At 32.7% G+C, this 576,716-nt stretch overlaps 7 protein-coding genes and 1 long non-coding RNA gene across 11 annotated transcripts in view; 4 read left to right on the top strand and 4 right to left on the bottom strand.

Moving 5' to 3' along the window:
• Positions 1-46,073: 46,073 nt before the first annotated feature.
• LOC114331754 (sodium/hydrogen exchanger 9B2) lies at positions 46,074-310,136 on the bottom strand. Of its 4 annotated transcripts, XM_050650887.1 has the most exons (9): positions 310,038-310,136; positions 288,904-289,066; positions 140,738-140,924; positions 89,515-89,614; positions 73,951-74,328; positions 69,987-70,168; positions 67,242-67,466; positions 63,672-64,141; positions 46,074-46,842 (listed from the first exon to the last, which is right to left on the bottom strand). In XM_050650887.1, the coding sequence occupies exons 2-9, from the start codon at positions 288,949-288,951 to the stop codon at positions 46,525-46,527; spliced, it is 1,908 nt and encodes a 635-aa protein (XP_050506844.1). In that variant the 5' UTR covers positions 288,952-289,066; positions 310,038-310,136; the 3' UTR covers positions 46,074-46,524. The 4 variants fall into 4 exon arrangements, with proteins under 4 accessions (XP_050506844.1, XP_050506846.1, XP_050506842.1 ...); XM_050650889.1 differs by lacking the exons at positions 288,904-289,066; positions 310,038-310,136 and adding an exon at positions 263,134-263,443; XM_050650885.1 differs by lacking the exons at positions 288,904-289,066; positions 310,038-310,136 and adding an exon at positions 187,145-187,323.
• On the top strand, positions 292,221-352,141 carry LOC114331753 (tetraspanin-33). Its single transcript, XM_028281386.2, has 6 exons — positions 292,221-292,615; positions 314,106-314,309; positions 323,659-323,832; positions 326,585-326,764; positions 328,400-328,575; positions 351,549-352,141. The coding sequence occupies exons 1-6, from the start codon at positions 292,505-292,507 to the stop codon at positions 351,589-351,591; spliced, it is 888 nt and encodes a 295-aa protein (XP_028137187.2). The 5' UTR covers positions 292,221-292,504; the 3' UTR covers positions 351,592-352,141.
• Positions 352,051-359,885, top strand: LOC126878431 (structure-specific endonuclease subunit slx1). The gene is made up of 4 exons (XM_028281388.2): positions 352,051-352,291; positions 356,045-356,096; positions 356,154-356,339; positions 359,349-359,885. The coding sequence occupies exons 1-4, from the start codon at positions 352,116-352,118 to the stop codon at positions 359,712-359,714; spliced, it is 780 nt and encodes a 259-aa protein (XP_028137189.2). The 5' UTR covers positions 352,051-352,115; the 3' UTR covers positions 359,715-359,885.
• A 14,285-nt stretch (positions 359,886-374,170) lies between these two features.
• On the top strand, positions 374,171-377,358 carry LOC126884737 (uncharacterized). The gene is made up of 2 exons (XR_007698138.1): positions 374,171-376,028; positions 377,072-377,358. It is a non-coding gene; the product is annotated as an uncharacterized LOC126884737 (long non-coding RNA).
• A 1,329-nt stretch (positions 377,359-378,687) lies between these two features.
• On the top strand, positions 378,688-381,573 carry LOC126885592 (uncharacterized). The gene is made up of 3 exons (XM_050652190.1): positions 378,688-378,796; positions 379,150-379,401; positions 381,284-381,573. The coding sequence occupies exons 1-3, from the start codon at positions 378,688-378,690 to the stop codon at positions 381,373-381,375; spliced, it is 453 nt and encodes a 150-aa protein (XP_050508147.1). The 3' UTR covers positions 381,376-381,573.
• Positions 381,574-385,059: 3,486 nt separating this feature from the next.
• Positions 385,060-419,661, bottom strand: LOC114331096 (E3 ubiquitin-protein ligase TM129). Its single transcript, XM_050650890.1, has 4 exons — positions 419,345-419,661; positions 401,278-401,486; positions 396,050-396,431; positions 385,060-385,412 (listed from the first exon to the last, which is right to left on the bottom strand). Exons 1-4 carry the CDS (start codon positions 419,585-419,587, stop codon positions 385,140-385,142), a joined length of 1,107 nt encoding a protein of 368 aa, XP_050506847.1. The 5' UTR covers positions 419,588-419,661; the 3' UTR covers positions 385,060-385,139.
• A 23,201-nt stretch (positions 419,662-442,862) lies between these two features.
• On the bottom strand, positions 442,863-444,209 carry LOC126885593 (uncharacterized). The gene has a single exon (XM_050652191.1). The coding sequence runs from the start codon at positions 444,207-444,209 to the stop codon at positions 442,863-442,865; it is 1,347 nt and encodes a 448-aa protein (XP_050508148.1).
• Positions 444,210-457,917: 13,708 nt separating this feature from the next.
• Positions 457,918-576,716, bottom strand: part of LOC114331097 (protein Skeletor, isoforms B/C) — a 239,793-nt gene continuing 120,994 nt past the window's right edge. The window contains exons 5-14 of the mRNA XM_050650895.1: positions 548,378-548,489; positions 516,020-516,273; positions 508,686-508,851; positions 486,592-486,612; positions 485,155-485,331; positions 476,845-477,084; positions 471,203-471,404; positions 460,996-461,185; positions 459,056-459,350; positions 457,918-458,103 (exon numbers count right to left, since the gene is read on the bottom strand). Of these exons, the coding sequence (XP_050506852.1) occupies positions 457,933-458,103; positions 459,056-459,350; positions 460,996-461,185; positions 471,203-471,404; positions 476,845-477,084; positions 485,155-485,331; positions 486,592-486,612; positions 508,686-508,851; positions 516,020-516,273; positions 548,378-548,489 (1,828 nt within the window). The 3' untranslated portion in view covers positions 457,918-457,932. The remainder of the gene's footprint in view (positions 458,104-459,055; positions 459,351-460,995; positions 461,186-471,202; positions 471,405-476,844; positions 477,085-485,154; positions 485,332-486,591; positions 486,613-508,685; positions 508,852-516,019; positions 516,274-548,377; positions 548,490-576,716) is intronic.

A 576,716-nucleotide genomic window follows, 5' to 3' on the forward strand; every position in this document is an offset into this window, starting at 1 on the left:
TCTAAGTACCACCAAAGTGGTTAAGAAATATTGAATAAAAACAGGCGTATTTTGCCCCATGATTTGGTATTTATTGCTATATTGCAGAAAACGTAATACCTTAAGACATTTTTGACCAGTCGTATATCATACAAAATTCAATTATCTTTATTTTATTTCTTTACGACTTTGTTCCAAAATGAACCGTTTTAAAGTTATAAGCAAAGAAAGCAGAAAAAAATCGATGTTTTCCGAAATTTTTAAATATTTTAATTTTTTTATTAATGTTCCGGGCATATTTGAGAAGGAGCATATGTCAATTATTATTACTGAAGGTGTCACCTAACTTTATTTGCAAAAATCCGAATGCCACCTCTCACATCCAAAAATACACGTTTTTTACAGATTAGTCCTGGGGCCTGTTTCATAAAAGTTACTAGTTTACAAGTTACAAGTGTTGGCTGACAAGTATTTAAAAAAATTTTTTTTTTTGAGTGAATTTGATGGCCTTGGCCGAGCCAATTAGCCAGACATTTTGTTATTTTAAAAACAAACAAATTTGATTTTTCAATCAGAGGAATTTTAAAAATTTTGTTTCATAAAATGATTGTTGACACAAGTAAAAAAATATTTTTGACATTTGTTTTCGACAAGTGTAATAATTATTTAACATCAAACTCACGTCAAAACTATATCAAAACGTCATGTCTCGCGAGTTAGGAAAGGTAGAGTTAGTGCGTGAGATTAGAGCGAGGAAAGATATTTTATTTGGAAAATTTAGTCCCACTTTAATAAAGACGTTGAAAAGTGAACATTGGGGTAAAGTAAGAAAAATAGCACTTGCAATGGGTCTCATCAATGAAACCAAGCAATCTTCCTATTGCCGTGATGATCTTTGGCAAAATTTACGGAAGCGTGCAATGGAGAAGCTGGAAAATGCCAGAAAAACTTTTGGGAAAAAGATTTTGGGAAAAGATTCACCGGTTTTGAATGGAATTCAAAAACAACGGCAGAAATGAAACCAATCGCAAAATATTTTGATAATGTGTCCACCAATAATAGCCCGGAGCGAAACGAAAATCTAGACATATTTTTAATAATGGAGCTTCAACCGCCCAGGCACAATGGCTGTCATTCGTTATTTCCTCCATTTTTATAGAATTCGTTCGAAATCTTTAATTGAACTCCATCAGTGCATTAAAAGTAAAATTTACTTTTTGACGAAATACTTGTTTTCGTCGTCGATGCCGTACTACCACGTTGATTTCGTCCTCACTGTCGCTGGACCACATTTTTTTATGAGAAAATCGGACGGTGACAGGATATTAAGTGCCTGTCACTTTTCACTAATAAATGCTAGGAAAAAATGACAACTTTTCATTGATCTATTTTTTATGAAACAAAAACCTACTCACAATAATTGTAAAACAAACTTGTAAAAATAAGACTTATTACTTGTCACTGATAATATACTCTTGTCACTTTATGAAACAAAACTTGTCACAAGTCTTGTTTGGCACTTGTCCGACAGGAATTGTCACTTTTATGAAACAAGCCCCTGGTCTAGTAACATTGTAACCAGAGCCGTGCGGTACATCTTTTCAATATGATGCAAGTCTTCGAAATGCCGCCCCGAAAATATTATTGAAACTTACTTTTTATTTTTATTAAATGCACAAAATAAACGAAAACTTCTATTTTAAAAACAAAACATACTTTAAATTAAATGAAACATGTATTAACATTAAATAACATATACAAAAATTACAATTTTACCCTTCTGACTTTAATTTTGGCAAACTCGTCAATCAGATTGGTGTAGTCTAAAGTAGCTGTTAGTGATTACTATTGAAATGATTGCTAATTTTTTTAGTTTGTCTTATGGAGATTCCTAAATAGTTTTTAATAATTTTTAATTTTGAAAATTTCTTTCTCCACTAGCTACCGAGACAGGGATGTTAATAAAATTCTTAGTGATACAACTACATTTGGGTATAAAGAAATTAGGTTATTTTGGCACAAATAGTTCAAAACCCCTAAAGGTTTCATGGGGTATGGTCTTATTTAGGATATATCATTCAATTCTTCTAGACGATCATTTGCCTCTATATCCGATTCTTTTTCTGTTGAAAGTATTGAATGAAGAATCATACAATATATTTCTAGCGTTTTATCATTTATTTCTCTCAATTTAAAAATATCATCAAAAATTTATTCATTTATGAATTTCTAGAAGCGAAAATCGATCAATCAAAGAATTAATGGCAATATCTAAAATATAGATGAAAAAATTTATTGTAAATTTATATTCCTCTGATAAGAGGTCATCCACAGATTTTTCGTAATCAAATTAACGCTTTTTCTCCTGGTTATATAGCTTATCGAGATTTTTTGCAATTTCATTAGCAAAAATTTTTGTTTGGTCATAGCCAATTTTTCATTTTTAACTTTTCATTTTCTCAATAGTTTCTGACCGCATTTTTACACAATCTGACAAATTCATATTTAGTTACATGTTGCAACATCTTCGAGACTGAATTTATATGAAATAAAATATCATGCCAAAGAACTACACCGCATATTTTATAATTTTTAATATTTTTTGCTTATTCTCGTGCTTTGACTTAAGTTTCTGAATCTTTGTCGACTTCTTCTATTATTTCGAATAAGGCATCATGTATTTCACAAAATTGAAATCTGAAATGTTTCAATGCATCTATTCGACTTGACCATCTAGTATCACACCCGGTTTTAGAGTTAGTTGTGAAACATGTTTTTCAAAACTTCCTAACGCTTTATAGAACCAGAAAAAAGTGTACAGTTCTTGTATGATACAAAAAAAGGTTGTTGTTTCTGTAGAAGACAATTTCTTCACTTTTAAAACTAAGTTTAAAGAGGGCACGTAAAACGCTCTCAGATATTTTTCAAGTATTCTATTTTGCACACCCAGGGCCGGCGATAACGGGCCTACAAGGGATGCACTGCAGGCGGGCGTCCCTGTTCAGGGGGCGCCAAAATAAGCTTTTTTCTGTTGGTGTGGTACAAAATACCAATTTAAAAAACCGAAGGGCGCTTATTTTTACTAGTTTTGCAGGCGGACACCTTATACCCTAGCGCCGGTACTGTGGACACCCTTTCTTATTCCTATATTATTTTGATGTATTTTGATTTTACTGATTATGCCGCCCCTTATGATGCCGCCTGATGCGACTGCCTCACCGCATCATAGCACGGCACGGCCCTGATTGTAACCTAATGTATTGGCTATTGATTAAAAAAACCAAACACCGATTCTTGGAATACCCAGTTTTTTTGACGGGATATAACCGCCAGGTTAAACCATAAGTAGAAAAAACTGGTGTAACCAAAAACCGGTGTTTTGTCAACAACCGCCATACCCATTATCTATTGTTATGAATAATTTTCAAAATTTTTACAACCCTTATCCTTACCCAATTCTTATCCAACCCTTACTCTGATCTAGAAGGTTTCCCCATTCTGATTTTTTTAATTCAATTTAAAAGTAGACATTATGTATAAATATCATTTAAAATTTTATTACAGACTGTGTGGTAATTCCTTTCTTGTTAATTAAATAAGTAATTTGAATTGATTGTGTCCTTCGCTAAAATTGAGAAAACTCTAAATCTGTTTATCTAATCATATTATTTATTAACCAAGTCCCTTTTTTTCTTAATCTCATTGTCCTTAAAGTGGATTTCTTTCAAGCAATAAATTTTTTCTCTCAGTCTTCCCGTCCTTCAATACCTTTGAAAATTGGCTGCCATTTCGCTATTATAATAAGATTTATTGCCTTGTCTTTATTTTTCCGACATTGGAAAACTTTTTACTTATTTACATTTCTCGTTGGGCTTGCTTTAGGATTTTAACTTCGCCGATCACTTATTGACGTTTTCAACTTCTGGGTTTTATTTTCGAAAATATAAATAAGACATCCTAAGTGTACTTTAACCTTTCCTTTTTTTGGAAAAATTTAAATTTGTAGTAAGCGCAAAATTCATTATTTTTATTTGATATGGATTTTATTTGATTGGAAAAGCATTTAGTTCTTAATAAAATATTTGATCTTTTAATATTCCTAATATTTTAATATAATATGGGTTTATTGAGAAGCTACTTTCGTATTTTTAAATTCCCACGGAAAATTGGCTAATTGATATGGTAGGGGAGCCCAAGCGTGGATTTTTGCAGTTACTCGAACTCGTCAGAAAATCATATGGGAAGAAACCTTGCACCCTGTAAATGTACCTCTACCATATATTGGCTCTTAATACAGGGGAGTTATTTAAGGGGGGTCCGAAAAAATATCTTTAAAAACAAGGTAAGATAAGTATAACAAGTAAGTTAAGGATAAGTTAAGTACAGGGTTATTCACTATATTTTGACCTCCCCTGTAAACTGCTTTATTTATAGAATTAGAAAAAAATGTAAAATACAAAAGTTACTCCATTTTTAAATTATGATTTTTTTACATAATATATATCGTACTAGTGACGCCATCCATCTGGGCGTGATGACGTAATCGACTATTTTTTTAAAATAAGAATAGGGGTCGTGTGCTAGCTAATTTTAAAGGTTATTGAATTCTCTATTCAGTCATAAATATAAACATTAAGATAATTAATCATACAGGGTGTCCAAAAAAAATTTTTTAATTAAATTAATTGACAAAAAAAGGAGAATGTATGTAATTTCTTTAATTCAAAATATCTTCTACTGCCGTCAGAAAACAGAAGTAAATGTTTATTAAACAAATAAACATTACTTTTCACTTAAATTCAATGTTCAAGCTGCCACCCATCTGCCTCATGGCAGCTTGAACATTGAATTTAAGCAAAAAGCAATGTTTATTTGTGCAATAAACTTTTATTTCTGTTTTCTAACAGTAATAGAAGACATTTTGAATTAAATAAATTACATACATTCTTCTTTTTGTGTCGATTAATTTAATTCAAAAAAATTTGTTTTTGGACACCGGGTATAAATAATTATCTTAATAAAGTAAAAGACAGACGTACTCTCAATCATGAGAGAGTGCGTCTGTCTTTTACACTTCATTCAAAATGAACTCTCACATGCAACCCATTCAAAATTCATTTAATGTTTATATTATTGAATAAAGAATTCAATAACCTTTCAAATGAGCTAGCACACGACACCTATTCTTATTTAAAAAAATAGTCGATTACGTCATCATTTCCAGATGGATGACGTCACTAGTATGATAAATATGTCAAAAAGTCATAATTAAAAATCGAATAACTTTTGTATTTTACATTTTTTTATAATTTTGTAAAGCAGTTTATAGGAGGGTCAAAATATAGTGAATAACCCTGTACATGCAGAAAAGTGTATATTTCAAAAATCTGAAGATTTGGGCGGGGGTAAGAAAATGGGTGAGTCACAAAGTTTCACAAAAAAAAGCGAATATTTCACGAAATGAACGTCAGATCGAAAAACTAAAAAATACGTGTTCAATATTTTTCAAAAATCTATCGAATGATACTAAACACGTCCTTCTACGGATATGGGTAGGAGGTAAATTTAAAAAGTTAAATATTAACCCTTCGTTATTTCGCGAAATGTAGGTATATCAGATCGAAAACTGCAAAATAAACATATTTAATATTTTTGAAAAATCTATCGAAATACAACAAACACCACCCCCACGAAGGTGGGGTGGGGGGTTACTTCAAAATCTTAAATAGGATCCCCATTTTTTTATTGCAGATTTGGATTCCTTAACCTTAAAAACTTACCTTTTTGGTTTTACGACCTAATCTTCACAACCCAATAGGTCCCCATAACGCTCGAATATGTTTGGTAAATGTTGTAAGTTTTTATGCTTCTTGTGTACAATGTTTTCTCCTCTTAATGCCATTGTATTTACTGATAAAATAGTTGCTAGTACTGATTAACTTATTTTAGAGTATCCTGATGACGCAAATAATTTTTGCGAAAGCTCAATAAGAGTTTTTCTGTCCTTTAAATCAAAACCTCAAAAATAGCGTTTCAGTCAATACTACTTACCTAACCTAAAGCTAAAATCAATATTATTACAAAAATTAATATTAAAATTAAACTCACCTGGCTTCAGGGTTGAACCGTGTCATTTTTCTCCATACCGAGCTTTCTACATCCCCTCTGATTTATTCATCTGGGCTATCAGAGTCTCAGTTTTCTGATCCCACAAATATCTTCATTGTTCCCTGATCACTGCAGTATTGCTGTGGGGAACACAATGTTTTTAAAACTTTTTGCCTCTTAGTATTTTTTTGATAAGCCAGTTTTTATCGAGATTTGGCTTCTTGTCTAATATGTTTACATAAAAATTTTATGAGGGTTTTGTTCCTTTAAACCCCCCAAATATTTGTGTACCTTCCAATTAAACTAGGGATGGGAAAAACCTACCGGTTTTAACCGAAAACCGGTTTTTTTACTTCGCAATAACCGGTTTTACCGGTTGTTTTTTGTCACGGTTATAACGGGTTTTTTCTTTTTAAAGTAAAAACCGGTTATTAGGTTTTTACGGTGATTAGGATTAGGTTGGGTATTATTTTGGATCCCAACCATAATTATTATTCTCAAGTAATTATTTCAAACAAAACCATAATTAAAATTTTATTTTATAAATACAAAAGCAAACTGAAAGTGCAAACTCACATCAGATAGAAACAATTAAGTTTTATTATAATATTTCGTTAAAAAGCTATTTGTAACCATATTATTTACATAAGAAGTGATCTGGTTGAAGTTGACGCAAACAGTATCTATTTTTCACACTTGACTCTTGACATTGAAAGTGAGTGAATGACTTTTTCTGATTACCAAAAATAATGTTCTGACTATGAATATCGAATTACCGATTACGAATACGAATCTTCAAGAATTTCCCTACGTTTTTAAAACGATACACCCATACAGAAAGTATTAAATGAGTTAAAATATACCTATTATACAAAAATATACAAACGTGTTAAAAGAAATACATGATAAATTTTTTTTGATGATAGTAAAAATAAAAGATAAATTGCATTATCCAATTTATTTTTAAGTAAAATATTTATGTTGATATTATTTTTTTAAATCCCATTTGAAAGAGTCTGGGAAATTTTTTAAAAGTTGAAATGGTTGGGTTAAATTGTATATTATTGCAATATGTATATATTAATCTTACACTATATTATATTTAATAATAATCAATAAATGTATAATAATAATAAAATAAAAAATAAATATAATAATTAATAGAATAAAATGGTTTTATTAAAAATTGGGTTTTATTTATATTGATATTGATGTTCTTTCGATAGTACTAATGTTGATCATATTGATATCGAGTATCGAGTCGAGTGGAGTATCGCAAACTAAAGTGCATTGTAAATTTAACATTGTAAGCTATTGGATTAAAAAAACCGAAATCCGGTTTTTGAAAAAACCGGTTTTTTGGCCGGTTATAATCGCCAGGTTAAACCGTAAGCAAAAAAAAACGGTATAACCGAAAACCGGTGTTTTGTCAAAAACCGCCATCCCTAAATTAAACTATTATTGCGGTACCATTAGTTAAACAGTGTTTTTAAAATTTTTTATCGTTTTGTTTTTATCACAGTGTTTTATCGAGATGTGGCTTCTTTTATAATATCGTTCAAAATATACCCAAAAATAATAATTCTCGTATTATTACCAGGTCTCTATAATCGTACCCACCGTACTTACAAAAATATGTGGTAGATTTGACATATCTCGATATTATTTTCGAATTTTCGAAATATCTCGATAAAAACTGGCTTTCCGAAAAAGTACTAAGGTAAAAAACATTTAAAAACATTGTATTTAACTAATGGTACCAGAGCAATAATTTAATTGAAACGTACACAACAGTTTGGGGGGTTTAAGGGAACAAAACCCCCATATATTTTTTATTGGGTGCAAAAATTTCACTATAATTTTTTGGCCGTGATGTCCGTGCCATAAAATTCCACATGTCCATTTTCAATAAAAAATCTCTAATAGTTTTCGATTATTGGAAAATTGGAAAATTTCGACTTATTGGAAAAAATCGAGTTCCATTTGGTAACTTCAAATGGCTGTAACTTTTTTTATATGCACATTTGTACTAAGGTAAGTTAAGTTCAATCGAACTGTTTTTGATTCCAACAGAATATGTGATTTTATTTATGACCTGTATTTTTGTTACACCCTGTATCTTAGGCAATTATTTACGTATATTGAAATATGTATATGTAGACCGCGCTCTATCGCCGCTCCCGCTAGCAAAATTATTCCGATTAAATTTTTTGCTTAAACTTACTCAAAAAGAGGTCCTTATAACATATCCACAGGGTGCCAGGCGGTGCCGTGGTCGAAAAATTGTTTAAAATGTTTTTAAGCAAATTCACAAAAATAATTTTTTCACTTCTAACTAATTTTTTTAAGATAATTTGGGACATTCTGAGCAAAAAAGGTCTCTTGTGATTTTTCTCCAAAATTGATTGTTGTCGAGGTATACGCGAATTAAAATTTGAAAAATGCGAAAATGGCAATTTTCTTTTATTCGAAAGTGGCAGTTCTTTTTTAGATAATTTGGGTCATTCTTAGCCAAAAAGATCTCTTGTTATTTTTCTCTAAAATTGATTGTTGTCCAGTTATATGCGATTAAATATTTGAAAAATGCGAAATTGGCCATTTTCAAGGCTTAATAACTCGATTAAAAATTTTTATTCTGAAATTCAAAAAGTGACCTAATTAAATTTCAAACTCCTTCTTGAAGATCCTGAAGAGATTTTTGTCATTATTATATTACAAAGGTCTTATTTTTAATTATTAACAATTAGCGCTATAGTCCAGGATGTATCGTCGCCCCCGTTAGTAAAATTATTACGATTCGATTTTTTTGCACAAACTTACTCAAAAAGAGGTCCTTATAATATATCCACAGGGAGCAGGGCGGTGCCGTGGTCGAAAAATTGTAAACAATTTTGTTAAACATATTCACAAAAATAATTTTGTCAATGCGAACGGTTTGAGTTATTCTGAGCAAAAAAGGTTTCTTGTGATTTTTCTCTTAAATTGATTGTTGTCTAGTTATATGGCCATTTTCGCATTTTTCAAATTTTAAATCGCGTATAACTCGACAACCGTCAATTTTAGAGGAAAATCACAAGAGATCTTTTTTGCTCAGAATGTACCAATTTATCTAAAAAAAATTTGGTCGAAGTGAAAAAATTATTTTTGTGAATTTGTTAAAAAAAATTGTTTAAACAATTTTTTGACCACGGCAGAGCCCTCCACCCTATGGATATGTTATAAGGACCTCTTTTTGAGCGAGTTTGTGCAAAAAAATCGAATCGGAATAATTTTACTAACGGGGGCGACTATACACCTGGACTATAGCGCTAATTGTTAATAATTAAAAATAACAGCTTTGTAATAAAACAATGACAAAAATCTCTTCAGGACCTTGAAGAAGGGGTTTGAAGCTTGATTTGGTCACTTTTTGAACTTCATAATAATAATTTTTAATCGAGTTATTAAGCCTTGAAAATGGCCATTTTCGCATTTTTCAAATTTTTAATCGTATATAAGTGGACAACAATCAATTTTAGAGAAAAATGACAACAGACCGTTTTTGCTCAGAATGACCCAAATTCCCAGATAGCACAAGTACGTGTTATGGACATCCAATGGACGTACATCTGTGTACATTGGAACGTCCAATGGACGTCCCGCTAAGGTACAATGGACATCCGATGGACGTCCAACGAACGTCCAGAGTTCACAAAATTGGACGTCCATAGAACGTCCGCTACAAACGTACAGTGTACGTTGTTGAAGCTTTCAGTGTACATTTTATGTACATTCAATGTACGTCTTATGGACATTTTTATAGAGCACTTTTCAGAAAGCAATCTAGTGTCCATAGTTTTTTGAATACATACATAGCAAAAATCCTTTAGGTATAGGAAATAGTTCCTATAATACTAAACTTTAAAATATTACACAAAATACCTTTGCCGCAAATCGCCAGGAAATTTTGACATTCCTGTCAAAATTTCTTGAAGAAAAAGTCAGGACTTCCTTACTGTAAGGAAATGTCATTTCCTTACTGTAAGGAAATGATATTTCCGTACCGTTGTTAGTGTTCTACATAAATGATAGAAAACATTGTCAAGTTTGACAATTCAACCTCAATACGTTTCCATAGTAACCCAAGTAATTTTATTAGGAATTTCAAAGCACCATTTATTTGGGAATAAAATTATCGCGTTTTTTATAAATCAATCAATATCTGTCGAATTTTAAACAATTTGCGGAAAAATAGTATGTTTACCTCGTAGGAAAAGCCACATTCCTGGACTCTGTGTTGCTAAGTCTCGGCTTGCGCCTCGACTTAGCAATCTTCACAGTCGTCCAGGAATGTTAAGCTTTTCCTACCCGGTAAACAATGTACTATTTTTATTTCTCTTTATTATGTATACTTTATTATAGGAACTTCATTAATGCACGACTGCACTTGCACGATAAACAGCAAACACAAAGATATCACAGGACGTATTATATTGTATGTAATAACTTAATAAAGACAAAATTCAGATAATGGCGCCCTATGATGCATGCACATTAAGGGCCAATTTCTCATATCGAGTTCAACTCCAGTTTAACCTGAACTTCTAGTAAACGTCAGTTTAAAGTCAAAATCGTCTTTCTCAATTCGCACGTTCAACCGATGGCAGTTTAAACTTGAACGGTGGAATTCGGCCGTTCAAAGATTTCAGAACTCAGTTCAGATGATTCCATGGACTACGCATGCGTTGTATTAACACGAAACGCTGTCATAATATAAATATATCCTATTTTATTATATTAAGCCTAACGATAAACGATAACATTATTTTTGTTTTTATAACATTTATTTATAATTATTAAAATGACTATTTGACTATAAATACTTAAATTTAACTTTATTCAAAAACAGCATAAAAATGGTAGTTCAAAATGGCGACAGTTTTTTACCTTTTGCCATCTATTGGCATTTCTCGAAAGCTGTAGAACGAGCGCTGACATGAACGCGCAATGAGAAATGCATTTCAAACAAAACCACAGATCACGGGTGAACCTGGTTCAACTGAACTATAGATTAACGCAGGTATGAGAAATCGACCCTAAAAGGTTTATTTCTGTTCTGTTCCTTCCAAACATTATTTCTTAGAACTTGAGAGTCAGTACGATTGTATATTGCAAGCGGGTTTGCCATTCTGTGAGTTATCATAAATAAATCCTCCTTCAGTATTCCACAACAATTAACAGCGGTAATCCCCTAAAAGTACCTGCCTAGTACTACCTTTTACGACCGATAGCGTGAAGAGCGACAACGTTGTCAAGAAGATTCTCATTTAGTTTGGCGGGAAATTTAAGAGTTACAAAATGCACATTTAAGATTTAAATTGGTAGTGTTTAATTATTGTAAGTTCTATAATTACCGATGCGCGATGTAGCTCCGTTATTCTGAAAAAGTTTACCATCGTTTTATCATCATCTAATATTATATAGGTTTAATTGTTTAATTAAAATAATTTTAGTGGTTCAGTGTTTTAATTCGATGATGAAAAAATATGTTACTACATTTATTAGAAGCTTCTTGTATTCTACTAATAATATTGCTTTGATTAAAACAAGAAGCTATATATAACTACTCATGATAATAGTCGCATTTTGTGTAAAATCTCCATGGACCACGTTGAAATCAAACGTCCAATGGACGTCGCGTAATGGACGTACATAGTACGTCCAGTTTTGGTCCATGGACGTTTGGACTTTAAATGTACGTTATATGGACGTCCATCGGACGTTGTGTGCTATATGGGTTATCTAAAAAAGAAATTATTGTTCTAAATAAAAAAATTATTTTTGTGAATTTGTTTAAAAAATTTGTTTAAACAATTTTTCGACCACGGCACCGCCCGGCATCCAGTGGATATGTTATAAGAACCTCTTTTTGAGTAAGTTTGTGCAAAAAAAAATGTAAGTTTGTGCAAAAAATCTAATCTGAATAATTTCGCTAGCGGGGGCGACGATTCAGCCCGGTCTAATGTGTCTAAGTCTGTTCCTGGCTGAAGATGAGGAGTGTCTTTACTTTAGAGCGTTTTCTATTTTTATTGAAAAAAAAAATAAAGGGATAATCAATTCCTGATCAGGATTCATTCAGGAATTGATCAGGATCGTTCGTATTATAATTTAGAATACTATTTATTATAAATTATAATACGAACGATCAGGAATTGATTATCCCCTTATTTTTTTACTTTTCAATAAAAATAGAAAACGCTATATTTATAGTCAAAATTTACTAGAATAGTTAAAGTACCTTTTTTTAACAGCAGTGACATCTCTTTTCAACTAATCGTAATAAACAAATTACGATCTCCATCTGTCGGTCGTATGTAAACAATTCGTACTATTTTTATTTCTTATAGGGTCTACAGGTGGCGCCAATTGCGTTAAGAGAGTTCAAATAATATGTACAAAAAAAAATAGACTTTTTTTAAAATGTATTGCCGATAATATCTGTTAATTTTTAATAACTATATTTTTTATTGAATTTATTTTTGTCTATGGCAAACTATATATTTTGTTGTATAAATAATATTCTTTCTTCTGTAATACAAGCAGGTGCAAAAATTTAATCCATGACATAAATTTGCCATTTAATGCGACTTTTAAAACTGAGGACTTCATAGGTATCTCATCGTCTGAGAGCCCATCTGGTCGTTCGTTGGTACGCAAGTGAAATAAGGCAAAAATATACCATGTTCGGGACCGGAACCAGGGCCCCCGCAAGGCTGACTGGCGCCCGCGTGCGGGACATATATTAGCGCCCTTTAAATCTACTATATAAAACTAATACATATTTTTGAAACATTTAAACGCAGAATTAAAGACTACATTATTACTGAGGCCGAAAGTCCCTGAAAACTTCTATAATGTTTATTTTAATAAGTTACAGGGGTGAAAATAAAAGAGAAATTTAGTGTGATATTTAACCTGGGAGCAGTCGCGCTGTTAGAAAAATCTAACATTTTTTTCTTTTTCGTGATAACTCGATGAAAAATTTTGCAACATAACTTTCCACTCGGTAAGTGCTTCGAGGAACGGTGTAGTAATGCGTGGGTTTTTTTCTTTTTTTTTTTTTTTCATCTTCTTCTTTTTTTTTGGAATTTATGGCTTTGGTGAGAATTAATTAGCTTTAATAACTGTTAGAAATAATATTTCTAACATAAGTAAATAAAAATACTATAAACTAAAAGTTTGTTGTAAATTCGTATTTAAAATTCGTTTTGTTAGATAAAATCTAACGCGAGACCGATTACGCGACAGAAAAGGGGCGACTGTTCCCGGGTTAATTGCAAATATTTAATTCAAAAGAAACTTTTTATTTATTCTAAGTGACTGTCGGCCCTTGGCAATAACGTTATCTTTCATTCTGCGTTTAAATTTTTAAAAAATACTTTTTTCTCAGGATTCGAAAAAAATGAATAATTTTAAAACGAATACATTTTGCGCCTTTCCCCTTAAATTTTTTTGATACGTTAATAAAGCACCCCGTATATTAAATTTAAAATATGCATTTAAGTAAATAAACAATAATATTTGGTCATTTCAAAGTTTTCAAACAAATTTTATATAGGTTGTCTGCATAACTAGGAACCATATGGGAAACTGTTTTATTATTAATTTTACGAGAAAAAGTTATTCTTCATAAAAAGATCTGCATTGTCTAGAACTCAGAATACAACCGTCAAATATCAAATTTTAGGAATCTTATACGAGGCATTTCAAAAAATATGAGTTTCGGTCAAGAGCAAAGTACGTTTAGTTTTCACAATATTGAAAAGTTATTATGAAAAGTTGTTCAGCATTAAAAACTATGTTTCTATAATATGCAATTACATCCTTCTAATTAAAATATTGTGATCTAGAAAGGCACTTTACTCTTGATCGGAACTCATATTTTTTTACACCTACCTCATAAAAAATTGATAAAATTTGATAGGATTTGATGCTTGCATTTTAGATTTTAGACCATGCAAAGCTTTTTATAAAGAACTTTTGATCATGCAATAATTATTGTACTTTTCAACAACGACCTTTTCGTTTATTAGAAATAATGTGATAAGTCTTTTATTATTAATAATTAGCCCTTTTCATTTATTACAAATAATGTGATAACTCTTTTATTATTATTAATTAATTAATCATTAATAATAAAAGAGTTATCACATTATTCATAATAAATGAAAAGGATGTTAGGTGTCTGTAATTTGAGAAAAAAAAAATTTGAGAAAAAATAATTTAATTTCACGAGCCAAAGGCGAGTGAAATTATAAGGCGAGTGAAATTATAAGGCGAGTGAAATTATGTCAAAGTGTCACGAGGGCAAAAATTCTATATTAATTTTAGAGTTCGAGTGCAATTTGTTGCGATTATTTCATGAATAAAACTGTTCAAAACCAAAATTTTATTGTAATTTATTTATGTAAGTACAAATTAGTACAATTAAACACAAAGTTTTTATAAATATTTGACGATTGAAAGTCATCACTTTTATAATTTTTAAAACATTAATTGTCATTAATGTCACTGAATGTATTTTTTCGTAGTAACGAAGGGCATCTGACGTAATATACTTAACGACGGGCAATTATCAAAAATTATCGATTTAATTCAGATTTCTGTAGCTTTCTATTGGTCAGAATCTCCTATGAATGAAATAATCAGTAGTAATTGCACAAGACCTCTAAAATTGTTGAATTTTTCCCGAGTGACACTTTGACAGTTTTAATTGCACGAGCCGAAGGCGAGTGAAAGTATGTCTAAAGTGTCACGAGGGCAAAAATTCTATATTAATTTTAGAGATCGAGTGCAATTTTAGCGATTATTTCATGAATAAAACTTCAAAACCAAAATTTTATTGTAATTTATTTATGTAAGTACAAATTAGTACAATTAAACAAACAGTTGTTATAAATATTAATTTGACGGTTGAAAGTCATCACTTTTATAATTTTTAAAACATTAATTGTCATTAATGTCACTGAATGTATTTTTTCGTAGCAACGAAGGGCATCTGACGTAATATACTTGACGACGGAAAATTATCAAAAATTACCGATTTAATTTAGATTTCTGTAGCTTTCTATTGGTCAGAATCTCCTATGAATGAAATAATCAGTAGTAATTGCACAAGAGCTCTAAAATTACCGAATTTTTCCCGAGTGACACTTTGACAGTTTTAATTTCACGACCCGAAAGGGAGTGAAATTATGTCAAAGTGTCACGAGGGCAAAAATTCGATAATAATTTTAGAGATCGAGTGCAATTTGCTGCGATTATTTCATGAATTAAACTGTTCAAAACCAAAATTTTATTGTAATCTATTTATGTAAGTACAAATTAGTACAATTAAACACACAGTTTTTATAAATATTTGACGGTTGAAAGTCATCACTTTTATAATTTTTAAAACACTAATTGTCATTAATGTCACTGAATGTATTTTTTCGTAGCAACGAAGGGCATCTGACGTAATATACTTGATGACGGGATATTATCAAAAATTATCACCTTCATTTTTATTTCTGTAGCTTTCTATTGGCCAGAATCTCCTATGAATAAAATAATCAACTTCAATATAAAATAAAATTTTAAACCTTTCACTGCAGCAAACCACCCGTTCACCAGTAAAAGTAAATAATGTTTGTGCCTAATAGACGAGAAGGGAAAAGGTATTACCAAATACATAATCATAATTCATAGAGTATTTGTTTACTTCGAGTAAAAGATTCACTTTTTAGGAGTAACACTACTTGATCCAGCAAGTTGTGTTTTTGTAGGAGTAACCTGCTAAGTTGTGTTCTATGGGTGTTAATGTTTTATGTTTCTACTCGTGAAGGAGTGTGATTTGATGTTAATTTGACTATTTTGAGTGTCGCTTTAGTTTACAACATAAAATCGATTGGATGGTATGCCAAGCGTAATTCAATCTACTTCAAAGAAAAAAATTAGGAAGGAACAACAAAATATATTTTTGACGGAGTAAGTTCAACATTTCAGGACGGGAATATGTATTTTTTCAGTAATAACACAATATTTGATTTTTGAGATTTTTCTAGCTGTTCATGAAATAATTAAAATTGTGTATAAAAAATGATTATCTCATTTAAAATAAATATTTCTTATTTACCAAACCTTCCGTTTGGCGCCCCTTTGGGGTTACGCCCGCGTGCGCCGCACGCGTTGCACGCCCGGTTACGGGGGCCCTGACCGGAACATTTGAGCAGCCAGGTTCCAAATGGGTATTTTGGATACTATATACCTAATACATTATAAATACAAAAATGCCGGTCACAGTTCGGACGAGAATTTTAGTTATTAACAAATAAGGGTCAAAAATGGCAGTTTTTCGTTTAAACCGCTGCAGGTAAAAAGTGGGTAATTAAATATCTTATTTAGAGTATTCATCTTTTAGTAGATGAGCAAAGCTTTAAAATGTCAGTATTTGAATTTTGGTCCGATCATTTGTTGCTTCGAAAATTTCAAAATAAAACTAAAATTTCGAAAATAAAAAATTTGCTATAACCTTTGCGAAAATGACCGTAAGACTTTTATATTGCACGAAAGGCTGAGTCAAACAGTCCGTACAATTCATAAATAAAATATAAGACGATTGGTCAGTTAGTTTAAATTTTATTCAATTTGTTTATCCCAAACAGCTTTTTTTGCAATGTCATTTTTCAGAAAATGATAACGATATAGCAATTCCGTGGAAACTGCATGAGATAAGAATAGTTATATTTTCAAAGTATTTAAAAAAAATCATCAAAAAGTCATTTTTATCATTCCGAAAACATTTTGCTAAAGTAGAGTCTTTTTAGCTCATAAACAATTTAAATAACTTTGTTAATATTGACTGTAGACTAAAACTACTTTGGGATTTGAAAAGCTGGTATTTTTACACGAATTTTCACTAGTAATACCACTAGAGGTCAAATTATTTCCGGAAATTTTTTTGAGATCATGAATATTTGGAAAATTTCCCGAGTCGCAGACGAGGGAAATTTTCTAAAAATATTCATGATCAAAAAAAAAATTTCCGGATATTAATTTGACTTCGCGTGGTATTCGGTAAGAAAATTCCACACCAAATTTGCATTTGAAAATCCAAACCTGCATGAACAGATTAATAGCGCGCCATAGCTTTGTCAGCAATTATTTAGGCTTTCAAATTCGTAATTTCTACTCATTGTAGTTGCATGGGAATACCATTTCAAGATAGAAAATAGTATATTCTTCAATTTTACATAAGTTTTGAGTAACTACAAGTGATAGAAAATGAATCAAAACTAAATTATGTAAACAAATAAAAACCAGTCTGTCAAAAATGTTCTGTTATTGTAAACGTCAAAAAATTTCCACTATAATTCGCTGTTGGGTACCCCACGGGCAAAAAATTTCCGATAAAATACCTCCGTTGCCATGGTGATCTGTCAAAATAACGTATTTTGATTGGTTCAAAATTACAGGTGTGGAATTTTCAATAGAAAACTTTTCGGCTAGGGTAATTACGGTCAAGGTTAGCCACTTTTTTTATTTAATTCGCAGCTACTTTGTTTATAACAATTAAACAACCTAACTTGTGCCATTTTGAAGTTCAAGGTATAGTTAATGCGTAAAGGTTTGAGTACACTTTGAACTTCAACACATTGGTTAATAAAGCTTAAAAAATTACGTCCTAACGAAATCGATTCGTGGTCGGTGGAGGGGAAATATTAAAATCCGTGCACTCAAAAAATGAAATCGATTCTTCAAACATATGCTGCGATTAATATCTCCGGAAGTTGTTGATGGATTTCGATTATAATTTTTTTAATTTGCATGTACTCGTAGTCTTGTAGAGTACGTTACGTATACATATCCCCACTAAACATTACAAAATTTTAGTTGGAACACCCCCTTATCACTCAGGGATATGAAAAGTAGATTACGACCGATTCTAAGACCTACCGAATATACATATATAATTTCATAAAAATCGGTCAATAAGGGTTGTATGTGTTTTTTAATGCTTCATTTAATAAAATTAAGATAGACAATTTTGCCCAAAAAAATTTAAAAAAATGTCAGAGGGGCAACCCCTCTTACAACTTATGGGTATGAAAAATAGGTTAAAACCTATTCTCAGTCCTACAGGATATATGTGTAAAATTTCATAAAAATCGGTCACGCCGTTTCGGAGAAGAATTTTATGTATACAGAAGTAACGGTGAATTAAATAATAAAAATGGCTAACTTTGAGCGTAATGAACCTAGGCAAAAGTTTTTTTTGTAAATTTGTGTAAAAATACTAGCTTTTGAAATCCCAAAGTAGATTTACTGTACAGTCAATATTAACAAAGCTATTCAAATTGTTTAGAAACCAAAAATGATTCTACTTTAGTCAAATGTTTTCGGAATAATAAAAATGACTTTTTGTTAATTTTTTTTTAAATTTTGAAAATGCATATAAGTAGAAGAACAAAGCAGATTCTGCCATCAAGATAGGGAAATCAATGTGTTAGAGAGAGAAGTACCTTTCCAATGAGTAAGAGTGAGATAGATGCTGACGTCACAAGGAATCTTCCATAATGGAATCTACCATAGTTATTTTCCGCTAGATGGCGCCACCAATTCGCCATTTTTATTCCATTTCAGTATTTTTAGATGGCGGCATAGCCAAAACGGCACTAAAGCATATCTCCGTTGTTATTGGTTCGACGTGTGAGGTATTGGAAAGGAGCGCGTTGGCTCGTGACGTACAAAGGGATCGTTGGAAAGCGACATGTTACATATACTATATTTTATCTACGACCATAACACAATATGTTATTTAAACCAATCACGTGCAGAAATCTAAGCTTAACGAGTTGCATACTATATTTTATCTACGACCGCAACATATTCGGCATTTTTATTCCAATTCGCCATTTTTATTCCAATTCACCATTTTTATTCCATTTCAGTATTTTTATTTAAATTCGCCATTTTTGATCCAATTTTCCTTGACATTACGTCAAAGAAATCTACCATAGTTTAGCTATTAGCCGCTAGATGACGCTATTTTTAAATTAAAATAGTAAATAAATTAAAAATAAAACAATTTTCCGTTCTGTGCTAGTCGCCACGCTCTTCTTCTTTTTGTCAACTGTCTATTCTTCTTCTTTTACATAATATGTTATTTAAGCCAGTCACGTGCAAAAATCTAAGCTCTACGTGTTGCATACTATATTTTATCTACGACCGATAATTTAGTATGTTTAAGCGATGGTGACATCTCGTTAGCATTGGTCTGATTGGAGATTGTCATACGTTAAAGGTGTGGGAAGTATCGAATATCATAAACTAACTCTTACGAGCTGCATACTATACTTTATCTACGACCATAACATAATATGTTATTTAAACCCGTCACGTGCAGAAATCTAAGCTTTACGAGTTGCATACTATATTTTATATACGACCGCAACATATTCGGCATTTTTATTCCAATTCGCCATTTTTATTCAAATTCACCATTTTTAATCCAATTTGCCTTGACATTACATCGAAGAAATCTACCATAGTTCAGCTATTATCCGCTAGTTGGCGCGACCAAATCGTTATTTTTATTCCAATTCGCCATTTTTAGTCCATTTTTAATCAAATTCGACATTTTTTATCCAATTTGCCTTGACACAGATATTACGTCGAAGAAATCTACCATAATTCAGCTATTATCCGATAGTTGGCGCTATACATCTCGTTAGCATTGGTCTGATTAAATATTGTGGTACGTTAAAGGTGTGGGGAGTATCGAATATGTTATTTAATCCATAAACTAACCGTTACGATCTGCATACTATATTTTATGTACGACCATAACATAATATGTTATTTAAACCAGTCACGTGCAGAAATCTAAGCTTTACGAGTTGCATACTATATTTTATATACGACCGCAACATATTCGGCATTTTTATTCCAATTCGCCATTTTTATTCAAATTCACCATTTTTAATCCAATTTGCCTTGACATTACATCGAAGAAATCTACCATAGTTCAGCTATTATCCGCTAGTTGGCGCGACCAAATCGTTATTTTTATTCCAATTCGCCATTTTTAGTCCATTTTTAATCAAATTCGACATTTTTTATCCAATTTGCCTTGACACAGACATTACGTCGAAGAAATCTACCATAATTCAGCTATTATCCGATAGTTGGCGCTATACATCTCGTTAGCATTGGTCTGATTGGCTATTGTGGTACGTTAAAGGTGTGGGGAGTATCGAATATGTTATTTAATCCATAAACTAACCGTTACGAGCTGCATACTATATTTTATCTACGACCATAACATAATATGTTATTTAAACCAGTCACGTACAGAAATCTAAGCTTTACGAGTTGCATACTATATTTTATCTACGACCGTAACATATTGTAGCATGTTTAAGTGGTGGTAGCATTACAGTGACTAAACGGCTTAACGTAGAGAGGCATAGACGTAAGGAGAGACATGGACAATAAAGGTTGTAGGTATGCCTAAATGGCTTAACGTAGAGAGACATAGACAATAAAAGTTGTAGGTATGTAGTGTCCACCAGTATGGACGCACAAAAAAAATGCCGTAGATCTACTGACAAACTGGGCATTTCGCAACATCTGGCAACAGCGCCTCCCATAAGAGCCTGTGTATTAGAGTTAGATAGAAAATCAATTTTTCCCCAGATGCTGGGGAAATAAAAAAAAATTAAGGTCCATTCTGCTCATTTTTGTCTCGTTTTGTGGTGGAGTCCCCACTTTTACGTCACGATAGGACCAATAAAACCGAAGATATAACTAATGTCCTTTTGGCTGTATTCTGAAAATACGTAACTAGAGCCTCTCATAACGTATAAGATATAATAGAAGCATTCTTTTGATATGTCCAATCCATCCCTCTCTGAGAGATATGCGAGGTATCATGTGATTTAACAAATTGAATAATATAGAAGAATTAAACATAACATCATGCCATACAGGCATTAGATACAAATGATTTTACCAACACACACAGAAAAATCAAATACAACAGAATGTTAAAAATGTCTTAGTTCTGTATCTTCGATCCTATTGGTCCAATCCAGAAAAATCAAACACAGCATCATGTTAAAAGGACCTTAGTTACGTATCTTCGGTCCTATTGGTCCAATAGTGACATACGAATTCTCAAATGATTTAACCAATAGAGTACAGTGACAGAAAAATAAAATACATCATGTCAAAAGATCCTTAGATACGTATTTTCGATCCAATCGTAACTTACAGTGCCTCAACCAATAGAATACAATGGCATAAAAATCAAATACATCAGTATGTCAAAAAGGCTTTAGCTACGTATTTTCACAATACAGCCAAAAGGATATTTATTAGTTATATTTTCGGTCTTATTAGCCCAATCGTGACGTCCAACGAATAAAATACGACATAAAAATCAAATACATTTTCGTCTCTACTGAGAAACACCCAAATCTTTCGTATATTATTATACACAGGCGTTCTTTCATTATGTCCAAACTAGTAAACCTCTTGTTTTTAACATGCAGCTCTCAATATTTACATTATCTCTCCCTAGATCCAAAATGTCAGTGTCTCAAATCAAATTTAACCAATAAAATACAATGACATAAAAATCAAATACATCAGCATGTTAAAAGAGCTTTAGTATTTTCGTTTCTACAGAGAAACATCCAACTCTTTCGTATACTATTATACACAGGCGTTCTTTCATTATGTTTAAACTAGTAAACCTCTTATTTTTAACATGCAACTCTCAATATTTACATTATCTCTCCCTAGATCCAAAATGTCAGAGTATCAAATCCAATTTAACCAATAAAATACAATGACATAAAAATCAAATACATCAGCATGTCAAAAGGGCTTTAGTATTTTCGTTTCTACAGAGAAACATTTAACTCTTTTGTATACTATTATACACAGGCGTTCTGTCATTATGTCCATACTAGTAAACCTCTTATTTTTAACATGCAACTCTTAATATTTACATTATCTCTCCCTAGGTGCAAAATGTGTATCAAAATGGAGCAGAAATATATGCAAACCACAAATTGCTAAATCTATCATTATATCGCTAATACCTACAATACATATCAGATAAATTCTTTCGCTAAGTCCAAACCACCAATATTTCTCATATTATTTTCAAACCAGATTTAGAGTTCTAGTCAGTTGGAGAATACATATTTTTGTTATAAAGTAAGTTCTAAATGTGATGTCAAATAAAAGCCCATACATAAAACAAATTGAATTCATCGATATGAAAAAGAACTTCGACTGAGTGCAATATAAATGACAAAGACAAAAAATATATCTAGAAGAAAGGTATCTAATAGAAATAGGTCGCAAATGTTCAAAGCAAAAGTCTTTTAGTATAATTAGAGTAATCTGATTGAGGTAATTACTTATTATGGGTATACACAAGTTAATAATAAGCAAAAATCGAACTTCTATTGATCCAATCAAAAAAATCAAATACATTTGTATTATGAGAATGATCTCCGAAAGGGAAATCGATAGGTCAAAATAAACTCATTTTAAAGTAAAATTGTGGCTTATTCACAATAAAAATAATAAATTGCATAAGGATTCTGCTTCGTAAACTAATATAGTTTTAAATATATACAGATTTAACACGGTGAATGTATCTTGCTCCTTAACTATTTTCGTCTTCTTGCGCTCCTTATTGTTTTACGAAAGATACAAAAAAAAACACGAAAAATACACGATACGTAGGTAGAAAATAATGACATTCTTAATTATGACTTAATCATTCTTTCGAATGTTTTTAGTACGCATGACTCTAAGAATTTACCCTGGTATGATTCTGGTTTCGAAGGATCTTTGGACGGTTTTAAAATAATTCGAACTAAATATATTCTTACCAACCATCTGGAAACTTGAGGTGTGTGTCGATATAATTCTTTATTTGCACTAACGCCATTACTACAATCGGAAATTTTCTTAATCATTCTATAATGAATATTGTCTGTTCCAGGTACAGTATTTTAATTGCATTTTAAACAGGTTTCTAATTCATTTATGGAAAAATTCATCAAACCAAAAGAAAGTAAGCATTTAGAACAATTAAAACTACTGATATAACATAAACAAAATCACTAAAAAATATCAAAGATACAGATATCAGAATCAGATTAGAACTTTCATATTATGATACATTTGTCTATGGAAGAAAATAATACGGTATGTACAAGATACAAAATTCAAGTATTGGAAAAGCCATACAAGAGGCGCACCAAATTCAAAAATCTTGACTATTTAGTCTAAACATGAATTAAAATTTCTAGTTCTATCTTCTGTCTTCTAGCTTCTCATCCAGCTTGAAATAGGATATTAGTATTCATATTTATTATTTCAAAAATTTTAAGATATCGTGTCTTTTGCTGTAGGTATACTGTCACATTTTCAATACATATTACCCAATTTTTAATTACCCATCATCGAGTTAATTTATAAATGCAATAAGTAACTCCTTAAGATATGCTTTCAAAAAACGCTACCAACCAATCTCCTTCATATTGGCTAGTTTCAAATGTATTTCTAAAATTACACCATTATTTGCCGAAATATTTATGCAGTGTTGACAACGTCTAAAAAACTGTGCATAATTTGGTACATAAATATCAAAAATGATGATCAAAATTGCTTTTATTGGATGATTATTAGCTCTCTTTATCCAGCTAAAATAAATAAAGAACTTATATCGTCATATCCATATCCTGTTTTGAAAACCAAGGACTTGGAAGCTCCAATACCTTTAAGTCATAACTCAAAGTTTGAAATAGTAAATAGTGTATCAGTGAATGTTTATGCTTTGGAATTAAATCAAGTGGAAAAATAATTTTACGAATTAGTGCCTGCTTGCCTAAACAAAACAAACTTGATAGACATGTAAATTTGAATCTTATTCAGGATAAATATTTTCTAAAGTTAAATGATTACCTACGACTCTCATCGTAGTGACAATGGAAATATTGAAATAAAATATCATTACTGCTGGAAAAAAAGATGTCTAGGTTGTTACACTATATAGCCAAAAAAAAAAACTAATTCACCCAGATTTATTGGAAAAATTTACTGTTTCACCGTATCATTAAAATCTTACAAAAAAAGAAATATCGAATTAAATAAACAATACATAATAGAACTAAGAGGTAAATTACGAATATCTGAGTGCATGATTAATTATTTATATGGGAAATAAGCCACAATTAAAATGAAAAAAATAATTTTATTAACGTTTCGACGCCCAAATCGGGTGCCGTTGTCAAAATACAAAATATTACTAAAATAAACTAAAGTGTTGTTGCTAAGCAAAAAAAATTCTTCTAATAATTTATTTAATCTCACTCATTTATATTGGCAATTCAGACATATATTATACATTTTAAGGTAGAAGACTTTAAAATGATATTGCCAATATTTATGAGTTGCGTTCCTGGGACGACTTACTGAAAGATAGTTCATTCGATTACATGAAATTAACCCCAACTCAAGAATATCCGTCATAAAAAATTATAGCATGTGATATGTCTTTAAAAAGACAACCAAATGCAACGACAGTAAAATTCTCGCGTTAGAGACTTCATAGTAAATCACAAGGGAAAACCAGGAAAAACCCTGTGATACTATCCCGACATCGTAAGTATTTGGTCTTACATTAATTTACTCTCAAAAAATAATACCAAATTCTGACTTGTAACATGTTTAAATTATAAATATTATTAATAATACTAGATATATAAGTAATACTAAAATATAAAATATGTACTAGCTCGATATTATTGACTTACTAATCTTGGTATTTTCTTTCTATTGACTTCCTCTTTCAGTATGGGTAACCACATCCTACTGCATTCTACCGAGGAATTTGCGACACAATTGGTTTCATTTAGCATAATTAGAGCCGCTTCTTTGATTTTTCTCTTTTTACTATCTGATTCTTTCAGGACTATACTTGAATCTCTCCACTGAACTCTATGTTCATTATCCCATGCGTGTTGACATATTTGAGATCTCTCAAATTCTCTATTTTTAATATAAGATTGATGTTCACTTATTCTAACGTCTAATGGTCTTGATGTCTCACCTAAATAAAATTGTTCGCATTCACAAGGTATTTTATAAATGCAATTTTTTGTTCTTTCTTGATCATTGTTAGGTTTAGTTTTAGATAGAATAGATCTCAATGTGTTTGTTGTTTTGAATGTTGTTGAAATGTTGAATTTATTTCCTATTGTTTTAAGTTTCTCGGATAGTCCTTTTATATATGGTATTGATATTTTCCTCGTATTATTTCTGGTGAATGTTGTAGGATCCCGTTCTAAGTTGTTCTGTTCCATTCGATCCAATCTTGACAATTCCTTATTTATAAACGATAAAGGATAATCATTTTTTAATAAAACAGATGTTAACAATTGTTTTTCTGCTAAAAAGGAATTTTCGTTAGAACAAGTAATTTTGGCTCTATCATATAAGGATTTAATGATTCCCTTTTTAACGTTGATGTTGTGATTTGACTTGTAATTGAGATATCTGTTGGTGTGTGTTGGTTTTCTATACACTTGAGTCTCATATCCAATATCCTTCTTTGAGATCAAAACATCGAGGAAAGGTAGGCTGTTATTGTATTCCTTTTCCATTGTAAATTTTATTGTCTCTTCTTGATCGTTTATAATATTCAGGAATGTATCCAACAATTCTGATCCATGAGGCCATATTGAAAACACATCATCTACATATCTCCACCATACTGTGGGTTTTAAATTTTGTTTAGAAATAATATTAGTTTCGAAATCCTCCATAAATATATTAGCCAATAATGGAGATAAAGAAGAGCCCATTGCTAGACCAAAATTTTGTTTATAGAATTCATTGTTTAGTTGAAAATAGGTATTATGGGTACATAATGTCAATAACTCCATTATAGCTGATACATTTAGTCTTGTCCTAGTTGCCAATGTATTATCATTCTCTAATTTCGTTTTGATTATGTTTAAAGTTTTATCTAATGGTACATTTGTAAATAAACTGTTTATGTCAAAACTTACTAAAATATTATTTGGATTAAATTCAATAGTTGATAATTTGTTTAAAAAATGTTTTGTATTTTTTATAAAAGTGTCATCATTATTAGCAAATGGTTTTAGAATGTTTAATAAGAATTTTGATAGTTCACTACAAGGAGAATTGATGGTACTACAAATGGGTCTAAGTGGTATGTTCGCTTTATGAATTTTCGGCACTCCATAAAAATGTGGTGTCTTACTGTAGTGAGGTGTCATTAATTTTCTTTGATAGTATGTTAGATCATTTTTAAATTTGAATAAAGCTCTATATATTTTGTTTTCCAGTGTCTTCGTTGGATCCTTCGTTAATTTGCTATAAGGTCCATTTGTAATTAGATCTGTAATTTTGTCCTCATATTGTATTTTATTCATTATTACAGTTGCATTGCCTTTATCCGTTGGTAGGATTGTTATGGAGTCATCATTTCTTAAAGTTTTTAAAGCCTTCATTTCCTCTTTGCTGATGTTCTGTTCAATTTGATTAGACTTTTCCAATTCAAGTTTACATAGTACCCTATATTGTTCTTTTTCATGAGTTGGTAGACACTGGGATATTTTCTCCACTGAGCTGATTATGTCTAATTTTGGAATAGATGGATGAGTAACAGCATAGTTTAAACCTTTTGACAATACCAAATTTTCCGTTGCATTTAAATGTCTATTTGATAGATTGACAACTGTCGTTAATATGTCATTATTTCTATTTAGGTTATCAAAAGTATGTAAACTATTTTGTTCTAAAAGATTATTAAATTTATTTAAATGTATATTTCTTTGTTTCTGATATGAATTTTCATAAATTATATGTAAACTAAAAATAATTCGATCAAAATCAGAATTTGATATCATTCCGAAAAGTAAATCTTCAATACTTACGATGTCTTGTTCGATAAAAAATAAATTTGACCTGTGAAATTGCAACCTTTCCCGGATCATCGACAAACTGGCTCTATGTAGAATATTTTGGAGTCTTCTGCTTGAGTATGCTGGCCGTAACCTCAAGCCCTTTGGTATTATGTTGTTATTTCTACATCTTCTTAAAAATTTTATTGAATTTTGACAATGTGCCAGTTTCTCGTAGAAGGTTTCCAATTTCCTAAAATTTTGACACACGATAGGCCCATACCGGTTTCTTAATGTTGTTCTGAAGCTATTTCCTTGTGGCATTTTTATGATTAATTATTTATATGGGAAATAAGCCACAATTAAAATGAAAAAAATAATTTTATTAACGTTTCGACGCCCAAATCGGGTGCCGTTGTCAAAATACAAAATATTACTAAAATAAACTAAAGTGTTGTTGCTAAGCAAAAAAAATTCTTCTAATAATTTATTTAATCTCACTCATTTATATTGGCAATTCAGACATATATTATACATTTTAAAGTAGAAGACTTTAAAATGATATTGCCAATATTTATGAGTTGCGTTCCTGGGACGACTTACTGAAAGATAGTTCATTCGATTACATGAAATTAACCCCAACTCAAGAATATCCGTCATAAAAAATTATAGCATGTGATATGTCTTTAAAAAGACAACCAAATGCAACGACAGTAAAATTCTCGCGTTAGAGACTTCATAGTAAATCACAAGGGAAAACCAGGAAAAACCCTGTGATACTATCCCGACATCGTAAGTATTTGGTATTATTTTTTGAGAGTAAATTAATGTAAGACCAAATACTTACGATGTCGGGATAGTATCACAGGGTTTTTCCTGGTTTTCCCTTGTGATTTACTATGAAGTCTCTAACGCGAGAATTTTACTGTCGTTGCATTTGGTTGTCTTTTTAAAGACATATCACATGCTATAATTTTTTATGACGGATATTCTTGAGTTGGGGTTAATTTCATGTAATCGAATGAACTATCTTTCAGTAAGTCGTCCCAGGAACGCAACTCATAAATATTGGCAATATCATTTTAAAGTCTTCTACCTTAAAATGTATAATATATGTCTGAATTGCCAATATAAATGAGTGAGATTAAATAAATTATTAGAAGAATTTTTTTTGCTTAGCAACAACACTTTAGTTTATTTTAGTAATATTTTGTATTTTGACAACGGCACCCGATTTGGGCGTCGAAACGTTAATAAAATTATTTTTTTCATTTTAATTGTGGCTTATTTCCCATATAAATAATTAATCATAAAAATGCCACAAGGAAATAGCTTCAGAACAACATCTGAGTGCATGAGATACGAAATAAACATCTTACAAGCAAAACTATCGATACAACAAATACATAGGTATTATATAAAGAATTCACCAAAATAACAAAAAGCAAATATATCAGAATCGTATTAAAACTTCTGACATGATACATTTGTGCATGGAAGAAAAGATACAAGATATAAAATTAAAGTGAATTTTGTTTAAAAATGATATAAAAATGTGTAACTAATACAATTTTACTTATAAAACTCTCAAATTTGCACAGCTTACCTCTCAATCACCTTACTAAACGATGTTTCATTCAAAAAAAATCTCAAGAATTTAATTCAAATAATACGATGTCTCAAAAAATGTAATTTTTGAAAACTTCATAGTTTTATAGAATTCCCACCATTTTAAGACGGTATTACTCAAGTTTGAATAAATCTAATACAATTTTTTGATATTGTTTTAAAGCTTAGGATGTAATCTTTAAAAACATTGAATTATTTTAGTTTAAAAATAAAATAAACAATTTCTTTTTGAGAAAACTAAGAAAGATAACAAAAATGTAATACAAAAACCGAAAATTACCAGCTGAAAAATGTATATACAGAGTGATCAAAACTTTTTTCTGCAAAACTTACCTAAAATACATTTAATAATAAGCATCAACAGTAATAAATGTTCAACAAGAAAATTTTTTTTTTAGTTTTTATACAATATGTCTGCGTAACTTGGAACCTATTGATAACTTTTTTAATATCAGTTTTACGAAAAAAGTTATTCTTTATAAAATACTCTGCATCGTATATAACATAAGATGCAACCATCAAATATCAAATTTTGTTAATTTTGTACGAGGTATGTCAAAAATATATGAATTTCACTCAAGAGTAAAGTACTTTTATATTTCACAATATCGAAAATTTTTATAAAGAAAAGTTGTTTGTAATTAAAAACTATGGTCCAATATGTAATTATATTCTTCTAATCGAAAATTTGTTTTTTTAAATATTGTTTCAAATTAATTATACCCAACATCATTAAATTTTCACTTATTATTTATGATAACTGTTTTATTATTAATTTTATGAAGAAAGTTATTCGTCATAAATAGTTGTGCATGGTCTAACACTTAATATGCAAATATAAAATATTATATTTTATCAATATTATACGAGGTATGTAAAAAAATTATATTTCGCATAAATATGGACTTTTATAGTTCACAATATTTCGATTAGAAGAGTGTAATTGCATATTGACACATCGTTTTTAATTCTGAACAACTTTCGATAATAACAATTTCCAGTATTATGAAAAATATAGGTATTTTACTCCTAACTGAAATTTTTATTTATTGACATATCTTGTACAAAATTGATATTTTATGATTGCATTTAAAGTTTTAGAATATGCAGAGCTTTTTACTAAGAATAACTTTTTTATTTATGATCCCATTGCAACAATTTTTGAAAAGGTAGAAGCACAATTTTCACATCATTACGAGTAAGGCCGAATTTAATTAAGAGCGAACCAAACGATTCATATTAAGAGCAAAAAATACATATTTTGTTCATCAATAGAAAAAATATTAAGATAATAATTTGTTAACGTTTTAAAGCGGTCCTTTTTGAATATATATATACATAGGTTTATCAAAGCTCTCAAAAATAAATATATGTAGAAATAAATACATTTTGTAAAGAAATTATGATTTTACAACTATTTTTTAAGTTATCCACCATTTTGGATCTGTCATTTTATAATTTAAATTCTTAAAATTTGATTCAGGTTCCGTAACCTCTCAAAAATATCCCACATATATTTAAACAAACACGTTTTATAAAAAAATTCGGATTTTACAACTACTTTTTAAGGATTTTAGGAAAAAATCCGCCATTTTGAATCCGCCCTTTTTTAATTTGCAAATTGTAATGTCAGATTCGGGTTCAGCATAATCAAAACTAAAATAAAAACATTTTTATCAAAATAAAATGTTGAATTCACCCATATTCTTAACACTATTTATACAAAACAATTGTTATTGTCTAAACAATTAATAAACAATTAGCGGCGAAATTTGTGAGTAGAACTTTTTACCTTAGTGTAAATTGGTCTTCTAATACTAAAATATTATAAAAGATAATAGAGTAAAGAGTAAAGCAATACAGGAGACTTAAAAAAGTGTTAAAATCTCATGATACAAAAAAGAATATGTCTCGAGTGTGAATGTAAAAATGGAGTTACTACAAAAAAGAAGATGGTACATACCTTTGAATATTAAAAAATATTTGAAAAATTTTAATTTTTTTTTACATAGTGTAGTTAATACTAAAAATTAGTAAGGAAATAAAAATGATTATAAATTAAAAAAAAAAATCTTCGACGTTTGTTCTTAGAGCATGTGAAACATTAATAATTACCAAAAAATTACGGTACCTTGAAATATTAAAAGCATTTGTTAAATTCTCCTCTATTCGTCATGTGCAGCTATTATAATGCCTTAAGTATTTACTGCGATATATTTAACTGCAGTTTAAAGCAACTGATTTCTATGGCCAAGATCTACCTGGGTGATTAATAATTTATTTCTTTAGATTCAAATTTAGTTTTGTAAAATTTTTGTTATTATCGATACCTGTGAATTACTAATATTTTATTTAATTTTTTATTTATGTAATATTTTGTCCTGTAAATGGATTCTGTTGGACAATAAACGCTATTATTATTATTATTATTATTATTATGATACAAAAAAGAAAATGTCTCGAGTGTGAATGTAAAAATGGAGTTACTACAAAAAAGAAGATGGTACATACCTTTGAATATTAAAAAATATTTGAAAAATTTTAATTTTTTTTTTTTAGATTGTGTAGTTAATACTAAAAATTAGTAAGGAAATAAAAATGGTTATAAATTAAAAAAAATCTTCGACGTTTGTTCTTAGAGCATGTGAAACATTAATAATTACCAAAAAATTACGGTACCTTTAAATATTAAAAGTATTTGAAAATTTTTAATTTTTTGTAGATTGTGTAGTTAATACTAAAAAATTAGTGTGGAAATAAAAATAAATATCAATTGAAAAAATCTTCAGCGTTTGTTCTTAGGGCGTAGTTCGAGTATGCCCGAACTTTCCCGATTCCCAATATTAGCTGTAGTTTTGGTATAGGACACCCATATCAAAAGCATGTAAAACGGAAAGTTTACCTTGGACAAGTGACATTTCTTTTTGAAAAAACTAAGAAAGATAACAAAAATGTAATACAAAAACCGAAAATTACCAGCTGAAAAATGTATATACAGAGTGATCAAAACTTTTTTCGTAAAACTGATATTAAAAAAGTTATCAATAGGTTTCAAGTTACGCAGACATACTGTATAAAAATAAAAAAAAAAATTTTGTTGAACATTTATTACTGTTGATGCTTATTATTAGCTGGTAATTTTCGGTTTTTGTATTACATTTTTGTTATCTTTCTTAGTTTTCTCAAAAAGAAATGTCACTTCTCCAAGGTAAACTTTCCGTTTTACATGCTTTTTATATGGGTGTCCTATACCAAAACTACAGCTAATATTGGGAATCGGGAAAGTTCGGGCATACTCGAACTACGCCCTAAGAACAAACGCTGAAGATTTTTCAATTGATATTTATTTTTATTTCCATACTAATTTTTTAGTATTAACTAAACAATCTACAAAAAATTAAAAATTTTCAAATGCTTTTAATATTTCAAGGTACCGTAATTTTTTGGTAATTATTAATGTTTCACATGCTCTAAGAACAAACGTCGAAGATTTTTTTTTTAATTTATAATCATTTTTATTTCCTTACTAATTTTTAGTATTAACTACACTATGTAAAAAAAAATTAAAATTTTTCAAATATTTTTTAATATTCAAAGGTATGTACCATCTTCTTTTTTGTAGTAACTCCATTTTTACATTCACACTCGAGACATATTCTTTTTTGTATCATGAGATTTTAACACTTTTTTAAGTCTCCTGTATTGCTTTACTCTTTACTCTATTATCTTTTATAATATTTTAGTATTAGAAGACCAATTTACACTAAGGTAAAAAGTTCTACTCACAAATTTCGCCGCTAATTGTTTATTAATTGTTTAGACAATAACAATTGTTTTGTATAAATAGTGTTAAGAATATGGGTGAATTCAACATTTTATTTTGATAAAAATGTTTTTATTTTAGTTTTGATTATGCTGAACCCGAATCTGACATTACAATTTGCAAATTAAAAAAGGGCGGATTCAAAATGGCGGATTTTTTCCTAAAATCCTTAAAAAGTAGTTGTAAAATCCGAATTTTTTTATAAAACGTGTTTGTTTAAATATATGTGGGATATTTTTGAGAGGTTACGGAACCTGAATCAAATTTTAAGAATTTAAATTATAAAATGACAGATCCAAAATGGTGGATAACTTAAAAAATAGTTGTAAAATCATAATTTCTTTACAAAATGTATTTATTTCTACATATATTTATTTTTGAGAGCTTTGATAAACCTATGTATATATATATTCAAAAAGGACCGCTTTAAAACGTTAACAAATTATTATCTTAATATTTTTTCTATTGATGAACAAAATATGTATTTTTTGCTCTTAATATGAATCGTTTGGTTCGCTCTTAATTAAATTCGGCCTTACTCGTAATGATGTGAAAATTGTGCTTCTACCTTTTCAAAAATTGTTGCAATGGGATCATAAATAAAAAAGTTATTCTTAGTAAAAAGCTCTGCATATTCTAAAACTTTAAATGCAATCATAAAATATCAATTTTGTACAAGATATGTCAATAAATAAAAATTTCAGTTAGGAGTAAAATACCTATATTTTTCATAATACTGGAAATTGTTATTATCGAAAGTTGTTCAGAATTAAAAACGATGTGTCAATATGCAATTACACTCTTCTAATCGAAATATTGTGAACTATAAAAGTCCATATTTATGCGAAATATAATTTTTTTACATACCTCGTATAATATTGATAAAATATAATATTTTATATTTGCATATTAAGTGTTAGACCATGCACAACTATTTATGACGAATAACTTTCTTCATAAAATTAATAATAAAACAGTTATCATAAATAATAAGTGAAAATTTAATGATGTTGGGTATAATTAATTTGAAACAATATTTAAAAAAACAAATTTTCGATTAGAAGAATATAATTACATATTGGACCATAGTTTTTAATTACAAACAACTTTTCTTTATAAAAATTTTCGATATTGTGAAATATAAAAGTACTTTACTCTTGAGTGAAATTCATATATTTTTGACATACCTCGTACAAAATTAACAAAATTTGATATTTGATGGTTGCATCTTATGTTATATACGATGCAGAGTATTTTATAAAGAATAACTTTTTTCGTAAAACTGATATTAAAAAAGTTATCAATAGGTTCCAAGTTACGCAGACATATTGTATAAAAACTAAAAAAAAAATTTTCTTGTTGAACATTTATTACTGTTGATGCTTATTATTAAATGTATTTTAGGTAAGTTTTGCAGAAAAAAGTTTTGATCACTCTGTATATACATTTTTCAGCTGGTAATTTTCGGTTTTTGTATTACATTTTTGTTATCTTTCTTAGTTTTCTCAAAAAGAAATTGTTTATTTTATTTTTAAACTAAAATAATTCAATGTTTTTAAAGATTACATCCTAAGCTTTAAAACAATATCAAAAAATTGTATTAGATTTATTCAAACTTGAGTAATACCGTCTTAAAATGGTGGGAATTCTATAAAACTATGAAGTTTTCAAAAATTACATTTTTTGAGACATCGTATTATTTGAATTAAATTCTTGAGATTTTTTTTGAATGAAACATCGTTTAGTAAGGTGATTGAGAGGTAAGCTGTGCAAATTTGAGAGTTTTATAAGTAAAATTGTATTAGTTACACATTTTTATATCATTTTTAAACAAAATTCACTTTAATTTTATATCTTGTATCTTTTCTTCCATGCACAAATGTATCATGTCAGAAGTTTTAATACGATTCTGATATATTTGCTTTTTGTTATTTTGGTGAATTCTTTATATAATACCTATGTATTTGTTGTATCGATAGTTTTGCTTGTAAGATGTTTATTTCGTATCTCATGCACTCAGATATTCGTAATTTACCTCTTAGTTCTATTATGTATTGTTTATTTAATTCGATATTTCTTTTTTTGTAAGATTTTAATGATACGGTGAAACAGTAAATTTTTCCAATAAATCTGGGTGAATTAGTTTTTTTTTTTGGCTATATAGTGTAACAACCTAGACATCTTTTTTTCCAGCAGTAATGATATTTTATTTCAATATTTCCATTGTCACTACGATGAGAGTCGTAGGTAATCATTTAACTTTAGAAAATATTTATCCTGAATAAGATTCAAATTTACATGTCTATCAAGTTTGTTTTGTTTAGGCAAGCAGGCACTAATTCGTAAAATTATTTTTCCACTTGATTTAATTCCAAAGCATAAACATTCACTGATACACTATTTACTATTTCAAACTTTGAGTTATGACTTAAAGGTATTGGAGCTTCCAAGTCCTTGGTTTTCAAAACAGGATATGGATATGACGATATAAGTTCTTTATTTATTTTAGCTGGATAAAGAGAGCTAATAATCATCCAATAAAAGCAATTTTGATCATCATTTTTGATATTTATGTACCAAATTATGCACAGTTTTTTAGACGTTGTCAACACTGCATAAATATTTCGGCAAATAATGGTGTAATTTTAGAAATACATTTGAAACTAGCCAATATGAAGGAGATTGGTTGGTAGCGTTTTTTGAAAGCATATCTTAAGGAGTTACTTATTGCATTTATAAATTAACTCGATGATGGGTAATTAAAAATTGGGTAATATGTATTGAAAATGTGACAGTATACCTACAGCAAAAGACACGATATCTTAAAATTTTTGAAATAATAAATATGAATACTAATATCCTATTTCAAGCTGGATGAGAAGCTAGAAGATAGAAGATAGAACTAGAAATTTTAATTCATGTTTAGACTAAATAGTCAAGATTTTTGAATTTGGTGCGCCTCTTGTATGGCTTTTCCAATACTTGAATTTTGTATCTTGTACATACCGTATTATTTTCTTCCATAGACAAATGTATCATAATATGAAAGTTCTAATCTGATTCTGATATCTGTATCTTTGATATTTTTTAGTGATTTTGTTTATGTTATATCAGTAGTTTTAATTGTTCTAAATGCTTACTTTCTTTTGGTTTGATGAATTTTTCCATAAATGAATTAGAAACCTGTTTAAAATGCAATTAAAATACTGTACCTGGAACAGACAATATTCATTATAGAATGATTAAGAAAATTTCCGATTGTAGTAATGGCGTTAGTGCAAATAAAGAATTATATCGACACACACCTCAAGTTTCCAGATGGTTGGTAAGAATATATTTAGTTCGAATTATTTTAAAACCGTCCAAAGATCCTTCGAAACCAGAATCATACCAGGGTAAATTCTTAGAGTCATGCGTACTAAAAACATTCGAAAGAATGATTAAGTCATAATTAAGAATGTCATTATTTTCTACCTACGTATCGTGTATTTTTCGTGTTTTTTTTTGTATCTTTCGTAAAACAATAAGGAGCGCAAGAAGACGAAAATAGTTAAGGAGCAAGATACATTCACCGTGTTAAATCTGTATATATTTAAAACTATATTAGTTTACGAAGCAGAATCCTTATGCAATTTATTATTTTTATTGTGAATAAGCCACAATTTTACTTTAAAATGAGTTTATTTTGACCTATCGATTTCCCTTTCGGAGATCATTCTCATAATACAAATGTATTTGATTTTTTTGATTGGATCAATAGAAGTTCGATTTTTGCTTATTATTAACTTGTGTATACCCATAATAAGTAATTACCTCAATCAGATTACTCTAATTATACTAAAAGACTTTTGCTTTGAACATTTGCGACCTATTTCTATTAGATACCTTTCTTCTAGATATATTTTTTGTCTTTGTCATTTATATTGCACTCAGTCGAAGTTCTTTTTCATATCGATGAATTCAATTTGTTTTATGTATGGGCTTTTATTTGACATCACATTTAGAACTTACTTTATAACAAAAATATGTATTCTCCAACTGACTAGAACTCTAAATCTGGTTTGAAAATAATATGAGAAATATTGGTGGTTTGGACTTAGCGAAAGAATTTATCTGATATGTATTGTAGGTATTAGCGATATAATGATAGATTTAGCAATTTGTGGTTTGCATATATTTCTGCTCCATTTTGATACACATTTTGCACCTAGGGAGAGATAATGTAAATATTAAGAGTTGCATGTTAAAAATAAGAGGTTTACTAGTATGGACATAATGACAGAACGCCTGTGTATAATAGTATACAAAAGAGTTAAATGTTTCTCTGTAGAAACGAAAATACTAAAGCCCTTTTGACATGCTGATGTATTTGATTTTTATGTCATTGTATTTTATTGGTTAAATTGGATTTGATACTCTGACATTTTGGATCTAGGGAGAGATAATGTAAATATTGAGAGTTGCATGTTAAAAATAAGAGGTTTACTAGTTTAAACATAATGAAAGAACGCCTGTGTATAATAGTATACGAAAGAGTTGGATGTTTCTCTGTAGAAACGAAAATACTAAAGCTCTTTTAACATGCTGATGTATTTGATTTTTATGTCATTGTATTTTATTGGTTAAATTTGATTTGAGACACTGACATTTTGGATCTAGGGAGAGATAATGTAAATATTGAGAGCTGCATGTTAAAAACAAGAGGTTTACTAGTTTGGACATAATGAAAGAACGCCTGTGTATAATAATATACGAAAGATTTGGGTGTTTCTCAGTAGAGACGAAAATGTATTTGATTTTTATGTCGTATTTTATTCGTTGGACGTCACGATTGGGCTAATAAGACCGAAAATATAACTAATAAATATCCTTTTGGCTGTATTGTGAAAATACGTAGCTAAAGCCTTTTTGACATACTGATGTATTTGATTTTTATGCCATTGTATTCTATTGGTTGAGGCACTGTAAGTTACGATTGGATCGAAAATACGTATCTAAGGATCTTTTGACATGATGTATTTTATTTTTCTGTCACTGTACTCTATTGGTTAAATCATTTGAGAATTCGTATGTCACTATTGGACCAATAGGACCGAAGATACGTAACTAAGGTCCTTTTAACATGATGCTGTGTTTGATTTTTCTGGATTGGACCAATAGGATCGAAGATACAGAACTAAGACATTTTTAACATTCTGTTGTATTTGATTTTTCTGTGTGTGTTGGTAAAATCATTTGTATCTAATGCCTGTATGGCATGATGTTATGTTTAATTCTTCTATATTATTCAATTTGTTAAATCACATGATACCTCGCATATCTCTCAGAGAGGGATGGATTGGACATATCAAAAGAATGCTTCTATTATATCTTATACGTTATGAGAGGCTTTAGTTACGTATTTTCAGAATACAGCCAAAAGGACATTAGTTATATCTTCGGTTTTATTGGTCCTATCGTGACGTAAAAGTGGGGACTCCACCACAAAACGAGACAAAAATGAGCAGAATGGACCTTAATTTTTTTTTATTTCCCCAGCATCTGGGGAAAAATTGATTTTCTATCTAACTCTAATACACAGGCTCTTATGGGAGGCGCTGTTGCCAGATGTTGCGAAATGCCCAGTTTGTCAGTAGATCTACGGCATTTTTTTTGTGCGTCCATACTGGTGGACACTACATACCTACAACTTTTATTGTCTATGTCTCTCTACGTTAAGCCATTTAGGCATACCTACAACCTTTATTGTCCATGTCTCTCCTTACGTCTATGCCTCTCTACGTTAAGCCGTTTAGTCACTGTAATGCTACCACCACTTAAACATGCTACAATATGTTACGGTCGTAGATAAAATATAGTATGCAACTCGTAAAGCTTAGATTTCTGTACGTGACTGGTTTAAATAACATATTATGTTATGGTCGTAGATAAAATATAGTATGCAGCTCGTAACGGTTAGTTTATGGATTAAATAACATATTCGATACTCCCCACACCTTTAACGTACCACAATAGCCAATCAGACCAATGCTAACGAGATGTATAGCGCCAACTATCGGATAATAGCTGAATTATGGTAGATTTCTTCGACGTAATGTCTGTGTCAAGGCAAATTGGATAAAAAATGTCGAATTTGATTAAAAATGGACTAAAAATGGCGAATTGGAATAAAAATAACGATTTGGTCGCGCCAACTAGCGGATAATAGCTGAACTATGGTAGATTTCTTCGATGTAATGTCAAGGCAAATTGGATTAAAAATGGTGAATTTGAATAAAAATGGCGAATTGGAATAAAAATGCCGAATATGTTGCGGTCGTATATAAAATATAGTATGCAACTCGTAAAGCTTAGATTTCTGCACGTGACTGGTTTAAATAACATATTATGTTATGGTCGTACATAAAATATAGTATGCAGATCGTAACGGTTAGTTTATGGATTAAATAACATATTCGATACTCCCCACACCTTTAACGTACCACAATATTTAATCAGACCAATGCTAACGAGATGTATAGCGCCAACTATCGGATAATAGCTGAATTATGGTAGATTTCTTCGACGTAATATCTGTGTCAAGGCAAATTGGATAAAAAATGTCGAATTTGATTAAAAATGGACTAAAAATGGCGAATTGGAATAAAAATAACGATTTGGTCGCGCCAACTAGCGGATAATAGCTGAACTATGGTAGATTTCTTCGATGTAATGTCAAGGCAAATTGGATTAAAAATGGTGAATTTGAATAAAAATGGCGAATTGGAATAAAAATGCCGAATATGTTGCGGTCGTATATAAAATATAGTATGCAACTCGTAAAGCTTAGATTTCTGCACGTGACGGGTTTAAATAACATATTATGTTATGGTCGTAGATAAAGTATAGTATGCAGCTCGTAAGAGTTAGTTTATGATATTCGATACTTCCCACACCTTTAACGTATGACAATCTCCAATCAGACCAATGCTAACGAGATGTCACCATCGCTTAAACATACTAAATTATCGGTCGTAGATAAAATATAGTATGCAACACGTAGAGCTTAGATTTTTGCACGTGACTGGCTTAAATAACATATTATGTAAAAGAAGAAGAATAGACAGTTGACAAAAAGAAGAAGAGCGTGGCGACTAGCACAGAACGGAAAATTGTTTTATTTTTAATTTATTTACTATTTTAATTTAAAAATAGCGTCATCTAGCGGCTAATAGCTAAACTATGGTAGATTTCTTTGACGTAATGTCAAGGAAAATTGGATCAAAAATGGCGAATTTAAATAAAAATACTGAAATGGAATAAAAATGGTGAATTGGAATAAAAATGGCGAATTGGAATAAAAATGCCGAATATGTTGCGGTCGTAGATAAAATATAGTATGCAACTCGTTAAGCTTAGATTTCTGCACGTGATTGGTTTAAATAACATATTGTGTTATGGTCGTAGATAAAATATAGTATATGTAACATGTCGCTTTCCAACGATCCCTTTGTACGTCACGAGCCAACGCGCTCCTTTCCAATACCTCACACGTCGAACCAATAACAACGGAGATATGCTTTAGTGCCGTTTTGGCTATGCCGCCATCTAAAAATACTGAAATGGAATAAAAATGGCGAATTGGTGGCGCCATCTAGCGGAAAATAACTATGGTAGATTCCATTATGGAAGATTCCTTGTGACGTCAGCATCTATCTCACTCTTACTCATTGGAAAGGTACTTCTCTCTCTAACACATTGATTTCCCTATCTTGATGGCAGAATCTGCTTTGTTCTTCTACTCATATAAGTATTCTTCGTTCATGTGGTTTCCACAGAATTGCTGTATCATTATTATTTTCTGAACAATACCATTGCAAAAAAATCTCTTTGGGATAAACAAATTGAATATTTAAACTAATTGTCGAATAATCTTGAAATTTTTTGGGCATTGTATGTACTAGTTGAATAAACTTTTTATGCAATATAAAAGTCTTAAGTTCATTTTCGCAAAAGTTATAGCAAATTTTTTATTTTCGGAATTTTAGTCTTTTTTGCAATTAGCGAAGCAACAAATGATCGAATCAAAATTCAAAACTGCCATTTTACACCTTTGCTCATCAACTAAAAGATGAATACTGTAAATAAGATGTTTAATAATCCTACTTTTACCTGTAGCGATTTAAACGAAAAAACTGCCATTTTTGACCCTTATTTGTTTAACTAAAATTCTCGTCCGAACTGTGACGGGCATTTTTGTATTTATAATGTATTAGGTATATAGCTAGTGCCCAAAAAGCTCATTTACAACCTGGCTGCTCAAGTGTCCCAACAAAAACCTTATTTCTCTGGACTATGGGGTTTCTATGCTCCAAAGTTGTACATTTTGTGGAGGCCAGCCACACGCATCACTCATCAAAAAAACCAACGTTTTATAGTTCCTCCCTGGTTTGCCTTCTTTGTGGAGATCATTTCAGTGTCAGAAAAACCAGTAGTCCAAGTGATAATATAACTAATTCTGCTTAAGATTTTATCGTTTATAAACAATAATAGATTAAAAATGTTATTTTAATCGAATAGTGTATAAGGTCTGAAAACTACTAGACCTGGATCCCGCGTACCAAAAAAAAGTTGATTAATAGCAAGCTGAAAATGTGTTAATAGCTTAACAGTGTCTAGTCGGACAAACTTTGATGTATGGGAACACTGGAACAGGGGAAGTTTTAATTGTGGAACAGGTTAAAAATTTGGAACGTCAGACTACGAAAACGTTCCATGGATTTTGTCGGACAGAACTTCCAATTGATTTGTTACCATTTCATTAAACTCTCGTGCAGAAAACAGACTGGTGTTTATCTCCAACTGGTCATTTTAATGAGTGGAACACGAAGAACATGTCAAATTACAGGAATCGTGTTGGTTAATAATAGCGGTCTGATTATTGCATGAGCGTTTAATAAAAGGGTAACAAATCAATTGGATGTTCTGTCCGACAAAATACATGAGACGTTTTCGTAATCTGACGTTCCAAGTTTTTAGACTGTTCCACAATTAAAACTTTCCCTGTTCTAGTGTTCCTGCACATCAAAGTTTGTCCGACTAGACACCGTTAAGCTATTAACAAGTTTTCAGCTTGTTGTTAATCAACTTTTTTTTGGTACGCGGGATCCAGGTATATACGTGGTTAATATTGTTTCAAAACATTTCCTTATGTACAAGAAAAGCTATTATGATAACTCAGATCAGTTAAATTACGCAGTAACGATAAAAATGTTAATCTGCCTGTCTTTATCGACAAAGTTATCAAACATTCATTTCATCTTCCACCTCGATAGCAATTTTATACATCATTCCAACGAGTGTTTACTTTAATTAGGTCGAATGAATTTCAAATTGTTCTCATACGAATTTTAATTTATTCTATATTAAAAGGGCAACTGGACTTTGCAGTATCATAATTTTTTAAGTTTTCATTCAATTATATAATTTTTTTATTGTAATCGTTATTGTAAATTGCCCTTCAAAATATGTACACAAATTTTTTTATTTGTAAACTTATTATTTGCTCTTGAAAGCGATACTTACTTTACTTTTTTGAGTCCCAGACTTACATCTAATTTATTATAATTGAGGTTTTCGGTCCAGTAATGGGTCACGTGCATTGCTGTATCCTTGACCAATCAGAGCTCTTTGAGGGACATCTTGAACATGACAAGATACTCCTTATTTTGTTGTTCTCCACATTCGCACATATTGCCGTTAGTTATTTACAGCTTTCACTTTATTTTGTTGATCTTTGCTGGAGTTGCATCAGTTCTAATAGGATTTAATGTCTTCCAGTTCTTCCAGTTGAGGTTTCTATCGACCGACCTTCCTTCTTGGGATGGTGAATAGTCTTCTAGTAGGTCGAATGATACACAACGTAGCTAGAGAAACCCATTGCATAAATATGCGGTTATGCTCTTTGTGTTAGGACTCGCTCCACAACTTCCAGTCAGTTTTTTTTTGTAGAGCATCTCTAGTGGTGAATATTTATCTAATACTACTAATACTTCATAAAGAAGGAAGTAGAGCTGAAGGTAGAGATGATGTAGAACTAGAACAGAAGGAAACTGAGCTACCAAATTTAGAAGAAATAAATAAAGTAATTCAGACTCTAGCCAGAGACAAGTCACCTGGAGCAGACAACCTACCCGCAGAAATATTAAACCGTGACGATCAAACATTTGTAACCCTCTTTTAGAGACTATTAATATAGGTATGGCGAAGACTTATTTTTGCCAGAATATTGGAATACTGGAATTAATATGCCCTATGCACAAATAAAAAAGAAAACGTGCTTGACTGTTTCAAATTTAGAGTCTTCTTCTTTTTATACTTGTTGTAGATCTGTCGACCTGTTAATTCCGACGTTGAAGTATTTTATTTCTCCACGATTTTTTAACAAACTCACACTATTTTTTCATGTAAAATTTGAAGTTTTCAGCATGGAATTGGAATTCGAAATTTGGTAAAATTTCGGGAAAACTTTTAGAGAACTATTCGGCAACAAATATTTCTTGGGGATTTTTTGTCCGGGATTTTTTTGGGGATATTTTGTCCAAAAAAATTTGTAGAGATTATTCGTCCGGGATTTTTGTGGGGATTTTTTGTCCGGGGATTATTCGTCCGGGGATTTTTTGTCCGGGGATTTTTTGTCCAGGGATAATTTGTGGAGATTTTTTGTCCAGGATTATTTGTCCGGGGATTATTTGTCTGGACCCCCTGCTGGTTGACACCCAGAAAATTAAATACATGCTGACTATATCAGGATGCAATAAAATAACTTAAAGATGCAACATGAAACTATAGAAACTGTGGAAGAATTCTGCTACTTTAAGTCACTAGTGGAATGCATGCAAAGAAATAAAAAGGTCTCAACTAGGGGCGAAAAGCATATAAACAGTAAGAAAGTGCAAACTTTATAAAACAGTAATATGCTCAGTACTCACTTATGGATCTGAAACATGAGCAATGATGACGGGGGATAGAGTTACTACGAATCTTTGAAAGAAGGTTATTGCGTATTGAGAACCATATACGGCAAAATTAACGAACAGGGTCTATGGAGAAGGCGGATATATGTAATTTCAAACTCTATAGTAGGGATGGGAAAAACCTACCGGAAAAAAAAGAACCGGTTTTACCGGTTGTTTTTTGTCCCGGTTATAACCGGTTTTTTCTTTTTAAAGTAAAAACCGGTTATTAGGTTTTTACGCTTATTAGGATTAGGTTAGGTAAACCCCTCTGTGGCTCAGTGGTAAGAGCGCCTAACCTTTGGATCGAAAGTTCCGAATGGTAGTGAGTTCGAATCTCACCAGGGTTAGGAATTTTTTCATTTATTATAAATTAATAAATGAAAATAGTTTCTGTCCTTGTGGGATCGGTACTCACCGGAGGGACCGCAGACGTTCGGATACAAATTAGCGTCTCTTTGCAAAGAAAATGACGTCGACTTTGCAAAGTAACAAGACACTTACTCAACACATACATACTACACATTACACCTGAGTTAGTGATAAGTTATACAATTACGTGGCTAAAGGTTCTAGTTCTAAACCAAGGCCAGAATCAGAGAAAGAAAAAAAAGGTTAGGTATTATTTTGGATCCCAATCATAATTATTATTCTCAAGTTATTATTTCAAACAAAACCATAATTCAAATTTTATTTTATTTTATGCAGAAGCAAACTGAAAGTGCAATCTCACATCAGCCAGAAACAATTATTAAGTTTTATTATAATATTTCCTTGAAAAGGTATTTGTAATCATAATATTTACATAAGAAGTGATCTGGTTGAATTAGAAGCAAACATCATCTATTTTGCACACTTAACTCTTGACATTGAAAGTAAGTGAATGACTTTTTCTGATTACCAAAAATAATGCTCTGAATATGAATATCGAATTACTGATTACGAATAGGAATCTCCAAGAATTTCCCTACGTTTTCAAAACGATACACTCATACAGGAAGTATTAAATGAGTTAAAATGCACTATCGATGTATGTAACTATGTACATATTCTTTCGATAGTACTAATTTTGATCATATTGATATCGAGTCGAATGGAGTATCACAAACTAAAGTGTACTGTAAATGTAACTTTGTAACCTATTGGATTAAAAAAACCGAAAACCGGTTTTTCCAAAAACCGGTTTTTTTGGCCGGTTTTAACCGCCAGGTTAAACCGTAGGAAAAAAACCGGTATAACCGAAAACCGGTGTTTTGTCAAAAACCGCCATCCCTACTCTATAGACCATTGGTGATGAAGATATCGTTAATTCTATCAAAATAAACCGCCTAATATGGGTACGCCACGTTATGCGCGTGGATAAAAGTGATCCTCTAAAGTAGCTATGCTAAATATACCGGTCAGAAGAAAAAGAAGGAGGCGACCTGTACTCAGGTATTTGAACGATCTGCAGGAAGATTTAAGGGAGATTAAAGTAAGCGGATAAAGACGACAAGGAAAGGATGGAAGGTTGAAAGGTTTTGAGTTGGCCAAGGCTCACGAAGTGCTGTACCAGCAACTTACTTACTTTCCGTGTCCGGAACACCAACAACTTTAAATTATGTATTTCCAATGGTTGGCCACATAGATGGCCCTGTCATTTGCTATAATTAAGTCTTGTTCTGTGAAGTTCTCTCTCATCTCTGTGAATGATAGTAGATGCCGGCTGGTCTGAACCGCGCCACAGTCCCAGGTATCGTCCTCCTGGTATCCCCATTTTTTAGGTTACTAGCACAACGTGAAACGCCGGTTCTTAGTCTGTTTAGCGCTTTCCAAGTCGGATACGGTAAATTGTGTCCAGCAGCCATTTACTCTGATGGAGGAAAATGTGTCGTGGTAGCTGACGCTTGCCATAGGTATATTCGGCGCGTCTCTGGCGCTTCGGGGATGGGTCTTGATGTTTTCAGGAAGCTTTTCCGAGATCTTAGTCTGCTTGGCTGAGTTTGGTGGTCATATAAGGGGTGTCTTCGGTCCTACTCCTGCTTTTTTCGTTCTACCTCTGACGTGACCTTCCTCCTGATAGGTGGTGGAGCAATCCCAGCTATGGGGTATACCTCTTCGATAGGTGTCGGTTTCAGGGAACCCGATATTATATGAACCGTTTCATTTAGAGCCACGTCAACGTTCTTTGCGTGAGCAGAGTTTGCCCATACTGGTGCTTCAAACTCAGCGGCCGAAAAACATAATGCTAAGGCAGAAGTGCGGAGAGTGTGTGGTTGTGCTCCCCATTTTGTATTAGTTAGCTTGCGGATGATATTATTTCTGGCACATACTTTCTTCTTGACATCTTGACAGTGGTATCGGTAAGACAGAGTTCTATCCAGACGGACGCCAAGGTATTTTGGCGTCTCGTTGTGTTCCAGCATCTGACCACGCCATTCCACCTCCAGAGGCCTTCGGGTATGCTTGTTTCTAAAGTGGGAAGCACATACCTGGGTTTTTGTGGGATTGGATTGCATTACCGGCAACTGATGTGGATATAAATGTACATACCTAATAGGTCCAGTGAAAAAAAACTATATATAAAAAATAATCTTTTTTTATTCTATTACTTGACTACAACTATTAAAACACAGTTTTAGTATATACATACTTTTAGATCTGCATTATGTACAAACACTTGTCATAGATCCGAGAATATTTCCGAGAAAATATTCCAAGAAACCAGAAAGAAGATACTTATAAATATGCTCTTTTGTTCTATTGAGGAATATTTTAAAATCACTGATCATCAACATAGATACATAAACATAAACGTGAAGATAAAATATTTGTATGTTGTTCGAAATAAGTTGGTTGTACAGCGCACACTATTTTTTTTCTACGAGAACTCTTTAAACTTAGACAAAGATCAAATTTAGATCAGTTTTGTTACTTCTGTAGGTTCGTTAGATCATGAAGTATCATCAAAATTGAACTTTAAATAATTCCAAGCAAACTATTTTTTCCATTTTGACAGATCCATTTTACTTGTTTAAACAACCTCTTTGATGACAGCTATAGTTTTGATCTGCCCCGAATCACTAGAGACTTCTTGCGGTTCTTTTTCCTCTTCTTCGTTAATTATACTTATATCCCTGATCGATGGCCTGTGACTCCTTCTCCATCCTTCGGGTTCTGGCATGAATTTCGTTTTAGTTAGAAGTCTAGGACCTAGAATCGTTATGAGTATGCCTCCTGTTGGAGCCGTGACGACGATGGAGAGAACGCAGGTGGTAAGGAATTTTGAAGCCCAATCGTGTTCTTTGGAGTCAGCTGCTACTATGCTCAGAAGTACTGGACCAAGGGCAGCCTGTAAAGAAATTATGAGTTACTCTATTTGTCATATATTATGTAATATAATTATAAAAGTTGAAACGGTGCGAAAGAACGCAATCATTTTGCCTTATTCAGAAACCAAAAATCGTAAATGTCATTAATGCATATTTTTGTCTCACCCTGTAGACATAAGAATATCGCTTCATATGCCAAGTAAATTCAAGGATTTATTTCTTAGTCCATTCTTTCACGGTTTTTGCTCTAAATTTTAAAGAACCGCTTGTATTGACATGAAATTTGGCATACGTATAGCTTACATGTCAAAGAAAAAAAGTGATATTGTGCCGATATGTGCTTTTGCCCTGGAAGTGGCTTTATCCCCCTCTTGGGGGTAAAAAAATATATGTCCAAAATAAGTCCGAAAATGGGTAAACTGACTAATTTTAAGTAACTTTTGTTCTATAGAGCTTTTTCGCCAAGTCAACACTTTTCGAGTTATTTGTGAGTGAATATGTTCATTTTTCAACAAAATAACCACATTTTTAGACGGTTTTTCGCAAATAACTCAAAAAGTAAGTATTTTGTGAAAAAAACGTTCTTAGAAAAAATATAGCCTATAAAAAGCAAAAAAAAAATGGTGTACGCTTTAGGTCTCTGGATCTCGTAGAACCAGAGCTATAGCCAATGAAAAATATATTCATATTCACCAAGTTTGAAATAGAACATTTCGACGTGAAATATCCAAAAAATTAAGCACTTTTTGGGAAAAACCCATTATAACTTTTTTAAATGTTTAAAAAAAGCTTTATTTATGTTTTTACAAAAAGTTTCTAGTATTAAATTTAAGCAAGTTACGCTCAAAATAAAGTTGGTCCCTTTTGTTTTTGCAAAAAAAAAATCGGGAAGACCACCCCCTAATTAGCAACTTAAATGAAATTATTCGTTACCGCTCCACAAATTATTTTACTTATATTGTGTTTATATGATCTGTAAGTTTCATCGATTTAAAGTGCTTATTTTGAAAAAATTTGGTTTTAAAAATAAAATTTTAAAAAATTTAAATTTTGAAAAATATGCTTTTTTTTTCAAAATAACTTAAAAATTGTGAGAGATACCAAAAATCTCGTAAAACAAAAAAAGTCAGATTTGCTTTTCTGAATATCATGTATTTTTTTGTTTTTCTGTTAGACAAAAATTGATTGAGATTTGGTGTATCTAAATTTGCATACATTCGTGATCAGTGACTCGTTCAACCCCTTTTAACTACAGCCCTTTCAATAATAAGCCCTTTGAACCGATGAAACTTACAGATCATATAAACAATATATACACGAGTCAAGAAACTTGTGAAGTCGTAACGATTAAGTTCATTTAAGTTACTAATTAGGGGGTGATTTTCTCGATTTTTTTACTAAAACCAAAAGGGACAAACTTTATTTTGAGCGTAACTTGTTTAATTTTGATGCTAGAATTTTTTTTATAAAACAAAAATGAAGCTTCTTTTAAACACTTTAAATAATTTGTAATGAGTTTTCTCCGAAATGTGCTTCATTTTTGGTTAATTTCACTTTAAATTATTCCATTTGGCATTTGACGAGTATGAACCTATTTTTCATTAGCTATAACTCTGCTCCTACTAGGTGTAGAGACGTGATGTATACACCATTTTTTTAAATTTTTTACAGGCTATATTTTTGCTAAGAATCTTTTTTCGACAAAATACTTACTATTTGAGTTATTTGTCAAAAACCGTCTAAAAGCGTGTTTATTTTGTTGAAAAAATGAACATATTCACTGCAAAATAACTCGAAAAATATTGACTTAGTGAAAAAATTCTAAAGAACAAAAGTTACTTAAAATTAGCTAGTTTATCCATTTCCTGTCTTTCTTTGGACGAATATTTTTTCACCCCCAAGAGGGGATGAAAACCACCTCCAGGGCAAAAGCACATATCGGCACAATATCACTTTTTTTCTTTGACTTGTTAGCTATATGTATGCCAAATTTCATGTCAATCTAAGCGGTTCTTTAAAATTTAGAGGTTTTGCAATATTTTACCGTTAAAGAACGGACTATCTGTTCCGAAAAATACGTGAGGTATATGGGATTGTAGTTTATCAGTTTTGTTAAAGAAATTCGTTATAATATTTTGCAGTCATGTCTAATTTCGGTTTTCTGTGTTTATTATCGCTCGAAAATTGAACTTTTAACGTGCAGTTTGTGATGTAAAAAAAACAGTTACATTGTCTTGTAATGGTCTTTGGCTGCACAAATCTTGGGAGTTAGATACACAAACCTGCTACTTTGGTATCAGAGAAGCGCAGGTGTAGGATTGTGCACTCAGCAGTATTTTTCTTGAGAACTGTAGAACTAAGTGAGTTTCGCTGACTTGCGAAATGATTTTTGATGGTTCCCTACTAAGTAGGTTGGGCTTAGAATATATTTTGATTTTCCCTATTGGGCGATAATAAATGTAGGAAGCTTGGTTATTTTTTTATTAGTCAATGATAAAGGAAGGAAGGATATTGGTTGATTAGATGAGCAGGCTAGAGTGAGAGAAATGGAGTGGGTTTTTGGAAGGAAGCGTTTTGGTTTGATCTATTCTTATCCATTCGTCTTACATGGTTGTACCCTATCCTCTTGCGCTGCCTTCCCCATCTTAAAATATCTTGAATTTTGCATTGATCTCTAATGTCTGTATTTCTAACTCTGTCTCTTCTTGTTTTCCCCACTATTGTTCTTAGGGTTTTCATTTTGGCAACTCTTAGCATCTGTTTCGTTTTGTTGGTGTTTTCGCGTACTTCTATGCCATATGTATGTCATGATCGGTCGTATGCAAACCTTGTAGATTCTAATTTTACGCTTATTAATCTTACGCTTATTAATACGCTTACAAATGTGCGCATATACGGATTTGACCAGACTATCTTCCGCAGACATGCTCAGCTGATCTGCAGACATCTCCCGCAGACATCCGCTTTGTTGATCTGACTCCTCAGGTACTTTATGGGGTCGTGAGTGCTTGATATATCTATGCCCAGATATCTGAATTGCATCACCTGTTCTATGGGGTTGTTCTCAACCACTAACTTACATCTGAGATCTTTTACTATTGTCATACATTTAGTTTTGTTGGTGGAAATGTTCATATTTAGTTGGCGGCTTACTTGAAAGAACTGAAAGAGCTGTCTCTGAAGTCTCTGAAGTCAAACTATTTTATTATATTTACTATGTAGTTAGAACATTTAACCCAACCAGTGTTTGGCATTGTGGCAATTTTGCAAGGATAGGGAGTTCACTGATGATGGACTGATAAATCCGAAAACGTTATGCATATAATCCTTTTGTATTTTCTAAAATTTTAATTCTTCACTAAAAATTTTATACCAACTACACCAGGGAGTTTTTACTTCACGTTAAGTGATTTAACTAGATGGTATTCTTTTTCTCATTGACATCTTTCAGTGCGTCACAGTTTTTCGATTTCTTTTTAACGTATTAAATTGTATGTGACAAAAAAAAGGCACGTCGGTGATTACAGACATTTATACCATTAATTCTAGTTGTCGATAGATGGTGCTATAATCGAAAAAATAATAATTTACGAATTATATATAATCTACGAATATAACCTGTACAATTTATAAGACTATACAAATCAAAGATAATATCATTTTATAAATGCAATAAACACAATTGATTTGTTTTTATGCCAAATTGCAAATAAAATGTGACAACTGTCAGATTTAACTAAAATGTCATGTTAGAATAAATGTGTATTATCACGGACTTACCTTTTTTTCTATTATTTGTGACGCACTGAAAAATGCTCATGAAAAGGACCATTATACAGCCAACTTTCGGGAACTCTCCCGTTTTATTTATACAGGGTGTTTCATTGGGAAGCGGGAATACTTTAATGATGAATAGAGGTCACCGAGCCTGTTCTAGATATACTACATTTTTTGCCTTACTGACTTTTATAACCAAGTTACAGGGTGTTTCATCGATTTTGCCCATTTCTTTTTTAAGCCATAACTTTAGAACCACCCTGTATATTTTTTTGATAATTGGTACTCATATGTCTCATTTAAAACCCAAACGACCGACATACTAACCATAAGAAAATCCAGGTCCGGATTAAAAAAAATATATAAAGTAATTGTGACCTTAAAACAACACCCTGTATATTCAAATTTTGAAAATCTGTTTGCATATTTCAAAAGAGTACAAAAATCTAAGTTTAATGGTTCGCTTCAATTTTTCGCCCAGACAATTTTATGACTTTAATTTTGAAATTATATTGAATTTTTTAAGAACTCTGACATTAAAAAGCAGATATTATTAACATTTAGTAATAAATTATTAAAGTTAATGAATAAATACTCATTTTAAAAATAATCAATACTTATTTACCAGATTGGAACGACCCAATTACTAATGACAAGAAAAATCCAGGTCCGGATTAACAAAAAAAAATATAAAGTAATTGTGACCTTGAAACAACACACTGTATAATATTGAAATTTTGAAAATTGGTTTGCGTATTTTAAAAGAGCATCAAAAATTGCGTTAAAAGGTGCATGTCAAATTTTTGCGCAGATAATTTAATTACGGCAATTTTGAAATCATATTAATTATTTCTGTCAAGGTCACAAGAAGCTGCCAGAAAAATAAAGAAGAATCCCAATGTAATTAGAAAATCGATTCAAAATCTTTTGAAACGAGCAAGAAAATGCATTGAACAAAATGGCAGACATTTTGAGCAACTGTTATACTTTAAATATTTTTAAATTATTTTAAATTGTTGAATTGTTCAATAGTTATTTATGATATAAGTGTTAAAAGTACACGTTTAAGGCACACATGTGAAAGTTTGCAGAATGAGCGATAGCGAGTTCTGCAATTTACATGAGTGCCTTAAAAATGTACTTTTTAACACGCATATCATACAATATTTTTTCTACAAACGTAATTACAGGACAATATCTACAAAAACTTTTACTTCAACTTGACTGACATTCCATTTTTATATTTTTTTGACATTACATCAAAATTGCCTATACGGTCAATACGAACTGCAGTGCCTTAAAAATATTTTAAAGCACTAGTGCCTTAAAGTAGCATTTTTAACGCTCGTTTGAAGTGTTAAAAATTGCATTTTTAACACGGTTGTAGAAAAACGAATTTTATTTTATTAAATATAGCTGTTTTTTTAATTCTTTACTAAATCATTAAAATATCCCAATTCTCGCAATTCTAATTTTTAATGATGTGCATACAGCTACAAATCCAGAGAATCCATGAAGGCGTAGTAAATAAGTTAGATAAGTATTTTTAAAATAAGTATTGGTTCATTAACATTAAATTATTAAAAGTTAATAATACATGTCAGGTTTTTAATCTCAGAGTTCTTTAATTCAATGTAATTTCAAAATTGATGTAATAATTAAATCAACGTCGAAAAAATTGAAATAAACCATTAATCACAGTTTTTATGCTCTTTTAAAATGCGCAGACAAATTTTAAAAATTTTCATATACAGGGTGTTGGTTCAAGGTCACAATTGCTTTATATTTTTTTGTTATTCCGGACCTGGGTTTTTCTTGTCATTATAAATTGGGTCGTTCCAATGTTGTAAATAAGTATCGATTATTTTTAAAACGAGTATTTATTCATTAACTTTAATAATTTATAACTAAAAGTTAATAATATCTGCATTTATAATGTCAGAGTTCTTAAAAATTCAATATAATTTCAAAATTAAAGTCATAAAATTGTCTGGCAGAAAAATTGAAGCATACCATTAAACTTACTTTTTTGTGCTCTTTTCAAATATCCAAACAGATTTTCAAAATTTGAATATACAGGGTGTTGTTTTAAGATCACAATCACTTTATAATTTTTTGTTAATCCGGACCTGGATTTTTCTTATGGTTAGTATGTCGGTCGTTTGGGTTTTGAATGAGACATATGTGTACCAAATATCAAAAAAATATACAGGGTGGTTCTAAAGTTATGGCTTAGGAAAGAAATGGGCAAAATCGATAAAACTCGGTTATAAAAGTCGGCAGGGCAAAAAATGTTGTATATCTAGAACCGGCTTAGTGACCTCTATTCAGTGGCGGTCTCAAGGGGGGGGCGACGGGGGCGATCGCCCCCCCCCCAGAAACCTTAGTTTTCTGAAAAATTGAGAAGTTAATATACATATTAATCCGAAGTGTGAGATCGAACTAATGCATTGCTATTATTGGACAAAATAATCTAACAGTGTGAAAACGTCCGTAGACAGATTATTTTAATAGCCTACGGTTAGTTTTGATATAACGTAACAACATCAAATACGGTACAGTGACGTTTCTGTAATGTTGTCGTTGAAGTCACACTGGCAGTGGCAACACTGTATAAATCACAGAGAATAGAACAAATCTTCTTCAGTCAGACGTTGCTTGCTAGCCTTGCTAGTTGCTACATATTGGCCGTGTATCAATGCCTGGCAAAGTCAAAGGGCTATAAGTGTCAGTTTGCTCAAGCGTTTCCTTTTCCATGTGCAACTACAAAAGACGACATCGACATGGTAAGTTTGTTTTAATTATGTCCTTAACTCATTCGTATTTATATCTTTAGCTGCCTTGGGTTTAACTTAATGGTTTAAAAGAAAACCTGTAGTTTTGGTGTACCGTAAGCTATAGAGAATTATTCACAGGCCTACCGCTTAGGCTGTTAACTCACAAACAAACGTAACATTTTAAGAAAACTGAGTGCCTTTTGAGGGTACGGAGTACAACGTATTATGTACAGCCTATCAAATTTACCTTCATTATTTTGTATTTATCGTAAAATATTGCGATTTGCATACTAAAAGAGGCAAGTAGATATTAGTATTCCAAGAATATCACAAGTGCAGAAGAATCGAGCCAACCACGCAACTAAAGACCCAGAGACATATTTTAGAGTATCAGTGTTCCTTCCCATTCTAGACTCTGTAATAGAAGACACAAAGTCTCGTTTTCCTGAAGAAACATTGGAGTTGTACAATCTTCACGTATGCATGCCTGAATACCTGATAACCAACTCTGTTCAGGACATGTCTGAAAAAATTGAGTGTTTAGTAAGGAGGTACAGTGAACTTTTTGATATGTCTCAAGCTGAAATGAAATGCTTATTGAAAGGTGAACTACAGCTTTGGGAAATGCAATGGAAAGACACGGACGAATTTCAAAAAACAGCGCTGGACGCGTTAGACAGTTGTAACAGAGATTTGTTCCCTACAGTCAGCAAGCTACTTCTAGTCTTAGCTACACTTCCCATCAGCAATGCTTCTGCAGAGCGTAGCTTTCAATCTCTAAAGAGAATAAAGTCGTGGCTAAGAACACGGATGCGTCAAGACAGGTTGACTGGACTTGCTCTACTCCATGCCCATCGAGACATCCCTGTAGACCCAACGAAAGTTTTAGAACGATTCGCCAAAAGTGGCCATCGAAGACTTGAATTCGATTTGTAATAACATTCTTTTTAAAACCTTATAACTTGTTATTTTATTACTTATAACCTAATAAAACTATTACAATGTATAATGTGAACCTCCTTTTTTCCATTCTAATAGACTAATTTGTATTGTATATTTATTGTAAATTTTAACATTTTAAAAGGTAAAATGTGTTTTGAGCTCTTTCAATTCAAGCGTAAAACTAACATTGTCAGACCAAACCTCTGAAGTTTGACGTTTGTTCGTGATAAAGTAAAACCCCTAAATCGTCAAAGGTTTAGAAAGATAAGACTTGCTTCAGAGGCTTGCCATTGAAAAATACTATCACCCACAAACCTTTTCTATTAGACTTTGAGTTGTTTTCAATAGTTCTAAATTGGTTTTTGATACAATCACAAGAATACAAAATATATTTTGAATATTTTATTTGTAAGTTAGCCGAACAATATTTACAACAAGCTTTAGAGGCTAGTTTTTTATTTTTTATTATAGTGTAAAACTGTTTCCACTCATACTAATTGTAATAATAATAAGTGATTTTCCTTTTTCTCCGTTCGTCACAACCACTAAGTAACAGTCAGTCCATATTCGGTCCATCAACTGTTCAAATGAATAAAATGCCTTTAAAACTCTCAAAATCTTGCCATATTTTTAAAAATTTTCCGGACCCCCTTTCCGGCTGGGGGCTGCACCCCCCAGACCCCCCTGCAACAGACCATCGCCCCTCCCAAAATCTGACTCTGAGACCGCCACTGCCTCTATTCACCGTTAAAGTATTTCCGTTTCCCAATGAAACACCCTGTATTATTAATGCTTACATTATTCTGACTATTCAACAAAAATAATAGGTAAAAATTAAATTCTAACCTCATTTTAACCACGTTCAACTTGCTACACTTTCTACGCCATCCTCGACGGTGTATACTTGTCTCATAAATATGAGACATTATTGTGAACAGAACAAACAAGTTGCTTAACTGTTTTATATAATTAATTTTATACTTTTCGTTTCTTCTTAGAGCACAACTCGACAAATATAACTTAATTAGTTAAACGTCCATTTACTCTGAATGAAATTTAGACCATTCCACAAAACACAAGCTCAACAATAAACTTTAGTTCCCTACTCAGCAGTCATCTACTTGTTCTCTGCTACCGCCGAACTAACTTCTGAAATATCATTATTGTACTTAGTCCAGGCTGTATCGTCGCCCCCGTTAGGTAAATTATTCCAATACGATTGTTTTGCACAAACTTACTCAAAAAGTGGTCGTTATAACAAATCCATAGTGTGCCAGGCGGTACCGTGGTCAAAAAGTTGTTTAAACAATTGTTTTAAAACAAATTCACAAAAACAATTTTTTCACTTCGGATAAATTTTTTAGATCATTTGGGCCATTCGGGGCAAAAAGGTCTCTTTTGATTTTCCTCCAAAATTGATTGTAGTCGAGTTATACGCGATTTAAAATTTGAAAAATGCGAAAATGGTCATTTTCAAGCTCAATAGCTTGGTTAAAAATAATTACGAGTATTACGAAAATCAGATAGTCATCAAATCAAAGTTTAAAGCTCCCCCCTACAAGATACTGAAGAATTTTTTGTTATTATTTTATTACTAAGCTGTTATTTTTAATAACAGTCAAAGCTCCTTTTTCGCGCTTCCTTTATTCGCGTTTTTATTATTCGCGGCTTGAAAAAATGCGATCCAATTCCTGTATTCGCGGCCTAAGATTTCTTTATGCGTGGATCGAATCGATACATCGGTACATACATATACCAAAATAAAAAGCATTCGGTATCCTTTGTCAACGCGTCAGCAAGTGGACAATAAAAAAATAAAATTGACCTTATTACAACTACACCTAGATTGGCATAGGCTTTGATTCAAACTATGGACCAAAGAATAATCCAGGCCTTTAAGCTCTATTATATTAGACGAATCTTCAAAATGATACTGAATAACATGGAATGTGATCCTGATCTGAATGTTATGGAATGCTGGAAGGAATTTGCCGTAGCAAACTCAATCTTAAACATATGTAAAAGAATCATTGCAAGAACTGAAGTTTGACGTTCAAATCATTCTGGAAAAAACTGTGAACTATTCTGGCTGCCGGAAATGAAGACTCTGTGCAAGCTCAAACTTTAACTACAAACATTGCCGAAATCGCAAGTGAAAGGAACGAGATGGGTTTGAACAGATAGAATCAAGTGAGGTTCAGAAGATTCTTGAATCGCAAGTTGGAGGAAATGTTAAATTCACAATCCATTGAAGAAAAGGATTTAACATGCACTGGAAATGTAACATTTAATTTGAAAAAAAAAATTAGTGAAGGTTTAAAAATGGAAAATGAGCTTTGTGATTTTTTTATGAAAATTGATACATCTATGGAACGAAGCATTATTTTTAAGAGGCAAATTTTGGTAATGTCACTGCCAAATACCAGTCTGAATTGAAGGAGTTTAAACATTGCCAAGCAAGAGAAAATTACTAAATTCTTTAAACCATTGCTAAACCTGAAGATAATATGTAATTAATTAATGTGAATGGTCAAAAACTTAAATTAAACTGTTTTTTAAGTATTTGCTTTGGTATTACGTTACTTAGGAATGTATCCCTTATAATCACATATAAATTACCATTCCATATTCACGGTTTCTGTATTCGCGGCATATTTACAGAACATATACCCCGCGAATAAAGAGCTTCTACTGTATTAACAATGAGACCATTGACGGCCACCTAATACCTTAGCGCTCATTGTTGATAATTAAAAATAACCGCTTAGTAATACAATAAAGTCACAAATTTCTTCAGGATCTTGTAGCCGGGACTATAAACTTTGATTTGGTCATTTCCCGACTTTCATAATAATAATGTTTAACCTAGTTATTAAGCCTTGAAAACGACTATTTTCGCGTTTTTCAAATTTTAAATCACGTATAACTCGACCACAATCAATTTTAGATAAAAAATTTATGGCTCTCGGGTCGGGAGTGCCGACCGAAGTGAAAACTTCTGGCGAACCAAGCTCCTTCTGGCACACTCTATCCCTTCTCCAACCTTTATAACTTCGGTCGAACTTATACACAATTCAACTTATAGTATATAAATTACCAATATGTCGCCGTAGCGATAACGGTCGCAAGTTCAATGCTTTTTCCTCATCTAAAAAGAAGTGCTATACATATATATTATGTTCGCGTTTCTATGCTACTTATATATACAGGGCCGTGCGGTGCTATGATGCGGTGAGGCAGCCGCATCAGGCGGCATCATAAGGGGGCGGCATAATCAGTAAAATCAAAATACAAATTGAGCCATTCAATAATTAAAAGTATATATAGGACCAAGTGTCAGCCGAAAATATTTAACTGGTGAAGGTTTAACAGAACTTATTTTGACAAATTTGGAAAAAATAGTTCTTGATTTAAAACGGCTCAGAGGACAAGGTTATGATAACAAGGTTATATGAAAGGAATAAGAAAGGGTGTGCAAAACAGAATATTTGAAAAATATCCGAAGGCGTTTTACGTGCCCTGCGCATGCCACCTTAGTCATAAATGACGCAGCGTCTTCTTCTACAGAAACAACAAACTTTTTTTGTATTATAAAAGAACTGTACACTTTTTTTCTGGTTTTACAAAGCGTTGGGAAGTTCTGAAAAAAACATGTGTCACAACTAACACTAAAACCGTTGAGTACTACTAGATGGTTAAGTCGAATAGATGCATTGAAACCTCTCCTCTAATAAGATTTCAAATTTCTGAAATACATAATGCCTTATTCTAAATAATAGAAGACGTCAACAATTATTCAGAAACTAAAGTCAAAGCACGAGGATTAGTAAAAAATATTAAAAATTATAAATTTATATGCGGTGTAGTTCTTTGGCATGATATTTTATTTTATATAAATTCAGTCTCGAAGATGTTGCTAGATGTAACTATTTTGTCAGATTGTGTAAAAATGTCAGAAACTATGGAAAAAATCAAAATTTACTGACAATTTGGCTATGACCAAATGAAAATTACTGATAATGAAATTGCAGAAAATCTTGTAAATAAGTTCCGAATTTCCTGCTGAAAACGAATATTGAGGCAAGAGAAAAATGCGTCAATTTGATCTGTGGATTAGGTCTCAACGGAGAAAGATAAATTTAAAGTAAATTTTTTCACCTATATTTTAAACATTGCCTTTAATTATTTGATTGATCGATTTTCGTTTTTAGAAACTCATAATAAAAATTTTAAATTTTTATGTGATATTTTTAAATTGAAGGAAATATAAGAAAAAGGAAAGATGATAAAATACTAGAAAATACTAGAAAATATTCATTCAATACTTTTCATAGAAAAAGAATTGGATATAGAGGCAAATGATTTTCTAGAAGATTTATTGCATGATTTATTCCAAATGACACCATACTCCATGAAACCTTTAGAGGTTTTGAACTATTTGTGCCAAAATAACCTAATTTCTTTATACCCAAATATAGTTGTATCACTAAGGGCCGATATTATCTGTTCCGATTAAAACCCGGTTAGAGGAATTTTGTCATGCGAGGTGCAGAAAGTACCGGCCCTAAGAATTTTATTAACACTCTCTCTCTCTCTCGGTAGCTTGGGGAAAGAAGTTTTTCAAAATTAAAAATGATTAAAAACTATTTACGAAGCTCCTTAAGACAAAGAAAACTAAAAAAAAATTAGCACTTATTTCAATAGAGTCCTCACTAGCTGCTACTTTAGACTACACCAATCTGATTGACGAGTTTACCAAAATTAAAATCAAAAGGATTAAATTGTAATTTTCATAAATTTTATTTAATATTAATACATATTATTTCATTTAATTTAAAGTATGTTTTGTTTTTAAAATAAAAGTTTTCGTTCATTTTGTGTATTTTCATTTAATACAAATAAATACTAGTATTAAGTTTCAATAATATTTAGGGGGCGGCATTTCGAAGACTTGCATCATATTGAAAAGATGTACCGCACGGCTCTGTATATATACATATATATATATATATATATATATATATATATATATATATATATATATATATATATATATATATATAATACAACGTACAGAATTTATTTCGGTGAAGCGGTGACGGTCGCGAATTCAATAATTTTTCCCCATCCAAAAAGTGCACAACGTCGTTAAAGAAGTTTTCACTTCAAGAGAGATAGGAATAGTGCGGCTTCTCATGCACTTTCTTCGCAAGCACCTTCGGGCTCCCTACTCCAACCATTAAAACTTTGGTCGAACTTTTACGCATTTCAACCTATAGTATATAAATGACTAATATCTCGCCGTAGTGATGACGGTCGCGAATTCAATACTTTTCCCCATCCAAAAAGTGCGCAACGTCACTAAAGAAGTTTTCACCTAAAAAAATTTATTTCGCCGAGGCGATGACGGTCGCTAGTTTAATACTTTTTCCCCATCCCAAAAGTGCACAACATTCCTAAAGGTTTCACGTCAAAAAATTATTTCGGCAAAGCAATGACGGGCGCGATGACGGTCGCTGATTTACTAATTTTTCCCCATCCAAATAGTGCACAACGTCTCTAAAGAAGTTTTCACTTCAAAAATTTATTTCGCCAAAGCGATGACGGTCGTGATGACGGTCGCTAATTTAATACTTTTTCCCCATCGAAAAAGTGCACTACGTCTCTAAAGAAGTTTTCACTTCAAAAATTTATTTCGCCGAAGCGATGACGGTCGTGATGACGGTCGCTAATTTAATACTTTTCCCCCATCCCAAAAGTGCACAACGTCCTTAAAGAAGTTTTCACTTCAAAAATCACAAAATACCTTTTTTGGTCAGAAAGACCCATGTTACCCGGTACCGCCTGGCACGCTGTGGATTTATTATAAGGACTTTTTTTTAAGTAAGTTTGTGCAAAAAAAAACGAATCAGAATAATTTACCTATCGGGGGCGATCATACATCCTGGACTAAAGTAACTTCTGAAATATTATTATTGTACTCCGTTGGCTGTGTGTATTTTAAAGCTTTTATTGTTCCACAATGGAAATCTAACAAGCAAAACCTCTTCAAAATTACTCTAAAATTTAGAAAGCCACTTGCAAACCGATGGATAATGTTACCTTTCAAACAATTTAATCAAAAGAGGGAATATATCCTTACGTTCAACTTTTTGATGAATTCCAGGCCAACGGAGAAGGTCTGGAGGAATTTTTTAAATTACAATCGCCTTTTGTGTTCTTGGTGTTTTTCAGAAATGTATACATTGTACGCTTTCGCGGCATAGTGTTAGTAATTTTAGTTATTACCGTATACTATAATATATAAAGTTTTTTATGATTTTTCTGAAACACCCCCTGTTAAAGTTGCCTGAAATGGAGAAACTTATCAAATATATCATAGTTTCTCCAAAAATTTGTAAATATGTCGTTGTTTCTCCAAAAATTAGCAAATATGTCACTGTTTTTCCAAACATTTCATAATTTTATCATTGCATACTAATGTTGCATCTACGCACAACTGACAATCTGATTTTGTTGCACCAAGAGAACAGGTAAAAACGCAAATTCAACAACGGCAATAATGGACAATAATAAAGAGAACAGATACTTTTATATGACTTTTTTTTTATGATATAGGCTATTGATAAGGTATTTTAGAAAGGAACTACAACGTTAACAGGGTTTTATTGTTTCATATAGTCAATGGACCTCTATGTTTGAAAAAACCGCGGATTGCTACCATTTAAATTGGTGCGTTTTTGAGAAAGAGGTGAATTAGTCCCTAGGCACAGGGCGAATTAGGGAGTTCTATGCACATTTAGTGTAAACAAGTCTGTAGGAAAATCATTCCAGGTTAAATTTACTATTAAAATATCACATTTTAACGTCAAAAACTCTTGCATATAAGTCAAAAATTATTGATTTTTATTTCTAATATTCGTTTAGGGTAGTTAGCATTATTTAGGTTAGTTAGGGCTATAATATGTATCTTGTGACTGGCTGAATGACTAATGTGTATGCCAAAAAAAAAGTCAAAAACATGTTTTTTTTACAAAAATACATCCAAAAGAAAAGCAAGAAAAAACGTGAAAGATAGTAAATTGGTTTTTGCGCCATAACTTTTTTCCGCAGGGATATAGGTATAGGCATTGCTTCACAGAAACAAAACTTCCATCCTTTCTCTTTAAAATGGAGTTTGGTAGAAGTCCCCGTGATTTACAATTTCCAAAATATGATTTTTCAAATTTCGCCCCTCACAGCGATTTCAGGATATTTTCCTTGTTACTTCGCAAACATTGTTCTGTAACTTTTTTCTTCGCATTTCTAGGTATAAGCAATGGTACATTTGGTAGAAAGAGAAGTTAATTACCTTTAAAATTTTCTATCGTGGAAGGCCGTATGGCTATATTTAAGCAAGATATGGTTTTTTAAAATTTTATACTTTTGATTTTTGATATATTTTACGATTATTTTTAAATTTCTCATTATACCTTTTTTATTGTATATTTGGGTATATGTATTGTGCAATAAAAAGGAAAGCTCATTTTCTTTACTTTGAAATGGTGTAATGTAAAAAATTCTAGGACTATTTTTAAACAAGATATGCTTTTTCAAATTAACTATTTAGATGGGAAATAAGCAACAATTAAATTGAAAAAATAATTTTATTAACGTTTCGAAGCCCAAGTCGGGTTTCGTTGTCAAAATACAAAATACTACTAAAATAAACAAAAATGTTGTTGCTAAGTAAAAAAATTTTTCTAATAATTTATTTAATCCGACTCATTTATATTGGCAATTTAAATAAATTATTAGAAGATTATTTTTACTTAGCAACAACATTTTTGTTTATTTTAGTAGTATTTTGTATTTTGACAACGAAACCCGATTTGGGTTTCGAAACGTTAATAAAATTATTTTTTCAATTTAATTGTGGCTTATTTCCCATCTAAATAGTTAATCATAAAAATGCCACAAGGAAATAGCTTCAGAACAACATGCCTTTTCAAAGTGTGACTTATACACATGCAATAGTTGGAACCATATGGTAAACTTTTTTAGTATTAATTTTATGAAAAAAAGTTATTCTTTATAAAATGCTCTGCCTAGTCTGAAACCTAAAATGCAATCATCAGATATAAAATTCTATTAATAGTGTACGGGATATGTTAAAAAACATGAATTTTCTCAGGAGTATAGTACCTTTATATTTCACAATATCGAAAAGTGTTATTAAGAAAAATTATTTGGAATTAAAAATTCTATTATAATATGCAATTATATTCTTTTAATTTAAAAAAAAATAACAAATTTTAAATTTTTTTCAAATTAAGGATACTCTTGAATATCCTACCGATATCTTATTTAAAATTAGTCCTACATTTTTTTGGAATACACCATTTTAAAGTAAAGAAAATATGCTGTTTTCTATTATACAATGTATATCCCTAAATGTACAAGAAAAAAGTCATAATGAGAAATTTACAAAATGATCATAAAAAATATCAAAAATCATTAAAAGTATGAAACCTTGAAAAAGCAGAACTTGCTTCAAAATAGTCAAGCAACCTTATACAACAGACCATTTTAAAGGTAATTGACTCATCTTTATAATAAATGTTTAATGTCCATTGTATATACCTAGAAATGCGTAAAAAATACAGAATAATGTTTGCGAAATAATGGGGAAAATGGTCCAAAAATGCTGTGAGCGACGAAATTTGAAAAATCCTGTTTCGAAAAATGTAAATCCTAGAGACTTCTACTAAACGTCATTTTAAAGAAAAAGAATGTAAGTAAATTTCTACTACAGCAATGTCTATACCTATATCCCCGTGGAAAAAAGTTATGAGGCCAAAAACAAAGTTGCTTTCTTTCGTGTTGTTTTTTGCTTTTCTTTTGAATATATTTTTGTAAATAAAAATATTTTTGACTTTAAAATGTAGTCCTGTAGACCCCTTTGTACCAAAAATGCATAGCACTCACCCTAATTCACCCTGTGCCTAGGGACTAATTCACCCATTTCTCAAAAACGCACCCATTTAAATGGTGGCACTACGCGGTTTTTTCAAATTTAGAGGTCCATTGACTATATGAGACAATAAAATCCCGTTAAAGTTGTAGTTTCTTTTAGCTCTCTTATTTTGAACATAATCAATAGCCTAATAGTACCATCAGTAAAACAGCAAAAAAATTAATCAACATGGCACAAAACCGGTATATTGTATCTTTAAGCTTTAACTATCATAAAGTATACTAAGTAGTCAGTAAGTAGTCAATAAAAATACAATGATATAGAACTCTGACTCAATGTTTAAACAATGTATATAACCAATGCGGTTTCCATAAAGCAACTAAACGGAACTACTTACTTGAACTGTAGCTTTCGCCATCAACGAAATCGCAGCAAAAACTTTCTCCTTCAAATTCAATTTACAGCCAATACCCAGTAATATAGTCGTTAAGATTCTAATAACCGCCACAGTGATAATAATACCAATACTGTAGTACACAATACTCGCATCCAGCTGGTTCAGTTTTATGGAAGTACCCGTTATGCCGAATAGAATGGGCTCGAAGATCATCCAGAATATTTCAAACGCAGTCGCAGCCGGATTGTCTTCTATGTCCCAACCTTGTTTGGTCCAGAAACAGATCGAAGCAAACGCTGCCGTTACACATCCCAAGGGACCAGCGCCACCCAAACCGATCATTTCACTTCCGAAGACTGCGATCATACCGCCAACCAGCAGCAGCAGTACCCGTAAGGGTACGACGAAGGGGTCGTGTCGTTCTGGGGCAAAGTTGGAGAGAACACCCCATAGAGCACCAAAACCAATTCCTAAAATAATTATTTAATTTAACATAATAAATTATGCATCACTTACAACAGAGAAAAATATATTTTACAACGGAAGATATTTGGACCCGTTGCAGCGATGGTTCGTGTATAGGGTGGCCGCCGGAAAGTCCTTTTACAACAATGAACTGTTTTTATTATACTACAGAGGGAAAAAATAATAACACAATTTTGTTTGTACATTATTTATCAATTATTTATTTATCTAAAAGATAGGTGTGCATACCTCGGTACCCCGTCAAAATAGCCCCGTCAAAAAAGCTCCGACAAAATAGCCCCGACATAATATCCCGCACACAAAATAGCTCCGACAAAATAGCCTGCAGACAAAATAGCCGCGGAATAATAGCCCACCGACAAAATAGCCCCGACAAAATAGCCCCGACAAAATAACCCCGAAAAAAAAAGCTCCCTTCAGAACTCATCATGAAATAATTCCTTAAAAATACATTTTTTCGGAAATGGTAATTATCCTCTATTCAGATGTTGATCTTAACCACATTAAGTAAAAATTGTCTTTTCAGAGAACTCGAGTCCTGTTCTTCCTGCCTCTTGGAAGTTTGAACATTTAAGTTAAGCGAAAATCAATGTTAATTTATGATATAAACATTTTTTTCTGTTTTCGGGCAACAGTAAAATGCATTTTAAATTAAATAAATTAAATATATTCTTCCTTATTGTCAAATAATTTAAATTAAAAAAAAGTTTTTGGACACCTTGTATAAATAATTATGTAATTGTTTATAAGAGGCTGTTTTAACCGGGGCTATTTTAGCCGGGGCTGTTTTGACCGGGGCTCTTTTGTGTGCGATCCATTTTGTCGGGGCTATTTTGTTTGCGGGCTATTTTGTCGAGGCTATTTTGTGTTCGGGCTATTTTGACGGGGCTTTTTTGACGGGGCTGTTTTGACCGGGCTATTTTGACGGGTCACGGCATACCTCCATTGTCACAACACAACTTGGTACGACGGACGCCATGTTAGTATGCTCATCCGTCTCAGCATGTCCGGGGTTACTGACGTAAAAGCTTGGCGAATTCCGCTTAGCAAGTCGTCATTAGAACCATATCTGCGTTGTCTAACCTCCTCTTTAATGATATCCCACAGTGTATTGTTAGCGTTGTCGAATCTGGACATTTTGGAGACCAAGAAGTTGGAGAGCCTGTCCCAATCCATCGTTTCGGGAAGATTTCATTGAGGCGTTTGCGAACAACGAAAGCAAAATGTGGTGAGGTGCCATCTTGTTGAAAATAAACAGTGTTAGCAGTGCCCTGAGCGGTCAATTGTGGTAATAACCTTTCATTGATTATCTGCAGATAAGAGTGTTAAGTTATAGAGCCTTCAAAAAAAATATGGCCCAATCAGATAAGCTGAAATAATTCCAGCCCATATCATAACATGAGGAGGGTTTTTCACTTCCTCAAAGAAATGAGGGTTGTCCTTTGCTCAGAAATAAACAATTCGATTTCAAGAAATCGCACACTCATCGGTGAACAGAACATTTTGTTTGTCACATGCTCTCGGAAAGAGTTGAAACAGTAACTGACATGGTATAATTTTATACTCGCTTGTGGCCCCCATCATGTTTCAATCGCAACTATTGTTGTCTGTCTGTGAGACCAAAGAGGTGCCCTTGACCATGCGCATGCGCTGGAAGACAAATAAACGTTTGCCCGGTATTGAAACATGGGTATTATTAGTGTAAAGGGACTTTCAAGACACCCTATAGAATTAAAATTAACTACGAACTGGATGAACTAATGCGTAGCGCAGATATTGTTAGATTTGTAAAGGAATAAAGACTAAACTGACTTGGTAACTTAGAAAGAATGCCAGATAATCGAGCTGTAAAAGTAATCCCGAGTTAAAAGACCCAAAAGGAAGTAAAACAAGAGAAAGGCAACGTAAAAAATAGATAGACGACGTAGTGGGAGATCTTAAAACCGTGAACATCAAGCAGTGGAGAAGAAAAGAATCCTACAGGGCAGTATGGAAGAACATTGTTAAGCAGGCCAGGATTCACAAAGGGTTGTAGTGCTATTAGAAGAAGAATTTAAGATTTATTAAAAAAAAACAGTAGTTGTATATACTATTGGGAAATCTTTTTCACGTATATTATGAACATTTTGGAAGATGATAGAGGATGATGATGGAGTACGATGGAGGATCTAGGATCTAGGATGGAACTAGGATCTAAATATCACGGAAGGCTTTTATGACCTGGAAACCAGTTTTATGTAACAGAAGCCTGTCGATGAATATGCGAAAGAAGGTGCTGAAATGTTATGTGTGGTCTATCCTACTGTATGGTTGTGAGACATGGACGTTAAAAACCACAATGCTAAACAAAATAGAAGCATTCAAATTGTGGTGCTATCGACAAATCCTAAAGATATCGTGGGTTAGCACACTTCCAATGAAGATGTTCTTCAAATGCTGAATTCAGAACGTCTGCTCATAAGCATCATAAAGAGGAGAAAACCAGAATACTTCGGCCATATAATTAGAGGACCTAAATGCCATCTGCTTCGCCTTATAATACAAGGAAAAGTGGAGGGAAAGAGATGGATTGGTCGGAAGAAACTTTCATGGCTGCGTAATATTAGACAATGGTGTAGCTACACAGTAGAAGAATTATTTCGCGCAGCAGCCGACAGAGAGAGATTTCAGGAAATTGTAAACATGATGACGGCCAACGTCTGAATACAGACACGGCACCTAAAGAAGAAGAAGAAGAAGAAGAAGAAGGAGTATTTCGGACATATAACGAGAGGTCCCAAATTATAGGTTGCTACAAAATATTATGCAAGGGAAAATAGCGGGCAAAGGCAGGTCAGTACGAAGAAGAACTTCATGGAAGAATAACTTGCGGAATAGGTATGGTATTGATACCATGCTTTGACTAGGGTGACACTGAATAAAATTAAGATAGCTAGTATTATGGTGACCAAAGTTCTGAAAGGACATGGTGCATGAAGAACAAGAAGCCCATTTAAATCATGTTACAAAAAAATCACTGCTATTTCCATATCAGCTGTTAGTAAAATGTTTTATACTCGTTTTCTGTATTTCACAGAGACTTACCTCCTAATATAGATAGAGGAGCCGAAATGATAAGATTCGTTAGAGAACTATTGGAAAACATAATACTCTTAATAATTCCAAAAGCAGCGACTGATGCAGCATCGTCTACTCCAGCAATGGCTATAATAAGCGTAGGAATTCCTTTAGCCACACCGTAACCTTTTGATCTCAGTCTAAAAAGACAAGGAACCACAACTGCGGGAGATACTGCAGCTATAACAGATCCTAAAACAAAAGAAACTATTAATATTATTGATATATAAATAAAATTTTAACATGATGACAGACAGCTTATTGAGAGACAGCTTAGGATTTAATTTTTTTAGAGATCACCTCCATCGCTTTACGTACGTTTATTCCTCTAGGAGTCGTCAGAACGGCTTTGTGATGCGTTCTGAATCAAAGAGAAAGAGAAATCTAAAGTACAGAAGCACTATAGATTTCTTACACCGGAAAACAAATTGCTGGTAACAACGTACAATCCGAGCTTTCTACAAGCCCTCTCGTTGTTTAAAAATTTAACAGTCCACAGAAAAAAAACTCACTTTGTGATTTATTTTTATTTAGCGTATGGCTTAAGTACATCACAGAATATATATATTTAGATTGTAGATAAAGAACCGTTATATATTTTTTTATGAACCGTCATATTTTTTTAACCGGCGACCCACCGGTTAGGAAACGCTTGGATAGAATATCAAGCAAAAAGACGATAGATGGAGCAAAGAAGTGCCGCAATGGAGAGTCTACTACCCAAAGGAGAACCTCAGATGAGGTGGATAGATAATTTAAAACGACATACCGGTCCAAGACAGATGAAAATCGGAATGGAAAAATTTAAAAATCGAGGTCAGCGGGGGCTTATATCCGAGCTATGATATAAAAAGGGCTTTAAAGAAGTATATCAATAAACTATATTATTCGTTCTGCACTTAACGTTGTCTTAAGACCAAAAATTTTATATTTTCTTTAATATATTATTTATTGATGATGTGCTTAACGTTTATTTTTATCGCAATTCGCTATCGTTAACCACGTTAAGTGCATAGAATATTTACAACACGGAAAAGATTGGAACTCATTAAGTCGAATTTATTGGTTTTCCTGATTTCTACAAAACTTATTACACAACTGGAGGAAAACACATTTTTAAACATACTAGAGAATATATATTTTTTGTCTATCAGTATAACGAAAGTTATAAAACATCGCAACATAATTATATTAAGGCTATGGGTACATAATTCGCAAATATTTTACGTGTATCCCTACTTTTTCTGTCTTTACACGGCAAATTACGTGTAGTAAAATTCACACTGGTATGGATATGTAAACATTACTAGAATGTCATTCTACTTGAAAATGTCATCATTAATTTAAAGAGATGGGTTTTGAATGTTCTTGGATAACTGTTATTTTTATAATTGCAAATTATTAATTCAGTTAATAAATGTGATAATTTTTTCACTAACTATGTATTCAGTGATTGTAATAATCTATTTGTACAACAAAGACTAATACTCAATCGAGAAAAGAGGAAAAGTGTTAAAGTGATTTTTTAATAATATATTGTTATGGAACGCTTACAATTTTGAACATTTTTAACAACAAAATACTTGGATCACAGAATATATTATCCTGATGTATTCTCTGCTTGGATCTTCCACAAATAATACACAATAAATAACTTTTTATTAAGTTCACGTCTTAAATCAATTATTTATCAAATACACTATATATCAATAATATTTAATCAATAACTCAACATATTCCCGATGCAATGTCAAATATTTAAAATTGTCACTGATTGTCAGTGTCAGACTGACAATACATGCTGACAATATTATATTCGGCTGAGTGCGTTGTAAGAAAAAGATAGATTTGGAAAATATTACCACGGCATTGTGTTTATTTTTTTCGAATCCTGAAAAAACCAATAAATATTTTTGAAAAATTTAAACGCAGAATGAAAGACTAAATTATTACCGAGGGCCGAAAGTCCCTTAGAATAAATAAAAAGTTTATTTTGAATGATATATTTGAAATTAAAAATCACACTAAATTTTCTCTTAGTTTTTCACACCTGGAACTTATTAAAATAAACATTATAGAAGTTCTCAGGGACTTTCGGCCCTCGCTAATAACGTAGTCTTTCATTCTGTGTTTAAATTTTTCAAAAATATTTATTAGTTTTCTCAGGATTCGAAAAAAATGAATCCCCATTTGAATAGCATTGCAGCCGAAAATACGTACCTACCGATTCTCTTAAACCTAACATAAAATTCACTATTCATTACGGACAGTGGACACTTACTACTCGAAATGTAGTCAAGAGATCTGGGCCTGGATTCCGTGCACTGTAGATATCTACAGTCGCCTTCTATCGATGTCACGTGTCATGAAAATATTTGAATTTTTAGCTTTAATTGAATTATTTTCTAGTTTTGCTAGGTTATACTCTAATTGATGCTGAAGTGACACTTAGTAAAACAAGAAAATATTTGAATTAAAACTAAAAATTCAAATATTTTCATGACAATTGCCATCGACAGAAAGCGACTGTAGATATCTACAGTGCACGGAATCTAGGCCCTGGGGCTCTGGAGACTACCCCGGATGTCTTCTTCGAGAAACCCCGAAGAAGGCATCAGAAACCATGTCGAAAGCTGGGCGTAGTGAAAATCAACGCGGTTGATTTTCATTGATTAGATGATTGAAAAACTGAAGGAACAAAAATATACATACCTAACAATATTCCGTAACTCCATGACATCCCTAAGATATATACAGAAAACACAGCCGTCATTCCTGCTTCTATGGCCCATGGGCCCAATCCTAGTTTAACTACTGAAAATTTTAATCTCATTAAGGCATTTGGATCAAGATCCAATCCTGCTCTGATAAGAATTATGACCAGCGCTACATTTCTGAAAATAGGAAAATTAAAAAAAAAAGTATTATTTTAAAAAATCATTTTTGGAGAAATTAACATACATTTTCCGGCAGTTAAATTAAATTGATGCAACATACGTTGTAAATCATCTTAACTTTGAGAGATTATTAATGCATTGTTTTATTAATGTATTAATGTATTATTTTAAATTGTTTTTCTTCTATTTGGTATCCTTTTTTAGTTCTTACTTTTTTTATTATTTCATTCGTGGTCAGGTTGATCAATAGAAGGCTCATGGGATCCCCCTCTCTGTTCTAATTGTCAAGTTCATTTGGGTTAGTTTGGCTATTCTTGTACCTTTAGTTTTAATGCATTATTGTGGTGGATATTTTCGATCGTTAATATTATTCCTTAGACCTGAGAAACCTGATAAAATGGTTCAAGCAGCAAGCAAAGTTAGGATAGCCATGCTAATCACCAACATCCGGAACAAAAATATTATTCCTAGAGGTATATGTCTTGCATACAATAAGTGGATAACATCCTTTAATTTAATTAAATAATAATCCTGTTAATTTTAGGGCCAGTTGTTCGAATGCTAATCAAGAAGTTGATTATAGCCAGGGAGGTAGTGTCAAATTTGACCGGAGCATTTTAGCATGGCTGGTTTCTTATTATTTAGGTAGGTGTTCCAAAGCTTATTAACAAATGATGTGTCAGCTGGCCCAAAACCGGGGATTTTAGTCAAGAAAAGGTGAAACATGAAAGTTGATGGACCAACGCTACAGCTTAAATGTCAAGTATTTATATACGTTACTCAGAACATTTAATGGACTTGCTTACTTGGCACTTACCTTTCACTCAGGAGATCGAGGTTCAAATCCTGGCGCGGAAAATTCTTTTTGTTTTTTAAATTGACATTTTATTTTGAAAAATATTTATTTTTATAATACCACGTTTTTAATATTTATACGAGACAATATAAAAAAATCTGTATGTCTTTTATAGAATTATGCATAGAACTTATGAAATATACATTTGATCATAAATATTATGATTGACCTTAATAAGCAAAATTGTTGTACATGAACCCCTGAAACTTCCTGAGTTAGTACGACCAATCTAAGTGAAAAAGGGGGTTGGCCTCCCCACCCCCCTCCCGACATTTTTTTATCTTTTTAGACAAACTGTTTTTTGCATAATTTTATGTGATGTAAAACCAAAAGATACATACAACAATAATTTTTCACTTTTCTATCACCAACCCCCATTTTTTTAATAGCAATCTAATTATTTTCCTGTTCTCTATAACATATAAAAATGAATTTTTGTCTGTATGTCCCTTATAGAATCGTAAACTATGCATTTAATCATATGATGACCTCAAGCAAAGTTTTTGTACTTACATGAACCCAGGAAGGAGTTAATACTTAATAATAGATACTTAATAATAATTAATAGAGTTAAAAGAATTAATACTTTTTTATTATTAACTAGCTGACCCGGCAAGCTTCGTACCGCCTTAAAACTAAATAATGTTTGAATTAAATGTTTAATACCTAAAATTACCAGAAAGCCAAAAAATACTAAAAAATATTGCGTACCCATACTTTTTTCTACCAAATGCATAGTTTACGATTCTATAAGGGACATAGGTACAAACAAACATTAATTTTTATATATTATAGCGAATAGGGAAATATTTAGATTGCTATTAAAACATGGGGGTTGGTGATAGAAAAGTGAAAATGTAGTGTTGTATCTTTCGGTTCTACAACATATAAAATTAAGAAAAAACAGTTTGTCCAAAAAAATAACAAATAATATCTCCCTTTTCACTTAGATTGTTGGTCTTACCAACTCAGGAACCTTCAGGGGTTCATGTACAACAAATTTGCTTATTAAGATCAATCATAATATTATGACCAAAAATGCATAGTTGCGATTCTATAAAAGACATACAGATTTTTTTATATTGTCTCGTATAAATAATAAAAACGTGGTATTATAAAAATAAATATTTTTCAAAATAAAATGTCAATTTAAAAAACAAAAAAAGTTTTCCGCGTCAGGATTTGAACCCCGATCTCCTGAGTGAAACGTAGGAGCCAAGTAAGCAAGTCTATTGAATGTTCTGAGTAACGTATATAAATATTTGACATTTAAGCTGTAGCGTTGGTCCATCAACTTTCATGTTTCATCTTTTCTTGACTAAAATCCCCGGTTTTGGGCCAGCTGTCACATCATTTGTTACTAAGCTTTGGAACACCTACCTAAATAATAAGAAACCAGCCATGCTAAAATGCTCCGGTCAAATTTGACACTACCTCCCTTGCTATTATAATGACGTTCCCTTAATAACCATCAAATAGCAACACCCCTCATTCGTACGTCAATCACTTGATTGTTATCAATTATGTTAATTATCATTATGATACTTAACATAACAATTATTAACATAATTGATTAATTAATCTCATAATTATTGTAATCAATTATGTTTTCAGCAACCCAACAAAAGTTGACATTGACAGTTGGTGACAGTAATTAAATATTTGGTAATGATCAGTTGATTCCATTGTTGATTAGCGTTCGTACAACCAGCCCTTATTGTTGTGTTTAAAGGGAACGGAGCAAAATGCAAAATTTTGACGCATGTCAAAATTTTCAATGTGTTTTAAATGTATTATTTTTTTTTTCTGAGAAAACTAATAAGTATTTTTGAAAAATTTTAACAAAGAATGAAAGACTACTTTATTACCGAGGGTCGAAAGTTCCTTGGAATAAATAAAAAGGTTCTTTTGAATGAAGTATTGGCAAATAAAAATCACACTAAATTTTGTCTTTTATTTTCATCCCTGTAACTTATTCAAATAAACATTATAGAAGTTTTCAGGGGCTTTCGGCCCTCGGTAATAATGTAATCTTTCATTTTGTGTTTAAATTTTTCAAAAATAATTATTAGTTTTCTTACGATTCGAAAAAAATGAAAAACACATTGAAAATTTTGACATGCGTCAAAATTTTTGCATTTTGCTCCGATCCCCTTTATAAATTTATTCCGCTGTAGTTCTCTGGTCCTGATATGTCTCTCTTTTTGAAGAGAGGTATTATGATGCTTGATATCCATTCGTGTGGTATTCTATTATTTTTTTGATTAGTTTTAATAATTCTTTGGTCAGATCTGTTCCTCCGTACATGAGGAGTTTATTCGGTATCCTGTCCTCTCTCCTGGTGATTTTCTATTTTTTAATTTCCTTAATGCTTCTTTTGCTTTTCCCTCTTCAGTGTTTATTTCTTCGTCTGTAGTTTTATTCTGGTGTTGGTGGTTCATTATCGTCACCTTTAGCAAATAGGGATCGAAAGTAGTTGAATGTTTCCTACTGAACGCATCTTTTTCTATTAGTTCGTTCATATATTTTCTCTGTTCCGTAGAAATCATGTTCCATCTGTTCTGAGGTCTCCCAGTGTTCCCTTTTTATTTGTTTGTCTAAAGTATTCGTTTTATGTTAGACTCGTTTATAGCAGTTGTATGCCTTTTGTTTTTATTGTGTTCTCTATTGTAAAAAAGGCTTCCTTCTTTCATTTACATTTTGTCTTCTTTTCATCTCCAAACCATGAGGTTTTTTTTGATATTTTAGAAGTATATGACTCATTAGTTATAATTCTTTAATTACAACCGATTGCCTTTGTCAATTTGTTTTTTCATCTAACCTTACAAATCCTTTTTTCTTTTTGCAAATTAATATCAACACATTAGTTACCCATATCTTTGGTAGCAATTAAAGAGACGTTTTGAATGAAAAATACACTTACCTTAACTCTTTGCATATGTAGGAAAACGAATCATCTATATTTACAAATCCTACATTTTGAAACAGCAATCCCGTGAACAACATCCCTATCAGTGCTGGCAACGTAGTTAAACTCATCAACCATCCTCCTATATGCGCGCAAATAGTTAATAATATCAACTGAAACAATTTTCCGTTAGGTGGCGCTGCCGTTTCACCTACCACAGAATAAAATATACACCACGTTAACACTCCTATAAGAGTTATAGTTATAATCCTTGTGAATTGTCTGTAGGTAGGACAGAACGGGTATGGACACAGTTTAGGCCAGAAGTCTGGTTTCCACGATTGCTGGCCGTCATCGGATCTACATTGAAGACAGAAAATGTACCACCACGACCTAAAAAAAAACAAATGTATTAAATTCGACAGGTCTATTTATAGAAATTTGATAAAAAAAAATCTCCGCTTTATTTATAATGCTATATATTCATAATTTTAGCAGTTTGTGCAAATTTTGAAATCCTATTTCAAGATTATTTTTTATTTTAACGTTTTTTATTTGTCGATCTTTTCCATTTTCCCTTCATTCTTTTCAAGTTCAAGAAATTTCTGGTTCTAACCTTGTAATTAACAACAATGGTTTAGAGAGGAAGTGAAGATAAAATATAAACAACACCTTTTGAAAATCTGAAATAAAACTAATATCTTGGTCAGACAAATAAAAACAGAACACTGGGAGAGCTTATGAAAACAGATGGAACACGGGACACAAAGAGAAATACAGAGCATCTTCTACGGGACACAAAGAGAAATATAGAGCATGAGCAGAGGAAAAGAAACGTGATTAACGAACTAATAAAAACGAGACACATTAATAAAGAAACATCAGAAGTGGCTACAAACGAAGAAATATACTTTCAGGAGGGAGGAGTAAATTATTAAAAATAAGGAAATTAAAAAATATAGAAAATTACCAGGAGAGGACGGAACACCGTCCTCTCCTCGAACAAACTCCTAAAGTACTCAGTTCTGTCAGATCTGGGGAGGACCCAGATCTGACAAAATAACTATTAAACCTAATACAGAAAGTAATAGAACAAACCACATTACCACAATCATGGAGATATACCTCTCTTCAAAAAGTGAGGCAAATCGGATCCTAAGATCTACACAGTAATTGCAAGGTGGAGAACATCGAGGACAAAGACGAAGAAGAAATAGAAGAGTAGAATGAAATATAAGCATAATGACAACAAACAGAGTAGTGAAGACGGCAAGAGATGCTTCCCCAACAGGAAGACGATCAGTAGAGAGACCACGAAAACGATGGAATGACAACTTACTGGAGACACACTGAAAAACAGACAGGGTCATATCTAGGGATGGCGGTTTTTGACAAAACACCGGTTTTCGGTTATACCGGTTTTTTTATTACGGTTTAACCTGGCGGTTATAACCGGCCAAAAAAACCGTTTTTTGGAAAAACAAAGTTACATTTACAATACACTTTAGTTTGCGATACTCCATTCGACTCGATATCAATATGATCAAAATTAGTACTATCGAAAGAACATGTATTACTTATAACACGTTTGTATATTTGTAGAATTTTAACATTTAATACTTCCTGTATGAGTGTATCGTTGTCAAAACGTAGCGAAATTCTTGGAGATTCGTATTCGTAATCAGTAATTCGATATTCATAGTCAGAGCATTATTTTTGGTAATCAGAAAAAGTGATTCACCCACACTTTCAATGTCAGGAGTTAAGTGTGAAAAATAGATTAATTCAACCAGATCACTTCTTATGTAAATATTATGATTACAAATACCTTTTCAAGGAAATATTATAATAAAACTTAATAATTATTGTTTCTGGCTGATGTGAGATTGCACTTTCAGTTTGCTTCTGTATTTTATAAAATAAAATAAAATTTGAATTATGGTTTTGTTTGGAATAATTACTTGAGAATATTAATTATGGTTGGGATCCAAAATAATACCTAACCTAATCCTAATCACCGTAAAAAACTAATAACCGGTTTTTACTTTAAAAAGAAAGAACCGGTTATAACCGGGACAAAAAACAACCGGTAAAACCGGTTATTGCGAAGTAAAAAAACCGGTTTTAGGTTTAAACCGGTAGGTTTTTCCCATCCCTAGTCATATCTACACAAGAAGAAATAGAACGTACTTTGTGTAAAGTGAATTTTAGCCATATTTACATCCGAAAAGCAGTGAGTTAAAAAAAAGCTTGAAATATAAGTCAATTCATTTTGATCATTTTTTGAGAGCTAACTTCGTTCATTTCTTTGTTTCATTTTCCAATTATTGTCTTTGATTCCATCTGCCGTCCTCAATATGTGAGAATGGTATTTAGAATGGGGCGATATATCGTCGAATTATACGAAAAGTATAAAGAAATAATAAATGGTAGAAATCTAATGTCTTTAAAAAAAATGGTAGGTTTAGATGGACTAGGTCTGTGTCAATATTACGCACCCAGACGAACCTTATTAGCGGTACCAGTAGAAAATAAGAGTAGAGATAGAGCAAGACTGAGATGGAGGGACGGTGTGGACTGTGTGGACGAGGTCGCGAGGAAGATTCGCGCAACAAATAGACAACGATTGACGATGGACAGAAACGACTGGCGAAATACACTGGGGAAAGTCTAGGCTTAAAATGGAGCGGTAGTACCACCAATGATGATAGTGATAACAAACTGTCAGATAAGACTTGATAACAATATTCTGAATTTGCTAAAGACGTACATCTACAAGTTTCACTTCCTTCTCTACCATCTGCGTACTTTGCGACCCTTCGTAATCTTGGATTAGTGTACTAAATAACTTAGCTAATTTTGCTACGTAAGATAAAAGCCAAAATAACTCAAGGACGTCAAAGGATATCGTATCTGATAAGTACCAGTAGAGGGGAATGACGACCGTGCATTTATTTAGAGCAGCTGTTATTTAGAGCAGAAAGTCTTCTTCTTCGTCTTCTTCTTCTTCTTCTTATTTTTATATAGACATTACTCTGTCTGTTTTTCAATGTGCCTCCAGTAAGTTGTCATTCCATTTTTTTCGTGGTCTTCCCACTGATCGTCTTCCTATTGGGGAACCGTCATTGTCATTCGGCTTATGTGGTCGTTCCATTCTACTCTTCTGCATTTCACCCAGTTATTAATGTTGTCCACCTTGCATCTCCTTCGTATATCTGCACTTCTAGCTCTATCCCACAGCATCTTACCATCGATTTTTTGCAATGTTTTCATCTCTGCTGTTTCTAGCATTCTTTTTGTCCTTTCTGTATCAGGTCGTGTTTCTGCCGCGTATGTCATTATTGGTCTGATGACTGTTTTGTAAATTCTGCCTTTCACTTCTTTTCCGATGTTTTTTTTTTTCTCCATATTGTTTCACTCAGGCAACCTGCGGCTCTGTTTGCTTTATTCATCTAATCTTCCACTTCTGTTTCGAGCTTTCCGTAGCTGCATAGTGTGATGCCTAGATATTTAAACTCCATGACTTTTTCTATTATTTGACCCTCCAGCTCTAATTTACACCTTATTAGATCTGCTATTATAACCATGCATTTAGTCTTTTTTGGGGAAATTAACATGTTAAATTTTCTAGCGGTTATATTAAATTCGTGCAGCATACGTTGTAAATCATCTTCACTTTGAGAGAATAGTATTGTGTCGTCTGTATAGCAGATTATTTTAAGTTGTTTTTCTCCCATTTGGTATCCTTTTTTAGTTCTTATTTTTTTATTATTTCGTCCATGATCAGGTTGAACAACACAGGACTCAGGGAATCTCCCTGTCTTATCCCATTGCCAGCTTCAATTGTTCAATTGTCTTGGTAGATATTTTCGATCGTTTTAATTATTCCTAGAGGTACCTTTCTTGCGTACAATAAATGGATAACGTCCTTTAATTTAACCCTGTCAAATGCCTTCTTAAGGTCCACGAAACATAAGTATGCCGGTTTGTTGTATTCTGACGATTTTTCTTGAATCTGCCTCATACGAGCAGAAAGTCGTGTGCACCAATATAATTTTCAACATCCACAGAGAATAAACAGCAACAAAAGAAGACAATATATTTATAGATGAAGAAGAAAAACTGAAGAGATAAAATCGAACTAAGCAAAGACGAAGAAGAATTTCCTTATTACGTTCGGTATTATAAGCACGTTTGGCGATTATATAGAAATATCTCTTTGTTGGTTATTTATAGAAGAGGGCCAGGCAGAAGAAGAATGTCATGGCTTAAAAATCTGAGAGAATAATTTATCAGATCCTCTGCATCCCTTTTCCGAGCTGCCGTCAACAAAATTACTATAGCCAATTAGATAGCCAAAGCTCGATAATCGAACACCGCGCGTGAAGACGAAGAAGAAGATTTTTAATACTGTAACGGCAGTTCCGTGAGATTTATTCCATTTATAAAAATTTCCTTGACGAAAAACAAGTAGTAGTAAAAAATTTATAACGTTCCAGATGCCATCAAAAAATCTCAAATTGTCTAGTAATGTCTGGAATGTCGGAAAATGTATAATATAAACGTAGGAAGTTTAACAGTTTAAAGAATAGTAATACTTGAGTTTTTGAAGTTGGTAGTTGTCATTGAGTTAAAGTTTTAATATTGTTGGTGTTGCAGTAAAAGTAATTTAAAGAAGAGTAATACATTTATAACACAGCCCAACAAAAAAAATTTTTGTCTTGCTGCCGAAAAAAAATCAACTGATTTTAGTTAATTCATCTGTGCTGATTCCAAAAATACAAACCTTTTCTTTGTATCAGCTCTAGTTTTCGAGATATAACATACTTATCAAATACTTAAATATTCTTACATTTCTGTATATTCCACCACTATAATTGCAATATGTTTATAAACAAAATTAACAAATTCTAAGACAAATGGGCAAATGAACAAAAGGGCCTATTTTGGTGTTCATGTATGAGATCAAATTAAATCCTGAGCTCCACCTGTAGTGTGCAAAAATTGTATTGAAAACTTGCGACAGTGGACGAAAGGACAACGAAAATGTTTAAATTTGGTTTTCCACTGGTATGGAGGGAACCAGAAAATCATTTTGACGATTGCTATTTCTGTCTTATGAATATAAAAGGCATTAATCGTAACAATCGACATACGTGAAGATACGTGGATTCAGCAATAAGACCAATTCCACATCAGCTTGAGCAGATATCCATTCCAATATTTAGCAGTCTACCTATGTTACCAGAGGATAATGCCGAAACGTTATTTGACGAACTGCAGACTAATAGATTTGAGGAAGACGACAGTGATTTTGAAGGGGATTCAACACGTCTTGAGTGCTTTACTCAGGAAGAGCTAAGCGATATTATCAGAAATTTGAACCTTCCAAAGGATTCTTCCGAGTTGCTTACCTCCAGAATAAAAGAAAAGAATGTTCTTCACCCAGACATCAAAATTACATACTACCGTAATAGAGATAAAATATATTTTGCCTTTTTTTCTCAGCAAGATGATATGGTTTTTTAAAGGACTGTTAGAAAAAATGGGTGTATCGGAGTATACACCAGATCACTGGTGTCTTTTTATCGACAGTTCCAAACGAAGTTTAAGGTGTGTCCTTCTACATAATGGCAACAAATATGGAAGTATACCAATTGGGCATTAGAGTGAAATAAATGCTCAACAATTTTAACAAACACGGTTGTCATATTATGAGTACTAAAATTCATTACCTCCACAGCCACTTAGACCGTTTCCCAGAAAATCTTCACCAAGATATCAAAACGATGGAAGTGGGGTATCAGGGAGATCGGGGTATCACATGATGGCGGATTACTGCTGGAGTCTTCAAAGGGACCGTACTTTTAAAGCCTTTGCAAGAAAATCATATAAAAGGAAGTTTTTAGGTGACACCGAATAACACATTTTTGTTGCGACGCTGCCGGTTAGGTTAGATGAAAAGTTAAGTTTTTTTGGCAGATATGTTTGATAATTTTTGTAGGTACATTATTGTACAATACATATTTTATTTTTTATTCGTATTTGGTTTATTTCATGGGTGGCAGCACTACATATGTAGGTGGTGCTGCGTTAAATTACCATATATGTTAGAAATGTGATATGTTATCGTATTTTCTGAAAACGATCTGATGGAACAAATCTGGTGCCATTTTTGGATTCAGCAGACCCAAATTACCTAGAAACAGTAAAAAAATTTCCGGCAGCAAACTGTGTGTTTACCAGTGTAATCTGTTGAATAGTGTTTTAAATTAGTTATTTCTGCTGAAGTATTTTCATCAATTCAAATTAAATACCTCGACAATTAGACCTGGATCCCGCGTACCAAAAAAAAATATTAATAGCAAGCTGAAAATTTGTTAAAAGATTAACGGTGTCTAGTCGGACAAACTTTTATGTACGGGAACACTGGAATAGGGAAAGTTTTAATTGTGGAACAGGTTACAGGTTTTTCGAACGTCAGACTACGAAAACATCTTATGTATTTTGTCGGACACAACTTCCAATTGATGTGTTATCCTTTCATTATACTCTGATGCAAAAATACCACCAACATAATTTCTGTCATTTGACATTATCTACGTGTCGGGCTTATTAAGATGCCTAACATATTTTTCGAACAAACATTTTTTCATATATTATATAAAGTTTGCTATTGAATAAACTTAAAAACAACCGCTAGTTTTCACAATCATAAACTGGTCAGGATGACAAGTTCCACAATTAAAATCACATTCCGCAATTAAAACCAGTCCTAAATACAAATTAGGAATTACTCTACTGTTTCCTCTGGTGTAATGGCCCGTTTTCACGTTACGTCTTATTGTACGTTTTGTGTGATAGGACAAATCCTATACAATAAAATGTGGCGTGTAAACAGCAAAACGTATGTCTTGTCGAATCGGAAAATGAAATCCAAGTATTGACAAAACGTACATTTTGTCGTACGTTTTGTATGACCCACAAAACGTACAAGAAAACGTAGCGTGAAAACGGGCCTATAAACTGACAAAATTGGAGCCTTGCTGAAAAATCCTAGAGTAAAACGATACGGATACAGATTTTCTACCCGTATTACTCTGGACACCGTAGATTTCCTTATACCAGTGGCCGCAGAAACAAGTCAAAAGGCCCATTTTCACGCTACGTTTTCTTATACGTTTTGTGGGTCATACCAAACGTACGACAAAACGTACGTTTTGTCCATACTTGGATTTCATTTTTCGATTCGACAAGACGTACGTTTTGCTGTTTACATGCCACATTTTATTGTATAGAATTGGTTCTATCACACAAAACGTACAATTAGCGTGAAAACGGGCCTTAATCGTCTTCAGGTCAAAAAATATGCTTGTCACGCTCTTCTACAACAAAACTATGTCGTGTAAAATTTGTCCCATTTTTCCTCACATTTACGATAAACTTATGGGTGAATAGTTTTTAGAAACAACAACTTTCAACAGTGACTTATCAAACTTGAGGCCCGTTTTTACGCTACGTTTTCTTGTACGTTGTGTGGGTTATACAAAACGTACGACAAAACGTACGTTTTGTCAATACGTGGATTTCATTTTTCGATTCGGCAATACGTACGTTTTGCTGTTTACACGCCACATTTTATTGTCTAGGATTTGTCCTATCACACAAAACGTACAATAAGACGTAGCGTGAAAACGGGCCTTTATATTAGTATTCGATCATCACATTCATCTTTTTGATTGAATTAATGTGGATAAATTACAGAGATCATTGACACATAATATAATACACTGAATATTATGCAAACGAGTACATAGAAGTTTTAACAGTACGGTAACGGATTATGAACATAAATATGCAAATTTTTATGAAACAATGTATCCATAATTAATTCGAATTTAAAATGAATTGATAACCTCATTACTTAATAAAATATAATATTTAATTCTAACTGAAACGAAAAGATATATACAAAGGTACGTGGATCTTTCCAGATGAAATAAAGGTAAATCAGATAGATCACGTTATGATTGAAGGTAACTCCATAAATATTATTTAAAAGGTAAGGTAGTTATACGAAAGGCAAAGACGGAAATTTAATTAGTGATCCAGTAGAATCATTTCGAAGAGATATTGAATGGTGGGGTGGAGCGCGAAGCAGTAGACAACTGTGTAGTTGGAGAAGATGAGATAGTTGAAAGGCAGCCTACTGAGGAGCAGATGGTAACAGCAATAAAGGAAATGAAAAATAACAGAAGCCCTGATCAAATTTTTCGGAGATCCTAATGCCAACGGATTGGTATGATGCCCGCATATTCCCGCTGCTTAAAAAGGGAGACAAACTGAAGTGTGACAACTATAGAGGCATAGCCTTACGAGATACTGTTTGCAAAATCTTGACGTATATTGAGAAAAACACTAAATTGTTATCAATCTTAGCCCTATTGAAATCACAGACAATATAAACGAAGCATGGGAAAAAATAAAAAATCATATAACTAGTAGTGCAAAAGAAGCCATTGGAGAAAGAACAATTGACTTAAACGGCGGCAGAAACCAAAAACCATGGTTCACACAGGAAGTCAAAGATTTAGCAAAAGAGAAGAAAGATGCATACGTAAGATATATTAACAATAGGACCCCAGAAGAGTATCAAAGATATAAATCAGAAAGAAATAGAACAACTAACAGAATCAAAGATCTAAAACAAATATATTGGGAAAAATTCTCAAATGACATGGAACATGATTTACGAGGAGGTCAAAGGAAGGTATGGAACATGTTGAGGAACAGGAAGAAGCCGGTTACCGAAGAATTACAAATTAACGCAATAAAACCAGAAGAATGGGTAACTCATTTCGAGAATCTATACAAAGACGATAACGACGATAATAATGAAGTACAAAGAAATGACCTACAGAACATTCACCAAGAAGAAACAGAGAATGACAACATCACCCAAGAAGAAGTAAACGAAGCAATCAAAAGATCAAAAAATAGAAAATCACCAGGTCCGGATAATATACCACATGAATTAATTAAATACGGATGTACAAAAATAATAGAAGAGATAACAACATTATACCAAAAAATTGTAAACAACATGACAGTACCAGAGGAATGGAGAGAGAGTATAACAATACCCATCTACAAGAAAGGCGTAAAGACAGATCCTACGAACTACCGAGGAATTACACTACTTAATTCTACATCAAAACTATTGACAAAAATTCTATCCCAAAAAATATATAAGAAATCCGGTGTATCGGAAGAACAACAGGGTTTTCGCCCAAACAGATCTACAATAGACGCTATTTTCATAATGCGACAATTAGTTGAGAAATCAATAAAATTCGACAAGCCCATGTTCACATGCTTTGTAGATCTGAAACAAGCATTCGATAGAGTACGATTAAAGGACGTGCTCAGTATCCTTGAAAAGAAAAACATAGGTCAGAGGTATAGAAACATAATCAAAGAGCATAGATCCAACAAAACACGAATTAAAACCACACACGGGCTCACGGAAGAAATCAAAATCAATGCAGGCATTAGACAAGGGGACAGCCTCAGTCCATGCCTATTTAATTTAATAATGGATGAAGTTATAGGTAGTGTTAACATAATGAATCAGGGATACAAAATGGGTAACCGAACCATGAGAATACTTTGCTACGCAGATGATGCAATCTTAATAGCCGAAAACGAAGATAACTTACAACGCCTACTACAAAAATTCAAAATAACCGCCGAAAAGTATAACCTGACACTATCCAAAGAGAAAACCCAATCGATGGTAATATCCAGGAACCCAATTAGATGTAAGTTAGTAGTGGACGACCATATAATTGAACAGGTAATGGATTGCAGATACTTAGGTGTGGAAATATCTAGCGACAGGCATCTGTGGCAAGAATCAAAACAGCAGGCAATGAAAGCAGCGAGAATATCTGGTTTCCTGAGGGATATAATCTGGCGGAATAAATATATGAGCACCGAAAGCAAAGTCCGCATTTATAAGACATGTGTTAGACCCGTACTGACATACGCAGCTGAGACAAGGGCCGAGACAACACAGACCAAACAGATAATGAAAACAACAGAGATGAAAACCCTAAGATCCATAAGAGGTATCACACTCAGAGATAGAGTACGAAACGAAGACACATTGACTAGGCGTTCAGGACGTAGTGAGATAAACAAGAGCGCGACGACGCATGTGGAGGGACCACGTAGATCGGATGGACCCTGAACGTATGGCGCATTGGGCGAAAACACAGAAGCCCAACACCAAGCGACCCATAGGAAGACCCAAAAAACGATGGTACGAGAGTTGGAGCTCCGGATCGCAGCAAAGACTGTAACAAAAGAAACAGGACATAGTCCTATTACAAGAAGAAGAAGAAGACTAAATTGTTATACGGAAATAATTCTACAAGAGCACCAAGCTGGCTTTAAAAAGGACACATCTAATATAGACCTAATATTCTCCTTACAGGAGATACAGACAACTTGTTATGAAAATAAAGTTCATGATAGAGTCGATAGAGTCAAAATGTATCGAGAAATGGAACATTTATGATAGAGTTGATAGAGTCATAATGTTTAAAGAACTGGAAAAAATTGATCAAACTAGTAAAAATACCCCTAAATAATTCTGACTGTGAAATTTCTTGGCACAGTCACATTTCAGATCAATTTACGGTTGCGAATGGCTCGAGACAGGGAGATTATTAATCTTCTTCTTCACGTGCCTTGTCCGTTCCGAAAGTGGGCAAATAACATGGCTATTCTGACTTTGTTTATGGCAGATATGAATAGTTTGGCAGATGACAATAATCGATCCCAAAAGAAAAGGTAGATCCAGAACCAGGTGGACTAATAAAGTGGAAGAAGACCTTAAACACGTGAAGGTAAGGGACTGAAAAAAAGCAAAAACAGAAGGAAATAGAGAAATATTGTTCATCAGGTCCTTTTGAGTAATTAAGAATTGTGCATGTACTTTTTTTTTTTTTTTTTTTTATTAATGGCTTTGACATAGTCAATTAGCCAGACTATTTGTTTTTTTTTTGTATGGTATTACAATAACAATTTTAAGTTAATATCTAAGCCTACTTATTATCTAAATTTACAGGGTGTTATAATATATTAATGAATACATTTTTCAATTTTGTGTGATATTTTTACAATTTTTAATTTTATTATCTAAGCCTATTTAAAATTTAAATTTACAGGACGTTACATATTCGTAAAGACATTTTAACGTCTGCTTATTTTTTGGAAAAAGAATTTCGTTTAAATTGACAGGTAAAGGACAATTTAGATCAATTAACTTTTCATACATCACTTTAATATTTTGTCTGTACTGTCCACACTCCAATATTAGGTGCTGTAGATCTCCCATTCCACCACAGGCGCAATATGGGTTATCACTGATACCTATGCTGTGTTTGTATGCTGGGGTGAGTGCGTGATTTGACCTCATTCTGTTTATTGTTTTTATAAATAGCCTATTTGATTCTTGTTTAAACCATCTCTCATTGGGAATTAGTGGTTGGCAATTTCTAAAATTTATTCCCGTTGTACTTTGGTTATATACACGTTGCCAATTTTGTTTGCAGTGGTTTTTACTGATATTATCTATATCGGTTACTGGTAGAAGTATGTTGTTTATGTTTCGTTTGGTTAAAGCTGCAGATTTAGCTAATTTGTCGACTTCTTCATTTCCAAATATTCCAGAATGTCCTTTAACCCAACAAATAATAATTGAACTGCCCGAGGAAGTAATATCATAATATAGACTCTTAATTTCTATCTCAATGTGGTTTAGACTTTTTGTCGATTGGATAGAAGTGAGTTTGTCCACAATACTTCTACAATCGGTGAAAATGATATAATTGTCCATACCAACAGAGGCTATATATTTTAGCGAAAGTAATAAAGCTGATAATTCGGCAGTATATATTGAAGCTTCATTAGGCAATCGGCATGATTCTTTGTATTCAGAATTCCAGTGATATATTGCACTTCCGGTTCTATTTTGAATTTTGGAGCCGTCAGTAAAAATATATTGAAACATAGGCCACTTGTCTTTAATTATTTTGTTGATAATACTGCCTGGAAGGTTTGAATCCATGTAATTTGTTTGTATTATCTTGGAAAAGAGAGTTTCAGGAGGTTTAGTGTAAATTGGAGGTATTTTATTTTTGTATATTTGGTGTTCATACATTGTCAATTTTCTATAGCTTTCAACGTATATGGGGGTTTTTTTAGTACACCAATATTTGTGGCTTAAATCTAATATATTCAAGTTACGAATAGTCCTTAAGTAGCTGACGTTTTTTGAAATAGCTCTAGCTACAAACTTATCTGTACAAAACTGTCTACGTAGAGTAAGTGGTGGTTCCTTAGCTTCAATCTCAATAATAGTAATAGGAGTAGATTTTAAGTAACCGAGACAGAGTCTCAAACATTTATTCCTTTGGATTTCAACTTTATTAAGATATCCTGTTGACGCAGACCCATATAAATGACAACTATAGTCGAAAATTGGTCGAATCATTGAGCGATAGAATAGCAATGCAATATTCGGGTCAGCTCCCCAACCGGTTCTACAAAAAGCTCTAAGGATATTCATAGAATTTTCTGATTTCTTTATAATATAATGAATTTGATCCTTCCATAACAATTTACGATCCAAATACGTCCCAAGATATTTAACACAATTTTTTATCGGAAATTCTATTCTATCTAATTTGAAGGTGCCTTGAGGAATTTGGCGTTTTTTGGAGAAAAAACAAATTTCAGTCTTTGTCGTTGATATGGATAAACCTAGAGAATGGTAATCATTTTTTACACAATCTAATGTAAATTCAAGTTGACGTCTACAAATGTCTAGAGAAGAATGGGAGGTGTACAACACAACATCATCTGCAAATTGTAAAATATTAGAGTGTGGAGGTACTATGTGTTCTAAATCTATATTGTACAATGAAAAAAGAAGTGGACTTAAAATACTACCCTGTGGTGTACCTATACTCGTTAACCTTGGTGGTAAAAGGTTCTCGTTTATTTTTAAGTAAGTCCATCTATTCTTGTACAAGGATACAATGAAATTTGAAATTTGAACTGGCATTCCAAGATCTACTAATTTTTTATAAAGAATGTCTAAATTGATGTTATCAAACGCTGAAGTTACATCTATAAATGCTGCAGCTGTCGACGCCTGATTTGTAAAATTGACCTGTAAAGAAGAGACTAGGGAAGTGAGAGCATCTTGTGTAGATCTGGATTTTCGAAAGCCGTACTGAGATTTGAGTTTTGTTTAAAATAATTGTAATTATGTAGTTAACGTTATGGTTATGTTTTAAAAAAATGCCCTAAATCTTAACGGCCTGTTGTGCGTATACATATATGCAGGGTGTTTCATAGGGAAACGGAAATACTTTAATTGTGAATAGAGGTCACCGAGGTGGTTCTGGGTATTCTATATTTTGTGCCCTACCGACTTTTACAACCGAGTTACAGGGTGTTATATCGATTTTGCCAATTTCTTTCCTAAGCCATAACTTTAGAACCACCCTGTATATTTTTTTGATATTTGGTACACATGTGTCTTATCCAAAACCCAAACGACCGACATACCAATCACAAGAGAAATCCAGGTCCGGATTAACAAAAAATTATAAAGTAATTGTGACCTTAAAACAACACCCTGTATATTGAAATTTTGAAAATCTGTTTGCATATTTGAAAAGAGCACAAAAACTAAGTCTAACCATTCGCTTCAATTTTTCGGCCAGACAATTTTATGACTTTAATTTTGAAATTATATTGAATTTTTTAAGAACTCTGACATTAAAAAGCAGGTATTATTAACTTTTAATTATAAATTATTAAAGCTATTGAATAAATGCTCATTTTAAAATTAATCAATACTTATTTACCACATTGTAACGACCCAATTATTAATCACAAGAAAAATCCAGGTCCGGATTAACAAAAAAACCTAAAGTAATTGTGATCTTAAAACAACACCCTGTATATTGAAATTTTCAAAATTTGTTTGGACATTTGAAAAGACCACAAAAGTCTGAGTTTATCGGTTTGCTTTAATTTTTTGTGAAGGAAATTTAATGACTTTAATTTTGAAATTAAATATATTGATACTTTTAAGAACACTGAAATTAAAAAGCAGATTTTTAAAGCATTTTTAACAAAAAATTATTAAAGTTATTAAATAAATACCCATTTTAAAAATAATCAATACTTATTTACGACATTCGAATGACCCACTTATAAATCACAACAATAATTCAGGTCCGGATTAACAAAACAATATAAAGCAATTGTAACCTTGAAACAACACCCTCTATATTGAAGAGCACAAAAAACTAAATTTAATCGTTCGCTTCAATTTTTTGGCCAGACAATTTAATGAATTTAATTTTGAAATTATGTCGAAATTTTCAAGAATTCTGGGAACTCATAATAAAAAAAATCGATATAATTTCAAAAGTAATATTATCATTAAATTGTCTGCACAGAAAATTAAAGCGGGACATTAAACTTAGTTTTTCGTGCTCTCTTCAGGTGTTTTATCAAGGGTACAATTACTTTGTATTTTGTTGTTAATACGGACCTGGATTTTTCTTGTGATTAGTAAGTGAGTCCTTCTAACGCAGTAAATAATAACTGATTATTTTTAGAATCAGCATTTATTCATTAACTTGAATGATTTATTATTAAAAGTGCTTTAAAAACCTGCTTATTAATTTCAGGGTTCTTAAAGTTTTGAATATATTTAATTTCAAAATTAAAGTTAATAAATTTTTGCACAAAAAATCAAAGTGAACCGATAAACTCGGATTTTTGTGGTCTTTTCAAATGTGCAAACAAATTTTGAAAATGTCAATATACAGGGTGTTTGTTTCAAGGTCACAATTACTTTAGGTTTTTTTGTTAATCCGGATCTGGATTTTTCTTGTGATTAATAGTTGGGTCTTTCCAATGTGGTAAACAAGTATTGATTCATTTTAAAATGAGTATTTATTTAATAACTTTAATAATAATTTATAATTATAAGTTAATAATACCTGCTTTTTATGTTGAGTTCTTAAACAATTCAATATAATTTTAAAATTAAAGTCAAAAAATTATCTGGCCGAAAAATCGAAGCAAACCATTAGACTTAGTTTTCTGTGCTGTTTTCAAATGTGCAAACAGATTTTTAAAATTTCAATATACAGGGTGTTTTTTTAAGGTCACAATTACTTTATAATTTTTTGTGAATCCGGACCTGGATTTTTCTTGTGCTTAGTATGTCGGTCGTTTGGGTTTTGAATGAAACATATGTACACCAAATATTAAACAAATATACAGGGTGGTTCTAAAGTTATGGCTTAGGAAAGAAATGAGCAAAACCGATAAAACACCCTGTAACTCGGATATAAAAGTCGGTAGGGCAAAAAATTTAGTACACCTAGAACGGCCTCGGTGACCTCTATTCACCATTGAAGTATTTCCGTTTCCCAATGAAACATCCTGTATAATAAAATAAAATTTAATTCTAAATATTACCTATCTTCGTGTACTGTGTCTGCAAATCGAGTCCTAGAATATACAGAATCTGTAGTTGAATGCTTTTTAAATCTATATTCTCCATTTTGTCTGCCGGTATCTAAAAAGAAAAAAATAATGATACCTTTATAACTGACATTAGAATTGAAGATCCTTTCTGAAGCTGTTTTTAAGATTGATATTAAACAACAGAAATGACCCAAAGCAGACGTTAGGTATCAATTTTAAATAAAAATATATAAAGAACGCATTAGGGGGCTATTTGGATGCCAGCACGTCCGCTCGTTCTCTACGTGTAAGAGTGTATACTAAAACTTTGCAGAAATTATCAGTAGCGTATACTCTCACTAACATTAAAAAGGGTCTATAAGGACCCATAAAAAAGAATATTTTACACATAATTACAAAACAAAATACGGAAAAATATTGTTATTTCATTTATAGAAGTGAAACTTCCGATTCTTGTTCTTTTAGTGACTACTGTGTAGCATTTTTGTTTTGCATCCTGTATAAGGTTTTAGTTTGGCGTCACACATTTAAATATTTGAAAGAGAGTTTTTCATAAATATTTGAATTGCATCAAAACAGCTTTAAACGAGAATAAACAAAATTTAAATGTTTATTTACTCAGCCCAAATTGCCTTGGGTAAATCTCGTCATTATTTTTAAATCATTTAAATCTATGTAAAAATTCTTATTTAACGCTTTTAGCATCTTTTAGCTTTTCTTGCATCTCAAGAATAAGCACAACAATTGTTAATTTACATTGACAAAAGCCAAGAAGCGGCATCAAATTTCCCATTAGGTGAAAATCGCCGGTTGGTAGATTTATTTTCCGGGAAAAGAGATAATTTTTTGGTCAGTCAAGTGGTACTGGGGTTGTCCCAGCAAGCTAGCAATATTTAGGATATCACCACGCTCTGACAAGGGCTTAAGAAATGAGGAGGATATGACTTTAAGCTATATAATATCTAAAAGCATGTGTGTAATGAAAAAGACATTAACTACCATTAAACGAAACCATTTAATGGGAATAAAATTAATTAAGATAGCTATGATGGTAACCAACGTTATGAAAGGACATGGTACATGAAGTAGAAGATCTAAAGGGAGCAAAATATGTAAACCAGACACTAGAATCAAATGCGATAAAAAAGTTATAGGCGTGCAACTGGTAGGTACCATAAAACGAGATAAGACTAAAGATTATAATAATATATGGTTCTCAAGTTATGTTTCATTTTCCACAAAATAAAAACAGAAACGTTGTTGAATGGGTTGCATATGTGAGTTCATTTTAAATGAAGTAAAGAAACACAGACTTACTCACAATAATTTAATAATACTTCGACGACCGGTTTCGATCTCTACAATATTCAGATCATCTTCAGGTCGTCGTTACAAGTAGTTAAATGCTACAATTAAAGAAAGCCAGAGATAGAACATTGTCAGGTTGTCTCAAAATGTAAATAAAAAGCCCAAAAATTTTTGAAAAGTATGCAACTGTTGGCATTTCAGAACAACAAACTGATACATACGTATGCACACATATGAGAAACAAGTACTCATAAGCACGCATACGCACATAGATGCATGCGGTTTATGACTATTTGTTGAATTAAGTTAAATTTTAAAATTATTAAAAACTTTTTTCTAAAAAACTAAGAAACTATATAATTTTGATCCACTTACATGCCGTTACAAGGGATGCTTTGTAAGTTCATCGATAACATGTTTAAACGTCCAAATTATGCTAATAGGATAGCTTGGTGAGAGACTGGGTAAGCGGACATGCTTCGTAAGTCAAAACACAGTGAATTGGAATGGATCCTGAAGGCAGATGTGTGTTGTGAAACAGAGACAGATGTATTAGTTATGGGAAAGACAACGTTCAGGTGGGAATGTTCATAAATGCAGCTGCATAAGTCTATTTACACCTCAGCTGCATTTATGAACATTCCCACCCGAACGTTGTCTTTCACATAACTAATACATCTGACTCTATCTCACAACACACATCTGCCTTCAGGATCCATTCCAATTCACTGTGTTTTGACCTACGAAGCATATCCGCTTACCCAGTACCTCACCTAGCTATCCTATTAGCATAATTTGGACGTTTAACCCATTTATGCCCACAACTATTTTTGTCAAATATATCAATGATTTTCTCAAGAAGGTAATAAAATGCCCTAAAATGCATTGAAAAATAACTAAAAAAAATTTTCAAAAACTGATTTTTGAAAAACATTCTTGGTCGTTAACGACCCGTTAGGCACATAGGGGTACAAAATAAAAATAATTACTTTTATGCAATAACAGTTTATTTTAGTTTATTTTTATAACAATGAAGCAGGCATAGATTAATTATATTAATTAAGGCTTAAAATAGTTTGTGTGATAATTTTGGAAGAATTTATCGTGGAGTGGAATTTCATATTATCGCATGCTTTTGTAGTTTTATTTGAACATACAGGAAATATCCTTCTTTGAGCACCAGTAATAATTAGATGCTGTGTTGATGGGGATGCAGCAGAAATTATTGCTATATTTTGATGTCATATAGAACGGATAGAACGACTTTTAATAGTTAGATAATAACATACGAACTATATTATATCTTCTAAATTCTAAGTTGCCATTTTTAAATCAAAACTGTCATGCTAGTGTCCAAGCATTAGTTAAACAAACATCCAGTACCCATATCCATATTGGAAAGTACCATTTTTTTCCACGCATTTTTATACTGTAGTTCGAAATGTTGTTGTCCATCAAGTCGACTACGGCCATAAATTTGTTGTATTACGAAATTACAAATGGTTGATCTATTTGAATTTTTAGTTTTTCTTTTGGTGAATATCCGCTTGCTTTTTGGATTGGCTCCGTTCCATGCTCATTAGATAACATGTCTATACAACAATTGCAGACATAAACCGTATGTACCAATAAAAGTAGTCGATTTTTTTGGTCCAGAAGGCATCAAAACATGATTGTTGTGAAATTCTGACTTAAGCCATTTCTCCCAAACATCAGAGATTTATCATCCGATCTAGTGTCACTATTTTCAATCTATTTCCTCCAGACTTTCTGGACTTTCTGCCGTAGATAATGGTTTCTTACTAAAAAACATTTTCTCATTATGATATGTCATGTGCCCAACGGGTCGTTAGCGACCCATCAAAATATAATATTATATTTATGACATATATCTAATTATTTTCATACTAAATCCACGAGGAAAATAAACTTCCTGTAGCTGGCTGTATACCATAAATCACAAAAATACCAAGTTTCTTGTAAAAGGTATATATTAAAATACCCTAAATAATTGTCACAATACAAAACGTTTTCGGATTAAGGAATCCATCATCAGTGTTTAAAAGTCCTAAAATTAAGTATAACCTAATGAAATGAGATAAAAGTTAAAATTGACAGAGGTTTTCAAGAACAAGAGGTCATACTTACAAAATTTGCATGCCTGAGCCACCAAAATGTATAGGGTAAAAACCCTTTAAATGTAAATAATAAAGATATTTTACATATTTATATAAAATTCATCGGATGTTATAGATAAACCTGGATGTTACCCAAGGCAACACAGGACTCTCCCCACGTGGTTGGAACTTTTTTTGGAGAAAACCTCACATATTGGATTTCAATGGCCAACTGACAAGTGAATTCAAGAGCAACCCGAAATGACATCAAGAACTGTCAATGTAACCTAGTTGTAATATTACTTCAGCCACAACGTTAAAGATTAATTTAAATGTTTTAAGATAAAAAACAGTATCAAATTTACAAATAGTAAAAATAAAAGATGTTCACAAAATATGAAAGATTTTTTTTCCCTAGAAATAATGCATTAATTAAGTATTCAAAATAGGGAAATGAAATGTTTACGTTACAGGAAGTTATGCAGTCAACAATACCAATAGGTGTTGTATTAGTGGTATGAAATTGTCAATACGATTAGACAAATAATGTATGTGTTCCTAGTATAAGGCCTTTACCATTATTTGTCTAATCGTATTGACAATTTCATACCACTAATACAACACCTATTGGTATTGTTGACTGCATAACTTCCTGTAACGTAAACATTTCATTTCCCTATTTTGAATATTTAATTAATGCATTATTTCTAGGGGAAAAAAAATCTTTCATATTTTGTGAACATCTTTTATTTTTACTATTTGTAAATTTGATACTGTTTTTTATCTTAAAACATTTAAATTAATCTTTAACGTTGTGGCTGAAGTAATATTACAACTAGGTTACATTGACAGTTCTTGATGTCATTTCGGGTTGCTCTTGAATTCACTTGTTAGTTGGCCATTGAAATCCAATATGTGAGGTTTTCTCCAAAAAAAGTTCCAACCACGTGGGGAGAGTCCTGTGTTGCCCTGGGTAACATCCAGGTTTATCTATAACATCCGATGAATTTTATATAAATATGTAAAATATCTTTATTATATACATTTAAAGGGTTTTTTACCCTATACATTTTGGTGGCTCAGGCATGCAAATTTTGTAAGTATGACCTCTTGTTCTTGAAAACCTCTGTCAATTTTAACTTTTATCTCATTTAATTAGGTTATACTTAATTTTAGGGCTTTTAAACACTGATGATGGATTCCTTAATCCGAAAACGTTTTGTATTGTGACCCCTATTTAGGGTATTTTAATATATACCTTTTACAAGAAACTTGGTATTTTTTTTTATTTTATTTTCATACTATTAATATTATAATGTGTTAATACAACTTATGTTTATCTATATAAAATGAATTTAAATAATAAAATGATTTATTTAAATGTACTTACACACGTTTGAATGAAGCCATGCTGCGAACCTTAGTCAAGTTCTATTTTGATGTACACTCTACGAACACTACGAGCGAAATAAGCGGTTTTGCACTAAATAAACTGCTTACTTGCATAGTCAGGAATGAATTTGTAAACTAACAGCGACTGGTAAATTCGACATATTTGTTTAGAACATATTTTTGTCAGTTGGGTCGTTAACGACCCGTTGGGCATAAATGGATTAAACATGTTATCGATGAACTTAAAAAGCATCCCTTGTAACGGCGTGTAAGTGGATCAAAATTATACAGTTTTTTAGTTTTTAAGAAAAAAGTTTTTAATAATTTTAAAATTTAACTTAATTCAACAAATAGTCATAAACCGCATGCATCTATGTGCGTATGCGTGCTTATAAGTACCTTTTTCTCATATGTGTGCATACGTATGTATCAGTTTGTTGTTCTGAAATGTCAACAGTTGCATACTTTTCAAAAAATTTTGGGCTTTTTATTTACATTTTGATACAACCAGACAATTTTCTAACTCTGGCTTTCTTTTATTGTAGCATTTAACTACTTGTAACGCCGACCTGAAGATGATCTGAATATTGTAGAGATCGAAACCGGTCGTCGAAGTATTATTAAATGATTGTGAGTAAGTCTGTGTTTCTTTACTTCATTTAAAAACAGAAATATTTACAGGTTACATAGTCGGTTCACTCATTATGACAATATCTTGACAGAGCCATTGTCAAAAACATACAACACAAAAATTCCTACCGCATACTGTTGCAGACTTCTTTACTAAAATCTTTAGAAAGAAACACGTTTAAAATTTGTTTTAAGCAAAGCAGTTGTTACAAAAAATAATAAAACGGAGGAGCAGAAATTTGGACAGCTTTTTAGCAACATAACTAGCGAATTAAGCATCAGAGTTTGCTGTGGGACTCTGAGGGCCTCACCTATTTGTCTATAATATAATATATAACTAACATTTCTAGGAAAGTGCCATGTGTCATCCACAGGGAATGTTGACAAAAATATATTCCCGGGATATCCAGCGAGTCCAAAGAACTAATTAGCCTAATAAAATAAAAAAAATCAAAATGTAATTTCGTACAGGTTGGAATAAATTTTATATCAAAGTTTAGATGAATACAAAAGATATTTTCAAAAAAGTATCCAAATCATATGAGGGGATCATAGTTTAAATAATTAAAAAGTGGTGATTTTTGCACAATATTTACTTTTTTAATTTCTGAGGTAATTTACATTTTAATGAAGGTCTTTAGGGTTTTTTTTCTACAAAGCTGACGGACAAATCTTTCACCTAAGACTTAATAAATTAAATTTGACCCCCTATTTATTTAAATAATTATATACAAAACTTTAAAAATCAAATTTGCAACAAAATTTTTTTTGCGTTTTCAATGAGCACTATAAATTTATTTTATTTAATAGGAGAAGTTGCACTATGTTACCAGTGTTAAGCAAAAAAAAATTGGTTAAAAAATATTTAATAATTTATGAGATATTGAATTTGTTTTTCAATTGTTACTATATTTTCAATTGCAAAAACGCGGTTGTTACTAAAAAAATATAAACCTGCTTAAAATCTCATTACTTTTATTTTTCTACATAATTTCGATAAATGTATCGATAAGTTCAACTTTCAATTTAACACCCCTCTAAAATGACATTTGAAAATTGTTCTAATTTGTTTATACATAATTTGTTTTTTAATAACGTCGCAGGGATTAAATATTTTGAAATTATTTTCCAAAAATCGGGTTCCTAGGAATTTTTTACTAATTAACAAATTTTTTTGTCGTTTTTTCTTCTTTTTTTCCTTATAGTAAAAGATATAATTTTGCTTATAGAGGGGGTTTCATTAAGAATGTCCAATCTCTGAGTTGTCGATTCTAGACTTCAAAATATTAAGATTTAACCAAAATCACTTAAATAAAATATGGTTCCTTATTGAGTTAGGTGTTTTATTTAAAAATTTAAAAATTATTTTTGCTCGGTATTTTAAAACTATTCGACATATCCTTTTCAGACTTGGTAGAAAGTGTAGGTATTATACACCCTATGAAACATGAAATTATGTTAAGTACAGGTTTCCGGCTATCACCAGAGGCGTACGACTGGCGGACAGGGGAAAGCAAATGGTTGACCCTTCCCAAATTCTACGTAACTGGTGAAATTTCCATTTTAGCATAATTTTTAAATTCTGCAATACTGTCTATGTATACTTGTCTAGTTTTCGATATATTTGAAGTTAAACATTTACAGGCACAGTTATTTAGTTATTTTGATTAATACATTGAGCCTCTTAATTTTTAGTTTCAAATATCTCAAAAACTAATGATTTTATCGTTAAGAATGAATAATATACTCTTCACTCTTAACGATAAAATCATTAGCTTTCGAGATATTTGAAATTAAAAATTAAGTGGCACAAAACCTTAATCAAAATAAAATAACTGTGCCGTTACATGTTTAACTGCAAATATCTCGAAAACTAATGACTTTATCGTTACGAATGAAGAGTAAGTTATTTACATTGAGAGTATGGGACAATCTAAAAATTGCGCTAAAATGGCAATTTCGCCAGTGACGTAGAATTTGGGAAGGCTCAACCATTTGCTTTCCCCTGTCCGCCTGTCGTACGTCTCTGGCGATAGCCGGAAACCTGTATTTAACATAATTTCATAGGGTGTATAGTACCTACACTTTCTACCAAGTCTGAAAAGGATATGTCGAATAGTTTTAAAATACTGAGCAAAAATAATTTTTAAATTTTTTAATAAAACACCCTGTAACTCAATAAGGAGCCATATTTTATTGAAGTGATTTTGGTTAAATCTTAATATTTTGAGGTCTAGAATCGACAACTCAGAGATTAGACATTCTTAATGAAACCCCCTCTATAAGCAAAACTATATCTTTTAATATAAGAAAAAAAAAGAAGAAGAAAAAACGACAAAAAAAATTTCTTAATTAGTGAAAAATTCCCAGAAACCGGATTATCGGAACAGAATTTCAAAATGTTTAATCCCTGTGACGTTATTAAAAAAAAAATTATAAACAAATTAGAACAATTTTCAAATGTCATTTTAGAGGGGAGTTAAATTGAAATTTGAATTTATCAATACATTTATCGAAAACAGACATAAAAAATAAAAGTAACAAGGTTTTACACAGTTTTATATTCTTTTGGTAACAACCGCGTTTTTGCAATTGAAAATATAGTAACATTTGAAAAACAAATGAAATATCTCATAAATTATTAAATATTTTTTAACCAATTTTTTTTTTGCTTAATACTGGTAATATAGCATAACTTTTTCCGATTAAATAAAATAATTTATAGTGCTTATATAAAACGCAAAAAATACTTTTTTGCATATTTGATTTTTAAATTTTATATTATAATTATTTAAATAAATTGGGGGTCAAATTTAATTTAGTAAGTCTTGAGTGAAAGATTTGTCCTTCAGCTTTGTAGGAGAAAACCCTAAAGACCTTTATTAAAATGTAAATTACCTCAGCAGTTAAAAAAGTAAATATTGTGCAAAAATGACCCCTTTTTAATTATTTAAACAATGATCCCCTCATATGATTTGGATACTTTTTTGAAAATATCTTTTGTACTCACCTAAACTTTGATATAAAACCAACCTGTACGAATTTACATTTTGATTTGCATGTAGTGTAATCTTATTTTACTAGACTAAATAGGTTTATTCGTAAAACGATCAGCAACCGTTGCCAACCGTCAGACGCATGCGAGTTCGTAGTCTACGAACTCTAACTGCTAACTGCGCAGCGCTAACTGTTAACTGCGCATGCGTCTGATGGTTGGCATAGGTTGCTGATCGTTTGGATCGTACTACGAACAAATCTATTGATAACTTACGAAACCCTCTTAGCAGCTGACCATTTCAGCCAAGAAACGGTTGACTGCGGAGCAGAGATGCGCAGACTTGGCAGACCTACGCCAGCGAGTAACCGCGAAGAGTAACGCGTTTGCTGACCGTTGACTAAAACATGATGGTGTGACCACTTCTCGGCAGTTTTTGGACATGATGAAGCCCAATCTGTCTAACATGGGCAAGACAATGAATCGTCTCGAAAGAGCATTATGACAATGGCAAAAATTCATGAATTTGGCTTCGACTTGCTTTCTGCTCCGGCACCCTCCGACCCTATTATTTATTCCCAAATCTGAAGAGATGGCTGTAAAATAAAAAATTCATCTCGAAGAAGAGACAATTGACGAAACAAGACCCTAATTTTCACAGCTTCCAGGGTCGTATTATTTGGACAACATAAAGAAGTTAGAAAATCGTTGGATTCGTTGTGTTGAGCTAGAAGAAGAATCCATCGAATAAAATAAATGACTTTTCTGGAAAAACTTAATTTTAATTGCAAACGAGATTACTTATCAGACTACCTATAGGTCTGGATCCCGCGTATGAAAAAAAAAGTTGATTAATAGCAAGCTGAAAATTTGTTAATAGCTTAAGGGTGTCTAGTCGGATAAACTTTGATATATGGGAACACTGTAAAAGGGGCAGTTTTAATTGTGGAACAGGTTAAAAATTTGGAACGGTCAGACCATGAAAACGGCACATTTATTTTGTCCGACAGAACAGACTTAAACTCTCCGAAGAGAGATTAAACTCTCATGCAAAAATCAGACCGCTATTTATCACCTGTCATATTTCCTGTCACTTGACATATTCTACATGTTCCACTCATTAAAACGCCCATTTGGTGACAAATATCAGTCTGATTTTTGCATGAGAGTTTAATCTCTGTTCGAAGAGTTTAAGTCTGTTCTGTCCGACAAAATACATGTGCCGTTTTCGTGGTCTGACCGTTCCAAATTTTTAACCTGTTCCACAATTAAAACTTCCCCTGTTCCAGTGTTTCCATATATCAAAGTTTATCCGACTAGACACTCTTAAGCTATTAACAAATTTTCAGCTTGCTATTAATCAACTTTTTTTTCATACGCGGGATCCAGACCTACTAGTATGATACGTACCAACAACAACATTTTTCCACGAAAACCAGTACAATTAGAAACTGTCAAATCTAGGTTATTATTAATTAATTAAAGTTGACGAAACTCATAGACCTGGATCCCGCGTACCAAAAAAAAGTTGATTAATTCATAGCAAGCTGAAAATTTGTTAATAGTTTAACTGTGTTGTCGAACAAACTTTGATGTATGGGAACATTTGAACAGGGGAAGTTTTAATTGTGGAACAGGTTAAAAATTTGGAACGTCAGATTACGAAAGCGTCTCATGTATTTTGTCGGACTGAACTTCCAATTGATTTGTTACCATTTCATTAAACTCTCATGTAAAAATCAGACTGGTGTTTTTCACCAACTGCGCATTTTAATGAATGGAACACGAAGAACATGTCAAATAACAGGAATTATATTAGTGGTAAATAGCAGTCTGATTTTTGCATGAGAGTTTAATGAAACGGTAACAAATAAATTGTTAGTTCTGTCCGACAAAATACATGGGGCGTTTTTTCGTAATCTAATTTTCCAAATTTTTAAACTGTTCCACAATTAAAACTTCTCCTGTTCCAGTGTCCCCGAACATCAAAGTTTGTCCGACTAGACACCGTTAAGCTATTAACAAATTTTCAGCTTGCTATTAATAAACTTTTTTGGTACGCGGGATCCAGGCCTATCACGCATATTGTCATTAAAAGCGACTACTTGTCTAGTAGCTTATAGGCCAATCAAGTTAGGTTTTTACTAGACATAACGGAAAAGACGAGGTTTGACAGTTGAAATGTGTAGTATGAGATATTACAAAAAGACTACCATCTTGGGATTCATCAATTTTTTAGTGGAACATTTTTTAAATGAACAATCAAAACGTCAAACTCCGTTTTTTGCTCATAACTTAAAAACTTGTTTATTTAGAAATTTGACGTCCACAGGTAACTTTTTCAGAAAAAAAGGATACATCGAATGAGATACGCTAGATGAAAATCGGTTAATAAATAAAAAAGTTATTGCAAAACGGATGACAAAATCACTGTTTTTGAATATTGTTAATAACAATTTTATTGTTTATTAAAATATGTTTTAATATACCTAAAATTGAGGGCATTATGGTGTTTGAATGGTGTGAAAAAAATGGTCCAGATCTGTTTAATAGATTTCGCAAAATTGAATTTGTTTATAAATTTTTTTGAAAAACGAGCTAATTTCTGAGGCTGGTCCAGTTAATATGGCTGAATGTATCTCAATAATCCGGGGCTCATTTCCTTCGTTAAGATGTATACTAATAGCCTATGAAAAAAAATCAGTGTGTGTACTTTGTACGCACGTAAGAAGTTATACTTCTATTATATGGTTTCAACGAAATCAATATACTTTAAACAGTTTCTCTACTATTTTCCAAAAATTTTTATTAAAACAATACCAAAAATTAAAAAAAAATAAAAGAATAACACACACAAACACATTGAAAAATGCCACAAATGATTTCTGAACAATAATTGTTGCCAAAAATTTTAATTAAATAGGTATTTTCTGAAAAAAATTATATAATAATATACTTACAATCATAAAATCTATAAAAAAAATAAAAAAATGATATAACTTGCATTGGGCTTGAACCTACTTCCCGTGTATCCCGCCGTACGAGAGTCGAAGCGATTTCAAACTGCACCACCTTCGCGTATACGTCATGTGGGAATATACACAAACTGAACAACTTTTTGACATTTTGTTTATATGAATTTTTATTAGTTTGATTTTTGTCGAATTAAAATACAGCAATATATAGAGTAAGAAAACGATACATTAGATGAAAATTTGTAGAAAGTTTGTTCGTAATCAGATTATGTAAATTAAAGCATTGCCTACTAGGGGTATTGCATAGCAAGTACTAGGTAAGTACATTATTTTTTTTACATTTTCCAAATAGGTATGAAGGTAATTTTTTATTGGAATACAACTGAAACATTTAGAATTACGTACCTGTGGCTTTTCAAAACTATTTAAAAAGTCACTATAATTATAAATTTGATTTTATTTCTGTCCTCACAACAATAAAAACTAATATATTATACAACATTTTTGTTTACCGATAATCTCCATATTGAACAATTATTGACAGATCATTTCAACACCCAATCAGAGCCCGTATAAAGACTAATACCAAACTGTCGGTGTGCGCATGCGCGCAGATCAATATAAATTCACCCTCATTCTCAATCGCGCCTAAAGAAGTATAACTTCAAAAAAGTAAAAAAAATTCCATATACGTACACAAAATTATTTGTTAATAAATAGCTGTTTAAAAACAATTACAATAAGTTCGTAGAAATTAGATCAAATTAAATGGCAATAAAAAATACGGAAAACTGGTTAAAATACACAACTTCTAAAAAAAATTTTAGGTCCTACGACCCTTGGGGTCTGAGATGGCCCCTTTTTTTGAAAAAATCACTGTTACGTTAATTAACAACACTAAGAGCTGAAATTAAACAATCTTTTATAAGAAAAGTCAAAGTTTTTAACAAAGTTTTTAGCAAGAAAAAATGTTAAAAATTGTTTAAACAGGAGTGTTATAAACAGAGAGTATTTTGCCTTCCGACTAAAGTAAAAAATAGCGGGCGTAGTCGACTTGCTGAATAGTGGGCGCGGTTGGCGACCGGCAGCAACTCCTAAAATTACGTTATACCGACCACAAAAATCAACTTTTAGGTGAATGACAAATTTTCATCATTCCTTATGTTTTCGATGTCTCTGAATCCGAATATCGAGTTTATTTTTTTCTAGAATTAGTGGAACATGTTCAAAAATCTAATTTTATGCAAAAATGCGAAAAATCAATTTTGATGATTTTTCAATTTTAACTCACTGTATTTTTGGTCGCTATAAATATTTCCTTTTGAAAATTTTAATGTGTTATCTTTGAAGCATTTAGATAACAATGAGATTTGTCCAAAATGATTAAACACATTAAAAGAGAAATTGTTAATCTTTAAACATTTTGTCGTCAAATTTCGTTAGTTTTATGTTGACTTAAAAAAGTTGAGTGACAAACTTTTTAGTTTATAATTTTAACTAACACAGAAATAAAATATAATTCATGAAGAACTTTTCCAAAAATAATTAATTTAAAATACGCAATAGGAAAAATGTCTTTACATTTACAAATTTTACAAATGATTTTATAGACGAGCGGCACACCCCAGAAAAGCTTATTTCTCGAGATAGGTACTGATACTAATTTTGGTCATACTTTATATTTTTGATGGTGCTGAAAACGAAAATTAGGGTTGTTTTGAATTTTACGTGGGCAACATTATCAAAATCGCAATTTTACCCTAAAAATAAAAAAAATCACGTTTTTTTGCGTTTAACTTGCTACAACTCTGTTCCATTGTAATATTTTTTTCTGAAATTTTTAGAGTATATACTTCTCACCTTTCTGAAGACAATGGGACCTGCTTCAATATTCAATATTGAATATTATCTTGCTATAAAGAAAGTTATAAATTTTTTGAAGTAAAAGGTGAAGATTCTTGAATTGCAAAGTTTATTCGCAAAAGTTGAGTGACAAAATTTGAAATTTAGCTGTTTAATTAATTTTATGTTAAAATCTAGAGTCTAGAGTACAGAGAACAAAATGTTTTATAGAAAAAATGTGGTGTAACTTTTAATTAAAAAAAAAAAAGTGATTTCATTATTTCTTATTTTTAGGTTAAAATTGCGATTTTGACAATGTTTCCCCATCTAAAATTCAAAATAAAACTCATTTTCGTTTTCAGCACCATCAAAAACATAAAGTGAGACCAAAATTAGCCATTCACTACACCGTGCTTGATATCTCGAGAAATGAGCGTTTTTTGGGGAGTACCACTCGTCTATAAGGTCGCGTAACTTTTTTTCTGTTGCATATTTTGACTTGAAATTCTCCAGAAAACTTCTTCAGGACCTATGTTTTAATGCTGCGTTGATTAAAATTATAAACTAAACAGTTTGCCACCCAACTTTTATAAGTAAACATAAAACTAATGAAAAAATTGTTTAAACAATTTTCCGGCCGCGGTAGCTCTTGGTACCCTCTGGATTTGTGATAAGGAACTTTTTTTTTGAGTAAGTTTGTGCAAAAAATACGAATCCGAATAATTTACCTAACGGGGTCGACGATACAGCATGGACTACACACGGATTCAAAATAGAGAAGAAAAAATGGCCTATACCTACCAATCGGTTTCTACTGTACCAAGTTTACTATTTTTTTTATCTATGATACCACATTAAGAGGATCGGAACGTATTTTCGGCTGCAATGCTATTCAAATGGGGATTCATTTTTTTCAAATCCTGAGAAAACTAATAGGTCTGGATCCCGCGTATGAAAAAAAAGTTGATTAATAGCAAGTTGAAAATTTGTTAATAGCTTAAGAGTGTCTAGTCGGATAAACTTTGATATATGGGAACACTGGAACAGGGGCAGTTTTAATTGTGGAACAGGTTAAAAATTTGGAACGGTCAGACCACGAAAACGGCACATTTATTTTGTCCGACAGAATAGACTTAAACTCTCCGAACAGAGATTAAACTCTCATGCAAAAATCAGACTGCTATTTATCACCTGTCATAATTCCTGTCATTTGACATATTCTAAATGTTCCACTCATTAAAACGCCCATTTGGTGATAAATAGCAGTCTGATTTTTGCATGAGAGTTTAATCTCTGTTCGGAGAGTTTAAGTCTGTTCTGTCGGACAAAACACGTGTGCCGTTTTCGTGGTCTTACCGTTCCAAATTTTTAACCTGTTCCACAATTAAAACTTCCCCTGTTCCAGTGTTCCAATATATCAAAGTTTGTCCGACTAGACACCCTTAAGCTATTAACAAATTTTCAGCTTGCTATTAATCAACTTTTTTTTCATACGCGGGATCCAGACCTATAATAAGTATTTTGGAAAAATTTAAACGCAGAATGAAAGATTACGTTATTAGCGAGGGCCGAAAGTCCCTGAGAACTTCTACAATGTTTATTTTAATAAGTTACAGGGGTGAAAAAACTAAGAGAAAATTTAGTGTGATTTTTAAATTCAAATATCTCATTCAAAATAAACTTTTTATTTATTCTAAGGGACTTTCGGCCCTCGGTAATAATTTAGTCTTTCATTCTGCGTTTAAATTTTTCAAAAATATTTATTGGTTTTTTCAGGATTTGAAAAAAATGAACACAATGCCGTGGTAATATTTTCCAAATCTGTCTTTGTCTTACAACGCACTCAACCGAATATAATATTGTCAGCATATATTGTCAGTCAGACACTGACAATCAGTGACAATTTTAAATATTTGACATTGCATCGGGAATATTTTGAGAAATTGATTAAATATTATTGATATATAGTGTATTTGATAAATAATTGATTTAAGACGTGAACTTAATAAAAAGTTATTTATTGTGTATTATTTGTGAAAGATCCAAGCAGAGAATACATCAGATATATCCTGTGATCCAAGTATTTTGTTGTTAGAGATGTTCAAAATTGTAAGCGTTCCAAAATATCAACATATTATTAAAAAATCACTTTAACACTTTTCCTCTTTTCTCGATTAATTATTAGTTTTTGTTGTACAAATAAATTATTACAATCACTGAAAACATAGTTAGTGAAAAAATTATCACATTTATTAACTGAATTAATAATTTGCAATTATAAAAATAACAGTTATCCAAGAACATTCAAAAGTCATCTCTTTAAATTAATTATGACATTTTCAAGTAGAATGACATTCTAGTAATGTTTACATATCCACACCAGTGTGAATTTTACTACACGTAATTTGCCGTGTAAAGACAGAAAAAGTAGGGATACACGTAAAATATTTGCGAATTGTGTACCCATAGCCTTAAAATAATAACATTTATCTTATTTTCATTGCAAAATTATCCAAAACAAAGCAGCTAATGGGATGTATAAACCTTTTTTGAAGTGGCCTTATTATTGTTATTTTTTAAATTTATTTATTTAAAATATAATTTTACTAAATAAATGTACAACATAATAATATTCATAAAATTCAAGTTTCTACCAAAATATATAAATATAATATTAAGCTTCAAATCCGTTATACTGTCAATGTTAAAAATGGGCTGCAACGGTCTAGCGCTAGCAAATGGTAGTCCGCGAATTTATTCTCATTCGGCTACGCCCATTATTTTTTTTACTTTAGTCGCAACGCAAAATAATCTTTGTTTATAACACTACTGTTTAAACAATTTTTAACATTTTTTCTTGCTAAAAACTTTGTTAAAAACTTTTACTTTTCTCATAAAAGATTGGTTAATTTCAGATCTTAGTGTTGTTATTTAACGTAACAGTGATTGTTTCAAAAAAAGGGTCTATCTCAGACTCCAAGGGTCGTAGGACCTAATTTTTTTTTTTTTTAGAAGTTGTGTATTTTAATATTTTAACCTGCTTTCCGTATTTTTATTGCCACTTAATTTGATCTAATTTTTACGAAATTATTGTAATTGTTTATAAGCTTAAAAACTGCTATTTTTTAACAAATAATTTTGTGTACTTACATGTATTTTTTTTACTTTTTTTTTCATAGGCTAGTAGCATACACCTTAACGAAGGAAATGAGCCCTGGATTATTGAGATACATTCGGCCATATTAACTGGACCAGCCTCAGAAATTAGCTCGTTTTTCAAAAAAAATTATAAACAAATTCAATTTTGCGAAAACTATTTAACAGATCTGGACCATTTTTTGCACACCATTCAAACACCATAATGCCCTCAAGTTTAGGTATATCTAAACATATTTTAATAAACAATAAAATTGTTATTAACAAAATTCAAAAACAGTGATTTTGTCGTCCGTTTTGCAATAACTTTTTTGTTTATTAACCGATTTTCATTTAGCGTATCTCATTCGATGTATCTTTTTGTTTTAAAAAAGTTACCTGTGGACGTCAAATCTCTAAATAAACAAGTTTTTAAGTTCTGAGCACAAAACTAAGTTTGACGTTTTGATTGTTTATTTAAAAATTGTTCCATTAAAAAATTGATGAATCCCAAGATGGTAGCCTTTTTGTAATATCTCATACTACACATTTCAACTGTCAAACCTCGTCTTTTCAATTATGTCGAAAAACGGCTTATTTTTTACTAACTTGATTGATCTATTACCTAAATATTCCATCAGAGATAAACACTTTAATTTGTTATTGTCATTATAGTAAATCAATTTTAATAAGTTGTTTAATTTATTGGCAAAATTTTGTTGTTTATTAAGGCAATAAGGATATTAGGTCTGGATCCCGCGTATGAAAAAAAAGTTGATTAATAGCAAGCTGAAAATTTGTTAATAGCTTATAGGTGTCTAGTCGGATAAACTTTGATATATGGGAACACTGGAACGGGGGCAGTTTTAATTGTGGAACAGGTCAAAAATTTGGAACGGCCAGACCACGAAAACAGCACATTTATTTTGTCCGACAGAACAGACTTAAACTCTCCGAACAGAGATTAAACTCTCATGCAAAAATCAGACTGCTATTTATCACCTGTCATAATTCCTGTCATTTGACATATTCTACATGTTCCACTCATTAAAATGCCCATTTGGTGATAAATAGCAGTCTGATTTTTGCATGAGGGTTTAATCTCTGTTCGGAGAGTTTAGGGTTTAATCTCTGTTCGGAGAGTTTAAGTCTGTTCTGTCGGACAAAATACATGTGCCGTTTTCGTGGTCTGACCGTTCCAGATTTTTAACCTGTTCCAAAATTAAAACTTCCCCTGTTCTAGTGTTCCCATATATCAAAGTTTGTCCGACTAGACACCCTTAAGCTATTAACAAATTTTCAGCTTGCTATTAATCAACTTTTTTTTTCATACGCGGGATCCAGACCTATATTATTTATTTTGAAGTATAGCATACATTATCATAATATATCATGTGGATTTCCGTGAAAAGAGTTACGTTTTAGAATATTAACCGAAAAAATAAATTAAAGTTAGTATAATATGTAGGTATTGGATTTTAACAAGAGCTATGGGTCATGCCGATTTAGTACACAAGTTTATGTGAAATTTTTAAAGTCACAGCTCTTGTTAAAATGCATTACCTATAAGTACAGTATTTGCCCAAATAAACGGTACCGAAAGTTAACATCGTATTTATTCTTTCATTTACATTATCTACTTGTTCAAAATGTGCACCATTGCGGCGCAAACAAGCTTCATAACCATTTTGCAGATTATCCCTCGTATTATTTAATAAATAGTGGTTGCTGCATTTATTAAAAAAATGTTATCTTTTGTCTTAGCTCTCCAATATTTCTTGGCGCAACTTTTAACTTCCATACCTATTCCTTTATTAGCATACCCCAAATGTATGCATCAGATGTTGTTAGATCAGGTGAGTGAGATGGGTACACGAAGTGTGTTCCACGAGAAATTATTCTGTTTTCAAAATCTTTGTGAATAAGGCTATGGAACATATAGATGTAAGGCTCGTTGCGCTTTCCTGTAGGAACCATTACCTTTGCATCTGCAGATATTATCATCATCATTAGAGCTCGGGAAATATGCACTTAAAAACCCTAAAATATGCATGCAAATATGCACAAAAAACTGTTGAACCATGCACTAAAATATGCTTTTATGCATTTAATGCATATAAATAAAAAAAGCAGCAATATTTGTATTTAAAGTATTTAATTTATTTTATTATGTCTAAATCACAAAAATATTTATTGCAATTTCTACATCATTATATTCATATAATTATTCTTCATATTCATCAGCAGCATTATCATTATTCTTTATTATATTGTTATTAAAGTTAAAACTATATATTATTAAATGTTTTTCTAAATTTTCTAGAGAAAACTGTGCCGTATATCTGACAATAATTGTTTATATGCGGAAAAACTTCTTTCTATTTCACCCCTATTGAGCTGGCCCCCCACCTTGTAGAGATTAAAATACAAATAGCGCTAAATTACGAGCTATTTATGAGCTTTCATATACCGTAGAGTAGAAATTTAGGACTCGTTACACTAAATAGGAATTTAACATTTTTGTGAGGGCTAACGCAGCCCCACCCACTACTTAAAAATAGATATATTGAATTGATCTTTGCGGCGGAATTACGAGCTATTTATGGGCTTTCGAAGTAATATAGTTTAGATTTTGGAGCTTATCCCCTTAACCCTCGAACAACCCTTTAATTGATTCAACCCAAGAGAAAAATTAAAATATATCATATCGAGGAAATAATCCGTATAGCGTATAAATTCTAAGAATCAACTTTGAAAATACGGGCATTTCGATTATTGAGCTTACAACCCCTTCGCAAGAAAACCTCTCCATCTTTCCGGCTTAAGAAAGAATTGAGGCGCTGAGCAAAAGTGGCCTAAGCCACAAATTAGGGATTTTTTGATTAATATATCAATAAAAGCAGCAACGTTAAATCTTCGGATTAACAAGGGTCTACACCAGCGGTTCTCAACCACCGTGTCGCGACACACTGGTGTGCCGGAAGAACCTATCAGGTGTGTCGCGAGATTTACGAGCACGATATTTTATTTATATTTTTTTACTTGTTATAATATACCAATCATGCATTCAACCATTTTTTTTTAACTATTAGGTATATACCACGTTATACTAATCAATAAAGTGCCAATCCGTAATTGTTTCCTCTCTAACTGTTTTAATATATATTTTTTTAATATATTCATCTGTACTTACCTACCACTAGCAAAAATTTGTACATATAAGTGTGTCGCGAATCTGTAAGGAGTACGTTAGTGCGTCGCTGAGTAAAAAAGGTTGAGAACCGCTGGTCTACACAACCTACCTCTATATTTGGCTAAATGGCGATACATAATTTGTAGCGCCATCCCATAAACATAATGGAAATACGAATGCAATGATTCCATTTCTCTCAAAACTTCGTTTTTGGGGTTAGGCCACTGTTGCTCTGAGCGCCTCAATTGTACTTAACATTAAAAAAATTAATAATTTTGTGACTACATATCGTTTACTAATTTATGAGCTTGCAAAATATGCACATTTCGATTATTGAATTGCTATTTTTGTTCTATATTGCCGTCCCCAAAGTTAAAAATCAACCTCCAAAAACCTTTGATTTCGGTCAACCTCCATCAATTTTCAGGAAAATTGGTGAATGGTTAGACAATACCTTAATAAACAAGAGTGACATAGTGCCAAGTTGCGCTTTTACCCTGGGGTGGATGCCACACCCTTTTCGGGAGTGAAAATTACTTTATTAAAAATATCCCCACAAATAGATAGAGGGACAAATTTTAAGGAAAATTTGATATATAAAGTTAATAAAATACTTAAATCAATAGATACTTTTTAAGTTATCAAAGATCAAAGATTTTGATTTTTCGTGAAAAAATGCATGTTTTAAAGCGGTTTTTCATAAATAACTCAAAATATGCATTTTTAATAAATGCATATGCACTTTTAAAATTTATCCAAAATATGCAAATATGCACTTAATATGCGTTTTGCATATTTCCCGAGCTCTAACCATCATCATAAGTGAAGATCGACATTGAGCTCGAAAATCCGTTGTGGATCTTGGCCTGCTCGCAAAGAAGTCGCCACTCCTGTCGATTCCTGGCAACTTCCCTCCATCTTGTGACCCCTAGAATTTTTAGGTCTTCTTCAACATCATCAATCCATCTGCTTCGTGGTCATCCTCTACTTCTTGTACCCTCTGGTTTTGAAAATGTTAATCTCTTAGTGCTGCAGATATTATGCGTGGTAAACATTTCGTAAGTCTAGCTTCTTCTTCTTCTTCTTTTTGTGTGGACGTAACTCTTTTTTTCAATGTGCCTCTAGAAAGTTGTCATTCCATTGTTTTCGTGGTCTTCCTATTGGGGAACCGTCTCTAGCCGTCTGCTACTCTATTTGTTGTCATTCGCCTTACGTGTTCGCTCCATTCTACTCTTCTGTTTTTCACTTAGTTATTAATGTTGTCCACCTTGCATCTTCGTCGTATAACTGCACTTCTACTCTACCTTTCCGATATTTTTATTTCTCCATATTGTTTCATTCAGGCAACCTGCGACTCTGTTTGCTTTATTCACCTGATCTGCCACTTTTGTTTCGAGCTTTCCGTAGCTAGATAGTGTGATGCCTAGTTATTTAAACTCCATAACTTGTTCTATTATCTGACCCTCCAGCTCTAATTTACACACTAAATCTCTAACAAAAGTGGTAATAATGTTCTCTCCGTAGTGCACTGGGTTAACAGTAACTGGATGCTCTTTCTCAGCTTCTACATATTAAGGACCAATACTCCCGTGGACAGACACAGTACACCAAATGGTAACTCCTTCAGTGTGGAGTAGTTTCTCTATAATGACATCCTCCTCCTTCTCTATCTTTTCTCCTTCGTAAGGATGTAGTGGCGTCATGTAAGTCGTATAACTATTTCTGTCCAATTCTCTCTCTCCTGCGCGTGTTGTTTCGCTTCGGAGAATGACTAACCAGTCATGTCCTTTATTTGGTCCGACGATCGTAATGAAGATCTTCCTCTGGATCTTCTGCCTTATACGTTGCCTTCAACTATCATGCGTTCCATAGTTCCATGCCTTCTCTTCTTCTAGTTATTTGTCCAAAATATCACAGTAATAATGACATATCTGCGTTCAAATCCCAAGAAACCGAGTTGTTTGTCTATTTATATAATCGTTGAGGTAAATTGATTTTTGCTCGAAAACCACATATTTTTCAAGAAATCGGGACCTTTGTACACTAGACTAAACATTCATCCACAGTATACTTCTCGTGCACGTTTGTTTGCAATATTTTGTCTTTGTCTAATTTGAATTTGAATTCAAGAGATTTGAAGTCGACCTCTGGGTATTTCACTGCTATTCAGTTTATAAGCAGGACATCGAAGGTTTCATTTCAAGTGCAACGCAAAAGCTAAAGCAGAAGCTTATTCAAACCTATACGATCAACTTGATACCAGGCAAGGCGAAACAAAGATATATATAAAATAGCCAAACAGAGAGCAAATAAAGCAAAAGATTTTAATCAGATTAGATGTATCCGAGATGAAAATAATAAAATACTTCCTAATTCACGAAAAGGATGTCAAAAAGAGATGGAGAAAGTACTTTGACAGTTTATTAAATGAAGAATTTGACACACAGCCTGTTTAGGTAACGAAGACAGTAACAGCAATGGTCATCAAAATAACAAACGAGGTCTATTGAATTATGGAATTTTTTCTTACAAACTGACGATTTATTTATTGCTCTAAAACCGGTTGAGATATGCAAATGAAATTTGGTAGGTTTTAAGAGGTAGGTGCATACGGGTCATATTACCCAGTCATATTACTCGTATTCACGCCAATGGTGAATATAAAATTCTTAGTTGTATGTCAAATAATGCGCAATAGCTACCTCTTAAAACCTACCAAATTTCATCTGCATATCTCAACCGGTTTTAGAGCAATAAATAAATCGTCAGTTTGTAAGAAAAAATTCAACATCCCGTATCTCGGAAACGAAGCATTTGCGGACATATGTTTATAAAGCAAACGGTCCTGATTTTTTCATGCAGAATTACCCCTTAAAGTTTGTCACAATTATTTAGAAACACCCTGTATTGATGAAGAACGTTGCTAGTTGTTAAAGTATATAACGTTTTTATTATCCAACATAAGCGAATGAATCAAAAAGCAAAATGTTAAGAAAGCCTAAGGCTACAATTGAATTACAATTTCAATATTTTATATACGCTAGAATATTCCACAGGGTGTTCCGAACTTTGAGGAAAAAACACATTATCATTGTTACACCTGGTATACAATGACACTTATCTGTTTAGCAAGAATATTATTACATCGATATTCTTGAGAAATAAAGAATATTAAAACATATAAAACATATAAAACAAAATAAAAAAGTCACTAAAATCGGACAACAGGTTTAGGAAATATGAGACATCAAAAATGTCCCATTTTTAACAGTGACGGTTTAAGGCATCATGGGGTCCTAGGCGGCCATAAGAAGTAGGACCCTTTATATCGACCATTTACTTAAAACAAATTTACAGATATTTATGTTGTTCTGGGAAGTAGTTACTCCAAAAATAAATTACGACAATGTAAAAAAGATCATTTTTCTTTTTTTTTATATTTTTTTTACAAATTCCAAAGCAAATATTTCAACGTAAATTAACAGAAAATTAAGCATTTTCGGTGAAAAATCATCACAACTTTTTAAAGTGTTAAAAAAAAAAGTTTTATTTTTGTTTTTTTTAAACAAGTTTCAGGTACCAAAATTAAGCAAGTAAAGCTTAAAATAATGTTGATTCCTTTTTTTTTGGCAAAAAAATCTTGAAAATTTATGAAAATCTTGAAAAAACGTATAAGTATATTATTTATATGATCTGTAAGTTTCACCGGTTCACAGTGCTTATATTTCAAAACATTGGGATTTAAAGTAGAACAAACTTTTTGAAATTTTGAAAAAAAATGTCTTTTTTTCAAAATAACTTAAAAATTATTAGTGGTACCAAAAATCTTAAAGAGTAAATATAGGTTTTCATTTTCTGAATATTTCAGATATTTGCTTTTTGGATGATATAAATTGGTTAAGATATGACTGTTCAAAATTTGCATACCCTGATTAGAGAATTTTTCATTTATTAAAAATTAATAAATGAAAATAGTTTCTATTCTTGTGGGATCGGTACTAACCAGAGGGACCGCAGACGTTCGGATACAATTAGCGTCTCTTTGCAAAAACAATAACGACTTTGCTAAGTAACAAGACTTTTACTCAACACACACACTACCCACTACACTAGGTACCTGATTGGGAAAATCCACTGTACCATGCCAATGGCCATTTGTCGAGGCATTAAGCTAAATAAAAAAAAATTGCACACACTCGTGATTAGTGACTTGTTCAAGCCCTTTCTACTACAGCCCTTTTATAAATAAGCACTTTATACCGATAAAACTTACAGAGCATATAAACAATACATAAGTAAAGTAGCTTGTGAAGCGGTAAGGATTAATTTCATTTGGGATGCTAATTAGAGGGTTATTTTCACCAGTTTTTTTTTTACCCAAAAAATGGGATCAACTTTATTCTGAGCGTATCTTGCTTACTTTTTATGATAGAATTTTTTTTTAAACAAGAATCATGCTTTTTTAAAACATTTAAACAAGTTATGATGAGTTATCCATGAAAAGTGCTTCATTTTTTGATTATTTCACGTTGAAATATTTGATTTGGAATTTGACGAATATGAACCTACTTTTCGTTAGCTACAACTCTGCTTCTACTGGGTCTACAGACTGCACACATACACCATTTTTTCAATTGTTTAAAAGCTATATTTTTGCTAAGAATATTTTTTCGATAAAATACTTACTTTTTGAGTTATTTGCGAAGAACCGTCTAAAAACGTGTTATTTTTTGTTGAAAAATGAAGATATTCACTTGCAAATAACTCTAAATGTATTGACTTGATGAAAAACTCTTTTGAACAAAAGTTGCTCAGAATTAGTCAGTTTATCCACTTCCGGACGTATTTTGACGGTATATTATTTCACCCCCGAGAAGGGGTGGACTCAACCGTAGAGCAAAAACACACATTGGCACAATATCACTTTTTTATTTGACATGTTAGCTATGCTTATACCAAATTTCATGTCAATAGAAGCTCTTGTTTCAAATCCAAAGGTTCTTTAAAATCCGGAGGTTTTGCAATATTTTACCCTGAGTGAATGGACCATAAGGCCCATCGGTGGGTAAAAATTTTAAAAAATCGTACCATACCAAAATAAATACCAGCTTTTATCAAAATTTTCTTGCAAAATTGATTACCAAATTGAGGGAATGATTAGAACATGGAATATAAAAATGCTTTTGAAGATAACTGCTTAATTTGTCTTGAAGTCGGTTGTATTTGTCTGATATTTGACAAAAGACAAAGAAAAAAACTGAGTTTGATTGGAAATCATAAATTAACCATTTATTTTTTTTGTCTCAGTTAGCCCTATTTGATTTTTTTAACATTTTAATTTTTTTTTAATAACTGCTTAAATAATTAAATATTAATTAATGCATTTGTGTGGGATGCGGGCCCCATCAAGTGCCCGGGTCCTAGGCGGCCGCCTAGTCCGCCTAATGGTTAATCCGGCACTGATTTTTAAGGTGGTGCGTTAATTTTGATGCTTAGTGTATATCGGAAGCATATTATGAGAAGAGCACTTGAAGAATGGGAAAAAGGCACCTCAATAAATGGTCATAAAATAAACAACCTTCGTTTCGCAGATGACACAGACATTCTTGCAAATAGTCAAGCAGAGTTGATTGATCTTATACGACTATTATAGTTGAAAACGAAAGTCAAATATTTGGTGGTCTGCAGTTAAACATATCAACGGCAAAGATCATGATAGTGGATAGACTACATAACAATCATCCACACAAAACCAAAATTGACCGGTGTGAGGTTGTGAGCTCATACTTATATCTGGGATCATTATTCACAAACACAGGGTCACTACAGGAAGAAATAAAACGTAGATGTGATCTAGCAAGAGTTGCCACAACAAAAATGACCACAATATGGAGGGACTGTCAAATTTCACGAGCGTTAAATATGAGATTAATCAACTGCTTAATATTACAATACTGACCTAAGGATGTGAATATTGGACCCTGAGAAAATCGGAAAGAAAGAAGATAGACGCCACTGAAATGTTCTCTTGGAGACGAATGCTACGAATTTCTTGGGCCGACCATAGGACAAATAATTCAATTTTAAGAGAGCTAAAAATTAGCCAACGATTCTCCAGTAAAGGACATCTCACATCCAACAATTAAAATACTTTGGACATATTATGAGAGCAAACACAGAAACATGAAATGACTCATTATTATTATGCAAGGAAAGGTGGAGGGCCGAAGATCACGAGGAAGATCCCCAACAAGATGGATCGATCAGATTACAGGAATATGTAAAAGACCTATGCATGAGTTAAAAGAAATGACCAGAGACAGAGATTTTTGGAGACGGACAATACACGACATCACGTCGACGACCACTACACTCCCTTTGGGGGGTCAGGATTGAAGAGAGAGCACAAAATATATTACAATAATTACAACAAGAGTTGGTTCCTACCTCGTACAAAAGCTTGTGCTGCCTTTTTTACCGGAACTGAAACATCCACTGGCATAGTTCACACACAATTACCACAACACATGTGACAAACTACCTGAACTGTTACTTTCCAAATACATACTACTGATCGGTATTAGAATGCAGCGTTAACCATCAATTTTTATAATTGTTGGTGTAATTAAGATAAACATTTGTTTGTAATTATACACTTAGCATATTTTTATTTCGTTTAACTTAAATCCCCTGCACCAGTTAAAAATTCATTAATTTGTTATTAAGAAAATCAATAGTTTCCTTTATCAACAGGTTTTTACAATAAATAATATATAATTTATGTGTGTAATAAAATACACAATAGGTGAAAATATTTTTGTGTAATACTGATAATAAAACGATGCATTTATTCCTAACCAGGAAAAGATTTAGTCAATATCCTTATAAGTAGAGCTAATTAGTAGAGCTTTTTTTGTTAAAAAAAGGATGGACTACCCATTATCCTGCTGCTAATTTTATTTAGCGTATGGCCTACATCACAGAATAGGTAATTATTTAGATTTATGCATTATACAATGCATCACAAACAGATGTTCAGATTTTCATATATTCGATTGACCCTTCGGTTGCCATTACAAAGTTTATAGGGTTGCCTGTGTCAGGTCGCCTCTGCGCAGTGGCGGCTCGTACCACTTTAAGAAGGTAGTGCCAGAATTCGGACAGCCGCCAAAATTTTTAGTGACGGGTTCACGATATTGTCAAAAAAGTTATAAAACAAAAATTAAAAAAAAATAGGCGCTGATACTTTTACCTTATGTATCTTATGTATGTATTGATGTGATCTTGATTATTGATATGAGATAATATTCTTATATGTCACTTAATTTAATCAATGTATTAATATTAATCTAATTAATTAACCAGATCACATATCAATATGTTTTCAATCTCAGGGCGAATTATAAATTAATTACTTACTTTCGTGGCTTCTGAATATTTCTTAATGGTTCCTAATCGGGATAGAAAAGAAAAGAGTAAAAAAAAAATACACATATGGGTTACAATTATAATCAAAATATTTTTTATTTTATTTAAAAGGCAATCAATGCTTAATATTTGCTATTTCTTATTATTCTTAAACATAACATTTACAAATGGGAATCTTATTTCCTTTTGGTTTTCAATTGAAAGTTTTTATTAACATTTAACTATTAGGAGTTATTAGGAACAACCCTATTTAAGTTTGATGAAGCTTTTCTGATATTATTGATTATGTTATTCAATTTTTTATGTGGAATTTAATACGAAAAAACCCATACATTCATGTCCAAACAAATGAGACTGACCTTTTCCTGGTGAACTGAAAATGTCCTCACACAAGACCCGTTTCCTGCTATCCTTGGCTGCGATCAAACCTCGTCCTGGCTTCCAGTAATGTTCTCCTTTGAAAAACTAGCTCGAATAGCTCTCGTTCCTGCGTCTGTCGTGATGCTGTGTTCTACCTTTCTCGAAACTGCTATCAGCTACCGGGACACTCTTTGCTCAAGGAGGTTCTTTTACTCTCGACCTGGCCTACTTCTCGTTCCACGATAGATACTCCACACTCACGGAACTACACCGGCTTTCTCACTCTCCGTACACTACCGTCTACTACTCGACTTCACTTCTCGACAGCTCAAAACATTCTGCTCTCACTTTGTCATTCATTCCCCTACTTTCTAAATATCCCTTCCAAATTCACAAATCATTCTTCCACCACCAACTCTCATTCGCAGTATTCCCCAAAACCAATTTTTAATCTTTCTAAATATGCTTAATGGATTTCAAAAGAAAATATTTAATTCCCATTCTAACTTACTTTCTATTATTTACAAATTTTAATGACCTATTCTCTCTTTCAAATGAGTCTTATTCAGCATAGGCTAATGATCGAAACCTTCCGAGAAAAACGATAATGAACTATCATCTATTTGACTGAGTTTTATTTAGCATAGGCTAATGATCGACCTTCCGAGAAGAACGATAATGGTACGCGTCATTCACTTTGTTTATCTAAGCACATTGTTCCGAGTTTCGTACGCTTATTCTAATCACTTCTTAAAATTAAATATAACAATTTGTTGTATACAGGTTGTTCTAAATTTATATGCCCGAGGTTGAGAAAATTAAAAATATTTTATATTAAAGTGAATTTTGTTTATAATTATCAAATTTTAATTTTTATATCAAATAGAAATATAACAAATCCCCGCCTTGTATTCGATAAAATTTATCTGCATTTTTAAATAAATTTTCTCGAGGCAAAACCAACTCCCTGTATATTTCCTTACTTTAATCTACGTCTTATACCCCTTCTTCTTGTATTACTCTAATTAGTCCCACCTGTAGAGTAATTGTTTCCTTATTTTCAGTGTCCTCATCCTGTGTTAGAGTGTCGGCTATTATGTTGTCTTTCCCTTTTTCCCATATTAATCTTCTGTCTTTTTCCTCAGATTTTTCACATACTTTTATCGTGTATTCTGCATCCTCGTTTTCATATGCCTCCTCTTCAAATGCCACTGTTTCGATCATATCTTTTTCGCTTTCATTTTTTTGCTTTATTTCTTCTTCTCCTGAGCTCGTCTCTTCTTTTGAGGAATCCCAGGTTTCCTTTGTTTCTGATACTCTCAAATTTTCTTCTTCTGGGCTCAACTCTTCTTTTGAGGAGCCACATGTTTCATTTTCTTTTGTCTTTTTCTGACTTTTTCTCCCTTTTCTTCTTTGTCCTTGCTTCGTTGCCAAATTCATTTCCACTGTTTGTTCTTTACCTGATTCGTCCGTGTTTTGTTTCTCCTGTTCCTTGTCCTGTTCTTCTTCTTTTTCTTCTGTTAGATTCATCGTATTATTTTTAAAATCTATCACTACATGTTTTTCTGCCAATTCGTCAACTCCTACTATCATGTCATGTGACATGTTTGGCATTATTACACATTGTAGTGCATACATCTTCTTACCCAGTCGTACCATTACTCGTATGCCTTCATTTATAGTTGCCAATGTCCGTTTGTTTGCGCCCACTAAATTTACCCTAGGTATTTTGTAAATTAAATTTGTTAAGTTAACTTCTTCTATAAGTTTTCTGTTGACCAATGTTATTTCAGATCCAGTGTCTATCATAATTTTAATTGGTTTCTCGTTGATAAATCCATCCACAAATTTTAAATTAACTCCATTTTTCTTTTCGTTGTTTCTTGCCAATTTAATAAACTCCTTGGGGTTACAAAAGATTCCTGTTTGATTTTTGGTTTTTAGTGAGCGCCGTCGTGAAAAAACGCCGGTTGCTCATCGTTGTTTATATTTTCGTCATAATGTCTCTCTCCGTCATATCCATCTGTCTGGGTATTATTTACTTCTCTTCTATTTTCTCTTGGTCTGTCGGATCTGTTTCGGTTTTCTTGATATCCCTGTTCATTTTGTCTACCATTATTTCTGTTTTCTTGATTTGAGCGTGTGGTGTTTCTATTCTGGTATTCTCGATTTCTGTCCTCATTCCATTGCCTATTTCTTTGTTCATAATTTCCTCTTCCGTTGTCTCTATTTTCGTTTTCCCTTCTGGGATTAAAATCTCGTCTTGTATAGTCCCTCCTATTTTGATTTCTATCTCTGTAATCTTGTGTTTCTCGGGGCCTGTAATCTTCTCGCGACCTTCTTGATTTTCTTTCTCTTAGACGTGATTCTCTTATTTGTAGGAATTGGCATAAACTATCTATGTCTTTGTAATTTTGCAATGTGATATGGTCTTCCAGCGTTTCCTCGAAATGTCTTGCAATCAGTTCGACTAATTGTTCCGATGAGTAATTATATTGTAAATGTTTTGCATTATTGTAAATTTGCAAAGCATATGTCCTTTCTGATACACCCATCCTATCATTGTATTTCCCATTTTGCAATTCCTTGTTAATTTCCAATTGTTGGACTTTTCCCCAGAAATAATTCAAAAATTTTTGTTCAAATTGTTGCCAATTGCCGAATTCTTCTTCTTTACTGTCGAACCATAGGCTTGCTTCATATTTGAGATGGTTTCTGATAGTTTCTTTTGCTGTTTCGAAATTTCCGATGTGCTGTATTTTCTTTTTCAGGCTATTTATGAACGGCACTGGGTGTAATCTTCTTACGTCCCCGCCAAACCTTATCTTCACGTCATCTGTGCTATGTATAACCATTTCTCTTCTTTCTCCGACATTTTGTTGAGTATTGATTTCCGCAATCTTTCTTTCCACTTCTTCTATGTCTGCTTGAATAGCGTTTTGCAACTTGTTTTCCAAACTTTCCATTTCTTTTTTCTGGCAATTCGTTATCTCCTTTATTTTATTTTGAATTTTCATTTCTTGTTCTTTCATCTCGTTTTTCATTGTTGTCAAACATCCTTTTACTTCCTTTTCATACTTTCCTATGCGTTCCTCCATTTTCTTGTTATTCTCTTCTATTGCTTGTTTTGTTTCCTTCTGATTTTCTTGCATTATTCTTTTTGTTTCATCTATTGCTTGTTTTGTTTCTCTTTGATTGTCATCCAGTTTTTGTTGTGTTTCATCCATTTTTTGTTGTGTTTCATCCATTTTTTGGTCCACTTTATCCATTTTCTTTGATGTTTCATCCATTTTTTGTTTTGTTTCCTCCTGATTTTTATCCATTGTCCTTTTTGCTTCATCCATTGCTTGTTTTGTTTCTCTTTGATTGTCATCCAGCTTTTGTGACTGGAGTTGCATCAGTTGTAATAGTTTATCTATTCCTGATAATTCTTGCTGTTCTGATGCCATGATTGTCGTGTCTAAAATATCTTCTTGGTCTGAATGTTCTTTTTGTTTTTTGTTGTCCTTGCTTTGGCTTCTTGTCACAGACATTTGTTTTCAAGAAGTATTATCCCCGCCAAATATGAAATTTTACTAGTATGTTACCAAGACGACTTTTTTTTTACCCAAATATTATAAATTGTCAATAAATATATCAAATGTAAATATCGTAAAAATAAAATATTAAATCAGTTATGTAAAATTTGTACCTAAAGAGATCTAAAATTTTATATTATCAAATGTAAGTATCTCACTTTTTACCACAGGCATATAAATTTTCAAATACCGGCTTTACTCTTTCTATCCTTCAAATTTGCCACTAGAAATACTTTACAATGCTTTCCACGTTGGACGACAGTTGATGTGATCTTGATTATTGATATGAGATAATATTCTTATATGTCACTTAATTTAATCAATGTATTAATACTAATCTAATTAATTAACCAGATCACATATCAATATGTTTTCAATCTCAGGGCGAATTATAAATTAATTACTTACTTTCGTGGCTTCTGAATATTTCTTAATGGTTCCTAATCGGGATAGAAAAGAAAAGAGTAAAAAAAAATACACATATGGGTTACAATTATAATCAAAATATTTTTTATTTTATTTAAAAGGCAATCAATGCTTAATATTTGCTATTTCTTATTATTCTTAAACATAACATTTACAAATGGGAATCTTATTTCCTTTTGGTTTTCAATTGAAAGTTTTTATTAACATTTAACTATTAGGAGTTATTAGGAACAACCCTATTTAAGTTTGATGAAGCTTTTCTGATATTATTGATTATGTTATTCAATTTTTTATGTGGAATTTAATACGAAAAAACCCATACATTCATGTCCAAACAAATGAGACTGACCTTTTCCTGGTGAACTGAAAATGTCCTCACACAAGACCCGTTTCCTGCTATCCTTGGCTGCGATCAAACCTCGTCCTGGCTTCCAGTAATGTTCTCCTTTGAAAAACTAGCTCGAATAGCTCTCGTTCCTGCGTCTGTCGTGATGCTGTGTTCTACCTTTCTCGAAACTGCTATCAGCTACCGGGACACTCTTTGCTCAAGGAGGTTCTTTTACTCTCGACCTGGCCTACTTCTCGTTCCACGATAGATACTCCACACTCACGGAACTACACCGGCTTTCTCACTCTCCGTACACTACCGTCTACTACTCGACTTCACTTCTCGACAGCTCAAAACATTCTGCTCTCACTTTGTCATTCATTCCCCTACTTTCTAAATATCCCTTCCAAATTCACAAATCATTCTTCCACCACCAACTCTCATTCGCAGTATTCCCCAAAACCAATTTTTAATCTTTCTAAATATGCTTAATGGATTTCAAAAGAAAATATTTAATTCCCATTCTAACTTACTTTCTATTATTTACAAATTTTAATGACCTATTCTCTCTTTCAAATGAGTCTTATTCAGCATAGGCTAATGATCGAAACCTTCCGCGAAAAACGATAATGAACTATCATCTATTTCACTGAGTTTTATTTAGCATAGGCTAATGATCGACCTTCCGAGAAGAACGATAATGGTACGCGTCATTCACTTTGTTTATCTAAGCACATTGTTCCGAGTTTCGTACGCTTATTCTAATCACTTCTTAAAATTAAATATAACAATTTGTTGTATACAGGTTGTTCTAAATTTATATGCCCGAGGTTGAGAAAATTAAAAATATTTTATATTAAAGTGAATTTTGTTTATAATTATCAAATTTTAATTTTTATATCAAATAGAAATATAACAGTATATTTATCTGGGGTGCCAAGAAATTGTTCAAAATTTATCAAAACAGTTCCGTAAATTCATTAACAATAAAAAGCTCTCAACTTACAACCATTATTTACTGCTAATATTACTTAGCTTGTATTACGATTTAGTCTCTATTTACAAAATTATAAAAATAATACTATTTTATTATTTACACACATGCACAAAGTTGTGTTAATACCACTTTTAAAGTTTACGATACATCCTTCTTTTTTTTGGTTGCAAAGTTTTCAATGACTTTATTATTAAAATTATCAATACCATTTACAAAATGCTTTTATGCAGATAACATACCTAAGTCGTTCTTCTTTCATTGTATTTTTAACTAATGTTTTAATTCGTTTTAACATCAAAAAACAGCGTTCTGCTTCTGATATTGATATAGGAATGGTAACTAAAATGCTTAAAAATTTAATAGTTTCTTCCAATGTGCTTTTTAAACCTTCCTCATTTAATAAAACTCATAGCGGAATAGCCCCAGAGGTAGTACTTAATTCTTCTCACTAATACGTACTACTAATTCAGTTTTAAACCGAGTTTTGTTTAAAAATTAAAATTGTCTAAATGTTTCATTAAAAAATGATTCGCGGGACCGACGCTTGTAAGCAGAAAACTTCTCCGACATAAATAAATTAGAAGCAACAAGCAACTACATGTCAGTAGACGGTAGACCTTTGAAAGATCTGGAACTTAAAATATTATGAACCTTTAAGTCGTTGTCTAATTCGGCCTTAAAATTGACCAGTTCCCTAATAGGCTATTGATTATATACTAGAGAAAGGAACTACAACTTTAACGGGGTTTTATTATTTCATATGGTCAATGAATCTCTATATATGAAAAAACCGCGGAGTGCTACCATTTAAAGGGGTGCGTTTTTGAGAAATGGGTGAATTAGTCCCTGGGCACAGGTTACATTATGGTGAGTTCTATGCACTTTTGGTACAAACACGTCTACATAAAAATTGTTTCTGGTTAAATTTCCTATCTAAATATAACTTTTTAAAGTCAAAGATATTTTTTTTTTACAAAAATATATTCAAAAGAAAAAGCACAAAGAAACCCAAAAGAAAGAAATTTTGTGTTTTGTGCCATAACTTTTGTCCACGGGGATATAGGTATAGACGTTGCTTCACAGAAAAAAAACTTACATATTTTGTCTTTAAAATGATGTTTGGTAGAGGACATTAGGCTTTACAGTTTTCGAAATATGATTTTTCAAAATTCGCCACTCACAGCAATTTTGGCCAATTTTCCTTGTTATTTCGCAAATATTGTTCTGTAACTTTTTTCTACGTAACTTTAGGCATAGGCAATGATACATGTAAGAGGAATAGAAATCAACTATCTTTAAAATGTTCTACTGTATAATGTTGTACGACTTCTTTTAAAGAGGTTATCTTTTTCAAGACTTTATACTTTTAACGAGTTTTTATATTTTTTACGATTATTTTTTAAATTTCCCATTAAAACTTTTTTTTCTACATTTAGGTAAATATTATATAATAAAAAAGAAAGCTTATTCTGTTTACTTTAAAATGGTGTATCATAAAAAATTCTAGGATTATTTTTGAATAATATATGCTTTTTCAAAATGTAATAAGTACTTGCAACGATTTTTGATTTAAGGATTATTTTTTAAATCCCTCATTATAACTTTTTATGTGATTGTGTGATATGATTGAATCTTATTTTTTATAGGTAATACTTTGGATCCACTTGACTCGGCCGGGCAAACTTCAAAATACGGATTAATTCCAATGTTTACTGTTAAAGCTCCTGCACCACAAGCTTTGCTTGAAAAAATAGCATGTAAATGTACCAAAGGATGTACAAAAGACTGCGGTTGTAGGAAGATAGGAATTAGTTGTTCAATATTCTGCAAAGGGTGCATGTACATGGGTACTAATTGTGGGAACTCTAAGGTAACTGTGGTGTCAGAGGAAGATATTGAAGCTAATGCTAACGAAGAGATGGACTTTGATTTTGAAAATTTTTTAAATATCAACGTTTAAATAATTTTAAATAAAGTGATGTTTTCTAAGACAAATGTTTATGTAATTTTTGTAAACGAAATAATTTTAAATAATACAGGTAAAAAAATATCAAAGAATCACTCGGTGTCCATTACATATTTAAATAGAGGGTGATACACCATTTTAAAGAACAGAAAGTAAGCCCTCTTTATTAAGCAATATATAGTATATTCATGTACAAGAAAAAAAGTTATAATGAGAAATTTCAAAAATAATCGTAAAAAATATAAAAAATAATATTTTTTTATATTAAGTAGGTACTATATAATATATTATATAATAATATATTACATTGTATATACTATATATAATGTAATATTATATAATATATAACATATTATATAATAATATTATTTTATTTTTATGTTATATTATAAAAAATCGTTAAAAGAATAAAACCTTGAAAAACCATAATCTCTTTAAAAAAAGTCGTACAACGTTATACAGTAGACCATTTTAAAGGCAATTGATTTCTATTCCTATTACGTGTACCATTGCATATATGGGCCATTCCACGAACATACGACTGTTTTGGATTACTTCGACAACGAATATTTTACTGTGCAGCATAAGTACGAAAGTAAATGGCGCTAATAATTATTCCAATAAACAACAATGTAATTTGCAATTTACTTTCGTTCTTCTTATTTTGCACAGTAAAATATTCGTTGTCGAATTAATCCAGAACAGGCGTATGTTCGTGGAATGACCCATACCTAAAGTTACTTAGAAAAAAGTTACAGAACAATATTTGCGAAATAACAAGGAAAATTGCCCAAAATTGCTGTGAGTGGCGAATTTTGAAAAATTATATTTCGAAAACTATAAATCGTAATTACCTCTACTAAACAACATTTTAAAGAAGAAATATGTAGATTTTTTTTCTGTAAAGCAATGTCTATACCTATATGCTCGTGGACAAAAGTTATGGGACAAAAAACAAAATTTCTTTCTTTTGGGTTTCTTTTTGCTTTTTCTTTTGAATATATTTTTATAAGAAAAAGTATCATTGACTTTAAAAAGTGATATTTAGACAGGAAATTAAACCAGGAACAGTTTTTATGTAGATATGTTTGTACCAAAAGTGCATAGAACTCACCCTAATGTAACCTGTGCCCAGGGACTAATTCACCCATTTCTCAAAAACGCACCCCTTTAAATGGTAGCACTCCACGGTTTTTTCATATATAGATGTCCATTGACCATATGAAATAATAAAACCCCGTTAACGTTGTAGTTCCTTTTAGCTATCTTATTTTTAATATAATCAATAGCCTATAAATATGCCTCTATTTTGTGATTTTTTTTTCGTCGTGACCTCTTTAAGCTAACTTGAAAGCTCCACAAAACCTTATAAAATTTGTAAAGAAAAACTACCAAAAGAGGTTTTTAAGATACAAATTTGATTTATTGTCAATTAATAAATTAAACTTATGAAATAATCAAATATTATTTATACTACAGCCACGATCATGATGCACTAAAAGTTTAATAATAATATTGTAAATACAAAAACTTTAACAGAAAATAGACATAACAAAAGCGACAAGCCAGCACTTAAAGAAACTCAAAATCTTGTGCCCGGCACGAGACTCTCATTTAAGGTATACTAAATAGTTCAATATAGCTCTTTCTCTGTCACTTATATAGGATGCTCGTAAAATCTTTCTCTTTTCAGCCGTGTCAGTACCAATTTTGGCTCAAGATTCTCCAGCCAATAAATAATCTCCGCTGTAAGTGGCAGCGATTGTACTACGCGCACAGTTGCCAGATTTTATATAATTTATGAGGATAAAAAGAAATACACACAAAAAATTAATAGGCATTAAAAGATTTTAAAAATAAAATTATGCTTCTGCATAGTTAGGAAGGTAGTGCCATGGCTATATGGCACTACCTCACGGGCCGCCACTGCCTCTGCGTAGGCAGTCCTGAACTATGTGTCTGATCGTCTGTCTTGCAGCTCCGCAGTCACAAGAACGCGAGGGAAGCTTACCCCATCTGTAGAGAGAGTCGGCGCGTCTTTCACAATTTGTTCTACCTCGATTAAGGGCTGCCCAAATCTTACGGAGACGTTCAAATTCGCCATGTTTTTCTATGATGTCCGGTAGACTATGGTAATGCGGATCTGTCTTACTTTCCCAATCTTCTCTTCGTCGGGTATTTAAGTCAAAGTTGTTTTGCTTCAGCGCTTGAGTAGATTTTAGAGGGGGTAACCTGGATCGGAGATGGTTTCCAAGAATACTGGTTATGTCGTTGTGGAATAGAAGCTGGCGACTGTCCTTTATTTTGTTATATTCTTTAACCAATGCATGTTCGCGGCGTAGTTAGGTGGTGCTATATTACTAAGCGTAGGTAGCTACATACACTGTAGTGTTGGGCTTAATGAACATCCTAAGTCTTGACGTCACAAAATTGGGAGGAGCTTATATTTGACTCTAAACAACTTTGTTTATAATGTTAAACACTCATAAGGACTTTTTAATTTATTGTTTACGTGGTTTGTGTGACAAAATAAGACTTTTCATTTAAGTATTTAGTTAAAGAAACGTGTCAATTAAGAGATTTTTATTCGTTTTTGCCCAGGTGAGTTAATTTAATGCAATAATTAGAACGTAAACAGTTTTAAAGTTATGTTTATTTTCAACCACTAAGGAATAAAAACCACCTGAACAAAAACGAATAAAAATCTCTTAATTGACACGTTTCTTTAACGAAATACCTAAATGAAATCTTATTTTGCCACACAAAGCACATAAATGAAAAATTCCTTATGCCCATTTAACGTTACAAACAAAATTGTTTGGAGTCAATATAAGCTCCTCCCAATTTTGTGACATTTGTGACGTCAGACTTAGGCTGTCCATTGTGCCTGTTATCATACGCATAGCACGGTTTAGTTGGGTGTCGACCAGGTGTGTATACCTGCTAATTAGCCACCCTTGTGCACAGTATTCTGACACCGGATAGATCAGGCCAAGAGCAGAGGATCTTAAATTTGATGCTGTTGACCCCCATGTAGTGCCGCAGAGTTTCTGTATTATATTGTTTTCAATTTTGCTGCTGTTTTCGTCTGGTGTTCTCTGAATGTGAGCGTTCTGTCTAGAGTAACCCCAAGGTATTTCGGGTATTTATTGTGTTTCAACAGTTTGTTATTAAAATACACTCGCAATTCTCTGTTTGCCAGCCTGTTGTTGCGATAAAAAGCTGATACTTCAGTTTTTGAAGTACTTGGTTCTGGTCTCCATTTCTTGAGGTATTCGCTGAGGATGGATAGGTCATTCGTAAGAGTGATTTCTGTAATTTCTAAAGATTGGTGGCTTGTTGCAAGGTTCCAGTCGTCAGCATATCCAAACTTCCGAGATTCGGTTTCAAGCATGTCGGCAATATAGAGGCTGAAAAGTAAAGGGGCAAGGACAGAACCCTGTGGAAGGCCATTGTTAAGTTTCATCTGTCTACTCATCTCCTTTCCCATTATTACCTGGAAGGTTCTGTTTGTCAGCATGTTGTCAATGAGGTTAATTATCTTTCTGAAGGAGATAATACAGGCCAGTTTATATATTAATCCCTGTCTCCCAGCAGCATCATATGCTGCTGCTAGATCTATGAATACTGTTGCTGTTAATTATTCTTGACGATCGGACAATAATTTATGTAAACAAAACTTTAAAAAATTAAAATGGGAAATCCCAGTAATTGGTCCTATATCATAGTGAAATAAAAACTTCGTGTGTAAAATAGTCCATTTTGTTTAAAAAAACTTATCATGAAAATGGATTACAACTTATTCAGAACGTTTTCGGTCTAGTCAGACCATCAACAGTGAAACATTCTACTTCCCACTTTATGGTTGTTAAAACCTTTGTGTTGCATGTTTATGATAATAAATTATATAATTGAATTGACACTAGGTCGATGTTAATGGATTAGGAAACATAGATGCCCCATGCCCCGCTCAAAAAAATGGAGCGTACTTCGCGCTGCGAGTGATACAGGCACTCACAATTATTGGTAACACACAAGGGTACTACTACTTGTAATGCGAGTTGACATAATTAATGAAGTATTCAAGGTTTCATATATCTGTATCATTAAATTAGAGATCAGCATAACAGTACCAGACGGGGACACGTTTGTAAATAAAAACGATTCATGAAAATAAACTATCGTACCTAATTAGTCTGAGGTTCATTGTACCAATCAAATCAAGGACCCTTGACAATTAATAGAATGGTAAACATCCGTCAAAAAATACAATTAATCAAGTCGTTAGAGACGAAAATTCCACAAAAACTCTAAAAACGAGACGAAAAAGGTGAATTTTGCTGTGGATGTCAATTTTATACGGAAAAAATTGATTTCTTAACAATGTGTACGCCATAGAAAAAGTGTTTTAAACAAAAAAGGTAACTGAGATTATTTTAAACGCACATATTTCTTAAGGGGATCGCAGCAAATTGCAAAATTTTGACGGGTGTCAATATTTTCAATATGTTTTAAATGTATTGATTTTTTTCGAATCCTGAGAAAACTAATAGGTGTTTTTAAAAAATTTAAACGCAGAATGAAAGACTATTTTATTATCGAGGGCCGAAAGTTTCTTAGAACAAATAAAAAAAAGAATGTGTGTGTACCTTGTACGCACGTAAGAAGTTATACTTCTATTATATGATTTCTTAAAAATAAATATACTTTAAACAGTTTGTTTTAATTTTTTTAAACACCAAACTAATTGTGTGCTTACCGCTTTCAAAAAAATAAAAAAAAAAGTATAGGATTGCTCCGGACTCGAACTCAAGACCTCTCGATCTCTGGCCGAATTATATACGAAATACGCTACGAGGACTGTGTCTGTATCGGTTAGGAAGTACCTAATGACAATTCACGGTAACAAACAGACAAGTATAATACATATACAATCAAATGTTTTAATAATACTCATCTTACTCCTGAGGAAGACAAATCCAAAGACACAAAAATTATAATAAATATATTTACTAAAAACACTAATATATTCTTTTCACACCTTTCCTTGCACTGATATATTTATACATAACTTGAAAGATTCAGCAACTAAACGCCATATTGTCTGTGTGCGCATGCGCGCAGTATTATGAAATTTTACTCTCAATCGCGCCTAAAGAAGTATAACTACAAAAATTTTCTTTTGAATGAAATATTTGCAATTAAAAAATACACTAAATTTCCTCTTTTGTTTTTACCCATGTAACTTATTAACATAAACATTATAGACGTTTTCGGGGACTTTTGGCCTTCGATAACAATGTAATTTTTCTTCTTCTTCTTCTTCTTGTGCCACTCCTATCGGAGACTGGAAATGACTTTGTTTACAGCTGACCTAAAAAGTTCATTAGTGGTGCAGCCAAACCACTTTCTCAAATTCCGCAACCATGACATTCTTCTATGGCCTGGATTCCGTTTTCCTTCTATTTTTCCTTGAATTATATTTTGAAGTAATGCGTATTTATGACCTCCCATCAGGTGACCCAAATACTCGAGTTTTCTTCGTTTTATCGTTAACAAAATTTCTGGGTCTATTCCTATCCTTCGTATTACTTTAAGATTTGTGATTCTTTCAACCCAACTTATCTTCAGCATTCGACGGTAGCACCACATCTCGAAACTTTCAATATTTTTATGTTGTCCTGTTTGAGAGTCCAGGCCTCTACACCGTATAATAGCGTGTTAAATACGTAGCCTATTAGCATTCTTAATCGTAGAGGAATGCTTATATCTCTGTTGCAGAAGAATTTTCTCATCTTTATGAAGGTGGCCCTGGAAATTTCGATACGTCTTTTTATTTCATTGTTTTGGTCTCCAGTTTCGTTTATTATAGTTCCCAAGTGTTTGTAACTTGATACTTTTTCAATTTGAATGCCGTTTATACTAATATGTGCTGGTTGTGTCATGATTTTACTGAAGACCATATACTTGGTTTTTTTGATATTAATGTTTATGCCATAGTTGTTGCAAGCAATATTTATGTTTGTAAGTAATCGTTGTAATTCTTCTACTGTTCTTGCAACTAGTACAGTGTCATCTGCGTATCGAATATTATTTACAACCTCTCCATTGATTATGATTCCTTCATTTGCTTGCAAAAGGGCTTCCTGACAGATGCTTTCACTATATACATTAAATAGCAATGGTGACGAAATGCATCCCTGTCTTACTCCTCTACCTATTTCTATTGCTTTTGATATCTCATTTTCTATTTTTATGTTAGCTTTCTTACTCCAATATAAGTTGAGAATTATTCGCAGATCTTTATTATCTATGTCTTTTCTTTCAAGAATGTCTCTTAGCCTATCGTGGCGTACTCTGTTAAACGCTTTTTCAAAATCGATAAAACATGCATGTACTTCTTGATTAACGTCTAGTCATCTTTGTGTAAGAACATTCAAACCGAAGAGAGCTTCTCGAGTATCTAGTCCTTTTCTGAACCCCATCTGCGTATTACTAATATCTGACTCCAACTTTTGATAAACTCGGTTGTGGATGATTTTTAGAAATATATTTAGTAGATGGCTCATTAAAGATATTGTTCGATGTTCTGAACATTCTTTTGCATTGGATTTCTTTGGCAGTGTAACGAATGTAGACAGCAGCCACTCTTGAGGTATAATACCAGTATTGTATACTGTTTTAAATAGGTGCAGTATTATACCTATTGATTCATCATTCAAGAGCTTTAGTAATTCAGTAGGAACCTCATCGGCTCCATTTGCCTTTCCAGTTTTGGAATTTCTAAGTGCCATTTCTACTTCACTGTAATTTTTCATTCTGGGTTTAAATTTTTCAAAAATATTTATCAATTTTCTCAGGTTTTGAAAGAAATGAATACATTTAAAACACATTAAAAATTGTGACATCCGTCAAAATTTTGCATTTTGCTCCGTTCTCCTTAACAGTTTTTAAGTAAGATGAATTGTTCTCTCAAAAACAACTCTTGAAGCGACCGGCGATTTTGGATCAAATTTTTATTATCTCAATAGTAAAATTTCGATATATTTTGATCAGGATGTCCCATCAACAAAAATCAGTATGCATTTTAAAGATGAAGAATGCACCTTTTGTATGCAATTTTTGCATTTTCAAAAATTTTAATAATTTTTTTAAGATAAATAGCAGGGTGTTTAAAATGGGTAACCATTTACAATTTCCTACTGTTTTTATTTTTTTTCCTTTATCTCTATCCTTAGAAAAGGACAAGACGGATCTTAATAATTCTTTTTGACCCCTAGCCATGAGATGATATTGAAAAACTGCATACAAAAAATACATTCTTAAAGTGCATCTCAAACAGACAATAAAAAAAATTCAGAACTAGTCAATTATCGGCGGAAATGAGTTCAATTTTGTTACTCGGGAGGTCTTTGGGGTCGCTGAAAACGAATATGACGTCGGAAGTAATCTTCGGAGTAACTGGTGCCCAGGGTACCTACTGTTTACCTCGTCTTGTGGAGTTTTCGCAAATCCATTAAAAAATTAGTCAAAAATCATTACTCGGGGAATTTTTGGGTTCTCTGACGACGAATATGAAATTGAAAGTGATCTCCGGAGTACCTGGGGCACAGGGTACCAACTGTTTATCTCGTCTTCTGGAGTTTTGGGCAAATTCATTAAAAAATTAGTTAAAAATCATTAGTCACGACATAAACAGTAGGTAGACTGGACAATAGGTACTCCTAAAATCACTTTAGACGTCATATTCGTTGTCAGCGACCCCAAAAACCTCCCGAGTAGTGAATTTTGACTAATTTTTTAATGAATTTGACGAGAAAACTCAACAAAACGAGGTAAACAGTAGGTACCCCGGGTACCAAGTACTCCGAAAATCACTCTAGATGTCATATTCGTCGTCAGCGACCCTAAAAACCCGATAAAATAATGATTTTTGACTAATTTTTTAATGAATTTGACGAGAAAACTCCACAATGCGAGGTAAATAGTAGGTACCCTGGGCACCATCTACTGCGAAAATTACTTTCGATGTAATATTCGTCGTCAGCGACCCCAAAAACCCCCGAGTAATGATTTTTGATTAATAGTTTAATGAGTTTGCCGAAAACTCCAGAAGATGAGGTAAATAGTAGGTACCATAGGCATCAGAAACTCCGGAGATCATTTCCGACGTCATATTCGTTGTCAGAGACGCCAAAAATCCCCCGAATAATGAATTTTGACTAATTTTTTAATAAATTTGGTGCAAACTCCAGAAGATTAAGTAAACAGTAGGTACCTTGGGTACGAGGTACTCCGAAAATAACTTTAGATATCATATTCGTCGTCTGCGACCCCAAAACTCCCCAAATAATGTTTTTTGACTAATTTTTTAATGGATTTGACGAGAAAACTCCACAATACGAGATAAACAGTAGGTACCCTGGGCACCAGGTACTCCGAAGTTCACTTCCGATATCATAATCGTCGTTGGCGACCCCAAAAACCCCTCGAGTAATGATTTTTGACTAATTTTTTATTGAATTTGCCGAAAACTCCACAAGATGAGGTAAACAGTAGGTACCCTAGGCACCATGTACTCCGGAGATCACTTACGACGTCATACTCGTTTTCAACGATCCCAAAATCCCCCGAGTAAAAAAATGAACTAATTCCGCCGATAATAGACGAGTTCGGAATTTTTTAATTGTTTTTTTGAGATGCACTTTAAGAATGCATTTTTTGTATGCAGTTTTTCAATATTATCTCATGGCTAGGGGCCATAAAGTTTCCTGGCGCATTCACGAATCGAATACAAAAAAATTATAAGATTCGTCTTGTCGTTTTTTTTTGTTCAGTGCTTTATTTCTTCGACTATAATTTTAATTTCTACTTCTCTTCAAATTTTATCAGTTTAAAATAATACCAGTATCATCTGCAAAAGATATTCTGACATATCTATTAGATCAGGGGTCTCCAAACTTTCCAGCCTTAGGGCCATACTGATTACTCCTGTAAGTTCCGAGGGCCAAGATGGCAACACTGCATATTATTAATTTTCCTGTATTTAATTTTTTCCCGTAAAATAACGAATAATTTAATTTTTTGTAAGTGTGGTAAGCTGTCAACATTATTAAGTATGTCAAATATTCACCTATTTTTGATATATTTTAATTTAATACAAGGTAGACATAAACAAACAAAATATTTCCACCAGTGAAAATCTCCAATCTCTACCGAGATTGTCCACTAATAACATAATTATTCTTTCTACTATTTTTCAACGCCATCGTTAGAAATTGTCACAAACACACTTAACTATCCGAAATAATAAGAAGTCTGAAAAATAATAGCCGCAAATCACTTAAGTGTTACGCCCCTGATAACTGGGAGGAGACTAAAGACCCCACCTAAGCCAGTAAGCAATTTTGGGTTTGTGCGCTCCGCCAAGTTAGCTGGCGATGACAATAGTGGCGTAACTACAAGTCAGTTCCTATGAAACTGTTGTGAAATAAAATAGGGCGTACCTCCTTAAAACAAGTTTGTGCAGTGATATAATTAAGAACAAATATGAAAACTCATCTTTGTTGGAATTTTATAAGAGTCTTCCACTGACACAATTTGATAATTTGCATAAATTTGCTCGTGGGCTGTTTTCCGTTTTTGGTACTACTTATTTGTGTGAGAAAACCTTCTCCAAAATGAAGTACACAAAAAATGTATACAGATCTAAATTAACTGACGAGCATCTTAAATCTCTTTTAATAATTGGTACAAGTAAAATTAGTCCACAACTACAAACTATTGTCGGTGGAAAATCTCAATTACATACATCTCATTAGCATTTCATATGTCATGTTTGTTATAAGGTGTGTGTTGTTCATTACTTACAATGTATAAAATGTTAGTTGGATTCATTTCAATAATTTGTTAGTTATTATATGCTGAAGTTAAATTTACTGCATAAATTATACATGTCTTTACTCATTACCATTCTGTGTTTCTTTATCCAACTTATCACAAACATTTTATTTGCTATAAAAAATATTAAGGAGTTTTCAAGTATGTCTCCGCGGGCCGGACAAAATCTGTCTGCGGGCCGGACAAAATCTGTCTGCGGGCCGGATGTGGCCCTCGGGCCGTAGTTTGGAGACCCCTGTATTAGATAATTATTAATCTATTAATAAATGGTAATGGATCCAGTATGGAACCTTGTGGAAAATATTTGCCTTTTATATAGGTTATACATCAGCATTGTTAACTATCACAAGCCAAATGGATTTTTCTATCCTTTTATAATACACTCTGGACCAAAATTAACCGGCCACCTTAAAAATGTGTCATTTTTGATATCTTATATCTCCTAAACCTGTTGTCCGATTTAAGTGATTTTTTTAATATGTTATAGCCTTTTTCCTTGAAAATATTGCTATAATAATATTGTTGCTAAACAGGTAAATTTTCATTTTATACCAGGTGTACGAATCAAACTGTGTTTTTTTTTTCTTAAAGTTTTCATCACCCTGTGAAATATTCTAGCATTTGTAGAATACTGAAATTAAAACCTGACTATAGCCTTATGCATTCTCAACATTTTGTTTTTTGTTTGATTCGCTTATGTTGGATAATAAAAAAGTTGGGTGCTTTAACAATTAGACATGTTTTTTATCAATACAGCGTGTTTTTTAAAAAATTTGGCAAAGTTTAGGGGTGAAAAAATAATGACAGTTTGCTTTATAAACTTATGTCCGCAAATGCTTCGTTTCCGAGATAGGGGCTGCTGAAATTCGGACAACAGGTTTAGGAGATATAAGACATCAAAAATAGCCCATTTTTAAGGTGGCCACTTAATTTTGGCCCAGAGTGTATATACAAGAATTAAAATATATACAAGAGGTTACACTCAGTAATACTTTTAATGTTTTTGCATCAATGTTATCGATAGCACTATTTTTAAATCTAATTTCGTATTGTCAACATTACTTCACTGGTATTAGTTGGTGTAATAAAGATAATATTGTATTTATTTGAGGCAATTTAATTTCAGCACCTTGTGGTATTTAAATTTTCTCACTGAGTTTAATTCACACATTTTAATATTGTGAATTACAAGAATTAGATGAATCATTTCGTATGACTCATTAATTTTAGTTATATTTTCATAATATACAGGGTGCGACATTAGTGCAAGGAATTCCAATTATTCGTTTGTCGTAAAAGACACGAAAAACATTTGTGCCTGTTCAAAAGAAAGGAGATCAAACAATATCCGGATCAGGACATAACTACAGAGGAATTACCCTCCTAAACGTGACCTGCAAAATATTGGTATTTATTATTTTATGGTCGACTCTCCGTATACTGTGAAAAAATAATATCAGTGTGAGTTCCGCAAAGAAAAATCAACTTTCCATCAAATATTCCTTCTAATAAAAGCTTTGGAAAAAACCGTACACTTATTGTACGGTTTTTTTAATAGCGTACAAGTATTGCAGTGACCAGTGAAGAGTGTAGTGTCTGGGAGCTCAGGAGTTATCAAACTAATACAAAAATTGAAAGAAATTAAAGCTCCTAGAGCTTTCAATCTGAGCTTCAAAAATCTAAGTTGTTGTATAAGTAGGCTAGTATAGCTGTTGTGTAGCAGGCAAAACTACCAGAAGGTTGGAACGTAGGTACAACTGGGCCTATTCAGAAAAAAGGAGATGAAACAATCTCAGGATCAGGAGATAACTACATACAGAGGAATTACCCTCCTAAACGTGATCTGCAAAATATTTGTCCATGTTCTTCATGATCAGCTATCGGGATATTGTGAAAACATAATAGCATTTTGAGTTCTGCAAAGAAAAATCAACTATCCATCAAAATTTGATTTAATATTTAATATTCCTTCTAAGATAAGCTTTGGAAAAAACTAGCATAGCCTGCAAATATTGCAGTCACCAGTGAACAGTGTAGTGTCTGAAGATGGCATCAGAAAGGACGTCGAAATCTCGACCCTGTGAATATCGATGCGGTTCAAGCCGGAAGCCTGGTGAGTTTAATTTTAATATTAATTCTTATTATAATATTGACTGTAGCTGTAAGTTTTTAACTTGGATTTTTAAAACAGATCTTGCTCTTATGTAGATCTTAATCTGTCCTAAATTGTTTTCTCCAAACATCTCTTTATTCTGTTGTTTTGTCCTATGGCTTTCAAACTACATTACTAATAAACATTTTTAAAAACGAACATTAAACACTTGATTTTTATCGGTTTATATATTTTTCAATAAAATTACGATCGTCCATTTTTGAAGTTTCTTTTCGTGATAAAAAACCTATAAATATAAAGGAGGAAGGAATACGATGTATCTAAGGAGCCAATATCGAACTAAAACTACTCACCACTCTTCCCCGAGTTGCTATCTATAACGAAATCGGTGTTTTTGTGCAATATGCTTTTTTTCCTGACGAGCCAGATTTCTGCTTATGAGACACTGGAGATTTTCCCGCTAGGGGATTCAAATACAGGGTTATTGTGGCCTCCATCATGGCCTCGATTGTGAGGATGTTGGTCCAAACGATAATAAGAGCTAGAATCACCAATGCAAAGATAGTCATAGGATAGTCATAACCATATGGCAAGAGGTAGCAACCGAAGTTATTGGAAGCCAAAAAAAGAAAAGCAAAAAAAATTCAAGCATATACTAGAAAGAACTAGCGAAGTAGAACAAACAAATAGAAACGCGAAAATTCTACAAGAAGGTTGTCCAGAAGAGAGAGGATTTCAAACCTAGACTATTAGACTAAGAGCCGCTATAGGTGAAATTTCTTAATCATTTTAGGCACGACGGGACCCTATAACTTAAATAGTAGAACCTAAAAGAAAACGTTTGAGCACTGTGCCGTCACTTTTCAGTGGCACATGCGTCTACAGTGGCGCATCAAACTTTCCACTTATGGACGGGATCCATAAATTAAAAAATACCCTCCCTCATTACCAGAATTTAATTTTTTCCATTTTTTTAAGTTCTATGTGATTAAGACACAAGATTAAAAGTAATTTTAACCCACCACCCCCTTCTCCCTGCCCCCCATCAAAAACTTTATTGATTTTATTTTTTTTTGGTGGGATGCAATCAATTTTAAAATTTCAAAAAATTCACACACATAGTTAGGGCTTTTATAAAACACGTCTATTTTTTATAGACCTGTAGGTTGAGTGTACATAACCTCAAAAAATTTTAAAAAAATTTTTTTTTGGAAAAAAGTATATAACTTTTTTTTGGGGATAGCTGCAGATCTAATTTTTTCTTAGTCTTGTGTATTTTATCAAACACTATATTTCCAATTTTTTTCAGATTTTTCTGTAACGCTGGTCACCTTCAAAAATCCAAAAAAAACTGTTTTTTAAGGGGGTTTTGGGGGTTTGAACGTGTTTTTCTGATTTTTAAATATTCTAAAGGACTCAGTTACTTCAAGTTACATATAACCTATAAAAACAAAATTGATTTGATATATTATGAAGTCTATAAAATAGGGAAAATCCCCAAAAACCCCCCAAAAAACAGTTTTTCGGGTTTTTGAAGGTGAGGAGCCTTACGGAAAAATCTGAAAAAAATTAAAAATATAGTGTTTGATAAAACACACACTACTAAGAAAAAATTAGACCTGCAGCTATTCCTCAAAAAAAGTTATACGCTTTTTTGAAAAAAAAAATTTCTTTTAATTTTTTGAGGTTATGTACACTCTACCTATGGGTTTATAAAAATAGGCATGTTTTATAAAAGCCTCAGCTATGCGTGTGAATTTTTTAAAATTGTAAAATTGATTGCATCCTACAAAAAAAAAAAACGAAAAATGAAGTTTTTGATGGTGGGGACAGGGAAAGGGGGTGGTGGGTTAAAATTACGCTGAATCCTATGTGTTAATTACATAGAACTTAAAAAAATAAAAAAAAATTAATTTTGTTAGTAAGGAAGGGTAACTTTTAATTTATTTATCCCGTCCATAAGTGGAAAGTTTGATGCGCCACTGTCGACGCATGTGCCACTGAAAAGTGACGGCACAGTATTCAAACGTTTTCTTTTAGGTTCTACTATTTAAGTTATAGGATCCCATCGTGCCTAAAATGATTAAGAAATTTCACCTATAGCGGCTCTTAGTCTATATGAATTATTAGAAACAGAACAGGAGAGACTAAACATAAGAAGTAAGATGAAATTGCAAGAAGGAGATATCTAGCTTGAAGGCATAGAAGATGAAAGAGAGGAAGATCCCAACAGAGGAAGAAATCATCAAAGTAATACAAAAATTGAAAGAAAAAAAGCTCCGAGGGCAGAGAGCTTTCCATCTGAGTGCAACACTTTAAACATTGCGCAAAAAATCTGAGTTGTACAAGTAGGCTAGTACAGCTTATATATGTATAGCAGCCATGATTATAACAGAAGACTGGGACGTAATAGAATTGTTCCTATTCAAAATAAAGGCGATCAAACAATCTGAGCATAGGAGATAACTAGAGAGGAATTGACCTGCAAAATATTGGTGTACATTCTTTATTATCGACTATCAGGATATTGTGAAAAGATAATAGCAGTGTAAGTTCCGCAAAAGAAAAATCAACTATCCATCAAATATTCCTTCTAAGACAAGCTTTGGAAAAAAACTATCATATTATACAAGTACCGCAGTGTACCAAGGTTTTTAACTTGAATTTTAAAAACGTGTCTTCCCACCAGAAAAGTTAAAATTACCGAAATTGAAGAAGTAACCAAAAACATAAATACAAAAAAAGCACCTGGATACGACCTGATAACAGGACTAATTCTCAAAGAACTACCTGAAGAAGCAATAAAGCTACTAATGTACATATACAATGCTCTCCTAAGATTGTGCTACTTCCCCTCCCAATGGAAGGTAGCACAAATCATTCTAATTCATAAACCCAACAAAGACACAACCCAACCTTAATCCTATCGTCCTATTAGCCTTCTGCCCTTACCCTCCAAAGTGTTTGATAGGCTTGTCCTGAAAATAATTGACACTGTCATTGCAGAAAAAACCTAATACCTTATTACCAATTCGGATTTCGACAACCACATGGCACAATCGAACAGGTCCATAGGGTAGTCAGAACCGCAAGAGATGCACTCGAGAACAAGAAGTACTGTACAGCAGCCTTCCTGGATGTCTCCGAAGCCTTCGACAAAGTATGGCATAAAGGTCTAATATCAAAACTTAAAAGACAATTGCCTCATCCAACCTGCATGCTCCTACAATCATACCTCACCGGCAGATCGTATCAGATAAAACTGGGGGAGGCCCTCACTACTCTGCATTCCATTCACTCTGGCGTACCCCAAGGAAGTGTCCTTGGACCCACACTGTACCTCCTGTTCACAGCAGATATACCAACTTCAGATCGTACAACAATTGCAACATATGCTGATGACACTGTCCTAATGGCTTGCCACCAAAATCCGACTCTAGCTTCACAGATACTACAAAGTCACTTAAATAAACTTGAAATATGGTTTAAACTGTGAAGAGTCAAAGTTAATAGCTCCAAGTCAACAAACATTACGTTTACAATAAGGAAGGGGATCAATCCAGCTGTAACCTTTAACAACACACCACTGCCAATAAGAAGTGACGTCAAATACTTAAGGATTTACTTAGACAGCCGCCTAACATGGCAAAAGCATATTTGGAACAAACGACTGCAACTGGGACTCATTTATAGAAAGATGTACTGGTTCATAAATCAAAAATCACGCCTAAGTCTAGACAACAAACTTCTGATCTACAAAAGTGTACTGAAACCCATCTGGACGTATGGCATCCAAATCTGGGGAACTTCAAGTAAAACAAATTTAATCAAGATACAGCGCTTTCAATCAAAAGTTCTAAGGCAACTGTGCCAAGCTCCTTGGTACATTTCCAACGATAATATACATAGGGACCTCCAAGTCCAAACCGTCAAAGAAGAAATTGTTTCTCTGTGCTCCAAGTACCACAATAGACTACAGGTTCACCCAAACATATTGGTCACCAATCTCCTGACACCCATACAGAACAGAAGACTAAAAAGAACAGAGACTCTTGACCTCAACACTAACTAATCATTCCGACTTATTACTATTATTGTACTATTCAAATTAATTCAATTAATTTATTAATAACTGTACTAATTCAATCATTATTGTACTCTTTTAGGTATTCACCAACGGGTGAATACTGACTGTGTCACACTCCTAACACTCATATGTATTGTTTATTATTTTTTATAAAATAGATTGCAATAAAATGGATGTCAAAAAAAATTTAAAAACATAGATCTTGCTCTTAAATCTGTTCTTTATTCTGTTCTTTTGTTCCATTTCTTTCAAACTACATTTCTTATAACCTATTGTTTTTAAAACCGAAGACTAAACACTTGATTTTTATCGTTCTATATCTTTTGCAATAAAATTACGATCGTCCATTTTTGAAGTTTCTTTTCATGATAAAAAACCTATAAATATAAAGGAGGAAGGAATACGATGTATCTAAGGAGCCAATATCGAACTAAAACTACTCACCACTCTTCCCCGAGTTGCTAACTATATCGAAATCGCTGTTTTTGTGCAATATGCTTTTTTTCCTGACGGGCCCGATTTCTGCTTCTGAGACACTGGAAACTTTCCTGCTCGGGGATTCGAATACAGGGTTATCGTGGCCTCGATCATGGCCTCGATTGTGCGGATGTTGGTCCATTACCGGCACTTGCTGAAAAATAAAAAAAAGTCTTAAAGCTTTCCCGTGGCTGAATTATGTAGACATTTTTGCGTTGGTGTAAAAAGGACATGATGAGAATTCAAACAATTTATCTACGAGTATAACTTGGGTTTCTTGCCGAGAGATAGTGGATTTTTAAGAGGGCCCGTATTTTTCATTGTCTTTTTTAGTAATAGTGACCACATTTTGCGCTGCGATATTACTTTTTCGTTAGAAATAATTTCTGCCAACATTTGTAAATAGTTTTTTCATGAAATAAAATCAGAAATAATATGAAGAGTGGAGATATACAACGAGCCAAGTGACAAAAATACACAAACGAGAAAAATAAATTTTTATCAGGAAACGGAACACAATACTTAATGGCGGACGCTATCTGTTGAATTTAATTAGAGCTGTTTACAATGCAACTGTCACTAGGGGAACATCCATAAACTACGTCGTTGAAAAGGGGGAGGGGGGACTTTGCTTATTACGACGGTATACGACAGGGGGGAGGGGCCATGAGTGCACATCCGACGTCGTTTAAAGTTCACGAGTATAAAAAATATATCCTATTTGAGAATTAAAAAAAAAATAGTATATTATTTTTATCGCATACTTTTCATATTTTGTTTTTATCAGTCACAGTCTTAATAATATTGCTAGCAGTTTTATACAGACTAACAAACAATAAAACATTGTCCTATGCCTTTAAACAAACGCTTCTTTTCAGAACAACGTCTGGAAGCAATAAATATTAAACTGTTCACTAATTTACTGAATACCCTGTGTGAAACAATTCTACGAGAATGAATAGAAATAAAATATTCTATTCTATTTAGTTATAGGTCTGGATCCCGCGTATGAAAAAAAAAATTGATTAATAGCAAGCTGAAAATTTGTTATTAGCTTAAGGGTGTCTAGTCGGATAAACTTTGATATATGGGGACACTGGAATAGAGGCAGTTTTAATTGTGGAACAGGTTAAAAATTTGGAACGGTCAGACCACGAAAACGGCACATTTATTTTTTCCGAAAGAATAGACTTAAACTCTCCGAACAGAGATTAAACTCACATGCAAAAATCAGACAGGTATTTATCACCTGTCATAATTCCAGTCATTTGACATATTCTACATGTTCCACTCATTAAAACGCCCATTTGGTGATAAATAGCAGTCTGATTTTTGCATGAGAGTTTAATCTCTGTTCGGAGAGTTTAAGTCTGTTCTGTCGGATAAAATACATGTGCCGTTTTCGTGGTCTGACCGTTCCAAATTTTTAACCTGTTCCAAAATTAAAACTTCCCCTGTTCCAGTGTTCGCATATATCAAAGTTTGTCCGACTAGACACCCTTAAGCTAATAACAAATTTTCAGCTTGTTATTAATCAATTTTTTTTTCATACGCGGAATCCAGACCTATTAGTACATTGTATCTATTTATACTTAATAAAAGAAATGGCATTGGAATCAAAACAAAATAAATATTAAGGTTTATCTGATGCAGTTAAGAAAGCATAGAAACTCCGATAAAAGTGTTGTCTTTTGTCCCAATAACTAAAGCTAATTATTAGTTGTACAGTGAATTGAGAGAAAAAAGTACGCGAATATTAATGAGCTACATAGTAATACTGATTTGGATACATTCGTAAATAAACTTGGAGAGCTAACTTAAGTTAAGAGATAAAAAATCCTGAAATAACATTGAATTTAAAAAAAAAATCTCTAAAAATGGTGGTCACGAGTTGCGTTGCAATTGCGAAGTCGGTATGAGGGAGAGGTCAACAACTGTAAACGACGCTTTACGACGGAAGGGGGGGAGGGTATTAAAAACTCCAAAATTTTTAAGACGTAGTTTATGGATGTTCCCTAGGCCCATAATACAGGTTGACGGCATTGTTGCATAGACCATTATAATGGAAAAAACAGAAATATTGATTTTTGTCACTTGGCCCGTTGTATATATCCACTCTTCATGTGGTATACTGGTGGGAAAAGTAAAACATCTGTATTGGAAAACATTGCATTCAAAAATTTATAATTATAATGAATAATAACCCATAAGGCCCTAAAAAATATAAGAATCTATTGAAGAGAAGTTACTGGAAATCTTGCAAAAACTAACATTGATTATTATCGAGATGTTCTATAGCTTGTTGCCTCAATTTAAATCTTGGTTTACGATAAAATAGAAAGAAATAAAAGAAACGTAAATAAAACTCGGATTATGTTAACTTCTTCTTCTTGTCCATTGTTCATTTTTGGATATAGGCCTTTCCCAAATCCTTCTGTCCATCTCTATCCTGAGCAACATACCTCCAGTTTGGTCTGGCTATTTTTTTTGATACCATATGCCTATCTCATCTGTAATTCTTGGTCGTCTACTTTATAAGATCTTCAATGTTGTATTGTTGTCGGATAGTAAAATATTATTGTAATTAATTATAGGTATTTGTAAAATATGTTTAAAAAAATATTACAAAAAAATAAAAATAATAATAAAAAAATGAAACAAAAAATAAATTTAAAAAAATGATTAAATTAAAAAAATCTACTCTCTAAAATAATCTAATGATTAAAAAAATACAAAAAAAATACAAAAAGAAATAAAAAAAAATTGAAGAAAAAAAAATAACTAAGAGGATTTAAATCTCCGAGGGGTTGAACCGGGTTGACACCTTATCGTAGTGACAAAAAAAACAAAAAGAATGCATTTTACATAATTAACATTAATATTTTTATTTGTAAAATGTATACACTATGTGTTCTTAAGTATAATACACATTAAGTATAATATATTTATAATATTTATTAACATAGTATGTACATTGGCTGTAATTAGTAGGTAAAACAGGAAGTAAAATGTAATATTATAATAATAATCATGTTTTACTAATTGGCAATATCTTTAACATTTACTTTTGATTGAGACTGGCTAAATGACTATAGTCCAAGCCAAAAAAAAAGTATTGTGGCTTTCCAACGTTGGATTTTTTGTCTAGCTAGCAGTCTTTTCTTAGAAGCTCCATTGGATGTTGTCAATTTTTGTTGTAACATTCTCGAATTTTTTTATTTTACCTAGTCGTTGTTCTTTCTATCTGACAGTCATATATCTAACCTTGTCCTTTACATTGAACTTTATGTTTTGGCTTGACAAAAATAATGCACTGATTGAACACTATGCTCCTCGAGTATTGAAGTATTTCGCAGTTCATAAATATCAACTGAGGTCCCCAAAACATGCCCAAGACTGTCTTGTGCTTTTAATGATTTCTGCATTTTGAATTTCTCTTTGTCAAGTTTCAGGATTTGGCCCAGGTAGATTTTTCAATTTGTTCTAAGTAACACTAAGTAAATATTTAGATTATGCTAAGTAGGACAGAGCCATTTTTTTTTATTTTAAGTTCTTAATGGAGAGGTCAATGTTGAATTTATCAGTCAAAGACAGAGTTTCAAATAAAATAGTCTGTAGAAAAACTGGTGCTATAGGCGAGCGGCAGGCACTCCCAAAATGAACAGGTACTGACTACGAAGAGGTGAATGGCCAATTTTAGTCATACTGTATGTTTTTGATGGTGTTGAAAACAAAAATGAGGTTTATTTTGAATTTTATGTGGGGGAACATTGTCAAGATCGCAATTTTAACCTAATAATAAAAAAAAATGAAATCACGTTTTTCTGCGTTTACCTCGCTACAACTCTGTTCCGTTTCAATATTATTTTCTGAAATGTTGACAGTTTATAGCTCTAGCATTGCTAACTACAACGCTACCAGTTTCAAGATCTTCGTCTAATTCTGATAAAGGTTATGTATTTTTTAAAATAGAATGTGCAGATTTGTGCATTGCAAAGTTTAATCCCAAATGCTGAGTGACCAACTTTGAAATTTATCTTTTTAATCATTTTTATGTTAAAATGATTACAAAGAAGCTTTCTGGAAAGTTTTCGATCAAAATGCTTTACAGAAAAAAAATAGTGCAACTTTTAATATCAATATTAGAAATCTCCAAAATAACGCTTATTTTTCGGGATACTGACCATGGCTGGTGAATGGCTAATTTTTGTTTTACATTATGTTTTTGATAGTGTTGAAAACGAAAATAAAATTTATTTTAAATTTTAGGGGAAATATTGTCAAAATCGCAATTTTACCACAAAAATAAAAAAATTAAATCACGTTTTTTTTGTATTTAACTCGCTACAACTCGGGTCCATTTTAATACTTTTTTCTAAAGTAACAAAATTCAAAATTTATCTGTTTGATCACGTTTGTTAAACTATAGAGTACAAAGAAATCTTATGGGGAGTTTTAGATCTAGATGTGTTATAGAAAGAAAATGGTGAAACATTTAATTTTAAGAAAAATGTGACTTATTTTTTTTTATTTTTATGGTAAAATTGCGATTTTGACAATGTTTCCCCACCTAAAATTTAAAATAAACTTCATTTTCGTTTTCAGTCCCATCAAAAGCATAAAGTAAGATCAAAATTAGAAATTCACCACCCATGGTCAGTATCTCGAAAAATTAGCGTTATAAAAGGAGTTAAGAATCTAAATTTCAAATTTCGTCACACAACTTTTGCGATTAAACTTTTTAATGCACAAATATGCATCTTTTACTTTAAAAAATATCAGAATAAGACTGAAAAGCAGGTACTGTTGTCTTTAGAAATGTTAGTACTAGACACTGTGAAAATTTCAGAAAAAAATATTAAAATAGAACAGAGTTGTAGCGAGGCAAATGCAAAAAAACGTGATTTAATTTTTTTTTAATTTTAGGGTAAAATTGCGATTTTGACAATGTCCCCCCCATATAAAATTCAAAATAAACCTCATTTTCGTTTTCATCACCATCAAAAAAATGCAGTATGACGAAAATTGGCCAATCACCTCTTCGTGATCAGTATCTCGAGAAATAAGCGTTTTTTTGGGGGTGTGCCGATCGTCTACTACAAACGCAGTTAAAAGAATTACAACAATAAAATAGAACTGGCCGTGACATGTCACTGGATTCAAATATGTAAGATAGGTCTAGAAAATTTTTAGAATGGAGACCTAGACATATCATAATCGAGGCCAATAAGATCGTCGGATGACATCAAGCGCATCCAGAACAACTGGATTCATGGTGCTCAAAATTGGATGCAATGGAATTATTTACGGGAGGCCTGTATTCAGCAGTGGACTCAAAGCAGCTAATGATAAGAAGATGATTAGTTTTAATAATTTGGTTTAGACAAATGGTTTTTGAATAGTATGATGTTAGTTTTTCCGTCATTGCTGCCCCACATTCGACATCTATTGTCCCACACTCAACATTGCAGTCTTTCAGATATTTTTGTACTTCTCCCTTATTTATATTAACTTCTTCTCTCTCTGTCAATAAAAATCGTATTTATTATCCCCAACATATTTTATATATAAAAAATAGTTTATTTTATATTTCGACCAATATATTCTGTAGAAAAATCTCTATCTTTTTCCTTCTAAAGAAAAACAACGTAGTCCAGGGACCGATTTACAAGAAGTTATTTCCGTTGAAACAGGAAGTGAATATATGATTACATAAAATAATCTTACTTTACTGCTCGGACGTTTTTGTCGTACATTTAAACTTTCATCCTTTTGGGACGATAAAGTCGTTCGTTTGTTTTTTATGGACATTTTAAGCTACGCTTGTCATAAAGCAGAAAGTGTGACTCTTTCTGCCGACGCGACGTATGCGGGACGAAATTTATAATGGGTGTTAGAGAGAAAAATATATATCGAAACTTTTCACACATATAAAATAGTAGAAGTTTTAGTTCGTTGTTGGATTTCCCCAATTATGCAATAAGTAAATATGCGAAATGGGGAGTGGGGAGGTTTTTATTTGGATCTTTCCCCACCATTTGGGAAAGGGGGATAATAATTCCTTTTCCCTAATTGGACATCGGCTAATTATTTAGGACCAATCCCGATAATTATAAAGATAACATTATCACATTATGGGGTCTTACTGACACAATATAAATGTCAATTCCAAGATATCGGAATGGAAGAATTATCCGAACATACACAAATAATTAAGATAACAACCCGAGAATTAAGCAAGACCCTCAAAAGATCGAAAAACGGAAAAGCAGCAGTACCTGGAGAAATCCCAATTGAGTTGGTAAAGTGCGGACCAAAAATATTATATGAGATGTTGGTTCAGCTATTTAATAAATACTTAAAAGGACAAAATATCTCTGATGATTAGAATGTTGGATATGTCGGCCCAACATAAAAGAAAGGGGATAAACGTATATGCTCTAATTATAGGGGAGTAACTATTAGCAGCTCAGTGGGGAGGTTTTACGGTCGAATAATAAAAGAAAGAATAGAATCAGAATACAAAGACACGAAAGAACAAAATTGATTTCGTGTAGGAACATCGTGCACTGATAATATATTCGTTCTGCAGCAGATAATAGAAAAACGGAAGGCAAGGAATCTATCTACCCACCTATTGTTTGCAGATTTAGAGAAGGCATACGATACGCTACCTTTGAAAAAACTGTTTCAAACATTGACGAAAGTGGGTCTCATTAGAGAGTATGTGGATGCTATCGCAAATATATACAAAAATGCAAGAAGTGTCGTTAAAGAAGGAAACTTTTTATCGGAATCATTTCCAATAACAAATGGGCTCAAACAAAGATGTCTGTCTCCGACCTTATTTAAAATATGTACTCAATCATCGCTAGGGCAGTGGAGGAAATAAGTATCTGGAACAGGAATAGACATAGGCGGTGGTAAATGTCTACAAGTTTGTTTTTCGTAGTCGTAGCGAAAGAAGAGGAAGACATGAACTGCATGTTTAGAAAACAAAAGAAATAATTTGAAAAATGGGGCCTCAATGAGAATATGTCAAAGACAGATTATCGTAAAATATAGGATGATGAAGAAGATCCAGAGTTAGAAATTACAACCATAAACACATGTAAATAATATAAATATCTCGAATCTATAAATAATACCTACCTAAAGAAGGCACTACCAAAAGAGACATCGAAAACAGAACGCAGCAGGGCAAAAAAGCGGTAAACATCCTAAGCTCTCTACTATGCTCTAAAGATACAAGACAAAAAACGAAATTGACAATCTATCGAACCTTGGTAGAGCCTATTATGAATTATGGTGCAGAACTTTGGCAAATCACGAAAAAATATAGAGAAAGAATAGAAGTAGTAGAAATGGATTATCTAAGGAGAGCGTGCGGTATATCCAAGAAAAAATCACATCAGGAATGAAGATAGAATGAGGACAAATACTGTATATTCCAGCATAGATAGAATTGAAACAAGGCAACTACTGTGGTATGGTCATGAGAAACGAATGGATAAAGGTAGTTGGCCAAGAAAGCTTTAAATTACATACCACAATAAAGAACAAGAAGGGGAAGGCCTTCAGTTGCCCAGGAAGAAAATGTACGGCACATAATGAGAGAGAGACCCATCAAAGAAGATGAATGAATGGACAGAAAACGATAGTGTTTTGCAGACGCGGCAGAAGCTGTAGGAACCCCGCTTATAGATGAATAGATATTGTCAAGGACCCTCACGTCCAAAACAACAAATGCCGATGTGGATGTCGAGCCCAAGAAACTATCCAACACAACGGCGGATCCAGCAACCTTGCAAGGAGGGGGCAATGAAATAAAAATTTTCTTGTCACTCGCGTACGCAGGATTCATTTTCGGTATGGGCTGTTACTTTATTTTTCTTCATGTACCATGTCCTTTCAGAACGTTGGTTACTATCATAGCTATCTTAATTTTATTCACTGCCACCCTAAATCAACCACGAAGTGCTTTTTCGTCCTGGACTGAGTTTGTCTTCTATTTTCACTTGCATAATATTTTGTAGCAACCTATATTTAAAACTTATCATTACATGTCCAAAATACTCCACTACTTTGGAGAAGGAATTCTGTTTTATGTTTCATTCCGTTATTCAGTCGTCAACAGGGCACAAAACTCACTATTTATTTTCAATCGTAATTATCTCTTTCTTAAAAAAGGCGACACCAGGCGAAGTCTCAAGGAGGGGGCAATTGACCCCATTGACCCCCCTTGGATCCGCGCCTGATCCAACATCTTAGCGGAGGCTGCCAGGCGTTTGTCGGTACTATTTTTTATAAAGAGCGCCGTGACTTAATAGGAAAAATCATTCACCCAACAAACTGGTACTTCTCCAAACCGATCATCTTGCTTATAAACAATAAGTCCATGATAGAGTGCTTGAAAACAACTACAAGCAATGCTGGGTTCGGTGAATACGGTAAATAATAATTTATATTGGCAGGGCAGGGTCGCTGTTTGGACACGTCTAGAGCTGGCGCTGGACATGACAACATGCAGGACGTCGATGGCAGGGTGTTGAAGAAGTCTAAAGGATTCTACATATTATCATGCACTCATCGTTTCCAGTACGTAGCGTAGTCTCCGAAAAACCTGATTTTACAAAGAGGTGTCTGATACCATACGTTCCGGACAGTATGAATTGTTCATATTTAAAAACATTAAAATCAGTATTTTTCGGAAACTAAACGCTACGTGCTGGAAACGATGAGTGCATGATAATATGTAGAATCCTTAAGTCTGTGGCCTGTTCCAAAGACACTCATTTAGTCAATTGTGGTTATTTATGTCTAATGATAAACTCCATATCCTATGGATCCCCTATCCTTTATTCCATAGGATGGATGTAAAAAATATATTTTATAGGAATAATAATATAAAAATTAGAAAAAAAATATAAGAAAAACAGAAACAAAGAAACAGCAACAAGAATAAGAAACAAAATTGAATGAAAGGAATATGTAAAAAACCGTTGAACATTATAGGCTAAGATCCAAAACATATTTTTTATTAAATTTCATACATAGACAAATATTTCTAGCATGGGTTGCCTATCAAAAGTGTGTCACAGCTATCCTTAAGGGGGACGAAGGGGTTGAAATCAATATTCCAAACACATTTTTTTAATTATGGTAGAATTATTTTACTTTTAAATTAAATAGACACATTCAGTACAATTCACAGATTACTCAAGAAAAAATTCAAGGAAAAATATTGAAAAACATGCCAACGGTGTGGACATCAATTTTGCAGTGGACATCAGAACTCATCATTAAATGAAGGTAAACAAAAAATTCAAAAAGATTTTATTAGCTTATGAGTTTTTCGAGGTAACGCCGTCGAGTTTTTTAGTTTTATCTAATTTTGACTTTTTGATTTCACTCAGAATTATAAACAAATAATTTTTTTGCAAAAAAGGGTGAAAATCAACATATTTATTATTGTTAAACAAATAATAAGCAGAAAACAAAAAATATCTCGACAGCTTTACCTCAAGGAATGTCTAAGGAAAATATGTACAAATTTCCAGGTAAGTTGGTCAACTAGTTTTTGAGTTACGATGTCTACAGCCTGAAAAAAGCAGTTTTGAGAAAAACGCATTTAAAGTATTGTCAACTTTTATTTTCAATTTCTTTTTTGTCGGTCAAATGGTAAAGTGATGCACACCGGATATGTTGTTAAATCGCGGAGTAATTTACAAGAGAAAATAAGAACAGCTGTTGACCGTTTCTCCCTACGCTCAAGCGTGCTGGCACGAACTTGCTGCAAAGCGAGTCGAAGGTAGTGAGGTAGGGAGATAGTGTTGATTAGCCCTACCTTTGACTCGATTAGCAGCAGATTCGCACCAGCACGCTTGAACGTAGTGAACAACGGTCAACAGCTGTTCTCATTTTCTTTAGTAAATTACTCCGTGATTCAAAAAGATATTCCGGTGTGCATCGTTTTACGATTTGAAAGTCAAAAATGAAATTAAAAATAAAAGTTGACAATACTTTAAACGCGTTTTCCTTAAAACTGTTTTTTTCAAAGGTTGTAGACATTTTAACTCAAAAACTACTTGACCGATCCACCTGGAACTTTGTATATATTTTCTATAGACATTCCTTAAGGTTACACTGTCGAGGTATTTTTTGTTGTATTCTTATTTTTTGCTTAACAATAATAAATATATTAATTTTCACCTTTTTTGCAAAAAAATTCGTTGTTCTGAATTCTGAGTGATATCAAAAAGTCAAAATTAAATAAAACTAAAGAAACTCGACGGCGTTACCTCGAGAAACTCATAGGCTAATAAAATATTTTTGCACTTTTTGTTTACCATGATCCAATGATTCGTTCTGATCTCCCCAGCAAAATTCATTATATTTTGAGGTGTGTTTTAAAAATTTGCCACCGTTAGCTTATTTTTCAGCATTTTTCCTTGAATTTTTTCTTGAGCAATCTAGGAATTGTACTGAATATGCCTATTTAATTTAAAAATAAAATAATTCTACCATACCTTAAAAAAATGTGCTTAAAATATTGATTTCAACTCCTACGGCGCCCCCTTAAGGATATCTATGACACGATTTTGATAGGTACCTAACCCATGCTGGTCGTGTTTGTCTATGTATGAAATTTAATAAAAAAAATTTTTCATCCGGTAAGCACATGGGTACATTTCGACCTCCTATTCGGATCCCGTACTACATATTACAAAATCATGTTTGTGCAATAACTGGTAAAAAATATTAAATTTAAATTAGGCAGCCTGGTACGACGAAAGTGGACAAAATAACAGGAATAAACTCTTATACTTACAGGAAAAATAAATATACAATAGTGAACGTAGATATACCTAATGAAACACATACTTAAACATTACGATTACACAAAAATGACACTTAACCTAAATGTCAACACAAAAAATGTCTAAAAATATCATTTTGTCCTAAAGGTCGCTTCTATGAAAATATTAGGTCACTGTAATTTTATATAAATGTACGCAATCCTCCAATAGCGTCCACTAGTCTGGATTACTGAAGATCAAAATCTGAAATCAGAAATTCGATCAAGAATAGAGCAATCTTGAGCAGCCTCTGGTATCAGCCATGGTAAAATGTTATATCCACTCTACTAACTCTTCTTTATGATGTCAAAGCTTAAACTGTTATTGTTGACTAAATTAGAAAGGTGAAAGCTTTTGAGATGCAGTTTTTTGGGAGAATTTGTCAGAAGAAATGGTGTTGCACAAAATGGGAAGAGGCAGAGAACTTTTGATCACATCCACACCCCTTTGGACTTTTGACCACACCAAGGAAGAAAAACATCATATTTTGGGGCACATACTTAGAAATGATAAGTACGAGTTATTTAAGCTGATTATTGAGGGTAAAATCGAAGGAAATGTTAATCCTGGCAGATGACATATATCCTGGCTGAAAAACATTAGCAACTGGACCGGGTTAAACACGCAAACGCTTTTAAGAAAAGGAGAAAATAGAAGTGAATTGACAATAGTTATAATTAACCTTCGTTATTGGAATCGGTACTACAATTCAACGTTATATCAAACATGGCGTGTGCTATGCTGAGGATTTTTTCTGTTCATTTATTATTTGTCATAAAGAAATAAGTTAGTCTAAAAGAAACATCTTAATGGTTAAGAAATTTTATTGCCGAAAACTGTGAATAAGGTAATAGGCATAAAATTACTTAAGATGTAAACTAATAATAATTTCCTATAATAAAATTTCTTAATGATTAGGTTTGCTGTCTCTTTTAGATTATATAAATAAATAAAATTACAATATCTCTGCTTCAATGTTTTACATTGGTTGTATTTTTCCTCTTGTTTTAGCTAAACAATATCTATTGTGTGACTTAATATTATACAGATTAATAATTAATATTTCATATACAAAAAGAAAAAAATTAACAAAGATGGTAGGATAAATAAAGCCATGTTTGAACTAAATATAATTGATTATTATTTGTTGACATGCCAAGAAATGTTTTTGGATTGTAGACTGTTTTACTGATACCTACCGTTCTTATACCAAAAAATTAATAGTTTTTTATGTGGGCGCGTGTATTTGTTTTTTTTTGTATTTCCTAAATTTGTCAAAATAAGTACAGTGAAACCCCGATAAGTCGGCCTCCGATAACCCGGAAGTTCAGCTAACCCGGACCGATTTTCATACGACAAAACAAACATTTTTTCAGTTTGACCGAGTTTTTTACCAAGAAATGACCAATACTGTATACAACTGTACGTAATTTAGAGGTAATGTGCATATGTATTTCATATTTTTGGAATTCTAATAGTTTATCTGTAAGTATACCGTACTTTATTTCTTTTTGCCATATTCTCCGGCTAACCCGGATTTTCGATAACCCGGATCGGCCGCGGTCCCGATTAATCCGGCTTAGCGAGGTTCCACTGTATATCTTTATAAAAATTTTTTTATAAAAATAAGTTTACTCCTCTACATAAAGGTTTTGTTTTAGTTAATTGCTGATATACAGGGTGTCCAGAAACTCTACCGACAAACGAAGACAGGAGATTTCTCAGATAATTTTAAGACAATTTAACCCAATTCACCTAGCCCGAAAATGCTTCCTAAGGGAGCTAGAGCTCTTTGAAGATGGCGTCATGTAATTAGTTTTTCTTAAATTCCTCCAGAACGCTTCTATTTAGAAAAACGAAAATTTGTATGCGTATTTACTTTTCAGAAATGAATCGATTCCATCTATTGCGAATTTCTAGTACCAGTCATAGGCGTCCGTTTTGGGTAGGGCAACGGATATTTTATCGCCTAACTTTTTTGTCTTGAATTTTTAAGCATTTTTGACTCTGAATTATTAAATTGTGAGTTATTCTAGTACTAAAAGGTACTTCTACTTTAAGTCGATAGGATACACAGTTTTCTAGAGAAATCCATTTGAAAATTTTTCGTTCTTTGAATTTAAAAAAAAATTCAAAAAAAACTATTTACAAAGATGAAAACTGGTACATTTACTTATATTCCAGAGATTAATCGATTTCATTAATGACGAATTTCTAGTACCGGCCATAGGCGTCCGTTTTGGGTAGGTCAACAGTTATTTTATAGCATAACTTTATTGTCTTTAATTTTTAAGTATTTTTGACACTAGATTATTCAATTATAAGATACTCGAGTACTAAAAGTTACTCTTGCTTTAAGTTGGTAAAATACATCTTTTTTCAATTTTTTTTTCAAATTCCCTAAACTAAAAATATCCAAATCGATTTTTCTAGAAAACGGTGTGTCCTACCAACTTAAAGTAAGAGTACCTTTTAGTACTAGAATACCTCCCCAAGTAGCAATTTTACGACCTGCAACCAATTTTGTCCTAATGGGACGTTAAATTTAAGGACAAAATTGGTTCACAATAAGCCTTAACCAAGGACAACGTCTGTTTTTCCTATGGACCAACGTTGCTGCTAATAAGTAATATAATTTGATGACCAACCGACATCGGGAATAACGACGTCAATTATTAGGATAAGGTTTGACGTTAAGCTGACGTCGGTCTTAACCTATCTGTAGTATAAGTGCAATTAAGTGGCATACATCAACGACTACTCAACGTCGGGAATTATAACGTATTTTTTAGGATAGATGCCAACGTTAAGAGGACGTTGGTGTTTTATCGAGTATGGTAGACGTATTTTTCGGGAAGACGACAACGACAATCCAACGTTGAGAATACCAACGTTAATTATTAGGTTAAGGTTTAACGTTAAGCTGACGTCGGGTATAACCTCTATACTACAATGTAATTTACTGGAAGACATTTAACGACTGCTCAACGTCGGGGATTACAGAGTATTTATTAGTATCGAACCCAACGTTCAGGAGACGTCGGGTGTTTTCTCAGTAGGTATATGGTAGATTGCTGCGTGTACTTGCAGGAAGGTGAGAACGACAATACAACGTAGGTATAACAACGTAGTACTTAAGTAAAGTTGTATACGTTAACCTGACGTCAAAGTTTTTTTTATAAGATACCTGTAATTTACTAAAAAAACGTCGACGACTATCCAACGTCGTAAAGTAAATTTTCGACAATTGGTTGTTTAGTTTCCAAGTACAAAACGACGTAAAAATTTGCTGATTAGGGCCTATCTGACTTGACTCATCTTGACTTATATGACTATAATATGACAGATATTACATTGCATAACATAACCTTACTTTTTTACACTTGGGTTTTCTAGTTTTTCTATAAACAGTAATATTAAGGCGTGTTCACGACGACGACCGGTCGTCGGGAGTCTGTCGTCAAGACCAGGTTGTTTGGGCTTACTTTAGGACGTATTAGGTATACCAATAGGTAAATTCGAGGTGTGCAAGGTAAAAATACGTTATACTAAAGGTCGGCAGGGGGTGTCCTTGTCCAAATCAGTTAAAATGTAGTGCAATTTAGGTCGCGAGTCAAATCCGCCATTAAAGAAAGATCGCCATGGTTCAGCCATTTTTTGAAACAGAATGTTTGGCAATTTTTTTGCTAGATTTTAATGAATATTTGATTTTAATTAACGAATTTTGTTTATATATAAATCAAGGATAATTTTGTATGGGTCTAGACATAATAATGTTTTTTAATTACGATGGTTATTTCTATTTTTACCGTTTTGTTCGATTTAACCTGTATATTTCTGAGGCGCTTTCAGTTTTTAGCAATTTTTATACCTAGTTTAACAGTACACTTCCTTGCGTTTGTAAATTTTCGACCGCATCATGCAATGAGGCAGATGATTAATAAAATAATTATACAAGTCACTTAGGTTATATTCTGAATAGAGTAGAAGTATCAACAGGCCGTCAATCTTACTTTCTGATGATTTAATATCCTCCAAGATTATTAACCTATTTGGTAAAAATGAAGTGTATCGGCCGTACTTCTGTGGTAGAGAATTTTATAAGACCAAAGTCCTAAAAACTAACGTAATTTGACGATAAAATATCTCGAGCTGAGAAGTCGAGAGGGGGACGTCGAGGCAACCCGTATTTCTATTCCCCACTTAGGTGCAAATAGCGGTTTTCTGACCGTCATCGCAACGTCGCGTATTAACGTTGGGGCATTTAATCCAACGTTAAGACGTCGTAATATTACGTCCAATTGCTTCTTGGGTCATAATTTAATAATCCAGTATCAAAAATGCTTAAAAGTTGAAGACAAAAAAGTTATGCGATAAAATATCCGTTGCCCTACCCAAAACGGACGCCTATGACCGGTACTATAAATTTGCAATGGATGAAATCGATTCATTTCTGGAAAGTAGATACGCATACAAATTTTCGTTTTTCTAAATAGAAGCGTTCTGGAGGTATTTAAGAAAAACTAATTACATGGCGCCATCTTCAAAGAGCTCTAGCTCCCCTAGGAAGCATTTTCGGACTAGGTGATTTGGGTTAAATTATCTTAAAATTACCTGAGGAATCTCCTGTCTTCGTTTGTCGGTAGAGTTTCTGGACACCCTGTATAAACTGCTATTAAAAAAAGAAGGAAATATTAAGAAAGTTGAATTTACCTCTCCATCCGGTTATTGTTGTATAGAAGCCAGTGGTTTAAGAGTGAAGTAAATATTTGTATGTAATAATAACGTTTGATATCCTGTTTTTATTAATAAAGAATGATTTTACCTTAACACAATGATTTATTTCTCCGTATGTAATATCACTTTATTTTCAAGCAATGTAACTTAATTCTAAATATACGATTATATCTGCGAAATATATTTCTTAACATTAAAGACATTAATTAATAATAGTAAGATAACAATATTCCTTACTAAGAAATATTATTGCTCAGAAAGAATAGTTTTGTAATGTCAAGAAAATATATTCTTCTGAATAATAAAATCAATTTAACACCAAGTGTAATTTCTTTCTGATAAATGGGTTAGGAGTTGGCAAGAAAGTGATAGTTTAATCCTGTTTAAGATATATTTCTTTGGGTATATTAAAATTTATTTGAAATATTTTATAAAATTATATCTTACATACAAAGATATATTTCTTAGGCAATATGCCAAGTCGAACTTTCTTAAATATAAATAAAGTTTCTTTATGTCAAGATCTTTTTCTCTCGGTGTAGAAGAAGAAGAAGATAAAATTCCTATAAAAACACGTTACCTCCCGTACTACAAAACTACTTTCTAAATTTGCACATTTAAGTGACTAGTTTATTTTAATGAGTACATTTGAATCCACCCAACCTGAAAATTAAAATCGAAATAAAAATTCAACTATTCCTGGATTTCCTCTAATACTTTCGTAATTACCAATTGTATTATCTTATAAAACATCAGGATCCATGTAATTGTTTCGAATGAATTCGCTAATATCTAAGCTTTTCTGAAAGTTAGTACACTGAAACATTATTCGCTAACGACCTCCCCGTTGAGTTCGTTTAATGTGCACCGTAAAGTAACGGACCATTATATTTGAATAAATCACTATTAGGAGTCCAATTTAATGGAAACTGAAAACAAACTTTCAACTACGGTTATAAACTAACGTGAGTGTAATCAAAAAATTTCGCTTTCGCGGTTCCATTAGCTGGAAAAACATTCAGACTGGGATTAGTTCTATTAAAAGTAATAAAAGTAAAAGTTTGCCTATCAAAACTGTCTAGAACACAAAGATGTTTTCTTCTGATATACATCAGTTTTAATTCAATTCGATACTATGAAGCTATTAGCTCATTTTTCCAATTTTTCTCCATTTCTCTATACATTCTGAAATTCTAGTATATTCTGAAAATGGAACAACAATAGTGGAAATAATATAGTTCATTTATCGTGTGGGAGATCTACCTCAACTTCTTACTCCATCTACATTTCTCTAGTTTTTTTTTTCAAGACCATTTGTTCGAATCAAGTCTCCAAAATAGCCTATTTTTCTCTGATGTTTGTGTTCTTAGTCCATAAAGATCAAGAATTCCAATACATAAGTGAAAACTCGAAAATTTGCACTTTTTGCCAGTCTCATTTTTGCATCGATACTTATTTCATTTCATGACTTTTCCAAATCTTTGTTAATTTTGCAATATTACTGACCAGCGCTTTATTTCTGCAGTGCAGCCCCTTATAGTTATTAAAGAACCCAGATACACAAATGTATCTAAAAAAGCGATATTGTTTATCATCATTAGATAATTTTGATTGTTGTTCTCTGTCAATTATCATGATTCCCATTTTGTCTCTATTTATATTAAGACCCATCGTTACGCTTACTTCTTCGATCTGTTGTATCAGATGAACCAGTTCAACCTCGGAACTAGCAAGAATTTATATATCATCTACAATATCTCAAGTTGCAAATCATCTTCTCGCCGATAGTGACGCCACTGTATCACTCCTCACTCCTCGGTAGCTTTTTGCATTATCCCTTGACCATATTATATGTTGAATAGAATTGGGTTTAATATGCAGCCTTACCTCACACTCTTGGTGTCCCTGAAACTTTTGGTTAGTTCCCTATTTACTCTAACTCTGGCACGATTATTGTATAGGCTTTAATTAGCACTATCATATTTAGGGCTCCCATTTTAGACAATACCTACCCAATTTTAGTCCAGGTAATTAGCTCGAGAGTTTTACGTTAATATAATCTTTGAATCACATACTACATTATGTTGCGATATCGAATTCTCTGGATTTTTATATAACCTGTAAGGATGCCAGGTTCCGTCCTAAAACTGATATCTTCTTGTTGTAATGAAGTGTGGGTTTCTCATTCATTAGCAATCGTCCACAATATTTTTTCCGACTGTGTAATGTTTTTGGTGAGTAGAGTTCCGTTATCATCTTTGATAGCAAAGTGGTTTGGTGTAAAGGAACGTGTTATCTGGTCTCAGTTTTGATTTTATGCCCTTCCATTTCCATGCAGATTTTGTTCAAGTGTGTGTTCTCATCCCTTTTACATAGTCTTTTTATTTGAGCGTCCAGCGCTTTATAGGCCTCTTTGTCATGGCCATTGTTCAGTCCTGTGGCTTTTAAGCACTTCCTCTCCTATATTTTAATTCGTGTATAATCTGTTATCCATCGCTTCCTTCTTTCTTTTCTATCACTCTTAATATTTTTCGCGGCATTATGCAATATGGACTTTGTTTTTGTCCATATGTTGATTGAGGACTCTTCTTCGTTTAATGATTGTTTGAGGTCACATAGTTTCTGCGTTGCGGCTTTTTGTATGGATCGTTGTATCTTAAATGTCATTTAATTGAGATACGTCTTGTTTTTGGACTGTTTCTTAGCTTCATGCGGAATTAAGCTGATAAAAATTTATTTTCTCTATTATAAACTTTTTCTGAATAAGTCTGAACACCCTTAACAATACTCCTCCAACGGGTTTTCACCAGGGTCAAATCTATCTGATTTCTGTTTCTATTTCCTGATGATATCTAAATATATACTCATCTTAACATACCGTTTATATCTAAATAAATCGCTATTAGGAGTCCAATTTAATGGAAACTGAAAACAAACTTTCAACTACGGTTATAAACTAACGTGAGCGTAATCAAAAAATTTCGCTTTCGCGGTTCCATTAGCTATGAAAAATTTGTACCTATAATTTGTCACCTTTTGTGGTAAAAGCCACATGCCTAAAACAATTTCACTGTAAATTAAAAAACAATTATCTCCCGTTCTATAAGTTGTACAAACTTATTTTAAGATGTGTTTTTTCATAACATTGTGAAATAAGTATTCTTTAAATATTTGTATTGTTTATTTTCATAATCATAATTAAAAAAATTGCTTACCCTTGAGTTTAATTTGCAATACTTTTTTTTATTAATATTTTTTAATTTAGAAATCTCATTTTAACGAGAAAGTATTTTCAAGAAAATCTTTTGTTGAACGTTTTCATCTACAATATGGAGTTTTTTAACAATATTGAAATAAATAAACAAATCGTCTTTTTTGCTTAACTGGTAATAAAAAACCGGGGTACTTCTAATTGTAATACTCGTCGATTAATTTAAGAAATATTGAAGGCTTTATAACATCTATATGTATTATATGTATATTAATTTGTAGAATAGGTAACACTTTGTTTAACCACCAAAATTTTAATAGTTTAATTTCAGTTTAACCTACCACAATCCGCACATATCGACTAAACTCGTGCACCACTTACACAACTTGAACAATCCAAGCACTATCGATTTAACCGTAAAGTGAGAATAACGACAGTAAAGATTATGTCATTCACAGTGCTATGAAACCGAGAATGCTAAACATGAAGCTCAGCCATCATTTCTAATGCAATGAAGAAATAGAAAGACGATTCAAAAGTCCAAAAAATTGATAATGTTAAAATGGAACTGGCCAGGACACATAGGAAGAATGAAAGACAACCGATACACACGGCGAATTGTGGATTGTTGACCAATAACAAATAAGATAAGCAGAGGCAGACTTCAAATCAGATGGACTGATGATATCAAGTGAATGGCTGGTCACAAATGAATGCAAACACCTAAGGGAGGCTTACATCTGACGATAGATGGAATGGCGGTTAATGATAATGATGATAATAATGATGATGATTATGATGATAAAATTTACACTCATGGACAAAAATATGGAACATTTACGTCATGACATCACAACTTGCAATAATTACGAAATATCTGGCTAAACTTACTATTTACACTGACGAGATTATTAGTCAGTAATGACAGCCAAATGGAAGAAACTTCGTCTACAGAAGATTTGGTGAACGGTGTACCAGTTATAACCTGATACAGAACGTAAGTTTGAGTATTGGTGGTAAAATGCTATTGAACGGTTTAGCTTGGAAAGGACATACAACATTTGTGAAGGTAATTATACGAATGACAGGTGGCATGTACCTATGTTGAAAAGATTTTAGAAGATCCTGTTTTGTATTTGCTGTTCATATCGCTAATGCACGATAACCCACGTCCTCGTATCCCTAGAATTGTGAATGCTTACCTTGATGAGGTTCAATTTGAAAAATTATTACTGGCTACCATCATTGATTAATAAACACATGCTACATTTAGCCCCGATTTGACTCCGATCGACCATACGTGGGACACTTAAAACGAGTCCCGTTCCTATGACAGTGGGAGAGCTAAGGATTGCAGCACAAGAAGAATGGAATGCAATTCGTCAATAATATATTCAAGATTTATTTCAAAGTATTCCAAAACGGTTACAAGCAGCGGTCAAAGTTCGAGGAGGGAATACTCATTATTAATTTTATTGTTTTTGTAAACAAAACATTAAAATATGACGTCTTAAATACTACTTAGTTTTAAGCTATCTTTTGTTCTCAGTCTAGGAGTTTCAATGTTTAATATTGTTTTAACTTGGTGACTTAAAATGCGTTAATTTTTTTAATTTTTCACTTTAAATGTAGTAAATAAAGTTTTCTTAAAAAAAAGTAGACAATTTTAAACAATTTAAAAAAATGGTAACATGAACGCTTTATATTGAACGTATTTTACAATAATTTAAAATTCAAAATATTCCATACTTTTGTCCAAGATTGTATATTATATTATACAGTCAGTGCCGCGCCAGCACGTGTTAGCGCCTGTGTGCAAAACATTTAATGGTGCCCAAAAATACGCATTTTTTTTAAATCGTCTCGTTAAATTAAATAATGCGAAAATGAACAATTATTTATTGTAACCAAACAAAAATAACTAAAAATTCTCATATATGCAACGGGAAAATAAACTAAGTTAAAATAATTACAGTAGGAAAAATGAAAGAATACCCATGAACGAACATATAAAACACGCTGTATTTTTCTGTCACCGTGTCACACAAAAAATTGGCCAGCGCAAGTACATAATGTAATAATTATTATTACATGTACTTGCGCTGGGCAATTTTCTTTGTGACACGGTGACAGGAAAATACAGCGTGTTTTATATGTTCGTTCATGGGTAATCTTTCATTTTTCCGACTGTAAGTAAAAATAAATCTTTGGTGTAACAACATAAATGACTAAAGATACAGGTAAACTTGAAAATAAATATCTATTTTAGAAAAAAATTCACTTTTCGAGCCTTAACTCTGAAAGAATATTTATCGAAGCTTTGAACGAAACTGAGAAAGGAATTCTACTAAACGGGTACCTGCTAAATAACATCAGGTGTGCAGATGACACCATAATATTTGCGGACAACCTAGAAGATCTACAAGTCCTTATAAACAAAAGCACATATTACAGTCGACTCAATATAAACGTATAAAAGACAAAGCTTATGATCATTAGCAAGAAAAAGATAACAAAAGGGCAACTCTAAATCAACCAAACCCCCGTAGAAAGAGTGACGCACACAACTACCTCGGTACCATAATAAATGAAGAATGGACTAACAAAACAACCAAGAAATAGTAGCGCGCATTGAAAAAACTAAATCCACCTTCAACCGTATTGGGCTTTCTCCAAGAGTCACAACCTCTCTCCTGGTACTTATAAAAGTAAGAATGCTGCGATGCTACGTCTTCTCTGTCATTTTTTACCGGTGTTTTTTACATGGTGTTGAATCGTGGATATCAAGACCTTGAACGAAGATATGTGCAGAAAATTGGAAGCTTTGAGATGTGGCTATACCGTAGAATTCTTAAAATCTCGTGAACTGACCGGGTCACAAATGAGAAGGTCCTCAGAGAAATGAAGAAGAACCAAGAAGAACTGACCACCATTAAATCTTGAAGTTAGAATACTTTGTACACAGTATGCGAAATGAATCCAGATATGCTTCACTATAAGCCATCGTGCAAGGAAAAATATTTGGAAAGCGAGGTCCAGCAAGAAAAAACACCCTGGTTAAAATACCTCAGAACCTGGTTCAACACAACATATGTGCAACTTTTCCGCTCTGCATATCGCGGATATAGCTAAGATAAATATTGCAATGATAATCCCAACATTCGTCACGAATCAAGAAGAAGAAACCGTTAATCCCTTTTAATTTTAAAATTTTACAAACATCCTTATTTAATTCTTTTAACAAAGGCTGAAGCTGTATAATTCATATACCTAATTCTTTAAACAAATCGTCTCCCGCTATAATAGTCTATACTATAATATAGATGATCATTAAATCTCAGTTTTTTTCCAAATTTCTTCACAAACTGTACTGTCGTTAAAATTACCTATATAAAAATTTCAAAGAATTAACATGATTTTCCAATATGAAAATCTTTCGTTTACTGACATTAATGTTTACTCGAGAACACAATGAAAGAAATTAACTTTGTATGACATTTTAGAATCCCAAATCGGTTCGTTTTTATGTTCGTAATCAAACTGTCAGCTTTTTTCCGAACCCGTAACTGTGTGACTGGTTGATAACTGGGCTCCACATCCAGTTTCTGTGTAGTTTCATTTGCTGTAGTAATTACATCATTAAATTTGATATATTATGTCCAAAACTCCAGCAACAATTGTTTTAAATTTTGTAAAGCATTTAAGGCCCTCTGCATATTCATTGTTTTTGATTGAAAAATTTTGCTAACGAAGTTAACTTTCATCAGAACTTTATACCATATGCATGTAGACTGCGCAACTGAGCTAAACATATATCTATCAACTATCTAACAACTATCTCCTAAACATCTAGCTTGATAATTTCAACCACGATATTGATCCTAATGCGTTATATCACATAAATCATAATAAATTTCTGACAAATTTTTGTATAATGGCTTTAAAGCATCAATTCTGCTGGACCAGCGTGTATTACAATAGATAAATGCTTTAAAGCCAGACTTACAAAGTGCTGTTTTATGATATCCCGACGTTTGGTAGAAGCTGAAAAAAAAATGGGTAGGTGTTATTTTGATCCGCCTAAAATTTTTGTGAAAACTCTAGTGGCGCCCCTTAATCGCTGGCGCCTGTGTGCGCCGCACACATTGCACACGTGGACGGCGCGGCCCTGTATACAGTGTGGCAAAGCCAAATGGAGTAAATTCATTATTTCGTAAATCGGCGAGTTTAAGGAAAAATCCCGAAAAAAGTCGATTTTTGTTTTTAAATTATGATTTTTTGGAATATATATCATACTATTAGTTACGTCATCCATCTCGGCGTGATGACGTAATGGATGATTTTTTTAACTGAGAATAAGCATCGTGTACTAGCGCATTTGAAAGGTTATATTAAATTAATTGACATAAAAAGAAGAATGTGTGTAATTTATTTAATTCAAAATACATTTTACTGCTTGAAGAAATCGGGAAAAATGTTTATTTCACAAGTAAACATTGCTTTTCGCATAAACTAAATGCTGAGACTTCCAAGAGGCTGGTGGATAGAAGCTTGAACATTGAATTTAAGCGGAATATACGGAATATTGCGGACAGCAATAAAATGTATTTTGAATTAATAAATTACATACACCCTTCCTATTGTGTAAATTAATTTAATTCAAAAAAAATTTTGGACACCCTGTATGAATAATTATGTTAATGTTTATATTACTAAATAGAGAATTGAATAATATTTAAAGTGAGCTAGCACACGACCACTATTCTTATTTAAAAAAGTCATCGATTACATCCTCACGCCTAGATGGATGACGTCACTAGTATAATATATATGCCAAAAAATCATAATTTTAAAATAAAAATCGACCTATTTTGGAAGTTTTTCTTAAAGTCTCCGGTTTACGAAATAATGAATTTATTCTTTTGGCTTTGGCACAGTGTATATTATTAATTATATAGAACAGGTTACACTTTGTTCAATCACTAAACTTTTAAGAACTTTAATTTCCGTTTAACCTACCGCAATCCTCACATATCGACTAAACTCTTGCACCACTTACACAACTTGAACAATCCAAGCACTATCGATTTAACTATAAAGTGAGAGTAACGACAGTAAACATAATGTCTAATATCGAAAAGTAGCTTGATCAAATCAGAGATCACCTAATAAAAAAAGTAATGCTTACATGAGAAATCAATGCACAACAATGGCTGCATGCCCGCTCGTTAAAAGACAATAAACTTAATTGAAACCACATGGACCGTATGTAAACAGTCCAAATAGAATGCTCTGGAAGTGAATGAAACTCCACGATTACTTTTTATCATTCTAATTGAAAGATTAATAAACTTTTATGGTCCGTTGTAAAAAAAGCCACGTTGTCGTTTGATTAAAAAGTGATATTCTACAACAGGGATAAAAATGCACAACATCCGTAGATGATTTATTAAATAGTTCATATTATATCAACGATATTAGCAGAAAACACAAGCAACATCTAAGGAGCTCACGATGCCTTAACAAATTTAGCGATTAACAAAATTCATAAATACAAACAAAACCAAAAAAAGAAAAATCAAAAAATTAGGTATTCTTCTTCTTCTTCCCTTATGTATGTAAGCTTTAACGCCTGTTTTTTCTTCAATATTAGCCTCCTACTCTCCTTTCGGAAAATTTCTACAAAAATTTAAATTCTGGCTTCACCTAACCCTATATTAAATATAAAATGGATTCTCTGGATTAAATATAAAACACAACTGTTTCACCTCTTGTAGAAAAATTTATAATATAACCTACTTTCGGCGTAAATGACGTTCTGTTTATAGATCACTGAAAATTTATTTTTTATCAGCCCATAAAATTTTTTAAATTAAAAAAAGTAGCTGACCGGCATACTTTGTACCGCCTTAGATATAAATAATGTTTCAAAGTTCAATAAATAAAAATTAACCAAAAACCAAAAAATTCTTAAAAATGTTATGTATGATAAAAGAATTAATCTAATGGGTCAATTGTGTACCCTCATACTCTACACCTACTCAGTTCACCCTCCCTACTCTACAGATGTAGAGTACAGAAGAATCAATGTTATCAATGTAATTCTTTCTGACAAGCAATATTTTTTTGCGGTGCGTAAATATAAAACGATGGCGGTTTCATACATAGGTACTTCTTGCAATTATGATAACACTACCACTCAGTGATCTATTTAAAGGACTGGTCAAAATTAAAAACGCAAAAAATATATTTATAAAATGAATATTTTCATATTAAGAACGATATAACTGATATAATTATGTAAAAGCGAAATTTTGAATTTAAAAAATATTTTGGGCCTTAAGAGTGTAGGTGCAAAATTTCGAGTCAATGCCCTTTAAATGCATTAATTTTTTTTTCGAATCCTGAAAAAACTAATAAATATTTTTGAAAAATTTAAACACAGAATAAAAAATTGCATTATTACCAAGAACCAAAAGTCCTTTAGAATAAACAAAAAGTTTCTTTTGAATAAGATTTTAAAATTTAAAATCACACTCAATTTTGCCTCTCCTTTTTCACCCCTGTAACTTAATAAAATAAATATTATAGAAGTTTTCAGGGACTTTCGGCCCCCAGTAATAATGTAATATTTCATTCTGAATTTAAATTTTTCAAAAATAATTATTAGTTTTCAAAAGACTCGAAAAAAAAAATGAATGCATTTAAAAAGCATTGGCCCGAAATTTTGCTCGTACGCTCTTAATGGGTTAAAATACCACCGATTGGACAATTAAAAAAAAGTTAATAAACATTCAAAACATTAATTACCCTTGTCATGTCTGGCAGAATAAAAATAGCACAAATCAATAAAATCTAATTACAGATACAATCATGAATTAAAAATATTAAAACACAAATATTTATAGTAAATACAACTAGAAGCCTCCTATTGACAGAAAAAATCCATTAGAACCTTATCTTATCAACTAATTAAGAATTCGACGTGTACACGCCATATGTTAGAATGCCCTTATTGTCTCGCTATCTTAAGGAATTGTTCCAATATTTAAAAAAAATAATAATCTCAAGATATATTGACCATTTGCATTACTATCTGCTAAAATAAAAAATAGCGTGTACACGCCAAGTAAAAACATGATAAGAGATATGTGAAAACATACTTAATATCAATATTGGACTTTATAATTAGCACTTCAAATCAGACGTGTACACGCCAGAGTTATTGTGTTTAGATTAGCATCAATATAGAAAAGGTTTATTTTTAAAAATTTGCAATCCACAAGAAGCTGGAATGATATCTTTCAACAAGGTTCAATTAACGTATTTTAAATAATATTTCACAAATGGTATTAAAATGTTTATTGAAAAATAGTGTCAATAGTCTATTAGTTAAAGTAATTTGTGATTAGAATTGCTGTGTTCTTTGTGAAATGAACACTTGGTGTGATGAATATGGGGCAGGAAATATCGACGGTAGACTAATAAAAATAAAATTAGAAGCAAATCAGAAAATTTCATGTCATTCCGGTATATATTCCCACAACAGATGCCCCTGATGAAGATATTAACGACATTGTTGTTTATTAGACAGAATACATATTGAAGAGAATCCAACAAAACGAGCCAGAATATTATTATTGAAGATTATAAAGCCAAGGTGGAAAAAAACTGAAAATTAACCACATTTTAGGGATATTTTCAGTTTATTTGACTTATGGTAGGGGAGCAAAGTATGCTAAATGTGCAGTCACTCGAGCGCTTTGGGGACCTATTGGGTTGTGAAGAGTAGGTCCTAAAACTAAAAAAGTTAAGTAAAGTTTTCCATTTTAGTGGGCGCTTGCCATTTTTTAATTTAATTTTCCATTTCCAACAATCGTTTTTTCCGATTATAACGCCATCTATCCATAATTCAAAAAAATGTTTCGAATAAAAGTTACTTATTTTTACGTAAGGAATCCAAATCTGCAAAAAAAATGAGGGCTCCTATTTAAGATTTTAAAGTAACCCCCTACCCCACATCCATGGGGGGTCGTGTTTGGTACCATTCGATAGATTTTTCAAAAATATTGAATAAGTGTATTTTACAGTTTTTCGATCTGATGTTCATTTCGCGAAATATCGCGGGATTCGTATTTAAAATATTAAATTTACCCCCCACCCCTCTCCGTGGGAGGACGTGTTTGGTATCATTCGATAGATTTTTAAAAAATATTGGGCACATATTTTTTAGTTTTTCGATCTGTCATTCATTTCGCTAAATACTCGCTTTTTTCTTGTGAAACTTTGGGACTCACCCATTTCCTTACGCCAGGCTCAAATCGTCAGATTTTTGAAATATACACTCTTTTGCATGTACTTAACTTACCTTATCTTAATCTGACAATTTCGAGTTTTTTTAAGGATAGATTTTTTTTCGGGCCCCCCTTAACGAACTCCCCTGTGTTAAGAGCCAATATATGGTAGAGGTACATCTGCAGGGTACCAGGTTTCTCCCATATGCTAATCTGACGCGCTCGAATAACTGCAAAAATCCCCGCTTGGGCTCCCCTACCATTAGGCATTAGAAACAACACAGGAGAACACCTTCTACCAGTTTACCAGTGAAAACAATCTAGTGATGCCAAATACAGTTTATAAACACCACCCAAGAAGACTATCAACTTGGCTTAGTCCAAATAAAGAACACAAAAATCAAATAGAATACATACTCGTGCGGAAAGGATAGAAAACCTCAGTAATAAACGTAAAAGCCATGACTGCATCATACTGTGGATCAGGTCACAAGTTGCTAAAAATAAACTGCAGGCTCAAACTACACACAACTAGAAAAATACATCCGACAAAAGAGCTAAAGTTAAATAATGCAGAAAAATTCAAGGTAAAGCATCTCTCTCTCTCTCTCTCTCTCTCTCTCTCTCTCTCTCTCTCTCTCTCTCTCTCTCTCTCTCTCTCTCTCTCTCTTGTCGTTTCCCCATTACTGAGGATCGTGATTTCTTCCAATATTCTTAACAATGTTTCTCCATTGGTCTCTATCTTCAGCTGCTCTAAGAGCTTCGCAGAATAAGTTTCCAGCTGAATGCGTTATTTGGTCAGACCATCCAGTTGGTGATCGTCCTCTTGATCTTCTCCCCGGAACGTTTCCAGAAACAATTAATCTCTTCAAACTGTCGTCACCTCTGCGAACCACGTGACTAAAGAATTGCAGAATTCGTTGCAGACATATTGTGGACAGCCTTTTTTTAATATTGAGTTGGTTTAGAATGGACACGTTTGTCCTATGAGCTGTCCAAAGTATGTGCAGCATTCTTCTCCAGCACCACATCTCAAAGGCATCAATTTTTTGCGCTCGCATGCGCGAAGAGTCCAAGTCTCTGCTTCGTATAGAAATATTGAGAATACAAGGGTATTTACCAGTCTCATCTTGATATTTTGAGAGAGAGATCTGTCTTTCCAATCTTTAGTTAGGAGACTCATCACATTTTTTGCCATACCAATACGTCTCCGAACTTCTGCTTCACAGTTACCATCGTTAGTTACACTAGACCCGAGATAGATAAAGGTGTTTACTATCTGGTATTCCTGTAACATGTTAGTCAGTTGAATAGTGTCGAATCTGTCGACCACCATTATTTTTCTCTTAGCTTTATTGATTTTCAGACCAACTTTATTGCTTTCGTAATCAACTCTTCGCATAAGATCAAGCATTTCTTGCTCATTTGCTGCTATAAGTGTAGTGTCATCAGCAAATCTTAAATTGGAGATTTTCTTACCAGCTACTGTTACTCCACCGGCTCATCCTTCTAAAATCATCCTCTAAATTGGTTTGAGAACTTCTAATCTAATCGTACTCTCGCTATATTAAACTGGTACAGATTTTTAATAAGTGTCACCAGGTACATTGGTGCGCCCATTTCTATTAAAATTGATCACAGATTTATCCAGCTTACACAATCAAATGCCTTTTGGTAGTCAACGAAGCATATAATCATAGGTACTTGAAATTCTCTAGACTTTTTAATGAGTTGTCTCAGGTTCAGGATTTGTTCCCTTGTACCTTTACCCTTTACAAACCCCCAAGCATGTGTTATTAGTGACAGTGTGCGGTAGTTTTCATATCTGGTAGTAGTTACTTTTTTGTGTAGTGGGATATAAATTGAGGTACACCAATCAGATGGCCATTTTCCTGAATTCCAAACAGCGACACAGATAGAGTGGATGATATGTAATCCTTTGTCACCTAGTAACTGTAGTATTTCACATGGTATTAAATCAATGCCTGGGGATTTATTTCTCTTTAGTGATTTAATTGCATCTTTGACTTCAGCGAGTAAGGCAGTAGTTTCTCTAGCGTAGTCAGAAGGCCACTGATTTTCTGCTGATACCTTGTTATTTTTATATAGCTCGCCACAGTAGTTTCGCCATGTTTCCAATATTTCATCAGTATCGGTCTTTAAATTACCTTCCTTATCTACTACAGACCACGTTTGAGGTTTAAATTCTCTGGTAAGGAGTTTGATCTTCTGGAATAAGTCCCTCGGTTCATTTCGACAGCCATGTTCCATGTTCCTCTATCTCTCTGCATATTTGAGAGATGTAATCAGCTTTATCTTTGCGGCACTGTTTTATGATTTCTCTCGATAACGCTCTGTATTCACCGTTTGTTCCGTATCTAGTTTTATGTTCTTTTCTACGTTAAATCACAGTTCACGTATTATCGGATATATATGGCTTACGGCCAGTGGAAATCGCTGCTTCACAGTCTTTTGTAGCCTCGATTACCTTAACTTTGAGATAGCTCCAAATGCTCTCAGGATCACTATCCACTTGGTCTAAAGAAAGAGCTTCTTCTAGGTTTTGTTGGAAGTCATTGATTTTTGATGGATTTAGAGACATGACTTTTCTCTGGGGTCTCCTTTTGGGGACTTTAATAAAACGAAGTCGAACGTTCAATACCAGGAGTTGATGATCGCTTCCACAGTCTGCGCCAGGATATGTTTTACAGTTGATGGACGACGACTTTCATCTTGATCTTATTAGGATATAATCTATTTTTGATTCCTTGTTCGTCCATCTGGGCTGCGCCATGTGTATAATCTCCGTGGATGATGTTGATATAACGTGTTTGTAATTGTAAGATGTTGTTGTACACAGAACTCCACTAGACGGTCGCCATTCTCATTTCTCTGTCCCAGTCCATTTTTGCCCAGCATTTCTTCAATATTTTAATTAGAAGATAAGAAAGATAAAGCATGCACTCCGCGTAAATCCTAAGAGACCAAACATTGGATGTCAGGGAAAACCTTAGAATTAGTGGAAGGAAGAGTTATGGTACAACATACCACAAAAACAGGAAACAACATTCATGAAATATAGATAAATTTAGATAAGGTTATGTATATTAAATTCTCCAAAAATTTGTTTGGGTCCTTTTTTCTCCTTTATTCTTCAGATATTGAATTTGTCCATGATTACAGTTGTAGTATCCTTGTCTACTACTGTTAAGATTATTATGGACTTATCATTTTTATAGACTAAATAGCTGATGGACTAAAATATCAAATGCCAAAATACTCCAAAAACTTAACAAAGAGAAGAAAATAATGTGCACGGTGAAAAGAAGAAAATTAGAATATTTCGGCCACATCACAAGAAATGAAACAAAATATGTATAACCTGTTAAAATTCATTTTGCAGGGAAAGGTGAATGGTAAAGAGGTGTCGGAAGAAGAAGAATATCTTGGCTCAGGAACTTGAGGACCTGGTTTGCGACATCCACTACAGGGCTTTTCAAGGCAGCAGCTAATAAGATTATCATTGTATGAATAATTGCCAACATTCGTAACGGATAGGCACCAGAAGAAGAAGAAGAATAGCTGTAAGTTCCTGTTTACTTACATTTTCTTTGGATTTTGTGCTTTTTTCTAGTTTTCTTTTGCACAATACCCTGCACTCTTCTTTTTTGTGTATTGGTAGTTGTTGACAGACCTGGAATTAGTGCTGTTGAAAAGTGCATTGAATAATTACAGATTAAAATCATTAAGAGCAAACAGTAGCGATCAACAGGTAGCGAAAACGCGTTCCAAGATGGCGGCTGTAATTTTGAATATTTTTTCGAGATATTTGGCACACGTATTAGTAATATAATAAAGAATGGCGGTACAGAGCCAAATTTGAAAAATATATTTATATGTGGAAATTACTCTGTAATTAAATACAATATTAAAAAAACGAGCCTGTAACGCCATTAAGAAGAACAAAAAAATACACTTTCTTCAAGTAAACTTTTTTATCCGATGCCTAGATTTTGTGTCATTTTGGAACTACTAATGAAATAAAAAATTTTAGTATGTAGTTCCAAAATGACACGAAATCTAGGCATCGGATAAAAAAGTTTATTTGAAGAAAGTTTATTTTTTTGTTCTTGTTAATGGCGGTACAGGCTCGTTTTTTAATATTGTATTTAATTACAGAGTATTTTCCACGTATTAATATATTTTTCAAATTGGGCTCTGTAGCGCCATTATTTATTATATTACGAATACGTGTGCCAAATATCTCGAAAAAATATTCAAAATTACAGCCGCAATCTTGGAACGCGTTTTCGCTACCTGTTGATCGCTACTGTTTCCTCTTAATATATAATTTTGATTTTTAAAAACTAAACTTACGTGCATAGAAATTGGCGCACTTAAAAATTGGGTCATGATTGATGTCTCGTATTTCCTAAACCTGTTGGTCGATTTAAGTTATTTTTTTAATATGTTATAGCCTGGTAATATGATCGGTCATATTACGCGTATGCGCGCTAATGGTGAATATTAAATTCTTAATTGTATGTCAAAAAATCGGCAATAACTATCTCTTAAAACCTACCAAATTTCATTTGCATATCTCAACTGGTTTTAGAGCAGTAAATAAATCGTCAGTTTGTAAGAAAAAATTCAACATCCCGTATCTCGGAAACTAAACATTTGCAAACATATGTTTATAAAGCAAACTGTCATTATTTTTTCATGCACAATTACCCCTTAAAGTTTGTGACACTTATTTAGAAACACCGTGTATTGATGAAGAACATGTCTAGTTGTTAAAGTACCTAACTTTTTTATTATCCAACATAAACGAATGAATAAAAAACACAATATTAAGAAAACCTGAAGCTATAGTTGGGTTTTAATTTCAGTATTTTACAGATGCTAAAATATTCCACAGGGTGATGCGACCTTTGAGAAAAAAACACAGTTTGATTCGTACACCCGGTATACAATAAAAATTTGCCTGTTTAGCAACAATATTATCACAGTGATATTGCTAAAGAATCAGGCTATAACATATTAAAAAAATCACTTAAATCGGCCAAAGGTTTAGGAAATACGAGACATCAAATATCACCAAATTTTTAAGTGGGCCGATTTCTATGCACGTAAGTTTATTTCCCGATAGGAATTTGAAAGGTCAAAACAAGTATAAAATGTAATTCTGAGTATAATCAATTCGAGTTTAATCCCGTATAAAATAATATTTAGTAATATTTTATATTTTTCTTGTTTCATTTCACGGGCCTTGTCGGTCTAGAAGCAGACATTGTCGTACTTGCTGACTCAATTTACGTTGAATGGGCAACTACGAATATAAATACATCAGGTACATTTTACTCATCCTAGATTACACTATAGAGAGGTGTTATAATTTTGTATACATCGACTACAAAGTTCGATCTGATTTGTCTGATATAAACTTTACATCGTAAGCTTGAACAGGTTTTCCAGATCGATTCATGCTCGAATAAATTCAGTGTGAGAACTAGACGTAGGCAAATATGCAAATTGTATATTTTGCATATACTGCATAAAAAATGCAAAGATTTACAATTTTGCATATTTTATATAAGTGTGTATAAAGTGCATATAATTTTAAATTTTGGTTGTAACTATACATATATTTTTATATTACTGTAAAAACTAGCTTGAAAATCTCAATATTTAATTTTGTTTTATAATCTCTTGGTACATATTCAAATTTTGGGTACCTGAATGTCTGAACTAATAAAAGAGCGGCTTATTTTATGTACACAGTTTTATCACGTTTTGGTTACAAAGGTTCCAAAATCAGCCAGTTTATATCTCTTGGTAAAAATTTTTATTTTGACGGCCCATTTCGCTTTTGTTGTAAAATAAGCCTGTGTCTTCGTAATTGTGAATAATTATTGTGCTTTGAAAATGGCGCAAATAGACAGTTCAGTGTCGTGGTGTCATTAATAAACTCAAACTATAGTTTTGTTCAGAAAATTATTACTCAATTAAAATCCTAGTACATTTTAAATAAAATAATTTGAATCATTGTTTCAAAACGTTAAAAGTAATACATATCGGATAGGAAATTTTTCAAAAATTTAAAGCGACCATGAAAAAAAACAGTGGTTATTAACAGATTTTTTCTCAAGTGGTTCAAGTACCAGCTGGGACATTTTTACAAGCACTTAATTTAGAACCAACTATTATCGTAAATTTGAACAATGCCCCAATTACATCAGTTAATATCGAAAGAAGTTTTTCTATGTAATCAGTTAGAAGCCGTAAGTATTTGTTAGAAATTTTTGAACAGCGTTTGATAATTATTTATTTTTACCACAATTCGAAATAATATCAATTATTTATTTGTTAAAATACTTAAATATTTAATTAATTAGCTTAGTTAGTAAAATATATACATGTTAATTAATACACCATGTGAAGATATTGTAAATATGTTTGTAAATAAAAAATACTGTAAATATTTTTTAATAACATGCATATTTTCTAAATAAACGTGCATATTTTTGGGTAAAACACTGCATATTTATGCGCATATTTCATACCTTTTTATTTGCATATTTGCCTAAGTCTAGTCAGAACCCTTCCATGAGTCTTCCTGAGTCTTCCATTACTATTAAGAAAGTGATTAAATATGGTTCATTCCACCACCATACGCCTGTTTTGGATTATCGCGACAACGAATATTTCAGTGTGCAACATAAGAAGTACGAAACTAAATGGCTCTAATAATTATTCCATTAAACAGCAATGTAATTTGCAATTAATTTTAGTTCTTTATATTTTGCACAATAAAATATTCGTTGTCGAAATAATCCAACACAGGCGTATATTCGTGGAATAGGGATTACATATTTTAACTGTAATAACTTAAGGTTTAAACTAAGCTGAATTAACTAAGGTTTCGTTTTCTAACTTGCAATCATTGTTTCATAATGTTTATTATACCAAATAAACAATCAGTTTTAAGCTTTTTCTTAAGTTTTTGAGTACTGGGAACAAGTAGGTCATTTTCAATGATTCGGGAGAGGTAGAAATGTGTCTTTTAGTAACATGTCGAGCTTCAGGGTTCGCATGTTTTTGGTTGTGGCAAAATCTGTGATCCTTTGCTTGTTTGTGAGGAAGCTGGTCTTTTGTAGCTCATAGAATAATGAATTTCGTATGGTGTTAGGTTCTAGATCCAATAATGATTTCTTGGTATTCTTTGTGTGGCTGTTCTTCCAGCTGCTGGTATACACTAATTTTCTCGACAGTTTGATCATCTTTAGAATAGTTACGTATATTGACGTGATGGTCAGTTTTCATTTGATTAATTAGGCTACCTGATAATTGTTACCCTACTACCTTGCATCTGGAACAATTTAAACCGTCTTTGGAAATATAGTCAATATTATGATGTATTGTCGAATAAGATTAGGAATGAGTCAGGTGCATTTTCTAAATGAGTTATGAACATTTGTCTTCTAAAGCTGGTCACGTAGTTATATTCCGGGTCTTGTGTTTCTACTCGTAGACACGTCATATTTGAGGCGAATTTTATATCCATAGTGAGCTCAATTATTTTATTGGGTATAGTAGGACATTCATTAGATATTAATTACCGATGGACAGGAGTTACAAGTCTTCTTACTTCAATCTGGTTACCATCAATATTTATAGATTTATGGGAGCTAAGAAATTGGTTGACTACTGATTTAGACGAGAGGTAGATGCAGATGCAGTTGTTTGCGACTCTAGATGCCCAAACGACAATTTTGGGCTACACTATTGATCCAACAGCTTTTACATATTCAAAAATTTATGTATTTATTCTGTCCATTAAGCTTGTATTACTACGGGGTGGTACACTGCTACCCGTTGATTCGACCATAATAAGAAAATAATTAAATCCTTCCTTTTTATTCATAGGCTTGTTTTTTTAGCTGTACATACGATCGAGAAACACCTGTTCATTGTTAAGGTTCGCATACTACTTATGGTAAGGGAGCTCAAGCGGGAATTTTTGCAGTTACTCGAGCGCGTCAGATTATTACATGGGGAGAAACCTTGTACCCTGAAAATGTACCTCTACCATATATTTACTCTTAATGCAGGGGAGTTCGTTAAGGGGGGGCAGAAAAAAAATCTATCCTTAGAAAAACTCGAAATCGTCAGATTAAGATAAGGTAAGTTAAGTATATACAAAAACAAAACAGTGTATAGGATTCGAAACTGGTTTCTTAACTAGTAAACAGTGTTTCCGATTAGCTCTTAGTTTTTATCAAAATTAAGGTGGTTTTACTTGTTAGAAAATTATCAAAGTTGGTATAATAGTGTATTATATAGTGCTTAATCCGATTTTGGGATCAAACTGTAAGTTAGATCATCTTTATTACTATTTTTTAATCAACAAACAGTAAACAACGGTTATAAATACCAGTAACGAGGTAATTAAGTAGCTTAATTACTAATGAATCTGTCCAAGCACAAGGGCCGTAATCAGGCAACATAGGCCCAATATGCAGGAAATTTCAGAGGAGAGATCTTCTGAACTTCAAAATTCTCAAGATGTCATTAATCCATCCAATCAATCAAAATTATATTCAACCGCTCTGACTCAACCTAACAAAAAATTCGCAAGCAAAAACCAAGCCATTTTATTCAATTCACTTCCAAATACAAAAATTGAAGATTATTTAAATGCCATAGCAACTAAAGTCGATCCCAATAAAATTCTCGCCATTTCCAGGATTGTAAATGATCGTATTTGCGTATATTTTACTACTGAAGAAACAGTCACCGAATTTTTAAGAACAGATAATGGAACAATAGTAATCAATCAGGAACGTATCCAAGCCAGGAAGTTAGTCACACCAAGCGAAAAACTGATAATTTCTAATGTCCCCCCATCAATACCTCACAGTATTATAGAGACTCAACTACAAAATTTTGCAATTCATCAAATAACTCCATTGGATTTTCTAAGAATAGGTACAACTAACTCTTTATTTAAGCATATCTTGAGTTTCCGACGCTATACTTACATTTCTCCTAAAAATCTGGAAAATATTCCTGAGTCTATATTAATTAACTACGAACAAATCAATTATCGAATTTATTTTTCACTTGAAAAACAGTCTTGTTACATTTGTAAAGAACAAGGTCATCTAGCCTCTCAGTGCAAAAAAAATACAAACACTCAAACATCTATCGAAAATTCATCACCTACTGCTCAACCAAATTATATCCAAAATTGCCACCCTATCATAACAGATGCTCAGCCAACTATCCATCCTTCACAATCTTCGCAACAATCCACCGGTCCACAATCAAAAGAAACAACCAATACTTCTCTATTTGATTCAAATCCCATTCAAACACCTATCCAGCCAGATAATGTTGAAATGAATAATCACAGCCAAAATCAACCTCCTACACCCTCTGACACTCAATCGTCTAAACGAGCGGTGTCAGAAATAACGTCTCCTTCAACATCAGTAGACCAGAACCCATTTAAAGAACCTCTGCGTAAATCTAAGAAAGCAAAAACTATTCCTGAAGATAATAAGACTTTAGCAGAAGATCTTATTAAATGCACTAGTTCTTTTTTCCAAGATAATTCTGACAACGGATATTTAACCCAGGAAGAACTAATTGATTTCTTTGAAAATGTATACGGCTCTGCAGATCCTCTCAGCATTGCAAAAACGTATACAGAAGATATCGAAGGACTACTCAATTTTTTAACAAAAATCCATCCAGCATTAACTCCCAAGTATCTGAAAAGTCGCTGTACAAGATTAAAAACTAAGATTAATAAACAGCTATTATTATCCGCTTTCTCTACTGATCACAGTGAATACAGCAGCGACGCCTCTGCTGAAATTTAATACAACATTCAACTGTATACTGCAATGGAACCTAAATGGGTATTACACCCATTTAGAAGAACTTAAATTAATTATAGCTAAGTTTAAACCATCTGTAATATGCCTACAAGAAACCCACTTCAAAGAAGATAACTGTCATAATTTAAGAAACTATACTCCGTATTATAAGAACAGAATAACTGCTAGCCACGCTAGTGGGGGAGTAGTAATATATGTCCATAACTCATTTAATACCGAAGTAATACGTTTAAGAACTGAGTTGGAGGCAACAGCAGTATCTATAAAAGGCCCCCACAAAGTCAATATATGTAATATTTATTTTCCTCCGAACTTAGACCCGTCCATAAAAGAAATAACTGAACTCTTCAATCAAATTCCAGAACCGCGTATTATATTAGGCGATTTTAATGCCCACAATATACTTTGGGGAGGTAAAAAAACAGATTCCTTGGGACGTAAAATCGAACAAATTGTTACAGATTCTAATATGAATATCCTTAACGATGGAAGAATCACAAGGTTCAATATTTCCACCGGCAATGGATCCCCAATAGATTTATCCCTCTGTGACCCTGTCTTACAACCAACTCTGTCGTGGGATGTGACATCCCATTTGCATGGAAGCGATCATTTTCCTATCCTAATTACGAACAATAACCATATCTCCTCATCAATTCCATCCAATAAATGGTGTCAGAAAAATGCAGATTGGTCTCTATATTCCTCTTTAATTTCACAAAAAATTTCTCAGTTGGTTCAGCCCTTTGATACAGACATTGATATTAACTCCAAAGTACTCCATCTCGTACAGTTTTTAACGTCAATAGCTCACGAGTCCATAGGTTATTCAAAATTTCCAAAAAAACGTGCTCCAGTCCCGTGGTGGAATTCCCACTGCGAAGCAGCAATTAAAGAGTCAAAAAAGGCGTTTTATAAATTAAGAAGGCACCCAACTTTAAATAACCAGCTAGAATTCAAAAGATTAAGGGCGTATTGTAGATACACCTTAAAGAAGAGTAAGAGAGAAGCCTGGAAAAATTATGTATCATCTTTAAATTCATCTACCCCGACTTCTGAGGTTTGGCAAATGATAAGCAGAATGTACGGGAAAAAATCATTTAACACCATTCATTACCTAGAACATCATAACCTAATTTATTCAACTAAGCAAGAAATAGCCTCCGTACTAGCAAACGTATACCAACAACATAGCAGTGACGAAAATCTATCTACAAGTTTCCTAGCCCATAAAAATAAATTTAATAATGCATGTATAAATCTTGATGACCACAATAATTTACCTCTAAATGCCATATTTACGATGGATGAACTGTTAGAAACTTTAAACAAAGTTAAAGACACTAGCCCAGGGCCTGACAACATACCTACGACATTTTTAAAAGCTATGCCAACGGAAGGAAAACAATATCTTTTGGATCTTTATAATTTCATTTGGACAAATAATGTTTTCCCCATTGATTGGTACGATTCCATTATTGTACCAGTTCTTAAACAGGGCAAGAATAAATCGGACCCAGAGTCTTACCGACCAATCTCCCTAACATCTAATATGTGCAAAGTACTTGAAAAAATGGCAAGCAACCGACTAATGTGGTACCTAGAAGATCGACAGCTACTTAGCCCTATACAAAGTGGATTTAGAAAGTCCAGATCTACATTAGACAACATAGTGGATATTGAATCTGTAATTCATGAGTCATTTGGATGTGGTCAAGAATGTCTGGCTGTATTTTTTGATATAACGCGTGCATATGATACAATCTGGAGATCAGATATCATAAGAATCCTGTCAAGTTGGTCGATTAAAGGAAATATTATCAAGTTTATTAATAATTTTTTATATAGGCGAAACTTCAAAGTTCGAATAGACAACTTTCTTTCAGACTCTAAAATCCAATTAAACGGTATTCCTCAAGGGTCTACTCTTAGTGTTGCACTTTTCCTTATTGCCATCAATGACATCGCTAAGTCACTTAGCCCATTAGTCAAAGCCCGTCTATTTGCTGATGATCTTGTTATATTCTGTCGTGGTAAAAATATATCAACAATGACGACCCATATACAGCAAGCCATTCACAAACTAGAGAATTGGTCGAATACTACTGGCCTAGAATTTTCACCCACTAAAACGAAAGCAATGATCTTCAGTAAAACTCCAAAGAAACAAGTAAATCCACCGAAACTCTTCCTAAAAAATTTACCAATAAAGTATTCAGAATCGATCAACTTCTTGGGAGTAAAACTGGATAGCCGACTATCTTGGCAAGACCACATCCACTCTCTCCGTCTGTCAGTTCAAAACGGCCTTAACTTAATGAAAAGTATCTCTCATAAACAATGGGGTGCCGATTTCCAAACTCTTATGACTGTATACAAAACCCTAATTCGTTCAAAACTAGATTATGCTGCTGTTGCCTACAACTCAGCCAAAGGTTCACTATTGAAAGTGCTAGACACAGTTCATAATTCAGCAATTAGAATTGCACTGGGAGCACACTACACAAGCTCAGTTGAGTGTATGTATGTTGAATCAGGCGAACCATCCCTTCAACTCAGGAGAGAATACCTTAGCCTCATGTATGCCTTAAGAGTATCAACTAACCCACATTTACCTGTTTATAAAAACACATTTACAGATAGATTTCCATCGACATTTAATTGTGGGAAAAGATTGGATCCTCCGTTTTATCATCGAGTGAGAGCAACGTTACAGAGCTTAGACACAATAATTCCACACACTTACAATACTTTTAAAGTCAGCCAACACATATTACCATGGACAATTGCTCTCCCTGCTTGTAATACAAACCTATCTGCATTCAAGAAAGGTGACACACCAGCAAAAATCTTCAACCAGAGATTATTAGAGATATTAAATGGTTTTAATGATCACATCCATATTTATACCGATGCATCCAGATCTGCAAATGGAGTAGGAGCGGCTTTCACAACAGATAACTATAACAGTTCCTACCAGCTCCCTCCCCAAACCTCCATATTCTCAGCTGAACTCTTTGCTATCCTCCAGTCATTAAAGTTTGTTAACACACATGACATCAAATTCTCAATAATCATTAGCGATTCCCTAAGTGAATTAACGGCCTTGAGGCGGGTATACCCCAAACATCCTATCCTCCTCTTAATTAAGGCGGAACTCTTGATATGCCAACAAAATCAAAGATTAGTTCAGTTCCTCTGGGTACCATCACATTGCGAGATAAGTGGAAATGATAAAGCTGACACATTAGCAAAAAATGCGAGTGAGAATCCCTTAACAGACATCATAACTACTTGCGTTCATACTGATCTAAAGCAATATTTTAAAAACAAGATCATGACAAAATGGCAAACAAATTGGAACGAATCAAACTCTACATTAAGAACAATCAAACAAAGTATATCACCGTCGAAACATCCTACAAAGAGAAGAGACCAAGTGCTCATGTCCAGATTGCGACTTGGTCATACGAAGATCACCCACGACTTTTTATTAAAGAAGGAAGCCCCTCCGATGTGTTATGTGTGTGATAGTGAACTAACAGTGCAACATATAATAATAGACTGTCCCCTCTACGTTATAGAACGGCAACATCAACAGTTACCAACTACAATTAAAGATTGTTTAAGTGAAAGTAATTCATGTAAGACTCTTAATTTTTTACGTACTATAGGACTCATTAACCAAATTTAATATACCTAAATTTTGTAATTTGATGTAAGTACAGTTCATTGCTAATAACCCTTGTGGTTGAAGCAAATTGTAAATAAAAAAAAAAAACAGTGTATATTTAAAAAATCTGACGAATTGTGCGGGGCGTACGGAAATGGGTGAGTCAAAGTTTCACAAGAAAAAAGCGAATATTTCGCGAACTGGATGACAGATCGAAAAACTAAAAAATACGTGCTCAATATTTTTCAAACATCTATCGAATGATACCAAACACGACTTCCCACGAGGACAGGGGTGGGGGGTAAATTTAAAATTTTAAATACGTTTCCCTCGATATTTTGCGAAATGAACATCAGATCGAAAAACTGAAAAATACACTTATTCAATATTTTTGAAAATTCTATCGAATGGCACCAAACACGACCACCCACGGAGGTGGGGTGAGGGGATACTTTAAAATCTTAAATGGGAGCCCCCATTTTTTGGATTCCTTGCGTAAAAGTAAGTAACTTTTATTCGAAACATTTTTTCGAATTATGGATAGATGGCGCTATAATCTAAAAAGACGATTGTTGGAAATGGAAAATTAAATAAAAAATTTAAAGTTCCCTCCTTCTTCTTAAAGTTCCCTCTCCTATCGGAGGTTGGATATTATAATGGCTATGGTCACTTTGTTTGCTGCTGCTCTAGAAATGTCAGAAAGTCTTGGAAAGTCCCCACTGAAATGGAAAACGTTACTTAACCTTTTTTTGGTTTTAGGACCTACTCTTCACAACCCAATAGGTCCCCAAAGCGCTCGAGTGACTGCACATTTGGCATACTTTGCTCCCCTACCATTAGTTTTCAACTTCATCTTGTGCTGCTGTTTCCTTTAGTGGAGGTTAGCGACTACACTGGCAAATGTGTCTAGGTCCGATGCGGCTATAAACAAAAATGTAGAATCAAAGCCGGTTGAGTCTTGATATATTTAAGCCATGAAGTCTGGTATCTACCGGGACCACGTTTTCCTTTAATGTTACCCTGGATGATCAGTTGCGCGAGGCGGTACTTTTCATTTCTCATTATGTATCCTAAGTAACTAACTTTTTAAACTTTAATTATCTTTAGCAGCTCTCTATCTGCACCTATTCCCCTCAAGACATTTTTTTTGATCCAAGGTTTTATCAAGATATTAGTTTTTAACTAGTTTTCACAATAAAACTATTTAAAATAATTTTTTTTAATTTATTTAGCAAATGCCTCGACAACTAATTGCCATTGGCATTGTAGGTACGGTGAATTTTTGTAATTAGGTACTTAGTGTCATGTGTAGTGTGTGTGTTGAGTAAGTGTCTTGTTACTTTGCAAAGTCGACGTCATTGTCTTTGCAAAAAGACGCTAACTGTACCCGAACGTCTGCGGTCCCTCCGGTGAGAACCGAACCCACAAGGACAGAAACTCTTTTCATTTATTAATTTATAATAAACGAAAAATCTCTGCCCCCATTGAGATTCGAACTCACGACCATTCGGAACTTTCGATCCAAATTTAGGGGCTCTTACCACTGAGCGAGAGAGGGGGTGGAAAAAATAATTTAATTATAATTACATAATATTTAATATTTCAACTTAATTATTGTTTTTTTAAGTTTTTTGAGTTGAGCGTCGCACATAAATACTACGAGCATCTACATCTCGAACGTCATTAAGCGAAGGTGATTCGCATTTTATTTATAAACAAAGTAGTTCTATCTATCATGATGCTAATAGGATTCAATGACTTTAATAATATATATAATGGAAGTCGGTAATAGAAGAATTGACAACGTGTTTTATGTCTTCCTGCTTGACTATTAATTTAAGGAAGCGTTTCCCAATAATTTTACTATTACTGCATACACAGTAATGAACATTTAAATTTAGATGTAATAAATAAATTGTACAAGAAGTTTGGTTATATTATTTCTCACAATTACATATTATGTCTCACATACTGATTTATACTTCTATCTAAGAGCAGTTTGGTCTGGCAAACGTAGAAAACTGGTATGAGTAAGAAAATATAATTGTCAACGCCCAAAAAAATCAGTTGTCAACTTTACTAAACGACAAAAGCTATAGTATATATAGAGAATAAAGGGGGATATTGGTGTATACTGTCAAATAAAACTGTATACATAATGCAGCACAAGAGGCCATAGACTAAAAATCCAGAATAATGAAGAACAAACTCTTACTAAAATAATGAAGTTAAGAAAACTATGACTAAAAGAAAAAAACAAAACGTAAAACACAAAACGTGAAGAAATAAACAGTAATATGAGTGGAACTCGAGTATCTGAAGCATGGAAGTTTAGAAAAGAACCTCATTAAAGGTCAAAAGTGAGCACAAAGGCACAGGGAGTTTGATCTACATACATAAAAGTATGTCACAGAGGGAAAAATATTACAAATCCCTATTGACGTGGACAGTCGAGATATACGGGTTATTGTCAATCTGTACTGGAACCAAAAAGCAGAGGTTAAAATCGAAAATGTCGCAACTGAAACCATAGAAATTAAAAGAGGTGTTAGACAGAATTGCGTGTTGTCTCCATTGTTATTCAATCTGTACAGTGAAGCTATTTTTAAGGAAGCAATATCAGAGGAAGAACAGGGTATATCAATAAACGGAAAAATCTTAAACAACATAAGATTCGCAGACGACACCGTTATTTTTGCAGACAGTATAGAGGCACTGCAGCGATTAATAAATAGATTACATCTAGTCAGTATAAAATATGGACTACAAATGAACGTTAAGTTCATGATTATTTCTAAGCAACACACAGTAGGAAGGCTAGATATCGAGGGACATCAAGTAGAAAGGGTGAATACCTACAAATATCTGGGAACCTGGGTAACAGAAAACAACGACCACGGTAGAGAAATCAGGACACGGATCGAAATTGCAAGAAAGATATTCATAAAATTTAAAAAAATGTTTGTTAATCGAGACCTTCCTCTGGAGCTGAGAATAAGAGCCTTAAGATGTTACGTGTTCTCGACTTTGTTGTATGGAATGGAAAGCTGAACACTGAAAGTAGGCAACACAAAGAAGTTAAAAGCATTTGAGATGTGGTGCTATAGAAGGATTTTATGTATCCATGGATCCAACGAATTACGAATGCAGAGGTGCTAAGAAGGCTGCAAAAGGATTGCAAGGTGATAAAGAACATCAAAATAAGAAAGCTGAAAAATTTGGGCCACATTACTAGAGGTTCGAAATATGAGATATTGCGGCAAAGCCGTAAATCCGATCATAAGCAGGACAAAATTAAGTGGAAAAGATCCATAGGTAGAAAAAGAATTTCCTGGCTGAGAAACTTAACAGAGCGGCATAGTTGCAGCTCAGCCTTGTTACTTTAAATAATCATCAATTACGTTCATTCAACGAGGTAAAATAATTTGGTATTCATTTGGACAGAAGTTTCACATGGAGGAAATATATTTGGACCATGAGACAGCAACTAGGTCTCCAATTTAGAAATATGTATTGGTTAATGGGTCGTTCATCAAGTTTATCCTCGGATTTGGAAGTATGAGTTGGAACTATGGAGAACGAAATCATTCAACCGCAACAACGAAATCATTCAATGCTTCCAATCAAAAATCCTCCTAACTATCACCAATGCACCGTGGTACATCAACAACAGAATTATTCGTCATGATCCTAAAGTAGATATGGTACAGGAATTCATCAAAAAAAATTGTCCTGCATATATTACAAAGCTAGAAAATCATGAAAACCAGTTTTCACTTAATCTTCTAGACTCTAGACAATTCCCCAGAACAATATAGGTTAAAGAGGTTCAGACCACTGGAATTACCATAAAGAAAGAATCATATTATCATGCCCATGCCCGCACGTAGCGTTTCGTTTCCGAAAAATATTGATTTTAATGGCTTTAAATATGAACAATTTATACTGTCCGGAGCGTTTAGTATCAGACAACTCTTTGTAAAATCAGGTTTTTCGGAGACTACGCTACGTGCTGGAACGGTGCGGGCATGATAATATGATTCTTGCTTTATTGTACTGTGATTTTACCTGAGGGTAAAATCATTCTTGTTTGTAGTCAATGTTATTATTTTTATTTATTGATAATTGATGATACTCAATAGATTGCAAAATACTTTTAAATAAAAAACAAGCACTTCACAAAGCTCCAAACAAACAAATTGAAATGTTTTATTAAAACAATTAGGTAGTCCTGTTGCCTGTTGTTGTACAACGTTGCCATTTTTATGTATTTTGACCCGTAGAACACGAATAATTTTTTGGGTAACAGTTGATCCGGATGTCAATAAAATTCTTATAAACAAATAACTTGAGGAATTACATAACAGCAATTTTTCGCAAACTAGCATTTTTTGTATTTTTTGGGTCATTCTAAGCAAAATATGTTCCTTCAAGTTTTTCGTAGGATGCATAGTTTTCGGAATAGACCCGGTTGTACTTTCAAAAAATCGAAAAATTGCAATATTTTAACCCGAATAACTTTTGCTAAAAAAATAAAATAGCAATTCTGCTTACCGCATTTGAAAGTTCAAGTCCAATTCTATCGGTTTTGATTATTTGCATTGCTAAAATTTTTTTTATTGTTAAACAAAACAAAAACACATAGTGCTTGAGTGATGTTTTCAATGCATCTCTCATTTAAAATCTAACGAGTAGGCGCGCCTACAAACATGCAATTTCTACGTAGCATGCATTAAAACGCATACATTGGGCACGAGAAACACTATTAGTTTATAGCTTTGTTTTGACAACAAAAAAATTAATTTTTAGCAATGCAAATAATCAAAACCGGTATAATTGACTTAAGCTTTCAAGTGCGGTAAGCAGAATTGCTATTTTGTTTTTTAAATCAACAATTATTCGGGTTCAAAAATGTCAATTTTTTGATTTTTTTTAAGTTCAACCGCGTTTATCTCGAAAACTATGCATCCTACGAAAAAACTTGTAAGAACATTTTTGGCTTATAATATCCCAGAAAATACAAAAAAATGTTTTGTTTTGCGAAAAATAGCTGTTATGTAATTCCTCAAGTTCTTTGTTTATAACAATCTTATCGACATCTGGATCAACTGTTACCCAAAAAATTCGTGTTCTACGGGTCAAAATACATAAAAAAAACTTGGGTAAGTCTATCTGAAAAAAGGATGCCGTTGTAGCCCCCCTGGCGACAGGACTAAATACTTTCTAAATGTTGTTCTGAAGCTATTTTCTTGTGGCATTTTTGTAATTAACTAGTTTTGATGGGGAATAAGCCGCAATTTTACTAAAAAATGGTTTTATTAACGTTTCGACGTCCAAATCGGATGCCGATTTTCGAATATTATTTTTTGTATTTTGACAACGGTATCCGATTTGGACGTCGAAACGTTAATAAAATCATTTTTTTAGTAAAATTGTGGCTTCTTTCCCTTTAAAACTAGTTACTTAAATATTTTCTGACTTGTTTCCAAACTATGATTAAAATTATCAAATAGTGATATACCTCCAAAAATACGAATATCTGATTAATAAAACGCCCCAAAATAGATATGCAAATAAACAAAATATAATAGATAATCCTGGTTAAACCTTAAACAGTCATTAAACTATTAAATGCGCAAACTCTTCCGTACTAAGCATAGCTCATTAACAATCACAAAGTCATTACACTTACCAAATAATCCATGTCCAAAAACGCTTTTTTGCCGAACTTTTTCAACCGGTCAACTTTGTATCGAGACATGTAAAGTATTTGTTTTAGTTTTAAAGAATGGCATTTGTCTACTATGAATTACTATTTTATTAGATAATAGTACAATATTCATTCCAGTCTGAACGATGAAAATTTCGTAGGTGTCAGTTAAGCGTAGGCCGCTACCGAGACGGAATTATTATTAAATGAAGAACTGCTGATGCTGGTTTGTCGCCGATTTTCTAATATAAGTTCAATAAAAACGACATTAAAATTAAACCACGTACGATTAACCACTCTTCGAAACTAAAGGCCTAAGATATTTGTTCGTAAATCTTAACCTCCTATTTACCAAATACTTATATACACTTACACCCAAACTTATATGGAATCATCTGATATTTCATATAATTTCGTGCGAATTTTAAAAAACGAACACACGAAGTCAAACAATATTTATTTTAAAGCAATTTAGTGACAAATACATAACAATTAAATACAACAATTATTTAACAAATTATTTATTAAACAAGTATTTAACAAACAAATTGATTCTAGTGGTTTTACAGTCAATAGCATAAAAAATTTTAATATAAAACGAATAATGTTTAAATTGTTTTTATTTATTTTTTTTTTTTGTTTTTCTTGGTAATTTATTTATTAATAACAGATACAAACAGGTTTCCCTACTTACATCTATCCGTATCCCCAAGTAGCAATTTTTCGACACATTGGTTGTCAGTACAAACAAATGCACTGTATATAACGTTGCCCGAGAGCATTTTCAGTTGTTTCGGCCAACGTCCCCTATCCCGACTGACATTACGATGTTACAACTTTAAGTAATACCTTTAGTTATACGGGCAACTAATTTATTACCATTGTGACAACTACATATCACAGTTCAGTTTTTTCAACAATCGCAACGACTTAAAAACGTTATAATGCTAAACTAATTTACGCCCTGGCCGATTAGGGTTTTCTGGCCGACTCTGAAGTTGTCTGTCACGACCCTAGGTGTTGTTCTAGGTGTTTGACACCTTTGAGGCAACTTCAGAAGGAGAAAAAGAATTTACTTTATAACCTCATTTTTTTCTTATTATTATATGTGTTATTTTGCTGGAAATTTTCGATTTATTTAACAACCTGTTTGTTTGTATTTTTAATAGCTGATTTCCATTCCATTGTCCACTGTTTTATCAGTAGATTTGATCAGTAGATTAATCTTTCAATCTTTGTATCAGCTTTGCTAGACGGGGTTGCCAGGTCAGTTTTTACTCTTTCAGTAGTTTTGCTCTCACAAAATCAGTAGATTCTTTTTAGGCCATGTAAATACAGTATACTTATACAGTAATCTGCATATCCGTCTTAACTGTCCCAAGAGGAATTCCAAAAAATTGGAAACCTAATTATTCCAAAACAACAACTGGTAATTACCATTTTTTAGCTAAAATCTACTAAATCAAAAACTAAAATATACTTAAGGATTTTTGGGATATATTTGGGATTTTTGATAATAAAAACAACAGCTAACTTAAGGGGATAGGCGCAAAATGTCGCCCGTTAAAATGTTCAATGTATTTTAAATGTTTTCATTTTTTGCGAATCCTGAGAAAACTAAAAGTTTTTTGAAAAATTTAAACGCAGAAAGAAAGATTACGTTATTCCGAGGACAAAAAGTCCCTGAAAACTTCTATAATGTTTATTTTAATAAGTTACAGGGGTGAAAAAAAAAAGACAAAATGTAAAAAAAGACAAAATGTAGTGTCATTTTAATTCCAAATATCTCATTCAAAAGAAACGTTTTGGTTTTTCTAAAGCAGTCTTTCATTCTGCGTTTAAATTTTTCAAAAATACTTATTATAGTTTCCTCATGATTCGAAAAAAATGAATAGGTACATTTAACAACTAGAATATTTTGTCATCCACTAATTTTAACAGCTGCATGTCTGGATCAAATTCTTCAAACAATTGTTTCGCATTTAACATTAGAAACACGTGAACACAACATTTTGTGTTTTGCAAAGTTACATATGTTTAGATATTTTAGTTTTCCATCGTTAGGTTCTAATAGGCTCACCGAATGCCAGAACTCTTCAATAACACCTGAAATACTGCTTGCACTGTTACTTGAAATCTGCAAGTTTGTTACACAAGAATCCAGTTTCATTTCTCTCTAATATTCATCATCTACGTCCTGAATCTTATTTTCGGTAATGACCTATTTATTCTGAATCTTATTTTCGGATTGGGAAATTGTAACCAAATGTGTGAAAATTAATTTAGAAATGGGATAAATACTATTAAAAAGCAAATTTTATTTTAGTCATAACAAAATGTTAAAATATACCAAAAATCTACTAAAAAATATTACCTACTAGAATATTTTAAAAAATATCAAAAATCTACCAAAAAAGTAGAAATCTCCTAAATGTGGCAACGCTGTTAAGGATAATGCTACACTTTTGACACTGGTCACATGACCTCTCTGTCACCCAATAAGAGGGCGCGTTCTAAAATGGTTGGGATAGTCAGCGCGGCCGGGTTTGGTTGGCGATTGGACTTCTAAGTTGTCTTATCGGCCTAGAGTTGGTAATAAGGCATTTTTTTCGTAATATTGGTAATATTGTTTAATGCACCATTTTGGTTTTACTTGAGATTTTTGGGATGTAAAGAAAATGAAAACACAGAATATAAAAAATGCAGGCATTTTCTGATACCTTTAAAAGCACCATCAATACATTAAATTTATACAGAACATCTTTAACATAAATTTTGACTTTTATATTAAAATTTGATTTTTTTAAATTTGCATATTTTTTGTCAAAAATGTCGTAAAAAAGTAGCGCGTGTGTTTTTTTGGTGAAATATCCATATTTGACGGTAATCTGAGATGCATTTATAAATTTCAGATCATGTAATTTTGTTATGTCCTTTATGTATTTATATAAATGTAAATACCTAATACGATGTCAAAATAGTTACCTTTTTGGTTTTCGCATTCACCATACAGGTGTTAAAAATATAGGTAAAAAAACATAACTAGTCTGACTCCTTGAGCAACCATTGCACGCGCAGGTTCTTTTTATAGTCGCTTCAGTTGTCTTATGCAACGCTTACGAAACGATGTTGCTTCATAGGAGGTTGCCTAGGCAACGTCAAGACAACTCAAAAATCGTCCACCAAATTAGTGCAGAATAGGGTCGTCTTCTAGGCAATAACAACGTTGTAACAAAACGTTGCCACGCGGTAGACAACGTTGTCGCGTCGACAAATTGCTACTTGGGTCTACAATGACAACAGTTTAGTACAACATGCACATAATGTAATAATTCGAGGTAATAGAGACAAAAACGATAGATGTTAACCAGCAAAAACGTTAAAAATAATAATAAAAAAACTTCTCTTTCTATTATTCATGCAATAGACGTTTAAATAATTGCAAGTTTATTCCAAATAATTCCAGACAAGTGGTTGTTGTTAAATCGTTGTAAATTTGGCACATTTTATTAAGTGGGCTAGAAGTATTTACAAAAAATAATATGTTTCTTGGACGGGTTCTGTGATCCGGGATATAAAATTGTATTTGCCCCAAAAGATCAGGCGAGTCTATTAAGTGATTACATAGTTTATAGAGAAAAATTAAACAACGTGAAGTCTTCTCTGCTCTAATTTTTTTATATTAAATTCTTTTCTTAATGGTTGATACGAACCATATTCTGGCGATATTTTATGCTTTTTGTAAAATAAATATTTAATAAACTTGTTTGTAATCAGTGTTATCACCTCTAGTCCTCATGCAAGCTTCAGTTTGCGTGGGCACGCTCCTAATGAAATTATCAACATTTTGTTTTGGTAGGTTGCTCCATCCTTCAAGAACAGCTTGTACTAGCCGTGCGGTGTTTTGTGGATTATCTCGGCGAGCTCTAAATTTTCTCTTAGGTATATACCACAAATAATCTATAGGGTTAAGCTCGGGTGAGCAAGCAGGCGACTCCAAACAAGGGATACCTTCTGCTTCAATTTAGGGGTCGACAAGACAAGAATTCTTGTCTTGACAACAACTTCTTGTCTTGTCTAGAGAAAAATCAAGAAATTTTAAAAAATCTTGTTTTTACGTTTTCTTGTCATTTTATATCTTGTCTTGACTCAGGAAATTTCAAGATCTTGAAATTTCTTGATTACCCGGTTCGATGATTCCCCGGCGACCTTTTTATTGCGTTGCGTGCTAACACGGCCACTGGGGGGAGTCCCGATCGAAAATCTAAATAAATGCAAAAATATTAGATAAAAAATGTGTTCTGATCATTAAATTTTGTCAGTATCTGAGAAGCTTTAAAACACTTTCTTCCCACTCCCATTGGTGGTAATAAGAGTAAACTTACTTTTAGACAAACTAGAAATATTGGGCTCATTAACTTGATAATTAAATTGATAGAGACACTACCGACGAGTAATTAATTTACTTCATTCAAGCTGCGAGAGATAAAATAATGAAACACTATAACAAAACTAATTGGAGATATACTGTATAGTTCTTATTTTTGATTCTCGGCATAAAGTAGAGGAATTTTCCTCTTCATCTTGAAGAAAGCTTCTACAATCAGAGGCCGTACAAAAATTTGAAGAAATATTTGATGCCTATTATTTTAATAAATCCCAGAATGATCTACAGAATCCAATACCAGAGTACTTAATCTGAAAAAAGAAGATAACGAATTTGAGTTAGACATTACTTACGTATTTAAGAACGCTGACCGCTGACAATAAAAACTTACAATGTTGGAAGTATGAAATTGAAAAATACATAAATGAGCCTATGTCAGAATATACTGGTCTGATAATATACTTGATTCGTGGAGAAGACACGAAAATATCTACCCGTCATTATCAAAAATGGCCAAGGATTTTCTCGGAACGCCAGCAACATCTGTAAGTACCTGCGGAAATGCTATTTTAAAGAGCAGTTTTAACAATAACAAAGCCAAGAAATCTGCTAGGCGTTGACTCCATGACAGTGGCGGCCGGTCAGGGTCGGCAGGGTCGGCAGTGCCGACCCACACATTTATAGATATAATTTTTTTTAATATTTGTATCTGTGAAGTAAAAAAAGTCTGTCAGATAATACAGACTAAATTTTATTCATGGGTTTTAAAAGGATTTGATCAATCCGAACGTTAAAAGTGATCCCTGCGCATAACAGGACTTCTCAAAAAATGAATGATCCGAGCCATTCATCCGACTTTTCGGCTAGCCGTACCCAACGCTTGACGACACGTAAAACTCAACCACATAACAAGTCGATGAGCAAGCGAAAGCGAACATACATACATTCTCTCCGTGGGCATTGGACTGGGGACGACTGGGGTTTAAGCGGCCAAGTACGGCACATTTAAATCTGCCGGTCGGTGTTTCATTTGGAGCATCGCATCGCATCGGCAGAAATTGTCAAAAATAATCACGCAGTTTTACGTCGTTTGATATTGTAATTTTTTTAAGTTGTCAGAAATTATCATTTAGTGGACATGATGGATCGAAGCATTTGTTAAAAATCAAAGTAATTATAGAGAATTAATAAAATTGTTTTAGAAATATTTACTTTCTGGTTCGAAGTGTATTCGTAATACAGAATGAATTAATACATAATATAATCAAATAGTTACATTTTGAATAACGTTATTGAATCTGAGATTTAGAAAACCATTTGCTTTTCGCTAGAAGTAGATGAAACTTCTGATTATCATGTCATTCACAATTAACAATTATATTGTTGTTCGATACGCGTTACGTGGTAATATTTATGAGAGGTTTTTAGGTTTTAGAGACGTGAGTAAAAGCAATAAGGCAGAATATATTTTTGGTGTTTTAAAGAACAGATTAAAATTTTTTGATATCAAAAATAAATTGGTAGGTCAAACTGGGGCAATCTTATGACGGCGTTGCTGTGATTTGTGGTGAATTGAATGGTCTCCAGGTGAAAGTTAAAACTATTGCATCACAAGCTTTATTTACTCACTATGAACTATGATGCGCATATAATGAATTTATTTTTGCATGATACGTGTAAAAAAATAAAGAATATCGTCTTTTATTGCCAGTTTAGCTCACCTAAACGGGTTACTGCTTTAGAACAAAATTGTTTCGAAAAAACAGCGAACAGTTTGTCAGAAGCGATCAAATTTTAAATCTCGGTTAGTTTTATCTAAGCAGATTATCTCTAGTAGTTTTAGTAACTGTAGCAGATTTTCGTAACAGCTTTTGAAAGTTTTTGATTTTATTATCGAAGGCGACGATTTTGAAAGCGGCGATACCTCGATCCGTGAAGCAATCGGTTTGAGAACTTTATTGAATGATTACTCTTTTAATATTCTTTTAAATATTTTTAAGACAGAGTTGGCCCAAGATATTCATTGTTGTTCAAAATCAGTCAACTGACATTATTAATTCCAAAAATAGAATACGAAAGCTGGTGCAAAATCTCAGATATTTCCGTAATGATAGTAGTTTCCAATATATACGCAGTGACGTTTTGGATTCGCTTGATATTTCCGAACCATCCCAAAAAAGACACTGACATGATACATATCTCGAAAAACGAGTAGGTATATCTTGAAATTTTGGATACCTACTATTATATGCAAATAGGTAGTCGTTTTTCGAATTTTGAAGATTTGCAAATTTTTGACCTCTTTTACGATTCAAAATTTAAAAGTACCCTTTGCCAAAGAATTTCCAAGATATTTATTATTACAAGTTAGGTACTTAAAAATTATGCCGATCCAAATATTTTCAGAAAGTGAGATAAGTTACAAAATATGTATGTATTAATGTAGTAAGTACTGCAATTCATTACAACAAACTGTTCATCAATTTTCTTATTACCACCAGTTTCTGCCTCAAATAAACGGGATTTATCTTGTCTCAAAAGAATCAACACGTATTGTCGAAACACCATGAAACAAGAGAGAATCTCAAGTACATCAAATAAAAAAAAAACAAAAAACAACAAAATCTCCTATGATGATTTAAGCCTTTTAATTTGATGGTATACCTATACGAGAAGACAAAAAAAAACCTTGCCGACCCTGTCTCCAAGACCACGAGCCGCCACTGCTCCATGAGAAGTGTTATCTGCCTTAATTCATGGCTTATCAATTCCGATTTATGTGCTAAATTGGTTATTTATAAATAAAATCTAGTTTGCAATTTTATTTTCAACAGGATTAGGTAAGTACCATTAATTATTATTTTTTTTAATTTACATTTTTGTAAATCATTTTAGCAGAAAATGTGTTTAATAAATTAAAATATGTTATGTTATGTCAAAATAATGTTGTCTTTTTCACAAATTACGTTTTTAGAGTTTTCATTATTAGTCAAGATATTTCAAGATTTCTTGTTTTCTTGACAAGAAATCTTGGTATTAATATAAAATTTCTTGTCTTGTCTTGAAATCTAAAATTACTTCTTGTCTTGATCTTGTCTTGAAATCAAGACAAGATCAAGACAAAATCTTGAAATTTTCAAGAAGTTGGCGACCCCTACTTCAATTATGTCTCTAGCCAATCTAATGGTATGTGGCGGTCCACTATCATACAAGATAATTAAATTTTCTCCCGTTGCACCTTTCCAGAGCCTAACTACAGGTTATCAACATACCTGTGAGCAATTAAAGTTGATCGGATGAAAACTAACAGGAGTTTTTTTACGGATCACAATTCCTCTCCAGAACATTACACCTCCCCTTGTATATATGTGAACAGAACTGACAGTTTTCGTTCTTGCTTGTTTTCCTCGACCTCTAAGTACACGATTACGTGGGTCATATGATTTTACACAAATCCTGAATTTTTCTGAAAATAGCACATTTTGTCAATTCCCAATGTTCCAGTTTTGGTGGTGAAGACACCAATTTAGGCGATCAATCTTATGCTACCTGGGTAACTCGGGAACCCATAACTGTCTCCTGCTGTATACTTCTTGGCACGAACTCTTCTTCTTATCGTTTCAACTGAAAAAGTTACACCTGTAGCTTTCAAAAGCTGCCTTTGGAGCTACAGGTGAGAAATGGTTGAGTGTCTTCTAGCTGATTGGACAATTAAACGATTCTGGCGAGCCGTTATTACTTTGTGGTGACTTTCCCTTGCTTTATTTTTGAGCTTCCTTAGCCCTGTTACCTAGCATAGGTTTTGGACAGAACGCCCTGTGTTACGCCTAGGTCTACAGCTATGTCCCTCTGAGAACATTACTTGGTCCACAAGACCAATAATCTTTCCTCGTTGTAAGTTCTATGTATAACCATGTAACGTTACAAACGTCACATCTTTGATATTTTATTTTTAAATAATTATTTTACCTTATTTCCTTTAATATTTCATTGATAATTATCTTCTTCTAATTGGTTTACCCATTTTCCCCTTTAAAAATCGGTTGGCGCTCTCTTTTATTACCCTCTTTTATTATCTTCTATTTAATATATCTCTTTCATTTAAATCATCATACTGAACATACCTCGTATATTCATACTCTCCAAATATCTGTATTTTCAATACGGAACATGCCGCTACTTCATAGTACTTGGTTGTCATTTTAAACGTCGTTTTCAATGACAGTGTCACTTCATCGACTTGACCCCCTACTCCCTGACATACACTGGAAGGGAAAAATTAATCCTTAAAAAGGCATGTAATTCGAAAAATAAATCATTTTGTTCCATCAAATCATCTCTTGGGGTAAGGATAATAATATTGTAATTATATTTCTCCATCTAACAGTTTTTATATTGTTTTTTTTTTATCTAACCTAACTTCCAATGTCAGACCATGTGTTCTGATATTTTAGTTTCAAATATAATTATCTTTTAATTTACATGTATTCACGTTTGGTAATCAGAATTTTAACTATTCTCATCTAAATTTCATTTGATTTATTCTTGTCATCTGCTATTCTTTCTGACGATTAGAACGGCAGATGGCACACGTTGGTTTTTCTTCTTGATGATTGATATGTGTCTCTATTTTATAGTTTTTGGAATAAGATCACCGTTCTCCCTCCGGGAGTTTCAACAACCCTCAGATCGCCGGCGATAGAACAACGAGGACATGGCATCCATACTGCAACCCCAACAACTACACTGCAACGACCAACACCTGTAGGCCTGGTGGAGTACAGCTTTTAGAACCCCAGAGCCCGTTGCAGAACCAGCAGCAGTACCATTCAACATCAAGAAGATACCATCAGCTACCAAAAGCCATAAGTATAATCCAGAATTGTTAGTTTTTGGCAAGAATTTAAATACATTTGTTAATGCAATTTACTAAGTCATTTTATTTATTATATCTTTATGAACAATAAACATGATTAGTTAAAAACTATGTTTTGTTTGCTTCCATTCCAATTTTCATAGTTCATATCTGAGGTTAGGACAATACGAACACACACCTGAGTGACTGAGCTAAGCTAAGGGTGTAACGATGGCTAGGTTGGTTAGTTGAGGTAATATTTTCGAATATTGTTTCAATTAGCTGGGGTAGTCCATCGCTTTTTCGTTACAACCATACATGACCCATATTTTCGTTTTTGGACGCAAAAGTTAGTTTGTTTATTCTCGTTCAATTTGCAACTCAAGCAAATACCCTACACCGTACCGAGCTGCACTATCTGATTGTCTTATCGATTTCTTTAATTTCAATAAAAACCTTTATTTTTCACAACAATAACAAGTTTTTTCAAAAGAAATAAATATTACTTAGAAATACATAGTGATTCCATATAAGTTTGGGTGTGTGTATATGTCCAAAAGTTTGGAATATTGGAATCTTTTTAATGTGTAAATACTCAAATCAGTTGAATGTGACCAAAATGATACAAAAACGATTCAAATTTTTTATCATTTGCATATAAAAACGCTCTAGAATCAATATCAACAACAGTTTTGAAACCGCCATAGGCGTAGATATATTATTTGTACGTATTCCAAACTTTTGGACATTTTTTAAGTAGGTGAGGTACCCCTTTTTAAGACCACTGCAGGCAGAGCCGCTTTATCCATTAGGCAATATAGGCAGTTGCCTAGGGCGGCAAATTATGAGAGTGCGGCAAGAATACTGTACAAAAAAATATTCGTACAGACATATCTAAATACAGTATGCGGCAAAATAAACAGTACTGAAATGAATATTGAAATGTTTATAATTATTTATATATCTATAATACATGATATAGCCTGGCAAACATCATTCACAACGACGCACGTTCCCGATAAAACAGATGCTAAAAATTCCCTCTGGCAAGTGGCGGATCTACGTGGAGGGAAAATGCGGAAATATCCACCCTAACAAGTTCTAAAAAGAAAAAAATTGTTCAAACATAAAAATATATTAGCTCACATGAAACCGAAACCACAGAAAGACAAATTCAACCCAGTAAACACGCTAGTTAGGAAAATTAAGGAAACTTAATGCCTATAAGTTATTATTTATTTCTTTTATGTAATCTGAGTTTATCTTTTTTATGTCTTTTGGTTGGTTTTTCATTGGAAGTTCCCCCCTAAAGCAAATTTCCCCTCCCAAGGCAAATTTCTAGATCTGCCACTGCCTCTGGCATGAAAAAAATCTTTAATTTTAGTCCTTAATTCCGAAATGGCAGACGGTACTCCTTCAGCATTCCCCACACGTACGCATCTGGTGGCGTTAGTTCTGGTGAGTGGAAGTTCCAAAAATGATCGCACAGTATTCGAAGAGACTCTCTGGCAGTGTGACAAGTTATCTTGTCCTGCTGAAACCACTGTTGATTTTAAGCTTGGACCATTTTCGTGACCTTTTCCGTATGGCCGAAAATAGTACTCCATTATAAAAAAAATTTCTGCAAACCTGAAAACCATCCTGAAGTATCTAACATTAACATGATATTGACAACCGTTATAACAACGTTCAGAAACCACTCAATACGTTTCGGCACATGACACATACAAATTTGAGGCATACGAATTTCAGTACTGTTTATTTTGCCGCTTTACGCATACCGTATATTAAAATCACTTCGCAATTAGAATTCGATAATTTTCTGCTCTAATACAAAACATTTTTTATAGACATCACTTAAAGAAGATAATTTTCAATTATGGTATAATGTAACGGAGACGTAAAGATAATTTATGTATTTATTCATTTCGTCTTCATTGCTGGTCAAATCTTATGTCATGCTAGTGCTATTGTTATTTGTTATCGTACTTAATCAAAACAAATAATTGCTCATAATATAATTATTTGTGTCACATACTGAGAGAATTTATCACGTGCTGATGATTGATGCATCACAATTTCTTAATAATGACTATCAATTATTTTAATTAAAGAATAAATACAATTGAAATCTTTATATCTTGCATCAAGGAGGTAGGCGCAAAATCTTGGTCCAGTGCTATTTAAATGATGTTTTTCGAATCCTAAGAAAACTAATAATAATTTCTGAAAAAATTTAACGCAGAATAAAATATTACAATATTACCGAAGGCCTTAAGTCCCTTAGAATAAACAAAAAGTTTACTTTGAATAAAATATTTAAAATTAAAAATCCAACTAAATTTTCTCTTTTTTTACTCCTGTAACTAATTAAAATAAACATTATAGAAGTTTTCAGGGACTTTCAGTCCTCGGTAATACCGTAATCTTTCATTCTGCGTTCAAACTTTTCAAAAATAAAAGACTAAGTTTTCACTCTAATGGCACATAACATATCCCACCAGAATGAAAACAATGGGAACCTTCTCTGGTTACACCTCCGAGGCTTCTACAATTTGCAAGCCATACGGATGCTGAGACTAAGGAAGATGAGGGAATTCTACAATTTACAATTCACGTCACATCTGCTCAGCGCGGTAAAGTTCCAACGAGACTGGTTCCCTTCATACTCCACACAGAGTAAATGTAAATAAAAAATGAATAACCATTTTCAATTTCGTTGCAAAACGAAAATACAGCCGAACCATATTCCAGTCCAATCAGAGAGTGCTGCAAGCACCTCTACCGGTTTCGAAACTTATTAGTCTCTCATCAGGAGGCACATATGCTGCTCTCCCTGATCCAACCAAAACAAACCCCAGCGTGCAGTCCCGAATTGCAACGAACGAAATGGCATAGATGCCCTAGCGGCAACTGCTAGCAAAAGACTAAGTTTTCACTCTAATGGCACATAACATATCCCACCAGAATGAAAACAATGGGAACCTTCTCTGGTTACACCTCCGAGGCTTCTACAATTTGCAAGCCATACGGATGCTGAGACTAAGGAAGATGAGGGAATTCTACAATTTACAATTCACGTCACATCTGCTCAGCGCGGTAAAGTTCCAACGAGACTGGTTCCCTTCATACTCCACACAGAGTAAATGTAAATAAAAAATGAATAACCATATTCATTTGGACTGGAATATGGTTCGGCTGTATTTTCGTTTTGCAACGAAATTGAAAATGGTTATTCATTTTTTATTTTTTATTTATTTTTTTTTTTTTTTTCAAAAATACTTCTTAGTTTTCTCAGGATTCGAAACAAATGAATACATTTAAAAAGCATTTTCTACATTTCCCTGAATTGTCTACTTTTTCATATACATACACTACTTGCAAATAAAATTATATACAAACAAATAAATGGACTTTAAAAAGACAAAATGTTTTAAAATTATACCCAGCCCAATTATCCACGAAATTACAAAATGTCATACAACGTTATCAGAAAATAAATTAGGCTGATGATTATAGTTATTTAGGTACCAAGGGTATTATAAGGATAATTTATAACGCTTGAGGTCAATGGTGTATACATAGGGCCTTTGGCCGAGGGATATAAGTTGACCGAATGCGTTATTATCTATAATACCCGCAGTGCTTTCATCGTTTAATGTCAGACTACATTATTCTTTACATGCAAAAAATTTAAATGAATTTTGAATTAATTAGTTTTCAAATAAGTACATTTACCAGCAATATACGTAACGTAATTGTTGTAACCATAGTTTTACTTAGGTTGTTATTTGTCAATTTAGGTTGTATTTATTTAATACACTAGGGTGTTATTTTTCAAAATAACGCCCTAGGGTAGATATTAAATCATGTTATGATTTCGAAATCATGTCATTATTTATCAAATAATATATCAGTCGGACATTTAGCATATAATATTATTGCGTAAATTGCTCGCTTATATTACGGTACAATTAAACGGTTTTTGTTAGTTATTTTTAATGTTAACTCCTATACAGTGAGGACGTTTGAGTTGGAATAAATTCATTATCTCGAGAATTTGCGAATTTGTAGAGAAATCCTGAGACAGCTCGATATTTATTTTTAAATTATGACTTTTTGGCATATATATCATACTAGTGACGTCATCCATCTGGACGTGACGACGTAATCAATGATTTTTTAAATAAAAGTAGAGGTTGTGCGATAGCTCATTTGAAAGGTCATTTAATTCTCTATTCAGTAATATAAACGTTAACATAATTATTTATACAGTGTGTACAAGAAAAGCTTTTTTATTAAATTAAATTTACACAAAAAGAAGAATGTAAGTAATTAATTTAATTCAAAATACATTTTACTGCTCTCAGAAAAACAGGTAATAATGTTTATTTCACAAATAAACGTTGATTATCGCTTAAATTCAATGTTAAAACTGCCAAGAGACAGGTGGCTGGAAGTTTTAACGTTGAATTTAAGCGAAAAACAATGTTTATTTCTCAAAACATTTATTTCTGTTTTTTAACAGCACACAAAATGTATTTTGAAATAAATGAATTAAATACATGCTTCTTTTTGCCTCAATTAATTTATTTAAAAAATTTCTTTTCAGACAGCCTGTATAAATAATAATTATGTTAACGTTTATATTACTAAATGGATAATTAAATGAGCTATCACACGACTACTACTCTCATTTAAAAAAATCATCGATCACGTCATCACGCCCAGATGGATGACGTCACTAGTAGGATACAGTGGAACTTGGTTATAGCGTCATTGAAGGGTCCAGTAAAAAAATGACGCTATATCAGAGAGACGTTATAAAAGAGGTAGAAAAAAATGAAATTTTAACCAGGCAAAATTTTATTACAGCATTATTTGCACTATTTTATTACAGCAGAAAATTTGACTATTTATGATGGCACTGACAAATAATAAGAAATCATAAACTGCCAAGCTCACATAACTGTACACAAAGGGATAATGGGCCTTTCTCACATTCTTGGAAGGAGCAATGTAGCAAAGCTGGAAACGCATTGCACTTTATTCTTCATAAAATGAAAAAACAACAACCTACTGTAAAATTTTATGACGCTATAGACGAGGGTTACTTTATTTTTACCGCTAAAACCGGGTTTTTAATAATGTTATCGAATAGTTTTTGGCCGGACCTATTAAAAATTGACGTTACAACCGAGGTGACGTAACGAGGCCGTAATATCCAATTTCCACTGTATATATGTCAAAAAGTCATAATTTAAAAATAAAAATCGACCTGCCTCAGGATTTCTCTCCAAATTCTCCCTTCTCGAGATAATGAATTTATTCCAACTCAAACGTCCTCACTGTATATTTTAACTACTATACATTTTAACTATCTTCTTCTTCTTCTTCTTCCTCTTTATAAGCAATTCTGCTTGTTCATTTAGGAATTGATAACTCCATAGAAAGTTGTTACTTCGTGTTCTGCGGGGTCGTCCGATACTTGTTCTACCGATTGGTAATTTAGGGCTTGTCCATATGCAGGCGGTTTGCCAACCTCGACGTCGCGGTTCTGAAAAATCCAACCGCCGCGGTTTAAGTTAACATAGAAACAAATGCAACCGCTCAACATCGTACACATGCAACCGCAAGTTTACCAGCGTTTAAACTCGTAAATCGCAGCGTAACCGCCTGCATTTGTACTAAGTTAGCTCTTGCTATTTTGACCGCACGGCTCTCCCACATTCTGCTTATGTTAGTCCAGGGTAATAAGGATTTTCTCGGGACATTCAAAGATCCAGGTAGCGGATTACTTTTTAGTTATTGTAGAACTATAGGAAGAAAACCTACCTGTTTCCTGTCGAGAGTTCCCGTCCGTTTTTTAATTATTAACAATTTAGTGCAAAAATCGCAATTTTTTCGATTTTTTGCACTCCATTCAAAAACTAAATAGATGACATAAAATTACGAAATTAAGTTTTTTAGAACATTGAAAAACCTTCAAAATACCGATTTTTGAAAGTTAAAAAGTTTATTTGTTGCTACGCAAACTGCAAAATAAGTGAAAATCGTTATTTGTTAATAACTTTTACTAAAACAACCTTAGAACTTTAGTGTTTCACCCAAAGTTAGACATTGGGGTACTTAATAAACACTCAAAATTTGAGACAGATCCATGAATTAGTTTAAGAGTTATTATATTTCTTTATCTCAGAGACCTTTATTTTGCAATAAGATAAGACAGAAAATAATGAAGATAGTGCAATTCTGAGTATGCCAAATGAAAGTAGAAGAGTATGTATTAAAAAAAGATAAAAAAATAATTAACATAGTCAAAAATCCTAGTGCCAAATATTTAAAATTTTGTAGTTTATAAACATTTAGAATAACTTTAAAAATGTTGTCCGTAGAAACAATATTTTTATATATTCGAAAAGATAGTATTTCAACACGAATTTTCAAATAAAAAATTTAGCCTGGGCTCATTTGGGACAAAGTTTATATGTTTTTTTTTTTAATTCACAGCTAATTTGTTTATCATAATTAAGGAATCTCATTAATGCCATTTTAAAGAATGGGATTTGTATTTTTTCTTAAAAAATTTGCACAAACATTATACCTTCACAGCACCCTCTACGATTTTTCAAAAATGTAGTGCAAACGATTACTAGGGGGAATCTACAAATCCACCGAAAAAGAAATTTCAAACGAATATAATTTGCTGTATCTCCAGATCAACTCAGTGGATTTTGATCTTTCTATTTTAATTGGTATGTAATTTTTACGTACATTACAAATATGCAATTTTTTTATAAATTTATTAATTAATAAGCAGTCTAATTTGTTTAAACAATTATTGAAAAAATATTTCTTATACAAATATCTATTTTTTTAATCATAGTATCATTAATGATCACAGGAAAAGTTAAAGTACACTTTAATAAATAAATGATTTTTATTAGATTTATTGAAGATAATTTATTTATTAAAGTATACCTTAACTTTTTCTATGATTAATAGGGATAGTATGATTAAAATCATGGATTTTTGGGAAAATTTTTTTTTTCAAAAATTGTTTAAACAAATTAGACTGTTTATTAATTAATAAATGTCTAGACAAATTGCATATTTGTAATGTACAGAAAAATTTCATAGAAATTAAAAAAATATCGATCAAAATATATATTCAGTAGATCCCGAGATATCGAAAATGATAGTAGTTTTAAGTTGCTTTTTATAGTTTTTGAACTCGTGCATTTGTCGGCTCCCAGCTCCCCCTTCACTTACCACGACTAGTCACCAATTAAACTGCATTTTTAAAAATCCGTGTAAAATACCAGCTTTTCTAATATGTAAAAAGACTTTTTCTGCGGACAATATTTTTAAAGTTATTCTAAATGTTTTTAAACTACAAAATTTCACAAATTTGGCCTTAGGTTTTTTTACTATATTAGATAATATTTTTATCGTATTTTAGATTTTATTAGTATCAGTTTTCTACTTTCATTTGGCATACTCAGAATTGCCCTATCTTCATTATTTTCTGTCTTATGTTATTGCAAAATAAAGGTCTCTGGGATAAACAATTAGAATAACTCTTAAACTAATTAATGGATCGTTCTCTATGTCAACTATTTAGCTTATGAATGGGGTGCAAAAATCGTGATTTTTGCACTAAATTGTTAATAATTAAAAAACGGACACGAACTCTAGGCAGAAAACAGGTACGTTTTCTTCCTGTAGGTCTACAATAACTAAAAAAGTAGTCAGTTACCTGGATCTTTGAGTGTCCCGAACATGGTCTATTTCTAGCGTATTACCCTGGTCTATGTGGTTATTACACTATTTTTTCATTTAGTGTCGATTCGTTTTTCGTTTATACACTGTAAGTACGGTAAATTTTCTGCTATTTTCTTCACTCAGCGAATATCCTATAATTCTTCTCAGTACTCTCATTTGTACCGATTCCAGTAGTCTTTGTGTTGTGGCTGTATCGGGTCTTATTTCTGACGCATATGACATTATTGGTCTTGCACCAGCTTTATAGGTCTTGCACTGTCCAATCCTTGACTTACTCTCAGTGGTAATAGGTCGGTTTCCTTTTTCAGTAATGAATTTTGTATTTTTTGAATTTTCAGTAGTGTTGTACATGTTTTCAAATATCATATTTAAAATTAATACAGTCGAACCCGCTTATTAGAATACCGGTTAAAGGAATATCCTCTTTTAAGCAATACAAATTTGAGTACCCGAAACGTTTCTACTAGCCCTCGGTGACCGGTTATTAAAATATCCCGGTTATAAGAATACTTTTGCTCGGCAAGAAGGATATTCCAATAAGCGGGTTCGACTGTATAGAAATAAAATTCACAATCTGTTTTTTTTTAATTAGAAGGACGACTGGACCGGTTTCGGCCACAATAATTTACTGTCCATCATCCTGTCTTCTGTAACTCAAAATGATGCGGTTCAAGTAATAATATCTTGGTCTATCATCTTCGTTTTATTCCATTTCAAGGTTCTTTCTATACCTCTAAAAACATCCTTTACAAAGGATACTTCAATTTCTGATTTGTCTGAAAATTAAATATTTTCAGATAAATCGTCTCTTGATTTATTGGTGATAAATGCAGCTGTATAAACTTTGGGTGTAGGTTTACATTATTATAATTATATTTCGAATTATGCGCTTTATGTTCAGAGCAAATAATTAGCTCATTATCGCTGTAGTAAATATTAATTATAATATCAAACAGCTTTAACGTGGTAATTGGATTGCAAGTCCTTGATATAACACTATTTGAGCAAACAGATATATACAAATAATATCTTTTTATAATTATGTTCTCCATAGTTATCTCCAAGATTTTGTTATCTCCGAGATCTTGACATCTTATAAATCAAATGCGTTTTCTGTTGTGTTAGACTAGTGTGCTACTACACCGGAATTTTTTTCTATTTGCAGTCACTTTTGTGCTGCCTTATCCTTTGTTTTAACCACTGCGATGTTTGTCCTATATACTGTCGATCACATTCGAGACAAGAAAATTGGTAAATGAGGTGACTCTATTTAGAAACGGTGTCTGGTCTTTAAGCTTCGAGAATAAGCTCTAATTAAATAGAAAGACTGTTGCATTTAGCTATTTTGATTTTTTGAATTCTACTGTGCAGCTTAATTTTAAATATTGGTGGCCAATTACGTAAGGTAACTTTTTGTAAATATCGGGATCTGTTGGTCGTTTATCACGTTGCCCCTCATATAGGTCTGAGTTGTAGATAATTAATGACCTGAGAGTAAGTACGTTACCTCATTACACATACCTCATACTGCATGGGCAGTATTTGTTTGTATTTGCTCTGTAAGCAGACCTTTGACCTATATTTTCCAGCCCTATGTTGTTGGTGCATCATCAGTGATAACCCTAAGCTCGACAACCCTTTTTGGGTACTGGCTTGTTCTAGGATTTTCCGCCATTCTGTTCTGTTCCTTGCTTTGTTCTTCCAGTGGGTAATCTCAAGTGTTTTCAGATCTTGCTCCACTTGTTCCATGTATCTAAGTTTGGGTCTTCCCTTTGACCTTCTCCCTACTGGTGTCTGCCTCATTATATGCTTTGGTGTTTCAGTCTCCAACATCCGTTCAACATAGCACATCCAGCGCAGACGTCCGATCTTTATGGATGTTATGACGTCGGGTTCGTTGTATGCTGCGTATAGTTCAAAATTATATCTTCTGCGCCATACGTCATTTTCTTTCACCCCCTTATATATGTGTCTGAGGATTTTTCGTTCAAACGTACCTAATAAGTTCTCATCGCTTTTCGACAGTGTCCATGTCTCTGATCCATATATAAGGACCGGTTTTATCAGGGTTTTGTATATTGTGCAGTTGGTTTTTCTCGTGATGTTGTTAGATCTTAGACGTTTAATTAGTCCATATGTTTTATTAGCAATATGTATTCTTCTCTTAACTTCTTCGCTGACATTGTTATCTGCGGTGCCTAGTGAACCTAGATATGTAAAAATTTTTACGCTTTCGGTGTTATAGTCTCCTATTGTCAGATCTGTAGGTTTCTTTGTTCTGTCGATTTGCTGGCCTTCATGTACTCGGTTTTTATTTCATTAATATTTAGGCCAATGTTTTGTGCCGCTCTTTCTATCGCATTAAATGCTTCTATCATTTCTCTTTTGCTATATACTATGATTGATAGTATATCCTTTATTATTTCTAAGAAGATTGGAACGTGGTTTATATTCCTTTCTGAGTTGTTTTAGGAATTAATATGTTCCTCTCGTATCACACTAATAATACAAGGGAAGTGAAAGGAAAAAGAGGATCGGAAAGACAATGGAGTGGAAAAACAGCAGTAGATCGCCAATGTCCTTAAAGAGGCACCTGAAAAAGAAGAAAGACAAGTGTCACACTGATGAAACCTTCCTCCACGTTTAGGATTTAGACGTTTTCGTATCTCCTCTTCTTTGTTTTATCTCTAATGTTTACCGTCATATTTTTGTAAAGCTGTTGTACTACTTGTATATTTTTTTGCTTATTCCTTGTTTTTACATTGCTATCCAGAGCATTGAAAGTGGTACACTATCGTATGCCTTTGTCAGATCAATAAAAACTATATGGGTGGAAAGGTTGTGGGCTAATCTTTTCTCAATAACCTGCTTTAGAGAAAATATGCTGTCCATACAGGATCTGCCTGCACGAAAGCCATTTTGTTCTTCTACATCTGTCATCTCTTTTTCAATTTTATTTTTTATTATTTTTCCATAGAGTCTTGAGAGTGAGTTTATGACACTAAGCCCCCTGTAGTTCGAACAATTTTTTCTATCTATTTTTTTTGTATATGTTGTTAATACGTGCTTTTGTCCACTCAGGTGGTAAATCATGACCTTTATAGAATAAGGTGAAAACATACGCAAGTAATTCTCGTAATACTTGTGGGCTGTGTTTTAGTAATTCGTTCGGTATTCTTGTGGTCCGCATGACTTTCGATTTTTCAGAGTTCGTATTGCAATCTCGACTTCCTGTACTGTTATTAATTTCATCGTCTTCATCGTATTCTACTTCATATGTTGTTGTACTGATATTCGTGAATTGCGGTCTTATTTCAGTCAAAAGTTGCGAGTAATGTTCGATCCAAGATCTTTCTTCTATTAAATCTATTCTACTAGTTTCTTTTTTGTTTGTTCTCAAATTTTTTATCGTTTTCCATGCTTCTCTTGATCTTGTTGACCCTATATATTTGTTGAGCTCTTCGCATTTACTTTCCCAGGAAATATTTTTTGCTTTCGTTACTAGATTTTTTTACTTCTCTGTTTGATCTTGCATACGTTCGTCTATCATCTGGGTCATTTGTTTGCAGCCATTTTTGATACGCTTGTTTCTTGTTATGTACTGCATTAGCAATGTCATCTGTCCACCACAATGGAGTATTCTTTTTTTTCCTTTGGATTGTGCCGAGCGCCTCATAAGCTGCTTCATTGATTTTATTTAATATTATACAGGGTGGTTCATCTTATTCGCCTCGGTCTCTGTACGGAAAACCACATGATATTTTAAAAAAATTTCTTCACAGAAATATGCAGGGCCTTTAATACTACAACCTAAAAATAATGTGAATTATACAGGGTGTTCCAGAAAAGAGTGGTATATCAAAGTTATATTTTTTCTTATGGAATGCCCTATATCTGATGACATTATTGAATTGACCTTAAAAAATAAGATATACTTTCATAAGGGTTCCCCATACCTAAATACAGGGTGTTTTGATTTATTTCGATTTTTATAAAAATGTAAGGTTTTAGAAAAAAATAAATATCTACGAATCTAAGAAGCAGTAACAAATTCTTTCTTGGATCTTAATAACAGACTATTTAGCATACTTAAAGAGATGCTTATTGCAACATAATTTCTTACAGGGTGGTCAAAATATGAGATTGTTCTATTAACAAATTCAAGCTGTAATAACTTACTTATTTTAAATAGAACACCCTGTATCTTACTAGTCTATCGCGTAGAAAATTTACTTAGCTTTCAATTTTTATAAGAGTTTTTTATACCTATCTTTTTACAGGGTGGTCAAAATATTAGATTGTTCTATTAACAAATTCAAGCTGTAATAACTTACTTATTTTAAATGGGACACCCTGTATCTTACTAGTCTGTCGCGTAGAACATTTACTTAGCTTTCAATTCTTATTAGGGTTTCCTATACCTATCTTTGTACAGGGTGGTCAAAATATTAGATTGTTCTATTTACAAATTCAAGCTGTAATAACTTACTTATTTTAAATGGAACACCCTGTATCTTACTAGTCTATCGCGTAGAAAATTTACTTAGCTTTCAATTCTAACTAGAGTTTCCTATACCGATCTCCCTTTATTTTTTAAATATTGAAAGATTTCCTAATTTGTAAGCTTTAAAAATTAGAATTAAGTACCTATGTCGTGTTTATGTACAACACATCACCAACACCGGCAATATACTTAGACAAGACACTGTCATTAATAAAATTTTGATTGTTATCATGTAATCACACAGAGTGTTGTATTATTTTAGTTGATTTTGGCCTACATGTGACATTGAATAATATGTTTATATTAAACTGCATACCCTATATTAGATGCCGTATTCTGGAAGATATTTAAATTATATTTCATTCCGTATAAGTATTTTCCATATCTTAACCCACCGGTTATTGAGTAAATTTAAGAACACCACTTTTTTTTGAATCTTTGAATCGCAATTACAAACAATTAAATGCAACGGCTACTTTGACAAAAACGAGCCTATTGTACAAAAATATGTAAAAATGGGTATTTACAGAATAACATGGGAATTTATATTTACAGAATAACATGTGTATTGAGAATATTTAAATGGAATTGAAGAAATTTTAAATATCTTCCATTATAAAGAATAGAATATCGAGTATGTCATTTAAAATACGAACACTCTGTGTGATTAAATGATAAAAATGTGAATTTTATTAATGAAACTATCTTGACTAAGATATTTAAGTATATTGCCGGTGTTGGTGATGTGTTGTACATAACCACGACATAGGTACTTAATTCTAACTTTAAAGCTTACAAATTAGGAAATCTTTAAATATTTAAAAAATGAAGGGACATATGTATAGAAAACCCTAATAGGAATTGAAAGCTAAGTAAATTTTCTACGCGACAGACTAGTAAGATACAGGGTGTTCCATTTAAAATAAGTAAGTTATTAGAGCTTGAATTTGTTAATAGAACAATCTAATATTTTGACCACCCTGTAAAAAGATAGGTATAGGAAACCCTAATACAAATTGAAAGCTAGGTAAATTTTCTGCGCGATAGACTAGTAAGATACAGGGTGTTCTATTTAAAATAAGTAAGGTATTACGGCTTGAATTTGTTAGTAGAACAATCTCATATTTTGACCACCCTGTAAGAAAATTTTGTTGCAATAAGCATCTCTTTAAGTATGCTAAATAGTCTGTTATTAAGATCCAAGAAATAATTTGTTACTGCTTCTTAGATTCGTAGATATTTATTTTTTTCTAAAACCTTACATTTTTATAAAAATCGAAATAAATCAAAACACCCTATATTTAGGTATAAGGAACCCTTATGAAAGTACAGCTTATTTTTTAAGGTCAATTCAATAATGTCATCAGATATGGGGCATTCCCTAAGAAAAAATATAACTTTGATATACCACTCTTTTTTGGAGCACCCTGTATAATTCGCATAATTTTTAGATTGTAGTATTAAAGGCCATGTATATTTCTGTGAAGAAATTTTATTAAAATATCAAGTGGTTTTCCGTACAGAGACCGAGGCGAATAAGATGAACCACCCTCTATAATAACATATTATTAAAATGTATAAACATTTTCAATTTCTTTGCAACACAAAAATGCAGCAGCTGCATAATACTCTGGTTAAATCGGAGAGTTCCAGAAGATTCTATACCGGTTTCGGAGGTTTTTTCCCCCTCATCAGTAGTCCCATATCCTCTTTTCTCCGATTTCCCCAGGCATCACACTTTGGGCCTTTCCGAATTGCAAAGAACGAAATGTCACGGATGTACTAGAGCCATCTACCGAAAAACAAAGTAAGTTATCAATCGAAGTAGCACAGAAAACGACAATAAATATCGTTCCCATACCACCAGATTGACAACAGGTGGAATACTTTCTTTGGTTACAAACTCCCGAGATTTTCAAAAATTATAAATCACACAGGATGCCGAGAAAATTAAGATGAGAGAATTTTAAAATAATTCACAACCCATCTGCTCAGCGTGGTAAAAGTTCCAACAAGAAAGATTCTTTAGTACTCAACAAAATAGTAAATGAATTAAAATGTATAAACAATTTAAATTTCTTTGGGATATGGGACTACTGATGAGGGGGAAAAACCTCCGAAACCGGTATAGACTCTTCCTGTACTCTCCGATTTAACCAGAGTATTATGCAGCTGCTGCATGTTCGTGTTGCAAAGAAATTGAAAATGTTTATACATTTTAATTCATTTACTCTTTTGTCGAGTACTAAGGAATCTTTCTTGTTGGAACTTTTACCACGCTGAGCAGATTGGTTGTGAATTATTTTAAAATTCTCTCATCTTGATTTCCTCGGCATCCTGTATGATGTATAATTTTTGAAAATCTCGGGAGGTTGTAACCAAATAAAGTATTCCACCTGTTGTCAACCTGGTGGTATACGAACGATATTTATTGTCGTTTTCTGTGCTACTTCGATTGATAACTTACTTTATAATAACATTATATTCGCATCTTTCCTGTTCCCCTAGCTAGAACAACAGACTTTGTATCTCATATCAGCAGAACTCTTTGAAAAGTTAAGGTCCATAGTTTCAAACACTTAACATTAAAAAGGGACACGGCGACAAAGGGTACGGTCCAGCACTACCCACTGACCGAATTCCGCACCAAGCACCAGGCAGGTAGAAATTCCCTCAGAATTTCGCATTACAATAGGTTGGGAGTTAGACTTTAATGCACGTAGAGAGAACATTGCGAGGAGTGAATTAATTTTATCGATATGACCGCTAAACGTACAAAATTGAGAGCGAAATTCGGTTTCGATATGAATTGTTTTTGAGTTAGTGGAATTCGAGTACAATTAAAATGGTTAAGCACATCTAGTTTGAAGGGTGCAATTAAGGAAATCATGGTAATCAATTAAGTACATCTTGAGAATTGTAATGCATTGTGAAGTTCTATTAGTTGTATGTATAAAGTTTAGCGCACAAGAGGCATAAAATATTTAATGCCATAAAATATTATAGGTAACTATTTTGTAAAGGACATCTAAATACACTATATGGGTTCTCTCCCTCTCTTTCCCCCTATTGTAGGGTGACCTAACGCCCCGTAAAACGGGATTGGCCCGTTTTTAAGCTGCAAAATCGTCGTTTTTATTTATTATACACCTAGTATGATATATGTAATTGATCCAAATACAGTGGAACCCCGATAAGTCGGCCTCCGATAACCCGGAAGTCCGGCTAACCCGATCCGATTTTCATCACACAAAACAAACATTTTTTCACTTTGACTGAGTCTTTTACCAAGAAATGAACAGTACTGTATACAAATGTACGTATTTTAGATGTACTGTGCATATGTTTTTCATGTTTTTGCAATTATAATCGAGTTTATCTGTAAGTATACCGTATTTTATTAATTTTTACCATATTCTCCGGCTAACCCGGATTTTCGATAACCCGGATCGGCCGCGGTCCCGATTAATCCGACTTATCGAGGTTCCACTGTAATGGCATAACCCAGACATCCAAAGTGAAAGTTATCCTCCAACACCAAATTGTTCTATATGGTCCACATAATGTTCAGGAAAAAGTCACACCATTTTGAGCGTCGGGTTTGGGGGGTAGAGGGGGGAGAAATCGGTAAATTAATAGTTTTTTTAGGTTTTTCGTCAATATTTCTAAAACTCTGCGGTTTAGCATGAACAACCTTCTGTACAAAAATGTTCTACATTAAATTTGCAATAAAAAAGGTCCTACGCATAATCCTTCTAAAACGAACGGTTCCAAAGTTACGGAGGTAGTACAGTGGAACTTGGATATTACGGCCTCGGTAGTTACGTCACCTCGGTTGTAACGTCAATTTTTAATAGGTCCGGCCAAAAACTATTCGATAACATTATTAAAAACCCGGTTTTAGCGGTAAAAATAAAGTAACCCTCGTCTATAGCGTCATAAAATTTTACAGTAGGTTGTTGTTTTTTCATTTTATGAAGAATAAAGTGCAATGCGTTTCCAGCTTTGCGACATGCTCCTTCCAAGAATGTGAGAAAGGCTTATTATCCCTTTGTGTACAGTTATGTGAGCTTGGCAGTTTATGGTTTCTTATTATTTGTCAGTGCCATCATAAAGACTCAAATTTTCTGCTGTAATAAAATAGTGCAAATAATGCTGTAATAAAATTTTGCCTGGTTAAAATTTCATTTTTTTTTCTACCTCTTTTATAACGTCACTCTGATGTAGCGTCATTTTTTTACTGGACCCTTCAATGTCGCTATAACCAAGTTCCACTGTATATGTAGTAAAATTGGTCCAAAAATAGGCCTAACCCAGACATCCGAAGTAAAAGTTTTCCTTCAACACCAAATTATTCTATATAGTCCACATATTGTTCAGTAAAAAGTTACACCATTTTGAACGTCCGGTTTGGGGGGGAGATGGGGGAAAAGTCGGTAAATTAGTACAGTAGACTCGCGATTATCCGAGGTAACTGGGACCGTGACTACCTCGGATACGGAAAAACTCGGTTAACACTGAGATTGGTTATATTGATAGAAAAACACGTAAATAATCATAACTGTGGATATTTTAATGACAATATTAATACAGTACTGTCTATAAAAGATAAAAACATTTACCTTATCAATATTACTGTTTAAAAAGTCTCTGATTTTGCATAAGCTTTATTCCCTTTTTTGATTTTGAATCGGCGATGTTGCGTCAAGGTTGAAAATTGTAACTCACCTGTTATTACTTTTGCCTCGGTTAACCGAGGGGCTCGGATGACAGAGACTCGGATAATCGCGAGTCTACTGTAGTTAGTGTAAAAACAATGTTCTATACAAAAATGTTCTACGTGAAATTTAAAACAAAAAAGGTCTTATACGTAATTGTTATAAAATCAACGGTTCTAGAGTTACGGAGGGTGAAAAGTGGAGGTTTTCGATACTTTTTATATTATCTGAATCTGGGCAATTGATGATTATTTTGGGTGGTGAGGTTGACGTTTCTTCAAGGACTTATCACTAACATATCATCGGCCACTGAAATAGCAAATTTTATTTACAAAACACAATCCTGTTAAAGAAAATTTCTATAAATTGCCCCAAGAATATAAAAAGTATCGCAAAACTCTACTTATACCCTCCGTAACTCTGGAACCGTTGATTTTATAACAATTATGTATCGGACCTTTTTTGTTTTAAACACGTACAACATTTTTGTATAGAACACTGTTTTTGCTAAAGCATAGTTTTAGAAATATTGACGAAAAACGTAAAAAAACTACTAATTTACCGACTTTTCCCCCATCTCCCCCCCAAACCGGACGCTCAAAATGGTGTTATTTTTTACTGAACAATATGTGGACCATATAGAACAATTTGGTGTTGAAGGAAAACTTTTACATTGGATGTCTGGGTTAGGCCATTTTTAGACCAATTATACTATACTACCTCCGTAACTTTTGAACCGTTCATTTTAGAAGGATTATGCATAGGACCTTTTTTATTTCAAATTTAATGTAGAACATTTTTGTATAGAAGTTTATTCATGCTAAACCGCATAGTTTTAAAAATATTGACGAAAAACGTAAAAAACTACGAATTTAACGATTTCTTCCCCCTCCCCCCCCCCCCCCCCCCCCGCAAACCCGACGCTCAAAATGGTGTGACTTTTTTCTGAACATTATGTGGACCATATAGAACAATTTGGTGTTGGAAGATAACTTTCACTTTGGATGTCTGGGTTTGGGTCTAGTAATACCATACTAACCCCACATTTTAAAATAAATTACATATTAAAAGGTAAATTGAAAAAGTTTATGTGTCAAATTAGCTAAAAAGAGCATGTTTCAATGATTACGTCTGGATGAAGGCCCCTGAAGAGTATCACCCCAAACGTTTTCATTTTTCTAGTACCTATTAAAAAATGTTTATATTAACATTTAGTTCTAAGTTGTCTAGCTCTGGGGTGTAAATAATACACAGATGTCAAGATTTGAGGCATATTAGTTTTGATGTGCGAGGGTGGCAGATGTAATTAGTCTATTGTGGTGATAACTCGCATTGACGGTAAGTTCTTTAAATTTTGTCTCTCTTTGTTTGATCACGAAAATATAGAAAGAGTTTATATTTCTTAAGTTCCATCATCGGGCCGAAAAGCCGCACTGATTATCATGTCATCACCTCTCCAGTTTCATTGTTTTACTTGCTTCGACCATGGAGAAGCATAGAGAAGAGTTGCTAGAGACAGGAGTGAATAAATGATTGTTCTGAAGAAGGCTTTAACTTAATACCAGCCTAGATGCTTCTGGTGATGATGACTTAATAACCAGAAAACCAAATATGTTACCATTGGAACAGACACAGCAAATTTTGATAACAATAAAGAGATAGATACTGTTGATTAATACAAACAAGTATCTAGCAACAATATTCATTCAAGAAGAAACAGATGTCCAAGAAATTAATACCACAATAATACAAGCCAGAAGAGTTATAAGATAGGTTAACGGAATTCTTTGGAACCATAATATATTATTATCTAAGAAAAAAACATTAATATTTATAAAACTCTGGCAAAAAGTGTGCTATTATACAGATTTGAAACCGAGTGAAGCTAGAAGCCGCGAAAATGGATGCAATAAGGCGAACGATAAGAATTTCGAGAAAGGATAGAATAACAAACGAAGAAATCAGGTAACGCATGGGAAAAGAAGGTACATCGGGAAAAAGAATCGCATGCAATAAAAGCAGCTCATATGCTATCAACACGTATGGCGAATGGAAATCGAATGACTACTGAAACAAAAAAGACATCTACATTCTACATGGACACCTACAAGAAGACGGAAGATAGGAAGATCGAATTAGACATGGATGGAAGAAACAACCAAATCAATGAGCTCTAAAGAACTTAAAGAAGGGCAACGGAATAACTGATATAAATAAAAATTGGGCATTAGAAAACGTCTAAAGACATTCTAAACCGATTATATAATGTATAATAATATTTTAACAGAAATTAACACTTTTCTTGTGACACTGTCATAGGAAGCACACTAATTACAGATCAAGCTCAGGAAAGAAAGTATCCATTTATTCTCAGATGTGGTCTAGAGATAATGAAGTACGCACTTTCAGATGAACCGCAAAAATTTTATTAAAAAAAATTTTAAAGTTTAAAATATTGAACGTGTTTTCGTTCAATATGAGCCTTCATCAGAAATTACAGAAACAAACTGATCTACAATGCATGATTATGTATTGTACTCGTATGTCTTTTATTTCTATACAAGGTCGGCTAAATAACTATGGGTAAAGTTTACGTTTAAAATAGGTACCTTAATTTACTTTTTATCTTCCTTTCGTGACCAATGTTATACTAAATATGTGTTTAAGCCATGCATAGTACTTTAGTACATAGTACTTAAGGTTTAGGCTAAAGCTAAACTGTTTGGTATAGTATTTAATAAAATTATTCAAAATAAATATGTTCTCGCTATATTGTTTGCTCTTTTTTAAACGCTTTTCTTTAGTTCAATAGTGTGCGTCAAATTTTTAGACGTTAATTTGAATGCCTTTTCTTCAATGCAAATGAATGAAGATTTGTAGACATATGCATTCGTTGGAACAATAAACGAATAGTCAATAAAAAAATTGTTTACGTTTATTAATTGTTTAAATAACAAAAAACGAAAACACGATGGAAAATGCTTAAATTCTCTTGCTTTTTACAATGTAGAAACTTGAAACTTTTACGCATTGTAGCTAATGATATGAACTATACATAATTTCACTTTTTACGTTAATTGTTTACGTTGTGCTTCATAAATAAACAATAATGTTTCAAATTTTGAACGCCCATATATTTGTTTATATAAAAACCGGCGCTTATTTGTGTCAAATTTCAATGCGATACGAAACAAAACTTCAACCAAAACTCGAATTAAAACAATTCGTGTTTTTATCGTAGTCTTAGAAAAACCATTGGTAGAGACGTTTTGTGCTAGAATTAACATTTAGAATTCGTTTTGGCGTATTAATTAAACGCTTTTCTTTAGTTCAATCGTTTGGGTCAAATATTTAAACGTTAATTTAACTGCCTTTTCTGCAATGCAAATGACTGAAAATTTGCAGATATATGCATTCGCTGGAACAATACACGAATAGCCAATAAAAAAAAATTTATGTTTATTAATTGTTTAAATAAAAAAAGAGTTTAACGGAAAACGCTTAAGATATCTTGTTTTTTACAAAGAAGAAACTTGAAACATTTATAGATTGTAGCTAATTATATGAACTATACATAATTTCACTTTTTACGTTAATTGATTACGATATGCTTTATAAAGAAACAATAAAGTTTCAAATTTTTTTCCAATTCCGACTACTTTTCATGTTTGTACATCATATGTTATATACCTATTTTAATAAACATGACGATATATTTTAATGTTTGAAAAGTGTAAGACTAAAAAGTAGAAAATAAAAAAATATGAAAAAAAATTTTTTTCTACAAACGTGTTAAAAATGCAATTTTTAGCACTCCATAGGAGCATTAAAAATGCTACTTTAAGGCACTAGTGCTTTAAAAAAATTTAAGGCACTGCAGTTAAAAAAGATAAATGTCAGATTTTGAAACGTCAAAATATTTATATTTAATTTATTAACATTAATATTAATAGTACCTACAACTTGCACAATTTAAAAAAGGTGGTTTAAAAGGTTTTTTAAAATTTAATTTAAACTGTATTATTGCATTTTTAACAAGTTTGTAGAAAAAAACTATTAAAATTTGTTAGAATATACAACAATAAAAGTAAGATGTTATTTTATAATTGTTATGATTTACGTTTTGACAGTATAGGCAGTTTTGATGTAATGTCAAGAAAAATATAAAAATGGAATGTCAGTCAAGTTCAAGTAAAAGTTTTTGTAGATATTGTCCTGTAATTGAGAATGAATAAATTATAATTGTTGATATATGAGACGTTTGTAGAAAAAATATTGTATGATATACGTGTTAAAAAGTACATTTTTAAGGCACTCATGTGAATTGAAGAATTCGCTTCGCTCATTCTGCAAACTTTCACATGCGTGTCTTAAACGTGTACTTTTAACACTTATATCATAAATAACTATTAAGAAACGCTTTTCTTTAGTTACGAGTGACTAAAATTAAAAATATTATAAAAAAATCAACTAAAAAGCAAAAAAAAAATTTAAAAATCTAACACATTTGTTAAAGAAAAGCGTGTGGCAAAAACCGTCTAACTATTCGATGAATACGCGCCACGATTTTCATTGAGGAATGGGTTAGATTTTTTCTGAATTTTTTAAAATGTTAGAATTTTTTTATTTTTTTCTTTTTAGTTGATTTTTTTATAATATTTTTAATTTTAGTCACTCGTAACAAAAGAAAAGCGTTTGTTATAAAAAAAAATTTTATTTAAAAGTAGCTTTATTAATGGCATATTATAGCTATGTCTTGTCATCATTAATCATGTTCTCAGTCGATTTGTGGTATTAATTTGATTATATCTTATCCGCACCTATTCTATATGCCCATTAGGACATTCCCTATTAGACATTGGGACGCGCTATATCAGGTTTAAGAACATTTCCAACGCTCCCTAATTACCAAGAGAAACTTGGTCCTGGTATCAGTACCAAGAGATTAACAAACCGAGAAATACAAAAGTATACAATCTTTCTAAAATAATATTGATATAAAATCATACAGAAGTAAAAACTTCATTTGTACAATGGTATAAAAAGTTTATTAAAAAACTATTATAAAGTCATCCAAATGGATTGCAAAACGTTTTCGATCTAATCAGATCATCTTCAGTGCATTCTGCTTAGTAGATGAAACTAGCAACCTTATCAAATTGGTGACATCGAGAAATATGATTTAAATGTTAATGATGTGACAATTCTAGCGACTTCAAGTCGATGTTAAAGATTATATTTGTTAACAGTGCTCAAAGGGCAACATGGTTCCCATGTTATGGTTTGAGCACTCATAACAAATATAATCTTTTACAACGACTTGGAGTCGCTACAATTATCACATTATTAACATGTAAATCATATTTCTCGATGTTAGCAATTTTATAAGGTTGCTAGTTTCATCTACTAAGCAGAACGCATTGAAGATGATCTGATCTAGATCAAAAACCTTTTGCAATCCATTTGGATGACTTTTTAATAGTTTTTAAAAAAAAATTATACCATTGTACAAACGAAGTTTTTACTTCTGTATGATTTTTTAATTATGGTATACAGCGAGCTACTGGGATTTTCCCATTGATTTTGTTAATATTGATATAGTATATTGCTCAAGAAGCGACAACAAGCTCACATTTCAAAATATATAATATAAAAATAGAAACAAAGTTGAGAAGAAATCCTTGGTAAAGCAAATAATATGATTACATCCGTAGAAGTATAACCACTATCAGTAGAATGAAGTTTGGTCACGCATGTTATCCAGTACATTTGCATAAGATCAAAATACTCCAGAGCCACCTTTGCGAGGTTTGTGATATAATCGAAGATCTTCTTCTTTACGTACCATCTCCGCGACGAAGGTTGGCAAGGTTGGAAGGAAGTATTGCAGCTTTCGTGTCTTGATGGTTTCCAATATTTCCAGTCTTTTGTTGACTCTTCTCATGACTTCGTTGTTTGTTATATGCTCGGTCCATGATATCTTCAGGACTCTTCTATATAACCACTGTTCAAATGCTTTCAACTTTTTAGCAGTCGACGCGTTAAGTGTCCATGCTTCTATCCCGTAAAGCAGGGTCGAGAAAATATAACACCTTGCCAACCTAACTCTCAAGTCTAATTTCAGTTCTCTTGCACAAAGTACCTTTTTCATTTTATTGAATTTTGTTCTTGCTTTCTCTATTCGAACTTTGATTTCCTTGGAGTAATCGTTTGTGTGATTAATTATTGTGCCAAGATAGTTGTAGTTTTTAACCTGTTCTAAAGTTTTACCTATAATTGTCAGGCTTTCATCATTATTTTGGGTTTTTGATAACCTCATAAATTTAGTTTTCTTGATGTTTATTGATAATCCATATTCTTCTCCATACTCAACTATCTTCTTCATTAGCTTTTGGAGGTCTTTAAGGTTGTCTGCTATTATGATAGTATCGTCCGCATGTCTAATGTTGTTAACTGGAGATCTAGACCACATTTTCTTTTGGTGCATAAAATATGAGACCCAATCTGTTAAACTTTTAAGAAACTTTAACAATTTAATTTCGAATGCCCATATGATGTATCTACTGGCTTTAGATGGAAAAGACATTTAAAATTGTTTGTTATACTTCGTTAAAACTGCTAAAATTCAATTATTGTAGCAGATTTATTTTACTTCCCATCTTTTTTCTAAATGTACTAAACTATACGAGATCTATTGTGTTGTCAATTAAAATGCCCTGATCGACCCCTGAGCGAGAAGAGTGTAGTCCCTGTTAAATCCTAAAATAATAGATATAATTTATGATTCTGGCTGTGTGGAAACCCTTCCTCATGCCAAAAAAACTGCGGAAACAATGTAAGGATAGTTTACGTTGCTTTATTTAATTTTTACTTATACATTTCGGCTGTCCCAAGTAGAAACACTGTAAGCGCCAATTCAAAAAATGTTCACCAGAGTAGAAAATGTAAAGGACTCAACTTTTCAAACTTCTATTTTGTTTGAAATAAAAGTGAATACACATTAATTTAATAAAAATACTCCTGTTTTTCAGTAAATATTTTTATGTCTGAATTTTATTTCCTGGCTAGGTTTTGAACACATACAGTGTTTTTATTTGGGAAACCTGAAAATATAATATAAAATTTCCCACTTTTTAAAGACATTAAGTACCACAAAATGATACTTTATTCAAGTTCCTTAAACAAATATATAACAAATTGCAACAATTTAATGGTCAGTGTCGGTCATGTAATTGCTGTCATCCAGGGTTATGGAAAAGCTTGTCCACTAGTGTCTATGAGACTGACCAAGTACGCCAAAACGATCATCCGTTTCAGACATCAAAGAAATAAGTTTCTCTAATATTTCTGTATAGGTACATATTTATACAAATTACATTAAATTCTCTATATAAACAAATTATATTATGCAGTTTTTAATAAAAAAAATTCGTTTATTGTTATAACTTTGTATATATAATATTTATGGTTTTGTTTTACACCTTGTAGTTTCTTTTTTATTAATTTGGGCTATTATAAAGTTATCTTACTCAAAATTCAGCCGACTTACAAGTGAAAAATCGACTAAATTCTGTAATTTTGCCATGACTTTGCTTTGCAGCATCTGTGTTTCTAATTATTGGTCAAGGTTTACCAAACATTGTTTTCTAGATTTTTTTAAGAACAAAATTAATTTTGTAAAGACTATTTATATTTGTTAGTTTACGAATTATAATAACTTAAACAACTAAATTGTTTATAATAAATTCTCGTCACTTCCGGCGCAAAATAAAGTTATAAATTCGAATTCAGCAGGTCAAAATATTATTCGATTTTTATTGGTATTTGATAATTAATAGGTAACACCCAGTTTAATTTTAAAAATGTATTTTAAATAATTAATACAATAAACTTAAATATATTATACACGACAAATTTTTTACTGTACTTATCACAATAACCATCAATAACTAACAAACAACTAAAAATTGCCTTGGAAATATCAATGGTCTTAGCGAATGTAAAATGTAAATCATGCGATTCCCACGGTAAATCACTGTAGATCCCAAAAACCAAGTAAAAACACTGTATATCCCGTACTTACAGTGTTTATACTTGGGGATATGGATATAATGTGTTTTAAATTGGTGAAGTGAAGATGGAATGTGATATATTGTGATACTAATTTTTTATTTTTTTCTTCCTTGGTAATTGGTAGATAACAACACCCTAAATCCAAAAATGCAATAAAAGTGGTTTTGAAAAAAATGGATATACAGTGGTTCTACTTGGGGTAGCCGATTTGTGTGAATACACTCCTACTCGTGGCAGAATTCACACGTGGTGGCAGGGTCGACAAAAATTATTTACTGAAATTTATCTATAATCCACTTCCAGCTAACTAACAACATTTTTTTTATGTTTATATACATTATTGTTATTTATAATTAGTCGCCACCACTAATTTTATACTTTTGGTGTTGGTTAATTTTTAAGAGAGTTTGATAACCAATTTTTATCAGTAAACATAAAACTAATAAAACCTATTATAACATTTTTTAAAATTAATCACTTACAATTTATTTAAAAATTTGGAAAAGGCTCGTTAGAATACTATGCTTAATGTTGTTCTGAAGCTATTTCCTTGTGGCATTTTTATGATTAACTATTTATATGGGAAATAAGCCACAATTAAAATGAAAAAATAATTTTATTAACGTTTCGACGCCCAAATCGGGTGCCGTTGTCAAAATACAAAATATTACTAAAATAAACAAAAATGTTGTTGCTAAGTAAAAAATTCTTCTAATAATTTATTTAATCTGACTCATTTATATTGGCAATTCAGACATATATTATACATTTTAAAGTAGAAGACTTTAAAATGATATTGCCAATATTTATGAGTTGCGTTCCTGGGACGACTTACTGAAAGATAGTTCATTCGATTACATGATATCAATCCCAACTCAAGAATATCCGTCACAAAAAAATTATAGCATGTGATCTGTCTTTAAAAAGACAACCAAATGCAACGACAGTAAAATTCTAGCCTTAGAGATTTCATAGTAAATCACAAGGGAAAACCAGGAAAAACCTGTGATACTATCCCGACATCGTAAGTATTTGGTCTTACATTAAATTTACTCTCAAAAAATAATACCAAATTCTGACTTGTAACATGTTTAATTATAAATAATATTAATAATACCAGATATATAAGTAATACTAAAATATAAAATATGTACTAGCTCGATATTATTGACTTACTAATCTTGGTATTTTCTTTCTATTGACTTCCTCTTTCAGTATGGGTAACCACATCCCACTGCATTCTACCGAGGAATTTGCGACACAATTGGTTTCATTTAGCATAATTAGAGCCGTTTCTTTGATTTTTCTCTTTTTACTATCTGATTCTTTCAGGACTATACTTGAATCTCTCCACTGAACTCTATGTTCAATATCCCATGCGTGTTGACATATTTGAGATCTATCAAATTCTCTGTTTTTAATATAAGACTGATGTTCAGTTATTCTAAAGTCTAATGGTCTTGATGTCTCACCTAAATAAAATTGTTCGCATTCACAAGGTATTTTATAAAAGTAATTCTTTGTTCTTTCTTGATCATTGTTAGGTTTTGTTTTAGATAGAATAGATCTCAATGTGTTTGTTATTTTGAATGTTGTTGAAATGTTGAATTGTTTTAAGTTTCTCGGATAGTCCTTTTATATATGGTATTGATATTTTCCTCGTATTATTTCTTCTGAATGTTGTAGGATCCCGTTCTAAGTTGTTCTGTTCCATCTTTCAGTAAGTCGTCCCAGGAACGCAACTCATAAATATTGGCAATATCATTTTAAAGTCTTCTACTTTAAAATGTATAATATATGTCTGAATTGCCAATATAAATGAGTCAGATTAAATAAATTATTAGAAGAATTTTTTACTTAGCAACAACATTTTTGTTTATTTCAGTAATATTTAACGGCACCCGATTTGGGCGTCGAAACGGTAATAAAATTATTTTTTCATTTTAATTGTGGCTTATTTCCCCTATAAATAATTAACTATGCTTAATTTACAATCAAGATGCAGTAGGAATAAACAAACCAAGACACGTTAAATGCTACTAGGAGCACTCTCAAATCATAATAATTATAATAAATTATTTACAATGAATATACATTGTAAATCTCAAATCATGCTTTCCAAAGTTTATACATTGTAAATTATGGTTCGGGAGTGCTCCTAGTAGCATTTAACGTGTCTTGGTTTGTTTATTTCTACTGCATCTTGATTGTAAATTTAGTATAATCTTCACGTAGCCTTTTCATTTCTGATGGGTCCACCCAAGTTTTTTTATGTCTTTTTGGCTACTGATTAAGAATTTCGAGGGTGGATTTCGATACGAGTGATCAAAAAATTGTTGTAAATAATTTAATTGTTTATTAATTGTTTGTAAGGCTCTAGCTCGTAAACTACTTCTTCTTCTTCTTTAGGTGCCGTGTCTGTATTTAGACGTTGGCCGTCATCATGTTTACAATTTCCTGAAATCTCTCTCTATCGGCTGCTGCGCGAAATAATTCTTCTACTGTGCAGTCACACCATTGTCTAATATTACGCAGCCATGAAAGTTTCTTTCGACCAATCCATCTCTTTCCCGCCACTTTTCCTTGTATTATAAGGCGAAGCAGATGGTATTTAGGTCCTCTAATTATATGGCCAAAGTATTCTGTTTTTCTCCTCTTTATGATGCTTATGAGCAGACGTTCCGAATTCATCATTTGAATAACATATTCATTGGAAGTGTGCGAAACCCACGATATCTTTAGGATTCGTCGATAGCACCATAATTCGAATGCTTCTATTTTGTTTAGCATTGTGGTTTTTAACGTCCATGTCTCACAACCATACAATAGGATAGACCACACATAACATTTCAGCACCTTCTTTCGAATATTCATCGACAGGTTTCTATTACATAAAACTGGTTTCCAGGTCATAAAAGCCTTCCGTGATATTTCGATCCTAGTTATTATCTCTTCATCAGAGTCACAATTTACATTTAACCAGCTGCCAAGGTACTTGAAATGATTTACCCGTTCTAACTCCTCTCCATCAAGAGAAAGCTGACCTTGATCTATATTAATCTTTCCAACTGCCATCCACTTTGTTTTTGAAATGTTGATTTTAAGGCCTCTCCGATAGCTTGCTTCACTGACTAGATTTAGTAGTGTCTGAAGATCTTGTAAATTTTCAGCAAGAATGGCTGTATCGTCAGCGTATCTAATATTGTTGATTACTTCTCCGCCTAGCCTTACTCCCTCTTGTCTGTCATCCAAAGCCTCCCTAAAGATTTCTTCAGAGTACAGATTAAAAAGGGTGGGTGATAAAACACAACCTTGTCGTACTCCACGTTTTATCGGCAGTTTTTCAGTACGATTGTCTCCAATTTGGATAGAGGTTACTTTATTGTAATATAAGTATTTCAGCAGTCTTATATTGTAGTGGTCAAGTCCTGCTGCCTGCAGGCAATGGAAAAGTGTATCATGTTGTACTCGGTCGAATGCCTTCTCGAAGTCGATGAAACAAACATAAAGGTTCTTTCGGAATTCACAACTTTTTTGTAATAGAACCCGCCTACAAGATAGTGCTTCTCTAGTTCCTAGACCATTTCTAAATCCAAATTGCTTATTACCCATTCTAGTTTCGCACATAAGGAATACTCGGTTTTGTATAATACGTAAAAGTATCTTAAGTGTGTGACTCATCAAACTGATTAGTCTAAAATCGCTGCATTTGGTGGGCCTGCTTTTCTTTGGTAATGTTATAAACAGTGACTCCAACCAATCATCTGGTATTTTTCCTTCGTTGTAAATTTTGTTAAAGAAAGTAGTCAAGTAGGTAATGTTTTCCTCATCCAAAAGTTTAAGTAGCTCAACAGGGATTTGATCTGGTCCAGGTGCTTTATTGTTTTTGGCTTGTTGTATTGCTTTTATGACTTCTGACTTCAGTATACTGGGATTAAACGGTTTATCTGACGTAAACTACTAATTAAAAAAAAATTTCAAATAAAATTTGTTCGCTAAAAAAACAAAGAAAAATGGCGTTTTAAAATTTAATCCAATAACTAGAACTCGAGATATTGTAAAATTAGTGCAAAGTGGTTGTAAAATTAGTATTGTTCGAAGTGTTTTCGATCGTAACTCGACTTATACGCACGCAAATGAGGTTTACATTTGTCTCATTTTAAAACTTGATTAATAGACTTTTAAAGAAAATTTGTTAAATTAATTTATCTTTACATTTATTAAAGTTATACTCGTTTGAATTTGTAATTTACTTAAAAATTTTGCAAATTAATTTGTTTATATGGGTTTTAAGCAAATATGAGTAATAAACTTTTATAGTTTTATTAACAGTAATGATAAAAAACTCAAAGAAACATTTTGAGCTTGAGAAAATATTTGTAGTTTTATTTTTGGTCAAGAATCGATATATTAATAGCGCGCTCTGGGGCGCAAGATCGGCTCGCATCCAAAAGGTACGCGTCCGAACTGCTCTTAGCGTACCATATAACTACATACGTGAGCACGTAATGGTTGGAATAAATTCATTTTCTCGAGAACGGACGATTTTGGAAAAAAACCCGAAATAGGTCAATTTTTATTTTTAAATTACGACTTTTTGGCATATATACCATACTAGGGACGTCACTCATCTGGGCGTGATGACGTCATCGATGATTTTTTAAATGGGAATAGGGGTCGTGTGATAGCTCATTTGAAAGGTAATTTAATTCTCTATTCAGTAATATAAACAGTTACATAATTATTTATACAGGGTGTCAAAAAAAAATTTCAAATTATATTTATTAACATAAAAAGAAGAATGCATGTAATTTATTTAGTCCATAATACATTTTACTGCTCTCAGAAAACAGAAAAAAAATTTATTTTGAAAAATAATCATTGCTTTTCGCTATAATTAAATGTTCAAACTGTCAAGAGAAAGTTGGGTGGCCGCTTTAATATTTAACTTAAGCAAAAAAACATTATTTGCTGTTTTCTGATAGCAGTAAAATATATTTTGAGTTAAATAAATTACACACATTCTTCTTTTTATGTCAATAAATTTAATTAAGAAAAAAGTTTTTTGGGCGCCCTGTATAAATAATAATGTTTTTGTTTATATTACTGAATAGAGAATTGAATTACCTTTCAAATGAGCTATCACACGACCCCTATTCCCATTTAAAAAAATTATAGATGACGTCATCACGCCCAAATGGGTACATATGCCAAAAAGTCGTAATTTAAAAATAAAAATTGACCTATTTCGGATTTTTTTTCCAAAATCGTCCGTTTTCGAGCAAATGAATATATTCCAACCTTTACGTGCTCACTGTATAATATTTTACATATTTACTGGTAATATATCTATACTTTAATTGCAATAAATCCTGTGTCCAATTTACCTGTTGCAAAAAATTTATAATTCGAATTATGTATATTTGTGTTAACACCTAGGCCTAGGTACAAAGATGATACAAGCTACAAAATGCAAGGCGATGGGTTATTTGATGGATTGAAGTTTTATTGGTGAGTTTATAAATTGGGGTTAAATGCTTTTGAGTGTGTAGTCTGTTAAAATATTTATCTCACTGAAGATCCTGGTCATTTTTGTTACGTCGAGTATATTTATTTTAAAATCGGCAATACAGCATTTACTTCACGACTTATTATTTCACATCGTCGATCAAGAACTTCGGACATAGAGAATTCGTATTTATATTCAAAATATTTGAATTTATACACTCGTCAATAATTTTTAATACTTTAATAATCCCAATGTACAGAGTTTTATTGCATCCACAATAATATTTGTTTACCTTTTGTAGTTTTTAAAATTAAATATTTCATAGATTATATATCTGAATATGTTACAATTTTTAAATGATATGATCTTCTACAATGTCTTCACAATCAAATTTACCTTTAAAGCACCTTTCCTACATTTTGGAATGTATCTAAATTATCCAAACATAAGTAGTAAAAACCCGTGATCCCAAATAACCTTTCCCTACTTTCTAAACCCTTAGATCCCTTTCTAGTGCAAAAAGTTGTCCAGGTAATATATATCCAAGGGAAAATACGCATTCGACATTTACGATAAATCATAAGAAAGAGACGAGAAGTCACGCATTTTTATTCAATAGGGGTATATATTCCTTTTTCGTGGTGACATCGTTTTTATATACCTACATGTTTTTATATATAGGTCTCCATTATCGCCGGCGATGCTGAATAACATACATTTCGAGATGAAATGTGTTCATTCTACAGGTTTTTTGCTACTACTCCGCATTTTGTCTAAAGGTAAAATCATACTTTTGAATCTAGTGAAAATATAAAAAATGATATTTTCTGAATTTATTTTATTTTTAGAGAATTCTAAATTAAAAAAAAATATATTAACAGTTATACACAGTGCTATAGGCGATGAAATAATGGCAGATGCCTTGAAAGTAGCTGGAAAAAGATTATAGCAGGTCCTTTTGCCAAACTATTCACTAGATGTCTGCAAGCAGCAGTATCACCATTTCAGTCGCATAGCGCAGAAATTATCCTACTTCATAAAAAAGGACTCCGAAACTACAGACCCATACTACTACTTACCCATATTTATAATCTATTTACAAAAATAATTACGAAACGATTAGAAAAGAGAAAAATATGAAAAAAAATTTTTTTTCTACAACCGTGTTAAAAATGCAATTTTAACACGTGTGCAATCCATAGGAGCGTTAAAAATGCTACTTAAAGCACTAGTGCTTTAAAGTTTTTAAGGCACTGCAGTTAAAAGTGAATTGTCAAATTGTGAAACGTCAAAATATTTATATTTCATTTATTAACATTAATATTAATAGTACAACTTGCGCAATTTGATAAAGGTGGTTTAAAAGGGTTTTTTAACATTTAATTTAAACTGTATTATTGCATTTTTGACACGTTTGTAGCAAAAAACTATGAAAATTTGTTAGAAATACAACAATAAAAATAAGATGTTATTCTATAGTTGTTATGATTTACGTATTGACAGTATAGGCAGTTTTGATGTAATGTCAAGAAAAATATAAAAATGGAATGTCAGTCAAGTTCAAGTAAATTTTTTGTAGATATTGTCCTGTAATTGAGAATGTCTAAATTATAATTGTTGATATACAGCGTGTCTACTTGAGTTGGAAACATATGGGAAACTTTTTTGAAGTTATACTTCTTTACGGGCGTAATGACGGTGAAATTTTATATGGGAAAACCTAGCGACCGGGCGCATGCGCATTATAACTTTGTTCTGATTGGATGTTCAAATGACATGACAAAAATTATCCAATATGGCAGCTGTGGCACAGCTGTGGGACTGTGGTTTGGTTATAATGTATGCTTGTTGCGTTTTAAAATTTGTTGGAAGAGAAACAAACAAACAAAAAGTTAGTTAATGGTTATACTGCCTTTTTAAATAGTTTTCATATTATATTTTTGGACTTATTTGCATAGAAGAGATGATTGTTGCATGCCAATGTGAAACCTCATCAAACTGTGACTAGTATGAGTGCCGCAGATCTCGCTTATTCAAAGCTAAAGAATCTTTCACTGGTAAGTGTTTTATAAATAGTTGATCAAATTTTGTTATGATATTTGAACATAGCCACTTTGCACGACGCAAGTGATTGCGAAATTTATTAGTCGTTATACGGGCTCCGATACCTACCTTGAACCTACCAAAATACATAAGTAGTATGTAATACTTTTATTTAAATAATATTCACCTAATATATTGTTTTCTTACTCTATGTTTTGTTGTATTTTTTCAATTCTAAATCATTTCAATTCAAAATCAAAATAATTTGATTTACATAAGTTAAAAATGTCAAAAGGTTAATCTGTTTAGTTAGACGATCTTCGCACATAATGACAAGCTGTCTCTGTGGCGAAGTTTTAATGCGGGTGACTCCCAATACAACGCAAATACCAGCCGCTTGGTAAGTTGGTTCGAATCCCAATAGAAACTTTTATTTTTTTATTTTTTTTTATACATTTTATGATTGGAAGTAAGTATATTTATTATATAATTTTATTTTCAGAAAATACGTATTTAGTTAAACATTTTTCCGACAATTAATGTTCAGAAATCATTTGTGGCATTTTTAATGTACTTGTGTGTGTTTTATTTTTTTATTATTTTAATTTTTGGCACTGTTTTAATAAAAATGTTTGAGAAGTAGTAAGTATAAATTAATTTAATATTTAAATAAAATATAAATAAAAAGTATATTAATTTCATTTATAATCATATAATCATATAATAGAAGTATAACTTCTTACGTGCGTACAAAGTACACACACATTCTTTTTTATTATTAATTTTACGAAAAAAAGTTATTCTTTATAAAAAGTTCTGCATGCCCCAAAACCTAATATTCAATTATCAGATATCAAATTTTCTCAAGATTATACGAGGTATGTCAAAAAATATGAATTTCGCCTAAGGGTAAAGTACCTTTATTTCTCTCAATATCAAAAATTCTTATGATAAAAAGTTGTTTGGAATTAAAAACTAAGATGAAATATGCAATTACATGCTTCTTATTGAAAAAAAAATATTTTTCTCAAATTTATGGATACCCAACATCGTTTTTAATTATTACAAATATCATAACTCGTTTATTATTCATTTTACGAAAAAAAGTTATTCTTCATAAAAAACTTTGCATGGTCTAAAATCTAAAACACAACCATGATATATCAACTTTTATTAATTTTATACGAGGTGTGTCAAAAAATATGAAATTCGCTCAATATTATAGCACCTTTATATTTCACAGTATTTCAATTAGAAGGATGTAATTGCATATTGACACATAGTTTTTAATTCTAAATAACTTTTTTAATAACCGTTTTCAATATTGTGAAAAATAAAGGTACTTTACTGTTGAGTGAAATTCATATTTTTTGACATAACTCGTATAAAATTAATAAAATGTCATATCTGTTGGTTGAATCTTCGGTCTTAGGACATACAGAGATTTTTATAAAGAATACCTTTTTTTCGTAAAAGTAATAATAAAAGAGTTATCGTATGTGTAATGAATAAAAACGAAGTTTATCAATAAATTTGAGAAAAATTTGGAAAATATTTTTTTCCGATTAGAAGCATGTAATTACATATTTGAGCTTGGTTTTTATTTCCAAACAACTTTTCATAATAAGAATTTTCGATATTGAAAGAAATAAAGGTACTTTACCCTTAGCCGAAATTCATATTTTTTGACATACCTCGTATAATATTGAGAAAATTTGATATCTGATAATTGAATCTTAGGTTTTGGGACATGCAGAACTTTTTATAAAGAATAACTTTTTTTCGTAAAATTAATAATAAAAAAGTTTCCCATATGTTTCCAACTCAAGTAGACACGCTGTATAAGACGTTTGTAGAAAAAATATTGTATAATATACGTGTTAAAAAGTACATTTTTAAGGCACTCATGTGAATTGCAGAATTCGCTTCGCTCATTCTGCAAACTTTTACTTTTACCACTTTTAACATAAATAACTATTAAGAAACGCTTTTCTTTAGTTACGAGTGGCTAAAATTAAACATATATAAAAAAAAATCAACTAAAAAGCAAAAAATAAAAAAAATTGAAAAAATCTAACACATTCGTCAAATAAAAGCGTGGCGCGTCTTCATCGAATAAACTGTTTTCGTACCACGCTTTTCTTTAACGAATGTGTTAGATTCTTTCTATTTTTTTATTTTTTGCTTCTTAGTTGATTTTTTTTTATAATATGTTTAATTTTAGTCACTCGTAACTAAAGAAAAGCGTTCCTTAAAAACGCATTTTTTTTCATATTTTTTTATTTTTTACTTTTTAGTCTTACACTTTTCAAACATTAAAATATAATATCGTCATGTTTATTAAAATATGTATAAAACATATGATGTACTAACATGAAAAGTAGTCGGAATCGGCAAAAAATTTGAAACTTTATTGTTTATTTATGAAGCATAACGTAAACAATTAATGTAAAAAGTGAAATTCATATAATTAGCTACAAGCTGTAAAAGTTTCAAGTTTCTTCATTCTAAAAAACAAGAAAATTTAAGCATTTTCAGTTAAAATCGTTTTTTATTTAAACAATTAATAAACAAAAAATTTTTTATTGACTATTCGTGTATTGTTCCTGCGAATGCATATGTCTGCAAATTTTTAGTCATTTGCATTGAAGAAAAGGCAGTCAAATTAACGCCCAAAGATGTGACCTAAACGATTGAGCTAAAGAAAAACGTTTAATTAATTAATACGACAAAACGAATTCTAATGTTAATTGTAGCACAAAAATGTCTCTACCGGTGGTTTTACTAAGACTACGATAAAAACACGAATTTTTTGAATTCGAGTTTTGGTTGAAGTTTTGTTTCGTATCGTATTGAAATTTGACACGAATAAACGCTGATTCATATATAAACAAATATATGAGCGTTCAAAATTTGAAACTTTATTGTTTATTTATAAAGCATAACGTAAACAACTAACGTAAAAAGTGAAATTATGTATAGTTCATATCATTAGCTACAATCCGTAAAAGTTTCAAGTTTCCACATTGTAAAGAACAAGAGAATTTAAGCATTTTCCATTAAAATCTTTTTTTTTATTTAAACAATTAATAAACATAAATTTTTTATTGACTATTCGTGTATTGTTCCCGCGAATGCATATGTCTGCAAATTTTCATTCATTTGCATTGAAGAAAAGTCAGTCAAATTAACGTCTAAAGATGTGATGCAAACTATTGAAGTAAAGAAAGGCGATTAATAAATTGGAATTTTTCAGCCCAATAGAACAGGCGGGTTTTAGAAAAGGCTACGGAACAAACGATCACTTATTGGTAATAAAAAATGTTATATAAAAATTCTAGCTAATTACTATCTTTAATATTTGTGTATTTGTGTATTTATTTCCCCTTCGAAAACGTAGTGTTTGCGGATAAACGTGCATAAAGCATGTTGTGTCATTATTTTTTCATGCATAATTTCCCCTTACAGTTTGCCATACTTATTTAAAAACACCCTGTATTGATGAAAAACAAGGCTAGTTGTTAAAGTACTTAACTTTTTTTATTATCCAACGTAAGCGAATGAATCAAAAAACAAAATGTTAAGAAAACATGAGGCTATAGTTGGGTTTTAATGTCAGTATTGTATTTTATAAATGCTAGAATATTCCACATAGTCACTCGAATTTTGAGAAAAAATCACAGTTTGATTGGTACACCCGGTAAACAGTAACAATTTACCTGTCTAGCAACAATTTTACTACAACGATATTGTTAAAGAATAAGACTATTACATTTTTAAAAAATCACTTGAATCGGACAACAAGTTTAGGAAATTCGAGACATAAAAAATGACCCAATTTTAAGGTGGTGCGTTAATTTCTTGGAGAAGTGTATTAATTAATGATAGGGGAGCCCAAGCGGGGATTTTTGCAGTTACTCGAGCGCGTCAGATTATCATATGGGGAGAAACCTGGTACCCTGTAGATGTACCTCTACCATATATTGGCTCTTAACACAGGGAAGTTCGTTAGGGGGGACCGAAATTAAAATCTATCCTTAAAAATATTCCAAATTGTCAGATTAAGATAAGGTAAGTTAAGTACATGCAAAAGAGTGTATATTTCAAAAATCTGACGATTTGAGCGGGGCGTAAGGAAATGTGTGAGTCAAAAAGTTTCACAAAAAAAAAGCGAATATTTCGCGAAATGAACGTCAGATCGAAATACTAAAAAATAAGTATTCAATATTTTTTAAAAATCTATCGAATGGAACTAAACATGACCCCCCACGGAGAGGGGTGGGGGTAAATTTAAAATTTTAAATACAAACCCCGCGATATTTCGCAAAATAAACATCAGATCGAAAAACTACAAAATACACTTTCAAAATGTTTTTGAAAAATCCATCAAATGGTACCAAACACGACCCGCCACGGAAGTGGGGTGAGGGGTTACTTTAAAATCTTAAATGGGACCCCCAAATTTTTATTGCAGATTTGGATTCTTTACGTAAAAATAAGCAACTTTTATTCGAGACATTGTCGACATTCGAGACATCGATTGTTGGAAGTGGAAAATTAAATTAAAAAATGGAAAGTCCCCACTAAAATGGAACATTTTACTTAACTTCTTTTGGTTTTAGGACCTAATAATCACAACCCAATAGGTCCTCATAACGCTCGAGTGACTGCAAATTTAGCATACTTTGCTCAGTAGCATATATTGACATAAAAATAAACCAATAATATTTACCGTATTTACCTATTTATAATCAAATTTTTATTTAAAGGTGCTATATCTATTTAATAAATCTATTTTAAAGGTGCTAAATAGGTCGTGCGTCTGTGCGCCTAATTATGTTGCCATTTATTATTGAATTTAACACAGACATGTTAATAATATGGTCGCATGATAGCCTTTTATAATTGTTTGTTAAGACATACAATATTTATGTGTGAAGTTTTACATTAGCATAAATTCAAGGAAAAACAGAAGCACGTAACAACTAAGATATATTTAAAAAATTAAACTTAGGATGCATTAAAATTCTGTTTGATCGATAACAGAGTTATGGACTTAACAATATAATTAATGTAATTAGAGCAAGTTTAAAGCAGCTATTTATGCAGAAATACAAATGACATTATATCTATTATTATTACTATTACGATTATAACCATTCTTTGAGGATATTACACGGGCTCAACATTTTCCATTTGTCTTTACCGTTCCATTCTCCACCTCTTATTCCACTTTAACATGGAGTATAGTAGTTCCTTTATCTAGGATTTTCCAGGTTGGCATATCTATGGGACTTTGGTCTTTTTTGCTCACACTGTCTTACTCCTCTTATTTTCTCATTTATTTTTGTGCCCCTTTTTTGTTACTCACCTGCATATCTTAAATGAGTTTAATATTCTCTGCAACTTTATTACCGGTAGTTCTTGAAATAATGCAGATACATCTATTTAGCTCTCTCTTTTATTATAACGTTGTCGTTTTAAATATTCTCCTGTTTTTGTGTATTATTTACATAATACCCATATTTACATAATAATGTGAAAATATCATCGATTCGTAAAAAATATCATCAACGTAAAAGTAATTTTTTGCCTATTAGCATTTTTTAGTGGTTTATATATAGCTATTTGTATAATAGTTATTCTGCAGTGCTACTTTTTCTCACGAGAATGAAGTTTGCTGCCTGCTATGAACTGCCCGACGCATAGCGGAGGGCAGTAATAATTCAAGGGAGGAAAAGGCACTTTACTCCCATGTTATACATATGATTTTTCCACCTCCCTCAAATGTCATTTGTTCATTTTTAAGTAATTTATTTATAAAACTAACAAAATTTATTAGAGAACTAAAACTAACAAGAGTTACAGTATAACTGTCAAATTATATAACTTTCAAACATAAGTCAAATTATTAATGTAAAAATTGTTAAATCAAAATGACTGTTTACTGTTTTTTACAATTTTGCAAAATAAATGTTGTCCTATAAATGTTAAAATGTACAGATACTTAGATAATAGAATATAGTATAGGGCAGCGGTTCCCAACCTTTTTTAGCTTGAGGCACACTAATTTAAAAATTCGTTCAGCCACGGCACACTTGGGTAAATAATCTCTATAATGAGTATAATCATAATTTGTTATGTGATTTTTTACTATGTTACTTTCTTTAAAAATATAATTTAAAACATAATTAATTGAGTTAATGCTGTGCTCATTTTGGAAACTAATTAGGAAAATTAAGAAAACAAAATTTTAATGAGCTTTTGACTGAGCCTCTGCTTCTTCAACTAGTTTACTGTACTTAAGTCCACGGTCGATTTTTATATCTATCAATGGTGAACAAGGCCGTATCATAAGCCGACTCGATGTATGGATTTCACATCCAGTCCATTGATGACGTGTCGAGGGAGGGAAAATACTTTTTGATATTGCCATTCAGCTTACTAAGACTTCAAAAAAAGGTCTGACAGATTTGGTTCTACATTGCAATTGTTTTTTAACTCAAGCATGTCCCACGAGGCTGGATTTTCAACTTTCTTTATCCACAGTAAAAGCTCTTGCTGGAAGGAACTGATTTTATCAATAGAGTACTACTAAAGTTCACCAGTAAAAAATACTAACAGCTCCCCTTTAAGTTCTAATCTTACTTCTGTATGCAACAATAGCTGCGTATGCTCAGAATCCACAGCAGAACACAAACTGTTATAATAATCTTGCTTTTAAAGCCCTACTTTTGATGTAGTTCACCATTTTCACAACAGTTTGCAAAACATCATTCAGTTCAGGCATCAATGACTTAGCAAGAATTGCTTCTCTGTGTAAAAAACAGTGTGTGAAAATAATATCTGGATTTTCCTATTGGACTAAAGCCAGAAAACCTGTTAACTGTCCTACCATCGCAGGGCAACCGTCTGTGCAAACACTCAAACAAGATAGCCAAGACAAACCAACAGTGATAAAATAACTGTTCACTAATTGAAAAATGTCTAGTCCTGTTGAATTTTCAGGGAGGTCTTTACAAAATAAAAACTGTTCAATATACAATAAGTTTTTTAACTTTTTATAAAATTCGGAATTAAGATTAAATAGCAAAGTCATTGGCCAATTTCCGATAAATAACTATTGTTTTAGCACTTATCACTTTTTATGGCTCCAATATTTGCTAACAGAAATATTTATTTGCTTGTGAATGAACTATAAAAAATGTGCGATAATTTTTCTTAAGTCTTACAAGATCACAGTATTTATCTTAGATTTCAATAAATTAATATATTTTTTATCACCGTATTTGTCTTATTATTTCAATGAACTAAATATTATTAGCAAGACCACTTTTGTAATCAACAAATTAAATAAAATATTTTTAAATTTATCAATAGTTAATATCGATATAATACACAAAATTTTAGAGGAAATAATTTAGAATACTTTCGAACGTAGAATTTAAACCACTACAGTATTTTTTTTTATTCAGCTAATGCCTCGACAACTAATGGTCATTGGCATGGTAGGTACGGTAAATTTTTACAGTTAGGTACCTAGTGCCATGTGTAGTGTGTGTGTTGAGTAAGTGTCTTGTTACTTTGCAAAGTCGACGTCATTGTCTTTGCAAAGAGACGCTAATTGTATCCGAACGTCTGCGGTCCCTCCGGTGAGTACCGATCCCGCAAGGACAGAACTATTTTCGTTTATTAATTTATAATAAACGAAAAATGTCTAACCCTGGTGAGATTCGAACCCACGACCTTTCGGATTTTTCGATCCAACGGTAGGCGCTCTTACCACTGAGCCACGGAGGGGGTCACTACAGTATTAAAATAAAAGATATGGAAAAGTTTTCTGAAAATTTTTAAGTTGTGTAATATTGTAAATTGTCGCTTATAAACTGTACCTAATAGTCGCAGATTAAGGATGTACCAGAAATAATTTCCAACAAGGAATGTTTAAAATTTAAATAACTATTTAGACCGGGCAGTATCGTAGCCCCGCTAGCGTAATTATTCCGATTCGATTTTTTTGCACAAACTTACTCAAAAAGAGGTCCTTATAACATATCCACAGGGTGCCGGGCGGTGCCGTGGTCGAAAAACTTTTTATACAATTTTTTTTAAACAAATCCACAAAAATAATTTTTTTATTTCCAACAATTTTTTTTAGATAATTTGGGTCATTCTGAGCAAAAAAGGTATCCTGTCATTTTTCTCTAAAATTAACATTTGTCGAGTTATACGCGATTAAAAATTTGAAAAATGCGAAAATTGCCATTTTCGAGGCTTCATAACTCGATTAAAAATGATTATTATGAAATCCAAAAAGTGACAAAATCAAGATTTAAATACCTTCTTCAAAGTACTGAAGAGATTTTTGTCACTTTTTTATTACAAAGCTGTTATTTTTAGTTATTAACAATTAGCGGTATAGTCCAACTGTATCGTCGCCCCCGTTAGCGGAACTATTTCGATTCGATTTTTTTGCACAAACTTACTCAAAAAGAGGTCTTTATAACATATCCAAAGGGTGCCGGGCGGTGACGTGGTCGAAAAATTTTTTAAACAATTTTTTTTAAACAAATTCACAAAAATAATTTTTTTATTTCCAACATTTTTTTTTAGATAATTTGGGTCATTCTGAGCAAAAAAGGTCTTTTTTCATATTTCTCTAAAATTGACTGCTGTCGAGTTATACGCGATTAAAAATTTGAAAATTGCGAAAATGGCCATTTTCAAGGCTTCATAACTCGATTAAAAATGATTATTATGAAATTCAAAAAGTGACAAAATCAACATTCAAATACCTTCTTCAACGTCATGAAGAGATTTTTGTCACTATTTTATTACAAAGCTGTTACTGTTAGTTATTAACAATTAGCGCTATAGTCCAACTGTATCGTCGCCCCCGTTAGCGGAACTATTTCGATTAGATTTTTTTGCACAAACTTACTCAAAAATAGGTCCTTATAACATATCCACAGAGTGCCGACCGGTGGTCGAAAAATTGTTTAAACAATTTTTAGACCACGGCACCGGCCGACACCCTGTGGATATGTTATAAGGACCTCTTTTTGAGTAAGTTTGTGCAAAAAAAATCTAATCGAAATAGTTCCGCTAACGGGGGCGACGATACAGTTGGACTATAGCGCTAATTGTTAATAACTAAAAATAACAGCTTTGTAATAAAATAATGACAAAAATCTCTTCAGGACGCTGAAGAAGGTATTTCAATCTTGATTTTGTCACTTTTTGAATTTCATAATAATCATTTTTAATCGAGTTATGAAGCCTTGAAATGGCAATTTTCGCATTTTTCAAATTTTTAATCGCATATAACTCGACAACAATCAATTTTAGAGAAAAATTACAAGAGACCTTTTTTGCTTAGAATGACCCAAGTTATCTAAAAAAATTGTTGGAAATGAAAAAATTGTTTTTGTGAATTTGTTTAAAAAAGATTGTTTAAAAAATTTTTCGACCATGGCACCGCAAGGCACCCTGTGGATATGTTATGAGGACCCCTTTTTGAGTAAGTTTGTGCAAAAAAAATCTGATAGAATTTGTTCCGCTAACGGGGGCGACGATACAGTTAGACTATAGCGCTAATTGTTTATAACTAAAAATAACAGCTTTGTAATAAATTAATGACAAAAATCTCTTCAGAACGCTGAAGAAGGTATTTGAATCTTGATTTTGTTACTTTTTGAATTTCATAATAATCATTTTTGATCGAGTTATGAAGCCTTGAAAATGGCCATTTTCGCATTTTTCAAATTTTTAATCGCATATAACTCGACAACAATGAATTTTAGAAAAAAATGACAAGAGACTTTTTTTACTCAGAATAAGCCAATTTATCTAAAAAATTTTGTTCGAAATAAAAAAAATATTTTTGTGAATTTGTTTAAAAAAAATTGTTTAAAAAATTTTTTGACCACGGCACCGCCCGGCACCCTATGGATATGTTACAAGGACCTCTTTTTGAGTAAGTTTGTGCAAAAAAATCTAATCGGAATAGTTCCGTTAACGGGGGCGACGATACAGTTAGACTATAGCGCTAATTGTAATAACTAAAAATGACAGCTTTGTAATAGATTAATGACAAAAATCTCTTCAGAACGCTAAATAAGGTATTTGAATCTTGATTTTTTCACTTTTTGAATTTCATAATAATCATTTTTGATCGAGTTATGAAGCCATAAAAAATGGCCATTTTCGCATTTTTCAAATTTTTAATCGCGTATAACTCGACAACAGTCAATTTTAGAAAAAAATGGCAGGAGACCTTTTTTGCTCAGAATGACCCAAATTATCTAAAAAAAAATTTGGAAATAAAGAAATTATTTTTGTGAATTTGTTTAAAAAAAATTGTTTAAAAAATTTTTCGACCACGGCACCGCCCGGCACCCTTTGGATATGTTATAAGGACCTTTTTTTGAGTAAGTTTTGTGCAAAAAAATCGAATCGGAATAATTGCGCTAGCGGGGGCGACGATACTGCCCGGTCTAATTTACCATTTTAATTTTTATTATAGTGGTGGATTCTGTATCTGAGACTTTTCAGTTCATTTAAGAGATGTCGCTGATTGCGTCCCAATGTGGATTTCGAATGAAAAAAAGAAATTTCACAAAAATGGATGGTTTGGCTTGGTTTTGCTTCAGAGGTGTGCACGCTAGCTCTGCTGAAGAAGTCTGGCAAGACAAAAACAGCTGTTCAGGGATTGTGCATCCCTCTGAATCGAAAGCAAGCAAAAACCGTCTTTTTCTTGTGTAATATATTTAATATTGATTAGAATAATTTTTTATTTGCATAAATTTTTCATATAATTCAGCAAATAACGTCAAATTTTTATACAGTGCGCTGGAATAAGTGTTACCCCCCCCCCCCCTTATTATTAACTTATTTATTTTTAGCACATAAGCAAAATGTTTAGACAGGTCTATTTTTAAAATAATCATAGTGTGTATAGTATAGCATCAATGTTTCGAACTTTACGCTACCCCTCTTCAGGTGACAGGCATACCTTTGATTTTTTTTAATGGTAAAGTACATCATTTGATACCTCATTTAAAAGCGTAGGCGCAAAATTTCGGTCGAATTATTTTTAAACGCTGTAATTTTTTTCGAATCCTGAGAGTAGTAAGTATTTTTGAAAAATTTAAACGCAGAATTAAAGATTATATTATTACCAAGAGCAGAAGATCATTTAGAATAAACAAAATCGTCCTTTTGAATGATATATTTGAAATTAAAAATCAAACTAAATTTTCTCATTTTTTCACCCCTGTGACTTATTAAAATAAACATTATAAAACTTCTCAGGAACTTTAGACCATTGATAATACTGTATGTATTATTTTATTTTGCTTTGAAATTTTTCAAAAATACCTATTAGTTTTCTCAGGATTCGAAAAAACTGAATTCATTTAAAAAAATTCGACCGAAATTTTGAGCCTACGCTTTTAAAAGAGATTAAAGTGTTACACATTGTTGTAATCAGCATTTCAAAAGGTTTTGAATGAGGTGTCGCATGATGTACTTCCCATTTAAAAAAAATCAAAGTTTTGCCTGTCACCTGAAGAGGAATCGCGTAAAGTTCGAAACATTGATGCTATAATATACTATGATTATTTTAAAAATCGACCTATCCGAGCGTTTTGCTTATGTGCTAAAAATAAATAGGTTAATAAGGGGAGGTAACACTTATTCCAGCGCACTGTATATAAGGACAGGCACGTGTAATTAGAGATAGGCATACATAATCTAAGGGGTCACTACGCTCAGAATTCGCAATGGTTTCGGTCACGAGCAAATCATAATCGCCCGATCCCAGGCATAGTCACATAGTATGCTATTTTCAAAACTATTATTATTTCCGTATGTGTTTCAGAATAATATTTAGGTAAATAATATTACATAAGATATAAATATTATATGTACCTATAATAATATGTAATGAAGTAAAAAATATATTTTTTTTAATTTTAAAATTTACAATGTAATATATCTATTATTAAGTATTTGTTTGTATTATGTATACGTATTATAATGAAGACCCTAGAACACAAGGGATGTAAGTTCCAAAAATATATTTTCAATGTTCAGAACTTCTTAGCAACTGAGATATTCAACACTGTTGGCTAAATAGTTAAGTGATTTGACACTTGATCTCAGCACCCGATAGACTGCTCACTTACATTCCTAGTGAACCATGTTTTCTATGTATTTGGGAGTCTATTTCTGTATGTCTATTTTTGTGGGGTCCAAAGGACCCCGCAGAAACCTTATGGGAAATGGCTCTCTGTCAAATACTCTGAAACTTTGGGTTCTGGTAGTCCTTGATGTGTAGAACAAAAGACTCAATGGGCGCGTATCTCCAAAGAATCGTGGTTTTAAGACAGAAGTCTCTGAAGTTATAGGTACAGTAAGGACGTTTGAGTTGGAATAAATTCATTTTCTCGAGAATGGGCGACTCTGGAGATAAATTACGAAGCAGGTCGATTTTTATTTTTAAATTATAATTTTTTGGCATATATATATCATACTAGTGACGTCATCATCTCGGCGTGATGACGCAATCGACTAATTTTTTAAATAAGAATACTGACGTGTGACAGCTCATTTGAAAGGTTATTCAATTCTCTATTCACTAATATAAACATTAACATAATTATTTATACAGGGTGTCCAAAAATGTTTTTGAATCAACTTAATTGAGACAAAAAGAAGAATGTATATAATTTATTTAATTCAAAATACATTTTACTGCTGTCAGAAAACAGAAAAAAGTGTTAATTTGAAAAATAAACATTGCTTTCCGCTTAAATTAAATGTTCAAACTGCTAAAGGGCCCTATTCACATGCGTATTTGTCCGGCGGATATGTACGGCGGACAGATTCTCCGGACAGATCTTCATGTGTGTATCCGGGCGTACGCCGTATGTGTCTTGCTCGCCGTCTGTGGTTCAAGACGACGACCACAGACAGCGAGCCAGACATATACGTATGTGTGTGAACGTTTCAAGGATTTGTTCGCCGGATGAGTTAAATTTGTGTCAATTTTCATTCTAACCACGGTAGTAGGCGTGTATTTATATTACATTAAAATTACATTTTCGGATAATAAAGTATTTTGGGAAAATTTTATTTCGTTATATAAGTTGAAGCCATGCTTGTGGAATGTAAAAAGTAAAGAATATTCTAACAGGCAACTGCGAAACAACGCATATGAAGAATTAGTGGAAAAATGACAAGAAATTTGTCCAGATGCAGATATAAAGTATGTAAGGAAAGAAAATAGTTTCCTTGCGTGCTGGATTTCGACGTGAGTTGAGAGAAATGAGGAAGAGTAAGAGAACTGGGTCATCTACGGACAGTATTTATGCCATAAATATTTCCCAACAAGTTTCAGGTATTATTTGTCCAAGAAGCTGTGGGGAGATTGCACAACTGAATTTTAAATCTTCACCACTTCGTCCAGTTGTTAATTATCGTAGCGTGGCGATTAATCGCTCTCTGCTACTTACTGATTCTCTCATGTGTGTGTTATTTCTTTCGATTCTAGGACCAACATATCCTAATAATGTTTCAAATGCTTCATTATCCATTAGCAGAAAATTGAGTAAATCTTCGGGTTCGCTTGTTTCGAGTTCATATGTAATTCATATCTAATTAAATTCATATGTGAGTACTTTCTTCTTTCCAATAACCATCGTTTGGCCATAGTCTTTTCTTTTTTCTATCATCAAATAAAACCATATATACTCCAATTATTGCTAGTTGTCTTTTATTATTCATAGCACAGTGGAAAACAAATAAACACACAACGCGGGAACAAGTACAACTGAGAGATTTGTCCGTGAATGTGTAGCACCAACGAATTTGTCTGGAGACACATCTGCCTGTATATAGCTAATAACGGATCTGTCCGCTGTACATATCCGCCGGACAAATTCGCATGTGAATAGGGCCCTTTAGAGGCAGGTGGGTGGCAGCTTTAATATTGAATTTAAGAGAAAAACAGTATTTGTTTATCAAATAAACATTTTTTTCCTATTTTTAGACAACAGTGAAATGTATTTCGAATTCAATAAATTATATACATTCTTCTTTTTGTCTCAATTAATTTAATTAAAATTTTTTTGGGGTGCCCTGTATAAATAATTATGTTAATGCTTATATTATTGAATAGAGAATTGAATTACCTTTCAAATGAGTTATCACACGACCCCTATTCTTATTTAAAAAAATCATCGATTGCGTCATCACGCCCAGACGGATGACGTCACCAGTATGATATTAATGCCAAAAAATTATAATTTAAAAATAAAAATCGACTTGATTCGTAATTTATCTCCACGAGTCGCCCATTCTCGAGAAAATGAATTTATTCCAGCTCAAACGTCCTCACTGTACCTATAACTTCAGAGGCTTATATCTTAAAACCATGATTTTTTGGAGCTACACGCCCATTGAGTCTTTTGTTCTTCACATCAAGGACTACCAGAATCCAAAGTTTCAGAGCATTTGACAGAGAGCCATTTCCCATAAGGTTTCTGCGGGGTCCTTTCCTAAAAATTGTCACTTACATCCCTTGTGTTATAGAGGCCTAATATGAAAGAGCAACTATGATAGTACAATTAGATAAAAATATAAATCCCGTCTCCATTAAGAGAGGAGGCTTAAAGCGACGTAATATCGCCAATGATGTTTAATCTAGCACTATAAGATGTCATCAAATCTAAAAATTGGTCAACATAAGGCATCAACGTTAATGACCACAAGTTAAACCATCTCAGATTCGCTGACAACATCATGATTATAGCTAGTACATTCGAGGAACTACAAACTATGATGGATAAATTCGAAGACAGCTCGTCAGCATATAAATGAAGAAGATAAAAACAAAAACAATGACAAACACAGACGAACCCATACATATAGCAATGTCGAAATGAGTTCAATAATATTGTTATGACAGTTCCGTAGATTGTTCCTACATAGAAAGAGTCCCTCGACGTGAAAGAAGAAGTGGTCACGTACGAGAATATTCTGGATGTCATGGAATAACCCAGAAATGTCTGGTGACATCTAGAACGTCAGAAAACTATATAAACATTATGTGTTTGACATTCTATAGTTCAGTTGTAATTCAGATTTAGTAGTCGACAGTTGTCAGTTTGTTAAAGTTTATATTGTATTTGAGTTTGAATAAAGTTACTTTGAAAAAGTTGTAACATTGGTGGCAGCGGTGGGATTTAAGAGATATTGAAGAAGATATTGAGAATTGTTTATGGTAAATACCAGATCATCCACCGTTGAGGTGCCGTGGCCGTTAGTAGGCATCCGCTATGAGAGAAATTTTTTGGAAAATACGAAAATATACATTATTTTAAACTATTCTCGAAAAAAAATTTTGCGGATTATCCATTAGTTTTCATAATAAAAGACTTTGAAAATTGGATTTTATACACTTTTTTAGACCGCCATATTGATAATTACATGTGACGTTGCTGGATGTTGCCAAATCTATAAAAAAATTTGGTTTTACAAGTAACAAATTTTGACGCATTTTTGTGGGGAAATGGACCTAACCTAACCAAACCTGGACCGTACGGGCATCGGTACAGGAGGGATTTTTCTCGATTTATCTTTGAAATCTAGGGATTTTTAAAGTGTGACATAATTTTTATATTTATTGCTAGTGCCACCTACTATGTAGTAATTAAACAATTCAAATTTAACAATGCAGTTTTCTTCAACTTTGTTGGCGTTTAATGTTTTGTTACAAATTGACAGCTGACAATGACATTTTCTTATTTTTTTGTTAACATTGACAGCTGACAATGACATTTTCTTCTTTTTTTGTTGACATTGACAGCTGACAAAAGGTAATGACAGTTTCTTCTTTTTTTGTTGACATTGACAGCTGGCAATGACAGTTTTTTTTGTTGGCATTGACATCTGACAATGGCATTTTTTTCTTTTTTTGTTGACATTGACAGCTGACAAATGGTAATGTCAGTTCTTTCGTTTTTTTGTTGACATTGACAGCTGACAAATGGTAATGACAGTTTCTTCTTTTTTTTGTCGACATTGACAGTGACATTTTTTTGTTAACACTGACAGCTGACAATGACAGTTTTTTTTGTTGACATTGACAGCTGAAAATGACATTTTCTTCTTTTTTTGTTGACATTGACAGCTGACAAATGGTAATGGCAGTTTCTTCGTTTTTTGTTGACATTGACAACTGACAAATGGTAATGACAGTTTCTTCGTTTTTTGTTGACATTGACAGCTGACAAATGGTAATGACAGTTTCTTCTTTTTTTTGTTGACATTGACATTTTCTTCTTTTTTGTTGACATTGACAGCTGACAATGACATTTTTTTCTTTTTTGTTAACATTGACAGCTGACAATGACATTTTCTTCTTTTTTTGTCGACATTGACAGCTGACAAATGGTAATGATAGTTTCTTCTTTTTTTTTGTTGACATTGACAGCTGACAGTGATATTTTTTTCTTTTTTTTTGACATTGACAGCTGACAATGACATTTTCTTCTTTTTTTGTTGACATTGGCAGCTGGCGAATGGTAATGGCAGTTTACATAATAAATGGCAGTTTACAATTAATAAACGGGCAGACTGCAATTGCGCGCAGCGGTCAGAAAGGAGGAAGACCTAACCCTTCGGTCCAAACCTAACTTACGGGTAATAGAGTGAGAGAACCGCAGGAGGTATTTGACCGCTGCGCGCAATCACAACCCACCCTAATAAACATAGTTTAATTTGTATCTCTCCATTGACCTCACCGTACATAAACGGCGACACTGTCTTTCTTTGCACTTAAACTGTTTTTTAATTAATCAAACACTTTGCAAACGTTGGATTAATTCTAAATCGCTTTTTTGTGTGATATTATTAATATCAAAATAAGAAGTTACATCCATTTTTCGATACTAAACGTGAATGACAACTAATCTTGTTTTGACAAATTTTCAAATTCCAAAGATATTTTGATTTACATCAATATTTGAAACAGAAAACCTTACGATAAAAATTGGCAACCTAGCACAGTCGTTGTCGAATGTCGATCTAAATGTCATAAACATTTTGTGATTTTGTGTTGTGAATTTGATTACTTGATTGCAAAAATGTTGACAGAGAGAATTTAAAATTTTGTTGGATTATAATATTTTCAATATAATCCAGTATTCTAATAAAAATAATGGACGTATACCGCACTAATATGGATTAATAAGATATAAATAAAAGGTCAGTACCTACAAATATAAAATATACACTTCTATTTGGGGAAAATATGTCTGAAATTAGTAAGGTTATGTATGAAAAAAACCAATTTTTAAAGTTGATTTTTATTTAAATGAATGAGTAATCCGCAAATTTTTTTCGGGAAAATAGCTTAAAACAATGTATATTTTCATATTTTCCAAAAAATTTTACCCGATGCGAATGCCTACTAACTGCAACGGCACCCAAGCAGAGGTAGAAATTATGAATAGTTTGTCTCAAATTCACGAGCATTTTCAGTTAGAGGTAAGTCGAATTACTAATAAAATAGATATATTAGAAGAAAAACAAAACTGTTTAGATAATAAAATAGAACAACAACAAAATTATTTAGAAAACAAAATAGACCAACAACAAAATCATTTAGAAAATAAAATAGAACAGCAACAAAACGATTTAAAGCAGCAACAAAACGATTTGAAATATAGTTTAGAAAAACAAATAGTAGAGTTAGCAAACAAAATTAATACCCAAGCTTCTTTATCTCATATTGTTTCAGTTACTAATGTCGAATCCGAACAAACAGCCCTTTCCTCTTCCATCGTTGATCCAGGCATAATTAGAAGTAGCAAAATTTTAAAACCACCCACGTTTGATAGCCAAACAGCGTGGGAAACTTATCGTTTCCAATTTGAAGCTGCAGCTAAAGCAAATGGCTGGACTGAAAGAGAAATGGCAGCTTCCTTGGTGGTGTCGCTTCGAGGTCAGGCAGCAACCGTCCTTCAATTTCTTCCTCAGGATTCACCTAGTTATGACTCACTTGTTCAAGCTTTAGAAACAAGATATGGCCAACAACATCTGAAGCAGGTTTTTCAAAGTCAGCTTAAAGTTCACGAGAAACATAACGAGAGCCTACAAGAATTTGAAGCTGATATTAAAAGATTACTACATTTGGCATACCCTCAGGCACCTAAAGATTTTCTTGAACAAATCGGTATACAGGCATTCATAGACGGACTACATGATATCGAAATGCAACAGGCTCTCCGATTACAACACCACAAAACGCTAAATGGAGCACTAGTTTCAGCCCAGGAGTTTGAAGCGGCTAAAAGTATTTCAAGATCTCGCCCAAGATTAAAAGAAATAAGATTTCGAGAAGATGAACAAGTCCCTACCACAGATAATCAACAACCTATTTTGTCCCAGATGTTGAACATACTCCAAAATCTTCAACAAAATCAACAAAAAGCTCAAAATCAAAACAGAAGATGTTTTAACTGCGGAAGAATGGGACATCTAAAATCCAATTGCAGAAGTCGATCCCAAGCACGAAAAGAAGAATACAAGAATGAGATCAGAAGGTCGCCTAGTTCGACATCCAGAAGCCTGTCGCAAAGTCTCACTAGAAATGATGGTAGATGGTCACTAAGAAACAGATTTCCTACAACTGACCATAGAAAGGAAGAAAATACACTGGAATTTGAAGTTAGCCATTTGAAGGAACAACTAGCGATTAGTAAAAATAAAATAGAAAGATTAAGAGAACAGGTGACAATATTGCAAGAAGAGTGTAAGGTAATTCAAAATAATGCAAAAACTACACAGTACAATCTGGAAAACGAATGTCAAAAACTGATGAAAGAGAAGAATGTGTTAAATAAACAATTTCAAGAATACCAAAATGCACTAAATGAATTACAAGTTCAAAGCCAACGTCAGCTAGCACAAAAAGAGAATGTAACCGAAGAAGTTAGTCTGCGGATGACCACAGTTGAACAGCAAGAAGATAATGACCAGATTTCTCTGGAAAACATTAAGAAGAGTCAAAAGAAAGATAACGACTTAAGAGTTATACGAGATTGGCTTAAAAATGGAGTAAGACCTCTTTGGCAGGAAATATCTAAATACAGTCGAACTATAAAGGCGTACTGGGCTCAATGGGAATCCTTGCATCTTTCGAATGGTTTGTTATATCGGAAGTGGGAAAGTTCCGATGGAGTACGTATAGTTCAACAGGTGGTACTGCCAAAATCACACATTAAAAGTGTGTTGGAAGACCTTCATAGCAGCCTGTCTGGAGGACATTTTGGAGTAAAAAGAACACTGGCCAGGGTTCGAGACAGATTTTATTGGATCAATTGTCGCCGAGATGTAGAAGAATGGTGTAAGAAATGCGACTTATGTAACGGTAGAAAAGGCCCTAGAACAAGAAGTCGTGGTAAAATGGCACAATATCTTTCCGGAGAGCCTTTTGAACGACTTGCAGTTGATATTCTCGGTCCACTTCCAACGACAGAGAGAGGTAACAAGTACTTAATGGTTGCAATGGATTATTTTTCAAAATGGCCTGAAATTGCACCTCTTCCTAATCAAGAAGCGACGACTGTAGCAGAAGCATTCATAACACACGTCGTATCAAGACATGGAGTTCCTTTAGAGTTGCATTCTGATCAGGGACGAAATTTTGAATCCGAATTATGGCAAGAATTAATGAAAATCTTGGGTATTAAGAAAACTCGAACTACGCCTCTCCACCCACAATCAGACGGAATGATCGAAAGACATAATAGAACTATTTGTCAATACCTCTCAATGTTTGTTGCTGATAATCAAAAAGATTGGGATACCCTAATACCTCTATTCCTGTTAGCCTACAGAAGTTCTGAACATGAATCAACCGGTTATTCTCCATCAATGATGATCACCGGAAGAGAAATGAAGCTTCCTCAAGATCTTATTTTCGGAAAATTGCCTACCTGTGAAGAAGAACCTTCATCCCTGACGTACCTAGAAAGCTTAAGAGAAAAACTGGAAAAAGTCCACGAATTTGCTCGTAAAAGTTTGAAGCTTCAAAGTGATAAAGCCAAGTCCAGGTTCGATGTGCAAGCTACAGGGACAACTTTCGAAAGAGGCGATCCAGTATGGCTATACAATCCCACACGCAAGAAAGGACTTTGTCCGAAACTTCAACGAAACTGGGAAGGCCCGTACACCGTCTTAAAGAAAATAAATGATCTGGTCTACCGCATCCAGTTTTCAGCGAGAAGTAAACCCAAGGTAGTTCACATTGAGAGATTAGCCCCATATCATGGAACTGATCCACCCTGTTGGCTTCAACCAGACCCTGATAGACCAGTTATTCGAGGCGAATAACTATAAAGGAGGGAGCAGTGTTATGACAGTTCCGTAGATTGTTCCTACATAGAAAGAGTCCCTCGACGTGAAAGAAGAAGTAGTCACGTACGAGAATATTCTGGATGTCATGGAATAACCCAGAAATGTCTGGTGACATCTAGAACGTCAGAAAACTATATAAACATTATGTGTTTGACATTCTATAGTTCAGTTGTAATTCAGATTTAGTAGTCGACAGTTGTCAGTTTGTTAAAGTTTATATTGTATTTGAGTTTGAATAAAGTTACTTTGAAAAAGTTGTAACAATATGTATATCTATCTAGGCCAAATTTTGAAACTTCACAAAGAGAACCAAACTGCGAAAATCACTAGAATAGCAAGGTTGGCATGAGCAGGATTTAGAAAACTCAGTTAAATACTTAATAACTGAAAAGTACCTCAAGTGCTTGAGGTTAAAACTGTCCAATTAGTATATCCTTCCTATCATGGCATATGGATGTCAAATCTGGACCTTAACCAAGTCAAATGTGAGTAAACTAGCCAAAACAGAAAGGGCAATGTAGAGTGCAATGTTAGATTTACGACTGTCAGATAGAAAGAGGAACGACTGGTTAAGATTAAAAACAAAAGTCAAGAATAACACAACAAAAATTTCCAAAGTCAAATTCAGCTTCGCAGGCCACACTGCTAGACAAGAGAAAGGCAGATGACCAAGAGGAATACCACACATGATCTGATGCGTCTCTCTCTCCCTCTCTCTCTCTCTCTCTCGTCGTTTCCCCATTACTGAGGATCGTGATTTCTTCCAATATTCCTAACAATGTTTGTCCATTGGTCTCTATCTTCAGCTGCTCTAAGAGCTTCGCAGAATAAGTTTCCAGCTGAATGCTTTATTTGGTCAGACCATCTAGTTGGTGATCGTCCTCTTGATCTTCTCCCCGGAACGTTTCCAGAAAAAATTAATCTCTCCAAATTGTCGTCACCTCTGCGAACCACGTGACCAAAGAATTGCATAATTCGTTGCAGACATATTGTGGACAGCCTTTTTTTAATATTGAGTTGGTTTAGAATGGAAACGTTTATCCTATGAGTTGTCCAAGGTATGCGCAGCATTCTTCTCCAGCACCACATCTCAAAGGCATCAATTTTTTGGCGCTCGCATGCGCAAAGAGTCCAAGTCTCTGCTCCGTATAGAAATATTAAGAATACAAGGGCATTCACCAGTCTCATCTTGATATTTTCAGAGATAGATCTGTCTTTTCAAACTTTAGTTAGGCGACTCATCGCATTTTTTGCCACACCAATACGTCTCCGAACTTCTGCTTCACAGTTACCATCGCTAGTTATACTAGACCCGAGAGAGACAAAGGTGTTTACTATCTGGTATCCCTGTAACATGTTACTCAATTGAATAGTGTCGAATCTGTCGACCACCATTACTTTTGTCTTAGCTTTATTGATTTTCAGACCAACTTTATTGCTCTCGTACTCATCTCTTCGCAGAAGATCAAACATTTCTTGCTCATTTGCTGCTATAAGTGTAGTATCATCAGCAAATCTTAAATTGGAGATTTTCCTACCAGCTACTGTTACTCCACCGGCCCATCCTTCTAAAACCATCCTCATGACATGTTCACCATAAATGTTAAATAAGTCAGGTGACAACACGCATCCCTTTCTAACACATCTCTCGGTCTTGAATTGGTTTGAAAACTTCTGATCTAGTCGTACTGTCGCTATATTAGACTGGTACAGATTTTAATAAGTGTTACCAGGTGCATTGGTGCGCCCATTTCTATTAAAATTGACCACAGATTTATCCAGATTACACAATTAAATGCCTTTTGGTAGTCAACGAAGCATATACTCATAGGTACTTGAAATTCTTTAGACTTTTCAATGAGTTGTCTCAGGTTCAGGATTTGTTCCCTTGTACCTTTACCGTTTACAAACCCCGCTTGTTCTTGAGGTATTTGGTAATGTAGATAGGTTTTTAATCTGTGTTTGATGACGCGATATGCACCAAGATTTTACTAGCATGTGTTATTAGTGACAGTGTGCGGTAGTTTTCACATCTGGTAGTAGTTTTTTTTGTGTAGTGGGATATAAATTGAGGTACACCAATCAGATGGCCATTTTCCTGAATTCCAAACAGCGACACAGATAGAATGGATGATGTGTAATCCTTTGTCACCTAGTAACTGTAGTATTTCACATGGTAAAGTAAAGTCACTTATACGAATATGATGCGTAGATGACGTCAAAAAATAGCCGGAACAAATTTGAAGTACCTATATTACTCAGGATAGAGAGCGATGGAAAAAGTTGGGAAGGGTCTAGGTCCAAAAATGGACGATAGAAGGCTAAGAAGAAGAAAAAGAAGAATATTTATATCTACGTATTAAATTGAGTTTGCACGAATCCTGCGAGATTTTCTATTTTTTCCTTTCTACGTGTTTAGTAGATAGTATCATTAATATTCTATACGTCCTCTTCGCTAAATATATTGCGCTTGGTTATCATGGAAAAATCTTACATGACGATTTGCGCAGAAATATAACAGTATTTCAGATGTTATTAAAAATGTAGAAAAAACTTAACTTTCTTATGCCCGATTTCACCAACGATACCTAAATATTAGTCTTAATAGTTTAAAAAGCCTTCAAATTTATATTTTTATCAACCAAAAAACAACTACTGTAATATTATCCTTTTTCTTCTTTTTGTAGTGTTTAAGTCACTTGTTAACGTTTGGACCTGAGGATGAGCTGAACCTATTTATAAGTTCGAAAGATTTTTTTAGATTTTCTTTTTACTCTTTAATAATAAAATTTATAATTTTAAAGTAACAATATTTTTAAACACCTATTGTATCTAGAATTCATGTCTGTAGGATTAAAACTGATAAATAATTTAAACATAACTCGTAATTATATGTAATATTTACGGGTATTGATTCAATGAATATTCAACGTTAATGTAAAATGTGAGAAACCATTGGTCATTCACAAATTCCGGTACAATGTACATTTATTGTTATTATTGTTTTAAATATCCTGTAATACTCCAATTTAATGGCAATTTCAATTTGCCGTATTAAAAAAATTTTAAAGCATGTATAATATTATATATCAAAAAATGTGTGACTTTTTAAAAATATCACAAGGAAAAATTCCTGTAACTGGCTGTACCTATACCATAAATTACAAAAAATAAAAACCTTATTTTGTAAAAGGTATATTTAAAATCCCTAAAAAGGGTTATATCACAACAAGACGTCTTCGGAATCAATATTCCATCATCAGTGTTATCACAGGCTTACATTCTTTAAGCCACCAAAATATCCTTGAGTTGTTTTAAAATGTGAAGATTACAATGTAATGTCAGTTGTTAAAAATATTTCCAAATGAACCTCTGGCATCACATTACATCAACCATATTGGTTGGAAAATTTGAAGGTAGGACCTTACATGGCAGAGTTTAGGTGACAACTAAACTCTGCCCTGTAAGTTCCTACCTTCAAATTTTCCAACCAATATGGTTGATGTCATGTGATAGCAGGGGTTAACCTGGAAATATTTTTAACATCCTTTAAAAATCTGATAATATAATGAAACCTTAAATTTTGGTGGCTTAAAGCATGTAAACCTGTGATAACACAGTTGATGATGGAATATTGATTCCGAAAACGTTTTGTTGTGATATAAGCCTTTTTAGGGACGTTAAATATACCTTTTAATGGTTTTAATGGAAACTATCAACCAAGCTACAGCTACATACTACCTAAATGAAAATGAATACACAACGTGAGGACGTGTTTAAAAATATAAACTGGAAATACAGTACAACCTGCCATATCCGGACCTCCCCATATCCGGACGGTTCTGCGCCGTCCGGATCTACCGAAATCTACCGAGAAAGGCAGTCCTGCTGTTGGACAACACACTAAAAGAAGAACTTAAAGATGACGAAATAATGTATTATAGAATCTATAAAACGTGTCTATCGACGAAAGTTATTGACGGCGTTGATTACTGGAATGTATGAAGAAGAAAACGTTTCAGAGACTGTAAAAGAAGTAGTGGTCTTGATATCCGGATTTTTTCATATCCTTAAGGGAATAAACATCAATGACCGCTACCTCAGTAATATACGATTTGCGGATGACATAATCCTGATAGCTACTGACCTACAAGAACTGCAAACCATGCTTTCAGAACTACACACAGAATCTTTTAAAATAGGACTGAAAATGAATTTAAACAAAACAAAAGTCATGAACTCCGAAGAAACCGTGACAATAATAAACGACAAAGTTATAGAAAAAGTTGAAGAATGTACAGCGTGTCTACTTGAGTTGGAAACATATGGGAAACTTTTTTATTATTAATTTTACGAAAAAAAGTTATTCTTTATAAAAAGTTCTGCATGCCCCAAAACCTAAGATTCAATCATCAGATATCAAATTTTCTGAATATTATACGAGGTATGTCAAAAAATATGAATTTCGGTCAAGGGTAAAGTACCTTTATTTCTCTCAATATCGAAAATTCTTATGATAAAAAGTTGTTTGGAATTAAAAACTAAGATCAAATATGAAATTACATGCTTCTTATTGAAAAAAAAATTTTCTCAAATTTAAGGATACCCAACATTGTTTTTAATTATTACAAATATGATAACTCGTTTATTATTCATTTTACGAAAAAAAGTTATTCTTCGTAAAAAGCTTTGCATGGTCTAAAATCTAAGACACAACCATGATATATCAACTTTTATTAATTTTATACGAGGTGTGTCAAAAAATATGAAATTCGCTCAATATTATAGCACCTTTATATTTCACAGTATTTCAATTAGAAGGATGTAATTGCATATTGACACATAGTTTTTAGTTCTAAACAACTTTTTTAATAACTGTTTTCAATATTGTGAAAAATAAAGGTACTTTACTCTTGAGTGAAATTCATATTTTTTGACATAACTCGTATAAAATTAATAAAATATGATATCTGTTGGTTGCATCTTCGGCCTTATGACCTACAGAGCTTTTTATAAAGAATACCTTTTTTTCGTAAAAGTAATAATAAAAGAGTTATCGTATGTGTAATGAATCAAAACGAAGTTAGTATCAATAAATTTGAGAAAAATTTGGAAAATATTTTTTTACAATTAGAAGCATGTAATTGCATATTTGAGCTTAGTTTTTATTTCCAAACAACTTTTCAGAATAAGCATTTTCGATATTGAGAGAAATAACGGTACTTTACTCTTGAACGAAGTTCATATTTTTTGACATACCTCGTATAATATTCAGAAAATTTGATATCTGATGATTGAATCTTAGGTTTTGGGGCATGCAGAACTTTTTATAAAGAATAACTTTTTTTCGTAAAATTAATAATAAAAAAGTTTCCCATATGTTTCCAACTCAAGTAGACACGCTGTATATACTTAGGACAAAAAATAACACTAAATAGGGAAATTCAAACGGAAGAAATAAAAAGAAGAAAAATGTTAGCGTGGGCAGCATTCGGCAAACTGAACTATATACTCAGAAATCAGCAAATTCAACTACATCTTAGATCTAAAGTTTTTGATGCATTCATTATTCCGATATTAACATATGGGACACAAACATGGACAATCACAAAAAAGAATATGAACATACTCAGAGTCACTCAACACGCGATGGAAAGAGCAATGCTTGGCATATCACTTAAGGACAAAAAAACAAACACATGGATAAGACAGAAAACCAAAGTCACCGATGTGGTACAAAAATCATTAAAATTGAAATGGGAATACGCTGGACATGTAGCTAGGAGCGATCTTAACAAATGGCACAGAACAATTCTAATCTGGGGACCATACCAACACAAAAGACCTAGGGGAAGACCGCCTATGAGATGGACAGATGATCTGAAACGAACTGCCGGGAAAAATTGGCTACAAGTAGCCTACAACAAAAAACAATGGAAAGGAAGACTTGAAGAGGCTTATGTTCAGATGTGGACGTGAATGACTAGACGAAGAAGAAAGAAAGAAGGGAAAGGCACTCTGTCGAAACCGCTTTGGTGACATTTACTTGTAATACATTTTGTAGAAGTGTTTAAAACAAAATTTTTTCAGTGTTTTTATTGCTAGATAAAAGAAATTTCCATCAAATAACGGTAGAATCAAAGTATTTGCATTTATTAAGTATTTAAATATTATTAACTGCATTCTTTTTCACAATTCACCAATTAATTCAGTTTAGATGTACTGCTTATCAATCACGACTTTTATTTCTTCCGAATCCTCTCTGTGTAGTCGTCTAATTTATTATCTATTACCATGATTAATTTCTTTTGTTGTCTGACAGATCGATGCCCGTTGCTACCTAATTCCTTTTTTGTAATGCAATCATTGTCACTTTTAACTTGTCCTCCAGACACTTCCCTTGAATACATTTTAAATATAACTGCCGTATTTATTCCCTCATTTCAAACTTTTCCATTCTCTTGGGATTTTTATCGTAATAGCGAGTCAGGCTCGGTGAAAGGAGCTCTTTTAGCTCGCTGCAAAAGTAATAAAAAGGGTTGTTTTTGACTATCGCCGAGATAGTGACATCAGTTTATGTCAAAAATGCTGAATTTTCATTTATTATCTAAAACAATTTACATCTTATACTGTAATATGAAATGTTCTCAAAATGTTTCCTCGTGTTTTTTATTAGGAGCGTAGGCGCAAAATTTCGGGATATGATTTTTAAATGCATTAATTTTTTTCGAATCTTGAGAAAAGTAATAAATATTTTTGAAAAATTTGAAAGCAGAATGACAGATTACGTTATTGTCGAGGGCCGAAAGTCCCTTAGAATAAACAAAAAGTTTCCTTTGAATAAAATGTTATTCCATGTCCAATGTTATGTTCTTTTTCACACCTGTAACTTATTAAAATAAACAATATAGAAGTCTTCGGGGACTTTCAGCCTTCGGTAATAATGTAATATTTCATTCCGCGTTGAAATTTTTAAAAAATATTTATTAGTTACTGAATGACAGGGACGGAAGAGTACTTTTGAAGTGTGTAAAATATTTTAATTCCTAGCTGAGCGCTTTCGGCTTATAAAGCCATCTTCAGAGCTATGCTACAATAAAAGATCTCTAATGAATACAATTTATCTTAGTACGTTCTTTAACGGTAAAATATTGCAAAACATCTACATTTTAAAGAACCGCTTGGATTGACATCAAATTTGGCATATACATTACATAGCTAACAAGTCAAAGAAAAAAAGTGATACTGTGATGATGTGTGCTTTTGTCCTGGGGGTGACTTTCACCCTTTCTCGGGGATGAAATAATATACATCCAAAGTAAGTCCGGAATTCGATAAACTGACTAATTCTTAGCAACTATTGTTTTATAGAGTTTTTTCACCAAATTAATACTTTTCGAGTTATTTTCGAGTGAATATGTTCCTTTTTCAACAAAATAACCACGTTTTTAGACGGTTTTTCGCAAATAACTCAAAAAGTAAGTATTTTGTCAAAAAAAATATTCTTAGCAAAAATATAGCCTGCAAAAAAGTGAAAACAAATGGTGTATGTATTAGATATTTAGACCTAGCAGAAGCAGAGTTATAGCTAATGAAAAATAGGTTTATATTCGTCAAATTCCAAATCGAATATTTTATCGTGAAATAACCAAAAAATGAAGCACTATTTGGGGAAAGCTCATTTCAACTTTTTTAAAGTGTTTACAAAAAGCTTTTTTTGTTTTATAAAAAAATTTCTAGAATCAAAAGTTAACAAGTTACGCTCAAAATAAAGTTGGTTCCTTTTTTTTTGGTAAAAAAATCGGAAAAATCACCTCCGATTGTGACCGATCATTTTACCCGTATGCACGCCAATGCTGAATATAAAATTCTTAGTTGTATGTCAAAAAATGTGCAATAACTACGTCTTAAAACCCACCAAATTTGATTTGCATATCTCAACTGGTTTTAAAGCAATAAATAAATCGTCAGTTTGTAAAAAATTGAACATCCCGTATCTCGGAAACGAAGCGTTTGCGGACATATGATTATAAAGCAAACTGTCATTATTTTCTCATGTAAAATTACCCCTTAAAGTTTGTCACATTTATTTAGGAACACCCTGTACTGATGACGAACATGGCCAGTTGTTAAAGTTCCTAACTTTTTTATTATCCAACATAAGCGAATGAATCTAAAAACAGAAAATTAAGAAAACCTGAGGCTATAGTTGGGATTTAATTTCAGTATTTTATAAATGCTGGAATAGTCCACAGGGTGATGCGAACTTTGAGAATAAAACATAGTTTGATTCGTACACCCGGTATACAATAACAGTTTACCTGTCTTGCAACAATATTATTACAGCGATATTGTTAATGAATAAGATTATAACATGATAATAAAATCACTTAAATCGGACAACAGGTTTAGGAAATTCGAGACATCAAACATTACCAAATTTTTAGTGGATCGATTTTTTTGCACCTGAGTGTATATTAATATTATCAGTCACACTTCCCGTCTAAGTCAAGAAAATAACGGACGAGGTTTTCAAAAATTTAAAAGTAAAAAAGTCAAGCACTCGCCAATATTTTATTCATTTGTGGCACAATATACAGGGTATAACAAAAATACAGGTCATAAATTAAATCACATTTTCTGGGACCAACAATAGTTCGATTGAACCTAACTCACCTTAGTCCAAATGAGCATACAAAAAAAGTTACAGCCCTTTGAAGTTACAAGATAAAAATCGATTTTTTCCGATACATCGAAAACTATTGGAGATTTTTTAATAAAAATAGACAAGTGGCATTCTTATGGCAGGAATATTTTAAAAATAAATTATAGTTAAATTTGTGCACCCCATAAAAATTGTATGGGGTTTTGTTCCTTTAAACACCCCCAAACTTTTTTGTACGTTCCAATTAAATTATTATTGTGGTACCATTAGTTAAACACAATATTTTTAAAGCTTTTTTGCCCCTAAGTACTTCTTGGAAAAGCTAGTTTTTATCGAGATATTTTGAATATAAGTCAAATCCACCACATATTTGTATACTGTTACGTACGATTGTAGAGACCGTAATAATATTAAATTTTTTTTATAAATTACAGTTTGAGGTATATTTTGAACCATATTAGAAAAGAAGCCACATCTCGATAAAAGGTGCCTCATCGGAAAAATACTAAGAGGTGAAAAAATTGTAAAAACATCCTGTTTAACTAATAGTACCGCAATAATAGTTTAATTGGAACGTACACAAACATTTGGGGGGTTTAAAGGCACAGAACCCTCATAAAAAATTTTTGTAAACATATTAAAAGAGAAGCCGCATCTCGATTAAAACTGGTTTATCTAAAAAATATTAAGAGGCAAAAAAGTTTTAAAAACATTGTGTTTAACTAAGGGTACCACAATAATAATTTAATTGGAACGTACAAATAATTTGGGGGGGTTTAAGGGAACAAAACCCCCATAAAATTTTTATGGGGTGCACAAATTTAACTATAATTTATTTTTAAAACGTTCTTGCCATAAGAATGCCACGTGTTCATTTTCATTAAAAAATCTCGAATAGTTTTCGATATATCGGAAAAAATCAATTTTTATCGTGTAACTTCAAAGGGCTGTAACTTTTTTTGTGTACATATTTGTACTAAGGTAAGTTAGGTTCAATCGAACTATTTTTGGTCCCAGAATATGTGATTTAATTTATGACCTGTATTTTTGTTACACCCTGTATATCTATCCTACACTTCACTACAAGGAACGTTTTATAGCAAATATCGCGAAATTTCTTTTTTATATAGACTTTAAAACTTTTATAGACTTTAAAACTCTAAAACTTTGAGGCAGTTTTGATTTCAATTGCATTTATTTCACCTTCCAATACCAAAAAAACAAAGTTGAAGAAAATCGAAGTTTAAAGTTTAAAATCGGTATACGTAAACGAATGAATTTTCTCTGCTTCTAATGGAGCAATTTTTTTTCTTTTTTTTTTAATCCATTTTTACTCGTATAAAGAAACTATGTTTAATGCATTGCCAAATCTCAAAGATGATTTAATTTTGTTGTAAATAAATTTATTTGTTTATATCAAAATAAAACTATATTTATATTTTTTCCTATGTTTTTAGAAAAACTTTATTTTTGGTTAGAAAAACTTGTTTATAATTTTAAAAAATTCCTTTAGCCAAATGATCAGATTTCAATTCTATAAAGTACGTTACAGATAGATGGAGTGCTCTTTTATATACAAAAAATTGACAAAATTCTACATAGTCTAGCTTTTGTTGTAGAAGATTTTAACGAATTTGTATTTAAAAAAATTTAGATCGGATTAGTCTTTTTAATGAGCAACACCGAGAAAAATGGGCATACGAATAGAAAACTAAGAGCTGAAATTAGTGGAAAGAGTTAGTTATCTAGGAAGCATACTGAACACGACAGGTCGACATGAGGAGCAGAGGAGGATATTAAAACAGGAATTGGCAAAGCACAGACAGCATATAGACCAGGGCGCATCTGTAAAAATATTAGTACATTTGGACGTTGAGAGGCAACTCCAATTTTTTTGCAGAAATTGCTTGAAAATGACTCAAATAATAATATTTGAGTTATCCTCCCTCTCAAAAAGGTCCCGAACATTGTTTAAATAATCAAAATGTCAAAAAATTAAGGAAAAATTCGATTTCTTTCTTGGTTTTTTGATTATAACTTTAAAAGTATTCATTTACGAGAAAAGTTGTACTGACATAAAAGTTGCATAATTAAATTTCCTACAATATAAAATTGGTAAAAAATTTAAAAAATAGTCACCCTTGTTGCAAAATAGCAATAATTGCGAAAAAACTATACAAAAACAAGTATTCGCATTTTACGTTTTTTCAACCATTTATGCTACACTTAGGACCTTCATATTTCACCCAGAAAAACTTTATGATACAGTAAAACAATACTGTAAATTTCATTAAGATCTATTCAATAAATTTTGCAAAATAAATTTTGCAATCCAACTTTTGCAAAAAAAATTCGTTTTTTAAATTGTTACAGGACTGAAAATAAAGCAGATAGCAAGTTGAAATTTTTTTACAGATAGAAGTGTACTGTACCTTTTATTTGCAATTTGCAAAATTAAAATCGATTAACTGCCACGGCGTCAGGAATGTTTTTAAATAAACATTAATTATTGGTGCTACGCGCAGGACAACGGATAGTTTGCTCTGATTGGGCATTTCAATGACCTTTGATAATGATTGATACATTTTAACTTTTATTACATTTCGATATAAATAAATAAATTTGTTTATTGCAAAATAAAAACACATAATCTATCCTTTGAAATAACACTTTTTTAGCAAAAATTTTCTTTGTTCATATATTTGAACTTAGAGAAAAAAAGTTTATTATTTTTAAACATATGCAATTGTTTAAACAATATTTCACAAACAATAATATAATTAGTTTGATTTTTGTGTAATTAAAATACTAAAATACAACAAAATATAGAGTAAGAAAATAATATATTAAATAAAGATTAGAAGAAATTTTGATGGAAATCAACTTGTGTGAATCGAACACCGCTGTCCTGCACGCAGCACCAAAAATTAATGTTTATTTAAAAAATTTCCTGACGCCGTGGTAATTATTCGATTTTAATTTTGCAAATTGCAAATGAAAGGTACAGTACACTTCTATAAGCAAAAAAAAATTAAACTTACTATCTGCTTTATTTTCAGTCCTGAAAGATTTTTAAAAAATGAATTTTTTTTGCGAAAGCTGGATTGCAAAATTTATTTTGCAAAATCTGTTAAACCGATCTTAATGAAATTTACAGTTTTGTTTTAATATATCACAAAGTTTTTCGGGGTAAAATATGAAGGTCCTAAGTGTAGCATAAATGGTTGAAAAACGTAAAATGCGAATACTTGTTTTTGTATGATTTTTTTCGCAATTATTGCTATTTTGCAACAAGGGTGACTATTTTTTAATTTTTTAACCAATTCTGTATTATAGTAAATTTAATTACGTAAAAAACTCTAACAAGAAGTAAAACCACTTCTATGTAAATTGGTATATTTATTAATTAATTATTAATTAATAAATATACCAATTTACATAGAAGTGGTTTTACTTCTTGTTAGAGTTTTTTAACTATATGGTATACAGCCAACCTAGGGAACTTCCCTTTTAGTTTAATTACGTAACTTTTATGTCGGTACAACTTTTCTCAAAAATGAACAGTTTTAAAGTTGTATTCAAAAAATTAACAAAAAAATCGAATTTTTCCTTCATATTTTGACATTTTGATTATTTAAACAATGTTCCGGACCATTTTGAGTGGGAGGATAACTCAAATATTATTATTTGAGTTATTTTAAAGTAATTTCTGCAAAAAAATTTGAGTCACCTCTCAACGTCCATCTCAAAACAGATGAGCCCTGGACTAATACTAATGTTAAATAATATATGGAAGTCTAATAAGATAAAAGTGGACACCAAAGTAAAAATTTTCAATAGTAATGTAAAGGCAGTGGCAGTATTATTATGCGGATCACAAACTTGGAGAATAACAAAACACGGCACTGGGAAGATTCAATCCTTCATCAATAAATGCTTAAGTAACATTCTAAGAATATTTTGGCCCAACCAAATCACAAACTCAAGCTTATGGAAACAAACGAAACAAGAACCAATTCTTAAAGAAATAAGAAAGAGAAGATGGAAATGGTTGGGCCATACTCTGCGGAAACCGGACACAGACATAATAAAACAAGCATTGGAATTCCAACCTACAGGAATACGGAAACAGGGGAGACCGATAAATACATGGAAGAAAACAATTATTAAAGAAGCAGAAAACGTCGGCCTAACCTGGAAAGAAGTCAGAGAAAAAGCACAAGATCTACAAAAACGGAGAGTGACAGTAGATCCAGTTCCAGTGGGAATATAGGGCATAAGAGAAAAAGTAAGTAAGTCGTTTTAATAACAATTTTGATAAAATGTTGAAGTTTTTTAATATTATCTTAAAACTGAAGAATCAAATAATCGACTACGTTCTGCTAAATACTGGAGTCACTGTTTGGTGTTTAAATAATATCTCTCCGGGATAAACAAATTAAATAACTTTCAAACTATTTTGGTCGATCTTGCTACAATTTAGCACACTTCAATAATTCGAGTAGTTATATTATATGTTATTGCATTTATGTATAAATTACTGCAAAAATAAGGTTTTGGCAGTTGTATCGGTCAATTGATTATGTATTCTAATTGATTTTTAAGATCTATCATTTTATTTGAACCATTTTTCTTTAAAATATAAATAAAAAACGTTTTATTGGCAAAAATTATTTTTTTTTCACTTTTTAGGATTGTGTAAAAAATACAAAGCAAAATCAGCTGTAGGTCTTTAAAGATTTCTCATCAACTATCCCTAATACACCTTTTAGAACCTTCGAAAACCTTTATAAAAATTTTTTCGCAGATTGACTGGGATAATCCAATATCTAGGTACATAAACCTCAACATTTGCTTCGTTAATTTCGAAGAATTGAATGTTCTATAACCGTTTAAGGTTACTTTTTAGGTTAAACCTTAAAAACCATTATTAGCGATCACAATTTCTGCATAAGTCAAGACAAGGTTTACAAAAATTTTAAAAATTAAAAAGTAAATCACTCACCAATGCTTTATTCACTTGTGGCACACTATATCATATCCTACACTTAAGAACGTTTTACAGCAAAAACCGCGAGCTTTCTTTTTTATAGACTTTAAGTATGTAAAACTTTAAGTAAACTTTGAGGCGGTTTTGATTTCAATTGTGTTTATACCACCTCCATCACCCATTCCAATTAACAAATAATTTCTGTGGGACGTCATGCAACAGGTAAGCAAATAGTTAGTTGATCGGTATAAATATACCAATTGAATTTTACAAAACGGAAGATAAACAATACACAACTGAAACTGATAAGAATACCTACTGTATTTGCTCTACAGGTTGTCATTTAGTAATTGATTGTTGTTGTTGGAGTAAGTGTTTTGTTGAAGAATTATAAAAGCTATTGGGCTATTTACAGGACCGTAATTGCCTCGGTTAAAATTTAATATTAGACAAAGAGCCACGATTCAACTAATAGGCCACTAAAGAAAGAAGCACTGACAAAATCTTATATCGGTTTTTGTATGTTTTAAAAGATATATTTATTTATTTATTTATTTATTTATTTACGGGAAACCCCCATTAACAGTACAAAAACATAAGTTAAATTTTTAAACAGGTTAGATCTTATAACTAGCTATATCCAAGCTAAAAAAACTCAAAGTAATTATAATTGTATCAGACTGAATGAATCTAGATCATTGAGATAACTAGTACATAGGCTATTAAAAAAATAATAATTTTAAACTATTAAAAAAACAGTTAAAACAAACCTAATCCTATGTAATACAAGATAGGTACCTCTTTAGTTGGTTCAAACCGTACCCCGTCAAAATAGCCCCGTCAAAAAAGCTCCGACAAAATAGCCCCGACATAATATCCCGCACACAAAATAGCTCCGACAAATAGCCTGCAGACAAAATAGCCGCGGAATAATAGCCCGCCGACAAAATAGCCCCAACAAAATAGCCCCGACAAAAAAGCTCCATTCAGAATTCACCATGAAATAATTCCTTAAAAATACATTTTTTAGGAAATGGTAATTATCCTCTATTCAGATGTTTATCTTAACCACATTAAATAAAAATGGTCTTTTCAGAGAACTCGAGTCCTGTCTTCTCTGCCACTTGGAAGTTTGAACATTTAAGTTAAGCGAAAATCAATGCTTATTTATGATATAAACATTTTTTTCTGTTTTTGGGCAACAGTAAAATGCTTTTTAAATTAAATAAATTAAATACATTCTTCCTTTTTGTCAAATAATTTCAATTAAAAAAAGCTTTTGGACACCTTGTATAAATAATTATGTAATTGTTTATAAGAGGCTGTTTTAGCCGGGGCTGTTTTGACCGGGGCTATTTTGTGTGCGATCTCTTTTGTCGGGGTTATTTTGTTTGCGGGCTCTTTTGTCGAGGCTATTTTGTGTTCGGGCTATTTTGACGGGGCTTTTTTGACGGGGCTGTTTTGACCGGGCTATTTTGACGGGTCACGGGTTCAAACTGTATTTAAATAAGTCAATCTGCAAATTATTGGCCAAAGACATGTATCTGTCAAGAGGATTATTCACACCATAAGTTGTTCTATGAAAGGGAACTCGAAAATTTGGTTGTTGCCTTAGATCACGACGTGGTATGTGGAAAGTAACATATTCTAAGATATTAGGACAATCTAACAGACCATTAACCAACTTAAATAAGAATAATAGTGAAAATCTATCTCTACGGATGCTTAGTGGAGTTAATAAAATGTGTTGCTCAATATCCATGCAATTATGATTAGCTTTAATAAGTCCACATTTAAAAGCACACACTCTTAAGAATCTATGTTGAACTCTTTCCAAATAAATCATGTGATTTTGAAAATAAGGAGACCAAATTATTGAACAGTATTCCAAAATTGATCTGACCAAAGAACAATAAACAACCCTGACAGTATGAACTGAAAAGTATTGGCAATTTCATAGCACAAAACCAAGCATTTTACTACTTTTTAGAGCTATTGAATTAATATGATTTATAAAAGTTAATTTCTCATCAAATATGATTCCCAAGTCTTTGACAGTAGTAACATATTTAAGTGGTTAATTATCAATGACATATGAAGACTGGTATTTGATTATTTTACGGGTATAACTAATAAAACAACATTTTTAAACATTGAGATCCAGCTTATTAACCCGACACCAACGGTGTAATTGGTCTAAATCATTCTATAAAAGCAACTGATCGTCTGGGCCCTCAACAATCCTCCAAAGTTTTAAATCATCTGCAAACATTAAACAGTGACTATGTTTAAAACAATTAACGGTATCATTAACAAAGACATTGAACAGTAAAGGAGAAGAGTGTCCCCTTTGATGAACACCAGAAGTAGCGAATATAGTTTCAGAGAGGTCGCCACCAATTTTAACATACTGAACCCGGCCAATTAGTGAACTTTGAAACCACAAGAAAATCTGATGATGGAACCCGAACTTTTGCAACTTTTGCAAAAGGATCCGATGGTCCACCCGATCAAATGCTTTCGAGAAATCTATGTAAATGGAATCTATCTGCTTAAATTGTTCCATGTTTTGCAAAATGTCAGTTTGATAATAGAGTAGATTTGTTAAAGTTGATTTATTTTTGCAAAAACCATGTCATTGTTGTTGATCGGATACTAAACCTTTGCATAGCCAACTCAACTGCTTGCTGACTAGGGAATCAAACAGTTTCGGTATTGAAGATTGTATACAAACACTAAGATAGTTTTCTACTTGATTTTTTTGACCATTTTTAAAAACAGGGACAACATAACTCACCTTCCAAGCATCGGGAAATACAGATGTTTGTAAAGATTTATTAAAAAGTGTATATATAGAGGTAAGACTATTGTGCAAACACATTCTTTCAGCAAGTAATCTGGTAGTCCATCGAGTCCTTTTAAAAGCTTCTTTGGGAGCCTACTTATAGCATCAAATATCTCGTTAATTATGATCTCGCAACAGTTAATATCCTTACTAGCAACATCTTCCACAACTGGGTCAAATGAAAAAGTTGAATCCTGATTATTAACATACACCGTCTGAAAAAACTCCATAAATAAATTAGCTATATCTTGCCCATTAGAAGCAGTCCTATTTTCATAAGACAGAGAATTCGGAAGACTGTAATTTGATCTTTTATCGTTAATAAACTTCCAAAACGATTTTGGATTATCCCTCAGCTTCAAATCAAAACACCCAATATAGTTAGAAAAACAAACTTCTGACAGACGCTTGCATTCAGCACGCAAATCTGAGAATTTTTTTATAGTTACAATAAGTACGATTATTTACATATATAGGGTGAGGCAGATAAAGGGCTTATTAGAAATATCTCGAGAACTAAAGATGAATTATGAAAATTGGAATAGGGGGCTTTTGAAGACTGATCTATTTAATGAAAATATTTTCATCTATTTGGTACTTCCGGTTATACCGGAAGTTGCTTATAACTTCGTTTTTTTAAATGGGACACCCTGTATATTTTTACATTTTTGGATTTTCCTCGATTTCTTCTTTCTTGAAATATAAGGTTTTGTAAGATTATACAGGGTCGGTTATATACGTTTCCTTATTAATTTCGTAGCAATATTCACACCCTGTAGGATTGTAGTAGTTTGACATAATAAACTCTATGTATGTTCAAATGATTTTTAATATAGTCTACTCTTGTTAACAATTATTAGTGTAGCTAAATTTTTAATTTTAGTATACAGGGTGGGTCGAAACTCGGAATGAGTATATTCTGAGTTTTCTTAAACGGAACACCCTATATTTTAGTATTGTAATGAAATGATATTTCATGGTACTTTTTACTTTCTTAAGCATTCCCTATACCTAACTGCTTTAGTTTGTGCTTAATTGTTAATCGCACCAACAATCTTAACTTCGATGGTATTTTGAAACCTGAACCACTTTTGGCAATTTTAAGTGTCAGTATAGAATAATGTGTTTATTTTCAAAAAATTATTTGTGACTGTATATTTTCACGGTCAACCTAATACAATTTCACCTATTTTGTGTTGCAATTAATGTTTGGCTTGAATCACCAATAACTCACAAATTAAAAAAGTTAGGTATAGGGAATGCTTAAGAAATTAAAAAGTACCATAAAATAGCATTCCATTACAATACTAAAATACAGGATGTTCCATTTAAGAAAACTCAGAAAATACTCATTCCGAGTTTCGACCAACCCTGTATACTAAAATTAAAAATTTAACTATACCAATAACTCTTAACAATAGTAGACTATATTAAAAATCATTTGAACATTAATAGAGTTTATTATGTAAATCTACTACAATCCTACAGGGTGTTAATTTTGCTACGAAAATAATAAGAAAACGTAATTATCTTTGAACCTACCCTGTATAATATTACAAAACCTTATATTTTAAGAAAGAAGAAATTGAGGAAAATCCAAAAATGTAAAAATATACAGGTTGTCTCATTTAAAAAAACGAAGTTACAATCAACTTCCGGTATAACCGGAAGTATCAAAGAGAAGAAAATATTTTCATTAAATAGTTCATACCTCAAAACCCCTGTATTCCAATTTTCAAGATTCTCTTAGCTTTAGTTCTCGAGATATTTCTAATAGGCCCTTTATCTGCCTCACCCTGTATAGAATGTGCCTTTTTTTCTGAAGGGTTAATTTTCTCAAAACAACTGTAAATCATTTTGGAAATGATGATGTTCTATACTTTTTCAAAGGAAAAAAGTAAGCTATACCTATAGCAAGAATTTCATAAAAAGTATTAGTGGATAAATTTACATCATTTGTGTTAAGAATTATTTGTCAGTCAAAAGAAGCCAAGAAACTATTAAGTTCTCTATAGTTAGCATTTCTAAAATCATAATAATATTCACTATAAACCAGATTACCGCTCTCAGAAGAGCTAATAGGTAAAGAACACTTATATCCAATATGATGAAGACTACTGTCAAAAAGTTTATCTGAAGCCCTTGTAATTACAATATATTTATTATTACTAAAAGCTAGATCTAAGAAAACATTCCTATCATTAGGTACAGTATTAATCTGAAAGTCTTAGTCTAAGATATCCAAATGTTTGTGCCACCTTTAACGCAGAATCACCGATTGGACACTGGACCACAACTACAAACTCGTCGTTTGACCATAAGGCATTAGGCAAATTATAATCACCGAAAAGATACAAGTTTTCGGACGCACTTTGCTGACAGATGTATTCAACTGTCTCACAATGCCTTGTATATAATTCTTGAGGAGTTTGTGAGGGGATATGCACTCCTCTAATCACAAATTTATTTTTATTGTGGTGGCATTGGATAAATACTTGCTCAACTCGGTCTTCAGTAATAGAGATACAATGAGATTGTAGTTTGTTGCTGACAAAAACTAGAACACCACCACCACTTTTCTTGGCACTGGTCCTCGTAGATCTATCACATCTATAGACACTAAAACCGTTATATTTAATCTCACTGTTAGCTACGTCTTCGTTCAGGTTACTTTTAATAAAAATGAGGGATATATGAGGGAGCTTTCTCTTTAATCCTGACCCCCTGGAGGGAGTGTAGTAGTCCGCAGTGCCGGATTAACCATTAGGCAAAGTAGGCAGTTGCCTAAGGGCCTCGGCCCCAAAGGGGGCCTCGCGGGGACCAAAACGAAAAAATGTTGAAAGATTCAAATATCGCACAATACCATAAAAGTTATGGTGGACGTAAAAAGCTACATTTCCGTAACGCAGGTTGGGGGGGGGGTCAAAAATTGCGTTAAGCAATAGTTAGTAATAACTCCCATAAGAGTGCGTTACGTAGGGGGGGAGGGTTAAAAATCTTCAAAAATCGCGTTCCGTAATACTTGAACGCTTCCTTACAATGTATACTTTTGTTCACATAGAAAGTATATGCTGTGGGAATACATCGCTAATGAATGCCGTTTGATAGAAGGACCAGTACTACAGATTGAAACAAGATTCGAAAGTGAGCAAAAAAACACAAGAAAAATCAGGAGAAAGAAAAGATCCTTAATCAAAATCCAAAACAGAAGCAAAACTTATTTAAACTCAGTTCCACACGGAAACCCTAAGTTACTCAAGCTGCAACCAATGAAAATGCACGTGATGGAATAGAAATAACTGAGGGAAACATAGCTTCCCTAACTGAAGAAGATGAAAAAACATGTAACGACAGTTCCAGTTCAAGAAGTTAAAGAACCAGAAACCGAAACTAAGTTAAAAATTGAAGTTAAAGATAAATTGGAAGACGGCAAGCTAAATTCGGAAAACGGCATAGGATTACGGAATACAGTAACTAAAGAAGTAAGGACATTTTGGATTGAGAAAGGTCTTCAGAAAAAAGACCTTGATGGAAGTGTTTCAGCGTCAAAAGAAATTTTGAAGGCATTACAAGATTTTTATACAATCTATGGTTTTTCGAAAACAAATAAGTGGAACAAAAATTAAAAGAGATTGGCTGACGTATTTTCCCTCAAATGGAATATCGTATGTTGGGTTTGTTCAGTCTGTGTACAACTTTTTTTCATCCTCTACCCACCGTTGGGAAGTTATGATCAAATGCTTAAATGAAACTCCACTAAGCCATCTCATTCGCCACGATCTAGTCCTTATAAGAACAAGCAGCACATGCCATAAGACCTTTGCCTAAAAGTTAAAACACTTTAAAACATACTCTTCATACTCTTGCTGAAGACCCTAATCAGCAAGCTTAAACACTTCATGAGACTAAAGTATTTGTTCAAAGAAATGTCAAAAAAGAGACATTCATAATGAATGAGTTTTGGGTAACAATTTTAGAACGCATCAGTGCTGTCAGTAAATAATTGCAGAGAGAAGAGATTGAACTTCAAACAGCGGTTCAGCTTTTAAATTCACTTTTGAAGTTCTTAAAATTCTAAAAAGATAATTTTGCTTATTACGAGCAGAGGGCCTGTGACCTACAATACTCTGAATATTCTCTGCTTTACTCTAATTACTGAGCTGAGTCGTCGATTGATAGTGTACGACTCAATGAACTCAGTATTTGGTCTTTTGTGTTTTTCCAAAATTGAGTGATACTTAAATAAAGGAGTGTGCTTCAAAACTACATGAAAACTATCCTGATGATGTTGAATCTAAACTTGAAAATGAACTAGAATAGTTCAAATATTTTATAGCCAAGCTTCAAACTTGCAGGGAAAACAACTTATTCCTGCTTCACAGCCATTTTGGGCTATTTCGGAACGGGCGAACGGATATTTTCAAAAATAAAAATTATTAACTACGGAGAAACCTAGGTTTCTTAAGGGGCCTCATAGCTTGGGTTGCCTAGGGGCCTCAGGATTCTTAATCCGTCACTGAGTAGTCGACGTGATGTCGTGTATTGTCCGTCTCCAAAGATATCTGTATCTGGTAATTTCTTTTAACTGATGCATACGTCTTTTGTAAATTCCTGTAATTTGATCGATCCATCTTGTTGTGGAACTTCCTCATTAGACTTTTTTTCGAAAGAGTCTGAAGCGGTCTATTCACATGCGTATCTGTCCGGAGGATATGTCCGACGGACAGATACTCCGGACAGATCCGCATATGTGTATCCATGCGTACGCCGTATGTGTCTTTCTCGCTGTCTGTGGTTCAAGACGACGAGCACAGACAGCGAGCCATACATATAGATACGCATGTGTGTGAATAGTTTCAAGGATTTGTTGCCGGACGAAGAGTATCTGTTAAATTTGTATCAATTTTCATTGTAACCACGGTAGTAAGCGTGTATTTATATTACATTAAAATAGCATTTGTAGATAATAAAATATTTTGGTAAAATTTTATTTTGTTATATAAGTTGAAGCCATGCCTGTGGAATGTAAAAAGTAAAGAATATTCTTTACAGGCAACTGCGAAACAACGCATATGAAGAATTAGTGGAAAAATGCCAAGAAATTTGCCCAGCTACAAATATAAAGTACATAAGAAAGAAAACAGATTCCTTGCGTTCAACGCGGGAACCAGTACAACTGAGAGATTTGTCCGTGAATGTGTAGCGCCAACGAATTTTTCTGGAGACACATCTGCCTGTATATAGCTAACAACGGATCTGTCCGTCGGACATATCCGCCGGACAAATACGCATGTAAATAGGGCCCTTTACGAAAATTCGAAAGCTACAATATTTTAGCCATGTAATAAGACATCCAAAGAGGTACATATAACCCTCTATACCTCGCAATACAGGGCAATATCACGAGAAGAAGGGGCCCAGGCCGAATAAAGGCTGATTCACATAATAGCTCAGGTCACGCTCCGCTCACGGTCAGCTCAAGCCACGATCAAAATATTCTCTCGGAGAAACCGCGCGGTCAAAAAAAAAGGGACGGAACTTGACCGTCGTGTTTAGTGCGGATAGCATGATTAAGATGCGTGTAAGAATAGTTGACCGAACCTTGAGCTGAGCGTGAGCGGACCGTGACCTGAGCTATAATGTGAATCAGCCTTAAGAACATCTTGGCTCTGAATTCTCCGAGAATGGTATCAAGAAATCACCGCTCGCTACTCAGTTTCGAGCTGTCGTAAACAAATTCTATAATCCGACAGGGTACTGAGAAAAGAAGAAGGATTTGTAGAAAAAGGGGATATTTGAGGAGTAAAATTCATAAAAATCAACTGTAGAATAATTAAAGGACCGAATCAGAACGGAAATTGCACGAATAATACCTGAAATTATCGTAAACGTTTTTTAATAGATGTTTAAAGGTTGAATTTTCATTTTTGCAACATTAAATATTTAATTATTTGAACACTTATGATAAGATAATTGTTATAATAAAACAAGTTTTGGTTAACACTATAGAAATAGATATTCAAATATTGCGGCGACAGAAATAAATATTCAAATAATTAAATCAAATAACGGTAGAAATAAATTTTCAAATGTTTGCATCGTTGCAAAGGCGATTAGGAGACCTTTCAAGCGAGGCGTCCCGTGACCTCGGTTTTTAGTTTTATAGTTTTAGTTTTAATATTAATTCCATAGAGTTGCATCATACTGTATTGTTATATAATTTTTTATGGGATAAATTTAGAAAATTAATTTATGTAAAAAACACGAGATCAGATTTTCATCGCCCTGTATATGGCCAAAAATTGTAAATAGTATAATTTAGTCAGTAAGCAGTATTTCGTGTAAAGTGAAAATCGTTCAGTAATAATGATTGCTAATAATGATAACTATGGGCCATTCCACGAACATACGCCTGTTTTGGATTACTTCGACAACGAATATTTTACTGTACAACATAAGAAGTACGAAAGTAAATGGCGCTAATAATTATTCCAATAAACAACAATGTAATTTGCAATTTACTTTCGTTCTTCTTATTTTGCACAGTAAAATATTCGTTGTCGAAGTAATCCAAAACAGGCGTATGTTCGTGGAATAGGGTATATGAACGGACTTATACAATTAATACGGTCGGATTAGAAAGTACATGTATTCGCTTTGAAGTGAACAATAGGACGTTTATACATGCTTCTTAGGAGGAAAGACGGTAAACACAATTGTTGATTTTTAGGATATCGGGTTTTTATAGCATGTAGAAACACAAAAGTAATTTTGGTATCTCCTGGAATTTGACGAAACGGAAAAGTTGTATACAAAAATAATTTGTTCTTAAGAAATGAAAGTAGGGATGTAATGTGTAAAGAGGATGTTTTGTGATTGGCGAGAGAGACGGATGTTTCACTGTGTAATGAAGATATGGAGAGAGCAGTCCAGTTTTTGAAAAGAAAGAAGTCTGTGTAAAGTGGTGAAGTTGGCGCCCGTGTAAGCAGAATCGTGTTGAAACGAAATCGTTGATCGAGTTGAGAAGTTAAATCTCCTTGTGTCCGAAGAGATTCCTGTTTCTGTCTGGAACGAGTAGCCGTTTGGTATCAATTTGCATAAGATATCGAGCAGAGAGGAAACTGAGGAGAGATTTCGAGCGAGTGCTTTTGTTTGTTTGTGAAGCAGTTTGGACGAGAAGGATCGTCACAGCATCCGAGGAGCACGTGTGGGAGAAACGAGGACTATACTTTCCAAGAGAAGAGGTAAAGAAGAGAAAAAAGTTTAGTGGGATTATTTGTGAAAAGAAGAGAGCTGTTTTATATCACATACCATATTTGTTTAATTTTTATTGAACAGTTCTACAGCATCATTTAGTCATTCATAAATTCAAAGAAGAAATAAGTAATCTATTCAAAAGGTGAAAAGTAAATTTTGTTTTTTTTTATATATAATAGTAAGAACAGTCTAACGAATTATTTAAATGAAAATTTTGTTAAAAAAAGGAGATAGCAGAATTAAATATTTATTTATTAGATAATAAATAGTTAAAGTAATAATTAAAATAATTAATTAATTAATCGAAATAAGAATATGCTGATCAATCTCATAACAGAGAGAAAATACAGAGCACAACAGTATATGAAAATTATGTACCTACTAGATAATTTTATTTAGCTTGTTGGGAAAGGTTTGGGTTAACCAGTTTGCTCGAAAATCGGTATACAACTACAATCAGGAGAGCATAAAAGCAAGGAGTATAAAGTAAACAACAGATCGATACAATTTCCGTTTTAAAGAGGCATTTCCGCGTTCGCGAATATTTCGCTGTGCTGATGCATCTGCATCTGATTTTATTAAAATATAAATATGTTTTTCGCTTTTTGGGGTGTACGTATTTATATATATTTTTGATCAAGTTAACATAACCTAACGTTACTGTTTCCGGTTTATGAGATCCTATTATAAGCAACAGTATTTGGCAAACTCCTAAGATTGCAATTGTTTAGTAAGAAGCGATTAAAAAGCTTTGCAGCAGTAGGTCAATTGAGTTATTTGTAAAAGTCCATAGGTCTGGATCCCGCGTATGAAAAAAATTTGATTAATAGCAAGCTGAAAATTTGTTAATAGCTTAAGGGTGTCTAGTCGGACAAACTTTGATATATAGGAACACTGGAACAGGAGAAGTTTTAATTGTGAAACGAGTTAAAAATTTGGAACGGTCAGACCACGAAAACGTCACATGTATTTTGTCCGACAGAACTTCCAATTGATTTGTTACCCTTTCATTAAACTCTCATGCAAAAATCAGGCTGCTATTTACCACCAAATGGGAATTATAGTGAGTGGAACACGTCGAATATGTCAAATGACGGGAATTATGACAGGTGATAAATAGCAGTCTGATTTTTGCATGAGAGTTTAATGAAAGGGTAACAAATCAATTGGAAGTTCTGTCGGACAAAATACATGTGACGTTTTAGTGGTCTGACCGTTCCAAATTTTTTACCTGGCAGTAGTGATGTTGATTATAGTTACTTTCGAGTATTCGTTAAAAATCGTTACTTTTGTATAAAGTAATCATTTACAGTATTCGTTACTTTAATTACTATGATTACTTTTGTTACTTTTGTATTTGAAGGTACCGGTAATCATATCGAGAATCGTATTTCTCAGTAGGTAGGTATTTTGTACAAAGTTACAGTATTCGTTACTTTTAGTCCTGTCGCCAGTGGGGGTACAACGGCCTCCTTAATTCAGATGGACTTACCCAAGTTTTTTTTACGTATTTTGACCCGTAGAACACGAATTTTTTGGGTATCAGTCGATACTGATGTCGATAAGATTGTTATAGACAAAGAACTTGAGGAATCGCATAACAGCGATTTTTCCCAAAACAAAACATTTTTTTGTATTTCCTGAGTAATTCCAAGCAAAAAATGTTCTTACAAGTTTTTTCGTAGGATGCATAATTTCGAGATAAACGCGGTTGAACTTTAAAAAAATCGAAAAAGTGCAAGTTTTGAACCCGAATAACTTTTGATTAAAAAATAAAATAGCCAAGATATTTTCGTCTGTCTAAACCGCGCTTTACAAATTTTTTACCTGGCAGTAGTGATGTTGATTATAGTTACTTTCGAGTATTCGTTAAAAATCGTTACTTTTGTATAAAGTAATCATTTACAGCATTCGTTACTTTGATTACTATGATTACTTTTGTTACTTTTGTATTTGAGTAGGTACCGGTAATCATATCGAGAATCGTATTTCTCAGTAGGTAGGTATTTTGTATAAAGTTACAGTATTTGCTACTTTTAGTCCTGTCGCCAGTGGGGGTACAACGGCCTCCTTAATTCAGATGGACTTACCCAAGTTATTTTACGTATTTTGACCCGTAGAACACGAATTTTTTGGGTATCAGTCGATACCGATGTCGATAAGATTGTTATAAACAAAGAACTTGAGGAATCGCATAACAGCGATTTTTCCCAAAACAAAACATTTTTTGTATTTCTTGAGTAATTCCAAGAAAAACATGTTCTTACAAGTTTTTTCGTAGGATACATAGTTTTCGAGATAAATGCAGTTGAACTTTCAAAAAGTCGAAAATTTGCAATTTTTGAACCCGAATAACTTTTGATTGAAAAATAAAATAGCAATTCTGCTTACCGAATTTGATAGTTCAAGTCAAATTCTATCTGCTTTGATTACTTTCATTGCTAAAAATTATTTTTTTTATTGTTAAACAAAGCTATAAACACGTAGTAATTGAATGATGTTTTCAATGCATTTCTCATTTGAAATCGAACGAGTAGGCGCGCATACACACAATTTCTACGTAGATTACGTACATTAAAACGCATGCATTGGGCACGGGAAACACTATGTGTTTATGGCTTTATTTAACAAATAAAAACCTAATTTTTAGCAACGCAAATAATCAAAACCGATAGAATTTGAATTGAATTTTCAAATGCATTAAGCAGAATTGCTAGTTTATTTTTTAATCAAAAGTTATTCGGGTTCAAAAATTGCACTTTTTCGATTTTTTTAAAGTTCAACCGCGTTTATCTCGAAAACTATGCATCCTACGAAAAAACTTGTAGGATTATTTTTTGCTGAGAATCATCCAAAGAATACAAAAAAAGTTTTGTTTTGCGAAATATCACTGTTATGCGATTCCTCAAGTTCTTGGTTTATAACAATATTATCGACATCCGGATCGACTGTTACCCAAAAAATTCGTGTTCTACTGGTAAAAATACATAAAATAAATTTGGGTAAGTCCATCTGAATTAAGGAGGCCGTTGTACCCCCCCTGCCGACAGGACTATTTGATTACTTTGATTACTTTTGTTACTTTTGTATTTGAGTACCGGTAATCATATCTAGAATCGTATTTCTCAGTAGGTAGCTATTTTGTATAGGTATTCCGATAGTTAACCGATAGTTAACCAAGAGATTCATTTCGTATATATTGATCTGAAAAAAGCATACGACAGCGTACCTTTGGTAAAGTTATGGGAGGCAATGAAGAATACAAATATAAACATAGAAATCATAAAAATAATTAAAAATTTTTATAACAACACGACCACGAGAATTAAACAAGGAAGGACGGATTTCTGACAAATAAAGGGCTCAAACAAGGATGCTGCCTCTCTCCAACACTTTTTAAATATATTTAGAACAAGCTCTTAAAAATTGGAAACGGAAATGCAAGAACATGGGACTCCCACTAAATGACCATATATTATATACTCTTTGTTTCGCAGACGACCAAATACTAATAGCACAAGACTACGATGATATATGTTACATGACAAGAAAGCTAATAGAGGAATACAGGAACTGGGGACTAGAGATCAACATAAGAAAAACCAAATATATGAATATCGGTGGAACGCAGCAGGACTTGATACTAGAAGGAGGAGAAACAATCAGTAAATGTAACGAATATAAATACCTGGGTATGAAAATCACGAATGATGGAACACTGGACGGAGCCGTTAAAGAACGAAATACTCAGGGCAGGAAAGCAATTACGCTCCTAAACTCCGTACTCTGGGACAAGCAGGTAAAAAACCAAAACAAGAAAAAGATCTATAACGCCGTAGTGAAAAGCATCATAACATACAGCTGCGAAGTATGGCCTATGAAGGAAAAAGCAAAACGAATGTTAGAGGTCACCGAAATGGATTTCTGGAGAAGAGCTGCAGGAAGATCAAGAAGAGAACATGTCACCAATGAACGAATACGAGAAATAATGAAGGTCACACATACAATAAATGACGAAATCAATGAAATACAACTGCGATGGTTTGGTCACGTACAAAGAATGCACGAAGACAGAATTCCAAAACAAATACAAAACTGGAAACCGCAAGGTAGAAGAAGAAGAGGTAGACCGAGGAAAAGTTGGCAGGCAGGAATAAACAAAGCCATGGATGAAAGAGGTCTGCAAGTAGATCAATGTGCGGACAGAGAGGAATGGCGAACGGGTATCGGAAGACGGAGAACGTTGTAAACCGATAATATAATATATATATTCCGATATAACAACGACCTTCACCGATCTGTTTAAGGGATAAAAATGATTTGATTACTTTTGTTACTTTTCAAATTTGAGTACCGGTAATCATATCGAGAATCGTATTTCTCAGTAGGTAGGTTTGTATAGGTATTCCGATATAACAACGACCTTCACCAATCTGTTTAAGGGATAAAAATGATTTGATTACTATGATTACTTTTGTTACTTTTGCATTTGAGTACCGGTAATCATATCGAGAATCATATTTCTTAATAGGTAGGTATTTTGTATAGGTATTCCGATATAATAACGACCTTCACGGAGTACGAAGTAATCAGAGTAATCAAAGTAGATACAATAGTCGTTAGTCGCTCTGTTACGATTGGTACGAAGTAATCAGAGTAATCAAAGTAATCAAAGTAGATACAATAGTCGTTATACTCGCTCTAATACGATTGGTATGAAGTAACGAAGTAATCAGAGTAATCAAAGTAGATACAATAGTCGTTACTAGCTCTGATACGATTGGTACGAAGTAACGAAGTAATCATAGTAATCAAAGTAACGATTTGCCTCTCTGTATATTAATCGTTACTTTCGGTATTCGTAAGTAACGATTACTTTGTAACGAATAGTTACTTTTTCAATATCACTACCTGGCAGAATGGCTTATAGGAAAGCATGTCTTAATTCATTTCGCATAATGTGTTCGAAGTATTGTAGCTTTAAAGATTTGATGTTGGTCAGTACTTTTCGGTTCTTCTTCACTCTTCTGAAGACATCCTCATTTATGACTGGGTCATTCCACGGGATCTAAGTATTCTCTGACCTAGAAGAATGCTTCCAATCTTCTGTACATATCTTCGTTCAAGGTCCACGATTTAACACCATTAAAAAGGACAGGGAAGAGATAGCATAGCAGCATTCTTACTTTTATACCAAGAGAGAGGTTGTGACTCTTAGAGAAGACCTCTATCAGGTTGAAGGTGAATTTAGCTTTTCCGATGCGCGTTCTTATTTCCTGGTTGTTGTTTCATTATTTTATAATGGTGACGAAATAGTTGTAGTGTGTCATTCTTTGCGTCTGAGTTGATCTTCTATTATCTTTTTCTTTTTAATTATCAACATCGTTAGCAGCTACAGTATCTCGGACCTCGGACATGTGATGCGGGGCGAGAAGTATAGCATCCTGCGACTCATAACATAAGGAAAGATAGATGGTAGAAGAAGCATCGGAAGAAGACGAATTTCATGGCTGAAAAACCTGAGAGAATGGTTTGGATGCAGCTCAAAACAACTATTTAGAGCAACTGCATCAAAAATTAAAATAGTTATGATGATTGCCAACCTCCGTAGCGGAGATGGCACCTGAAGAAGAAGAAGAATCGTTAGTACCACGAAAACACTTTTTTCTAGAACCACTATTCAAAGTGCACTTTTCTGCACGGTTTTATGTTAGCAAACTTGATATTTTCTCACAGTATAAGATATTTGACATTAGTGTGCAGAAAAGTGACGTTTCTGTGCCGCAAAGTGACGTTTCTGTGCCGCAAAGTGACGTTTCTGTGCCGCAAAGTTCTTTTCTGCACAGTTGACTACCTCATTCTGAGTAACGTTATATTCTGTTTACATCCGTGGACTACCGCATTCTGAGTAACGTTATATTCTGTTTACATCCGTGATCCGTGGTTAAACTTTAGACAAATATATAACCTATAAGACAATTATTATATTTAACTATAGCATAGAAACTAAATTATGGATGTTACAACTGTTTTATTTTACAATTTTATTCTTATTAAACATTTTATAATTATCAAATAACCAATAAGGATTTAGCAACCTGTGCAAGAGACGTCGAATGAAGTAGGTTTTGTGTAAATCCGTGACTGCATACATATAATGTCAATAATGTGTAATAATTGTTTAAATTTAAACAAATTAAGGCCCCTAATAGCACACGACGTCCAATGGACGTCCAAAATAGGTCCATTTTTGGTCCTAACGTCCATGGACTATAAATGGACGTCCTTTGGACGTCCCATGTTGGACGTCCTTCGGAAGGAATAAATATGGACGTCCTTTGGACGTCCGACGTTGGACGTCCTTCGGACGGAATAAAAATGGACGTCCTTTGGACGTCCGACGTTGGACGTCCTTCGGAAGGAATAAATATGGACGTCCTTTGGACGTCCGACGTTGGACGTCCTTCGGACGGAATAAAAATGGACGTCCTTTGGACGTCCGACGTTGGACGTCCTTCGGAAGGAATAAATATGGACGTCCGACGTTGGACGTCCTTCGGAAGGAATAAATATGGACGTCCTTTGGACGTCCGACGTTGGACATTCTTCGGACGGAATAAAAATGGACGTCCGACGTTGGACGTCCTTCGGATGGAACAAATATGGACGTATATATACTGGACGAAATACGGACAATTCCCTAATAGCACACGACGTCATTTGGACGTCCAAAATAGGTCCATTTTTGGTCCTAACGTCCATGGACTATAAACGGACGTCCCATGTTGGACGTCCTTCGGAAGGAATAAATATGGACGTCCTTCGGACGGAATAAATATGGACGTCCTTTGGACGTCCGACTTTGGACGTCCATACTGGACGAAATACGGACGTTTTATGAACGCTTATATTGGACACATTATACCAATTACGAGATCAAATAGCAAAATAATTCAATAAAATATTAACTTGCGTTAACTTTAAGTTAATGAAATACAGTCAAACCTGTCACTAACGGCCACTAAAATGAAAGAACTATTGGCCGATATAGAAAAGTGGTCGTTATTGCCAGTTTTTGTAGCCTAGATATACAGTACAACCTGTGTTACTGGCCACCTGTACTAACGGCCAGTTTAAAAATTCCCCAAACCAATTATATCTAGACTACAAAAACTGGCAATACCGGTCACCTTTCTATATCGGCCAATAGCTTTTTCATTTTTAGCGGCCGTTACTGACAGGTTTTACTGTAATTAGTGTGGGGAATTTTTAAACTGGCCGTTAGTACAGGTGGCCGGTGTTGGCAGGGGGCCGGTAACACAAGTTTTACTGTAGTTTAAATCGATTAGATCGAAAGATTAAATCTTAATTCAAAATTGTATATTAAATTATTACAATTATAAAACTATATAGTTTAATATCCAAAACATGTTTTGATTTCATGTAATGTAATGAAAATCTTATTTGTAAATTATTGGTTACAATGTTTAACAACAGGAAATATTCAAGAATAAATAAAATAAAAGTTTCCCCTAACAACAAAACATTCCAGGAATTCTACTATCAAAGTTCTATTCCGTGAACATATGATTAAATTATGGCTGGAAAGTTACCACAAGATATTCTATGAAAAGAGTACAATGTCCTCCTGGAGGGGTAAAATTTTCCATACTCAGGCCATTTACTATTCAATTTGCGTTCATTTTCAAATTTGCCGCGCGAGTATCTATGTAGCGTCGCGTGGTCATTGGTCATCAAGTCATCAATTATTTCATTTTCATCATAAGATAACCTAAAAATTTAGTAAAAATTTTGATTGGAAAAAAATGCATCGATAAGGGGGTGAAAAATGGAAATTAGTGGCTTTTTTTGCTGTACTCAACTGTACTGTTTAGTATGCTAGTTTTGGCTATGGCTGGATCTCTTAAACAATTATGTAAGTATTATAAAATCCGTTTTCAATTGTCTTTATGAAACGAATCATTTATGCATGTATTACCTGTAAATATTTTGATTTTTAATTGTAAAGAATAGAAAAATTACCGTTCATTTTAATTTTTTTTAGAATCAGCTGAAAGTGGTCTACAAAAAACCAGATATAACCAAAATAAAGATATAAAAAGTGTATTGGCTAATTGGAAGAAACAACATTGTCCATGCATAATAAGTTATTACTTTATAAACAAATATTAATACCTAGGAATGGAACCTGGATATAATCATCAAGAAGATAGCAGGAATCCCGACAAACAACTTAAATAAGTACAAGAATATTGAGGAAATCCTCCTCGATACTACTGGGCAAACTAGAAGATTGAAGAGGACAAAGCCTTTTGAACTAGTTTGAGTGATAGGTGATAGTGAAAAGCAGAGCATAGTGCGTGATGTGGCTGTGTATGTTAGAATAGTGCACGATCTTGTTAGATTAGATAAGAGACCCTATCGGGTAAGCTCTTCATTTTAAGAAACATTAGTAATTTAGGTTAAATTAAAATTGCTCATTGGTCAGTTATGACCAGATTGCTTTTTTTATGTTTGGCAAAAAGGGCGTAAGTCAGAATTGCACATTGCTAATGTTTTGATGATTTCTGGACCAGCAAAAAACTGTTGTAGACGTAAACTGTATGTACCAATAAAAAGAGCCGATTTTTCTGGTCCAGAAATCATCAAAACATTATCGATGTGCATTTCTGACTTAAGCCCTTTTTCCCAAACATCAGAGAATTGTAATGTACAAATTCTCCTATCTGATTTTTCATGAATTTTGTAGGAGACGAAAAACCATTTTTAGGATCATCTCCTGCTTTCACATGTAAATTTTGACATGTCTTGTAGTAAATAGATAGTTGAATTTACTACAAAACATGTCAAAAAATATATGAAAACAGGAGGTAACCATAAAAAAGTTTTTAGTCTCTCTTACAAAACTCATGAAAAAACAAATCGGAGGTATGTCTGACTATATCCAGGGAATGTCTAAAAAATATACTTTGATGTCCCAAGAACCAAATATAACCTTTATATATATACAGGGTGTAACAAAAATACAGGTCATAAATTTAATCACATATCCTGGGACCAAAAATAGTTTGATTGGACCTAACTTACCTTAGTACAAATGTGCACAAAAGAAAAGTTACAGCCCTTTGAAGTTATATATTAATAGCACCAAGGGCCTTAGAGGCCCATGGCTTGAAAAGTTTGTTTTTTCTTCATTTTCACGTTTCTTTATGTACTGAGATCTTCTCTGGCTTGATATGTGATTTTTCTCCATTCCTTCCTCTTATTCATTTTTCTTTTCTGACCCTGTAACACCATTCTTTCCAAATCTTTTTCGACCTCTTGCTTCCATCTATTTTCCGGTCTTCCTCTTCTCTTTCTTGAAGCTATAGTGTAGTTTAGTACCCTTTTCGGAGTCCTCGTTTTTGGCATCCTTTCAATGTGACCTCGTGATCTAAGTCTCTGTGCCTTTATCACTCATTTGAAGTTACAAAATGAAAAGTGATTTTTTCCAATGTATCGAAAACAATGTGCTTTTGTGCACGTTTCAATTTAATTATTATTGTAGTACCTACCATTTAAACAACGTTTTAAAAACTTTTTTGCCTCTTATTGCTTTTTCGAAAAGTCAATTTTTATCGAAATATTGTGAATATTTGTCAAATCCACCACATATTTGTATATGGTTAAGTACGATTATGGAGACTTGGTAATAATATGCAAACTTATTTATGCTTTACATTTTTAGGTATATTTTGAACCATATTAAAAAAGAAGCCAGACTCGATAAAACGTGCCTTATCGAAAAAATACAAAGAGGCAAAAAAGTTTTGAAAACACTCTGTTTAACTAATGGTACCTCAGTAATAGTTTAATTGGAACATACAACATTTGGGGGGTTTAAAGGAACAAAACCCCCATAAAATTTTTACGTGGACATATTAAAAAAGAAGTCGCAACTCGATAAAAACTGCCTTATCTGAAAAATACTAAGAAACAAAAATATTGAATTTAACTAATGGTACCACAATAATAAAATTGAATTGGAACATACACAAAAGTTTGGGAGGATTTAAGGGATCAAAACCCCCATAAAATTTTTATGGGGTGCACAAATTTCACCATAATTTTTCTTTAAGATATTCCTGCCATAATAATGCCACATGTCACATGTCCATTTTCAATAAAAAATCGCTAATAGTTTTCGATATAATCGAAAAAATCCATTTTCATTTTGTAATTTCAAAGGGCTGTAACTTTTTATGTGCATATTTGTACAAGGTAAGTTAGGTTCATTTGAACTATTTTTGGTCCCAGAATAATGTGATTTAATTTATGACCTGTATTTTTGTTACACCCTGTATATACAGCCCATTACGCACCACCTTAAAAATTGGGCATTTTTGATGTCTCGAATTTCCTAAACCTGTTGTTGCATCTAAGTGATTTTTTTTATAATATTCTAGCCTAGGCCCTAGAATATGTTACCTCCTTATGCTTGTCATGCACAGGGAGCTATACTGTAATATATATTATATCACATTACTATAGAGAGCGATATGATATAATATACATATATTACAGCATGACAAGCTTAAGGAGGTAACCTATAGCCTAGGCTATAATATTATAAAAACATCACTTAGATGGGACAACAGGTTTAGGAAATACGAGACATCAAATATACCCCATATTTAAGGTGGTGCGTTAATTTCTTGGAGAAGTGTATTGTAATTTAATGTAAATACTGTAATATCCAATAATTGTAATTTGATATAAGATGAAATATAAGTTCCTTAAAAAATATATTTTTTATTTCCCACAATACATTCTCCACAGGTCTAAATATCGTCGCTAGACGTCCACCGAATGACCTTCCAGGACGTTAGATGGATGTTCAGCAGCAAGACATTGGACCAAACTGGGACATCCTATGAATGCCCAAATGACGTCCACCGAACGTCCCCTCCGACGTTAGGTGGACCTCCATTGGACGTTTAACAACTTGGCCTTTGGACCAAAATTGGACGTCCTGTTAAGGTCCAATTCACGTCCCCTAGGACGTCCGATTAAGGTCCAATTCACGTCCCCTAGGACGTCCGATTAAGGTCCAATTTACGTCCGCTTAAGGTCCCATTTACGTCCGATTAAAGTCCAATTTACGTCCGATTAAGGTCCAATTTACGTCCGATTAAGGTCCAATTTACGTCCGATTAAGGTCCAATTTACGTCCGATTAAGGTCAAATTTACGTCCTATTAAGGTCCGATTAAGGTCCAATTTACGTCCGATTAAGGTCCAATTTACGTCCGATTAAGGTCCAATTTACGTCCCCTAGGACGTCCGATTAAGGTCCAATTTATGTCCGATTAAGGTCCAATTTACGTCCGATTAAGGTCCAATTTACGTCCCCTAGGACGTCCGATTAAGGTCCAATTTGCGTCCGATTAAGTTCCAATATACGTCCCCTCGGACCTTAGATGGACGTCCAATGGACGTTCGGTAGCGCGACATTTGGACCAAAATAGGACGTATAAAGGACGTTCCTCGGACGAAAACGGACGTCCAAAGGACGTCCCTAAAGTCCGTGAAGGACGTCCAATGGACGTCCATTGGACGTCCTTGTGCTATTAGGGGCAGTGCATTAATTTTTTAACTGATTTCTGTGCAATTTATTTAGGTATAAGGAATTTAAATTGATTAGTAGGTATTAATTAAATACAGTTTAAAATTTATCACATAGGTACCTATTATAATTAATCGTCGTTTGGAAATTGTGATTTTTATTTTTAGGAAAAACTGTGCTTGTAGAAAAAGTATAGTGTGAAACACGTGCAGAAAGGTAATTTCTCACTCGTTTGAATTGCGGCACTCGCTTGCGCTCGTACCGCAACTTTTCAAACTCGTGAGAAATTAGTACCTTTCTGCACTTGTTGCACAATATACTATTCTAGACCCATGTTGTACTTGTTCTATAATGACTTCTGGCTTCTCTTTACAAAGGTTTTCCACAATTTTCATTAGATTTATTGAAACTTATCTATAGAGGAGATTCTATAATGTATTTTAGGTGGACACACTCAAATAGGTACTTTCAGTAATAAAATAATTTTTTGGTAAAATTGTGGCTTATTTCCCATTGAATAGAATTGATGATAAAAATGCCACAAGGAAATAGCTTCAGAACAACATTACTTTCAGCTCAATGAAACATATAGGCAGGATTTTTATATTCTATTGATTTTTATTTTATTTGTCTTAGGATAAGAACGGCATCTGTGCAAGATCTGCCTGATCAGAATCCTTATTGTTCGTAGTCTTGAGATATAATGTTATTAAAGGTTTCGACTTCCACTCTGAAAATCGTTCTAAAAAGACTTAAAAAAAAAGAATGTGTGTACTTTGTACGCACGTAAGAAGTTATACTTCTATTATATGATTTCAACGAAATTAATATACTTTAAACAGTTTATTTATATTTTATTTAAATATTAAACTAATTTTAATACTTATTACTTCTCAAGAATTTGTATTAAAACAGTGCCAAAAATTAAAATAATAAAAGAATAAAACACACACAAACAAACACATTGAAAATTGCCACAAATGATTTCTGAAAAATGTAGGAAAAGTTTTTAACTAAATACGTAGTTTCTGAAAAAAAAATTATATAATAAATAAACTTACAATCATAAAATGTATAAAAAAATAAAAAAATAAAAGTTTCCATTGAGGTTCGAACCCGCTTATCAGCGCAGTTAGTATTGAAGTTCATTCACCTTAAACTTTTACCCACGCAGACCATGTGTTATCATGTGCGAAGATCAACTAACTAAACGGATTAAACTTTTAACGGTTCTGAATTTAACCAAATTATTTTGATTTTGAATTGAAAGAAATATTAAAATACAACAAAACGCATAGAGTAAGAAAACAATATATTAGGTGAATATTGATAGAAATTTTGATGGTAATCAAATGATGTAAATCAAAGCATTACATACTATTTTGGTAGGTTCTTTTTAAATTTTCCAAATAGGTAGGTACCTATGAAATTTTTTATTAGGATACTGAAACATTTACAATTATTACGTACCTGTCGCTTTTAAAAACCATTTAAAAAGTCACTACAATATTATAAACTTGCTTTTTTCTCTGACATCACAACAATAAAAACTAATATACACAACATTAATTTATGTATCCAAAATCTCCATATTGAACAATTATTGACAGATGATTTTAACACCCAATCAGATCCCGTATAACGTTTATACCATAATACCATACTGTCGGTGTGCGCATGCGCCCAGTAAAATAAAAATTTACCCTCGTGCCTAAAGAAGTATAACTTCAAAAATTCCTTTATAAAAGGTATCTATATTTAATCTAAAAATATACATTTATATTAAATTTAGTGTGATGTTTAAACTACTTAATCCTAGATTTAACATCAGGTAACACAGCACAGGACTCCAAACAACACTGGGTTGTTCGTCCAGAGAGCAGATCCTCACATTATGGACTGTAAATCATCAGATCATCATATTGTGTAAATTAAGTTTTTTGCGTTTTTTACTTTTTTTTTTATTTACAGTAAATTTGAATTACCTGTATTTATGTATGAAAGGGCGCCAAATTAAAAACAAACTCATAAATTCGAAATCTCAAAACTTTAGAACCGGCCCTGTGTGGCTATCAATTACTCTTGTAAAATTATTAGTCGAGGCATTGAAGCACAAAAAAAGGCCTTGCCTACTGTCGATTTTTGGCGCAGTAAGACGGATTTTAATGCAGTTTGGTGCGTTGGATTCGTGAGAATGTCAGGAAATTTTGTGAACTATTGTAATAAATAAGAAATCTGAAATTGCATTTGTGCATAAGAAAAATGCATTTCAAAAGTGCATTTTGAAATAGACAATTATGTATTATAAATTTGCAACTCGGTAAATAGTGGGAAAAATTGACTCAATTTTCTTACTTGGAGGTTTTTGGGGTCGCTGAAAACGAATATGAGGTCGGCGAGAGTGTGCAAACTACCTGGTGCCTGCAGCGGGTGTAATAAACGTCTTCCTCTGGAGTATTGTGGTAATTTGTCATATAATTGGCTTAAACTCATTACTCAGGGGGTTTTTGAGGTCGCTGAAAATGAATATCAGGTCGGCGAGAGGGTGCAAACTACCTGGTGCCTGCAGCGGGTGTAATAAACGTCTTTATCTGGAGTATTGTGGTAATTTATCATATAATTGGCTTAAACTCATTTCTCGGGGGGTTTTTGGGGTCGCTGAAAATGAATAGGTATGAGGTCGACGAGAGTGTGCAAACTACCTGGTGCCTGCAGCGGGTGTAATAAACGTCTTCCTCTGGACTATTATGGTAATTTGTTAAATAATTGGCTTAAACTCATTACTCGGGGGGTTTTTGAGGTCGCTGAAAATGAATATCAGGTCGGCGAGAAGGTGCAAACTACCTGGTGCCTGCAGCAGGTGTAATAAACGTCTTCCTCTGGAGTATTGTGGTAATTTATCATATAATTGGCTTAAACTCATTACTCGGGGGGTTTTTGAGGTCGCTGAAAATGAATATCAGGTCGGCGAGAGGGTGCAAACTACCTGGTGCCTGCAGCAGGTGTAATAAACGTCTTCCTCTGGACTATTATGGTAATTTGTTAAATAATTGGCCCAAAATTGTTACTACAATACAATATAATGGGAATTACAAAATAATGTATTAATTCCAGTTAGAATGACTCAGCCACCTGGTCGTCCAAACATTTTAAATTTAATATTCTGTAGTTGTAAGTCAGACTGCGGCAAGTCATGCGGGTGCAGGAAGCATGGGTTAGTTTGTAATTTAGCCTGCAAAAATTTTGCAGGCTCTGATTGCACAAATATTGCATTTTACTAGGGAAAGGAAGGCAATAATAATGAAGAATAAGATGATAATGATGAAGAAAATGAATTTTAAATATAAATTACGATAAATTTTGTATAATGAACTTTTTTAACCATAAATATATTATAATAATAAAAATTTATGTTTATTTATAATAAAACTACCACCCTTTTCGATCACTATAGTTATATCGAAGAAAATAGATTACCCCAAAAACCCCCGAGTAATGAGTTTAAGCCAATTATATGATAAATTACCATAATACTCCAGAGGAAAACGTTTATTACACCCACTGCAGGCACCAGGTACTTTGCACACTTTCGCCGACGTTATATTCATTTTGAGCTACCCCAAAAACCCCCCGAGTTACAAGTTTGGGCCAATTATTTAACAAATTACCATAATACTCAAGAGGAAGACGTTTATTACACCCGCTGCAGGCACCAGGTAGTTTGCACACTCTCGCCGACCTCATATTCGTTTTCAGCGACCCCAGAAACCCCCGAGTAAGAAAATTAAGTCAATTTTTCCCACTATTTACCGAGTTGCAAATTTATAATAATTGCCTATTTCAAAATGCACATTTGAAATGCATTTTTCTTATGCACAAATGCAATTTGAGATTTCTTATCATTACATTAGTTCACAAAATTTCCTGACATTCTCACGAATCCAACGCACTGATCCGCATTAAAATCCGTCTTACTGAAAAAAAAAATCGACACTTCAATCCTTCAATGCCTCGACTATATAAATCAATAATAAACTTAAGTTTTATACCAAACTTACCAAATATATGTTGTTATATTGAACTTCATTTTCATTACAATTTTTCATTTTCAAGTAGTATGTAGGAACCTATTTTCTGAAATAAACTGTAGGTCTGCTATGATAACATCAGGATCAGAATTTCTCATAGGCGAGTTGATCACCGATAAATGGATTGTTTATTCTGAAACAAGTTAGATTCTTAGTAATTATCTAGTAGTTAGAGATTTGAAAAAAAAAATCCATTTTTAATACATCGTCAATATATAAAAAAATATATGAAATTAATTATGAATATTTTTGAGAAATTTATTAACCCGGGAGTAGTCGCGCTCACTTCTGTAACGACTGTAACAGTCGCGTGTTAGATTTCCTCTTACAATACGAATTTAAATACGAATTTACAACAAATTTTTATTTTATAGTATTTTTATTTACTTGCTATGTTAGAAATATTATTTCTAATAATTATTAAAGTTAATTGGCTCTCCCCAAAACCATAAATTCCACAAAAAAAAAGAAGAAAAAAAAATACCTACGCATTAACGCATTACTACACCCTTCCTCGAGACAATTACAAAATTTTCTCAAAATTGCAAAATTTTTCATCAAGTTATCGCGAAAAAGGATACAATGTGAGATTCTATCTAACGGCGCGACTACTCGCGGGTTACAAATAAAAGTTTTTTTCTATGGATGCTATATGTACAATAATGTGCCACTTCTTTTACTACTTTACGTACATTAAAAACAAAACATTTCTCACGCAGTGAGAAAAGTCGGCCATTGCATTGAGAAAAGTCAGCCATTGCCGGTTTTCCATACACATGATCGCCGTTTTCATGGTAACATGCACAATGTAAACTAACACAATTATTTTTGTCAAACAAAATGTGTTGAAGCAAAACTTACCAAGAATTGCCTTTTAAAACTGTTCAGATATAACTGTGAAATATAATTTTAAATAAAGAAAATATATAAATATTAATAATATTAAATACCTGCATATGTGTATTTTATGTATTTTATTTCAATTTAAACATAATATAATATACCTAAAAGCACCTAAATTATTAAATTTTTAAGATAGAACTCTTGACAAAAACGCATCCATAGAAAAAGTACAGTATACAACACGTGAGAAAATGACATATTTCTCAAAAATAAAGAAAGGAAAAGCAGTCGGACCAGATGATATTCCTGGGGAAGTGTGAAGAGCATTGAAAGAGACAGGAATAAATTGGCTAGCAGGTCTATTTAATAGAATTATGGAAGTTGGACAAATGCCAGAAGAATGGAGAAGCAGTAGGTATATTAGTAACTGTCTACAAAAACAAGGAAGATATACAACAATGTACAAACTACAGGGCTATAAACTTACTTAGCCACACCATGAAAATATGGGAGAAAGTAATAGATAGACGGATACGTGAAGAAACCGAAATATCCGATAATCAATTTGGCTTTATGCAGGGCAGATCAACAACAGATGCAATTTTCATTGTAATGCTGGCCACTCACTTACGGATATCGAAGAGGCCGAGCGACTGACAGTCGGTTAATTGAAGCCAAAATCACCACATACACGCAGTTTTCGTAAAGGTGTTGGCACGCTCGATCACAAAACTGCATGTATGTGGCGTCTTAACTGCAGTTCATTAACTTAACTACTCAAATAACGGCCTTCAGTCCGGGCCTGCATGCCATGGCCTCTTCGATATCCGTAAGTGAGTGGCCAGCATAAGGCAACTGATGGAAATACAGGAATAAAGAGACCAACACTCATATGGTATTCATTGATCTTGAGAAAGCATATGATAGAGTTCCTCGAGAGATTCTGTGGTGGGCACTCAATAAGACAGGAGTCCCTGGCGAATATGTAAAGATTGTGACAGCTAATGTATGAGGAAATAACGACTAGTGTTAGGACAGGTGTGGGAGAGACTGATAAATTTCAGGTGAAGTGAAAGTAGGATTGCACCAAGTTTCGGTGCTTAGTCCTTATTTATTCTCATTAGTTTTGGACCAGATAACAGCGAAACTACAGGGTAGCATTCCATGGTGCCTATGTATGCTGATGATGTAGGGTTAATAGGAAATAGTGAAAGAGACTTAGAACAAAAACGGGAACAGTGGAGACAAGCTCTGGAGAAAAAAGGTTTAAAACTTAGTAGGACAAAAACAGAGTATTTGGAATGTTCATTTAAAGATGGAGTTACCTACTACAAATAAAATGGTATCTTTGCATGGTGAAATGATTGTGAAAGGCAATAGTTTTAAGTACCTAGGATCGGTATTACAGAGTAATGGGGAAATATATGGAGATGCATGCAGCAGAATTAGGGCTGGATGGATGAAGTGGAAAGTAGCAAGTGGTGTGTTGTGTGACAGAAAAATTCCAATGGTCTGAAGGAAAAATTCTATAAAACAGCCATAAGACCGGCTATGATGTACGGAACTGAATGTTGGGCAGTGAAAAAGAAAGAGGAACAACGAATGCATGTAGCGGAAATGAGAATGCTTAGATGGATGAGTGGAGTGACAAGGAAGGATAAAATTAGAAATGGGTAGGTATATTAGGGGAGGTCTAGGTGTGGCATAAATTGATGCCAAAATGAGAGAGCATAGGTTAAGATGGTTTGGTCATGTTCAACGTCGAGACGTTAATCACCCAATACGAAGAATAGCTGAAGTGCAGATTCCTGGAAGGAGTAGGAGAGGAAGACCAAAGAAGACCTGGGGGGAGACGATAAGGCAGGACATGTTAGTAAAGGGGGTTAACATTGATATGACCCAAGATAGAATTGTGTAGAGAAATGCAATTAGTGAAGCCGACCCTGCATAGGGATAAGGCAAAGAGAATGATGATGGTGTCCCGAAGACGGAAAGTAAGTAGTAAGCTCCTCTGTGATTACTAAAATCAGGTTTTCAAAGACTAAATAGAGTATCCCCCTATATTACAAAAGTGTCAGAATCTTTTAGTATTAGCCTAATTTCGTTTAGAGTTAATATTATATATTTTACATCTTAATTATGTTATAAAAGTTAATCGAATTTCAGTTCATAGAATTTAGTTATTCGTGATTTAAAAGACATTTCATTATCAAAAATTAACAACCATTTTAAATATATATTTAGTAGTTTATATAGTATAATGTTTATCAAATATTAATATTTATGATTTTTCAATAATTTAATTTAAAAATTGCAAGTAACTCAAATTAAAAATATCTGCTACTAGTTAGGCAACTTTCATTTCACCTCTCTGTAGAGGGAGATGTATGCGTATTCGGACAAGACTCAACTTGATAAAACTAGATGACGACATGTTTTTGTTTTTATGTCAAACAGCCGTCACCGTCAATATCCATCAGTTCAGCTTGTCAGTTCCCGAAAATTATTATTAAGACCGTTATAAACTAAAATAAATACTAATTATATCAGTGAATAAGTTATAAAATGTGGTGAATCTTAAATCAAATCCAACAGAGTCCTATGTGAACTAAAGAATTAACTCCATTCAAAATCATTTACATATGCTGTGCTGCTGCAGTTCCCATTGTGCAAGAGCACAATAGATAATACTATCAATTTTATAAAGAATCCAAAAACTTAGGGAATTATGGCTACTGCCTATAGAAGAGATTATTATAGACGTCAACCTACTAGTAATTTTACATATGTGAGTCCCTGTGTGAAATACCTCATTTTCATACTCAACTTCATATTCTGGGTGAGTCACAAATTATTGTGTTTTTTAATAGGTTTTATTGAGTTAATTGCCGTTGCAATTTATTCGTTTGCATGATGCAGTACATTATCTTAATATCAGTTATCTATAACATTGTGGTTTTAGGTATGATTCATAATGATAAAGATGATAGATTTGAAATATTGTAAAAATGTCACAGAAAAGTGGTAATTTTGATGACTAATAATTTTGGAATTTTGGTTAAAGTCGTTACATTGACATGTTTTGTAGTATATTTGCCTTTGTAGGCTTTTAATCCCTACATTATGTCTTATGTGCCTTTTACGTTTTTGCAATGTGGTTGGAATAAAATATTGCCAAATATTTTGCAAGAATTCTTCTTTCTAAGAATCTATGATCAATGAAATAGAGTTTATTAACCCTTGTGCTACCAATTAAATAAATTAACACTATTGGCCAACTGCTAAAACTTATTTGGGTCCAGTAGACAGGTCGGCAGGCGTCTAAGTCTATGTACTTCATTATAATCAGGCATATTTAAAGGGTTGACAAACAGGTTAGGGTACACTGACACTCTTTACTTTCACTACTGTTTTATGTATGATTCATAATGATAGATGGTAGATTAGGGCCCGGTACTTTATGTCTCGATTAACAGCTGGTTAGTTAACCAGGGTTTAATCGGGACCTCTTTAGGGTCTCTTGCGTTGTAATAAATGCAATTTTAATTATTATTATACTTATTTATAATTATAATGATACTTGTAATTGCATTTATTACAAAGCAAGAGACCCTAAAGAGGTCCCGATTAAACCCTGGTTAACTAACCGGCTGTTAATCGAGACATAAAGTACCGGGCCTAGAAGTATTGTAAAAATGTCACAGAAAATGGTAAATTTGATGAGTAATACTTTTGGAATTTTACTTAAAGACCTTACATTGAAAATAGTCAAATTGATATTTTGTACAATATATCTGCTTTTGTGTTTGGGAATAGAAATAGATAACAAATTGAAGATCAACCACCACACAGCAGTTATAAAAAGGAAAATTATAACTAGAGCAAAACACTTCAGAAGTTTAACATACAAGAATGAGGGAATTACGATTGAAACAGCAGCCAATATTTATAAAATGTTTTGCAGGCCCATGCTGGAGTATGGTTCTACAATTTTCTATAATTCTAAAGGTCCTGCCAAAAATAATATAAAAGTGGCTGGAACAACTAGCCTTCGACAGATTACTAGAATGCGTCATCCTGATCATCCACTTCATAATCCATCAAACAGAATGCTGTATGATAAAACTGGAATTGAACCTATTAATGAGAGGCTCAATAAGCTGTTTAAATATCTCTTTATTAATGACAATAAAAAAAAATTTGATTGAGCCCCACATTGTGCAGATACCAGAGGACAGTGCCCGTAGATATCCAGGAAGAACTCTTTTTGAAGAAATCTGCTACACATCAAGACAATAAACAACTCTATTTAAATGATCATCTGTATTGTAACTAATTGTCATAGCCCAGTAAATGAATGGGAAATTCGGTGATACCGTGTTATTTCCAGGGGCAACTCCTAATTGCATGAAAATTTGGATTTAGGTTCTACTTACCCTCCAGTTCGAAAGTTGAAATTGTGCCGTTGGTGGCTTTTACTTGGGGGGTGACAGTCACCCCTTCTCGGGGGTGAAAAAACATACGTTCAAGATAAGACCGGAAATTGATAAATTGACTGATTTTAAGAACTTTTGTTCTATAAAGTTTTTTAACTAAGTCAATACTTTTTGAGTTATTTGCCATTGAAAATGTTGATTTTTCGACAAAAGAAAACTGCGTTTTCAGACGATTTTTCACAAATAACTCAAAAAGTAAATATTTTATCGAAAAAAATATCCCTGTAAAAAGTGTAGCTTTTTTAACCCATTTAAACTTTTTTAAAGTGTTTATAAAACGCTTTGTTTTAATTGTTAACTAAAGTTTTAGCATTAAAAATAAGCAATTTACGCTCAAAATAAAGTTGGCCCTCTGTTTTTTTGTAAAAAATCATGAAAATCTCGCAGTGTTTAGCTCCCCAAATGAAATTAATCGCTACCGCATTACAAACAATTTACTTACCTATATATTTTGTGTATGATCTGTCAGTCTCACCGGTTTAAAGTGTTTATTTTTGAAAGGGTTATAATTGAGAAAGCTTGAATGGGTCACTAATCACGAGTGTATGCAAATTTTGAACAGCCATATCTTAACCAATTTTTGTCTTACGGAGAAACAAAATGAAACTAGCCTATTTATAATAGCAAAACCTACATTTTTTACTCTTTAAGATTTTTCTTATCACTAATACTTTTAAGTTATTTTGAAAAAATGAAATTTTTCAAAAATCTTTAGAAATTTTTTGTTTACTATAATACCAAATGTTTTCAAAAATAAGCACTTCAAACCAATTAAACTTACAGATTATATAAACAATATACATACAGTTAAAATAGATGGTAAAGCCAAACGATTAATTTAATTTAGGGTGCTACATAGGGGGAGATTTCACGATTTTACCTACTTTATTATCACTAATAATAGGGAAAGATAAGAGTAAGCCTGTGCCTTAAGGTACTAGTACACTTTAGAAGACCAAAAATAATCATTTTTTTCAAGAATTATTTTCTCAAAACCTTTAATAAAAATGAACATAAAACTTTTTACATATAAATACATAACTCTTAGAGAGTACAAAAAATATACGTTTTTTCATTTATGCACGTACACTAATATTGTAGAGGGCGCAAAAGTCGAGGCCTCGAAAAATGATGGCGGACAGTTAATCTCAGGATTGGGATATCTGAAACAAAAAAATCGTACTGCGTTCGAAAGAAGAAGGTTTCATACGTGACAATTTACCACAATTTGACCAAAAAATAAAAAATAAATATTTTTTAACCATGAAAAACTAAAGAAAAACGGGCGATTTTTTCACAAAATTTTTTTAAATTTCCGTAAAATCTTGTTTTTGTAGAATTTTTCACTAATGGTGGTAAATTGTCACGTAAGAAACCTTCCTTTTTCAAATGCCGTACAATTTTTTTGTTTCTGATATTCCAATCCTGAGATTAACTGTCCGCCATCGGAACTACTTTTTTTCGAGGCGTCGATTTTGGCGCCCTCTACAATATTAGTGTACACGCATAAATGAAAAAAGATATATTTTTTGTATTCTCTAAGAGTTAGATATTAATATGTAAAAAGTTTTATATTCATTTTTAATAAAGGTTCTGAGAAAAAAAATCTTGAAAAAATGCTTATTTTTTATCTTCTAAAGTGTACTAGTACCTTAATCCCTCGAGAAAGATTTATGTAGTACTTAAGCGAATCACAAGTGCTTTTTTCTCTCTTTGACACACATACCTATTTGATTTTAGATTTATTTTTATTAACTTACGCTCTTGTTAATCAAAATACAGAGTTGGCGCAATGGTATCAAATTATTGAAATTTCAGGATGCATCTATTCATGTAAATTTTATTTCATTTGAGTGACATTATATTTTCCATAAGATGTAAGCAGTCTCCTTTCCGTTACCTATATTGATAGTTCCCACCTTTAGACGTATTGGAGGAGTTTGTCAACTACCACTGTGATAGTGACAGTTTCAGTTGACATACTCCTCCGATGCGTATAAAGGTGGGAAATTATCAATATAATGTAAATGTATAGGTTTCTATTGATAATTTCCCACCTCTACTAGGTACATCTCTTTTTATCCCAACAACATACAGTGAAACTTGGATAATTCGAATTAAAAAATAAATCTACAAAAATGAGGATTACCTACAAAAACATCTGCAAATAATGATAAATATCAGTAGTTGATCAGCAAAAAACAGTAGTTGATCATTTTTATCGCTGGAGATGTTTTTGTTCCTATTCTTGCCCGAGTTTTGTCAACCTAAAAAAATGGGAAAACAAATTTCGGCCAAAAATACCAATTAAAAAATTTGCAAGCTATAAAAAAGACCGACTTTATTTTTTTCCAAAGAGACCCGAAATTTTTAGCTTCTTTTTAGAATTTAGCTTCTCAGTAATGACAAAAGATTCTAAGATATTCAGAAAAGATAGTAGAAAAGTTTGAATTATCCAAAATAAAATTCGAATTATTCACGACTTTTTACCATTACTTATATAGGAAATGCTAGGGACCAGAATGCAGTCTTCAATCAATGTATACTCCCTGTTTTAATATATGGCTCTCAGACATGGACGTTTACAAAAGAGAATATGGAAAAAATAGCAAAGACAGAAAGAGCCATGGAAAGACAAATGCTGAACATTAAATTATCAGACAGGAAAAGAAATGAATGGATCCGTAACAAAACAAAAGTGAAAGACGTCTCTACCCAAGTAGCAAAGCTTAAATGGAAGTTTGCCGAACACACCCTACGGCAGAAGGATGAAAGATGGACTAAGATGGTAATACATTCGAGACCATGGAACCACAAACGAAAAAGGGGAAGGCCACAGATGTGATGGTCAGATGACCTGAAGAAACACACTGGGTCAAAATGGATGCAAATTGCCCAAGATAGAGAGGCATGGAAGAAGGAAGAGGAGGCCTATATCCAAGGATGGATGTTTAGGGCTGATTAGAGGGACCAGAATAAAAATTCGAATTAAAGAAGATTTCGAATTATGGAAGTTCGAATTAAGCAGGTTCCACTGTATTAATGTTTTACATCTTTAGCGTTATTTTGCTGGACCCAAAGAAGGGTCTCTATATTCTTTTATACCTCGAGGAGTTTTTGAAACAAACATCATCATCCAGCCTTCTGCATCCAAAGTTGAACATAGGCCTCCCCTAATCTCTTCCAGTTTTGTCGATCTTGGGCTTTCTGCAACCAATTCCCAGCAATCCTTTTGACGTCGTCTGTCCATCGTGTAGGTGGTCTACCTCTACTTCTTCTGTCTTCTCTTGGTCTCCATACTGTAATTTTTTGGGTCCACCTCCCGTCCTTCATTCTGGCTACATGGCCCGCCCAATTCCACTTCAGCCATGCTACTCGTTCTATGACATCTGTGACGCCTATCGTTCTTCTGATTTCTTCGTTTCTGACCCTGTCTCTGAGAGTCAGTCCAAGTAGTGACCGTTCCATTCTTTGGGCCTCTTTAAGTTTCATTGCTGTGGCCTGGGTTAACGATAATGTTTTGGCACTGTAAGTCATGACTGGAAGCACACATTGGTTGGACGTCTTTTTTTTCAAATATTTTTTTTTCAAATATTATACATTTGAAAAGTAGTTTAGATTAGTTCATATTGACTACCTGGATTAGAAGAAGATGGGTATTGTAGTAAGTACAGCTACGCACACTAAGTAAATATTTTGAGGTGCCTGTGTTTTATATTTATATTTCATCATAAGCATTTTATGAAGCTTTTATTATTTTTGCTTATAAAATAAAGAACAATAGTTTCAATGTACTCATTTACTACTCAATATAAAAGATGGATATCTCAAGAGCTGAATTTTTGTGGTGTGGCTCTTGGAGAAAATGTTGCAAATTCAGAGTTACATGAAATGGTGTTTTGCAGATATTTATGTTTATTTACAAATGCTATTTACAAACCAACACAAGATTTTACTTATTGATAGACAGCTCTTCCCTTTTAGAGAGAGAACAAAATTCACTGAGTATACGCCTTCGAAGCCTGCTAAAGGTGCTAAATGTGACATAAAAGTGTGGTGAATATAAGTATGACTAGATATTTCACCACTTTGCCTTTAGCTAAAGCTATAAAAATAATCTATGGAGACCTAAACGCCAAAGTTGGAAGAGAACAGAAATTCCAACCCACAATAGGTAGGCACAGTCTCCATGAGCAATCAAATGACAATGGCGATAGGTTAATAAACATAGCAAGATCACTTAACATGGTGATTGCTAGAACATACTTCGCTCGTAAAGATATACACAAGGGTACCTGGAAGTCCCCAGATGGACTGGCAGTAAATATGATAGATCATGTTATTGTAGACTTGAGACACCAATCGAATATAATAAACGTCCGCACCAGAAGAGGGGCAAATGCGGATTCTGATCACTACCTGGTCGAAAGTAGAGTAAGGGCTAGAATTTCAAACATCAAAAAGGAAAGAGGCTCTAAACATGAACGATACAAGGTAGAAGGACTCAAAGAAACAAACAAAAATAAAGAGTATAAGGAAAAGATAAGCATCAAACTAGAAAACAGACCAAAACATGAAAACCCAAATAAGGAGTGGGAAGAGTGCAGAGAAATCATAAAAGAGACAGGTAAAGAAGTATTAGGCATAGAAGGTAAAGAAAGAAGAACAAGAACGAATGACTGGTTTGACGAAGAATGTCAGATTATAACAGACAGAAAAAACAGAGCATATTTACTGATGCAACAGGGGCACAGAACCCGACAAGCAGAGGAAGAATATAAACAACTACGCAAAGAAGAAAACTCACCGAAGAAAAAAGAGAGAATATGTGAACAAAGAACTTCAAGAACTGCAAGGACTAAGTAGATCGACAGAGACAAGAAAATTTTATCAGAAACTGAACAAAAGCAGAAAAGACTTCAAACCGAGAACGACGATGTGTAGAGATAAGGAAGGTAATATATTGACAAACAGCAAGAGATACTAAGAAGATGGACAGAACATTTTACGGAAAAGCTTGAAGAGGATGGGAGTGAGACGAACCCTGATATACCATTAGACCAAGCAGACAACAGAGAAAAGAGTCCACCAACAATAGCCGAGATTAGAACAGCAGTAGACAAATTAAAGAACAATAAATCACCGGGATCGGATCAAGTAGCATCGGAATTACTGAAGGAAGGAGGAGACGCACTACAGAAAACAATACATGAATTGATAACAAAGATATGGTCAAATAAACAGCTACCAGCGGAGTGGAATAGTGGTATCATTGTACCATTACATAAAAAAGGGAATCAGTTAGTATGTGGAAACTACCGTGGAATCACGCTGCTGAATGCAGCATACAAAATAATGTCCAACGTCATTTATGAAAGACTTAGACCACACGCTGAAAAAATAGTTGGCAGGTACCAAAGTGGCTTCTGTAGACAGAAGTCAACAATAGACCAGATATTTGTTCTGCGACAGATCCTCGAAAAAACAAGTGAACATAACATCGACACACATCATCTCTTCATAGACTTCGAAAGCGCATATGACAATATAAACCGAGAATTCTTAATAAAAGCAATGAAAGAATTTAATATACCAACACAACTAATAGAACTGATAAAAGAATCTCTAAAAGTAGAAAGTAAAATCCGGATACAAAACGAACTAACGGAAACAATAGATGTGAAAAAGGGACTACGCCAGGGAGACGCTCTATCATGCATCTTTTTCAACATCGTACTCGAGAAAATAATAAGGGACACAACAGTCAATACTCGAGGAAGAATAATTAATAAAAGCGTGCAAATACTAGCATTTGCAGATGATGTTGACATAATCGCAAGATCAAGAAGAGAAATGATAGAGGCCTTCAATCAAATAGAACGAGCTGCACAAAATAGTGGCCTTAAAATCAACCAGAACAAAACAAAATATATGCAGGTAAGTAAAAACACAGAAATAAGGCAGCCACAAAATATAACAATAGGAGAATACAACATTGAGGGGGTAAAAAACTTTACATACTTGGGATCCCTAGTCACATCTGATAATAACGTAGCAGAGGAAGTGAAGAGGCGAATATTTATTGCCAATAAAAGTTACCATGGCTTAATTCGGCAACTAAGATCAGACAACGTCGTAAGGAAAACAAAATGCCAAATATACAAAACCTTAATAAGACCGGTACTCACATACGGCTCAGAAACCTGGACACTCACTAAAAGAGAGGAAACATTGCTAGCCACCTTTGAAAGAAAAATCTTGCGACACATATATAAGGGCACAAAAGAAAATGGAATTTGGCCAAGAAGGTACAACTTTGAACTATACGAAATATACCAGGATCCGGACATCATAACATTCTTTAAATAGGACGGCTGCGTTGGATGGGATATGTAGAAAGAATGGAAGAAGGCGAAATACCAAACAAAATATTCAAACAGATGCCAGTAGGAAAAAAAAAACAAGAGGAAGACCGAAGCTGAGATATTTAGAACAAATAGAAAATGATATAAAAACCTTAAAAATAAAAAACTGGAGAAAAAAAGCACGAAACAGATCAGAGTGGAGAAGAATCCTGGAACAGGCCAAGACCCAGAAAGGGCTGTCGAGCCAATGATGATAATGATGATTGTAGTAAGTACAGCTACGCACACTAAGTAAATATTTTGAGGTGCCTGTGTTTTATATTTATATTTCATCATAAGCATTTTATGCAGCTTTTATTATTTTTGCTTATAAAATAAAGAACAATAGTTTCAATGTACATACTCATTTACTACTCAATATAAAAGATGGATATCTCAAGAGCTGAATTTTTGTGGTGTGGCTCTTGGAGAAAATGTTGCAAATTCAGAGTTACATGAAATGGTTTTTTGCAGATATTTATGCTTATTTACAAATGCTATTTACAAACCAACGCAATATTTTACTTATTGATAGACAGCTCTTCCCTTTTAGAGAGAGAACAAAATTCACTGAGTATACGCCTTCGAAGCCTGCTAAAGGTGCTAAATGTGACATAAAAGTGTGGTGAATATAAGTATGACTAGATATTTCACCACTTTGCCTTTAGCTAAAGCTTTTCTTTAGCGAAACTGCACTATCATTGTTTTTGACAAAAAAAACAAGCCATGCATTCCTCAAGAAATGAAAGCTTCAAAAACAAGGGAACTTTCTTTTCAACACTTTTTTTTTGCTTTCATGAAAAAGTTACGATGCAGTCTTTATTATGTGCTGAATAAAAACAAAGCTGTGATTTTGCTCAGCATGATGCTCTATGATAAAAAGATGTGCGATGCAGTACATAAGAAACCAGAAATAATTTTTTTTTATAGTAAATTCAAAACTGTTGTTGGTGTAATGGATAAAATTAGAATCCGATAAACTATGCAACAGCGAACATTCAGTTGACCACTTGTTATCTTCTTCAATATTCTCAGCATCTCGTCTCTTACTCCCTACAGTATTTATTACAAACATAAATAAATAATACCAAAGAAAATTAACCAAAGGAGACTTCTTTGCTCCAACTTGCTGAAGAATTATCTATGTTATTGACTGAAGAGCGAGCTTCAAATCAGCAGATTAGGAACATTAAACTTGAAACATTAAAGTTCGGACATTCATCAAGGTTATGTATCCCGAAACGCAATGGTATATCAATTTGCTTATGGATTTTTTAAACTGACATGCCATATAAAAGCCAAATAGAATTATGCATTTTGAAACTACAGTAGAGCGTCGATTATCCGAACGTCGATCCGCACTCGAGTACTGAGCAAGCGTTAGTAATTAACGCTTAAAATATCTTCAATTGTGTATCCAAAAATATGTTGTTGCAAAGACTGCACTTTCTTGGTTAATTGCTATTTGTCATTATCAAGGTATAAATAAATATACAGTTATATAAATATGGTTTTTATTCACTTGTGGATAAATATGTATGACAATCTCAATATAGTTCGATTATCCGAACAAATCGGTTTTCCGAACACCCATGTCCCCCAATTAGTTCGGATAATCGACGCTCTACTGTACTTGACTTAACTTGTTACTCATCTCATGTTTGTCGGCATTTTTAATTGTTTATTTACATTTTATGCTTAGAGTAAGCATTCTACAAAAAAATCACCAGAATAACTTTCGTCCTAAAATAACCCAAATTATTTTAAAAACAAGTGTTGAACTAAAAATGACTAGGTTGCCATGGAAACTTTTGTAAACTTTTAAACATACATACAATGCGACAAGCGAGAAGTGGCGGCTGACCTTCTCGTATTTTGCATTTGTCGCTGTGTATTTTCGCTCAAGGTCACGCGCCACCTCTGGCTTGTCAGATTGTACATACAGTTGAGTCCACGAGTCTTTACCCGTGCGTCATTAATACCTGGCGAGATAAAACACATACTTTTTATCTAGCATCATTCTCTTCCACGCATGAAACTCATGACAAACCAGCTGCCGTTTGTTATTAAGTAAAAACACATGTTATTTTTATGAACCATCTAGACTGAGTGCATTGAAAAGAGATAGGTACAAAAAAAGACGATTCGGTATGTTTTCATATTTTAAGCACAATTTGTTGACGTTTCTGCTTTGTTTACTTTTGTGGCTGTCAGTCAGTTGAATTTTTTGCGGTTTTTGTCGAATTTTTGCGTTTTGAAGTTTGTTTATATTACACAAACAGTTGTTTTCACAACTAATTTTATATTGGGCTTTGAAATTTTAAGGTAAATAATTATATTTTGGCAATTAATATTTAAAACGTACAAAGCTAACGTCATTCACACAGTAAAGAAATGAATGTGTTTAAATTTCCGTCAAAGTGAATAAAATAACAAAAATAAAATATGTTATTGAATTTTTTTTATAAATTGTTTATTTATTTATTAATCAATAATAATAAAAGAATTTATTAAGCTACTTCAAATGTAGCTGTAATTCTGCACAAAAATTTTGAAGCAAAACTTACATTTGACATTCTATATATTTGATAACGTCAAATTTTATAATAAAACCCGTAATCGGAACAGTAGCCACTTTCTGTCAGTTGTTGTTGTGTGAAATAGATTTCCGACTTATTTCGTATGCTTTAAATGATGACGCACGGGTAAAGACTCAGGGACTCAACTGTATTGTATGAGCAAATATTAAAACAAGTTTCAACTTGTACTTGTAGGCATGTAATCTCCCTTTTTCGACAAAAACCACCCGCAAATCATTGAATAAATATTGCCAAAAGTGAAAAATAAATATATTTATGATCTATGTATGACAATACAATTATTACAGATAAAAACCATAATGCGGTATTATCCAGTTTCGCTTTATAACATTGTGTATTGTTGATAAAAATGGAATATGTTGTTCACATTGTTTACATATTATATAAATATAATCATTTAAATATAATTTACATTATTATTATCCAAGCTGCAGAACAAGTTTATGAAGGATTTAATTAAGTAGATAAGGTGATTGTAGTTAATGGGTTAATTTTCTTTAACAGATTCTGTAACATTTTGACTGTCCTTTTGTTATGAATTGCTAAAAATATTTGAAGTATTGTAAAAACCCCTTTAAGTAAATAAATAATTTGTTTTATGTTATTATTCACTCTAATAACATTTTCAGTCATACATGTTTGAAGGTCAGTTTTAAACAATAGGAGTATAAAACATTTACATATTATAAAAAAAGACACATACACACCCAAAAAAACTACTTGCCTAATATTCAAAGTTTTTTTCATGATAGAAGGATAAGGGGTCATCTCTGTCCTTTTGTTATGAATTGCTAAAAATATCAAAGTATTCCTTGAAGTACATATTGTAAAAACCCTTTCAAGTAAATAAATAATTTGTTTTATGGTATTCACAATAACATTTTCAGTCATACATCTTTGAAGGTCAGTTTTAAACAATAGGAGTACAGTGGAACCTCGATAAATCGGATTAATCGGGACCGCGGCCGATCCCGGTTATCGAAAATTCGAGTTAGCCGGAGAATATGGTAAAACTTAATAAAAGACATATAAATAATAAACAAATACACATTATAATTATTGCAAAATCATGAAATACATATTGCACAGTACAACTAAATTACGTACAGTTGTATAGGTACAGTATTGTTTATTTCTTGGTAAAAACTCAGTCAAAGTGAAAAAAAGAACTGAAAAAAAGTGTGTGTACTTTGTACGCACGTAAGAAGATATTCTTTTATTATATAAGAGGTAATTTAAACGAAGTAAATATACTTAAAAGGTTATTTGTACTTATTTTATTTAAAAATCAAACTAACTTTCTTATCTACCACTTTCAAAAAAGAAGAATATCTTCAAAAATTATATAATAATATACTTACAATGATAAAATCTATAAAAAAAATAAAAAAATAATAACTTGCTTGGGGCTTGAACCCACTTCACGTCTACTGCGCCGTACGAAAGTTGACGGTATTTCAAACTGCACCACATTCGCGTATACGTCATGTGGGAATATACACAAACTAAACGTTTACAAAATAAATTTATATGAATTTAATAAAATTATTAGTTTGATTTTTGTCGAAATAAAATACAACAAAATATAGAGTAAGAAAACGATATATGAGATGAAGATTTGTAGAAAGTTTGTTCGTAATCAGATTATGTAAATTAAAGCATTGCCTACTAATAGGTAACTACATTATTTTGTTTACATTTTCCAAATAGATAGGTATTGAAACTATTAGGTATTTCCAACTGAAACATTTAGAATTACGTACCTGCGGCTTTTCAAAACTATTTAAAAAGTCACTATAATTATAAATTTGATTTTATTTCTGTCCACACATCAATAAAAACTAATATTATACAATATTTTTGTTTACCGATAACCTCCATATTGAACAATTATTGACAGATCATTTCAAAATTTCAACACCCAATCAGAGCCCGTATAACGATTAATACCATACTGTCGGTGTGCGCATGCGCGCGGATCAATCAAATTTTACCCTCAATCGATTCGCCGCTAAAGAAGAATATCTTCAAAAATGTTTGTTTTGTTTGATAAAAATCGGTCCGGGTTATCGGAGGCCGACTTATCGGGGTTCCACTGTATACCTATAACATTTACATAATTATATAAAAAAGACGCACACATACATACCCAGGAAAACTACTTGCCTAATATTCAAAGTTTTTTCATTATAGAAGGATAAGGGGTCATTAACACTACAATTTAAAAACAATGTAAATTTTACACTGTGCTCCAAAAAAGATGAACACGTTATATTTGATGATATTTTTTAATTGTCCTTAAAAAATAAACTAATAAGTAATATTAAGTAAGGGATTAACTATAGGTACCTACCTAAATACAGGATGTTTCGATTTATTTTAATTTGTCTAAAAGAAATATGCTTTACTTATTGTCACTGAAAATTTTACAATTTTATGGACAAAGCTTACAAAGAGACAGAAAAAAACAAAAACTAATACTATTTACTGACGTCTATATTATAAAATAAAAGATAACGAAATAAAACAAAAATAAACACAATATATTGCAAAATGTATTTAAATCGCAAATTGCATAATCAACATTAGGAACTAATAAGTTTAAACTGGTGCATATGATATTAAGATGTAGATAAAAATACTACTTGTGCGTAATGGTACTATAATTTTGTAGTTTTTCATTTCTATGTTATTTTGGAAGATGCTATAAATTGATTTCCTTCAAAACAGATCTTATCGCATAGCAAGCTGAGGCTAGATTCTTCAAATCGATATGAAGGGACCATTTAAGGTGTCTGTCTAAAAAAATACCAAGAAATCTTACAGAATCAACGGTAATAATCTGGCTGTTATTAAGAGGCAAAGGTTGAAAAGCTCCTTTATAGGATAATGCTACTGTTTTATCTACATGAAAAGAGAGCAAATTAGAGTCAGACCAGATTTTTATTGTAAGTGGATCAGAAGTATGAAGAATTGCAATATTTGAGTTGCTCCAAGTGATACTGGTATCAACGGTACTGTAACAATGTAAGGTTTTAGAAAAAATGAAGTATCTACGAATCGGGGACAAATTTGTTTTTGGGCCTTAATAGAATACTGTTTCTCCTAGTTTAACAGATATTTATTATAAGAATTTTTTTTTCAGGGTGGTCAAAATATTAGATTGTTCTATTAGCACATTCAAGCTGTGATAACATACTGTGATAAATGGAAAACTCTGTATTTTATTAGTCTGTCTTGTGGCAAATTCACTTAGCTTCCAAAGTATATTGCGATTTCCTATATACCTATCTCTGTTCATTTCTTAAATATTTAAAGATTTCCTAGTTTGTAAGGTTTTGTAATCAAGTATGTCGTAATTCTTGTAATCAAGTATGTTGTGGTTAGGTATGTACACCACATCAACAAACACCGGCGATATACATAGCTAAGATATTAATGCCTGGTTTCACCAACAAACCTTAAGCTCTAGCTTAGCTAAGCTCAGCGTATAGATCCATAATTTTCGATTTTTATCTATAAATCATCGAAAAAATTGAATTTTTCATATCGAAAAAAATTTATTTTTTCTTATTTTATTGCACAGGGTGTTTTATTATTTTAGTTGAATTTGGGCTACATGTGACATTGAATTATATTCTTAGTTTAAACATTTCACAAACCGCTTACAATCCCGTCGGATTGAGTATGAGAGTATGTATTCAATATACAGATGGACCAAGACTAGCAACGTCGGAAAAAAAATCATTTTAAGACGGCTGATTATTTCATATATTGTTCCCTATGCTTTCTCTAACACCGTACCGGCCATCTGGCTACTGCTACAGGTTGCGTTCATAACTGCGCAGCACACTTGTACAGGTAAACATATCGAATTTAAAATTATTGTAAAACGAAAAATTTTCTTTCTCATTACTTTTTAAACATTATTAGAAATATGAACTGTAATTGCCATACATTTCTGTGGTTTAAAAAGTAATGGCAACAAAATTTTTCGTCCTAAAATAATTTAAATTCATTATACAGGGTGATTGATGAGTGTGATAAAGCTCAGTAGATCCGATATAGTAATATCCAGTAGATCAGTAGATCCGATATAGTAATAGATAGCAATAAAAGTTAATAATAAAAATTGTGGCCAACTTTCAGCTTCACATTACGAAATTAGTTAGATTGTTATAGGGTGTTCGATAACATAGTGGCAGACCAAACTTATGTTTTTTTAAATAGAACACCCTATATTTTATTTTATATTCGAAATCCTCCTTACTTCCCCATCACAAAAATATAAAGGTTTGTTATGTTATATAAGGCTTTTACAAAGTTAGAAACAATTTTTTATGAAAATCGTAACAAGTTCAGCTCCCTGTATATAAATAAAAAAAAGCACAACAGCGATGGATTATTGGTGCCATATTTTTGAAGTTATACTTCTTTACCGGCGATAGAGGGTGATTTTTTTATATGTTAAAACCTATCAGCCCGGCGCATGCGCATTATAACTTTGTTCTGATTGGATGTTCAAATGACATGTCAAAAATTATCCGATATGGCAGTTGTGGTTTGGAGGTAAAGGTAAAGGTAAACAAATGTATAATATATTAGTTTTATTATTGTGAGGACAGAAACAAAAAAGTTTATAATATTGTAGTGACTTTTAAATAGTTTTTAAAAGCAACAGGTACGTAATAATTGTTAATGTATCATGGGTATAAACCTACCTATTTGATCTGCCAAAATACATAGTATGTAATACTTTTATTTATATAATTTGATTACCATCAAAATTTCTATCAATATTCACCTAATATATTGTTTTTTACTCTATGTTTTGTTGTATTTTTTCAATTCTAAATCATTTCAATTCAAAATTAAAATAATTTGATCAATTTTCAAAATATCAAAATATCACAAGTTTAATCCGTTTAGTTAGTCGATCTTCGTAAATAATGACACATAGTGTCCCTGGCTAAGCGGAGAAGGCGAATGAATTCCAATACCAACAGCTCTTATCAGCGCTGGTTCGAGTACCGATAGAAACTTTCTTTTTTGTTTTTTTTAATACATTTTATGATTGTAAGTATATTTATTATATAATTGTATTTTCAGAAAATACGTATTTAGTTAAAAAAATTTTCGACAATTAATGTTCAGACATCATTTGTGGCTTGTTTAATGTGTTTGTGTGTGTTTTATTCTTTTATTATTTAATTTTTGGCACTGTTCTAATAAAAATGTTTGAGAAGTAGTAAGTATAAATTAGTTTAATATTTAAACAAAATATAAATAAAAAGTATATCAATTTCGTTTAAATCATATAATAGAAGTATAACTTCTTACGTGCGTACAAAGTACACACACATTCTTTTTTTGTTGATTGTGAAATTTTGATATTGCTAATTTTCCTTATATCGAATACAGGATGAGTCAAAACGCAAGTACATTCTTTTCTCAGAAATTTTAAATGGAACACCCTGTATTTTATATTATTATCGAAAAATATCATTACCGTACTTTAATTTTTGTATAATATTCTCTATGCCTAAATTTTACAGTTTTCGAGATATTTTCATTTTTCAGAGCAAGTTATTAATTAGGGCATTTTATTTAAAATTACTGTGAAAATAATGTACTTGCGTTTTGACTCACCCTGTATTCGATATAAAAAAAATTAGCAATATCAACCATTTTTATAAATTTTGACAATCAACGAAAAAATATGGCACCAATAAACCATTGCTGTTGTGCTTATTTTTATTTATACAGGGAGCTGAACTTATTACGATTTTAATAGAACATTGGTTATAACTTTGTGTAAATACCCTGTATAACATAACAAACCTTTATATTTTTGTGATGGGAAGGTTAAGAAGATTTCGAATATAAAATAAAATATTCCATTTAAAAAAAAACAAAAGTTTGGTCTGCCACTATGTTATTGAACACCCTGTAACATTGTAACTAATTTTGTAATGTGAAGCGCAAAGTTAGCTACAATTTTTGTTATTAACTTTTATTGCTATCTATTACTATAGCGGATCTACTAAGCTTTTTCACACTAATCAATCATCCTGATTTTGTGTTTACCTGTACAGGTGTGCTGCGCAGTAATGAACGCAACCTGTATCAGCAGCCAGATGGCCGGTACGGTGTTCGAGGAAGCATAGGGAACAATATATGAAAGAATCAGCCGTCTTAAAATGATTTGTCGAAAACGTTGCTAGCTCTTAGACCAAGAGGTTACCTATATTTATATATGGAAATATTCATGGTTCCGAAACCTTCGTCAATGAATTGGCTTATTAGCAGATGAATTTACATGCCGCGCAAGATTGGGATCAGTATCGGCAAATTGTCAAGGAAGCTAACCACGCCTAAAATTGGGGCACTGTACTCAAAGAAGAAGAAGAAGAAGAAGCAATTAAACAAGCAAACAGACCAACGAGTTAAAGAAGCAAAAGAGATATTATAGTTCAGGGATAGATGTAAGGAAGTAGAAGACCTCCAGGTTCATTATCAATTACATCAACTTTAAAAATTCTGTGAAGATTATTGGATGTTTCTAAGAAAACTATGTACTAACACAATAATAAACCTTACATGTAGTTAGTCATTGCATATTACATAATTGTATGGAATCAAAAGCTGGTTTTGTAAATAATAAGTTAATGAAAAGTATTAAATGATATTACATACTTCTATTAACTTGAACAAAATGACAGAAACGTAAGAGCATTGTGCTTGGACATGTAAACACTCACCATATTCAAAATACGCTAGTCACAATCACTAAACATGCTGCCTGTCTACTGTGACTGGATTTTACATATATAGTGTTCCTTGTTAAATTTCTTGATACATATATTATAATAATAATTATGGTGCCTCCCAATCGAGTACCTTTGTATTACACCGGTTCTTGTAAACAAGAACCTGTTTCAATATTTGTATACAATGGTAAGAATGTGGCATTTTTGGACGGCACAATTCATCAAAATAAGAACTAATTATCTTGATGAATTGTTATATCTAGTTTGAATTAGAATAATTGTGGTAAAAACGCTGAAAGCCTTGAGATTTACATAATAATTTGATTCTTAATCAAGTATTTAAAAATATTGACAAAGATTAAGTATGTACTGATTTTAAAAAAGTCCCCACCCAAACACAGGTTGTCCAGTTTTCGTGAAATATGTTCGAAGCCATCCTATGCTCATTTAGCTTTAAACAGAGGACAAACTGCAGCACTTCTCTGTGTAGTGACGTAAGAAGAGAATATTCTCGGCCAGAATATTCTCGTTCTAGGGAATATTCTCTTGAGAGTTGCTTCGTCCTTAATCGTGCTAAGACGATACATAACAAAGAAAAATGAAAAACGGAAAATGTGGATACGGCTTTTCTAAGTAAACGAGAAACAATGAGTAATTTAACTATGGAAATAATGCTAGACAATTATTTGTTTAAGAATTTTACAAGAATGTCAAAAAGTGATTTTGAATTATTAATAAATATGATAGGACCAAGAATAGAGAAGAAAGATCAAACATGAGAAACGCAATACCAATCTCAACAAGATTAGCAATTGTTGTTTATATATACTAACAGTTTTAGTTTAATGTATTTATTCAGGGTGCACTACTCTTCAATTTGTCTCATAGTTCCAGAAGTATGCCAAGTTCCACAACTCTGGACGTAAATGTACTGCATTAATAAACCTTATTGTGATTTCAGTTGACAACATATTCATCTTTTCTTTGTATATTTGGACAAAACCAAATTAAATTTCAACAGAGTACGGGAAATAAAAAGGAAATACAGAGCAAGATGCAAATTTTTCCACAGCAGTTTGACTTTATCGGCAACGCATCAGGCATTGCAATAGTGTTCAAATACCAGTAAAATTTCGGCCACACGGCTCAGCCAAACGGCGATATTTTCATTAGATGGCTGTAATGTTGCCAGAAACATACCAAACATATATTTTCGGCAACATATTGCTTCAAAAACTAGCCCGTCTAAATGCCCCTTTAAACGTAGACCAATCCATGACTGAGCTGATGACTCGTGAAAAATAAAATCCCCTATAGGTTGAGCTAATGAAAGAAATAGATTCTGAACCTGAGGCCTCATGTTTTTTCTGATGAAATCACCACATCAATTACTTGCATTATTTGTTGTTAAGAAAGTGATAACAAGTAAGTTCATTTGAAATGTTAATTAGGGGGTGATTTTCCCGATTTCTTACCAAAAAAAGGGATCAACTTTATTTTGAGCGTAACTTGTTTACTTTTGATTCTAAAAAATATTTTTAAAAAACAAAAATAAGCATTTTTTAAACACTTTAAAAAAGTTAAATAGAGTTTTCCAAAAAAAAGGCTTCGTTTTTTGGTTATGGCACGTTAAAATATACGATTTGGAATTTGGCGAATATGAAACTATTTTTCATTAGCTATAACTCTGCTTCTACTAGGTACAGTCGTACAGTGACCTAATATATACACCAACTTTTTCACTTTGTTACGTGCTATATTTTTGATAATAATTTTTTTCCACCAAATACTTACTTGATTGTCACAGTCATGATGTGAACAAGTCAGATTCGAGCTCATTGGTACCTAGATCATGAAACACTGGATATTTTAAACATCTATGTTTAAATTCACATCTTATTTCTATGTTACTATGACGGATTAATTGTAACGGGATTTTACCTAAATATTTTTTACTTTGGTGGTTAGCATGTTAGTTTCAAGCAAACACTGATGATGATCGGTCAACCGATTGAAAACTAGTTCTGTTTTTGATGTAGCCCTGTATAGGGATTTTAACACATATTATTATAAAGGATTTTATGGTTTTTTTATATATACAGGGTGGTGAATCGTAAAGCGGGCCATAGGTAACTCAATGTAAAATGCTAAACTGTTAAATTCCTGCTTCCCTAATTATTTTACATCAAAAGTCATGAGATAATATTTGTAGAGGATTGAAATCTGTATTAAAAACAAAAGTTATAATTGTTCTATGGTTTAAACACATTCAAAAATTTTGAACAATATGATACATTTTCCATAGTAGGTATGTGTGTAAAATTTAGGCCCACGTTACTATTTAACTAACAGTGCGCACAGTATTGATTGAATAAAACATCTTTATTATTAACACTTTCTCCTCAACTGAGGGTATATTATCAACTTTGTTATTTTTTAAACAATAAACGATAAAATAAAATTAATTATTTATATGGGAAATAAGCCACAATTAAAATGAAAAAAATAATTTTATTAACGTTTCGACGCCCAAATCGGGTGCCGTTGTCTATTTATATATGATAAAATAAAAATTTTGACAGTTCAAATATTGTTAATATTAATAACTTCATTGTGACCAAACGCAACCGTTAAACATGATGACATTGTGTGTAGTTTAACTTTGGCGTCATAGTCTAAAAAATTTATTATATTTTTACAAAATTTTGGAATATGTTTAATTCGTAGAACAATTTTAAGTGTTGTTTTCAATACAGATTTAAATCCTCTACAAATAGTTTCTTACGTGTTTTGATGTAAAATAGTTAGGGAAGCAGGAATTCGACAGTTTAGAATTTTACATTTAATTTCCTATGGCCCGTTTTCCAATTCACCACCCGGTATAATTTTACCTTTTATTTCGGTAGCTCTTATTGTTCCTCCTATAGCGACATTAAATAGTGACGTTAATAGAGAGTCAATATAGAGTTAATGAAGTTACATACAGTTGCTGAGTCTATATTTTTGGAGATGCCGTATTTACATACAATTTGTATACGGTGTGTGTGGTTCTAACAGTCTCTGGGAAAACTAACGGGACAATCTTTCGGAGATTTTTTTGTGGGATTATTTATTATAGGTATTCAAAGGTTCATTGATGTTTTATTATATCTAACGGTTGTTTTGTTTGGGTCAGAACAGAACAAGTTGGTCGCGGTGGAGGTGGAGGTCGCGGTCGATATATATATATATATATATATATATATATATATATATATATATATATATATATATATATATATCCATGTAAAACAAACACATTGTAGTGAGTGGAAGAGAACAGAGCAGGTAAGTCGCGGTGAAGGTTTAGCGCGATGCCATCCAGGAGGTTTACATTACATCGATGCTTTTGAAAATAAAAAGAGTTTGTTTTACATGGATGTCTACTGCGCGGCCTACAAGGATGCTTCCCTGTGATTGATCCGTTCGAAGCTAAGTTGTCATTACCTGCGCTATGTGAGTTGATACTTTTTATATAGGTAATCCCTTTTTTGTATTCAGTTTATTTTTGAATTTCTAAAGTAATTAAATTCAGTAAATTTTTGAAATATATAGGAGGATCTGACTATTTACAGCTGACATTTCATCACTATCATCACTTGATTCACACAACATCGCAAAAGCACAGTCTTTTTGTGATTCAAATTTCATTAAACTACTTCATTTGATAGTGGTTCTAGCTCGACTGACAGCGCAGGTGACCTCCTTGCTATGTGCTGTCGACATCGACCGCGACTTAACTAGTAGCATCCACCGCGACCTACACCTCCACCTCGACCCACTTGTTCTGTTCTTACCCTTAGAAAGGTATAAGCGGCCTAAAATTATTTCATGAGAATATATAAGAATTAAGATAGGTACAGGGTGAAATGGAATTTAATCAAATAACCGGATTTTTGACACATGACAACGTCACAAATAGTTATAGTATTATGTAGTATCCTAAATAAACCTTGTGACAATATGAATACAAATATTTTAAACATTTACATATAGTAAAGACATAAATATTTATTTTAGCTATTTGGAGGTCTACTGATTGGTATTGGCCTCTACGCTTTCGTTGACAAATGGCAGTTGACAGGCTGGGTACGACTGGAAAATGTCTATGATGTGATTTTAAATATATCGTTAGTGATGGTCATTATGGGAGGAGTCGTTTTTATCGTTAGCTTCGCCGGTTGTGTAGGAGCGCTCAGAGAAAATACATGCTTGCTCAAATTTGTAAGTAGAAACCATTAATGATATTTTTTTACAGTAAGTAAATTATAAGAGGTTATAATATTATAACTTAATATTTATTTATAAATTTATACAGCGCCAAGTTTAGCTAAGCTAAACTATTTTAACTAGAATAATTCAGTGATTTAATTTGAGTTTTTATTTTTGTGTCAATAAACTTTATCATCAGGAATATAATTTGCTAGTTTTTTTTAAGTCAGTTAGTATTTCATATCACCACATTGCTAGATCATCACCATTCTTTATTTGCCTTTATCCCCATGCGGGGACAGCTTCCCGTCAATTACATTGACAGTAAGTACATGCCCTACTGTACATACGTAGTAAGTACAGTACTGTCACAGTAAGTACATACATTGACAGTAAGTATGTACATTAAGTTTAACTTTTGTGCAAATGATTCATTACGTTTGTGCAAAGATCCGTTGGAACAACTGTATCATTCTCGGTAACTTTTCGCGTCTTTTCTACATTATCTTTATAGTATGGTATAATTAGAACCAAACCCAGACATCCAAAGTGAAAGTTATCCTCCAGCATCAAATTGTTCTATATGGTCCACATGATGTTTAGAAAAAAGTCACACCATTTTGAGCGTCGGGTTTGGGGGGGAGAGGGGGGAAAATCGGTAAGTTCGTAGTTGTTTTTTACGTTTTTCTTCAATATTTCTAAAACTATGTGGTTTAGCATGAACAACGTTCTATACAAAAATGTTCTACATTAAATTTGAAATAAAAAAGGTCCTATGCATAATCCTTCTAAAATGAACGGTTTTAAAGTTACGGAGGTAGTATAGTATAATTGGTCCAAAAAAGGCCTAACCCAAACATCCAAAGTAAAAGTTTTCCTTTAACACCAAATTGTTCTATATGGTCCATATATTGTTCAGTAAAAAGTTACACCATTTTGAGCGCCCAGTTGGGGGGGGGGGGGAGATGGGGAAGAAGTCGGTAAATTAGTAGTTTTTTACGTTTTTCGTCAATATTTCTAAAACTATGCTTTAGCATAAACAATGTTCTATACAGAAATGTACATAAAATTTAAAACAAAAAAGGCCCTAGACATAATTGTTATAAAATTAACGGTTACAGAGGGTGAAAAGTGGAGGTTTTCGATACTTTTTATATTTTTTGGGCAATTTATAATATTATTACTGATAAAATAAATTTTCTTTAACAGGATTGTGTTTTGTAAATAAAATTTGCTATTTCAGTGGCCGATGGTATGTTAGTGATAAGCCCTTGAAGAAACGTCAACCTCACCACCCAAAATCATCATCAATCAGTGGCGGCCCGTGAGGTAGTGCCATAGAGCCATGGCACTACCTTCCTAACTATGCAGAAGCTTATTTTTTATTTTTAAAATCTTTTAATGCCTGTTAATTTTTTGTGTGTATTTCTTTTTATCTTCATAAATTTTATTAAATCTGGCAACTGTGCGCGTAGTACAATCGCTGCCACTTACAGCGGAGATTATTCGGCTGGAGAATCTTGAGCCAAAATTGGTACTAGCACGGCTGAAAAGAGAAAGATTTTACGAGCATCCTATATTGTGACAGAGAAAGAGCTATATTGGACTATTTAGTATACCTTAAATGAGAATCTCGTGCCGGGCACATAGTAACAAGAGTATCTATTTATTTTGAGTTTCTTTAAGTGCTGGCTTGTCGCTTTTGTTATGTCTATTTTCTGTTAAAGTTTTTGTATTTATAATATTATTATTAAACTTTTAGTGCATCATGATCGTGGGTGTAGTATAAATAATATTTTGATTATTTCTTAAGTTTAATTTATTAATTGACAATGAATCAGATTAGTATCTTAAAAAACTCTTTTGGTGGTTTTTCTTTACAAATTTTATAAGGTTTTTTGGAGCTTTCGAGTTAGCTTAAAGAGGTCACGACGAAAAAAAAATTATATTTAAGCAACTGGTCAATTTTAGCGCCGAATTAGACAACGACTTAAAGGTTCATAATATTTCAAGTTCCAGATCTTTCAAAGGTTACCGTCTCCTGACATGTAGTTGCTTCTAATGTATTTATGTCGGAGAAATTTTCTGCTTACAAGCGTCGATTCCCGGAATGAATCATTTTTGAATTAAACATGGAGACAATTTTAATTTTTAAACAAAACTCGGTTTAAAACTGAATTAGAAGTACTGTATTAGTGAGACGAATTAAGTACTACCTCTGGGGCTATTCCGCTATGAGTTTTATTAAATGAGGAAGGTTTAAAAAGCACATTGGAAGAAACTATTAAATTTTTAAGCATTTTTATTACCATTCCTATATCAATATCTGAAGCAGAACGCTGTTTTTTGATGTTAAAACGAATTAAAACATTAGTTAAAAATACAATGAAAGAAGAACGACTTAGATATATTATCTGCAGAAAAGCATTTTGTAAATGGTATTGATAATTTTAAGAATAAAGTCATTGAAAACATTGTAACCAAAAAAAACAAGAAGTAAACTTTAAAAGTGGTATTAACACAACTTTGTGCATGTGTGTAAATAATGAAATAGTATTATTTTTATAATTTTGTAAATAGAGACTAAATCGTAATACAAGCTAAGTAATAGTAAATAATAATTACGGAACTGTTTTGATAAATTTTGAACAATTTCTTGCCACCTCAGATAAATATACATAAGATACATAAGGTAAAAGTATCAGCGCCTATTTTTTTTTAATTTTTATTTTATAACTTTTTTGACAATATCGTAAACCCGTCACTAAAAATTTTGGCGGCTGTCCGAATTCTGGCACTACCTTCTTAAAGTGGTACGAGCCGCCACTGTCATCAATTGCCCAATAAATATAAGAAGTATCGAAAACCTCCACTTTTCACCCTCCGTAACTCTGGAACCGTTGATTTTATAACAATTATGTATAGGATCTTTTTTGTTTTAAATTGTATGTAGAACATTTCTGTATAGAACATTGTTTATGCTAAAGTGTTAGAAATATTGACGAAAAACGTAAAAAAACTACTAATTTACCGATTTCTCCCCCATCTCCCCCCAAACCGGACCCTCAAAATGGTGTAACTTTTTACTGCACAATATGTGGATCATATAGAACAATTTGGTGCTGGAGGAAAACTTTTACTTTGGATGTTTGGGTTTGAAACCGGACGCTCAAATTGGTGTAACTTTTTACTGAACAATATGTGGATCATATAGAACAATTTGGTGCTGGAGGAAAACTTTTACTTTGGATGTTTGGGTTATGCCTTTTTTTGGACCAATTATACTATACTACCTCAGTAACTTTGAAACCGTTCATTTTAGAAGGATTATGCATAGCACCTTTTTTATTTCAAATTTAATATAGAACATTTTTGTATAGAAGGTTGTTCATGATAAACCCCACAGTTTTAGAAATATTGAAGAAAACCGTAAAAAACTACGAATATACCGATTTCTCCCCCCTCTCCCCCCCCCCCAAACCCGACGCTCAAAATGGTGTGACTTTTTTCTGAACATTATGTGGACCATATAGAACAATTTTGTGTTGGAGGATAACTTTCACCTTGGATGTCTGGGTTATGCCATCTTTTGGATCAATCTTATCATACGACATTTTGCAATAAAATATCAATAAAGGAAATTAAAAATGTAATAAAATGTTTATTAGAGTATTTTTAGTACTGAACTCGAAAGATAACCTTAGAAATGTTATTAATTCTATGTAAATAATGTTTGAAATTTGTTTTTAACTAATTATTTGATAATCTTAGGTACTTAATTGTAACGGGTCATGCCCTAAAGGAGAAATCTTAGTTAATAAAAATATTAAAGGTACCGACAAAATTCCAATTTTGATTATTTTCAGAAAGTCATAATATTGTGTTTGTTTTTTTTTTGTTCTCAAAAGATAGATAATTATTGAATTAGTTGGAAAGATATGAAATTATCATCAAACACAATTCAAAAAAGTAGCTGGTGTAATAGAAAAACTAATGTAGAAGCATATGAAAATGAAATAAATTATAATAAGGTTAAAAAAACAAAAAGATAAGCTCGCAAAAAAAACTCGAGCTCTCTATGGGCTCTCGTGTCTATTGCCAGGCAACAAGTTTTCGAAATATTTTCGTATTTTTGTCAATTTTTGTCTCACTTTGTTATATTAACGTTGAAAATTTTATTTTATATTTATTTATTTTTTTTTTAATTAAAATATTTTAAATTAATATTCAGGCAAATATGTATATAAACATTAATATTTATATAAATATCTTCTTCTTTCTCTTTTTATTGTCTTGAATACTTAAATAAAATATGTATAGGTAAAAATATTCTGGCAATTTTCAGATTTAAATAAAATGTTATGCAATGGTTTGCGACATTCTTAAAATCGTATATGACGTCAAAATTAATGACGCACTAAAAGAAAAGTTTGGTTTGAATTATATTCATTATTTATTGCGATAAAATTGAATTTGAAGAATATTTTTTCTTATCTACTAATATTTTCAAATTAACTATTATATAATTTTATGGCCCTAGCACAGTGGTCGTCAAAGTGCGGCTCCGGAGCTGCATGCGGCTCTTTGGCCCTTTAGGTGCGGCTCTGACACAAATATCCACAGAAAGCACAATAATATTTTCATTAACAAAAAACTTGGTAGGAAAAAAAACGTCTTATTTTAATAAATTAGCATTTGCAATGTTTAGCATTTTGTAAGTCTTTTTGATGCTACGATAACCGAGTTTAAATTTTCTCCTTTTGAAATTGACATTGGTAGCTTTGAAATACATTTGCTGGATTTAAAAAACAAGGAAGTATGGCGCTCTAAATTCGAACATATTTGTGTTGAATTGGAAATATTGGAGATGGAAGACATGATAATTTTCAACTCTTGGAATAGTATTCCCCATTATTACGATCAGCTGAAAAAACTCGCGTTTGATGTTCTTTCCCTTTTCGGTTCTACATATCAAAATTAAAAAAAAAATGAAATTTTGCGCCAAAAATTTCGTAAAAAATACAATGGTGTAGGAAATAAAAACCCTACAAAACGAAAGCAAATATAAATTTCTACGATGGTTCGAAAGGAAGATATCGTCAAAAAACGAAAAAACACTATTTAATTTTTTTGGGGGTTATGGGTAGGGCTAGGGGTCTAAAAATTGTTTCGGTCGGATACTTTTTAATGTAAAACAACAGGGTATTTTTATTTTTGGAATATCGCTTCGGAAATTTTTCACTATCTTAACCGGCTAGGCTAGACCCTACAGTTTTATTTAGTGTACTACACACACCGGCAAAATTAGCCGAACACCTTAAAAATGGGACATGTTTGATGTCGCGAATTTCCTAAACCTATTGTCCGATTTGAGTGATACTTTTAGTATGTTATAGCCTTATTAGTTAAGAATATCGTTGTAATAATATTGTTGCTAGACTGGTAAATGTCATTTTATACCGGGTGTTACAATCATACTGTGTTTTTTCTTAAAGTTCGGTACACCCTGTGGAATATTCTAGCATATATAAAATATTAAAATTAAAACTTGATGTAGACTTAGGCTTTCTTAACATTTTCTTTTTTGATTCATTCGCTTATGTTGGAAAATAAAAAAGTTATGTGCTTTAACAACTAGCCATGCTTTTTATCAATAAATCCTCATAGTAGGGGACGAAAGTATGCTAAATTTGCAGTTACTCGAGCGTTATGGGAACATATTGGATTGTGAAGAGTGGGTGCTAAAACCAAAAAAAGTTAAGTTTTCCATAAAGTGCGACTCTCCATTTTTTAATTTAATTTTCCATTTCCACCAATCCTTTTTTCCGATTATAGCGCCATCTATCCATAATTGGAAAAATGTTGCGAATAAAAGTTGCTTATTTTTACGTCAAGAATCCAAATCTGCTATAAAAATTGGGGGCTCCTGTCTCCTATTTAAGATTTTAAAGTAACCCCCCATCCCACCTCCGTGGGGGGTCGTGTTTGGTGCCATTCGGTAGATTTTTGAAAAATATTGAATAGGTAAAATGTTCATTTCGCGAAATATTGCAGAGTTTGTATTTAAAATTTTTAGTTTACACGCCACCCCTCTCCGTGGGGGTGTCACGAGCTCCCACGGAGGTGGGGTGGGGGATTTAATTTAAAATCTTAAACAGAAGCCCCCAATTTTTATTGCAGATTTGGATTCTTTAAGTAAAAATAAGCAACTTTTATTCGACACATTTTTTTGAATTATGGATAGATAGCGCTATAATCGGAGAAAAATAATTGTTTCAAATGGAAAATTACATTAAAAAATGAAAAGTCCCCCACTTTATAGAAAACTTAAGTTTTTTCTGATTTTAGCATATACTCTTCACAATCCAATAGGTCACCATAACGCTCGGGTAACTGCAAATTTAGTATACTTTCCTCCCCTACTATGAGTATTTATTGATGAAAAACATGGATAGTTGTTAACGCACATAACTTTTTTATTAGCTCACATAAGTAAATGAATCAAAAAGGAAAATGTTAAGAAAGCCTAAGTCTACAATCGAGTATTAATTTTAATATTTTACAAAAGCTAGAATGTTCCACAGGGTGTTCCAAACTTTAAGAAAAAAACACAGTATGATTGGTACACCCGGTATAAAATGATATTTACCTGTCTAGCAACAATATTATTACAACGATATTCTTAAATAATATGGCTATAACATACTAAAAGAATCACTCAAATCGGACCAGTGGTTTAGGAAATTCGCGACATCAAACATGTCCCATTTTTAAGGTGTTCGGCTAATTTTGCCGGTGTGTGTATTTATTTACGAGTAGTGTAATAAAAGTTTACTGAACAAAAAGATTTGGCTCCAATTTTTTTAATTGTTTTAATGTTCATATTTGGCTCTTTGGCTAATAAGTTTGCCGACCACTGCCCTGGCACAATAATCCCTCTCTCCAGGGTTGCTAACACTGAGCTGTGGTCAAGAGTTTATTGCTAATGAAATGACTGTAATCTATATCGAGATAAATTACAAAAATTTGTTTTATTCATTAAAGCTGTCTATACCAATTAATACATTTACATAAATTGTTTACTTTACTATTTTTAAAGATATATCAAATTGGTGTATAGACGTCGTTTAACAGAATTAATGTGTGCATATTTTAACACGTGTAAATATCAGTAATGATTTTTATGCAAATAAGAAAGGTTAGAACATTTTCTGACGTAATCTAAAATGGAAATAATTTTTCGAAAAAAGCCTGTTTATTGTTATGAGGAAATGGCTTGACTGGACGAGAAAAAATCAGTGAATTTTAATTTGTTTATACATATTTTTATTTGTTTATCTTTCTACAACTGTTTTATAAAACTATGACAAACAAGAATGAGTAGAATATTACTAGTTTTACTGTAGTAACCATTACACAGTTGTTACAGAGGCCACGAACATTTCACGATGATATGTAGCGAGTTTAATAATTGTAATTTAAATTATAGATATATTTAATGCCAAAATAGGAGTAAAAACTGCTCCAGCTGAAAATGGAAATTTGGAAATTTTGGCAAACTCGGTAGAAACGGAAAGAGCAAATTTCTCTTAAATTTCCTGTTAGAAAACAATAGATTTCATCAATAGCTTCTTCTATAAGAGAATCCACAGAAGCTGGACTTGGGAAGCCCCGATGGTAAGACGATCGACTTTATCATCACGGACAAAAAAAATCAGTTAAAGATGTTACAGTCAATTTTCGATGGCAAGCGATCATAGAATGATCCGAGTAACTATAGAGATCAATAATAACGCTGTGACCGCGACGACGGGTACGGCGGCTCTGCCATTTTATTAAAATCAGACTTAATATACCAAGAAGTCTCAATTCCAACTACAATCAACTTTGAGCATACTTGTATCTCGGTTAATTTTCCATATATACATAAAAGAATTAGTATACTTCGTTTCAGTATACTTTAAACCGAGAACTAGAATATCATTACAACAGTGGACTAACTTTTTGGAACCAATTCCAAAACCATTCATAATTGGGGGCGACTTTAACGCACATAGTTTGGCATGGAACGATGGATATGACGATATCTATGGCAAGATTCTTTTGGAAGCTATCGAACAATGCAACCTAGTAATTATGAACGACGGATCACCTACATTAGCAAACAATAAGAAGTCGGCTGTAGACTTGACCCTCTGTACACAGGATCTGACACAACTAATTACGTGGTCTACTTTAGAAGAACCTTATGGCTCTAACCACTTACCAACACACATACAATTTGGAAGGAATATCTCGCTTGCGCAAATTAAACAGACAAAACATAATATATAGAGACTCAAGGCTGCTAATTGGGATGTATACACCGCTACACTTGAAGCAACAGAACCAAAATCATCACTAATAGGCAGTATCGACAATATTAACAAAGCTGCCAACAAAGCAATTCCCTTACGAAAATCAAACACACAAAATAGAAATCATTGCTCGAAGGACTGTTGGAACGAAACCTGTAACATAGCTGCTAAAGCAAGAAAACAAGCTTTCTTAACCTACACACAGGCTCCAAATCTTAATAATCTAACAGGATATAAAAGACTTGATGCAGTAGCTAAAAAAACTTAAAGAAACCAAGAAAAAAAGCTGGATAAATTATTGCCAAAATCTAAATCAAAATACACCAATTAAAGAACTGTGGAACAAAGTAAACCGATATAAAAACCGAAAACAAGCAAATAAACCCCAAAGAAGACTGGATAAGCGAATTCCACACAAAAATCTCACCTCCATGGGTTGAAAACAACATTACTCAACAAATAGGAGCTACCGTAAATAGGAACACTTCTGTTCTACAATCGCTATTTCAATTATGGGAACTCGATCATTGCATTAAATCAACAAATAATAAATCTCCCGGGGCGGATAACATTTCATACAATATGTTGCATAAAATGCCCTTAGACCATAAGAAAGCCCTGTTGGAATTGTTCAATTCGATTTGGATAAATCGAATTTCCACCGATGTGGAAAGAATACATCAAATAGTAAAAACTTCAAATAAAAACACCAGTTTGGAGGCTCAGTAAAAAAAATAAAAATAAAAAAACCAGATTTAAACTAACTGGTTTTTTTAAGAAAAAAATAGTTGGTTTAAACCAAGGTTTTAAGCATGTTGGTTTAAACGTGCCAACCCTGGGTCCTGTCTAAAAATTTATTATGCAGTACTTCTGAACACAGATTATAATTTCGAAAATATCCGCCGGAAAGACCGATACATAATAACTTATTATAACAACAATTGTATTTTCATGTTTTTTATATAATGTGTATACTTTTTTACTAAGTGTTTGTTATTTTTTAGTACTCACTCTGTCTATTAATATTCTTCCTATTGGAAATGGGAATAGCCATCGTTGGATTCGTCTTCCCCCATTCTATGCAGTCAGTTTTGGAAGAAAATTTCACCGACAAGATCATTCATACTTATCGAGATGATCCGGATCTACAGAATTTCGTAGATTTTGCTCAACAAGAGGTAACTATTGGTAACAGTATATTCTATAAATATTCTAATAGTAGTTTATTCAACTTTTAATTATTATTCAAATCTCCATAAAGTTTTTGACGCATGCCTTATCTACAATTAATTAACAATACTCTGTTGGCTCAATGCTATTTAAAATCATTCATTTTTTCGAATTCTGGGAAAACTAATAAATATACTCACGGACAAAAATATTGCATATGCATTTGAAATGAAATTTTTTGTGCTTCTATCCTTAGCCCCCCAATATCAAATGAGTATGATTTCTTTTCCGAATGCAATGTTTTATAGTGTCATATAAATGCTATAAGCGGATTTAAATATGATATGGGCTATATGGTGGCCAATATAATTTTGAAACTTAATCTCATCAAGGCAATTATTCACTATTCTACCGACTAGATCTGGATCCCGCGTATGAAAAAAAAAAGTTGATTAATAGCAAGCTGAAAATTTGTTAATAGCTTAAAGGTGTCTAGTCGGATAAACTTTGATATATGGGAACACTGTAAAAGGGGCAGTTTTAATTGTGGAACAGGTTAAAAATTTGGAACGGTCAGACCACGAAAACGGCACATTTATTTTGTCCGACAGAACAGACTTAAACTCTCCGAACAGAGATTAAACTCTCATGCAGAAATCATACTGCTATTTATCACCTGTCATAATTCCTGTCATTTGACATATTCTACATGTTCCACTCATTAAAACGCCCATTTGGTGATAAATAGCAGTCTGATTTTTGCATGAGAGTTTAATCTCTGTTCAGAGAGTTTAAGGGCCGGTTGTTCGAACGCTAATCAACAATGATCACTATCAAATATTTAATTACTGTCACCAAAACTGTCAATGTCAACTTTTATTGGGTTGCTGAAAACATAATTGATTAAAATTATGAGATTAGTTAATCAATTAACATAACAATTATTAACATAATTGATTAAGTAATTTCATATTATGTTTTCAGCAACCCAAACAAGGTTGACATTGACAGTTGGTGACAGTAATTAAATATTTGATAATGATCATTGTTGATTAGCTTTCGAACAACTGGCCCTAAGTCTGTTATGTTGGACAAAATACATGTGCAGTTTTCGTGGTCTGACCGTTCCAAATTTTTAACCTGTTCCACAATTAAAACTTCCCCTGTTCCAGTGTTCCCATATATCAAAGTTTGTCCGACTAGACACCCTTAAGCTATTAACAAATTTTCAACTTTTTTTCATACGCGGGATCTAGACCTAGACATGAAGACCTGCGCTAGGTTGCATTAACACGAATTTGTTATCCAATATGGCTGGCAAATGGCAATACATGATCTTCTAAAATGTTTTTAATGTACATATCAGCTGTTACTCACCCAATCACCTCTACAAATTCGGTATCTCCTTTCCAAGAAATACCACTCCATAGCACTATGCCGCCACCATCAAAATGAACGCGCTGTATGAGGTTACATCTGGGATACCGTTCATCATATGGAAGCAAGATTGACAAAACTTTGTCTACAGAAGAGTTGGCGAACAGAGTAAGTATAACGTTTCAGCTGCGCCCAGGACGAAGACTTTTGATGAATTCGCGCACATATACATTTACTCCCAAACGCGCCTAAAGAAGTATAACTTCAGAAATGAATGAATTTAAATAGCATTAGACCAAGATTTTGCGTCTACCCCCTTAACCCATTCGCTGCCGATCACGCGCCAGCTCGTGATATGGTTACTTCTTACTTCAGTCAGGTGGCGTTCAACAGAATGACTTCTAGCCATGATATAATGAAACCGAAGATATGACACCACGCAGCTCTTGTCAAATATCAAGTGACGTCAATAGGTGACGAAAGGACGATCCCGACATTTTTGTCATGTGTTATTGTTTGTTTCTGCTATTTATATAACAGGTTAAACATTTGGAAAAACTGGTTGTCAAAAACGAGTTCAATTACCTCTACAATACCTCCTTATAGAAAATAATTCTAAAAATGACCATCAGTATATAGCTATTTCTCAATTAGAACAAAATGAGATGGATACTGAAATAATCGCACAGAATGGTGAAGATGACAATAAAAGAATCGGTAGATATGGAAACAGGAAGATATAACCTAAGAAATTGTGATCAAACTAAAAAGCCTTCACACAAATGTCCACTGCAGAACAAGTTACAGATGTGATGACCAAACCTCTAACGAAAATAAGACTCCACATCCTCTCAAAGACGGGACTCATGTGGATGCGAAAAACCTTTTTAATAACGGAAAGTATTGAAATTTAGTAGGTATTAATAAGGTTTTTCTCATTGTATTCAGTGAATGTCATAAGTATGTTAGTGTGATAATAATTTTAATGAAAACATCACTATTTCAAGTGCGCATTTGCCTATTTTATCTTCAATAAATCCATAATTCACAAAAGTTTATATCCATTACTTTATCACTAAGTTTCGTAAAAAGAAATTGTAACATAATTAATCCGTAATTTTGTTACCAGAATGCTTCCACTCTTCATGTTATCCATAGGTTATTTCAAATTGGCGCCGCTAACTAGTCCCGTATTGACGTCATGCGCAGAACCGAACGAATTTGAAACACTTTGGTGTCATATCTATGGCTTCTAGCCGAGTTTCATCTTCTTCGATAGTCAGCGAATGGGTTAAGAATCAATCTCGTTTCGTGGTAGATACATTTTGTGTATGCTACAATCATTCTAAATTGTGCACGTAATAAACTTTTTTTTATTTTCAGTTCCGATGTTGCGGACTCAGCTCAGAAGGATATATGGACTGGTCAAAGAATGAGTACTTTAACTGCAGCTCGCCCAGTGTTGAACACTGCGGTGTGCCATTTTCTTGCTGCATAAATGCGACTGATCTTAGCTCAAGACTGGTTAATATAATGTGTGGATATGGAGTACAAACCTTGTCGGTAAGTTTTGAATACCTCTAACATCCTCTTGCGCATTTCCCATCAACTATCTTAGACTTGACTACATAACAAAGAACAAAATTTTTCAATACCCTTGGCTTGGAATATATTTGAAAAATTATCTGTCTTCACAACGTAAGGTACGTTAATTCATGGTAGCTAGGATTTTTGAGACCAATCTTGTAACCATAATCATCATTGGATCTGCAACCCATAGTGGATCTTGGTCTGCTCCTGGGCCAGCTTCAATTCTTTCTTATTCTTTGCTTTGGTTTTCCAATTTCATACACTTAACACTCTTAAATTTTCTTCCACATGGTCCTTAAATCGTGATCTGGGCCTGCACACAGTGAAGTCTCTGCTTGCTGATCTATTATTTTCGTAGCACACATGTGTATTCGCTCCGAGCGTTAACAAAGTGTCAAAGCAAAATCAGCCTCTGCCATGGTGGCGGTTGCCACCTTTGTAAGGACGCTTTATTGTATGTTTAAAAGGGACATTTTAAAAAAATGCCATATCACGTTATTTGTTGTGTTCTTCACTGTAAAAATACATGGAAAACTAGTGATGTGAAATTCTTTTATTTTCCTCATTCCCAAAAAAAAAGTTAGATCAAAGAATAAAATTAATTATTAATTAATTACTAATTGCCATTGTATTCCAAAAATAAATTAAACAAATAAAGAAGTGCAAATATTAGATATGATAGCTTAAAAGTTTTAAAATAGCGAAAAATAATAAATAAAAAAAATGAACACAAATACAAAATGAATATAATTCGACTAACCTCAAGTACTTCCTCTGTCTTGTGTGAGAACGTTACACCTTCCCAGATCAAGTGGCCTTACACCCGAACGGGTGGAGAACGTTGCACTTTCCCAGATCAAGTGGCTTTACACTGGAACGGGTAGAGAACGGGTGTGAACCTTCCAAATCAAGTGGCCTTACACTGGAACTGGTCGAAATTCTAAACTGTATGTAGTCGGTATGGTAGCCGGGATGTTGTTGCTTCTTTTGTGGAAATGCTTCACCGTTTCCAGGGTCGAGTGGCTTTTCACTGAAGCTGGTTGAGAAGATTTCACGCTAGTTTCACGATTTGATAGTTGCGCCTTCCCAGAACTTCCGAATTACTTTGTGGCTTTACAGAACAAGTTGCCTTACACTTGGAATTTTTCAAAGTTGCTTACGGGTTCCTTCAGTTTTCCTTCCTCGTGGCCTTACACTCGGAACTCAAATACTAAGTCACTAACTCTCGAATTTCCCAATTAACGATCAAAATCGATTAAAAAAAGGCTTTACTTTTTATAATTGGAAATTCTACTGACTGCGCTACTTTTATTCTGTATAAAATGTTATGTGTTTGTTGGAGAATTAAGTAACGAAACTACTGAAGGAAATGCACAAGTTTATTGAGATGCTAATAGCTTAGGGTACAAAACTATACTGAATTCTAAATTAATCAATACAAAATTTCTTAAAACCTTTCACAGTCCTGGCACATATCATTGACATCTCGAAATTATCAGCGTGGGTGTTTCTCATCTCAGCTGTAGTCTAGATATTGGAATAAAAACGAAGACACAGTGGCGTGCTCGCCATAACATATATACCTCTCATACTCTTCTTAATTTTCAGGTTGCTGAAGCTGGAAAGAAGGTCTGGACTTCCGGCTGTATAGAGATCGTCAGATCTTGGGCCGAAAGGAACTTGTACACGATCGCTGGAATCGCCCTAGGCGTAGCCTTATCACAATTGTTCGTTATCTATCTGGCCAAAACTCTAGAAGGCCAAATCGACCTGCAGAAATCCAGGTGGGCTAGTTGAAATATAGGGATTGTTTGTAAATATGAGGTCCAAACTTTTTAAGACAATGTGTTTATGTAATGTGTAAGTCTGTAATAATGCTTTGGTGGTTGTTCGAAGCGCTGTGTTTATTTTTTCAAAAAAATGTATAGACTTCGTAAAGTGAGTACCTTGTGTTACCAGAAATAGATATTCCTAAATTCCATAATAGACCAGGGCGCATCTGTAAAAATATTAGTACATTTGGACGTTGAGAGGTGACTCAATTTTTTTTGCAGAAATTGCTTGAAAATAACTCAAATAATAATATTTGAATTATCCTCCCTCTCAAAGAAGTCCGGAACATTGTTTAAATAATTAAAATGTCAAAAAATGAAGGAAAAATCCGATTTTTTTCTTCGTTTCTTGATTATAACTTTAAAAGTATTCATTTTCAAGAAAAGTTGTACTAACATGAAAGTTGCGTAACGCGAAAATTGCGAAAAAACCATATAAAAACAAGTATTTGCATTTTACGTTTTTCAACCATGTATGCTACACTTAGGACCTTCATATTTAAACCAGAAAAACTGTATAATAGAGTTAAACAATACTGTAAATTTCATTAAGATCGGTTCAATAGATTTTGCAAAATAAATTTTGAAATCCAGCTTTCGCAAAAAAAATTCATTTTTTCAAAATGTTACAGAATTGAAAATAAAGCAGATAGCAAGTTGAACTTTTTTTTGCGTATAGAAGTGTACCGTACCTTTCATTTTCAATTTGCAAAATTAAAATCGATTGACTACCACGGCGTCAGGAATTTTTTTAAATAAACATTAGTTATTGGTGCTACGCGCAGGACATCGGATAGTTTGCTCTGATTGGGCATTCCAATGACCTTTGATAATGATTGATACATTTTAATTTTTATTACATTTCGATATAAATAAATAAATTTGTTTATTGCAAAATAAAAACAAATACTCTATCCTTTGAAATAACACTTTTTTTTAGCAAAAACTTTCTTTGTTCTTATATTTTAACTTAGAGAATAAAAGTTTATTATTTTTAAACATATTCAATTGTTTAAACAATATTTCACAAACAATAATAAAATTAGTTTGATTTTTGTGGAATTAAAATACAACAAAATATAGAGTAAGAAAATAATATATTACATAAAGATTGGAAGAAATTTTGGTGGAAATCAACTTGTGTGAATCGAATATCGCTGTCCTGCGCGTAGCACCAAAAATTAATGTTTATTTAAAACAGTTCCTGACGCCGTGATAATTAATCGATTTTAATTTTGCATCTTGCAAATGAAAGCTACAGTACACTTCTATAAGCAAAAAAAAAATTCAACCTGCTATGTGCTTTATTTTTAGTCCTGGAACATTTTAAAAAAATGAATTTTTTTTGCGAAAGCTGGATTGCAAAATTTATTTTGCAAAATCTATTAAACCGATCTTAATGTTGTTTTACTATATCATGAAGTTTATGTGGGTAAAATATGAAGGTCCTAAGTGTAGCACAAATGATTGAAAAACGTAAAATGCGAATACTTGTTTTTGTATGGTTTTTTTCGCAATTATTGCTATTTTGCAACAAGGGTGACTATTTTTTAAATTGTTGACCAATTTTATGTTATAGGAAATTTAATTACGCAACTTTTATGTCAGTACAACTTTTCTCAGAAATGAACAGTTTTAAAGTTATAATCAAAAAACCAATAAAAAAATCGAATTTTTCCTTCATATTTTGACATTTTGACTATTTAAACAATGTTCCGGACCATTTTGAGTAGGAGGATAACTCAAATATTATTATTTGAGCTATTTTCAAGCAATTTCTGCAAAAAAATTTGAGTCACCTTTCAACGTCCATCTCAAAACAGATCCGCCCTGGACTATAAATGTTCCCACAGATTTTATTCGCTCCGTGCATGACTGACGCGACACCCAGCGTAGTCGCCTGACATTTTTGGCGACAACAATTTGACGTTAAACATATGATACACATATGACATATTTGACGTTAATGTAATATTTATTTACCATTTTTGATCAAATTTGTTATACAAACAATAAGTGTGTTCGCGGAGACAGGCAGGGACTAGTCCACGATAACATGAGCATGCTCACTATAAAATAATATGAATAATATCGTTGATAGATAAATATACGAAGTAATTTACTATTAATTAATATTATTAAATAATTATTAATATACTGGTATATTTATCAATAAACGCTAACACATTAAATAAATATAACATGGAATTACGTGAAATAAAGTCACCGACAGGGTCCGCGAACGAACATGATGACACTGACATTACAAAAATTTGTCAAAATTGTCATATTTCGCCGCTTCGGACGCTGGCATAGTTTTGTGTATCCCCACCATCGTCACGCACGGAGCGAATACCACATGAAAATCGTTATTACATAATGATACGTTAATTGTTAAATTGTTGACATTCACTTAAATTGTGACAATTCAACCATTAGCAAAAAATTACTTTTACTCATAAATCATCACAAATTACTTAAAAAATGTACCGCACATACAGGTGTGTCGATGCTAACATACATTTCTTGTAAAGAGTCTCGAATCATTTATCTCGAATTAATATTATTAACAAACATATCTATTTTTTTTTAATTTATTGATTTTCTTTATGTTTAGGTTAATATTCTTCTTTTATTGATAAAGGACATGAACGTTTTAAAATTTTTGAGGGAAAATCATCATTTATCAGTGACTGCTTCTGTCAGTATTATTTATTAGGCATATGATATTTGCACATATTTAAAGATAATAAAGTAACTGAAAATGCGATCATTATCCTAACGAATACTTTGTTTCCGGTTAGCAAACATCATTTCTATATTACTGTATATTTCTGTAATAGTATCACTACTTAGAGTACGTATCTAATTTTTTTTTTGATATACTGCATTTTTACAATCTATTCTAAACACAAAGTAATAAGTAAATAGTCTGAAAGTAAATTAACGTAAATTAGGTACCATCCAGTGACGGTTGTCTAAGTATTATTCTTTGACAACTGGCTTGATGGGAATCGGAGTATTATTTATAGAAACTTGAGGACATGTAGATTTTCTGGTTGTAAAAGTAATTTGTACTGATTTGCTGGCATTAACATTTATTTTCCATCGCTTGAGCAAGTTTTGTAATTGGTCTAAATGATTTTGAACTTTTTGTGATGCTACATTAGGGTCGACATCCATTGCTAAGATTCCCGTATCATCGGCAAAAGTAGCTAATAAGGTATCATTTCTGGTTGGAACGTCGGCTGTAAATATCAGATAGAGAAATGGGCCGAGAACGCTACCCTGTGGTACACCAGATTGGATGATGTGGTAATTTGAGAAGTTGTCTTCAATTTTGACTTGGAAATATCGGTCAGTCAGATACGATTTTAGAATAAAGTATAGTTGGTCTGTCATGTGTAATTTTAGTTTATAGAGGAGACCTTGATGCCATACCCTATCAAATGCCTGTTGTATATCGAGAAACACTCCAGCGCAAAACTTTTTTTCTTCAAGAGTTGTTTTAATTATATTTACTATTCTGTGGCATTGTTGTATGGTTGAGTGTTCACGTCTAAATCCGAATTGGTGTTGTGGTATAATTTCGTTTATGGGGACAACTTGCTCGATTTTATGTTCTAATACTTTCGACATTATTGGGAATAGGCTTATCGGGCGATATGAATTTGCTTGTGTTGCGGGTTTACCAGGTTTCGGAATCATAGTAACTTGAGCTAATTTCCATTGTATTGGAAAATAGCGAAGACGTAGTATGCTGTTGTATATTACTGTTAATAACACCACTGCTTTTCTCGGTAGCTTCTGAAGTAATTCTCCTGTTATCAAATCATAGCCAGGAGCTTTCTGAGGATTTAGCATTTTTATTTGTTGTCGAACCTCTGTCGGAGTAAATGTTGTCAGAGGAAGAGATAGTTGACATGGAGTTTCGAGGTACTTTTTTATATCGTCATCTTCATCGTCATTGTTTTCTGGTGCTGAGAATACAGTTGCAAGATGCTCTGCGAATACGGTGGTTTTTTCTTCATTTGTGCGGGCCCAGGTCATATCTGTTTTTCTTAAAGGTGAATTTGTTATTGTCGGCCGTTAAAATTTTTTTGCAGCTTTCCATATAGAGTGGTCTTCACGTGAGAGGTTCGAAACATAAAACTGGAAGGAGTCGTTTTTTTCCTCATGTAGTGCTCTATTTAGTCTATGACTTATCCTATTAAGGTACGTTTTATTTAATGGATTTCTCGTTTGTTGCCATATGCGTCGAGCTCTTCTCTTTTTTGCTACAAGTTCTCTTATATGGAGGGGAATATTATGGTTTTCTTGCACACTTCTTTGACGTTGCTGTGTTGCTTACCACCCTGCTGTTTGTAAAACTGTTGTTAAATAGTCTACTGCTTCCTCTACCTCTTGGTTTTCTTTTATCCTAAAATCTAGTCTAATATTTTTATTTACAGAATTTTGGAAAATATCCCAGTTTGTTTCTTTAGTTGTCAGTTTGGGTGGTATTCTTCTCCATATTATGTGTGTGCTTAAAGTTATTGTTATTGTGCTGTGGTCTGATGTTAAATCGAAGTTTGACTCTATTGCACTATGGATGTCAGATATCCCTTTTGTTACAGCAAAATCTACCAAATCTGGGATTTTGTTAGCGTCCGTAGGCCAATATGTGGGTTCTCCCGTTGATAAATATCTTAAGTTATTTTGTTGAATAGTATTCATTAATGCTCGACCTTTAGGTGTGATTAATCTGGAACCCCATGTGGTGTGTTTGGGGTTCCAGTCTCCTGCTACTATGAATTTGGATCCAAGAGTTTGTATAAAATCATGATACTCTTCGCTTGAAATGGGATGTCTAGGTGGGCTATAGATAGATGCTACACTAAGAGAGGTATTTGTTTCGAGTTTAATGATGTATTTAAATGGGTATTAAAAATTACTGATACACTTTTTATAATTTAATTAAGTATTATTTAAAATGTGTAATATATTATTAACACTGTATTTTATATAACCTGAATTTACATGATATATTATCATAAGTCTTAAGTCGAAAATTCGACTTTGAGGTCGGTGATCTCGAAGAAGTATCCATCAGCAGATCGACTCCAAGTATTGCAGGAGAGTCGACGCACAAACTTACAAACAGAATGAACAAACAGAAAACGAAATTTTTATTAAAAAAATACTGTTACTCAGTCGGTATCGCATTATAGATAAGTTTCAGTAAACCATTTGTCGACCCTGCAATTGAAGTAGTCCCAAAGGTGGAAAGTGTTTTTACCTAATGTATAAGTAGAAAGTTAATGAAACAGTTATCACATAGACAACTTAAAAAGAATAAATTCAGAGTTATTTGTCTTGTATTAATCATTAAAAAAATGTTTTTATAATTAAACAAAAAATAAAACAACTTCTTTTTACAATAAAATAAAATCTCAATACCGGCGAAGGTTGATCAAGCCAAGACCCGCTGTCGATTTTCTGCGAACAAATAAATACAGTTAATTGACGTGGCAACACAATGCGCTATTTAGTACATATTTTATACACACATCAAATAGGAAAGACGGTCGGTGCAGTATGGACATGGGACATACCAATCAATACTCGGTCCGTTAAGGAAACGGCTCAGCGATTAATCAATCAGCCCTGTGATGTATCACTAAAATTAAATATAACGTAAAGTTATGCTGTAGTTAAATTATTAAATTAATATTTATTGACGGAAAACTCCATTTTACAATTAAAATTAAAAGTCAAAATTAAACATTGAACACAAGTTAACTTACATTACTTACAATTAAACTAACGACATCAAAAAATTAAAATCAAATTAAAATAATTCACGGTGAAATGACATCGTCAAATTGGTGTGATGTATCTTATTTAACTCAACTACTTGCGTTATCAACTGTCATTTTATAACGTGACATTATACGTGAAGTTACAAGATCACTTTGTAGTTATGCAAGGATCTGTAAGGTTAGGTTCATCTTTTGCCTTGTTTTTAGAAATGAAGTTAATAAAAATAGCAGTTAAAAACACGTAGGTAATAACAAAATTAAAACAGTAATTAAAAATAAAAAATAAAACTAATTTAAAAATAGAACAAACCTAAAATAACAATTAAAAACACGTAGATAATAATAAAATTAAAACAATAATTAAAAATAAAAAAAATGGTAATAATATACTTTTAAAAATATAAAAGTTATACAAAAGACAAATTGAGAGATACAAGAATAAATATGTTTTTAAATTTATAAACATCCAGGGATTTTACTGTTCTACCTAACCTACTTTTATTTTTATGGTGGTATGCCTTCCCATCGTTGTTCCCATCATTCTCTCTCTCTCTCGCTTCAACTTATACTATTTCTACACAAGGTTCTCTTTGTTAGACAAAACAATACTTACTTTCTTTTTAACTTCTGGGAAATAACTCATCTCATAACGGAGAGCACGGAATTTACGTTAAAAATTATCGGGATATGAGTTATTTGTCAGTTATTTTAACTTAACGCAAAACGTTAACTTAACGCAAAAAATAATTTTGGTAGTACATTACAGGGCTCAATAATTAGACCAGTAATTGGCGTAGTAATTAAGAGGTTCACGTATTTTGCCATTGACTTTGGAGTCTAGATTTTTGTCTTTAATTTCGGTGTTGGGTTTTTTTACAAGCGACTGGCACGTTGAGTGTAAGTTCCATACCTCATTGAGACTTCCGCGTGATTCTGTTTCTAAATTCTGATACATATAAACAAAGGGAAGTGACAACATTACCGTCCTAAGCTTAAACCCAACGTGCAAGTCACTGAGGGTCTCCGTCTAGGGATAAAGAGGGCTGTGGAGTAAAGTGAAGTATTTTATAAATTTGGTAGCATTGATAAGGGGTTTAAACATACAGTGAGCACGTAAAGGTTGGAATAAATTCATTTTCTCGAGAATGGACGATTTTGGAAAAAAATTCCAAAACAGGTCAATTTTTATTTTTAAATTACGACTTTTTGGCATATATATCATACTAGTGACGTCACCCATCTGCGCGTGATGACGTCATCGATGATTTTTTTAAATAAGAATAGGGATCGTGTGATAGCTCATTTGAAAGGTAATTCAATTCTCTATTCAGTAATATAAACATTAACATAATTATTTATACAGGGTGTCCAAAAAAAAATTTTTTTGGAATAAATTGATTGACAAAAAGAAGAATGTATGCAATTTATTTAACTCAAAATACATTTTACTGCTCTCAGAAAACAGAAAAAAATGTTTATTTGAAAAATAATCATGGCTTTTCGCTTAAATTAAATGTTTAAACTGTCACGAGGCTGGTGGGTGGCTGCTTTAATATTTAATTTAAGCAAAAAACAATATTTATCTGCCAAATAAACATTTTTTCCTGTTTTCTGATAACAGTAAACTGAATTTTGAATTAAATAAATTACACACGTTCTTCTTTTTATGTCAATAAATTTAATTAAAAAAAATTTTTTTTGGACGCCCTGTTAAAAAAATTATGGTAATGTTTATATTACTAAATAGAGATTTAAATTTCCTTTCAAATGAGCTATCACAGGATCCCTATTTTCATTTAAAAAAATCAACGATGACGTCATCACGCCCAGATGGATGACGTCACTAGTATAATATATATGTCAAAAAGTCGTAATTTAAAAATAAAAATTGACCTGTTTCACTATTTTTTTCCAAAATCGTCCGTTCTCGAGAAAATGAATTTATTCCAACCTTTACGTGCTCACTGTATAAATAGTAGTGTATTTTGTGTACTTAGTTATATTTACGAAAAACATCTTAACAAGCGATTTCTTATTGTGGTTCTGTCGGCAGAGAATGGAATTTCAATAAAGCCTGTCAATACAGGTACTCACTACAAAAAAAAATTAAATATCATTGGAGAATAAATGAAGGCGTCTACAACAATCACTAAATCTCTTTCCGTAATATATTAGTCGTGTTTTATGTGTTTTTTTAATTGACAAATAAATATATGTATTTCTATAAATGCTTTTGTTTTGTCGTATGCCTTAGCAAGAAGCTTGGGATTTTGTTTTAGTATTTTAGACCATTTCCAACACAGCTTTGTATCTCTTATTCGCCGACGACACCGCTACCTTAACTGCTCGAATCATAAAGATACATACTTCTGCAATTCTACAAAATTTGAGGATTTCGTGGTTTTTCAACGCGTAGGGAATCCACGTTTCTGTAAAAGATCTAAGCGGGTTATTGAAAAATTCTGTTTAAAACCGCTAATTGTACAGTACGACCAGAATATGAATAGACGGGAGCTACGCGCAAACCGGAGGAGGGATGCAGAATTCAGTTGAGGCTTAAACGTCAGAGTTGTCATGGTTCTGTCACAAAAGTTGAGCACCTTGTATATTAAGGGTCGTCTACTCGTTCTTTGCATATTTATGACATTATTAATAGCCCAGTAAGGATCTGTTTTTAGGTGGATGTGAGAGGTGGCATTCAGATTTTTGCGGATAAAGTTAGGTGATAACTTCGTTAATAATAATTGAATTATGCTCCTTCTCAAATATGCCCGGAACATTAATAAAAAAAAATATTTAAAAATTTCAAAAAATTTCGTTTTTTTTTCTACTTTTTTTGCTTATAACTTAAAAACTATTTATTTTAGAACAAAGTCGTATAGGAATAAAACAAAGGTAATTAAATTTTCTATCAGATGCGATTGGTTAAAAATGTCTTTAATTAATCACCCTTGCTTCAAAATAGCGATAAATAGAAAATAAGGGGGCAAAACAAGCCTGTCCTTATTCAATGATTTTCCATCACTTAGGTTACACTTGGAACCTTCCTAATTCGCTTAGAAAATTTTTGTAATGTGCTAAAACCGTACACCAAATTTCATTAAAATTGACTTTCTAGATTTTGCATAATAATTTTGCAATCTAAACTTTTTTTAAAAAATTAAAATTTTTTAAAATCTTGCACAACAAAAACTAGAACATACAAAGATTTGTCAATTTTTTTACATATAAAGAAGTACTCCACCTATCTAATGCACTTTACAGAATTGAAATCGGATTATTTAAGCAGCCTCAGCAATGTTTTAAAGTTATAAACAATTTTTTGGCTTATAAACAAATTAGTGCTGTGGCCAGGAGGGGGTGCTACGGACTCCTTTATTTAGATGGACTTACCCAAGTTTTTTTATGTATTTTGACCCGTATAACACGAATTTTTTGGGTAACAGTTGATCCGGATGTCGATAAGATTGTTATAAACAAAGAACTTGAGGAATTACATAACATCGATTTTTCGCAAAATAAAACATTGTTTTTGTATTTCTTGGGTAATTCTAAGCAAAAAATGTTCCTACAAGTTTTTTCGTTGGATGCATAGTTTTCGAGATAAACGCGGTGGAACTTTCAAAAAATCGAGAAATTGCAATTTTTGAACGCGAATAACGTTTGATTAAAAAATAAAATAGCAATTCTGCTGACAGCATTTGAAAGTTTAAGTCAAATTATACCGGTTTTAATTATTTGCATTGCTAAAAATTAATTTTTTTATTACTAAGCAAAGCTATTTGTTTATAAGCCAAAAAATTGTTTATAAATTTAAAACATTGCTGAGGCCCCTTAAATAATCTGAGTAAAGTGTATTAAATAGGTAGAGCACCTCTTTATATGTAAAAAAAATTAGCCAACTTCTAAATGACGTTTTTCACAACTTCACATCCAAAAATAGACGTTTTTTCGCAGATCCTTATTGGTCTATAAATAATTTCGTAAATTTTACGAAGTATTTGTTATATTACAACCTTTTTCTACTTATTATAACATAATACAACAGCAAATATAACACTATGATGAACAACAGTGTTAGATTTTTAGCCATGTGATAATCGTAGCAATTTTGTTTATACTAACTAGTTTTCGTATTTTTTAAATTGATTTTGGTGCCTGGAAGTTATAAATTTTGCAAAAACAACGATGAACCATTACCATAGTGGTCTATTTTATATGGGAATTACATACAGTGAGCACGTAAAGGTTGGAATAAATTCATTTTCTCGAGAATGGACAACTTTGGAAATAAATTCCGAAACAGGTCAATTTTTATTTTTAAATTACGACTTTTTGGCATATATATCATACTAGTGACGTCACCCGTCTGGGCTTGATGACGTCATCGATGATTTTTTTAAATGAGAATAGGGGTTGAGTGATAGCTCATTTGAAAGGTAATTCAATTCTCTATTTAGCAGTATAAACATTAATATAATTATTTATACAGGGTGTCCAAAAAAAAATTTTTAAATTAAATTTATTGATATAAAAAAAAAGAATTTGTGTAATTTATTTAATTCAAAATACATTTTACTGCTATCAGAAAACAGGAAAAATGTTTATTTGATAAATAAATATTGTTTCTTGCTTAAATTCAATAATAAAGCAGCCATTCACCTGCCTCTTGACAGTTTGAACATTTAATTTAAGCGAAAAGCACTTTCTTCTTTTTATGTCAATAAATTTAATTCAAAAATTTTTTTTCTGGATACCCTGTATAAATAATTATGTCAATGCTTATATTACTGAATAGATAATTGAATTACCTTTCAAATGAGCTATCACAGGACCCCTATTCTCATTTAAAAGATTCATCGATGACGTCATCACGCCCAGATGGGTGACGTCACTAGTATGATATATATGTCAAAAAATCGTAATTTAAAAATAAAAATTGACCTGTTTCGGGATTTTTTTGCAAAGTCGTCCATTCTCGAGAAAATGAATTTATTCCAACCTTTACGTGCTCACTGTACATATACAGTGCTAGTCAAAAGTCCGTACCCCCCCTCGTATCTTTTGAACGGTTATACTTATAATAGTGAAATTTGGAGGGAGGAAATAAACGGATTTAGGCGTCTTAACTAGTTATGACAGGTGACGTAATAATGACAGATGACGTTGCAGCGCCACCATGACAGATAATTTTAAATGGGACCTTATGGCAAGTGATACCTCGTTTGAAAGGTATTGAAAATACCTATTCAGTCATACTAATTTTGTTTGAGTTTAAGCTAATTTTGATGAATAAATAAAATAATAGAAAATTGTAGTTTCGCATTTAATTAATAAAAATTCAAACCTCCGCCTATGATTACTTGTCAAAAGGGTTGACGTTGACGTAAAAACTATTAGAGAACTGAAAAACGTGAACTTTTTTGACAAAAAAAAACATAGGCGGACATTTGAATTTTTATTAATTAAATGCGAAACTACAATTTTATATTTATTTCATTTATTCACCAAAATCAAAATCAATTTATATCCAAAAAAATTAGTATGGCTGAATAGGTATTTTTAATACCTTTCAAACGAGGTATCACTTGCCATAAGGTCTCATTTAAAATTATCTGTCATGGTGGCGCTGCAACGTCATCTGTCACTATTACGTCACCTGTCATGACTAGTTAAGACGCCTACATCCGTTTATTTCCTCCCTCCAAATTTCACTATTATAAGTATAACCGTTCAAAAGATACGAGGGGGGGTACGGACTTTTGACTAGCACTGTATAGAAGCTACTAACGAGCATAACATCCTAACCTGTAATTAATATTCTAACTTCTGATTAATTTTACAAGTTCCAACTTAAACGTTTTGGTCTTATTTGTTTGATCCTATATGTTTTTCAGCATCTTATGAAGAGGGTACAACGAGCGAGTGAAGAAAGAGGACTTAACCTCAACATAAGTAAATTGAAAATCCTCTTAAATTACTATCATCGAAGTCCTTCGGCTGAACCATCGAGCTGATCTTAAAAAAAAAGTAACATTGCTTATATTTGAGTAATCATGAGAATTGCAGTCATTTTTGAATATTTGACTCAACGAGTCTGGATCAATTAAGAGAGCCGAGATAGTAATCCAGAATTCCTCTATCAGAAAACTTCATCTCTATTTAATAAATCTGTAACCACACCTAGGTACTTTAAATGTTTCATTGACAACGTTTCTCAAACATATTTCGGGAGAATTTAACATTAGTTTTTTATGTTTACACAAACAGCGTATCTTATGTAAAACAGGGTAACTTACTACCAGAGGCTATTTACGCCACTGACGGGCTTAAACATTGATGCAGTCTCTTTCCATTGTTATTCAATTTTTTTGAAATTGAAAAGAACCCTCAAACAGGTCTGTCAATGAATGCGTATAGCCAACAACAATGCCCACCTCTTCACCTTGAGTTTTGTAGACGACCAGGCCGTGCTGGCCCAGGATTCTTTAGGTATCTAGACCTTTAGGTATCTTTAGGTAGCCATTATTAGATTCTTTATGCTAGCTGCTAGAGAATATAGCAAATGGGGTCTAGAAGTTACTTTGAGAATATTGGAATTAAAAAGAGGAGGTAGACCCCGAAGATCATGGAGGGATGAAGTGGACGAGGCCATGGAAAGACGAGACCTTAGGGACGGAGAATGGCAAAACAGAAACGAATTAAGGCGTCGGCTGAAAGAAGGAAGGCGGCGACAGCTGTAAAAATCCTTATACAGTGTGACCCATTTAGATTGGAAACACCTCTATAAAATTTGAAGTTAACCGATTTTAACCAAATTTTTTTGAAGATATTCTTCTTTAGCGGCGAATCGATTGAGGGTAAAATTTGATTGATCCGCGCGCATGCGCACACCGACAGTATGGTATTAATCGTTATACGGGCTCTGATTGGGTGTTGAAATTTTGAAATGATCTCTCAATAATTGTTCAATATGGAGGTTATCGGTAAACAAAAATATTGTATAATATTAGTTTTTATTGGTGTGTGGACAGAAATAAAATCAAATTTATAATTATAGTGACTTTTTAAATAGTTTTGAAAAGCCGCAGGTACGTAATTCTAAATGTTTCAGTTGGAAATACCTAATAGTTTTAATACCTATCTATTTGGAAAATGTAAACAAAATAATGTAGTTACCTATTAGTAGGCAATGCTTTAATTTACATAATCTGATTACGAACAAACTTTCTACAAATCTTCATCTCATATATCGTTTTCTTACTCTATATTTTGTTGTATTTTATTTCGACAAAAATCAAACTAATAATTTTATTAAATTCATATAAATTTATGGTGTAAACGTTTAGTTTGTGTATATTCCCACATGACGTATACGCGAATGTGGTGCAGTTTGAAATACCGTCAACTTTCGTACGGCGCGGTAGACGTGAAGTGGGTTCAAGCCCCAAGCAAGTTATTATTTTTTTATTTTTTTTTTTTATAGATTTTATGATTGTAAGTAAGTCGGTCTTGACGGTCCAGTTAGCTGGGGCTCAGTCGATCGACAAGTTTAGTGGATTTGCGATTTGCGGTCGCTGGTTCGAGCCTCAGCTAGGTCAGGAAATTTATAAAAGGCCAACGCCGTAGTATAAAACTCAATAGAGTCTACGGCTTGGTCTGGAATAAACTGGCGTCTGATCGGCCTATGGAGGAGCGGTACGGGAAGGGATAAGGGCTTCCGGCTTGGTGATACTCCTCCATAGATCCCTACCGAAGGGCGTTGACTCCTAAGAACGGTGTATACATGGTGTGATAAGTATATTATTATATAATTTTTAAAGATATTCTTCTTTTTTGAAAGTGGTAGATAAGAAGGTTAGTTTGATTTTTAAATAAAATAAGTACAGATAACCTTTTAAGTATATTTACTTCGTTTAAATTACCTATTATATAATAGAAGAATATCTTCTTACGTGCGTACAAAGTACACACATTCTTTTTTTTAATGGCATGTAATAAAAGGTCTATTGCGGGACAAAATATGAAATATTTAGTTAAATTTTCAGGGCATTCTACGATACTTTTTCTTCGTCGAAAATAGAGAATTTGTATATTAGCGATTTTTTTATTAAAAAAATTTCTACGCCACTGGATTTAGAGTGGCTTCAAGTAGCTAGGACAAAAATTTCATTTTAAATTTATTTTAAACATTTTTTTTGTCTAGTAGTGGTTTGTTATTAAAATTATTTGAAAAATAATTAGTTTTATGGTTACCCAGCTAACAGTGTTCGTATATATGACGTCAAACAAACGTCAACATTTTGGGAGAAGTTACACAGCGATGTTACGTAACAGTTTAACGTTATTTCTACGTAACCTTTTCAACGTCACAAAAACGTCACTTTCTAGTTGAATTTTCGGTATAAATAATATATAAAAGGACTTAAAATTATTGTGTAAATAAAACCACATACATAATGTTGAAACATTTATTAAATATTTGAAATAAACATTTATTATATACCTATTTGACTTTTATGTGAGAGGAATACACAAAATTATTAAATAGCTACTTTATATAATACATAAACATACCCGTAAAGTAATCTTCATTCTTAAAGTGTAAACTGCAAACTTTAATATAAGGACTAGGCTCTTATCCCATTTTTAGAAGATATTTCCATTTATTTCGTTTTTCAACTAAACTGCCATTGAATATAATTCTATATTATTTATTCTTTTTAGGGAAAGAATGAAACGATAAATTACTATTACGCTTTATCCAAGAATCACATTGAGGCACACAACAAGAATAATTTGGTTTTTTTGCCATAACTCAATTAAAACAAACACATCAAATACATTTTAAGCACGCAAATGAAAGGTTATGTATTAATGTATATTTGAAAGGTTCGAAATAAATACGCGATGGCGCTGCAGTCTTAAACGAGATTGCCTTACGTAGCCTTACCTACCAAAAACCCACGTTTTAGGGAGGAATAAATTTATACGTATTATACCTACCAAAGAGCCACGTTTCAGAAACGAATAAATGCATACGTATAATATACGTATTAAAATTTCGTATCAGTAACGTCATTTTTTGATAAATGTTACGTAACAATACAAAAAAACCTAAATTCAACGTTAAGGTAACATTATCTTGCTAGCTGGGTATCTGTTGATAGAGGGTGTTTTTTTTGACTCGTAGCTTAGTGAGTTTTAAAATTTTAAGTTGTCTTAACTTCGTTATTAATAAATATATTTTAATGAAATTTTTGTCATAGCTATTTGAAGCCGCTCTAAATCCAGTGGCGTAGAAATTATTTTAATAAAAAAATCGCTAATACAAATTCTCCATTTTCGACGAAGAAAAAGTATCGTAGAATGCCCTGAAAATTTAACTAAATATTTCATATTTTGTCCCGCAATAGACCTTTTATTACATGACATTAAAAAAAAATTTGGTTAAAATCGGTTAACAACTTCAAATTTTATAGAGGTGTTTCCAAACTTTGAATAAAACAGGTTTGAGATTCTGTTTACCTAATAATAATACACAAGTAAAACAAGTGGACAAGTTTAAGTACAGTGGAACCCCGATAAGTCGGCCCCCGATAACCCGGAAGTCCGGCTAACCCGGACCGATTTTCATCAGACAAAAATTTAACAAATAAACAATTTAACAATTTTATCAAATAAAAATGTATGTAGGTCAAATAATATTTGAGAGATAATGTGTATTTGTGTAATTTGAACACATATAATAGTCTAAGAGCTAGTGAACCCTCCGACTAACGGTCGTCCTGTAAGGCTAGAAGTTTGTCTAGTAATAATTCATAGCACACCAAGGCTAAAAACCATGACCTGGCAGGCATCAGCGGTGCACTTGTGTCTACCAGGTGAATCGAAAAGTGCAAATTTAGGGGGTAAAATAAACTTTCTCCTGTAAGGTTTAAATTTAAGTATGTGTTTAAGTAAGTCATTTAGAAGAAATGTGTACAATGACAGGCGATTCTGAAGAGCATAAGACCTTGCCAGGCGAGGGGAAAGATTATGGGTTTTTCCTAAAATTGTTCTTTTTGCATCGAACAAATTTTTTTTAGGTTTTTTGAATCATTTCAAACAGAAAACGTCTTTTATTATTTTTCTCTTAAGTTAATAGTTTTTGTTATATGAGCGATTGAAAATTTTGAAAATTGAGAAATCGGCCATTTTTAACCCTAAATCGGACATTTATCTAAAAATTTCAATGTTGCCAAGGTACGCAGATATTCTTTAAACATTGATTGATGAAATCCCGAAGAGATTTTTGCAATAAAATATCGAAAACCCCTTTGTTTTTTTAATTTATTAATCAAGCGTGTGAGACAATGTAGTATAAGTGAGGACGTTTGAGTTTGCATAAATTCATTATCTCGAGAATGGGCAAATTTCAAGAGAAATCCTCAGACAGGTCGATTTTTATTTTTGAATTAGGACTTTTTGGCATATATATAATACTAGTGACGTCATCCATCTGGGCGTGATGACGTAATCGATGATTTTTTTAAATAAGAGTAGGGGTTGTGTGATAGCTCATTTGAAAGGTTATTTAATTCTCTATTCAGTAATATAAACATTAACATAATTATTTATACAGGGTGTACAAAAAAATTTTTTCTTCTATTTGTCAAATTTAATCAAAGTTAATTTAATAAAAAAAACTTTTTTGCACACCTTGTATAAATAATTATGTTAATGTTTATATTAGTGAATAGAAAATTCAATAACCTTTCAAATGAGCTATCACACAACCCCTACTCTCATTTAAAAAAATCATCGATTACGTCATCACGTTCAGATGGATGACGTCACTAGTATTATATATATGCCAAAAAGTCCTAATTTAAAAATAAAAATCGACCTGTCTGAGGATTTCTCTTGAAATTTGCCCATTCTCGAGATAATGAATTTATGCAAACTCAAACGTCCTCACTTATACTACAGTGTCGCACCTGCTTGATTATCAATTAAAAAAACAAAGGGGTTTTCGATATTTTATTGCAAAAACCTCTTCGGGATTTCATGAATCAATGTTTAAAGAATATCTACGTATCTTCGCAACATTGAAATTTTTAGATAAATGTCCGATTTAGGGTTAAAAATGGCCGATTTCGCAATTTTCAAAATTTTCAATCGCTTATATAACAAAAACTATTAACTTAAGAGAAAAATCCCTAAAGAAGTTTTCTGTTTGGAATGATTCAAAAAATCTAAAAAAAAATTGTTCGATGCAAAAAGAATAATTTTAGGAAAAACCCCTAATCTTTCCCCTCGCCTGGCAAGGTCTTATGCTCTTCAGAATCGCCTGTCATTGTACACATTTCTTCTGAATGACTTACTCAAACACATACTTAAATTTAAACCTTACAGGAGAAAGTTAATTTTACCCCCTAAATTTGCACTTTTCGATTCACCTGGTAGATACACGTGCACCACTGAGGCCTGCCAGGTCATGGTTTTTAGCCTTGGTGTGCTATGAATTATCACTAGAAAAATTTCTAGCCTTACAGGACGACCGTTAGTCGGAGGGTTCACTAGCTCTTAGACTATAAGTATGTACAACAGTAAAAATGATTCATGCACACGGCGGCAGGCAGAGCGACCGTCTCAGCTTATCGGAAAGAACAGGCACCTGTCTGTATTCCTTTTCCGTTATTTATGTCAAACTGTCTTAGCATTGTTTAAAATAGACGTGACTATTTAAAAATTCTTTTTTAAAACAATGGCCTTAGTCTGTTCTTAAATAACAACATTGTTTTAATCACTTCCGTTCTGTAATCGTGCTTCAGATTGTGTTTGCCTGATTTTTGTCTACGTAATGGTAACAAAACTGTAATGTTAACAAAACGTAAAAATGTTGTGACAATGGAAAAGAAACTAGAAACATTAGGTAGGATTGATAAAGGCGAATCTTTAAAATAAATTTATTGCAGCATCATAATATGATATTATGATACCATAGGTCTGGATCCTGCGTATGAAAAAAAAGTTGATTAATAGCAAGCTAAAAATTTGTTAATAGCTTAAGGGTGTCTAGTCGGATAAACTTTGATATATGAGAACACTGGAATAGGGGCAGTTTTAATTGTGGAACAGGTAAAAAATCTGGAACGGTCAGAACACGAAAATGGCACATTTGTTTTGTCCGACAGAACAGACATAAACTCTCCGAACAGAGATTAAACTCTCATGCAAAAATCAGACTGCTATTTATCACCTGTCATAATTCCTGTCATTTGACATATTCTACATGTTCCACTCATTAAAACGCCAATTTGGTGATAAATAGCAGTCTGATTTTTGCATGAGAGTTTAATCTCTGTTCGGAGAGTTTAAGTCTGTTCTGTCGGACAAAATACATGTGCCGTTTTCGTGGTCTGACCGTTCCAAATTTTTAGCCTGTTCCACAGTTAAAACTTCCCCTGTTCCAGTGTTCCCATATATTAATGTTTGTCCGACTAGACACCCTTAAGCTAATAACAAATTTTCAGCTTGCTATTTATCAACTTTTTTTTCGTACGCGGGATCCAGACCTACCATATTATGGTGTCGGTACATCTCTACAGTATGACTGAGTTTTTTACCAAGAAATGAACAAAACTCTACACTCTATACAACTATACGTAATTTAGATGTGTACTGTGCATATGTGTTTCATGTTTTTGTAATTATAATGGATAGGTTATTTATTAATTTTTACTATATTCTCCGGCTAACCCGGATTTTCGATAACCCGGATCGGCCGCGGTCCCGATTAATCCGGGTTATCGAGGTTCCACTGTACCTTGGTGTTATAAGTGGTGGGGAAGCTATAGCGAAAATATAAAATTCGATCTTTAAGAGGCATGAAAGGTCACAGGTCATAAGTGCACTCAATATATTCGGTGAGACAAAAATATTAGCAAAAGCAATAAAAAGATAGTTGGTCAAACCTTGGTTGATTCAGTTCTTACATATGGCTGCGAAGTTTGTACAATGAAAGAAAAAAAAAAGAAAAAATGTTAGCCAGTTAGTTACATAATATCATATCCTAAAATTTCTAGAATATATTGGATCGCAACGAAAAAATCAGAAACATAATGTTAGCACCACAAACAATTATTTTTGAGCGTATCAAGAAAAAAGTCGTAGATGGTTTGGTCATTTACTTCGGATGGAGGAATCAAGGTGTCAGAAACTGTGTTCTGCTGGGAACCCTCTTAACCCGGGAGCAGTCGCGCCGTTAGAAAAAATCTAACATTTAATCCTTTTCCGTGATAACTTGATGAAAAATTTTGCAACATAACTTTCCACTCGTAAGTGCCTCGAGGAAGATTGTAGTAATGCGTAGGTATTTTCTTAATTTTTTTGTGGAATTTATGGCTTTGGTGAGAACCAATTATCAGCTGTAAAATTGTTAGAAATAAATATTTTTAAAATAAGTAAGTAAATAAAAATATTATTAAATAAAAATTTGTTTTAAATTTATATTTAAATTCGGATTATTAGATTTAATCTAGCGCGCACTGCTCACGTGACAGAAGAGAGCGCGACTGTTCCCGGGTTAAATAAATAAAGGCGGCTGACCCTGTATTAAGTCATGGAGGGAGGGAGTAAATTGTGATGTGAGAGCTATAATTTAGATTTGGAAGATGTCCTGGCGCAAGATCTGACAACCGGAGAGTATTTTATTTGCCTCAGATCGGATTGTACAGTTATGGTATTTTTTATCGCTGTGTCTAGGTACACGCTAACGTGTACGCAAATAAAAAAGTTAGGTACACGCGAAACGTCATCAAGTCAGTGACGTCACTATTAAGCGTGCACCGTTACTGGTTTTTTGCATACACGCTAACTTAAACCGCGTGGTAAGATACTGCGAGTATCAGAGAGTCAGAGTGTTAGAATTATTTGTTTAACCGCGTTGTGTTTACACTTTAATATTGATTAGTAAAGAGATTTTTTATTTGTTTAGGGTTTGTTTTTAAATTAACTATGGAGTGTGGACAATTATTTAGTTCTTTTAATGAGTTTAACAACATTTTAAAACAGTATGAAAAAGATAAGAGACTACATATAAATTAATATATTAGTAAGTCAATAATATCGAGCTAGTACATATTTTATATTTTAGTATTACTTATACAGGGTGTCCCGAAAAGATTGGTCATAAATTATACCACAGATTCTGGGGTCAAAAATAGGTTGATTGAACCTCACTTACCTATATACAATAGTGCACACAAAAAGAGTTACAGCCCTTTGAAGTTACAAAATGAAAATCGATTTTTTTCATATATCGAAAACTCCTGGAGGTTTTTTATTGATAATGGACATGGGGAATTTTTATCGCAGCAACATCTTAAAAAAAATTATAGTGAAATTTGTGCACCCCATAAAAATTTTATGGGGGTTTTGTTTCCTTAAACCCCCCAAACTTTTATGTACGTTCCAATTAAATTATTATTGTGGCACCATTAGTTAAACACAATATTTTTAAAACTTTTTTGCCTCTTAGTACTTTTTTGATAAGCCAGTGTTTATCGAGATATTTTGAATATTTGTCGAATCCACCACATATTTTGTATATGGTTAAGTATGGTTATAGACACCTGTTAATAGTCTGAAAATTTATTTATAACTTAAATTTTTTGGTATATTTTGAAAAAGAAGCCACATCTCGATAAAAGTTGATTTATCAAAAAAAGACTAAGAGACAAAAAAATTTTAAAAACACTGTGTGTAACTAATGGTACCACAATAATAGTTTAATTGGAACGTACACAAACATTTGGGGGGTTTAAAGGAACAAAACCCCCATAAATTTTTTATTTAAATATAGTATAAAAGAAGCCGCATCTCGATAAAAACTGGCTTATCGAAAAAATACTAAAAGGCAAAAAAGTTTTAAAAACGTTGTGTTCAACTAATGGTACCACAATAATGAATTAATTGGAACGTACACAAAAGTTTGGGGGGGTTTAAGGGAACAAAATCCCCATAAATTTTTTATGGGGTGGACAAATTTCACTATAATTTTGTTTTAAGGTGGTCCTGCCATAAGAATGATACATGTCCGTTTTCAATAAAAAATCTCTGAGAGTTTTCGATATATTGAAAAAAATCGATTTTCATTTTGTAACTTCAGAGAGCTGTAACTTTTTTATGAGCACATTTGTACTAAGGTAAGTTAGGTTCAACCGAACTATTTTTGACCCCAGAATGTGTGGTATAATTTATGACCATTCTTTTCGGGACACCCTGTATATCTAGTATTATTAATATTATTTATAATTTAAATATGTTACAAATCAAAATTTGGTATTATTTTTTGAGAGTAAATTAAATGTAAGACCAAATACTTACAATGTCGGGATAGTATCACAGGGTTTTTCCTGGTTTTCCCTTGTGATTTACTATGAAGTCTCTAACGAGAGAATTTTACTGTCGTTGCATTTGGTTGTCTTTTTAAAGACAGATCACATGCTATAATTTTTTTGTGACGGATATTCTTAAGTTGGGGTTGATTTCATGTAATCGAATGAACTATCTTTCAGTAAGTCGTCCCAGGAACGCAACTCATAAATATTGGCAATATCATTTTAAAGTACTTACTTTGTTAACGTACTACGTGCTACGTACTAAAGTGCTTACTTTAAAATGTATATGTCTGAATTGCCAATATAAATGAGTCAGATTAAATAAATTATTAGAAGAATTTTTTTGCTTAGCAACAACACTTTTGTTTATTTTAGTAATATTTTGTATTTTGACAACGGCACCCGATTTGGGCGTCGAAACGTTAATAAAATTATTTTTTTCATTTTAATTGTGGCTTATTTCCCATATAAATAATTAATCATAAAAATGCAACAAGGAAATAGCTCAGAACAACATTTTTTTAGTTATAAGTGAAATATGTAGTATTAGTATTACCGTCGAAAATTAAAATAAAAGGAAGACCTAAAGCTTTCACAATAATAATTAACTTGTTCTGAAGCTATTTTCTTGTGGCATTTTTGTAATCAACTATTTTAAATGGAAAATAAGCCACAATTTAACTAAAAAAAAAATGATTTTATTAACGTTTCGACGTCCAAATCGGATGTCGTTGTCAAAATACAAAATATTAATAAATTAAACAAAAATGTTGTTGCTACGTAAAAAATGTCTTCCAATAATTTATTACTCTTAGTGATTTTTGTTTTTTGACGACATCCGATTTGGTCGTCGAAACGTTAATAAAATCATTTTCTTAGTTAAATTGTGGTTTATTTCCCATTTAGAATATTTTTTTTTGGTTTTGTGGCATAGACTTGGGTGTCAATTAGCCAGTCACAACTATTTTTCTATTCATACATAAAGAAGGCAATGAGGTCATTAGAGTTCCATAACAAACTGTTACACAGCTCTCTACTCAGTTCAAAAGCTGCAGCTGGCCTCTATGGACTATCCAAAATTAATAATATAACATTTAATAATATAACAATATAACAAATTTAATAATATAACAGAATAGTTGATTATAGTAATTAACTTACGTATAAAAATTATTTTAACAATATTTTGTACATGTCATGTCGACTAAATACATATTTATTTTGCTAACCTGAATATATACTTCTTTTATATATACATTGATTTATTAAAATTAAGTTTGAAACGTCTGAATAGGTCTGCTTCTCTTCCCTTAATAACAAATATTGTTCTATCAAAAAAACACTAAACATATTAAAATAGCGTGTATTACCAAAATATACAGTCACTGCGCACGCTAAATAATGACGTCACTGGCTTGATGAAGTTTAATTCGCGTGTACCTAACTTTTTTATTTGCGTACACGTTAGCGTGCACCTAGACACAGCGATTTTTTATTTGAAGATCTGGGACACTGAAGTGCTTCAGCACCTTCTAAGCTACTTAACGAGCCATGATTTCGCTGCAAACAACACTAAAAAAAAATCGTGTCAGTTGTTTTGAGTAAAATCAGTACAATTCACGCTCTTAATAATGTATGCTTGCTAGCAGAAAGCCTTGTTTGATATGTGAATGTGTTTTATAAAAGGATTTAAGTAGTTATTTTAAATAAAAAATATTTTATTACTACTATTTTTCAGTCATTACCGAGTACAATATTATGAATTCGAGAGATTCAACTAGAACTAAGCCTACAACGTCCAATAAAAACAAAATAATATGGTCCATGAAGATTCCTCACAAAAAAATCCTAACTGAATATCTTGTTCCGACTAAACCTACAAAAGAGAAGAAGCAAAAACGACTTGGCAACAACGTCTCTGAGAGCTGTTTTACACATAGTTCACTTTACGGGATTGTTATTAAGATAATATACATATTATTAAATAAAGATTTTAAAACAGTGCCCAATAGTCAACGTAAAGTTTGAGATAAACAAATCAAACTTTAATAAGAAAGTGAAAGATTCCAAAAATTTGAGTCCATATGGCACCGTAAACGACAATCGGACTTGTGTAAAACCGCTCTTATGAAAGCTAACTTCACTCAGTTCAAATTTTTGACTTTGACATGTTTTTAAAATATTTGATTTTTGTTTTGTTGATGGTTTAATTTTAATCTTGTTTTATTTAATTTACGTTATCAAATTGTTATATTGCTCTAATCTAAATTTTAAAGACTTCTATGTATAATTACTCACTTAATAAATGAGTTCCGAAACGATTGAAAACTTTTTTGGAGTATATTTGCTTTATTGTTTAAATCCCCGGTATAAAGGAAGAACCTATATAGGATACACAGTTGACCCGAATCGCAGATTAAAGCAGCATAATAAAGGAAAACAATTTGGAGGAGCCTGGAAAACTAGTAATAGAGGACCATGGTAAAATATAATAAACAAATATTTTAGGTTAAGTTAGAATTTTGAATATAATTTCTAAAAACATGGGTACAGTTGAGTCCACGAGTCTTTACCCGTGCGTCATTAATACCTGGCTAGATAAAACACACATTTGATAATTTAAATTTTAACCCATAGTAGGAGCAGTAGCTACTTACTGTCACTTGCTGTTGCGTTTAGTAAATTTCAATTTCTGACTTATTATCGACTTATTTCGTATGCCTTAAATGATGACGCACGGGTAAAGACTCGCGACTCAACTGTAAAATTGAAGCTGAGGTATTTAGTATATTGGGAGCTTGTTTCAATCAACATCATTGGCTCTACAATCCTCGGTGGTCTTGGCCTGTTCTGGAACCAGATTCCATTTCTTCGCCTTGGTTTTCCGTTCTACTCTTAACACTTGTGTCTTCCACCTGGTCCTTAAATCGTGTTCTGGACATGTCTCTTTTCCTCACTCCATCTAGTCTTTGGATATAAATGTGTTTTGACAGCTCCATCTCGTTCATTCTCTCTAAGTGGCCTAGCCATCGCAGCCTGTTTATTTTGATGAACCTACCAATACTAGGTTCACTATAAAGCTCAAAATTGTAGCACCTACACGACGTACATGATAATCTATTCTACACTCCTTTATAAATATGTCTGAGCCCTTCATTGCTTTTTGTCATCATCCACGTTTCTGATGTGCATGTATGAGGACTTTCAGTAAGTCCATTTCGTTTCGACAGGAACATTAAAAACTAGACAATACACATTACATATTTTATCAACAAACCCATGTTGTGTACATTGCTTTTTTACCATTTAGCAGAATTTTTTTTCTGAAAGACATTACAAATCATTTGTACTTTTCTTAAAAAAAGTAGCTGGAATTATAAACCTGCTTGCAGCAATCATTTGCTTTGTTTAGAGGCACATACATTCAACACAAGTGCAGGTCGAATGTTCCATGGAATTTTTGAAGTTATACTTCTTTACCGGCGATAGAGGGTGATTTTTTTATATGTTAAAACCTATCAGCCCGGCGCATGCGCATTATAACTTTGTTCTGATTGGATGTTCAAATGACATGTCAAAAATTATCCGATATGGCAGCTGTGGTTTGGAGGTAAAGGTAAAGGTAAACAAATGTATAATATATTAGTTTTATTGTTGTGAGGACAGAAACAAAAAAGTTTATAATATTGTAGTGACTTTTAAATAGTTTTTAAAAGCAACAGGTACGTAATAATTGTTAATGTATCATGGGTATAAACCTACCTATTTGATCTGCCAAAATACATAGTATGTAATACTTTTATTTATATAATTTGATTACCATCAAAATTTCTATCAATATTCACCTAATATATTGTTTTTTTACTCTATGTTTTGTTGTATTTTTTCAATTCTAAATCATTTCAATTCAAAATTAAAATAATTTGATCAATTTTCAAAATATCAAAATATCACAAGTTTAATCCGTTTAGTTAGTTGATCTTCGTAAATAATGACACATAGTGTCCGTGGCTAAGCGGAGAAGGCGAATGAATTCCAATACCAACCGCTCTTATCAGCGCTGGTTCGAGTCCCAATAGAAACTTTCTTTTTTGTTTTTTTTAATACATTTTATGATTGTAAGTATATTTATTATATAATTGTATTTTCAGAAAATACGTATTTAGTTAAAAAAAATTTCGACAATTAATGTTCAGACATCATTTGTGGCTTGTTTAATGTGTTTGTGTGTGTTTTATTTTTTTATTATTTTAATTTTTGGCACTGTTCTAATAAAAATGTTTGAGAAGTAGTAAGTATAAATTAGTTTAATATTTAAACAAAATATAAATAAAAAGTATATTAATTTCGTTTAAATCATATAATAGAAGTATAACTTCTTACGTGCGTACAAAGTACACACACATTCTTTTTTGTACTGCAATAGTAGGATTTCTCTGTATTGTCTATTCTTAAGAGCAAACAGTAGCGATCAACAGGTAGCAAAAACGCGTTCCAAGATTGCGGCTGTAATTTTGAATATTTTTTCGAGATATTTGGCACACATATTCGTAATATAATACAGAATGGCGTAATTAATTACAATAATGTAATTAAATACAATATTAAAAAAACGAGCCTGTATCGCCATTAACCCGGCACCTGCCACGTGGCTTTGCAAGGCGCCAACTGCCACGTGGCTTTGCAAGGCGCCAACTGCCACGTGGGGTGCTCACAGCACCCCTTAAAAATTTTCTGTGATCTACTTGTTTAAAAAACAAAATAATGTGTTGAGTAACACAAGGATATAAAAAAGCATGTTTTATTGACTTATTAGCCACTAATATGTTATAAAAGTTAAAAAATAAAATGAAAAAGGTGTCATAAGCAAATTAGCAAGTACCAAGCCATAATAAATGAAGTCAAGTAAAATATCTAAAAAAATTAAGATTTAGTGAGTATATAGTTTATATTAATAATTTAAATCATTTATTTCAATAAAACATGTAAATTTGACCTGTTTATCAAAAATACCAAAAAAAAATTTAAAACTTAAAGTACCAGATGATGACACCCCAATTCGATTTTAGAGCTATAAGTTCAGAATGACACTAAATAACCACTTCAAACACTAACACATCTATGCTATATAATATTATAGAAAGCTACTATGAGTCATTTTGGAACTACTAAAATTTTAGTAGTTCCAAAATGACAGAAAATCTGGGCATCGGATAAAAAAGTTTATTTAAAAAAAGTTTATTATTTTGTTCTTCTTAATGGCGGTACAGGCTCATTTTTTTAATATTACATTTAATTGCAGAGTAATTTCCACATACATAATAATATATTTTTCAAATTTAGCTCTGTACTCTATTATATTACAAATACGTGTGCCAAATATCTCGAAAAATATTCAAAATTACGGCTGCAATCTTGGAACGCATTTTTGCTACCTGTTCATCGCTACTGTTCCCTCTTAATGTTATATAAAGATTTTGACCTTATTGGTAACCATAGAAGCAGATCACTTAGACGACTATAGCTTATTTGTTCAGATATATTTTGGGAATATCCTTCATTGACCAGCTCTATATTTTTCTCAAAATATTCCTCCAATAGTAAGTTTTTTTTTCTAAATAAGTTTTCAATCCAGTAGCACAGAAAACGACAATAAATATCGTTCCCATACCACTAGATTGACAACAGGTGGAAATTCTATGGTTACTACCCCCGTGACTTTCAAAAATTATAAGCCATACGGGTGCCAAGACGAACATTAAAAGGGAATTTTAAATAATTCCCGTCCCATCTGCTCAATGTGGTAAAGTTCCAACGAGAAAGCTTCCTAAGTACTCCACAAAAGAGTAAATGAATTAAAAATGTATGAATATTTTCAATTTCTTTGCAATCCGAAAATGCAGCAACATTATACTCTAGTTAAATCAGGGAGTCAAGAAAGAGTCTATAACGGTTTCTGGGATTTTTTCTGCTCATCAGTAGAAAACATTATGAAGTATCCTCTCATCTACTGATGACGGGAAGAAAAAAAAATCCCCAAAACCAGTATAGACTCTTCCTACACTCTCCGATTTAAGTAGAGTATAATGATGCTGCATTTTCGGATTGCAAAGAAATTGAAAATGTTTATACATTTTTTAGTTTTATCTGTTTCAACATGAAAATTTGACAAATAGTTGAGTTAGCAAGTTTGTACTTTTTATCTCAGAATATAACAACGGTGAATTTTTTTAGGTCAATGGTTATGATTATACATGGATTTCCAAATGACATATCCGCTCTTAGAGTAAGTATTTGCATCATTACAGTACCATGATCTGTATCAACCATCAACTGCTTTTAGTTTGAATGGGCATGGCAGCATCCTCATACATCCAGGAGACTGAAACATGTAGGTAAGAAGAAAAGGAATGAAAAAACTTTTAACTTTTGCCTACGAGTTCTTTCCGAGATGTTGAAAATTGGACCATGGTGCAGATTACCACTTACAATAAGATGGTTAAATTCTACATTTGCCACTGACTTTGCTGTAAGTATTATTCCTTAACTCACTTATTTAAATGTCGGATAGAAAGAGCCAGAAGTGCATTCATGAAATTCAGAAACGTCTTTACGAACTCTGAATTTGACCTAAACCTAAGATTAAGATTCACAAAATGCTATATATGGTCGGTGCTCCTATATGGCATGGAAGGATGGACTTTAAAAATAAACACAATGAATAAGCTAGAGGCATTTGAGATGTGGATCTATCGACGAATCCTTAAAGTTCCCTGGACCGCAAGAATAACAAATGAAGAAATCCTGAGAAGAATTGGTACAGAACGACAATTGATGTGCACAATTAAACAGAGAAAAACGGCATACCTGGGACACATAATTAGAAATGAAAGATATCAGTTTCTGCAAACCTTAATTGAAGGAAAGATCGAAGGAAGAAGGGGAGTGGGCAGGAAGAAAATGTCATGGCTCCGTAATGTCAAACAATGGACAGGACTAAAAAACATAGGAGACCTAATACATACTGCAAGGGATAGAGAAAAATGGTCAAACGTGATCGCGAACATCCATTAGTGGATTGCATAAGAAGAAGGAGATTCCTTAACTCTTGATGCAAAGTAGAATGTATTCAACCTATAATCATGGAATGATCATAGAATAATTCAACTGAGACAGCACTCTATTCAGCATTTCATGGTCACTTTGCAGTGCGAGCAGCATATCCCCATATAAAGCTTATGGAACCTTGCAGCTCAGTGTTGCCGGTTTTAAGTAGACGAACTTAAAGTCCGTCTAAATAGAATATTCCTGAAGTCCAAAACATCTTGATTTGAAAATCTATGGATTTTATTATTCTTAACTAATTCATAGATAGGAACGTACTATGAAAGATATTTATACGATGGCAATGCTGATGTTTACTTCTTAGAACATAAAAATATTTGCTTAAAATATATCTCTTGGCAAAACTGTTCTTCGTAAGAGTCTGTACTGAAAGGTGACCGTGAAACGGAGGATAGACTCATAGAAAAAGTGAAGAACACAATTGAAAATAAGGAGGTGATGCTGGAAGTCTTTTTGGATATAGAGCGGGATTTCAACAACACTTCACTAATATCCATAACCAATTCTCTGAGACGTAAAGGAGTCGAGGATATATTTGTTTGAATTGGATAGAATTTATGCTCATGAATAGCGTTGTAAATACCATCATTCTTGAAGAGACCTTGTTACCTCGGATTGACAGAGGATGTCAACAGGGAGAGTTCTGTCCCCACTAATGTGGAATCTGCTGATGAACGGACTAATAGGGATTTAGAAGACATAAAACAATTGGATATGCGGATGATTTGGTAATCATCTCACAAGGAAAGTACAATACAGTAGTCAGAGATTGTATGAACGAAGCCCTTGAACTAGTGAGACAATGTACTTATAAGTCCCCACAAATCCACTATAGCTCTCACACGCCAGGGGAAATTAGGTCCTCTAAAGCTGCAGGGCTAAAACATTCAACGAAAAGAAGAGGTAAAATATCTCAGGGTAATGCTAGACTCAAAGCTTACCTGGAACCGGAATTATAAAAATGAACAAGCAGTGTAGTGACATATTATGTATATTTAATGCATTTCCATGAGTTACAAACTAAAATTTAAAGAAAAGCGGTAACCTCTTACATATTTTACTATATGTTATCTCAAATTTAGAACATGTTATAATAGAAGGGGAGCATCGTATGCTAAATTTGCAGATACTATAGTTTATTTTTTAACCAGGAGGAGTAAACTAAAAAGGCAGATTCACACCCAAGAAAGTCACTAGAATAATAACCAAATACATCTTCTTTTTGGTTGATCTAGTCGGCCCTCAACTATAATATATAAATATTATATTAAATTAATATGTTGCTAAAGAGTTCCAAAAACAACTGCTTTTTATATAAAAGCAGACCAACAATCTAAAAATTAAAGGAATAACACAGAAAACACAAGAATCGCCGATATAACTTAATTAACCTATGAAATGTCACTAGTGTCAAAATTAGATAAATGTCATTAGTGTCAAAATTTTGTAACAGTGGAGTAAACTTGCCTGCGGTTGGACCAATTACAAACAAGCAATACAGCTTGGTAAATTTTAATCACTCCTCTTGGTTTAAAAACAAACCATAAAGCGTCATGAGACCTATTGGGTTGTGAAGATTAGGTCCTAAAACCAAAAAAAAAAGGTAAGTTTTCCATTTTAGTGGGGATTTTCCATTTTTTAATTTAATTTTTCATTTCCAAAAACTGTTTTTTTTTCGATTATAGCGCTATCTATCCCTAATTCGAAAAAATGTCTCAAATAAAAGCTAATAATTTTTACGTAAGAAATCCAAATCTGCAATACAAAATGGGAGTTCCTATTTAAGATTTTAAAGTTACCCCCACCTTTTCTCTGTGAGTGGTCGTGTTTGGTGTCATTCGATAGTTTTTTGAAAAATACTGAACACATATTTTTTAGTTTTTTGATCTAATGTTCATTTCGCAAAATATTGTGGGTTTCCTATTTGAAATTTTAAAATTACCTCCTACCCCATGAGGGGTCGTGTTTGGTATCATTCGATATATTTTTGAAAAATATTAAACATATATTTTTCAATTTGATGTTAATTTCGCGAAATATTCACTTTTTTGTGAAACTTTGTGACTCTGCCATTTCTTTACATGCACAAATCATCAGATTTTTGAAATATACACTGTTCTTCATGTACTTAAATTACCTTGTCTTAATATGACGTTTTCGAGTTTTTCTAGGGATAGATTTTTTTACGGACTGCCCCCAATGCACGCCAGTGTATTAAGAGTCCATAGTAGGGGTACATTTACAGGGTACAAGGTTTCTACCCATGTGATTTTGTGACTCGCTCGAGTAACTGCAAAAATCCCAGCTTGGACTCTCCTACCATAAGATATTTGACCAATTTTCAGTTTTTTTTTGTAGTATCCTAGTATTGCCATAAAAATTATACATTTTAGCTTCTGAATTATATTTGTAGGTACCACCACTTCATATGCCGATTTGTCATGGATCAGTAATCAGTAAGAAGATTGAAAAAAGTTCATCCACCCAAAGTAGCTCCAATTTAAGTTATAAAATCTGTGATATTTGTTCTTTGGCCATAACAGGACAAATTTTGAAATGCGTTAACTACACTTGTGATCTCAATAGCCACGTAACTTGCTTATCTAATAAGTTTTTGAAATTGGGTGAATATGTCCCAGTTGAAGGAGAGTGTCCAAAATGCGAGAAGGTATTTTTGTGGGGCGATTTAGTGAGAAAATTTAAGGGATGTTATAATAATATGGATCTGGAAGTTACGGTAGAAGATGCTGCCGAATTTTATATGTCTGATTCAGACTGATTTTTTTTTATTGTCCTTAAGTTTACATTGTATATTTTTTACGCGGAATGTGTCATGGATGTGATTAAGAATTATTTGACTGTTTTGAACATTTTTGAACTTATTTATCTTATTTGTAGCATTATGTAGGTACTTAAAATATTACTATTGATGACATTTTGGTATAAAAATAAAGGAAACTTTTAAATTCCAGGATTATATACACACATCGCAAAAGTCTAGGGATATTTTTATAACATGATTAAATAATTATGCGTGTGGCTGGCCTCCACACCATCTAAACCTTTAGATCCTAGAAACCCCAACGGACGACCATGGCCCTCCATGGGCTGTCAGCGGTCACCGATGATGATGATAAAATTAATACAAATAAATTTATGTGATCGTTTAATTTCAACTGAATCTGTACAGTTGCTCATCCTGTAGATTTTTGCGAGGAAAACAAAACAGTAAAAGTGATGACGAATATTTGACATTGTGAACAGGAGAGGGAAAAACTATGGTTTGTATACTGCAGCAAATATTCTGGTAGTTTCGATTTTGTTCGTGGTATAAAGTTCTTCTTTAATTAGTACATTGCAAATGTTGTTTTTTATCATGTAACGACGTCATTTAACTTTAGATGAGATGAATAGGGCTGTAGGACTTTTTTAAGGTGACATGGAGCAAACTAATGTATCTGAGCGCATGGGAATCTTCCAAAGTATTATAAGTTAATTGTGGCAGCGTTTTTGTGACACTAGAAGTCTAGTCGAACGTCATCCAGGACGTGACGCGCTACATCTGCAGTTCAAGATCGATTTTTAGTGTTAACCGCTAGAAAATAACCAACAATTACAGCACCTGAATTGATTAGCGACTTGCAGCGGGCACACCAGATAACCATAGGGCGTGATACTGTAAGAAATCATCTCCATAAAACTAATCTGTACAGTCGAAGGCCACTGAGATGTCCACCTATCTCCAGAGGCATTTGCTCTGCAAGATTAGAGTGGTGTCATGACTATCAAAACTGTGATGCATATTATAGCCCAGTTTTGTTTATAATAAATATACATTAATAGTCCTGTCGCCAGCGGGGTACAACGGCATCCTTTATTCAGATGGACTTACCCAAGTTTTTTTTATGTATTTTGAGCCATAGAACACGAATTTTTTGGGTAATAGTTGATTCGGATGTCGATAAGATTGTTATAAACAAAGAAATTGAGGAATTACGTAACAACGATTTTTCGCAGAACATTTTTTTTTGTATTTTTTGGGTGATTCTCGGCAAAAAATGGTCTTAAAAGTTTTTTCGTAGGATGCATAGTTTTCGAGATAAACGCGGTTGAATTTTCAAAAAATCGAAAAATTGCAATTTTCGAACCCGAATAACTTTTGATTAAAAAATAAAATAGCAATTCTGCTTACCGCATTTGAAAGTTCAAGTAAAGTTATACGGGTTTTGATTATTTTTATTGCTAAAAATTAATTTTTTTATTGTCAAACAAAGCTATAAACAAATAGTGTTTCCCGTGCCCAATGCATGCGTTTTAATGCATGCTACGTAGAAATTGCCTGTTTGTAGGCGCGCCTACTCGTTCGATCTTAAATGAGAGATGCATTGAAAACATCACTTAAGCATTATGTGTTTATAGCTTTGTTTAACAATAAAAAAAATTAATTTTTAGCAATACAAATAATCAAAGTCGACAGAATTTTACTTGAACTTTCAAATGCGGTAAGCAGAATTGGTATTTTATTTTTTAATCAAAAGTTATTCAGGTTCAAAAATTGTAATTTTTCGATTTTTTTAAAGTTTAACCGCGTTTATCTCGAAAACTATGCATCCTACGAAAAAACTTGTAAGAACATTTTTCGCTTATAATGATCCAAAAAATACATAAAATGAATAGAATAATTTTTATTTGCATAAAATTTTTACATATTTGAGCAAATAACGTCAAGTAAAAGTAAAAGTAATAGACCTGGATCCCGCGTAAGAAAGAAAAGTTGATTAATAGCAAGCTGAAAATTTGTTAATAGCTTAACGGTGTCTAGTCGGACAAACTTTGATGCACGGGAACACTGGAACAGGGGAAGTTTTAACTGTGGAGCATGATAAACGTGTCGTCCTGACAAGTTTATTATTGTGAAAAATAGCAAGTTGTTTTTAAGTTTATTCGATAGCCAACGTTATGTAATATATGCGAAAATGTTTGTCCGACAAAAATGTTGGGCATTTTAACGAGTCCGACACGTAGAACATGTCACATCACAGGAATTATGTTGGTGATTAATAGCAGTCTGATTTTTGCATGAGAGTTTAATGAAAGGTTAAAAAAGCAATTGGAAGTTCTGTCCGACAAAATTAATAGGAAGTTTTCGTAGTCGGACATTCTAAACAGGTAAGACATAGACATAGACAAAAATGCTGGTGATAAATAGCTTTCCGACAAAGACGAAATTTAATTAAGTAAATTATTCCTTACCAAGAATGACTGTTGTCGGAAAAAAATAAGGGGTAGATTTTGTAGTCGGACAATTTAAAAAAATAATTTTTGAAATTTCAATAAGGGGTGATTATTCTATGTCAAAAGTACCTGCAATCAATTACAATCGATATCTTTCGATTTATGTCAACATCATTTAGATACCTCACTGTAATACATTTATAGTAGATTATATTATGGAGTGATTATTATTATAGATATAATATTATTAATATTATAGAGTGATTATTACAGGCAAATTATATTATGGAGTGAGTGGTCTAGCTATCTTTGTCTGCCACATGCGCGGGATCGCTTGGTTAAAAGAGATAGATAGACCACCTATCGGCTTTTTGCACTGTATTCCCTATCTACCCTTATGTCTATGAATACATTTCCATTTAAGAAAAACTGTCACTTTTGACAATAATTCATAATAAATTGCAATCGTAACTTCAAATTTAAACTAATCGATTTATTTTGGCAGCAAATTATTTCTTGCCATGTGACATATTAATTACATTATTATTTCATTTGTAGAAAGTTGAGAAAAATTACGTTATACAATTTTAGTAATAATTTATTTAGGTACCCTTTTTCAATCAAGCAAAGCATTATAGCACGAAGAATGATATTTAATAGAACTTTCACAATTATCTGGCAACTGAACCTCATTGAATTGATGACAAAGTATTTTACTAACTTTGTAAAATGTTCGAAAATTACTCAAAAATGTTCCGTTGAATGGTTTCACTTTTGATTTGGCGACTTAAAATGTAAACTGTTGACACTCAAAAATAGACACAAAAACACTCCATAGTTAATATAAATTTTAATTTCCAACACACGTGGCAAACAGAAACTCAGAGACCATGTACTTTTAAATACTACTTTGTATAGCACAAAGTGTCACACTGACAAATGCAGCCTTCTAATACATACTTCTAAGCATAATGTGTCATATTTATGTCTATTCTTATAAGCACCGAAGTTTTAGACTCTTCACATTTTTCAATGTCGTTTACAGGGTTAAGATTTGAGTATGGAAAAAAATGTATACAACGTTTTTTGTAGGAAATTTTCCGTACTTTCTGATGCGCCTAATTAGAAAACCCTAAGAGATTGCTTTCACATGTTCTTTGACATTTTTTATTGTCATTTTGAGAATATCTAGAACAAACTCCACCCAAAAAAATAATTGTTTTGCAATATATACATGCATTGATACTTACCTCACTATTTTTGGAGTGTGCATGTATATATATGCATATGCAAATATGTGAATATAAATAATAATATACAACTAAAATAGCTTTATGAATATGTGACTAAGTCATTCTGAAAAAATGTTTTTTATTTATTTCCTTCGATTTGCCCAAACTTTTTGTCCGACATATAACTTTTTGCGTTACAAAATATAATTTGTACATAAACAAATCAAAATTAGCTTGCTATTTATCACCAACATTTTTGTCTATATCTTACATGTTTAGAATGTCCGACTAGGAAAATTTCCCATTCATTTTGTCCGAGAGAACTTCCAATTGCTTTTTTAACCTTTCATTAAACTCTCATGCAAAAATCAGACTGCTATTCATCACCAACATAGTTCCTGTGATGTGACATGTTCTACGTGTCGGACTCGTTAAAATGCCCAACATTTTTGTCGGACAAACATTTTCGCATATATTACATAACGTTGGCTATCGAATAAACTTAAAAACAACTTGCTATTTTTCACAATAATAAACTTATCAGGACGACACGTTTATCATGCTCCACCGTTAAAACTTCCCCTGTTTCAGTGTTCCCGTGCATCAATGTTTGTCCGACTAGACACCGTTAAGCTATTAACAAATTTTCAGCTTGCTATTAATCAACTTTTTTTTCTTACGCGGGATCCAGGTCTATAAAAAGAAAAGAGATTATATAAATCTAAAGTACATAGAACAATAATTCGCCGCCGTCCACGAAAAGTATAACTTCGAAAAATGCCGTTAGGAGTAGAACTTTCAATGAACGCCGCGAAAAATATTATTTTCGATTATATATGATTGTGAAAATTATAATCCCTAATAAAGTGTCAGCGAAAAAATTTATTTTTTGATGAGTGTCAGCAAAAAACATTTCTTCTATGGGTCCACGAAAATTATAATTACTAAAAAGTTCTCAGAAATAATTGTTTTCGTCGGCATCTATTATGAACTAAATCTTTTCGTTATAAATATTTTGGGAGTTATAATCTTCGCGGACACGCATATAAAAAAGAATTGTATCGTCAACACTTATCAAAGAGTTATTATTTTCACTGGAAATGTATTTGTTTTTTTTTTTTTTGGGAGGTGAGAATCTTCAAAAGACCGTCTGGGAAGGTGTCCCAGGTGTGTCGGATTCGATCCGTCACGCTTCACCGTGCCGAACCGCCTACCGACTAAACTCACCTCCTCTTCCTCCAGCCGACAGGTCTGGAACCGCTCTTGGCGAGCATGTCTGACCCGTCGACCTTACTCATAACTCCCCCCGGGCACCCTCTGCGTGCACTCCGTAGATCAAGCGGCCACCCAGCCGCCCCGTCCCGCACAAAGACCGGTTGGTGAAGACGACCGTCCCGTGCAGCCCATATGCGGGTGGGGCGACCGGGGTGCCCCCAATCAAACATGAACTAGCAAAAGGATACCAGTCGACAGTTACGAGCAACTCCAAACATTCGTGCTTTCATCAATTCGCACTCACACTCATACCCATTCATTCTACAGTTAAAAAGGAAGCAGTCAGTGAGGTTGGGTGTAAAAATCCTCCCCCATTACCTGATACAAAACAAAAAACAGACTAAAAAAAACAAGACAAAACAGAAAATAAACAAAACAATACAAAGGCGGTCAGCATGGGTTAGATGTAAAAGGTCCTCCCCCACTGGAAATGTATTAGGAATCACATTAATCATAGATACCAGCGAATTATCATAATTAAAATTAAAATTAAAAATTAGACATTACATGTTACAAAAACAACGAATACTCCAGGTATTCCACCACAGTATATGGTTCTACAATGACCAGATATTTAAATAACTCTCTTTTAAATCTTCCAAATTGAATCTCTTGTTTTAACGCTGATGGTAACTTGTGGAATTTGATACAGGCATATAGTGGACTCCGTTCTGTTAGAGTAAGCCTGTGTCTAGGGATAGTTAGGTTTAGAGCTCTTGTGTGATGGGTATGATTGGGGATGTAATGGTTAAATAATAAAGGGTTCTTAAAAAGAAACTTTAAACATTCATAAATGTAGATGGCTGGAAAACTAAGTATATTTAGTATTAGTTTAAATTTCCCCCTGCATGACTCCTTGATTTTCATCTCAAGAATAATCCGTATTACTTTTTTCTGAATGATAAGAAGCTCTGATGTTGCCACTGCACTTCCCCAGAACATGATTCCATAACGTAGTTGAGAATAAAAGTTAGCATAATAAACAGTAAGAAGAGTATCCTGCTGTAAGTACTCTTTAAGCACTCTTATTGAGTAGCATGCAGAGTTCAGTTTTTTTACATAACTGCAATAGGTGTACATCCCACTTCAAATATTGGTCAATGTAGATACCCAGGAATTTGACAGAGTTGGATGTTTCTATGTGGTCTGATTGAATATTTACCATATTCGTGATCGGACCTCGAGACTGAATGGTTCTAAAATAGATGAAGACAGTCTTATCACAGTTCAACAATAATTTATTCCCAGCAAACCATATCTCAGCCCTCTCCAGATTTTCACCTGTTTTTAAGAGCAACTCTTCAACAGTTTTGGCCCAAATCAGATAATTTGAGTCATCTGCGAAATTAATAAGGCTAGATGATTCATCTGTTACAGATTCAGCAAAATCATTGATATATACAAGAAATAAAAAAGGCCCAAGAACACTTCCCTGGGGTACCCCCAACTCGAGATTCAGTGCTTCTGAGAGTGTTCTCTCACACCATTAGTTTCCAGATAAACTCTCTGTGACGTTCCTGTGATAAATGACTATCCAACGTAAAGCTGGGCCTCGTATTCCATACTTGTCAAGTTTGTCAAATGCTTTTGACAGATCTAGAAAAGCTCCTAGTGTTTTGTTTTTTAGTTCCAAGTATTTTAGTAACAAATTCAAATATAGCTGTATCAGTTGATTTGCCCTTTAGCAAACCATGCTGTGTTTGTTTGAGAAGATTTTTTGACCTGAAGAAATTTTCAAGTCTATTACACATAGTTTTTTCAAAAATCTTAGAGAAGGACGAGAGAAGACTGATGGGTCGATAATTTTCCACTTTAGTTGGATCGCCTGTTTCTTGTGCAGTGGTTTCACCAGAGCTATCTTTAAATTTTGTGGAAAGTAGCCATATGTGAAGGAATTATTTGTAAGTTAGAGGATAACTTAATTCATGTGCAACATACTTAATGATGTTTGTGGAAATTCCATCATGACCAGAGCTATGTTTATTTTTTAGATTTTGAATTATTTTTAAAATTTCAGTTTCAGAAACAGAAAACAAAAACATACTTTCTGAGACAGTGCTGATATTAATGCGGAAGTTTTCTACCGGCTTGATTTTATTGACTGCATTTATAGCTGCATTTGCCATAAAAGTGTTGATTTCATTGGATAGAGCATTTGTCTCACCTTGTAAGCCCAGAACATGGGAGCTTTTTGAGTTCCCTTTAATTTCTTTGATTATTTGCCATGAAACTTTAGACTTATTATCACTAGTTTCCAACCTTTTATGATAAAAGTTTTTTGAGACTCAACCAAAAGTTGTTTTTTGTTTTTTTACTTCACTTTTTTAACTTGTTTATATTTTTTTTTATTGACGATTTATCTAATTTTATAAAATTGTATTTGTTATTGTTATGTATATCTTTTTCGTGAATCTATGTTAAGCTTTGTCCATAAAATTGTAAAATTTTCAGTGACAATAAAGCATATTTCTATTCTATTCTATTCTAAGTTGATTATATATACGCTTTTCAGCCCTATAGTCCTCTTCGATACAGCTCATTATTGGCACTTAAAGTGAACAAAATATCCAGCCGTGATTTACAGGAAGTAACCTCTGGTGCACTTGTCCAACTCTCTTTAGGATTTTTGCTATGAAATCTTTTTATAGGAAAACATTGCTGAAATAATGTTTCTATAATATTTTTAAATTCTTCCCATTGGCTGTCTATTTGTGAAGAATGACATGCAAAGAGATTTGACCAATCCACCTGACTTAACAAGAATTTGAAATGTTGTTTGTTTTCTGCATTAAACTGACGTTTTTAATACTTATCGAAGGCACTCGACCGATCTCAAATTTAACTATCTGAGCCAAATGATCTGATGTGTGTGGGTTGAAAACTTTTGATGTAAATGCTTCAATATTTGTATAAATATTGTCAATGCACGACTTTTTGGCACCATCTATGCGTGTGAATTCTGTTATTGAAGGAATTATATTAAAAGAGCTTAATTTTTTTTTAAAAATACCTGGCCATTTTGCGTCCTGGAGTATATTTAAGTTAAAATCTCCTGCTAAAAAAAATTATACAATCTTTACAAATCAAATCGTACAATATTTCATGTTTTTTTTTTTCATTTCAAAAATGTTTTGTTTTGCGAAAAATCGCTGTTATCATTCCTCAAGTTCTTTGTTTATAACAATCTTATCGACATCCGGACTTAGGTACCTAAGTCCATCTGAATAAGGAGGCAGTTGTACCCCCCCCCCCTGGCGACAGGACTATAAAGACATTTTTGTTATTTTTGATATTTCAACAAATTAAAGAAAAAATTATTTCTCTGTCTAAAAGAATCCCTAGACTTTTCTGATATGTAGTTATAATGATTATGTCCTTTATCCTTATCGTTACGGGGGATGGCTTTCTTAACCCTCCGCTACTCGCACACGGTGTATGAGACCGACCCCGTAAACCCTGTGGACAATTTTTTTGTTTAAATCAGACGTCCATAGTTTTAATTAGTAAGATAATTTAAGATCTTTTTCTTCTTTTCAATGTTTATATATTTGTTTATTTATATTTAGATACTAATTAAGACAAGGAGAAGCAAATATTGTTAAAATTATTTGAGGAAGAAGAATTTGATATATTGAAAAGGAAACGTACGAAGATGATGATTTTATTAAAGTAATATAATGTTGACACAAACGCATATCTACAAAATTATATGATCATATATTCATTAAATAATATAATTGTACACAATTTTGCAAAAAAAAAATTTTTAAATTTTGCTGACCCATATTTCTGGACCCGGTCTTCTGCACCGTGCGAGTATTCGATCACAAAAAATTGGCCCGAGTAACGGAAGGTTTCCGATATCTTTCCTCTCTGAATCATACCAGTGGGGAGTATCATCCACACACAGATTTTAATATTCATATTAAATTTAATTATTAAAATGTTTGATTGGGAATAACTTGGATTTAGTTGGAGCTGAAACTCGAGCCATGAAGCGTGACAGCAGCACGCTTCGCAGCATTTGTGTCAGCCCACTGAACTATCGAAGCTGACTACCTACAGTTTATATAATTGTATGAATATAAAGTAAGGCAGGAGTAGCGTGCATGATTAAGAAGGATAGTATCAACAAAGTAAAAAATTTGATATATTACAACGAACGTATACTAAGAGTAGACATATTATACGGATAGAGAGGAAACCAATACAAACCTAATCATATGCTGTGGACCAGATGGAGACGCAACAAAAAACGAAAAGAATGAGTTCTGGGAGAAATTACAAGTGATAAATGATTGTACAGAGAAAATTGTGATCACAGGAGACATGAACAGTACAGATACAGACAAATTCATACAAATACTTAGGAACAATAATCAACAACAAAGGAGACATAGCGGACGATCTTAACAACAGAATGGAAAACAGGAAAACTATTCCAAGCACTAAATAACAAAGAAATATCAACAAAGATCAAGATGACAATATACAAAACAATATATAGACCTACGGTGACATATGGAGCAGAAAATTGGATATTAAACAAAAAACATCAGAGCAGAATACAGGCAGCAGAGATGAAATACCTCAGAAGAACGATCGGAGTAAAAAGAACTGATAGAATCAGAAATGAAGAAATAAGAGAAAGACTCAAAATCAAACCGATACTCGACTCAATCAAGGAGAAAAAATTGGCATGGTTCGGACATCTAACCCGGATGGACAATAATAGACAAGTGAAAAGAGTGTGGGACGCCAAACCAATAGGTAAGAATAGAAGAGGAAGACCCATTAAAGAATGGAACAGTGACATTTCGCAGATACTGCAGAGTAAGGGTAAGACGTGGCAGGAAGCAACACAGATAGCATCCAATAGGAAGGAATGGAGAAAGTTCGTTAAGAGCTAGGACAATTCAGAAGATTGTAAAATATTGTAATTTAATGAATTGTATTATAAATGGCCCAACACCGAAAGGTACAAATGGGTCTACTGATTAAGTAAAGTAAGGGTTGTACACTGCCCGTCAGAGAAAACGAGCCGCCCACAAAATGGGTCATTTTTGATGTCTCGAATTTCTTAAACCTGTTGTCTGATTTAAGTGATTTTTTACCATGCTATAGCTTTATTCATTAGCAATATCGCTGTAACATTGTTGCTCGACGGGTAAATTGTCATTGTATTCCGGGCGTACCAATCACTTTGTTTTTTTTTTTTCTCAAAGTTCACCACACCCTGTGGAATATTCTAGCATTTATAAAATATTGAAATTAAACCCCAACTATAGCCTCGGGCTTTCTTATCATTCTGTTTTTTAATACATTCGCCTAAGTTGGATAATAAAAAAGTTAGGTACTTTAACAACTAGCCATGTTCTTCATCAATACCGGGTGTTTCTAAATAAGTGCGGCAAACTTGTAAGGGATAATTCTGCATGAAAAAATAATGACCGTTCCCTAATAGCACAAGGACGTCCAATGGACGTCCTTCACGGACTTTAGGGACGTCCATTGGACGTCCGAGGAACGTCCTTTATACGTCCTATTTTGGTCCAAATGTCGCGCTACCGAACGTCCATTGGACGTCCATCTAAGGTCCGAGGGGACGTATATTGGACCTTAATCGGACGTAATTTGGACCTTGATCGGACGTCCTAGGGGACGTAAATTGGACCTTAATCGGACGTAAATTGGACCTTAATCGGACATAAATTGGACCTTAATCGGACGTAAATTGGACCTTAATCGGACATAAATTGGACCTTAATCGGACGTAAATTGGACCTTAATCGGACGTAAATTGGACCTTAATAGGACGTAAATTGGACCTTAATGGGACGTAAATGGGACCTTAATCGGACGTAAATTGGACCTTAACCGGACGTAAATTGGACTTTAATAGGACGTAAATTGGACCTTAATCGGACGTAAATGGGACCTTAATCGGACGTAAATTGGACCTTAATCGGACGTAAATTGGACCTTAATCGGACGTAAATTGGACCTTAATAGGACGTAAATTGGACCTTAATTGGACGTAAATGGGACCTTAATCGGACGTAAATTGGACCTTAATCGGAAGTAAATTGGACCTTAACCGGACGTTCTAGGGGACGTGAATTGGACCTTAACAGGACGTCCAATTTTGGTCCAAATGCCACGTTGCCAAACGCCCAATGGAGGTCCACTTAACATCCGAAGGGACGTTCGGTGGACGTCAATTGGGCCTTCATAGGACGTCCCAGTTTGGTCCAATGTCTGGCTGCCGAACATCCATCTAATGTCGTGGGAAATAAAAAATATATTTTTTAAGGAACTTATATTACATCTTATATTAAATTACAATTATTGGATATTACATTATTTACATTAAATTACAATACACTTCTCCAAGAAATTAACGCACCACCTTAAATATGGGGTATTTTTTATGTCTCGTATTTCCTAAACCTGTTGTTTCATCTAAGTGATTTTTTTATAATATTATAGCCTAGGCTATAGGTTACCTCCTTAAGCTTGTCATGCACAGGGAGCTATGCTGTAATATATGTACATTATATCATATCGCTCTCTATAGTAATGAGTGAGCCTGCAGACAGAAAACAAATGGTTCCATATGTGCAGGCTCACTCATTACTATAGAGTGCGATGTGATATAATATATATTACAGTATAGCTCCCCGTGCATGACAAGCATAAGGAGGTACTTAACCTATAGCCTAGGGCCTAGGCTAGAATATTATAAAAAAATCACTTAGATGCAACAACAGGTTTAGGAAATTCGAGACATCAAAAATGCCCAATTTTTAAGGTGGTGCGTAATCGGCTGTATATACAGGGTGTAACAAAAATACACGTCATAAATTAAATCACATATTCTGGGAACAAAAATAGTTTGAATGAACCTAACTTACCTTAGTACAAATATGCACATAAAAAAAGTTACAGCCCTTTGAAATTACAAAATGAAAATCGATTTTTTCGATTATATCGAAAACTATTAGCGATTTTTTATTGAAAATGGACATGTGGCAGTATTATGGCAGGAATATCTTAAAGAAAAATTATGGTGAAATTTGTGCACCCCATAAAAATTTTATGGGGGTTTTGATCCCTTAGATCCTCCCAAACTTTTGTGTATGTTCCAATTCAATTTTATTATTGTGGTACCATTAGTTAAATTCAATATTTTTGTTTCTTAGTATTTTTCAGATAAGGCAGTTTTTATCGAGTTGTGACTTCTTTTTTAACATGTCTACATAAAAATTTTATGGGGGTTTTGTTCCTTTAAACCCCCCAAATGGTTGTGTACGTTCCAATTAAACTATTACTGAGGTACCATTAGTTAAACAGAATGTTTTTAAAACTTTTTTGCCTCTTTGTATTTTTTCGATAAGGCACATTTTATCGAGATCTGGCTTCTTTTTTAATATGGTTCAAAATATCCCTAAAAATGTAAAGCATAAATAAGTCTGCATATTATTACCAAGTCTCCATAATCGTACTTAACCATATACAAATATGTGGTGGATTTGACAAATATTCAAAATATTTCGATAAAAATTGACTTTTCGAAAAAGCAATAAGAGGCAAAAAAGTTTTTAAAACGTTGTGTTTAAATGGTACTACAATAATAATTAAATTGAAACGTGCACAAAAGTTTGGGGGGGTTTAAAGGAACAAAACCCCATAAAATTTTTATGGGGTGTCCAAATTTTACTATAGTTTTTTCGTAAGATACTGCTGCCATAATAATGCCACATGTCCATTTTCAATAAAAAATCTCTAATAGTTTTCGATATATTGGAAAAAATCACTTCATCTTGTAACTTCAAATGAGTGATAAAGGCACAGAGACTTAGATGGCGAGGTCACATTGAAAGGATGCCAAACACGAGGACTCCAAAAATGGTACTAAACTACACTACAGCTTCAAGAAAGAGAAGAGGAAGGCCGAAAAATAGATGGAAGCAAGAGGTCGAAAAAGATTTGGAAAGAATGGTGCTACAGGGTCAGAAAAGAAAAATGAATAACAGGAAGGAATGGAGAAAAATCACATATCAAGCCAGAGAAGATCTCAGTACATAAAGAAACGTGAAAATGAAGAAAAAAAACAAACTTTTCAAGCCATGGGCCTCTAAGACCCTTGGTGCTATTATATATATATAACTTCAAAGGGCTGTAACTTTTCTTGTGTGCACATTTGTACTAAGGTAAGTTAGGTCCAATCAAACTATTTTTGGTCCCAGAATATGTGATTAAATTTATGACCTGTATTTTTGTTACACCCTGTATATATCTACATACTTCGTCTAATTTACTAACTGTTGCGCGTCATCCGCGTCGTAGCCTGTGAGGTCGCATGATACCAACACGAAATATTTAGGCGGTAGGTGTGTTCTTTTTTAGAATCACTTTGCCGAGTACACTGGAATTACAGCCACTAGACATATTTTATTATATATGCGTAGAAATAATATTTGAAGATTTCTATTAATGTTAACCTAAAGAAATACACAATAATATGTTTCATTTAATTTGTATAAATGGATTATAAAGCGTTTTTATGAAGCAGATTTGTTCGGATCACACTGTAACTGTAATCGAACGAAGGTGACATTTTAGAATAAATTGGTAACATTTATTTGACAGTTACGGTGATGACACTTCATATTTGTTTATATTCTTTACTATAAGTATCTGTTTTATTTATTATATTTACTGTTTTTATTATTTACTTTACTATAAAAAGATCCTCTACTATAAAAATATAAATTTCACCTAATTTTATAACGACTTGGAATAATCGAGGTATCTGACAACTTTTTTAGTTGTTATTGTAGACATACTTATACAAAGAAACCTACCGGCTTTTTGCCAAGAGTTCGGAGCCGTTTTTTAATTATTAACAATGCAGTGCAAAAACTCTTGCACTGCAAATCTTAAAAGATTATAACTTAATTCTTGTTCTCTATTTCTTAAGTTTTTACTTATTTACATTGAATATTAATTTGTTTTGTTGTATAATCCACGTTTACAATAATTATGTGACATATTTGATTTAAAATGGATTCAGGATCTTTTTATACTTTGGCAACTATGTCAACTTAGATCTCTGGCGTAGATAATGACGTGGAACAGTAAGTAAATTAGATGGACTGTAGGTTATATTTGGTTCTTGGGACATCAAAGTATATTTTTTAGACATTCTTAGTCACTGATGTGACATACCTCTGATTTGTTTTTTCATGAGTTTTGTAAGAGAGACTAAAAACTTTTTTTATAGTCACCTCCTGTTTTCATATATTTTTTGACATGTTTTGTAGTAAATTCAACTATCTATTTACTACAAAACATGTCAAAATTTACATGTGAAAGCAGATGATCCTAAAAATGGTTTTTCGTCTCCTACAAAATTCATGAAAAAGCAGATAGGAGAATTATTGTACATTACAATTCTCTGATGTTTGGGAAAAAGGGCTTAAGTCAGAATTGCACATCGATAATGTTTTGATGATTTCTACAGTACTGTAGTAGATTCTACTGTACATACAGTTTACATCTACAACAGTTTTTTTCTGGTCCAGAAATCATCAAAACATTATCAATGTGCAATTCTGACTTAAGTCCTTTTTGCCAAACATAAAAAAACAATCTGGTCATAACTGACCAATGAGCAATTTTAATTTAACCTAAATTACTACTGTTTCTTAAAATGAAGAGCTTACCCCATAGCGTCTCTTATCTAATCTAACAAGATCGTGCACTATTATTCTAACATACACAGGCACAGCACACAAGCACTATGCTCCGTTTTTCACTATCACCTATCACTCAAACTAGTTCAAAAGGATTTGTCCTCTTCAATCTTCTAGTTTGCCCAGTAGTATCGAGGAGCTGGATTTCCTCGATATTCTTGAACTTATGAAGTTGATGCTCGTGACCCTGCTATCTTCTTGATATTTGTTGATAAAGTAATAACTTATTATGCATGGACAATGTGGACTTTCTTCCAACTAGCCAATACACTTTTTATATCTCTCTTTTGCCTTTCATAGCCACAAGGCTATACATTTCCTTCTTGGTTTTTTTTTGTAGGCCACTTTCAGCTGATTCTAAAAAAAATTAAAATGAACGGTAATTTTTCTATTCTTTACAATTAAAAATCAAAAGAAATAGGTACCTATTTACAGGTAATAATATGCATGTATAAATGATTCGTTTCATAAAGAATAAAGAAAATTGAAAACGGATTTTATAATACTTACAAAATTGTTTAAACAAGAGATCTAGCCAGAGCCCAGAGCAAAAACTAGCAGACAGTACAGCAAAAAAGCCACTAATTTCCATTTCCCACACCCCCTTATCGATGCACTTTTTTCCAATCAAAATTTTTACTTTACTAAATTTTTAGGTTATCGGTTATGTTATGAAAATGAAATGTGATGACCAATGACCACGAGACGCTACATAGATACTCGCGCGGCAAATTTGAAAATGAACGCAAATTGAACAGTACAATAAATGGCCTCTCTTAAAATCTTGTAATGGAAAATTTTACCCCTCCAGGAAGACATTGTACTATGTTCATAGAATATCTTGTGGTAACTTTCCACCCATAATTTAATCAGATAGATGTTCACGGAATAGAACGGTAGTACTCGGACAAACATAAGTTTGGGAATATGATTCAAATCTCGATGATGCGCAGTGGTTCTTGTTTACTAGCGTTACCATGGAAACGGCCAGTTTGCTGATCGCCAGTGTCGTAGTTAGAAGTGCATTACGTATCGCAGAGAGTGTTTAACTTATTGGTTTAATCGTGTTGGATATTTTATTAATAGTTTTTAGCTTAGTGTTTGGTATATTAGTAGTAGTAATTAGTGTATTATTAAGACATTTACCCCCGGTCTTTTCACCTCCGAATAAATATGCTCTTATCTGGCAGTTAGCTATCTGGAGGATAAATATTTATTCGCCAGATAAAATGTACCCGTCTTTTCACGTCAAATTATGTTCCAGTTAGTTATCCGGTAGATAAGCTTAAAAGTAAGTTTGGATTCCGAACACACCTGACTTTTGTGTTTATTTTTATAATTTCAGCTTTAACCTAACCTAACATAATTAGATTCAAAGATGATTTTATCGATTTTATTTCCAGTTTGGACAAAGGAAATGTAAGCAAATCAAAGAATTACAACTTAATAGGTTTAGTCACAACTTAACTTAGTTTAGTTACAACTTAATCATAAGGTTTAGAAATACATTTCCATATTTTAATAAGACAATATTGTTTTAGAAAGAAAACATTGATTATGCTGAAAAAGTTTACTGGAGAGCTTGAACAAGAGGTAAATCCATTTTAAATTATACTGTTGATTTGTATGTAAAATAGAAGACAAGTTTAAATAAAGACAAGCTAGCTAATGAAACAGATGCAGTGGTAATTTTGTTTACATAATTATACATATTATATGATTATTAATATTAACTGTTCAATGATGTAAAAAATTTGTTAATGTGGGGAAAACTTTTATTTAAATTCAATACTATATTTCTGTAGCGGTATGGCAAAACTTGATGTTATGTCTGACTTTAGCCAGAATGAGATTATTTGCTTGATATGCTATTTAGTAACATTTCTTCAAGTTGGTAGAGTTTGGTATGTGTATGATGAAGGTAAAACCCCCTTTGTCCCACAGATCTTTTGTATAAAAGATTTTAGATCCCCTTTAGATTGTTTAAAAGATCCCCTTTTAATTTACAGTAGAACCCCGATTATCTGTGCTATGATTTTCTATTACTCAAGTTGCATTTTTGAGGTTTTATCAAGATAGCATCATTGTAAATCAATTAACGGAAACTCTATATGACGAAAGAGAGACTCATAATAAAAGATTTATTTTTTCTGTTATATTTTTATGGTAGGTACATAATATGTATGTGTATACGTACTTATTATACATAAGAAATACATGTTCGGATTATACGTGCTTTTCAATTATCAGTGCCACCTTCGGTCCCGAGAAGCACGAGTAATCGGGGTTCTACTGTATTAGGTAGGCCAGAACTTGATATATTACTTGATTTCTTATGTTGATTACTTTTCGTTTTTGGGTTGGCAAAACATGATTTAAACTTTCAAAATGCCCTCCTGAAAAATTAGGCTAGATGGACATATCAATCATTGTCAAAACTCTACAGATTTATAATCTATCCAACTGGTATATTGAATAGTAAACTAGGGATAAACCAACTATGTATATCAAAACACAATATTTTTAAATATTGGATAATTTACATGGTAAATTGAAGAATCCCAATAACAAGAATAAAACCTAATTTTAATATTTGTTAGTAGATATCTTTCACTTTTCTAAATAAAAAAAATTAGTTACAGATATGACAAACACCTAGAAGATGGAATCCTGCGTTCTTAAATAAAAAAGCTAGTTCCAGAAGTAAGCTACCAATAATAAACTAGAGAATGTATTACAAGAAAGAACAACACTAATACTCAACATAGCTCAATTGCTTCAGGTATAAAAAGAGGAGGAAAGGGTAGAACACAAGCGTGCCAGAGAAAATGAAAGGGCAGAAGAGAGACACAAAAATTCATTGATTTATTAAATTTAATAATTAAATTATACAAACGACAATTAAATAAAGAATAAAAAATGATACATGTATATTAATGATCCTTCTATTTCCCCATAAAGCTTGTTACTGACCAGGAGGTATACTATAATAGATATATTACATCTCATATTGCTCACTGTAATAATGAGTGAGCCTGCATAAACGGAACCATAATATACACATTATAGTTCCGTGTATGCAGCCTCACTCATTACTGTTGTGAGTGATATGAGATATATTTTAGTATAGTTCCCCGTGTGTGACAAGCTTAACACAAAAATTAAGGTTATCAAACATCATAACTTCAGTAAATTCAATAATTTAGCTTATTCCTGGTCTATACTTAGCAATTCATTTTCATCTCTATGTTATAAATATATTGCTTCAGTGTAAGATAAGACAGTTGAATCAATTTAATCGTTTTGTTTTCTGCCATATACAAAAAGGGATGTATTTGTGGACTTGTTAAAAATGGCTTCAGTGGACAATCAGAATCTCCAAGTAACAACCCATTGCTATGATCTGAATTTAAACAGCAACAATACAGAATTACTTATATTTGGCACAAAAAATATTAGTAAGAAGGTACCTATTTAAAACATACCCAGTATTACGAAATTGTCAGAATATAAAATCAGTCTTCCTATATTCTATTTTTTGAGAATTTCATGATACACCCAGTATGTTTTGGATACTTAACTGCAGTTTTTTTTTCAAGGTAGGTATCATCTACTGTTTCTGAGAACCATGTGCATACATAATTCTAGTTACTATATCAATCAATACCTTTCATTTTGGAATCGTAAAATATTTGGCAATTCAAAGAAATGATGGGATAAGAAACTAATCTATTTTTATTTTTTACAACTTGTTTTCCTTTGTAAATGAATATAGTTGGGTAGGTATACAATAATACATACCTATTATAATTTTTTCAAATTATAACCCATCTTTAATTTAATATCTACTAACTCTGCTTAAAAAATTACAGTAGGTAGGTATGTATAAAAACAAAATAACAAAATTTGTGATTGAGAATTTTTAGAAAGAACAAAATTTTACTTTTGCAATAAATTCAATCAGACCTAACAAGATTTTAGGTTATATTTTTAGTTTCGTGGTAATCAGAAACCATGAAATATACGAAAATCAAAGTTTATCTTCCAGATAACTTCTTATTCGGTACTTTATTCGGCAGTTAAATATTTGATATTTAACATCAATTTATCTGCCGGATAACTTTATTCCAGAGTGAAAAGACGCTACTTTTTTTATCTGTCAGATAAACTTCCTGTTAACTATTTATCCGGAGGTGAAAAGACCGGGCCTTAGTGTATCTCTAGTGCGTTAAGTCATTAGTCATTTAACAATATGCCTCATAAAAAGATAGGAATCAAAGGGCTGGGATTGAATAGCCAAGCAAAGGCAATCATTTATAATGTTACTACATTATGTCCTGCAGCTGCGCAGACGGTCTCCTGTTTTGTATTTCAGCATTCCATCTTTTATCTTCCTGTCTCGCATTGTGGCCTGCAAATCTCCACTTTAACCCTGAATATGCTCAGTTACATTTTTTACGTGTGTTTTCTCTCTTATCCATTTGTTTGGTTTTCTGCTTGAAGTGTTATTCCCAACATGGAATAAAACATGAATTAATACAATAGATATTTTCTTTGAGTCCTTTCTATTTTGTTTATGTTGGCCTTTGTTAATGTCCATGTTTATGAGCAATACGTCCTAACAGAAAGGATGCTCTGATCAAATACACAAGTTTTTAGGCACTGTTTCTTCTTTCACGCCAATCTTAAATTTTTTCGCAATATTTTCGTTTAGTAACATTTAATATTGGTAATTGTAGGGATAGGATTCTAGCAGCGACGGGTATAAGCAAAAACACCTTAACCAAAATAAGAAAAGAAGGTAGAGACGTAAATAAAAATGGAGCGACTAGTTTATCTTTTAAAAGTCCAAAAAGAAAACGTTGTCGTTCCAAAAAAATTGAATTGAGCAGTGGACAAGTGAAAACCATCAAAAATATTATATACGACTTCTACACCATCGAGAAAAGATCCCCTACAATTAATGGTAAATAGTTTAAAAGTTAAAAAATTATCAGTTAATGGGAAATTGATACCTATATTTTTTATGGTAAATAAAATAATAGGGAACTTGCATAAATTTTTAAATTCGAAAAAAATGTTATAAATCACAACAGAACATAATTTAAAACATGTATCAAAGATAAAAAAGTTTTGTTTGTCTTTCGTTTGGCCCCTAAAGACGATTAAAAATTCAAATTAAAACAGGTGGTCCAAAATGCGTCGTGACGTCACTTGGTTTTACATGTACATTTTTCCAATAAAGTAAACAGAATTTTAAATTAGACGTTATAAACGTCAGTAGAAAATACATTTATGTGACGTTACAAGTGTTTTTGATCGTTAGACCTATTCATAGAAAATTTGTACTTTTACAAAATGGTTTTATTTTCAATAGTAAACCTTCGTTCCTTTCCTTCAAAAACAGTATAAAACTACAATTTTAACAAACTGGTATATATTATTACAATGATATACGATAAATGTCATTAGAATATAAATATTTTTGACTTATTCCACGACGATGAGCTTGCCAAATACCCAAGTAGGTGGAGGCCAATAAACTAAAGAAGGAGAAGAAGAATATACCTAAATATAAGGTTGTGTCTAGGTATACGCTAACGTGTACGCAAATAAAAAAGTTAGTGTCAGTGATTTCTTATTTTTTATTTGTTTAGTGTTTGTTTTTAAATTAACTACGGAGTGTGGACAATTATTTAGTTCTTTTAATGAGTTTAAGAACATTTTAAAACAGTACGAAAAAGATAAGAGACTATAAATTAATATATATATTTTTTTAGTTATAAATGAAATAGTATTACCGTAAAAGATTAAAATATAAGGAAGACCTAAAGCTTTCACAATAATAATTAACTTGTTCTGAAGCTATTATCCTTGTGGCATTTTTGTAATCAACTATTCTAAATGAGAACTAAGCCACAATTTAACTAAAAAATTGATTTTATTAACGTTTCGACTTCTAAACCGGATGTTGTTGTCAAAATACAAAATATTATTAAATTAAACAAAAATGTTGTTGCTTAGTAAAAAATTTTTTCTAATAATTTATTTAATCTGACTAATTTTTGTATTTTGACAATGACATCCGATTTGGACGTCTAAACGTTAATAAAATATTTTTTTTAGTTAAATTGTGGCTTATTTTGCATTTAGAATAGTTGATTATAATAATTCACTTACGTATAAAAATTATTTTAACAATATTTTGTACCTACATGTCATGTAAACTAAATACATATAATTATTTTGCTAACCTAAATATATACTTTTATATTATACATTGATTTATTACAATTAAGTTTGAAACATCTGAATAGTTCTGCTTCCCTTCCCTTAACAAATATGTTTCTATCAAACAAACACTAAACATATCAAAATAGCATGTACCAAAATATATAGTCACTGCGCAAGCTAAATAATGACGTCACTGGCTTGATAAGTTTAATTCGCGTCTACCTAACTTTTTTATTTGCGTACACGTTATCGTGTACCTAGACACAGCGAAATATAACCATAATAAAAACTAATGCAAAACTATGTGACGTCACGGGCCGTTTGAAGACTTTAAATATGTATTTCTAAGTTATTACGAGTTTTTGAAGTGTGAAATTTTGGAAATCTCATTTTTAAACAAAACTGAACATTATTATCTAATAAAAAAAAATGTGCAAGTTCCCTATTGTTTGTACCCGTTTAGAACGAAATAAAAGTTTTTTCGTAAAAACACTGATATAGATACATTTTCAACAAAAATGGTAGATAGATACAATTCTTTTACAATTTTATTTACTTAAAGTATAAAAGAAGATTTACTTTCCAAATATTTTAACGATTTCTATTTATTTAAGGTATCTATCAAAAACTAAAGAACAAACAAATGGAATTTCCAGGGTCAAAGGAAACATTAAGGAAAACGATAATTGGATTAGTCTTTAGGTAACATAGTGAAAGTAATTATTTAGCTTAAAAAATAACATTGTATAATGGATAATGTATTTTAAATTGATATTTTGTTGACATCGTTTTAGTTCAACTTTCTACAATTTACAGTTATGAAGAATGTTTTTTCAAAAGTACCAAGTATTTATAATCGATAATTTGTTTAGATTTCGATTTCCGAAAAACTGTAAACAAAAAATAATGTTATTAATGTTATTAAATAATTGTAAGTATTGAGGAATTTGTCATATATTAAAGTACTCCTAATATTTTGCTCATTATTTTATCAAATGCAACTGATTATAAGCTTCATAATTATTAAAAACTATGAAAATAAAAAGAAACAAATTCATTCTTCGCTTTAATTAAATATAATTTAGGTACTATTATAATTTACTTATAAAAATTTATTTCAAATCTGCCTGTTTTCGTCCGCCACTGGTAGAAATGGTTTGCTTGTCTGCGCGAAACGCTACGTCGCAATCCCAAACTTATGTTTGTCCGACTCTACCTACATTCCTGGAATGTTTTGTGTTGTTAGGATTAAACTTTTATTTTATTTATTCTTGAATATTTCCTATTGTTAAACATTGTAACCAATAATTTACAAATAAGATTTTCATTACATTACATAAAATCAAAAACATTTTTTGGATATTAAACTATATAGTTTGTTTATAATTGTAATAATTGTATATACAATTTTGAATTAAGATTTAATCTTTTCGATTTAAACTACAGTAAAACCTGTGTTACCGGCCCCCTGCAAACACCGGCCACCTGTACTAACGGTCAGTTTAAAAATTCCCCAAACCAATTACAGTAAAACCTGTCAGTAACGGCCACTAAAAATGAAAAAGCTATTGGCCGATATAGAAAGGTGACCGGTATTGCCAGTTTTTGTAGTCTAGATATAATTGGTTTGGGGAATATTTAAACTGGCCGTTAGTACAGGTGGCCGATTTTATCAGGTGGCCAGTAACACAAGTTTTACTGTATATCTAGACTACAAAAACTGGCAATAACGGCCACCTTTCTATATCGGCCAATAGTTCTTTCATTTTAGTGGCCGTTACTGACAGGTTTGACTGTATTTCATTAACGTAAAGTTAACGCGTAAGTTAATATTTTATTGAATTATTTTGCTATTTGATCCCGTAATTGGTATAATGTGTCCAATATAATATATAAGCGTTCATAAAACGTCCGTATTTCGTCCAGTATGGACGTCCAAAGGACGTTCAACGTCGGACGTCCAAAGGACGTCCATATTTATTCCGTCCGAAGGACGTCCAACGTCGGACGTCCAAAGGACGTCCATATTTATTCCTTCCGAAGGACGTCCAAAATGGGACGTCCGTTTATAGTCCATGGACGTAAGGACCAAAAATGGACCTATTTTGGACGTCCAAAGGACGTCGTGTGCTATTAGGGTTTGCTTTATAAACATATGTCCGCAAATGCTTCGTTTCCGAGATACGGGATGTTGAATTTTTCTTACAAACAGATTTATTTATTGCTCTAAAACCGGTCGAGATATGCAAATGAAATGTTTGGTGGGTTTTAAGAGGCAAATCGCATTTTTTGACATACGATTAAGAATTTTATATTCATCATTGGCGTGCATACGGGTCATATTACCCGTGACATATTAAAAAAAAGAATGCGTGTGTGTACTTGATACGCACGTAAGAAGTTATACTTCTATTATTAAACTAATTTTAATACTTACTACAGTGGAACCCCGTTAACTCTGATTAATCGGGACCGCGGCCGATCCAGGTTATCGAAAATCCGGGTTGGCCGGAGAAAATGGTAAAAATTAATAAAATATGGTATGCTTACAGATAAACTCCGTTATAATTGTCACACAGACACTGGTAAACCACGTTCGCATTCCACACAAAACCACACATACAAAGCGTCGTCAAGAGTCTCATTCTTAGCTTTATTAGCTTTGCACCGATTGTCCAAACTGTCTTTTGTTATCATTTTGAAAAAAAAAATTCTTCGATTTTAGTTCTATTTTTCTTCCTCCGATACTGTAGATGTACCGACACCATATAATGCTGCAAGATTCACCTTTATCAATTCTACTTAATGCTTCTAGTTTCTTTCCATTGTCACTACAACATTTTTACGTTTTGTTGCCCTTATAGACAAAAAACACGCACACAAAATCTGAATAGATTTACGAACGATTACAGAACGGAAGCGAACAATACGACTTTACTACACACAATACCGTCTCTGATGTTATGTTATTTAATAACAGTGATGACTAAGACCATTGTTAAAAAAAGAATTTTAATAGTCTTTTCTAAACAATGCTAAGACAGTTTCAAATAAATAAAGGATAATACAGGTGCCTGTTGTTTTCGATAACACGACAATGAATGTGGTGTGCCATGAGTCATTTTTACTATGGTATATGTAGTTCAAATTACACAAATACCCATTATCTCTCAAATATTATATTACATAGAGTTGGTACAAAACCTCGTGAACCTTGAAAATCCGTATGTATAACCGAAATAAAATGAAGCCAAAAACATACGACTATTTTATTTGCTGCGAATTGCGCGACAGGGTCCAATCTGCACCCTGATATTTTCAGTAATGTCGGATTCAATCGTTTCGTTCGTATATTGACGTCACCAAATGAATGAATTAGGTTCACGAGATTTTGTAACAGCATTTTGTATTTTTATTGTTGAAATGTTTGTCTGATAAAAATCGGTCCGGGTTAGCCGGAGTTCCGGGTTATCGGGGACCGACTTATCGGGGTTCCACTGTACTTTCCAAAAAATTTTATTAAAACAATACGAAAAATTAAAAAAATAAAAGAATAAAACACACGCAAACACATTGAAAAATGAAACCAAAGAAATTATTTCTGAACAATTGTTGAGAAAATTTTAACTAAATACGTATTTTCTGAAAAAAATATGATAAATATACTTACAATCATAAAATGTATAAAAATTTCCATTGGGAATTGAACCTGCTTCTATCACGTTTAGATTATTTTGAACTCACCCCACGCAGAATTTAACTACCGAGACATTGTGAATGACGTGGGAAGATATACCTAGCAACTAAACGTTTTAAAAATTTTTGACAGTTTGTTGCTTATCATTCTGTTAGTTTTATCAAATAAGTTTGATTCTTGTGGAATTAAAATACGACAAAATATAGACTAAAAAAGTAAAATATTAGATGGAGATTTTTGTTGGTAATCAAATAATTATGTAAATCAAAGTACCTACTAGCTGGGTAGGTACATTTTTCAAATAGTTATTTGCCTAATTTGTAATTTTCTATTACAATACTGAAACATTTAAAATAAGGTACGTACCTGTTGCTTTTAAAAACTATTTAAAAAGTCACTACAATAATTTTATAAACTTGCTTTTTGTCTCTGTCCTCACAACAATAAAAATTTTGTTTATCCAGAATCTCCATTTGAACCATTATTGACAGATGATTTTAACACCCAATCAATCCCGTATAACGTTTCATATCATACTGTCAGTGTGCGCACGCGCCCAGTAAAAATAAAAATTTACCCTCGTGCCTAAAGAAGTATAACTTCAAAAATAACTTTGAGACATCAAAAATGACCCATTTTGTGGGTGACCCGTTTTCTCTGACGCGCAGTGTAGAATGAATAATAAATCACAACAATAGAGAAATAAATTTTAATCAAGTAAGTACTCCTTAAACATTATTATTGCACAATTCGTTTTAAAGCTTCTAAAACAATCATTCTCCTTCTTGAACTCCTGACAAGGGACACACATCTAACATACAAAAGGTAGCTCTACACATAGGGCAGGTACATTTAGAAGAAAGCCACGTGTTGACTCGATCAGCTTCTTGTCGAGAGGCAAACCATTTTGCCATACAGTCGCTGCACCACATCGGCCTGCAGTAGCAGTTTGTGCACTTGTTTTCGACTTCTGGAGATTCCTCGCAAAGTTTTTGAAGTTTGACGTTTGGTTGTGCTTGCATGCATCCGTTGCATTGCTCTGAAATCTAAAGTGAATGTTTAAATAATTACACTTTTATAAAAAAGAACTTTTTTATAATACTTAAAACCTTTTTATTATTTATAGGCAAGAATATAAAATAATTTAACGATAAACGATTTAACGATAACATGCTTAAAATTCCAAAAATTACATTCTAATAAAAAAGTACTTTTTATAATATCACGGTTTTGTTATTGTACATATAGGACACAACATGTTTGGAAATAATAATTAACTTGTAAAATATGAATTTTTAGTAGGTGTATTAACTGTTATTTATAATTATCATTCCAAAAAGTACACTAGTATAAAATAGTATTTTTTATAATACCACGGTTGTTTAAAATGGTATATATAATTTTAAGTATATAAACTTTTAATTATTTATTAAAAAAATTTAAAAAAGATACGCAACAGCCGGGTTCCAACTGGGGACCTCTCGAACTGCAGTCTAATGCCACTGAGGCAACATCAATTTGTAGATATCGATTTATTAACGTACTTTAAAATATCATTGCATTAGTCACATTTTTAAAATAGTTTAAAATAAAAAAAAATCGATTTATCCATACATTGTGATTGGTCAGTGGGGTTTGTAATTGATTGCTTTGTAAATCCGTTATAAGATAAATAGTAATAAAAGTTAATAACAAAAATTGTAGCCAACTTTGATTACAGATTGATAATCAGCAATCGTAAATTGTAAGTTTTAGACAATTATTCAGTCATGGCTTACTTAAAATTTGGAAAGATTTAGACCCCTAATTATTAATAATTTTGCTCTGAAAAATGATATTATCTCGAAAACTAATAAATTTACGCACAGGGAATGTTATACAAAAATTATAGTATGGTAATGGTACTTTTCGATAATGATATAAAATACAGGGTGTTCTATTTAAAATTACTGAGAAAATAATGTACTTGCGTTTTGACTCACCCTGTATTCAATATAAAGAAAATTAGCAAAACAACCATTTTCGAAAATTTTGACAATAAATAAAAAATATGACGTCAATAAACCATTGACCTTGTGCTTGCTTTTATTTATACAGGTAGTTAAACTTGTTACGATTTTCATATAAAATTGGTTATAACTTTATAAGTACCCCGTATAACATACCAAACCTTTATATTTTTGTATTCAAAAAGTTACGAAGATTTCGAATATGAAATAAAATACAGGGTGTTCTATTTAAAAAAAAACATAAGTTTGGTCTGCCACTATGTTATCGAACACCCTGTAACATTCTAACTAATTTTGTGATGTGAAGCTCAAAGTTCGCTACAATTTTTGTTATTAAGTTTTATCGCTATACATTACTATAACGGATCTACGGAGCTTCACCCCACTAATTATTAATCACCCTGTATAATAGCAGTAAACTATTGCATTGTTAGCTAGTTCTAAGCTATCATGAAAATTTCAGGTGTCTAGGTAGCCTAGAACTATTTTTAAAATGAATTATAAAATTTGCGGAGTCCGTGACACCAACCAAGCCAAGTATATAAAAAGGTTTTAAAAAACCTCAAAAATCTAGGAAAAAACAAAAAAAGATGCTATGAAATGTATTATACATTATCATAGATACCATAAATTAACAAATGAAAAACCCTACCAACTAGAAGGAACTGGGCAACATAAAGTGGGACATAATGGGAGTATCAGAAGTTAAAAGAAGAGGATAGGGGTATGTGGACTTACATTCAGGCAATAGGCACTAATATAAAGGAAATACTTTCAGAACAATATAAAGACAAAGAAACCTATACATATGGTGGAGTAGGTTTCTTAATAAGAAGAGGAAGTCTCAAATTAAAATAATTAACAGCATCTCGAATAGGGTTCATACATGATCTTAAAACTAAGCTCACAAACCAGAATAAAGATAGTCCAGGTTTATGCTCCAAATGAAAAAGCAAGTAATGAAATAAATACTTTTTACAAGACCTTAAAAAAGCTGTAGACGACAATAAAGAATATAAAATAATAATAATGGGAAATTTAACGTCGAAATTGGAAGAAAGATTGAAGATTTGAAAATCTCGGATTCGACGTAGTCCATTAAAATGTTACATTTAGGTTGCATTTCTTAGAGGAGTAAATTTTATTTTTTTAAGGTGTAGGGGGGTTCAGTAGAAGCTTAAGTTCAAGTTTTTGGTATCGCCACCCTTGTCCCCCGGCCGCCATATTGGAAAAAGGGGTGCAAAGGGCTTTCGCGCTGTATCTTCTAAACTAGCAATCCTACAGAAAATTTGATTACACATAAAATGTAGCAAATTAAATTTTCTGCAATTTTATATATACAGGGTGCGCCAAACCTCTGGTCTTCTTTGATTACGGCTAAACTATGAGATATACAAAAAAATGTTTATAAAAAAACTAATGTGTATCAAAGAGGTCTATAATTTAAAATTATTTTCAATTATACAGGGTGAGTCAGAATGACGGTATGAACCAAAGTTGTATTTTTTTAAATGGAACACCCTGTATATTAAATCATTTTTGAATATATTATTTAAAAATATGAAAAATTTGTATAAGGTCTTATAGGCCTAAAGTTAATAATTTTCGAATTATTTACATTTTTATTGAGAAAAATGGTAATATTTATAGGGTTGTGGATTATGTTTCCAAGGAAATAAAAATTTAGGTGATAGGTCAAAGTTTTTAAATACAGTGTTATTTTTAAATAATTTAATATTTTTTACTTTTAGCCATAAAATATACAGTGTGATCACTATTTGCAAATACAAAATTTTCTCATTTTTTTTAAATGGGACACCCTGTATATTAGTTTTGAGTTTGGTAGTAAATATTACAACCTTTCTTTTGGTAAAGGTTGTATGTACCTAGCGTGTTTCGTTTTGTAGATATTTTAAAAAAACTATAGATTTTACGTTTTTGCGGATTTTTTATTTAAAAATTTTTTTGCAAAAAAAATATTTATAATCTTGTTTTAGACACATACACTAAAATATAAAATATGAAAATAAAAACGTAATTAAAGATTAAAATAAATCGTATGCTAGTACAATTCAATTGAATTTAATAACTTTAAATTATTTTACAAAAAATATTTTACCATATTAATGAATACATAAATTAGTTACTAAATTAAATAAACAACCAAATTTTAAATCAATCGTAGTAATTCTTCTACCGCAGCAACTTTCCTATACCAAATTAATTGTTAGTTATATTGTATTTACGAGTAAGATCAGTTAATAACTTTTTAATTTACCTACATCTTGAGAACGTATAAAGTATGCTTTGAAACAAATGAACGTTATGGAAGTATATTAAGAAGTAAATAGTATCTACGTACCTACTCGTGTCACAAAATCTGGTAATAATTTCTAATGGTTTCGCCCAAAACAAATGTCATATCCAAAAATGTTTCGGTTAAAAAATTAAAATTTAAAATAAAAAAAATTGTTACAAAAATTTCAACTACAAAAGTATTCCCAGTTTTTGTGACACCAGTAAATACTATTTATATTAATAAATAATTTGGATGATACATTTAACATTCATTTGTTTCAAAGCATACTTTATAATAATTTTTATATTCTCAAGATGTATGTAAGTAAATTTAAAAGGTAAATTAAAAGTTTAACTAAATACAATTTAACTAACAATTAATTTGGTACAGGAAAGTTGCTGTAGTAGAAAAATTACTACGATTGATTTAAAATTTGGTTGTTTATTTAATTTAGTAACTAATTTATGCATTCATTAATATGGTAAAATATTTTTTGTAAAATAATTTAAAGTTATTAAATTCAATTGAATTGTACTATCATACGATTTATTTTAATCTTTAATTACGTTTTTATCTTCATATTTTATATTTTAGTGTATGTTTCTCAAACCAGATTATAATTATTTTTTTTGCAAAAAAATTTTTAAATAAAAAATCCGCAAACACGTAAAATCTATAGTTTTTTTTAAATATCTACAAAACGAAACATGCTAGGTACATACAACCTTATACCAAAAGAAAGGTTGTAATATTTACTACAAAACGCAAAAGTAATATACAGGGTGTCCCATTTAAAAAAAATGAGAAAATTTTGTATTTGCAAATAGTGATCACACTGTATATTTTATGGCTAAAAGTAAAAAATATTAAATTATTTAAAAATAACACTATATTTTAAAAACTTTGACCTATCACCCATATTTTTATTTCCTTGGAAACATAATCCACAACCCTATAAATATTACCATTTTTCTCAATAAAAATGTAAATATTTCGAAAATTATTAACTTTAGACCTATAAGACCTTATACAAACTTTTCATATTTTTAAATAATATATTCAAAAATGATTTAATATACAGGGTGTTCCATTTAAAAAATACAACTTTGGTTCATACCGTCGTTCTGACTCACCCTGTATAATTGAAAATAATTTTAAATTATAGACCTCTTTGATACACATTAGTTTTGTTATAAACATTTTTTTGTATATCTCATAGTTTCGCCGTAATCAAAGAAGACCAGAGGTTTGGCGCACCCTGTATTACTTTTTATCGTCAAGTGACCAACAAAAAAGTTATAAATAAAAATATGAGAAAATTTTGTAAGAAGTTTCCTTTTGGAGGTTATAACTTTTTTTCCGTTCATTTCACAATAAAATAACATCATAGCGATTTTGTAGAGGATTTTTCAATGAACAATTTTCGCTATAAAGTTGTTTAATTTTATTTATTATCTAGGTTTTACAGCGCTCCAATATAGACCAGATTCTCGAATTCTCATAGGAATACAATAAAAAAAATACTTTTCTATCTATTATATTAGTCGAGTGGCAGCAATCGTTATGCCGACCACGAAAATCAAATTTAAGGTGAATGACCAATTTTGGTCTATTTTTATGTTTTCGAGGTCGCTGAATCCGAATATGAAGTTTATTTTTATCTAGATTTGGTGGAACATGTTCAAAAATCAAATTTTATACAAAAATGCCGAAAATCAATTTTGATGATTTTTCAAATTTACCTCGCTGTATCTGGTCGCTGGAAATATTTCCTTTTAAAATGTTTACTGTTTAATCTTTGAAGTATGTGGATAACAATGGGATTTGTCCTAAATATTTAAACACATTAAAAAAGGAGTTGTTAGTTTTTAAACATTTTGTCATCATATTTCGTTAGTTTCATGTTTACTTAAAAAGTTGAGTGACAAACTTCTTAGTTTATAATTTTAACCAACACAACAATAAAATATATAAAAAAAGATCAAGGCAGGTTTTGTTTATATTTGATTCAGAGTCGGACCACCATCTCCATATAGCTATTTCAGCATCCTTATGCCTCATCGGTGAAGCTCAGAAGTCTCAATAAAATATAATTCATGAAGCAGTTTTTTGGAAAATTTTAAGTGAAAATATACAATAGGAAACAAGTTATGTTACTTCATAAACAAGGGGCACACCCCAAAAAACGCTTATATCTCGAGATCCTGACCACGGTGTGGTATATGGCTAATTTTGATCATACTTTATGATTTTGATAACAAAAATTCGTTTTTTGCTCTTCTTAAGGATTTTGCAATATGCGGTTGCGTCATTCTTCTTCTGAACCGGCGAATTTGTCCTCAACAACTTCTTGGGCCGTTTCTATATATGCTTAGGGTTATAAGTTTTATAGTGGGGAGAAAGGTTAAAAACAGATTATTAATAGCATAGGAATGGTAAAATCATAATAAATTGTATGAATAAAAAATACATATAGATAGAAAAGTAAGCCTAACTTTTGTTTTTCTTATATCCCTATGAGCATTCGAGAATCTGGTCAAGTTTGGAGCGCTGTAAAACGTATATAAATAAATAGAATTAAACAAATTTATAGTAGAAATTGTTCGCTGAAAAACCCTCTACAAAATTGCTATAATGTTATTTTATTTTAAAATGAACTGAAAAAAAGTCACCACCTCCAAAAAGAATCTTGTTAAAATTTTTTTACATATTTTTGTTTATATCTTTCTTGTTGGTTACTTGACGATAAAAAGTAATAGAAATAAAATTGTAGAAAATTTAATTTGCTACATTTTATGTTTAATCAGATTTTCCGTAGGGTTGGTAGTTTACGAGATATAGCGCGAAACCCTTTTGCACACCACTTCCAAGATGGCGGCCGGGGGACAAGGGTGGCGACTCCAAAAACTTGAACATAAGCTTCTACTGATACCCCCTACACATTAAAGAAATAAAATTGACTCATCTAACAAATGCAAGGTACGGCTTAAAAATGTAACATTTTAATGGAGTAACACAAGAAACACAAGAGGAGAAAACCTTATGGAACTCCTGGAACAAAAAAGCATGTAAGCTATAAACACCTACAAAAAGAGCACAAAGTGGATATGGATCGCACCTAACGGAACTACCAAAAATGAAATACGACTATTTTCTCTCAAACAACAAAAGAATATTTAAAGATGTCACAACAATAAACAACGTAACAACTAGTAGTGACCTGATCATCGTATAATTAGGACGAAAATAATTAAGATTAAAGAAGAGTGAAAAATAATTTTTTTAATAACAACGCGGATAGATGCCAAAGTTGTTCTAGCCCTAGAAGACGTCTTCAAAACTACAAACTGTTCAACATACGCATCAACGTTAATGACAAGTTAAACTACCTCCGATTCGCTGACGACATCATGATTATAACGAGCACATTTGAGGAACTACAAACTATAATGGAGGATCTAGTAAACAGGTCAACCTGAAAATGAATATGACAAACATAGACGGCCCCCAGACGTATAGCTGTCAATGAGATAGAATAAATCAAAGAATATATCTACCTAGACCAAATTCTGCAACTTGACAAAGAGAACCAAGGTTCGGAGATTACTGGGAGAGCAAAACTGGCAAAGGCAGATTTTGGAAAACTCAGTTGGATAATTAAGAACCGCAAAATACTGATGGAGTAAGGTGTTCAACCAATGCATCCTCCCTATCATGACATATGAATGTTAAACATGGACCTTAACCAAGGCAAATTTGAATAAACTAGCCACAACTGTAAGGGCAATGTTAAGTATAGGACTGTTAGATAAAAAGATCTTAAAAAAAACCCAATGCGAGAAAGTGCGAAGACTAGACTATAGAATTATAAGCCTTATGAGCCATTTACTTAAAACATTTCTAAAAGTCATTCACAAAAGAATATATTATACAAAGTGCGAGGAACAACTAACAAGAACACAATTCGGATTTCGTGGTGCTCTGGGAACACGGGACGCCCTTTTTGCTGTACAAGTGGTATTTCACAGATGCAGGGATGTAAATTGTGATATATACGTATGCTTTATAGATTACCAGAAAGCATTTGACAGAGTAAAACACAACAAATTAATAACTCTAATGCAAGAAATTGGAATTGACAACAAAGATCTGAGAATTATCAGAAACATTTATTACAATCAAACGGCCAAAATCAAAATAGAAGACCAGTTAACTGATAAAATTGTAATAGAACGAGGAGTACGACAGGACTGTATTTTATCTTCACTGCTATTCAATATTTACTCTGAATGGGTATTTAAGGAAGCTTTAGACGGTTATGCGAAATGAGTATTAATAAACGGTGAATGGTTGGATAACATTAGATGTGCAGATGACACCATAGTTTTTGCCGATAATCTGAATGATTTACAGATATTAACAAATCGTATAACAGAAGTCAGCAACAGATACGGACTGTCTCTTAACATAAAGAAGACCAAATTTATGACAATTCGTAAAAAACCAATACTAAACGCTCAACTTACAATCAACCAACAAAATATCGAAAGAGTTGAGCAATATACATATCTGCGCACGAATTTAAATAGCCAATGGGACCACTCAACAGAAATTAAACAGCGAATAATAAAAGCGAAAGCAGCATACGTTAGAATGAGACCCATTTTCAACAATCGGGACATATCATTAAAAACAAAATACCGTCTGTTGAAATCCTACATATTCACAGTTCTGCTCTACGGAATGGAAGCGTGGACACTAACTGCTGCATCTATGAATCGGCTCGAAGCTTTCGAAATGTGGTGTTATAGGCACATCTTACGTATATCCTGGGTTGACCGAATTACTAATGTGGAAGTTCGACGTAGAGTGGGAAAAGACTGTGAAATTCTCATAACCATCAAAAACAAAAAAATTAGAATATCTAGGCCATGTAATGAGAAATCAAGAACGTTACGGCCTTCTCCAACTGATTCTGATGTAATGGTAAAAGAGGACCGGGAAGAATTTCCTGGCTTCAAAATTTACGAAAGTGGTATAACACGACTACCATTGAACTGTTCCGCGCTGCGGTAAACAAAGTCAAGATAGCCATGATGATCGCCAACATCGGGAACAAATAGGCACTTTAAGAAGAAGAGATAAAAAGAGGATCGACTGTGTATGATCAAAAACAAAAGTCGAGGTTATCAACAAAAATTGCCAAACACAAATGAAGCTTCGCAGGACACACTGCTAGTAGTACATTCTTTCACGGTTTTTGCGGTAAATTTTAAAGAACCGCTTAGATAGAGATGAAATTTGGCATACGCATAGCTAACATGTCAAAGAAAAAAAGTGATATTGTGCCGATGTGTGCTTTTGCCCTGGGGGTGACTTTCACCCCCTCTGGGGGTTGAAAAAATATATGTCAAAAATAAGTCCGGAAATAGATAAACTGACTAATTTTAAGTAACTTTAGCTCTATAGAGTTTTTTCGATAAGTCAACACTTCGAGTTATTTGCGAGTGAATATGTTCATTTTTCAACAATATAACCATGTTTTTAGACGGTTTTTCGAAAATAACTCAAAAAGTAAGTATTTTGTCAAAAAAAAAACGTTCTTAGCAAAAATATAGCCTGTAAAAAATAGAAAAAATGGTGTACGCTTGAGGTTTCTAGACCTCGTAGAACCAGAGTTATAGCCAATGAAAAATAGGTTCATATTGGCCAAATTTAAAATAGGCTATTTCAACGTCAAATATCCAAAAAATAAAGCACTTTTTGGGAAAAACCTATTATAACTTTTTCAAAGTGTTTAAAAAAGCTTTATTTCCGTTTTTATAAAAAATTTCTAGCATCAAATTTAAGCAAGTTACGCTCAAAATAAAGTTGCTCCCTTTTGTTTTGGCAAAAAAATCGGGAAAATCACCCCCTAATTGGCAACCTAAATGAAATTAATCGTTACCGCTCCACAAATTATTTTATTTATGTTTTGTTTATATGATACGTAAGATTCACTGACTCAAAGTGCTGATTTTTGAAAAAATTTGGTTTTAAAATAAATTTTTTAATTTTGAAAAATATGCTTTTTTTTTTCAAAATAACTTAAAAATTGTTAGAGATATCAAAAATATCAAAAAACAAAAAAGACAGTATTGCTTTTCTGAATATCCTGTATTTTTTGTTTTTAAGACAGAAGTTTATTAAGATTTGGTGTTTCTAAATTTGCATACACTCGTGATCAGTTACTCGTTTAAGCCCTTTTAACTACAGCTCTTGCAAAAATAAGGACTTTGAACCGATGAAACTTACAGATCATATAAACAATACATACACGAGTAAAGAAACTTGTGAAGTGGTAACGATTAAGTACATCTGAGATACTAATTAGGAGGTGATTTTCCCGATTTTTTACCAAAAAAAAAGACTAACTTTATTTTGAGCGTATCCAACTTTTTTTATCAAACAAAATGAAACCTTTTTTAAATTAAATAATTTGTAATGAGTTTTCCCCAAAAAGTGCTTAATTTTTTGGTTATTTCACGTTAAAGTATTCCATTTGGAATTGAACAAATATGAACCTATTTTTCATTAGCTATAACTCTGCTTTTACCAGGTATAGAGACCTAAAATATACCCATTTTTTTTGGTTTTTTTACGGCCTATATTTTTGCTAAGAATATTTTTTTCGACAAAATATTTACTTTTTGAGTTATTTGCGAAAAACCGTCTAGAAGCGCGGTTATTTTGTTGAAAAATGAACATATTAACTCGCAAATAACTCAAAAAGTATTGACTTAATGAAAAAACTCTATAAAACAAAAGTTACTTAAAATTAGTCAATTTATGCATTTCCGGACTTTCTTTGGACGTATATTTGTTCACCCTCCAGAAGGGGTGAAAGCCACCCCCAGGGCAAAAGCACACATCGGCACAATATCACTTTTTTTCTTTGACTTGTTAGCTATGTGTATGCCAAATTTCATGTCAATCCAAGCGGTTCTTTAAAATTTAGAGGTTTTGTAATATTTTACCGTTAAAGAACATACTATAGACAAGAAGACCAACGTTGGAATGCCACAATACAACATTGGAGACCTTACGAAGGTAAACGACTAAAAGTAAGACCACAGATGAGATGGGTAGATGATATAAAAAGAATAGTCAGAACAAATTGGAGGTGTGCTCCTCAGGATAGACATCAATGGAATGAGTTGGGAGAAGCCTAAGTCGCAATGGACCGCTAAGAAGAAGAAGATCATAAATACGCAAAAGATATGTGTACTTTCTATGATAATAAAGAGTGAGATATAACTGTGATTCCCTGTCCTGTACCTTTTGTTTGATTACCCGTTATAAATAAATATACAATTCTTTTGTATTGTTAACTTACCTCATTGGTTTCATATCTGGGATTCAACTTAATAGTCTCATTAAATACATCTACAAATTTTTCTACTACTGTTTGATGAAACTTAACATTAGGCAAAATTCTTATACTCCTCGCTACTTTATCTTTGAGATCTCTAAAATCGCTTGCGTTTATCCTAATTATAAACGGATCTACTCCTTGTCTCTCAGATTTTACTTCTATGTTTAGGTACTGAACAGTTGTATTGTCTGGTGACAAGTCAAAAGTATCTGCTTCTTTGACTACTAGGGATGCGTCGCTTTGATGGACTATATTCATTGTTAGAGGTGACACTTTAATGATCCAATTTTCAGTGACGATAACAGTTACTACGGCACTGGTTTGCAAACAAATTTTTTCAATGCTAAAAATAATTATATTCAATTTACAAAAAGTTGTTTAGAACTAAATAATAATGGGATAAACGATTATCGTTTATAAACGATGAAGTTAAAGAAAACAGATAATTTACATTATATTTTAATATAGTAGGGGAGGAAAGTATGCTAAATTTGCAGTTAATCAAGCGTTATGGAAACCTATTGGGTTGTGAACAGTAGGTACTAAAACCAAAAAAAAGTTAGGTTAGGTTTTCCATAAATTTTTTTTATGTAATTATGTTATTTACAATCTACATCATTAAAAGAGTATTAAGTAAATTTGTTCCATGTTTTTTCCATAAAGTGACGGACTTTCCATTTTTTAATTTAATTTTCCATTTCCAACAATCGTTTTTCCGATTATAGCGCCATCTATCCATAATTCGAAAAAATGTCTCGAATAAAAGTTACTTATTTTTACGTAAGGAATCCAAATCTGCAATAAAAAATTGGGAATCCTATTTAAGATTTTAAAGTAAACCCACCCACATCGGTATAGGGGGTCCTGTTTGGTGTTATTCGATAGATTTTTTTAAAATATTGAATACGTGTATTTTTCAGTTTTTCGATCTGATGTTCATTTCGCGAAATATTCGCTTTTTTTGTGAAACTTTGTGACTCACCCATTTACTTACGCCCCGCTTAAGTCGTCAGATTTTTAAATATACACTGTTTTGCATGTACTTAACTTACCTCATCTTAATCTGACGATTTCGAGTTTTTCTAAGGATAGATTTTTTCGGACCCCCCTTACCGAACTCCCCTGTATTAAGAGTCAATATATGGTAGTGATACATTTAAGGGTAGGTACAAGGTTTCTCCCCATGTGATAATCTGACGCGCTCGAGTAACTGCAAAAATCCCCGCTTGGGCTCCCCTACCATTACGTTTGCACCTATTAAAAGCAATATAGTATGTACCAAACGTAGTTGTAAATTGTAAAGAATGGTCAAAGAAGATTGAAGGTCAGAATTGAGCCATGTCCAAGGTATTATGTAACAGAGACCTAAAATTGGCATTGCGGATCCGCATACTTAGCTGCTACGTGTTCTCGATCGTACTTTACGGTGTTGAGTCTTGGACTTTTAATAGAAGTGACCTAAATTGTCTTGAGGCTTTCGAAATGTGGTGCTATAGAAGAATTTTAAAAGTTTCTTGTGTGGAAAAGACTCGAAGCTCCACAATACTTGAACGTCTTAGCAAGACTACTGAAATGATAACAAGTGTCAAGAGAAAGCTGGAGTACTTCGTACTTGCAATGGGAGGTCCCGAATATAGGTTGCTGCAAAATATGCAAGGGGAAATAGCAGCCAAACGCAGTCTAGGGCGAAGAGAGACTTCATGGTTGAAGAACTTACGAAATTGGTATGGTATTGATACAAGCATGCTATTTAGGGTTGCAGTGAATAAAATTAAGATAGCTATGACGGTCACCAACGTTCTGGAAGGACATGGTACATGAAGAAGAAGAAAGAAAGATCGATCATCTCTAAAACCCGTCCCATTTCAGTCTCGTGTTTCCCAGCGGAACTGCCATAAGCCACTACTTCAGGGGGGAGGATCTATTGCTCTTCCTTCATGCTGGCGAAGTCACTGCTTCTCTCCTTCTAACCGTCTCTTTGTTCATCTCGCCTCCTTTCAATGTGACTAAGATCCTGGAAGACTTCCATCGCAAATGTGGTGATTGTATCCCAACTTGCCTTCGATGAAAGAAGGTCTCTCCTACTAACGTCTCTGGTCGAATTTTCTGTTTGATATCGTTTCCAGAGTATTGCGTAGCAAGTTGAAACGAGGACACGTGAAAAACATGTGATCCGCGTCTTCACTGACCCCGAGCCAGGACGGCGACTTTGGAGAATCGTCATGTTTGAAATGATAAAGTGCTCGAAAACTGCCACGTCCTAAAGCATCTGCGTCAGAAGATGGTGTTTTACCGTTCTTTTCTTCTAAGCTGCCCTCACTACTGACGCTTTACACACACTGACATGCTCCACCTACTGCTTAAAACTGAGTCTGGGAGTTAATTTTCACTCCCAAGTACCGAAGGAATGGTTGTGATGTGATTTCCTGTTCTCCAATGCTCAGTGTTACGATTTCCACCTGTTTCCGACTAGTAATAAACTCTGCCTCAGTTTTGTGCTTCGCTAGTTTTAAATTGACAGTTTTCATCCAATGGCAGATTCTCTTGAAAATAATGTCAAACGTGAGATTAGTGTCCTCAAAGTGCTTTAGACAAGATTAATCGCATCCAGTGTTGAGTGTCCTTTTCGAAAAGCATGCTGGTTGCTGTAGAACATAGAGGTTCAACTGCTGCTTCGTTCTGTGATGGACTATTCGTAAATGATGGACTTTTTAAACAGTGATAAATTCGATTGGTAACATTCGGGTTTAAATCGGGAGACTAGTAGACCAGTAAGGATCTGCGAAAAAACGTCTATTTTTGGATGTGAGAGGTGGCATTCGGATTTTTGCAGATAAAGTTAGGTGACACCTTCAGTAATAATAATTGACTTATTATGCTCCTTCTCAAATATGCCCGGAACATTAATAAAAAAATTAAAATATTTAAAAATTTCGAAAAACATCGATTTTTTTCTGCTTTCTTTGCTTATAACTTTAAAACGATTCGTTTTGGAACAAAGTCGTACAGAAATAAAATAAAGATAATTGAATTCTGTATGATATACCACTGGTAAAAAATGTCTTAAGGTATTACCTTTTCTGCAATATAGCAATAAATACAAAATAAGGCAAAATAAGTCTGTTGTTATTCAATATTTTTTAACTACTTTTTAGAACCATAGTAATTCGCTTAGGAAATTCTTTGTAATATACTTATATCGTGTACCAAATTTCATTAAAATCGACCAAATAAATTTTGCATAATAAATTTGCAATCTAAATGTTTTTAAAAAAGTTCAAATTTTTTAAAATCTTTCTGAACAAAAAGAAGTTGGCTAATTTTTTTACATATAAAGAGGTGCTCTACCTATCTAATACACTTTACAGAATTAAAATCGGATTATTTAAGGGGCCTCATCAATGTTTTAAATTTATAAACAATTTTTTGGCTTATAAACAAATAGCTTTGTTTAATAATAAAAAAATATATCATTAGCAATGCAAATAATTAAAACCGGTATAATTTGACTTAAACTTTCAAATGCTGTCAGCAGAATTGCTATTTTATGTTTTAATCAAACGTTATTCGCGTTCAAAAATTGCAATTTCTCGATTTTTTGAAAGTTCCACCGCGTTTATTTCGAAATCTATGCATCCTACGAAAAAACTTGTAAGAACATTTTTTGCTTAGAATTACCCAAGAAATACAAAAAAATGTTTTATTTTGCGAAAAATCGATGTAATGTAATTCCTCAAGTTCTTTGTTTATAACAATCTTATCGACATCCGGATCAACTGTTACCCAAAAAATTCGTGTTATACGGGTCAAAATACATAAAAAAAACTTGGGTAAGTCCATCTAAATAAAGGAGCCCGTAGCACCCCCTCCTGAACACAGCACTAATTTGTTTATAAGCCAAAAAATTGTTTATAACTTTAAAAAATTGCTGAGGCTGCTTAAATAATTCGATTTCAATTCTGTAAAGTGCATTAGATAGGTGGAGTACTTTTTTATATGTAAAAAAATTGACAAATCTTTGTATGTTCTAGTTTTTGTTGTGCAAGATTTAAAAAAAATTTTATTTAAAAAAAAAAGTTTAGATTGCAAAATTATTATGCAAAATCTAGTAAGTCAATTTTAATGAAATTTTGTGTACGGTTTTAGCACATTACAAAAATTTTCTAAGCGAATTAGGAAGGTTCCAAGTGTAACCTAAGTGATGGAAAATCATTGAATAAGGACAGGCTTGTTTTGCCCCCTTATTTTATATTTATTGCTATTTTGAAGCAAGGGTGATAAATTAAGACATTTTTAACCAATCGCATCTGATAGAAAATTTAATTATCTTTGTTTTATTCCTATACGACTTTGTTCTAAAAGGAATAGTTTTTAAGTTATAAGCAAAAAAAGTAGAAAAAAAAACGAAATTTTTAAATAGTTTATTTTTTTTTATTAATGTTCCGGGCATATTTGAGAAGGAGCATAATTCAATTATTATTAACGAAGTTATCACCTAACTTTATCCTAAAAAATCTGAATGCCGCCTCTCACATCCACCTAAAAACAGATCCTTACTGGTCTATAGGAGGAAATATGATTTTGATCTCCGTCTATTAACGACGTTCTACACCTTCGTTGCGGGGTATGCCTCTCAGAGGAAAGGGGGAAAACTTATATGCAAGCGAAAGTTGGTAACAATGCATTTATAGCAGAATACTCAAATCATATGTTTCAGTATTGAATACTTTATAAAAAGAAATTACGGAATTAATTATAATAAATAAATTAAAAATAAATGGTACGGTAAACAATCCTCATTTTTTAATATGCTATTCCTTACAAAAAAACCTTTAATTCAAGAACAAATAATTAAAAATCTTAAATTTTGGTCAAAAGTTATTAACTTTTTAAGAATTCCCATAAGAGCCCATGTTAAAACTTAACTTTGACCCTTAATAGTAATTAAACGGCACGGTAAAACAATTTTTAAAAAATGAAGTCTTAGTTTTTTGAAGTAAACTCTAACATACTAAAATTTCATGCAAATCCTTAATTCTTTGCCGAAGGTGTAGAACGTCGTTAAGTGGAAACATAATGCTAGTATCTATCTCTGTTACTATCTCTCGCTAATTTTAAGTTTTAGTTAGTTAATACTAACTATAAATTTTTACTATGTCTGTATAATATTTGTTCTGATACATATCTACCTGCGAAATTCCATGTCAATGTTGGTAGCCACCGACTTCCAATTTACGTTATTATTGCAGAATTTTGTCAGATTAAGAACTATTGGGTGTCTTTCACAACGGTCCGTCGTCCACTTCCATGCCTCCATAACACTAATAATCGGAAGAATCACTGCAAATGTAAAAAAACAGCTTGGCAAAAGTGGTATCGAAAGAGATAAATCTGTAATCTAAAAATAAAACCACAATTATTTTTAGTGTAGGAAACATATGTTGAACCTCGCAAACTGGACACAAGTCCGGTTTTATTTTTTTTTTTCTGGTATATCAAGGGGTGCTTATTATGAGACTAACTTTTTCTTAAAAAATTTCGCCCCGGAACCCAATTTTCATTCCTTTAAAGGGGGTAATTTGTGGTTTTTACGAAAGGCACTTCCTGTACGCTTTGCAAAAAATTCCCTTAATAGAAATATGAAGAGGACTATATTTCCTACAATTTATTTCCAGACAGCATATGTTTATTACCCACCGTTTAGCGGGGGTGGCGGCCCAAAATTGACAAGTTTTTAAAAAATACACTCGTACGTGGATAATCGCTGAAAGTTTTTATATGTTAGCATAAGCGGTTCAGATGGGGTTCAAATAGGGTTTTTTTTTTAATTTAATTTTTAATTTAAATCACTTGTTTGTGATTAACTGCCGCAGGGTTTCTTCTTGATTCCCATTAGTGTTAGGGAAAAATATATTTTTTAAAACATTATCTTTTTTTAAAAACTTGTCAACTTTGGGGCGCCACCCTAGCTAAACGGTGGGTGATAGACATATGCTGTCGGGGAATAAATTGTAGGATTATAGTCCTCTTTATATTTCTATTAAGGAAATTTTTTGCAAAACGTACAGGAAGGGCTTCGTTTCGCAAAAACTACAAATTACCCCCTTTAAAGAGATGAAAATGGAGGTTCGGGGGCGAAATTTTTTAAGAAAAAGTTAGTCTCATAATAAGCTCCCCTTGATACTTATACCGGAAAAGAATAAAACCGGACTTGTGTCCAGTTTGCGAGGTTTAACCTCTGTTTCCTACACTATTTTGCTAGTTCTTAAGTCATTCCAACTAGTCATGCAAAGCACCCCGCAGAAACCTTATGGGAAATGGCTTTCTGTCAAATGCTCTGAAACTTTGGGTTCTGGTAGTCCTTGATGTGTAGAACAAAAGACTCAATGGGCGCGTAGCTACAAAAAATCATGGTTTTAAGCAGTGGTGGCTGGTCTGTAAGTGAAGGGGGAGGTCATATCCGGTGGTTCAAGATTTTTTTGGAAAAACAAGACCTACAAATCCCATTTTAAATAATTTCTTATTCCATCATCTGTATTGGTTTCTTATAACTTATTTTGCAATATGTTGTTTAAATTTAAGCGGATCTTTATTTGACAAGTAAATATGAAATAAGTAAAAGGAACAAGTCTTCATTACTAATTGTCAAATAAATCAGATAAATAGTATGATATAATATGTAATTATAACAGCCAGAATATCAACAAACTACTTAAACTCAAAACCTAAAATAAATAAAAACTTAATTTTTATGCGGATTTAAAAAGTAAATCGATTCTTCTGGCCTTAGATTTTGCGAAATGATCGATCACTTGCTCGTTGAAATTTGTGATCGTTCGAATACCTACCGCTCAACAACGAAAACGATACCTGCGGTCTACGGTCAATGACCACGATTTAGTACCAACTTGCATATAAGGATATAAGTGCGTATTTTCGTGAACGTTCGGATTCAAAGTGCTGTATTCTCACAGTGAGGTCAAATAAATTTCTTGACCATCGTGAATGTTCGTATTTAGCTGTTGAAGAGTAATATTGCGGTAGTTTCAGTCAAAAATAAATTTGGCTATTCGGTACCGTCAAACAGCTCGTATTTCATGTTTATTTATCGGTAATCTTTTGGCGGCATCTTTGTCGCTATATTTTACAACAACAAAATGACTGAAAAGTAAATACAATAAAAGCAAAATTTAACTTTGAACGATACTATTGTATTCCGAACATTTTTAATACAGAAAATTTTCTTTTTTTAAAGAAACAATTACCTTATAATCGTTTGATTGTACAATTATTACAGGGAGGTCATTGATCAATTGACCTAAAGGGATAACCGCCACTGGTTTTAAGATATAAGCCTCTGAAGTCATAATAATATGTACAGTGAGGATGTTTGAGTTGGAATAAATTCATTTTCTCAAGAATGGGCGACTCTGGAGATAAATTACAAAACAGGTCGATTTTTAATTTTAAATTATAATTTTCTGGCATAGGCCATCTGGCCTATATATCATACTAGTGACGTCATCCAACTGGGCGTGATGACGCAATCGATGATTTTTTTTTAAGTAAGGATAGGGGTCGTGTGATAGCCCATTTGAAAGGTTATTCAATTCTCTATTCAGTAATATAAACATTAATATAATTATTTATACAGGGTATATATGCCCAACAATTTTTTTTTGAATTAAATTAATTGAGACGAAAAGAAGAATGTATATAATTTATTTAATTCGAAATACATTTTACTGTTTTCCGAAAACAGGAAAAAATGTTTATTTGATAAATAAATATTGTTTTTGCTTAAATTCAATATTAAAGCTGCCACCCACCTGCCTCTTAGCAGTTTGAACATTTAATATAAGCGAAAAGCAATGTTTATTTTTCAAATTAACATTTTTTTCTGTTTTCTAACAGCAGTAAAATGCATTTCGAATTAAATAAATTATATACATTCTTCTTTTTTTCTCAATTAATTTAATTAAAAAAAAAATTTTGGCACCCTGTATAAATAATTATGTTAATATTTATATTAGTGAATAGAGAACTGTATAACCTTTCAAATGAGCTATCACACGACCCCTATTCTTCTTTAAAGAAATCATCGATTGCGTCATCACGCCCAGATGGATGACGTCATTAGTATGGTATATATGCCAAAAAATTATAATTTAAAAATAAAACTCGACCTGATCCGTAATTTATCTCCAGAGTCGTCCATTCTCGAGAAAATGAATTTATTCCAACTCAAACATCCTCAGTGTACCTATAACTTCAGATGCTTATATCTTAAAACCATGATTTTTTGCAGCTACGCGCCCATTGAGTCTTTTGTTCTACACATCAAGGACTACCAGAACCCAAAGTTTCAGAGCATTTGAAAGAGCATAAGGTTTCTGCGGGGTCCTTTCGTAAACGATTATAAAATTTTATTAATTTAATTTTAACTTTTAATTACATACTAACATTTGATTAATAATTTTTTTTGTCTATTGTAATTTTGTTAGTGGCAAATTTATCACTTAGGTACATCCACTGCAGAGCTTATATTATAAATGATGAATAGGATTGAAAAAATAAAGCAACCAATTAAAAAATATATTGAGATTCTTCAGAAACTTATCACATTAATAGAGCCGACTAAAAATTTCTCGGTGCGAACAAACAAGTGTTTCGAATTAAAACAAATCAAAGAGCGCAAATTAGAATATCTTGGACATGTTATGAGGAATGAACAGATATATGGCTTGTTGCAACTCATTCTTCAGGGCAAGGTATTTGCAAAGAGAGGACTAGGGAAAAGAATATCTTGGCTTCAAAACCTGAGAAAGTGGTTTAATACATCGACAACCGGACTATTCAGAATAGCAGCAAGCAAAGTTAGGATAGCCATGCTGATCGCCAACATCCGGAACGGATAGGCACCGTAAGAAGAAGAATCTATCTCATGGCTGAAGTGATTGTCTGGAACAGTGGCGGCTCGTGGCCTTAGAGACAGGGTCGACAAGATTTTTGTTCTCCTCATATAGGTAATAGGTATACCATCTAATTAAAAAGCTTAAATCATCATAGGAGATTTTTTTGTTTTTTTTTGTTTGGTTTACTTGACATTCTCTCTTGTGTCATAGTGTTTCGACAATACGTTTTGATTATTTTGAGACAAGAGAAATCCAGCGGCGTAGCTGACAGGCCCGCAAGGCGGGGGGCCCCTCCTAACGTCGGGGTCCCCCCGCCTTGCGGGCCCTGCGGGCCTTAAAGCCTTCAAGCTTAATACTTCTACTTTCTTTAAATTGGGAACCCAAACATATTTTGTTGTTTTTATTCAATAATTCTTGATACCACTCAAGATATTTCAAAACACGATCAGCTGAGGTTTATTTTCCGGTATGTAAAAATAAGTTGCGATGAAAATAATTTACCTTCCAAAGCAGAAGTTGTTGAAAGTGTTTTGGGATTTATTCGCATATTAGACCAAATTGCAGAAAGTCTTGTAAATTAAATTTTAAAATTTATACAATCAAATCAACTTTCCGTACACAACTACAGATGAAAGGGTTATGATGGGACGTTATGAGTGGTGTATATTCAGGCATACAAAGGTGCATAACTGACATTGAAAAAATAGCTTCCTACACCGAGAGAACAATTTCTTTTCTCGTAAAACACCGATTTCTTTGAGCAATATTTCTTAAAAGTTAACATATCCTATTAACTTAAACATACCGGTTCACATATAAAGAAACGAGTTTTTTAAACACAACTCAATAATTTCTTACAGATAATTTCTTCAATACTAAGAAATGCATTAATGGGTACATTTAATTTTCTTATCCTAAAGTTTTTATTTCTTAAATTGAAAACTACAAATATTTTGCAGTATAAGAAATATAATGTTAAGTTAATCCATAATTATATTTGTGAACAAGAAATTTTCTTGCAATCAAATAAATATTTTAAACCACAAGAAATAATTCTTCAGAAATACCCTCTGTAGTAACTGTGGTTATAAAATAAAAACTTTGTCATTAATGCCGAAATGTTACTTGCAAAGAGATTTTCTTCCACAAAAGAATTGCGCAGATTAACTATTTATGATTTAGTCGTCAGTGTTTGTCAAGATGGCGTGATATGTTCATGCTCATATAGATGGATGTTGGATTTATTGTTGTTCTTTAAAAATTAACGGATATTTTGAAGGTACGTACATATAGGTATTAAATAAAAGTAAATTGAGTAATTTAAGATGTAATAATAATAATAATATTGTTGCGTATCCGAATGGTTAAAAAAGAAACATAATAGTATCTTTATATGCTTTTTAGGTATAATGATGGACGACTCTGAAATAAAGGAGCTTATTATTCTAACTGGGAAATATGCCACAATTTAAAGCTGGGACAGAATGATATAATATATAGCTTCAGAACAATATTAAGAAAGGAGTTATTAACCAACTGCGAGGCCTTCCAGAAATGGTAGAACTTCATACATGTAAGTACCTTTTTAAAAATGTGTATACTTATGTATCAACTATAATAGGTTTCTTGAATGTATCGCCTTCTATAAAAATATACAATACAACGCTATATCAAACATGGCGGTTGCAACGCTGAGGATGTTTTCTGTTAATTTATTTGAGATAAAGAAATCAGTTAGTCTAAAAGAAATATATGTTTATGGTTAAGAAATGTTATTGCCGAAAACCGTGAATTAGTTAATATGTATTAAATGACTTAGATGTAAACTAATAATACTTTCCGGTAATAAAATTTCTTAATGATTAGGTATGCTGTCTCTTTTAGATTATAAGAAAATTACATATTATTATGTCTGCTTCAATGTTTTACATTGGTTGTATTTTCCATCTTGTTTTAGCTAAACAATGTTTATTGTGTGACTTAATATTATACAGATAAATAATTAATATTTCATTAACAAAAAGAAAAAAATAAACAAAGATGTGTAGGTAAAATAATGCCATGTTTGAACTAAATATGATTGATTATTATTAGTATAATAGTTCTTATGTGGGGCCGTGTATTTGTTTTTTTTTTGTATTTCCTAAATTTGTCAAAATAAATATCTATAGATATATTTATAAAAAATTTTTTATTAAAGTTTACTCTTTCTACATAACGATTTTGTTTTAGTGAATTGCTGATATACAAAGTGCTGTTAACAAAAGAAGGAAAATTTGAGGAAGTTGGATTTGCCTCTCCATCCTTTTATTGTTGTGTAGAAGCCAGTGGTTTTAAGAGTGGAGAAAATATTTGTATGTAATAATAACGTTTTATATCTTGTTTTATTAATAAATAATGATTTTACCTTAACACAATGATTTATTTCGCCGTATGTAATATCACTTTATTTTCAATAAATATTAACTTAACTCTAAATATACGTTTATCTCTGCGAAATATATTTCTTAACATTAAATACACTAATTATTAATAGTAAAATAATAATATTCCTTACTAAGAAATATTATTGCTCAGAAAGAATAATGTTGTAATGTGTAGAAAATATATTTTTATGACTAATAAAATTAATTAACATCAAGTGTAATTTCTTTCTGATAAATGGGTTTGAAGTTTGCCAGAAAGTGATAGTTCAATCATGTTTAAGATATATTTCTTTGGCTATAGTAGAATTTATTTGAAATATTTTAAAAAATTATATCTTACATACAAAGATATATTTCTTAGGCAATATGCCAAGTCGATATTTCTTAAATATTAATAGTTTCTTTATGTCAAGAATTTTTTTCTCTCGGTGTATGTTCATTGTGCATCCCATAATCTAAACCTAGTATTGAATGATGCCTTTGATGGTGTACAGGAGTTGTTTTTTTTTTTAGGATATACCTAATTAAACGATTATGTTTTTTTAGTGCAAGTATTAAAAGATGGTATGTACTATGTACTGTTATGACTTTGGATTCATCGCGTTTGCCAACACTTAAAAGGTGAAACCTGGTGATGATCCAGACATGATGCTGTTATGGCTTTGCGTCGAGCTTTCCGACAAGTAATGAAATATTTAACGAAAATTTCATTGCTATCTAAAAAACGATGAAAAATTAGAAGCTAATGCATTATTAGAGCATATGAATAATTTTGAATGTGTCGTTAATATTACTATTCAATCTAAAATACTTCACTTAATTAATCTAACATCAAGACTTTTGCAATCTGAAATGGCAGAGTTAATGGTCGCTTTAACTTTTTCAAAAACCTCGTGATAATACTCAAGAAATGAGAAATCCGTTTTCCGAAACTTTAGCAAAAGCAGCAGGAATAGCAAAATAGTGGGGTATTACACCAAAATTTAAAAATAAACGGATAAAACGTATAAAAAATTTTACGATAAGCTCAGCTGAGACGAAAAAATAACTTATAGCAAAAAAAGTTTTGAAGTTAATGTTTTCAATGTACCCCCCATCTTAACTTATTTATTTTTAGCACATAATCAAAACTGTCGGACAGGTCTATTTTTGAAATAATCATAGTATATTATAGCATCAATGTTTCGAACTTTACGCTGTCCCTCTTCAGGTGACAGTGATAACTTTGATTATTTTAAATGGGAAAGTAGGTACATCATGTGACACCTCTTTTAAAATCTTTTGAAAAACTGATTACAAAAATTTATAATACTTGCGCAAAATTTCGGGGCAATGCTTTTTAAATGCATTAACTTTTTTTAATCCTGAGAAATCTAATAGGAATTTTTGAAAAATTTAAACGCAGAATAAAATATTACATTATTATCGAGGGGCGTAAGTCCCTAAAAACTTCTATAATGTTTATTTTAATAAGTTACAGGGGTGAAAACGAAAGAAAGTTTATTATGATTTTTAATTTCAAATCACTCAAAAGAAACTTTTTGTTTATTCTAAGGGACTGTCGACACTCGGTAATAATGTTATCTTTCATTCTGCGGTTAAATTTTAAAAAAATACTCATTAGTTTTCTCAGTATTCTAAAAAAATTAATGCATTTAAAAAGCATTTGACCGAAATTTTGGCCAAGTATTATACATTTTCGTAATCAGTATTCCAAAAGCCTTTAAATGAGGTGTCACATGATGTACTTTCCCATTTAAAACAATTAAAAGTATGACTGTTACCTGAAGAGGGATCGCGTAAAGTTCGAAACTTTGATGCTATAATATACTATGATTATTTTAAAAATCAACCTGTCCGAGCGTGTTTGTCGGATTAAGATACATGTATAATAGGTTTTCATGTCTATTCCCAAAAAAGAATGTGTGTGTACTTTGTACGCACGTAAGAAGTTATACTTCTATTATATGATTTAAACGAAATTAATATACTTTTTATTTATATTTTGTTTAAATATTAAACTAATTTATACTTACTACTTCTCAGACATTTTTATTAGAACAGTGCCAAAAATTAAAATAATAAAAGAATAAAACACACACAAACACATTAAACAAGCCACAAATGATGTCTGAACATTAAATGTCGAAATTTTTTTTAACTAAATACGTATTTTCTGTACAGAAATACGTTCTTTACAATCATAAAATGTATTAAAAAAAAACAAAAAAGAAAGTTTCTATTGGGACTCGAACCAGCGCTGATAAGAGCGGTTGGTATTGGAATTCATTCGCATTCTCCGCTTAGCCACGGACACTGTGTGTCATTATTTACGAAGATCGACTAACTAAACGGATTAAACTTGTGATATTTTGATATTTTGAAAATTGATCAAATTATTTTAATTTTGAATTGAAATGATTTAGAATTGAAAAAAATACAACAAAACATAGAGTAAAAAAACAATATATTAGGTGAATATTGATAGAAATTTTGATGGTAATCAAATTATATAAATAAAAGTATTACATACTATGTATTTTGGCAGATCAAATAGGTAGGTTTATACCCATGATACATTAACAATTATTACGTACCTGTTGCTTTTAAAAACTATTTAAAAGTCACTACAATATTATAAACTTTTTTGTTTCTGTCCTCACAACAATAAAACTAATATATTATACATTTGTTTACCTTTACCTTTACCTCCAAACCACAGCTGCCATATCGGATAATTTTTGACATGTCATTTGAACATCCAATCAGAACAAAGTTATAATGCGCATGCGCCGGGCTGATAGGTTTTAACATATAAAAAAAATCACCCTCTATCGCCGGTAAAGAAGTATAACTTCAAAAATCTAAGTATTAACACTAACTGATGAAGGCCAAATATTGTCATTTAAGTACACATTTTACACATATTGGTATTATACTGTTATTAGTTGTCGTTATGTTTATATTACGGGGGCCCACAACAATTTTCGCGGGGGGCCTCAATCTTCAGCTACGCCACTGGAGAAATCCCGTTCATTTGGGGCAGAAGTTATTGGCAAAAAGAGAATTTATGAACAGTTTGTTGTAGTGAATTGCAGTACTTACTATATAAAATTATACATATTTGTAACTTATCCCACTTTCCGAAAATATTTGGATCAGCATAATTTTTAAGTAACTTGTAAATAAATATATTGGAAATTTTTTGGCGAAGGTAACTTTTAAATTTTGAATTATCAAAGAGGTCAAAAATTTGCAAATCTTCAAAATTCGAAAAACGAGTATCTATTTGCATAATAGCAGGTATCCAAAATTTCAAAATATACTCGTTTTTCGAGATATGTATCATGCCTTTGTCTTTTTTGGGGTGGTTCGAAAATATCAAGCGAATCCAAAACGTCACTGCGTATTAGGGTGGTCCAAAAAACTCAAGTGTTTTTCAGAGACCTAGGGACCCACCCATTTTGTTATATCTAATAAAAGAATAATCTATGCCAAATCTTAACACCCTAGAACATATGGAAGGCAGTGCTCAACAACATTTAGTTTTCAAAAATTTCCGTGAAACACTTAAGTTTAGAAAATGTTTGTTTGTTTGTTTTTTAGGATTCAGAAGTTAACAAAGCTGTTGACCTCTTCATTACAGTTGATATTAAACATTTTCAGCAGTTTGAACACTGGAGATGCAATACTTAAAACTCTTAAAACATGGGATCTCGATGATAAATGGTATGGGCTTTGACACAGCCGTCAATACTGGTCTTAAAAGTGTTGCATGCACTTTCCTTGAAAATAAGCTGAATAAAGAACTTCTATGGTTACTGTGTCGTCATCACATAATAAAAATCATTTTGAGCAAAGTATTTGCATTATGTTTGGGACCTTCAAGCTCTCCTGAAATTTCCATATTTAAAAGGTTGAAGGAATCATGGAATGCAGTCGATCGATCAGATTACACACCATTAATTTTTCTCCCTGGAGAATCTGAGTTAAAAAACAGTGCCATCGAGTCCTTGCTACATCATCTTAGTAAGAAAGACCAGTCTCGAGATGACTACCTCAAACTTATTGAACTGACGCTGTTGGTGTTGGGACAACCAATAGAAAAAATTCACTGGAGAGCACCTGGGCCTATACACCACGCTCGGTAGATGGCTAAGCTTATTTATGCATATAAGTTGTACCTTTTCCTAGGTCAAGGAGTTTATATCTAACAAACAAGAAGAAAGAAAGCTTAGACAGATTTATCCGTTTTGGTGCACTTTTGTATGTGAAAAACTGGGTTGAGGCTCCAATCAGCGCCAATGCAGCTTTCAACGACCTAATTTTTTGGAAGAATGCTGGGAAATACAGCGTCATTCATGAATATATAGCTAAAACTATCAAAAAAGCCTTGCAGCCACATTTGTGGTACCTATCTGACGAAATGGTCGGGTTATCACTTTTTTCCAAAAAAGTGAGCCTTGAAAACAAAGTGAGCATAGTGAATAAGATGTCTGTCCCGGCACCGCCAAGGATGATTAGAGGAAATGCCGATTTCCTAAGTGATGAATGTGAATTGGTAGATTTTGCTAATAGTAGAACAATGTTGTTGTTTACTAAGCTAAACATTATGCAAAGCTTTTTAAACAAACACCCAAGTGAATGGGAACAGGACCCAGAGTTTAAAGAGGCAAAAAATACAGTAAATAAAATCAAAGTGGTCAATGACATCGCAGAAAGAGGTGTAAAACTATTTCAAGATTTTAACAAACTCATAACAAATGAGTACTGCAGATTGTAGAGGCTAATCGAAAGCAAGTCCCGACCGAGCCAACAAACAAGGCCGTTCTAGAAAGCCTACAGGAACCATCCATTTCCAAAGACAAAATTTAAAGAGTTCATTTTTATTGGTCTTCACTATAAAATGTACTTATTTTAAACATGGGTTCCAATGTAAAATAAACAAATAAATTAAGTTTTTGTATCCTAACATGTCTTGTAATTTTTTCAAAAATCGATAAAAATATTCCCGTTTTCATTATGTAAACAGTATTGAGCACTGCCTTTCAAGTGACTTACGGCTTTCATATTTTGGCTCCTTACTTCTTTTATCAATTAGAAAAGAATTGGGGGGTCCCCTGGGGTTTACATTCAACTTGAGTTTTTCACATAAGATCTTGAACCACCCTACTGCGTATATATTGGAAACTTCTATCATTACGAAAATCTCTGAGATTTTGCACCAGCTTTCTTATTTTATTTTTGGAATAAATAATGACAATTAACTGATTTTGAACAACAATGAATATCAAATGGGTTTGGGCAAACACTTTCTTAAAAATATTTAAAAGAATATTAAAAGAGTAATCATTTAATAAAGTTCTCAAACCAATTGCTTCACGGATCGAGATATCAGCGCTTTCAAAATAAAATCGTCGCCTTCGATAATAAAATAAAAAACTTCCAAAAAGCTGTTCACGAAAATCTGCTATTGAACAACAATTGACAGTTGTGAATGACATGGTAATCAGAAGCTTCATCTACTTCTAGCGAAAAGCAAATGGTTTTCAGAATCTCAGATTCAATAACGTTATTCAAAATGGTAACTAATTGATTATATTAGTTCATTCTGTACTGTTTTAGACACGCCGCTAAATATCTTCGAATCAGAAAAAAAATTGGAAAATTTCAAATCGTATTTCTTAAACAATTTTATTAGTTCTCTATAATTACTTTGATTTAACGAATGCTCCGATTCATCATGTCCCGTATGCGAATTTACAAAACCTATACTATTTCAGTCATGGCATGGGGGCGACTGAATTCGAGTGGGTTTTGTATGCAGAATATTAGTTATATATCCTATGCTATTTCGGTCCAGAAATTAACTGTATCGGTGTAGGATTTGTAAGCGAAATTTTTGATTATTATTGAGCAAATATCTATACTGTTTCAGTCGTGTAAGTAAAACTAATCAAATATTTACTAAGTGGATTTATTATTATATCATAAAATTTAGATATGTTTTGAAAATTAAGATGAATAATATATATTTGGATAATATTAAAAATTAAAAACAAATGAATAATTACTAATATACGAATATATACAGTATGTCCCGGTAAGTTGGAACCATATGGAAAACTTTTTTATTATTGATTTTACGAAAAAAAAGAAACATATTCTTCATAAAAAGTTCTGGATGGTCTAAAACCGAAAATGCAATCATCTGATATTACTTTTGCATTATTACATCTGATATTACTACTAGTAAGTTTTATTACTAGTATATGAGAAATGTCAAATATGAATTTCTGTTAAGAGTAAAGTATCTTTACAGAAAAAATTTCAATTTTTTTTTCAATTAGAACAATGTAGTTGCATATTAGAAAATTATTTTTAAGTCCAAACAAATTTATGTAATAACAATTTTCAATCTTGTGAAATATACAAAGGTACTTTACTCTCGAGACAAATTCATATTTTTTGACATCCCTCGTATACTATTGAAAAAGCTTGATATCAGATGATTGCATCTTCGGTTTTAGACAATGTAGAACTTTTTATGAAGAATATATATTTTTCGTAAAATCAATAATAAAAAAGTTTTCCATATGGTTCCAACTTACAGGGATATACTGTATATATTCGTACATTAGTAATTATTCATTTGTTTTTAATTTTTAATATTATCCAAATATATAGGTATTATTAATTTTAATTTTCAAAACATATCTAAATTTTATGATATAATTATAAATCCACTTAGTAAATATTTGATTAGTTTTACTTACATGACTGAAACAGTATAGACTTTTGCTCAATAATAATAAAAAATTTCGCTTACAAATCCTACACCGATACAGTTAATTTCTGGACCGAAATAGCATAGGATATGTAACTAATATTCTGCATACAAAACCTACTCGAATTCAGTCGCCCCATGACTGAAATAGTATAGGTTTTGTAAACGGCGTGATTATTTTTTATAATTTCTGTCGATGCTTCCAAATGAAACATCGGCAGATTTAAATGTGCCGTACCTGCCGCTTAATGTCTACGGAGAGAAATATACGTTTGGTTGCTCTGCGACTCGTATTTCGTTGAGTTTTACGTGTAAATCGTCAAGTTCGAGATGAGCTGGGGTCGGCTTGCCGAAAACAGTCAGATGAATGGCTCGGATCATTCATTTTTTGAAAAGTCTCTTATGCGCAGGGATCACTTAACGCTCGGATTGGCCGAATCCTTTTAAAAACCATGAATAAAATTCAGTCTGTATTATCTGACAGACATTTTTATTTCTCAGATACAAATGACATCAACTCCGATTAAATTACATATTAAAAAAAATCTATAGTGTGTCTATAAATGTTTCGGTCGGCACTGCCGACCCTGACCGGCCGCCGCTGGTCTGGAAGACCATCACAATAAGCATCTACTTCGGCTGTATTAATTTTCTACAACCTTACGGTCTTACAACTGAACATGCGATCAATTGTAATCATGAAGAAGAGGATCTGCATATAAACTGGATATGAAGCTCAGCGCTAAGACATACGAAACCTTTCACATCAACGTCTTTCTCTCCATTGCAAAATATTTCAAAAATTACTTCTGTTAATTATGTACAAATGCATTATTCTTTTTAACAAACTAAACCACAAAAATCCTACATAATGGTGTCGCATTAAAGTAATGCATTATTTCAATTTTACATTCATTTAAATTTCGAGGAACTATAAAACTGATAAACTAATTTTCAGCTTGAATATTTAGTACGGAGGATTCGTGTTAAATTACTTGTTGGATAATCTCATTACTTAATGTTATTACATCTGAAACTGCTTACTGTTATCCAGATAAAATTAATAACTTGAGATAGCGCATACAAAATGTTCAGTCTGTACAAAAAAAGTTCTAGTATTTCTAGTATTTTTATAGAACAATGATGGTAAGCACTTATTAGTTTTAAAACAAAAACGGTTTAAATATCGGGAATAATTAAATTCAATATTTTAATTTGATCAATTTTTAATTATTTCTTTTTTTATGGCGTCAATATCAACAGACTTGGATTCTCCACTGTTTGCCCAGTTGTTAATTTCATCCAATCATGAATTTTTTTTTCTCTACTGCCTCTTCGTAATTACTGCCAATGCAAGAACTAGGTTATCACCAATGAATGCATCACTGGTATTTTGACTTAACTTAGTATGTAATATATTTAGTGCACAACAGATACAATACTGGCCCTAAAAGACACTTCCTCGTGTGACTGCAATTTTAATCTCTTTTAAATCAGAATGAACTTCTTCGTGCTTTACTAGGAAGCACGTAACTGAAGTATCTAACTCCAGCAGCCAGGAACAGGGCTGCTGTTTTTTTTGCAGAATTTTTTTATTAATTCTTTATGCCAAAATCTATAAATGCATGTAATATCCAAGATGAGCACCCATGAAAGAGACCTTTTTTTTCTTCACTTTGGAGGAGAGAGAAATTATAAGAAATGAAGAGAGGTGTCTAATATCAACATAGAGAGAGTAGCCCAATAGAAGTGCTTGGGAAATTGATTAAATGAAGACTGGTATCCAGAGCCAGAATAGAAACGATCCACAAATTATTCTTCATCATATTCAAAAAGGTACTTAAAAGTCGAGATATATAAAAATATTCTGTTAAGTGTTGATTTGGAGTCAAGACCTTAAATTTTTGTAGACAATCTCCAAACAAGTAATTGCACTTCGTAAGTCCTAGGTTTTCACCCAAAGTAATCGGGCGCGTCGAATAATATATCACTTGTACTATTCCGGTGACTTTAAAACAGTACTTCTGGTTGCTTTTCTCAAACCGTAAGTCCTAGGTCAAATTTCTCACCTATAGGTAGTACCATCCTTGGATTATAAACTTTTATTCAACATCTCATTTGTCATTCTACCTAGTATAGTCACAAAGGAGTTACATTCGCAGTCGGACGGACAGACGGAGAGACAGCCTAGGTCAAATTTCTCACCTTTAATATCATCCTTGGATTATAAGCTTTCATTTGACACCTCACTTGTCATTCTACCTGGTATAATGATGGAGGAGTTGTGTTCACAGACAGACAGACGGACGTGCATAATTCAAAATTGGGTGAAAACTAAAGGTTGCTGGTAACTAGAATTTTATTATGGGTTAGCTAAAAAAGTTATAGAAGTTTCAAGGAAAAATTTTAAAATGAAAAGTGAATGTTACAGACAGTGTTTACACACAGTTACAGTTGTGTGAACAACAACTCAAAGAAAAAATGATACTTTTTCGGATACTGCACCAATAACATGTTTGTATATAAAAATTGTATGTTTATCTCTATCCTTATCTGTTTGTAACATCAAAATATTTATCATTTAATCTATTTTTTCTGCATAAACATTGATACAAACATTTCAAAGCGCTAAAAGTTGTTTGATGAATTATAAAATTTTATTTTTTAATTCAATAAAAAATTTTATCTCGAAAAATTTGCGGAAAATAAAAAAATTTGATTTTCAGAAAAACGAACCTGATTCAATACTGAATTTCTTCTTTTTTTTTTCTTTACTTAACTCATATGACATTTTCAGTACACGAAAAGGAATAAAATCATGATTAAACTTTATATTATTAATCTTTAAACAACCATAAACTTTCAAAAACAAATTAATTTTGGTTTAAATGGATGCAGTTAATTGTGTTAATGTCCGACTGGTCTATTATTTTTTGACAAATAATGATATTATTTCCAAGTCTATTAAGTACGATATAACGCCCAAGGGCGTGTTATTGAAAAATAACACCCTAGGGCCTATTAAATTTAAATAACGAGTTAAATACTGTCAAGTTGACAATTAAAACTCTAAGTAAAACTATGGTTACCACAATTACGTTACAACTATTTCTGATAAATGTACTTATTGGAAAACTAATTAATTCAAAATTCATTCAAATTTTTTGCATATAAAGAATAATTTAGTCAGACATTCAACGTTGAAGGCACCACTGGTATTATAATAATAACGCTTTTGGTCAATGTATATACCTCGGGCCGAAGGCCCTTGATCTATACACCATTGACCTCAAGCGTTATTATCCTTATAATACCCTTGGTACCTTAATAACTATGTATAATAAACTGCATGTAAATAATGATGAATGGGTTGCATGTGTGAGTCCATTTTAAATGGGCTGTAGAGATAATATTCAGACTTCATAATCTGCTTTATATAGTCAAAAGGATGACCGGACTGGTTTCAGAGACTACAATTTACTGTCCGTCTTCAGGTTTTCAAGTGGACTGTTTACTGAAGACCTGAAGATGAAGATCGATAGTAAATTATAACGTCTGAAACTGGTCGGTCCGGTCAACCTTTTGACTCAATAAACAGATTGTAAATAAATAAATAAGAAAGGATTCCCGGTGAATATAATATAAAGATTGTGAGAGATATGTATGGGAGTAACAACTACTGTTAGGACAGGTGTGGCAAAGACTGATAAATTACAAGTAAAGCTAGACTTGCACCAAGTTTTGGTGCTTAGTCCTTACTTATTTATTTATTCTCATTAGTTTTGGATCAGATATCAGCGAAATTACAAGACCTGGGGGAAGACGCTTAGGCAGGACATGTTGGTAAAGGCGATTGATGTTGATCTGACCCAAGATAGAAACTTATGGAGAAATGGAATTAGGGAAACCGCCACCATATAGAGATAATGGCAAAGAAAATGATGATGATGAAACAGATTGTAAATAGTCTGAATGTTATTTCTACAGTAATCCCTCGTTATCCGCAGACTCATCAACTGTGGTTTCACTTATCCGCGGTTGCAATATCTATTGAATATTTAATGAGAATATTTTATTATTGTTATATATATTTTTTATAATTTGACCAGTCACGTTAAATTATGATACACTCATGATACGCCACTGAGGCTTATTCTTAGTAGTAAGACTACAGCAATTAGTATATAGTTCAGAAGGTTTAAAATACCGACGAATGTAGGCGTTTATTTTTGTTCATATGATAATACTATTTCACAGATATGCAATTTCATCGTATTTCTTTCTATGTACATACTAATATACGTATCCAAATTGGGATTATATGTCATATTCTTCTTTGGATCGTGGATCCCTCGCCAACCACGGTTTCACCAACCACACCTTTCTCTTCGGAACGTAACCCCCTTGGTTGAAGAGGGATTACTGTACAACCTATTTGCAGGTGAATATTTTGTGTTTAAATATTGGCTATGAGCATTTTTGCTTGGTTGTAATGTAAAGTAATTATAGTCACTGCCAACAAAATTTAACCAAGGTAGCAAAAAATAATAACTAAATTTACTAGACAATTGGGACTGGGTTACGGGAACTGAGTATCATCATCAGTGTCATTACAACCCTTTATGAGTCAAAGCCTTCTTCAGAACAATCCTTCATTGGCCCCTGTCTCTGGCAACTCTTCTCCATGCTCCATGGCATACGGGAACTGAGTATATAAATATACAAGCTTGCAGTACCTATATAAATAGATATGACCCTGAGGGTTTGTTCAGAAATTCACTAAAAGTGAAACTTTTGATATTATTTAAGTGCATGCGTCTTTTGTTATTTAGCATTATTTTATCTCAAATAAGCCCTATATGTTGATTCATAAATTATCCATTGTTTAATATGAAAAATCTGAAAACAAATGAATATTTGATTTCAGATCATGTATAAAATACACCTTAAGAATGAATGAAAAACCAGAAAATACATTTAAAAGAGTTATTTATAAATAACTTATTCAAGTTTTTGACTTATGTACTCTTTAAACTTTATATTTATTACTATCTCAAAAAACACCCACACCATGAAAGCTTTTAATAATTTATGCTATGTATTTAAAAGAAACACCTTATATACTTACGACATTGTTAAATCCAAGGAAAAACGATAATATTAAATATCCAATTGGTAAAACAGAATAAAAAATAAGATACAAACAACTCTTGTTTATGTGATATCCTATAAAATTTTCATGCTCATTTCCTAAAAGAAAACTAAAAATATTTGGTATAGTGACACCAGCAGTGATAAATTCTGTGGGCGGATAAATTAAGCAAATACTTATTAGGAAATATATCACAGTAAAAACGAAATCTGAAGACATTTTAGAGCAAAACTGAACAATAGGAACAAGGTTATGTTGTTTTTTGTTTTACTACCAGTTGATTTGACGTTTACCAATGACGTTTACTTAAGTGACATCTTCAGTGTAGACGTAGCGTTAAATTTAAAATCAATATGAGGCGGGAAGTTTTAAATGATTTGTGAATGCTTACTTAAGTTCGAGTACAGCGTGGTTACAAACATCGCAAGAACCAGATCAATCATTATATAGGTTGTCCAGAAACTCTCCTAACAAACGAAGACCGGTGATTCATCAGATAATTTTAAGGCAATTTAACCCAATTCACCTAGTAGCTGGAATCGAGATGGAGCATGGCGTCTTGTAATTAGTTTTGTTAATGCCTCCAGAACGCTTCTATTTAGAAAAATGAAAACTGGGACGCCTATTTATCTTCCAGATATAAATCGATTGCATCAATAGGGCTTTTCATTTTCACAGTCATTTGTTTCGAGCTTCTGTCATGTGTCACTAAATATTAATATATCTACGTCATACGTTATTGATATATCCAATGATACAAACCAAAGACGTACGTCGTAGATATATTAATATTATGTGACACATGACAGAAGCTCGAAACAAATGACAATCGATGAAAAGCCCTATTGCGATATTGCGAATTTGTAGTACCGGTCATAAAGGCGTCCGTTTCGGCTAGACTAGGGAAACGGTTTTTGTATCGCATAACTTTTTTTTCTTTAACGTTTAAGCATTTTTGACACTGGATTATTAAATCGTGCGGTACTCTAGTACTAAAAGGTACTCTTGCTTTAAGTCGGTAAAATATACCGATTTTTTTAAAGGTTTTCAAATTTTTTTCAAATCGGTTGAATAGGTTTTCTAGTAGGAAATTCTAGTAGGTCTTTGGTACCGGTCATAGTTCATATGCGTCCATTTTGGGTAGGTAACGGTTATTTTATCGCATAACTTTGACCTTTTTTGTCTTTAATTTTTAAGCATTTTTGTCACTAGATTAACAAATTATGAGGTACCTATTCTAATATTAAAAGTTACTCTTGCTTTAAGTCGGTAAAATAAACTGTTTTTTTTTATTTTTTTCATTTTTACGATCCTAATACTGACTTAAAGCAAGAGTTCCTTTTAGTACTAGAGTACCTCACAATTTAATAATCCAGTGTCAAAAATGCTTAAAAGGTAAAGATAAAAAACATTTTAGTTCCAAACATTTTTTTTTAGAGTCACGCTATAGGTATTGCACAGGTATCGTTACGTTCTCCTCTGTTTCGTGGAGCTCTTACTGTATAAATTTCCCATAAATTTTTACGGTGTACAAATATTTTCAATATTTCAACACACTAGAACCTTGTACCTGTCCCTTTAAAACTAGTTCTTTACCGATATACCCGCCAACTATCTTTCCCGCCAAACAACAAAGCTAGAAGTTGACCAACTACAAACTGAGAGTTGAGAGTCTGTTACCAACCTTTGCCAAGAGCACACCGCATTTTAAGAGCGGTAGTTTTCGTCTGTTTCTTAACAAATCTAACCAAATAATTAGTGTCAGTGGCCATACCAACTTGGCCGTAAGTGATTAGTGCCAAGTGGTAAATCAATCATAGTTTTATCAACTGTAAGTAGAAAAAAGATAATTTGTACATCTTATTTAATCATCTATCATCAAAGTCGCGGTGTTGTCATTGTATCTAAACGGTTTGCTGTTCCAACAAGTTAAACTCTACGCGGTATAAGCTGTCTCACAATTAAACTTATAATGTAAAGATATAATATCTTCTATCTCTCACGTATCCTTCTATTCATTTAACTCGTCAATAAACATATTTTTATTGTTCGATAAACACCATTGTGTGTTATTACCTACCAACCATTCCCTATCCCTTATAAAGAGTAATCCTTACAGGTGCTGGATTCCCAGCTGGTCCTTCGAAAAAGAAGAAGAAGAATTCCCAAAACCTGTGTGCGAAAACCGAACACTGAACCAGCCGAGTTCGCTACAGCGAGCTTCTTAATTGCACACTTACAAAGCATGGATATTAAGAAGAATACGATATACATACATATACAGTATGTCCCTGTAAGTTGTATCCATATGGAAAACTTTTTTGAAGATATACTTCTTTACCGGCGATAGAGGGTGAATTTTTATATGTTAAAACCTATCAGCCCGGCGCATGCGCATTATAACTTTGTTCTGATTGGATGTTCAAAACATGTCAAAAATTATTCCAAATGGCGGCTGTGGCACAGCTGTACACTAGGTTGTCTTTCAAGATGCAGTAGAAATAGAAATAAACAAACCAAGACACGTTAAATGCCACTATAGGAGCACAACCGGATCATAATTTACAATGTATACAGGGTGAGGCAGATAAAGGGCCTATTAGAAATATCTCGAGAACTAAAGCTAAGAGAATCTTGAAAATTGGAATACAGGGATTTTGAGGTATGCACTATTTAATGAAAATATTTTCTTCTCTTTGCTACTTCCGGTTATACCGGAAGTTGATTGTAACTTCGTTTTTTTAAATGGGACACCCTGTATATTTTTACATTTTTTGATTCTCCTCGATTTCTTCTTTCTTAAAATATAAGGCTTTGTAATATTATACAGGGTAGGTTAAAAGATAATTACGTTTTCTTATTAATTTCGTAGCAAAATTAACACCCTGTAGGATTGTAGTAGATTGGTATAATAAACTCTATTAATATTCAAATGATTTTTAATATAGTCTACTATTGTTAAGAGTTATTGGTATAGTTAAACTTTTCATTTTAGTATACAGGGTTGGTCGAAACTCGGAATGAGTATTTCTGAGTTTTCTTAAATGGAACACCCTATATTTTAGTATTGTAATGAAATATTATTTTATGGTACTTTTTAATTTCTTAAGCATTCCCTATACCTAACTTTTTTAATTTGTGAGTTATTGGTGATTAAAGCCAAACTTTAGTTGCAACACAAAATAGGTGAAATTGTATTAGGTTGGTCGTGAAAATATTCAGTCACAAATAATTTTTTGGAAATAAATACATATTAATCTATACTGATACTTAAAATTGACAATAGTGGTTGAGGTATCAAAATACCATCGAAGTTAAGATTGTTGGGGCGATTAACAATTAAGCACAAACTAAAGCAGTTAGGTATAGGGAATGCTTAAGAAGTAAAAAGTACCATGAAATATCATTTTATTACAATACTAAAATATAGGGTGTTCCATTTAAGAAAACTCAGAAAATACTCATTCCGAGTTTCGACCCACCCTGTATACTAAAATTAAAAATTTAGCTACACTAATAATTGTTAACAATAGTAGAATATATTAAAAATTATTTGAACATAAATAGAGTTTATTATGTCTAACTACTACAATCCTACAGGGTGGGAATATTGCTACGAAATTGATAAGAAAACGTAATTATCTTTTAACCTACCTTGTATATTATTACAAAACCTTATATTTTAAGAAAGAAGAAATCGAGGAGAATCCAAATATGTAAAAATATACAGGGTGTCCTATTTAAAAAAACGAAGTTATAAGCAACTTCCGGTATAACCGGAAGTACCAAATAGATGAAAATATTTTCATTAAATAGATCAGTCTTCAAAACCCCCTTATTCCAATTTTCATAATTCAATTGTCTTTAGTTCTCGAGATATTTCTAATAGGCCCTTTATCTGCCTCACCCTATATACATTGTACATTCCAAATCATGATTTCCAAAGTTTATACATTGTAAATTATGAATCGGAAGTGCTCCTAGTAGCATTTAACGTGTCTTGGTTTGTTTATTTTCTACTGCATCTTGAAAGCGAACCTAGTGTAGTTTGATTATTTATGGTTGTTGCGTTTTGAAATTTGTGTGAAAAGAAACAAAGTTAGTTAATAGTTATACTGCCTTTTTAAATAGTTTTCATATACCTATATTTTTGGACTTTTGGACTATTTTGGACAAGGAAAACTCATTCTAATTTGGTAAGTAGTTTTTATTATAATCATATTGTAATTAGACATTTGGATTAGGTTGGAATACATACATTTATTTCCTCAAGAATGGGGATTTTAGAGAGAAATCCCAAATTAGGTCCGATTTTTAATTTTAAATTATGATATTTTGGCGTAGATTTATTTATCTAGTAGGTATGTAATGCTTTGATTTACATACTTAATTTGATTATAGTATTTTTACTACAAAAACGTTATTACGTAGGTCAAAATTTTTGACGTAAGAGAACTGTCAAAACATTAGAATGTGACTTTTCATTATTGCCATGTTTATAATAAATATGACAATAATGAAAGTCACATTCTAATGTTTTGACAGTTCTCTTACGTCAAAAATTTTGACCTACGTAATAACGTTTTTGTAGTAAAAATACTATACCAACAAAAGTTCTACCAATTTTCATCTAATATATTGTTTTGTTACTGTTTTGTTATTTAATATTTTCTTCCACAAGATTTAAACTACATAATTTAATTACATATTTATATATTTAAAACAACTGTCAAACAGTAAAACGTTCAGTTACCCTATTTTTCCACATGAGAAATAATGTGGGATTGGACGAGTGAGTCTAGGCTTCGATTACGAATCAAAGCGGCATGAAGGTCACGGGTTCGATTCCCGATGCAAGTTTTTATTTTTTTTATTTTTTTTCCATGTTATGATTGTAAGTATACCTATTTGTTATATAATTTTTTTTTCAGAGAATGCGTATTTAAAATTTTTGCCAACAATTATTATCGTTCAGAAATAATTTTTTCTTTGTGGCATTTTTCAATGTGTTTGTGTGCGTTTTATTCTTTAATTTTTTAAAATTTTTGGTATTGTCTTAAAAATCACATAATATGTAGTAGAAGTATAACTTCTTACGTGCGTACAAAAGTACACACACATTCTTTTTATTATTAATTTTACGAAAAAAAGTTATTCTTCATAAAAAGCTCTGCATGGTCCAAAACCTAAGATTCAACCATCAGATATCAAATTTTATGAATATTATACGAGGTATGTCAAAAAACTTTAATTTCACTCAAGAGTAAAGTAGCTTTATTTTTCACAACATTGAAAATTGCTGTTATGAAAAGTTGTTTGGAATTAAAAACTATATTCTAATATGCAATTACATCCTTCTAATTGACAAAAAAATTTTTTTGAAAAATTATGGATAACTAACATTATTTTCAGTAGTTTTAATTCTAATAACTCTTTTATTATTAATTTTACGAAAAAAGTGATTCGTAATAAAAAGTTCAGCATAGTCTAAAATACTCTAAAACCTAAAATACAACCATCTTATGTCAATTTTATACGAGGTGTGTCAAAAAAGATAAATTTAGATCAAAAGTAAAGTACCTTTATAGGTCAAAATACTTCAATAAGAGGGATGTAAATACATACTGAAACATGGTTTTTAATTCTTAATAACTTTTCATAATAACAATTTTCGATATTGTGAAAAATAAAGGTATTTTACTCTTGGGCCAAATTCATATTTTTTGACATACCTTGTATAAACTTGATAACATTTGACATAAGATGGTTGTATTTTAGGTTTCAGACCATGCAGAACTTTTTATTAAGAATCACTTTTTTTCGTAAAATTAATAATAAAAGAGTTATCAGAATTGAAATAACTGAAAATAATGTTAGTTATCCATAATTTTTCAAAAAAAAAATTTCAATTAGAAGGATGTAATTGCATATTCGAATATAGTTTTTAATTCCAAACAACTTTTCATAATAGCAATTTTCAATATTGTGAAAAATAATAAAGCTACTTTACTCTTGAGTGAAATTCAAACTTTTTGACATACCTCGTATAATATTCATAAAATTTGATATCTGATGGTTGAATCTTAGGTTTTGGACCATGCAGAGCTTTTTATGAAGAATGACTTTTTTCGTAAAATTAATAATAAAAAAGTTTTCCATATGGATACAACTTACAGGGACATACTGTATATGTTGCAAAAAAGATAATATACTTAGATGGACGAATGGAGTGGCAGAAAAAGATACAATTACGTTATTTTAAGTAACCTAGAAGTCTAGATAAAGCTATAAAGCTAAAGTCAAAATAGGTTGTCAAAATAAGAAGCTTCGTATTAAGATAATCTAGGACATGTGGAATGTAGTAAATAAGGATAATCGAATCCAAAACATGATGTGTCAAGTTGCTGGAAACAGAAGTCCAAAGAAAACATATAAGATGTGTTTGTGGAATTTATATGATAATGGTGAAGGCGATGAGCATTTCCGTGTAGGTATATTATAATGTTATCATTTCTTCCTCTTCTTGTGGAGCTATCTCCTTTAGTGGACGTTAGCGACTACACTGTCAAATTTGTTTCTATCCAATGCGGCTCTAAACACATATGTTGAATCAAAAGGACGGTCCAGTCTCTGAGCCATTAAGCCATTTATTTTTAAGCCATTAAATCTGACACCTACCGGGACTCCGTCTTTCTTTAATCGTCCTCTGGATAATCAGTTACGCGAGGGGGTACTTTTCGTTTCTCATTATGTGTCCTAGCGTAGCTAACTTTTCTAACTTTGATGATTTTTAGCAGCTCCTTAGCTGTACTTTTCCTCCTTAAAACATTTTCGTTGGTAGTGTGGGTTGTCCAAGGTATTTTCAAGATCCTTCTATAAAACCAGAGTTCCAAGGCTTCTAACTTGTTCATATAGGCGTTATGTTGAGCATCCAGGCCTCCGTTACAGATAGTAGTAGTGACCATACATAGTAACGCAGAAAACGACATCTAAGTCTGATATTAATGCTACTGTTACAAAGTAAGCTTTTCATTTTGGTAAAGCCTTCTCGGGCTACCTACCTGTTATCTCCTCCAAGATTGTAGGTACAATGAATAATTTTGATATTCGATATATTTTCAATTTCTTTGAGTTTTAGCCCTGCATATTTAGATGAAAATCAAACATCAAATAGTGAATAGGTAGTGTTATTATTAAGTTAAAAATGAAAAAAATATAAGTAAAAGAATAAAACGGGATAATACCCGAAGGTTGGCTGTATACCATCTAGTTAAATAAAATTAACATGAAGTAAAACTCCCTAGTGTAGTTGGTATATTTAATAAAAATTCTAAAAAATTTTTAAAAATCCAAACGGATTACGTTCAAAACGTTTTCGGACTTATCAGTCCATCATCAGTGAACTCTCTGTCCTTGCTAAATAGCCACAATGCCAAACACTGGTCAAGATGTATGTTCTAACTACATGGTGAAATCTGATCTACAATTTGGCTTACATTGGATGCCAACGGATTAGATTGACAGACTAAACGTAGTTCAATGTAGACCTAATAATAAAAAAAATCTCTTAATTAATGGAGTAGAGCATCATGTACCTAGTACTAATCCGTTGGCATCCAATGTAAGCCAAATTGTAGATCAGATTTCACCATGTAGTTAGAACATACATCTTGACCAGTGTTTGGCATTGTGGCTATTTAGCAAGGACAGAGAGTTCACTGATGATGGACTGATAAGTCCGAAAACGTTTTGAACGTAATCCGTTTGGATTTTTAAAAATTTTTTAGAATTTTTATTAAATATACCAACTACACTAGGGAGTTTTACTTCATGTTAATTTTATATAAGTAAAAGAAGTTTGATTAGCAATATGTTTATTAAACGAACTTTTAATCTTGACATGAGTTGTCTTCTAACAGACACCTCGTTTTAATAATATGCTCGTAATAATAAGACATTTTTCTTACTCTTTTTCTTTGCGGATCATTGAAATCAATATAGGCTAATCCAAATTTAGCTCTGAAAAGGAAAAACTCAGTTAGCAATAAATGCAAAAAATGTTATTTATCGTAGATTATTGTGATATGATTTAAAGCAGGGGTTTATCTGATAAGTATTTTGGAAAAAACCAAATGCGAGAAGAGCTGTAGAATGACCTAACAAAAGGGTGAAAGAACCAGTCAGAAAAAGAAAGAGGTCAGAGAGGATCTGAAGACCATGAAGTGAGACAGTGCGAGATGGTAGAACATGATCGACAAGATTGGAAGGCAATAGTAGACCCAGCAACGAACAGTTGTAACGGGTCGCGGATTATCCCCAACTGTCATCAATACGACTAACTTAACGCGTAACTTTGATACGAGAATTATAAAAAAAATATGCATTGAAATCCAGATCCCGTAATTTTTTGAGCGTTATAAAGTGAGTACAAATACATATTTCTTTTTTTGTAATTACAGCTTCAATTTACTGTACACTTCTCGTATACTCTGCCGATAAGGTAGAGTCGTGTTGGGGAAAGCTCGCGTGCCCAGTTGTAACACCATCGATTAAATACTTAATAGCTATTTGTATAACAAGGGAGGAAAGTGCTACTTTTCCTCCCGAGAATGAAGTTTACTGCCCGACGCGTAGCAGAGGGCAGTAATCATTCAAGGGAGGAAAAGGCACTTTACTCCCATGTTATACATATGGTTTTTCCACCTTCCTCAAATAACAAGAAATTTTTTTATTTTTATATTTTATCAATAGAACGTCAAAATGATTAGCAAAATCTTAAAAAAATCGATTACAATTTAATTACTTTTTTGCGTTGTAAATATTAAGCGATAACAATTAAATAATAAATTTAAAAATTACCAGTGAAAGTTGAATTAGTAATCCGCCAGGAGCGACACCAGCGAAGCTCAGAGCGTATAGAGAAAGTATTCCTGTCATTTTGACAAGCCTGCGTCAGATTTCTGTTCTGTTATCTGCATAGAGATTACGAACACTCTACGGCGCGCGGCGCTACGGTAAAACATGACGGATACGATTCGTATCGGGTGTTCGTAATCCGTATACAGATAACAGAACAGAAATCTGACGCAAGATTTGTCAAAATGACAGGAACACTTTCTCTATGTTGACTAATCAGTTATTTTCTTGTTAGAGATAAAAAATTTTACTATAATTTGGTCCAATATGACACAAAATCTAGGCATGGGATAAAAAAGTTTATTTGAAGAAAGTTTATTTTCTTATTCTTCTTAATGGCGGTACAGGCTCCTTTTGGCAATATTTTATTTAGTTATAGAGTAATTTCCACATACTAACATATCTCTCAAATTGGGCTCTGTACCGCCATTCTTTATTATATTACGAATATGTGTGCCAAATATCTCGTCAAAATATTCAAAATTACAGCCGCAATCTTGGACCGCGTTTGTTGCTACCTTTTGATCACTACTGTTGCCTCTTAAGAAGAAGGACAAAAACAGAGTATGTATTTGGAATATTCATTTATAGATGGAATTGCTACAAATAAAAAGATATTTATATGGTGAAATGATTGAATAGGTATATAGGATAGGTATTATAGAGAATTGGTGAAATAGATAAAGATGCATGCTATATAATTAGAGCTGTTTGGATGAAGTAGACTTTGAAAAGGCCTTTGACAAAGTACGCCACAGTAAACTCAAAGAAATCCTGGAGAGCAAGAACATTGACAACAGAGACATACAAATAATATTAAATCTGTACTGGAATCAGCGAGATAATATAAAAATAGAAAACCAAACATCGGACGAAATAGAAATACGTAGAGGGTTACGACAGGGTTGTATATTGTCACCGCTCTTGTTTAATATCTACAGCGAAACAATTTGCCAAGAAGCTCTCTCATATGCAAACGAAGGGATAATAATCAATGGAGAAGTTATCAATAATATTCGATATGCTGACGATACTGTGATAATGGCAAGAACAGCGGAAGATCTACAACATCTAGTTGAAAGTATGAATGAGATATGTAATAACTACGGCATAAGGATGAACGTCAAAAAACCAAATATATGACCTTCAGTAAGAATCCAATAAATGACACTAGTATCACAATAAACGGTACCCAACTTGAAAAAGTAAACGAATACAAATACTTGGGAACCCTTATCAATGAAACAGGTGACCAAAATCACGAGATAAAAAGACGTATTTAAATTGCCAGGTCTACTTTTATAAAAATGAAAAAAATATTTTGTAATCGTGATATTAGTATTCATCTACTAACTAGAAATGTTAAATGTTAAAATGCTATGTATTCAGTACTTTGCTCTACGGTGTGGAGTCATGGACTCTTAAACAGAGGAATATTAAAAATCTTGAAAGCTTTGAGATGTGGTGCTACCGCCGTATAGTAAGAATAAGTTGGGCGGATAAAATTACAAATGAAGGAGTAATACGCAGAATAAATAACGAGCCAGAAGTTCCACTGAATATAAAAAAGAGAAAACTTGAATACTTAGGCCACCTGATGAGGGGACAAAAGTACACATTCCTACAAAATATAATGCAAGGAAAAATCCAAGGACGAAGAAATCCAGGCCGTAGAAGAATGTCCTGGATGAGAAATTTGAGAGAGTGGTTTGGCTGTACCACTAACGAATTGTTCAAAACAGCAGTAAATAAAATTAGAATCTCCCTAATGATATCCAATCTCCGATAGGAGAGGCACTCAAAGAAGAAGAAGGATGAAGTAGAAGAAACCGAGTGGTGTATTGTGTGATAGAAAAATTGCAATGAATTTGAAGGGAAAATTCTTTAAAATAGCCATAAGACAAGCTATGATGTACGGAACTTCGAGCAGTTAAACAGAAATATGAACAAGGAATGCATGTGGTAGAATTTGTAATGCTTAGGGAATTAGTGGAAGGGCAAAAAGGATAAAATTAAAAGTGAGTACATTAAAGGAAGTCTAGGGGTGGCATCAATTGATGCCAAAATAAGAGATTATAGGTTAAGATGGTTTGGTCATGTTCAACGACGCGTCGAGACTTTAATTATCCAATACGAAGAATTGCTGATATGCGGATTCCTGGAAGGTGTAGAAGACAAGGACCAAAGAAAATCTGGGGGAGACGCTTTAGACATGGGGAGACCAAAACATGTCGGTAAAAGATGTTGATGTTGGTATGCGCCAAGAAAGAAACTTATGCAGAAATTGATCTAGTTAGGGAAGTCGTAGAAGGGAAGGGAAACGACTTCGTTTAGTTGAATTAAATTTTTAAATAATACAACACATTTTGTAATAATTTTTTTATTAAGAAAAGTAAACAAAGTTATATAAATCTTTTAACAAAACACAGTATACAGAAAATCAATACTAAGAGTACATAAAATATATTATATTTATGATAACTTTACAAAACTGTATTACTAATATGTTTCTAAATGATTTAAATATGCAAAACTTATAGAATTAGATAGATATTTGCCTCATATAATAGGGTTACCTTTAAATTACAAAATGGGTCAATCAAGTAATAAAAAATTCTCATGGCTTCAATACACCCAAATTTTTAAAGGTAAGCATGTAATATTATTGGTAATTAAACGTAAAAAATACTGTAAAGATACGAGGTACCTACTACTTTTGTAAAGTTATCTTGACAAGTAAAAAGTTAATTTTTATCTTATTGTTACTAGGTTCATTTGAAAGTAGTGTTACATCTAATATATAAGATATATACAGGGTCACACATGATAAACGATATCCCGAAAACCGTTAAGTAATATTTATAGTAATACAAAAATGTCTTCATGGACTTATAGATATACCCTCTCTAAAAACGCTTCTTTATATGGTTTTACTGTATACATTCAAGACTAGTCGGGATGGTACCTACAATACCTTATCTTGTTTCCTTCCGTTTTGATGTCTATGGTATCCTGGTTAGCATTTCTTGCCTTGGCAGATTAATTTTTAAATGAGAGATAATTTTTATACCACTGTCAGTGATATAAAAGTTTCAATTAGTAAAACTTTTTATAGACTGTCAATAATGGTAGGGGAGCCCAAGCGGGGATTTTTGCAGTTACTCGAGCGCGTCAGATTATCATATGGGGAGAAACCTGGTACCCTGCAGATGTACCTCTACCATATATTGGCTCTTAACACAGGGGAGTTCGTTAAGGGGGGCCCGAAATAAAAAATCTATCCTTAAAAAAACTCGAAATTGTCAGATTAAGATAAGGTAAATTAAGTACATGCAAAAGAGTGTATATTTTAAAAATCTGACGATTTGGGCGGGGCGTAAGGAAATGGGTGAGTCCCAAAATTTCCCAACAAAAAAGCGAATATTTCGCGAAATGAATGACAGATCGAAAAACTAAAAAATATGTGCTCAATATTTTTTTAAAATCTATCGAATGATACCAAACACGACTTCCCACGGAGAGGGGTGGGGGGTAAATTTAATATTTTAAATACGAATTCCGCGATATTTCGCGAAAGGAACATCAGATCGAAAAACTGTAAAATATACTTGTTCAATATTTTTTAAAAATCTATCGAATGGCACCAAACACGACCCCCCGCGGAGGTGGGGTGGGGGGTTACTTAAAAATCTTAAATAGGGTCCCTCATTTTTTATTGCCGATTTGGATTCCTTACGTAAAAATAAGTAACTTTTATTCGAAACAATTTTTCGAATTATGGATAGATGGCGTTATAATCGGAAAAAACGATTGTTGAAAATGGAAAATTAAATTAAAAAATGGCAAGCGCCCACTAAAATGGAAAACTTTACTTAACTTTTTTTGGTTTTAGGACCTATTCTTCACAACCCAATAGGTCACCAAAGCGCTCGAGTGACTGCACATTTAGCATACTTTGCTCCCCTACCATAATTTTTATTATGTCTACAATCTTTTTAGTCATGTCGCCAGGGTGGTACAACGGCCTCCTTTATTCAGATGGACTTACCCAAGTTCTTTTTATGTATTTTGACCCGTAAAACACGAATTTTTTGGGTAACAGTTGATCCGGATGTCGATAAGATTGTTATAAACAAAGAACTTGAGGAATTACATAAAAGCGATACAAAACAAATTTTTTTTGTATTTTTTTGGGTCATTCTAAGCAAAATATGATAAACGCGGTTGAACTTTCAAAAAATTGAAAAATTGCAATTTTTGAACCAGAATAACTTTTGATTAAAAACTAAAATAGCAATTCTGCTTACTGCATTTGAAATTTCAAGTCAAATTACACCGGTTTTGATTATTTGCATTGCTAACAATAAATTTTTTTATTGTCAAACAAAGCTATAAACAAATAGTGTTTCTCGTGCCCAATGCATGCGTTTTAATGCATGCTACGTAGAAATTAATATTTGTAGGCACGCCTACTTGTTCGATTTTAAATGAGGGATTCATTGAAGACATTACTCAAGCACTATGTGTTTATAGTTTTGTTTAACAATAAAAAAATTGATTTTTAGCAATGCAAATAATCAAAACCGATAGAATTTGACTTTAGCTTTCAAATGCGGTAAGCAGAATTGCTATTTTATTTTTTAATCAAAAGTTATTTGGTTTCGAAAGTTGCAATTTTTCGATTTTTTTAAAGTTCAACCGCGTTTACCTCGAAAACTATGCATCCTTCGAAAGAACTTGTAAGGACTTGTAAGAAAAAATACAAAAAGTTTTGTTTTGCGAAAATTCGCTGTTATGTAATTCCTCAACTGTTACCCAAAAAATTCGTGTTCTACGGGTCAAAATACATAAAAAAACTTGGGTAAGTCCATCTGAATAAAGGAGGCCGCTGTACCCCCCTGGCGACAGGACTATTTTATGCTAAACTTTATCAGAAAGTTTTTTCAAAATCTATTATATTTCCGTTTCAACAATTTTTCTTCCACTACTGAGTCTCTCCTCAATTTCTTGGGGCTGCTAACCTTGTCAGTTAAGGTCACTTGACCTACTTTTACTCTGTTCTTAAATTTTTTTACGATTTTTGGGATACCTCAATAAATTTCAGAAGATATACAACAGTATAATATAAACAAATGTATAATATATTATGATTATTAAACAATTAATAACCCAATTTATTACATATATTGTTATTGAATTATATCAATGAAAGAATTCAAAGCCACCACCGTGCTTCGGGGGCACTTAAAGCAGTCAGTTCCGGCTACATAAAAATTGTATTGTCATACTAATAGTCTCTTCTTCGACACTTAAGTTAAAATCTGCAAATCTGAACAGATTTTTCCTTGCGTCGAATATTGCAGATCCTATATTTGCTTTATCTAATTATTAGTATTTTTGTAAACTTTATCTATCTTTGTTTAAGATTTTAAGGCATTATGTCTTCAATTTTTTATATTGTATATATATGTCTTCAGTTAGTGATACATAAATACACAAATATAAATATAAACAAATATTTTTCTTTTGCTTTAATTTTTGTATTAGATCAAAAGTACCTACATACCTATATCATTGTATATAATAAATTGGGTTTGTTAAAGAAATAAAAATTAACCTTAAAACAACAACATTAAAGTTATTTTGAAAATCTGTCACACGACATATTGTAAAAAAACTAAATTACATCTAAATTAATTTATCTATTTTAATCTTAAAATTTAACATTAAAACGTATGGACAAAATTTAAATCTAATCCACTTACATAATATCATACAAGAGGCAAAAATATATTATGTAGGTATATTTGTTAAAATTAAGAATAGTTACGCCCAAACAAAAATTTTGATTTAGATTCCAGTCTGTCTCAGAAATGTGCTAAATTAGATTAAATAATACTTCATTATTAGTAAAAAATATGGTATAAAACTAGAATTAAGCATTCACAGCTGTACCTAGACTTAATCTACATGTCGTACCTACTATCTCTCTGCTTTATTTTTTGTTTTTTCGTTTAAATCTTCGTTGGTATGGAATATTTCTTATGGCCTGTCTTAAACACAATAATAGAAAGTTTCAATGAAAATTTGTACGTTTCAACTAAACATTGTACTATTTAAAAATTACAGCAATTACATACAGCATAAATAAACAATTGATAGCATCAATTGGTGGCACCCCTACTATACTCATTCTTAATATTATCCTTTTGTGTTCTTTCACTTATCCATCTAAGCATTCTCATTTTCGCCACATGAATGAATTTGTTGTTGTCCTTTCTTTTTAACTGACCAATATTCGGTTTGGTATATCATAGCTGGTCTTTGTAGCCTTAGCAGCCTCATTGGAATTCTTGTCACACAACACAGCACCTGCTTTATTTCATTTTATCCATCCAACCCGAATTCTCCTGCATGCATCTCCATCTATATTCCCATTACTCTGTAATAAAATTTCCCAATAAAAATATCACCAGTATTTATGAATAGTCCGTTCGCTAAACTCAGACTCAACTGGCTAGTGATTTAAGCTAGATAATTTTGCCAATTTGATAAAATTGCCAAAAAATAATTACTAAATAGTTAATAATTAGGCATTCCAAATCACGTGATATAATATGGCTGCTGGATGGCGAAACTGTCATCCATAGGCGTATCCAATGTTTAAACCACTTCATATTTACTTTGCTATCACAATTTCACAAATTTCGCTACACAATTAACAAAAAAACAAAACCAAACAGGATATTCTTTACAAATTTGTCAATATTCAATGTAAACATTAGATACGACATGACCACCCCCCTTAACTATGTCTATGGCCATGTCGCTTTAGCCATCCACCGACCACCACTGACAGTTCATTGGAATCCCTAATTACTAAATATTTAGTAATTTTGCAAACTTTGTCAAAATTGGCAAAAAACAAAAAAGTTACGTACTAAAATCATTAGCCATTTGCGTCTGAGTTTAGCGAACCGACTTATACTAATAAAACCAGATTTCGAGCGAATCAGTTAGATGGTATCAGCCTGTTTCATGTTGTTATTTCTATAATAAATCAATTATCAGTTCTAGTAGACAATAAAAAATACTCTTTTAATCTTTATTATAACATTAACAATTAAATAGTATACTTTTTAATAACAATATCTATAAATATTAGAGAGCATAAATACGGAACTAAGAGAGACTTGAAATTTGTTGTAGCGTAACTTTACAAAAATTCAAAACATTTTATTGTCATAAACAAACAGCCTTAGTTATCTAATTACTTACAACAATTATTTTACAGTTAAAATTCTGAATTATTGTCATATTCTGTAATTTGTGCATATAAGACTAGTTATATCGTATAATAAAATCTATATGCGAATATTATATTTTAAGAATTAAACTTCTTTTCGATTATTGTCACAGTGTATCTATGTTTATTGTCGAACACTTTTTCTAAATCGTATTTTGTATCATAAGAGTTGGATTTTCAATCAAGCATTACTTTCATAATTAACTTTCTCTATAAAATTGACAGAAACAGACTTAGCGATATAATAAAGAAAATTAAGCAAAAAAGGATACCGGTAAACATTGTTGAAGTCATAAAACAAATGAACAATAACAACACAACAAAAATTAAAACAAACGACACCACTACGGCCAACATACCAACACCAGGAGGAATCAGGCAGGGAGACAGCCTCAGTCCATTTCTATTCAATATGCTAATGGATGCAATAATAGAAGATGTGGAATCGCTACAACTAGGATACAGACTCGGCCACAGTAGAATAATTATAGTGTTATGCGGATGATGCAGCCATGATTGCAGAGGACGAGGATGACCTACACAGACAACTTTATCGATTCTATCAAGCATATCGACGACTCAACATGAACATATCCACGCAGAAAACAAAATGCATTACCATTGCGAAAGACCCAATTAGATGCAAGCTAGTGGTAGAGGGGAACCCCATAGAACAGCTAAACCAGTTCAAATATCTAGGTGTGAGTTATCAACTTTTCTTCCTACACCTGATCTATCCACAAGATGGTTCCTCCCAATGTGGAAGTTTTACAAAAATTTTATAGTCAAATTATAACATATTGTTAAAAATAACTCAATAAACACCTAATAATGAAGTTTATAGAACAATAGATAATGTAAATTAGGGGATTCTTCCTCCTTCCTGGTCTGGTCAGTCCTTTGTCTTTGTTCCTGTATTTTAAGCTGATGATGGCTCGTGATGAGCCGAAACGCGTCCTTGTATGACATTTTAATATAAATTTTTTGTGGTACTTCTTCGAGTTTTTGTACTTCGTTACCTCGAGACCACATTTGAGCAATATGGATACTTCTCTTCATGATTATTAAAGAAATTGTGTTGAAAGAGTATATAACTGTCAAGTTATTGACGAGGTTATGTCTTATCAAAATTGAGGTTGACATACTTGGCCATGGTGTTGTAGGTAACAGTCATGCTTTGGCTAAAAAATCTGAGGGTAGATGTTTCAGGCCCTATGGTATGCTCATTACACTCAAATTCTGATTATTATGTGTGTTTCAGCATTATATCTATGTGCTTCATGTCATTCTGTGCTTGGAAGTTACTGTATTGTGTTTGTGCATTGAATTTTGCATTATGTATTGTGTATAATTGAATTGTAACGTTACAAACGTCACATCTTTAATATTTTATTTTTAAATAATTATTGTACTTTATTTTCTTTAATATTTCATTAGTAATAATTTTTTTCTATTTGTTTTACCTGTTTACTTCGTTAAAAACTCGTTGGCGCCCTCTTTTATTATCCACTTTTATTATCTTCTATTTACTATATCTCCTTTCATTTAAATCATCAATTGAGCATACTGAACGTACCCCGTATATTCTTACTCTGTAAATATCTGTCGTAATACGGAACATGCCTACGTTTCTACAGTTCACGCTGTCATTTCAATTCTCAAAATGGTGGTGGTGATCTTATAAAAGGCAATTACTGGTGCAGGAGCACGTCACGTTGCCTAGCAACCCTCGATTCTCCCATTATGAAATTCTATTTTGTGACGTCAGCAAAATAGAATTCGATTTGGCATGCTCTGGGCCCAGAGCTGATAATAGCTATCTATTTCCAGACTTATTATTCTCTTGGGGTGAGTTTTGTATTCTAAGTTTTTTATAGTCTACTTTTAGGGCCGGTTGTTCGAACGCTAATCAACATTGATCACTATCAAATACTTAATTACTGTCACAACTGTCAATGTCAGCTTTGGTTGGGTTGCCGAAAACATAATTATTGATAACAATTATGAAATTAGTTAATTAATTATGTTAATAATTGTTATGTTAATTGACTAACTAATCTCATAATTATAATTAACTATGTTTTCAGCAACCCAACCAAAGTTGACATTGACAGTTGTGAGAGTAATTAAATATTTGATAGTGATCAATGTTGATTAGCGTTCGAACAACCGGCCCTTAATGTTTTATAATGATTTGTTTTACCTAACCTCGACGTTACTCTCCATGTGTATTAGTATCTTAATTTTGACAATAAAACAAAAAACATGATTAGTTAAAAATACTGTTTTGTTTACTTTCATTCCAAACTTTCATAGTTCATTTCTAAGATGAACAAGACGAACACACACCTGAGTGGCTGAGCTAAGCTAAGGGTGTAGCGATGGCTATCTTGGATGATTGAGGTAATATTTTCGAATATTATTTCAAATAGCTGGGGTAGTCCATCGCCTTTTTTCGTTTCAGAATATGCGCATTTTACATTTTCTTATCTGCTATTGTTGGTATATTCTTGTTGTTCACTTCTTCTGTAAGTATTGGCAACCAAAGTCTGCTGCATTCTGCGGATGAGTTTGCTACAAATTTTTCTTTGTTTAGTGGGATGGGGGCATATTTCTTCGAGGCATATTTGTGATTTATCGAAGACCCTATTTTTGATGTTTTTGTCCAAGAGACAACCTGCAGAAAAAAGTAAGAATTTAGCCAAAAAAGGTAAAAAAGTGGGAGTGGAGATAAACATGAATAAAACTGAGTTAATGAAGACGAACACACTGAAAGAAATGGGCATACAAAAATGAGCTGAAAACCAAGAGCTGAAATCAGTGGAAATAGTTAGTTATCTAGAAAGTATACTGACCACGACAGGAGGAGCAGAGGAGGATATTTGAATACGAATTGGCAATGCACAGACAGCATACTATATGTTAAATAATAATATATGGAAATCTAATGAGATAAAACTGGACACCAAAGTAAAAATCTTCAATATATAGTAATGTAAAGGCGGTACTATTATACCGATCACAAACTTGAAGAATAACAGAACACAACACTGGAAAGATTCAATCCTTCAGCAATAAATGCTTAAGAAAAATTCTAAGAATATTTTGGCCCAATCCGATCACAAACTCAAACTTATGGAAAAAAACGAAACAAGAACTAATACGTAAAGAAAAAAGACAGAGAAGATGGAAATAACAAAACAAGCATTGGAATTAGAACCTCCAGGAAAATGGAAACAGGGAGACCGATAAATACATGGAAGGAAAAATTTATTAAAGAAGCAGAAAACGTCGGCCTAACCTGGAAAGAAGTCAGAAAAAGCACAAGAATCGGCAAAAATGGAGAGTGACAGTAGATGCCCTATGTTTCAGTGGGAATGAGGATAAGAGGAAGAGAATAAGTGCCTAATGTTTTTGTCCATGTTTTTGATGTATGTTTCATGTTTATTGCTCCTGATGCTTAGTGGTGTTGCAGTTTCTCCCACAGAAAAATTATTGCTTCATCTAAAAGGGTAGGTACTTACATATACCTCAGTCAAATACTACAAGGTAAAACTTAATACAATCTCTATTCAGTACGTTTTTTTATGAAGTTATGTAATAAAAAATTTTAATATTTATTCAACCAAACAAAATTTCTTTAGCTACAACTCTCATGATACAGCATACATATTCAACAAATATATAATTTACAATTTATTAATATGTTTATGTAGATACATTTTGTCGTAATCTTTTCTTGTCTACACGTTCATTTTTACAAGAAGGTAATTAGCTAGTTAATTCATATATATTTTAGTTACTCTCCGTGGCTTCTAAAGAAATAATTTATGCTATGATAATGGACATTATCGAAATGTATGTTTACTGCAATATGTTGCTTCAATACTGGCAACAATGGCCCAGCAATTTATGCAGCAGATCGATTTATGCAACATTTAATGTAGCAGATCGCTCGACCATATAATATTATATCTCAGAAACATTGTCAGCAGCAGTATGGCTCGTAAAGTTGTTCGTAAACGGCAATATAATTGGCAATAAATAGGTTCGATCTAAAAAAAGTTTTTCAGGAATGCCAACTAAAAAAAATAAACGATATTTATCACCAAAACAATAACAAAACAACAAATAATCACCAAAACAAAGTAAATATTGCAAGTACTTCCGCTCACCAAGTGATCGTCGGCAACTATTGTAAAACAATATGGACGATACCAAAAATGTGTAGCTATTACTAGCTACCAGCTACCATTCCCATATATTGCATAGTCTGGCCGTTATTGTTGGCAATATTGCCAGCTACTGCGTTGCAGCCACGTATTGCATTAAAAATATTGTTCGTTTAGATGCACCTAATAAAAATGATATCTGTAATTGCCAACGTTTAAAAGCAATCATATATTTTTAAAATAGTAATACAAGAGTAACAACTTTTTATATCAACATTAGCATTGTTAAACCTTGTTGTAAAAATTAACATACACTAAAGAGAGACAGGATATACAAAAATAATTTCTTAAAATTAAACTGCGTTTTATTTTGGTTTATTGGGTGGTAGTAGTTCGTCTTCTATAAATCTAGGCCTGGTTAATAATTTATATAATACTTGGAATTATCAAAATTACACCTAGAAAATTGATATTGATTTTTGTTTAACAAATTTTATCAAAAAATATTGTATACAATAAGAGATGTCGAGGAACTAATTTTGTAAATCAATTTGGTCATGGTTCAACCTGATAGTACCAATACTAATGGTACCCATTAGTACCGCGTCAATGAATCTCTGGAACGTCGCTGGTGCTCCTGACAGTCCAAACGCCATCCGGTTATATTCATAGTGTCCATCAATCGTATTGAACCCAGTCTTCTCTCGGTCCTCTGGTCTGATCTCAATCTGATGGTACCCGCTGGCTAGATCAATGGTCGTGTACCACTGGCATTTTCCCAACCGATCCAATGTTTCATTTATGTTGGGAAGGGGATAGGTGTCCGCCCTTGTCACCGCGTTCAACCCCCTAAAATCAGTACAAAACCTGTACTTTGCCTCCTCCCCCTCCAGAGCCTTTTTCTTTACCAACACCACTGGCGCTGCCCATGGTGAAGTCGACGGTGCAATTATACCCTTGTCCAGAAGATCCTGTATTTGCCGTCTCATCTCGTCCTGCAAGCGGAAAGGCACTCTATAAGCCGGTTTAGCTATCGGGGCAGCATCCCCCGTGATGATCTTATGTTGCACCTGATTAGTACATGAGAATTCCCCCTCCGTCTCTGCATCCATCACATCGCGGTATTCAAGCAATATCTCCCCTATATTTTTTTCCTGCCCAACTGACAAGTGGGCCAACTTCTCGTGAATTTCCTCTGTGAAGTCGGACCCTTGAGATTCAACTCTCACCTGTCTCACCATCTTGGTATTATCTCGAGTGATTATTGCCGTCTTTCCTACGACTCTTCCCGAACTTAGCTCCACGGATTCCTGGTTACAATTTATGAACTTCACCCATACATTATCTCCCATTCGCGTTGCCATCACTCGGTTCACTCTAACACCTGATGGTAGGTGTCCAAACTGCTCGACAATTATTTCCTCTGGTTGGTTCGGTCCTCTAATTTTGGCTTTTAGTATAGTTTCGCTCCAGGCTGGCAGGTGGGCCCTACTTTTTAGTACCACTTCAGCTGGCTCCCAATTTTTCTGACAGACTCCGCCGCAAATTGCTCTTATTCGCCGATCCTTTGGTGCCCGCTGAATCTCGCCATCTATTACTTTAAAATACTCTCCTTCATCCATATGATCTCCCTGAATCTGAGTCCTCTGCAAACACACAAATTCGTCTTCCTTGCTCCTTCCATTTTCCTTTGTTTCTTTGAAATATTCCCGTACAAACTCGACATGTTTCTTCTGGTTCTCTCTATGCTCTTCACTTTGGTGCGAAATAATGGGGATATTGTCCTCCTCTGCCTCAAGTAACTTAACACGATTCTTCAATTCTATTCCACCACGTATCCCACTTTCATCAGCTGTACGCTTTATCGTCTTCTTTCGTTCCCTATTCGTTTTGCTTTTGCTCTCTGTACACTGCCGTGCATTTTGTTCCATCACTCCTTTGATTACTTCCCAATATTTATCCCGCATTACATATTCTGTCAACGCTTGCCTCTCACAGCATCTCTTGTCGGGTTGCAAGACCTCTCGAATCCTTTCTGCTAACTTAATCTTTCCCTTAAGGTTAAAATGGAATCCCTGCTTGGTATAATCGCTTCTCCTTGTGCCGCTGTATATATCGACCAGATCTACATTCATATGTATCTGCATCACCATTAACAAGTCCAAATTATGTTGACGGATGTCTTCTACAACAGTAGAACCTGACACTACGTCGAATCGTTTTGGTAGATTACAGAGAATAATCTTAGGTTTTTCTGTCTTCACAAATAACCTCGCTCTTGCATCATTTGCTTGCTCTTGTTGTTTCCGCCGAATATCGTTGGTGCCCGTTAACAAAACGAGGCAATCATTAGTTCCAAGTGTACTCGTCCGTTGCTGTACCCCATTAATAATATCTACAGTACCATGACCTGGCCAAACCATTTCCTCGATTTCCCATTCATCTCCAATCCATCGCTGAAGAAGTGGTTTCAGGAAGCGTCCATGACTATCCGCTGCGATCACTAATGTTCGTCGAGCAGAAGTTTCCTTACGGTTAACCCCCCTACCGTCATTTCCTAGCTTTTTCATTGTTGTCTCCACATGATACTCCTTGATTTCGTTTCGATGTAAATCAAATGTTACTTTTCTCCTTTTATCTCCCAGTATCTCGTGAGTGACTTTCCGTATAACAGGTATCATGGCCTCCTTCGTCCGCAATTCATTTCTATTAACGTCGATCACCAGTCCAAGTCGTTTCATGAGATCGAGTCCCAATATACCTTCAGCTCCACAGTCCACATCGACTATCCATACCTCATGTATGGCTGCGGTATCACCGATGGTTACGTTTAGCTTCTGCTTACCCTGGATGCGCTGACATACCCCCGTCACCCCCGTAATGGTCTCGCTTCGGCCGGTGATAACTGGTACACCCTCCACAGCTTCTCGCAGTAAGGTTACATCGGCTCCCGTATCCACTAAAACTTTTCTATTAGCCCCTTGAAAATCGGCGGTAATTATCAAGGATGTTACTCCCCCTGCGGTTACGGTCGCTTTCCCAATATATCCCCCTCCAGTTTTCTGGGCCATCTCCAAGCTAGGGGAACCTGGAGGGCCACCTAGTTTGGGGAAACGCTACGGCTTTCAGCCCGTCTTCCGGCTAGGCTCGCATAATCTTCCACCCCCCTGTCTGACTTATCTGATTCCCATGGCCGTTGTCGCCGCGAAAATGGGCCCCTCCTCGCGGATGTTCCAGTATTTTGGCATTGTCTCCACACGTGACCGCCATATCCACAATTATCGCATATGGTCTGTGGACATGTGTTTATAAAGTGCCCCGGTCGCCCACACTGAAAGCATTCTTCGTTGCTCGCCCTTTTCCCCACCCGTGTTCCTTCTTCCGGTTTCCAACGTGACTCTCCACTCTTCTGGTTGCCCAGATGTATCGTGCACTCCCGTGTCCAGTGACCAACCTGTCCACACCTCCTACATGGGGTGTACGGTACTCTGCGCAGTGATCTCTGCCGCTCTCCTTGCACTTCTCCAGCCGGATTCGCCCTATCATGCCATTTACTCCCGCCCGCTACTATAGCATCTGCGCGGTTCATCTTTACAAATCCTTCCTTCTTCTCACCTTCGATCCGCCGAATTCCTCTTCGCTCGCTCCTATTGCTTACTACCGTCGCAAAGCTCTCCTCAGAACCGCTGCTGTTTGCTTCTTCTTCCTCTAGTTCCTTCCTCACCTTCCTTACTCTTTTCCGGTCACCTTCCTCTCCTATGTCCTTCAACATATCCAATACCACCGTCAGGGTATTTACTCCCTTCCTAGCCTTCACCACACGTCGTACCTCGCTATTTAAACCCTCCATGAATACTCCCAAGATCATCTCCTCTCGAATCTCATTCGCTACTTGCTTTTCCTCTTCTTTCTCATATTCTTTCACAACATAGCGCGCCGCTGTTCTACACCTATCAGCGAATCTCCGATAATTTTCCCCCTCCTTCCGTCGGATGTTCATTAGTTTCGCCATTTCCTCCACTCTGTCTTTTTTCACCCCAAACCGCTGCAATAGCAGCCCTTTTATCTCCTTCCATGTCCATCCCTCTTGCTTCTGACTCATCGCATTTCGCAAAAATTCTGCCGACTCGCCAATCATTCTTCGTCTCACCAAATCAGCTGTGTTCTGCTCAGTCCACCCATTAATTTGCTGCAACATCTCTACTCTCTCAACAAACTCCTCTACACTCATCTCTCCTTCGCTACCACACCATTCTTTCACCTCTCTGGCACCTATCATTTCCACCCTCCTATTTCTGGCCATTCTCAGTTCTTCCATTTCCTTCCTCAAATAGTTCAGTTCGTTTTGTGTGACCCTCTGTCTCTCATCTTGTAACTTGCATACTTCCTCTCTCGCCTTTTCTAACTCTTGTTTCAACCTATCTACCTCGTCACCAACTTCCGCCATGGTTTTTAGAGACAAAACAAAACCCCAGTCTTACACCCGTCGGCACCGTGCCTTTCGCTTGGTTCTCGTCACACCTATACCCCGAGTAGACAGCCCAATGTCCACGACAACTAATAACTAATCTATCCCACCGCTGCCACCATTGTATCGAACCGTCTATAATGTTCTAAGGTCCTACTAAGAAATAAGAAAAGTCAATTACCTTAAATCTACGACTTCCGAAGTCTCAGCAAACACACGAACTGGTTGACGTCCTTTGCGATGGCGATGAGACACCACCTCTAGTATCCGCCACTGTCTTACTGCTCCCGGGTCCCAGCTAATCCGCCATTTAGTGTTCCAAGTCTACACTCTAGACGACAACTTCGGACATAGTTAGTACGGTATTACGCGAATTCGTATTTTTTTTCGCAGATCACTAGTAGTTCCGATCGCACCCCTTTCCTCAAGGAATTAATCCGTAACAAAAAAAAATTACCCTTCGTTCGCTTACACACACGCCGAAAAAAAATATTCCAATCGTCTTTTATTTTGACCGTTCTTCGCAGCGCACTCCCCAAAGAACAAAATAACACTACCGAAAAATCCTCAAATCTGTTTTTTTCTCGTCTCTTAGAAGTTTCAACACCCAACAAACAAAACCATAAATCCCTTTTACTATCCTCCAAAATGCACCTGCTCCTATCGCGTGTCATAAACATTTTTTTTATCAGCCGCCGACGAAAAACATATCGAATTACACGGAAAGAATTTGTTACCGCGACGAACAACAGTCGAACAACAGTCACCCGGCTGACGGCCATAAAACCAGGGACGTTACAGCTTTCCTTCATATTTGTCAGTTTATCAGATCTAAAACCATTTCACACTAGTTCTTTTAGCTGTTTCCTTGTAATTGTGCAGATTTTTTCTTTATTTATTCCGATCTCATATCATCAAGGCCAGCTGTTTTGCCAATTTTACAAAGGTTGATAGCTTTGTTAATCTTCACCAAGGTTAAGGATCTTGACAGCTTCCCACTCTACTTTTCTGGCTGCCGTTGGATTTTTCCCTTTCAATAATTTTTTTCCTTTCAAACATAATAAGCAAATAGAATACATTTTCCATACATAACAAACAACTGCTATACAATCAAATACTGATATGGACGTATGGTTGCCAACTCTGGGGCTCGCCAACTCAAGTAATATCCAGATTATCCATAAATTCCAGAATAAAATATTAAGGAACATCGTGGATGATCCTTGGTATATCAGAAATGTTGACCTTCACAAGGACCATGAGGTGTAAGATCTAGACAAAGTTATCGAGACGATGGCGGATAGTCACCAGCAACGGCTCCATAGTCATATGGTTATGTAAACATGTAGGTCATACAGGTTCTGGATAATACTGGTTTGGAAAGAAGACTCTTTGGGTTAATGTAAATGGTTAACTAGTGTAAAAGAAGACCATAGTACTATGTTGTGTGTTAACTAGAGTGCATATTTGTTGTTAGATAAAATATTAGAGGACCAAAGGATTAAGCTCTTAAAATTTAAAATTTAAGTAGGTATAATTTAGTAATTTAAGTCAAAGAAGAATGGATAATTAGTCAACTGTAACAATATTTCGTGTTGTCGATACCCATAAAAGTCAGATTACTACGATGTTATATCTTTCCTATACTGTTGTACGGAGTTGAGTCGTGGACTCTCACAGACGCCACCTGCAAGAAAATTGAGGCTTTTGAGATGTGGCTTTATCGTCGAATCCTGAAGATATCTTATACCGACCACATTACTAATGAGGGTGTTTTGCTGAGAATGCAAAAAGAAAAAGAGCTGTTAATCAGAATAAAAACAGCCAAAATCGAATACCTCGGTCACATCATGAGGAACAGTGAAAGATATGGACTGCTGCAACTGGTCTTACAGGGAAAAGTAGAGGGAAAGCGAGGACCAGGAAGGCGAAGGATTTCGTGGCTGAAAAATCTACGTACGTGGTTCAACACAACCACTACAAATCTTTTCAGAGCAGCAGTGTGCAAAGTACAGATTGCCATGATGGTCGCCAACATCCGAAACGGATAGGCACTACAAGAAGAAGAAGAAGAACAATATTTCAGTGGTATAGACACAGTTGCTTGTAGACATCGAGGGAAAGACACTTTCTAGAGATCAAATAAGAGGCAAAGACCTATTTTGTGGCCAAATAAAAGCAGTTATCAAAGCTACAAAGGAAAAGATATGAGATCTTCGCACTAAACACTTTTAGAATAAACACAAAGATAAAGAAGTTTTCGGAGATAAAAAATTTCGTAAAATTTGATATAAACAACTAACTGGTTGTATCTTATAAGCATATTAGGTATAAAGTGTAACATTGTTGAAGCAACACAGAAGATTAATATTAACCGTTTAACAAGTGGTACATTCGTTCAAAAATTCAACATCAATTTTAACTATTTAAAGATGAGCTTAAACGTAGACTCACAATATTTTATTGTCAAAATTATTTGTATATTGACATTGTACATTATAATTATTATGAATACATTTTGTGTATAAAATATCTGTTATTAAGACTAATTATTGTCATATGTTACAGAAGAAAGCACATTTCACTCACAATATTTAAAAATAATTGATATTTCGCAGAATTGGATCAAACATTTTTAAAAAAATACACTAATCACAAAATAGTCCATTAAAATGTTACATTTTTTAAGCCATACCTTGCATTTGTTAGAGGAGTCAATTGTATTTCTTTATTCTGTAGGGGGATCAGTAGAAGCTTAAGTTCAAGTTTTTGGGGTCTCGACCCTTGTCCCCCGGCCGCGTATTTCCGTTTACGTGTCCATTTCAAGACATTGCGGTTTTGAAACGGACACCGAAACGGTGATACATTTATCTAGTTCCAAAAAGGTGTTGATTTGAAAGCGCCAACCCCCGAAATGTGCACGGCTTTGTACCGAAACATATGGCGTTGGAATTCTACAAATAAGTGCATAGAACTAATAGGTCTATTATTCGTTGCACGTGCTGTTTATCAACTTAGCTTTGAGGGTCGTGTTGTGTATTTAAGTTTAAGTAAATTATTTAAGGTGCATTCGTAACTCGTTGGATCCATGGTATTTTCAAAATCCTTCTATTGCACCATATCCCAAATGCTTCCAACTTCTTTATGTTGTCTACTTTCAGTGTCCATCTTTCCATTCCATACAAAAAAGTCGAGAACAGGTAGCATGTTAAGACTCTTATTCTCAGCTCCAGAGAAAGGTCTCCATTAACAAACATTTTTTTCATTTTTATAAATGCTTTTCTTGCAATTTCGATTCGTGTCCTGATTTTTCTACCTTGGTCGTTGTTTTCTGTTACCCAGGTTCCCAGATATTTGTAGTTATTCACTCTTTCTACTTGTTTTCCCTCGATATCTAGCCTTCCTATTGTATGTTGCTTAGAATTAATCATGAACTTGGTTTTCTTAACGTTCATTCGTAGTCCATATTTTATACTGACTTATCTATTTAGGTACTACTCGTTGCAGTGCTTCTAAACTGTCTGCAAAAATAGCGGTGTAGTCTGCGAATCTTATGTTTTTCAAGAATTTTCCGTTTATTGATATACCCTGTTCTTCCTCTGATATACATATTACTTTTAGTACCTATATTGTTTGTTGTGCATTATTACAAAATGTATACGTATCATAATAGTTTATTTTGACAGGATATTTTGGCACTACTTTGAGTTTTTTGAAAAATTATAAAGAAAAAAAGAATAGTGTAGGAAACAGAGGTTGAACCTTGCAAAATGGACACAAGTCCGGTTTTATTTTTTTTCTGGCATATCAAGGGGTGCTTATTATAAGACTAACTTTTTCTGAAAAAATTTCGCCCCGGAACCCCCCTTTTCACCCCTTTAAAGGGGGTAATTTATGGTTTTTGCAGAACGTAGCCCTTCCTGTACCTTTTACAAAAAATTTCTTTTATAGAAATATGAAGAGGACTATATTTTCTACGATTTATTTCCAACAGCATCTCTCTATCATCCACCGTTTAGCAAGGGTGGCGCCCCACATTTGACAAGTTTTTAAAAAAGATGTTTTTAGAAAAAATATATTTTTCGCTAACTGTAACGGAAATTAAAAAGAAATGCTACGGAGATTATTTACAAATATATGATTGATTTTTTCGTATAGGTTTCACTGAAGGGTAATTGCCCTTTTTTTAATTACAGGGTGTTACATTTTAAAAAACCCCTTTTTATACCATCTGAACCGTTTATGCTAGAGTAAAAAGACTTTCAGCGATTACCCATGTACTGGTGTTATTTACAAATTTGTATAATGCACCCCCATTTTTTCCCCGGAACCACCCAAAAAAGAAGAAGAATTAATAAATAAAGTGATTTTCTTGGAATCCTTAACACACAATGCCCTTCATTAATATGCTTCATATATCATTTTGTGCAAGTTATTATTACCCATGCATGGACACTAAACGCGATTTCCTAGTGCAACCCTTGTAGCCAAAAACAATAAATAAAATGGGGGGTTAAATTTTTTTTTTGTTTTTTGCTTTTTGATCCATATGGGCATATGCTTCATCAATAGTGCTTTTCAAAAATATATATGGTTATTGCAACATCCCTGCGCAAACCACCCCTATCCTTGAAAATATACTGCAGAAACTACCCCTATACCTTATCCAGCATGTTTTTACGATTTTCTCATTACCTATTCATTTTTTTTAAACAAAACTTATACAAGGTTAAAGACCACTATTTACTCTAAAAATTAGGTCCTATTCATTTTTTTCGTTTAAGCAACCGTTACGGCACAGTGGCGCCGTAAACCTCATATATGCTTTGACGGGCTCCAGTTTTTGTTTATTTTTTCGTCATCTGTTTGTTTTATTGATAAAGTACTTATGTAAAATAAAACAACACAGTGTAACCTACAAATCATGACCTATGCACATTTTACATTCTTTGCTCCCCAAAGCTACAGTGGTGGCCCAAAATAAATTTTTTCATATTTTCGCCACCTACACGCATTTTATTGCGTTAATGCTACCTTAATAGCACAATATTCACCCCTAAGTGGTCGCTAAGCAGTGACGTATCCAGGGAGGTGTGATGGGGGCGATCACCCCCACCCCTCTCAAACCAAGTGATATTATATTTGAAGATTATAAAAATATTCATTTATTTTTATAGAAATACTTATATAATATTAATATTATTTTTATAAGAATGACTTTTTATGCTTTAGCGACAGTGGCGGATCCAGCATCGTTAAGAGGGGGGTGCCAATTGGTTAAATTTCTATAAAAATAAATGAATATTTTTATAATCTTTGAATATAATATGACTTGGTTTGAGAGGGGGGGGAGATGTTCACCCCCATCACCCCTCCCTGGATCCGCCACTGCGTAGCGACCACCTAAGGGTAAATATTGTGCTGTTAAGGTAGCATTAATGCAATAAAATGCATGTAGGTGGCGAAAATATGCAAAAATTTATTTTGGGCCACCACTGTGGCTTTGGGGAGCAAAGAATGTAAAATGTCCATCAGTCATAATTTGAAGGTTACACTGTGTTGTTTTATTTTGCATAAGTACTTTATCAATAAAACGAACAGATGACGAAAAAAAAAACAAAAACTGGAGCCCGCCAAAGCATATATGAGGTTTACGGCGCCACTGTGCCGTAACCGTTGCTTATACGAAAAAATGAATGGGACATAATTTTTGGAGTAAATAGTGGTCTTTAACCTTGTATAAGTTTTGTTTAAAAATAATACATAGGTAATGAGAAAATCGTAAAAACATGCTCGCCAAGGGATAGGGGTAGTTTCTGCAGTACATTTTCAAGGATAGGGGTGGTTTTCGCAGAGATGTTGCAATAACCATATATATTTTTGAAAAGCACTATTGATGAAGCATATGCCCATATGGATCAAAAAGCAAAAAACAAAAAAAAATTTTCAACCCCCCATTTTATTTATTTTTTTTTGCTTAAGGGGTTGCACTAGGAAATTGCTTTTGGTATCCATGCATGGGTAATAATAACGTACACAAAATGATGTATGAAGCATATTAATGAAGGGCATTGTGTGTGAAGGATTCCAAGAAAATCAATTTATTTATTAATTCTTCTTTTTTTTTGGGTGGTTCCGGGGAAAAAATGGGGGTGCATTATACAAATTTGTAAATAGCACCAGTACATGAGTAATTGCTGAAAGTATTTTTACTCTAGCATAAACGGTTCAGATGGTATAAAAAGAGGTTTTTTAAAATGTAACACCCTGTAATTAAAAAAAGGGCAATTATTCTTAAGTAAAACCTATACCAAAAAATCAGTCAATTATTTGTGAATAATTGCCGCAGGATTTCTTCTTAATTTCCGTTACAGTTAGGGAAAAATATATATTTTTTAAAAACATCTTTTTTAAAAACTTGTCAACTTTAGGGCGCCACCCCCGCTAAACGGTGGATGATAGAGAGATGATGTTGGAAATAAATCGTAGAAAATATAGTCCTCTTCATATTTCTATAAAGGAAATTTTTTGTAAAAGTTACAGGAAGGGCTACGTTCCGCAAAAACCACAAATTACCCCCTTTAAAGGGGTGAAAAGGGAGGTTCCGGGGCGAAATTTTTTCAGAAAAAGTTAGTCTTATAATAAACACCCCTTGATATACCAGAAAAAAAATAAAACCGAACTTGTGTCCATTTTGCAAGGTTCAACCTTTGTTTCCTACACTAGAAGGTAATAAAATTGTTTTATTTCCACAGATCCAATGAATGATAATTTGTTATTCTGCAGATAGGAGCTATTTGTGATAAACAGTTCAAATAAAATAAAATAATGTTATAACTTAAACGTATTTGTGATCATTTTAGGCGCGAAGTTCTTTTACAAACCAGTGCGCATTTCAAAATTAAACGTCTTGAAATGCACACGTGTTTGAAAGCAGATATGCTCCGCCGTTTACGTGCCGATTTAAAAACTACCCGGTCTTGAAATTAACACGGAAACGTAAATACGCCCCCCGGCCGTCATCTTGGAAATGGGGTGCAAAGGGGTTTCGCGCTATATCTCGTAAACTACCAACCCTACGAAAAATCTTATTAAACATAAAATGTAGAAAATTAAATTTTCTACAATTTTGTTTTTATTACTTTTTATCGTCAAGTGACCAACAAAAAAGAAATAAACAAAAATATGTAAAAATTTTTTAACAAGTTTCCTTTTGGAGGTTATAACTTTTTTTCAGTTCATTTTAAAATAAAATAACATTATAGCAATTTTGTAGAGGGTTTTTCAGCGAACAATTTTCACTATAAAGTTCTTTAATTCTATTTATTTATATAGGTTTTACAGCGCTCCAAACTTGACCAGATTCTCGAATGCTTATAGGGATGCAATAAAAACAAAAGTTAGGCTTACTTTTCTATCTATATGTATGTTTTATTCACACAATTTATTATGATTTTAACATTACTATGCTATTACTAATCTGTTTCTGACCTTTCTCCCCACTATAAACCTTATAACCCTAAGCATATATAGAAAAGGCCCAAGAAGTTGTTTGAGGACAAATTCGCCGGTTCAGAAGAAGAATGACGCAACCGCAAAATGCAAAATTCTTAAGAAGAGCAAAAAAACGATTTTTGATATCAAACTCGTAAAGTATGATCAAAATTAGCCATTCACCACACCATCGTCAGGATCTCGATATATAAGCGTTTTTTGGGGTGTGCCGCTTGTCTATGAAGTAACATAACTTTTTTCCTGTAGTATATTTTGACTTAAAATTTTCCAAAAAACTTCTTCATGAATCATATTTTATTGCTGTTTTGGTTAAAATTATAAACAAAAAAGTTTGTCACTTAACTTTTTTAACCAAACATGAAACTAAAGAAATATGTTGACAAAATGTTTAAAAATTAACAACTCCTTTTATAATGTGTTTAAACATTTTGGACAAATTTAATTGTTATCTAAATACCTCAAAGATGACACAGTAAAAGATTCAAAACGAAATATTTACAGCTACCAATGATACAGCGAGGTAAATTTGAAAAATCATAAAAATTAATTTTTGGCATCTTTGTATAAAATTTGACTTTTGAACATGTTCCACCAACTCTAGATAAAAATAAACTTCATATTCGGATTCAGCGACCTCGAAAACATAAAAAATGATCAAAATTCGTCATTCACCTTAAATTTATTTTCGTGGTCGGCATAACGTAATTTTAATTAGAGTATTGTTTTTATTGTATTCCTATGAGAATTAGAGAATCTGGTCAAGTTTGGAGCGCTATAAAACCTAAATAATAAATAAAATAAAACAACTTTATAATGAAAACTGTTCATTGAAAAATTCTCTACAAAATTCTCTCTATGAAGTAACATAACTTTTTTCCTATTGTATAGTTTGACTTAAAATTTTACAAAAAACTTCTTTATGAATTATATTGTATTGTTGGGTTAGTTAAAATTATAAACTAAAAAGTTTGTCACTAAACATTTTTAGGTAAACATTAAACTAACGAAATATGATGACAAAATGTTTAAAAATTAACAACTTCTTTTTTAATGTGCTTAAACATTTTGGACAAATTTCATTGTTATCCACATAGTTAAAAGATGACACAGTAAAATTTTTAAAAGGAACTATTTACATCGACCAAAGATACAGTGAGGTAAACTTGAAAAATCATCAAAATTTATTTTTGGCATTTTTGTATAAAATTTGATTTTTAAACATGTTCTACCAACTCTAGATAAAAATAAACTTCATATTCGGATTCAAGAACCTCGAAAATATAAAAATAGATCACAATTGGTCATTCACCTTAAATTTGATTTTCGTGTTCGGCATAACGGTTGATGCCGCTCGCCGAATATTTAGATAGAAAAGTATCGTTTTTATTGTATTTCTATGAAAATTCGAGAATCTGGTCAAGTTTGGAGCATTGTTAAACCTAGATAATAAATAAAATTAAACAACTTTATAGTGAAAATTGTTCATTGAAAAATCCTCTACAAAATCGCTATGATGTTATTTTATTGTGAAATGAACGTAAAAAAAGTTATAACCTCCAAAAGGAAACTTCTTACAAAATTTTCTCTTATTTTTGTTTATATTCTCTCTTTTTTGTTGGTCACTTGACGATAAAAAGTAATAGATATAAAATTGTAGAAAATTTAATTTGTTACATTTTATGTGTAATTAAATTTTCTGTAGGATTGCTAGTTTAGGAGATACAGCGCAAAGCCCTTTGCACCCCTTTTTTCAATATGACGGCCGGGGGACAAGGGTGGCGACCCCAAAAACTTTAACTTAAGCTTCTACTGAACACTCCTACACATTGAAAAAATAAAATTGACTCCTCTAAGAAATGCAACCCTAAATGTAACATTTGAATGAACTAAAAAGTACCGCCTAAATTTTGAAACAGAGAAAATGTTTAAAAATAATTTTTAATCTTTAGCAGAATGTTATAATACTCATCTGTCGTCTTCTGTAGGTGTCTACAAACCCATAACATTTCAAGATGAAGCGTGTTTTTGCCAAAAAAAAAAAACAGTCAGCAAAACATTTTTAAAGGATAATATTTATTTGGGACATTTGTGTCCAACATTTTTAATAGATACTTCTGAGAAATTAAGTGCGCCTGTATTAGAGATGGGGATATTCTGTAATATTTCTGTACAAAATGTTACAGTTCTGGTAAAAAAACAAACAACTTAGAAAATGTTAATATAATAGTTATTTATGATATAAGTGTTCAAAGTACACGTTTAAGGCACGCATGTGAAAGTTTGCAGAATGAGCGATAGCGAGTTCTGCAATTCACATGAGTGCCTTAAAAATGTACTTTTTAACACGCATATCATACAATATTTTTTCTACAAACGTAATTACAGGACAATATCTACAAAAACTTTTACTTGAACTTGACTGACATTCCATTTTTATATTTTTTTGACATTACATCTAAATTGTCTATACGGTCAATACGAACTGCAGTGCCTTAAAAATATTTTAAAGCACTAGTGCCTTAAAGTAGCATTTTTAACGCACGCATGGAGTGCTAAAAATTGCATTTTTAACACGGTTGTAGAAAAAAGTTTTTAATAGCTAATTCGAGAAATTAAATGCGCCTGTATTAGAGATGGGGATATTTTGTAATATTTCTGTACAAAATGTAACAGTTCAGTCGTTGTTACTCTGAAAAATAGAGATAATTTTCCAAGTTAACTTGTCATGTTTATATGTTGTCATTATAACAAACTAAATAAACTTCTTACGGATTATTTCCAAATGTAAACCATGACTGACAACATCTCAAGCTTACAAAAATGTTCTGTATCAAAAGCAATTTAGAAGTATAATTTGATTGTCTGGTCCAATTCTGTTTAATCTATATACATTAGATAAATTCTTAAATAAAAAAGAGCAAGATATTTGACTTATAAACTATAAAAACTAACTATCTATAATAGTCCAGAAAGCCACTGCGCATCCGCTAGGAAAAATATTCTAATTCGGATTTTTTGCACAATCTTACTCAAAAAGGTCTCCTTTTAACAAATTTGCATGTTGCCAGGACCAAAAGGTGGTCAAAGATTTTTTAAACGTTTTTTTTTTGGTTTTTTTCCTAAAATTGTTTTTTTGCATGGAAAAAAGTTTTTTTAGGTTTTTTGGATCATTCCAAACAGAAAAGGTCTTTAGTGACTTTTCTCTAAAAATGATAGTTTTTGACAAATAAGCGATTAAAAGTTGAAAAATTGCGAAATCGGCCATTTTTTACCCTCAAAAACTATGTAAAAAACTGAAAATTTGAATGTTGCCAAGGTAGACAGATATTCTTTAAACATTGATTGATGAAATCCCGAAGGGTTTTTTGCAATATAATATTCAAAACTCCTTTGTTTTTTAATTGCTAATCAAACGTGCGCGACACTATTTTCCACTGACAGTATGGTGCAAATGAAAGGAATAAATTCGTTATTTCGTAAACCGGCAACTTTAAGGAAAAATCCCGAAACAGGTCGATTTTTATTTTTAAGTTATGATATTGTGGCATACATGGTATACTAGTGACGTCATCCATCTGGACGTGATGACGTAATCGATGATTTTTTTAAATAAGAATAGGGGTTTTGTGCTAGCTCATTTGAAAGGTTCTTCAATTATCTATTCACTAATATGAACATTTACATATTTATTTATACAGGGTGTCCAAAAATTTTTTATTAAATTAAATTATTTGACAAAAAAAGAAGTAGAAGGACACCCTGTATAAATAATTATGTAAATGTTTACATTGCTGAATAGAGAATTAAAGAGCCTTTCAAATGAGCTACCACACGACCCCTATTCTCATTTAAAAAAATCGTCGATTACGTCATCGCGCCCCGACGGATGACGTCACTATTATACCATATATGCCACAATATCACAACTTAAAAATAAAAATCGACCTGTTTCGAGATTTATCCTTAAAGTCGCCGGTTTACGAAATAACGAATTTATTCCTTTCATTTGCACCATACTGTCGGTGGAAAATAGTGTCGCGCACGCTTGATTAGCAATTAAAAAACAAAGGAGTTTTGAATATTGTATTTCAAAAAACTCTTCGGAATTTCATCAATCAATGTTTAAAGAATATCAACCTGCCTTGGCAACATTCAAATTTTCAGTTTTTCACGTAGTTTTTGAGGGTTAAAAATGGCCGATTTCGCAAATTTTCAATTTTTAATCGCTTATTTATCAAAAACTATCATTTTTAGAGAAAAGTCACTAAAGACCTTTTCTGTTTGGAATGATCCAAAAAACCTAAAAAAACTTTTGTTCATGCAAAAAAAAAATAATTTTAGGAAAAAAACAAAAAAAACGTTTAAAAAATTTTTGACCACCTTTTGGTTCTGGCAACATGCAAATTTGTTAAAGGGAGTCCTTTTTGAGTAAGATTGTGCAAAAAATCCGAATTAGAATATTTTTCCTAGCGGATGCGCAGTGGCTTTCTGGACTATAAAAGCTAAACAATTTGTTGTGAACTGAAAACGTGTAAAACTATTAACAAATCTCAACATCAAAAAAATTCAAAATATTTAATAAAATATAAAATTTAAAACTTAACGGTAACAGATATAACGTAACTTTAAAGCTGCAACTTTAACGAAGTAGTGCAATCCTGATAAAATAACAGAAAACATGTAAAATCTGCTTCTACAATAATAAAAAAATCGCATATTGTAGTTTTCTTAGCAAAATTTCAAGAATATCCAAATTACCTTCTTCTTTAATATCCATCTCCGCGACGAAGGTTGGCAATCATCATGGCTCTTCTGACCTTCGAGGTAGATGCTCTGAATAGTTGTCTTGAGCTTCAACCAAACCATTCTCTCAGTCTCATTCTCTTCAACCAGAAAACGGGTCTCCCTCTATTTTTCCTTGAATTATTAGTACCAGAATGTTATATCTTTCGTCTCTCATCACATGTTCGAGATATTGCAATTTGCTTTCTTTCATTGTATTTTCAATTTCCCTCTCTCTACCTATTCTCCTTAACACTTCTATATTCGTGACTCTATCTCCCCATGAAATCCAACACTCTTCTAAATGTCTACATTTCAAATGCGTTAAGTCGATTTATTGCATTTAGGTTTAATGTCCATGATTCAGCTGCATAGTAAAGCACACTGTGTACATAACATTTAACTAGTCTTATTCTGAGGGCCAACATCAAATCTTTGCTGCATAAAATCTTTTTCATTGTCACTAATTTGGCACGTGCTTTTTCAATTCTCACTCTTATTACCGCAGTATAATCTTTATTTTCTGTGATTATCGTTCACAAGTACCTAAGTATATTTTTTTTAACTCTCTCAATATACTGGCCGCCTGCCGTTATATTTCGCTTGTATTAAAGACCACACTCTTAGCGGGTCCGATGGTCTTTCTGGGGGCTGAAAGTTTGAAATTCGAGACATTAAATTCGAAATTTTCAGGTTAAGTCTCTAGAGAGTTTTCAAGCAAATTGGGAAACGTGAATTTTTGCTAAAGGTGGAATAAAACGGATTTGTCAGGGCGAGAATGTAAAATTCATAAAACATGCCGATACTGAGGGAGAGACATATTATATTGCATGCAGGTAGAAAACATGGTTTTATTGATGGAGCGAATTTTGTGTTTCCGTCAAATTAAAAAATCGACTGATTATCACGATAACATGAATACTGAGATGTTTGTAAAGTGGTTGAAAGAAAAGCTGCTTCCAAGTTTGCATGAACATTCCAAGTTTTGGACAAGTTTTTGTAACATTAGTAAATATAACGTTGATATATTAAAATAAGAAAACTTTCAAAATTTAACAACAACAATAAATATACTTTAAACGTTTTTTAAAACAAATACTATTTCACTATTTGCTACCCAGTAAATAAACTCTTAACATATAATTAAAATTTTATCTTGCTCTTTTTTTGTAATGACAATTTTTGACTTATATTCAAACATCTAATTGATATGAAGTAGGACTCAATTGCACAGATTATCTTCATATAACAGTCCAGTATTTCACAACTTCCTTTTATACTATTTCTGTCGAAACGTTTCCTATATCGTCCATTCTACAAACATAATCCGTACAATCTTCGTAGAAATTGGTATATAAATATTTAAAAATGTTCAGTCGAGAATTATTAATACTGAAAATTTTCGTTACAGGTTCCAGAACGCTACCTTGTTGCTTATCGTGATTGTTACTAATAAAGAGAAAACAATGGAAGCAATCGGAGTCCTAATCAAATTGCTTAATTTGCTATTATGTTGAGATATGTATCCTGGTTCTACGATATGTATTTTCCATCCTAAGTTATTGTGCGTGTAACACTGAAAAAATTTAGAAAGTGATTAGTAAGGCAAGCGTAGCATAGTTGTTACATAACTTAAATATTCAAAACTAAGAAGACATTACTACACTTCCTAAAATATTAGTGGAATATTTCGTTATGGCTATATAATTTTTAAATGTACTGTCGAATTAGAGCTTAAACAATAACAAAAGTCCAGAAAACGACGAAATAACATCTGAGTTTTTCAAATATGTAGGAAATCGCATGCATGAAGAAATGCAGGCATTTGCAAAAGGGATCTAAAAGATTATCTAAAAAGATTCAACGATACAAATTGAAATATGGACCTCTACCAAACTCGACGCGCTAATTATTACTATAGTAATTATTACTATTGTAACGCTTTGATTCCTGCAGCCCGACGTTCGTCAACAGTAGAGGATCGAACACGTTTCCATCTCCGACGAAACCAAGGAGTGATGGCTATCGAGAGTGTATTTAAGACGAGAAAGGAGAATCATGAAATCAGTTCCACTAGGTGTACGGAACCGGGAAGAACTCAAACGGCAGATATGCAATGCAGCGAATTGGAACTCTACCGAGGTGGACGCGCTCTGTAGTGAAGAGCGGTTTCGCCGGAACTGTAACCGCAGTGAGTGGTAGCTGCCACCTCCAACCCGGAGCTGGCCTGTGCATCGATGCTTGATTGTAATCACACTGGATTGAAGTGTGGTGAGCTATGAGACTGAGTGTGTAATTATGCACATAGAGTGATTTCGTGAAGAGCGATTGCTGTCGTATATACTGTGGTCTGTATTGTATTATTCCAATATTGTTATTATGTTTTTAATGACAGTTAAAAATACAACGGTTTTATTGAGTCTGTTGTCCTGAAAGAACTGCCCGTTACAATATTTACTGTAATAGTTATAATAAAGTTATTAAAATCTTATTATGTATATTATTATTATATTAAAAATCCAACTTACTTGATAATACAATAAATCAGGCGCATCCATCGGGACCGTCCAATTCAAATACGCTGCTTCGCCATTATCGCATTCTAGCCGTAACGTCTTCGTAAATTCTTCAAAAGTTTCAGATTCTGCCGATTTGTCTATACCTTTATGGGTCCATTCGCAGTATCTTCCAGCTACAGACGGATACGCGTATCCATCGTTGTCATATTCTACTCCTGCAAATACCTTTTGCTTCTTTCGTTCTTCTACCGACTTTTGACCGAATCCTCCCTCTTTGGAATCAGTTATGTAGAACGGATGGTACCTAGGAATGTCAAAAATTAGTATGATGTAATATAGTATAGTATAGTATAGTATAGTATAGTATAGTATAGTATAGTATAGTATAGTATAGTATAGTATACTACAGTATAGTATAGTATAGTATAGTTTAGTATAGTATAGTATAGTATAGTATAGTATAGTATAGTATAGTATAGTATAGTATTCGCGGTGTGCAAGTACTTGGAAGGGATACGTGAAACGATCGTGCGCCATTAGCGGAGAAACTTTGCAACGTTCTTAAATAATAAATAATTCATATTGTCAATTGAAATTGTCAAATTGACGTACATTTCATACCTACTGTCATTGAAGGAGAAAAATTATATGTTGCTCCACAATATTGATATGATATGCAATTATTATATAAATGTAAATTTAATTAATTGTATTTTGCTTGCAGTACTGCATTTTAATAACTAATTTTATTTACTACATACAATTGTTTACGTTTTCATCACATAACCTGAATCTTATTTTTTCTTCTTATTATTTTTTTGGGCTATGGCCTTGACAATTATCCAGCAACCAGGACTAACGTAATTGGTCAATACAATTAAAAGTCCGAATAAAAGTGCAGAGCGTAGAAATAGGTGTCGCTTTGCGCAACTTGCAGAGTCCCAATAGTGTAAACAATAGTATAAGATAGGGTACAGGAATTTGAAATCTGAACATAATTTGTGCGTCGACATAGCTCCAGCTGATTTATATACGCCTATACCCGTTCTACTATTGTGGAATTTCGAATCTTCTTTATCCAAGAAACTTTTAAAATTCTTCTGTAGCACCACATTTCGAAAGCCTCAAGGCAATTTAGGTCTATTTTATTCATAGTCCAGGACTCGACACCATACAGTAAGACCGAGAACACGTAGCAGCGAAGTAGGCGGCTCCTCCAGTGGCGTAACCAGGGGAGGGGGTTTGGGAGTTGTAACCCCCCCCTATTTGGATGTACTTTGAGCTCTATACGCTTAACACCATTACCATTCCATACCCCCCAACGACCCTCCAATAGTTGTAACCCCCCTTAGGATCATCCTGGTCACGCCGTTGGGCTCCTCAATGCCAATTTTAGGTCTCTGTTAAATAATACCTTGGACATTCTTCTAAAAGCAGCTCTGGCCTGATCCATCCTAGATCTACTTTCGCCGTGAGTCTCTGCGTTACAATTTAATTGATATCCAAGGTAAACAATTTGATCAACTTACCCAAGTTTGGTATTATTTACATATATAGTGGGTTTTATATTCTGTTGTTTACTTATTACTATCGTATCCTGGAGCTTTATGATTTGCCTGGAGCTTAAAGTGATGTAGAGCTTTAAATACAGTTATGCGGAAGATCAAATTTTCTGATTTCCAATTCTATAATTTTCATAGATAAGTTTAATATGCGGTCTATTTGAAACACACGGTCTATTTGAAACACACCGTGTAGAAAAACTTTAGCTCGAGTAAACATATACAATATTATTTATGTTGAGTTATGTTAACAATCGATCAAATACTTTTGTCGGCTTTTAAACATCTTCCTAGCGACTACCGGATCTCTACTAATATTACATGGTCATCAGCAAACAAAAATATAAAAATATAGGTCATCGTCTCATTAAGAGCTTGTTTATTTACCTTGCAGGATTACTAGGCTCATCTCCGCCTTCCACAACAAACAAATAAGTTTGACCTCTTTCCAAAGTTAGTTCCGGAATAAGAAGGTCATTGATGTACCACGCAATACCCCAAGATGGCTGCTTCGTTATGGGTGTATAGCCCCTTTTACCTCCAGTTGGACCCAACTTTGCGTGAAAAGTTGTTTGACCTAAATTATAAAAAAATATAAAAAGTAAAGAAATTAATAATAAAGTTCAAAAGTTTTACTGGAATTTAAGACTTAAAACTAAAAACTAACACAAAAGTACGGATTACACAGAAGAAAATTTCTAAATTAATAGACATTGTCTTATATTTAATGTTCTTGAAATAATATACTTTTTAATATTTTAGTATTTTACTTTATGTCACATGTTACAGTTACATGTTCCTCCAGAGAGGGTTATGTTCCCGTTGCCTGAAGTTGGCCATGGTGGTTGTCATAGTCTTAGAACATAAATAAGTTCTAAGGACATATGAGACATCTCCCCCTTTACATTTCTTAAAAAAAAAAACTAACAAAAACAACTATTCTGACTATACTCTAGGAATACATCTACAAAATATTATGTCTAACTTATAACTAATCTTTATACCTAGCTGGTTTAACAACAGCTCTACCAGACCTTGTTGTAACTGTCTCACTATTACCTAAATTCAAGTTACTATTACAATTTGAGTTACTAGCTACAATTTTGGTTGAAACAGTTGGTTCGTTTGAACAAATCTCAGGTTTAAAGTTATTAATATTTAACTTTGTTTGTGAGGAGCTAGGTTCAGACCTAATGAATGGAAACGTATTACCTTCTTTCTGAATGGGAGGACATTCATTTGGTGATTGTCTTAAAAATGAAGTATTTCGTCTCTTTACTCTGCCAAAGTTATCCCGAACCATATATGACCTAGGAGTATCACATTTCCCTACTATTTCCCCTGGTATCCAACGTTTTTCTTTTTCTAACCTGATTATTACACTATCACCTACCTTAAACTCTGACCTACCTTTCGAATTTTGATCGTAATGAATCTTATCCCTGTTCCTTTTTTCGGTTAGTTTCTGTGATTCATTATTCAAGGATGGTTCCAAATGTTTACCTGAAAGGGGAAGGACACTACGCAACTGTTTCTTAAAAATCAATTCTGCAGGTGAAATATTGCACCCTGCTAAAGGAGTATTCCTATATTCTAGTAACGCCTTAAAAACGTCTGTATTTGCTTCTAGACTTTTTCTCAAAATATTTTTACATATACCTACTGCCCTTTCTGCAAGACCATTAGATTTTGGATATAGCGGACTTGATGTTTGAATTTTAAATTCCCAGTCTTTAGCAAAACTGTGACATTCGGCACTGTTAAATGGCATATTGTCAGCAATCAACATCATAGGTATACCAAAAGTTGAAAATATCTGTTTTAATTTATTAATCACATCACCAGAGGTTTTTGACTCTAACTTTTTTAGCTCAATCCAATTCGTGTAGTAATCCACTAGTACCAAATAATCTATACCACCAAAAGTTAAAATATCACATCCAACTTTATAAAAAGGTATGTTAGGCCTATCATGTGGAATTAAAGGTTCTTTTGTTGGTTTACGTGAAAATTTTAGACAAGTATTACATTTTGAAATATAATTTTCAATATCTGAGGTCATACCTAACCAGTAGAAAATTTTCCTGGCTCTTGACTTAGTTTTTTCCATTCCCAAGTGTGCAATATGTAATTTAGAGAGCATAAGGCTTTGTAAACTTTTGGGAACCACTAGTCTGTCATCATAAAATATTAAGTTATTTTTTTCATATAAATCATTTTGAATTTTAAAAAATGTTTTTAATTCAGAATTAAAATTTTGAGAATTTTGTGGCCAGCCATTGCTTAGAAAGTTTTTAACTGAAGACAAATTTGGGTCATTTTTAGTCGCAATCTGTAATTCTTTTAATCTCTCTTCAGATATGGGCAAATCTATCTCAAGAGAATGCACTGTTACCAACATTTCTGTATCAACTTTACTCTTGGTTTGTATGAATGACCTAGAGAGTAAGTCTGCTATATACATATATCTCCCAGGTAAATACTGTACCTCCAAATCATAGTTAAGCAGTTTTAATTTTAAACGTTGCAGTCTACCACTAACTTTATAAAAATCTTTTTTACAAATTGAGATCAATGGTAAATGATCAGTTTTTATTACAATTTTTCTACCATATACATAGTTATGAAACTTAGACAGTGAAAAACAAATTGACAGAAGCTCTTTATCTATTTGTGGATATCGACTTTCTGTTTCAGTTAAACTGCGTGAGCAAAAGGCAACTGGCTGTCCCTGTTGTAAAAGGCACCCACCAATTCCAAATTGACTCGCATCAGACTGTATTTCAATAGGCAAATTTGCATCAAAAATTTTTAAATTAGGAATTTTAGTAATTAAGCATTTTACATCATTCAAGGCTGTTTTATGTTCTGTAGTCCAAGACCAAGGTATATTAATTTTAGTTAGCTCTCTTAAAGGAGTTAACAACTGAGACAAATTTGGAATGTATTTAGTTAGGTAATTAATCATACCAATTATTCTTAATAACTCTTTTTTATTAGTCGGATCTTGTATTTTTAAGACGGCTTCAACATAGGAAGGATCTGGTTTTACCCCTTCTCTTGAAAATATTTGACCTACATATTTTACTTCCCTTACTTTATATTGAATTTTATTTTTGTTAAATTTTACTCCAAATTTCTTTGCTCTTTGCAACACTTTTGACAAAATTAAATCATGTGTTTCCTCATCAGATGCTGGAATAATAAGATCATCAAAATATATCCCAATATTTAAATCTCCAAAAATCTTTTCATTTATACGTTGAAATACTTGTGGACTAATATTTAAACCAAATGCTAACCTCTTAAAACAAAATTTTCCAAAAGGTGTGATAAAAGCAGTGTAATTCATACTTTCCTTGTCAAGAGGGACATGATAAAAACCCTCTTTCAAGTCTAATACTGTAAATATTGACTTACCTTGTAACTTCAATGACAACTCATCCACAGTGGGTATAGGAAATTGCTCGGTACATATGTTGTTATTTAAATGCATTGGATCTAAGCAAATTCTAAGACTTTTATTAGGCTTCTCAACAATTACAATGTTGTTAACCCACTCCGTTGGTTCATCCAACCTACAAATTATGTCTCTACGTTCTAAGTCTTCTAATGTATTTTTTAACAATGGTTTTACTGTATCTGGAACTCTACGACAAGAACTTATATATGGTTTATAATCATTTTTAAGCATTATTTTATATTGAAAAGGAACTTTGCCTGTCCCTTCAAAAACTTCAATATTATTTTTGACAAAATTTTCCTTGTCATCACACTGCGATTTTAGAGAATCAATTTTTTGTACTAAATTTAGTTTTACACAGGCGTTCAGACCCAAAATAGGCACCGACGCCTCCTCAACCAACAAGAATTTTATATTATAGAAAGCACTTTTTATTAAACATTTTATTATGATGCTCCCAACTGTTTTAACCTTATTATTGCCATATGACACAATCGTTACACTAGACTTGTCAATTTTATTTTTGTTTAGATTTAATTTATTAAATAAACTGAGAGGCATGCAGTTACAACTAGCCCCAGTATCTAATTTTAGCGATACTACCTGATTGTTAATCTGCGCTTGTACATACCAAGCCTTATTATTATTATTATTATCAACTGAATCTATTGTTAAATAATCAATGCAAAGTGAAACATCTTCATCTGAACTCTCGTTATCAACCTCATGTACATTTTTTCTTAAAGGATTATTATTTTTATAACCAAAACTTTTACTATGATACCTACTATTAGATTGACCTGCCTGATCTGATCCTACCTGTCTTTTATTAAATTTACAACCTACTGCATAATGATTAAGTTTTCCACAATTTTGACAGTTTTTACCATATGCTGGACAGTTCATTTTACCATGGGTTGTTCCACACTTGAAACATTTGTACACATCATCACCCTGTCTGTTACTACTGCGTCCCATTGATTTCTTGTTACTATATCTTACAAAATCCACTTCCATGTCATTTCTTATTTCTTTTACTTGAATTGAACTTATTTCAGCGGCTCTGCAACATTCTTCTGCCTTTTTTAAAGTTAGATTAGTTTCACGAAGGAATCTTTCTTGTAAGGACAAGTCTCTTATGCCACTTACAATCTTATCTCTTATTAAGGAATCCTCCAGGTCCCCAAAGTTGCAAGGAGATGCAAGGGTCTTTATATCGGTGATGTAATGGTCAAAACTCTCACCTTCTTGCTGCACTCTCGTGAAAAACTTGTATCTATCATAAGTCTCGTTCCTCATTAGCTTACAATGATTTTGAAAGGCCCCAACAACTTTAGTAAATATTTTTTGGTCTTCATTTGACAACTTAAATGTCTCGAACTTTTTCTGGGCTTCTTCACCAGCAAGGTTGAGTAATATTGCTACTTTGATTTCATCATCTTTTTCGCTCAAACCGGTCGCCTTCAAATAAATGTCCAAGCTTCTTAAAAAATTATCCAAATTCACGTGGACGTTCCGGTCGAACACCAGGTTTTTCGGCGGCTTGAAGTTTCCCTCCATATTAAGATTTTTATCTATCTGAATTTTTAATAACCTGACACCATGTCTTATATTTAATGTTCTTGAAATAATATACTTTTTAATATTTTAGTATTTTACTTTATGTCACATGTTACAGTTACATGTTCCTCCAGAGAGGGTTATGTTCCCGTTGCCTGAAGTTGGCCATGGTGGTTGTCATAGTCTTAGAACATAAATAAGTTCTAAGGACATATGAGACAGACATGAATTCTTCTTTTTTCTTCTTCTTCTTTATCCCATTTTTATGCAACTTTCCATCATCAGTGCTTTTCACAGGTTAAAGTATAAGACTTAGCTACCAAGATATATGCTGCCGTCGCAACAAAAACGCAGTATCTACACAAGACACGTAACAGAGAAAATTAGGTTAACTTTACAAAGCTGTCCTGATTTTTAAAGTTGCCCATCTATGAAGGTTTTTTGTTATTAGTAAGTTTGAATTTATACAAAATTTGGTTTCTGGTAAATATACATAATATTTCATATTTATCAATAAAAAAAGGCAGATACTGCGTCAGTGCTAACAATTTGGGACTTCCCCTCTTGTAAGGTTTGCTTAGAAAAAATGCGGCAAGTTATAAAAAATGGTTTGAAAAGTGGGGTAAAATCGTCTACAATAATAAAATAAACATAAAAACTGTATTTATAATCAGATTAAGCTAATGAAGAACTATGTCTGATTTTAGTTTATATTCAAACTAGAGAATACAACTAATTTATCTGTAATAATAGAAATTAAAGTAGGTGTTGATAGAATAATATATGCAGTCAGCTTACCAAAAAATGATGTTGAAGGTCTTAAATTTTATCAGTAGGTGTACTACTAGGTACTACTGGTGGGTTCAGTTAGAGCCACTGCAATAATTTCTTTTGTGCTTTGCCTAAACATTTTTTCTATTGCTTATTAATTTATTTAGTCTTTAAAACACACAACACCCAACAAAAATTTAGCTACAAACGCTTGGATGGTAGACGGGCCAGTCTTAAATGTTAATCCTTATAATTAATATTTTTCAAACCAGCGTTTCTGTTATTTGTATAGAAACGTACAAAATTCTAAGGAGAGGTACCTAAATATCGTTTTTTATTGCACACCCATTGTTGGGTCATTTTAAAATGATATTTATGTATCTATTAACTTGCAGTCGAAACCATTGAGAATTGGTACGGATTCAAAATTTTGTTTTTATGACTAAATACCAGAAAACGGGATATCAAATTGGAGAACTGCGGCCATGAACAGGAGAAAATTGAGGAAAACCGTGGAGAGAATCCAAGACATGGGCCTTTAAGGCCTGTTGAGCTATACTATAAATACCAGAAACAGAACAGCTGATGTTATCATTGTACTTAATAAAAATGCAGTATCTACATTAAGCTTAGGAAAAATGAAGTATGTGATAAGTAGACACTGCGTTCTTCCTAAGCACATTGTACCTACTGCATTTTCTTTAAGCAGGTTTATAATAATTACTGCAGATACTGCGTTTATACAAATAATATTTCAAAAATGGCTGCAGATACTGCATTTTTACGAAGAGATATAAAAAGAGCAAGTTTTTCTGGTTCCATTGATATAAAAAAGTCTATATGTGTAATTTTTGTACATACTGCGTTTTTGCTTACGAGGGCAGTATGGGCAAAAACCCTCTAGATATTATAGTTTTAAAATGTTTTCATTATTAATTAGCGTGATGTTTAAAATATTTCTGGATTTAACATCAGGACTTTCCCCACTAGAGTTACTTTGTTCAGAGGATACATCAGGGACTTTAACTAACAACTAAGTCATCTCATGCTGATTCCTCGATAATCGTCACAGTTTTTGAAGTTATACTTCTTTACGCGCGATATGAGGGTGAATTTTTATGTTAAAACCTACGATCCGGGCGCATGCGCATTATAACTTTGTTCTGATTGGATGTTCAAATGACATGTCAAAAATTATCCAATATGGCAGCTGTAGCGCAGCTGTGGTTTGGACGGTTGACGGTTTGGTTATGTATGGTTGTTGCGTTTTAAAATTTGTGGGAAAAGAAACAACAAACAAAGGTTAGTTAATAGTTATACTGCCTTTTTAAATAGTTTTCATATTATATTTTTGAAGTTATACTTCAAAATGTTTTAATTTATGTATGTATCAGTCCAGAAAAGGTGTGGAAAGAATATATTAGTGTTTTTAAATATATTTTTCTACAAACGTGTTAAAAATGCAATTTTTAGGACTCCATAGGAGCGTTAAAAATGCTACTTTAAGGCACTAGTGCTTTAAAATGTTTAAGGCACTGCAGTTAAAAGTGAATTGTCAAATTGTGAAACGTCAAAATATTTATATTTCATTTATTAACATTAATATTAATAATACAACTTGCGCAATTTGAAAAAGGTGGTTTAAAAGGTTTTTTATTATAATTTTGTGTCTTTGGATTTGTCTTCCTTGGGCGTAAAATAATAAAACATCTATTTTTATATTTCACTTGTCACCGTGATGTATAATTATGTATATCTGAAAGGTAAGTAGCATGCGGCTTGATGGCCTTGTTGGTAGAGCATTGGACCAGAGATCAAAAAATCGCGAGATTGCGGGTTCAAATCCCGGACGATTCATACCTTTTTCTTTTTTTTTTTTTTAATATTTGGCATTGTTAAGTTTTGGTTCATTTTTGGTAATTATTGTTAATTTTTTGTATTGTAACTGTTAAGTAGGTATATTTATTTCGTTGAAATTATATTATAATAGAAGTATAACTTCTTACGTGCGTATAAAGTACACACACATTCTTTTTTTCTATTTTCTTTCTTATATATTAATGTCATGTACATATACTTGAGTCCATTCTGAAATAATCAGTGCTACGGTCATCTATTAATTCCGGTAAGTAAGAATTAATTGAATCATTCTTTAGTTGTTGCATATTTCTTTTGAGTTATTGACTTGTAGTACGATTTGGTTTAGTCTTATCTAGGGGGACCCTTGTTATTTGCCAAATTATTCTCAACTTTCTTTTCTCAATTATCATGTTCCTTACTTCCTGTGGATAACAGTTTCTTTTTAACCTAGGTTTCAGTGTAGGAGTCTTTTCATATGCTGCTTATATTGCTGAAGATTGTCCATTAACAATTCTGCTTCTTTAAATTGCTCTACGTTTCGTAGTGGATCTCTAAGTCGATGTCACATTATGCGTTTTGACCGGATGCGGTGGAAACGCATCCGTTTCCAACGCAACCGGACCGTTCCACCGCAACCGGACCGACCTGTCACACTATGCTTTGTCTGATCCAGTTTGTAAGTGCGTAACAATGTCTCAAAACGCATCCGTTTCCAACGCAACCCGACCGACCTGTCACACTATGCGTTTTGACTGGATGTGGTGGAAACGCATCCGGTCAAAACGCATAATGTGGCATCGCTCTAAGGGTAAGAACAGAACAAGTGGGTCGAGGTGGAGGTGTAGGTCGCGGTGGATGCTACTAGTTAAGTCGCGGTCGATGTCGATAGCACATAGCAAGGAGGTCACCTGCGCTGTCAGTCGAGCTAGAACCACTATGAAGTGAAGTAGTTTAATGAAATTTGAATTACAAAAAGACTGTGCTTTTGCGATGTTGTGTCAGTCAAGTGATGATAGTGATGAAATGTCAGCTGTAAATAATCAGATCCTCCTTCACATTTCAAAAATTTGCTGTATTTAATTACTTTAGAAATTAAAAAATAAACTGAATACAAAAAAGCGATTAAAAATAAAAAGTATCAACTCATATAACGCAGGTAATAATAACTTGGCTTCGAATGGACCAATCACAGGGAAGCATCCTCGTAGGCCGCGCAGTAGACATCCGTGTAAAACAAACTCATCAAAATCGATGTAAACTATCGATGTAAACCTCCTGGATGGCATCGCGCTAAACCTCCACTGCGACTTACCTGCTATGTTCTCTTCCATTCACTACAATGTGTTTGTTTTAGATGGATATCGACATCGACCGCGACCTCCACCTCCACCTCCACCGCGACCCACTTATTCTGTTCTTACCCCAAGTCGATGGTCTCCAATACACGCTGTACGCAGCCTACGGCGTCTATTGGAGAGAACTGGCTATGTCGGTGGTCACTTCAATTCGCCCCGTAATTTGAATTTGTTTTAAAATTACTCTTTCTTAATTAGTTTCGGTTGAAAGATAGTTTGTCCTTCAAAGTTTATTAAAAGTAACGAAAATGAACAATCTTCCTATCGCGTGAGGCTGTACGCAGCCTAGAGCGTCTATTGGTGACCACTGTCTTAGATATATTTTTTCATTGCAGCCCAGCCTGATACTGGCCAAATCCGTCAATTTGTGTGTTAATGTAGGGTTTTTTTTTGATAATATTGATACTCATGTTTAATACTATCGGTGAATGATCATAATTTAAGTTCCAACAGTCATCAACGTCTAGGAAACTAGCTGAAATATTCTTAACCTTTAACTACCCGCGCACCAAGTTATAACATAACTACACGCGTGGCGTACTTTATACGCCACAAGAAAATACACTTAAAACAGCGGATTTGTTATTTTTTTGAAAAAATACACTTAGTTGTTTGTTATAAACCTTATTTGGCATCAGTGAATACTTGGAGTTCCTTCTCAGTAAGGCAATTGGGATTTATAACTGGAATCATGGAATAACTGGACTCCATGATAAATAAAATTACTAATAAAATATTTTTTTAAATGTGATTTTTTACAGGAGAAAAAGTATTGTTTATAAAGAAAAATTTATTTTGTGCCATAATGATTAAAAAACAATTGAACATATGCACTTATATTACGAATTATATTGATATAATCGTGGCGTATATTCTCCACCAGCGAAAACAACAAATAATAAACTGTAAATTACGATATTTCCAGAACTCCGACTATAACGAAACTAAAACCAAATTGTAAAGCACATTCCAGTGACAGGTTAGAGAGATAAACAAGGTCAAAAATTAAATTTTTAAATATATTTCCAGTAGAATTCTTATATCTGGCGTACAAAATACGCCAGCGCGTGTAGTTAAAGGTTAATGATATAGAAGTCCATTAAATAAAAGGTCTTGTTTCTACCCATAGACTAATAGGTTGGTGTACCAGTTGATAGGGAATCACACAGATGTTCTTTAATAACTAATAAAGGTTCATTACTTACTAATAAAGGCTCATTATCTTGAGTGGCAGTTAGTCTAGAAATCTAATGGCCGGTTTCACCAACGACAAAAGTAGTTTATTCTATGAATAAAGTTATTCTACCAATAAACTGACATTTTTTCATTTTACCAACGTCAAATAAGACTTATTTTATTTATTTATGAAATAAATATTTACTCTTCGAAAAACTTGGCAAGTTAATCTCACTGTGTAAATATCTATAAGAAAGTAAATTCGTTAGTTTCACTTTAAATTATCAAAACTATATTGAAACAAAATAAAAATATAAACGTCTAATAAATTTTTTTCGACGAAATTCATCGATTTATTTGTTGTTGGTGAAACCGGCCCTAAGCAAATAAATAAAACCAAACAACTTACCTATTAATTTTGCAGGAGGCCAGACGGAAGGCCCACTTGCAACGCCCAAATCTTCTAAATTGACTGTACAGTCATGATCATCGAAATTACTGAAATCTATTCTAAAGTCTTCTGTTGTTTTGTCAGTGACTGTATGAGCGTTGGCTTCTTTTAACGAATTTAGAGGTCCAAAAGCTGCGATGACAGATACTTCACCTTCAAGCTGTAAACGTGTTTAAGTTTAAAACGAAACAATGTAAAACAAGTTTAGTACACTAGCGTTGACACTAGTATACACAACGATTAAAAACGTTTCATCTTATTGAAATTTTCAACGGTTTTCGGCTTTGAAGGCATGCAAATAGATTACTAGGCGGTTTTTGGGGTCGCTGAATAGGAATACGCCATCATAACCGACCCCCAGACCACCTGGTGCCCAAGGTCACTACTAAGACGGGTTATATTCAGCAATTTGGAGGGTTTTGGACACCAGGTGCACCGGAGGGTCAGTTCTGATGGCGTATTCTTGTTCAACGACTCCAAAAAACCTCGAGTAATCTGTTTGCATCAATTTAGTGCCGAAAACCCTCGAAACTTCAGATGAACTTCCTTCATAGTTAACATAGGCGTTCCAGGTGGTCCGGTGGTCATTTCTGATAACATATTTGTCTTTAGCGACCTCAAAAACCACCTAGCAACAAAATCTGGCCATTAATACATTTATTTTGACATTTTTATGCACTTGTGGATAAATTTTATGCACTTTAAAATGCATTTTCACCCATTTTTCTATAGTAGACTATTTTAATGTATTGAAATGTTAGCTATCCTGATCCCCAAGTATATGTAAATCAGGTTGGCAATATTGACAGTTGAAGTAGTCTAATAAAATGGTCGTCACGAAGCGTTGCATATGAATTATGTCTCCCAGTAAATATACCTAATTAATAAGTACTCGGCAAGCTTCCTTCTCCAAAAGGTTATGGACTCCAGTTTTACATGCCAAGAGTACATTCAATAAGAAGTAAAGTTTTTTAGTGTTGCTGTTTATACCGACCGGCAGTGTTGTGAGTGACCGCAAAAAAATGGCAGTCCAAGGTTTAAATGGCGCGAATTCAACCGTGAGTTTGTATCCGCAATTAACATCTACGAACTTTTCGTCATGGAAATTTAGATTAGGCAATCTTCTAGATGCCAAAGGTGTTAAAGATTTTATTACCACTGAAGTAACTGCAACGCAATTCACACAATTATCAAGAGACGAGCAAAATCAACATAAAAAGCATGATGCAACAGCAAGATCGATCATTGTCACATGCATTACAGATGAACATTTAGAATATATTCGTGACTGTGACTCAGCATTCGAAATGATAAAAAGTTTAGAAAAAGTGTTTGAAAGAAAAAGTATTCTTTCTCGTTTATATGTGCGGAAAAAGTTGTTAACGTTGAAATATAAACAAGGTATCGATTTACAAAAATTTTTCGTTGAATTCGATTCTTTAATCCGAGAGCTTGAATCGACTGGAACTACAATCGAAGAAGATGACAAGGTATGTCACCTTTTGTTGACAATGACAGATACGTTTGACACCGTTATTACTGTCCTAGAAACTTCAAATGATAAACTATCTGTTGATTTCGTTAAAGCAAAATTATTAGATGCAGAATTGAAGCTGAAAAATAATGTACAAGAAAGTGAAGAATCCTCTTTTTATACGAAGCAATACAATAAAAAACCCCGATGCTCATTTTGTGGACTTGAAGGCCATCTAGTGTCCAATTGTTTCAGAAAAAACAATAATAATTATAGAGGTAACAATAATCGAGGTAGATTTTTTCGAGGAAATAACTATTCCCGTGGCAGAAGAGCCAATAATGATACACAAGGTAAACAGAATATACATGTAGCCGAAGACGAAGTAAGTTTTATCACAGCCCTACCAGCTGAAAATCTCAAGAATGATGACAGCCAAATTTCGTTTATAATAGATTCTGGAGCATCACAGAATATGTGCAGCAATAAATATAAACAATTTATAAGTAATATTATTGAAATTGAGCCTGTTGGCATTAAAATAGCAGATGGAAGAGTGATGACGGCTCGTACAAAAGGTAAATTAAAAGTTTATTACAATGAAACTCCTATTAACATTGATGTTCTCATTTTAAATGAACTAGAATATAATTTATTATCAGTCAGTAAACTAAACAGTTTAGGTTTCACAGTAGTATTTAAAGAAAATAAGGCTGAAATAAGAAAAAAGAACTTTAAACTTATTTGCTATAAACATAAGAGTAACTTATTTGCCGCAAATTTTCAATTAAATAATTTTCAATCTAGTTTAGTAGCAAAGCATAGCGATAAAGACTTATGGCATTTACGTTTAGGACACGTAAATAGAAGGGGACTACAATTGTTGGGACTTCCCTATTCAGATAAACTATGTGACTCGTGTCAACAAGGAAAAGCCACAAGGCAACCTTTTAAAGAAGTTATATACAAAAAATCCTCTAGAGTTGGGGAACTTTTACATGTTGATACTTGGGGACCATCCAAAGATCCCACATTTTCTGGTGAAAAGTATTACTTATCAATTATTGATGATTTCTCACATTTTAGTGTTGTATATTTAATGACAAGAAAAAGCGAAAGCGAATCACATCTTATTAATCATATTGAAAAATTAGCTGCAGAAGGCAGAAGAGTATCTAGAATAAGAATGGATAAAGGTGGAGAGATGTCTTCTAAATATTTTAAAAACTATTGTATACAACATGGTATAGTACAAGAATTTACTGCAGGGTACACACCTCAGCAGAATAGTATAGCCGAACGATTTAATCGTACTATTTTAGATAAAGTAAGAGCAATGTTTGTAGAAACAAATCTTCCAAAGAGTTTGTGGGGAGAAGCAGTTAGAACAGCTGTTTATCAGCTTAATCGAACTCCATCACGAGCAATTGAATTACAAGTACCAGCAGAAATATACTTAGGCAGACTTGACTTGTCTAAACTTAGAATTTTTGGTTCAAAAGTATGGTACTACAACCTACCAAAGCAAAGTAAATTAGAACCAAGAGCAAGTAAAGGTGTAATGGTTGGATACAGTGGTGCTGGTTATAGAATTTGGAATCCACTGACCAAGCAAATCAAAATTTCAAGAGATGTTGTTTTCGATGAAACACAGTATAAATATTCTCCAGAAATATCATCGAATAATCAAAATGTTGAGGAAATTTTACCAAGCCAAAATGAATTGGAAACATTTGAAACAAATTATGAAGAAAGTACAGTCCAAACATTAAGAAACACTACTGAAATTAATTCACAAGATGAAGAACCAGTAAATTTACAAAATACCAAAATTACTTCCTCCAATAGAGAAATAAAACAACCTTCGAAGTTCAAAGACTATGAACTTTATTATGCATATTGCTTAGTTACATCAACACCAGTAACTTATGAAGAAGCAGTAGAGGAGGATGAATGGAAGCAGGCAATAGAAACAGAACTAGAATGTCTTGAAAAAATGAACACGTGGAGTGAAGCCACAAAAATACCTCATGATCAACAAATCATAAATACAAAATGGGTATTTAAAACAAAAAGTGATGGCACGAAAAAAGCTCGCTTAGTCGCCAAGGGTTATGAAGAAGAAGTGTTTTTAGATATATATTCACCGGTAGCTAAGATGGCAAGTGTAAGAATTTTATTATCACTGGCTCTCAATAACAACTGGAAGGTATACCAATTAGACATTCCTTCAGCGTTCATCAACGGAGTGCTACAACATGATGTTTATATTCATTGTCCTAAGGGTTATAAACGACAAAGCAAAGTTCTCAAACTACAAAAGGCTTTATATGGACTAAAAGAATCACCCAAATGCTGGAACCAACGATTCAACAAATGGGCAATCAAAATTGGTTTTAAAAGTGCGGAAAGTGACTGTTGCGTTTATACAAAGAAAAATGTGTGTATGTGTATATGGGTCGATGATATCCTATTGTGCGGTGAAGATAGCGATTCGATTCAAAAAATTATTGAAAGTTTAAAAAGTGAGTTTAACGCAAAAAATCTTGGTTGTGTAAACAACTTTTTGGGTATTGATTTTGAATATTCTGTAAATAAAAATGATGTAAAAATGTATATTTCTCAAAAACCCTTAATCAATAAGATAATTGAGAAATTTAATATGACGAATTGCAATGTTAGCAAAACACCAATGGAAACAGGTTTTCAGGTTGACAAAACTAATGCTAATAATCAAATCTCTGTCAATGTGCCTTATAGGCAATTAATTGGAAGCTTAATGTATATTGCATTGGGTAGTCGCCCTGACATAATGTTTTCAATCTCTTATTTGAGTCAATTTCTCGATTGTCCTGATGATATATTATGGAAAGCTGCTAAACGTATTATTAGATATTTAAAAAATACAATTAATTTCTGTCTTATATACAGTAAAAATATAAAAAGAAAACCTTTAATATTTGCATATTCAGACTCAGATTGGGCAGCAAATGTAAATGATAGAAAAAGCATGTCAGGAGGTATAGTATATTTTCTAGACAATCCAGTTTCATGGTATTCAAGGAAACAGAGCACTGTTTCATTGAGCAGTACTGAGGCCGAATATATTTCATCAACTGTTACATGTTGTGAGTTATTGTTCACAAAAAACTTAGCAGAAGAATTATTGAACGAGAAAATAACTGGTAGTATATTATATATAGATAACCAGGGAGCTATATGTATTGCAACAAATTCATTTAAAGGTAAAAGGTCTAAGCATATAGACACAAAATATCATTTCATTCGAAATTTAATTGAAAACAATGTAATTACTTTACAGTACATAAATACAAAATCAAACTGTGCTGATATTTTCACTAAAGCTCCTTCAAATGAAATATTCTCACGTCTCAGAACTTTGATCAAAATTCAAGAATGTTGAAAGTTTTTATAGATTAGTACTTTTATACTTTAGGCACAACTCATGTGAATTATCTATTTGCTTTTTTTATTTTTTATCATATTCTCATGTTAATATTTTTTGAGTTAATGAAAGTTATTTTTTGAATATTTTTCTATATAGGTATGAGTTGTAACCTGAGTAATGTAGGATGTATAAGTATGTTTTTATGATTTCATTTAGTTCAATTTTTGTCAAGACTTGGTTAGAGTCAAGATTGTTGTTTAGTCGACAATTCATCCAAATTTACTATTTATGTAAATGTTGTATAAATTGAGAGGGGGTATTGAAATGTTAGCTATCCTGATCCCCAAGTATATGTAAATCAGGTTGGCAATATTGACAGTTGAAGTAGTCTAATAAAATGGTCGTCACGAAGCGTTGCATATGAATTATGTCTCCCAGTAAATATACCTAATTAATAAGTACTCGGCAAGCTTCCTTCTCCAAAATAATGAACATAATGCAAAAAGTTGCAAGTCTCTAGGTGCTGTATTTAAAAATTGATTTATTTTGTGTAAATGTCCTGGTCTATAAGGAAGCTGTTAGCCTTCGTTGACAACAGGACTTTATAGAGTTTGATTGAAAAAAACACCATATGGTACAAAACTCTTACAACCAAGTACCAGATATTAAGTGGTCTCCCCTAAACAAAGAAAAAGGGATAGTAAATTTTTTACTAACTGGGATTGGTTGATCATTAATTGCCTCGTTTGTCTTCAAAGGTCTTCTGAACTTCACAGTAGTAATTCCGTTTTCTCTAGATCCTGATATCAGTGTAGCATCGTTTCTTCCTCCAATACGCTCATCGGGACATACTCCTTGCCTACCATCACATTGAGCAGTGTGGGAAATGTAGTAATCTACAGCATGGAAGGTACCATCGTCGGCGTCGTAGAAAGCCACTATGACATCTCCGCCAACCTAAAAGAATTTTTATTTGATATTATAATGTTTTGATTGAAATTATAATTGGCAAGGATAATCAGACTCATGAACAGAAGAAAATAATAATCGGTCTTGGATGGGCAGCTTATGGAAAACTGAAACTTTTAAAAGTGAGCTGCCCACATAACATGCCTAAAGAGAAATGTATTTGCTCTGTGTGCTCTTCCAGTCTTGATATACGGAGCAAAAACACTTACTTATAGTCCGTTCTTTAACGGTAAAATATTGCAAAACCTCTAAATTTTAAAGAACCGCTTGGATTGACATGAAATTTGGCATACACATAGCTAACAAGTCACAAGAAAAAAAGTGATATTGTGCCGATATGTGCTTTTGCCCTGGGGGTGGTTTTCACCCCCTCTTGAAGGTGAAAAAATATTCGTAGAAAGAAAGTCAGTAAATGAATAAACTGGCTAATTTTAAGTAACTTTTGTTCTATAGAGTTTTTTCACTAAGTCAATACTTTTCTAGTTATTTGGCAGTGAATATGTTCATTTTTTCAGCAAAATAACCACGCTTTTAGACGGTTTTTCGCAAATAACTCAAATAGTAAGTATTTTGTTGAAAAAAACATTCTTAGTAAAAATATAGCCTGTAAAAAATTTTAAAAAATGGTGTATTCACGTCTCTACACCCAGTAGAAGCAGAGATATAGCTAATGAAAAATAGGTTCATATTCGTCAAATTTCAAATGGAATACTTTAACGTGAAATAACCAAAAATGAAGTACATTTCGGGGAAAACTTATTACAACTTATTTAAAGTGTTTAAAAAGAGCTTCATTTTTGTTTTCTAAAAAAAATTTCTAGCATCAAAATTAAACAAATTACGCTCAAAATAAAGTTAGTCCCTTTTGGTTTTGGTAAAAAATATAGAGAAAATCACCCCCTAATTAGTATCTTAAATGAACTTAATCGTTACGACTTCACAAGTTTCTTGACTAGTGTATATATTGTTTAGATGATCTGTAAGTTTCATCTGTTCAAAGTCCTATTTATTGAAAGGGCTGTAGTTAAAAGGGGTTGAACGAGTCACTGATCACGAATGTATGCAAATTTAGAAACACCAAATCTTAATCAATTTTTGTCTAACAGAAAAACAAAAAAATACATGATATTCAGAAAAGCAAATCTGACTTTTTTTGTTTTTCGAGATTTTTGGTATCTCTAACAATTTTTAAGTTATTTTGAAAAAAAGCATATTTTTCAAAATTTAAATTTTTAAAAATTTTACTTTGAAACCAATTTCTTTAAAAAATAAGCACTTTGAATCGATGAAACTTACAGATCATATAAACACAACATAAGTAAAATAATTTGTGGAGCGGTAACGATTAATTTCATTTAAGTTGCTAATTAGGGGTTGGTCTTCCCGATTTTTTTTTGCAAAAACAAAAGGGACCAACTTTATTTTGAGCGTAACTTGCTTAAATTTAATGCTAGATATTTTTGTAAAAACAGAAATAAAGCTTTTTTTAACACTTTAAAAAAGTTATAATGAGTTTTCCCCAAAAAGTGCTTAGATTTTTGGATATTTCACGTCGAAATATTTTATTTGAAATTTGGTGAATCTGAATCTATTTTTCATTGGCTATAACTCTGGTTCTACGAGATCCAGAGACCTAACGCGTACACCATTTTTTTTACTTTTTTATAGGCTATATTTTTGCTAAGAACGTTTTTTCGACAAAATACTTACTTTTTGAGTTATTTGCGAAAAATCGTCTAAAAATGTAATTTTGTTAAAAAATTAACATATTCACTCGCAAATAACTCGAAAAGTGTTGACTTGGCGAAAAAGCTCTATAGAACAAAAGTTACTTAAAATTAGTCAGTTTACCCATTTCCGGACTTATTTTGGACATATAATTTTTCACCCCCAAAAGGGGGTGAAAGTCACCCCCAGGGCAAAAGCACACATCGGCACAATATCATTTTTTTTCTTTGACATGTAAGCTATACGTTTGCCAAATTTCATGTCAATCCAAGCGGTTCTTTAAAATTTAGAGCAAAAACCGTGAAAGAATGGACTATTAACAAAAGTCTCGGCTACCAAACTGATGAGTCACACAGAGAAGAATGGAATGGTCCATGTTAGAAATAACTCTACGAGACAGAATAAAAAACGAAGAGATCAGGAGAAGAACCAAGGTGAGTGACGTCATTAAATGGATCATCATCATAATCATGGCATCCACACTCCTAGCGGAGTGATTGCCGCCCTTTTTGGGCTCTTCCGATTCGTTTGTCGCGGTGAATTAATCCGCATTAACATTTTGGTTTTACGATTGGTTGTGTGACTTGACATCTTCTACAATTTTTCTCCATTCGTTCCTGTTTTTGCTTATGATTACCCATTCTCTGACTCCCATCTTCTTAAGGTCCTCGACTATCTGGTTCTCCCATCTAGTTTTGGGTCTTCCTCGTGGTCTGCCTGATGCAGGTCTCCATTTGGAAATTTTCTTGATGACAGCTTCTGGATTTCTCCTTTCTATATGTCCTATCCATCTGAGTCTCTGTGCCTTGATAAATCTGACGATGTCTTCTCTTTTCAGAAGTCCTCTTACTTCGTGGTTCATGAGTTTTCTAAATTCATTATTACCCAAGTTTAGTGGGCCTGCTTTCCTCCGAATTATTTTCCTCTCTAGGATCCTCAATTTTTCTTCCTCTTTCTGGGTCAGACACATTACTTCAGCACCATATGTGATTACTGGTCTAATTTTTGCTTTGTAAATTTTCAGTTTAGTGTTCTGAGTAAGCTTCTTATCTTTGAGGAAGTTATTGTATTTCCAGTAGGTTCTGTTTCCTGTCTGGATTCTTTCACTGATTACGATGCTTCTATCATTAGCTCCATTAACTGAGACTCCAAGATATTTAAAGTGTTCTACCTTTTCAAATTCACATTCATCAATATTTAAACTAGTCACATTAAGTTGATATTTTCTTGAGCATATTAGGTATTTTGTTTTGTTTTGATTTATTTCTAAACCCCTTTTGGTTGCTTACTTGCGTAACTTCGTAAATACTTCCTTTAAACTCTTCAGGTTTCTGCTAATTAATGCTATGGCGTCAGCATTCGCCACAAGTTGCGACGTCGATGTTATAATTGTACCCTTTATTTCTGTAGCTCTTATTGTTTCTTCTATTGCGTCATTAAATAATGGCGTTGATAGAGAGTCACTTTGTCGTACCCCCCTTGCTATTTCTATATTTTTGGTGATACCGTTATCTGTAATTATTGCTGCAGTCGATCCTTTCATTATCATTTTCTTAAGTTTCATTGGTATATCTAGGTGTTTCATGTCTTCTATTAGGTCGGGTCTTGTTAAGCTGTCAGAGGCTTGCTTGAAATCTATGAAAAGCATGTGTAAGTCGATAACATGTTCGTAACATTTTTCAATTGACTGTGTGATTATGTGAACTGCGTCTATTGTTCACCTTCCCTCTCTAAATCCGTGTTGGTAGTCTCCTATTTTAGTTTCAATGTATTTTGAGAGTTTTTGTCTGAGTTGTGCTGTCAATATTTTGTAGCAGCTGTTTAACAGTGTCACTCCTCTATAGTTGTTGCATTTTGAAGTGTCCCCTTTGTGGTATATTATGAACCCTCTGTATAAATCATAATTTAAATATGATGTTATTAACCTTTAGGGTATTGAACATACATAAAAACAATAGCTTATAGTTTGTATCACATGTTTATTACGAGTGAACTTGAACTATATTTGTTATGGTTCAGATAGGTATAAAAACACGCTGAACAATCAGTATGGATATAGATATACAAATAATTATTAGAAGTTAGTATGTAGTAAGGCGAGGCGCTATGAATCATTAATGTTATTGTTTAGATATTGGATACCAGTGAATAAAATATAATGTATAGTAAGATGTGTTTAGTCTTTTTAATTAATTAGAACCAGAAGGCAGTAACAACACACTATTTATACATGGCTGATCCTGCAGATTAGAGGAGGTCTTCTGAAAGGAGCAGAGATGGCGGTAACAAATTGGAAACGGAGACGGCGAAGATGGACCAGGACGAAGATGCAGAGAACCCAGGGAACAAAGACACAAGTGATAAAATGTAAGTAAGAAATTTCGTCTATCTTTATGGAAAATGCTTCCCTCGTTTTTTATATACATATTATTATTGAACATTGAATATTTATCTTTGCTGATTTTTGAATAATTTATGAAGTACCGATTTTTTTTTAAGAATATTTATGAATTTTGAAACATGAAGTGATTTTTTGAATTGAATATTTTTATCAAAGTTTATTATATATGTTATTATTGAATTTTTATTGAATTTTTATTGAATTTTGAATTTTTATTGAATTTATTTGAAAAATCTCTATCCGATTTCGATTTTTAGTCCGGTTATTTTTGAATATTTTATGGAATCTCGAATTTTTTTTCAAAAATTTCTATCGAATTTTGAGATATGAACTGATTTTGAATATTTTTATCTAACTTTTGCATATGCTATTTTTGAATTTTTATTGAATTTTATTAGCAGTTGTTTTTGTTATTGATCTTTTAGATACATTTTTATCGATTTTGTGTTAAATTTTTTTATGATATGAACTTGAATTAATAATTTTTGTGTGACTAATGATATATAAATGATTTTTTTTTAATGAATAATGATTAGGGATGACATACAACAAACATTGCTATAAGCAAGAGATATATTTTTAACGAACCGATCTGATGAGTCGAGATAAGGAATTTGAAGAAGAACTATATAGATAAGAAGAATAACTAACAATATTATAAGCTAAATATTATGAGGCAACTAGAGACAATAAGAAACCCACTGCTCTTGTCAAATTAGGAAGGTACTAAGTGATTTATAGAAGCTTGAAAGCTTATTAGAGACCCACTCTGTGTTTTGAAGGGTACCTATTTTATTCATGATTATTCGTGAATAAACAACGGCCTCGAAGCAAGGGATTGAGGTTGTGATATTTTTAGAAGAATTTGAACCGCATAAAATACCTATTTCGTGTTTTGAGTTAACTATACCACCTAAATGGTGCGTACAGATCAGGGCGAAAATTCGGGTTAATATTAGCGGAGAACTAAGACATCCGAGTGAAACCTCTTTTATTAAGGTAAAACGAAGGTATCGGAGCTAGTATATGAAGTGATGATTATGATGTTATATGAAATGATATATGAAATAAATGATATATGATTGTTATATGAAATATGTATATGAAGATGAATTATATACACTGTAGAAGTGCTATTATATGAAGAAAAATTAATTATATGAGTTGTAGTACCAGACAAGAAGAAAAGAAAGAAAAAAGAGAATTTTTAGTAAAATATGTGGGAAAATGAAAGAAGACACATAAAAATTGCAAGAAAAGAAGCAAAATTAAGAAGATACTAAGCAAATAAGTAGGTAGCTAATCATTGAAATATGTCTAAGAATTAAAGCTGTAAATTTTTTTCTCTAAAGTAATGTTAATTATAAATAACTTATTTTTAAATGTATATAATGAATTCAGGTTAAATTTTCGCGGAAAATGGAAGTGTTTGAATTAAGGATAGACAATATCTTACAATAGTGTTAGTAGATAGTAAGCAAAGGGACACAAAAAGTGAAGTTCTTAGAGAGATTAAATCTTTATTATAGGTACAAGAGAGTTATTAGAAGTTTTTTAGAGATACATTAGAAGTTTTTTAGAGAGATTACATTTTTATTATAGGTACAATATTTTAAAGTTAGTAAGACATATATAAATAAATCAAAATAAGACTTAAATAGGAATTATTAATAGAGTAAAGGATACATTTTTTTTTACTTATTCGAGTAATATTAGCTTAGCTTAGGACTTTTAGTTAGATACGAGATTTTTAGTTAGGTAGATTAGATTATTCCCCTGCTTATAGGAGATGCATATAGGCACTAAAAGACTATATTAAAAATCCCGATAGGTTTAGTCACTGTTTTTATGTGGACACTGTTTTGTGAATGGAGAAAAGACTAAAAAGCAAGACGGAACAGAAAGTGAATTAGTGATAATAATAAACAATTTTTAGGATTAAAAAAACTCTGAAACGTACCATGTTACAGTTAGTTAGGATAGTTAGGAAATTTAATTTTTGAAAATAGTATTAGGTAACCATAAACATTTTGTAAAAGGGAAAGAGGAATATACCGTCAGATATTCTTCTTCTCTTCTTAGGACTTTCTTTTTTAAAAACGGCGGAGATGTGGTATATTATGAACCCTCTGTATAAATCATAATTTAAATATGATGTTATTAACCTTTAGGGTATTGAACATACATAAAAACAATAGCTTATAGTTTGTATCACATGTTTATTACGAGTGAACTTGAACTATATTTGTTATGGTTCAGATAGGTATAAAAACACGCTGAACAATCAGTATGGATATAGATATACAAATAATTATTAGAAGTTAGTATGTAGTAAGGCGAGGCGCTATGAATCATTAATGTTATTGTTTAGATATTGGATACCAGTGAATAAAATATAATGTATAGTAAGATGTGTTTAGTCTTTTTAATTAATTAGAACCAGAAGGCAGTAACAACATATTTAATACACCTTTCTTTAGAATCGGAAATATCCATCCAGTTTTCCATTCTTCGGGCATTCTTTCTTCTTCCCAAATCCTTGTTATTAGCTCGTATATTTTCCGTTGTCTTCTCCGCCTCGTTTTATTAGCTCGTTTGGGATTTCATCTGGGCCTGCTGCTTTCTTTTGTTTTAAATTTCTTATCACCCGTAAAAAGTCCTCATATGACGGCTTTTCGATTTGGATTTCATCATAAAGGTCTGTATCCTCTGTATATTCGAGATAACTTTCTCTCGCCTTGAATAGTACTTCGTAATACTCTTCATTGAAAAGATAGCCAGACTAAAATGGAGATGGGCAGGACGCATAGCTAGAATGACAAATAAGCGATGCACAAAGAGGTTATTGGAGTGGAGACAAGAGAAGCGTCGGTCGACCACATGCAAGATGGACCGACGAGTTAAGAAGGCTAAATAAAAACTGAATGAAAGCGGCGCAAGATTGATGGGATTGGATGATGATGATTATTGTATCTTCAGATGAAATAATAATTAGGACATTTCGATAATTATATTTTGACAACCATTAAATATGAACTGACATAATTATATATAACATTACGTAACAACATGAAGGTGATACTATAAATAGAGGAGGATATTATAGTCTCCCAAGCTATTTTGAACTTATAAAAATACAAAAGAATTAAAAACCTAAATCTAAAATCTTGAATTGAGATGTCAAATTCGTTCAGATCTTCTTAATTGTGGAAGATCATTACGTTCTTCAGCAGCAGGTTCATTAATTGGTATCAATTTATTATCAGGATGATCAGGCTCTATCATTCGATATATATTTTCGTTGATAGCGTTTGGATGTAATGTAATTGAACTGGAGGAACTGAACGTTGGATAGACGGCAGAAGATGCAGGGGGGTTCTTGATATTGTGGCTGATAAATAATTACTTCTGGTTCGTTTACAAAGGTTTCATTCTTTTTAGGTACCATGGTTTTACGAAGTTGGTCAATGTGACGTTTTAGACAATACTCATCATCAAGTTGTACTTGGTAATGTAACAATCCATACTTTTTAACAATCGTGCCAAATTTCCAAAGTTCCTGGTTACCTTGGTAATACCGTGCTTGTACTCTCTCCCCCACATTTAACTGTCTTGCACCATTGGGTTGATTTTCTGATCTGGTAAGTTTTGGTGGACGGAGTGCATCGAGTTTGATTCTTAAACATCTGTTCAGGTATATTTCAGCTGGTGATTTTCTTCAGCATTGGAACTTTGAGGCTGGATGATGAATTTTTTGATGGTAGGGGTGGTGCAAGGGGATGGAGGGACAAAACTGCTCTGAGTCTTATTTTTTAATCACATAGAACGTAAAAAATAAAAAAAATTAATTCTGGGTGTCTAGCTTAACAGGGGTACTCTATTAACGGGGTCTAACGTTAAGGAAGAAAATTGTAAAAATTTAAGGTTACCATTTGTGGTCTTCCTGATGCTCCAGATAATCCAAATGCTATGTACTGATTTTCAGGTATTTTTGCTGAAAGACTTATATCCACAAACTCATCTTCGATTTTCCATCTAACTTGTAATCTTTTGTCCAAAAATTCTCGGCAGTTTGCAGGAGGTGAAGTTCTTGGCGTAGTACTCGTCTAAAAAGTAGTTTAGTAGTAGTTTAGAAAACTTACCATTTACCAAAAAGTACACATAAAGCTAGGTTTCCATGGAACGTGGCGAGGTACGCCAAGAAAAATAGAAAATATGTAATAGAAAAAGATAAAAACTAAAGACGGGAATCAACACAACGTGAAATAGCGTTATTTCCCTGAAAATTTGTGATTTACGATCCTTGCGCTGGGACCGAACGCCTTATTTATGGCCGCCGTGGATCTGCGCGACGTCTCCCATCGTTTGTCGGTAAATGAACACGGTTCAAAGGAAGTCAGAAGCTGATACAGACTAGCTATGTATCCCTCCGACCCTTCCGACTCGGCTAGGGACTGGTACGGTCAGTGTCGTAGTAATTTTACTGTCGAGTGGTCTCAAGACGTTGTGTTGGAACTTATGTCATTGTATGAATTAACCCACTTACTAAAATTACTACCGCCAACACTGGTGGTGTACCTTCGATAATCGAGTGGAATTCCGACAGAATTTATCAAAAAGTAAGTATTTGTTAATTTGAGACTGACGTGGGGCGCCAACTGGGCTTTTTCTCGTTAAATTATTATCTATTTTCTATTTCTATTTGCCGACATTTTCCATGGGATTCCGTCTTAAACGTTTGGATATAATAAAACTTAAGATAACTGTCAAAACTAAGTGAATTTTTTTATCATAATCAACTATTTATAATGGAAAATAAGCCACAATTTTACCAAAAAGGATTTTATTAACGTTTCGAAGCCCAAATCGGGTTTCGTTGTCAAAATACAAAATACTACTAAAATAAACAAAAATGTTGTTGCTAAGTAAAAAAATTCTAATAATTTATTTAATCTGACTCATTTATATTGGCAATTCAGACGTATATTATACATTTTAAAGTAGAAGACTTTAAAATGATATCGTCAATATTGATGAGTTGCGTTCCTGGGACGACTTTACTAAAAGATAGTTCATACGATTACATGAAATCAATCCCAACTCAAGAATATCCGTCACAAAAAAATATCATAGCATGTGATCTGTGTTTAAAAACACAACCAAATGCAATGATGACGTAAAATTCTTGCGTTAGAGATTCCATAGTATTTTTATATTCTTCGAAACGTTAATAAAATCTTTTTTTGGTAAAATTGTGGCTTATTTCCCATTATAAATAGTTGATTATAAAAATGCCACAAGGAAATATATAGCTTCAGAACAACATTTCTTATCATGTCGCCGGTCATATTTTTAAATTTACTTACCGGATTATACCACCAAGGAGGCTTGAAATAAAAAAAATATTTGAATAGAAGATAATTATTTTTTTATTAAATAAATTTAAAATATTTGAACAATGTGGTTCAAGATAAATCAATACATATTTTTTCTATTGTCCAATTAGTTTTTTACTTTCTTGTGATGAAAAAATCCTGAAAATACTGAAAGTTCAGCCATTAAAAAAATTTTTAGAGGTCGCTCAACAATTTTTTTCTCCAAAAATTGCATTCTTTATCGTTAGCTTGACTTATAAGAAATAAATAGTCTAAGAGCTAGTGAACCCTCCGACTAACGGTCGTCCTGTAAGGCTAGAAATTTGTCTACTTAGTGATAATTCATAGCACACCAAGGCTAAAAACCATGACCTGGCAGGCCTCAGCGGTGCACCTGTATCTACCAGGTGAATCGAAAAGTGCAAATTTAGGGGTTAAAATAAACTCTCTCCTGTAAGGTTTAAATTTAAGTATGTGTTTGAGTAAGTCATTTAGAAGAAATGTGTACAATGACAGGCGATTCTGAAGAGCATAAGACCTAGCCAGGCGAGGGGAAAGATTAGGGGTTTTTCCTAAAGTTATTCTTTTTGCATCGAACAAATTGTTTTTAGGTTTTTTGAGTCATTCCAAACAGAAAAGGTCTTTAGTGATTTTTCTCTTAAGTTAATAGTTTTTGTTATATAAGCGATTGAAAATTTTGAAAATTGCGAAATCGGCCATTTTTAACCCTAAATCGGACATTCATCTAAAAATTCCAATGTTGCCAAGGTACGTAGATCTTCTTTAAACATTGACTGATGAAATCCCGAAGAGTTTTTTGCAATAAAATATCGAAAACCCCTTTGTTTTTTTAATTGCTAATCAAGCGGGCTCGGCACTGTAGTATAAGTGAGGACGTTTGAGTTTGCATAAATTCATTATCTCGAGAATGGGCAAATTTCAAGAGAAATCCTCAGACAGGTCGATTTTTATTTTTGAATTAGGACTTTTTGGTATATATATATAATACTAGTGACGTCATCCATCTGGGCGTGATGACGTAATCGATGATTTTTTTAAATAAGAGTAGGGGTTGTGTGATAGCTCATTTGAACAGTTATTTAATTCTCTATTCAATAATATAAACATTAACACAATTATTTATACAGTGTGTACAAAAATTGTTTTTCTTCTATTTGTCAAATTTAATCAAAGTTAATTTAATAAAAACAAATTTTTTGTACACCCTGTATAAATAATTATGTTAATGTTTATATTGGTGAATAGAGAATTAAATAGCCTTTCAAATGGGCCATCACACAACCCCTAGTCTCATTTAAAAAAATCATCGATTACGTCATCACGCTGAGATGGATGACGTCACTAGTATTATATTATATGCCAAAAAGTCCTAATTTAAAAATAAAAATCGACCTGTCTGAGGATTGCTCTTGAAATTTGCCCATTCTCGAGATAATGAATTTATGTCAACTCAAACGTCCTCACTTATACTACAGCGTCGCGTCCGCTTGATTAGCAATTAAAAAACAAAGGGGTTTCCGATATTGTATTGCAAAAAACTCTTTGGGATTTCATCAATCAATGTTTAAAGAATATCTACCTACCTTGGCAACTTTGAAATTTTTAGATAAATGTCCGATTTAGGGTTAAAAATGGTCGATTTCGCAATTTTCAAAATTTTCAATCGCTTATATAACAAAAACTATTAACTTAAGAGAAAAATCACTAAAGACCTTTTCTGTTTGGAATGATTTAGAAAACTTAAAAAAAATTGTTCGATGCAAAAAAAATAAATTTAGGAAAAACCCCTAATCTTTCCCCTCGCCTGCAAGGTCTTATGCTCTTCAGAATCGCCTGTCATTGTACACATTTCTTTTAAATGACTTACTCAAACACATACTTAAATTTAAACCTTACAGGAGAAAGTTTATTTTACCCCCTAAATTTGCAGTTTTCGATTCACCTGGTAGATACACGTGCACCGCTGAGGCCTGCCAGGTCATGGTTTTTAGCCTTGGTGTGCTATGAATTATCACTAGAAAAATTTCTAGCCTTACAGGACGACCTTTAGTCGAAGGGTTCACTAGCTCTTAGAGTAAAAGTACATATTACGCATATTTGAGTACCTTTATTTTTTCCATAATTTATTTTCTAATCTAAAAGGTTTTTTAATCTAAAAAGTTTTTTAAAAGTAGATAGGAACAAGAAGTTAAAAAAATCTGAACGTAAGCAAATTTAAATTGATACAAAATATCGGCGAAGAGAGAGGAATCTGAAAGGATTGTTTAGCAACTGAAGGAAGACGAGGTGACAGAACCTTCCACTAGCCTATGGTTTTCTCCGGTGGTCCTGGCCAAGACGAGGGGACAGAACCTTCCATTAGCCTATGGTTTTCTACGGTGGTCCTGGTCAAGAAGATAGACGGAACTACGAGGTTTTGTCTGGACTACCGTTTGTTGAACAATGTTACCAAGAAAGACAGTTATCCTCTGCCTCGGATCGATGACACGTTGGACACATTGGCTGGAAGTAAATTGTTTTCTACGTTAGACTTGAAGTCTGGATATTGGAAAGTAAAAATGGACTCAGTGGATAAGGATAAGACAGCCTTCACCACAGAATATGAATTGTCGCAATTCAACGTTATGCCATTTGGACTCTGTGATGCTCCTGCAACATTTGAGAGGCTTATAGAAATGTGGTGAGAGGGAAAACATGCTTGCTGTATTTAGACGACATAAATGGAAGAGGACAATCGTCGACCATCTTGTCAAGAAATATCAAGCCTATGCTCATACGTCTTAGTTAAGGCAGTAGTTAAGACATACGTCTTAACTACTGAATACTGAGTACTGTAGCCAGCGGTATTCCTTTATCAGGAAAGGCAGCTTAAACGAGTGCTGGAAAATGATGATGGTTCAGCGAGGAGAACAGAGTTGGTGATTCCAAAGAGCAGAATAGCCGAAGCACTTCATCAGTTACATCACAGTCCATCAAGAGGGTATTTTGGTGTAAAGAAAACCCTTAAGAGAATTCGGGAATGGTTTTATTGGGTGAATAGTTCCGACGATGTAAAGAGCTGGTGTAAGAAATATGTGCTACCAGTAATGGACTTCATCGGAAAAAAATGCCCTATGAGACAGTACAATGTTAAAAGTCCGTTTAAAATAATAGCTTTTGATATTGCCGGGTGATTTCCAGAAAGTGAAAATGGATGCAAGTAAATGATGGTCATAATGGATTACTTCAGACCAGAAGGCCGCCACTATTGCAGATATGCTAATCAAAGACTGTATCAGCCGATTTGGAGTACCCTTAGAGATCCGTAGTGAATCAAGAAGGAACTTCTCGAGTGATCTATTTCAGAGAATCTGTGATAAACTAGGGATTGATAAGGTAAGAAATACAGCCTATCACCCAAAATCAAAAGGAATGGTAGAGCGAATTAATAAGACCGTCGGCAAGTACTTGACAAAGATGGTGTCCAATCACCAGCAAGACTGGGATCGGTACCTTACATTCTTCGCAATGGCCTACAGATACGCTGTTAATGAATCAATGGGCCAAACACCAGCAAACGTCATATTTGGACGCAAGATGCGTCTACTTTGTGATTTGTGGCTGGTGAGGATTATGTGAATGAATTGGGAAGAAATATGGACGATATACACGAGTTGGTGCGTTCCCATCTTCAGATCACTAGCGACTAAATGAAGAAACGGTACGATACCCAAGCTGAATAGGGAAAGTTTCAGGAAGAACTACAAAGTCTGGCTTTATGATCAAAAGAAGCGAAAGTGTTGTTCTCATAAGTAGTAGTAGTTCTAGTAAGGTCCGTACCTCATTGTGAAGAAGATTAACGATGCTATCTACCGAATAAGCAAGATTCCTATGGGAAAGCCGATAATAGTACACCGTAACCGACTGGCTCCATTCAAGGGAGGCCACGACGTAGACAAAGAAGTGGAACTAAACCAAGTCCGGGAACTACCTTACCTCACGTTTGAGGAATTCATTGGGGCCTATTGAGGTACCGGTAAAGCAAGATATTGAGGTACCGGTAAAGCAAGATATGGAGTTACCACTGAAGAAAAGCAAGATTTACTCGTACTTCCTGATGACTACTCACTGGCCCATATCATCCCGGCCAGTATTAGAGACGCACGAGGATTGGCATCCGCTTTTCGAAGGAAGTTTGGTCAAGTTGCAGAACTTCAATGGCAGCTGTCAGCTCCTGACAAAGAGTTGAAACTCCAAGATGCATCACGTTACCTTTTTTATCTGATAATAGAAGATACTGTCCATTACCAACCTACCTACCAAGATGTATGGGATGCATTAATTCAATTGAGAGAGCACGTGTTGGAATCCTACGTGCAAAAGTTAGCCATGCCAAAGTGAGAATACCGCCAACTAGATTGGGGGATTGTCCGAAATATGGTGGAAGAAAGCTTTAAAGACACCGAGGTCCAAGTATTAGTCTGTTGCTATCCGCATAGTTACTGGCGCAATGCGAAAACCGTCACTTGCCACTTTTATATAACTGGGTATTGTAGAAGAGGATCCAATTGCCGATACCAGCATCCAGTTCCAGTCCCGAGCAGGCTCCAGGAGGAACCATCTCTTAAGGAGGGGCAATGTTGCAAGACTACCTGTAATCACCCGTTCCTCGAGACATGTTTACGCGACCACGGGGGACACATCATTTTAGAAGGAAAGGGACCTTGGCAGGTTAACAAAAGATCTGCCTCTCGAGTAAAGTTTTTAAATACTTTTGTAGTGTAAATAAATAAATTTTTAATGTTAAATGAATTAAAATAGTAAGTGTGTGTAATAAAAGAAGATAAATTAGTGTTTTTATTTAAGTAAAGCATAAGTGTTAAAAATATAAATTAGTAAATACATCATTAAAATATTCTTATAAACCAATATAATAAAAGAAAATAAGAGCAATAAAATAATATTTAATTTCTCCGCTACGGTTCGAAGGAACTCCGCTCGGGCTTCCGGCATATTTCTGTAAAGAACAACAAAATGTAATTACTAAAGTACTGAAATACGGTGAAAATGTTAGTACATTCACACACCCACACATACACACACACATCGACAAATCACCAAGATGAGGAGGGCGAGGGGAGAACTGTTTAATTCACGGTTATGATCACCGCTAGCGAGTCACAATTTCTGAATCGCCACACGGCTGGCTTTAGCTCAATTCGTCAAAGCGATTGATTTGCTAGATTAACGCTCCAGCTTGAACCAGTTGAATCTTTTTAGATCAATACTCCGTTTACTACAATACTATTAGTTTACCAGTTTAAACTTACTTTCTGTTAAGTCGATCTCTATATAATACAGGGTGTTTCACTGGAAACGGATGGTGAACATAGGCGAAATACTTAGATGGTGAATATAGGTGACTGAGACGGTTCTAGATATACAATATTTATTGCCACACCGACTAGACCAGGGCGCATCTGTAAAAATATTAGTACATTTGGACGTTGAGAGGTGACTCAAATTTTTTTGCAGAAATTGCTTGAAAATAAATCAAATAACAATATTTGAGTTATCCTCCCTCTTAAAAAGGTCCGGAACAATGTTTAAACAATCAAAATGTCAAAAAATGAAGGAAAAATTCGATTTTTTTCTTCGTTTTTTGATTATAACTTTAAAAGTATTCATTTCCGACAAAAGTTGTACTAACATAAAAGTTGCGTAATTAAATTTCCTACAATATAGTGTTGGCTAACAATTTAAAAAATAGTCACCCTTTTTGCAAAATAGCAATAATTGCGAAAAAAACATACAAAAACAAGTATTCGCATTTTACGTTTTTCAACCATTTTTGCTACACTTAGGACATTCATATTTCACTCAAAAAGACTTCATTATACAGTAAAATAATATTAAAAATTTTATTAAGATCGGTTTAATAGATTTTGCAAAATAAATTTGGCAATCCAGCTTTCGCAAAAAAAATTCATTTTTTCAAAATGTTACAGGACAGAAAATAAAGCAGATAGCAAGTTGAATTTTGTTTTGCGTATAGAAGTGTACTGTACCTTTCATTTGCAATTTTGCAAAATTTAAATCGATCAAGACCACGGCGTCAGGAATTTTTTTAAATAAACATTAAATATTGGTGCTACGCGCAGGACAGCGGATAGTTTGCTCTGATTGGACATTCCAATGACCTTTGATAATGATTAATACATTTTAATTTTTATTACATTTCGATATAAATAAATAAATTTGTTTATTGCAAAATAAAAACACATACTGTATCCTTTTAAATAACACTTTAATTAGCAAAAACTTTCTTTGTTCATATATTTTAACTAAGAGAATAAAAGTTTATTATTTTTAAACATAATATGCAATTGTTTAAACAAAATATCACAAACAATAATAAAGTTAGTTTGATTTTTGTGGAATTAAAATATTAAAATACAACAAAATATAGAGTAAGAAAATAATATATTAGATAAAGATTGGAAGAAATTTTGGTGGAAATCAACTTGTGTGAATCGAACACCGCTGACCTGCGCGTAGCACCAAAAACTAATGTTTATTTAAAAAATTTCCTGACGCCGTGGTAATTATTCGGCTTTAATTTTGTAAATTGAAAATGAAAGGTACAGTACACTTCTATATGAAAAAAAAAATTCAACTTGCTATCTGCTTTATTTTCAGTCCTGTAACATTTTGAAAAAATGATTTTTTTTTTTGCGAAAGCTGGATTGCCAAATTTATTTTGCAAAATCTATTAAACCGATCTTAATAAAATTTATAGTATTGTTTTACTGTATCATAAAGTTTTTCTGGGTGAAATGTGAAGGTCCTAAGTGTAGCATAAATGGTTGAAAAACGTAAAATGCGAATACTTGTTTTTGTATGGTTTTTTCGCAATTATTGCTATTTTCCAACTAGGGTGACTATTTTTTAAATTTTCAACCACTTCTATATTGTAGGAAAATTAATTATGCAACTTTTATGCCAGTACAACTTTTCTCAGAAATGAATAGTTTCAAAGTTATAATCAAAAAACGAAGACAAAAATCGATTTTTTCCTTAATTTTTTGACATTTTGATTATTTAAACAATGTTCCGGACCTTTTTGAGAGGGAGGATAACTCAAATATTATTATCTGATTTATTTTCAAGCAATTTCTGCAAAGAAATTTGAGTCACCTCTCAACGTCCATCTCAAAACAGATGCGCCCTGGACTAGACTTTTATAACCAAGTTACAATGTAATTAATCGATTTTACTCATTTCCTTCTGGATCCATAATTTTAGAATATGGGTATATGAATTAAATTATTTTTTTGCCAATATATAGTCCAATAATATATGTATAATCAAATCCTGCATTCAAGTTTACTTTCATAATATAATATATCATTTATCATGTCACTTACAACTTTCCATTTCAGTAAGTATAGCTTTTATATTATAAAATGAAGTGTTTAAATATTTTTTCTTTTAAAATACATAATAATTAGTACCCGTACTTATTAGTAAGTAATAATTTTTCAATTTAAATACTCTATAATATGATTTGGTATTGCATTTGAAAAGAAAACAATAAATATTCAAAATGTAGTGGTCGAAATGTTTACTTATGCGAGGATTGTTGCATATGTCGGAATTTTACGAACGTCTCGGCGTAACATGGATTTTGGCTGCGGGCCGCCGACATCTGTCATTTGTTCTTTGTTGTCAGTTGTCAGTCTTATGGTTTTGTTTGTTTACTTTATTGTCAATTTATTGAATAACATTTGAATTTGAATATTTTGTTCTTTGAATGTTATTGAAAAGTATTATTGTATAATAAATATAAAATAATTGTATTATTGTATTCTATTCACTTATTATTTATATTGTATATCGATGGCTTAGTGTGAAAACCTTTTATCTCATTTTTTTCGAAAATCACATTTTGGTGGTTTTAGTCTGGTAATACTATATATTATTTATTGGTTTTAGTTTGAAAACCTTGTATCTCACGATTTACAACTGTTAGAAAAAAATCCAAATACACCAGACTATTTTCTACAGCCGAAAAAAGAAACCATGTATATCAATTGCTCTCTTGATTTAGTGTGAATACCACATATATTTATAACCAAGAATTTGGTACTTAATTTTGAGTGTTTGTTTAAGAAATTCGAGTTGGAGAAATGTTTTTTTGTGAACAACAAAAGGTAGTCCAGTATATAGAAACATTTTATAAACCTTAAATCAAAAGATTTGTACTCTATCAACCTAGTATTTGGAGGTCGATCGACCAATAACTATTCATTGCTTTATTTTGTTGTTGGTGAAACCGGACCTAAGAATATTAAAATATTTATAGAATAATACATTTTTTTACTCTTTCCATCACTATTCAGCCATTTTACAGTACCTATCTATAGAGTATTGAATGGGTATAGACATGGTATACAGTGATGAGCGCACTAATAACGCAGAAGATGGAAAACATAATACATTGTGAAATAATAAGAGATGAAACTAGTAGAGGTGGAAAATATCAATATAAACGTATAAATTAACATTGCATTACATAATTTCCCACCTTTAGACGTCTGTGACAGAAGTATTTTATAAAATTCTCCTATCACAGTGACAGTTCTCATAGTCCTCCGATACGTCTAAAGGCGAGGAACTGTGTAATGTAGTAATTTCCACCTTTACTAGTTTCATCTCTTTTTACCTCACAATGTATTATGTTTTTCAACTTTTGCTTTATTTTGCCATTATTAGTGTGCTCATCACTATATCATGATAGTAACATTCACCAATTGGCCAATAAATGACATACACAGGTTTGACACTTTTAATTAACTACAATGGCAGAATTCTAGGTATGTAGTTCAACTAACTTAAAATAAGCAGATTAAGAATTGAAGTAAAACTGTCTACATTATTTACAACAGGCCTCAAACAGGAAGATGCCTTATCTCCACTACTCTTCAACATTGCTTTGGAGAGTATTGTATTCCTCTTTAGAAAAAAAGGGCCTTACATTATACTGGCTGCCGCTGATGATATAGATATAGTAGGAAAGAGAACGATAAATATCAAGGAAGACTAAGAAAACAAATATGCCTCAGAATAAATGAGGATAAAACAAAATATATGGCTACAATATGAATGGAATATTTAGAAAGAATAGGGCAAAACATTATAATAGGCCAGTACAACTTTGAAAGGGCTCATCAGTTTAAATATTTGGGATCACCTCTGACAACATTACTAACATAATAGAAAGTACCAAATTGTTGGTTTGCATTAGAAAAAATAATTGTATACAAAAATGTATCCTGCAGTATGAAAATAGGAATCTACCATTCAGTAATAAGACATATACCTGTGAAACAATGACAAAAAAAGGGGGACCGCTCAAAAATTGCAGAAGGAAGAATCGTTAGAGCAACATATGGACCAGTTAAGTACGCCAACAGAGAACTTTACAGAGTGAGAAACAACGAAGAATTATATAACCAACCAGATATAGCTAAGTCAGAAATATTAAGATGGGCCGGACATGAGCAGCATGTCATAAAGCTAGTCTGGGAAGAAAATCCGACAGGAAAGCAACCACTGGGGGATCAAGAATGTGGTGGAGAAGTAATATTTCATCAGATTTATCCATTCTAAATATTGAACAACCAGAGGAATTAATGATGAACCGCTGCAAGTGGAGGCGGATAGATATTTTTTTTTCATGTAGGATGAGTTCTTTAAAGCATTAGATATACAGGGTGTCCCGAAAAGATTGGTCATAAATTATACCACACATTCTGGGGTTAAAAATAGTTCGATTGAACCTAACTTACCTTAGTACAAATGTGCTCATAAAAAAAGTTACAGCCCTTTGAAGTTACAAAATGAAAATCGATTTTTTTCAATACATCGAAAACTATTAGAAATTTTTTATTGAAAATGGACATGTATCGTTCTTATGGCAGGAACATCTCAAAACAAAATTATAGTGAACCTTGTCCACCCCATAAAAATTTTATGGGGGTTTTGTTCCTTTAAACCCCCCAAACTTTTGTGTACGTTCTAATTAGTTCATTATCGTAGTACCATTATTTAAACACGTTTTTAAAACTTTCTTGACTCTTAGTATTTTTTCGATAAGCCAGTTTTTATTGAGATGCGGCTTCTTTTTTAATATATTTACATAAAATGTTTAGTTCCTTTAACCCCCCAAATGTTTGTGTACGTTCCAATAATAATTGTCGTACCATTAGGTAAACACAGTGATTTTAAAACAGTTTTGCTTCAGTCTTTTTTTGATAAGTCACCTTTTATCGAGATATGACTTCTTTTTCAAAATATACCTAAAAATGTAAATTATAAATAAATTTTCAGATTATTAACAGGTCTCTATAATCGTACTTAACCATATACAAATATGTGGTGGATTGGACAAATATTCAAAATATCTCGATAAACACTAGCTTATCGAAAAAGTAATAAGAGGTAAAAAAGTTTTTAAAATGTTGTGTTTAACTAATGGTGTCACAATAATAATTTAATTGCAACGTACATAAAAGTTTGGGGTGTTTAAGGGAATAAAACCCCCATTAAATTTTTATGGGGTGCACAAATTTCACATTAATTTTTTTTTAAGATGTTGCTGCCATAATAATGGCACATGTCCATTTTCAATAAAAAATCTCTCCTAAAAAAGTTTTCTATATGAAAAATATCCATTTTCATTTTGTACTCCAAAGGGCTGTAACTTTTTTTGTGTGCACTATTGTATATAGGTAAGTGAGGTTCAATCAACCTATTTTTGACCCCTGAATCTGGTATAATTTATAACCAATCTTTTCCGGACACCCTGTATAATACGTACAATGTAAATGTTAGCACATTTCACTATATTTATAGATGATTCAATCTACTTATTCTCATTTAGATCCTTTTTTATTATCTCTAATCTAATTATTTTACATAGGTTTATTTTGGAAGTATAAGTAGTCAAGTCTGTCATTTCAAAACATTCAAAATATAAATATAAAAGCAAAATGAAAGTGACAATGACAGACGTCAATGGCGACGGCCGGCAGCCAAAATCGATGTTTGCACGAGACGCACGTGGAATTTTGGGCTGTCGGGATTCTGGCGTGTCGGGATTCTGGCGTGTCGGTGTTTTGGCCGTCGGGATTTTGGCCGTCAGGATTTTGGCTGTTGGGATTTTGGGCGCCACCGGGAAAAAAGCTATCTGGGATAAACAATTTGAAAAAAATTTAAACAATTGAATGAATCGCTTTGAAATTTTTGTCATATATTAAGCACCAAAGAAACCTCATTTGACAGAAATGTTAAAGTTGAACACTAATTTTTTTTGCAATTTCGACCTTTTTTCGCAATAATATTAACAATAAATGACTATATCAACCTTTATAATACGCCATTTTAAATATTTTACCATGCTCTCGAAGATGTTTATACTAAAAAAACCATAAGTTATACTGTTTCCATTAATTTGAAAAAAAAAAGAAAAAAAGGCCGTTTTTTGACACTAAATTGTTTATAAATAAAAATGGCCACCAGACCCTACGCATGAAATAGTTACAATTTGTTCTTATAGGTATTACCTGTCGAAAAGTCGCTTCGCCCTGGCTGTTGAAGTGTCACGAACAGGGTATATTATTTTTGCCTTATTACCCCTACCTAATCATTGAAAGTTGTTGTGAAGCAATAAACGAAACACAAGGCAACAATATTCAGGTAAGCTTTTATTTAAAGTCTTAAAACATATTGAAAACTATAAAATTATATAAAATGAAAATAAAGTTTGTTATGATATCTATATAAAATTTGTTATAAAGGTTATATGTTATAATATATATAAAAAAAACTCTCAGAATTTTTCAGTTTCAGTTGGGCTTTTTTCGTATGTCTTCGTTTCGTTTGTTTGAGTTTGGAATGTGAATAATCACAGGTTGTTCCGTATTCGACAGAATTAACCCTTAAACGCCCAACCTTTTATAGGTTCCAAGTAAGCCCAAGGGTTGGTAAAAATGTCTACCTCGAAAATAGCTAATATATTTATTGAGAGTTCTTAGAAATGTTATAAATGGATTAAACTTAAGAATCTTATGCATAGTAAACACAGCATCTTCTAAAATATTAATATAAACGATGTACAAACCTTACAATAAAATTACGATGTACATCAAAATTAAAATACCAGTAAAAGCCAGTAATTCAGATTTGTCGATTTTTTCTACATTCTTCCTTTACGTCCTCACTAGTGTGGCGAATAATTATGTCTATTATGTAATTATACGTCGATAATTATGTGCATTAAGTTTTTGCCAACGAAAAATTATGTAGAAACCTTTACCCAATGGGTGACATTTCGTGCACGCCCATATTTTAAATTCAAGATATTACTTTTATTTTTAAAAATACCGGTAGAACCAAATTAAAATTCGATGAAGGGTCGACTTTTTAACAATAAATAATTGTTGAAAAATTTTGGAACACGTAATAAATATGTTATAAGGGAATACGCATTTGGTGGACATTTTTTATCCACCCTTGGGCGTTTAAGGGTTAATGATGGTTCTGTTGGATTTAATGATGATGCTTGGGGAACGAGAACCTCAGTGGTAGAGAAAATATTAAGTAGATAAAAATTCACGAGGAAATAAAATTCCTGTAGCTGGCTGTATACCATAAATCACAAAAAATACAGGTTTCTTTGTAAACCGTAAATTTAAAAGGCCCCAATAAGGGTTACATCACAAAACAAAACGTTTCCGGATTAACAGGTAATCCATTATCAGGGTTAAGCAAATAGCATGCATGCATGATCCACCAAAAAGTTATGGATAAAAACACTTTAAAAGTTGCAAGATCTTAAATGATACTACATTATTATTAAAATGGATGTTGTAAATATTTCTGGATATTACCCAGGGCAAGACAGGACTCTAACCCACGTGGATGTGATATGAAAGGAATGAACCTCACATATTGAAAATTGAGCGTCAACTCACATCCACGTGGGTTAGAGTCCTGTGTTGCCCTGGGTAATATCCAGGAATATTTGCAACATCCATCTATTTTAATAATAATATGTAGTATCATTTAAGATCTTGCAACTTTTAAAGGGTTTTTACCTATAACTTTTTGGTGGCGCACGCATGCATGCTATTGGCTTGACACTGATGATGGATTACCTGTTAATCCGACAACGTTTTGTTTTGTGATGTAACCCCTATTGCGGTCTTTTAAATATACCTTTTAAAAAGGATCCTGTATTTTTTATTAAGTAAATAGGTATATGTATACATATAATATTAAGTAAATAGGAAAATATATTGTAAAATGAATGAGCAAAATTGATGAATCGGCGAATGAGCCTTGAAGGGCCCGTAGTCATATAACTCCAAGGAAAAAAAAGTTGAATACTGAGTGTGCGGAAGGAGAGACGAAGTTCGTGAAACAGGATAATGAGTGTGAGAGATAGTAGATTCAATGTATGGAACGGGTGATGGAGTTTGAGGAGCAGGAGACTGAGTGTAAGACAAAGGAGATTAAATGGATGAAACGGAAGACGAAGTTTAGAGAATGGACTACTGAATGATTGAATTAATAGCTACGGAATGTCTATGAAGAGTTCCTTCTTCTCCTTCAAAGATAATTTCATTTATGAACTTTTCTGCCAGTCGTCTTTGAGTTCCAGACATGCGTTCCAGTTTAAAGGCCCAGTTTCTTGCTATTACTTGATATTCACTGTCAGGTTCGTTGAAATGGTCCTTTTGCACACCGTCCTTTTTCTTCTTCTTTGGTTGCTCTGGATCTTTAGATGCTGAGTGTTGCGAAGGCATTGAAACCTAGAAACAAAAATAATAATTAAATAAACGTTAGTAATGAAACGTTAGTAATGAGTTTAGTATGGACTCACACATGCAACCCATTCATTATTTGAATTTTATAAACATTTTTCGGTTTTAGGTTCCCAGTACAAAAGCAAACTGGAAGATATTGGTACGGTAATTTGGAAACGCATGGAATTTTGATATTTGCATCGGAGGGAAAACAAATGTTTAGAGTAATATACACACAACGCAAAAGTCAAGGATATTTTAATAATTTGACAATACCAATGACAGAAATTGCATGACCATATAAATTTGCTTGTACTATAATTGTTGATACAGACACTTACTTCTTATAAAAAAAAAAATTGTAAAACTGATAGCAATACGTGTTTTAGAATGTTTTTTATAAGGGACAAAAAAATCGACATTTTTATGTTTTGTTTATTTTTAATTTTAGTCACATTTTACCATTCTTGCTTAATAGGTGAATTAAAGATATTGTCTTGTTACCATGCAACGACAACATTTAACGTTGGACGAGATGAATAGAGCCGTGGGCCTCCTTTAAGCTGGAATGCGACAAACTCAAGTTGCTGACCAGCTGGGTGTCTCCCAAAGCGTCGTAAGTCATTTGTGGCGTCGGTTTAGAGACACTGGGTGTAGAGCCGAGCAACATCCAGGACGTGGTCGCTCTACAACCGTCGCTCAAGACCGATATTAAATTTTAAATGCCAGAAGGCAACCTACAATCACAGCACCCGAGCTGGTTAATGAATTACAGCTTGCACATAATGTAACAATTAGCCGCAGTACTGTGAGGAATCGTCTCCATGAAGCCAATCTTCGTGGTCGGCGACCACTGAGATGTCCACCTCTATCTAGAGGCATCGCGCTGTAAGATTAACCTGGTGTCAAGAGTTTCAGAATTGGACTGACAATGACTGGGCCACAGTATTGTTTAGTGACGAGTCTAGATATGGATTTCATCCAGATTCTCTTCGGACAAGAGTTTGGAGACGACCCGGAAATGGAGAACGATTACGACATCTTCAAGAAGTGTATGCATACAGAGGTGGTACATTAATGGTATGGGGCGGAATCTGATTGACGGAAGAACTGACCTCATTTTCCCACGTGGCTTTCTCAGAAGTCAGCGATATTTGGACACTATTCCTGAACCTGTTGTGCGCCCATTTGCTGCTGCTGTTGGAGAAAATTTTTACTTTATGCATGATAACGCTCGATCAAATGTTGCGCATATTGTAACAAACTGGTTGGATAACGAGGGTATTGATGTATTGCCGTGGCCAGCACAATCACCGGACTTGAATCCCATTGAGCATGTATGGGACATGCTCCAACAAAGAATTACTCTACATATGGGCAATATCTACAATGAGTTTCAATTAAAAGAGCTTCTGAGAGAACAATGGACACAAGTACCTCAAGCAGACATTAACAATGTGATTCGAGCATGAACAGTAGATGTAGAGCTGTGAAAACCAACGTGGTGGCCATCCTTTATTTTAAGTTTATATTTCGTATTTTTGACATTTTGTGGTGGTATGTGAAACATGGGTGATTTGCAATATATATTTTTTGCTAAAATTTCCTGTTTTTTTTGCAATTTATGGTTTTTGACATTAAACAACAATTTAAACTACAACTTCTGTATTACTTTTTTTTAAGTTGATTACAAATAAACAAAATACGACTATTTATAAAAATATCCCTAGACTTTTGTGTTGTGTGTAATATCATGTTATATGTGTAACAAATATAATACAATAAAGAGTACTATTATTTACCTGTTGTTAAATTATGCTGCTTGTTCCTGATTCTCCATCCATTTGATCTCGTAGAAATTCTAGTTCTTTATAGTACCATCATGACGGTACATACAGATCATCAGCATCAGAACCAGAAGGCATACACTTCTTCACTTTGTTGTTTTCGCGATTGAAAGTTGTACATGTAGCATATTAATTTTTATCTTGACTTCTTCCTCCGTAATGTTCGCAATAAAATTTCCCATGATAATATTGAGATCGTGTTTCTTTGTAGGACCTAATGCTTTTTCTAAATCATGATAGAATTTTTCAATTTTTTTTTCTTTAGTCTTGTGTGGGTGCATATTCATTAGGCCGGGCCGAAAAAGGGCAAAAAAAATTTTTTTGAGAAATTTTAAACGGGCTAGTAAAAAAAGTTGTGTATGTTAGTCCTAATACTGTGTACCAAACATAGGCCGAATTAAATTATTTTTGACCGAGCCCCCGGGGGCCTAAAAAAATTATTTTTTTTTTGCTTTATTTTTGGGGCGGGCTAGTATCTAAGATATTAATATCAATGCTACTATCCTGTTAAAAAATTTTCATCATGATCTAAAAAGATTTAACCAGCCCCCAGGACTAAACATATAAAAGAGGGGTAACCACAATGCATTTTATTTACTAATTTTGCGCTGTGAACTGTGCAGCTCTTTGCTTGAATCAAGATTCGTCACGAAAGGTTTTTTATATTGAACTATTATGCATATACTATTTAACATTATTTCGTATATTCATTTAACCCAGAACTCACCTCGATGAGGTTGCTGCACGGTGAGTTCCACCCGCCCACCATCCTTTGCTCAACATTTTTACTTACTCATTACTTGAACCATAGCGTCGACATTTACTTTCAAATATCGGCTAATTCTTTCTGGCATCAAGTTTAGCTCGGATATAACCATCTCTAGATTCTTCACCACACACTTTTATTGATGCATCAGTAATTATCTTCACACACCTCTCCCACGCTTGCGTATGGCAGGGAAAATTGTCACACTTTGGAACTTGTTTCACCATGTCCCACAATCCACAATAATTATTCTTCGTTGGCCAAATGCTGTATTAGAGGATGATCTGTTAGAGTACCATTCATCTAGTCTATGAGATCTATGTAATCTTCTGCATTGAAATTGATTTAGGGATTTGGGATACTACGAAAACACAATTTTTATACTGGCCTTCCTACATTTTAAAATCCTTCTGAGAGCATCCTTTCTAATACCTTGATTTCCGGGTGCGCAAATTAAGCATTGTAGCTGTCGTGAACCAACGTGTTTGTGCCATCTTCCCTGGAATTTTCTCTGAACTTTGAGAACATATTCCATCTCCAATTATTGCTTAAGATAGTTTGGACAAATACTATTGATCTGAACTTAGATCATTTTCATTTACAAGGGGCAAGACAGCTTCTATGGTTTTAAATTTAATAACAGGCATTTTTTCGTAATTGGGAAGAAGGGATCCAATCGGCTCAGAATATGAATAGAGACCTTTTGTGTGATCATGTAGTTTTTGCAGCAAATATCGCAAGGGAAGTTCATTAACGTGCAACGGGAATACACTCCACTGTAATGGTTTATTTACTCGCATTTCTATAATTCGTATGATACCTTCCAGTCCGTATTTTCATTTGAACAATCACATCCCATAACACCTAATTTGCTTAGATCTATATTATGGCTTTGTAAGTAGTCTAATCTTCCTTCGACAATATTTATTACACGAGACTGACTAAGAGTCAAGTACCCAAAATATAAACTACGGGTCCTTCAATTAAAGCTATGTGGTCTTCAGTTTTCATAATTCGTCTCGCCTTTCCGAAGACCATGGTTTGATCTTTCCTTTCATCAAAGTGTATCCCTTCAATATTGACTTTTTTAAATTTTTATTCCCGTATTCCCGTATTTGCCGTCTGTTTCCCTTAACCCCTCTCCGAATTTTATTTTTGTTAATGACCAGCACTGTATTATATTTGAAGATTTAGTTTAGATCTTCTTAAACGGCAATTAAAAGCTTAAGTATTTTTTCTGTCTACTGTATTATCTTTCTTTTGCTTTATAATAGAATATGACAACAGAAGCTTTTTTAATAGCCCCAAACATTTTTTTAACAAATAAAAATTCTTTGAAGGCCGGGGGGCCCGGTTAATTAATTTCTAAATCGTCCCAAATTTGGTATATAAATACTATTTCCAACTTTTAGCAACTAGCCTTGTACAAGAATTAAAAAATAAAATAATAAAATAATAAAAATAAAAAAAAAATTAAGGGCCCGGTTAAATATTTTTTAAACCGGCCCAAATTTGGTAACTAGCCGTGTAGAAAAATTAAAAAAAAGTTTTTTCGGCCCGGCCTAATATTCATATTCCTGTTATATTATTCATATTTATTGTTGTTGTTTGTATGTAACATTAGTATCCGGGACGACGTTTTTTACAGCTTTATCTGTTTCGTTCGTCACAATTATTATCACACCATTTTTGTGTTTTGAACTGTCTTCTCTCGAATAGTATATACTGTAATCGTCTATAGTTACTTTTCCAGATAGTTGCCATATCATTTCACGTATTCCAAGGATACTTCTTATACAGGGTGAGTTTTTAGTGCGGGATCGGTCGATAATTCCATTACGGTATAGAATATTAAAAAAAGTTATTTAGAAAAAATGTAGGCAAAATTTAGAAAAAATGATATTCTCCACGCTTGGAAAATATGTTTATTTCTACAGGGTCATCAATAACAGCGTGGTATATCAAACATATAATTTTTTAAATGGGACACCCTATATATTTTTTCATATTTATATTCCCCTCATAATTCTTGTTCATATAATATAGGGTTTTGCATTACTATACAGAGTATTTAACAAGTTATGACCAGTTTTATTTCGAAATCCCTATGAGATTAACACCCTGTATTTAAAGAAGTAATTCATAGACAATAATTTGTTTTATGTAGTAAGATAAACAATATACTGTAGTTTTTAAATTAAGTCCAATTGAAATCATCGACGAATGTTTGTATACAGGGTGAACTACAAAACCAAATTACGATTTTCTCTATTTTTTTAAATGGATCACCCTATATTTTATTTTTCAAAAATATTGTATTTATTATACTCTTTCATTTTTATATAACATTGCCTATGTCTAAACTTATTACTTTCGGAGATATTTTTAGTTTTCTTCAACTTTCGGGAATACATTCAATTTTTCTAGTATAAATAAGTTGGTATTGAATGATAATTAAACAAAATTATTTATATTCAATAAATAACTAGCACAAAATATAAACCATAGCAATATGCAATGAATGTATCAATAAATGTGATATTAAGGAATTATCATATTTCCCTAATATACAAGAATCATACAATTCCTACAAAAAGAATATAGATATCTTGTGTATAATAAAATTACAAGATTATTTTTATTTAATAAACAACTCACACAAAACATAAATCAAAACAATATACAACTAATTTAATAGTTTTTAGATTATTATATCAACAGCATTCTAAGCCAAGAAGTTTTTAGTAACACATTCCTAATTGCAGATTGTGACCCGCAGTTATTAATAATATAATTTTCATATTAAATTTCATTAATATGCATCAAGAAATCCCTACTTTGTTAACATTCAAACTAGGTGATCTATAAATGTTTAAGGTGATATTGTTAGAGATTATGTGATTGCTCCACATTTTTTGACGGTTGAGGTTATTATACGACGGTGCTCCAGTTCTTCCAAAATTGATTTTTTTAAGAGGGGCTATATAAAAAAACCTTGTATACCAGAAGCATCCAACAGCGCTTGATGATATGAAAAATAGAATAAAAGAAGCTTTTAATAATATTGACTTACAAAAATGTTAGAAATGTGCCTCGGTCATTTGAATATCGGTTACAAAATTGCATAGACGTTGAAAGTGGTCATATTCAAAATTTACTTTAGACTTATATCCTTAACATCACATTAATTGGTACATTCATTAAATTTTGTTATGGTTTATTATTTTTTTGTTAGTTATTTATTGAATGAAAATATTTGTTATATTATTACATAATACTTATTTGTTAAGTTATTTATATTTATAAGAATTGAATGTATTCCCGGCAAATGAAGAAAACTAAAAATATCTCAGAAACTAATAAGTTTAGGTATAGGAAATCTATACAAAAATAAAAGAGTATCATAAATACAATATTTCAAAAAAAATAAAATATACGGTGATCTATTAAAAAAAATTGAGAAAATCGTAATTTTGTTTTTTAGTTTAAAAGTGCTTATAAAAATTAATGTTCTACTAAAAAATGCTTGGCTTAGAATGCTGTTGATATACCAATCTAAAAACTGTTACATCAGTTGTATATTGTTTTGATTTATGTTTCATGTAAGTTATTTATTAAATAAAAATAATCTTGTTATATTATTATATACAATACAAAGTTTTTTTGTAGGAATTTTACGATTCTTGTATATTAGGGAAATATGATAATTTCTTAATATCACTTTATTGGTATATTCACTGCATATTGCTATGGTTTATATTTTGTGTTAGTTATTTATCTAATCAAAATAATTTTGAGAAAATAATTTCTTTCAAAAATGAAAGAGTATATTAAATACAATAATGTTGAAAAATAAAATATAGGGTGATCCATTTAAAAAAATAGAGAAAATCGTAATTTGGTTTTGTAGTTCACCCTGTATGCAAATGTTCGTCAATGATGTGAATTGGACTTAATTTAAAAACTACAGTATATTGTTTATCTTAATACATAAAACAAATTATTGTCTACAAGTTACTTCTTTATATACAGGGTGTTAATCTGATAGTGATTTCGAAATAAAAATGGTCATAACTTGTTAAATACTCTGTATAGTAATGCAAAACCATATATTATATGAACAAGAATTATGAGGGGAATATAAATATGAAAAAAATATATAGGGTGTCCCATTTTAAAAATTATATGTTTGATATACCACGCAATTACCGATCACCCTGTAGAAATGGACATATTTTCCAAACGTGGAGAATATCATTGCCTACATTTTTTTTAATAACTTTTCTCGATATTTTATACCATAATGGAGTTATCGACCGATCCCGCACTAAGCACTCACCCTGTATTTACTTGCTTCATTTCTTTTATGGTGTTGTGAATCTTTCCTGGTTCGTACATGCTTCTAACATTCCTAATACATACCTATTTTTCTTTCTTCAGAAAATACTTGAGGAGCACCCGTTATTGGGGCCGTTGTATTTATCTACCATTTCCATGACTGTTTCTTGGGAAAGTTAGGTTCTAGGTGATTTCCCGTTGCCTGCCTAGAGTGTGTAATAGAAGGAAATATAGTGACCCTTCTGCCCTCGGAAACCTAATAGCAATTCGGGGTCGGAAGAAAGAAGATTAGCCAAGAGAGGCTGATAGGAAAGATTAAAGACATTTCACTCAATACAAGTTGAAAAAGAGTGAAATGTGAAGGCCCTTATGATTTGCCAGATGCGTTTCATAAGCGTATGAGTATTGATACACTTTGTGTTCCCGCTCATACTTCGGGATGTTGATTACATACTGTATGGCTCGCCCAACATGTCATAGCATGGAGGATAGGGTGCACGTCATTTTTACAATGTAGATCCCCCAACTCCATGGCCTGATCATTCACGCTATTGCTTATGTCCATTTATATAGGGTGTCCCCGAAAATAGTGCGTTCCTTGAAGGTATAGGTAGAAGGCACCATGTCGAGCAAAAAAAGTCTTGTAACATTTTTTTCTAAATTCAACCGTTTGGCCAAAAAACCAAAGTACATTTTGGTATGCAAATTGAAATCTGGCAACTACGTGCAACACCAAAATCTAAAGATAGACAGTCACAATTCAAAAATAGTACAAATAAACCATAGATACTTAAATAGTACACATGCATATAAGTTTACATAAGTAGGTAAAAGTTATAATTTATGTAAAACTTAGTGCCCTAATCCAATACCTTCAATAATTCAGATAATAGCAAATGTTACATTATTAAAGAAATAAATAATTATTTTGCAGGTAGGTACCTACATTTCCGGTGTCAACAACCTTAAAATCACACTTCAAATAGTAAATAAACAAGGGGTTCCATTATGTTAAATTTTCAAAGTCCTAAACGGCTTCTTGTACGAGGATGCCAGATTATTTAATTTTATGAAAATAAAAGTTCACTTATATGGAGTACGATGTATTTTTTTGGAAACGGTTAACTTTCGAAAAAAAAAATTTATAGGACTTTTTTGTTCTACATTGTGTATTATATCCATACCTTAAAGGAATGCACTATTTTCGGGGACACCCTGTATATTTTTAAATGCTGTTAGTATAAAAAAAATAACAATACTTACAGAGACCTTAGTCTGCCCAAGAGCGGGCGGTACATCCAAATCTTTGGGTATGTTAACGTGGCCAAAATTGTGTCTGTACTGGACACACCATATTCCTAACCAATCGATATCGTACACTGTCAATAAACCAGGAAGTTGAATTTCTATATCTTCACCTTGATAACCCCTTGAAAGAAAAATATATTGAATGCATTTAAGAATGAAAAAATAAAATCCACAAGAAAAGAATTTTCCTGTAGATGGCTGTATACAATTAATCATATTTTTTTTTATTAAATATACTTTATAAAAGGTACCTATATAATGTTATTAAAATTCGTTCAAGGGCTACATCAAATCATAGAACGTTTTGGATATAAAAATATCATCATCAGTGCTATACTCAAAGTACGAAATAGTTGGCAGGAAATTTTTGCATAAAATGTTACTTATTGCTTACTAAAATAATAGTATAATTCTAAAATTGTAGAATTATACAAATGTAAAATTATAGTATAATTTTACACGGCAACTATAATTATACTATATTACATAATAATTATAATATAACTAAATTATAGTATAATTTTACTGATTTTACTATATTACATAATAATTATAATATAACTAAATTATAGTATAATTTTACTGATAATTTCGTTCTCTGACTAGTACTGATTTTAGTACTTACTAGTACAGGTTATCCGATGCTCAGCTACGAGAAATACCTGGGTATAAACCCTTTAAATGGTATAAAAGTGATTGTGTTAAATTTACATTGTAATTAAAAAAATCCACAAGGAAAAGAAAATGTTTTTCCTGTAGTTGGCTGTATACCATAAATCACAAAAATTGGAAAAAATCCTTTGTAAAAGGTATAAAATTTTATTAAAATCCCTTTAAAGGACTACATCACAACAAAATGTTTTCGATTTTTATACAAAATCATCACCAGTGTTAGATAAACAGCTGAGCCACCAAAGAAAAATATCCGGGTAAAAACCCTTTAAATATAACATAGATGCGTTAAAAGTGCATACTTTAAAAAAATGCCTTATGATGGTCACATGACAGCTAGGATAATGCCCTAAGGTAATGTATTTAAATTTCCCAACACGTGGGATTCAAATTGAGTTGTTTACATCCCAATTACTTAATAAGTTAGTTGCCATTAAGTCATTGAAATGTAAACAACTCAATTTGGATCCCACGTGTTGGGAAATTTCAATACATTACCTTAGGGCATTATCCTAGTTGCTATGTGACCATCATAAGGCATTTTATTAAAGTATGCACTTTTAACGCATCTATGTTATATTTAAAGGTGAAATTTAATAAAAAATTTTCCTCTTGGTAAAAGGTATATTAGTTTAAAAAGCCCTAAAGGGCCACAAACATATACAAAACGTTTTCGCTCTGTAACAAGAGCATCATCAGTGATACAAGAACATAGTGAGCCAACCAAAAAATACAAGGTCAAAGCCTTTCAAAAAAACAGACTAATATCAATAAATATATCGAAAAATCCAAAGGATGGATAAAAGGATACGGCCCTAGGGCAACATTGACTTCTTGTAACCAACTTTTGTCTGTTTTTTGAAAGGCTTTGACCTTGTATTTTTTGGTTGGCTCACCATGTTCTTGTAACACTGATGATGCTCTTGTTACAGAGCGAAAACGTTTTTTATATGTTTGTAGCCCTTTAGGGCTTTTTAAACTAATATACCTTTTACCAAGAGGAAAATTGTTTATTAAATTTCACTTGTAATTAATGGTATACAGCCAACTACAGGAAGTTCTTTCTTGTGGATATTTATATTTAAAGGGTTTTTACCCGGATATTTTTATTTGGTGGCTCAGCTAGCATCCAGTTTATCTAACACTGATGATGATTTTTTATAAAAATCGAAAACGTTTTGTTATGATGTAGCCCTTTAAAGGGATTTTAATAAAATTTTATACCTTTTACAAAGGATTTTTTCCAATTATTGTAATTAAAATTTCAAACGATGGATATAATTGACAAAGACATGGCACTTAGGCAATCCACGTGGTGTGGGGGAGTCATGCGGGCCATATCTTTATCAATTATATCTGTTACAGTTCAAGTTGATTATCCAGTTGGAGTTGACTCCAACTAGTTGGAGTCAACTCTAACGGCTGGTTTCAGTAAAAGTTGATTATAAATATAAAATGAAGATTTATATTCAACATTTACTATTAAAAGTAGACTCCAACTAGGAAAAGTATACTCTTCCCAATGCCATTTAGTAAAAGTTGATTCTGATTCACACAAACAGCCGATTCTAGAAATTAAATGTTACTGAATATGTTCAAATTAGTCTAGTCTGTATCGTCGCCCGCGTTAGGTAAATTACTCCGATTCAAATTTTTTGCACAAACTTATTCAAAAAGAGGTCCTTATAACAAATCTACATGGTGTCGGGCAGTTTATTTAAAAATTTATTTAAAAATTGTTTTAACAATTTTTTTAGACAAATTCACAAAAATAATTTTTTCACTTCTAACAATTTTTTTTAGATCATTTGGGTTATTCTGAGCAGAAAAAGGTATTTTGTGATTTTTCTGTAAAATTGATTGTTGTCGAGTTATACGCGATTTAAAATTTGAAAAATGCGAAACAAGCCATTTTCAAGGCTTAATAACTCGGTTAAAATCCATTATTATGAAAGTCAAAAAGTGACCAAATGAAAGTTTATAGCCCCCTCTACAAGATCCAGCAGAAATTTTTGTCACTATTTTATTACTAAGCTTTATCTTTAATTATTAACAATGAGCGCTAAGTGCGTATTAGGCGGCCGTCAATGATGAGTGCTAAAGAGATGCACCATTCCGGTCGTCCAATGGTGAATCTCACTCGCACTCACATTGACGGCCGCCTCAATACACGCTTAGCGCTCATTGTTGATAATTAAAAATAATATCTTATTAATGAAACAATGACAAAAATTTCTTCAGGATCTTATGGAGGTAGCTTTAATCTTTGATTTTTTTTTAGTTTCTGACTTTGATAATATTATAATATCGTATGGCATTTTTGCCTTTCGGACAGTTCCGGCGCCAATTGCATCTTTAACCCTGTTTCAAGTAACTAGTGTCGATGTACACTAGCCCAGGGGGACCGACGGCTTAACGTGCTCTCCGAGGCACGGTGAGACGGCTCGTGTCATTATTGGAAATGAAAATGGTTTGTCTTTGGCAGGGCTCGAACCCACGTGCACTGGCGTATGAGGCAAGCGATTATGCCGTTACTCTACGGCCGCTCGCTCGACTTTCACAATAATTACCTTTAACCGACTTATTAAACCTTAAAAATGGTTATTTTAACGTCTTTCAAAATTTAAGTCGCTAATAACTCGACAACAGTAAATTTTAGAGAAAAAAGGCCTAAAGGATCTAAAAAAAATTTGTACGAAGTGAAAAAATTATTTTTGCGAATTTGTTTAAAATCATTGTTTATCGCCAAACGTCACTAAAATCATCCATTATTGTACTCATTTGCCCTCATTTTCGGCAGTAAAGTAACACTTTGTTGTATTGAAAGAAGAATGTTACTTTACCTGCCGCGATTATTAATCAAATTAACCGAGATTGAATGTAAGTGGTCAATAGCAGCAATCGATTATTTATTTGAGTGAAATTAAAATTTATTTACTTTAATTATTAAAAATATTGTACAAAATTTATCTTATTATTAATAAAATTTATGTCAAAAAGTAAAATTCTGTAGTGTTTCGCAATTATATTTATACAAAATAAATCAAAACTTTACAGATTTAGTAATTAGGTAGGTATACAATATGCAAAAGTCATCTGTCATTACTGTCATACGAATTTTAACGACCCCCCTACAAGATACTGAAGAAATTTTTGTTATTATTTTATTACTAAGCGGTTATTTTTAATTATTAACAATGAGCGCTAGGAGCGTATTGACGCAGCTATCAATGTGAGTGCGAGTGAGATGCACCATTGCACCATTTTGACATTTAAAAATTCAAACTTCTGTCAAACCACAAAACTGTCAAAACTTTTTTTGTAATTTATTGCTCACATGTCATCACCATGACAAGGCGAAAGTTCTTCTTCTTGTGGTTCTTTCTCCTTTAGTGGAGGTTAGCGACTACACTGGCAAATCTGTCTCTGTCAATGCGGCTCTAAACAAAGATGTTGAATCAAGGTCGGTCCAGTCTCTGATATTTCTAAGCCATGAAATCTGGCGCCTACCGGGACCCCGTTTTCCTTCAATCTTACCCTGGATGATCAGTTGCGTGAGGCGGTACTTTTTCTTTCTCATTATGTGTCCCAGGTAGCTAACTTTTCTGACTTTAATGATTTTTAGCAGTTCCCTATCTGTACCTATTCTCCTCAGAACATATTCGTAGGTGGTGTGGGTTGTCCAAGGTATTTTCAAGTCTCTTCTATAAAGCCAGAGTTCAAAGGAGTCCAACTTGGTCATCAGTGTTGTGTTGTGTCCAGGCCTCCGTTCCATACAAAAGTATTGACCACACATAGCAATGCAGAAAACGACATCTAAGGCTGATATTAATGCTACTGTTACAAAATAAGCTTTTCATTTTGATAAACCCCTGTCGGGCTACCTCTATTCTCGCTCTTGACTTCTTGTTTATAATCAAGTTAATTGTTGAACCAGCAACCAAGATATTTGTACTGGCTTACGTATTCAAGCTGTTGGTGTTTCACATATTTATTGGAAGAGGTAAATTTTTGTTCCTTGATATTCTTATAACTTTGGTTTTCGCAGTATTGATATTCATCCCCATTTTTTCACAACTCTCACTGCTTGCTGATCTTTGTATCTTTGTGCCAGAGTTTGAAGACAGAATATTGCTTCTCGTGTCCTCATACCTTTCCTGAAGCCAAATTGTTCTTGACCGGTGACCTCATCACATTTTTTATAATATATTCTGTTCTGTATGATATGCAAGAAAAGCTTCAGAATGTTATTTAATAGACTTATAAGGCGGAAGTCCTGGCATAATTTGGCGTTCTTCTTTTTAGGCAGTGGTATGAAGACTGATTCAAGCCATATTTTAGGGATAGTCCCTGTATTGTAAACATTATTAAATAGTCCAAGAAGAAGGTTTAAGTTTTCCTCGTTGATTAACTTCAATAGCTCAGCTGGTATTTCATCTATTCCTACAGATTTGTTGTTTTTTAGTTGACGTCCATTAAATCTAATATTTTCTCTGTCATCCATCTTTGCTTCCGTGGTCGCTGTTTTGTGAGCATTTCAGTTGCCGTTGCAAGGGCGTGTCTGATTTCCTCCCGAAGGCGAAAGTTAAGGATGTTTAATTATATGAAAGTGTGCTAAAAAACAGTGCGAAAAAGTACAACCGATTTAAAATACATTGTTACTTCAGACACACTTTAAACCCTTCATGTACCTACTGCTATCTATATTTACAATTTTCACACAATAAAACCTTTACATCAGCGGTTCTCAATCTTTTTGAGTCATGTACCATCTAAAGTTTCTTTTATTATATTTCTATATTTATATATTCTATACTATTTTAAGTTTTTGTGTGTTTTGTGTACCACCGCAAATAATGATATGTACCACCAGTGGTACATGTACCACAGATTGAGAACCGCTGCTTTACATAATATGAGATAGAGTAGATAAAAATTATTTTTGTGAATTTGGTTAACAAAAATTGGTTAAACAATTTTTCGATCGCGGTACCTCGTGACACCCTGTGTATTTGTTATAAGGATTGTTATACGGATATATTTCTTTGAGTAAGTTTGTGCAAAAAATCGAATCAGAATAATTTACCTAACGGGGGCGACGTTACAGCCTATACTAATAAATAGTTGAAACGGTCAAAATAAAGAAAAGCACACTCATCAAAAATGCACTTGAGATTCTCGTATAATCAACATTTACTGAAACGATCCAGGAAGAGTCAACTCCAACTAGTAAAAGTTGATTTAAATTTTTAAAATCAACTTTGACTGCTCGTTTCAGTTGGAGTTGACTCCAACTAGTTGGAGTCAACTCTAACTGAGAATCAACTTGAACTGTAACATATCCATCATTTGGAATTTTAATTAACAGTGTAAATATAACACATTTTTATACCATACACAGGTATTTTTGTTGGCTCAGCATGTGATTAACTTGTACTAGCACTGATGATGATATTTTTATATCTAATACGTTCTGTGATTTAATGTAGCCCTTGAAGGGATTTTAATAAAATAATATACCTTTTATAAAGGATTTTCAATAAAATCTTTTAAAAAAATAAAAATTAAATTAAAGTTACTGTAATTATTTTTCAATATTTCGATCAACCTCAATACTACAATAAAATATGCTTGTTCATTTGCGAATTAATACCCCTATATTATGGTTCATATACTCCATCTTTTACGCGGTCATCGGATACTTCTGCCGAATGATGATTTATCTTTTGCTATTTTGACCACAGGAGTAACCCCCCCTCTGCTTATATGATTATTCCTTTATTTTTTCTATTACGTATACATCCGGTTATACACTGTACATTACATTTTTACACTATACTTACGTAATTTTCCCCTTATTGCCATATTCTAAATTTGAAAAAATATATAGGGAATAATCAGATTTTTTTTGACATGCCATTCCTATTACAGCCAACATTTCATTGGCTACAATTAGTGACGAGGTTATATGACGTCATTATTACATCGGGTGAAATTGGAAATTGTAACTGACATCTGTCATAAAATTGGTGGTCAAATATAATGTCAAACTACTGTGTCAAAGTATTGTTTTCAAATTATAATCTGAGAAGACTAAATACAGATATAATCAACTAAATTTCCAACAATTTGAATCAAAATCAAATCGAGAATCTAAAGTAACAGAATTTAGTGTGTATACAGTTTCATAGGACAGTTTATATTTAAACCAACTTCGCATCTATAAACAAAAATCTTGCATAACCTTCTATAGGACAATATGAATTTGACACGTATATTAGAGATAGTTATCTTTGTTTCACAGTCTTAAAGAAGAGAAAGAAGAGAAACAGTATAGCCGGTACCTGCTGTGGTAAATAAATACATGTGTTTTATTTGGCAATAGCGCTTTTCTGCTAAACTTGACCGTAGCGAAAAAACTAATATATGAGGAAAATGTATTAAATTTGTTTGTCGTCAAGTTTGTACCATTGGGTTATGATGTCATTAAATCTATGACGTACACGTCTAATTGTTTGAATTGGACCATAATGCTTTGGCACCGCTATGACGTCAGGAATCTTGAATGACGTAAACGTTGTTTTTTATTAAAAAACTATATATAGTTGTAAACCTACCTTAAAGGTTCTAGCGATCCCATTTCGTTGGGCACTTTGATTCCAAACGAGGTGGGTTCCGACCCATTTCCTACCCAAAAATAGGCATCAGGGCCGGCTCCGTCATAATGCAAATTGGGTATATAAAAAGTCTTTGCATCTAAAATACTAATATTGTCAGATCGAAGGCCATGAGCTAAACGCTTGAATTCTGGAAGGACCCTTGGTTTGGGCACTTCTAAGTTGGGAGGAATAAATACTTCGCCAAAATCTACCTGAAATAAAAATAATATTTATTAGTATTTAAATCGTGACTACTTCTTTTATGAAGATCTATAATTTGTACAACAAAACGAAGTCGAATGCATTGTGAAGGTCTATAAAAAACTTTAACGCGCGAAGTCCTGCTAGTCTTTTGGTATTAGATTCTTTAGTGTAAATGGTAACATTCCATGATGATTAATGTATGCTGATGAGGTAGTGCTAGTAGGAAATAGTGAAAGAGACTTAGTTAGAAAAGCGATAGTTTTAAGTACCTGGGATCGGTATTACAGAATAATGGAAAATAGATGGAGATGCATGCAGTAGAATTAGGGATGGATGGATGAAGTGGAAGGAAGACGAGTGGTGTGTTGTGTGACAGAAAAATTCCAATGAAGGAAAAATTTTATAAAACAGCCATAAGACCAGCTACGATATACGGAACTGAATGTTGGGCAGTGAAAAAGAAAGAGGAACAACGAATGCATGTGGCGAAAATGAGAATGCTTAGATGGATGAGTGCAGTGACAAAAAAAGGATAACATTAAAAATGAGTATATTAGGGGAAGTCTAGGTGTGGCACCAATTGATACCAAAATGAGAGAGCATAGGTTAAGATGGTTTGGTCATGTTCAACGTCGAAACGGCATTTATCCAATACGAAGAATTGTTGAAGTGCAGATTCCTGAAAGGAGTAGGAGAGGAAGACCAAAGAAGACCAAGAGGGAGATGATTAGGCAGGACATGTTGGTAAAGGGAAATAATATTGATATGACCAAAGATAGAATTGTGTGAAGAAATGCAATTAGAGAAGCCGATCCCGCATAGGGATAAGGCAAAGAAAATGATGATGATTCTTTAGTGTAAATGGTAGCCAACACGATATCAAACGATCGATAACGGTCGTAGAAATACAAGAAGAAAAAGTGGTAATATGGTTTTGGGCATGTTATTACGCATGCTCAATACCTCGGCTCACGGGGCACAAAGTCTGTCGCTGATGTGGGCCATTCTTATCTGGCGCGTCCAAGTTGCGGGGATGGCAGGTTTTACGCAAATTTTAAAACTGTTACTGACCAACTCAAGACCAGAAATATCACAATTCGGATGGGTGACCCTGATGTTCATTTAGGAAAAGGCAAAAAAAGTGACATTAATGGAGCATTTGAAGATTTTGGACTGGACGAGAGAAATGAAAGGCAAGACTGTTTCGGAAAATTTTTTTTACAGAATATAATCTATGAATAATGAATACTGTTCCCAAATTACCAAATAGGAGATTAAGTACGTAGAAATCTCCAGAAGATAACCCTCGTAACATCGTCAGAAACCAAACTGACATTACTGAGCGTTACAGAAATACAGCAAGATCTGTTAAAATTTTTCCTGGAGAAAATGTTCTATCCGATCACAGTCTATAGTTGGTCGAATCAAAACTTCCCCTTCCATACGATACGTACGGTGGTCCACACGAGTGCATTGCATCATGAGTTTACGTCCATCAAGTTAGCAGAACAAAGTCAGCAGAACACAGTTATTCTTATACCATAATTAAGTGTAAATTAAATGCAAATTTAATGTTCCAAGAAAAAATTTATTGCTCTTTTCTGCTAGCTTGATTATAAAGATAGCAAAACATGCGATAACTTTTAAAGAAGAAGAGCAATAAATTTTTTCTTGGAACATTAAATTTGCATTTAATTCAGAGAATACTTTGGCATTCAATTATAAACGATTTATCAAATTTTTGAACTACTGTCCTACTGTTCTGCTAGCTTGATTATCAAGTTAGAAGAATATGCGATATCTTTTAAAAGAAAAGAGCAATAAATTTTTTCTTGGAACACTAAATGTGTATTTAATTCAGAGAATACTTTGGCATTCAATTATAAATTATTTATCAAATTTTTGAACTACTGTCCTACTGAATAGCAGAGAATAGCAGAATATGCGATAACTTTTAAAAGAAAAGAGCAATAAATTTTTTCTTGGAACATTAAATTTGCATTTAATTCAGAGAATACTTTGGCATTCAATTATAAATTATTTATCACATTTTTGAACTACTGTTTTGCTAGCTTGATTATCAAGTTAGCAGAACATGCGATAACTTTTAAAAGAAAAGAGCAATAAATTTTTTCTTGGAACATTAAATTTGTATTTAATTCAGAGAATACTTTGGCATTCAATTATAAATGATCTATCAAATTTTTGAACTACTGTCCTACTGTTCTGCTAGCTTGATTATCAAGTTAGCAGAATATGCGATAACTTTTAAAAGAAAAGAGCAATCAAATTTTTCTTGGAACATTAAATTTGCATTTAATTTACAGTTAATTATGGTAAAAGAATAATTGTGTTCTGCTGACTTTGTTCTGCTAACTTGATGGACGTCATGAGTTTGCGTTCAGCACGCGAATTCGTATATATTATGTAGGTGCGACTTGCCGTATGACGGTCCGGAGCGAAGGGGTTTCTCAAACGGCTAAAACAACAGCGATATTCTAAAAAAACTGAATATAGATTTTATTAGAAACAAGAATCAGGTGATTGCAAACAATTTGAAATGCAATTTTGAGAATTACGAACAACAAGAATTCATCAAGGGCCTTTGCATCAAATCAAGTCAAAACGATTATGCGCATCTTAACTCCAAACTTAAAAGATATAATTCGAAAAGATTTTAAACTTAATAGATGAAAGACGCAAATTTAATAATCAAATCATCTAAATATATAAACGTGTCACATCAGGTTTAGGAATGGATTGTCATGAGTCACGTGATGGTAACTACATCATCCTGAGATGGGTTAAAGGACACAAAGGAAATAAAGGTAACCGCATTGCTGACTAGCTAGCTAGGAAGGCATCAAGCCTAAGGCTCTTAGGGCTCAGTGATCTTTTTCGCTGGTCAACTATAACAATCGCGGAAATTGTCAAATGTCGCTTGAAAAGGTGGAAAGAAGGACCAGGATGTAGACTTGCCAAGGTAACACTAAGAAATCTTGGGAATGACGAGGAAAAACCAAAAACCTACGCTTGTTAGTTGGGTTTTAAAGGCCATTGTCAACTAAGCAAACACCTCCATACACTGGGGGTAGCAGACACACCTCTATGCAGGAAATGTGAACGAAACTTCGAAGCTGACGAGCATGTCCTATGTGAATGTCCGCATTATCGTCAATACGAGAGTATGCGTTCAGCTACCCTTGGACTACACCTGCCGACATAGGGGAGATGGCCCTAGGTGATTTGTCCACCTTTCTGGAAATGGCAGGATGGATAGTAAACTAAGGACGACAACCCCCTGGGAGGATGCACAATGGGTCAATTGTGGCCTAAGTGCTGTGGGACTTGACTCGCCTTCTCTACTGTACAGAAACAGATACCTCGTATTTTTATATTATCGTATAATAACAGAAAGTAATATAAGTTGGATTTATCGATAATATTAGATGATGGTGCTGTTCAGATATTTTTTATATAGAAAAATGTTAATTTTTCGAGAGAAATAAATGTCGAATGTAAGCATTCTTTACGCTCAAGATGGGATGGAAGCTCCCGATTTGAAAATGTTAATGTTACAGTGTATATCGTATTAAAAGTCCAATTTCAATTCCTCCGAGTTTGAATTCTAGCGCAGGTCGATAAAACGTTACGGTAACATACAACGAAGACCATCCTTCTGGAGGGCCTTAGCTAAACGACGATATCAAAAATAAGCCCTAAAGCGGATGCCGAAAAGGACCCTTTTCATATGCATCTGGTTTACTGAACATCCACGGCGTTTAACGTTACTTTTTGTTCTGATTTATTAATAGATACGAAATGATTGTTCTCGCTGCTTAATTGTACATGCTGTAACGAAAATTTACCTATTTTATACTGTTTAGAGGACTAAATTGAGATAAAACGGAGTTTTGCATAACAAGCTATGTCACTTTTTACAACACGAACTGGACGATATTTTAAGCTTAAAAAAGAACTCTACAACTCTCAAGTTTTATTAATACTTTTTCTTCCTGTTTCTGTACTAATCAACTTGAGTTATTGTCCGTTGGTTCGTTGCTGCTTTTAATTGATTTGATCGCTTATCACTCAAACTTATCGTCAGAGGTTCAAAGAAAACCTCTCCAACTCACTGGAGATTTATTTCACATAACCTTCGATGAACTATTTTACTTATCATCTGCTTGTTCCATATTTCTTCTCAATACTTATTCATTCATGCACTTGTTTTTTCAATGCCTCCCTTTTTTGTGCTTCTGCATATTCTAGTCAATTTTAGTCTCTTGTCGTTATAAATTTCCCTGCTATTTCTGGTGCTTCTATATAGTGATTAGGTCGTGCTTGCCTATTTTTCTCTACTGCAGTTCTGCATTCATGATCATACCATTCCGAATTTCTTTGTCTCTTGGATTTTCCGACAGTTTCCTCTGCAGATTCCATTTCTATTGTTATTAATTTTCTTCATTCCTCCCCTTCAGTTTCTTTCTCCATGTTTCGGTTACGTTTAATTGTTTACGTTGTCCGTTGTCCTGTTTCTTGATCAGGTTTTTGAATCCTTCAACATTACATTTTTAAATTCCCCTATTTGTTCCTTTTGCCACTGTCTCGATTTTTTGCCGCAATTTTGCCCTCACAAGATAATGATCTGAGTCTGAGTTTAGCATAACAATCTTCACTTTTTATAACACGAACTGGACGATATTATACGCATAAAAAGAACTCTAGAACTGCCAAGTTTTATTAATACTTTTTCTTCCTGTTTCTGTTATATACCAATCAACTTGAGTTATTGTCCGTTGGTTCGTTGCAGTTTGATCGCTTATCACTCAAACTTATCGTCAGAGGTTCAAGAACAAGTTCTCCAATTTTTTGGAGTTTTACTTATCGTCAGAGGTTCAACGACAACTCCAATTTTTTGGAGCTACATTTCGCGTAGCCTTCGATGATCTATTCTACTTATGTGCTTGTTCCATTTTTCTTCTCAATGCTCATTCACTCATCTTCGAATCTGCATTATTGCTCGAAGGTTTTGGGTTTCCCTATCTATCAGTTGTCTATTCGAATCTACTTCAATTATTACGAATCGTCAACGACATGAGTCAACATTATATTAATTATCTTCCAGGTGTAGATCGAAGATTAAACTTCAAGATTTATCATAATCAATCAACCAATCGCATCCACTACTGAGCATAGGCCTCCTTCAGTTCTTTCCCGTGCTCTCGATACTGGGCCACTTGAAGCCAGTTTTCCGCTTATCTTTTTACATCGTCGGCCGATCTAGGCGTCTAGATGGTCATCTTCGGCTTCTTTTATAGTTCCTGGGCCTTCATTCCGTTATTTGTCTTGTCCACCGTCTTTCTTGTATTCTAGCTAGGGAATTATTACACTTTTTAGAATATGGCTAGATTTGCCAAATGCTGCCCATGTTCCTTTAAAATCTGCTCTTACTTCTAACGCTGCAATGTTAATATAATACCTGTTTATATGTTCCTTTCCAACAGTCTTTCTTCTTCAGGTGCTATCTCCGCTACGGAGGATGACAATCATCATAGCTATTTTAATTTTTGAGACAGTAGCTCTAAATAGTTGTTTTGAGCTGCATCTAAACCATTCTCTCAGATTCTTCAGCCATGAAATTCGTCTTCTTCAGATGCTTCTTCTGCCATCTATCTTTCCTTGCATTATGAGCCGCAGGATGCCATACTTCTTGCCCCGCATCACATGTCCGAGATACTGTAGCTTTCTTTCTTTAATTGTACGTTCAACTTCCTTCTCTTTGCCTATTCTTCTCAGTACTTCAATGTTTGTGACTCTATCTACCCAGGAAACCCTCATAATTCTTATATAGGTCCACATTTCAAAGGCGCTAAGTCGTCTCATTGTCTCTACATTTAACGTCCATGATTCCACTCCATAGCATAGTACACTGTATATGTAAAATTTTGTTAGGCGTACTTTATTATGTTAAATCCTTGCTACATATGACCTTTTTCATTTTCATAAAATTAGAACGTGCTTTATCGATTCTGACTTTGATTTCTGCAGTGTAGTCATTATTTTCTGTTATAAGTGTTGCTAGGTAAGTGTACTTTTTACTCTTTCGATCTGCTGGCCCTCTACTATCAAAATTTTGTTAGTATTATGGTTGTTTTTACTAATTTTCATAAACTTCGTCTTTTTGATATTGAGAGAGAGTCCGCACATGAGTCTTTCCAGGTCTTGTAAACTATCGGCTATTATTACAGTATCATCTGCATATCTGATGTTGTTAAATAAGACTGCATTTACTCTTATGCCGACCGTTTCATCTTCCCGAGATTCTCTTATTACCTCTTCAGAATAAGCGATAAATAATAGAGGTGATAGTATGCAGCCTTGCCTGACTCCTCTCTTTATTTCCATTTCTTCAGATGTTTCTTTTTCAATTCTTACTATTGCTCGCTGATTGTAATAGAGGTGTGTTATTACCTAGTCTGAAACCTCTTTCATCTAGATTTTTATTTTTTAGAATTTCCATGAGTCGATCATATTTTACTTCTATCAAACGCTTTATTGTAGTCTATAAAACAGACGTAAAGAGAACGGTTAACATCCAAACATCTCTGTGTCAGCACGTTGAAGGAGAATAATGCCTCTCTGGTACCCATATAATTGCGGAACCCATATTGAGTGTCAACAGTCTTTAGGCCTTAATAATTTAGTTGGGAATAAGCCACAATTTATATTAGTATTATATTAGTTAAAGAAAATTATATTAGTTAAAGTTGAATGGAAGTATAAGAAAGCAATATTATGTTTGGTTTGCCTGTCAGCATGTCAAGATGCTGGTTGTAGAAAACTCTGATTTAATTCATGTGAAAGAAAATAATATATATGTATTTAATTATGAAATTGAAATTGGTCAACCTTCCGATGACCAACCTTTTTTTTGTTACACGGATGACCAAGGGGGGGGGGAATGACCCCAGGTCAAAAATGTCAAAGATGACAATTACCAAAAAAATGAAGTTTTTTTTTTAATTTTTTTTATGGCTTGGCTTTATGTCATTCAGCCAGTCACAACATGCGTATTAGTGTCATGTGCAGTGTATATGTTGAGTAAGTGTCTTGTTACTTTGCAAAGTCGACGTCATTAGCGTAAAACTACTTAGAATTACACATAATAGACGCTATTTTACTAAACATCAACTTCAGAATATACTTTTTATTCGTAAAATATAGGGAATTTTTTTTATTTCAAAATATGAGGATATCTAGAATGATATTAAAGTCAAATAAAAAAATAATGAGTTAAAAATTGAAAATACTTTTGAATTTATTAAAGAAAAACATACGCTGGGGTCACAATTTCCCCCGCTTGGTCATCCGAAGGTTAATATATTTTTTCTACAACCGTGTTAAAAATGCAATTTTTAGCACTCCATACGAGCGTTAAAAATGCTACTTTAAGGCACTAGTGCTTTAACATTTTTAAGGCACTGCTGTTCGTATTGACCGTATAGGCAATTTTGATGTAATGTCAAAAAAATATAAAAATGGAATGTCAGTCAGATTCAAGTAAAAGTTTTTGTAGATATGATCCTGTAATTACGTTTGTAGAAAAAATATTGTATGATATGCCTGTTAAAATAGTTATTTATGAAACAGTTCGTTTTACAATTTTTAGAACTTTGACATTTAAAAATTCTAACTTCTTTAAAACCACAAAACTGTCAAAACTTTTGTTGTAATTTATTGCTCATTATGTCATCACCATGACAACGCGAAAGTTAAGGATATTTGATTATATGAAAGTGTGCCAAAAACAGTGCGAAAAAGTAAATCCCATTTAAAATACATTGTTACTTCACGCACACTTTAAACCCTTCACGCACTGCTATCTATAATGACAGTTTTCACAAATTAAAAACTTATACATAATATGACATATAGTACTTAGATAAAGTACATTTTTAAGGCAGTCATGTGAATTGCAGAACTCGCTTCGCTCATTCTGCAATCTTTCACATGCGTCCCGTAAACGTGTACTTTTAACACTTATACAGTGGAACCCCGATAAGTCGGCCCCCGATAACCCGGAACTCCGGCTAACCCGGACCGATTTTTATCAGACAAACATTTTAACAATAAAAATGTATTGCTGTTACAAAATCTCGTGAACCTAATTCATTCATTTGGTGACGTCAATATACGAACGAAACGATTGATGAATCCGACATTACTGAAAATATCAGGGTGCAGATGGGACCCTGTCGCTCAATTCGCAGCAAATAAAATAGTCGTATGTTTTTGGCTTAATTTTATTTCGGTTATACATACGCATTTCCAAGGTTCACGAGGTTTTGTACCAACTCTATGTAATATAATATTTGAGAGATAATGCAACCGGATTGAACTACATATATCATAGTAAAAATGACTCATGGTACACCACATTCATTGTCGAAAACAACAGGCACCTGTATTATCCTTTATTTTTTTGAAACTGTCTGTGTTATCATTGTTTAGAAAAGACTATTAAAATTCTTTTTTTAACAATGGTCTTAGTCATCACTGTTATTAAATAACATAACATCAGAGACGGTATTGTGTGTAGTAAAGTCGTATTATTGTTCGCTTCCGTTTTGTAATAGTTCGTAAATTTATTCAGATTTTGTGTTTGCGTGTCTTTTGTCTATAAGGGCAACAAAACGTAAAAATGTTGTAGTGACAATGGAAAACAAACCAGAAGCATTAAGTAGAATTGATAAAGGTGAATCTTGCAGCATTATATTATGGTGTCGGTACATCTACAGTATCGGATTGGAAGAAAAATATAACTAAAATCGAAGAATTTTTTTTTGAAAATGATAACAAAAGACAGTTTAATCGGTGCAAAGCTAATAAAGCTAAGAATGAGACTTTTGACGACGCTTTGTATGTGTGGTTTTGTGTGGAATGCGAACGTGGTTTACCAGTGTCTGTGTGACAATTATAACGGAGTTTATCTGTAAGCATACCATATTTTATTAATTTTTACCATTTTCTCCGGCTAACCCGGATTTTCGATAACCCGGATCGGCCGCGGTCCCAATTAATCCGAGTTAACGAGGTTCCACTGTACTTATATCATAAATAACTATAACAATGCGACTTCGATATTTTTAAAATTAAATAAAACACTTCTAAAATCACGTTATAAGCCCTATTTGGAAAACGTTTATTATTATTTTTTGGATTTCTGTCACCTTATGAATAATTCACCATATTAATAAGAACTTAAATTATTCATGTTATAGTTGAGTCGAAGCCTTTTACATAGAGAGGAAGCAGGCAGCCGTCAACTGCAGAAAACACCAGTGCCGCGGCTTCATCCCCCGCTTTTAATTATAATTAAAATTTTAATTTATAACACACAAAGAACTCTCCGTTTGTCAAACTGGAAAGGCAATAAACGAAACCAACAGGTGCCCATTCAAATGAAGTACAGATCATAATAATAAACGCTCGAAAATATAATATTCACTTTTGCGTAAAGGTTACAGAAAAAAAACGTAGTTATGCAATGGTAATATTTCATTATAGTCTGGGCTGATTATCGGAGAATAGGCCATTTTTGGGAAAAGTTATTTACCAGCAATTTTATTGCTGGAATCGAATCTTATGATTTTATATATTAATAATATAGGTATGCAAAGTCCGCAGATAGTGTGCTACTTTTTTTATAAAAAAAATGGCGCCCGAAAATCGTGTTTTTTTCAATTTTTGCTCTATAACTCCAAAGCTTTTAACTTTACACCAAAAACACTCAAATAAAAATTCACCGCAGTTAAATTCTGCATAGAGACGTGTTTTTTCCGATTTACTTCGACGAAAACTTTCCCCGGAAAAAGCGGGTTTTTCCAACAAAATCTTTAATTTTCAACTAAACTTTTAGAAAAGTAATTGTTAACCAATAATTAAATAACTTGGTAATGTAAAAGCCATTTTCATATAGATTATAATTCCAGAAGCCGATGGAAATTGAATGAACCGTTTAGCAACAATTGAATTGTTAATTAAAAATTTACGGTCGCTATAATAACGACAATAATTATGATGCATTGAATAATAATAACTATGATTTTTTCATAAAAAAGACACTATACCTATTTAATGTACTTTACAGAATTGAAATTGCACTATTTAAGCGGCCTCAGGAATATTTTAAAATTATAAAAATTTTTTTGGCTTATAAACAAATAGAATATCTCGGGAAATATTAAACTAAATTAAATTGTAAAAAACTTTTAATTATGATAAGTAGTTCCTGAGATACAACCGGTCAAATTTCACCGGAATTTACGGCAAAGATATAAACAATAGGATCATAATATTCAAACCATCACCTTTTTATTTTCGTCCTCTTTCTTCACACCAATTTTCATATCCTTAAAATACTCATAACATATATTATTATAATAAAAACTATCGATAATACGTGTGAAAATTGCCAAAAATAGCAAAATTCCAATCAAAAATTAGGTTGGAGAAAATGTATCCCTCAAAGTTCAAAATCAGTATACGTTAACTCGACTTCCTATGGAGCAATTTCCTTCATTCTTTTTTTATTTCCAAGTACATAACTCGAGTCGAGCCATCGAACTAACGCATTATTAAATGTCAAACTTGCTTATGTTTTGTTATAATAAATAAATTTATTTATTATAACACAAAATTTTAATTTGTTCAAATAAAAATTGTTTAAATAATTATACAGCTTTCAAATGAGAATATTTATGTTTTTAACTTTAAAAGGTACACTTGTAGTAAGTTTATCTAAAAAAAAGCCTACAACTGGAAAAAATATGTAGTTTTCTGTTCTTATAAATAAATTAATCTATTATAACAAAACAAAAGCAAGTTTGACATTTAATAATGCGTTAGTTCGATGGCTCTACTCGAGTTATTAGGAAACAAAAAAAGAATTAGGAAATTGCTTCATGGGAAGCCGAGAAAATGCATTTTTTTAACGTATACCGATTTTGAACTTTGAGGGTTACATTTTCTCCAACTTAATTTTTGATTGGAATTTTGCTATTTTTGGCAATTTTCACACGTATTATCGATAGTTTTTATTATAAAAATATATGTTATGAGTATTTTAAAGATATGAAAATTGGTGTGGAAAAAGAGGACAAAAATAAAAAGGTGATGGTTTGAAAATTATGATGCTATTGTTGATATATTTGCCGTAAATTCGGGTCAACTTTGACCGATTGTATCTCAGGAACCATTCGTCATAATTAAACGTTTTTTTCTTTTAAAAGAAGTGTCCTGCCACTGTTTTTCGAATACCGTTTTCACAATTTAATTTAGTTTAATATTTCCCGAGATATATTTGGTTATAAGCCAAAAAATTGTTTATAATTTTAAAATATTTCTGGGGCCGCTTAAATAGTCCAATTTCAATTCTGTAAAGTACATTAGATAGGTATAGTGTCTTTTTATGAAAAAATCATAGTTATTCTTATGCATCATAATTATTGTCGTTATTACAGCGACCGTAAATTTTTAATTAACAATTCAATTGTTGCTAAACTGTTATTTCCATCGGCTTCTGGAATTATAATCTATACCAAAAGGGCTTTTACATTACCAAGTTATTTAATTATTGATTAACAATTACTTATCTAAAATTTTAGTTGAAAATTAAAGATTTTGTTGGAAAAATCCGCTTTTTCCGGGGAAATTTTTCGTCGAAGTGAATCGGGAAAAACACATCTTTATGCAGAATTTAATTGCGGTGAATTTTATTTGAGTGTCTTTGGTGTAAAGTTAAAATCTTTGGAGTTATAGAGAAAAATTGAAAAAAACACGATTTTCGAGTTCCATTTTGTTTATAAAAAAAGTAGCACACTATCTGCGGACTTTGCATACCTATATTATTAATACATACAATAATAAGATTCGATTCCAGCAATAAAATGGTTGGTAAATAACTTTCCCTTGTATTTTGCTAATTAGCCCAGAGTAATAATTTATATTTTATTTATAGTTGGAATAATTTTAAATAATCTTTGTCGTCTCCTAATCGGGCGTTGAATATCATCATCACTATCTTGACTTTATCCACCGCTGCTCTGAAGCGTCTATGGAATTGCATTTAACCCCTTAATGTACACATTCATTTTGAAGTTTCGGTCAAAAAATGATAGAATTTTTTTAAAGTGAAAATGTGGTGATTATGCAGGGTGTCCGAAAAGATTGGTCATAAATTATACCACAGTTTCTGGGGTCAAAAATAGGTTGATTGAACCTCACTTACCTATACATATACAATAGTGCACACAAAAAAACTTACAGCCCTTTGAAGTTACAAAATGAAAATCGATTTTTTTTTCATATATCGCAAACTCTTATATCGAGATTTTTTATTGAAAATGGACATGTGAAATTTTCATGGCAGCAACATCTTAAAAAAAAATTAAAGTGAAATTTGTGTACCCCATAAAAATTTTATGTGGTTTTGTTCCGTTAAACCTCCCCAAACTTTTGTGTACATTCCAAATTAAATTATTATTGTGGCACCATTAGTTCAACACAATGTTTTTAAAACTTTTTTGCCTCTTAGTACTTTTTTGATAAACCAGTGTTTATCGAGATATTTTGAATATTTTTCGAATCCCCCACATATTTGTATATAGTTAAGTATGATTATAGACACCTGTTAATAATCTGAAAATTTATTTATAACTTACATTTTTAGATATATTTGAAAAAGAAGCCACATCTCGATAAAAGGTGGCTTGTCAAAAAAAGACTAAGAGGCAAAAAAGTTTTAAAAACACTGTGTTTAACTAATGGTACCACAACAATAGTTTAATTGGAACATACACAAACATTTGAGGAGTTTAAAGGAACAAAACCCCCATAAAATTTTTATGTAAATATATTAAAAAAGAAGCCGCATCTCGATAAAAACTGGCTTATCGAAAAAATACTAAAAGGCAAAAAAGTTTTAAAAACGTTGTTTACGTAAATAATGAACGTACACAAAAGTTTGTGGAGCTTTAAGTGAACAAAACCCCCATAATAATTGAGGGGGTTAACAAATTTTACTATAATTTTGTTTTAAGATGCTCCTACCATAAAAATGATACATGTCCATTTTCAGTAAAAAATCTCTAATAGCTTTCGATATATTGAAAAAAAAAATCGATTTTCATTTTGTAACTTCCAAGGGCTGTAACTATTTTTATGAGCACATTTGTACTAAGGTAAGTTAGGTTCAACCGAACTATTTTTGACCCCAGAATGTGTAGTATAAATTATGACCAATCTTTTAGGGACACCCTGTATACAACTAAGTTAAGAAAAAATATTTTCAGAGGCGTAGCACCTTTACATTAGCTGGAGGTGAGGCGATTTAATAAATTATATTTTCTTCATAATTAATACAAATAATCTATATAATATCTACAGGGTGAGTCATGAGAAACTGTACATACTCCTACGTCGTATATAGGCTCCTATGGGGAATAACAAATGACCATTAAAAAGTGTCTGCTCCCATTGTTTAATAATATACAGGGCGAGTTTCGCATTTTGACAGAAAATTGTATTCGTCATAATTTTTTAACGGTCAGATCGATGTGTCTCTTATTTTGGTCAATCGTTACACTATTATCACCCAATCAACTGATTTAGTCAAACTAGAAAAAAATCAGGTCCGGCTTTAACAAATTCGTTTGGGTATTAAAAAAATTTCACCCTGTATACTCTTTTTGAAAACTCTAATATAAATTTTACAAATTAGACAAATAGACAATTAAAATGGCATATTTATCTTTTTCCCCACACGATTACTTAATTTAAAAAAAAAATCAAATTTGACTATGAATTAAAAGTTTGGTAAAGTGAACCATAGATTAAAAAAAAACTTTTACTACAAAAATTAATTTTTTTTAAACAAATATTTAGTTTATGTTACCACCCAATCAACTTATTTATTTAAACTAGAAAAAAAATCAGGTCCAGCTTTAAAAAATTAGTTCGTTTGGGTCTTAGAAAAAATTTCACCCTGTATATGCTTTTTGAAAACTCTAATATATGAATTTTATAAGTTAGACAATTAGGCAATTAAAATGGCATATTTATTTTTTTCCCCACACGATTACTTATTTTTTTATAAAAAAAATCAAATTTGACTATGAATAATTATTAAAAGTTTGGTAAAGTGGTACAAAAATTATTTTTTTTAACAAATATTTAATTTATGTTACCACCCAATCAACTGATTTGTTCAAACTAGAAAAAAAATCAGGCCCGGATTTAAAAAATTAGTTCGTTTTGGTCTTAGAAAAAATTTCACCCTGTATACGCTTTTTGAAAACTCTAATATGAATTTTATAAATTAGACAAATAGGCAATTAAAATAGCATATTTATTTTTTTCCCACACGATTACTTAATTTTTTATTAAAAAATCAAATTTGTCAAAATCGGAATTTTAACCTAAAAATGAAAAAAAAAATGAAATCACGGTAACTCGCTACAACTCTGTTCCATTTTAATATTTTTTTTCTGAAATTTTTACAGCACATATCTCTTACCATTGTGAAGACTATGAAAATTGTTGTAGACTTTCAGTCTTCTTCTCGTAAAAGTTATGAATTAAAAAAAAGATTCGTGAATTGCAAAGTTAAATCGCAAAGATTAAGTGAAAAAATTTAAAATTTATCTATTTGATCACGTCTATGTTAAACTATAGAGTCCAAAGAGAAGTGTATGGGGAGTTTTAGATCTAGACGTCTTATAAAAAAAAAATGGCGAAACTTTTAATTTTAAGAAAAACGTTGTTTAATTTTTTTATTTTTATGGTAAAATTGCGATTTTGACAAATTTGATTTTTTTATAAAAAAATAAGTAATCGTGTGGGGAAAAAAACTAATGTGCCATTTTAATTGCCTATTTGTCTAATTTGTAAAATTCATATTAGAGTTTTCAAAAAGCGTATACAGGGTGAAATTTTTTCTAAGACCAAAACGAACTAATTTTTTAAAGCCGGACCTGATTTTTTTCTAGTTTGACTAAATCAGTTGATTAGGTGGTAATAGGGTAACGATTGACCAAAATAAAAGACACATCGATATGTCCGTTCAAAAATTATGACGAATACAAATTTCTGTCAAAATGCGAAACTGGCCCTGTATATTATTAAACAATGGGAGCAGACACTTTTTAATGGTCATTTGTTATTCCCCATAGGGGCCTCTATACGAGGTAGGAGTATGTACAGTTCCTCATGACTCACCCTGTATATAATAATTGTTAAGAAAATAAGGCGTAAAATAGTTCTAAGAATAAAAAAACACGATTCACTTCAAACTGCTTCAAATGAACTAAAACTTTGTATAAAAACAAAATACTGAAAATTTAACAAAATTCACTTCGTAAAAATTGTCAATGGTTCGGACTGCAAGTTTTTAGATAAATAAATCTCATTTTACAATTTCTTAACACTGGCCGGGCAATAAAAATAGGTATTTATGTACCGCTAATTAGTACAATACGCTTAGAATAAAAACAGATTTTTAACAATCCTACAAAATTCAAGGTAGCAATAGTCAATGGTTCACAAATCATGGATAAATATCATTTTATAATGACAACACTGGCTTGGCAATAAAAAAAGGTATAGATGTAAAAGAATAAAAAGAAATATAGAAAAGATTTTACTGCTATTTAGATATTTATACGCTTTTAAACAAATACCAGCTTCGCAACTGCTTGAAAAATGGAAATATTAAAATTTAATGGTCGCTCGTGTCAGAGTCGAGCGTGTACAAAATTGCCAGTAAGGTTCGCTCGTGTCAGAGTCGAGCGCGTACAAGAGCCAAACCACACGGACCACGCTGCAGCGCTACTCTGTGGATCCACAGAGTGGCTGAAACAGGCGATTTTCTAGCGCCGGCGACTACGCTGCGAAGTGGATCCTTTGGAAGGGTGCGGCGGGTAATGTAATGGGTGAGAAAAAAAAAGTTTGTTCAAATGATTAAAAACTTGCCGGCTAATATATTTTTTTAAAAAGTGTGTTCGTCAAAATCAGTGTTTGTAATGTCCATAGTTTTAAACATTTTATAAAATTTCATACTTAAATAACTTAAAGGCCCACCACATACGGTGAAACGCAAATGTAACGAAACTGAAACTGTCGGTTACTTTTGAATTTCATTTGAGTTTATGCAGTAGACGCCTATGAGAGACCACACATGATGAAACCATATGGACCATTTCAGACCGGCCGTTTGAAACGCATATATTTCAGTTTCATTGAACCCGGTGTGCAGGAAACTTGTGTTTTTATCGGGTTTCGTGTTTTTGTGTCGTTGTGGGTACTTTAAAAAAACGGCCAAACCCGATTTCGGCCAAACTAGTTTGTCCTAACCGCCTTAGGATAAACTAGTATGGCCTAGGCCAAACTAGTTTATCCTATCGCGCGTAGGCCAAACTAGTTTATAATGAAATAAATAAACACACTTCAGGCCAAACTAGTTTATCCTGATATAAAAAAGATTCACACTTCAGGATAAACTAGTACGGCCTTCTTCTTCTTCTTCTTGTAGTGCCTATCCGTTTCGGATGTTGGCGACCATCATGGCAATATCTACTTTTCACACCGCTGCTCTGAAAAGAGCCTTTTTTAGATGCGTCTGTAAATACGATATGATGATTTTTAAAATAATTTTCTGTCTGAATTAAACATAATATTTCTCGCGCGCAAAACTAGCGTATAAATCGCGCATAAAGTGCCCAAAACGCGCGCATAAAGAGCGCAAAACGCGCATAAAGTGCGCATAAAGAGCGCAAAACGCGCATAAAGTGCGCAAAACGCGCGCGTAATGTGCGCAAAACGCGCGCATATAGTTCGAAAAACGCGCGTAAGGCGAGCATAACGCGCACGTAAGGCGCGCAAATAGTGCGCATAACGCGCGCGTAAAGTTTGCAAAACGTGCACGTAAGGCGCGCATAAAGTGCGCAAAACGTGCGCGTAGAGTGCGCAAAACGCGCGCATAAATTTGGCAAAACGTGCACGTAAGGCGCGCATAAAGTGCGCAAAAAGCGCATAAAGTGCGCAAAACGCGCGCATATGGCGTGCAAAACTCGCGCATAAATCGCGCAAAACGCGCGCCTGACACGCGCGTTGTTGGTGCCATATGCGCGTGTTTCGCGCGCGAGAAATATGATGTTTAATTCAGACATAGAAAATTATTTTAAAAATCATCATATCGTATTTACAGACGCATCTAAAAAATATCTAGAAAAATCTACGTACGTGGTTCAACACAACCACTACAAGTCTTTTCAGAGCAGCAGTGTGAAAAGTAGATATTGCCATGATGGTCGCCAACATCCGAAACGGATAGGCACTACAAAAAGAAGAAGAAGGCCGTACTAGTTTATTCTGAAGTGTGAATCTTTATTATATCAGGATAAACTAGTTTGGCCTGAAGTGTGTTTATTTATATCAGGATAAACTAGTTTTGGCTACGCGCGATAGGATAAACTAGTTTGGCCTAGGCTATACTAGTTTATCCTAAGGCGGTTAGGACAAACTAGTTTGGCCTAGGCCAAACTAGTTTGTCCTGAAATCGGGTTTGGCCGGTAACAGATACATCCCTACATAGTACATTGAGAAGAATATCAATTATATGTCTGTGGCTGCCAATCAATGAAACTGATCTGTATGCGTTTCAAATCGTCGGTTTGAAACGGTCAAAATGGTTTCATCATATGTGGTTTCTCATAGACGTCTATGGCATAAACTCAAAAGTAACTGAGGGTTGCAGTTTCGTTACATTTGCGTTTCACCGTATGTGCTGGCCCTTATTTGTTTTCCGTTCAAATCAACTTCCGTTGGCGTTTGTATCAGTTCAAATGCATCCAATGTATGAAATGTAGGTAATGCATAAAATGTAGGTAAATATAAATATGTAATAGAGAAAACATTGCTTACGGGATTTATTCTTTTCGATAGGACCTTCTTTAAAATCAGAAACAAATAATTCAAAGATGACGTCCCACGGTTTTCCTTTTAATGACCTATAAATATGGTCCCACGGTTTTCCTTTTAATGGCCTATAAATATGCCCTCGGGTTCTTGTATCACATATTATATCCTGTTTTGCACTTCAATCAAAAACCGTTCTGAATCGAGATTCATTTTAGGTGCTCACCCTATAACCTCTCGTAAATATCTGTGGCGGCTACAAAGGTGGTCCGTCTGAATTGGGTTTACCACTAGTGGACGCCACTAGCGTCTGTGGCCGGCGACTGTGGCCGGCTACACTCGCTCGTGTGGGGTACGCCGGCCACTCTACATAAGAACCCACGGTAAATCTTCGTCAGCCACTCTGTGGATCCACAGAGTAGCGCTGCAGCGTGGTCCGTGTGGTTTGGCTCTAAGGGGTTAAACCAGTCCCTTAAATTTTTTAACCATGATACTCTCCTTCTTTCTATACTTCTTCCCCCTGTTATTTTTCCCTGTAATATCAATCTTAGCATTTCTTATCGCTGTGCCCTCATTACATGTCCCTGATATTGTAACTTTCTTATTTTTTTCGAAATACTTCCGTCGTCGTTTTCTTCTGTATCCATGCTATTCTAAGCATCCTTCTGTGACACCACAATTCAAATGACTGTAGCTTATTTATGTATTCTAGCTTCAATGTCCAGCTTTCAAGATCATATTGCAGTATCGAAAATACGTACCACCTCGAAGCTCTTACTCTCAGTTCTAATCTAAGGTCTTGTTGCAGAGAATTATTTTTCATTTTTACAAACGAATTTCTTGCAATTTTTATCCTGGCCCTTATGTCTGTTGTTTGATCATTATTTTCAAAATCAAGGTTCCCAGATATTTTTATTTATCAACTCTTTCTATCGGTATATTTTCCAAATATATGCTGGTTTAAATATTTGTTTTCTTAGTTATCATGTCATATATTATTAGCCTTTTTATATTCAGTTTTAGTCCATATGTTTCACATAAACTGTTTATTTTGTTTAGTAGTAATTGAAGTTGTTCTGAAGCTATTTCTTTGTGGCATTTTTATAATCAACTATTTTCAATGGGAAATAAGCCAAAATTTGACCAAAAAATGATTTTATTAACGTTTCGACGCCCAAGTCAGGTGTCGTTGTCAAATTGTAGTAATTGAAGTTGTTCAACAGATCTTGTCATAATCACGGTACAATATAATCATCTGCATATCTTATGTTGTTAATAGATGTTTCGTTAATTATTATTCTTTTACTTGCAGATAGCAATGCTTCTTCAAAAATGGATTTACTATACAGGGTGAGGCAGATAACTGGCCTATTAGAAATATCTCGAGCACTAAAAGCAACAGAATCATGAAAATTGGAATACAGGGGTTTTGAAGGATGATCTATTAAATGAAAATATTTTCATCTCTTTGCAACTTCCGGTTATACCGGAAGTTGCTTATAACTTCGTTTTTTTAAATGGGACACCCTGTATATTTTTACATTTTTGGATTCTCTTCGATGTCTTCTTTCTTAAAATATGAGGATTTCTAATGTTATACAGGGTATTTTAAAAGATAATTACGTTTGTTTATTAATTTCGTAGCAATATTCACACCCTGTAGAATTGTAGTAGTTTGACAACTAAAACTCTACTTACCTTCAAATGATTTTTAATATAGTCTACTATTGTGAAGAATCATTAGTATAGCTAAATTTTTAATTTTAGTATACAGGGTTGGTCGAAACTCGGAATGAGTATTTTCTGAGTTTTCTTAAATGGAACACCCTGTATTTTAGTATTGTAATGAAATGATATTTTATGGTACTTTTTTATTTCTTAGGCATTCCCTATACCTAACTGCTTTAATTTGTGCTTAATTGTTAGTCGCACCAACAATCTTAACTACGTAGCTATTTTGATAGCTAAACCATTATTGGTAATTTTAAGGATCGGTCTGGATTAATATGTATTTATTTCTGAAATATTGTTTGTGATTGAATATTTTCATGGCTAACCTAATAAAATTTTACGTATTTTTTGTTGCAATTAATGTTTAGTTTGAATCACCAATAACTCACAAATTAAAGCAGTTAGGTATAGGTAATACTTATAAAATAAAAAAGTACTATGAAATATCATTTCATTACAATACTAAAATACAGGGTGTTCTATTTAAGAAAACTCAGAAAATATTCATTCCGAGTTTCGACCAACCCTGTATACTAATATTTCAAAATTAGCTATACTAATGATTCTTAACGATAATAGACTATATTAAAAATCACTTGAACGTAAATAGAGTTTTTAATGTCAAACTATTACAATTCTACAGGGTGTGAATATTGTTACAAAATTAATAAAAAAAGCGTAAATATCTTTTAAAGTACCCTGTATAATATTACAAAATCTCATATTTTAAGAAAGAGGATATTGAGGAGAATCCAAAAATGTAAAAATATCTAGGGTGTCCCATTTAAAAAAACCAAGTTATAAGCAACTTCCGGTATAACCGGAAGTTGCAAAGAGATGAAAATATTTTCATTTAATAGATCATCCCTCAAAACCCCTTTATACCAATTTTCATGATTCTGTTGCCTTTAGTTCTCGAGATATTTCTAATAGGCCAGTTATCTGCCTCACCCTATATACACGCAACCAAACGTATATGGAATCATCTGATATTTCTTACTATACCGTGCGAATTTAAAAAAAAAAACGAACACACGAAGTCAAACAGTATTTAATTTAAAGCAATTTAATAACAAATACATAACAATTATTAAATAAAACAATAAAGTATTTAACACACAAATTGAAAGTAGTTGTTTTAAAGTCAATAGCATACAAAATTTCAATGTAAAACGAATAATGTTTAACTTATTTTTATTTTTTTTTGTATTTTGTGGTAGTCAGTGTTATCACCTCTAGTCCTTATGCAAGCTTCAGTTTGCGTGGGCACGCTCCTAATCACATTATCAACATTTTTTAGTGGTAGGTTGCTCCATCCTTTAAAAGCAGCTTGTACTAGCCATGCGGTGTTTTCTGGATTATCCCAGCGAGGTCTAGTTTTTCTTTTAAGCATATCCCACAAACACTCTATAGGATTAAGCTCGAGTGAGCAAGCAGGCCACTCCAAACAAGGGATACCTTCTGCTTCAATGATGTCTGTAGTCACTCTAATGGTATGTAGAGGTCCATTATCAATAAATAAAATTAATTTTTCTCCTGTTGCACCTCTCCAGGGCCTGACTACAGGTTATCAACATAACTGTGAGCAGTTAAAGTTGATTAAATGAAAATTAAAGGAGTTTTTTTACAGACCACAATTCCTCTCCAGAAGATTACACTTCCCCTTGTATATTTGTGAACAGATCTGACAGTTTTCGTTCTTACTTGTCTTCCTCGACCTCTAAGTACACGATTTCGTGGGCCATCTGATTTTCCATCTGATTACATTAGATCCTGACTGTTTTTGAAAATAGCACATTTTGTCAATTCCCAATGTTCCAGTTTTGGTGGTGAAGACACCAATTTAGGCGATCAATCTTGTGCTGCCTGGATAACTCTGGAACCCATAACTGTCTCTTGCTGTATACTTCTTGGTACGAGCTCTTCTTTTTATCGTTTCAACTGAAACAGTTACACCTGCAGCTTCCAAAAGCTGCCTTTGGAGCTGCAGGTGAGAAATGGTTGGGTGTCTTCCAGCTGATTGGACAATTAAACGATCGTGGAGAGCCGTTATTACTTTTGGCGACTTTACCTTACTTTATTTTTGAGCTTTCCTAGTTCCTGTTACCTAGCATATGTTTTGGACAGAACGCCCTGTATTACGCCTAGCTCTGCAGCTTCTATGTCCATCTGAGAACATTACTTTCTCCACAAGACCAATAATCTTTCCTCGTTGTAAGTTCTATAACCCCACATGAGGCATATTTTCGTTTTTGGACGCAAAAGTTAGTTTATTTATTTTCGTTCAACTTGCAACTCAAGCAAATTAATAATCTATACCGTACCGGGCTGTACTATCCGATTGTCTTATCGATTTGTTTATTTTCAATAAAAACCTTTAATCTCCGCAACAATAACAAGTTTTTTCAAAAGAAATAAATATTATTTTGAAATACATGGTGATTCCATATACTTAAGTTTGGGTGTGTGTATACAGGGTGTAACAAAAATACAGGTCATAAATGAAATCACATATTCTCGGACCAAAAATAGTTCGAATGAACCTAACTTACCTTAGTACAAATATGCACATAAAAAAAGTTACAGCCCTTTGAAGTTACAAAATGAAAATCGATTTTTTCAAATATATCGAAAACTATTGGAGATATTTAATTGAAAATGGACATGTGGCATTCTTATGACAGGAACATCTTAAAGAAAAATTATAGTGAAATTTGGGCACCCCATAAAAATTTTATGGGGATTTTGTTCCCTTAAACCCCCCAAACTTTTGTGTACGTCCCAATTAAATTATTATTGTGGTACCATTAGTTAAATTCAGTATTATTAAAACTTTCTTGCCTCTTAGTATTTTTTCGATAAGGCAGTTTTTATCGAGTTGATGCTTATTTTTCAATATGTTTACATAAAAATTTTATGGGGGTTTTGTTCTTTTAAACCCCCCAAATGTTTGTGTACGTTCCAATTAAAATATTACTGCGGTACCATTAGTTAAACACAGTGTTTTTAAAACTTTTTTGCCTCTTTGTATTTTTTCGAAAAGGCACCTTTTATCGAGATGTAACTTCTTTTTTAATATGGTTCAAAATAGTCCTAAAAATGTAAATCATAAATAAATGTTCATATTATTACCAAGTATCCATAATTGTACTTAACCATAAACAAATATGTGGTGGGTTTGACAAATATTCGAAATATCTCGGTAACAACTGATTTTTAGAAAAAGTACTAAGAGGCAAAAAAGTTTTAAAAACATTATTTTTAACTAATGGTACTACAATAATAATTTAATTGGAACGTACACAAAAGTTTGGGGGGGTTTAAAGGAACAAAACCCCCATAAAAATTTTATGGGGTGTCCAAATTTCACTATAATTTTTTCTTAAGATGCTACTGCCATAAGAATGCCACATGTACATTTTTAATAAAAAATCTGCAATAGTTTTCGATACATTCGAAAAAATCGATTTTCATTTTGTAACTTAAAAGAGCTGTAACTTTTTTTATGTGAACATTTGTACTAAGGTAAGTTAAGTTCAATCTAATTATTTTTGGTCCCAGAATATGGAATTAAATTTATGACCTGTATTTTTGTTACACCCTGTATAGTAATAGATTTAATAGTAATGTACTGGCTTCGTTATCTATTACAATTTGTACTCTTTGGTTCCAGTACAGGTTTATTATCATTCGTAAATCCTCTTTGTCTATGTTTTTGTCTTTAAAATTTGGACTAATTTTTCATGTCTCACTTTGTCAAATGCTTTGAGCTATCACGTTAAAAGCAAATAACGCCTTTCTGGTTCCTAGTCCGTTTCTGAATCCAAACTGACTATTATATATTCCTTCTTTCAGCTTTTTATTTATACGACAATGTATTATTTTCAAGAATATTTTGAGAACATGACTACTTATGATATTATTCTGTATTTACTGCAATTTTTAGAGTTTGTATTTTTAGGGATAGCATGAAAGCTGGAGAGTAACCATTGTTTCGATATGTGGCCTGTTTTGTACACTGTCCCAAGTAGCAATTTTACGACCTGCAACCAATTTTGTCCTAATGGGACGTTAAATTTAAGGACAAAATTGGTTCACAATAAGCCTTAACCAAGGTCAACGTCTGTTTTTCCTATGGACCAACGTTGCTGCTAATAAGTAATATAATCTGATGACCAATCGACATCGGGAATAATGACGTCAATTATTAGGATAAGGTTTGACGTTAAGCTGACGTTGGTCTTAACCTATCTGTAGTATAAGTGCAATTAAGTGGCATACATCAACGACTACTCAACGTCGGGAATTACAACGTATTTTTTAGGATAGATGCCAACGTTCAGAGGACATTGGTGTTTTATCGAGTATGGTAGACGTATTTTTCGGGAAGACGACAACGACAATCCAACGTTGAGAATACCAACGTTAATTATTAGGTTAAGATTTAACGTTAAGCTGACGTCGGGTATATGACGACGACCGGTCGTCGGGAGTCTGTCGTCAAGACCAGGTTGTTTGCGCTTACTTTAGGACGTATTAGGCATACCAATAGGTAAATTCGAGGTGTGCAAGGTAAAAATAGGTTATACTAAAGATCGGCAGGGAGTGTCCTTGTCCAAATCAGTTAAAATGTAGTGCAATTGAGGTCGTGAGTCAAATCCGCCATTAATGAAAGATCGCCATGGTTCAGCCATTTTTTGAAACATAATGTTTGGCAATTTTTTTGCTAGATTTTAATGAATATTTGATTTTAAATAATTAATTTTGTTTATATATAAATCAAGGATAATTTTGTATGGGTCTAGACATAATAATATGTTTTTTTAATTACGATGGTTACTTCTATTTTTACCGTTTTGTTCGATTTAACCTGTAAATTTCTGAGGCGCTTTCAGTTTTTAGCAATTTTTATACCTAGTTTAACAGTTCACTTCCTTGCGTTTGTAAATTTTCGACCGCATTATGCAATGAGGCAGATGATTATAATAAAATAATTATACAAGTCACTTAGGTTATATTCTGAATAGAGTAGGAACCTACTTAAATAAGTATCAACAGGCCGTCATGCATCTTAGTTTCTGATGATTTAATATCCTCCAAGATTATTAACCTATTTGGTAAAAATGAAGTGTGTCGGCCGTACTTCTGTGGTAGAGAATTTTATACTATTACTTTACAAGACCAAAGTCCTAAAAACTAACGTAATTTGACGATAAAATATCTCGAGCTGAGACGTCGAGGCAACCCGTATTTCTATTCCCCACTTAGGTGCAAATAGCGGTTTTCTGACCGTCGTCGCAACGTCGCGTATTAACGTTGGGGCATTTAATCCAACGTTAAGACGTCGTAATATTACGTCCAATTGCTTCTTGGTGTGTTAAACACGTCTACTATAATGTCCACGGTTTCATCATTTATGCATTTTAGGGTTTTTACTGGGATTTGGTACAGACCTTAAAGAGGTAAATTTTTTATATTGCATAAGTAAATTTCGTGTAATAATATACATTTGTCCTTTTCTTCGTCGTTAACCTGATGGAGGTATCGTGGTATCATGAAGCTGTTAATTGATTTTTTCCAATGATCCTCCATTTCTATCTATCTTCTACCATTCTAGCACATTCTGACAATGAGGTGCCAATATTAGCAAAAATATGCTCCGTGTCTCCTAGGAGAGATCTATCTTCATGTGTCTTCTACCTTTCCCTGGATAGTAAGTTTTTTAAGCCAATTTTATCGAAGCACTTGTTCAAAATAGCTTACTTATGGTCTTAGTATTTTCTTTATGTTTAGCTAGTTCAGTATAGATTCATTTGTTCTTCAGGCCACCCATGGTAGTATCAACAATATCAACATTCGTCTCCAGCAATATATCTCAAATACATTTATAACCTTTTACAGTGAATCTAGGCAGGCAAAGGCAGACCAATACGTGCACGTGACTGACCCTTTCGAGTAAGAACTATTATGTTTCTGGAAAGTTATCCAATTGCATCGGCTATAAGAAGTGGTGTTATTTCTACAATTTTCTAATGTAACTTTTAAATTAAATCCAACCACTGTTTCGTTCTGGGCCTCTTTAGAAAGTACAAAGTTCACTAAAGATGGACTGATAAGTCTGTCGAGTCCGTCTTCACGAGAAATTCTACGTTTGACGTTTAATTGCCGACCCCGTCCTCTGAGTTAATAAAGAAATCTATATTAGGTATATTCCGCAAAAAAACTTTACAACCCTCCCCCTCTACAACTTAAATCTGCAGCATCTTTCCCCAAATTCCGTAAACTGACAAAAGCCTACCTATCCGAAAGACCATATTATTCAGTAGAAGATTTTCTAAATCAATAACTAAGAAATTACAGTACTCTTTGCACAAATAGTATTTTTTTTTATTTTTTTTGTCTATATTTGGGTGTCACATGCAGCAGCTTAACTTTTAAACTTATTAATTACTAGGTAGACTATGCATTTGCAATTTATTTAAATTTTGCAATTGATTATTTCTGTTTAACGTCATTATTATTATTTTTGTAAAAATATTGACGATTTATGTAATTTTAGTAAATTGGATTGTTATTGTTTTGTTTTCTTGACTTCTTATAAGCTTTGTCGATAAAATTGTACAATTTTTCATAACAATAAAGCGTATTTCTGTTCTATATTACGTTAGATCTGAACACTTATGTAATCCCGTTGTATTTTTAAATTTTAATTCTTTATTAATATTATACCAATTACAGCAGGAGCTTTTACTTCGATTTTAAAACTTATTTAAAATTTATAATTTATGCTTGAAAGATCCGTACTAGAATATTCCTCTATATTATATTATATTTTCTTTATATGTATGACATTTATAATAATAATATCAAAGAAGTGCAAAATTGACTTTATTATTATATTCCCTATATTATTACATTTCCTGCATTCAAAATCAATATGCCATTAAGTAGATATATCATATATATGCTGTAAATATCTCGAGCTTGGATTCACGTAGAAGTCAAGAAGATATTAACCTTCTGTATAAATTACTTCATGCTATCCTTGACTGCTCGTTTGTTGTCTCGTTCCTTTCCATGCACCTCCAAGAAACACATTACCATAGATGTAATTATGGTAAATTTTCACCAATGTCGAGGATTCTGAGCAGTGACAATAAAGTTAACATTGGCGTGAGAATTGTTATGTTAAATAAATTAAAGAGCACATTGCTTTGAACATTCTTTATAGTTCTTTAATTTTTTAGTACATAGCCTAATTTTTTACTTCTTTTTTGTAATAATCAGAGCTCGCATTTATAGGCAAAAAAATTAAAGAAAAATGAGCTTAAGGAAGCAGAAATCTAGATATATAGGCAATATATAGACAATATAGACAAATAACTTATTGTTTATTAAACAAAGTGAATTAACTTAATAAATAGAGGTGTGCGACAGGGATGTTTACAGTCCTCATTATTAATCAATATAATATTCAGATCACATTATGAACTTAACCCTGACTGATATAGATGAAGGAATACTTTAGTTTAGAAGGCAGTCTATAGGGTGGCAAAGTTAAGTAGCAGGTTTGGGCTTGATTTTAATATCAAACAAGCTGAAAATGCGAGACATTATCATAAGGAAAACTTTGTTTATTTACGTATTTTAATTCATAATATGGAAAATTTCTATTATGAAAAGTTGTTTTGAATTAAAAATTATGTTTTAATGTGTAATTATATCATTCTAATTTAAATGTTGTGAACTACTTTACTCTTGATCGAAATTCATATTTTTTATATACCTCGTATAAAATTAATAAAATTTAATAATGATGGTTGCATCATAAATCTTAGACCATGAAGAGCTTTTTATGAAGAATATATTTTCTTCGTCAAATTAAAAATAAAAGAGTTATAAATAAAAATGTTGTTGGTATCCATAATTTGAGAAAAATCTTCAAATATTTTTTTCCATTAGAAGGATGTAATTGCACATATCAGACCATATAATTATTTATTCCAAACAACATTTTATATAGTCGGTTCGCTAAACTGAGACACACCTGGCTAGTGATTTTAGTCAGTAATTTTGACAATTTGGCAAAAAAAATCATTACTAAATAGTTAATAATTACTAAATAATTAGTACTTTTGCCAAAATTGGCAAAAAACAAAAAAAATTACCTACTAAAATCACTAGCCAGTTGTGTCTGAGTTTAGCGAACCGACTATAATAACAATTTTCATTTCATAACAAATGGAACAGTCCATTTATCATTAGGTACTCGCATTAAAGGGGAGGCCGTATACTCGTATAAACCCTTTTAAAGTTGTTAATAAATTATTGCTTTCAAAATATACTCAAATTGTATTTTTGAACATCTTATTTATTTTATATAATAATTAAATTCACTATCAAATGTCACTGATATTTTATTAATACTTAATTTAAAATTTAGTTTCACATTCACGAAGTGTCAAACTCAAATATAAATAACCTATGCTTTTCTTAAAAAATTCAGATTAAAAAACTAGCCTACTTACTAGGAACGATTTCAGCTGACGTTCAGTGTGTGTCGGCAGAAAATAAAAGGATTGTGACGTCACATTTAAGATTTTGAGGTCTATTATCTCGAAGACGGTTAGAGATATCGAAATGCCGTTTTCAGATTTGGATTCAGAAGACCAAACTACATGAGAATCCATCGATAAACCTGCTCTAAGTATTGCAGGAGCGGCAAAGCACTAATGCACAAACTTTGCGAATTTATAAACGAAAAGTTTTCGTTGAAAACCAACTAAATGATTATAAGCAAGAATAAGATAACACCAGGTCAATTTTTTGTTAACTTATATCACAAATCACCAACTTTTGATATTTGGGTTCAATTTTAAACGAACGGTGGGAACAATTGACGGAAATTAAGATAAGTCGTATAACGAAATAGAAAAAAACGAAGATTTAATAAGAAGAAAAACGTCAATAGTATAGTTACGCAAGAAGAATGGAGAGGAAAGGATTAGAAATTACACGCAAAGAAGTCTTTCGAAAAGATGGAGATATATCAGGCAGTATACTTATCATAAGACACTACAGTAATGAAGTATTCAACTGAAAGATCGAAGAGAGAAAGAAAAAATTGGCCGAAAGATCTTAAATAAAAGAGGAAGAAGAAATTTTTCCTTTTTGTTTGTCGGAATTTGCCTTTTGTCATTTTTCTAATTTTTTGTTAGTTTTTACCTCTCCATGCACTCTGAGGATTTTATTTTTTCTTTTCTGCAAAATTTTTAAATTATGCAAAGAAATATTTAACTGAATAACTAAATAATACGTCTCTGGACGTCTATATGACGTCATACGACTATTATGAGATCCGTTCTATTCTGTAAAACTGTTTTTCGTCTGTGGGCACAGTGTCGTCCCAGAATAACGTCTAGTTGTCATTCATAAGAATTATCTCAGGAACGTATAGATAATAATATGGGAAATGGTCCCTTTGGAGAAGTTCCAGTTTGATAGCTATCTCTTGATGAAGGAACTTTCCTACTTAGTAATGCTGTTACATACTTCTATTCAGTTGCAGCAAATGCCTGGCAGCCCCCGGTAAGATGTTGAATGGTTTATTGATCTTGACATCCATATTGGCATTTGTCGTTTTGGATCTGAGGGTATTTCACGATATATTTCAGGTAATCTTTGGTTGGTATAACCTGATCCTAAATGACGAGTAATACACCTTCTGTTTCAGGAAACATCTTTCTTGATGTCGACCAATAGTTCGACGCTGTATTGTCAACAAAATGATGATTATTACTATTATTTCATTTATAACGCAGTGTAGAATGTAGAATGCAAAGTTAGAATGTACAAGACTTGTATTACATATATTACGACATATGGAATAAAAACGAGAGAAGACACTAGAAAAACCAAAATAATGCTTGATCTAGTGGAAATGAATATGAAGTACAGCGAGCAAAACTAGAATAAACAACAAGAAAAACGAAGAGATAAGCTCGTATTGTGGGTTTCAAAATTGAGTAAGATACAAACATCAATAATATAGCTATGTAAAAATAATGGAGAAGACACTATTAGAAATCGCACGGAAAGAAAGCCATCGAAGAGATGAAGATATATTATCTGGTAGTGCACTTTATATAAAAAACTACAATAATGAATCGAAAGATCGAAAAGAGAATGATAAAATCAACCGAAAGATTTTAAACAAGAGGAGAAAGAAGAATTTTTCCTCGTTGGTTTTCGGAATTTCTCGTTTTTATATTTTTTTCTTAGTGTTTATCTCTCCATGTCCTCTCAGGATTTTATTTCTTACTACAAAATTTTAATTTATGCAAAGAAATATTTAACTGGAGCAATACTAATCCCGACACTGATCGCTTCTGTCAAAAAAGTTCGAGAACAATCCGTTTGCTACTCATTCCTTGCGCCTGCTTTCTCAACGGTACAAATAGCTCCTATCAAAATTTCAGAAAATTACCATTTTAACTAATGCAGTAACAGGGAGGTGGTGAAGCGTGAAGTATGGCGAGGGGCGGTATGACGTCTCTGGACGTCTATATGATTTAGGGTTTCATCATAAATGGGCTCATTTTACCGTAACAACACACGCTCACTACACAGACAGATTTAATGGATGGAAATGGAATTGATCGGCAGGAGCCATATCAATATATATATACCCTTTTTGTTATTGTGAGTCATTCAGCATCACTGAGCCAGACGTTGCATTAAAGAATGAACTATTTGTTCATCTCTATTTTAAATTATCCCTAAAATACAAATGCTAAAAATTGCAGTGATTACAGAACAATATCATTAATAAGTCACATTCTCATATTATTCTTGAAAATAATACATGGTGGTATAAATAAAAAACTGGAAGAAGGAAGAGATGATAGTCAGTTTGGGTTCAGAAACGAACTAGGAACCAGAGAGGCGTTATTTACTTTTAATGCGTTAGCTCAAAGATGCATGTCCATGAATATGGATGCGCATGTTTGTTACGTTGATTTTGAGAAAGCATTTGACAAAGTAGAACATTAAAAATTAGTCCAAATTAAAGGGATTTACGAATAATAACAAACCTTTACTGGAATCAAAGAGCATAAATTGTAATAGATAACGAACCCAGTCCAGAAATTAAAACCAGGAGAGGAGTTAGGCAGGGATGTATTATGTCTCCTTTACTTTTTAATGCATATAGAAAAGATATTTTTGAAGAAGCATTACTATCTCAAAGTAAAGGAATAATAATTAACGGAAGATCTATTAACAACATAAGATATGCAGCTGACACCGTGATTATGGCAAGCTTTGCTGAACAACTCCAATTACTACTAAACAAAACAAACAGTTTCTGTGAAGAATATGGACTAAAAATGAATATAAAAAGGCCCTCTACATTATAATAACTAAGAAAACAAATATACAAACAAGCATACATTTGAGAAATGTACCGATAGATAGGGTTGATAAATACAAATACCTAGGAACCTGGATTTCAGAGAAAAATGATCAAACAACTGATATAAGGACCAAGATAGAAATAGCAAGAAATGCGTTCGCAAAAATGAAAACAATTGTCAGCAACAAAGACCGTAGATTAGAACTGAGAGTAAGAGCTTTGAGATGCTACGTGTTTTTGATACTGCAATACCGCAATACGAATACGGACTTGAAAGCTGGACATTGAAGAAAGAGCACATAAATAAGCTACAGTCATTTGAAATGTGGTGTACATACGGAAGGATGCTTAGAATAGCATGGACACTAATAGCAGGATTATATTCTAGTATAAAGAGGATATGGGACTACTGATGACGGGAAAAAATCCCCGAAACCGGTATAGACTCTTCCTGTACTCTCCGATTTAACTAGAGTATAATGCTGCTGCATTTTCGGATTGTAAAGAAATTGAAAATGTTTATACATTTTTAATTCATTTACTCTCTTGTGGAGTACTTAGGAAGCTTTCTCGTTGGAACTTTTACCACGCTGAGCAAATGGGACGTGAATTATTTAAAATTCCCTCATCTTAGTGTTCGTCTCGGCACGCGTATGATTTATAATTTTTGAAAATCACGGGGGTAGTAACCAGAGAACTTCCACCTGTTGTCAATCTAGTGGTATGAGAACCATATTTATTGTCATTTTCTGTGCAACTTGATTGAGAACTTATTTTGTTTATTATTTGAGTTCTTTATAATATAGTAAATATTAGCTAGTGTCAAACGTATCTAAAAATAAAGTATTCGAGCACAAAATACATTAAAGAATCGTATTTTGCAGTACTGCATACCTCAATACATTTTGACATAACTGGTTGAATCCACTCTCAAAATTCAAATTCCAATGCATTTAAACTATTCAGTAAATATTATATCAAAAATCACTTACCGTGAACCGTCTACACCAGACAGACAGCCATCGGATATCCCTAATTCTTTTTCCCATTGGCAGTCGGAGGATTATGTCAGTGTTGTTGTAAGCCCGTAATACCGGTGGATCCCTGAAACAAAGCCGTATAATAACTCTCTGCTGCAGATAAAAACACTCAACACTCTACACGATTCGCTCTGTTTTCCAGTTTGTGCGGATTTCGAGGTACATGGGGAAGAATTGATTACTACTCCTGATTTAACAAAGAACCGTGGAAAAACTACTTTAAAAGATACTGCTGCCGTTTATCTTCCCTAGAGTTTATTTTCATTAAATTTGATGAAAAGGGATAAGGCGCATATGGGAGGGACTTCTTGTTGTAGCAGAAAAAGTAAAAGGTTGTGAGATATTTCGGAAACGACTTCTAATTATATTTTCAGTATCAATATATCTAAAAATCATTTTTACCAAAATTTAAAAAATATTGATACTGAAGATAACAATTACCGAAACGTTTCTGAAAAAATATGTCTTAAAAATATATTGTAACGTTATAAAGGACACATCTTTGTTATTTTATTTTCAAATAATTATTTTATTTTATCTTCTTTAATAATGCATTAATAATAATCTTTCTGTAATTGTTTTAACTTGTTTTTTCGTTAAAAACTTGTTTGGCGCCCTCTTTCGTTATTAATAGGCATATCTCCGTATACAACATTCGGAAGATTCTTATTCCATAGTTTTATGGTTCATGTCAATGCCATCATACTACCGTTTCTTGTTTCTGTCAGTATCAAGATCCACGTTGGGCGCCAATTGTGTAGCGATAAACTACCACAGAGAATTGAAATACTATTGTAAAATAATATTTCAATCAACTGTGATAGTTATCGTTTACCCCAGCCTAGCTCAGATTCATAAGGTGTGTGTTCGTCTTGTCCTAATAAAAAAATATCAACGATGAACATCTGGAATGGAAGCAAACGAAACAATATTTTAACTTATCATGTTTATTTTTCCATTAGTCATATTTTATTATATCTTTATTTCTCAAAGCCGTACAAGTTCCTGCTCAAGTGTGCCAGTCCTAGTACAGAGAGCCAGGGATATCAACTGCGATGTGTATGCAAGTTTCTTTGATTTCGACAAGGCAATTGACAAACTACCTCATGGGTCTTAACCAAAGCCGTATAATAACTCTCTGCTGCAGATAAAAACACTCAACATTCTACACGATTCGTTGTGTTTTCCAGTTAGTGCAGTTTTGAGGTACATGGATTGATTACTACTCCTGATTTAACAAAGAACCGTGGAAAAATTACTTTAAAAGATACTGCTGGCGTTTATCTTCCCTAGAGTTTATTTTCATTAAATTTGATGAAAAGGGACAAGGCGCATATGGGAGGGACTTCTTGTTGTAGCAGAAAAAGTAAAAGGTTGTGAGATATTTCAGAAACGATATCTTCAATCTAAAAATTATTTTTAACAAAATTTTAAAAATATTGATACTGAAGATAACAATTACAGAAACGCTTTTGAAAAAATATGTCTTAAAAATATATTGTAACGTTATAAAAGTCACATCTTTGTTATTTTATTTTCAAATAATTATTTTATTTTATCTTCTTTAATGATGCATTAATAATAATCTTTCTGTACTTGTTTTAACTTGTTTTTCCGTTAAGAATTTGTTTGGCGTCCTCTTTCGTTATTTATAGGCGTATCTCCGTATACAACATTCGGAAGATTCTTATTCCATAGTTTTATGGTTCATGTCAATGCCATCCCGCTACAGTTTCTTGTTTCTGTCAGTATCAAGATCCACGTTGGGCGCCAATTGTGTAGCGATAAACTATCACAGAGAATTGAAATAATATTGTAAAATAATATTTCAATCAACTATGATAGTTATCGTTTACCCTAGCCTAGCTCAGATTCATAAGGTGTGTGTTCGTCTTGTCCTAATCAAAAATATCAGCGATGAACATCTGGATTGGAAGCAAACGAAACAATATTTTAACTTATCATGTTTATTTTTCCATTAGTCATATTTTATTATATCTTTATTTCTCAAAGCCGTACAACTTTCTGCTCAAGTGTGCCAGTTCCAGTACAGAGAGCCAGGGATGTCAACTGCGATGTGTATGCAAGTTTCTTTGATTTCGACAAGGAAACTGACAAACTACCTCATGGGTCTTAACCAAAGCCGTATAATAACTCTCTGCTGCAGATAAAACACTCAACATTCTACACAATTCGTTGTGTTTTCCAGTTTGTGCGGTTTTGAGGTACATGGAGAAGAATTGATTACTACTCCTGATTTAACAAAGAACCGTGGAAAAATTACTTTAAAAGATACTGCTGGCGTTTATCTTCCCTAGAGTTTATTTTCATTAAATTTGATGAAAAGGGACAAGGCGCATATGGGAGGGACTTCTTGTTGTAGCAGAAAAAGTAAAAGGTTGTGAGATATTTCAGAAACGATATTTTCAATCTAAAAATCATTTTTAACAAAATTTAAAAAATACTGATACTGAAGATAACTATTACCGAAACGTTTCTGAAAAAATATGTCTTAAAAATATATTGTAACGTTATAAAAGTCACATCTTTGTTATTTTATTTTCAAATAAATATTTTATTTTATCTTCTTTAATGCTGCATTAATAATAATCTTTCTCTAATTGTTTTAACTTGTTTTTCCGTTAAAAAATTGTTTGGCACCCTCTTTCGTTATTTATAAGCATATCTCCGTATACAATATTCGGAAGATTCTTATTCCATAGTTTTATGGTTCATGTCAATGCCATCCCACTACCGTTTCTTGTTTCTGTCAGTATCAAGATCCACGTTGGGCGCCAATTGTGTAGCGATAAACTACCACAGAGAATTGAAATACTATTGTAAAATAATATTTCAATCAACTGTGATAGTTATCGTTTACCCTAGCCTAGCTCAGATTCATAAGGTGGGTGTTCGTCTTGTCCTAATCAAAAATATCAACGATGAACATCTGGAATGGAAGCAAACGAAACAATATTTTAACTTATCATGTTTATTTTTCCATTAGTCATATTTTATTATATCTTTATTTCTCAAAGCCGTACAACTTTCTGCTCAAGTGTGCCAGTTCTAGTACAGAGAGCCAGGGATGTCAACTGCGATGTGTATGCAAGTTTCTTTGATTTCGACAAGGCAATTGACAAACTACCTCATGGGTCTTAACCAAAGCCGTATAATAACTCTCTGCTGCAGATACAAACACTCAACACTCTACACGATTCGTTGTGTTTTCCAGTTTGTGCGGTTTTGAGGTACATGGAGAAGAATTGATTACTACTCCTGATTTAACAAAAAACCGTGGAAAAATTACTTTAAAAGATACTGCTGCCGTTTATCTTCCCTAGAGTTTATTTTCATTAAATTTGATGAAAAGGGACAAGGCGCATATGGGAGGGACTTCTTGTTGTAGCAGAAAAAGTAAAAGGTTGTGAACAAAATTTAAAAAATATTGATACTGAAGATAACAATTACCGAAACGTTTCTGAAAAAATATGTCTTAAAAATATATTGTAACCTTATAAAAGTCACATCTTTGTTATTTTATTTTCAAATAATGATTTTATTTTATCTTCTTTAATGATGCATTAATAGTAATCTTTCTGTAATTGTTTTAACTTGTTTTTCCGTTAAAAATTTCGTTATTTATAGGCATATCTCCGTATACAACATTCGGAAGATTCTTATTCCATAGTTTTATGGTTCACGTCAATGCCATTCCACTACCGTTTCTTGTTTCTGTCAGTATCAAGAGCCACGTTGGGCGCCAATTGTGTACCGTTAAACTACCACAGAGCAGTGGCGGCTCGTGACCTCAGTATCCGGGTAGGCAACACATATGGTGTATAATAATATGTACATATCTATATAGGTACAGGGTGTTTGGTAAAGAATGGGCCATAGCTTAACCTTACATTCCTGAGCTTAAAATTTGGTCGATTTAAGCTAACTTACCTTGGTATTAAAGTTGATAATAACCGAAATACAGGGTGTCAAACTTAAACTTTCATTTTATTTATTCTTGAATATTTCCTGACAGACATGGGATAACAACACGAAATTTGGTAGGTAAGCGGGGTTTTTTTTAGATTAGAAATCTAAATTTGCCACCAAAAATGATCTATTACCCAGAGGGCGCTACATACGTCTTTCAGCGCTCATTTAATACGTTCAATTTTTTTTATCTCCCACGCCACGTAGTTTTTTAATCCACATTTTTATTCTCTTAATATTTTTACTTTAAAAAGGTATACTACATTCATCTCGCTAAGCTCAACTGTTTTCAAGATAAACGCATTTTAAATCTGCGATACAACATAATTTTTGCATATCATTGTAGTTAGACCCGAAAAATAAACTTGAAACCATAATAATTGTGCCAGTTCTCATATTTATGTCGCAAATTCCATTTGAAGAAATTTGAGATACATTTTTGTAAATTTTTATGATTTTAAGTTATTTTTCGGGTGTAACTGTAACTACAATGATATGCTGCAAAAAATTATGTTGCCTCGCAGATTTAAAATGCGTTTATCTCGAAAACGGTTGAGTCTAGCGAGATGAATGTAGTATACCTTTTTTAAGTAAAAATATTAATAGAATAAAAATTTTTATTTAGAAAGTATGTAGAGTGGGTAATAATAAAATTGAACCTATTAAATTAGCGCTGAAAGGCGTATGTGGCGCCCCCTGGATAATACATCATTTTTGGTGACGAATTTAGATTTCTTGTCTCAAAAAATCCACGCTTACCAAATTTTGTGTTATTATTCCATGTCTGTTAGGAAATATTCAAGAATAAATAAAATAAAAGTTTTAACTTTGACACCCTGTATTTCGGTTATTATCAACTTTCGTACTAAGGTAAGTTAGCTCAAATCGACATATTTTAACCTCATAAATCTAGTGTTAAGCTATAGCCCATTCTTTACCAAACACCCTGTATACAGTGTGTCGCATTTAAGATGAACACACCCTTATATTTCGGCTATTAAAATAAATACAGATTTGAAATTTTGCAGTCATTGATTTTGATGGTTTACACCTTTAGATAGTCAACTGAAATTTAAATTTTAAACGCGGCCTAGTGCGAATTCACAAACAGGACGAATTTTCAATATTTTGTTTCGCGTTAGAGATATCGCAAAAAGTTATTTCGAAAAATTGTTAGAAATATTATTCTGACCCTACATACCAAATTTCATGACAAAATTCGAACTTTTCGTTTTGTTCAGAATTGGTAGTCAAGATCCTAAAACATGCAATTGGCAGTTCCGAGATGCAGCTCGACACAACCAATGGGCGCGTTCACCAGATGCAAACGTTGGCAATCAGTTTGCGCTTTATGGTTCTGAACGTCAAACATGTTTGGAAAGCGGTCGCCATTTTTGCAAACATAAGATATTTAAGTTGAACTTTGCAAACGTGTTGAATATTGAAAAAATATGGCGGGAATTTAAGTTGTATATATTGTAGAATATATTGATAAGGGTTTTATATATAAAATTAAGGCTACTGAAGACATTCTGCTACGTTATTATCTATTAAATCAATTTTCTTTTTTCCTTAAAAAAAAATAAATTCAAAAACGTATTTATTGAGAAAATTTATTTTAGGTTACATTCAAACCAAGCAAGCAAAATGTCAAATTTTAACCTAAACAACCAACCGTTCAGCTCGCTGTCAACAAGTTTAGAATCAAAGCGCAAACATTTGTGAATGTGTTTGCATCTGGTGAACGCAGTGAATGTCAAAGGCTCAAAAAATCTAGCCTACCTATAGCCCGAAAATACACGGCCAGGCAAGCGACAATACAGCCGCTGTGCTTAGCGTAAAGAGTGAGACAAATGCGAATTCTGTTCGGCTACTTTTTAGAGAGCCTTCCCTAGGGTAAAGCCGTCGTAGTAATGCTACGCTACGGGGAGCGTACAATAATTATTACAACTTCAGAGATGAATTAAAAAGTAGCTTTGCTTTATTTTAGATTTTTAGATACTTCGGTATTGTCTCAAAATTTATAAATTACAGTTTTGAAATAAGTAATTTATATTAATAAATAATTTATCATTGCACATTTGAAGAGGTTAGGCGGCGCCTACTTTGCCTACCCTGACGGGCCGCCCCTGCCACAGAGAATTGAAATACTATTGTAAAATAATATTTCAATCAACTGTGATACTTATCGTTTACCCTAGCCTAGCTCAGATTCATAAGGTGTGTGTTCGTCTTGTCCTAATCAAAAATATAAACGATGAACATCTGGATTGGAAGCAAACGAAACAATGTTTATTTTTCAATTAGTCATATTTTATTATATCTTTATTTCTCAAAGCCGTACAATAACTTTCTGCTCAAGTGTGCCAGTTCTACTACAGAGAGCCAGGGATGTCAACTGCGATGTGTATGCATGTTTCTTTGATTTCGACAAGGCATTTGACAAATTAACTCATGGGTCTTAAGCAAAGCCGTATAATAACTCTCTGCTGCAGATAAAAACACTCAACAGTTTACACGATTCGCTCTGTTTTCCAGTTTGGCGGATTTCGAGGTACATGAGAAATAATTGATTACTACTCCTGATTTAACATAGAACCGTGAAAAAACTACTTTAAAAAATACTGCTGCCGTTTATCCTCCGTAGAGTGTATTTTTATTAAATTTGATGAAAATGGACAAGACGTATATGGGAGAGACTTCTTGTTGTAACATAAAAAGCAAAAGGTTGTGAGGTGTTTCAGAAACGACTTTTAATATTATCCTATATTGTTTTACAAGAAATAAAAAATATTTATACTGAAGATAACAATTGCCAGTTTTTTGGCACTAAATTGTTTATAAATAAGAATGGCCGCCAGATCCTACGCAGGAAATAGTTACAATTTGTTTTTATAGGTATTATTTGTCGAAAAAACGTTGAAGTTCAGTACCCTGGCTGTTGAAGTGTCATGGAAAAAACCTTATTACCCTGGACTATTGGATCTAGTTTTTCTGTAATGTAACATCTCAGATATTTAAAGTGAGTAACTTTCTACCTGTTTTGTTGATCTGTATGTAGATCATTGTCAATAACTCTTAAAGGCCCTGGAGACTGTAGCATAAAATAGCAGTTTCACCATTCATATTCATTCCAAAGTCTTTATCTTACAAATCCTATTTGAAAATTATATCCAAGTAGATACCAAATAACAGCGGGAATAGAATACATCCCTATCTGATATATTTGAATGTAACATTCATCGGTTACTGTAGAAGTAAAAAGGCTTCCTTTTGTAGCTGGTATATATAAATTTTATTAAACAATTTTCAAGTTGGACAAAAACTTTACATCACAGATTAACGAACGTGTTCGGTCTTAGCAGACCATCATCAGATGGTCTGCGAAGTAAAGTTTTGTCCAATCTTTTAAGAAAATTTTTTTAATAAAATTTATCAGCTACAAAAGGAAGTCTTTTTTACTTCTACAGTATTTTTGCTATGGAATACAGCCAATTAGAGGGATTCCCTTTTTATGTTAATTCATCGGTTAATCTCCCATCTCATACGATCCTGATCCGATTTCTGCTTCCAATACACGTTTTCTACGATACGTAGGTCTTTACCATCAATGCATTTGGTTCTGAATATGTTCAATAACCTTCCATGCTACACCTTTCAGAAGTATTTTCATAATCGATGAAAATCACATAAATATCTTTATGTCTTTCGCAGTATTTTTGGAGAAGTGCACATTTAAGACAAAAAGTGCCTCACCTGTATCCGGCGCATGCCTAGGTTCAAACTGGGTTTCATCTAGGTCTGTTTTAGAATGACTTGTTATTGTTCCATGAATAATGCGAAAAAATAAATGTTCAATCATTGCTCATCAGACTACTTAACCTGTATTCTTCGCATCTTTTTGTCCGCTGATTTTTCAGAATTGTTATAAGAACTGACTAAAGCAATTCCTCAGATATTTCATAGTAATATACACGTGTATCCTCTCCTGGGCAGCATATGGTAAACTCAGAGACGTATTCAAAAGTGATCTTCCCATCTGCTTGAAATGGAAAGTCTTAACCAATGCATTTTGCCGGTTATGACCAATGGTGCTGAAACTCTAACATTAACAACATTAACAACCGCATCTGCTAAGAGGCTAAGAAATGCTCAACGTAAAATGGAAAGGTCGATGATTGGTGTGTCATGCGAGATAATATAACAAACGAAGAACTACGATTGAGAACAGGAGTCACAGATGTTGTATGTCATGTGGCTAAACTTAAATGGGCCCGTCTGATAGATTAGAGATGGACAAAGAGGTTGCTCGAGTGGAGACCAAGAGACAACAAAATAAGTAGGGGAAGGCCACCCACGCGATAAACGGACGATATAAAAATAATGACCAGTGTACGGAAATAGGGGAGGCCTATATCCAGCAGTGGATGGAAAGAGCTTACTGATGATGATGATGATACACGTATACAGTACCATACGGAAATAATTTCGCAGTGACTATAATTAGCTACGAAGCTAAAGAAACTAGTGACGACGACATTGAAGCATACGACCTGCAACGTAAGAGTGAAAGAAGGAACCTCAGAAGATTTTGCAGTCAGATCAGGACTTAGGCAAGGAGACCCGCTATCAACGCTAATATTTAACATGATACTAGAAAAACTCATTAGAAATAGCAACTTAAATAGAAATGGACACATATTGTACAAGAGCCATCAACAGAAAGATTGGTAAATGTAGCTGGGTAAGCTGGCTCTAAAAATAAATCAAAAGAAAAGCAAAGTTATGAAAGTATGAAGAGAAAGGCGAGATGGGACAAATTTCAATGTAAGCACACAATTAGGAGAGTTTAAGTTTGAGGAAATAGACGAATTTGTATATCTAGGTCTATCTGCGTAATGAAGATAAAATTAAAAAAGATCCAAAAACAAACAAATATACCACGATTCGATGTCTCAAAGATAAAAGAAGAACCTATACGTCAGAGTTTAAAACAAGAAATAAATGATAACTTAAAGAAAATCAAACAAGACGTGATAAAGACAACAGATGTTAATGACAAATCGAACATGATACAAGAAACGTTAGTAGAGGCAGGAAAGAAAATATTACAGACAAAAATAAGAAAAAAACAGAGATGGATGACTTCAGAAATCCTAGAGTTAATGGAGGAAAGAAGAAAACATAAAGGCAGGAATAAGGCAAAATACAAAGAAATACAGAGGTTAATAATAAAGAAAATAAAAGAGGCCAAATCCACCTGGCTGACAAATCAATGCAGTGAAATAGAGGAATATTCTAAAAAACATGATAGCTTTAATATGCATAAGAAAATAAAGGAAATCACAAATACACAGCGAAAAAAGAAAGATGGCCTTCTTAAAGACATAAATGGAAAAATTATTATAGCAGTCAAAGAGAAATTAAAAAAGTGGAAGGCGTACATAACAGATCTGTTTGAGGATAATAGACAAGAACCGGAAGAAATCGATAGCGAAACGGGACCAGAGATCATAATGGAGGAAATCGAACAAACAATACGAAACGCAAAAAACGGAAAAACTGTAGGTCCAGACGAAATACCTGCAGAATTACTGAAATGTCTAGACGATGAAACTCTACCTGTACTACTGGATCTGTTTAATGAAGTATATAAAACCGGAAAAATACCTCAGGAATGGTTGGTGTCCACCTTTGTAACAATACCTAAAACAATATATGCCAAAGATTGTTCAGACTATAGGACAATATCACTAATAAGCCATACCCTCAAAATATTTCTAAAGGTGATTCATGAAAGATTATACAGAAAGCTAGAAAATGATATGGATGATACCCAATTTGGGTTCCGCAAAGGACTTGGAACAAGAGAGGCATTGTTTGCATTTAATGTCCTCTCTCAAAGATGCTTAGATATGAACCTGGATATTTATTCCTGTTTCATCGACTTCGAAAAAGCGTTCGACAGAGTCCGACATGAAAAACTAATAGAATTATTGAAAAACAGAGATATAGACAGACGAGACTTACGAATTATCATCAATCTGTATTGGAATCAAAAGGCCAATATAAAGATAGAAGAACAAGAGTCCGAGAATATTGATATAAAGAGAGGGGTAAGACAGGGTTGTGTACTGTCGCCGCTACTGTTTAACGTGTACAGTGAAGCCATATTTCAGGAAGCGATAGCGGAACTAAGTGATGGAATCTCTATAAATGGAAGAACAGTAAATAACATAAGATTCGCTGATGACACCGTTATAATGGCAGACACCCTTGAGTCGCTACAAGCATTGTTAAATAGAATTAACGATTATTGCATTCGATATGGACTCAAAATAAACAAGAAAAAAACTAAATTTATGATTGTCTCAAAAACACAACATGGAAATGAAAGGTTAATACTAGAGCAAACCAAAATAGAAAAAGTAAAGACATGCAAATATCTGGGAACCTGGGTTGATGACAAAAATGACCAAAGCAAAGAAATTAAAGTCCGAATTGAAACTGCAAGGCAAGCATTTATAAAAATGAAGACACTGCTTACAAACAAAGACCTTCAGTTGCCTCTCAGATTGAGGGTTCTAAGATGCTACATATTTTCTATATTACTATACGGAATGGAAGCTTGGACATTGAAAAGGCAACATATAAGAAAAATAGTAGCGTTCGAAATGTGGTGTTACAGAAGAATGTTGAAAATTCAGTGGGTTCAAAGGATTACCAATGTTGAAGTGCTACGACGTTTAAATAAGGAGTTAGAAATTATGAACGGTATAAAAACAAGAAAACTAGAATATTTGGGTCACATTACCAGAGGAGAGAAATATGAGCTGCTGAGAGTTATTATGCACGGAAGGATCCAAGGAAAAAGAAGCATAGGAAGAAGACGCATTTCCTGGCTGAGGAACCTTAGAGAATGGTTTAACTGTAGTTCATTACAACTGTTCAGAGCAGCAGCCAACAAAGTGACCATAGCCATTATGATATCCAACCTCCGCTAGGAGATGGAACTTTAAGAAGAAGAAGTATATCTAGGAGCAAGGATAACAAACAAGTGTGAAGAAATGAAAGAAATTGATGCCAGATTAAGTAAAGCCTATCGATCTGCGGGAGCCATGAATTATTTACTATGATCAAAACAGCTGTCATGGAATACGAAATTTAGGATTTACAAGACTATAATAAGACCAACACCTACATATGGATGTAAGACATGGATACTTAACCAAACAACAAAAGAAACAGTAAGAAGATGGGAAAGAAAAATACTCAGAAGAATATTAGGAGGGAAGAGAACAGAGGAAGGGTATATAAGAAGGACAAAGAACCACAAATAGATAGCGTAATAAAATTAAGAAGGTTGCAGTGGCTAGGCCATATAGAAAGAATGCATGATGCCAGAGTGGTAAAGAAAATAGCATGGAGAGTACCAGATTATAAAAGAAAGAGAGGAAGACCACGAAAGCGATGGAGAGAGGCGGTAGTAGAAGACCTAAAGGAAAAGAGAATAACAGACTGGAAGAAGTTGACAAACAATAGAACACTATGGAAAAGAACAACAAAGCTCTGGGCCTAAAAGACCTGGAAAAAAGCTACATATATGGACTATAATTAAATCCAAATTATCCATTAAAATTGCCGGTAAATGACAAAAACTATTACGACTTATTCAAAATATTAATAGTAATAAATATATCCATCCTGTTTGCCTATTCCACAACGTATTAAATCTAGCAGAAAGTTATGAAATTCGCGAAGCTATTGTGTTTTTGGAGAAACTTTCCGCCAAGTTAAATACAAACTTTGACGACTGGACTATGAACATAAAGGCAAAAAGGAAAGCATGCAGAGAGCTTTTATTGCATAGCGTCCCTAACCAACTTCACATTCAAAGCTCTTCTGCTCGAAGCTTAATATTCCCAAGTTGCTATGTCATCAGTTGCGGCGTGATTGTGCGGGATGTTACAAACTTTCAGTACCATTTATTCGAACCAGAATATAATCTGACTTATGATAGCTCCGGCCCTCTTTTATATAAATTATTCGCTGTAGGCAGCCCATGAATTTAATTTTAAGAACTTTGAGGCACGTGGGTCGAAGACGAAAACATATTTTCGGATCCACCCACTGTTTAACTAAATTTGTTTGTTGTACATTACATATAAGATAGGACGACAATAATAACATATTATCATCCTCAGTGAACAACAATATAACTCAAAAGACATTTTTATACTTTTTAAATGAATATACACAGAGAGAATAATTTCTTTTTTCCTTAAACATTGATTTCTTTGAGCCATATTTTTTAGAATTTCATATAATATCATATCAATCTTGAACATACCGGTCCATATATTGTTATGCTCTATTATATCTATTTAATTAGATTGATTAGAAAATTTTTACTTTAATTAATTATTCAATTATTTAATTTACTGCCTATGTAAAAACAAAACTAAATTCAAATTAAATTTTCCAATCAATTTTATTCTCAGGGCTAATTTTGTATTGGATACAATATCTGTGATCTGTGGCTTCTAATATTTCTGATTGCTTACTTCTTCCAGGGTGGAAACAGGGAAATTGAAAACACTCAATATCATATAAATGTAATCTATTGTTTTTATCAAATAAGCCGTGTACATATGATTCAAAAAATATTAAAATTAAACTTTGTTGCAACAATCTCTTACTTAATAAATTAAACTCTAACTCTTATTATCTACTTGTTTGACAAAAAAAATATTTAATTAATTTATTATTTACTCATACTAAATTTAATAAAATTTATTTATATATTTACTTTATTTATTTAGTGCAGTTGAGTCCGGGAATCTTTACCTGTGCGTCATCATTTAAAGCATACGAAATAAGTCGATGATAAGTCGGAAATTTAAATTTACTAAACGCAACAGCAAGTGACAGTAAGTGACTTGCTGTTGTGTTTAGTAAATTTCAATTTCCGACTTATCATCGACTTATTTCGTATGCTTTAAATGATGACGCACGGGTAAAGATTCCCGGACTCAACTGTACTATTGTACTGATTAATTATGTCTGTTAAAATTGGGAGAGGAATTGTGGAAAAATTAAAGTAACTAAAGAATAGGTACAGATAGTGGAGTAAATTTTGGTGTCAAAGATATGATTTTATGAATTGTAATGGAATGAATAAACTATGTGACAGCAAAATCTAATTGACTTTATGTTGTTTTGGATGGACTGAAGGAATTCGAAGAAATATACCTTGATAGGCTACCAGACGAAGTGATTAGTGAATGAACAATAGAATGAGAGCTAACTAATATGGGGTCAAATTGTGGGTTGATGGCAATATGTAAAAAAGAATCTAAATTGAATGAGTATCAAAAATAGAGAACTATGAGTTTGATTTTTATAGGTGGTAGTGGAGTGAACAAACTGAACCAAATGAAATATGTATATATAAGTGCAGGAGTTTGTGAACGTATATGGTAGATATGACCAACTGAATTAACAAACAAATGTAAAAAACAAAATACTAATGTGAAATTTAAATTAGGATAACTGGATAATAGGGGTTACCTGATATGAATGGAAATGAAAAGAAAGATAGGAAAGAGATGAAAAGGATAGTATATATGCATTAAAAACTTAATTATTATAATCTGAAAGAACTTTGAAAGAATGTGTAATAATGGATTTTGGTGTGCAGTACCCTATTGTTAAGTAAAGTCTAAAGAAACTAAAAAGAAGGTGACAAGAATGTTAATAATAAAAGGAGAGTGAGTTATGTGGCAGACCAGAGTAATTAGCTGTATGTTGTTTTTAAACGGGATAAATGAAGTTGAGTAATTAGCATAACAGGCAACAGGACAAACTGATTAGTGTGTTAAGTTACATTCCAACAAGAGACAATAAACCAGATCAAGATTTAAGGGTTATTAATAATAAGAAAGCGACAATCTAATAAATTATGAAAGAATTGGTGAGCTGAGATCTGGAGGACCCGAAACGACAGATTATTTTTTACTAAAATGTAAATTTATAACATTTAAAGGGTTTTCATCCATTATATATTTGGTGGCTCAAAGCATGTATACTTCTTACCGGCACTGATTATGGAATTATTATTTCGAAAACGTTCTGTGATGTAACCCAAAAGGGTCTTTTTTAACATAAATATATCTTTCATAAAGGATTGTCGCTAGTTTTTGATATACATGAAAAAATCAGAATTCATAAAAAAATATATTAAAAATTTAACTTTTTAAAAGCTTTCTCACTTTTATGTGAACCATGTAAGACACACATATTATACCTACGGATACGCTAAACATCAATATTTTGTTCCCCGGAGGTTCATTTGAGGCTATGTTCATATTGAACTATTAAGGAAGATGTCCGACTTAAATTTTAGTGGCAAACTAATACGGTCGCAGTAAAAAATAAAAAGATATGACATCAAGGCTTTCTGAGAAAATAACAAGAAGAAAAATGGTATAATTTCATTTCCCGGTGAATTTGAGCTAATGATGTTGAACGTAAAAAACAACGATTCTCTGGTAAAAGCTCATTTCGAAACAGTAATGGTAGTAAGAGCTTTTGCCGATTTTTTTTCAGTCAAGTCAATCCAAAGTCGCAAGAAAAATGTTTTGATCCACCATAATTGATATTTTTAACATTCATTTCGTACAGTTAATAAAATCGTCTTTCTCATAATTATTTTCCTAACTTTAATTGGCTTGACCTTTCACAATATTAATGTGTTGTGAACTAGTTTCTATGATAACTTAGAAGCCGTAGTTGCCTCCTGATGAGAGACTAAAGCTGGCCACTCACTTACGGATATCGAAGAGGCCGGGCGACTGACAGGCGGTTAATTGAAGCCAAAATCATCACATACACGCAGTTTTCGTAAAGGCGTTGGCACGCTCGATCACAAAACTGCATGTGTGTGGCGTCTCAACTGCAGTTCATTAACTTAACTACTCAAATAACGGTCTTCAGTCCTGGCCTGCATGCCACGGCCTCTTCGATATCCGTAAGTGAGTGGCCAGCATTAGGGTAAGAACAGAACAAGTGGGTCGCTGTGGAGGTGGAGGTGGAGGTGGCGGTCGCGGTCAATGTCGCCATCAATGTAAAACAAACACATTGTAGTGAATGAAAGAGAACAGAGCAGGTAAGTCGCAGTGGAAGTTTAGCGCGATGCCATCTAGGAAGTTTACATCGATGCTTTTAAAAATCAAATGAGTTAGTTTTTACATGGACGCCTACTTCGATGCTTCCCTGTGATTGATGCGTTCAAGCCCAAGTTGTCATTCCCCTGCCATTTCGTGCGCTACGCTACTAGAGTTGCTACTTATAATCTCCTTTGCGTATTCAGTTCATTTTTGAATTTCAAGTGCTAAATATGAAAGAGGATCTGATAGCAATTGTGCAGTTCACTTCCGTATTATGGGACAAGACCCGGATGCACTATTGGGTATATTTACTATCAGTTACCCCTTTTGTAATCAAAATTTCATCATACTACTTCACTTAATAGTGGTCCTAGCTCGACTGAGCAGCGCAGGTAACCTCCTTGCTATGTGCTGTCGACATCGACCGCGACTTAACTAGTAACATCCTCCGCGACCTCCACCTCTACCGCGACCCACTTGTTCTGTTCGTACCCTAACGCGTTTCGAAACCGGTAGAGGTGCTTGCTGCACTCTCTGATTGAACTAGAATATGATGAAGATGCGGCTGTAGTTTCGTGTTGCAACGAAATTTAAAATGGTTATTCATTTTTGATTTACATGTTTACTCTGATTGGAGTACGAAGGGAACCATTCTCGTTGGAACTTAATTGAACTGAGCAGATGGGACGTGAATTATAAATTGTAAAATTCCCTCATCTTCTTTAGTCTCAGCATCCGTTATGACTTGCAAATTTTAGATGCCTCGCAGCTGTAACCAGAGAAGGTTCCCATTGTTTTCAATCTGGTGGGATGTAGAATAATATTTTTGATGTTATTTTATGTGCTATTAAATTGAAAACTTATTTTTTTGCTAGCAGTTGCCTCTAGGCATCCCTGCCATTTCGTTCGTTGCAATCCGTAACTGCACGCCGGGGTTTGTCCTGGTTGGGTCAGAGAGAGCAGCATATGTGCCTCCTGATGAGAGACTAATCAGTTTCGAAACCGGTAGAGGTGTTTGCTGCAATCACTGATTGAACTAGAATATGATGCGGCTGTAGTTTCGTGTTGCAACGAAATTGAAAATGGTTATTCATTTTTGATGTTTAAAAAAGCTTTATTTCTGTTTTTATAAAAAAAGTTTCTAGCATCAAATGTAAGCAAATTACGCTCAAAATAAAGTTGGTCCCTTTGGTTTTGGCAAAAAAAATCGAAAAAATCATCCCCAAATTACCAACTTAAATGAAATAATCGTTACCGCTTCACAAGTTTCTTTATTTATGTTGTGTTTATATGATCTGTAAGTTTCATCGATTTTCATCGGTTTTAAAATAAAATTTCTTAAATTTTTAATTTAAAAAACGGTTTTTTTTAAAATAACTTAAAAATTATTCGAAATACATACTACAAATCTCAAACAGCAAAAAAGTCGGAGTTGCTTTTCTGAATATTCTGTATTTTGAATTTTTCTGTAAGATAAAAATTGGTTAACTGTTCAAAATGTGCATACACTCGTGATTAGTGGATCGTTCATGCATTTTCAACTACAGCCCTTTCAAAAATAATGGCTTTGAACCGAAGAAACTTACAGATCACATAAACAATCCATACACGAGTAAAGCAACTTGTAAAGGGGTCTTTTTTTACCAAAAAAAGGGACCAAATTTATTTTGAGCGTAACCTGTTTACTTTTGATGCTAGAATTTTTTTTTATAAAACAAAAATAAAGATTTTTTAAACATTTTAAAATAGTTGTAATGAGTTTTCCCCAAGAAGTGCTTCATTTTTTGGGTATTTCACGTTAAAATATTCGATTTGGAATTTTACGGATATGAACCTATTTTTCATTAGTTATAACTATGGTTCTACTAAGTCTAGAGACCTAATATATACACCATTTTTTTCACTTTGTTAGAGGCTATACTTTCGCTTAGAATATTTTTTTTTTCGACAAAATACCTACTTACTTTTTGAGTTATTTGCGAAAAACCGTCTAAAAACGTACCTAGTTATTTTGTTGAAAAATGAACATATTCACTCGCAAATAACTCGAAAAGTATTAACTTGATGAAAAAACTTTATAGAACAAAAGTTTCTTAGAAGTAGTCAGTTTATCCATTTTCGGACTTATTTTGGACGTATATTTTTTCACCCCCGAGAAGGAGTGTAACTTACCCCCACGCCAAAAGCACACATCGACACAATCTCATTTTTTTTCTTTGACTTGTTAGATATGTGTGTGCCAAAGTTCATGTCAATCCAAGTGGTTCTTTAAAATTTAGAGGATTTGCACTATTTTACCGTTAAAGAACGTACTAATACTCTGTTAATATAATAATGTAAATATAATAAAGTACTGCAATAAAATAAAATTGTTTTTAGTAAATGATCATAAAATCTTTGTCATTTTCCTTTGCTAATGCACTGTACGTGTTTTCCAGCAATGTAATCTTCAACTACAACAAATTATTATGTTTTATAGATTTTCCTGCTGAAAACGTAGTCGCAACTCACAACTTCACATACTCGTTACCGCTACCTTCAAAAAACCCCTCTTTATTACATAATACCCTCCTTCGTCCCATTAAACGGCTTACATTTATCTTTTCAAACGGCATAAGCCGATTATTTTGTAGCCATGGCATTCAGAAGCGACGTGACTGTTTCAGAAAAACTGAAACTCTCTCTCGTGTATTTAGTTTTGCCAGGAAGCAAATAAGAAAAGCTCTACGGTATGGCATTTCATGGAAACTGACGAAATAAGTATATTTCGGTTGTTAGGGTGGAACTACAAATTCGGTATTATCAACACGGAAAAATTTTGTTGAACTAAAATTAGTTACAAAATATTTATTATTCAAAGGCAGTGGCGACGCGTGACTTTTTCTGAAGTGTTACCAAAACCAGATGCAAAAAATCTTGTTTAAAAAATGAAGATATGGCTAAATGTATATATACACTCACCGGCACAAAATTCCGCATTCCAAAATTTTTGATTAAGTTTGACAATCTATAACTTTATTATTTGTACTTCGATTTTCAAGATTCTGGCACGAGTTTGTAGGTACATGTATTGATATCAATTGCTATTATTCCGGTAACAAAAAGTTTTTGCTTAGATGGTATTATACGGGGGTGAATGTAAGCGTTGTTTTTTCTCCTAACTTTAAAAAATTCTGTGGAAAAATTGGAGGGCTGATTTTGTTTCATGCTTCTTTTGTATTATCCTGGAGATATCACTAAGGTCTTGTTTTTTGAATTATCTGAATATCTCTTCTCCTGTAAGAGCTGTAATTAAAAACACTGCTTTGAAGGTTTATTTAATTAAAAATATCAAACGCACTAAAATTAACAAAACAAAACAAATTTGACAACAAAACAAAACAATTCAATAGCGGTTATGTCTATATCCACCTCTTGCAGCAACGACTGCTCGCAATCTGTTTAGCATCTAATAAAGATGTATTTTCCTTGCCTGGGGAATAGCCCGATATTCCTCTACCAGGGCCATAACTGTACCAAATTTTCTGGAGGCCTAGGATGACGGCAAATAGCTTTTTTATCCATCCCATAAATGCTCAATATGATTGAGATCTGGGCTGCATGCGGGCCATTCTAATCTTATCAATCCAACCTCAATTGTATGAGTCAATCAGTGTTTTTATTTACAAAAAATGGTACAGCTCTTACAAGAAAAAATATATTCGGATAATTCAAAAAACAAAATGTTGGTGATGCCTTCGGAAAAATATGACAGGACTATGAAACAAAATCAGCTATTCCATTTTCCACAGAATTTTTTAAAATTAGGAGAAAATACAACGCTTCCTTTCACCCCTGTACAATGACATGCAAGCAAAATTTTTGTTACCGGAATAATACAAACAATATGAATATATGTACCTACCTACAAACTGGTGCAAGAATCTTGAAAATCGGAGCACAAATAATAAAGGTATAAATTGTCAAACTTAATCAAAAATTTTGGGTGGCGGAATTTTGTGCCGGTGTATTTTGTATATCACTTGAAACTCTCGAAAAAACAGATATTTCTAGATATTGACAAAATTTTTGATCTTTTTTGGCAATTAATGTTAACAATTCCCTGTAATTGCCTCGATTGTCAGAGTCGTCGCGCTAAAAATGACCACGAAATGCTAGTTCTTGTTTGGCCCAAAAACATACATTATCTATTATAAGTGTGCTAAGGATAGACCTATCTATTTTTTTAACAAACTCATAATGTTTAGCAATATTTGCCTTAAAAGCTTGGTTAAGAGAACTTTTGATTTTTGTTTTGCCAAACTGAATCAAATTGGGTATACATAATACATATCACATGTAGGTAAAGGAGAAATTTCATGTCTCCTTTTTAAAAATCTAACACTATTTAAATGGTGAACTTGGTCCACCCAATTTTCTCTAGAAACCAGAATACATGGCAACAATACGGTATATTTTTCTTGCAACCATAATATAACCAAGGATTTTCACTGTACCAACTAAATTTAAAATATCGAACTACTTTTGTTGATTCCTTTTTTAAATTGTTTAAAATAGGTCTTTTATTTTTAATAATCTCATTTTTTTCTTCAAAATTATACCTACAAGGAGAATTACTTTTTAAGTAGTTGATCGATTAAGAAGCGACACTCATCCATGGTTAACTGCACGCACACTTTTTATAGGTGCTGTCACCAATTTTAAATTTGGTAACAGCGCTACTGATACACAGCGCGCTTATGCCGTCGCTTCTTCAAAATTTTCAGTCACTAGCCGGTCCCGAGCGCCAACGCGGGTATATAACCATTGTAACCAGAAATGAGTCCGGTAACAGAGTATAATAAAGTGCAACTGAGTCACATAAACTCGCCAATATTTTCGTGTCTACGAGTAGTTGGCTATTTACTGAGTTAGGTACTATTACCACATAATATAATAATATATTTCTATTGGTAAAAATATTGGTAAATAGAATTATTCATCGTCATAAAATATTTATTTGCAAGATTTTTAACTGTTACCAATGGTAACAGTGGTTACATGGACGCTTCGCCACTGTTCAAAGGTTAGTTTTACCCGTACACTTTTTTCCAAAAATTTCTTAGCCAGCTAATTCAAGAAAGTACAATAACCAGTCTATTGTTATAATATATTATAGACTGGGCAGATTATCGGAGAATAGGCCATTTTTGGGAAAAGTTATTTACCGTTTCCGAAAAAGAGGACCGAAATAACTTTGACCGGTTGTATCTCAGGAACCACTCATCACAATTAAACGTTTTTCTTTTAAAAGAAGCGTCCTGTCGTTTTTTTTTTCAATATCGTTTTCATGATTTAATTTAATTTAATATTTCCTGAGATATTCTATTTGTTTATAAGCCAAAAAATTGTTTATAATTTTAAAATATTCCTAAGGCCGCTTAAATAGTCCAATTTCAATTATGTAAAGTACATTAGATAGGTACAGTGTCATTTTATACAAAAATCGTAGTTATTCTTATGTATCATAATTATTGTGGTTATTATAGCGATCGTGATGCCTGCTGGGGTGTGGTAACCGACTAAGTGGCTGAAAGAAACCACAGACGCTAATATGTTTGTGTTTCTACCATCTGACCAGAAAGGCAATAAATTATTTAGATCTGGCGTTTAAAAGTTGAAACATTTCTGCAGTTTTAGGAAACGTTTTCGAATGCATGTCCAAAGTGAGTTATTGACATAAGGTCTGATAAGGGTAATTAATTTATGGGGAATTCAGTTTGTTAAACTAAACACACCAAAAACATATGGTTAAGGATACATTTCGTTTCGTAAAACCGTGCCCTTCTTAGCATCTGGTTTGTATATTACATGTGAATTTATATGACCCATATTATTTCATTTTGAGAAAAGTTATTAAAAATTAAGAAAATAAAATTAGCAAAAATAGTAATTAAAGCGTACCGCTATAGAGTATTGGAACTAGGTTTTGAAGGGATGAAAACAGTCGCTTTTGTAGATGATATAGCAGCATAATGAAAGATAACACAAATTGGGGGTCATAGTAAAGAGTAACAAGGTTCTAAAAAAATCATCCCTATGGGTTAAAAAAATTAATTGGTATCAGCGGCGGAGGAGAGAGAGGTGGTCATAATAAAAGGAAAAAGAAAGAGGAACTTTATGAAGTTCAGTTTAAAAGGGGTTGAAATTATAACGACAAAAGGGTCGATGTATCTAGGGATTCAGAGCTGAGTAGAAGACCGCCGCTTTAGCAAAAATAATGCCAAATATAGGGGACCTATTCATACAGAAGTAAGATGTATCTCGAAATAATCCACTCCAGAGTTTTATATGCGGCCCCAGTCTGGGAGGAAGTACTAAAGAAAAAAATATATAAAAATGATGGTAATGGAGCAAAGCAAAGAAGGGAATACTATATAATAGTCAACTATATCTTGCAAATCTACCAAGAACTATATTTAGGAAAAATCTTGGTAGATTTTGAAAACTACCAAATGACTTCAAATACATATGATACCCCTCCAAAAGACCAGTACAAGCTGGTATGACGTACAATATGCCAACTGGCTGAAGTACGACTAGTTTATACTAGAGAACTTCCAAAAATAAAATCGACATCAATTTCAAAATCAGTCGGTGGTCATTACTCGAAGATAACATAAAACTCTTTCAAGACCAGGTCCACCATACGCACTATATTTGGAGATTACCACCGTCGTAAGATTCATGTTCAGCAACCCCAAAAACCACCAAGTAATGAATTTTGAGATCTCAAAAACCCCGACTAATCAGTTTCGACTATATTAGAATGAAAATAACATGAAACTATAAGAGACCACTTCCACACTGGGCACCAGGTTGCTCGAGGACCAACATTGAACTCGCTCCTGTCGATATTTTCCTTACTCACAAATACAATTTTGATTTTACCACTATGAGTTTTATTCACAAACTCTCCTGATGCTTTTCCACATCGAATGCAAAAAGTTGAATACCGATTCATCTTTCTGAGGAGATTTGGTAGGTTTAGTGTTTCATTGCCTAACCTGATAAATACTATAAAACATATACAGGAATACAGAAAAAACTTGATTTTCCTCAAGCATTCCACCATATAAATCAATAAAAAGTAATATTAAGGAGGGAGGGGTATGGTTTGAAATCAACATATCAAGCATATTTTTGTGATTTTTTTCGAGACTATGGTAGAATTATTTTATTTTTAAATTCTTCTTCTTTATGTGCCGTCTTCTACCGAAGGTTGGCGACCATCAAACGATAGGTTTATATGTTTTGTGCCGCATGTATTATGTTTGCAGCTTGTGGTATTTGAAACCATTCTCTCAAGTTTCTTAGCCAGGATTTCTTCTTTCTGCCCAAACCTCTTCTACCTTCAATCTTGTCTTCCACGATAAGCTTTAGCAGACTGTACTTATCATTACGGAACACATGGCCCAGGTATGACGCTTTCCTCCTTTTAACAGTTGTTAACAATTCCAATGTTGGAGAAAATGTCGGTGAATACGGCTTAGGTAATAGAAATGAAAGGGGTGATCGCTAAGTTCAGTTTTGTCAAAGAGAAGATTTAATAATAACTAATACATTCTTTAAATTACCCCCAAGGAGACTGTATACGTGGACGTCACCTCTACACACACAAGAAAAAGTAATCAGAAACCAAATAGATTACATAATGGTGACAAAAAGATACCGTAATGCCGTGAAATCTACTAAAACTTACCCTGGAACTGATATCGGTTCGGATCATAATCCAGTAGTATCTGTGTTAGAAGCTAGACCAAAGAAAGTGAGAAAAACCATCATCCCAGCATTAGACTTGAGTCAGCTTAAAAGTGAACACCGACGACAAACAGTGCGCGAAGAAATCAACACCGGCCTCAGTGTAGCAGAAAACCAAATCCGCAGAACAGACAACATAGATGAAAAACTGAAGTATATAAACACTATAATAAGAACTACGGGAAAGAAACACCTAACCAAATCTCCAAACAAACATAAGGTGTGGATGGCAACAGACATACTAGAACTAATGGATGAAAGACGCAAATTGAAGAATAATTTAGAAAAATACAGAGAGGTTGATAAGAACATAAAGCAAATAATAAAGAAGACCAAAGAATCATGGATTAAAGAACAATGTGTAGAAATGGAAGACTATGAAAGAAAGTATGACACATTCAATATATGTACATAAAAAAGTAAAAGAACTTACAGGAACCCAAAGAAGACATCAAATAAGTTTGCTTAAGGACAAAGACGGAAATATTATTATAGACTTAACAGAAAAAATTAATAGATGGAGTGAATACATAAGAGAATTGTTTGAGGACAACAGAAATAACATTGACAAGGTAAATGGTGAAACGGGACCTGAAATCCTAAAATGTGAAGTAGAAATGGCACTTAGAAATTCCAAAACTGGACCCGATGAGGTTCCTACTGAATTACTAAAGCTCTTGAATGATGAATCAATATGTATAATATTGCACTTATTTAACACAGTATACAATACTGGTATTATACCTCAAGAGTGGCTGCTGTCTACATTCGTTACACTGCCAAAGAAATCCAATGCAAAAGAATGTTTAGAACATCGAACAATATCTTTAATGAGCCATCTACTAAAGATATTTCTAAAAATCATCCACAACCGAGTTTATCAAAAGTTGGAGTCAGATATTAGTAATACACAGATGGGGTTCAGAAAAGGACTAGGTACTCGAGAAGCTCTCTTGGGTTTGAATGTTCTTACACAAAGATGCCTAGACGTTAATCAAGAAGTACATGCATGTTTTATCGATTTTGAAAAAGCGTTTGACAGAGAACCCCACGATAGGCTAAGAAACATTCTTGAAAGAAAAGACATAGATAATAAAGATCTGAGAATAATTCTCAACTTATATTGGAATCAGAAAGCTAACATCAAAATAGAAAACGAGATATCAAAAGCAATAGAAATACGTAGAGGAGTAAGACAGGGATGCATTTTGTCACCACTGCTATTTAATGTATATAGTGAAAGCATCTGTCAGGAAGCCCTTTTGCAAGCAAATGAAGGAATCGTAATCAATGGAGAGGTTGTAAATAATATTCGATACGCAAACGACACTGTACTAGTTGCAAGAACAGTAGAAGAATTACAACGATTACTTACAAACATAAATATTGCTTGCAACAATTATGGCATAAACATTAATATCAAAAAACCAAGTATATGGTCTTCACTAAAATCATGACACAACCAGCACATATTAGTATAAACGGCATTCAAATTGAAAAAGTATCAAGTTATAAATACTTGGGAACTTTAATAAACGAAACTGGAGAGCAAAACAATGAAATAAAAAGACGTATCGAAATTGCCAGGGCCACCTTCATAAAGATGAGAAAATTCTTCTGCAACAGAGATATAAGCATCCCTCTACGATTAAGAATGCTAAGAGGCTACGTATTTAACACGCTATTATACGGTGTAGAGGCCTGGACTTTCAAACAGAACAACATAAAAAATATTGAAAGTTTCGAGATGTGGTGCTCCGTCGAATGCTGAAGATACGTTGGGTTGAAAGAGTCACAAACCTTGAAGTATTACGAAAGATAGGAAAAGTCCCAGAAATTTTGTTAACGATAAAACGAAGAAAACTCGAGTATTTCGGTCACCTGATGAGAGGTCATAAATAGGCATTACTTCAAAATATAATGCAAGGAAAAATAGAAGGAAAACGGAATCCAGGCCGTAGAAGAATGTCGTGGATGCGGAATTTGAGAGAGTGGTTTGGCTGCACCACTAATGAACTTTTTAGGTCAGCTGTAAACAAAGTCAGGGTAGCCTTGATGATTTCCAATCTCCGATAGGAGTGGCACAAGAAGAAGAAGAACAATTCCACCTCTTTACCCATTCGTCTCAATACTTCTGTGTTGGTCACTCCGTCTGTCCAAGGTATTCTCAGTATGCGTCGATACAGCCACATTTCTAAAACCGCTAACTTCTTTATAGTTGCTGCTGTTAACGTCCACCCTTCTACTCCGTAAAGTAGCGTAGAGGGTACGTAGCATTTAGTGGCGCGCCATCGGAGGTTAACGCTTAGGTTGCGGTTGCTTAAGAGCTTTCTCATTTTTAAATTAAATTAACATATTAATTACAATTCAAAGAATATTTAGATAAAAATCCCATCCAAAATATTGCAAAATAAGCGATTTCTGATAAATATAGACAGGCAGCTCAAAAAAATGGATTTTGCGGTGGACATCAGAACTAGTCACTGGATCATACGAAAAAAAAATTCAAAAATATTTAATTAGCTTATGAGTTACACGAGGTAACAACGTCGAGGTAACAAGACAACGTTTTTTTTTTATTTTTAATGATTTTTGAATTTTTGTTATCACTCAGAAGTCAAAAATACGAAATTTTTGGTAAAAAGCTTGTGAAAATAAACAGATTTATTATTGTTGAGCAAAAAAATAAACACAAAACGAAAAATATCTCGACGTTATTGCCTCATGAAATGTCTAAAGAAAATCTGTGCAAAATTTCGGGTAGATCGGTCAAGTAGTTTTTCAGTTACAATGTCCACGGCATTTGAAAAAGCAGTTGTGAGAAAAATGCGTTTAAAGTTTTGACAACTGCATCTTCATCTTTAGTACCTTCTTTAAAGGTAAAATATTGCAAAACCTCTAAATTTTAAACAACCGCTTGGATTGACATGAAATTTGGCAAACATATAGCTAATAAGTCAAAGAAAAAAAGTGATATTGAGCCGATGTGTGCTTTTGTCCAAGGGGTGAGTTTCACTCCTTTTAAAAATATATGTTCGAAATAAGTCCGGAAATGGAAAATTACTAATTCTAAGCAACTTTTGTTCTATAAAGTTTTTTCAGCAAGTTAATACTTTTTGAGTTATTTCCGAGTGAATATATTAATTTTTTTACAAAATAACCACGTTTTCAGACGGTTTTTCGCAAATAACTCAAAAAGTAAGTATTTAGTCGAAAAAAAAATTCTTATCAAAAATGTAGCACGTAAAAAAGTGAAAAACATGGTGTATATATTAGGTCACTATACCTATACTAGTAGAAGCAGAGTTATAGTTAATGAAAGGTAGGTTCATATTCGCCAAATTCCAAATCAAATATTTTAACGTACCATAACCAAAAAACGAAGCACTTTTTTTTTGGAAATCTCATTTTAACTTTTTTATCTCATTTTATTTTTTAAAAAATGCTTATTTCTGTTTTTTTTAATTTTTAGCATCAAAAGTATACAAGTTACGCTTAAAATAAAGTTGGTCCCTTTTTTTGGTAAGATACCGGGAAAATCATCCTCTAATTACCATTTCAAATGAACTTAATTGTTACCACTTCACAAGTTTTTTACTCTCGTATGTATTGGTCATATGATCTGTAAGTTTCATCGGTTCAAAGTCTTTATTTTTGACAGAGCTGTAGTTAAAAGGGCTTGAACGAGTCACAATAAAAAATGTATGCAAATTTGGAAACACCGAATCTTAACTAATTTTTGTCTTACAGAAAAACAAAAAAATACAAAATATTTAGAAGAGTGAAGCCGACTTTTTTATTGTTTAAATTTTTTGGTATCTCTAACAATTTTTAAATTATTTTGAAAAAAAACATTTTTTCAAAATTAAAATTTTTTAAAATTTTGCTTTAAAACCAAATTTTCTCAAAAATAATCACTTTGAATCGATGAAACTTACAGATCATAGAAACACAACATAACATAAGTAACTTGTGAAGCAATAACGATTAATTTCATTGAAGTTGCTAATTGAGGGGTGATCTTACTGATTTTTTTTGCCAAAACAAAAGGGACCAACTTTATTTTGAGCGTAACTTGTTTACATTTGATGCTAGAATTTTTTTTTATAAAGACAGAAATAAAACTTTTTTAAACACTTTAAAAAAGTTTTAATGTGTCTTCCCCAAGAATGCTTGATTATTTGCATATTGCACATTGAATTATTCTATTTGGAATTTTTCGAATACGAACCTATTTTTCACTCTGTTTTGGCTAGGTATAGAGACCTAATATATACACCGTTTTTTTCACTGTTTTATAGGCTATAGTTTTTCTAAGAATCAATATTTAGACAAAATGCTTATGTTTTGAGTTATTTGCGAATAACCGTCTAAGAACGTGGTTATTTTGTTGAAAAATGAACATATTCACTTGAAAATAATTCGAAAAGTATTGATTTGGTGAAAAAACTCTATAGAACGAAAGTTGCTTAAAATTAGTCAATTTGTTTATTCATTTCGGGACATATCTTGGACATATATTTTTCACCTCCGAGATGGGTTGAAACTTACCCCCCAGGCAAAAGCACACATCGGCACCATATCACTTTTTTCCTTTGACATGTTAGCTATGCGTGTGCCAAACTTGAGCGTAGTGGGAAACGTTAAACAACTGTTCGCCTTCTCTTTTGTAGATTACTCCGCGATTCAAAAAACATATTCCAATGTGCATCACTTTACGATTTGTCAAACAAAAGCGTGCTGACGCGAAGCCGCGGCAAAGCGAGTCGAAGGTAGAGATATTCAACACGATGTATCTCTGGTAATCTTACTCCGATCAATCTGAAATTTTCAGAGAGTATTCTTGAAAGTATGCACTTTTATTTAAGATAATAAAAAGAATTAAATATTTTAAACCATACCCCCCCCCCCCCTTAAGGAAGCAAATTGTATCTACCGTCATCGCATTTTCTGGTATCGATCCTCAAACCAAATATCCATCTATTGTTATTTGTCGACAACGAGACTGATCCTCAAATATCTGACTTGCTAGATAGACAGACACTCACCAGTTAATAAAGATGTTAAGCTGACTTCATCACAATTACGTTTCGTCCCCCTGTTTTCTCTGTTCTCTGCTCGTGCGTGAGCTCGATCTCTTTCTATTTCCACTGCTCTTCCCCTTCGAAGTCGTTTTAAATGAAATACGGGGGCGGCGAAAGAGACACTTCTAGAGCATTGCTCTCAAATAAAAATATACCTCTTGAAAATCCAAATGAATGCGATTCACATTCACTGAATGTGAAATATGTAATGTGCGAAAATAAAAACTTCTGGACCGAGATAGTAAAACC

The sequence above is a fragment of the Diabrotica virgifera genome, chromosome 5 (assembly GCF_917563875.1).
Source record: "Diabrotica virgifera virgifera chromosome 5, PGI_DIABVI_V3a".
Taxonomy (NCBI): domain Eukaryota; kingdom Metazoa; phylum Arthropoda; class Insecta; order Coleoptera; family Chrysomelidae; genus Diabrotica; species Diabrotica virgifera.

Bases quoted from the DNA above. Each gene is read 5' to 3' on its own strand.
- LOC114331096 (XM_050650890.1), bottom strand. From the start codon at position 419,587: ATGTCTTCAGATTTCGTTTTTACTGTGATATATTTCCTAATAAGTATT. The intron at 396,432-401,277 runs GTAGATATGTAT...AATTATTTTTAG, and splicing joins ATTGACATGGAATTTCGCAG to CATTGAAAAAATTTGTTTGC. The intron at 385,413-396,049 runs GTAAGTTAACAA...CATTCACTTTAG, and splicing joins CCAGATATGAAACCAATGAG to ATTTCAGAGCAATGCAACGG.
- LOC126885592 (XM_050652190.1), top strand. From the start codon at position 378,688: ATGCCTCATAAAAAGATAGGAATCAAAGGGCTGGGATTGAATAGCCAA. The intron at 378,797-379,149 runs GTTTTGTATTTC...ATTTTCGTTTAG, and splicing joins AGCTGCGCAGACGGTCTCCT to TAACATTTAATATTGGTAAT. The intron at 379,402-381,283 runs GTAAATAGTTTA...TATTTATTTAAG, and splicing joins AAGATCCCCTACAATTAATG to GTATCTATCAAAAACTAAAG.
- LOC114331753 (XM_028281386.2), top strand. From the start codon at position 292,505: ATGGCTACTGCCTATAGAAGAGATTATTATAGACGTCAACCTACTAGT. The intron at 314,310-323,658 runs GTAAGTAGAAAC...GTTATTTTTTAG, and splicing joins ATACATGCTTGCTCAAATTT to TACTCACTCTGTCTATTAAT. The intron at 326,765-328,399 runs GTAAGTTTTGAA...CTTAATTTTCAG, and splicing joins ATGGAGTACAAACCTTGTCG to GTTGCTGAAGCTGGAAAGAA.
- LOC114331754 (XM_050650885.1), bottom strand. From the start codon at position 187,213: ATGTCTCGATACAAAGTTGACCGGTTGAAAAAGTTCGGCAAAAAAGCG. The intron at 140,925-187,144 runs GTAAGTGTAATG...TTTATTTTTCAG, and splicing joins TTTTGGACATGGATTATTTG to CAAGTGCCGGTAATGGACCA. The intron at 70,169-73,950 runs GTAAGTGTATTT...TCCTATTTTCAG, and splicing joins TACATATGCAAAGAGTTAAG to AAATGTAGCGCTGGTCATAA.
- LOC126878431 (XM_028281388.2), top strand. From the start codon at position 352,116: ATGAGTTCCGAAACGATTGAAAACTTTTTTGGAGTATATTTGCTTTAT. The intron at 352,292-356,044 runs GTAAAATATAAT...GAATTTTTTTAG, and splicing joins ACTAGTAATAGAGGACCATG to GTCAATGGTTATGATTATAC. The intron at 356,097-356,153 runs GTAAGTATTTGC...AACTGCTTTTAG, and splicing joins ATGACATATCCGCTCTTAGA to TTTGAATGGGCATGGCAGCA.
- LOC126885593 (XM_050652191.1), bottom strand. From the start codon at position 444,209: ATGGCGGAAGTTGGTGACGAGGTAGATAGGTTGAAACAAGAGTTAGAA.